Raw genomic sequence first — 560,364 nt, forward strand, 5'->3', positions numbered from 1 at the left:
ATGATGATGATTGCGTGTCCTTGTACCTCCTCTCCTCCAGGAGGTTCATTTTGTCATTCCCCAGAGATTCCCTGAGGGCTTATTATTTGCCAGACCCTGCTCCAGGGTCGGCGGCTGACACCCGGCCCAGATCTGCTCAGGTGCTGCTCACACAAGTTCTAACGGGCTGCTTGGGTGCTGCAGACACAGCGCTGTAGGGGGCTGGGGAGGCAAAGGGCGGCATCTGGGGGGAAGGGGGAGGAGTTCGTCCCAGGCAGAAACACTGGGCACAAGGCCCAGCAGGGAGAAGACACAGACTGTAAAGGACCCTGAGCAGCCCAGAGATGCAACGAGTCAAGGAGGCGGAAGGGGTCAGAAGGGGCTTGCTGCAGAAAGTAGGATTCTGGGACCAGAAAAATGGCAGCATCGGCCTTATCTGGGAGCTTGATTTTTTTTTAATGTTTATTTATTTTGAGAGAGAGAGACAGACAGACAGAGCACCAGCGAGGGAGGGGCAGAGGGAGAGGGAGACGCAGAATCCGAAGCAGCTTCCAGGCTCTGAGCTGTCAGCACAGAGTCCGATGCGGGGCTCGAACCCACGGACTGTGAGATCATGACCCGAGCGGAAGTCAGACGCTCAACCGAGTGAGCCACCCAGGCGCCCCTGGGAGCTTGTTAAATGCAGGGTCGCAGCACCCAGGCTAGACCCACCGAACCCAAATCGGCATGTTAACAAGCTCCCCAGGTGTTTCACGTCATCTTAAAGTGCGCCAGGGGCGCCTGGGTGGTCCAGGCGGTTAAACGTCCGACTCTTGATCTCGGCTCAGGTTGTGACCTCATGGTTCGTGAGTTCGAGCCTCGCGACAGGCTCTGCATTGTCAGAGCGGAGCCTGCTTGGGATTCTCTCTCTTCCTGCCCCTCCTTCCGCGCATGCACACGCTCTAATAAATAAACATTAAAACAAAATGAAGTGTGACAAACACTGGGCTCAATCAGGAGGTGTCCTGTGGTCCTCCTGAGGGGTTTCCACTGCATCAGACGTTAGAATCCCTGGTGAGATTTTAATTAAATCAGTGTCTCAGGAGAAGCGTCCTGAGCGCCTCTATTTTACGCATTCATTATTCATTCCGAGAATGATTACTGAGCACTAGCCATGTGTGCTCTCTCCCTAGGACCATGCCTTCTGCTTCCCTGGAGTGGCACTCAGGGCCCTCTCTCTAATAGGCACCGAGCGGACATTGTTCCATGAATCTAGTGCAATGTCACCCAGGCCCGATTTACCCCTTCTACCTCGGGTCCGCTGGGTCTCCCGGCCATCACTCAAACATTCCCACTGCCCCCTTTCTCTTGAGCCTTTGAGTGTGGGGAGTCTTCAGAAGGCCTCCCAGACCACTTGGTGCAGCTGGGAACCGCGGTGCTCCCACCGCACTCCGGCCTACCCTCGGTCACGGTGACTTCACCCCGTGACGCTTGCCTGTCTCCGGACGAGGAGGCCAGGAGCTTCCGAAGGACAGATCGGTGCTCTGTTCGTGCTTATTTCCCCAGGACCTGGCGTGGTTAAATGTTTGTAGACTGAATGAACACACACATAAGCTAATAAAAATTAAAATGAGGACACGTGCCAAAGAAGTACACCAAAGCTAGGAAATGCAATTATTCATGTGTGTGTGTGTGTGCCCCATGGTTTCTCAGCACAGATGGGTGCTGGAGAATAAAGAACCACGCTTCTGGTTTTTTCCAACAGCTTTCCTGCGATATAATTCACATCCCATACATTTCACTCATTGAAAGTATACGGTTCGTTCAGCGGTTTTTCGTATATTCACAGAGTTGTGCAACCATCACCACTATTTAATTCCAGAACATTTTCCTCACTGCCAAGGAACCCCATATCCATCAAAGGTCAGTCACCATGTCCCCCTTACCTTCTCCCCCAGCCCTAGGCAAACATGCATCCTCTGTCTGTCTTTATATCTTTGCCTGTTCTGCACATTTTATACAAATGGAATCATACAGCCTGTGGTTTTTTTGTGTCTGGCCTCTTTCACTCAGCATGGGTTTTCAAGGCTCATGCATGCTGCAGGATGAGTCAGTACCCCGTTCCTTCCTATTGGTGAGTGACACGCCACACTTTGTTTCTCCATTCGTCAGACCGCAGTCACCAACCGTCGTGCAGGTATGTAGCATTTCGCTCCCGCTGCAACGTTTTCGTGCTATCTCCCTGCCTCTTGACATGTACCGTTTCAGAAGGGTGGTGTTTGTTCCCATTTTGCAGATGAGTGAAACGAGGCGAGAGTGAGCAGTTGTGACTTGCCACAGGCCACAGGCCATCGAATGGCAGTCATAACTCGAAGCCCTTTTTCTCTGCGCCCTTCTGTCTCCCTCCACAATCCAGTTTCTTTTTTTTTTTTTTTTTTAACGTTTATTTATTTTTGAGACAGAGAGAGACAGAGCATGAACGGGGGAGGGTCAGAGAGAGGGAGACACAGAATCTGAAACAGGCTCCAGGCTCTGAGCTGTCAGCACAGAGCCCGATGCGGGGCTCGAACTCACGGACCGCGAGATCACGACCTGAGCCGAAGTCGGATGCTCAACGGACTGAGCCACCCAGGCGCCCCCACAATCCAGTTTCTATCGCGTGTCTCTTTTCCCCTCATAAACCCCCTCTTCGTGGCGTCCACAGTGCCCTATGGCCACCAGGCCCTGGGCACACGGAAGTTTTGGTTGTGAGCCCAGGGAGGGTTTTAAGCCTTTATCTCATGTGGGTTTATAAGGCAAGAGTCTGCACTCTTTCCTTTCCAGCCTCAGAGCAGACAGGCCATTTCTAGGTTGTGGGTGTGGGTGGTGAGGACATAGTCAGGGGAGACTGTGCTCCACGAGGCCTCGACCTCGCTGTCCACCCTGCACAACAGGGGCCTCTCCCACCTGCCCCGGGGTTGCCCGGACCTCCCAGTGGCCACTTCCTTCTGCTTACCACGCCCCTCCCTCCCCAACAGAGAACCTTAACGGCACTTATCACCCGGGGGACACGATGTGTTTCACGTCTGCTCCCCCAAACCTGTGAGCTCCAGACATAAAGGGTATTAATCGTCTATCACAGAAACTGACCCTTAGTAGGAACTCAGCTAGTATTGGTGGAATGGATGGATGTTTCCATGTTTCAATAATAGCCCTACAAGGGGGCCCCGGGCTGCCTCAGTTGGTAGAGCATGTGACTCTTGACCTTGGGGTCGTGAGTTTGAGCCCCATGCTTGGTGTAGAGATTACTAAGGACAGTAATAATAATAGTGCCTATGATCTATCGCATGCTTACCACAAGACGTTTTATCCTGACCACAACACTTTGATGTGGTATCTAATCTCCTTTTCACCGAAAAGGTAAAGTTGACTGCCCAAGGTCATAGATAGCAAGAAATAGACCTGGGATTTAAATCCAGGACTACTTGTGTCCCAATATGCTGTTCTTCACCACCAGCGGGTCCCCTCATAGGACAAGTGGGAATTTAGAATCAGGCCTTCAGGAGTGGATGATTTTATTTATTTTTTTTTTTAATTTTTTTTTCACGTTTATTATTTTTGAGACAGAGAGGGACAGAGCATGAACGGGGGAGGGTCACAGACAGAGGGAGACACAGAATCTGAAACAGGCTCCAGGCTCTCAGCTGTCAGCACAGAGCCCGACGCGGGGCTCGAACCCACGGACCGTGAGATCATGACCTGAGCCGAAGTCGGACGCTTAACTGACTGAGCCACCCAGGCGCCCTGGGAGTGGATGATTTTAAAAAATTAAAAAAGAAAACAGAAGGAGGACCCTGTTGCCCAAAGCTTCTCAAATTCTACTCACCTGTGATCTCTATTACGCGCTCCTACTTCAGGTCTCAAGAGAGAAACCAGCTCAGAGAGGTTAAGTGGCTACCAAAAACACACAGCACTCAAGGCTAGGCCTGCTTGTTTCCAAGGGCAGGCTTGCATCAGTATACCACAGTCACTGAATATTTATTCCACTTGTCATTGCTTAGGCGGAAGTCTCGGTTTCCACCGAGCAGCTTTAAAAGTAAATGACTACACTCAAGTCCTGGAGAAATCAGAACCCTCCCACATTGCTGGTGGGATCGTAAGAAGGTGCAACCGCTCTGCAAAACGGTGTGGCAGTTCCTCAAACTCTGTTTGGTAACAGAGTTGCCATCTGATCTAGAAACTCCACTCCTAGGTATCTACCCAGGAGAAATGAAAACATATGCCCACACAAACACTTGTACACGAATGGACCTGAATGTCCACGGCAGCGTCGTTCATGACAGCCACACACACACACACACACACACACACACACACACAAACAACTCAATGTCCACGAAACAACTCAAATGTCCATGAACTGATGAATGGATAAGCAAAATGTGGCACATCCATACAATGGGATGTTACATGACAATAGTGTGTGTTACCAACTCTTCACAGACAACATGATACTCTATACGGAAACCCCAAAAGACTCCACAAAAAAAAAAAAAAGCCTGCTAGAATTGATCCACAAATTCAGCAAAGTCACAGGGAAATAAAATCAATGCACAGAAATCGGTTGCCTTTCTATACACCAGTACCGAAGCAGCAGAAAGAGAAATCAAGGAATCGATCCCACTTACAATTGCACCAAAAGCCATAAAATACCTACGAATAAACCTAACCAAAGAGGTGAAAAATCTATACACTGAACACTATAGAAAGCTTGTGAAAGAAACTGAAGAAGACACAAAAGGATGGAAAAATATTCCATGTTCCTGGATAGGAAGAACAAATATTGTTAAAATGTCGATACTACCCAAACAATCTACATATTCAATGCAATCCCCATCAAAATAACACCAGCACTCTTCACAGAGCTAGAACAAACAATCCTGAAATTTGCATGGAACCAGAAAAGGCCCCGAATAGCCAAAGCAATCCTGAAAAGGAAAACCAAAGCTGGAGGCATCACAATCCTGGACTTCAAGATGTTTTGCAAAACCGTAACCATCAAGACAGCATGGTACTGGCACAAAAACAGACACTCAGATCAATGGAACAGAATAGAGAATCCAGAAATGGACCCACAAACATATGACCAACTAATCTTTGACAAAGCAGGAAAGAATATCCAATGGAATAAAGACAGTCTCTTCAGCAAATGGTGTTGGGAAAATTGGACAGCGAAATGCAGAAAAATGAACCTGGACCACTTTCTTACACCGTACACAAAAATAAACTCAAAATGGATGAAAGACCTCAATGTAAGACAGGAAGCCATCAAAACTCTGTAGGAGAAAGCAGGCGAAAACCTCTTTGATCTCTGTCACAGCAACTTCTTCCTCAACATGTCTCCGGGGACAAGGGAAACAAAAGCAAAATGAACTATTGGGACCTTACCAAAATAAAAACCTTCTGCATAGTGAAGGAAACAGTCAGAAAGCTAAAAGCAATGGACAGAATGGGACAAGATATATGCAAACCACATACCAGATAAAGGGTTAGTATCCAAAATCTATAAAGAACGTATCAAACTCAACACCCAAAAAACAAATAATCCAGTGAAGAAATGGGCAAAAGACATGAACAGACACTTCTCCAAAGAAGATATCCAGATGGCCACCCGACACATGAAAAAATGCTCCACATCACTCATCATCAGGGAAATACAAATCAAAACCACAATGAGATACCACCTCACACTTGTCAGAATGGCTAAAAGTTAACAACTCAGGCCACAACAAATGTTGGTGAGGATTCAGAGAAAGAGGAACTCTTTTATACTGCTGGTGGGAATGCAAGCTGGTGCAGCCACTCTGGAAAACAGGATGGAGGTTCCTCAAAAAACTAAAAATAGAACTACCCTACGACCCAGCAATTGCATTACTAGGCATTTATCCATGGGATACAGGTGTGCTGTTTCCAAGGGGCACATGCACCCCAATGTTTATAGCAGCACTGTTGACAATAGCCAAAGTATAGAAAGAGCCCAAATGTCCATCAACAGTTGAATGGATAAAGATGTGGCATATATATATATATATATATATATATATATATATTGGAGTATTACTCAGCAATCAACAAAAATGAAATCCTGACATTTGCAACAATGTGGATGGAACTAAAGGGTATTATGCTAAGCGAAATTAGAAAAAGACAAATATCATATGAATTCACTCGTACGTGGAATTTAAGATACAAAACAGATGAGCCTAAGGGAAGGGAAACAAAAATAATACAAAAACAGGGAGGGGGACAAAACATAAGAGACTCTTAAATCACCACTTAAATATAGAGAATCTCTTAAATATAGAGAACAAACAGGGTTGCTGAAGGGTTTGTGGGTGGGGGGAAGGGCTAAATGGGCACGGGACATTAAGGAGGACACTTGCTGGGAGGAGCACTGGGTGTTATACGTAGGGGATGCATCACTGGAATCTACTCCTGAAGCCATTATTGCACTATATGCTAACTAACTTGGCTGTAAATTTAAAAAATAATAAATTAAAAAAATAGTACATGTTACAACATAGCGTAATGAAAACATTACACTAAGTGAAAGAAGCCCATCACAAAAGGCCACTTATGGCATGATCCCATTTATACGAAATGTCCAGAAGAGGCAAATCTATGGAGTCAGAAGGTAGATCAGTGGTCAGAGGGGAGGAGGGAGTGGGGAGTGACCGTTAATGGGGATAGGGTTTCTTTTCAGAATGATGAAAATGTTCTGGAATTTGATAGCGGTGATAGGTGCACAACTCCGTGACTACGCTAAAAACCACTGAAAGGTACACTTTAAAAGGGTGAATTTTGGGGCTCCTGGGTGGCTCAGTCGGTTGAGCGCCGACTTCGGCTCAGGTTACGATCTCGCGGTCCGTGAGTTCGAGCCCCGCGTGGGGCTCTGTGCTGGCAGCTCAGAGCCTGGAGCCTGTTTCAGATTCTGTATCTCCCTCTCTCTCTGACCCTCCCCCGTTACTCTGTCTCTCTCTGTCTCAAAAATAAATAAACGTTAAATAAATAAATAAATAAATAAGTAAATAAAAGGGTGAATTTTGTGGTATGTGAATTATAGATCAATAAAGCTGTTATTAAAAAAAGAAAAATATGGGGCGCCTGGGTGGCTCAGTCGGTTAAGCGTCCGACTTCAGCTCAGGTCACGATCTCGCAGTCCGTGAGTTCGAGCCCCGCGTCGGGCTCTGGGCTGATGGCTCAGAGCCTGGAGCCTGCTTCCGATTCTGTGTCTCCCTCTCTCTCTGCCCCTCCCCCGTTCATGCTCTGTCTCTCTCTGTCTCAAAATTAAATAAACATTAAAAAAAAATTTTTTTTAATTAAAAAAAAAAAAAAGAAAAAGAAATAAAAATGAAGTGACCTTTGTCTTTTCCAGCTCCGTGGAAACGGGTATTGGAAGGAGAGACCACCGGCCAGTACACTCATCCCATGCCCCTTTTGTGACAGAGCATGGCCTCCTCTGAGCAGGAACCAAGGCCCCAGCAGCCAACCTTGGCATATTTGACTTGTAGGAGTGTCTCTCAGCCTCTCTTCCCTTCCAGGGTGTGTTTTTAACATTTGGCCTCATAGCACTTCTGTGTGGCAAAGGACTTTATGGTTAATGTACCCTTTCTGAGTGACATCCATTCTGAGATAGGGGAGCCATCTCCGTAGCCCAGCCCAGATGGGTGGTGGTGGAGTCAGGGTGACATCACAGGATTTCAGCCATTTTGGAGCAAATGCAGCTTGGACCCCCAGCGCTAAAGCCGCCGAAACAGAAAGGCAATCACCCAGGATCTGACCCCCCCAACACCTGAGTTTGAATCTCTGCTCTACCACCTTACTAGCTTAGAGGTCTTGAGCAGTCTTTGAACTGCCTGGAGCCTCTGTTTGCTCACCTGAAAAACAACGGTGATGATTTCAACCTCACAGGACACTGAAAGTTTCCTGGCTATCCAAACTGACGTCCGTGGAGTCCAGCAGCCTCAGCATCCCCTGGGAGCTTGTTAAAAATGCAGACTCTCAAACAAACAAACAAACAAATGCAGACTCTCAGGCCCCAACCTCGGCCCGTGAAATCAGAATCAACATCTTTTTTATTTTTATTTTTTTTTCAACGTTTATTTATTTATTTTTGGGACAGAGAGAGACACAGCATGAACGGGGGAGGGGCAGAGAGAGAGGGAGACACAGAATCGGAAACAGGCTCCAGGCTCTGAGCCATCAGCCCAGAGCCCGACGCGGGGCTCGAACTCACGGACCACGAGATCGTGACCTGGCTGAAGTCGGACGCTTAACCGACTGCGCCACCCAGGCGCCCCTATTTTTATTTTTTTAATTTATTTTTGAGAACATGCGTGGGGGGAAGGGCAGAAAGAGAAGCCCAAGCAGGTTCCATGCTCAGCGGGAAGCCTGATGGGGGGGGGAGGGGTGCTCAATCTCACCACCACGACATCACGACCTGAGCTGAAATCAAGAGATGAATGCACAACCAACGGAGCCACCCAGGCACCCCCAGAATCTACGTCTTAACATCAGGCCCAGGGGATTCACAGAAGGTAAAGTTTGAGAAGCACTGGAAAGAGCTAGAATGAGGGGCGCCTGGGTGGCGCAGTCGGTTAAGCGTCCGACTTCAGCCAGGTCACGATCTCGCGGTCCGTGAGTTCGAGCCCCGCGTCGGGCTCTGGGCTGATGGCTCAGAGCCTGGAGCCTGTTTCCGATTCTGTGTCTCCCTCTCTCTCTGCACCTCCCCCGTTCATGCTCTGTCTCTCTGTCCCAAAAATAAATAAACGTTGAAAAAAAAAAAAAAAAAGAGCTAGAATGAGGTAGGCAGGTAAAAACCTGGCACAACGGGATTTCACACACGGATGTTATGGTGTTTTTTTTTTTTTTTTGTTATTTACAAAGAGGGCTGGACTGAGGTCCCTGCTGTGCGATCATAAGCTGGGCGCCTGACCACTCTCGGCCTTCGTATCTCCATGCCCCTGCTAACAAGATCGGTTTGATGAGGTTCATCTGATAGAGCGTGTGGGAAAATGCTCTAAAAAGGCGAAGGCTGTATGTGTTCAGGGTTGTCTTGGCCAATGTGGACAGAGAATGATTGGCGAGATTCTGGAGATAAGAGAAGGTCTGAAGCACCCGCCCAAGCATCAGACAGAGGGGGCAAAGACCCTGGCAAGCCGAGAAGAGTGACTGAGGAAGCGCTGCTCTAGCCTACCAGAACCCTCTTCACTTGGAAGTCGTTTAAAGGCAAAGGGGCCAAAAACCATAAAGTGCCCTCAGGCAAGATAGGGAGGTCTGGGCAAAGGTGAAGGGACTGGCTCACAGTGGTGGCGGTGGGGGGGGGGGGTGCTCCTGGTAAACAGGGCAAAGGTATCAAGCTGCAGAAGCCTTGAGTGCAGAGGACCCAGGCAGCCCTCCCATAAATGCCTGCGTCCGGTTTAGCTAGTCTTCAAAGGGCTGGAAATTCCTCCTCTATCACGCCTCCTCTATTGGTGGCCAGCACATAGGACCTGCCACGCATTTTCCGAGAACAGTTCCACATACTCACTCCCCAAATCCTCACATCGGCCCAAGAGGTAGGTCTCTTTCAATCCCCCATGGTACAAATGAGGCTACTGGAGCACAGAAAGGTCGAGTGACTTCCCCAACACCGCAGAACTATTAAGGGGTGGGGCCAGGCTTCCAGCCCAGGACATTTGGCTCCAGGGCCCCTTTCTAGAGCAACGCTTCTTCAGCATTTTTAAAAAGACTTTATTTTTTTTTTTAATTTTTTAACGTTTATTTATTTTTGAGACAGAGAGAGACAGAGCATGAACGGGGGAGGGTCAGAGAGAGGGAGACACAGAATCTGAAACAGGCTCCAGGCTCTGAGCTGTCAGCACAGAGCCCGACGCGGGGCTCGAACTCACGGACTGCGAGATCATGACCTGAGCCGAAGTCGGACGCTTAACCGACTGAGCCACCCAGGCGCCCCAAAAAGACTTTATTTTTTAGAGCCGTTTTAGGTTCACAGAAAACTTGGAGAGATTTCTCCTATATCCCCTGCCCCCGTAGACGCGCAGTCTCCCCGTCGCTAACATCTCCCAACAGAGTGGGTGTGATATTGTTATTTATACACACATACATTGTAATATACACATGGGCAACTAGACTACAAAATGTGTTTCTCGTGTTTGATCTCGGTCAAGGTTCCCAGCTTAGAGCTCCTAAAACCCTTGGTATTTGCAAAGTGTTGACAGCAACAGAAGTGTCTTTTGTTACGTTAATGAGGTGACTTTTGGAAAGCACCTAAGGACGGGGGCTTGTAGCCAGTGGAACCCACTGAGAGCAGAGAGGTTTGGAACTTTCCGTCCTACGCCACCCCCCACCCCCCACCTCCAGGGAGGTGAAGAGCTCTTGAGGTTGAATGGATGGCTAATGGCTCATGATGTAATCAATTGTGCCTTTGTAATGAAGCCTCCATAAAACCCCAAGAGGATGGGATTCAAAGAACTTCTGGTTGGGGGGAGCCTGGGTGGTTAAGCGTCCGACTTCGGCTCAGGTCATGATCTCCCGGTCCGTGAGTTCGAGCCCCGCGTCGGGCCCTGTGCTGACCGCTCAGAGCCTGGAACCTGTTTCAGATTCTGTGTCTCCCTCTCTTTCTGCCCCTCCCCTGTTCGTGCTCTGTCTCTCTCTGTCTCAAAAATAAATAAACGTTAAAAAAAAATTAAAAAAAAAAAAAAAAAGAACTTCTGATTGGTAAACACCTGAAAGTGATATGAAAGCTCCAGGCCCTCTCCCCACACCTTGCCCCGTGCGTCTCTCCTCTCTGGCTGTTCCTGAGTTATAGCCTTTTATAATAAACCAGTGATCTAGTGAATAAACAGGTTTCCTGAGTTCTATGGGCAGCTTTAGGGAATTAACGGACCCAAGGGGGTGGGTCTTTGGAACCTCTGGTCTCTAGCGTGGGTCAGAAGGACAGGTGACAACCTGCCCTTGTGAACCAGCATCTGAAGTGGGGCGGGGGGTGGGGGGGCAGCCTTGTAGGACTGAGCCCTTCACCTGTGGGACCTGACCCTATCTCCAGGTAGAAGGGTCTGAATTGAGTTGAACTGGAGGGCACTCAGCTGGTGTCCGGAGCATTGCTTGTTGGCATGGGGACACTCCCCTGCCCCCCCTAGTCCCCACCACCACATACCGGAACTAACGACCAGAACCCTTATTAGTGGCACATTTGTTACAAGGGATGAACCTACATTGACACAGCATAATCATCCAAAGTCCATAGTTTATATTATGGGGTCACTCTTGGCGTTGTACATTCTATGGGTTTGGACAAGTGGATAACAACGTGAATCCATCACTATGGTATCATACAGAGTATTTTCACTGCCTTAAAAATCCTGTGTGCTCTGCCTATTTAGCCCCTCCTCCTCCACCCCCACCCCTACCCCTGCAACCACTGATCGTTTTTACTGTCTCCATAGTTGTGCCTTTTCAAGATGTCATAGAGCCAGATCATACGGAATGCATGTCGCCTCTTCAGATTGGCCTCTTTGATTTAGTAACATGCATTTCAAGTTCTTCCATGGCTTTTCATGGCTTGATAACACATTTCTTTTTTTTTTCTTTTAAATGTTTATTTATTTGAGAAGGGAATGGGGAGGGCAGGGAGGGACAGAGAGAGGGAGAGAGAGAATCCCAAGCAGGCTCCAGGCTGCCAACGCAGAGTCTGAGGCAGGGTTCAAACTCACAAACCATGAGATCATGACCTGAGCTGAAACGAAGAGTCAGACGCTCAACTGACTGAGCCACCCATGTGTGTGCCCCCACAGCACATTTCTTTTTTAGTGCTAAATAATATTCTGTTATCTGGATGCACCACAGTGTGCATCATCTACTAAAAGACATCTTCATTGCTTCCAGGGCGCCTGGGTGGCTCAGTCGGTTAAGCGGCCGACTTCGGCTCAGGTCATGATCTCACAGTTCGTGGGTTCGAGCCCCGCGTCGGGCTCTGTGCTGACAGCTCAGAGCCTGGACCTGTTTCGGATTCTGTGTCTCCCCCTCTCTCTGCCCCTCCCCCACTCGTGCTCTGTCTCTCAAAAATGAATACATGTAAAAAAAAAATTTTTTTTTTTTTCTTAAAAAAGACATCTCGGTTGCTTCCAACTTTTGGCAATTGTGAATAAAGCTGCTATGAACATCCGTGGGCAGAATTTGGTTTGGACAAAAGTTTTTACTTCTCCTGGTTTTTTTCTTTTGTTTGTTTGTTTTGTTTTTTAAGCCTGGAGATGGAGGTGGTTGTTTGGAGGCTGGCCTGAGAGCCATGTAGCAGAGAGGTCAGGGCTGGATGGGGTCCTCTAGGATTAGAAGGAGGAGGAGGAGGAGGACGACGACTAATGCAGCAGTTCTGTTCCTAGCATCAGTCTGGCACAGAGGTCTGGTGAACCAGGGTCACTAGCAAGTTCACGTGTGCTGCCTGATTAGTTAAGCTCCAATAACGGCCCTCATTGCAAACCAGTAGATGCTGGGTGCTGTGACAGGTGCTTTATCCATGGCGGTGTCCAAAACAGTGTTCTTAGAGTTTTTGGTCTTTTTACCTTCACACAGCTGCAAGGAATGTATTTTATCATACAAATGCACTCATGTAAATGAAACAGGTGACCCCAAATACTCTGATATCTTCTAATCTAGATCTTTTTTTTTTTTGGAAAACATTTTAATGTTTATTTATTTTTGAGAGTGAGAGAGAGAGAGAGAGAGACAGAGTGCGAGCGGGGCAGGGGGCAGAGAGAGAGGGAGACGCAGAATTGGAAGCAGGCTCCAGGCTCTGAGCTGTCAGCACAGAGCCCGATGCAGGACTCGAACTCACAAACTGCCAGATGGTGACCTGAGCTGAAATCAGACGCTTAACCGACTGAGCCACCCAGGTGCCCTGATTTCATTTTTTTTAAATGCCGGTCATGACATTGACTTCCTGGCACGACATGGAATTTTATTGACAATGCAGCATTGGGCAAGCCACTGAACCTCTGTGAGCCACCAGGCAGGCCTTCAAATGTTGTTCTGAGTGGTAAGTGAGATAAGGTATGTGAAAAGTTTAACACCAGATCTTTAACATTGATAAGGGCCCAAACCAGAGTTGAACCTGGAGCCAGGTTCTCCTTCCCACAATTCCAAGCTGCCTCTCAGAAGCCAAACTTGCCGGGTGTGGCTTCCCAAGGCTGTGCTACTGGTTACAGCTCAGTCATTTGGGTAGAGGCCAGGTTCGCCACTCCTGGAAAATATAAGAAGCTGTCCTCATGCTCTCCTGGACCAGTGACAATCTTCTCTCTCCCTCTCCATTGCTCAACTTATTTTATTTTGTACTATTTTTAAGTGATCTCTACACTCATCATGAGGCTCGAACCCACAGCCCCGAGACCAACGGCCACCTGCTTCACCGACTGAGCCAGCCAGCGTTCCTCCATTGTCCACTTTAACTCAACGTCCACTTGCTGGGCACTAACAGGACACGTGGCTATTCCCTCTTTCTCTTCCTCAGCCTGGAACTCTCCAGAGACTGCCTGGTGCCCTCCTTACTTCATTCAGATTGCTCCTAAAATGTCACCTCCACAGAACCATCCCTAAATCCCTAATCCAAACAAGAATCAATATCCCTATCTAGGGTAACCCCTTTTCCCTGCTTTAGTTTTCTTCACGGTTTGTGACTACGTGACAAATTATACATCATGTTGGGTTATCCATTAACTCTTCATCTTCACTAAAACATAAACTCCAGGAGAGCAGGAACTTGGAGGATTGGTTCCCTGCTCTATGCCCAAAACCTAGAACAGCGGGGCACAGAGTAGGTGCTCAATGGATATTTGCCGAATCAACAAAGGACACTGGACCGAAGCTGGGGAGGCAGGGGGCCAGGCTGGGGGCCATGGGGAGCTGTGTGGGTGGACCTTGTGACAAATACACTCAGCCAAGTACAAACCAAGTGCCTGGAAGCACAGAGGAGGCAGAAATCACCTCTAACTCTGGATCAGGGAGGGGGCTGAGGGACCGCAGAGGTTGGGTGGAACCTCAAAGATGTAGCTGTACGGAGAGAGAGTGTCTGTGTAGAGGCAAAGGCAAGGACAAAGTCAGGGTAGAAAGGCGGGTGGGGCAGAGACCAATCTGCGGGGGCAGTAGCTGTGGGTTCACGGATGATGGGCAGGTGGGAAGAGGCTAGAGCAGGATGTAGAGGGCTTTGAATGCCAGGCTGAAAAGTTTGGCATTTATAACTCTCTGACAGTGTCCTAAGAAGATCCACCCATGTATCTATATCTATATATCTATATCTACACACATATGTGGAGCACATTTATATATGCACACACCATGAGAACCTATTAGAACATAAAATTCAGGGGCACTGGGTAGCTCAGTCGGTTGAGCCACTGACTTTGGTCTTGGCTCAGGTCATGATCCCAGGGTCACGGGATCGAGCCCCCCGTTGGGCTCAGCGCTGAGCATGAAGCCTGCTAAAGATTCTGTCTCCCTCTCTCTGCGCCCCCCTCCCCTGCTCACATGCTCTCTCTCTCTTTCAAAAAAAAAATCAATAATATTTATAGATATGTAAAATTTTAAATTAAATTTAAAAATTAAATAAATTAAATATTAAATATTAAATTAACTATCAATTAAAATTAAATATACAACGCAAAATAATATATACTTTTTATTTTTTTATATATAATTTTGGGATGTTTAAGTTGTTTTTTATGTAATCTCTACCCTCTAATGTGGGGCTGGGACTAGGATCCCAAGATCAAGAGTCAAGGGTCGCATGCTCTACTGACTGAGACACTATATATATATATATATATATATATATATATACACACACACTTGTGTATAGTGTATATATATTTATATGCATATAGTTACATATGTACTTTATATATATTTTTTATATATATAAATATAAATATATAACTATATATATATATTTAAAAATTATGTTTTAATAAATTCCCACGGTTCACAGTTCGGGCATAAAAGACTTTACGATGAAGATCTCCCTCCAGTTCCTGCCCTCCCCCGCCTCATCCCCTCCCCAAGGAAGTCCCGCAGAAGCAATCAATGTCACTGTACTTTGTGTTGTCCCAGCAAATGCGCGTTTGCACCAGGCCGCGCTTGCGAAGCGGCTGTGTGGGGTGTGGACGGACGGGTTCCTGCCTCGGGTCCATCAGTAGGACGCCCGGCCTCATTCACCGCTGCCAGGTGGCCCTTCCCCCTTCTCCAGCCCGGAAGCTCTGAGTGCTCCACCCTCTGACAGGTAGATTTGCTTGAGCCCGCCCACTCCGGTCTCTTGAGCCAATCGAACACGATATGCAAATCGAGTCTCATAGCGCTACAACCAATGGTGGCGGAGGTGCAACAACCGGTTCCCCCGGGCTCCCCTTCTGACTCTGCGCGAAGTCTGTAAAAATTCCTTTCAGGGGCAGAAAGAAGTTGGCAAATGCGGGAGCTGGAGAAATGAGGACGGGGACGTGAAGGGAATGCTGAGGTGGGAGGACACTGAAGCTTGAAGGACTGCTGGAGGTCATCCCGCCTGGCCCCCGGGCTGACCCTCTCCCTGCCTCCGCGCCCGTCCTGCCAGGTGCTCACACCGTCTCTGGTGAAGTCACTACCGGCAGGCGCCGCCAGGCTGAAGCGAAAACCGGATGTGGCTTCTGCAGAAACCGACCCGAGGTCTGGGCGTGGGGCGAAAACCCCAGAGAGAATCCGAAGCAGCCTCAAATCCTGCCTCTACCTCTTGTTAGCTGTGTGACTTTGGGCAATCGGCGCCCCCTTCCTAAGGCCTCGGTTTTGCCACCTGGAAAATGGGAATAATAACACTACCCTCCTAGCTCCGATGCTGGGATCGATGGGCTAGTCAGATGAAAACGCCACAGACTTCGATCTCTGCAAGCTACAGTACTTGATAATTAAAAGGCGATCACTTTGAAGTTAGATACACCAGGTGACCCGTTCCCGGTGTTCCCAACTATTTGTGGTGTGATCTTAGGCAGATCACTTTACCTCTCTGACTCTTGCTTTCTTCAACTCTTAAGTAAAACACTTCAATGGCTGTTGTTGGGATTAAATGTGTCAAGGTTTATAGGGCACTTGGCACAGGGCCAAGCCACATGTGCCTAGAACCGTAGGTCCTCCTGGAACCTCAGTCTCATCGTCTGTATTCTGGATACAACAATAATGTCTTCCCTGCCTGCCCCACAGGATAGTCATGAGCCTTAAATGTCTTGCGACACAGTTTATAAATAGGAAAACATTATACCAATGTTAATTAGTGATATGCAAGGCAGTCAGCACACTGGAAAGAGCGTGATGTTGGCCCTGACTCTGCCTTTTATTCTCTGTGTGACCTTGGACATGTTATTTTTTTCTGTCCAAGGGTCAATTTCCTCTCTTGTAATATACCAAGGATATAGGGCCATTGTGGACATTGACAAAATGGTGTGTGGAAAATGCCTCCTTTATGCCCAGCACATGACAGATTTTAATAAACAGTACCTATTATTACCATCAAGTTTTTCTTTAAATATCCCTAGATTCTATTTTCAGAACCGAGGGATTGAGAGAAGGGCAAGACTTGCTTCTCACTGTACATCCTCCCGTATCTTTTGACTTGTCTTATGGGAACGTGTTATTTTTCTAAGACGTAACATTTAAATTGAAAATGGAAATACAATTAATTATGTAACTATAAGTAATACAAATCAAAACATAGTAAAATTTAAAACTAATTTTATATTACTTTCAATTTTTATAGTTTATTTATTAAAAAAAATTTCAATCTTTATTTGTTTTTGAGAGAGAGACAGAGTATGAGCAGGGGAGGAGCAGAGAGAGGGGGAGACACAGAATCTGAAGGAGGTTCCAGGCTCTGAGCTGGCAGCACAGAGCCCGAAGCAGGGCTTGAACTGATGAATTGTGAGATCATGACCTGAGCTGAAGTCGGACGCTCCAAGGGCCAGATGCTTAACCGACTGAGCCACCCAGGCGCCCCTAAAACTCATGTTTAATCTCATGGGTAGAGAGGCCTTGTCCGGGGTAAGAAGCAGCCCAAATTCAAAGAATAGCCTAGTGTCCACAAATGCCAGAGTTTACCACGGAGAGGCAGAGTCCTGCTTTTTTTCTAAGTTCAATGGGAAAATTTCCAAACCCCAACAGGGGGTCACCTCTGCAAGGACTGACCGCCCATCGGTGTAAACATTCTCGAAGCCACTGTGAAGTCATTTTCTATGGAAGGAGATGACCGGGACTAGGAAGACTGGGCTGGATTTCTTTCACCATCAGAGGTATTCAGGACTCAGGGTGAGTCACTCCTGCCCAGAGGGCTTGCCCTCCAACCCCAATAAGGATGAACACCTCATTCCACAGTATTAGTGTTCCCCCGGCCCCCAGGCCTTACATGGGTATCAGCGAGCCATGGGCCGTCCAGCCAATCCACCACCCCCAGGTTCCTCCAACTGTCCCGAGATGCCTCTGGTCTTGGACAGCCTTTCTGTTCTTCCTCGTCTGGAGGCCAAGTCCTGAACTGACCGACACCACTCTAGTCTGGAAGCTCCCATTCAGCTGGAGGAAGGCAGGAAGGAAGAACACCAAGGCCCAAGGCCACCTTCCCTCCAGTGTCCGCTGTTACATCTTTACTGTGTATGGCAGTGACCTTGCAGTTCAGATTCTGTTTCTCAGACTGTTCGTCAAGGCAGCAGAGAGGGCACAGACTTTTACCTGCTTCCCCGTGGTAGGGACACGTGCCACTTTCGCTCACATCTCATTGGCCAGAAGCAGTTGGGGGCCCCGACCCAGTGAAAGGGTGTGGGCCAGTGCTGGGGAGTGACTGGAATATTCGGTGAATGTTGCTTTGTCTGCCACAATCTTTCTGCTCAGCCTTTAGGCCAATAGTAGTTAAGAAAAAAAAATTTTTTTTTAATTTTTTTTTTTTTTAATTTTTTTTTCAACGTTTATTTATTTTTGGGACAGAGAGAGACAGAGCATGAACGGGGGAGGGGCAGAGAGAGAGGGAGACACAGAATCGGAAACAAGCTCCAGACCCTGAGCCATCAGCCCAGAGTCCGACGCGGGGCTCGAACTCACGGACCGCAAGATCGTGACCTGGCTGAAGTCGGACGCTCAACCGACTGCGCCACCCAGGCGCCCCTAAAAAAATTTTTTTAACGTTTATTTTTGAGACAGAGAGAGACAGAGCATGAATGGGGGAGGGTCAGACAGAGGGAGACACAGAATCTGAAACAGGCTCCAGGCTCTGAGCTGTCAGCACAGAGCCCGACGCAGGGCTCGAACTCATGGACCACGAGATCATGACCTGAGCCGAGGTCGGCCGCTTAAGACTGAGCCACCCAGGCGTCCCCAACATCAATTAACTTTAGAACCAGGGGACGTTAGGGTGGAAGGGACCCCGGGAGTCATCTCATCCAGCGACTTCTGAAAGTAGAAACATATCAGAACCTTTGGGTCGATGTCAAAAATGCAGAGTCCTTGGTTCTACCCCAGAACTACTGCCTCAGAACAGTCGAAGGTGGTGCCAGGGAATCTACATTTTTAACAAGCTTACCGGGGAATTCTCCAGTCTCCGTGTGGGGTGACACACGGTGGACAGGAGCACCCTCTCTGATCACACGGGCTTCCAAGAAATGGGCCCCCCGCCTGAGTCGCTGCAAGGAGGCCTCACAGAACAGTCCGCAAAGCTGGGGTTTCTGCAAAGAGGTAGGAAATGTGGTTGGGAGTGCTCTCTGGACTCCTGCACACCCCACGGAACTGAAAGCAGGGTCTCGAAGAGATGTGGGCACATCCCTTTTTGTAGCCGCGAGATTCACATTAGCCAAAAAGGTGGAAGCCGTCCCGTGCCTTAAAGACGAAGGACATTCTGACCCCGGGCGATAGCACGGATGAACCTGGGAGACAGACGTTCTACTTAGTGAACTATGCCACTCACAAGGGGACAAATACTCTATGATTCCACTTACGTGAGGTACTTCGACGAGTCGACTTCAGAGAGACAGAAAATGAGATGCTGCCTGCCAGGGGCTACAGGGCAGGGCAAATGGGGCGTCAGTGTTCAAAGGGGACAGAGTTTGTTTTGCAGGTGGAAGAAAGTTCTGGAGATGGATGGTGGTGACGGCTGTACACAGCATGAACGTGCTTAAGGCCGCAGAACTATTCATTGAAGATGGCTAAACTGGTAAATTTTAGGTTATGTGTATTTCACCACCATTAAAAATTAACTAATTAGGGGCGCCCGGGTAGCTCTGTCTGTTAAGCGTCTAAATTGGGCTCGGGTCGGGGGTGCCTGGGTGGCTCAGTCGTTTGAGCGTCCGACTTCGGCTCAGGTCGTGATCCCATGGTCCGTGAGTTCGAGCCCCGCGTCGGGCTCTGTGCTGACAGCTCAGAGCCTGGAGCCTGCTTCGGATTCTGTGTCTCCCTCTCTCTCCTCCCCTCTGCTGGCACTGCATCTCTCTTTCTCTCTCAAAAATAAATAAACATCAAAATTTTTTAAATTAATTAATTAATTACAAAGAGTGGTCCTTTAAAAAATTTTTTTTTAATTGCTTATTTATTTTTGGGAGAGAGGGAGAGAGGGTGAGCAGGCAAGGGGCAGAGAGAGACACAGAATCCAAAGCAGGCTCCAGGCTCCGAGCTGTCAGCACAGAGCCTGACATGGGGCTCAAACCCTCAAACTGTGAGATCATGACCTGAGCCAAAGTCAGATGCTTAACCGACTGAGCCACCCAGGTGCCCCAAAGTGACAGCTTCATTTCAAATCCTAGCTCTGCCACTCCTGAGCTGTGTGAACTTGGGCAAGTTTCTTTGCCTTTCTGTGTCTCAGTTTCCTCACTTATAAAAATGAAAATAGTAGGGGGCACACGGGTGGCTCAGTCGGTCAAGTGTCCGACTTCAGCTCAGATCATGATCTCACAGTTGGTGAGTTTGAGCCCCGCGTCGGGCTCTGTGCTGACGGTGCAGAGCCTGCTCAGGATTCTCTCTCTCCCTCTCTCTCTCTCTGCCCCTCCCCTGCTCTCTCTCTCTCTGTCACAAAATAAACTTAAAAAAATAAAATGAAATGAAAATAGTAACGGCACCCAGGCCAGTAGAAGTCTGGTGAGGTTTCGATGCCTCCAGTAACGCACTCAGAACAGTGGCTAGAGCCAAATATGCTCTCACCAGTGTTGCCTAGTATTATTTTCATACTAGTCACTTGGAGCCAGAAAAAGACACTAACGAGCCCTTCTCCTCTAGCTTCTCAGTCTCTTTCCCTAACTTCCAGCAACCTAAAGAGACAGAACTGTCCCTGCGTGAAGGCACAGAGTGGGCTCGTGGAAAAGATGGGTGTCACAGCCACGCAGGGCGAGGCTTCCCCTCAGCCCCTCCAAAAGTGCCGCTGTGCAACTTCGGGCCGATTCACTTACCTCCCTGTGCCAGCATTTCCTCATCCAAGAAACGGGTGAACTACTCCACCTCCCAGGTAGACGTGAGGATTCAGAGAAAGGACAGAAGCACACGGGTCCGGCCCCCCGCAGGCTCCCCACACACATCCGTCCCTTCCTTGTGCCATTGAGCCGCGGCCAGGGGCCAGCGCAGCGCGCGCCCTCAGTCCCCAGGCTGTGGCTGCTTTGCAAAGGACCCGAGGAGCGTAGTCGCCGAGGACCGCTGCTTCGGTCCATGTGACCAGGATGAGGGTCATTAACGAAAGGCCACCAGCCCTCCAAGGCGTTGGGAAGAGCTTCTGCCTTCCTTTCAGGGCCTCAGATGGGGGTCAAGACATGCTCAGGGTGATAAATAAAGAGGAAGCAAACACAAAACCAAAGTGTTGCCTCTGAGATGAAAATACATTGCTAAACGCTAACCTCAAGGACTGATGTACAGAAACCACATGTCGGGGATGCTCTGGAATGTCCCAAGCTCCGATGGTTTGAGAGAGGCAGGCTGGGCTGGGGTCCAGGAAGCAGGACCAGGACTACCACCCCCCTCACCCCCCCACCACCCCACCCCCGAGGCAGCCCTGCCGGGTACCCTGGCACCTTCATGTCCAGGGTTCCGTGGTCTCTCACACCCCACCTCCCATGGCCTGAGCCATCCATACGCCGCCCCCTGTGGCCACCCACTGGCCGTTCCTGTCTCTGCTGCCTCCTCTGTAGGGCCCTTCCATCCACCTGGAGAGCCCTTGCCGCCCCCCCCCCCCCCCTTAGCCTCAGGAACCTCGACTCATCCTTCAAAGCTGTGTTTAGACACGACCTCTGCTGGGAACCCTTGGCTGAGCCCACCCCACCCCCCAGACCCTCGTAACCCCTACGGTCTCGTCTATCACTACAATTCTACGAGGAATATCGGGTATCCGTGTATTTGCTTCTCATCCCTAAGCTGCAAACCCTTAAGGGCGGTATACCGTTAAGGATGTGGATTTGGAGCCAGACTGCCCTGGTTTGAATCCGGCTTCCCAGCTGTGTGACCTTGGGGGAATGAATGAATCTCCTATACTTCAGCATCCCCTCCCCCCCCCCCCCCCCCCCCCCCCCCAGGTAACAGAGTCTGCCTGATGGGGATTCTGTCAGTTGCTGAGTATGTCTATCTCAATTATGCATTCTGGAACGAGGGAAATAACCACGGGATGGGTTTGGGGGACCCGTTCGGCCAAGTGTCAGACAGACCTGAGCTGACGCTCCTTTGATCGCCCGACCTCTCCAAAAGCCCTTGCTCTGACCCGGCGGGGCCATCGTGATATTCTGGGTCTCTCATAGTTCATGTCAGTTCAGAGTCAGAAAAGTCTGATTATGTCCTTTCCCTAATGCACAGTCGTCCGTATAAAAGGCTGGAGTGCCCTTGGGGAAGAGTGGGAGAAAGAGTTAGAAAGTAACTTGTTTTTGTTTTTTTTTTTTTTTTAATCTGTCCCTCTTTTCTCCCTCTTTTTTCACTGAGCCCCCTTTGAAATTCTTGGGCTTGTTACTTTATTTCTTTTTTACTTTCCATTCGATACATGTGTGGCATGCCCCTTTTTCTTTTGAGTCCTAAATTGGCTAAACTTCTTTTCCTGCCAGAGAAATGGCAAGCCCAATTTTAACTGTCTCGTGTTGCTTTTCTTTTTTTTACACTGATCTTTTCTGTTAATTTTTGAAATTTAAATTCCAGTGTAATTAACATCCAGTGTTATATGAGTTTCACTTGTGTAATATAGTGATTCAACACTTCCAAACAATACTCGGTGCTCAGCAGGACAAGTGTACTCTTAACCCCCTTCGCCTCTTTCACTCACCTCCCACCCACCGCCCTTCTGGTAACCATCAGTTTGTTTCTATAGTTCAGAGTCTGTATTTCAGTCTGTCTCTCTTTCTCTTTGTTTCGTTCCTTAAATTCCACACGAGTGAAATCATTGGTCTTTCTCTGACTTCTTTCACTTAGCATTATGTTTTCTACCTCCATCCATGTCTTCGCAAATGGCAAGATGTCATTCTTTTTCTTGGCCAAGTAATATTCCGTTGCATAGACATCCCGCCTCTTCTTTGTTGATCTATCAATGGACACTTGGGCTGCTCCCATAGTTTGGCTATTGTAAATAATGCTGCTATAAGCACGGGGGTGAAGACTTTATGCTTTCCTTCTTCCTTGGTTCCCATTCGCCTTCCCCAAACATGCATGAACCTTGTAAAGTTTCTTTTAAGGATTTCTTGCAAGGGTTTTGATTTTCAAAACCGAAATCTTGCTCTGCTTACTGCTTTGAGATCTGCCTCTCTGCATTGCTGCTATGCACGTCTTCTTACTCTTTGTCGATGCTCCAGCGTCCCTGGCATGGATCCGTGACGTTTTGTCACCAACTCTTGATAGTACTGACCTTTCTAATAATCTGTGATGGGTGTCAGGTGGTATCTCACTGCTTTCATCGCTGTTCACGAAGGCACGTCTGTGTCCTTAACATTCTGCTCCGTGCCTGCCACACCAGGGATTTCAGTCTGTACCTTCAAAGGGATGAACGAATTAGTCTCGAGAGCCCCCCTCCTGAGGTCGAGTTTGACTCCTGGGGAGGAGAGGCACAGCCACGAGTGAGCAAAAAACGGAAGAGCCGATTCGCTAAAGCCTCAGAACGACACCGGCCGGGGCGCCTGGGTGGCTCAGTCGGTTAAGCGTCCCACTCTTGGTGTCGACTCGGGTCATGATCTCGCGGTCCGTGAGTTCGAGCCCCCCATCGGGCTGTGCTCTGACAGTGCAGAGCCTGCTTGGGATTCTCTGTCTCTCCCCTCCCCCCTCCCCCCACTATCTCTGCCCCTCCCCCGCTCGTACTCTCTGTCTCTCTCAAAATAAATAAATAGACTTAAAAAGAAGAAACAGAAGAAGGCGGCCAAGGGGAGTTCCCTAGGGACTCCCAGACATAGCTGGAGGGAATGTAAAGGAGGGGATGTTCCCACAGAGCCAGGGAGAGCCACTGGGTTGCAGACGGGTGTCTGTGTTCATCTAGAAAAAAGGGCTGCGCTGAGATATGGGAAGACCCTGGCAGGAGCTGCCAGCCAGAATCCCCGGAGGCAGAGACTTGAATATCAAAGGGGAACAAAATTCCTGCTGCCAGGTGGTTGGGCCAAACGGACCTTGCTCACATGTTATTTTAGTGATGATTATTAGAATTTGGGGGGCGCCTGGGTGGCTCAGTCGGTTAAGGGTCCAACTTCGGCTCAGGTCACGATCTCACGGTTCTTGAGTTCGAGCCCTGCGTTGGGCTCTGTGCTGACAGCTCAGAGCCTGGAGCCTGTTTCAGAACCTGTGTCTCCCTCTCTCTCTCTGACCCTCCCCCATTCATGCTCTGTCTCTCTCTGTCTCAAAAGTAAATAAACGTTAAAAAAAAATTAAAAAAAAAAAAGGGTTTGGGATAAAATGAGAGCCACATGCCTCTGAACTATCCCGGCCAAAAATCTCCCGGTGGGGTTTGCACAGAACCACTGGCTGGCAAGGGTCTGAGGGATGCTTTTCTGCCGGCAGCCTCAGTTTCCTCATCTGTACAGTGGGGACAATAACGGTGCCCATCTCACTGCCCAGCATGTAGAAAGCACTCGGCAAACACCGGCGTTAACTGACTTTCTCACGGGCTTGGGACTAATGGGGGCCAGGGCATGGTCAGGGAGAGGCAGCCGGGCCTTCCTATGACCTCCCTTTTCTGGTTCCCGGAGGACTCTCTTGTGCTTGTAACTTGGGTCCCTACATACCCTCATTCAGTCAGTCAACAAACTCCTAAAGCAGCACCGAGGACACAGCCCCTACCCTCAAGGGGTCTGCAGGCACTGAGGTGAGGCTGTGATGAGGGAAAGACAGACCTCCACCCCCCCACCTCCCCGCACACACATCCTCTCCTTGCTATCCCTTCCAGCTCTGTTTGAGCCTTGCTTTTTTCCCTACAAAATGAGACTCACAGGGTTGTTTTCATGTTCAAGGGAGAAGAGGGATTGATGGGAAAGAACTTTCTAGACTGCCAAGCGCATCTAAACAGATGGCCAGGACTATATTAGGAAAGCGGAGACCCATTCATGGAGTGATGCTAATGGTCAGTGGGTTCCAGGGCAGCGTAAAAACCTCCAGTTTTAAGAAGGTTTCAAATAAAGGAATGATGCTCTTAGCCCATCCTTTGAGTAGGAAGAGACATGGGGGCAGTTGGTAGGGGAGGGATGGGCTGAAATTTGGTTGCTTACCTTGCTTTCTAGACGGCCAGGACCTGAGCTACGGGAGGGTGGAGCACAGAAGCAGATGAAATCCAATGGCTGTCTTCCCCTCACCTAGCCGCCCAGAGGTCAAGGTGCTGAAGGGGTGGGGACACCAAGCTCAAAGTCCCACTGCCTGGGTGTCTCAGTCGGTTAAGCGCCCCCGACTTCGGCTCAGGTCATGATCTCGTGGTTTGTGGGTTTGAGCCCCGCATCGGGCTCTGTACTGACAGCTCGGAGCCTGGAGCCTGCTTCAGATTCTGTGTCTCCCTCTCTCTCTGCCCCTCCCCTGCTTGGGCTCTGTCTCTCTGTCTCTGTCTCTCTCTCTCTCAAAAATAAGTAAACCTTAAAAAAATTTTTTTTAAATCTTGCTGCTTCAGCAAGGGGACAGTATTGGTTAGGGGGCAAGCAATGTTGCTGTAACAGTGTGGAAAATATCGTTGCTTCAATGACACCGAGACAAGTCTCTCCCTCACGTGACAGTCCAGGGAGGTGGTCCAGAGCTGGTGTGGCAACTCCCCAGGGCTGGGCTTCCATTTTGTAGCTGTCTTCCCTCTTATCCGTATGCCTTCTGCCACAAAACTGCAATTCACTTGTCATTCCAGGCAGAGGGAGAAGAGAAAGAGAGAGAGGGCTGACACATTCCTCTCCTATTAAGGACATGGGGTGGCCAGCCTCCAAGATTGTCCCCGATGATCCCTGCCCTGCCCCTCCCCCCCATATTCGTGCCCCCGTGTTGTCCCTTCCCACACTGAACAGGGATGACTGCATGACCGATAGGGTATTTGGGAAAAGACCGAGTGTGACTTCTGAGGCTAGGTCATAAAAGACATTGGAGTTTCCACCTTGTTCTCTCTTGGGTCACGCACTCTGGGGGAAGCCAGCCGCCATGTCACGAGAACACTCATGCCCTGCGGAGAGGTCCATACAATGAGCAGAGGCCTCCCACCAGCAGCCAGCGCGAACCTGCCCGCCACGTGAAGCAGCCACCTTGGAAGCAGACCTTCCGGCCACAGCCCAGCCTTCAGATAATCGCAGACCCAGCGGACTTCTTGACAGCGACTTCGTGAGAGACACTGAGCCAGAGCCACCCAGCTAAGCCCTTCCTCAACTCCTGACCCACTGGAACTGGGTGAGACCCTAAATGCCTACTTTTGTTTTACGCTGCTAAGTTGTGGGAAATCTGCTACTCGACATTGGGTAACTAATCCAGGTCACCCTCAGAAGGCACGCTCATCAGAGTCATTCACATCTATTGGCCTCAACCCAGCCACATGACCACGTGTAGCTGCAAGGGAGTCTGGGAAATACGGTCTTCGGTTGGGCGGCTAGGTGCCGGGCTAAAACTTCAATGACTCGGGTCCTCAACTCGATCACATCTGCAAAGTCCCTTTTGCCAGATAAGGTAATATGATCACAGGTTCCAGGTATTAGGATGTGGACACCTTCGGGGGCCATTATCCTGTCTGCCACAACTCAGTAGCTTGTACATGCATGTTCACAGCAGCTTTATCCATAGTAGCCACAACAAAAAAAAATGGCCAAATATCCTTCTAATGGACGAATGGTTCCGAAAACTGTAGTACATCCACACCATGGACTACTACTTGGCAATAAAAAGAAATGAGCCATAAATACACACAACTCGGTTAAACCTCAGGAAAATTAGTCTGAGTGGAAAAAAAAAATTTCAAGAGGTTACGCGTCGTGTGACTCCATTTACACGACGCCTGTGAGCAAACATCATTACGGAGGTGGGGCCCAGAAGCTACAAGGGGGCAGCGAGGGTCGCTCTATATAAAGGCGCATCTCACGGTGGTTAAGTGTCTTGATTACGGTGGTGGTTCCATGAAGCTCCCCACGTGATAAAATTGTGTAAAGCTCCCCCACGCACCAGCACACGAGTGCACGTATCACTGGTAAAATCCAGATAAGCTCTGTGGATCCCTCTCATGTTGATTTCCTGGTTTTGATGTTGTACGATAGTTACGCAAGATGTTACCATGGGGGATGTTGGGGGAATCTATAATTAGTTCAAAAATTAAAAGTTGGGGCGCCTGGGTGGCTCAGTCAGCTGAGCGTCCGACTTCGGCTCAGGTCGTGATCTCGCAGTCCTTGAGTTCAAGCCCTGCGTCGGGCTCTGTGCGGACAGCTCAGAGCCTGGAGCCTGCTTTGGGTTCTGTGTCTCCCACTCTCTCTGTTCCTCCCCTGCTCGCGCTTTGTCTCTCTCTGTCTCTCAACGATAAATAAACATTGAAAAAAAAATTTTTTTAATTACAAGTTAAGGGGCACCTGGGTGGCTCCGTCGGTTAGGCGTCCGACTCCTGGTCTGGACTCAGGTCACGATCTCATGATTCATGAATTTGAGCCCTGTGTTGGGCCCTGCACTGACAGCGTGAGACCTGGCTTAGGATTCTGTCTCTTCCTCTCTCTCCATCCCTTCCCCAGCCATGGTCTCTCTCTCTCTCAAAATAAATAAATAAACTTAAAAAAAAAAAAGTAAAAAAAAAAAAAAAAAAAAAAAAAAAAAAAGCAGGGTGGGGGGCACCTGGCTGGCTTGGTGGAACGTGAAACTCTCGATCTCCAGGTTGTGAGTTCGAGCCCCACGTTCGGTATAGAGATTACTTAAGAAAAAAAAAATGCTGGACTCCCAGCCTGGAGACCTGGATCCTGGGTTGTAGTTCTGGTTCTTTCCTTAACTCGACTTAAGTCGACGGCAAATCCCTGGCCACCACTAGGACTCTACCAGCCCACCTGTGAAACGGGGGTTTTGGCTTGTGTCACAGGTTTTCACAGTTTGATGTTTCACGGCGATACGTTTTGTTCCAAACATCCTGATGGAGACACGATGGGCACTGGTGCTGTGATCCCCCATGGGACTTCTCCTGTCAGCACCTGCACCATCTCATTGGAGGGCTCTCCCTGAGCTCAGGGGAGGCCGGAAGTGCCGAGAAAGGAAAGTCCTCTGACGGGAGCTGGTCATCAAGTGTCTGGGCGCCTTCGCCCCTTGGGCAGAATGGCCGGGCTGTGTGTCTTCTGCACTGGCTCCCAGAGATGCCCAGTGGAAACCCACATGCTTTGTCCTTGTCTTGCCTTCCTTGTCTCACCGTCCCCTCCCCCTGACCTGATTTGCCTGGGAACTTTATCCAAACAAATGACTCGTATTCAAATCATCGTCTCAGAACCTCTGCGAGCCCCGTGTCGGGCTCTGTGCGGATAGCTCGGAGCCTGGAGCCTGCTTCCGATTCTGTGTCTCCCTCTCTCTCTGACCCTTCCCCGTTCATGCTCTGTCTCTCTCTGTCTCAAAAACAAATTAACATTTAACAAAAAAAAAGAAAGAAAAGAAAAGGAAGGGAGTCAATAGGGCAGCACAACTAGAGAGGAAACCTCGTGAACCAAGGCCCTAGGAAGGACCCGGAGATGATAACTCGCTGTCCCCATCCTCCACGCTGACCAAGTCACTTGGTGGCAGTTCTCTCCATATCTTGCCTTTTCACTCAAGACCACGTTCCTGTGTTGACCAAGAAAGTGACCCAAAAAGGACTGTGGTCACTCTCTTATCGGGCCTGTGGTGGGTGTGGAGGACACACGTCAGACCCTTCCCCAGCTGCTGTGGCCCCAAGCCACTTCTCCGGGGAAGACACCCCAGTCCCACTGGAGGCCACCACTGGGCACCTCTCAAACTCTGAGCCAGACGAAGGGATGTGTCCTGAGCAGTGGGCCCAACAGCACCCGGGTAGCCTGGTCCTCCTAGGAGAGAGCACTGGAGAGGGAGTCCAGCGGCCATCTTTGTAGAGTCTGTATCTTTCTGAACTTAGTCTCTTCCACATCCACACACCAGGATCACAGGCAAGAGACGTGCCCGGTCTTCAGGCCACAAACCGTAACCAATCGTATCCTTCCAGTGGGGGCAAAGCTCTGTCCTTTTTCCACCGCGTCCCAGCCCTCGGCACAGGGCCTGGTGAGTGTGAGGGGCTCAGTAAACGCCGGCTGGATTAACGAGTTGGCGAATGAATGAATGAGAGTCTGGGTATGTCGTCTAGCTCAACCATTCAATCCAACGTGGTATCGCGAAGGGCCTACTATGTGCCAGGAGCTGGGCAGGCGACCGAGGAAACTCACAAATAGCAAGACGGGATTTCTTACCCTTCCGAGCTCATGGTGTAAGAGCAGAGCAACCTGTCGTCAGGGCCCGTGTGTGTATTCCTGAGTATCCCCTGTCTACTGAACTTGACTCTCAACCCTGGGCCGCTGCTCAGTGTCTGCGGCGGCTGAACTCTGAACTCTAGGGCAGCCCCACGATCCTTCCTCCTGGTGTTCACACCCTTGTGTGATCCCCGCCCGTGGAGTGCGGACAGGGCTACGATTTGCTGCTAACCAACCGACCGTGGCAAACGGGACGGGGTATACATGATCACGCGTATGTGACTCTGTCATACACCTCCTTCTTGTGAAGAGGCTCCGTTCCCCAGTCAAGCCTCAGCTGAGACTACAACTCCAGCCGACAATTTGTCACCTTGTGAGACCCCGGGCTGGTATTTAAGCCGAGCCCGTATTCCCGAGCCACAGAAACTGTAAGTTCATAAATATGTGGGTTTTTTTTTTTAAGAATTGTTTTTTATTCTTTTTTTTTTTTAATGTTTATTTTAGAGAAAGAGACAGTGCAAGTAGGGGAGGGGCAGAGAGAGAGACAGACAGACAGACAGACAGAATCCAAAGCAGGTTCCAGGCTCTGAGCTGTCAGCACAGAGCCCGACGTGGGGCTCGAACTCAGGAAGCGCGAAATCGTGACCTGAGCCGAGGTCTGTGCTTAACCGACTGAGCCACCCAGGTGCCCCATAAATGTGCGTTGTCACTGTGCAGAAAAAAACCCACTTTGGAATGGAGCCAATGGGAGGAAAGCAGAGGTAGATGTGGACGGAGACAAAGCCTTCGTGATACTGCTCACTTGAGCACCTAGATCCAGCCATGCCTGAAACTGGTCATCTACCCCTGTACGTTCCACTCATGTGAGTCAGTAAATTTTATCTTATTATTTCTCTAAGCCAATTGAGTCAGTTCCTGTCTCATGTAAAAGAGAAAGCCTCGATTAATACACTCATCTTTACAGGTAAAATTCAGTAACTTCTCTCCTCAAGGAAGCCTTCCCTACCCACACCGGATGGCTTCTGCCTGCTACACCACTCTCCCAACTTACCCTTTGGTTTTATCCTCTTCCGGCGTTCTTTAGCGTCTTGAGTGTGAGTTGTGATACTCGAGCACGAGTTGACGCACTTTATTTATGTATAAAACGTTTATTTGTTGAGAGAGAGAGAGAGAGAGAGAGAGAGGCAGAGACAGAAGGAGGGAGGGAGAATCCCAAGCCTGCTCTGCACTGTCAGTGACACGGGGCTCAAACTCACGAACCATGAGATCATGACCTGGGCCTGCTTGGGGCGCCCCAAGAGAAAGGTTTTTAAAAAGTGCTTCAGGGGTGCCTGGGTGGCTCAGTCGGTCAAGCACGAGTCTCTTGATTTCGGCTCAGGTCATGATACAGCGTGTGTGTTCGAGCCCCATATTGGGCTCTACGCTGCCAGTGTGGAGCCTGCTTGGAACTCTCTCTTCCTCTCTCTGCTCCTCATGCATTCTCTCTCTCTCTCTCTCTCTCTCTGTGTCTCAAAATAAGTAAATAAACTAAAAAATAAAAATAAAACAAAACACCTCTTTCTTGTTGGCACATAGTATACACTAAACAAAACTGATCCAAACAAACAAAAAAAAAACCGCTTTTGGATCAAAATGCAAGGTTGTCAAGAGGCGGATAAAAGGAATGAGGTTCACGACCCTGTACTGGCCCCCACAGTACGCCAGGAACTTTCAAACAGGCTGTCCCAGTAATTCTCCAGAGCTTTACGGCTTCCGGGCACAGACACACAGAAAACCCAGAGAGAGTCTGCGAGGTCCAGGTATCCCAGGTGGCCTGTCTGGGCCTTGCCTGCCCGGTCTGTTTCCATTTGTCTGGACCTCTTTCTCGAACTCTCATACTTACCGTTTTGTCTCTGGGTGTCTAACTTGCTCTCCCTCTCCTGTTTCTCTGTCTCTTTTTCTCTTGTTTCTTTCTCTCTGCATCTGACCCTCTCGCTTCTGTTACTTTCTGTCTCTGGCTCTCTCTCCTCTCCCTCTGCCTCTCTCCCCTCTGCCCTGTCCTTCCTCCTCTCCCTGCCTCCCTCCTCCTTTCCCTGCCCTCTCTCCTCCGGGAGTTCAGGCAAGGACTCAGCTGGCCTCTAGGAGACACAAGACTCCCCGGGGGCCCAGCAGGAAGTGCAGTTTCCCCTCTGACCTGTCAGCTGGCCGCGGGGGACCCAGCTTCCCTCCCACTCTGTCCACTCAAACAGCCTGTGCGGGGATAGAGTATCTCCCTTTTGAGGAGCTCTGAGGACAGCCTTTCCCGGGAGGGTAGAGGGTAGGGGGCTGGGCTGCGGCCTGGTGAGCAGGAAAGGAGAACCCCGTGTTCACTGTTCCTGGGTGGTAGCACTGCAAAGGTTGGGGGGCGATGGAGAGAAGTGTCAAAGGCCACAGTCCAGTTCGAGAAAGACAGAAGGACACAGGGCAAGGAGCTGGGGGACGGGGGTTGGCAAGAACTGAAGTTCGGGGGGAAAGAGAGAGGTCTCCGCAGAGGCAGGGGCTTCTGGCCAGCCAGGGAGGGTAAGGAACCACCCCCGTGGATTTATTTGCACAGCCATTAATATATTTTTACATCCCCTGGGCAACCCTTAGGAGAGGCCCTGTGGTTCACCAGCATCCAGGGGTCAGAATCGGAGGCCTGGTTTCTGATTCCATTTCCACCCTGCCGCCACGCGTGACCTTGGACATGTCACGTGACCCCTCCCAGCCCGTCTCATCATGTATGAAATAGGGGTAAAAGGCCTGCTTATTGCAGGGGTGCAGAAAGGATGGGGGACTAAAGGCCCTGGAGACAGGAAAGGAGCCAGCACAGGACCAGGAGCCTGGCTTCAAACCGCACACACGGATTATCTCACAGCTGCGGGGGCCGGAAGTCGAGCACTGACCTCACTCACAACATCAAGGTGTCAGCAGGGCTCTGTTCCTTCCGGAGGCTCTGAGGGGGGGACGGCACTTTCCAGCTTCTGGAGGCTGCTCACACTCCTTGGCTCACGGCCCTTCCCTCCGTTTCTCCGACCATCCTCTGTTGCAGCCGCTTCTCCCTCTCCCCCTCCGTTAAGGGATTACACCGGGTAATCCAGGATAATCTCCCTGTTTGAAGGTCAACTAATGCGAAACCTTAACTACATCTGGCCCTTTGCAGGAAGCCTAACTATTTACAGGTTCCGGGGATTAGATCATCTGGATGACCATCTTCAGGGGGCCATTTTTCTGTTTGCCATGGGCTTTAACATGCCCCATCTCATTTTAATCTCCCCAACAACCCGGGGGGGGGGGGGAGGGAGTAGTGTTGTGAACCCATTTTACAGATAAAGAGATTGAGGTCAAGATCACACCAACATGAAGTTAGTGCTCTGGAGGGACATGCAGAGGGTTTAGATGTGAGCTCTACCTTCTTGGGGATTTTTAATCTAGGGGAGTGGAGGGGGCAGGGCGCACCGCACCCAAAAGCAGAGAAGGGAGTGCAGGAGAGACAGGGGAAGGGGTGGGAGGAATGGCTTCTTGGTGGCTGATTAGGATCTCGCCCCCCCTTGACCTGTCCTGTTCTCCCTCCCTCAACAATAAATTCATATGGAGAGCCTCCTCAGTGCCAGGCTGGGCTGGGCATCGGGCGGAGACTCACAGGAATTAGGCAGGGCCCTCCTCTGGGCAGCTCTGAAGACAGGAGCCCAGCCTCCAGGGTGGGAAGCCCCAGGAATTTGTTCTCCCACATTCTTGCCCCAGGGCCTAAGGACTGGGGCCTCAGCCCATCAGCCCCCAGATGGCTCTGTGCAGACCTGAGTGGCTGTGGGACAGTACATCAGCGGGCGCTGGCAGAAGGAGCTGGGAGCCCGGGAGGGGTGTCTGGGTTCAGACTTCATTTTGCTCCTCTGGGTCTGCCCCTGTGCTAAGGGAGAAGAATGGCCCCTGGCCTCTTGACTCAGGAATGCAGAGCATTTCTTAGCACCACTAAGAAGGAAGGGGTCAAGGCCTCCTATCCCAGGCTCTAGAAGGATCCAAATTGTTTGCTAAAACCACAGCCCAGGAGAGGTCTGAGGGGAAATGGAAGTCTGAACTGGGGGCAGATATCCTGGCTCTGATTACCCTATGGGGAGGAGGGGCCTGCTCTTAAAAAGGAAAGTTACCCAAGGGGTGGATGGAGGGAGGGAGGCAGGAACAGAACTCTCCCTCCCACGGCCCCCCGCAGCGGCTCCCAAGGGGTGTGAACCAGGCGTATGGGTGGGCTTCCCCCCTCCCCCCAGGCACCCACCTCCCGGCCCTGCCCCCCTTCCCTCCCATTCTGTGTTCTCAGATGTTGTCAAATGCCTGTTGGCCAGGCCTGGTCTCCTCTGATTTGTTCAGTGACTATTAGGTGCCAGACAGCTCGCCAGCATCCCCAGGGAGGGACAGTGTGCCCCAGGAGGGGTGGGCCTCCTGCTGTGTCCCCAGGCCCGGGGTGTGTGATCTCACAGCCTGGCCTTTCTCTTCCAGCCCCTGTAGGCCTGCTTTCTCCCCATCCCCCTGGAAACCTCACCCTCCTCCCAGCCCCTGTTCCAGGCCTTGTTCTTCCCCGCAGCCCCTCCCTAGCTCTGCCGCCCGCCCCCCAACTCCTGTGGGGACTGCGCCCTATCTCCACCCATCCCTGGAGACCAGGGCCCGATAGACCCCAGCTGAGGGGCACCCGACCTTCTAGACACTTCCTGAGCTGGCTCTCCTCTGACCCCATTCTGAGTGGTCTCCCACATACAGACCCCAGAGGCCAATTTCCCTTGGGTCCTGTTGGCCTCGGGGCTCAACCAGAGGAAGAGAACCAGTAGGGCACATATATCCCGAATGATTGGTTGACTGTAAGGAACTTACGATTGATTAACTGACTGTAAGGCAAGGCAAGTCCGAAATCTGCAAGGCAGGCCTTCAGGAAGGGCAGGCGGAACTTCCCCCAGCTCCCCAGCCTGAACTCACCCGCACCTGGAAAGTTCCTTTTGCCCATTTAAGGTAATGTATTCACAGGTGTCCGGGATTAGGATGTGGCCTTCACTGGGAGGCCAGTATTCTGCCCACCACAGCCCCTCCACACACACACACACACACACACACACACACACACACACACGGCCACCACCCTGCCCATTCCTTCATGAGCTGTTTTCTAGGTGGTCAACAGACCGGCCCGAGCCTGGGCTGGGGCCTGAGGACACAGAGGCCGCTGTGTAAGCTGAGGCAGCCACAGAAACAGATGGATGGGATATAGTGACTTGATAGGGGTCAGATCTGAGAAGGGAGGAAGGGAAGACTGTGCTCAGGGATAAGAGTGTCCTGTGGGGGGCCATCCCCACAGGGATCGGTGGGGACACTGCTGGGCCATGGTTAGGAATGGCATGCTCTCTGCAGTCAGATTTACTGTGACCTTCATGGCAGGAAGAGAGGGAATCATGATTTTATATACATATATAAAATCCTCCCGGGGCGGGGGTGGGGGTGGGGGGTGGAATCACGTTATATTAAAACAAACACAGATCTGCTAGGGAGTGGAATGCAAAATTCACAAGGTTTCTTAAGAAAACAATGGAGGCTTGAAGGAACCATTGGGCGGGCCTCCGGTTCAGTTCTCGGAGCCACCTTCCAGCTTCCCGCTTCGGCTCCCGGAGGGTGGCGGCTGTGCCGGGCGCTGTAGCGGGTTTGAGAAGCTGGCGGGGCGGAGCTCGGGTCGGACCAGCTACCGGGATGTGTACCCGGACCCGGGAGGAGAGAGGCCCAGCCAGCTTCTCCCCAGCCAGGCTGGCGCACACCTGAGCATGGGCGGAGCCAAGTGGAGGCCTAGGCCCCGCCTCCCCCCCTTCTCCCCCGCCCCCCTCCCTCCACCTCCCGCCTTCTCCAAGTGTCCCAGTCTCGGTCTCTCTCCGGCCGCCAGGTGCTAGGGACACAAGGGAGAGCCAGGTGGCCTGGAAAAGCAGACCCTGGGGGCGAAGCCAGGCTCTGACCATTGAAGCTGAGTGGACCGGGGGCAAGTCAGATGAGGGTAACTCCGTGCCCTGGTTCCTGGTCAAAGGGCACAGGCTTGGGGAAAATCCTGCCCTAAGTGACAAAGCCCCAGTTACTTAACCTCCTGCTGCAATTAACCACATCCGCAGCCCTTCGAGAAAGATCTCCAGGAAAGCAGCGACCGGGCCGGCCCATTCACCAGGGTCCCCAGTGTCGCCTACAGGGTCTAGCATAGGGTGGGAACACCAGAAGTACCCCCTTTCTTCCTTCCTTCCAACGATGCATACTAATTAGTCTCCAGTGAGGTGGGCAGGCACCAGGCTGAGACTTAGACATGACTTCACTTTACAGCTGAGGAAAGGGAGACTCAGAGAGGTTAAGTGACTTGCCCAAGGTCACACAGCAGGTAACTACTTGTCCCTGGAGTCCCTAGTTCTTCCACCTGACTTTTTCCACTTGACCGCAGCGTCGAAGCGTGGAAGTTTGGAGGCAAGGAAGGGGAGGTGGCCAGAGGCAGGGGACAAGCCTGGAGAAACAGGCGGGGCAGGCTCATGGCCATCATCAAAGGTCAAGGAAGGGACCAGTGAGAGTTTGGCCTTCATCCTGTGGACCACAGGGACCAGAAGTCTGTTCCCGCTTTGGGCCCTTGTAAAACCAAAGTGGGCTCAGGGAGAGGGCTTGTCACAAGTACTCCACTTTCACACCTGAAAAAACTGGCACAAATATATCAGTAAGTGTTCATAATCCCGGTGCAAAGGATTTGAGCCTTAGCGTCAGACACATCTGGGTTGGGGCGCCCGGGTGGCTCAGTCGGTTAAGCATCAGACTTCGACTCAGGTCATGATCTCACGGTTCGTGGGTTCAAGCCCCGCGTCGGGCTCTGTGCTGACAGCCCAGAGCCTGGAGCCTGTTTCAGATTCTGTGTCTCCCTCTCTCTCTGCCCCTCCCCCACGCACACTCTGTCTCTTTCTCAAAAATAAATAAAACATTAAAAAAATTAAAAAACAAAAAACACAACAACAACAACAAAACATATCTGGGTTAAAACCCTAGCATTGTCATTTCACGGTTGGGGGATCTTGGCGAATGATGAGATTAGTTACCTTTTCCGGGCCTTAGTGTCCAGCTGTGGGGACAGGATGCTCTGACTCATCATGCAGGACCACTATAGGACTCAAAAGGGACACGTTGGTTGAACACCCAACACAGTGTAGGTACCCGACAGTGACAGCTATTATTATTATTATTATTATTGTTGTTGTTACCATTAGCCAGGTGTGGGGATTGGACCCATACTGGAAACTCCCCTGCCAGGGAGCAGGGCTACCCAGGGTTTTGTGGGCCCGCCTCTCCCCACAGAACTTGGAACCCTTGGTTTCTGGCTTCCCAAGTGTCTGTGCATGTTCCAAAAGCTTAGGCTTACAACTCATGAGCCCCGTGAGTATGTCACGCTAAGCAGCCTGAGAAAAAAAACCGTCTGGAGACGGGAGACGGAAATGGCCTAGCCCCATGCTGCCCCGACTGGCTGTGTGATCTTGTGTGAGTCATTTCCCTCTCTGGGCCTCAGACAAGGGGAGGTGAATCAGATGACTCAGAGAGGCTTTCATTTCTCATCTTGGCAATGGGGGCCTGGGGATGGAAATCTAGTGCTGGACCTTCAAAGTCCAGGGGGTGGATGCCCACCAGGTCCCAGGTGTCCGATTCCTGAAGCTTCCAAAGACTTTAAAAAAAAATTTTTTTTTTTAACGTTTATTTGTTATTGAGAGACAGAGAGACACAGAGCGTGGGCAGGGGAGGGGTAGAGAGAGGGGCAGACACAGAATCCAAAGCAGGCTCCAGGCTCTGAGCTGTCCGCACAGAGCCCGATGCAGGTTCGAACTCACGAACTGCGAGATCATGACCTGGGCCGGAGTCGGTCGCTTAACCAACTGAGCCACCCAGGTGCCCCCCAAAGACTTAATTATAAGGAATCCCCATGAAATACTGCAAGATTGGGCAAACGAAACCACGGGATGCCTGGTTAAATGTGAATTTCAGATTAGAAAACAACTAGGGTTTTTGTTTTTGTTTTTTAGTATAAGTATGTCCCAAATGTTGCATGAGACAAACTTCTACTAAAAAGTTAAGTTTTCTTTTTTTTTCTTTTTTTTTTTTTAATTTTTTTTTTTCAACGTTTATTTATTTTTGGGACAGAGAGAGACAGAGCATGAATGGGGGAGGGGCAGAGAGAGAGGGAGACACAGAATCGGAAACAGGCTCCAGGCTCCGAGCCATCAGCCCAGAGCCCGACGCGGGGCTCGAACCCACGGACCGCGAGATCGTGACCTGGCTGAAGTCGGACGCTTAACCGACTGAGCCACCCAGGCGCCCCAAAAGTTAATTTTTCTTGATCGGAAGTTCAAATCATTCAAATTCAACCGAGAATCCTGTACTTTATCTGGCAACCCTAAACACAGACAAATTAAAAAAAAAAAAAAGAGGAAGCTTTTTAGGTGCCGATATGACATGCTCTCAAGGACACGTGAAGGGAAAAAGGAAAGTGAGGAAAAGTGTGGCTACTATGCGTCCCTGTATGAGAAAGGGAAGAAAAGAAAAGAATGCAGAAGCCCCTGGAAACACAGGCCTTCTGGGGAGAGGAACTGGATGGCAGGAAGGGAAAGAGGAAAGACTTTTCACTGTGTCCCCTTGGCACCTTTTGAATTTTGTGCCATGTGAATTTTTTATCCAGGAAAAAAAAAAACCCACATAATAATAATAAATAAATAAGTAACATAATCCGGCAGTTTTGCTCCGACCCTGCTCCCCGCACCCTTGACCTCCTGCATTCTAGAAATACTCTAGGGCTTGTGTTACCCTTATCAAAATTCCTTTAGGCCTTTGGATTCGTCTCAGCCTGTCGGCAGCATCCCCCAGCCTGCAGGGGTGGGGTGAGTCACAGCCACCCCCAGCCAGCTGTTTGCCATCTGCCTTCCTGAGGCAGAGCCCCTTCCAGATGTGTCTCCTCCCCCCCCCCCCATCCCTGCAAAGACTGGCCTCTCTCTTCATCTCTCTCTCTCTTTCTTCTGTCTCTCCCCTTAGACCATAATCCCAGCGGATTCAACCCCCCCATTGGGTGTGCCAGTCACTGTTCTAAGAACGAATCTGAAAGGGAGGGATGGCTGGAGCCAGGGGAGAAGGGTGGGAGGACCAGTTGTAGGTGTGTTGCAGGGAGGTGGCATCTGGGAAGGCTTCCTGGAGGAGATGGCACCTTGAAAGAAAAATACTCTCCTGGGGGCGCCCGGGTGGCTCGGGTCGGTTAGGTGTCCGACTCTCAATTTCGGCTCAGGTCATCATCTCACGGCTCATGGGTTCGAGCCCCACGTGGGGTTCTGTGATGACAGTGCAGAGCCTGCTTGGGGTTCTCTCTCTCCCTCTCTCCCTGCCCCTTCTCTGCTTGCTGTCTGTCTCTCTCTCTCGAAATAACCTGGGCAAAGCCAAGGTCGCTGGAAATGTATCAGCAGGTCTTTCTTGAGCACAACAGTACGTAGAGCTCAGTGCTTGGTGCGAGGCTGAAGGCAGGACGAGGAGGCACAAACCCAGGGCCCTTCCCTCATGCGGGGGAGAACATGGCACATCTCATAGGAGGCTGTGGGAACAAGTCAGCGGGATGCCTTCGCTGCCATATCCAGGAGGACAGGCAGGGCTGCCAAGGGATCCAGGGGAGGGTTACCAAGCTGGGGTGGGAAGGGCCTTTGCACATCTCACTCATCCTCCAGGCCAGGCCACAGACCCAGAGAGGGACAGGGAATCGGGCAGGTCACACAGTAAGTCAGCTGCAAAGCCAGGACCAGACCCCGGGCTCCGGACTGCCAGTCCAGGGCTCTCTACACAACCAGAGCTCAGGGCTCAGGCTCGCATCAGAGAAGGCTTCCAGAAGCAGGGATGCTAGGCACTCTGACCCCGGCCATCCCCTCTGGCAGGTGGTCCCAGGAAGGGACCTGCCTACTTTGTAAGGTGGGGCGACGCTGCCCGGTTGGGCTCAGCTCACGGCAACCTGCCAGAGCGATCTAGAGAGGAAAGGGCCACCTGCTCAAGGTTATCCCAGTGGAACCCTGTGCAGGCATCATCCCCGTTTCCAGGAAAGAAAATGATGGCTTAGGGAAATGAAATGATTTACCCAAGGTCGCTAGGCAGTGAGGATCATGACCTAGCCATAGCAGCGCCCCGTACTGTTTCCACAACCATTCTGCCTGCACTTGGGAAGTCCGTCGCCCTCCCACCCAAACACGCACATGATGCCTCCAGGCATGCCTGACCAGGTGAAATCCCACCGTGAACTCTCTTCCTTCCTGTTTACCACAGGCACCCCCCGAAAAGGAGCACGTAACCCCCGACGGCGCTATCAGCCATTTCTACTCGAGTATAAGTTGGTTATCAGAGCCTCAGACTGGGGCTGAACGCAGGGCCCTGCCCAGAATGACACACGACAGGTGAAGAGAGAGAGGTCCCTGGGCTTGGGCTGTGCCCTGGGAGTGGCTGGGTAGAGCTTCCCCCGGAGCGCTTGGGCGCCGGGCCCCCGTGTCCAGGTGGCATTGTGGGGGCGGTGCCCAAGGGTGGAGGTGCACGGTGATGTGGAAAGAACACCAGCCCCGCTCAGGTTCCGACCTGCGCTCTACCTTCTCCTACCTGCATGGGCTGAGCCTCCCACTCACCTCCCTGAGCCTCACAACCACGCCCGTGCCTCAGGGCCACCTTGTGTCCACGGGGCGAGTGCTTGAGATGCTCCATCCCAGGGTTCTCAAGCTTAAGGGGGCATTGGCATCCTTTGCGGGGCCCCCGAAAACTCAGACTGCACGGCCCCACCCCAGACCTTCTGCTTTCGTTTGGGGGAAACTAACTACTAACTAACTACTAACTAACTACTAACTAACTAACTACTAACTACCTAACTACCTAACTACTAACTACCTACTACCTACTAACTACTAACTAACTACCTACTAACTACTAACTAACTAACTAACCACTAACTACTAACTACCTAACTACCTAACTACCTAACTACTAACTACCTACTAACTACTAACTACTAACTACCTACTAACTACCTACTAACTAACTAACCACTAACTACTAACTAACTAACTACTTACTAACTACTAACTACTAACTAACGACTAACTAACTACCCTGACAAGTTCCGTGGTTCTGCTGCTGCTTGTGCTGGTACCGCTTCTCTATAAAAAGCGGGTGATCGTGGGGCGCCTGGGGGGCTCAGTCGGTTAAGCGGCCGACTTCGGCTCGGGTCACGATCTCGCGGTCCGTGAGTTCGAGCCCCGCGTCGGGCTCTGTGCTGACCGCTCGGAGCCTGGAGCCTGTTTCAGATTCTGTGTCTCCCTCTCTCTCTCTCTCTGACCCTCCCCCGTCCAGGCTGTCTCTCTCTGTCTCAAAAATAAATAAACGTTAAAAAAAAAAATTAAAAAAAAAAAGCAGGTGATCGCTATGAAAGCCTAGAGATGGGGGCTGGGGGCTGGGGGGGGGGGCGGTGATACAGAGCAGAGCCTCGGAAAGACAAGTACAAACTTGACATTTTGCAGGGATTTCATGCCCCCGTCGTCAGGGTTGGACAGAGGGTGCCCGGAAGGATGAGAAGAGGGGGGATATAGGGCCAAGGTCAGGGAGCGGGATGCTGGGCTCTCTCCAACGACTGCTTCTGGGAATGTCAAAGTCTTCCTCTAAGCGCCCCGTGGCAACTGCTGGGCACTGTGCCCAGTGCCTCTCACGAATTGTCTCACATAATAGGTCTCCCCACAGGTCTCTGAGGTGGGTTATCGACACCCCATGTTACGGGTACAGGAACCTGTGGCAGACAGAATAACGGCCCCCAGGGGTGTCCACATTCCAAGCCCCAGAAGCTATGACCATTCCCTAACATGGCAGGAGGGACTTTGTAGATGTGGTTTTGATATGGATCTCCAGGTGGGGACACTATCCTGGATTATCCAAGTTAGCCCGGAGTAATCACAAAGGCCCCAATAACAGAGAAGTAGAAGGTCAAGGTCTCCATCTAGTCAGGCTGCCAAAACCAAACCCCACACACTGCGTGGCTTGTAAACGACAGGAATTTTTTTTTTTCCCCTCACAGTTCTGAAGGCAGGAGGTCTAAGATCAAGGTGCTGGCACTTTCACTTTCTGCTACGGTTCCTCTTCCGGATTCACAGCTGACACTTTCTCCAAGTGTCCTCACCTGGTGGGAGGGACGGAGCCAGGGAGCTCTCCGGAGCCTCTTTTATAAGGGCTCTGATCCGGTTAGTGAGGGCTCTGCCTTCCTGACCTAAGCGCCTTGCAAAGGCCCCGCCTCCAGAAGCCGTCATCTTTGGGGGTTGGCATTGCAACGTATGATTCTGAGGGGGGCAGAAACTGCAGACCACAGCAGAGAGTCGGAAAGGAGGTGGGACAGAAGCAGCGATTGGGGTGATGAGGGTAGGACTGCCAGCCAGGTGTGGGGATGGCCTCCAGGAGCCTGAAAAAGGCAAGGAAATTGATTCTCTCACTGGGAGCCTCCAGAGAGACTACAACTCTGCTGATGCTTTGATTTTCGCTTTTTTTTTCTTTAATGTTTATTTTTGAGAGCCAGAGAGAGAGGGAACGAGCAGGGGAGGGGCCGAGAGACAGGGGACAGAGGATCCGAAGCGGGCTCTAGCTAACAGCCCACTGTTTGATGCGGGACTCGAACTCACGCACCATGAGATCATGACCTGAGCCGAAGTCAGACACAACGGGCCGAGCCACCCTGGCGCCCCCAACGCTTAGATGTTAGCGCCATCAGATGCATTGTGAATTTCTGACCTCCGTGAGTGCGAGATAACAAATTTGGCCTATTTTAGGCCACAAAATTTGTGGTCACTGGTTATGGGAGTCATAGAAAATTCATCCCGAACCAGAGGCTCAGAGGGTACAGTGATAAGATCGAAACGTAGTCTTTCTGTCTACAGGAACTGTGCTCAGACTCCTAACCACAAAGTTGACTCAACAGCCAACTGGGGTCGGGAACTGAAGACACCAATACCATTCTCTCCCCCTCCCACCCCACCCCCACCATGGCGAAGAAATGACCCTGGGAGTGAGCAGAGGGGAATTCTGCTGGTTTTAAATGTTGGAATTGTTATGGGAAAGGGGTGGGGTTGGGGCCGGGCACAGCAAAAGGTTTCCCTATCATGGGACTCCAGTTGATGAGAATTGGCTGCCCTGAGCTCTGTGCAGAGCATCCTGAGGCTGAGCCCAGGCTCCCGGGGAAAGTGTGCTGTGGTCGATTGGTAATGCCTGACTTGGCCTTGCCGTGGCTAATCAGCAGTGTATGCTGATCGGGATTAGATCGGTTCCCTAGGGCTGGCCCTGAGTCTGACTTATCTTTTTATTCCCAGGGCCTAGCAATGTGCCCGAAACAAAGCAAACACTCAGTGTTTGAAGGAGGGAGGGAAAGCGGGGAGGGGAAGCAGGGGAAGAGGAATTTATTCTCAGAGGCCAGGATGAGGGCCGGTGGGTAGAATCCAGGGTGGAGAGCTTCTGATTCCCCTCCTTGTTCTGTTCATAGCAATCCCTTCCTTTGGGGGGATCCACCCCTGCCTGGTTCCACCTGGTGATGGCAGAACGGCCAGTCACAAGGTCCTGCCCCTCCTCTCCAGGGGCAGGCCTGTGACTCAAACCAGGCAAGACAATCTGAACCCCAATGAGAAACACGGGGGCAGGGGTGCGGGGGAGAGAGCGTCTGATGGCCACATCCTGGAAAGGTGGTCCACGAACTCAACCCGTGGAGAGGAAGTGGGCCAGAACCCTGGCCCGAGACTCCCGGGGCTGAGCTCAGACGCTCCTAACCTTAAAGTCATCTCTTTCAGGACGGCCAGCCAGAAGGCCCAGAAGCCACCTGGCAACAAACACCCCCAGGAGATGCGGGCACCCAGCCTTTCCGGCTTTGCAGAGGCGTGGCCAATGTGTCCCAATAACCACCTCCACCTCCATTTTTATTCTGCTGAGTTATGCAGAGTCAGTTTCTGTGGCTTGAAACTGAAGAATCCCAGCCTCGTACGGTCTTTCTAGAAGGAGGAGCCGGCCAAGAACCATTGCTGTCCCGCTAGGGAAAGTCTCTTTAGTTGGAGACTTGAGAAAAGAGAAGTTGGTGTTCCCCCAGATTCCTGTGTTGAAGCCCGCATGGGATGGGATGGGATGGGATGGGACGGGATGGGAGGTGGGGCCTTCGGGAGGCGAGCCCCCATGATGGGATTAGTGTCCCCTGAACAAGAGGGGAAACGCTAATGATGATACGAGAAGACAGCCATGTGTAAACCAGGAAGAGGGCCTCAGCAAGGCCCCAACATTGCTGGCACCTTGATCTTGGACTTCCAGCCCTCCAGTCTGTGGAATTCTGTACAGCAGCCTGCCCTAAGGCACAGGGGCTGGGAGGCTGTCCGGTGGGGACGTTGTGGAGGCAGTTGGGGAATGAATGGGAGCGAGGGTCCAAAGACCTGTCGCCTCAGTGAGCGTGAGTTAGATTCCTTCCCTTCTGGCGTGGCGCCTGACTGAGTCCCTTTGCTCCCTGAGCCTCAGGGAGGTCATGAATATTATTTATCTGATAGGGTCCCCAATGGGGCACATAGAGATAATGCAGATGAAGCCCAAGGTTACCCAAGCAGGCCAGCAGGGCACTGGGGCTTGAACCCAGGCACTTTCCTTTGAGAACCCCAGATCTTACCCAGTACTCATGCTGCCTCCCCTAGGGAGAGAAGTCCAAATCCCTCCCACTGTAAGCTCTCTTGATCTGAGAGGGTCTGAAATCCTGCCCTAAGAAGCATGTGGGTCCAGTTAGGAGATGCCCACATGGAAAAGGAGAGTGAACTGAGAAGGCAAATCATGCGTATGCACGAGCCCAAGGAGCCAGCAAGCCCAGGGGGAGGAGGGCCCCGCTGCCTGGATTGCAGACCATATCCAATGTCTCCAGAAAGAAAGGACTAGAAGCCACTATCCTAATCCTGAGGCCCCCAGGGGGGAAACAGCAAGTTCCAGGAAGAAGACAGGTTCCCACAGGCTTTATCCTCCCCTGTCACTGCTCTAGGCAGCTCAGGCTTGGGGACAGGAGGGAGAGAGGGTGTTCTCTTATCTCATGCTGGGGGAGGGAGGGCCCTCCTCCAACACACGAGAGGAGAAGGCAGGCAGCTCAGGCTCAGAGCAGGAAGGGCTCTGACACCCCCTGTGGTCCTGTCCCCTCCTTATAGGGCAGTGCCTAGGCCCGGGGTCCACAGAAAGAGGGTGGCAGGATCACAGCAAGGACACAGGTCCCCCAGGCGGGGGCCTTGCAAGCACACAGCCCAGCTTCTCCCAGGCAGGACATTTCCCCCAAGCCCCTTCCCCAGCCTCTCTCCCCCTTCCACAGACTCTCCACCTGCAACAGTGAAAAGAAAGCCCTGGATTTGGAGCCGGGAGACCCGAATCTCAGTACTCACTCTGAGACTGACTCCTATGGAGGAAACTCAGCTGAGTTTCCTCCCCGCTCTGGGCCTCAGTTTCCAGAAAAATAAAACCAGGGGGTTGGACTCCATCTCGAAGGTCTCCTCTGGCTCCAGTGTCCTGAGGGCCAAGGATCTTGAGTTGGGGCTACGCCCCTGCCCCAGGGGAACTAGATGCCAAGTGGAGACTTCTGTCTTTTTTTTTTTAAGTTTATTTTATTTATTTTGAGGGGGGGGGGGCATGAGTGGGGGAGGGGCAGCGAGAAGGGAGAGAGAGAATCCCAAGCAGGCTCCATGCTGTCAGCACAGAGCCCCGATGCGGGGCTCGAACTCGCACACCGTGGGATCATGACCTGGGCTGAAACCACGAGTCGGATGCTTAGCTGACTGAGTCACCCGGGGTGCCCTGCCAAGTGGAGACATCTGAGGGTAGGGGTACGGGTCGGGGTTTGGGGGACCCACCCCACCCTCTTGGGCTGCTTTACAAGTGAAAAGAGCTGTGTTGGGGTGCCTGGGTGGCTCAGTCGGTTAAGTGACTGACTTCAGCTCAGGTCATGATCTCGCGGTTCGTGAGTTCGAGCCCCGCATCGGGCCCTGTGCTGACGGCTCGGAACCTGGAGCCTGCTTCGGATTCTGTGTCTCCCTCTCTCTCTGCCCCTCCTCTGCTCTCACTTGCTCTCAAAAATAAATAAACGTTTAACAAAAAAAAAAAAAAAAAAAAAAAAAAAGGGAAGAAAGAACAAAGAAAGTGGCTGTGGAATGGACTCAGGATGCTGAGCGTTTAAATTCTTTGTGCATCACAAAGGGCCTCCCAGCCACTACCAGGCCCTTTGGAAGGACGCTTGGATCAATGGTTTTCAACGTGCAGGTAGCTCTTGAAATTAATTTGGTGAGTCAGACTCAGAATTTCACAATGGGGACGAGGATAAGCATGACGGGAAAAGAGCAGAGTGAGTCTCAGGTAGTAAACGGTCTCGTGAAATGCTTGCTTGGATTTTGTGTTTTGTGCCAGGTCGTGATGTAATGTGTGCCTTCGTGCTGGTCGCAGTCAGAAAACCTTGAAAAGCCGCTGCCTCAGACGCTGTGCCCTTTGTTCACCAGCAGGGGCAAGACAGCTGGCACGGAAGGAGCTTCCTGTCTGCCTGGGCTCCCTGCTCACACACCCGGACCAAAGGCTCGGGCCACACCCAGCTGGGGGCCCCCACCCCAGCAACCGCACAGCGCCCGCCCGCCCGCCCGCCCGGCACACCTCTCCGTCCTGCAGGTTCCCTCTTCTCTCAGCCTCACGCCCAACCCTGCCTTCACTCCGGGAGGCCCTGTCGAAATGACACTTCCTCGGGCCATCAACCCACAGGGGGCCAGGCAGGCCGTCCCCTTCCGCTGTTGGCCGTCCCACAGTCTGCTGGAGCGCAGCGCTCTCACCCTGTCAGTCAACTGCTCCACCATCAGCGGCTTGGCACACACCGATTCGCTGGGCGGATGGAACTGTTCGCTTAAGATGAATGAACGAAGGATTGATTGAAGGTTGACTTGCTCTGGGGCGGGGGTCCTGGTGCGGAGGCTCGCTGTTTTAATCGTCATCCAAGGATTGCTGTGTACCTACTAGGCACCACGCACGCAAGCGACCGGGGACCCTAGACCGACCAGAATAGGATGGCTTCCCTCGAGGAGCTCACAGTCCGGTGAAAGAGACAGGCATGTGAATTACCACCCAGATAAGAGCCCCAGATGAAGACATTGGCCAGACGACCCCACCTTGCTGGGAACACTGTATCACAACTCCCCCACTAGCCAGTGAACTCCAGGAGAGATGGCTGGACCCTGCCTGCATTGCACATCACCACTCTGGAGCTCTCTTTCTGGTGTCGCATACTAACGCATTCAATATTTACTTAATGAATATTCAGGAAGCTGCAAATGGTGCATGTTGACCTGAGAGGAAAGTGGGAGGAAAGTGCTAGGAAGAGGCGTTGAGCAGTCTGTGGGGCCCCGGACAGCAGAAGGCACGTCAGCCCTGCTAAGGTCTGGGTCTTTGTCCTGCAGGCACTAGGGAAGCCATGGAGGAGTTTCAGCGGTCTAGAAAATTCCTTTGGCTCTGGCGTGCCGGGTGGGTGCCTGTGGCCCAGGAGGGCAGCTGAGAAAGCAAATGCAGAAGTAACCCAGGCGAGGAGACTTGAGTCTAGAGGCAGCCGGCTGGGGCGCGCTGGCGTGGAGGCATTTGCGTGCTGCAGATGCGTGCTACGACGCGAGAACGCTGGCCAGTCAAGGCTCTGAGATCCCACCTCCTCCGGCCACACCGTCCCCTGCTGGGGCAGGGTCCAGTCTCCAGGAGGTTCCTGCCAGACGTCAGCCACTGCTAGCAAACTCAAGAGCTTTGCCTTGGCACTCTTTGTACCCTTATCTTATTCTTCTCGTTAAAAATCAGCTCCTGTTTTGGGTGCCTGGGTGGCTCGGTTGGTTAGGCGACCGACATCGGCTCAGGTCATGATCTCGCGGTTTGTGAGTTCGAGCCCCGCGTCGGGCTCTGTGCTGACAGCTCGGAGCCTGGAGCCTGCTTCGGATTCTGTGTCTCCCCCTCCCCCCCACCCCCCATCGTGCAGCTCACACTCTTGTCTCTCAACGATAAATAAACGTTAAAAAAATTTATAATTTTTTTTTTTTAAAAATCGGCTCCTGTTTCAACGCACTTATTTACGAACACTACATGAATCTATGAAGGGTCTATGCCCTTGTGTGTATTTCTGCACATTTTCATACTAAAAAACATTAAAGTGAATACTATGTCACCACCATGTATGGAAAGCCAAGTGCCATAAACAGTAATTCTACACTCTCATTGGAAACTCTGAAGTCCCCAAAACAAAGCCATGTTATGAAACTTACCCAGCTCCTATCTCCTGCTCCTGTCTTCCAGTCTCAGGCCTGTCTCTCCTTTGCTAAGGGGTGTGAGACACATTCTAACCAAAGGCATTCTCCTTGCCCCTAACCAGGATTCAGGAAATGTGAGAAGTATCTCAGGGTTTGAGGTTTATCTATTCATTTTGGGACAGAGACAGCGTGTGTGAACAGGGGAGGGGAGAGAGAGAGACAGAGAGAGAGAGAGAGAGGGCGGGGGGGGAGAATCCCACGCAGGCTCAGTGCTGTCAGTGAAGAGCCCTACACAGGCCTGGATCCCACAAACCATGAGATCACGACCGGAGCTGAAATCAAGTCGTAGGCGCACCCAAATGACCCACCCAGATGCCCCAATACCTGCGTGTTTTTAAAAACTGCTCCTAAGCCCCCTAACACTGGCAAAAAAAAAAAAAAAAAAAAAAAAAGACCAGGACCGAGGCTGAACTTCTGGCCGTTTGGGTCTCAACATCTGAGAAGCAGCCCTTTGGGGTGTTATCACCTCCCCCAAAACCTGCTGAAAACTGCTCACTTATATGAACACATTTGATGCTCAACCCCAACCCCGAGCAAGCAGCCATTATATATCCCCACTTTACAGATGAGAAAACCGAGGCACAGGAGAACCGCTGAACTTGCCCACAGCCCACTAAGGCCAGTATGCAACCTAGTAAATGGAATCTGAGTCGTGTGGTTGCTGTCTTAGCTTTTACTAAGCCACACCGCGCAGGCTGACTGGGCGGTTAACTTTGTCAGAGTTGAGTTCAATGCCAGGCGTTTAGCAGGCACCCGGCGGGCTGGGGAGTCCCGAAGAGGGGCCGATTTTCCTCCCACCCCCACCCCGGCTTGCGCCCAGCCCAGCGCTGCCTCCCCCAACCCCAACTTTCCGGGCCCCCCAACCCGGGGTGCCTCGCCGCGCGGGGACTCGGTTCCGGCACGGCTGGCTGGGAACCGCGCAGGTGCGCGGGCAGGGCGACGCTTCTGGGTACGAAGGCGCAGGCTGGCGCGGCCTTGGACTAGTGCCCCTGGCGGGCGGGCCTAGGCGCGGAGCGGGCGGACGCAGGTGACGACAAGCGGCCCAGACGCGAGCGCGGCGCCGCTCTCACCTTATAAGGCCAGGCTCCGCGCGGCGGGGCGGGGCCGGGCGCGGCAGGGGCGGGGCGTCCCATCCTGCCGGCCCCGCCCAGAGGCCCGACTACCTCCGGGTAGACTTTTCTTGCTCGGGCGAGGTCCCTCCAGGGATGCCCCTAGGTCCCCCGAGGCCCTTTGGGGCTCCCCGCCGCGCACCTCTCGGCTGAGACCCGCCCTACAGGGGCTGAACTTGACCGACTCGCCCTGTGGCTGTGGGCGGGTTTCCATCTTCCCTCCACTGGCGGCAGGTGTGCAGGAGGTAGGCAGCTGGGGGAGGAGGACCTTTAGCGACTGCGATTTGGAGCGCTCAGACCTTGCGCTCAGATAAGTCAGCCCACTGGTCACCTGGCCTCCACTCTTGTCTCCCTACAGACGTCCTCTCTACTCCACAGCCCCTGCAGGGTAAGTATGAACCTGCAGGGTAAGTATGAACCCTTCACTCAATACGCAGGCCTCGGTGAACTTGCAGGTACCTGGAGGCATCATGCCGGTCCCTGCTTCCCAACGTTTGCACCTGCTGTTCCCTCCTGGAAAGCTGTTTCCCTCGGCACACACAGAGACATGAACCCTTCCTTCAAGAAGATTCCTCTTAATGTCCTCTCCCTGGCTTCTTTACCTTCCTGAGCCTCAATTTCTTCACGTACAAAACGGGGATAGAATCATCTTCACCTCACCGGGTTCTTGCGGGGGTCCAATGAGCTAATAATGTCCGCACAACGTTCAAGGCGATGCTTGGCACATAGTAGCTGCTCATGAAAAGTCGTTGCCGAACAAATTCCTCTTTCTGCGTTTCAATTAACGCCTGCATGCGCTCTGAGTTCCGTGAGGGCTGGGCTCTTCTTTTCCACCCTTGCACATCCAGGGCCTGGCACGTAGTAGGTGCTGATTAGCGTGGGGCAGGGAACGGGTGAATAATAGGCAGCGGGAGGTGGGGGGAGGGAGGAGGAGATCCCTCACCGGGGTGGGGGGGGGCACCGCTAACAGTGAGAAAATAACTCCACATCTGCTGGGAGGTAACACATTCCACCTTTTCCTCCACGATCTTCTGGGAGCTTCATGAGAGGGATGTTGGTTGGCTATTGACCTCACTTCCCAGCTAAACTTCCGAGGCATGCAGAGGGGAAGTGACTTAGCCATGGTGACTCAATGAGTGGCAGAGTCGAGATGTGGCCCACTTTTAGCCCTCACAGCCCATGACTGCAGGCAACTCCCTTACGTGGCAGGCAAACCAGGATGGTTGGTCACTTCAGATCAAATTCCAAACCCAGGTCTCTGAGGACCCCCCCCCCCCCCCCCCCCCCGCTTCTCGTGGGACATCCCATTGTCCCCAAGCTTTTTAGTGAATCTCCTGAGGAGACAACGCTCTCCAGCCAGAAGTTCCGGGAAGCTAAAAAAGAAAAAAAAAAATCACTCTCTTTCTTACTTCCCAAAAGCCAGACTCCCAGCACAAGGGGGGTGGGGGGTGGGGGACGAGAGCATCAGAAGGACACAGATCCGGGGCTAGGAATTCAGTTCGCTTTGACACAGGCTCATGGCCACGCCTGTGCCCAGAGATGGAGAAGGCCAACCCCGCCCTCTAGGGCTCCTGCTCCTGGGGGATGACAGGATGCTCACACACAGCGACAGACTGGTTGACGGACAGCTGGAGAAGGGAGGGGTGACTCAGTGGGGGTTCTGAAGGACCTCCTCCTGATTCAGCCACTCCTCGCCGGCCCCTACCTCCTCCCCTTGCCGGGCCTGGCTTCCTCTCTAAACCCGGGGGTGGAAACTGGTCTCTGGGGGCTTCTGGCCCTGAGGTTCATGACATGGGGAGAGCAGAGTTCTGGGAAACGCGGCCTCCAGAGAGGAGGCAGCAGAGGCCAAGCCCGCCCGAGTGATGAGGGCGGGAGCCTGGGCCTCATGTGCACAAACAGCTTCACCTTCCCAGGCTGCCTGGCCCTGCCGGCCTCATCCTCCTGGGCCGCTGTCCAGAGAAGCCAGTTCTCTGCCGGGTCCCCTGAGTCCGTGGGGGCTAAACCAGGAGAGGGGGTGCCCAGGCCTGCCCCCCACCCTGGCGTCCCCCAGGCCTTTGCTGGGGAAGAGACTTGCTCTTGTGGCCTCAGCCCTGCAGCCCTGAATTTGGCCTAGCTGTGCCGCAGCGGTCAGGGCCAGCACTGAGCAAACACCAGGCCCTCTGGGCAGCCAGGCCCACCGCGGCCACTGTTCTGTGTAGTCATTGGAGCTGGCCGTGGAAGGAAGGAGGGTCTTTCCTTGGTCCAGGGACTGAGCAAGGGGAAGGGACCCCTGGGGGACTATTTCCTGCCTTCATCACCTCTTTTAGAAATAGTTGACCCCAGGCAAGGGCCTCTGCCCTCTCTGGGCTTTCATTTTCCTCTCCTCATCCAGATGCGATGGCCCTTCCTCCCTTCTCTCAGGCCCCCATTAGATGGAAAAGCGAATATGGGAAAGAACTCGGGAGTATGCTTGCTTCATGGAGAGGAAGGGCACGGGTGGCTCAGAGACTCAGTGATGCCTCAGGTGACAGAGGTGCTGGGGCCCTGCCAGGCCTCCTTGGTGTGGAGAGGGGGACCCTGGCAATGGGGTCTGGGCCGTGGAATAAGGATGGGGACCAGACCAGGAACAGGGCCTTGGCATAGAACAACTCCTTGGTAAGGTTATATACTTCATTCATTCATTCATTCATTCATTCATTCACGTTGCAGATTCCTGTGCTCCTCCTCTGTGCCTGGCCCCAGGGGAAGGGGGACATGGAAGGGACATAGAAGGGACATGGAAGGGACATGGAAGGCTGCTCAAGGAAGAGGTGCAGTAGAATGGGCTTGGAGAGGGCTCTGGTCACAGGAAGGACATTCTCCTTTTTCTTTCTTTCTTCCTTTCTTTTTATTTTATTTTTTTTTAATGCTTCTTTTAGAGAGAGAGAGAGAGACAGAGACGGAGAGAGAGAGACAGAGTGTGAGCCAGGGAGGTGCAGAGAAAGAGAGACACACACACAGAATCCAGAAGCAGGCTCTAGGCTCTGAGCTGTCCACACGGAGCCCCACAAGGAGCTCGAAATCAGGGACCGTGACATCATGACCTGAGCCGAAGTCAGACACTTAACCGACTGAGCCAGCCAGGCGCCCAGCAAGGGCATTTTCTTAAAGTCCAGCATCGGCTGCATCCAAATCACTAGGGCTTTAAAAATGCACATCCCCAGGTCCCACCCCAGACCCAGGACCCGTCCTAGATGCATAACCACAACCTGATCCTCATATGAAGGGCTCAGGTTCTCAGGAACGCCAGAATTGGGGGCCTAGAAATTTCTGAATAATAATAATAATAATAATTGTTATTATTATTATTATTATTTTACTTGGAGTATAACTGGTGCCAGAAACTTTCTAAGGCAGATGTGGCTGGACAAAAAGGGGACTGGAGGTGGGGCAGGTCTGCTGACATTCCTGTGGCTCAGCCTCCCCTCCCCCAAAGTAAACCAGCAGGTAGGAGGTGCGGGTGCATGGAGGGAACCCGGCTCACGTTTCAGCCCTGGGGACACGCCTCCCAGGCCCTCAGCAACAGCAAGAGGCTCCCTCTGCCCTGGAGATCCCGCACCTATAAGATTAAAAACAAGAAAGAAGCTCTACGTTCAAACTCGTTCATTCCAATCTCGTTAATAATGGACGGAAATTCTAGCCGGAAAATAGCTAAGTGTGGGACAGTGGGGGAAAGGCTAATGATGTGACTTTAGCTGAGGGACTTCCGGGGGTCTGGGTTGCAGGAATGCAGTGACTTGCCGCTCTGAGGTCCTGGTAAGGATCTAGGGGACAGTGAAGAGTGGGGCGCCCAGTCAGACTGTGGGGTCCACATCCTGGCTCTGCACCCTCCTAGCTGTGTGACCTGGGATCATAACTAAAGCCCTCTGTGCCTCAATTTCCCCACTCACAAACTGGAACCTACCCCCTAGGGTTATGTGAGCATTGAAGGAGTTAATAGCTGTGTTTAGGACAGGGCCTGGAACCTCCATGCTGTCCATTATTATTAAACTATGTAATGGGCTTTTATGGGCTGAGTGTGTCCCCTCCAAACGTCACCTGTTGAAGCTCTAACCCCCAGGACCTTAGAATGTGACTATATTTGGAGATGGGTCTTTACAGAGGTGATAAAGTTCAAATGAGGCCGTTAGGGCGGGCCGCAGCCCATTTGGACTGGTGTCCTTACAAGAAAGGGAAATTTGGACAAAGAGACCCGAGGAATCTATGGGCACAAAGACGATGTGAGGGCACAGCGGGAAGGTGGCCATCTGCAAGGCCCCACCCGGCCCCCTGCATCCCAGCCTCCCTCCTTGGACCGATCAGGTACCTTCCCACCTCCGTACCTTTGCACATGCTACCCCCTCTGCTCCTCCCACTGCTCTCTCTTCAGGCTAACTTCTCTTCCGTTCTTCCAAACCTGTCTGAATGTCCCCTCCTCCCCACGAGGATGTGCAGTCACTCCACACCTTGTCTTCCTGACATGCATGTTCTGGGGCATCCACACCAGGCCGAGCGAGGCGCTCACAGACGCCAGCGGGCTGAGGTCGGAGCAGGGGAGGCTGGGACTGGAGAGGCTATTCCGGCCTTAGGAGTAGATCCTGAGGAAAGGGAATCTTCTGCCTCTGGCAAGGGGTTGGGGGGGGGGGGGAGGCAGATAAAAGAGAGAGGCTCAAAATCCCTACTCTCGGCATAAGACGAGGGATCCTTTGGTCCTCCTGGGGACAGCGGTGTGGCAGAGGGGGAGGATGGGGATTAGGCCAGGCCACCCCGGGGCCCATTTCCTAGGGTATGTCTCTGGGTCTCAGTTTCCTTCTATGTGAAATGGGAACAACAGTGGCGACCCCTGGTGGGTGGGCGTTGGGCGGGTTAGATTTGGGTGGCGCAAGGATCAGTGCTGGACTGCCTCCTTGCTGGGAGGTTGAGGAAGGCTGCGGAGGAGAGAGAGCCAGCTCCTTGCCTGGGGCTACCCAGAAGGCAGGCGGCGGGGGGGGGGGGGGGGGGGGACCAGCTCACCCCCAATTGATAGTTGGCCGGCGCGTGCGGTGGGGGGTGGGGGTGGGGGGCCGGCTGGCTTAGAGGCAGGAGCCAGAGGGGAGGCCCGGAGCGCAGGGGACCAGACTCAGGGCGAATTCCAGTGGGCATTCTCCGAGGGTGAGGTCACCACCTCCAGCTCCTCGGGGCTGCCCGAGCCACAGGCACCGCTGAGCCAGCGCTGGAGCAGGAGGGGGGTGGCGGCAGGGTGGGGGCCAGGACAGGGAGCCAAATGCCCACAGCCTAATGCGAGGACGGGCCCCACCCATGGTGAGGTGCTGGGTCCTTATCTCAGGAAACCTGGTGCTTCCTGTTTAAGATGGAACTGGGGGCGGGGGGTGGGGGGTGCGCCGCAGGGGTGGGGCAGGGGTGGGGCGGGGGGGAGTGGGAAGGCAAAGCCACGGACACTTTCTGGGCTCCAGCTAGGGACTTCTACACGCCTCACCGTGACCTCATTCTGGAGTGGTGGTTACCTGCCCACCTTGCAGATGGCGCCACTGAGGCTCAAAACGGTGCCGCACCTTGTCCCCAAGGGAAAACAGTAGAGCCAATGGCTAAGGACCCAGAGACTTGGGGATCAGACACGCCCGAGTTCAGAGCCGAGCCCCGACACCTGTCGAGGCTCAAGTGCTCTGGGCCTCGCCTTCCTCGTCGGTAAAGTGGTGACAGAAGACCGGGCGTCCCGGGGTCGTGGAGAAGGGCTCAGTGACGTGACGCACGCTAATGCACCCTCAGAGAGAGCCAGCCACCGTCGCCTTCACTGTACCGATGTCACAGCTGGGCATCAGAACGGGGCGGCGATGCGCCCCAGGCCATGCGACTAGTAGGTGGGCAGGGTCAGGACTTGAACCCAGATCTGATTCTTCCTGCCCTCCTTACACCCCTGCAGGGTGGCCGCTGCCAGCCCTCGGCTCCCAAGGTGGCTGGAGAGGTGAAGCGCCTTGGAACCACCCGTGGTCCCGGCTTCTGGCGGAGCCACGGAAGCCGGCGCCCGGGGTTCAGGGTCAGGCCTGCGGCCGGTGTTCCAGGCCGCGGAGAGGAACCGGGGCAGCGTGCCTGGAGGCCCCGCTGGCCGCACAGCATCCTGCCGGCCACCAAGGCCCCAACATTGTTCTCTGGGCCCTCCCAGGTCAGGGCCCACACATCAGGGATTTCCGGCGGCCTGGCCAGAACTGCTTTCACCTTCCGGAGAAACTTTCCCCGGGGGGTCTGGGGCAGGGGCTGAGCCCCTCGCCCTGGGCAGAGACTGCCGGGAAGGGCAGCGGCAGCACGGTCAACATCCCCTTGACCCGACTGGTCCCGGCCCCAGAGACTGGCCTCCTCAGAGCCATGGCGTGCTCCCCACCTCTCCCGGAGCCGAGGGAAGGAAAGGCTGTGACTCATTTTCATGTTAGGGCTGGCCGAGGTCGGGGCCCTTGGCCTCACGTCCCTATCGCAAATGGGCTGTGACCTGGGTAAGTCACCCTCCCGGTGCCCCTCCGAGGGAGACTTCCGGGGTGGCCCGCAGCCCCTTGCTCTGAGCTTCTGGAGGGCACGGTCGGTTTCCTTCCCCATCCAAATGCTTCCGAGACCCGCTGGCGCGCTCTGATGGCGCGCCCTCCTGCTGGCTCAGCCATTCCACGGCCATCACTCCGGCCTCAGTCTCCTCCTCTGAGAAATGGGGAGAACTCCGGCCTGGCAGAGAGCGCAGGGGATCGTAGCGGAGAACACGCGGACAGCACGACAAACGAGCTTCCGTCCCTGGCTTCAGGCATCGGGAGGATGCATGTATAGATGCCGCCCCTGGGACGTCTGGGGGGCCCCAAATGCACGTGGCCGTGGCCGTGCCCGCCTTCCCGGAGGGCATGTGTGCTTCTGAGGGCGGGCGCCGGTCCCCCCTGCCCCGCAGCGGGACCACCAGGCCCTGTAGCTGCACCGCCAATCCCCGGAGCCCGGGAGCCCGAGGAGGCGCCCAGAAGGGCAAGAGCGGGGCCATGATGCAGAGCCAGCAGCGTCCCGGTGAGGTCAGCGCTGTGGAATGAGTCAAATGGGATCACCCTGAGGGTTCTATGCTCGCAGCCAGTGACTCATGGCCTGAACAGCCGCACCGGCACAGCCTGCCAGCCTGGGATGGCCGAGGCCACCGGCTCACCTCCCGCCACGGCGCACCTTTTAAGGAGAGGGAGCTCGGGGCAGCGCAGAGGCCTTGCCCCCAGGCCCCGAGGCCTTCGCCAGCCTTTCACACCTGCCGGGGGTGGAGAGGCCGGACCCCCACCCGGGTTCACAAGCGGCATCATCACTTTTTAGACATGACCTTGGGTAAGTCAATTTCTCTGAATTGGCTTTTGCACTTGTAATTTGGGAATAATGCTTGCCTCACGAGAGAGGAATGGAGTGAGGTAATGAGTGTGGAAAGTGCTTGGCAGAGGGCGCCTTTTAAGGAGTGGCAGCGGGGCACGCGGGGAGGGGCCCGGGCGCGGGAGTCACGGCGCCCCGACCCTGAACTCCGAGCCCTGCCCGCCCCCACCTTACCCACCGGGCGTCTGTGCAAGTTATCCAATGTCTGCATCAGCGCCTCTTCTGTAAAGTGAGCCGCCGCCCGGCCCGGCTGCCCCGTGGGCTGTGGGACTCAGATCATACGCTACATTCTGGAGGATGACAGGAGAGGTACAGGTGCAGCCTGCCCCGCCTGGATCCCTGGCCCAGGGGCCCGTGGGCTTCGTGATCTCGGACAAGGGCCTCAACCTCTGAGTCGGTCCCACGTGTAAAAGGGAATGTTGACGAGGACGCTAACCCTGTGCGGCCACCGTGGGGTCAGGAGCCCAGAACGAGGCCCGGCGCCCCGTGAGCGCCCTCTGGGCACTGGCTGCTACTGCCCATTGCCCCGCGGCCCTTGGCCTCCCTCCGCTACCGCCAGGTGCTGGTTTATCTGGCCTCCGCACGCCTGTGACAGGTCCCGGTCTGTGGTTTTGGCCGCTCCCGGGGCGGCCCGGCTCTCCTGCCTCTGCCACAGCGGCCTTCCCCAGGCGGTGCTCACGCGGTTTCAATAGGAACACGAGAGCCATCGAGGACAAAGCACACAGGAGTGGTCACGGCACCCCAGGGCCAAGGGCAAGGGTATCCCCGGTGTTCAGCGCCCACGGCTCCCAGGATGCCGGCGCCTTGGCTGGGCAACTGAGCCTAAGGGCTGTTTGGCCCCAGGAGGGAGATAGAGGGCGGGCGCTCTGGGCTGGCACCTTGCTCCGCGGGCCAAGGGGAGCCGGGAACAGGAAGGGGCGGAGAGGCTGGCCGAGGCGGAGGAGGTCCTGTGGCACACACAGGGAACAGCCAGCCCAGCTCCCTCAGGGGGCCAGGCTTGCCGTGGGAGTGGCCCTGTGCCCGTTGGCAGAGAAGGAAGCGCTAGAAGCATCCAGGGGATCGGGTGTAAGAGCCCAGGCTTCAGAGGCAACCACGCCTGGGTACAAACCCGGGCTCTGCGCCCTATGAGCCCGTGTCCTTATCTGCATAACGGGACAGGAAGCGCCCTCTTGCCTTGTGTGTGAAGGTGGCACCGGGACAGCGGCCACGACTGACAGCACTGTTAGTTAACAGGAGAGGCTGGCCAAGGGCAAGAGGGTGGCGGAGAGTCAGAAGAAGCAGGGACAGCAGGCCAGCCTGGGAAGGGGACACGAGTGCTCCTGGAGCCCAGACAGAACAGAAGCTGTCGACAGAGCAAACCCTGGCTTTATTGGTCCGGTTTGTTCACAGTGAGGCTTCCAGAGGCAGGGGCCTGACTCCCCCCCCCACTCTGCCCAGTGCATGTTCTCCGCCCTCGTGCCTGGGAAGGAAGGAAGGTGGCTCTTTGGGGGGGGGGGGGCGGGGGGGCGGTGGCTACAGGGTAATTTAGTGTGGGGCCCAGGGTCTGTTCTTCACAGCAGGAGGTAGAAGGGATCACATAAAGTTCTTTATTACAGACCTACAAAAAATGAGAGAATTATATATTACTCTCACTTGTTTGGGTTTCTTTTTTCCTTCTTCTATTTTACAAAACAGCAGCAGGGAAGAAAAACTGCAGGAGGCAGATGGGCCAGGCACCGGGGGGCAGATCAGAAGGGGCCAGGGACACGCGGCCGCCATTGGCCCGGCGCACCGCGGGCTGGCTGGCCTGGGGCTCTCTCCGGCATCCTGGGGGAACTGAGGCGAGCCCTGGTGGGAGCAGACAAGAGAGAGTGGGTGGGAAGACGGCTGTCCCCAGGTCAGTGGCAGTCAGCCGGCCCGGAAGCCCCGGAGGCTCCCAGGGTTTGGGGGCCTGGTCTCCAAAGCACGGGTCCACAGGGGCTGGACAGAAGGGAGGAGGCAGGAAGGGCCAGCACAGAAGGTCTGAGCTGTAGCGGGGGCCCTCCTGGAACCCCGGGGCCCAGGTGGGCAAGGGCCACCAGGACTCTTCCCTGCGTGTCAGCCAATCAGCTTCTTCAGGAAGGCCTCCAGCTGGTCCTCGTCCTTGATGCCCACGAACTTGTCCACCACATCCCCGTTCTTGATGGCCAGCACGGTCGGCACGGCGGACACCTGGGTGCAGGAGACAAGGGGAGGTGAGCTCCTCTCGACCGCCACTCCCAAGCCTTTGTGGAGAAGGCCGGTGGCTCCCGCGGGGCACTGATGGCCCAGGCGGTGGGCGCGGCCCCTCCTCTTGGTGCAGGGGTCCTGAGGGGCCTGGAGGTCCACCCGCCGGGGAGACTTTTCCACTGCGGGCTCCCCGCGGTCCCCTTCCTCCCCCAACCGCACGACTGACTCACTGGCCCAGTGGTTTGGCTGCAATGACAGGAGAGATGAAAATAACCCGTCCGTGCAGCTGCAGGCCGGGGCTGGGGGTGGGGCGTGGCTGAGGAGCCCGGAGAAGCTTCCCGAGGAGGGAAGACCCAGAGACTGGGGTCCGTGGCCTGGCTTGGCCCCTCGCGGGTAGGCCGCGTCACCTCCACGGCCCCGGTGCCCTCTTCTGTCAAACGGGGACCAAAGGATCTCCCTTGAAGGTTTAGGACAAACGATCCAGATGCAAAGCTGAGTGGTCAGGAGCTCAGGCTCTGGATGTGGCCACTCTGGGGGAGCCACCGGAGGCATTCGTGCTGGGCTTGGGGGCTGCGTGGGATAACGCACATGGCGCCCTGCGCCTGGCAGGCACATCGAGTGTTAGGACCTGGCAGAGGGCCTGGTATGCAGTGGCGCTCAACAAACGGTGGCTGCAGAGAGCATGGCATAAAAGTCTAACGCAGGAGCCACGTCGGCTCGCTGCCGTGGCCGGTTAGCAGGGTCCAGAAATTCACGGACTCCGACTGGACAGCGTGGGAGGAGGGGCTCGGCTACACACGATCCGATGTTTACTTATTAGGGGGGTTGGGGGCAACATTCTTGGCCTGTGAAGCATTTTCTCAAGTTCCCTCGGGGGACCTGTGCAGATTACATGGCATATCAATGAGGCCCGCTGCACTCTGGCATCTAGCATTTTCTGCCGCCTGGGCTCCCTGCCTGACGTTTGTAGACATTTTTTAAAAAAATGGATACACAGAACAAGATAAACAGACTCTTCTTACACATGTTAACTACAAAGTAACAACAGCAATTTACACAAACACACCACGTCTCCGGGATTCCGAGCGCATCCTGCCCGTGAGTCATCTCAGGAAACCAGACTTCGGGGTTAGAACGTTCACACCGTGCGCGGGTCACTTACAAGAGAACCGCAGGCCACAGCGGCCGGGCGGTGCTACCACCCGCTCCCGACTGTGTGGCAGGCCCTGACCTCCGCTAACTGGCTCTGGGTGGACAAACGCGGCAGGTAATACGACAAAGTCCCTATTCCGGTTAGTCCCTCCAGGCCCTTTTGAGGGCTGTCCTGGGGCTGATGCGGTGGCAGCTGATATGCTCCTCAGACCCATCTGGCAGGGGGCTGACCACGTGTGCCACTGCCCATGGCCCGACCACTGGCTCCTGTCCTTGTCGTTCACAACTGTGGCAGGGGAGGTGGCACGAAGTACAAAGGTCCGGAATGTGGCTCTTATGGTCTCCAGGCATAGGCAGGGCCCAGAGAAACTTGCTCCGGCCGGGCTGCACAACCAGTCATTTGGGGTGCACGTGTGCATGCATGGAACCCGTAGGCTCCACCCCCAGACTGGAGCCCAACGCAGGGCCTCAAGTCACGACCCTGAGATCAACACCTGAGCGGAGATCAAGAGTCAGATGCTTAACCAACTGAGCCGCCCAGGTGCCCCAAACGATTTAATTTTAACTTAATTTAATTTAAAATATATATTTCTAAACGTTTGCTTATTTTTGAGAGAGGGTGAGCAGGAGAGGGACAGAGAGAGGGGGACAGAGGAGGATCTGAAGTGGGCTCCGGGCGGACAGCAGAGAGCCTGACGCGGGGCTCAAACTCACGAACTGCTGGATCGTGACCTGAGCTGAGGTCGGAACGCTCAATGACTGAGCCACCCAGGCGCCCCAAGATTTTATCTTAAGTAATCTCTACACCCAACGTGGGGGCTTGAACTCACAACCCCAGAGACCAAAAGTTGCACACTTCGCTGACTGAGCCAGCCACGCACCCCCAGAGTTATGGTCTTATGCGCCCTCTAGTGGCCTGTGAGGGCAGCTAGGGTGCCTCAAATCCAGCCATTGAACTGGGGCACCAGGCTCAAGCACTCACTAACTGGATCCCCTCCCCTCCCATTTCTTCAACCCATATAAAAGCTGTGTGTCAGGGGCTAAGTGTGGCTCAGTGGGCTAAGCATCTGACTCCTAGTTTCGGCTTAGGTCATGATCTCTCTCGGTTTGAGTGTTCAAGCCCCGCATCGGGCTCTGTGCTGGCAGCTCAGAGCCTGCTTAGGATTCTGTCTCCTGCTCGCTGCCTCTCCCCTGCCCGCGTGTACTCTCTCACTCTCTAAATAAATAAATAAATAAATAAGCTGTGTGTCATTGTACGAGAAGTACTCTGATTGCTTTTGCGTGTCCTCTCGGGACGACGCTCACTGTGGGGCCTGGAGGGGGACTCAGTTTTCAAGAACTTCACGAGTCCCACCACGATCACACCTGTGTGTTCACACACGTGCACGCACGCGCACAGCCACACTGCGGTCAGGTGTACCTGACCAGGTACACCAGACAGTGTCTGAGGGACAGACACTCCGAGGCCTGGTCATTACTGACCAAGGGCATTCTCCCAAGCGTGAGTCCAAATCGCACAGGCGCGCAGAGCAACGGGCTTGCGGGAAGCCGGTTTTTCCGGGACACTGCCGTGGTACCTGGGGTGTGATGGGACTTCCCTCCCCTCAGGTGGCTTTGCGGATCCGGAGTTTGGCTCACAAATCAGGAGGGGCTGGTGCTTGTAAACCCAGCCTTACATGGAAGTGCACAGGTCCTTGGCACACGCCTGTAGAATGTGATCCGAGTGCCAGAGGGGCCGTGGTGGACCAAGAATGCTGCTTCCCTCTTAACTCTGGCAGCTCTGAAGGGACCGAGGGGCCAGTAGAGAGATGAACAGACGCATGAAGACGCACTGCTTCTCCTCCTGCTCTGTGACACCACCGGGAGCCTTCCAGGCTGGACCGGATGCCCTGAGAATTCAGGGTAGGGTGGGGTGTGTGTGTATGTGTGTGTGTGTGTGTGTGTGTGTGTGGTCCGTCCCCACCAACCTGCAGCCCAGTGGCTCGCCCTGTGCGACTGAGCTCAGTGTCCCTGCTCAGTCTCCCCCTTCTCCCCCCCAACCTCCTCCATCTGTGAGGACCTACTGAGGGACAGACACAGCACTAGATGTCACAGGAGGCTGGCCACCTCCTCCTCAGCTAACTGCGGAACTGATGCAAAGGAAAAGACCACTGTCACCGAGGCTGCTACCTACTGGGGGCTCCTTTAAGGGTCAGGCATGACACCAACCGCTTGCATAGGCTACCTCATAAGTTCTTGCCTTGAGGTGGGGTCGCTTTGAAGAGGAGACAGAGGCACAAGCGCTGAATGAGGAAGGGTGGGAGCTGGGATCTGTCGCGGGATCTGACTTTGCTGTCTGTCATCAAGCTGAGCCATCCCTTGGCCTAAGAGCTACCGGGTCCCAGCAGGGCGAGGATGAACGGGCAGCTGGGCAGCCTCCAGCCTGGGAGGCTCCCGGTGGTGTCACACTCCACGTTTCAAATGAGAAGCCTTTGGACACGGGAGGGTTCTGGCACAAAGCTATTACTGAAAAACTCAAATCCAACTCTATGACGTTCTGGAAGAGGTAAAACTATGGGGACAGTAAAAAAGATCAGTGGTTGTCAGGGGCACCAGGGGAGGAGGAAAAAAAAGGAAAAGGTGGAACCCAAGGGGATTTGTAAGACGGTGACACTATTCCGCACACAACTGTAACGGCGGATGTGTGTACATTGTCAAGACCCACGAGATGGACACCATCTGGCGGGACCCCTGCTCACCCCCAGAAGGTCAGCACAGGACTTTCCAATTTTTGCGTCTCGATGTTTGTTTCCACGCTGCTGGCAGTGCTCACCTAGAAGCTGGTCGGAAGAGCAGAATCTTGGGCTCTTCCTACACCTACTGAATCAGAATCTGCTTTTAAGCAACATCCCAGATCGTATTCATGTTTGCGAAGCACTGATTTAGAAGACTTGCAAAGCAGGGAGACACGGCAACGATCGCTTCTAGCTACATATTCGTAATAATATGAAATAGCAATACTCAGTGAACTATGAGGTTATACGAAACATTAAAAGGAAAAATAATTCAAATGAAACCTTAAACGAGTTTAAAACACCACCCAAGATGGTGACAGTGGTTGTATCTGGGGCAGTAAGAGGACAGCTGACTTTCCCCTTGATTAACTACTTGGCTGTTTTCCTAATGCTTTTTAAAGGGCCTTCTCCATACGAGGAGAAAATAAAAGAATAACATCTCCAAGTGTGAAGCCAGAGGAAGGCATAAAGCTTCGAGGGTCCACATCTGGATCCACTCTCTGCCCCCAGTAGCTGGCAAGGTCTGTACGGAATGCCCAGCCAGGCAGCAGGGACGAGGAGACGGAGAGCAGAGAGCTTTTCGTCTGGCCAAGCCACGGCAGTGCACGATCGGGTGGTGGTGGTGTGGGGGGGTACCTTAAAACTACCGAAGTCCCGAGTCTTTCCCTTCCCTGTCCTTTGGGAGACCGTGGGGGTCCAGGGTGGTCAGCTGAGCGAAGCAGAAGTGTGGTGCCTGAGGGAGGAGACTTGCCCCGAGGGCATGTGCTGGGCAGGAGGGGAGGTTCAGGAAAGCCTGGACAGAGGGACCAAATTCCCTGAAAACAAATTTTTTTTCCCCTTTTTTAAAAGTAGGCTCCAAGCCCGACGTGGAACTTGAACTCAGGACCCTGAGATTAAGAGCCACATGCTCTGTGGATTGAGCAGCCAGGCGCCCCTCCCTGAACACCATTTAAAGCAGTATCTACCACATGTTCATCCAACACTCGGAAAAGGAGGAAGCTGTCCCAGGAGGTACCCTGGATCTCTCAGCTGAAACGTCTTCGTCCTCTGGCTCTCCTCCAAAAGAACAGGTGTGAAGGAAGGAAGGAAAGGGGGTCAGGAAAGTCCCTGTTGGAGCCTCCTCAGCCCTGCAGTGACCTCTGCCCAGGGCTTGGCAAAACAAGGAGGCTGGGACCAGCTGATGTGACCCACAAGATCTGGACAGTGGACACAGGGAGGAGCGAGAAGGTCCTACAAGAGGACCCAAGTCCACATACACTTTCCAGGCTTGACCACAGGACCTCAGTGCCCAGCCCTAACCACCAGGCTCCCTGGAATGCAGGTGGGGATGGTCTTGGGAACCTCACCACCCGGAGGGCCCCCTGTTGGCAGGAACCGTATTATTCTTCTTCACATCTGTACCGGTTAACCACGGTTCCTGGAACATGGCTGGCGCTCAGGGCATGTCTGCCAAAAAGTTCTACTGGCTGAGGCTGATTGGCATGGCGGCAGGAGTTAGCCGAAGACATCTTATGCCCGCCCCTCGCCCTGGGAATGTCCTGGGAGCTCCAGCCCTCAGCTCACCCCCACAGCTGCCGCGGGCCTTGGGGGAGGGACGGACAAGTAGGAGAAAGGTAGGGGCATCTGAATGGCCAGTAAGTACCCCCTTGACTGAACGCTCAGTGACAGAGCTTTCAAACACAGCAACTTGGGATGCCTGGCTGGCTCGGTCAGCAGAGCATGCCACTCTTGATCTCAGGGTTGTGAGTTCGGGCCCTAAATAGGGACGTCGTTTACTTAAAAAAAAAAAAAAAAAAAAAAAAAAAAAAAAAAAAACAACAGAACATCAAAGTAGTAACTCATCCCTCTCCCCTGCGCCAGCCCTCGTAAGGCGCCCTCAGTCACTCAGCACCACAGGCAGTCCTACACCCCCTCACTCATCTGCAGTGACCATCGGTGGCTTTGCCTGCCTGGCATCTATTTCCTTTCCCTCTGGTTGGGGCAGCCTGATTTCCTGGCGGGGGGATCACTGCCACCCCAGTGCAGCAGGCAGCCAGCCTATGCGCACCCCCGTCCCCTTGGGGACTGGCTGGAGGCGGCATCTCTACTTGAGCTGGGCTCGGGCGGGGGCGGGGGGCCGCTGAGCCTGGACTTACAAACTCGATCAGCACCCCTTCCCGTCTGGCCACAGTCAACTCCCCCAGTGGCCTGTGCTCTCACTCTCTGCTCAGTTCCCCACGCTGGCCATCCAGCCGCAGTACATCTCTCCCCTTTCTCCAGCTGTTGTGGTCTCCGAGGCCCAGAAGATGCCCCCACACCCCACTCACTTTCTGCTCCGGGCACACAGGCACTGCTATTCTGTGAGCAAACTGTGCTCACCCTGACCCCAGGGCCTTTGCATTTGATGTCTGCTCTGCCTCAGATTACTCTTCCAAAGAGCTGCTTGCTTCATTTCCTTCCTCCCTCCAGGTCTTTGCTCGGATGTCAGCTTCTCAGAGGCCTTCCCTAACCCACCCTTTTATTTTTTATTTACTTATTTCTATTTTTATTTATTTTTTAACAAGTAAGCTCCACACCCGACATGGGGCTTGGACTCATGACCCTAGGATCAAGGGTCACATATTCTATCAAGCCAGGTGCCCCACACCCTTTCCAAAATGAAACCCTCCCATGGGGCGCCTGGGTGGCTCAGTCGGTTAAGCGTCCGACTTCAGCTCAGGTCATGATCTCACAGCTTGTGGGTTCGAGCCCCGCGTTGGGCTCTGTGCTGATAGATGGCAGCCTGGAGCCTGCTTTGGATTTTGTGTCTCCCTTTCTCCCTGCCCCTCCCCCACTCACACTCTGTCTCAGATGAGTAAACGTTAAAAAAAAGTGAAACCCTCCCCAGCCCCATGTTCGGCCCCACCTCACTTTCTTGATTTGTTTCCACAGCACTTATTACCTAAAGCAGGGATCCCATAGGCCAGACCCAGCCTGCTGCCTGTTTGTGTAAATAAAGTTTTATTGGCATACAAGTATGCCCATTTGTTTATACACTGTCCCTGGCTGCTTTCAATGGCAGTTGAGTTTTTGCAATAGAGACCAATGCCCTGTAAAGCTTCAAGCATGTTCCACCTGGTCCTTTAGAGAAAAAGTGTGCCGATCCCCTTTTTTGGGGGGCGGAGGGGGTTAGCTTTGTTCATTGTCATATCGACAACCAAGTAACAGCACCTGGCATTTAAGAGACTCTGAACACACATCTGTTAAATACACACAGAGACCAACCAAATGCATTAGACTACCCTGTCTCAGTGTGTGCTGTGCTCTTGGCCTTTCTTCTCTGTGCATCCTTCATGGCCCCAGTCAGAGGTCCCCCAAAACGGAAGCATTCCCTCCCCCGACCCCAACAATCAGTCCCTTCTTCCTTTGTGCACCTCTGCTGTCAGCACCTCTCACCGTACGCTGAAATGACCTGTCTACTTGCTAGACTAGACTAGGGGTGCTGGACACAAGGCGTTCATCTTCTTTGTGCCAGAATCACGGATGCCTGGCTCACTGCATGGCTCCCGAATGACGGCTGACGGAATATGTGTGTGGATGAAAACATGAACGAAGGAGTGTGTCAGTGCCCCAAGACTCAGACAATAACCTGGTGTTTTGGATCATACACTCCACTTCCTAAAGGTGGGCTAGACAGACAAGCGGCTCAGAGGGTCAACAGAGTCACATCTGCAAAGGGCTCTGAATTCCTGAGAGCTCTAGGAAAAACCGAGACACTTCTTCCTGGCTGCCTGGTGGTCCCCAAGATGTGTCCCGCACCTGCTATCCTAGGGCCCAAGCACCCCTCACACCAGCTGCACTGTGGCAATCCCCTGCTGATTCATACCTCATATTCTAGGGCGAGGTCTGTGTGGTCGTCAATATCCACCTTGGCCATCACCACTTTTCCATGCTGCTTGGCCACCACCTTCTCTAACCTTGGCCCCAGGATCTTGCACGGGCCACACCACCTCAGAAGGGGAGAAAGGAAGCATCCAGTCACAAGAGTGCTCAGCAATCAATTTACTGCCTCCCCAGAAACTTCCCTTGACCCACATCTTTCTGAGGGGCCTTTTGCCCTTATTAGCTGTGTTTACAGTGTTTGAATATTAACTTGTAATGTCAACAGGTCAAATGATAAAGCCAGAACTCTGCAGCGGGGGAATTTCCAGGGGTCCCGGGCTTCTAAATCAGTCTTCATCAGAAGACTCTTATAAGGGTTATTTCAATAGATATAAGAGAATTGCACTGTCACAGAAAAAAATATGAGATGTGAAGTTGAAAGGTTTGGGTTCCAACAAAGACTCCTCACCTATCAGCTCACTGTTCTGGGGCCTCGGTTTCCTCTTTTGAGAAAGAGAGATCATGTCTCTCCGAGCAGCGACGAGAAATCTACTAAGGCAACATGAATAAACATACTCTATAAGCTGCAGGGTTACTCTAGATGCTTCACGGACCTACAGCTACAGGGAGGACAGACCAGTGGCTGGGGAGCTTCTACAACATGCTAGTCACTGCGCCAGGGCCTTCTAAGCTTTTACCACCCAGAACCCTCAGCCCCACAAAGGAAAAGAACACGCCTTCCTAAGAAACGGAGGAGCACACAAGTTAAGGAACATGTGCGTGGTCCCAGATCTGGCGAGTGGGACATGGGAACTGCAACCCGAGGTTGTGTTCCAAATGTCTTCCTCCAGCCCTGGTTATCCTGGGATCCCTCAGGCCCCGCGTCAAGTGCTAGCACGGTACCGATCACAGCTGTTCCCCTTCGGGTGGTGAGCTCTTCGGGAACAGGCTGTCATCTCCAGAGCACTAGGGACAGTGCCAGGCGCTGAATGAACAAGCTCACTGTCTTACTTCCTCGTCGAAGGAAATGAGGCATCATCCCATTTATCACTCATTTGGGAAGTCCTCTCTGGAGTGCTCACTATACAGGGGAGGTTAGAAAGCTCCGCCTTCCAAGAACCCCTGGCTGATGACCCCTATTTTATGCTCAGCCTTGAAAACGCTTTCCCTTCAGAGATTTCAATTAAGGAACTCACAACACCTAAAAACCCAGTCTGCAAGAGCTTATCTCCTATTGTAAGCAGAAAGGGAGGCACAAGGAGGTCACACGGCCTGACCAAGGCAATGTGGTGAGTTGCCCAAGGCCATGTGGTGAGTCAGAGAGAGTGGGAAAGAAGGCAACACAATCTGTCTGACGTTTGTCCGGAAGGCCTCCCAGCTTGTAACTGAGGCTATGCCAGGTCTGTCCAGTTCTTTGGTAGCCAGGTGGCTGCTTAGGACCCAAAGTCTGGAAATGAGAAGGCCAAGCTAATAATTAGAAGGCTAGAGGCATTTAAGGATCCCTAAAACACACTTGTATAGCACTGGAAAGAAAACCCTGCCCATCCCCTGCGTGCTGGGATATCACTGTGGGGACACTGATAACTTTTTGCCAGCCCTTCCCAGTTTGGGCGGCAAGATGTTAAACATCAACCTATCTGCAGGGCCAGGAATTGATATACACCACAAACCAGATGATGTGATGGTCCCTATTTTTCCTGCTTTGGTCCAAGCTGAAGGGGACTCAGCCATTTGGGCAGCGAGATACAGAACATGAGTGTTTCTCAGCACCAATGACAGGGAGTTTTGAAGACTGTTTACTAGTGTGGGTCTTACCAGACTGCACTCAATCTTTGACGGCAGGGACTGGGTCTTACCAGTCTTTGTAAGGAGACTACATCTGAGAAGCATCGAACATGGTACTGAGACACAGCAGGTACTCAGTAAATACCTGACGGAGCAACACCCCAGTCTTCTGCTGACCCCTGGGACTCACTGTGCGTGAAAATCCACAACCACTGGTGTTTCACTGTTGACAACTCGGTCTTGAAAGTCAGGTCCATCCTGGATATTAAAGGTCGTTGTGCAGACTCTGGTGGTGTATATTGACCGGGCTTGGTTGGGTGTTACTGTGAGGTCACCAGGACTGCACCGCACGGCCCTGGAGGTGAGGGGTGCCCACCGACCCTGAGGCGGTTTCCTGGAGATGATGGAGGCCAGGAACCTCCTCAGGAGAAGTCGCTGAGCCATCTGTGAGGGAAAGAGGCAGGAACAGTTCGAGAAGTCAACACCGCAGGAAAAGAGAGGTATTTGGGGAGAACTGGGGGGCTCAACATTCAGGGCCGGAAGAATTCCAGGAAATGATATGTAAGATTTCTAGAGGAGGGGGCGCCTGGGTGGCTCAGTGTTGAAGTGACCAACTCTCTTGGTTGCCGCTCAGGTCATGATCTCACGGTTCATGGGTTCAAGCTCTGACAGGTTCCAGGCTGACAGTGCTGAGCCTGCTTGGGATTCTTTTTCTCTGCCCCTTCCCCGCTCGCGTGCGCACGCGTGCGCTCTCTCTCTCTCAAAATAAATAAACTTAAAAAAAAAAAAGATTTCTAGAATAGAGGTTAAGTGAAGAATGAGAATCAAAAAGCAGGAGTCACATAACACAACTCGGAAATTGGGCTGATGACAAAAGAGAAATCAGGATATTCAGAATTATAACAGAAGGGAGGGAGGAACATATATTCATGGAGAACCTGCCAAGGGCCAAGGGGGCCTTAGTTCTCCCAGATCACCCAGGAGGAAGTTTCCACAGTACTGCTCACACTACAGATAGGGAGTCCGAAGCTCAGGTAAATTGTGACACGCCCAAAGTAACCTATTAAATGAGAGTCAACACTGGAACCCAAGGCCGTCTGCAGATTCTTTATTACTCATTTTAATGAGTGTTCTAACGGGAAATTAAGGCAAAAGGGAGTTATCAAAGGATCAGAAAAGAGGAATCGCAACAATTCAAGGTGGGGGGAACCAAGAGGTTCCGGACCCGGAGTGTGTGGGGGGGAATAAAAAAGAAGGGACATGCGTTGAGGGACTGGGGAGTCGGACGCCGCCGGGGATCCCGGCCCTCCGGAGGACAGGTCCTCCCCGCCCGGGGCCTTCGCCCGGTCGGCCGCCGGCCAGCGCAGGAACAGACCCGGAGCTTGCCTCCGCCGCGACACCACCTAGAGCCACCCCCACGAGCCTCCTACCTCCCTGCAGCGCGAGCGGAGGGATGCACGGCCCAGCCCTCCCCGTCAGTCAAGGGCACTCCTGCCGTCACTTCCTCGGGGGAGGGCCTTTCGAGCATCACTTCCGGGGACAGACAACCCGGAGGACTGCTCTCCGCAACTCGAGGGCGGCTTGGATTTTCCACCAATGGGGATGACGGACGACGGCACAGCGGAAGGGGTGGAGCCTCAGTTAGGGACCGGAAGAGAGGTGTTCTCGGGGAGACAACGGAAGAGGGGGCTGGTCCTTGGCAGGGAAAACCGGGAGAAGGGGCGGGCCCTCGGGGGGAGTGACCGGAAGAGGGGGCGGGTCCTTGAGGAAAGACCGGAAGAGGGGTGGCCCTCGGGGAGGGGCCGGAAAAAGGCAGGCGGGCTCTCGAGGAGGGTCCGGAAGAAGAGGAGGAGGAAGGAGGTGGGAGCTTGAGGGAGCTACCCGAAAGGGCGGGAGGGAGGTGTGGTTCCGGGTTTTGCAGACTCTTTCACCCGCCACCCCTTTGCCTCAGTGTCTTCCGAAAATTACAGGTGCGGGAGATTCTTTTCCTCCTTTTTACAGATGAGGCAGCTAAGCTCCTTGAAGGCAGAAATGCCGGTTAGGGGCAAAAGACCCCGACTGGGAGTAAAGAGGACGCTTTGTGGCCCTTGTCTGTCACACGCAACTGTACCCGCTTGTGGTTTTGGACAAGTCACCCTGGCCCGGGGGGCTTCGGTTTCCCAATACGTGACATGAAAGGCTGGCGTGGTTCAAGCCTGTCTCCGGAGTTGCTGGGGAACAGGGCTTGGACAAGATGTCAGGTGGTGGTGGTACTCGGCCTGCTTTTGAGGCCCCGGGTAAGGTGTGGGGACCCGTGAACTTGTTTGAGCCTGGGCCTTCCTTTCGCACCCACCGTCGCTGGCCTGGACAACAGGGGCTAAGTATCTGTGTGGCCCAGGCTGGAGTCACAGCCATCTCTTGTCTCCCCCCGCACCCTCTCCCTTACATTGCAACCACTCGTGGCCTGGCGGGTCTATGAATACATCACTGCCTTTTCCCTCCTCCTTGCCTTATGCTTAATTTAAATGCTCTTTTCTCTCTCCCCTTGGCGGAACACCTACTCATCACTTCTCTGAGCAGCAGTAATTGCTTCCTTCTCTGTAGTGCTTTGTTCGAAACTCTTATGTAACACATTGTGGGTGTCTGCCTCTCCCCCTAGACTTTATGCTTCCTGAAAGTAGGAATTTGTAGCTTTTTTTTTTAATTTTTTTTTTCAACGTTTATTTATTTTTGGGACAGAGAGAGACAGAGCATGAACGGGGGAGGGGCAGAGAGAGAGGGAGACACAGAATCGGAAACAGGCTCCAGGCTCTGAGCCATCAGCCCAGAGCCCGACGTGGGGCTCGAACTCACGGACCGCGAGATCGTGACCTGGCTGAAGTCGGACGCTTAACCGACTGCGCCACCCAGGCGCCCCAGGAATTGTAGCTTTTATTTGACTCCATATGCCCACCAATCTGATACAGTGCCTGACTCTGAGGATGTTCGATAGATGTTTATTAAACTCTGTCTTTGGATATCTCAGGGAGCGGTTTATAGAAAGGTTACGTGACTTGTCCAAGGTCACAAGGCAGGTAAATTGGCACAGCCCCTTCTTACACCTCCGTTTCAGTCTAGTCCAGCCACTGGGAATCCCATACAGCTCCAGAGTGTGCTTAAATGTCGCTCCCGTCCCTGGATTTTGTAGTTGCTCTATGACCAGAAGGCGCTGTCCTCTACTCTCCAAGGGAGAGACTAGGCATCATCTCTGGAGACCCTTTCCTGAGCCTCCTCTAGCGGGGGAGATGCCCTTCTTCGACCTTCCACAGCCCCTGTGCCTCTGTACATCAGCCACCACACTCAGCACTCTGTATTGTTACTGTCTGTTTTGTCTCCACTGCATTTATTACTAATACAGAAAGATGTTAAAAAGAAAAAAAAAATTCGGGACACCCTGCTGGCTCAGCTGGAGGAGCAGGAGACTCTAGATCACAGGGTTGTGAGATAGAGATGGGTATAGAGATTACTTAAAAATAAAAAATCTAAAACAAAATTCATTCTTAGTTTTCCAATGGCTCTCAGCCTTCCCTCTTGCCCACACAACTCCTGACCTATTTCCTCAGGGCCAGTTCAAAGCCGAACGTGTTCACTCCCAGTTTCACAGAAAACAGCCAGTGCCCGGGATGTGGGGGGAGATGACAGGAGGGTGACAGTACCGGCTGGGTTCCACCCACAGGCAGGCCGGGTGGAGATTCATAGAATTCAGACAAAAGGGCTGGTGGTGCAGTCTAACTAAAGTGGGCTGGAGAGGAGATGGGTAGACCGTCAGAGGCTTTGGAGGACATCTCGTGGGCTTGTGTCAAACCCAGAAAAACCAACACCAGAAGGATGGAGAGGCCAGGGAAGCAGTCTTGTGGAAAGTTTCACAATCCTCCCACGTTGGGAGGTGTGGAAAGTCTAGAGGGCACCAAGAACCTCTCATTTTGGCAGAAAAACTTACTCTGGTGTTGGGAAGTCCGCAAAGATAACCACGGACACTGAGCAAAGCTACGAGGGGGATGCACAGTTCCCCAAAGTGCAGCAATCACAGACCAGAGCGGTGGGGATCGGGCTACTGGTGCGGAAACTACAAAATATTGTCTGTTCTTTGTTCCTCACTCCTCACTGTACTGTCAGCTCCCAAAGGGTCCATCTGTCTCTCCATGGCTTGTCTCCGGGCCTGGTGCATGATAGCAGGTGCTCCGTGATTATTTGTCCCATGAACAGACAGCAGGAGCACAAATCACACCTTCTTACCCCAAATCCCATTGTCTCCACCATATCACGTGGCTCCGTTATACCCTTCCCAAATCGTTGCCGTGTTTTTTTTTGTCTGTTTCCCCTTCGTCTTGGCCATAGTACGCTGTTTGTTCTCTGTGCGGTTGACAGGTTTGCTCCCTCACTCCCCTGGCGTGCACGTCCTCTGGGGTGGGTGAAGGAATCTTTGGAAGAGACCCACAACCCCTGGCCATCACCAGCTGTGTCAGCCTTCCACTTTAAATAGATTGTCCACCACAGGCAGGGGGCCAGGTGAGAGCCACGGGCAGGTGTGGCCCTCCCTGCCCTGTCTGATCTCTCGCTTTTGCCTCTGCCCGTGCCCAGGGCTGGAGCCAACAGTGGTAATCCACGGTGGGAACACCTGAGGTCAGCATCCCTTGGTGCAGCTGTGTTTGCTAGTTCCAGATGCCGTCGGGCTGGGGAGCTTCCCCCTTGTCCGTTTTCACTTCTGTTGTTTCTGTAGCTCCAGCACCTTCTCTTCCAGTCGCCTGCTAATCCTATTCCTCCTTTCCGCTGCATTTTCTGAAAGGCCAATGTCCCTGCTCAGTTCACATTTTGAATTCCGAAGGAGGACCAGTCCTGTTTATCCTCATCCCACAGTGTCTTCACCTCTTGGCCTCAGGCTTCTCATCTGAGAAATGGGGAGACTTATGCCTTCCCCATAGGGCGCCGGGAGATTGCAGGAAAGACTGGAACAGTTGTTGGTGTTAGGTCTAGGTCTGTGTGTCCTAGGTTGTGATATAGAATGTGTTTCTTACTGTGGGTCATGGTCAGAGGGTTTGAAAGCTGTTGATATACTGAAGAGTTACCCAACACCTGATGCTGTTCTAAGCACCTTACACGTATCAACTCAATCCTACAACCCTGTGAGCCCCCGTCTGTGCCCCCTGATGAGGCACATGGGGGCTGAGTGGTTTGTCCAGTGTCCCCAAACAATAGGAGATAGATAGAAGCTTACAAGTGCTATATTGCCCCTAGCAAGGATCTGATCTGACTCAAGTCTGCTTCCCACCCACCAATCCCTATAGACCAGCCAGTTAGTCTAGGCCATCGAAATGCAACATGGGGCTCTAACCCAGCTGGTGGCTGAGCGGGGCAGCAACGGTTCTCAGCAGAAGTGTCCACACGGTGGCAGTGTGGTTCACACAGTCTCCTCAGCGGACCAGGCAAGCTGGGCACGGCCCTGACGCACCAGCTCCCTCGGGTCCACTGGGCAGGGGACAGGTGTGGGAGACAGGTGCATCTCAGTGATCACATGTCTGAGGATTTCATAGCTGGAGGGAGGCACTTAAGAAAAAAGTCAACGAAGAGAGAGGTAGCGGGCCACAGTCTAAGCTCATAGAGTTTTCAAGAGGTGTTTCTCCTCGAGTATCTTTGTTTTCAGTTTCCATCTTGATGATAATTTGTGTGTTTTTTATTCAAAAAATTTTTAAATGTTTATTCATTTTCGAGAGACAGAGCATGAGCGGGGGAGGGGCAGAGAGAGAGAGGGAGACACAGAATCCAAAGCAGGTTCCAGGCTCTGCACTGTCAGCACAGAGCCTGACGCGGGGCTCGAACTCATGAACCATGAAATCATGAACTTAGCAGAAGCCGTATGCCTAACCGACTGAGCCACCCAGGTGCCCCCATTTTACAGGTATTCTAGAGTCCAGGGCCTGGTCCAGTTGTTCTCAGCCACCACAAAAGTCCACTGATGTGTATGCAAAGCAGAGAGCCCACCGTTGTGAGCTGAACGTTTGTGTCCTCCGCGAATTCATATGTTGAAGCCTTAACCCCCAGTGTGATGGTGTTTGGAGGTGGGGCCTTTGAGGGATAATTAAATTTAGATCAGTCATGAGAGTCGGGTCCCCATGATGGCACCAGTGTCCTTACACTTACAAGAAGAGGAAGAGAGACCGGAGCTCGCTCTCTCTCTCTCTTTCTCTCTCTGCCATGTGAGAACATGAGAAGGTAGCAAGAAGGTGGCCATGTACAAGTCAGAAAGAGGGCTTCCCCCAGGAACTGAATCCACCAGCCCCCTGATCTTGGATTTCCAGCCTCCATAACTATGAGACCTAAATGTCTGTTGTGTAAGCCACTCAGGCACCAGAGCTGACTGAGACACCCGCCAAGAGTAAGAAGATACATATTTTTTTCTTCCTTTGAGCCAGGATACGATGCTATAAAAATAGCCTTTGGATTTAATAAAAATCATAACTCTATGATACCTATATATATATTTTTAAATTTTTTAAACGTTTATTTTTTTTGAGAGAGACAAAGACAGTGAGTGGGGGAGGGGCAGAGAGAGAGGGAGACACAGAATCGGAAGCAGGCTCCAGGCTCTGAGCTGTCAGCACAGAGCCTGACATGGGGCTCAAACCCACGGACCACGCGATCATAATAACGTGAGCTGAAGTCGGGCGCTTAACCAACTGAGCCACCCAGGCGCCCCTAGACCTTGTTTCTTTAAATGTGTAGAATGAGTATAAAATTGAAATCTTATACAATTGTAAGCATTAAAATGCCAACATTGTTGGGGCGCCTGGGTGGCTCAGTCAGTTGAGTGTCTAACTTCAGCTCAGTTCATGATCTTGCGGTTCGTGGGTTTCAGCCTGCGTGGGGCTCTATGCTGACAGCTTGGAGCCTGGAGCCTGCTTCGGATTCTGTGTCTCCCTCTCTCTCTACTCCTCACTCGCTTACACACTCTCTCTCTCCCTCTCTCTCTCTCTCTCTCAAAAATAAACAAACGTTAACAAAACCCTGAACCACTGTTTTAAAAAAATGCCAATATTCTTGGCACATAGTAGGCCCACACTGTGTGCACAGTAGGCACACACACTAAAGGACATTTCAGAGAGGATGCGTTTGGCTATAAGAAACAGAATGCTTACCCAAAAGTGGCTTAAATGGTAGAGATTTATTACCCTATAAAATGAGAAGTCTGAACGTAGGTAGTTTCAGGTGATTAATTCAGGATTCAGTGATGTTAGGGCACCGGGTCAGCTTTTCTGCAACTTTCTTGGCCTTCTCCCACCTCCAGCGTGGCTCTCCTGGCTGCAAGCGTCATATCCTTCCATCATATCCTCCCAAAGCAAGTGGGTTTCTCATCCCCCGTGATGTGGCTTTTAAAAATCAGGCAGGACAATCTTTCCCTGAAACCCTCCTTACTTCTGCCTGACCAGTAGTGGATGACACGGCCTCTTCTAAACCAGTAACTGGCCAAGGGATATGGATTAGACCCATGGCAGGGTTCACTCTCTGGAGCTGGGCCCACCTTCCCTGAGCTCTTCTAGCTGTATACACTCCGAACAAAATCAGGAAGCTGCTAGCCTGTAAGCAGTGAGGGAATGGCTACTGGGAAGGTAGCTGGTGTTCTCATAATTAGCTGAAGTTGCTGGAAACTTCTAGAAAGCAGTAAAATAAAGTACACCTAGTATCAGCAAATGAGTTCAGACCACTCAGTGGTTCAGGTGATGGGAAGGTCAGGAGAGAGGAAAGCCAGGGGCAGAACTTTATGGAAGGGTAGGGTGGTGGAGACTGTGGTCTTACACAGTAATAAAATTTTACATCGAGCCCCGGCTTTTTAGCTGTAGGCTGCATTTCCCAACCTCTCTGGCCGTGTAACTAGGTTGGGGGAATGGAAGTCATTTGTTCAACTTCCAGGCTGTTCCTTTAAAGTAAGGGTCAGCACACTTTTTCTTTAAATGTCCAGATGGTTAAATACTTTAGGCTTTGCAGGCCCTAATGTCTCTGCTGCAACGCCTCAGCTCTGTTGTTGAAAGCGCAAAAGCAGAAATGGGCAAATGCGTAGATGAATAAGCATGTCTGGGTCTCAATAAAACTTTATTTACACCAACAGGCAGTAGGCCAGATTTGGCCCATGGGTTACTACCAACCTCTGCTTTGCCAGCCTCTGCTTTAAAAGGATGGGGCATGGGGCCACCTGGCTGGCTCAGCCAGGGGAGTGTGTGACTCTTGACTTGGGGGTCGTGAGTTCGAGCTCCACGTTGGGTGTAGAGATTACTTAAAATAAATAAGTAATTAAAAAACAATAAATAAAAGGATGGGGGCACGCCATCCCTTTCTCTCTAGTTGGAATGTGGGTGTGTCGGCTGGAGCTGGAGTAACTACTTTGGACCACGGTGTTCAAGTCCTTTGTTGAAAATGGTGGAGAAAAATGGTAGGAGTTTGAGTCCCTCAGTCTGTGGAGCCACGTACCCGCTCCGCACTGCTCATGGTGACTGTTGCGTTTGGGGAGGACTAAGCGCATCTTTTGTCCATCACTCGTGGTTTGGGTCTTGCAATGGCCACCATATTAATAGCTTAGCTCCCTTATTTCAGAGACCCTAAGGGGCCGTCAGATACACATTGTGCAATCATTTCACGTGTCACTAAGAAACAAGACCACCGCTGTGCCTCTTATTAAGCTTTGTTTCTCCACTCCAGATCCACTCTGCCATATTGTGCTTTGTGATGACAGCACTAGAGACCTGTGAACTACACCGCGCCTTTGCCTGCTGGCCAGCTTCCACCACTCAGGGTCATTGGAGGGAAACAAGAAGGCGGGAGGAGGGAGAAGGGACTTGCTCCTTCCTCTTTGCTTCCCGTTCTTACTACTGTCCGGAGCACTGGCTCCTCTCCCAGGCGGCAGCCCTTGGTTCCAGCCTCCAGCTTTCCTCGGGACCTCAGAACTGGATGCATCATATGCCTCGAGAGGTACCGACACTAGGCAAGTCATGCCTCCTTTTCAGAGGTCTGGGTTCCGGCCCGAGGTGGCAGGGATGGTGCTGGGTTTGCACATATTATCCCTGAGTTATCTCTGTGTTCCCTTTGCCTTTTTGGTCCTCAATGCCTATATTATAAATTCTCTCTCTCTCTCTCCATATGTATATACATATATATACATATATATGTATATATGTATAAAGTTTTATTTATTTTTGAGAGAGAGAGAGAGCAAGCATGAGCAGGGGAGGGGCAGAGAGAGAGGGAGACACAGAATCCAAAGCAGGCTCCAGGCTCTGAAGCTGTCAGCACAGAGTCCGACGCAGGGCTCGAACCCATGAACTGTGAGATCTTGACCTGAGCCAAAGCCGGATGCTTAACCAGCTGAGCCACCCAGGTGCCCCCAACAAATTCTCTATATTAATTGTCCTCATCTGAAATGCGTTGTGTAGCTTGTTTTTCTGATTGACCCCGGAATAATGAAACAATTTTTCTCCTCACTCACAGTCCTTATTTTATGCTTATTGCAAGAGTTCTTTTTGACTGACTGATTGATTTTTAAAGATCTTATTTATTTTTTTAAGTTTGCTTATTGATTTTGAGAGAAAGAGAGAGAGAGTGCACAGAAGGGGCAGAGAGAGGGAGAGAAAGAGAATCTCAAGCAGGCTCCATGCTGTCAACGCAGAGCCCGATGGGGGACTCTAACCCACAAACTGTGGGATAATGCCCTGAGCCAAAGTTAGATGCTAAACTGACTGAGCCACCCAGGTGCCCCTTTAAAGATTTTATTTTTAAGTAATCTCCACATGCAACATGGGACTTGAACTTACTACCCCAAGATCAAGAGTCCCATGCTTTACCTACTGAGCCAGCCCGATGCCCCTCCTTTTGATTTATTTAAAGAAAATTTAATATATGTCTTGTGTACATATAAAAAAAAACTAGTGAATATATTTGATAAGAAATTTCTTTTTAAAAAATGTTTGTTTTTTTATTTATGAGAGAGAGGGAGAGTGAGTGCATGAGAAGGGCAGGGAGAGGGAGACAAAGAGTCCCAAGCAGGCTCCACTCGCTGTCACGAACTGTGAGATCATGACCTGGGCCAAGACCAAGAGTCTGGCCGCTCAACTGACTGAGCCATCCAGGCGCCCCAATGGAACTTTCAGTACAAAGATATGATGGATGAAATCACTGGTTATTGGTGGTTGTACTCAATCCCCAGCCCCTCTCTCCTTCCCCCGGAGGTGACAGGGTGGGGCTAAAAGTTCCAGTCCTCCGATCACCTGGATGGTTCCCCCAGCAACCAGCTCCCATCCTTAGGGGTTTTCCAAAAGTCCCCACATAAACAGAAACTCCAGGGTGGCTCATAGGGCCTTGGTTTGAATAGCAAAAGACACCTTTATCGCTCTTGTCACTTAGGAAATTCCAAGGGTTTTAGAAGCTCTGTGCCAGAAATGGAGATGAAAACCAAATATATTTTTCTTATTTTAAGTCACAGTATCACAGGTGGAAATGGAAGTAGATCAGGGCAAGGAGTTTATGTAATCCCTCAGCCCCGCTCTACTTTCTGTATCCTGAGGACTCTTACTGCTTAAGTGTATGGTCTGTTTTCTCTGCTGGACTATGAACTCCATGAGGAAAGGGATTCTGATTCTTTTATTCTCCATTTTAGCCCTAGATGCCCAGTAAAAGTTTTTTTTTTTTTTTTAAAGATTTTATTACTTTATTGCTTAAAAAAATACTTTATTTATAAGGAATCCCTACGCCCAATAGGGGGCTGGAACTCACAACCCTGAGATCAAGAGTTCATGCTCCACGTAGCCCTGAGCCTGAACATGGTTGGCACTCAGCAAATGTGTGTTAAAAGACAGAGAGAGAAAGAAGAATGGAGTGAGAGGTTCTTCAGTTTTGGTGTATGAATGGAAGTCCCTTAACCCTGTCCCCAAGAATGGCCCTCTTTGAGGCTTGGGTTAGTCAGGATTCTTCCGCGTTACAGTAGGCAGTTAGGTTCGAACAAGATACCTGGAGGCCAGCAAGGAGGAAGTTGTGGCCAGCTGTCAGGGCCCTGTCCCGGCAGCATGCCACAAGAAGCCAGATCAAACCAGACAGGCCCAAGATGGCGGGCGTGCACCGTAACAGGAAACCTCTGACCATATTAGGAAGAAAAAGTGCGAAACCCTGTTTCTCTGCTGCAAGTAATGAATATTTTGCCCCCTAGTTCCCAACTGCCGATAAAAGATAGGAACCCAAACCCCAGGGACACAGCTGTCTTTCTCTCTCTTGAGCTTGCTGGAGCTCACATCTCAATAGCGTACTTTTCCTTTTAATAAACCTTCCTGCTTGTGCTGCGTGTCTGTCTTTGAATTCTTCTTGTGACAAGACCAAGAACCTTTGGCGACTTTTGGGAGGAGCTGGGTCGAGGCCCCATGGCCGCTCGGTCTCCACAGTTCACCCAGCAAGGTCAGGAACCAACTCAAACCAGCTCACGAAAAGGGACTTATTAGCTCACATAACTGGCACATTCAGGGATGCAGCTAGCTTAGGTACAGTGGGATCAGGACCCAAATAATGTTGCAGAGCTCTGTGGGCTTTCCATTGCTTGTTTTGATTTCCTCATCATGTTGATTTCATTCTCCATGTCGTGGGAGAGATGCCTACTAGCAGTCACAAGAAGTCCAGCTTTGGGTTGACAGTCTGAAAATAGGAAAGTCCCTCTCCCTCCCAGTGTCCATCCGTCAGGTCTCAGGAAAGACTCTGATTGGACCTGTTTGGGTCACATGTCCGACTGTAGGGCAGTCTCCGATTGGCCAGTCTGCATTATGTGTCTGACTACCCCTCACCCTCACTCCCTGCCTCCACTGTGATGGGTGGTCCCATAGAGTTGGGTGGACATTGAGTGGGTTCTCCAAAGGAAGGCGTGTGGATCACAAACATGCAGGTAGTGAGGGCTCTTTGACTCAAGTCCAATAATCCTTCCATTTGCCATATCCCTTCTTGATCAATTCATGCCTGACAAAGTTGGGAAGACTTTGATGCTGGAGGAGAGTCCTTTGATCAAAAAAAGTTGTGCTGGGCCAGTTTCGTTTTGCCTAGGTGAAAGTCCCTTTCAAGTGCAGAGCGTTTGATCTCAGTGGAATACTGGGTTGTCTTGCTGATGCGCACAAATGTACGATAGTTAGCAGGCTACCTGTGGTTTTACTGAGGCAAAGACGGACACCAGACTCCTGAGTTTCCACCAGTTAGTTTCAGGCAACCACATAACAAGGGCTGAGTCTCCATGGACTCGCTTCCTTTATTTAACTGGCTCGTGCTTCTCTTTCCTTCACTTTTATTTATTTTCTTACAATTATTTTTTAAAGTATTTATTTATTTATTTACTTATTTTTATGTATTTAATCTCTACACCCAACGTGGGGCTCGAACTCATGACCTTGTGATCAAGAGTTGCATGCTCTTCTGCCTGAGCCAGCTGGGCGCCCTTCACTTTTCTTTTTCATTGATCCCTCAGCATATGCATATTAAATGGTGCAATACCATAGCTATATTTTACCAAGAGTTTTTCGATGAGTGTGCTTTGTAATTATCTTTGTAATTACAAAAAGCTTATTAACAATTGCTATTACAGGGGCGCCTGGGTGGCTCGTCGGTTGAGCGTCTGGCGTCGGCTCAGGTCGTGATCTCACAGCTCGTGAGTTCGAGCCCTGCGTCGGGCTCTGTGCTGACAGCTCGGAGCCTGGAGCCCACTTCGGATTCCGTGTCTCCCTCTCTCTCTGCCCCAAACCCACTCGCATTCTGTCTCTGTCTCTCTCAAAAATAAATAAACATAAACAAACCACAGTTGCTATTACAACTATCGTATCTGCTCTTATAAGTGTACCTTCACTGGAGCCACCTTATAGCCACCCTGGGGTGACTATCCCTGTTATCTATTGCTGTGTAACAAACCACCCCAAAACTTAGTGGCATAGCACAGGGATCATTTTCCTCCCAAGTATGACATTTGGGTGGGGCTCGGCAGGGATAGCTCATCTCCACTCCACATGGGGAGCCCAGCTGGGACTGGAGGATCTATTTCCAAGATGGCGCACCCATATGGCGCAAGTTGGTCCTGGCTATTAGCTGGAAGCTCGGCTAGATGCTTCAATTCGTCTTTACGTGGGCCTCTCTCAGTATGCTGGCTGGGTTCCTAGAGAAGTAGTGGAGGTTGCCAGTCTCCAAGGGCCTGTGCCCAGAAATTGGTGGGGCATCACTGCCACCATGTTCTTTTGGTCCAAAAAGTCCCAGAAGCCACCCTAGTTCAAGGGGAGGGAGCAGAGACCTCACATCTTGACAGGAATTGTCATAAAGTCTTTGGCCATCTTTAACCTACCACAGTGCTTCATAGCACAGGCTTCTGGGCACCTTTTCCTTTCCTGATAGACTGACTTATTTAAAACTTAAACATGGCTGGTGTTAAGGAGCTCATCTCATACATTTTTGTAGTTGCTTTCTTTCTTTCTTTTTTTTTTAATGTTTATTCATTTTTGAGAGAGAGAGAGAGAGAGAGAGAGAGAGAGAGAGAAAGAGCAGGGTAGAGGGAACAGACAGGAGAGGGGGACAGAGGATCCAAAGCGGGCTCTGCGCTGACAGCAGAGACCCTGGTGAGGGACTTGAACTCAAGAACCGCGACATCATGACTGAAGTCGGAAGCCTAACCAACTGAGCCACCCAGGTGCCTCCGTAGTTGCTTCATTTTTAAACTTCAACGACAGACTACCACACACTGAAATTTCAAGATAGATTGCATTGCCATTAATTTTTTTCTGGTGGCGAGACTCTTCTGCATCTAATGAATTTATAATAATTTGGAACGACCCGAGAGACTGGTCTGAGACGGTGACATCTCAAAGAGAATGAAAAAACAGGTAACAGACTTCTGAAACATTTTGCACGAAGCACTAAACTTGGGGCCTTCTCCAGAAGAGCAGGCGAATCAGTTTTACTTATGCAGAACTGAGAAAGGAGCGAGACAGGATATTCTGCTGGTCTTTTCTTCCCTGCTTAAATACATCTGTTACATGCTGTTTTTTTTATTTCAGGGTTGATGGATTGGTCGTGTGATGTACTTGGATTAAATACTTGGGCTAAAGCATCTCATATATTTGCCCATCAGCTTCACTCTGTGGCAGATTTACATTCCGTCTGGGGTGCCAGATTGAATTAAATGCTTCTTTAAAGCCTGCAGTCTGACAAAAGCCTTGCCCCAGTCAGCATTTTTACTGTATTAAAAAAATAAGCATCTGCAGGGAAATGATGCAGCCTACGGTTTCTTTTCTCGGGAAGAATCCAATTTGGCTCTTGGGGATGATGTTGTAATTGGTCAGAGAACTGAGGATCCTAACTGAGGCTGAAGCCTGGAGAAAGGTGGACAGTCCAGACTTCAGGTCCCCATCTGAACCATCCCGCCCCGCCTGTATCACAGGACGTCTGGTTGATGGGAGTGGCTGAATACTGTTTTCGAGGGTATGTTTTGTGTAACCGGCACTTTGACACTTCTCTGCCATCCTGTGGGACCACACACCCTTCACCGTGTCTTAGGTTTGAAGGATTGTTTGCTCTCTTAATGTCTTGTCACCCAGTGTTCATGAGAAGGAAGCCCACAGGTGATGAGATGGCTGCTTTCATGACTTAATATTTAGAGGACGGCTGGAAGGAGGTGGATTTTCGAAGCAAATCACCTGTGTAATTGTTCTCAGCCTGAGAATGGAGGCTAGGATAGGAATATCTACCCCTTAGGGTTGTGGCAACAGTTAACGCAGGTAAAAGCTGGTTAGTGCATGTGTTAGTTATCTATCGCTGTGTAACAAAACGCCCCCCTCACAAAACCCCCCACAAAAACTTAGCAGCTTAAAACAACAGGCATTACGCCAAAGTTTCTGTGGGTCAGGAATCTGGGAGTGGTTTAGGTGGGGGGTTCTGACTCAGGGTGTCTCATGAGGCTGCGTTCAAGGTGGTGGCCATCACTGTAGTCATCCAAGGGCTGGGTGGGAGTAGGTCTGCTTCTAGGCTTACGCACATGGCTCTTGGCAGATCTCAGTTCCTTACGTGGACCTCTCCATCCGTGCCCGGATGCCCTGAGCCAGCGACTCGAGAGGGAGAGAGAGAGAGAGAGAACAGCCTCTTGGTGGGTGAATGCTCTAGTCTTTTTATAACCTGAGCAAGTGATGAAACAGAGAGAGAGAGAGAGAGAGAGAGAGAGAGAGAGAGAAAGAAAACAGTCTCTTGGTGGGTGAATGCTAGAGTCTTTTTATAACGTAACCTTGAAAATTACATCCTGTCACTTCTTTTTCTAAATGTACTTATTTTGAGAGAGAGAGAAAGAGCGAGCACACGAGCAGGGGAGGGGCAGAGAGAGAATCCCAAGCAGGCCCCGAGCTATCATTGCAGAGTCCGATGCTGGGCTCGGCCTCACGAACCCAGAGATCATGACCTGAGCCAAGATCAAGAGTCGGGGGCTTAACCGACTGAGCCACCCAGGTGTCCCAACGTCCTGTCACCTCTGCTCTATTTGCTGGAAGTGAATCACTCAGTTCCACTCACACTCAGCAGGAGGGGAATTAGTCCATCTCTCTGAGGATGTATCAAAGAGTTTGTGAACCTGTCTTTGAAACCACCACGGCACAGTTTTGGGGACGCAGTCAGTACTCAATAAATGACTAGAAGTTGGAATTGGTTTAGCAAAGTCATGTCTTGGTGACTCAATTGGCTATGCCCTCACTTTCGTCAGACCAAAGGACTTGGGGGCTCTACAGTGGATTGGAGATTACACCCAGGGAACCTCCACAAGAAAACGAGGATTTTTCTCTTTCCTTTTCTATCACTTGGGGAGGGAGGATGCTCCCAGAGATCTCCTCTCTTGTGCTGGGTCAGTCCAAACACTGCAGGACTGGAGTACACATCACTTAAAATTTCCTTCTCTAGACTGGCCGTGTCTAGTCCCTTGACACTGGGTGCAGGGGTTTCTCAACTTGGGAGAGGGATAAAACCATGGGCACCCCCGGGACCAGGGGCAGAGCATGTCCCCTGGGAGGGTCACCACCGCCCCCCCCCATCCTCTCACCCCTAGCAATTTTAAATCCCAAAAGCAGAGATGATTTTTTATTTTTTAAAAAACAAGAGAGAGAGAGAGAGCGTGAGAGAGAATCCCAGGCAGGCTCTGCATTGCCAGCTCAGAACCCAACGCGGGGCTCAATCCCGTGACCCGTGAAATCGCGACCTGCGCTGAAATTGAGAGCCGGCTGCTTAACCAACTGAGCCACTCAGGCATCCCCCCAGAGATGATTAAAAAGAAAGAATTTATTTCACTATAGAGCGTAACCACAAATTTGGACAAAAGAGAAAGGAAAAAAAAAAAAGCCTCCACAAGCCTAATACCACTACTGTTGCCATTTTGTGATCTGTCCTTGCCAGAGTCTCCCCTGTGGGTGGCTTTCTAGTTTTATATATAGTTCTAAGTAGTTCACAACTATAATTTCATGTCCTGCTTCTTTTCGCTGGACTTTGTCACACGTGTATCTTTACCGTACGGTCTTCACCTCTGGGCGTTTTTGAGAGCTGCGTAGTATTTTGTTGGGTGAATGTCCATAGTTTGCTTGACTAGTCCTTTTTCTCACTGGCACAGAGCCCAACGCGGGGCTTGAACTCACGAACTGTGAGATCAGGACGTGAGCCGAGATCAGGAGTCAGGATGCTTAACTGACTGGAGCCACTCAGGCGCCTCTACCCCTTTAAGAGTCCTATTAATGAAATATGGCTGGGGTGGGGGTGGCTGGCTGTCTTGGTTGGTGGAGAGTAGGACGCTTGATCTCGGGGTTGTGAGTTCGAGCCCCCCATTGGGTGTGGGGATTACTTAAGAAAGAAAGGAAAAAAGAAATTTCACCTGAAACTAATATGACACTATATGTTAACTAAGTGGAATTTAAGAAACTTAACTATGGGGTGGAAACGTAAAACCTTTTCCTCTGGGGAATCATTTCATGGCTTCTAAACTTGGGACAGTCCTTTCTTTTGTGATATCACCGCTTCTCCACCTCTAGTTTTTGTGTGGCTTTTTTTTTTTTCTTTTGTCTTTATTTTTGAGAGAGAGAAACAGTATGTGAGTGCGGTAGGGGCAGAGGGAGACAGAGGCAGAATCTGAAGCAGGCTCCAGGCTCTGAGCCGTCAGCACAGAGCCCGATGCGGGGCTCGAACCCACGAACCGTGAGATCATGACCTGAGCCGGACTTGGATACTTCACCAAATGAGCCACCCAGGTGCCCCCAATTTCTGTATGGCTTTTAAAAAATTCCTCAGGAATTAATTTCGAAGTATAGCATGAACTAGGGGTTTGAAATGAGATTTCTTTCCTTTAAAAAAAATTTTTTTAACATTTATTTTTGAGACAGAGACAGCATGAACGGGGGAGGGTCAGAGAGAGAGGGAGACACAGAATCCGAAGCAGGCTCTAGGCTCCGAGCTGTCAGCACAGAGCCCAACGCGGGGCTAGAACTCACGAACTGCGAGATCATGACCGGAGCCGAAGTCGGACGCTTAACCGACTGAGCCATCCAGGCGCCCCTATTTTCTTTTCCAAATTACTTATCAGTTTTACAAGGAAAATACCAGGGAAGGCATCTCTAATCAGCTAACCCATGAAACCATGTCTTATGAAACACAAACAAGGCTGGCTGAAATTCTGATGGAATTCACGATCTGGCGGATGATGGGAGAAAGCAGATGTCACACAGGCGTCAGTGAATTATTTGTTGAAGCACCTTGAACTTTTATTGGCACAAGGAGCTTAGCCGCCGTTGGTAACTGGTTAGGTGTGTGATGTGTGTGACCTTACGGGAACAGTCTGAATTCAAGGATTTGTTTTACAAAACGTTTTGGAAAAGGGCGGCCAGGCTGACGGGCCCCATATCTGGTTTACATGTAATTTGTATGAACTATGGTGAACCCAGCCCCCTGGGGTTAGAGAGAGATCCTTAGATGGCTCAGCCCTGGACAAATGATGCCAAGTATCGTCCCAGGGAAGTACCTCCCCTCCAGGCTCAGACTGCCGAGTGTCACTACTTTAACTGCACGACTGGAGGGAGAGGGGTCTGCAGACAAGCAGCGGGCCCGGGGGCGGAGGCTGAGAGAGGAAGAGGATGTTCCCAGAAAAGGGCCCTGGATCCAGAAAGCCTGTGTCCCTTGAATTCTGAACACATACGGGGACAGTAAGAACCAGTGAAGAAGCAATCATTTAGGGTCCTGAGCTTTGAAAAATCATCATGATTATTTTATGTACAAATGCTTTCCTTTCCATGATCTACTCCTAAATGGGACAAAAATGCCTGACAGGAGTGTAGGAAGGGAGCAGATTTCTGGGGAGGAAGAGCGAGAAGAGGTAAGAGAACCAGAAAGTAATCGCATTGTTGTTATTGTACAAATGCAGTTGGAAATGCCTCCTTGCTGAGCCAGGCTCCGTACAAACAGCAGGTGAATCACCTCGGAAAGAATCCTCTCTGAAAGATAGCATGGTGACAGTTTTACAAAACGTGCTCGGGCAGGCCAGAGGCAGAGCGTTGTTCGGGATGCCAGAGGGCAAGGGCACGGTGCCGAGCAGGAGGGAAGAGAAGAGAACGCAGAGGTTGAAGATTAAGTCGGGGAGTGCAGTCTTGGGGCGGGCGCAGCTCTGAGTACAGCTGCTCAGGGAGAAACCTGTTTAGATAAGGTGGCTTGGCAGGAGCTGTCCCGTCTCTGCCTGGTGACAGCGGCTGGGCCTAAGATGATAAACTGGGCTGGCCCCCCTGGGTTCTGGGAACAGAGGCCGGGGCAGGGAGAGGCAGTGGCGAGGTGGGCAGGGTGGAGGCCTCAGGGCCACCCCAGACAGGGGCTCGTGGGAGTCACCTACCCTCTCTGGGCTGATATCTTCATCAAGGGTGACAGTCCCACCTGCCTGAGATGGTTGAGGACAATAGAGCGTCTGCTTTATAAAGTGCCTGCCACAAACCCTTAGGAAGATGAGGACAGTTCCGCCTGTGACACGATCTGCAGGCGGGATCCTGGTTTATCTGAAGAGAAGACCAGAAGGAAATGGAACCGCTGGGTGCTTGACGGGGACAGAACTGAGCCAGCCTGGTGCTCAAGGACAGTCCACTTGCGGATGGGCCTGGCTGTGGGAGGCGACCCCACCTGGGAGAGGATGCTGTTTTCTGGACCCCACCTCCCAGGCACCAGACCGGAGGGGAGACCACTGGCTGGCCTCCCTCAGCCTTGACATGCCCCCTGCGTGTTCTCTTGGTCACTGTGACAATCTGAGTGGTCTTCGGCAACCACAATGGTGGGACAGAGGCGCAGCTGTGGGCCTGGGTGGGAGAAGGCTGGCTGTCACAACTCTTCCTTGTTGCTGTCGTGGGGCTGGAGTAGCGGAGGCCCTGGGGCCAGGGGGCCACCCTCGGGCCCCTGGGCCCCGTCCTCGCGGCGCCTGCCCACGGTGGCATAGCCCTGCGGGAACCTGCGCTCCTCTCCGTGCCGCCGGAGGCTCTCAGTTCCCACGAGCCCCTGCGTTCTCAGGTACCCCTGCTGGCAGAAGGGAGGCAGCTTCTGGTGTGTTAGGGCAAACAGGAAGCAGGACTCTACACAGAAGTGAAAGGAGATAAATGAATAAGATGGAAGAGGAGGAGGGGCTGCCGACGTCCCGGGGCCTCACCCAGGCCTTGAGCTGGGAGCTCACTTTTGTGGGTACCTCCCATCCGATCTGAGTAGCCACGGATCTCGTCCCTCCCCGAGGTTCCAAGAATAGGAGGCTTCCCGGACATTCTGGAAGAACAAGGCTCCAAATGGAAAGCAAAAACCACAGATATGACTCAGCTCCCAGGGGTCTGGGCCCAACACGGTGCTCTGCAGGGAGCCAGCCCCAGCTGGGAGCTCGGCCACCCTGAAGCAGACCCCTCGGCCTTTTCTTCTAGAAGCTGGCCTGGCTGGGGCCAGGAGCTGGGTGGTCAGTCCTATCCTGAGCTCAGAGCTGCCTGCGAGGATTTATCCACCTCAGCACTGTCTGGGTTGCACAGACCGTGTGTAAAGCACTGTGCGAAGCACTGTGTTCTAAGCACCATGCGGGGCGGGCAGAGGAAACTGGTAAACCCTCGTCTGTACCACAGCAGAGAGTTGGCACACAGATCCAGTCTGCTCTATCAGGAAACAGCTGTGGATGTTTATGATTCAGAGATATGAAGAAACCACCAGAAGAGCAAGAGGCGGTTCCTTCTGGGGAACGAGGGTGTAAGTGAGAAGTCTTTTAGCCAAGCGCTTACATAACTTTCACTTACAAAACAGAAAAGACGAAACGGATAGGGGCTCAGTCTTCTCAGGGATTTAGAGACAAGATGACAAGGAGCAAATGTCCAAAACTGTCTTGAGGCTTAGATCTCAAAAACAAAAACACCCTCCCCCCGCCCCAAACAGGCACATTACAAAGGACGTTGTGAGGCTTGCATGGGTGAACAGGCTGTAGGGAGCTACACGGATAGTATTTCCTATTTTATTTCTGACTTGTGCACGGACGGCCCATGGGAGAACGGTCCTGAGCAGGGAAGACCGCAGGTGCAGGGGAGGACGGTGGAGCGGCAGACTTTTGGCAAGCACCACCTTCCGGTGACATACGTCACCCCTTCTGCAGGGGCCAGGGGGCGGAGGAGCCCAGCAGAATCTGGGGCCAAAGCTAGCAGCTGCACATCAGCTAAGGGGGTGGAGGAGAGCCCGCTTCCCTGCCAGCTGGCCCCGAGGCGGGAGGACTCTTCCAAGGTGAAGGCAGTGACGCTCAGTGGCTTGCAGTGCTGAGCGGGATCTGGGGGGTGGGAGCCAGGAGGCTACAAGGCCCGGATGAGGCACTGTGGTGGCCGTGCCCCAGGGTGGGATACACTCCCTAACAGGCACGGTCGTCTTCGTGTACTCCCGAAACCTCGAGAAACAGGCAGGGATTTTGTCGCTGAGATCTTTAGACCTGTATCACGTAATTTCCCGTGCAAGCGTGTGGTCACGGTTGATAGTCTGTGGACGCCAGCCCTTCAAAGCTGCTTAGCCCTGTGTTACGAATTACCTCTGAGCATCTACGTATATTTAGACTATGAATTTAAACTATTGTTTCAAGCCATCCCTCTCTTAAAAAAAAATTTTTTTTTAATGTTTATTTTTGAGAGAGAGAGAGAGAGAGAGACAGACAGACAGACAGACTGTGAGTGGGGGCGGGCAGAGAGAGAGGGAGATACAGAATCTGAAGCAGGCTCCAGGCTCTGAGCTGTCAGCACAGAGCCCAACACGGGGCTGGAACTCATGAACTGTGAGATCATGACCTGAGCTGAAGTTGGATGCTTAACCGACTAAGCCACCCAGGCGCCCCAAGCCATCTCTCTTAATATACGCATTTTTATTTCAAAGTTGACTGAGGCTGTTGAGAGGATACCGACCATCTCTAACCTGATTTGATAGCAATAGTGCCTGATATACAACTGATGTTCAAAAGATGTTTGCTGAACACAAAAGAGTGGATGTCCTAGGCATTCAGGGGGGTTTAAAAAAAGACAAAAATTTGGCTTGTTTCAATCAGTTCTCCCTCTGGATCATCAGACTTCTGTCAATGCTATCTTCCAGTTCACCAATTCTCTCTTCACCTCTGTCTAAAGTGCTACTTTATCTTTCGGTTGAGTTTCTAATTACACATTTTTTTCACTTCCAGAAGTCTTACTTGGATCTTTCTGAAAGCTGACCAGTCAATTATATTTTTAAGAATCTGTTTGTTTCCTTATATGTTTAATTTTTTAAAATTTATCTTAAAGTGTATCTATTTTGAGAGGGTGCGAGTGAGTGCACATGCACGAGCAGGGGAGGGGCAGAGAGAGACAGAGAGAGTCCCAAGCAGGCTCCACGCTGCCAGTGCAGAGTCTGACTTGGGGCTCAAACTCCCCAACTGTGAGATCACGGCCTGAGCTGAAATCAAGAGTCAGATGCTTAACTGATTGAGCCACCCAGGCACTCCATTTTTCTTATATATTTTAGACAGACTTTGTCTCCTCTGTTTGTAACTCTTCCAATTCCCACAGTTTTTTTGGTTTGATCCCACAGTTTGTTTTTTCTACTGACCCTCCCTCGTGGCTATTTGTGTCCTTATATGTTAAGTGCTTTTTGCTTGGTGGGGGAGGGACACGGGTTCACCTTAACCTGGAGCTTCATCTGTGGGAATGTTTTTTTGAGCCCTAGTTTTAAAGTGTGTTTCTTCACAGAAGCCTTGCATTTACATCTGTGATTTTTGCACACCGATGGTGTGAAGTTTGGCCCCACACTCACGTGAGCGAGGCTTAGTGGTTAGAAATTCTCAGGAGAGGGGCGCATGGGTGGCTCAGTCGGTTGAGCGTCCGACTTCGGCTCAGGTCACGATCTCGCGGTCTGTGAGTTCGAGCCCCGCGTCGGGCTCTGTGCTGACGGCTCGGAGCCTGGAGCCTGCTTCGGATTCTGCGTCTCCCCCTCTCTCTGACCCTCCCCCGCTCATGCTCCTGCCTCTCTCCCTCTGTCAAAAATAAATAAAACGTTAAAAAAAAAATTAAAAAAAAAAAAAAAAGAAATTCTCAGGAGAGATTCTCCCTTACTCTACCCAGAGCCCAAAAGCATGAGTCTCCATCATCTTCTCTTGGGAGTGTTTTGTGCCTCCTAGTGGATCCACTGAGATCCAAGTTTATGTGAGAGTCTCTAAACAGACCTCCTACCCTGCTGCTTTACCTTCCCACCCGCAAGTGCTGTCAGTTACCCGGGCTCTAGGCTACTGATGATTGGTGACAGGCCACGTCCAGCAATGGCCTTATGCTTTTCCTAGCATCCGGCCTCTGGAGAGTTCCCTTTTTTTCCTGCCAGTTCTTTAAAAGGGACATTTGGGGCTCAGTCAGTTGAGTGTCTCTTGATTTCAGCTCAGGTCATGATCCCAGGGTCGTGGGATCGAACCCCGCATCGGGTTCCACGCTGAGCACAGAGACTGCTTGGGATTCTCTCTCTTTCTCCCTCCCTCTGCCCCTCTCCCCAGCTTTCTAAAATAAATAAAATGAAAAAAACAAAAACAAAAACAAAATGACATTCAATTCAGGTGTGCTGTCCTGGGAGAGATTTCTGCGGACATCTAGTCTACACCGTGGATAACTGAATTCTCAAGTTTAGATTTCTAGATGTGAATCCTGAAACCTCAGGGGAAACGGATCTACCTGGTCTTCTTTCAACCTCCAGCTCGCCGACTCTGTTCTTCTAGGAACTTAAGTTACCTGCATAGAAGCTTCGCAGATCGGTGTCCAAACAGTTCTCCAGGAAGCGCCTCAGAGGTAAGATGTGCCCCACCGGGGCGGTCCAGTCCGTCAAGAAATCTTCCACGATGTGGTGGATGGCTGTGGGCCGAGGCAGGGCCCAGTCGGCAGGGCGGAACCTCACCTCCTGCTCTGTGGGGACGAGAGGGGAGACGCGTCAGGGCCCGGCGGGCTCCCATCCTGGAGCTGACAGCGTGGTTCCCACACATCCCAGGTGCTTCCCGCGCTCCCTCACGCTCGGCTCGCTGGCCACACTCTGCGCTGGGCAGCGGCCGGCCTGTTCAACGGCCATCTCTGTGTTTGCAAGGTTGGCACGAGGGAGGGACTGGATCTGTTCCTTGTGGTATCGGAAAGCAGAACCAAGACTAATTACTTGCACTTGGTGTTTTTCTAAGACGCGCATGGACTGAGGGCCACGGTGATTGCTTCAGAACTGCTCTTTCTCTGAGGAGACTCGGAGGCCCCGCGAGAAGGGTCTGGGGGCTCATCTAGTCCAGCCTCCCACCTGGTGTGGACTCCCTTCAGTGGTGTCCCGGGCAGACAGCCATTAAGTCGCGACTCGACCATCCTCGTACTGGGAAACTCGATGTCCGGGGGTGACCCATTTCACTGCTGGACAGCTTTGAGTAGGAGTCACTCCTGATTCTGAATAGAAGCCTGCACTCCTGTCACTTTGACCTGCTGATACTACCTCTGCCTGTTTTTAGAATACCTCTTCCCAGGGACAGCTCTTTAGTTTCTGGGGCAGGAATCACATTCCCCAGGGGGGAGGGGGGTTCATCTGTTGGTAGCTACTCTGTGCCAAGCACCGTGCTGACATCCTGTGTTTTCAGTTTTTGTTTTAAAGACTTTATCTTATTAAAAAAAAAATTTTTTTTTTTTACATTTACTTATTTTTGAGAGAGACAGAGAGACAGAGCATGAGCAGGGGAGGGGCAGGCAGAGAGAGACACACACACACACACACAGAATCGAAGCAGGCTCCAGGCTTTGAGCTGTCAGCACAGAGCCCGATGCAGGGACTGAACCCATGAACTGCGGGATCATGACCTGACCTGAAGTCGGATGCTTAACTGACTGAGCCACTTGGGTGCCCCAAGACTTTGTTTAAAAAAATTTTTTTTAATGTTTATTTTTGAGAGAGAGAGACAAAGCGTGGGCAGGGGAGGGGCAGAGAGAGTGAGAGAGCAAGAGAGAGCGAGAGATTGAGAATCTGAAACAGACTCCAGGCTCTGAGCTGTCAGCACAGAGCCCGACACAGGGCTCGAACTCATGAGCTGTGAGATCACTGGCCTGAACCGAAGTCGGACGCTTAACCGACTGAGACACCCAAGCGCCCCTATTTTATTTTTAAGTAATCTCTATGCTCAGTGTGGGGGCTTGAACTCACAACCTCAAGATCAAGAGTTGGATGCTCTACTGAGTGAGCCAGCCGGGTGCCCCATGTTCTGTGTTTTTTTTTAATCTCGTTTATCTTCACACAATTCTGTTAGCCCCACTTTACAAATGAGGAAGCGGAGGCTCAGAGAGTGTAGGTAACGGTCCAAGGCCACACAGCAAGGAAAGGGCAGCCTGGGAATGCTGCACGCCTGTGTTAATCACGTCCAGCTCCTTTCCCTGCGCCCTCTGAGAGTCAGTCTCCAGGTCCCCTCCCCCTCCACGCTCAGCCTCCCTTGGAGACACAGAGCAAGACCGTGGCGCCTGGAGGAGATCACGACACTCCACGTGTGGCCTGCCCAGGTCACGGTACGCGCCAGAACCTGGGAACGTCGTTTCTCACTCGTGGACCCTGTGCCTCGTTTGCTCTGTGGGCAGAGTCCCCAGTGCCCTCCCCGCCCCGTGTCCTCCTGTCAGCTGAAAGTGTTGTGTGAGGGCTTAGCGGTGACAAGGTAACGGGCAGCGGGGGCCGAGCGGTGTCGGGGGACAGCAGAGGTCTGGCTCACCGGTGGGGAGGTGCCTATAGTAGTAGATGACGGGGTGGAGGAAGTTGGACTGCCACGCGTCTTCCGTGTGCCCCACGGACCGGTCATGAAAGAAGACGTCCTTGTCGGGCCCAGAGAAATTTCTGCCATACTCCATGTTGATGACGAAGAGCCCGTGCCTGGCCCTCCTTCCTGTGATGGTCTCCAGCTGGGCCAGCATCTGCACGGGGAGCTCCTCCAGGTACTCAAATGCCGTGGCGTTCCTGGGGATAAGGGCAGCGCGGGTGGCCAAGACCCTCAGTGCCGCGGCAGAGGTGGGGCGGGCGCGCGCGCGTGCCTCTCGTGCAATTGTCTACGGGCTCCGATTGTTCTGCACACACCTCACTTGAGCCTTACTATCACAGCTGAACCCCGACTTACACGGGAGACAGATTCCAGAAAACTCTGAGTAACCTGAAAGGTATCTGGGGAAAGGGTGACCCGGCTGAGAGGCCAGTCACGGAAAAGCCCCGGGAGGGAACCTGGGCGTCTTCGAGGGACGGGAGGCAGGCCGGCCTCGAGCGGAGGGGCAGGAGAAGGGCTGGGGGCAGGTCGAGGAGGGCTTGTGGGTGCCACGACGGGAACGCTCGGTTTCACGTGGGTTCTCCCACTCGCTTTCTCCCTGAGAAGGGAAGGCCACCGGCCCCTGGAGAGTGCTGCGCAGAGATGAACGTGTGTGACTCAGGTTTTAAGAGGACCGCCCGGCTGCTGTGTTGAAAGCAGACCACGGGCAGAGGTGCGAGGCTGTAGGTGGTTCAGGTGAGAGATGCTGGGGGGCTGGACCAAGGCGGCGCCACCGGGGCGGGTGAGGGGTGGTCAGATTCTTGACAGAATTTGAAGGCAGCGCTTACGGGGTGTGGGGCGAGTCGGAGTGTGGAGAGTGGGTATGGAAGAGAGGAGTCAGGGTGCGGGGTACCTTGTGCTGAGCACAGGCGAATTCCTCGCGTGTCCTTGAACTTGGCGAGCTGTCGCCCTCCCTGGCTTTGGGTCGGACTGCTCCCTCTGAGAGATGCCCCCTGCGTCTGACCTGTCCTCTGAGAACCCTTCTCCATCCCTGCTCTTCCGTGTGTTGTCTGTGATCTGCCACCTGTCACTTAACCGATAAGGAGACAACACGGTCCTGGCCTGAGGGAGACCCTTCATCCGCATCGCTGCGGTTTACTGCTCATCTGCTCAGTGCCAAGTGCGGTCTACCAGTTACCTTTACTCCTGCCTGCAACGTAAGGGTTATTATCCCCATTCCGCAGATGCGAGAAAGGCTCAGAGAGGCTGAGTGACTTGCCCAAGGTCACACAGGCAGAAGGCAGCAGAGCTGGGAGGCACACCCAGGTCCGTCTGTCTGTCGAGCTTGTGGTGTTGATTTCATTGATTTCCACCTCCCCCCGCCCGCCCCTGCCCCCGCTCCCTGAAGGCTTCACTTAGGAGGGAACCACTGGGCCACTCCATGCCAGGGATAGGCAGAGAAGAGCTCCGACCCGTGAATGGTGGAGCTGGGCTACTCACTCCTTCAGCAGGACGACATCGGCCAGCACGCCGAACATCTGGTACAGCCCAGAAGCCTCGTTGATGCGCCGGACGATGGAGCTCGTCAGCTGTGAGACGGGGTGCTCGGTGGAGGGCCAGGCGACGCCGTGGTGGCGATGCTCCAGCAGGCGGTGGACAGCACGCGCTGAAACGGCCAAAGGGAGGAACAGCATGCCATACTTCAGATTTCATCTTTCACCACCCCGAGGGACGCACGGCCCCTGCCAACCTCTTGGGGCTCAATAATGCTTGTGTGTGGGGCTCCAAAATGCCTCCGGCGGGGCGCCTGGGTGGCTCAGTCGGTTAAGCATCCGACTGTTGACTTCGGCTCACGTCATGATCCCACAGTTTGTGAGTCCGAAGGCCGTGCTGGGCTCCGTGCTGGCAACTTGGAGCCTGCTTGGGATTCTCTCCATCTCCTCTCTTGCTGGCCCTCCCCAGCTCTTACTCTGTCTCTCAAAATAAATAAACTTAAAAAAAAAAAAAAAAAAAAGAACATGCCTTTGGAGCAGAGTCAGTCAAGGTTTCCCACCAAGGGCCAGATGGGCCGTATTTTGGGCTCTACATCAGAGTCAGTCAAGGTTTCCCACCAAGGGCCAGATGGGCCGTATTTTGGGCTCTACAGCTCGGTTGGCTGCACTACTCAGTTCTGCTTCCGGCACGAGAACAGCCCGAGTGGGTACCTGAATGGATGGGAGTGGCTGGATCCGGCTCCAGGCCAGAGTGGGCCCGGCCCCGCTTTAGGCCCCCTGCACGTGGATGTCCCACGCTACACCTCACAGGTGCTAGGTCAACCCCGGACCCTGAGCCTCCCTCTGACCCCGCTCCCCTTCCCGGGGTTTTGTTCCCCTCAGAGACTCCCAGCTGGGAAACCTTTCAGTGCCTCCCGTCCTCCAGAGTCTAAATCCAAGCTGTCCCTAAATTCTACTGATGGAAGGACAGCACAGTGACAGCTGTCTGAAATGACAGGGAGATGTTCTGCCGCATATCTGGGGCTGCCGTGCACAGTTGTGGAATCGGGCTTGCTCTTCCAAAACAAATCAACACGATATCCAAATCCGAGAAAGGCAAGAACACAGACAGACCATGCATGTGACGGGAGACTCAGCTGGCCAACAGTCACGGGAGAAGCTGTTCGGCCTCCCCAGACAACCGACTCTGGAGGAAACGATGGCTAAGCCGAGTTTTGCACAAGGTTGAGGAACCGCGCAGCCAGTGGTGTCTGGGGAGGGTCCTCTGACAAAAGGGGCCACAATCTTGGGAGAGCCTGGCACGTTCTGAAAAGCAGGCAAGGGACCAGGCTGGAAAGGTGAGCTGGCAGGGGCCTGGCAAAGCTTGGAGCGGCACGCCAAGGAGCTGGAGCCTTCCCCGGGGAGGAGGGGAGCCACTAAGAGCGGCTTAAGCTGTAAGCAGGGGAAAGAGAAGATTTTTTTGTTTGTTTATAGGAAGGGTGTTTTGGCAGGCAGCTGGAAGAGATACAGGAGGGGGCCGGGCCGGGCGTCTGGCCCGTCCTTCCGTGTGGTATTGGTCTGTGCCGTTCACATTTTATCTTCTGTTGCTTTCCTCTGCCTTACTGTTTGCTTCTGGTCTCCCGTGGGACCCGTTTCTCGGGTCTGAGCAGGATGTGTGGGCCACGTCACCCCTCCCCCAGCAGGATCCTCAGCCGGTAGTAGTGACCACACAGCAACCCAGGACTGCTTCCCATTTGCCTGGAGCTTCGTGGTCGGCTGTGAGCTTGAGAATCAGACACGTGTGCATTCGTATTACCCTTCTGCCAACTGGCTCGGTGACTCTGGGCAAGTTACTTAAGTTCTCCGTGCCCCAGTTTCCTTACCTGGAAAAATGGTGCAGAAATAACAGGGGTGCCGTGAGGATTAAGTATGTGAGCTGGGGAAAGGTCAGGGGACCGAAGGAAGTAGGTGGGGGGGGCAGGATCTGTCAGGAGAGCAGGCGCAGGGAGGGTAACATGCATGGGAACAATGACCAAGGTTTTTTTTTTTCTGTTATGAAAATTTTTTTTAATGTTTATTTTTATTTATTTATTTTTTAATTAAAAAAAAATTTTTTTTTCAACGTTTATTTATTTTTGGGACAGAGAGAGACAGAGCATGAACGGGGGAGGGGCAGAGAGAGAGGGAGACACAGAATCGGAAACAGGCTCCAGGCTCTGAGCCATCAGCCCAGAGCCCGACGCGGGGCTCGAACTCACGGACCGCGAGATCGTGACCTGGCTGAAGTCGGATGCTTAACCGACTGCGCCACCCAGGCGCCCCTAACGTTTATTTTTGACACAGAGAAAGAAAGCGAGCAGGGGAGGGGAAGAGAGAGAGGGAGACACAGAATGTGAAGCAGGCTTCAGGATCTGAACTACCAGCACCGAGCCCGACATAGGGCTCAAACCCACAGACCGTGAGATCAGGACCTGAGCCAAAGTGAGATCATGACCTGAGCCGAAGTCGGACACTTAACTGACTGAGCCACCCAGGCGCCCCAAGGATTTCTTATCGGGGAGACACAGCTAAAGGGACAGATGCTTCTCCTTCTGGGTGTGTGTGTTTGTATTCGATCTGCGGATGTTTTGGCTTATAGACGGGAAACACTCTCTCTGCTTTCCTTCTCCGACAGCACCCATCACCCGTGGGCCATAAAATACATTGTCTGGAAATCAAACATGGTTATTTTTCCCTGCCAAACAGGAAGGATAGTCAAATGCAAAAATGAACATTAAGCCACTGGGAGTCATCAAATTAAACACGGAAATGCCAGGATGCGGGAAGCCTTGTGGTGTCTATGGCAAAGTCAACTGGTCCACATAACACTCACCATGCAACCAAGTACCCATCCAATAGCCTGCCTGAGGTGCAGAAAATTTATACTCTCACGACTGATTTAATTCGACTGCAATTTTGACTGAAATTTGTTGGTACCCAGAGAATCTGTGTGTAATGCTTCATAGCTACAGGTCCCCGGGTATTGCCTTATTTAGTCCTTACAACAGCCCTGAGGGCGGAAAGTTCACCTCGATTACATCTCTGATGTCAGGCCGTCCCGATGAGGCTTCTAGAGAGGTCATAAAGCCTCACCTCTCAGACCACCCAGCAGGGGAGGAACCCACATCAGCACCCCCCAAGCTTGGCCTTCTTGCCAATACTTGGTACCTCGATGGCACGGGACTCAAGCATGTAACTTGCCAACTCCCAATGTACTTAACTTTCATACCTCATCTGACACTTTCCTAGACAAATTACTCAGACCACAAAAACATGCTGCCATCTGTCCCGGACAGATCGACCTATCGACTACTGATAAGCCATCTCATCGAGGCTGCTGGAAATCAGGAGTATGTTTATAAACCCTGGGGTTTATTCTCTCTGCCGGGCTCACCTGTGTATCGGAATCCATGAATGAAGCCCCCGGCCGATTTCCGGTAATCCACCGAGTGGCTGGCGGTACCCAGGACAAAGAGACCCCGGCTTCCTTTGGACTCATAGCTAGCTTTCACCAGCGGGTACTTCTTGCTGAACTCACCCCCAGAAGACAGTCGGAGGGACCTGTGAGCGGAAAGTGTGGTTAACAGAAATCACTGCTGTGTATGAAACACGTATGCTGCGCTCAGCCCTGAGCTAAGTCTAAGTGCTTTATATCCCTTGTCGCATTTAAACCACACCATGACCTTGGAAGGTGGGCATGATTATCTCTACTTAACAGACGAGGACAACCGAGGCTCAGGTTGAAGTTGTGGCGGGTCAGGGATGGGGCCAGGATTCAAGCCTGACTGGAGGCTTAGGCTCTGGGCTCTGACTTAATGGGATGGCAGTCTGGTTGAGGCCTTCCAGCTTCTCCTTGTCCGCCTGTGTTCTGGCCAGAGAAAAGTGAGACACTGGACAGATTCTTTAATACCAAACCTTGCCAAGGTACTGGGGCAGCGATGTCTAAAGCAAGGTAGTTCACAATCGTAAGTGACGTTGGCAGCCACCATTTTGTTAAGCATAGAATATGTGCCGAGTACTTTCTGGATTAATCCTCACAGTGGCCCTGTGAGAAAATATGATCCTTGTTTTAGTGATGAAGAGACCGGACACAGTACGGTTAAGTAACTGTCCCAGAGCCCGCAGATTTGCTAAGCGGAGAATCTCAGACCGACACCAGTGCCTGCGTCCTTAGCCACCTTGCAGCAAATTCACCATTTTATTCTGCTTCGGCTCATCTTCCCCTCTTTTGGGCAGAAGATCACAACGCAGACAAAGACCCGCCGTTGCTGCTGCTACCCGATGGAGGGCCTCAGGGCCATTGGTCCCTGTGAGGACAGACAGCTCATGTCCTGGGTGGGAGATGAGGCAGCAGCTACATCCACTGTGACGGCGCAGTCCTGAAAGCCGTTGCTGGCCCACTGGACGGTGACTCTCCACCCCCCCCCCCCCCCAGGGGAGATATCAGAAGGGATTTGCTAAGTGATCCCAGCTCCTCCCCCGTTTGGACTCACTTGTCGAAAATGGAGAAGTCGAAGTTCCAGCCCAGGCAGCGGATGACCCGGTCGTAGGCCACGCGCATGGCGAAGTTGTCATTGTCGTCCTGGGGGAGGGTGATGGCGTCGGCGCTCTGGTTGCCTTCCTCCAGGAAGAACTTCAGGGTGACGCGGAACTTGCCCTCACGGTCCTTCACGATGGCCAGATCCGTCAGGTCGGACTCCAGCAACCCGTCCAAGGACTTCAGCTGGTAGGTGTCCAGCAGGCCGTTGTTGATGGCCCTGGGGCCCAAGGAAAATGCCAAGAGAGAGAAAGGAGTCCGTACGGGGGACAAGGAGGCTCAGAGGAAGGGGTGGTTGGCCCGGTGGGGTCAGGAAGGGCTTTTGATTCACAAGCAGCCACGCAGCATACCTGAGGTCTCCAACATAGTGGGTGGCCCAGGACAGCCGGACGCGGGAGCGACTCAGCATGTGGATGAAGTTGGTGACACCCAAGATGTTCTCTGCTGTCTCAAAGGCAGAGTTCCCCCGCCCCAGGATCAGCACATTCTGACCCTCGAAGTCCTTGGGGTCCACGGACACAGACTCATATCCCTCCGTGTATTCGGAGCCCGGGAAGTCAACCTGGTTGGGGACTGACAAACCGGTGGCTACCAGAAGGACGCTGCAGGGAGAGGACAGAGGGAAGATGGCTTAGTCTCTCAGCCGTAAGACTACTACGTGAAAAGCATTCCTTGGATTAGCTGCCTGGCTCGCCCGCCTCGCGCAGGCTGCTGGCTCCTGAAAGAACACAGGAGAACGTCCATTCCTTCATCCATTTAGGGACCCATCCCCGAGTATCAGAGACGTAACCCCCACCCTCGCTGAGCCCACCCTAGCGGACAGTCTCCTTTCCATGTTCCCGGGATGATCCCAGACATGAGAATCAACCTGACTCCCTGAGGTGACACGTGAGAAATTGAATTGTTCACCTAATTTTGGACACGGCCGTTAGGGCCACTGTCACCCTCAGGGGTGACAATGAAACTCGGTGGTCTATTTTCTCTTTTCTGACCGGCCAGGCAGATGCAGTAGTTCCCAGGAACTACTAAGTGTTCTGTGCATCAACTTACTGCCTAAAGCAACCCTGAGTTGGGGTTATCTGGCTTGCTTTCCAGGTGAGGAGACACAGGCCCTGCAGGCCCACGACAGCAGAGCCAGAACCTGAAACCGGATCAGCCTGATTCCCGAGTCTTGCCCTTCATACTGGTGGGCATTACAGTCCAGTAGGGGCACAGCCGGGAGCGGGATCCTGCGGGGCCTGCAGGTTGGTTTGATAACAGGTGGTTTCAAAAACAGAACTTCTGACCCTTGTCCACGCAGCTCGGATCCGACGCCCCCATGCTGTCGCTGGGTTGTCTAAGTGCAAGGGTCCAAGCTGGCACTACCCTTCTTTCCCCGGGGCTGTAGCAAGCAAGGAACAAGGCTGGGCCTCCGGCAAAAGGCATGAGAATTTGAACTCTGGGCACCTGCCTGGAGCCGGGTGCCAGGCTAATGGCCAGGAAGGGAGGGGGCAGTCTGGTACAGCAGGAAGAACACAGGTTTTGGGGTCAGGAAGACACGGCCTGGGTCAGACTGCAGCTGGATCGCTTATAAACTGTGTGACACAGCGCCGGTTAATCAACTTCTCTGGGCCTCAATTCTTCATCTGTAAAACTGGGACCAGAGAACTCCCCGCCAGGGTCCTTGTGGGGATTAAATAAGGGCAGTGCGGTGCGTGACCCCGAGTTTGGGCTGTCTACACAATATCGGGCTTCGTCCCAAGCCAAAGCCAGCCAACACCGAGTGCTGGTGGCACTGCCTGTTGGACCTCTCACTCTTGTTCGGTCCTGAAATCCCACCGGGCCCATCCAACACTTGCTGGATGTTTTTCCCACAATGTATTTTGGGGAACACCAGTTCTAGGAGATGTTCTGCCAAAAGAGCTTTGTGGGTACATATGTTTTGGCAATGCTGAATGTCCAGTGCCGGAGTGCCACAGTGAACACGAAGGTCTTACACACTGACAAATCCTGCAGGAAAGAGCTGGTAAGTATCTTCCACGCACATTTGATCATAATTTTTTTGGACACATTTGGGCAATGCTGGGTGAGCTGAACCTCTTAGCACTGGATTTCAGTGGGAGCAAGGAGTGGCAGAAATGCGCGTATTCTCTCATTTCTTCCAAACCTACCCGCCAACCAAGGGGTGGCAGCAGATCGGCTCCGGGGCCAGGTTCCTTACCTGCACCGGTGTGCGTGGCCCATCTGGTCCGTCAGGATGAAGTAATGGCCGTTCCAGGCCTGCCGATCCTTGTTCAGAGTGACGTGGGCAATGGTCGTGTTGTACAGCACGTGGAGCCCCAGCCTGTCTGCGAAGTCATCCAGGTAGCGCACCATGTCGCCCGCATCGGGGAAGTAGGCGCTGGAGTAGTGTCTGAAGAGCAGCCGGGGGTCGTGGCTGAGCAGAGAGTTCCAGTCGTGGCGGAGGTTGAACTCGGCGTTGGCCTTGCCCGTGTGCCGCTTGTTGATGCTGATGAGCTTGCGGTGGCGTGGGTAGCGCGTGAAGAAGCTGCCGGGCCGCGGGGCGCGCTCAAACACCGCGTAGTCCCTCCCGGCCCGCTGCAGGAAGTAGGCCATCTGCAGGCCCGCGGGCCCGGCGCCCAGGACGCAGTAGTCCCGGTGCGGGGGCCCCGAGATCGGGGCTGGGCGCAAGCACAGAGCTGGGTGCAGGGCGAAGGTCAGGAGCAGCCCGGGCGGGCCCCACAGCCCGGCCGTGGCCAAGAGGCTCATCCTGTGGCAGACCAGGGATGTGGGGCCTTGCACCCTGGTTGGTCCCTCCAGGACCGGGGAGATGAGCGAAGGGCTGGGGACCGAGAGAGGGGCAAGGGCTCGCCCACCGCAATCTGAAGTCGGGCCAGGACCACACCCCAAGGCCCTCTGAGCTCATTTGTCTGCCTTCATCCTTTCAAGCTCGAATCTGGGGCTCCCCCCAGGCATCCCTAACGCCTCCATCTCCTCCAGGGCCTCGGTTCCCAGGGGCGCCACCCTCCTTCTTATTGCCATAGTAGTACGAGGGCGGGTGTTCCCCCATTCCTCCCCTAATTTGAGGTGCCCAGCACCCTTCCCGGGCCCTCCCCAGCTGAGACCCTCCAGGTACGCTTCTTTGGCCACGCCCCCGTCCTCAGGTCCTGGACCGGAGGAGGTGTGGCCTGCACGAGCCCCGCCCCCTCCAGGTGCCGGGCGCGCCGTGCTCCCCGGTCACGTGACAGGGATGCCCCAGAACACCTGTCGCCACGCGGCGCTAGGCCGCAGTCCTGCCGGCGCGGGCTCCCCGGGGGCCGCTCCCCACGCGTGCGCGGTGCCCACGTCTGCAGCACCCACTTTCCTGCACGGAGCGCGAACGTCCCAGCCGCACGGGAGGCAGACCGCAGTCGACTGGGGCCGCGCTCTGCCCGCGGTCGCCCCGGCGGCCCCGCCCCTCCCGCCCGGCCAATGGCAGAGGGCGGGGGTCACGTGCGCGGCGCGCAGCACGCCGGGACGGGCGGGGGGGCCGCGGGCTCCCGGCGGCGCGGGACGGGCGCGCACGTGCTGCCAGCGGGCTGGAGCCGCCAGAGGCTGGTGGCGCCGGGCTCTCGTTTTAAAGCTGTACGTCTCCACGTGTAGGTGAGGCACAGGGGCAGGTGACTTTTGGAGATAAACCCAGTTCTTATACTCTGCTATTAACGTCGCCAAAGACTTGTTGGCTACCCAGTTTGGGGAGCCTGGAAGCCAGGTTAGAGAAGTCAGGACAGAAAAAAGAAATTAACAGGTGTTTGCTACAGGGTTTCAGTCTGTTGTTTGCAAAGTAACATCCGTGATTGGCTGATTGTCCCACCAACCCGGAGAAGCAGGCGATTCTGTTTCCTACATTGTGTAGCCACTGGCCAAAATGGAAGTTTAGGAGCGATTTGCTTGAGACCACCCAGTTCGGTGGAACCTGGAATTCGCCCCTCCCTTTTTACTCCAAATTATGAGCTCTTTCCAAAAAGTTTCTAATTCATGAGTCATGTGTTGTGTTCTTGGTAATGTTGTAAACAAAGGGGCCTGTGATAGGCCAGTATAGACGCAAATCCACTGCTAATTCACAGCAACTGGGTGTGGCTGAAGCACGCAACGTGGATGGCCGGATGATGGAGAACCGCTTTTCAGGTGAACTGGCTGATGGAGGTTGGCTTTGCAGAGGTGGAATGTGGATCCTGCATTAGATTTACAGGGCAGAACATATGCAGTTTTGAGAATACAGGAACGTTCACGGGGGCACTAAGCAGTTCGGTGAGACGGGGCCAAGAGTGCTCCTGGTTAGGGCAGCCATGCCTAGTGTGGAAAGAACTCTGTGGTCTAGCTTCGCATGGCTGGAGCCTCTAGTTAAAAATTGGCCCTGGGTCCTCTAGAGAAGTCTCCCTTGATCTCTCAGAACAACGTATCCACTAAGGAATGCCACTCATCTATTTATAGGTTGTATCCACATCAGAGAAAAGTTCCATAGAGCAGAAATGATCTTACTCACTCTGGTGACCTCCGTGCTTTCTCCAGTATCTGGCAAACAGGGAGCCATCAGTAAGCATTTGTTGATTAAACACCAAAACCAGACCGGCTATGCCAAGTACCTAACCAAAACTAAGGCAGGAAGGTCTGCTGCTTAGTGGTTGTGAAGACTTGAGAATATGTGCTGGCAAGTAACGAAGTACCTGAAACAGTTACTGGTCTTATTTGGGGAGTGGTGGGAAATCTGGCCTGATAAAGCAGGGCAGGGCCTTGAGAGTAGGCTGACCCTGAATTGCAGGCAGCAGTGGAAGGTTTCGGAGTCGGGACTGAAGCAGTGCAGCTTGATGGCCCCAAGCAGGATGGACAGAGGTAGGGGATAGAGAAAATAAATGAAGCGTGTGGAAGCTGGTGCCAAGGTTTCAGAGACCGGGGCTGGAACGAACTTCCACCTGCCCCCCTACCCCACTGAATCCCGCTGGACTGCATCATGGGGCTGCAAGAGGCAGTTTGGGGGAGTACCAGGCCCGGGTCTGAACGCCCATGGCACTTGTCACACCACTTTTAACAATCTGCCTATTTCACAGACTCCCCAGGAAGCATGTTTCATGCACTAGCTAACGTGAACAGGAATAAACGTTTCATTGCCTTCTTAGGCTCAATTACTTTGGTTAAACGGTAACTTCAGGAAGATTACTCAAAAGCTGAGCCTGTTTCCTCATCAGTACACTGATGTCACTTCGACCAGCATTACAGTTTGGGCTCAGGCTCAGAGGATGTATTTATAGAAAGCTTAGTATACCTGGCAAGGTAATTACTTCCTAGTGTCCAGAAAAGAACACTATTCATTTATAAAAACTTTATAGGGACGCCCGGGTGGCTCAGTTGGTTAAGCGTCTGACTCCTGACTCTTCATTTCAGCTCAGGTCATCTCATGTTCATGGGACTGAGCCCTGTGTAGGGCTCTGCACTGACAGGGCAGAACCTGCTTGGGATTCTCTGTCCCTCCCCAGCTCGCATGCTCTTGCTGTCAAAATAAACATTAAAAAAAAAAAAAAAAGTCTGCATACCCTAAGCACCTGTGGCAGATTTATGACACATTGCTTTGAGGGTGCCGGCTTGAGACTGTCACCTGCCCGAACCAAACTTCAAAATAATTTACAAACATTGAGCATCACCCACTGGAACATCCATCAGAGTCTTGTGGGGCAGTCTTCATAAGCAGCACACCCACCTCGAGCTTCGAAGACCGTGCCCTGCTTTACCTTTCACTAGGGAGTTATGTCTCCCAGGGGCAACAGATGGGTCTGGCGCACAGCCAGCAGGCACCCACGTCTGTGGAAATGGACCTTCTACGGGGACCTCCAGGAGACCCCTCACAATTGACGACACTCGCCAGCAATGGTTTGTGTCAGGGGGTTCCAGGAACGAAAATACCTAGGGCGCTCACCCTTTAACAGCGGCGTGACACGAGTAACTCTCAAGAACAAATGAAGGAACCGTGATTATGAACTCCAGGTAGAAAACTGCTGTATCTCACCTCCCTCTTCCAAGGGCTATGGGGGGAGGGGAGGGGGAATGGCTGCCGGTCACAATGTCAGCATGTGATGAAGGTAAGAGACTGAATAGTTACACTTTATTCTCCCTGTTCAACTCCAGAGAGCAAGCAAGCAAACAAGCATCCTGCTAGGCATCCAAGGCCCTTCTAGGCTCAGTGGGACAAACTCCAGCTCCGCGTCACCGTCTGGTTTAAGTTTCTTCCTCTGAAAGACACAAAAAGGTTAGAGAAATGAGCCGTGCTGTATGGTGAGCTGCTTAGGATTGTCACCACCTCCACTCCGAAGCCTTTTGGTTCCTCGTGGGGCCAACGCGTTTCTGGTGAAGCAGGGAGAGGCGGCTCTGGGCCCACGTGACTAGCCCAGAGCCCATCTCTCTTCCTCAGACCCCTGGGATTTAAGGCTCCTGAAAGCAGCTCCTGGTGCCAGACTGGAGGCTGCCCCAAAGTCCGGTCTCGGAACCGTCAGCAAGTTTTACATCAAGGCTACAGAGAGAGATTGGTGGCCACGAGGCTCAGGCCCTAGCCAGCCTACAGCTCACTCTAGGCTTCAGAACGAGGCCTGCCACACACCTTCTTCCTCTTCCTCCTCCTCCTCCTCTTCCTCCTCGTCCTCATCAGAGCTGAACGTGCCGTCGGGCAGGCTGTAGACGCGGATGACCTGCTTGTTGGGGTCCTTCAGGATGAGGTACTTGCCCTCCTCCAGCTTCATGCAGATGTCGATGACACAGCGCAGGATGCCCCAGGCGTTCTCGACGCTCAGGTTGATCTGGCTGGCAAACTCATTGGGCTTGAACTGCTGGGTGCCCAAGATGACGTGGCGTGAGGAGTCTTTCACGTGGTACCGGGACACGTAACTAGCGGGGTGGGGGGGGGGAAGGGGTGTTAGTGCCGTGGGGGCGGGGCCGCACTGAGACACAGCAATGCCTGGGGCCAAGTGCCGGTTCTTCCCAAGGGAGGGGGAAAGGCAAGCACGGTCTCTCCGCGCGCACCCCTCCTCTCGGCAGAAGATTTCACGGCCCCCGGACGGGAGTCTCACCCAAGCTTGAGATACTCGGACCCGGCCAGCAAGGCGCAGCAGGTCCATCGGGCCAACTTGTAGCTGTTGTTCTTTAGCTCGGTGGCAATGACAGCCCCTCGCTGGGAGTCCAGCTTCTGACGCCAGTCTACGCCGTTACAGTGCTGCGGGAGGAGAGCCCGGGCATAAGAATGAGGGTGGGCTCCTACTGCCCGAGGCCTGGAACCTCCTCCGGCCGAGAAGGGACTCCCCGGGGGGCTTGACTTGCAAGTGGGGGAGTCTGCACGTAAATCACGGGTAGGACTGTCATCACCGTAAAGGCAGAGACATGCCACCCGGCAGATGGCAACTCCTCTCTCCACAAGAGCTTGTCTAGACAAGGACACAACGCATGCACAAGCCGACCGAGTGCCAGATGAACGGCGGGGACAAGGGTTCACCGTGCGTTGTGTGGTAAGGAAGGGCTTCATGGGGGGAATGGGCTAGCTGACCAAGGGGAGGCCAGTGACAGAGGCTGGGCGAGGCGTGACCAGAGAGGCATAGAGGGAAAGACAGGCCAGGTCAGCCCTGGGTGGGGGTGGAGGCTACAGAGGGGGAGGAGGTCAGTCTGGTCTTGTGGATATACATGTGCCCACGAAGGAGGGACCATCTTCCCCAGCCACCTCTTTCTGAGACGTGGGAACTCGAGACCCAGAGGGAAGTGACTGCTGGAAGCTCGTGTGGCACAATGTGCTCAGCCCGTCTCAGTTCATGGCAACCACAGGCGAAAAAAAACACTACTAGAGTTCAAGTAGTTAGACCAAAACCATTCAGAAGCAGTATTTGGACAGATGTGTTTCTTCAAAATTACCCTTGCGAGTTTGCTGTGGCATTTGAAGGGCCTCTCCACAAATCTGTGCCGCTCGACAGAATTAATTGGCAGAGATCAACCGGGAGGGGTGGGGTGGGGTGGGATGGAGGGGGGCACGAGGGTCAGTTAGGAGACAAGTCAATGCACAGTAACAGGCATAATCAACAGCGTCAGAAACTAGGGTGACCGAAGAGTCTGTGTGGGGGAGGGGGACGCGGCGGGGACCATTTGAGGCCGAGCCTAAGGGAGCAGGAGAGACCCAAAGCTGGTACACAGCCGAGCCAGAGATGTGAGGAATCACTGTTAAGAGTTCAAGGCTGAGGCCCGGGGTAGGCCGAGTTCTACGGTGGCCCCCTACGGCGCCTACCCGAGTGCGGGTGGAGGCTGTATGGATGAGGAGACCCTGCTCCGGTGCTTACGCTCCCTTCTACGTCAGGGATTCTGCACGCGTAATTAAGGTCCCTTAAGGAGACTATGGGTGGACCTGCCTAACCCCGAATCTCTTAAATCTGGGCATAAGCTAGACACAGAGAAGTCGAAGACCGGAAGAACCTGCCGTGCTGTTTCTGCCTGGAAGACGGAGGGGACCCATGGCGCGGGATGTGGATGACCCCCAGGGCACAGGGTGTGGTGACCTCTAGGAGCCGAGAGGCCCCAGCTGACGGTGGCAAGAGAACGGGGACCCCAGTCCCACAACTGCAAGAACTCGGAACTCTGCCAACTAGAATGAGCTTGGAAGTTTCTTCCAGAACCTTCAGATTCACTTTAAGCCTCTAAGTTGCTGTCATCTGTTATGGAGCAAATGGAAACTAACACAAGGCTGTATGAGGAAGTCATTATGGCAAAAACAGCCGCGTCGGGAACTGACCCTGAAAGAAGGCTCCACTGGTGTCAAAACAAGTGAAGGGAACCAAGAAATGTACGGGACTAGAGTGAGGGAACAGCACAGAGGGCAAGGCCACACGGCTACAGCGATGCTGAACGCTACAGGGAGGCCTGGAGGACAGTCGGAGAAGAGGCCACTGGCCTCAGAGTTAGGTCTGCAAAAATGCTTCTGGAGTGCTCTTCTGTCAAGTGACGGAGGCTAAGGAACACCCGGGGAGTGGGAATCAGCAGCAGTTAATGTTAATCCCGTGGCTCTAACGAAGTCAGAAGGAAATGGCCCACAGGCTCCATCTCATTAGACCCTTGTTCAACACTGGCTTAGCCCGAGCTGTCCTTCCCTCTGAGGACCCTTTGTTCTATAGCAGCACCCAGGAGCACTGCCACCCACTGCCAGTTCAGGCACAGAAGCCTGGGCAACTTCAGAAAGGGAAGCAGCCCAAAACTCACGGAGCACCAGCACGAGAGGGAAGTAGAGAGTGGAAAAATGAAGGAAGCACATTTCTTTCAAGATGCCTCCCGAAGAGCCAAATCTCAGCTAACCTAACAGTCTGAGTTCAGTAAGTGAAGGAGTTGGAAAAAGGAATCAGAAGGTTGAAGAAGGTAGTGGCTGCAGTAAATGAAAGAACAGCTCAAAGAGCTCCCAGGCTTAGAGGAAACCCGCCAGCCCAGATGAGAGGTCAAAACCAGACGCCTGCAGGGAGCAGACGCCAACGGGAGGTCAGCGTGGAATAGAGAAGGAGAGAGTCCTGTAAGAAGGTAGTTCCTACTGGCTCCCATGTGCAAAGTAAGCAGAAAAGTTCTTCAACCATAACCATGTTCTACACACACACACACACACACACACACGTTCTCTTTCTCAATGAGGAACTCGGTGGAGAAAAACTCTGAAGACAAAAAAAATCTTGGAAGCTCTGTAAGTAACGCACGGGGAAACGAAACCGAGGTTCGCAAACACCAGCCGGGGACAACACGCTCGCAGGAACTACAGACAGGGTGACGAAGCATGCCTTACCCGGGAATCCCACTCGTTGAGGGTCTTGATGTTGATGAAGGACACTTCCCCGTTGGCTCCGGTCATGACACCATCATGCTCACAACGGACAATAAGGTCGATATCGTCCCCAAGCTTCCACCTGCGGTAACTGCAACGAACAAGGAGCTTATCTGGTCACTGGAGACCCCGCGTTTCAGAGAAGCCACCCCACGCAGGTGGGTTGACATACCGGTATGCGACGGAGGCGACTTCATTCTTGTCCATGTCGTCCTCCACGAACGGGTTTGGGTTGGGGAAGTTGTATCTCTCCTTTCCCTGTAAACAGACAAAGGCGTCACCAGACAGCAAGTACTTGCTTCCAAGCCCATCGGCCAGACCCTGCACTCTGCTTAGTTACAGCCCTGGGCGGCTCCCCGGGGCCCTCAAGGGGGCTGTGGGCTCCCTGCGTGGCGGGTGGCTATTTACTCCTCCTGACCTTAAGCATGAACCCCGATGGATCTTGAATGCTTATACGTGTTGCCGGCAAGCTTCGAGTATCTCATTTAATTAGCGGCCACGCCCCTCCTGTTTCATTTTGCCCCACAGCACACGTCACCGTTTGTCACAACCTAGGTTTACGGTCTTTCCTCCTCCACGATAACACAGCCTCCTAAGGGCAGGAACTTTGTGTACCGCTATATCCTCAACACCTAAACGCTGTATTTGTATAGATCAGCGTTATCTGTCCGACACTGAAGGTATCTATACGGCCTATCAGTGGAAGGTAAGTATTATTAGTATCCTGACTTTCCAGACAAGAAACCTACCCCACACCCCAAAGCTCTAAAGCACTGGATCTAAGGTTCGGTCAGGCAGCCTGACCTCAAAGCCCCAGCCTGGAGCTCCTCTGTGACAGGCGGGGACCCTGTCTGTCCTGCTCGGTCCCACACCCCCGGAGCCTACCACAAAGCAGACGTTCAGTAAACAGTAGCTGACGAAACAGAAGCCGATGCCCAGACGCTCTCACCGCCTCACCATTCTCAAGCACTGCTGGGAGAAGTTGTGGTTGATGTAGGTCGCTTCCATGGCCAAGTTGCGGGGCGAGTTGAAGGAGTTGCCTTCATCTTGTGGGGGCTCGTTGGCGGTCTCACTCACCGTCAGGAGGTCTGCAAAAGCAGCGGCGTGTCACGCACCCGTGAAACCGGGTCGCCCATGGTGTGCCTGGCACTGCAGGGAGGGGCCAGCGACGCAGGCCTGTCCTTCCAAGACCCGCCATCTACTCACATGGCTCCGTCAAGCGCGGGCAGCCAGGGGAGGAAGTGGGGAGTGCTGCCGGGTAACTTTAGATCCCCTCTAATGTCACAGTCGAGCGAGCTGTAAGAAGCCTACCCCATTTCAATCTGTTTGGGTTCTTCAAGAGCCTGTCTGATTTTGTTAGCTTTTTAACAAAGAGAAGGCCCCAAGGCTCAGGCATAGAATGTAATTGTATCATTCTGTCTCACTGCTGTTAGTTCTCAGCGACCTGGTTTCCCCCCATGGCGCGCGCGCACACGTCTGTGTCGTGTGAAATACAGGCAAATGTATTTTTCCCTGTATAAGCACACCGACGTGAAGAAGAAAAAGCATTAAAAAAAACGTGAAGGTAACGTTAAAGGTGCTACGGAGAGCTGGAAGTCAGGAAAGTGCCATTCAAACGGGTAACGCTTGCCAGCACAGCGCTGGGGTCCCGGGAGGACTCAGGAAGCTGGCACCTCGAGCTGGGACAGCAGGGACCATCCTTCCCTCTGCCAGGCCTCTCAGGGGGCCGGGAGGGCTTTGGCCATAGCTGTCACTGCCTGTGGGGAGACAGGCCACTTCCCAGCCCCGCTCCAGGACCAGGGACTTGCTCTGAGCCCTCAGAACACCCAACCCCGTCGCCTCGCTCCCAGACAGGCTTCTTACCAAAGTCAGAGTTGTCCCTCTTGTCGAAGAAGAGCTTGGACCCGACTCTCTGCACAACGATGTCCCAGGAGTACACAGAGCGGGTGCAGCTCATCAGCGTGGCCAGAATGGCATCGGTGGCAAACACGTTCCCCTGAGTTTTTGCCAGCTGCAAAGAGGGCAGAGGGCAAGATGTGAAGACACTTCGGTCTCACTGCCCATTCGCACGGAGGACTCGTCTGCAAGGGGCCCTCACACCCTCCTGCGTGCACGTGCCCTCTAGCCGTGTGAGGAGCGTGTGTGCGGCAGGTCTGCCTGCTGGCGGTCCCCATCCTAGGGTACGAGGGACCCCGCGGCTCTCTGAGCGCCCGCAGTGTTCCGGGATGGCACCTCACACCCCTCACCCCGGTGGCGTGCGGTAAGCGCCTCCGACCCACTTCAGAGGTAGGAGATGCGAGGGGGTGGTGCCAGGAAGAGCGGCAGGGCTGGGAAGCGGGCCCGGCTCTGCCCTATTACCAGCATCAGGGGCTAACCAGCAAGGGGCCCGTACTTCCACCTAATCCTATCTGATTCAGGAGCGTCGCATCTAAAGGGCTTTCCGAGGGGCGCCTGGGCGGCTCAGTCGGTTAAGCGGCCGACTTGGGCTCAGGTCATGATTTCGTGGTCCGTGAGTTCGAGCCCCACGTCAGGCTCTGTGCTGACAGCTCAGAGCCTGGAGCCTGTTTCAGGTTCTGTGTCTCCCTCTCTCTCTGCCCCTAACCCACTCGCATTCTGTCTCTGTCTCTCTCAAAAATAAATAAACGTTAAATAAATAAATAAATAAATAAATAAAAGCAGAACTAAAAACATGGAAACTGGGGGTGCCTGGGTGGCTCAGTCGGTTAAGCGTCCGATTTTGGCTCAGGTCATGATCTCACGGTTCGTGGGTTCGAGCCCCACGTCAGGCTCTGTGCTGACAGCTCAAAGCCTGGAGCCTCATTCAGATTCTGTGTCTCCCTCTCTCTCTGACCCTCCCCTGTTCATGCTGTCTCTGTCTCAAAAATAAATAAATGTTAAAAAAAATAAATAAAAAAATAAAATAAAATAAAATAAAATAAAATAAAATAAAATAAAATAAAGGGTTTTCCAAGGCTCAGATGATTCACGTAGGTCCCTGCGGGCTCTGTTCCTCCTGAGGCCTCAGCTGTAGAGGCCGGCGGCACTCCCCACGCAGGGGGGTGGCGAGTGGCGGAAGGGGGCGCCCACCTTTCGGATGACCGGGTCGTCCGTGGTGGTGACGGTGTGGAAGATGCGCTTGATGCTCCGCAGCGGCTTCTCACTCCTCGTGGTGATGCGGTCAAAGGCCTTGTCGTAGTATTCCAGGGCCCCACAGCACTCACTGAGGGGAGGCGGGGAAGACACGCAAAGCAAATGGGAAGGAGATCAGCTGTTTGTTTGAATCTGCTTCAGGTAAGCAGCTCTTTGAAACATCAGGAAAAGCTTTCCTGTGGATGACCTGTGGTCTTTCTCATCCTGCGGAAAGAGCTACGTAACTTAAGTTTATTTCTCTTTTGCTTGTGAGGTCAGGAAGCAGAAAGAAATCTCAAGTTTAACTTCAGTGAACTCTCTGCTGGTCCCCTCTTGGCCCTGAGTTTTAAAAAATGTATCTGGTGGGCGCCTGGCGTCTGACTCTCAATTTCGGCTCAGGTCATGATCTGGGCTCAGGTCATGATCTCACCGTTCACGAGTTCGAGCCTCGCATCGGGCTCCGTGCTGGCAGTGTGGAGCCTGCTTGGGTTCCCCTCCCCCCCCCCCCTGCCCTTTCCCTGCTTGTGCTGTCTCTCTCTCAAAATAAAATAAACTTAAAAAAAAAATAAGAAAGTGTCTGTTAATCTTATACAATGTATTTAAGCGCCTGCCAATCCTTTTTGGAAACACTAAGGCTTGAGAAAACATTCACTGCCAGCTGGTCCACACAAGTGCACCGCGGAAGGTAGCGAAAGACGCCACTTACATGTCCTGAGGCTCTGACACTTCCAAGTAGCGCATCTTCATTAACTGAGGAAAGTCCATTTCCTCTTTCACCTCCCAGTCACTACGGACTTCCACTGAAGAGTCTCGGGGTTTCTGCAGTGCAAAACCAGGGGAGGGAAGAGAGTTACAGCCAGTGCGAGGCAGAAGCAAAAGGCAGCTTAGCAGCGCGAAGGGCTTTTAGCCAATAAACGTGTCCAGAACGTTTACCATGTGCTGGGTGCTGTAGGAGCCAGAACCCCTGACCCTGAATTCGGAGTTTACAATCTCGAAGGGGACCGAAGGAGTCAAGGGGTCAAAAACAACCCGGAACTTGACTCCCACGTAATGCCGGCGCCCAGGGAACGTATGTGTTTTCCGTGTGTATGGGTTCTTCCTAAAGAAGCCGTGGCAGCTTCTTTTATTTCTCTCTGGACGTCAGCTATTTACCCTTGACATAGAAACATCACATCCGGCAAAATCTAACCGCCGCAATCTGGAGCTCCTCACTTGCCCTCACGTGTTCTTCATTTATCACAGTGTCCACACGAGCATTTGTATGCGAACGTTCATGGCAGCGTTTTTCATAATAGTAACAGGTGGAAACCACCCAGACGGCCATGTACTGGTGAACGCGTACACAAAACGCAGTGTGGGGGCACCTGGGTGGCTCAGTCGGTTAAGCTTCCGACTTTAGTTCAGGTCATGATCTTGCCTTTTGTGGGTCCGAGCCCGGCATCGGGCTCTGTGCTGACAGCTCAGAGCCTGGAGCCTGCTTCAAGTTGTGTCTCCTTCTCTCTCTCAAAAATAAATAACGTTAAAAAAAAAAAACAACAACAACCAAAAAACCAGCCACAAAAATGCAGTGTGTCCACACAACAAATTCAACAATGTGCCGACACATGCCACAACAGGGATGAACTGTGAAAGGAGCTACACAAAAGACCACACGTCGTAGGATTCTATTTATGTGAAATGCCCAGAAGAGGCACATCCAGAGACAGAAAAGACCGGTGGCAGCCAAGGGCTGGGGAGAACCGGGGCCGGCTGCCGAAGGGTATGTGTTGTTTTCACAACGATTCAAACGTTCTGAAACTGACTGGTGCATATGTGCGAATATACCAAGAGCCACTGACTTGTACACTTTCAATGAGCGGATGGTGTGATATGTGAATTATGTTTCAATAAAGCAGTTACAAAACCAAACACATACGCGAAACTGAATTTCTAGACAGAACTCCGGTGTGGATACACTACCTGTGACTTCTGGTCCCATTTTTGCCTCACTCCGAACTGTTTCTGAAATTTTTTCTGCAGTCGTATGCGTTCTCTAGAAAGACAAGAAGACTGTGCTTTTGGTGCAGATCTTTGAGTCACTGGCTTTTCAAAAGGCAGAAAAGCTGCCATTCTCTTCGGCTGAACCTCAGCATCATTAGTGACTTCTCTGAACTAAGAAAACAGGGACTTCGTGAAAAAGAGGAGACCTTAAGAGTGTTACAGGAGGCATACTGCCCCCCAGCACCCACCAGCTGGGTTTTACTCGCCCTATGGACGGTCCAATGGCAGCACCAGCCTGGGTGTGGCCGCCGCACCGCACAGCTCACAGGGCCCAGCTGAGCCCCAGAGCTCATCTTACCTACCCTCGCTTCCGGCCAGTGCACACGGCCACTGCCAGGGACCTTCCCGCCATGCTATCTGCCAAGAACTGGCCCTTGGAAAATGAGGCCAGGCCACACCAGTGGCTTAACGGCCTTCAGGAAGGAATTTTTGCTTGTTTGGCAGTGACGGGGAAGACCACCGTTGGCCTAGTGATTTCAGAGCACGGTCGGTCCCGGAAGAACAACTCAATCCAGGAGGATGTGGGAAACCTCACCTCTCCTTCTGCTTGGCGCTCTTAGGCAGGGTCTGCAGGTTGAACTGCAACATGTTCCGTCGATCTTTGTCTCTGCGGAGGTTCCGCTGGGAATCAAGAAAAAACAGCCACGCTAAAACCTTGGGGATCTGACCAACAGCAGGGAGTGCCCAGGGGGAGGTCTGTACTTGGAACTGGCTTAGACGTTCACATGACATTTTTTACTGAAGTAGGTTTATGGGCCCTTGTTAGAGTTGTAGTTTGCCTCTTTATACATAGGAAGATGCAGCCCGACCGGACTATCTACTTAATAAAGCCTGCACACAGCAATTAAATGAGGCATCAGGCATCTTTTTACCTGGCACAAACACCCCACTCTCAGCACAGAGGCATGAGGTCCTGGCCACTGGTCAGCAGAAAGCTAAACTATTTAGACCATCTCTGGACCCAGCCCACGTTTACTTTAGCGCAACGTGTCACTGGTCAGCTACTTGGGAGTCACTGGAAGACCTAGGAGAACACACTTTCCTCCCGTCACTATGTGCAAGGAAGCACTTTTAGCAGGTGGCAGCCACGGGTAATGGCCCCAAGACGGTCAGATTGCCGGCTCTTGGCCTACCTGTGCAAATCGCATCCGATTCCGCTGGTAGGCGGTTTTCTGTGTGCGTGCTGTGTCCACCAGCTGGAAACTGGTTTCATCCTCCTCGTGGAAATAAGCATACTGACTTCCACCACCGAACTGAGAGGAGTACTTATCTGCAGGCAAAGGGGACGACGTGTAACAGATACTACCTACAGACTCTGCATGCCTGCTCTTCTAAAGCCCTGCTATTTCTTTTAAAACTTTTTTTTTTAAAACGTTTTTAGTTATTTTTGAGAGACAGAGCACAACTGGGAAAGGGGCAGAGAGAGACGGAGACACAGAATCCGAAGCAGGCTCTGAGCTGTCAGCACTGAGCCTGACGTGGGGCTTGAACTCACGCACCGTGAGATCATGACCGGAGCTGAAGTCGGATGCTTAACCGACTGGGCCACCCAGGCGCCCCTAAAGCCCTGCTATTTCGAGTGTGCTCTCAGGACCCTTAACGGAAATGCACGTTGATGGACTCCGCCCAGCCCCACTACGTCAAAATCAATGTTTTCAGAAGATCCCCAGGTGATTCTTGTGCACATTCCAGTCTGAAAAGCTCTGGTCTAAAGAAATTTCTAAGTCATGACAGAGTCTGAGTTCCTTAAGATAAGCCCATTTCACACCCTGCCTTACTCTATGAGGACAGGAATTAAGGTTTACTACTCCAGAAAGGGCAAATAATGGGGTATGCGTTATGCAAATATGCAACCACTTACATCATCTGGTACCCCAAGCAGACAGGTCTAATGGGTTATGATACACTTTACTGTTGACCCTAGCCTCAGATCATCCTAACCGGTTACTCACTCCGACTAAGCCACTTCCAACAATCTCAACTGGCACAGGAAAAAACGAGACGACAACACCAACACCACCAACCCATCTACTGTATCAAGATCTTAAAATCAGGGGTTGTAGACCTGGAGTCCACCGATTGGCTTCACAGGTTCGGTAAATCCCAGGCACTAGGGTACCAAATGGGAAGGAGTTCAACAGATCTGTGAAAGGGTTTATGGCTCCCTAAACGCGGAAGGAAAAAAAAATCCCACTGTAACAGGTTAAACCTCCTTAATGACCAGTCTTTAGTTTTGGGACTGTTTCAAAAAAATGTATGTGGTTATTGTCTACAGTTCAGATCCTGCCCCTAAAAACTATGTGTTATCGTTAGCATCATCTTGTTCCCATCCTGGAATGTTTTTGGATGGAGGTCACTGGAAAAAGTAACAATCCTCCCAAGGCCTTGATCTGGGCGGTCAGTTGAACACTTACTCGTGTACCTCTTATCTTGATATGTGGCACCTGTCCAGTCTGCAACCTGTGAGGCAACAAGAGAAGACAGAGCACGCAGGTCAATCAGGCAAGTTTCTGCTGACCCAGAAGCCCCCGTACGCGAAGACGCAGTCTGGGAAAGTGTAAGGACTGGCTCACGATGCCTCTGCCAAGTGCCCAGCTCTCCCGTGACTACTGGAAGGACCCAGACGTTATAGCTGTTCCCGGCCAGCGGCTCCGTGAGGAGCACAGGGGTTAAATTCTTTTGAGAGAATAAAATCGAAACGATCTAACGGACGACAGCGGTCACGGCTCGAGAGAGTCACCGTCACTGACGGGCCAAGTACCTTTCCTAGTCGATCTCCTTTGCTGAACGGCTGGTAGGGCATATCCCGAAACTGCTCAGGAACTGCACAGGGACCCCAACCCGAGGGGTTGTCCTGGATCACAGGTGTCATGAACTTTGCCATCTTCTAGAATCTTAAAGATACAAATAATGTGAGGAGCTTTGTGAAGAAAGGCCTCCAAGCACAAAAAGCCTTCCATTTGAGGTAAGCTAAGACAGAATGATAAAATCAGAAAAGCGACACACAAAATGGAACAGTCACAGATAAGACTGTGAGTACTTCAAACTCAGAGGACAAATACGAAGACTCGTTTACCGTATTGTGCTGCTTGTGACACCCACTTTTTCCACTCTAATATCTTTGAAACAAGGCTGCATCTTCCGCTTGACGGACTGTCTCACCTTAATCGGCAGTTTTTCTTAGTCTACATACGACAGTGGTGCTTCTTAAACTCAGCGGGGTCTCAGATTTGATGGAATGTAGTAACCTTTTCTCAAGTGTAATAACCACGATCTAGTTTCCAGAAACACCTTCACCAAGGCATACAATCCGTAGCGTCCCTAAGCCTCAGTCTTTTCATCTGTAAAGTGAGTGAGACCCTTGTCTAATTCACAGCACAAGACCAGGGTCAAAGACTTAATAGTTACGCATATGAAAATGCCTTCGCTGTAAAATGCCACACCATTACTACTTAGACTTGCAAAAATACATTTACACACAGTGCCGGGAAAGAGTCCGTAAGTATATCCCGCTATTCAACTTTTCTTTCTCGTTCTCCCAATTTTCTGCCATCAATGCAAACCCTCACGCAGAGCAAGTGGACAGAGACTGTCAGAAAGCTGACGTTACCATGAACCTTAGGTCGTAGAAGTGGCCAATCATCACATGTTCGTAATATTATGAGTACCAGGTACTGTTCTTAGTGTTTACTCTGCACCAATTCAGTAAATCCTACCAATGATCCTGGCGTAGCGGCTAGTATCATCCCCACTCTTCAGGTAAGAAAATTAAGGCACAGAGAAGCTAAGAATTGTTCAAATTTGCAATGCTAGTTGACGAAAAAATCTGAACCGAAGCAGTCCGGCTGGAATTCACACTCTGTGTGAGGCTACAGCTCCTCTCGAGAGAGAAAAAGCCAGGGGCTACAGAGCACATCTCTGCCTGACGGTTTCTGTCAAAAACCTCATCATCCATCATAATCCTCAGGTGAGCTCCCAGAGGAACATTCACTACACGAGTATTTCTTTTTTTTTTTTTTTTTCAACGTTTATTTATTTTTGGGACAGAGAGAGACAGAGCATGAACGGGGGAGGGGCAGAGAGAGAGGGAGACACAGAATCGGAAACAGGCACCAGGCTCTGAGCCATCAGCCCAGAGCCCGACGCGGGGCTCGAACTCACGGACCGCGAGATCGTGACCTGGCTGAAGTCGGACGCTTAACCGACTGCGCCACCCAGGCGCCCCAACTACACGAGTATTTCTAAAGGCAGCCATCAAAGCACACAGGCACAGTGACCTTAGTAAGTTCTCAGTGTCCCATGACGGGGAGAGATTCAGGCTTCCTCCAGAAGTGACACCTGGGTGACAGCAACAGGGACCTTCGTCCTTCAACTCTAAGCTTAAGCTACACTACAGAAAGGGGACTGAGGGCAGGCGTGGCAGTTTCAAGACAATTCACACTAAAATACGTATTTATAGAGCTCCTACAATGTCAGACACTATGCTAAACTAAAAATTTGCAGCTCAGCTGTCGATCCGTCCATTGTTTCAAAAACAGACTTGATTTCCAGGGTTGTCTGCACCAAGTCCAACATTCTTGCCATTACGTTATAGCTGGGCAGCAGGCTGAGAAAACATGGGGTGTTACTTTTTACAATGTTTTTTTGAGAGAGACAGAGCATGAGTGGGGCAGGAGCAGAGAGAGAGGGAGACACAGAATCCGAAGCAGGCTCCAGGCTCTGAGCTGTCAGCACCCGATGCGGGGCTCGAACTCACGGGGTGTGAGATCATGACCTGAGCGGAAGTTCGATGTTCAACCGAGCCACCCAGGCACCCCGAAAAAAATGGGGGTTTAGACTATACCTAGTAACCCAGTAATGATGTTTCAAAACGTTTAAGAAATCGAGTCCTCTCTCACAGCTCAAGAAGGAAACAGACCCAAGGCTTGGCATACATTTCTCCAGGGGGAGGAAGTCCCCTGGCTTCAACCCATTCAAAATAAGAGTGAGCAGAACAGAACCAGAAGCAGAAAGAGCCACTCTGTTATATCGAAGTGACAGCTGTACTGGCTACAGGGACAGGGTGGGGAGGCCACCACAGGGCAGTCAGAAGGGGCCCATGGCTGGCAGGGCACGGTATGGTGCAGATTACCGTGGCCACCACAGATCATATGCCATCAGTCCCTGAGGGGAGAGTTTCAAATCAGAGATCACACCTGCTCCACCACAGCCTTCCATTTCACAGAAAAGGAAAGAAAACCTTCGGACTGCGGACTCCTCAGAGCAGGATCGAACACTGCTCAGCTTGGTACAGTCAGTACCTCCTTCCACGGCAGCTCAGAGAACCTCTGATCGCTTTGAAAAGACCCTGAGACCCAAAGGGGTTAAGTGGTATTATCAAAGTCGCTCAGCCCGTGGCCGCAAAGCGGAGCCCAAGGTCAGAGAACCTTACCCATAAGGCCGTGCCCCGCATCCCTAAGTGTGTCGGGCCTGGGGGTCCCCGAAAGGCGGATTCGTGCCCCGCCCAGCTGAGCAGAAGTGGCCGGAGACGTACGAGAGGCCTCTTCCGGAAGGCCCCCGAAGGCTGCGCCCAGCCCAAACCGGCTCCAGAGATACGGAGAACGTTAAGGGACACTCCACTCACCTGTAAAGGCCTCGGGCGGCCCCGATGGCAAGAGATGGTCCAGGCCGAAGACCACACACCCAACAGCCCTCGGAAGAACAGAGAGGGAAAAGGAGAGAAGATGCGCGCGCAGCGGCCGGCGCCGTAAACACAACCGACGCTGTCGTAAACTGCGTTCTTGCTTCCTCCGGACTCAAGGGCGGAACGCACGAGTCGTAAAGCGACGGCAGACCCGGAAGTTCGTCACAACTCTCTGCTAGGTGGCCCGATGGGTCTCTGAGGAGCCGAGACGCCGGAGGTGTGTTTACAATTACGTCACGGGCGCCTCCGGCGAGGCCCCGAGAGGGCGTTCCGAATTATTGAAACGTGGCTGCCCGGCAGTGGAGGTTGGGGGCGGGCAGCGGTGACTGCCCTTCTGTGTCCCCCCGTGTTTCGCGGACGCTTCGGCCCCTCTGTATCGCACCGTGACCGGGGCTCCGGTCTTCTCTAGCTAGTCGTGTGGCTCGAGTTTCACAGCTGGGGGCAGGTCGAGAGTCGGGGCAGAGGTTAAAGTTACCATCCCCTACCCCCGCCCCCTGTACCACCCCCGCCCCCCGCCTTTTAGTCTCGGTAAAAGGCCCAGAGGGGAAGGTTATATTGCTAGTGTAGAGGGTGGCCGCCAGGATTCCAGCCACACTCCACGGTTCTCAAATTTTGTAGGGCAAAGATTTCTGGGGCGCCGAAGTGTAGGATGGAGACTGCGGGTCTCACCTCCACGGACGGGTTATTTAACTATGTCTAAGCTGGAGGCCGGGAATCAGCAGCTTAGCGATTGTGATTCTGAAGTGGCGACCGCTTTGCTACGAAGGGCAACTGTGCTGTCCTTTCAATGACTATCGGGTCTCCGGAGTTTGTCCTGAAATCTTATTGGGGGATTTCAAAGCATTGAAAGAGGATCCGAGGACGTGCTTTTATTCAAACCTCACATCCTTTTCTACCTGGTCTGGGATTCCTCCCAGCGTGTCTCTTCTGTCGGAAAATGTATCTAATTGTTAGATCTGATACCTGCTTGGCTCTGCTACTTGTAAGCTGTGTAGGCTTCTCATCTCTGGGCTCAGTTTCCTCATCTGTAAGTTAGAGGTAATAAAATTATATTGGGTGCAATGAGGGTAAAAATACATTCATGTGAGAACAGTAATTCCGCTTACGTGAACTTGGGACAGGCTATTCGATCTCTCTCTGAAGCTGCTTACTCATCCGTGAACTGAAAATACTAACAGCTGTTGGGGCACGTGGGTGGCTCAGTTGGTTAAGCGTCCCACTCTAGTTTTTTTTTTGCTCAGGTCACGATCTCAACGGTTTGTGGGATCGAGCCCCCAGTCAGGCTCCTCGCGGACAGCGGGGAGCCTACTTGTGATTCTCTCCATCTCTGTCTCTGCCCCTTTTCCCTCTCATGTGCACGCATGCGCGCGCGCGCTCTCTCTCTCTCTCTCTCAGAATAGTAAAAAATATTAATAGCCTTGTTTGTTTCTAGAACTTTTCTCCCAATCTGCTCCTGTTCCAGTTTTCCTAATTTTTATGGCTGGCACCCAGGTAATGGTGTTCAGCCGAAACCTTGTAGTCCTCATTGGTAATTCCTTTTCCGTTTCCCACCACATTCCCACACTTGGTCCTTTACCAAGTCCTCTTGCTTCTGTTTTCAAAATCCAACATGAGTGCTACCACTTTGCCCCAGTGTATCCAGGCTCATGCTCAGACTCCCAGCGTCCACTTCCTGCTCCTCTGGGCTCCTTCTCCACATGGTGCCCAGAGCAATCTGCTCAGTCTTCTAGCAGCTTCCCATGTTTGTTTGTTTGTTTGTTTGTTTTAATTTTTAATGTTTATTTATTTTTGAGGGAGAGATAGAGAATGAGCAGGGCAGGGGCAGAGAGAGAGGGAGACACAGAATCTGAAGCAGGCTCCAGGCTCTGAGCTGTCAGCCCAGAGCCTGATGTGGGGCTCGAACCCACGAACTGTGAGATCGTGACCTGAACCGAAGTCGGACGCTCAACCAACTGAGCCACCCAGGCACCCCTTCCCATATGTGCTTAGGGTTGAAACATGAATGGCTTCCTGTGGCCTGTCTGGTCCCTGGTTACCTTCCAACTTTACATCCTGCCTTCTATACTGACTCGGCTATGGGTACCATGATTTTTCTGTGCCTTAAGTACATCCACCTCTTATCTATCCCAGCAGGGCCTCTGCAGTTTCTGTGCCTCCCGCCTGGAACAGTCTTTCCCAGATTTGCCTGTGGCTGGCTCATCATTCGCGTCTCCGTTCAGACTTATCTCTTCAAGGAGATCTTCTCTGACCACCATTCCTAAAGAGGCTTCTCCTCCCTCCTCCCTCCTCCCTCCTCCCTCCTCCCCCTCTTACTCTGCTTCTTTGTAGTTCTTATCATGCTCTGAAGTATTTTTTTGTTTCCTTGTTTGGGTTCTGTCTCTGCCTCTAGTGTATAAGCTCCATAAGAGTAGAGGTTTTGTCTGTCTTACCCAGAGCAGTGCCAGTAAGACATATTGGTTGAATTGTTGAATGAATGGATAGGGGTTTTATGAGAATTGAATGAAAAAATAAATTTAGTAGATTTTCCTGGGCACATAAATAAGTACTCAGTGTCAGTGTAGGGAAGATCAATATTAATTGTAATATGTTGTAAAACGTAAAGAGTGGGGCACCTGGGTGGCTCAGTTGGTTAAGTGTCCGACTTTGGCTCAGGTCATGATCTCACGGTTTGTGAGTTCGAGCCCCGCATGAGGCTCTGTGCTGACAACTCAGAGCCTGGAGCCTGCTTTAGATTCTGTGTCTCCCTCTCTCTCTGCCCCTCCCCTGCTCATTCTCTCTCTCTCTCTCTCTCTCTCTCAAAAATAACATTAAAACATTTTTAAATGTAAAGGGAGATGTATTTTTTTAAGTTTATTTATTTATTTAGAGAGGGCACAAGCAAGGGAGGGGCAGAGAGAGAGAGAGAGAGAGAGAGATTGAGGCTCACAAGCAGGCTCCACACTGTCAGTGCAGAGCCTGATGCGGGATTCGAACCCGCGACCCATGAGATCATGACCTGAGCCAAAATCAAGAGTGGGATGCTTAAGTCACTGAGCAATCCAGGCACCCCAAGGAGATGTATTTTTGCTCAATTGCTTGATTTCATTTCATTTCTTTTCTTTCTTCCCCTTTCTTTCTTTCACTTGGGTTCACAGGCCATCTACTGCAGTCTCTTCCTTGTGTCAGAGTTTAATCATCTTTCCCATATTTTGGCCTCAACATGTCCCCAGATGGAGGAGGGTTTGGAGAGTCCTGCCTCATTCTGCACAGTGGGTCTCTGGCCTTGGGTGGCAGATCTTGCCTTCGTGCCTTCTTTCGACGGACACCCTTGCTGCCTCTCTTTCTCTCCACCCTGCTGTCCATACCGAGCTGGAATGACCCTCCTTTACATTAAGTCGGAGCATGCCTGGCCTCCCCCTCCCCAACTGTTTAGTAGCTTACCTCTAGCCTGAGGAGAAAATCCCACACTCTGTTCTGGGGGCTGCAAGTTTCTAATGCGTCTTCTCATTGGCAGCATTCTCTTTCTGCGTCATACCCAGGTTCATTACTGCCTGGAGACCTTCTTACCTGCGTTTCTCTGGGGCTTGGAATGCATCTCCCCTAGATCTTAATGCCCTTGTGTCTTCATCAGACAGACATTTCCTGATCGCCCCTCTGTGTTGCCTCACCCGTCCTCATTGACTTGCTCAGTGGCCCCGTGCCTGGCGCTATTCCAAGTATTTGCATTAACTCACTGAATTCTCACCACAGCCGTGTGAGGTCAAGCCTACTGTCCTTCCCGTTTTAGAAATGAAGATATCGAGGAATGCTCTAGGCTCAACAGTGCGTAGTGAAACTGGGGTTTCGAACTCAGGAGGCCGCCTGGCTCCTGCTTCCTTTGCTTCTGCTTTGGTGTTTTGCTGGATGACTAACATTTGCCTCGTTTATCTAGTTGTTTGGGTTTTTGTTGCTGTTTGTTTGCTTACTTACTGTCTCCTTTAGAATGTAAGCCTCGTGACAGGTGGGATCTTACACGTCTCGTTCACTGTCGTATCCCAGCACCTCGAATTACCACATAGTTGGTGCTTGGAAAAGGTTGGGGGCACGAGGGACCTCTGCAGACGGGTCCTTCCCCTTACGTGTCTGCAGCACTTGGTAGAACCCTCCGTGGCTGTGCTTACAACATGTCTGGTCTGTTACCAGTGGCCCCCACCTCTGGTACTCCAGACCCCGCGTTCCTCTAACGTGGGGTCGCGTTATTTCTGAGGAGGCCTCATGGCCCAGCACAGCGCCAGGTACACAGAGTGTACCCAGGAAATGTTTATGGTATTCACGGCCTCTGGATACTGCTTTTAGAGGCTGTAAAATGAAAACCTTAACATTCTTGCCGGAAAAATGCAGGTTTGGGGGCAGATGCCCACTTCTCCAAAGATTTCACAGCTTCTTCGCACTTTGAAGAGAAACGGACCCTATCTTTGGGCAATTGAGTGACTAATTTTTCATTATTACTAACAATGGCTAACATTAGCACCGCAGTTTATAAGTGACAAGGTCCGTAATTTCATTTGAAGATGAAATGTATATTCATGACTCACGACTATGGTCTTTTAACACGAAATTTGCCGTCGGTAGAATGAAGAAGCTCAGAGAGGTTAAGTCACTAACACAGGTCACACAGCGAGTGGGAGACAAAGCTGGGATTTCATTTACTCATTCGACAGACATTTGTGGAGCACCCTCCATGTGCCTTGTATAGGCCAGGTGTGGAGGATGCGGCAGGGAGCAAAGTGACCGAGGGTCTTGCTTTCAAGGAGGGTACCTTTTAAGCAGGGGGAGGTAGACGCTGGGCAGGTGTACGGAGAAGTGACAGGTAGGTGAAGACGCCGCACCAGGGATCTGTGTTAGAGAATGATCTGGGGTGCAGCACTTATAAGGCGGGAGTTCGGGGAGGCCCCTCTGGGGAGGTGACATTTGAGCAGAGACTGGAGGATGAGAGGGAGCAGGCAGGGGAGAGGCAGGGGAACAGCTTTCTGGCAGAGAGAACAGGCCCTTTCTGTTCCCTTATGTGACCTTCCGAGGAGGAAGGACCCATTCTTGTGTGCTGGGGCGTCAAGGGACCCTCTTAGTCATTCATCTGCTACAGCCTTCACTCCAGACCAGGTGTCTCCTTGTCTGGCTGATTGCCGTTCTCTCTGCTTGGATGTGCCCTGTGACGGGGAGCTCATTCCTCTGCCGATGCCACTTTACCCTCTATGGACTTCTGTGTGGTAAACATTTTCAGCTCCTTTGTCTATTTCTTGGCGTCACCTCAAGTGCCACTTGGTCCTCGTTTCCCCATTGTCAGCATTCTAACAAAACGGCCACTTCGGAATCGCTCTTCTCCTCTCCTCCGGGACCTCTCTGATTCCTGCTTGGTTTCCACCCTCCTTTTTGGGGATTTCTTAACCTCCTTCTGTTCACACCCACCCTTCACGCGAACACACTCTCTCTCCTCTAACCTCTCTGGCAGCCCCATCTTCTTGGAGCCAGGACGGATGAGCTACTTCTCAGCTGCTGGCTGGGGCATCTTCTTTGAGTCGACCAGCCCACATTCTTTCCAGGGTCTGGATTCTGGAAATTCTGGGTTCTGCCATTCCTTCTTCCTCAGGGCCTCCCCTCAGGGCCTGCTTGGAAGGCATGTATGTTCTTTGCTGAGTTTTCAGCTGTGGGTCAAATGTCACTTCTTCGGGGGCATCTTTCTTCCTCTTCCTGCCCTGTGCTTCCCCTTAACACTTGTGGCAATGATAATTAAGTGATTATGTATGTACCTATTTGATCCACGTGTCTCTTCCGTCACACGGAGCACCCCGAGAAGATGGAGAGAGGACTCGTATCCCCAGGTGCTAGAACAGGGCTTGACATGGAGTAGGTGCCCGTAAATATTTGTTGACTAAGTCAGTGGATAAGAGGGTCAAAATTGGTATGAGATCATTCATTCAATGGGTGTCACTGAGAGCCACCCCTTTGCAGCAAGACCCTGTGTATGTAACGATTGGTAGTGAGATTCTTGTCTCCTGGTCTGAGTCAGTGACTGCAAAACAATTTCTAGACTGGAGAAAGGGAAAGCTGTAGGTGACTGCCGGACCCTCCATATACCTCCCCCCATGTCATGTCTAGAAGTGAGAGGCGCCCTTGTTACTGTTTTCTGATCAGCCTTTTGTGCTATCCTGCCCTGTCCCTTCCAGATAAAGCAAAGGCATTTTCTTTCTTTCTTTGTTTTCACTTGAAAGAGGGAAAGAGAGGGAGAGAGGCACAGGGAGAGAGAGAGAAAGAGAGAGAGAGAGAGAGAGAGAGAGAGAGAGAGAGAATCTTAAGCAGGCTCCATGCTCAGTGTGGAGACAGACACGGGACTCAATCCCATAATCCTGAGATCATGACCTGAGCTGGAATTGAGTCAGATGCCCAACTGACTGAGCCACCCAGGGGCCCCACAAAGGCATTTTCTAATAGGAACCTCTAATATCTTAAAGAGGAAAGTAGTATTTTTGACTGTTGACTGTATATGCCAGGCGCTGTGTTAGTGCTTTACGTAATTAATTAACATGATTTTTTTTTAAGATTAAAAATTTTTTTAATATCCATTTATTTTTGAGAGGGAGAGAGACAGAGCGCAAGTGGGGGAGGGGCAGAGAGAGAGACACAGAATCCAAAGCAGGCTCCAGGCTCCGAGGCAGCTGTCAGCACAGAGCCCGATGCAGGGCTCGAACCCACGAACTGTGAGATCATGCCCTGAGCCGAAGTCGGACACTGAACTGACTGAGCCACCCAGGCACCCGTGATTAATTACATAATTAATCATCTCTTTGATTCTTTCCAAGAGTTCAACCCTCCCATCAATATGGGTAGGGAGAAGCAGGCTCCGCCCACTTGGATACTTGGTCCGAGGAGTAACAGCCACTGTTTGAGAGCAGTTTTGTGGCTTCAAAAGCTCCCATCCCTGGGGCGCCTGAGTGGCTCAGTCGGTTAAGCATCCGACTCTTGATTTCAGCTCAGGTCATGATCTCAACAGTTTGCGGGTTCAAACCCTGCATCGGGCTCTGCACTGACAGTGCAGAGCCTGCTGGGGATTCTTTTCCTCCCCTCTGTCTGCCCCCCTCCCACTCACACTGCCTCTGTCTCTCTTGAAAATAAATAAACATTAAAACAACAACCACCATCACCTCCCATCCCTTACAGGGTGGTGGGGAAGACCTTCCCTGAGGTTTGGGAGGTTCTCTTTCTCGCTCCCTCCCACTGTCTCTTGCCTCTGCGATCTCTAATTTACTCAGACCCTTCCTATCTTGAAGATCAGTGAGGGCTCCAGAAGTTCCCCACAGGAGGGGCTGTGCAACAGGGATCTGGTCTGGAAGCTGTGTTTGTACCATAGAGGCCCCGTTTTCACTGAGGCACACTTACCGGGGGAAGGCACTCCGGAGCTTGTGAAGGGGCTTCCCCCTAAGACATCTCTTTGGCAAAACTGCTGAGCACCCAGACGGAACGAAATTGGAAAAAGAGGAAGGGACGAGTGAACAACCATTGATTTCTTGAATGCTGCCTCCGCGCGAGCATCTTGTGTGTTTCGATCATTCTAGACTGTGAGGGAAAGAGTTGTCAGGGATCTGTGGTGTGCTCCGGGATCTCGACTAGATGTAGGGTGAGCATATAATTTACCATCCATGTTGGGGCCCTCTGGGGAGACAAAGGGGCCACTGTCGAAAATTGCACCAGACCGAAGGTATAAATTGGGACTGCCCTGTGCCAACTGGGAGGTCTGGTCACCCTCGGCAGGAGGGAGATCAGATGCCCTCTGTTCCGGTCATCTATTACTGGGTGACACCTCCCTCCAAAATTTGGCAGCTGAAAGCCACAATAATCCTTTTGTTGTCTCTGTTGGCTTCTGTAGGCCAGGAATTTGGGAAGGGGTTGTCTAGTTCTAGCCTGGGGCCTCCCGGGCCGTATTAGTTAGGTGCAGATGGGGTAGCTGGAGGCTAGCTAGAACCTTCTCTCTCTCTGTGCCTCTGTCTCCATTTAGCCTTGGAGCCTCGCTTTATGGTGAGTCCGAGCTTTCTCACAACATGGCGGCCCCGGGGCAGTCAGACGACATACACGGGGGCCGAAGATGTCTGGAACAGGTATTCTGACTAACAAGCTGGCAGCTGCATGGCCCTCTACAACCCGGTCTCAGAAGTCAGGCGGCCCTTCTGTTGGTTACCAGCGAGTCACAGGCGCAAGGTTCTAGAAGAGCGCGTGGAGTGAGAGATGTTGTCGTGACCCGTCTGAGGAGCCTAAAATCTGCTACAGATGCACCTAGCCTTTTCTAAGAGTAACCAGTTGGTTGTCTGCAAAGGTGTGACTGAAGAGTTTAGGGCAGAGCAAAAGCCAGAGTTTCGGAGGAAGTCTGGTCGGGAGGAGGCCTGGGCTGTGATCGTGGTTTGTCAAGGGAAATCTGCTCAGAGGAGTGAATGAACTTTTGGGAAGGGGAGAGTCACAGAGCCGGAGGCCTGGCGTTGTCCAGGGTGTGGGTTCTTGGCCGCACTGGCCGGAGCAGCAGCCACCACCCCCCCCCCCCCCCCCCCCCCCCCCCCCGCCATGTCCCTGGGCAAGGCCGTCCCCTCAAGCCGCCTCTGCTGAGAAATGCTTCTTCTGAATAATCCCGTTACTTGTTCCCACTCCCTCCCACCAAGCAGCCCCGCAAGACCATGGACCCGTACGGAGCTTTCCCTGCCGGGAAGCACAGGCTGGTCAGGCTAACATTTCTTGTGCTCTCCGTTAATAGATGGATCGTCTGGTGATGCGTCAGCCTCCCAAGATTGGCTAAGGGGAGTCTGGCCCTGCCTGGCGTGCGGGTGTATCCCAGACTGTTCTGACGGATTCACCAAGGTCGGCCGGTGGTGATCTGTCCGTGTGGCCGGCGCTTTTTCCAGCGCGCATCCACCTGCACCTCCTCGTGTGCCTTCTGTGAACCACCACGGGGGTTATCACCCCACTTTCTAGATGAGAAGGCCGAGGTGCAGTGAGGAGGCACGTTTTGCCCGCGGTCAGGCCGCCGGTAAAGGTGCGGTTGGAACAGCGGTCCAGGTGTGCGTGCAAACCGCAAACCTCTTCATGAAGGTCGGGGCACGCACCCGATGGCAAACCCGTCGGACGGTGTGCTGGGAGGAAGGGAAGCCTTGAGTCACCAGCTCACGCCAGCCTCCTGAGAGCCCTGTGGCCCCAACAAATTCGTAAAAATAGAAAACCTGGAGGGATTAAAGCCCCAAAGGACGCTTCAAGTCCCCCGCGGGAAAGGGAGGCTTGCCGTATGTTTTCTGATGGTCTGCATTCAAATTTATTTTTTTTTATCTCAGCTGGATGTACACTCACCCATCACAGGATCAGCTCTCAGAATAGAGAGGTACCTGTTGAATCATCCACCCCACTTCCTGCCTCGTGCGGGCATCTCTCCAAGTGCTGAGCCATCCGCTTCTCTGCTGGGGCCTGAGATATATCAGGATTTGCAGCCCTGGTGACAGGAGACAAAATAGACTCCCATTTCCTTTGGAACCATTTAGCTAGTTGAGAGAGTGCTTGATTGTTTCAATGGGATGAGCCATGAGCAATAACCAGGTCTCTCCTTGGCTCCTTCTCTCTGCCCTATGCTTGTTCTTCTTCCGGAAGCTGGGAGGTGGTGGGGACCAAGGCACACGCTGGTTTTGGCTCAGTCTGGCTCTTGAGCTAATAGGTGGCCCCCCCCCCCCCCGCCGGGACCTCAGGCCCACTTTCTGCAACACAGACGTCGTTCTCTTTCCTTCTGCCCGCCTTGGCTCCCGCTGGCCTTAGGACTAGAAACTGTGCCTGGTGGGTGCCTGGGGAGACTTGTTGGGGCTAAGTGACTGCAGGTGATATTTAAGGAGGTCTCATGGGAGATACGGTTTCAAGGCAATGAAAACAGACATCCGTGGGGACAGACTGTCTGAATTTGAATCCAGGTCACCGCTAGCTTCATGGCCTTGGGCAAGTCAGGCAACTGAGTCTCTGCTTCCTTGTCTGTTAAATGGGTGGAATCAGAGGAAGTGTAGGTAGTGAGAATTAAGTCAGATCATACGTACAGTGCTTGAAAGAGTGCCTTAATCCAGGCCAGCTGAATTAGCATGGTCACCAGAAGCCTGTGGGGCTTTGACTGGAGCGATCGATGGCCACTTGTGGGGACCCTGGCCCTGAGTTGGCCACTCAGAGTTCAGAGAGAGAACCAGTCATGAGCTCAAGTAGCTCAAAGTCTAGTGGGAAAGCAGATGTGTCTGATGCAGGAGTGCAATACCTATCAAGTGCTTAACGAACTATGTTTTGAGTAGACTTTTAAAAAACAGATTTCACATGGAAATCCAGATTTGTGGCTTCTCTTATGATCTAGCAACACTGGGTTGGCTTTCCTGCACGGTGATAAGAAGCCGGAGCAGAATAACTGTTGTAGCCTAGGCCAGGGTTTCTCTACTTTGCCCCAGTCCCCACTCTTCCCTCCTGCATCCTGTCCGCCCATATGCATGTTCAAGTGTGCTTGCTGCCTGGCCCTTTGGGAATTTGCAGACAGATTACGATGCAATGCTGTGAATGCACTGGGAGCACGATGAGGGATAATAACTCATCCGTGGGCAGTCGGGAAGAGCTTCCCAAAGGAGCCGAAGTCCCAGTTGCCTCTCTGTAATACCCGCCAATGCTGCAGAACATCCTTGTCTTTATGGCTCAAGGATGTGAATAGAGGACACAAAGTCCTCCGAGCTGGCGGGATCTCTGCCATAAAGCAACCAAGGCTCAGTGGCTTGTGTGGTCATACAGCCAGCTCGTGGCACATCCAGGCTGTCAATCAGAAGCAGCCGTGGGCCTCGGGAGTCTGCAATTTGTACTCTGGAATCTTGATTCCCTCTCTGCCACCCTCCTGCAGCATGGCCATGGGTAACTCATTTCATCTTCAACCTCGGTTTCTTCATCTGTAGGGTAGGGCTGGGGATTCTGACCTCAAGGGAGTGCTCTGGGGCCAGATAGCGAGAAAATGGGTAGGGGACACTCATAAGCTCCGAAGCGCTCTAGGCCTGTGAGAGGCATCACGATGATGGAGAAATAGCCACCTTCTTCGAACAGATTTGGTGCATCTTTTCAATGTTACGGGGACCTTGTCCCCCACCTGCTTTTGCCATTGTCTCTCCTTTGCATGTAGGAGCGTGCACAGCCTTCTTCCAGGCGTGGACCCAGAAAGGGAACGTTTTGGGATTCTCTGGCCTTGGCTGTGAACAGGACTCCAGGCGCAGAGCCCAAGGGCTCCCCTCTTTCACGAGGCTCCCACATCAAAAGGAGATGCTGAGCTAGAGCTGGGAAGGAAGCCGACCTCCCTGGGCAAGAGAGGAGAAATGTCGGTAGCTACTTTGTTTCCTTTAAGGCACCTGCCACTGCGCATCAGGGGCTACGTTCAAATCCCCGGTTAGTGCCTGGAACTATTGAGACAACGTGGCATTGTGGGCGACTACTGGATTTGGGAGTCCCGCTGTCCTGAGTGCAAATATTGACTCCTCCTTATTAGCTGAGTGTGTGCCTTTGGACAAAACTTTAAGCTTCTCTAAACCTCAGTGTCTTCATCTGCAAAATGGGCTTCTTAAAAGTACCTGTTTTTTTAGGGCTTTGTAGGAGTTAAATGACATTATGTGGTGAAGGGTTTAGCATATAGTGAACAGCTTAATAAATGCCAGATATGAATTGCTGTTATTGGAAATGGTAACAAGAAACGTACATCATGTTCGTACAGCGTTTTACCATTTAGGAACTGGTCGTGTTTTCCTTAGCCCATTTGACAGTCCCAACAACTCTTTGAGGTGGTCAGGGCAGGGATTATGACCTCGTGGCACAGGTGAGAAAACCGGAGCCCAGGGAGGGCAGAAGTCTGCTCGAGGTCACACAGCTTGTGAGTGGTAGAGCCAAGCTCAACTCTCCTTGGATGAAGGATGAGCAGTGTCATTCGCAGGGCCAGGCCAGACCACCTGCACGTGCCGTTGGGCTGCTCCTCGGGCACTCTGGTTCTTCCAAAGACCCGTTTATAGAGAAATAATCCAGTGGGTTTACCTATTTAAACCCTTGTCGTACCTATTTATACGCTGAGCCTATACCAGCTCCGGGGGTGAAGAAACTTGTCCTTGTGCCCTGGTGTCAGACTGACTTTCTTGGCATCTGTCCCCAAATGACCTCCGCGGGGGTTTCCAGCTGCCCCCTCGCACCCTGATCCATTTACCAGAATAGCCATGTGTTCTGAGCTCTGGCCACAGGATGGCGCTGCTCCCCAAGGCATGAAATGTCCAGCCCCTCACCAGGACTGCATTTCCAGGTATGAAACGTCTAAACCGCTGCTGTGTGCAAGTCACTACGGTTGCTGAGGAGAGGGCTTCGCTTATCCATTATTGTTATATAAACGACGGCAGCAAAACCAGTAACACCCGTACGGGTTGTCACGGTTTCTTGAGCAGTTTACAGAGATCACCCGGTTCCATTTGCTAAATAATCCTGGTACGTGAGATGAGGCGAGTCTTTCCACCCACGTCTGAGGAGGAGATTGAAGCTCAGCGAGGTGACAGGGCTTGTGTAAAGGCCCCGAGCAGAGTGGCCGGCGGCAGATTGAATGGGGGAGACCAGGCGTCTGCCTCCTCCGTGCCCCTACTTGTCGGTGAGGACAGGGGCTATCTTAGTTGCCTTTCTGCCCCCATTCCTTCCTGTCCCTCTCACTGAGGGCTTCAGCTGACGTCTGTGGCGGGCAGGGGAGAGGCAGGCGGGCTCCCTCAGGCCACTCAGCCTCTAGAAGCCGCAGTGCCGAATAGCTCACCAGCGCTCTCCAGACGCACTCAGGCTGAGAGGTGCAGCGTCTGGGTTGGAGCCTGTGAAGAGACTTCAAAGAGAGGCCTCTGCTTTCACTCCGAGGCCCGGGCAGGGTGTGACCGACTCACCGTGATTTGGCCCCTGAAGGCTGCCGGGTGACCAAGTGGCCAGGAATGATTCATTCATCCGTTCACTCATGTATTCGTTCAACAAACGCTTCCTAAGTGCCCGCCGTGTGCTAAGTACTAGGGACGCAGAGACCAAAAGCACAGCCCGTGTCCTCCTGGGACTTTCAGAGCAGCGGGGGAGACAGAGGGCAGAGAGCGAACGATACAGTTTGGCAGGCGTTTCTCGGAGGTCTGTTCTAAGCGTCATGTTGAGTGAGTCTACCAAGGGCAGGGGAGCAGGCCACACAGAGGAGGAAGCCTTTGGCGGGATCTTGAAGGATGAGACACGTTTGTAGATGACCAGGCAAAAGGAGCCTGGAGGTGGGGTGGGGCGGGGGCGGGGGGAGAGTCGGGGGCGATGTGCTGTCAAAAGTCATCGGGCACTTGATGGGACAGGGGGGCAGCCGGAAAGATGGGGGGCAGCCAGAGACGGGCCTCGAAAGCCATCGTGGGGACGGTGAATTTGTGTGTCATAGATGGAAGAAAACACATCAAGACTTTGAGTGATCACTCCAGGAGCTGCGCTAGGCTTGAGATCCAGAGTTGAACACTGTGGCTCTTGCCATCAGAGTTCAGAATTTCAAGGAGAACATGGCCAAAGAGAAGACCCTCAGTCACATTTGTTGAGCGCTGACCCTTTGCCAAGCATCGTGCCAACTGCTTCCTGAGCATTGGCTTGTTACCTACTTTGCAAGGCAGGTACTATTATCATCCCCACTTTTTAGCTGAAAAGCCTGAGACATGAGGTGCTTAAGTAAGTTGTCCAAGGTCATAGAACTAGTGATAGTAAGAGTCAGGACGTGTCTTTTTTTTTGCTTTTTGTTTTGTTTTGTTTTGTTTTGTTTTGTTTTTTAAAGTTTGTTTATGTCGAGGGAGATGGAGGCAGTTCAAGTGGGGAGAAGGGCAGAGAGAGAGGGAGAGAGAGAATTCTAAGTAGGCTCCGTGCTGTCAGTGCAGAGCCCGATGTGGGTCTTGAACCCATGAAACTGTGAGATCACCACCTGAGCCGAAACCAAGAGTCAGACGCTTAACCGACTAAGCCACCCAGGCATCCCGTCTTTTTTACTTTTTAATGCTCACCTTTGCTAAAACTAATTCATTAATTTTATGTAGATTTTTTTATGCATGTGGTACAAAATTCAGAAGGTGCCCAGTGAAGGCGCTTGTGGTCACATCCCTGCTTCCAGCCCTCCCTCCCCAGAAGTGAACACTCTTACTGGTTTCTGGTGTTTTTTTCTAGAGAGGTTCTATGCAGACCCAAGCCCAAAAAGTAAGAAAAGACAAGTGCGTGGCTAATCACAAGCATGGGCTTTGGGAACAGCCTGCAGGGAATTGAGTCCTGACTCTTTTGGGTGATCTTGAAGAGTGTTACCACTAAATTGTGGTTTGAGCAAGGGTCAGGAGGTCTTGGAGGGAGCGGGGGACATGCCAGAGGGCTGGACTTGGTGGGGGAGGACGCGGTGACAGGATGGAGATGAGAGAATGAGGACCAGTGGGGCCTGGAGAGAGACTTGGGTGGGGGCCAGGCTGTGGGGTGGGGGGGCCGCCACGACAGGTAGGTGTTTGGCAGGACTGGAGGTGCACTGAGAGGGAGACAGGTGGCCCGTGGGTCTGGGACAGTCCCTGTCTGAGGTCTCATGCTGACACCTGGAGGAGTTCCAGCTCATCTGGTGCACCCCGGAGCTGGGCCTCGGTCCCTGGGCTGACAGCAAGGCCATGGACTCAGGAGTCCGGGAGGTCCGGCCTGAGTGGCCAGCAGGGAATTCTGGGCAAGCCACTTCCCTCCCCAAGCTTCAGGGCCAGTGAGTGCTTCCCAGAGGTTCATCGCCCCGTTGTTCCTCACTGTGGAAGTAAAGGCAGAGTCGGTGGCGGGGGATTCCGGGGGGGGGGGGCGCAGAAGTGCCCTGGCTGGAATGGGCTGGGGGCACAGGATCCTTCTCCAGAGGTTTCCAGGCTGCATCTGAACAAGCATTCACAGTGTGCAGAGTTCTCCCAGGCAGGTGGGAGCCTATACGTAGATACAGTCTTACATGTTCGATCTAATATGTGTATAACGCGTGTAATAACATGTAATACATACATTATTTTGTTTGACCGTCCCCTGCTTCTGTTTTGAAACCAGTTTTCAAAATAACAAGCAGGTTCTCTGGTGTCCTCCCTTTTTCAGTGCTGAGATGGTCTCATCTCCGGCCCTGGGAGCCCCTTCAAGTCGACCACTGAGCCTTGTGACCCAGCCTGAGTAGTCTTTGATAACTTCCTGGCTTTCTGGAAGAACAAAATGTTCCAGATTCATCTTGTACTTTCCCTTCCCAAGTCCTGGAATCCGCCATTTCTCCGAGGAGCCCTGGCCCTGGTTCCCTTCCATGAGAAATGCCATTTGGAGGCCCCAGTCTGGGCTGGGGGGATGTGGGAAGCAGCAAGCTCGGGGCCAGGAGCCTACAGTCTGCCAGCTCCCTCCTCCTCCCCTGGGGATGGGGGATTAGAGGTCCAGTTAGGTCTTTCCAGACTCATCCGAGGCCGAGAACGAGACATGGGAAATATTCGTGCTGGGCACCCCTGGGCTGCGATGGCATGGTGGGAGCCCACGGACCTGGGTTCCGCCCCAGCTCAGCTGCTGTGTGTCGGAGTGACTCTGGGCAAGTGACTTAACCTCTCTGAGCTACGGCATCCTCATCTGTCAGATGGGGACAGTAGCACTCACCTCACGTCAGCTTGAGGATGATGTGAGACATCGCATTTAGGTTTCTGACATACGTCGCCTAGAGCAGGTACTCAGTGAATGTGAATTCCCTTCTTATCCCTCCTCGGCCATGTAACTTCAGCATCCCAGGCGGTGAGAACTGGGTTACTGGATGATTTGGGAAAGGGACAAGGGAAGAGGAAGAAATTGGGAAATAGAAGTTTGTGGACAAATAAATGGGAGGGGAGGTTCATTCAAAACAGGGAAGGTGATTTTAGTGGTCAGGTCTGTCCAACAAAGGAAGGTTCTGTCTGCTTGGGGAAGGTGGGGAGCCTCCTGTTGCCGGAGGTATACAAGTAGAGGGAGAGGGAGCATTGCGAGAGAAGTGTTTTCTTTTGAGGACTCCTGCATTGGCCGGGAGGTTGGTCCATTCACTCGGCACACTTTTGGAGTCCTACCGGTCCTTGCCCAGCCCTGTGATGGGACAGGGGATGCCAAGGTGAACGGGATACCATTCCTAGCCCAAGGAACTCCCAGTCCAGGGAATGAACTGATCTCCAAGGTCCCTCCTACTCTGCGGTTCTGGGCTTTAAAGTGTCCAAGCCTTGGAGGCAGTTGGCTGAGGATTTTCAGTGTGCGCCTTTTGGTATTGATCCACTGGAGCCGGAGCTGGCAGGAGAGGACTCCGCAGTGTTATTAGTGCGGAGGACACGCTGTAATCTGTCAGTGTCACCCTGGTCGCAGCTGGTGGGGGAGCCATCCCGCTGTTAACTCCTCCCTCCCCAGCAGCCACTGAGCGCACAACTTGTATAGCATCCCCCACCCCCGCCCAGCACCCCCATCTATCCCTTTAGGAGGGAGAATTTCTTTTTCTATTTCTCCTGGTATGAGCCCTCTGCCCCCACCAAGGACATTCCTCTGTACCTTTAGTTACCAGATTTCCCTACCAGGAGCCCGTGGGAAGAATCCTCCTCTTTCTTTGAGTCTTACCTCCGTGAGCCCTTTGCCAGTCTCTCAGGCAGAGCAATAGACTCTAAAGGACTGTCCTTGGGGAAAAAGTTTAGCCTGGTTTTCCAGCCAAGACAAGGAGAGAGACAGAGCACGGGAAGGAGGTGTGAGGTGAGCGAATGGGTCAGGGATTTGGTTCTATGGTAAGTGCTCCTTTTCAGCTGTGAGCACTCTAGCAGACTGAGTGGGTATGTACTGGGGGCTGAAGATGAAGTGAAGGGGGCCAAGAGACCACTGTTAGGGAAGTGGATTAGAATGGGGTTAGAATCGCGGTGCCAGTAGACTGCCCGGCTTACTGTCCCAGCTCCACCATATTCCTGCTGTGTGACTTTGGGCATTGATCTTAATCTCTCTGATCCTCATTTCCTCTTTTGTAAAATGGGGCTAATAAATAGGACTTACCTCACAACGTTGCTGTTAGCATTAGAATGTAAAGTGTCTACACTAATGCCTGGCGCGAAGAGGGGGGCTGGATAGATTTCAGTCGTGATTATTATTACTCTTCATTGAGCACCACCTACATCCAGGCACGACACTGGGAGCTTTCACGTTCAAGGTCTCCTTGGAGCATTCCAACTGCTAATCCCGTGTAGGGATTATTAAACCCATTTTGCAGATGAAGAAACGAAGGCTCTGTGAGGCTATCTCTTGCTTGCATCACACAGCTGGTAAAGGGTAGGGCTGGGTTTCAAACACAGGCCTTTCTAACTCTCCTGTCCATGCTCTCCCACCTGCCCTTTTCTGCTGCCCTCAAGGGACGTCCGCCCTGAGAGGCAAGGATGCTGACACTTCCATGTCGGCTCTGGCTGGGGTGCTCTTTCGGCTTTCTCTACTTTTATTTTTTTATTTCTTATTTTTTTAACGTTTATTTTATTTTTGAGAGAGAGAGAGAGAGAATGAGCAGGGGAGGGGCAGAGAGAGAGGGAGACATAGAATCCAAAGCAGGTTCCAGGCTCTGAGCTGTCAGCACAGAGCCCGATGCGGGGCTTGGACCCACGAGCTGTGAGATCATGACCTGAGCCAAAGTCAGACATTTAACCAATTAAGCCACCCAGGCACCCCAACTACTTTTATTTTTTTAATATATATTCTTTTAATCGTAATTTTTTTATTTTAGAGGGAAAGAGAGCTCGTGAGCAGGGAGAAGTGCAAGGGTCGGCAGGGGAAGAGAGAGAGAGAGAGAGAGAGAGAGAGAGAGAGAGAATCTTAAGCAGAATCCACACTCAGCAAGGAGCCTGACATGGGGCTCTATCCCACGACCCTGGGATCATGGCCTGAGCCGAAATCAAGAGTCAACTGACTGAGCCACCCAGGCTCCCCTGGAGTTCTCTACTTGTAGCCTCGAGTTGTTAATTATTATTTCATGCGTGTTTTCTCTCTTCTTCAGAGAGCGTGAGATCGAGAAACATTTTTTCTTCTCTCTAGCAACTGAAATGTTGACTTGGACCATGAAAGCTACAGAATTGACGGTGTTTCCCTTCTTGCCTTGCTTGCCAGGAAGCTTGCACTTTTTGTCGTACTGCTTCTTTCTCCCTTCCAGGGTTTTCATTTTCTACCTTTAATATTGTCTTTACTTATGGGTTTTTTACTAAAAGCTGTTCCACTCATAGAAGGAGCTGTGTAAATAGAGCTTAACTGAATGGAAAAGGGCAGATTGCAAATCCCAAGTACATAATTCAAGTAAAACTATGAGCTTTAGGAAAGGGACGTACCTTCTTTTTTTAAAAATTTATTTTTCATTAAAAAATGTTTAAAATTCACATCCAAGTTAGTTAGCATGTAGTGCAATAATGACTTCAGGAGTGGATTCCGGTGATTCATCCCCTACATATAACACCCAGTGCTCCTCCCAACAAGTGTCCTCCTTAGTGCCCCTTGCCCATTTAGCCCATCCTCCCACCCACAACCACTCCAGCAGCCCTCAGCGCGTTCTCTATATCTAAGAGTCTCTTTTGTTTTGTCCCTCTCCCTGTTTTTATAGTATTTTTGCTTCCCTTCCCTTATAAACATAAGGGAACATTTGTATCTTAAATTCCACATATAAGTGAAGTCCTATGATATTTGTCTTTCTCTGAGTAACTAATTTTGCTTAGCATAACACCCACTAGTTCTCTCCATGTTGTTGTAAATGCAAGATTTCATTCTTTTTGATTGCCGAGTGATACTCCATTGTATCTATGTACCACATCTTCTTTATCCATTCATCCATCGATGGACATTCGGGCCCTTTCCATACTTGGGCTATTGTTGATAGTGCTGCTATAAACATTGGGGTGCATGTGTCCCTTCAAAACAGCACACCTGTATTCCTTGGATAAATGCCTAGTAGTGCAATTGCTGGGTCGCAGGGTAGTTCTATTTTTAGTTTTTTGAGGCACCTCCATACTGTTGTCCAGAGTGGCTGCACCAGCTTGCATTCCCACCAGCAGTGCAGAAGGGTTCCTCTTTCTTCGCATCCTCGCCAGCATCTGTCATTGCCTGACCTGTTCATTTTAGCCATTCTGACGGGACATACCTTACTTCTATTCGCCCTGGCTCCGGCATGGTAAATTTTGCACAGAAAGCTCAGTGGTGATTTTCCCCGGCATGTGTGGGTCAGCAGCTCTCCTTGCACTAGAATAAAATCCAAAGTCCTGTCCCCCGGGGACTGACCCCTGCCCACCTCTTCCCACTCATGGGTCATCTTTTAGGTCTACTCACAGGCCAAACTCTTTTCTGTGAATTTCTGTGAAAGGAGCTTTGCACATTCTGTTCCCTCTGCTTGGGACGTTCCCTCTTCTCCCATCCCCTGTGTTTGCCGGGCTCACCCTCCTTATGCTGCAAATTTCAGCTGAAAGTATCAGTGAGAGGCCTTCACTGACCGCTCTATTTAAAGGGGTTGCGGTTTCTGAAACCACAATTACACTATATGTTAACTAACTTGGATTTAAGTAAAAAAAAAAAAAAAAAAAATGAAAGCACTGCTTTCAAAATTAAAAAAAAAAAAAGTGGGGGGAGTGGTTTGCAGTATCTAACCTTCAAAGATGGTGCCTAACGTTTCTTCACCTCTCAGCTGCATTCTACTAATCCCATCAGGAGGTGGACTCAGTTTCTCCTCCCCCTGGAACTAACCTTGGGGATTTGCTTTTTGTTTTGTTAAAATTTTTTTAAACATGTTTGTTCATTTTTGAGAGATGGAGAGAGACAGAGCATGAGTGGGGGAGGGGCAGAGAGAGAGGGAGACACAGAATCCAAAGCAGCTCCAGGCTCTGAGGCTGCCAGCACAGAGCCCCACGTGGGGCTTGAACTCATGATCTGCAGATCATGACCTGAGTTGAAGTCTGACGCTGAATCGACTGAGCCACCCAGGTGGCCCCGCTCTGATCACCAGAATATAGCAGAGGGACCTGCTGAGGCTTCTGAGTCTAGGCCCTCAGATGGGGAGCAGCTTCCAGTTTCTGCCACCTGGAATCCAGCTGCCATGCTGGGAGAGGCCCAAGACACCTGGAGGGGCCGCAGGGGGCAGAGATGAGGGGTTCGGGTCGACAGCTTCCCTGAGCTCCGAGCCAACAGTCAGCATCCACAACAGTATTGTGCGTGAGCCCGTTTGTTCATCCCAGCCCAATCAAGCCCTCAGATGATTGCATCCCCAGCCGTCATCCTGTGGAGCAGAAAAACCACCCAGCTGAGCCCTCCGAATTTTGAGGGATAATAAAATAGTTATTATTTTAAGCCACTGAGTTTTAGATGACTGAAGGAGAGGTCAACTCCTGTTTTGTTTTGTTTTGTTTTGTTTTGTTTTGTTTTTTATATCCTTGCCCCACCTGGGTGGCTCGGTTGGCTGAACATCTAACACTTGATTTCAGCTCAGGTCATGATCTTAGGGTCATGGGATCGGGCCTCCGTCGGACTCTGCACTGGCGGCACGGAGCCTGCTTGGGATTCTCTCTCTCTTTCTCTCTCTCTCTCTCTCCCCCCCTCTCTGCTTGTTTCCTGCTCACACATGCATGTGTGCACACACACTCTCTCTAAAAAATAGATAAATAAACTTGGAAAAAAGAAATCATTGCCCCAATGCATTTACTTCATAGCCCTCATGAAAATTTGTGATTACGTAATTATTTGATTCTTAACTTGCTAATTTTCCTGCTTCCCCTCTGGAACAGGAGTTACAGGAGGTTGGGACCGTGTCTCTCTTGATTACCACCATCTCCAGCATCGAGCACAGAACAGCATGTAATGGGAGCTGAATGAATGAATGACTGGAAAGCATCAGGATGGTCCTCTAATGCCTCTGGGAATCAGGCTGGGGCATCACCAGGAAGGAGGTGGGTATGACTCAAGCCTTAGCTCTGGAGGGCTTTTGCAACTCAGAACTGCGAAGCCTTTCCTGACACGACCCTGGCACCCCAGACCCCCTGGTCCCTGCCAGCGAGAACTACCCCTCCCTCCGCCTTGCTCTTCTGTGCCTTGTGGGGCCGTCCATTAAGGCACCTGCGACTCTGTGTGCTTTTGTGTGTGTAGATGATGCAGACAGGACAGAGTAGTCGGTGTGGTGTAGGACTCTGGACCCAGAGACCCCGATGTTTGACCCTGTGCTCTGTCACACTGTGGTATCTCTTTGTGCCATGGCTACATTTTTTTGAGTGTTCACTTACGTAAGTGTTTATAGGTATCAGGCACTGTTCTAATGCTTTTAATTCATTTATGCCCCCTAGCAATCTTATCAGATAGGTGCTGTTATTATTATTTTCCTTTTACAGATGAGGAAACGGACTCATAGGTAATTTGCCCGAGGTTAGGCTGAGAGTAAGTGTCTAGAGCCTGGCAGTGGATTGAACCTGGCAGTGAGAATCCAGGACCTACCCTCTTAACCCGCATACCTTTCTGCCTTTCTGGGCCTCAGTTTCCATATCTGTAAAGGGGGTAGTAACACCTGCTTCACAGGACTGCGATGATACATGATTTCATAGTGCCAGGCGTATTGTAGGCTCTCTCTAAATGCCAGTTTGCTGTGGTGAGACAGATAACTTAAGCTTTCTGCAGGAAAGTTCCTGTCCTTGTCTTGTCTGTACGCTCGGGACCAAGATCAAGGACTGGTAGAGTGGACGTGGTCAATAAACCTGACAGACCGAACGAATATGTTTGTGTGAATGGTTCTAATTCCAGAAGCGCGTGCCGTGTGTGTGCACATGCCCATAAAAATACGTATGTGGACACACATAGGCTCACATGCTGTGTGTGTGTTGGGGGGGGTAGGGTTGCGTCTTGAAGGTGTGCATGAGTGAACCTATATGCACACACCATATCTACACATTTGTGGAATGATATGCCGGCAAATGCTTGATAATCAGCTCTTTGTTAAAAAAAAGAAAAAAATCCCTGGGGCGCCCGGGGGGCCCAGTTGATGAAGCGTCCTGCTGTTGACTTCAGCTTAGGTCATGATCTCACGGTTCGTGGCTTTGAGCCCCGTGCCGGGCTCCATGCTGACAGTGCAGAGCCTGCTAGGGATTCTCTCTCCCTCTTTCTCTGCCCCTTCCCGGCTCATGCTCTCTCTCTCACAATAAATGAACTTAAAAAAAATCCCCCATTTACAGCAGTTGCCCACTCCCTTTTCAAGGTGCCAGGGTGGCCTCCTGGAGAGCTGAGAGGGGATACGCGTAGCCCACCTGTAGGAGGCAGTCCCAGCACACCACTGGCTGCTGGCTGTCCGTCTGCGACAGCCTGTGGCTGAGAAGGCAGCCGGCAAAGTTCCTCAGGCCTGGGAGAAGTCTCCGCATGTGGCCCAGAGAGGCCTCTTCCAGAGCCCGTGCACCAGGGGAGCCAGTGGTCGTTGGTACCCAGCCAGCTCTCTCTGTGATTGGCCTGGAAGCCAGTCCAAACTGACCCTCCTGGTTAGTCAGGTCTCCTGAGACAGCAGCCTTCCCTCCCCTGCCTCCACTGCCCTCAGAGTTCGGTGAGGTCAGCACTCTAAGCCTGGAGCGTGAATGGAGAAGGGAAGAGAAGGAGCCCTTCAAACCTCCGTCAGGAGGGGTGGCTGGGGACTGCGGAGGCCAGGAGACCAGGGCCTGGAGCCTGCGTGAAGCGAGTTCCCTGCACAGGTGTGGACACATTGCTTGCCCTCTCTGGGCTTCAGCAGTGCCCTTTTGCACGAAAGGATAGGTCTTCTGAGCTCTGTGACCTCTTGCCTTGAGGGCTGGACCTGAGGATTTGAAATCTACATTGAAAAGCCAGAGAGAGTCTGTGCTGACCTCAGACTTGGGCAAGAGGGGCCCCTGTTTTGAGCATTGGGCTTCGGGGAAGCTAGCTGTGGCCCTCTAGGCCATGCCCCCCTCCGTAGGGGGAAGAGTCCATAATCCAAGGGCATGTGCTTACCCTGAGCCCACACCCCTCTCTCAGAGCTCTCTCTCTGGGGCCTGCTACTCTAGAATTTCTGCCCAAAGGATCCTAAGCCAACCTCCAGGGTTGGCTGCCATGTGTCTCGAGGTTGGGTTGGTGTGAGGGACGGTCAAGGAGTTGTCGTTTGGGTGTCTGTAGCTGGAACTTGGGCGTGCAGGCTGGGATGGACACCCACTTTGTGCTGAGCGGAGCTGGAGGTGGGAAGGGAAGGGGGCCAGGCCTGGGCTAGGAGCCAGGCTGGGTTTGCCCCTTGCCACTTTTGGGTATAGCATCCAGACCAGGCTGAGAATTCCAAATTCCAATCTAGTATTTTAGGTCACCACGAAGAGATGTTTGTCAGGATGGAAGGATGGAACATATTTTAAACTTTGTCTGTTTGATTTGTAGCCTTTAAATATTCAAGTTTATGCTTTGGGGGCTCTGTATCGACTCCTACCCTGGGGCTTGCAGATGTTAGGGGTGATCTTGGGGGAAGAGATGTTTGGGGAGGGGGTGGCTTGGTGGCGTGGCCTGACGGGACCTGAGCTGAATGGAGCAGGGAGTTCTGAACGTGGGCCAATTCCAGAGTGGAGTTTTCTGGGGCCTCATGGCGTGGGGATGGGCTTCTCTTAGGTCTGGGTCACTTGGGTCTCCTTTGTGTACATCTCCTTTCTCTTGGACCCCAAGGAGACCTGTACAATGACTATGCTTCCTCCCCACGTCTTATGCACTGTCTCCCCTCCCAGGGACCCTGCCTTCCAGAGCTCATGAAGAATCCTTGATCTATGTCAGGACTGGGGTCGTGACATCTGGGACATCGTGACATCTGGGATCCTCCCCAGTTCCCATCCCTGGGTATTATCATGGCTGTGTCGAAGATCACATATAGGTGACTCTTCTGGCTTTCTAAATGAAAATATTCAAATAACCAGGCCAGTGAACCCCAGCTATTGTAATGAATGAGATTTCCGTGGGGTTTTGTTTGTTTGTTCGTTTTGTTTGTTTTTTTGGTCTGCAATGTTGGATATCAGTAGGACAGAATGAAGCTCTTTTCTCTTTTCAGAACAATGTGTTATAATGTTTTCATTTTAAACAAGCTTTGGTTAGCTTTCCCTTTTCCTGTTTGTCACCCATTTGGTTGTGAGTTTGTACCTGACCTTCCTCGTTAAGGATAATAAATTCAGCAAGGTGTTGATGGGCAAGTGGGCCCAGAGAAGCAATAGAAGGAGGAGGAAGGAAGCGGTTTACAACTTGCCAACGGATGAGTTCCTTTTTGTTTGCTTTTTAAATCTTGATTTGATTTTGGAAGACCTTCTTTCCTCCCCTCCTATTCAGTATGACAGTTTTTCTCAAAGTTAAAAGGAACTAAATGAAATGTGTTTAATGGATTTTAAGAGGTGTTTACAGTGCTCTTTCAAATAGCTGATGTTGGCAGTTTGACCAGACCAGGGCTGGACATCGGCACGCTGGCTCTTTAGCTGCCTGCAAATGGGGCCTTTCTCCAATGTCAAGGGTCAGATTCTCCTGTTGGCATCTTGTGTTGGGCTGAATGTTTGTGGCCTCCTGAAATACATGTATTGAAGCCCTAACCTCCAGTGTGAGGCTATTTGGAGGTGGGGGTCTTTAGGAGATAATGGGTTAGATGAGGTCAGGAGGGCGGGGCTTCCACGATGGGATTAGTGATCTTTAAAAAAAATTTTTTTTAACGTTTATTTATTTTTGAGATAGAGAGAGACAGAGCATGAATGCGGGAGGGTCAGAGAGAGAAGGAGACACAGAATCTGAAACAGGCTCCAGGCTCTGAGCTGTCAGCACAGAGCCTGATGCGGAGCTCGGGGCTCAAACTCATGGACCGCGAGATCATGACCTGAGCCAAAGTCGGACGCTCAACCAACTGAGCCACCCAGGCGCCCCAATGGGATTGGTGATCTTATAGGAAGAGAAAGAGAGACCAGAGCTTGGTGCCCTGTAAGCACACAGAGAGAAGGTGACCATTTGCAAGCCAGCAAGAGGGTTCTTACTGGGAAGAGAATCTGCCGGCACCTAGATCTTGGACCTCCCAGCCTCCAGAACCTGGAGAAGTAAATGTCTGTTGTTTAAACTTCCCAGTCTAGGCCTTGTGATAGCAGCCTGAGCAGACTAGGACACTCCCCATTTTGTCTCTCCTGTTAGGAGAGACCCAGGGCTTCCCGCTAGACCCTCCTCATTTGCCTCCCAATCCACAGTCCCCTCGGAGGAGCAGTTCCATGCAGGGAGCTCTCTGAGTTCACCTGCAGGGTCACGTTCATTCCAGGCTGTACACCTTCATGGGGAAAAATTGAAACCCTGGAGTGTCACTGGGATGTTGAGTGGGGCTGGTTTGTTCTAAAACAAAGAACTCAAGGACATCATGCTTGCCATCTTCAAATGTCCAAAAGGACGATTGTGTTCGAAAGGGAAGGCACTTGTTCATTGTTGCTGGATTCAAAGGAAGAAGTGGATTGAAATTCATCTTGCAGAGGAGACTTTGACCGGTGAACACTGCCCAGCCCAGGCTAGGCTGCCTATGGAGGGGATGAGCTCCCTGTCGCCAGAGGTGTGCAAGTATCCCTAAAGGATACTTAGGAGGAGACTCATGACCTGTGGAGTGGGGACATTCTACTGCATGGCTTCTAAGCCTCCCACCCCCCAGCTCTGAGACTGCACAGCTTCAGGATTGTTTAGTTGGGAAAGCAATTAAAGAAATCCACTGACGTGAGGACCAAGCTATAAAAAAAAATCTTTATTTCATGTACCAGGATTTTTTTTCTTTTTTTTTCTTTTTTAAGTTTTCTGCTTTTTAAAATTTTTTTTTTCTGTTAACAGTCTGAAAAAAAAAAAAAAAAAAAAAGGACCCACCAAGAAAATAAATCGGAGGTTGGTTTCTTGAACTGGTTTGAGCTGGGCATGAGCAATCAGCTGCCCTTGACAGCCCCCCTCCCCGCTCCCTCCCTTCGGGCCCCCTAGCCCTTTCTCCGCAGCGCTGGCTTCACCCTGCACCCAGATGGCCTTCTTCAAGCGACCCAGGCCCCAGGCCCCAGCCTGGAAAGAAGCGCCAGTTGCTACCCCACAAACACTCTGCCAGAACCCAGAGAACTGGGGCCAATTTTCCTCTTCCGACAGCACCCGTTTGTCTGCTGTTTTCCTGGGGCCTCTCCTTCTCTCTAGTCCTTCATCTTTTTCAGGTTTGGAAGCTGGTGGGGTGAGGGAGGGAGAGAGGCTGCGATTTCTGCCCAGACCGAGAAGGGCTGTGTTGCCACCGCGCTAGCCTTGGCCGCCTTGGCTCTGCCCCCGGGGGGGCGTGGCCTTCTGTGCGCTCGGGGACCAGCAGATGTTCTGCCTTGTGGCTCAGGCTGAGTTTAGGGTTCCAGCTGCAGCTGACTTGAAAAAAGGGCTTTCCTTTCCTCCTCCCCGCAACTCTCCAGAGCTCAACTTTAGGAACTTCAGGCCAGGCCAGTGCGAAGCAAACCAAGTGGGGGCCAGCAGGGGCCCCCCACTTTGAGCAGAGTGGCTGGCAGGCTGGGCTGAAATCCACACTTGAGAAAGCTGTTGGGTTTCCGTTAGTCGGAACTGGCCTTTGATGGTCTGGGAAGAAGGTGGGGGAGCAACACGGGACGCCCCAGACTTTAGTCCATGGTGTCAGCTTAATTTGGGGGGTTGGTCCTCAACCTGCGATCCCCTCCGGCCCCTCAACCTTAACCCCTCCCAGCAAACCTCAGAGGATCCTCTTTTTGTCTGACCCCCAAAGGCAGTGGGGAAGGCCTGGCGGTTGTTAATCTCTTCTCTCAGAGAAGCCCCCTTCACTCTCTGTGACTGGGTTATGGCACTAAAGAAAGGGGACACCAAATGAAGAGTGACTTTAGGGACCTCTGGTGCCTTCTCCCTCTCTGTCTGAATGGCAGGATATGTTTGCTCACATGTGTGTATTTTTGCTCTGACATTGGATGTGGGGGCAGGGGCTTGGGAGCACAGTGAGGAGGCATATGGGGTGTGTGTGTGTGTGTGTGTGTGTGTGTGTGTCTGTCTGAGAGGCTGACTGATGATTTGGGAATGTTCTCAATGTCTGGGGGCTGGATGGCAGCTATTTTGGTCATCCCTGGCATCTTCCTCTGGGCAGGTGGCACATCTTAAAAGTCATCGACACCAAGAATAAGAATGGGCCTTTGAAACTCATGTAGGTCAGTCCTTATGCTTACATAGGGGAAAACTGAGGCCCAGAGAGGCCATCGCAGCAAGGGATTCCAAAATCCAGAGCTAGAGTTTAGACTGGGGCCCTTTCCATGCATGTGAGTGAGTGTGTGTGTGTGTGTGTGTGTGTGTGTGTGTGTGGTTGTTGTCAATGGCTTTGGAGGGCATGAGTCAGTGTTCTCTGAACCCTGCCTCTGGCTATGTATGGGAAGGAAAGGGTTTAGGCTGAGAGTGCATCCCAGCGTGTGATTGGAGCACAGGGCCCGGAGGAGTGTGTACGTGTGCGTATGTGAGTGTGTGTGAGTGGGTATTCGATCTCCTTCGTGTAGACCGGGTTCTCCATCATGATTCTCTCTCTCTCCCACATTAGCAGCACCTTCCTGGTATAAGGAAGAGATCTTTCCTCACAGAACCCCCCCTGTCTCTCCCCCTAGGGCCCTCCTCCTCTCCCTCCCCCTGAGCCCAGCCCTTATATCTTGCAGCAGTTTGGTTTTGTTTTGTTTTTTAATGGATTTGTATATTTGTTTTCTGTTTTCTCTTTACAAGTTCCCTGCTAAATTTTAAGTCCCCCACCCCACCCCATTGTTTTGTTTTCACAGTTTAAAGCTGGAAAAGAATTAAAAGAAAAATACTATCTGATTTTCTTGCAAGTAAATCCACTTATTATATATTTACATTTATTTATAGTCTGTGGTTTTTTTATTAAAAAAAATCACCACTTGTTTTTCCTTTTTCTTTTGTAAAAAGAAACCTTTTTGCAGTGTCGTTGTTGGACTCGCTGGGCCCCCGGGGGGGGGGCTTCAGTGAGTCCAAGGACCCCCAAAGGGTCAATGAGCCCCCCTTCCCAGGGGGCCGGGGGCCTATGAGTCTGGGGGTCCACCATCGCCCCAGGGTCATCAAGTGGCCCTGAGGTGAGAGGTGAGGAGGGAGAGCTGCTTTATAACCCCCCGGGGGGTGAGCATCTCCCGCTCCTAGGGACAGGAGCTTGGGGTGGTGACCCCAAAAGCTCACCCTGAGGATTCCAGGGTTTCCGGGCATCTTGCAAGCCAAAGGCAGCCATCCCCTCTCCTTCCCCTCCCTCAAGGCCTAGGAAGTCATCACAGTGGGTTAAGGACCATTAAGGACTGGGAACTTGGGCGCTACGCAAGCCCCAAGTGCACCCCCCTCCAGGCACCTTTCGGACAGGAGGGACCAAGGACTCTAGGGTCACCTGGAGGCCTACAATTGCCCCATCGATGCTGGGTGGAGCCGGCTCGCAAGCCTCGCGAGCCTCGGAGCTTGCCCAGCGTTCCTGGGGCAACCGTCCAGAGGCTCCAGGGACCTGGCAGTGACCGAGGGGCTCACCCGGCCCCGGGGCCCCTGAGTCTCCACCCCCCCACTCGCCCAGGGAGGCAGAGCCCGCTTGGGGTTAAAGAGAACAGAAAAGTTAACTCTCCCGCTTTAAAACAAAAAGTAACATAAACCCCTGATAAATGCAGAGAACATCCCCCTTCCTTTCCGCTCCTTCTCATTTTTTTGCTTTAATGTTATCTTGGTTCCCTTTTATTTTTTCGTTTAAATTGGTTTTTATTAAATGTTAAAATAATGGTACATGGGAAATCATGCATTTTCTTTTAGATTTATTTTCTATTTTAAATTTTTTATCCTCTCTCGCTTTTTTTTTTTTTAAAGTTTGTTTTTCTTTCCCTCGGTTAATATTTTTTCACATTTCCTGTCGTTTTGCTTCTGTGTTCCTCTTATATTTTGTTCTTTTTTTTTTTTCAAATTTACTTGTTATGTTTTTCTCTTTTTTTGTTTTTTTTTTCGCTTTTTTTGTTTTTTTATTTTTTTGTTTTTTTGTTTTTGTTTTTGTTTTGTTTTGTTTTGTTTTGTTTTTTTGCTCTTGGAAGGTTTCCCCTTCCCCTTGGGTGGTCGGGTTCCCGCCCCCTCCCCTGCTCGCCCCACCTCCCGGCGCACGCGCCCCTCCTGCGGCGCTGCCAGGCCCCTCCCCCGCCCCCTCCCGCGGGCTTCATACGGGGGTGGTCCGGCGGTTGGCTGTGTTGGAGTGGAGAGAGTCTTTGTTCTCCTTCTGGATACAGTTGTGGACTTGGAGGAAGCTGTTATCCCTGTCGGAGTTGTAGGTGGCGGTGGGCGTGGTGGCGGCCTTCAGGGGGTCCCTGCTGAGGGTGTACATGGAGATCTCCGTGGACGGCAGGGTGTTGAAACCCTTGATGCCCACGGGGGAGGCGTCCCTGGAGTGTGAGGGCTCGGTGGAGCGGGAGCTGGAGCGGCTTCGGCGCTGGTAGCGGTAGCGGTAGCTGGGGATGCGGGTGATGGCGGAGGCCTGGAGGTAGTCCGTGGCGCGGGCGGTGGCCCGCAGCTGTTTGTGCCGGTCGATAAACATGTGCACCGCCAGCACCCCAACCATCTCGGCGATGATGAAGGACAGGGCCCCGAAGTAGAAGGACCAGCCGTACGAGTAACTATTCTTTTTGGAGTCGCTCTTGGAGGGGTCTCCGGCATTGGCAGATATATACACGATGATGCCAATGATGTTACTCAGACCTGCGGGGCACAGGGACGGGCGCGGAGGGGTGGGAGTCAGAGAGAGGGGGGGGGGTTAGTTTCCAGCAGGATATCAGGCCCTGGGGAGGGGGGAACCGAAGGGCAGGGGCAGCTAGGCGGTCTCTCCCTGATCCGGAGTTTTCAGGGTCAGTGCTCTACAGTGACATAGGCAAGCATCACCTTAATATTTTTGTCACGCCACTGAAGAGAGCCACAAAGGGGAGGGCAGTTGGAGACAAAGATGCGGGAGTGGAGGGGGAGAAGAGAGAGGCATTCTACAGCGCGTTGAGTCATGATAATGGACACTGTTTATTGAGCGTCTGCTACCTGCCTTCACTACTGAGCGCTTTCCAAGGGCGTTGCAAACTGAGGAAAGGGATCACAGAGAGGTTAGGTAACTTGCTGCAGGCTGCACAGAGATTTGAAGCTGGGATTGCAGGAGGTTCAGACTGGCTCCTGGAGCCAAGACTGCCTGGAATCAAAGCCCTTGGCAAGGTAACCTTCGAGTTTCCAGATCTGTAAAATGGGGAGAAGGATAGGACTGGCTCTTGTGGGAGTGATTGATTAAATGACTTAATACCTGTGAGGCTCTCGGGGGCCGGGGTGTGGTAAGGACTACTTAAGTGTTCCTCATTCTTGTTAAATGGCTCATCCCACAGCCGTGTTCTTTCTCTGGCATCTGTAGCAATGTGACTAGTCCTGTAATGGGGCTGAGGGACGTGGTTTTAGGTGCCTGCCTGCACCCAAGTGGGACAGTGAGGGGACAGGGCAGTGAGGACAGGCCCAGTATTCTGAGAGGGACCTGGGATCTGGGCCCTTTTCTAAAAGGTAGGAGGAAGATGGGCCATTTGGGCTGAGAGACGGGGTCTGGGGATGTTCCTGGGGGACTGCGTGGCGGCGGGGGGCTTGGACGTTGTTATGGGGCGGGAGCCCCAGCACAGCCCACCTCCCCTATGACATGACCTGTTGCCAGTCCTGGAGATCCCTCTTCCCCCTCCCCCCTCCCTGTCGAGTCCTCCCCGTCGCTGAGCACCCCAGCCTCAGCCTTTGTACCCCCAGGCAGGCCTGGGCTCTGGCCCAGCGCAGCTCAGTGGCCATTACCTGCAGACACGAAGAAGATGCCGGCACTCAGGATGATGTTGTGTCGAGTCTTGTAGAACTCGCTGGCTGCGATGCAGAGTCCACCCATGAAAAGCAGAATCACACTCAGGATTGGGAAAATGCTTGAGGCCCTCACGGCCCCTGCAGAACACAGAGGGTCAGGGAGAGAGAGAAGGGCACAGCTGTGAGCCAGAGGGACGCTAGGGGGAGAGAGTGGCCCACGGGAGTGGGAGTGGGGAAGGGGAGGGGGAGCAAGCCACTGCCCAGCTCGTGTGGCCCTTCAGGGGCTCCTCTCTGCCCACAGGACCAAGCCAGGGCCTCATGAGGCCCACAGGGCCCTGTGTGACTTGACCTCTGCCCCCCTCAGGCTTCATGCCTCCTGGTCCCCATGTCTCCTCTTGTCAAGCCACAGCACCCTTCCCATGTCATGTAATTGCATGCTTCTGACTTTTGATGCACTGACTTTTCTTACTAGAATGTTTCTCCTGTTCCTTTTGACTCAGCAGATTCTATTCATCCATTAAAACTCAACTCAGGGGCGCCTGGGTGGCTCAGTCGGTTAAGCCTCCGACTCCGGCTCAGGTCGTGATCTCATAGTTCGTGAGTTCGAGCCCCGCGTCGGGCTCTGTGCTGACAGCTCAGAGCCTGGAGCCTCCTTCAGATTCTGTGTCTTCCTCTCTCTCTCTCTCAAAAATTAATAAACATTAAAAAAAAATAAAAAAAAAACAACCCTCAACTCAAATTCGCCTCTTCTGTCAAGCCTTCCCTGACTTCCTTAGGCAAAGTTATTTGTCCCTTCCTCTGTGCTTTGGGGCACAAGGAGAGGCAGCGTGTTACAGTGGTGAGGGAGTCGCACAGCCTGGATCTGGGTCCGGCTTTACCATGTGTTAGCTGTGTAAGTTTGGGTAAGCTGTCGCTTTGCGCCTCAACTCTCTCATCTATAAAATGGGGACGGTAATAGTGCCTACCTTGCAAGATCGCTGTGAGGATTAGATGAGTTGATTCTGATAACGCACTGGGATGAAACTCGGAGCGTATGTGGTAAACACTGGTTAAATGATAGTTATTACAGGGAAAAATTCGTTTCTACGTATGCTGCTGCCATAAGCCGTGGGGTCCCATGAAGGCAAGGACTGCGGCCTTTTTTTTTTTTTTTTTTTCTTTTTATTCTCTCTGTCCCCACCACACCTCTGTGTCAAAGACCCAGTAGGTCCCCAATAAAGGCTCACTGAGTGAGTAAGTGTGGGGAGGGCTTCCAGAAAGAAGCAGCAGCAGACATGTTACCAAGAAAAGAAAAAGTAAAAAACAAAGAACAACAACAACAACAAAAAAATGCCTTCAGGATAAGATAAGAAGCAAGGACTGACAAACAGGCAAGAGAAAAGAATATCTTCAGGAACATTTGCCACCTGCAGGTGAGAGGAAGGAGGACAGAGGGACGCAGGTGGCTGAGGGCAGGGGAAGGCAGCTGGGGGAGAGGCAGGCCAGGCAGGCAGGCTGTGTATGTGGGGGACAGTGTCCGGATGAGGTCCTCCCTAAAGGGTCTCTGGAGAGGAAAAGAGCTTTTCTCTCCAGATTCAAATAGGCAGCGAGTGACCTCAGAACCCTGATTGCTCGTCCCCGGAGCTGTGGGCCAGGCAGAGCCATCTGGAAGCTTGTGTGAAGAAAAGGAAGTTTTCTTTACGTGTTTGGGCTGTTTAAATGGCTTCTGAGGAAGTTGGGTCCTATTAGAGGGCCTGTTGGCTCAGCCGTGGGGTGGGGGTAAGGGTTGGCTGGGGATGTACATCTTGGAGAGGAAGGTGCCGGGGGTCGAGCCTCCCCTGGCTCCCCACCCCTTTGGGGGGCAGTGTGGCGAAGAGAGTTTTTCTGTATAGAACTCAGGGCATTTTTCTAAGAGGATTTTAGGCAGTGTGCTGCAATGCGTGGCATAAAACCCCTCTTCTCTGTTCCCCATGGATCTTTAGGAAGTCTACACTGCTTACTGATGCTATTGGGTGAGTCGATTATTTTAGGGGGACTTGAAGAAAGGTGAACCTGAGCCGGGGCCAGAGGAGGAGGCACACAGAGGGTGCAGTTGGGTTCCTGGGCAATCGGGCTTCCCTTCTCCCGCCGACGGATGGGCCACCTCCCCCCAGACCTCAGCGTTCTCCCCCAGCAAGTCATTTCAAGAGAACTGTTATGTCCCCAACCTGGTCGCCCTTCCCGCACATCCCTACACACGCGCACACATGATTGCAAGGTGCCTGGACTTGCACAGTCAATGCTGCCTGAATCCTCATCTTCACAAGCACAAGGGGAGAGGGGAGAGAATCTTTGGTAAGCACCATTCTGTGTCGAGCCTTGAACGAATACCTGACATACATTCTGTAATTTAATCCTCATAACACCATGGGCTGTGTTTTTTAGCCCCCGTCTATAGACAAGAAAACTAAAGCTCAGAAAGGCATAGTAACTCACCCAAGGCAGCCCAGCTAGTGAGTCAGGATTCAAGTCCGGATCGGCCCAACTTTTGGGCCATCCTGTACTCTCCCTCTGGGGCTTCCAAGGAGCCTGGGAGGGATGCTGCAGAGTCCAGAGATCTGGGTGTAGGGTCCCAACTATGCCACTCACTTGCTGTGTGGCTGAGACAGGTGCCTCGTCCTCTCTGGTTTGCCCATGTGCAAAGAGGGTGTGGACCATCAGATGATTTCTCACGCTTCTGCCCTCCCTGTGTGGATACGATTCCTGACCAGCTGGGAATGGTGGGGGGGGGGGGGGGGTGGTGACGGCAAGAAGGAAGAAGGAGAGGTTGGTGTGACTTCCAAGGGGGCAGTGGCAGTGGCTCAGATGAGCAGAGCGAGACCCAGATGGAGGCTGGGCAAGGAAGCTGCTTTAGAGCAAGCAGGGACTCACATTGGAGAAGTTTCTCGAAAGAGTTCTTTCCCGCTAGGCAGTGTCATAGGCTGAGTGGGGATTTGGGAGTTCGTCACATCTGAGCTCAGACGCGGGCCTTGTCCCTAACAATGTGTCCTTGGGCCAAGGGTCTTTACCTGGCTGAGTCTGTTTCTGCATCCTGGAGAATGGGAAAAATAACCCTAATACCCAACTCCCGGGAATGTAAGGTTTGCTGTTCACAGGGCAGTCGGAAGGCCAGGGGCCTGGGCATCGCGGGGGAGCTGGTTAGAGCCTGCAGATTCTTGGGTCTTACACTGCCAGCTACTGAGTTAGATTCTACATTTTTGCAAAAGCACGTAACACGAGTCACGTGCACGCGAAAGTTCGAGAGGCACTGTTGTCAAGGTTACATTGGACCATGGCTGTCCCGTGTCTACCCTAGAAAGGGTACAGTAAACGGTACCATCGTTATTCTTTCTATCGTCCTGCCCCCTCCATCCAGACACTTCTTCCCCACGAATTGCCTTGATTCCCACCGAAGCTGGGGTGGTTTTAGTGCTAAAGTCTATCGCGAGGAGCAGAAAGTATCTGGTTTCTTCAATGAACAAATATTTATCGATCTCCTATGAGTAAGCATATGGAACTCTGCAGTCCCTACCAACAATTCTGGAGCTCTCCCTACACTATCCTAAGTGTCTTACATGGATAAACCCATTTAAACCTTACACCAGCCCCGTGAAGCCATGGCCTTGGCTTCAAGGAGGTTACAAGCCCCTAAAGCAGGTATTGGCAGACTTTTTGAGGGACAGGTAGTAAATATAATCATTTGTGGCTTTGCTGGCCATATGTTCTCTGCTGCAACTACCTAATTTAGCTGTCGTAGCTTGAAAACAGCCACAGGCAATATGTAAACAAATGAGTGCGCTTCTATCTCAATAATACTTTCTTTACAAAAACAGTGGTGTTGGTGGTGGTGCGGGGGGGGGGGGGGGCAGATTTGGCCTGCGAGCTGCAGTTCGGACATTTCCTGGCTGAGAACATAATATGCTGTACTGGGGAAGGGCTGCATGGTCCCGGAGTGGGGAGATGCTTCGCTTTTAACTAGCTGTGGGTCCAATGAATAAACACAGGTCGAGTGCCCGCCGCTGTACCAACTTCCAGGCTGGGCATGGAAGACACAGGGGTTCAAAAACAGGCCTGGGCCATGTCTTTATGGGGCTTACATTCTCATGAAGGAGATACATGTCGTCAGGTAATAACACAGATACTATGTAATTATCAACCAGGATAAAGTGCTGTGGAAGAAAGGTACCCATATGGCACCATGCAGGTATGTGACAGGCTGATGTCACATACAGATGGCCAATGTTCATCGAGTGGTTCGTGTACCCCAGGGCTGTTCTAAGCACTGTGTATCTATTAACTCATTAGTTCTCATTACAGCTCCGTGAAATAAGTACTTTGGTTAGCCCCCATCAAGCGGCAGCTAAAACTTGAGGCACAGAGAGGTTAAGCCATTTGTCTGAGTCCGCCCAGCGAGGAAGTGGGGAAACTGGGTTGTGAACCCAGGAGGTCAGCCTCGAGGGCCTGTGTGTCTTGACCACCGCCCTCCCCTGCTTTCAGACATGCACGTCTTGCCCCTCAGAGCATCCTCTGAGCTCACGTGGGCATCAAGGAGGGCTTCCCCCAGGGAGTGAGGCTGGGGCTGGCATCTGAAGGATAAGGAGAAGCTAACAGGGACCAAGAGAGGTGGGATGTGGAGTGTTCCAGGGAGAGGAAGCAGCGTGTGTGCTCCAGGGCTGGAGAAGCATCCTTGCTCAGGGAACTGGAAGATTCTGGATCGCAGAGAGCCACGGGAGAGCTTGGGGAGCCCTAAAGGGAACGAGGCAGACCAGGGTGGGGGGCTCACGAGGTACAGGCTTGGGGCACAGAGCTGCGGTGGGCTGAAGCTGTAATGGGGGGGGGGGTTGTAGACGCAGAGGTGGGGACAGATGCACCTGCCTGTGGAAGAGCAGAGGGCTTAACTTTGAGGCTCCGGGCACCCTGGTGGGAAGTGATGGCCCAGCAGGGGCTCGTGCAAATCACGTGGTATGCCTGGCTTCCGCTTCCTTGTCTGGATTAGGTGATCTCTAGGGTCTTGCCTGTCTCTGATGGCCCTGCGTCCCCCAGACCTCCCCGCAGGGTCCACTCAGCCAGCCAGGCCACAGTCTCACCTGTTCCCTGTGCCAGTTGTGGCCTTTGATTAAAACGGTAGTCTTACCAGGTATGTGGAGGGCGGGATCCCTATTTTCTGGGCGCAGTGCTCAACTCTTTATGTCTGTTATCCCACCTGGGTTTTTTTTTTTCCCCTTCTAAGCGGAGAGGATCAGTGAGGAGCTGGCTCAGGAGGGGTTGCTGGGCTCTTGGGCTTTTGTCCCTCACTCCCCTCCCCGCTGTGCTGGATGGGGTGGCCAGGACCACAAGTGTGTGTGTGAGCGTGGGTGTGAGAGAGGTGGGGAAGGGGAGAGAGAGGAGGAAGGACAGAGCGAGGGAGAAGGAAGGAGGAAGTGGGTGACGATGGATGAGGGGAGAGAGAGAAGCTGAGAGCGGTGGCTTGGGAGCCCGGGCTCCACACGGGGCCTCCTTGGAGCCCCGTCCCAGCCTTCCCACCGGCAGTGTGGCCTCCGTGCCTCCAGTTTCTTGCCTGTGTAATGGGGACACCAACAGCACCTACCTCTCGGGGTGTTGTGAAGGGGAACACAGGTAACATATAAAGTTGTCAGGTGTGTTCTATCTAATGACATAAGGAAAAGAGTTCCAGAAGCCCCGGAGCTTCCTTGGGGAGTGCCATCTGCGCGGTGCCAGATGCTGTCCCATTCCCTGTTGTCTCCGGGGCTGGTGATCAGCTGCACCAACCCAGGAGAGAGGCGCCCTGCGTGCCTCCGCCGGCCATGCCCCCTGCCCTTCTGAGCCTCAGTTGTCCCCCCTGCCATAGGGAGGTCACGAGCGCACCCAGCTCATAGCCTGCGATGAAGAGTAAGGAGTAAATACATTTCAAGCAGTTAGAACAGCGCCCGGTACGCGCCAAGCACCAGGAAATGTTTGTTTTCTCATCTTGGCAGAAGGCACCGTTGCTGTTTCTCACGGGCCCCGGGTTGGTGTTGATCACAGTGCGGGTTGTGAGTCAGGACTAGGTGGGGAAGTCAGCGTGCTGGGTGCCACCAGCACTTAGAGAAATGAAGGGGGTCAATTCAAAGTGTCAGCGTGCGTGGAATGCATGAGGTCGGAGCCGTTTTGAGAAATGTTTGCTCTGGCTGCATGGATGTGAGTGACTAGGGGTGGTGGCTTGGGATGTGCCCCAATCACACTGTGACCAATGGGAAATACCAGCTCCCATCTCCTGGACACAACATACACACACACACACACACACACACACACACACACACAGAGCCTGCAGGGACCCGTAGACACGCAGCAGACACGAGCAAACACACATTCAGATAGACGCTCAGATGCGCGGACACACAGGCACCGAAAGACACAGAACACAGCACAGACTCACACACTTGTGCACAAAGACCGACACACTGACAGTCACAGGAAGTCACACCTGGGCCACCTCTGCCTCTTCCTCACCCGCTCGCAAGCTTTGGTAAGGATAAGGATGGGCGGGGGCTGGGGCACCGTGGCAGACACATCGATGGCCCCCCAGAGCTGGCTGTGGGCAAAACAGGTCTGGCCATCATTTGTTCCTGGGCAAGCTAGTGACAGGTGGGCTAGGGCCACACTGGCCACACCTTCGTGGGGCCCAGATGTCAGGAGGCTCAGGGTGGTGGCCAGGGCCTGTCACCAGAAAGTCCCTGGACTCTGTGTTCAGGAGAAGCTTTGGAACTCCTTAAATACCCATGGGGGTTGGGGTAAAAATGTTCGTTCATTCATTCATTCATTCATTCATCCCATTAGATATCTATGGGGTGCCTTCCTTCTGCTGGGCCCCCCAGGAGGCCTGAAGCTTGGTCTGATGGCTTGAGAGCAAGTGAACCCCACTTTCTTGCCATCCCAGGAGATGAGCTCTGCGTTCCTGTCCAGCCCTTCTGGCATGCTCTCTCCTCCTCCTCTGTTCTAGGTCCTCCATCCAGCTGATGGAGCAGGGATGGTAGGGTTGACCCGGGCCACCCACTTGCCACCCCTTCAGCCCCCTTCCCTGGGGCCTCCTCCTCTTCCTGGCCTCTAAACCTTGGCATCCTGGGGCTCAGACTCTGCACCTCTTCTCTGCACCACCGCCTCGGGCCATTCATCGGCTCGTGGCTGTAAATGTCATCCACCAGCTGACAACTGGCAAACTCCTGTCTGGGCCAGGGCCTGTCCCGTGAGCCCCAGACCCCAAGGCGTCTCCCCAGGGAGTCCCATAGGTTTCTCTGACTTAATGTGGCCGACACTGAGCTTCCGATTCTTCCCAGCCTTGGACTCAAACCTTGACACCTTCCTTTCCTGGGAAATCCACAGGTAGGCTCTCAGGAAAGCTTACGTGCAATCCCTTGGGAATATTTTCAGGCTCCGACCCCTTCCCACCACCTTCACTGCTATTACTTGGGTTCAGGACGCTGTCTCTTGTCTGGATTTATTGCAGTAGGTTCCTAACTGTTCTGCCTGCTTCTGTCCTTACCCTATTTCAGTCTCTTGTGAACGGAGCAACCAGAGGGTCCTGTAAAATGTGAGATAGTGGGACTCCTCTGCTCAGACCCTCTGATGGCTTCCTGCCTCAATCAGAGCAACACCCAAGCCCTTTCTAGGACCCACAGGGACCCCCGGGCCTCTCTTCACTGGCTCTTCCTTGGCTTCCCCTTGCTCACTCCACTCTTGTCTTTCTGGCCTCGCTCCTGCGCCTCAAACATTCCAGGCTCCAGTCTCAGGGCCTTTTCACTTGCTGTTCCCTCTGCCTGGAACATTCTCCCCTCACATTTCCACATGGCTCCCTCTCACCTCCTTCAGGTCTTTGCTCAGATTTCACAACAAGGATTTTATGGACAACCCCCTCTCCCCGGAATTTCCTATCCTCCTTTCCTGCTGGATTTTTCTCCGTATCACTCCTCATAGTTTAACAGACCATATAATTAACTTGTGAATTTCGTTTGTTGTAGCTTGCAAGCACCATGAAGGCCCGTCTTAATTTTGTCTGCAGGCAAAAAGGACCCACGGCCCATGGGTAGCTCAGATCTTTCCTGGCCTCCCGAGTACTGGGACCTCAGGCCCAAAGAGCCAAGGAGAAGATACTCAATGGGTTTCTCGGGAGCTATAGCTCTGCCAGGAGAGGCCCACAGCCCCATGCTTACACATGGTCAGGCCTCTTTCCGTCCATGCCAGCAATGTGCTGGCCCTGTGTCAGCCTCTGAACAGATCTTGCCCTTAGGTTGAGCAGAGTCCAGTAGACTGTGCCCCTGACCTTGGTAATAGCAGGAGCTCCTGCCTGGAGCCCACCCTGCCCGCCCCGCTCCCCTCCCAGTGTGAGGCAGGCCGTGCACGAACAGTCAAAGCCAGAATGTTTGGCTGAGCCCCTTTCCACCCTCCTAGGTCTCCTGCCCCCCACCCTGCCCCTCCTGCCAGTCCTCTGCTGTCCTCTGGAAACCCCTTGGGGTCCGGTCCCAGGACCCACCCCCAAGCTCCTGCTCTCCCCTCCCCCTCCCCCCCCCCCCCAGCCATGTCTCCCAAACAGCCCCTCACTTCTGGCCGCCACCACAGCTATCGCTCTGGTCCAGGCGCCATAGCCTCTCACCAGGATGCCAGCAGCAGCGGCCAACTGGCCTCCCTGCCCCCGCCCCGGCCGGCAGCCAGAACGGACCTTCCACATCAGTGTCCCCTGCTCATGGTTCCCATCACACTTAGAATGACACCCGATTGGGCTCCTCCGCCGCCTCTCGGACCTCGTGCTGTGGAATGTCTTCCATTCCTGCACTGCGCTCAGCCAGCCGGGCCTCCCCTCTGACCCCCACACACCCCGCCCCCACCCCCCTGCCTTAATAAGGCCCTTGCTCTCTCACCAGTCCCCCCTCGGGCACGCACTTCCCCCAAGTCCTCTCGGCTCTGTCCTTTTCCTCATTTAGAGAAGCTGTCCCGACCACCTGTCCTCAGCAACACCCCCCACCTGCCCTCCGCCCCCCGCCTCACTCTCCACCCCCTCACAGCCAGGTCTGGAACGGTCTCAGGGGATTATTTGTGGTCTTGCCCATTGCTTCTTTCCTCCGCGAGAATGTCACCTTCACAGAGGCACCGGTTTTGTTCTGTTCACCCTTGGATCCCCTGTACTGACAACAGGGCTCTGCACGGAGTGAGTGCTCAGTGAATGTCTCTAGAGTAAATGAGCGAATGCTTCTAGAGGCCCAGTCTCAGCCTTGGTGCCGCTTTCTCAAGGGGACCCTTCTGGAATCATCTCCAGTTTGGGGGTTAGGGGCCAGGCTCCCTCAGCACCACACACTCCATTTTATCCCTGCCTGCGTCTTGGCATTCATGCTACCTTCACGGGCCTGTTTCTATACAGTGAGCCCTCAGGGACAAGGGCGGCGTCAGCCCCTCTCACGGCCTCCCACGCGGCAGGTGACCTGTGAGAATGGGTGTAACAGACCTGAACTGGAAGCCGGCTGAAGCCCCGCCCACGGGGCTGAAGCCCCGCCCACCTCCAGACACAGCCCCACCCCCTCCCCACTTCAGTGGGGCTGGGGATCGGAATAGAAGAACGATCGATCCCTGGCTTCTAGCGTCTCGAGAGCTTATTAAGAATGAGACCATCTAGTTAGAATGTATTAGGATTTAGACTCTATTGATAAGGATAGGAACTCCCGTCTTCCGGCTTTCCAGAATTACTTTTGTTGCCTAGCCCAAGATTAGCGTAGTCTAGATCAGGGGTCAGCAAACTATGCCAAGTGCAGCCTGCTGCCTGTTTTTGTAAATGAAGTTAGGTTTCCTGGGAGCACAGCCACACTCGTTGGCTTCCATTATGTCTAGACTCCACGGGCAGCATTGAGTAGTCGGGACAGAGGCTGTATGGCCCACAAAGCCTGGTATATTCGCTGTCTGACCCTTTATAGAAAAAGTTTGCCGACTCTTGTTACAATGCTCAAAAAATACTGTTGGGTTAAGTAAGCTTAAATCAGACCCTTGGAATCCTGCCCTGTTAACAGCAGTTAACCAATTCAGGCCTTTTGTCCGGGGATACCCCAGTGAACCAAACACTTTCTGTGATTCTCTCTTAAACAATGAGGCTATGGAGGTATGGAGTAGGTAGAAACAGCCACTGAAGACTCCTATATCTGCCCTTTATGTAACAGACAACATTTATGGAGTATCTGCTCTATTCCAGAAGCTGTTCTAGGCACAGCAATGAAGGAGACAAAGTTCCTCCTTTGAGCCCTCTAGCTGATTATCACATCCTTACTGTGCTCAACCAGGGTGGCTCCTGGCACGAGGCTTAGGCTGTGGTCCCCCTACTCCCACCGCCACCAGCAGGCCGCATCCGTCCCGCGCCGCGTCTCCCGAGGCCAGCTGTTTCTCTGAGGGGCCTCTCGGCCAGGCTGGGCGCTGCCTGGGGCCACGGGATGCGCCTGTTTTTTTCACCTTGATCTCCCCAGCACCGAGCGCAGGCTCTGGCCTAGGTCTCAGCCCGCTTTTATGCCACCGCACTGCTCCTGCAAGAGCCCCAGACGTGGTAGTGGGGACCGATAGCCCAACCCGTCTTTTAGGACTTCCATTTAAGAGCAGTGCCTTTCGGGAGTTCATAACCGGAAATGATGAGCATTGTAAGATATTTTTCTCCCTTTCAAAAGAAATCTATAAATTACATCGTGTTCCCTTCCTTTCTCTTCCTCACCACTGGGCTGACTTCATGTTCCATGGGCTTTTCAATGAAACCAGGTTGATTCTAAGGCTGACCCGAGAGTTGGCTTTGATGTGAAGAGTAGTTACTGAAAGAGACGGGGTGATCCATGTAATGAAATGCCTCCTATATTTTCCATAAAAGTGATCAGAGAGTGATGCTAGCCATTCTGCTGGGGGCGGGGGGGGGGGGGGGGGGGGGAGGCGGATGGGAGGGAGGCTTTAGCGGCCTCCGTGCGGCTGGGAAGGTCACCGGGGACAGAAGGTGGGGACGCTCCTGGTGGAGAGCAAACCTCTTCTAGAAGAGCCTCTTGAGAGCGTGGAGCACAGCTTTCACCCACTTCTGCTTGGGTGGCTTTGCTGTCCCAGGTGTCAAGGACCCTCAGCCCCTCTCCTGGAAATCCCTTTCTCAGGGAGCATTTTACCTTGTTAGTTTTTGTTGGTTCTTGAGAAGTTTTCTTTGGGACTCAAAATGCTTTCTCTTGATAATATGCCTCAGGTGGATTTAAGGTCACAGCGTGTACCTCAGGATTTAACCGTGACTTGATTGTGGGGGAAGAAAAAAAAGTCTCATGTATTGTTCTCGGTCGAAGTTCCAATCTGAAACTGCCTGATGAGTTTCTTCATTGAGTTAGTCAAGAAATATTTACTGAGCGCTTATTATGTGAAGGGCATTGGGCTGGGAATATGAACACGTGAACGAGATAGGGTGGGTCCCTGGCCTAACATAATTGGTGGGACTGCCAGGGAGATGTTTACTCAAATAGATCAGGACCCCACAGCATGATAAATGTGCTGTGCTCTGGGAATCCGTTAGGGGCACAGAGGACTTCCTGGAGGAGGTGATGTTTCAGGCTGGGACCTGGAGGATGAATAGGAGTTTATCAGACAAAGGGGAGGGAAGAGGGTTACAGGCAGAGGGAACAGCATGCATGAAGGTTTGGCCTCCAGACAGGAGGAAAGGAGCGAGGCTCAGCTTTTTCCTGCCCTCTGCTGATACAGGGATCTCTGGATAGTCCTGGCCTTTGGTGCTCTGGAGGTTAGAAGGACTGGACCCACCAGCAGAAGGGAGAAAAAATCGCATGCACTCACGGAGGAAATATTCTGCTGTGTCAGCTTCGTAATCTGCATCCTCTGGGAAGTGATCGATTTGCTTGCAGAGACCTTTGAAGTTCCCTGGAAAACAAGAGGAGGAAGGACACGTGAAACATCAGAGTTTCCAGGGGCTCAGCACCCACTGGCCTCTTGCTGACTTCTGGCTCTTCTGAAGCTGGCTCAGCCCTCTCCCTGGCCCCTGAAGGAAGGTATCACTTTGTCTGTTTGGACATCTGCCTGGTGAATCAAAACACACACACCCGCGGTGCAATGGAAAGGATCTAAGGCCTAAGACTTCAAAACCCAGCCTTCCGTCCCTGCATCGAGGCTTCTGAGGATTAGCTGAAGCTTGGCGGGCAGCAGAGGTTTGGCTCGGGGCTGGGGACTGCCGAGGAGGAGGCTGATGAACCCGTCAGTACACCCACCTCTGTGCCCCAGCTCTGCTGGGAGTCACCTCGCATTTTGCATGCCAGAGAGCAGATCGCTTTGCAAAGAAGACAGACCCCACACGGATGCCGACAAACGTTCTCAGCCCTTAAATGAGCTTGCAAAGTGCCTTCCCATCTGCAGGGCCTGGAATCCACTGTGCCCAGCCCCTAGCTGCTCTGGGCAGGGGAGGAGGATGATGGGGGGGGATGATGGGGAGGGGTTGAGCCCCCAGTGGGGGCTGAGCTCCACTGCCAGGCTCTTGAACTACGACTCATTCTGGCTCTACCATAGGCCTGTGAGAGGACTGTTATCTCTTCCATCGCACAGATGAAGAAACTGAGGCTCAGGGAGGCTAAATGATCCGAGTAAGTACTTGTGGTCAGGAAACGATAGATCGAGGGCTCCAACGAAGGCCTTTTGACTCAATCTTTTCTGGCAGACGGCCGAGAAGGTGAACACAGGCTCAGATGAAAACCCAAGGTCCCAGCCGGCTCCACCAACGACTGTGAAGTGAATGTGGTCTTCGTGAAGGACTGATGTGTGGGCTGGAGCTTGCCAAGCGGGTCTGCTCCCCCACAGTAGAAACCTCTGTCAGTTTCACACACGGTGGTACCCCGCCCACCACCCCCCCCCCCCCCCCCCCCCCACACACACACACACCGCACCAGCAGACGAACTTTCTCTGAATGAATAAATAGGCAAACCCATGCTGGCAGCTCCTGTGGCCTGGGTCCAGCCTGGCATTCCTCACCTGAGAGGTGGAGATCCAAGGAGTTCTTCCTTCGCGGATTAAATGAGCTGACACATATAAAGTGCTCAGAGCGAGTGCCTGGCACGTCGGTAAAAGTGCTTGGGGGCATCGCTGTGAGGGAGAATTGGATGCTGACTATATTCAGCCACTGACATTTGGGATTTTTCTGTGACAGTAGCTAATATAACCTAATTAATACAGTTCTCAGTCCGTGTTAGCAATCTGTTTTCCTATGGGGTGCTGAACCTTCATATCCCATAAAGTAGGTTTTATCATGTACTACGGATATGATTTAGGAATTTTAGGGCATTCTTACATAGACCTGTGTATATATCATATACACCTGCTTCTATACGATACAGGTGTACTTCTATAAAGGGAAGCGTTTTAGGCATTTCTAAGGCTATTATTTTATGCGACACATTGCAGAGAAGACGGTTGATAGCCCCAGTCACTGTCTCTGTACCGTATTCACCCCCTTTCCTGACTTCTGCAAGAAAAACGATTCCCCAGAGGATATGGAGACTTCTGGTAACGTCACTGAAGCTCTGTGGGGACTCAGGAGCACAGCGTTTCGCTTGAAATGCTCCCCTGGGGCAGAACCCTTCTTGCCCACCCACCCTGCTTCTCCGCCCTCTCCTCAAGCATCCCCAGGAGGCCTCAACTCCCTCTAGGACCTGAGAAGAGTCTAGCTGCTAAGAGGATAAAATCTCCTCCCTATTGGTAAAATTACAAATCAGTGTATTTGAAAAGTGCTTTGCAAAGTGCTTTCATTTGCTTTCAATTCAAGCTGGCAAATATCTCATCAGTGCCAATCTGGTGCCGGGCATCTTTGTAAGCAATCCGTGCAGGAGGTGAGATGTGGACCCCGAGACTCCTAACAAACTGGGGACACGGGGCGGCTGGGGGGCTCTGTCGGTTAAGCGGCTGACATTGGCTCAGGTCATGATCTCACGGTTCATGAGTTCAAGCCCCGCATCGGGCTCTGTGCTGATGGCTCGGAACCTGGAGCCTGCTTCGGATTCTGTGTCTCCCTCTCTCTCTGCCCCTGGCCTGCTCATTCTCTCTCTCTCTCAAAACTAAAATAACCATTAAACAACAACAACAAAAACAAACTGGGGACGCTGCTCAATCCCAGACTAAGGGCTTGTGGGTGGTGCCTCTACCCTGTCTTCTAAGGGCCCCACGTTTCATGCTAGCAGCCCGCACCCATACCTGCTTCCCTTGCAACCTGGCTGTTTCTCTGCACAGGCCATGCCCCAGTGATCTTTAGACCATGAGCTCCTAGCGCGGTGCCTGGCACACAGGAAGGGCTCAAGAGATGCTGTATAGGGGCTGTGTGAGGTCACCAGCAGCCCAGACTCTCCCGTGAGGGCCAGACCTGGTATCCACCTGCCGATCTGATGTCTCCTGGTGGATGTTTTAAAGGCACTGTGTATTCAGAAGGTCCAAACCTGAACTCATGATCATTTCCCCTCAAACCTGGTCTTCTGCAGGCACCAACCAGCTCAGTGAATGCCTCTCCATTGCTGCCGATGCAAGCCTGAGCCCAGTTGTCACTGCCTACATTTCTTCTTCCTGACCGCAGGTCCCTTCCCTTAGGACGTCCTGCCCGCATTCACTCGCAGTGTCTCTCAAAACTGTCAAATTCTCTCCATTGGCAGCAACACCCACAGCCAGGCCACCATCCTGGCTTCTCTGCATGACAGCCTCCCCACTGGTCATTTTGCACTCACTCTCATCCTTGTCTACAGAGTAACCATAGTGATCCTTTGAAAATGCAAATCTGATCAAACCACTTCTAGCTTGAAATGCTCAATAGCTTCCCAGTCCTGTAAGGAAAGCTCAGCATCTTAAAGTGGCCTGATCCCCACCTCTGTCTGGCCTTATTTCCTGCCCACTTCCCTCTCTGTGCACATGCCATCTCAGCCTTCTGTCACGCATGCTCCCTCCTACCACAGGACCTTTGCACATGCTGGTCTGGCTGCCCCAGCCTCCAACATATCGTTTGTTGTCTCTTTCCCTCAACCCCCTTCTGCCCCCCCTGTACTGTGCTGGTGGGGTGTCTGCTGCTCTGCTGCCCATTCTGTGTTGGGGGAGATGTTAAGGCATGAGCGATCCTGGTGGGAATGTTCCAGAAGAGAGGGAAGGCATGATAGCTGGAGAGACGAGGGAGCAATGCAGGAGCAGTGTGAGAGGGGATGAGGCCCAGCTACATCTAGGGTGTGGCTGAGTCTGGCTGGAGGGTTGCCTTTAACCAGGGTGGGGGTCTGTGGAATGAGTCCAAGAACAGGGGTGGGGGAGGCAGTGATTATGAAGATGGGTCAGACTCTAAGCTGGGGAAGGAGTCAGTGAAGAGGTGATGGGGTCAATGCATTGGAAGCCTAGGGTGGGGTGGGGGTCAAAGAACTGCCAGAGCCGAGGGCTCCTGGGAGTAAGTTGGAAGACTGGGGCATGAGAGTCAGAGAGTGGGGGCCAGCGACTGAGATCATTGAGGGGACGTGGCTATTGGTCATGTCACGGTCAAGGATGAGACCATGAACTGGGTGGCTTGGGTCGGGTGGAGGTAGGGATGACATTCAAAGTCTCTAGCAATCGGAAAGGTCATACCAATAAATATAGAAGACAAAGCTAAACATTCACTTTTATTTTCTATACATAGTTAAGTATGTATTAGGAAGCTGCCTACCAAGTTAAGGATGATACGCAAAGCATTCATCACATTATTCTGGTAAACCCCAAATCATTGGTTGTTTTTAGAAACTATTGGTGTGAGGCTCTTTCTAGCTAAATGATGGTCCTGTCTGGACCACGATTTGACGCAGGGAACCATACCAGCTGCTTCCAACATGTCTCTGTTGGAGTAAGACTTACTTTGTCTCAGTAAATACAGAATTTTCTCCTACCCTGTCCCATGCCATGTCCCATTCTGCAAGCAGGTAGCCCTCCTGCTGGGCGACCTAGGAGGCCGGGAGGGATGCCCCTGTGGGTGGTGGAGTGGCGGGCGGGGAGGAGAAGAGCGGAAACCTCAGAGGTAGTGCTCTCATGGGTGATGGTGTGTGCCCAGCCTGGCCTAGCCACTCCGGCTGTAGGAAGATTCTGTTCTTCTGGGGCCCTCGCTGGGCCCAGGGCTTGGAGAGCTGCCAGGCCCGGGGCACAGAGCTCAGCCCTCCACCAATTCTTGGCGAGTGGGGAGAGGAGATGGGGCCTCAGTCCCAGCTGCTCCTTGCTCTATCTGTCACAGCCGGGAGCCACCCCTGTACAGCCCTCTTCCGGCACTTAGTGGGGCTGCTTGAAATCCTGGGTACACAGGATTTCAGCGGTTAACAACCAGCAAGCCGGGACTGAGATGTGCTCACCGAGCAAGGTGTTCAAGGCCAGGTACTGGGAAGGCTGTCTGACTGCTTGTGAAATCCAAGATGGCTGCAGGGTGGCCTGGGAGAATGAGGTGGGCCGGTGCTTACCTCCTCAAAGAATGGGGGGGGGATGCCAAGTTGGGACTGGGCAGGAGAGAGTCGGGGAAGAGAAGACGGGATGAGTTTTAGACAGGGCTTTTGGGAAGAGGCAATAAAACACCCCCTGTGAATTATCAGCCCTGTGAGTGGTGTCTCAAGGGACAGCCAGGTTTCTATGAGGAGCCCTGGGCAGGGATTTGAAAGGCTGGGTCGGGGGCGGGGGGGGGGTGAGGTGGGAGATTGGGGCAGATTGGGAGGTGAACAGAGTGAGGGGCAAATTATTGGTAGTGAGGACTAATGGAGGTAAACTGAGACGCGGGCCATGACGGGATGGGTCCCAATAGTCCAGAGGCTGATGGTAGCAGTGAGGCGGTGAGGGTGGGCTGGAGGCGTAAAGGGTCTCCAGGAGCACTTGAAGCTCTGCGGCCACGGATTCAGTCCAAACGAAGAGGTGCTGAGGTTCGTGAAAGGGAGGTGGCGTCAGCAGCACTCAGCCACCTCTGTTTGGAGTTGAAATGTGGTAGACCATCTTCGAGACGTCACAACAGTCAGTGCAGAGTGGCGCAGTCTGGCTTTCCTGATGCCAGCCTAGGGTCCTGCTGTATTTTTTTCAGGTTGGTGCTCATCAAGCGCAGGGACTGATACGGCTTCAGGCACAGATGGGTCCAGGTGCTCAAAAATCTGGGGTCTCTCTCCCCATCTCTGGTTTTCCTCTCAGTTGGCTTTGTCCTTAGGCAGGCTCTCTCCCCAAGGTAGGGACTAAGGGCTGACCATGTGACCATGACCACTGGGGTGGTGGAGGGAAATCTAACCTGATTCCCTGCCTTTCGGGGGCTCTCAGTCTGGGGGGGGGAAGACAGCACGGAATTTACTAGAATGTAATGTCCCACATACTCTATAGCCAAATGTATGAGGCCTTATGACAGCAGAGTTAGTTGTTCAGCTAAGATCTGTGTAGCGCCGACCATATGCCATGCTCGGTGTAACCTGCTGGGACACAGAGGAAAAACATATACTTTCTGTCCCCACGGAACTTGTAGTGTGCGGGGGAGACGGATGCCAGACGCTGTGGTGTAGCAGGGTCTGTGCAGCGACAAAGCAGAGCGTGTCTCGGGGCACACAGGAGGGGCACATGTGACTGTGAGTGTGTGAGTGAGAGTGAGCATGTGTGTGTCGGAGGGTGATGAGGAAGTCGGGGGGGGGCGGTGAGAAGAGATTTCTAGGACAGGGATCAGCAAGAGCAAAGGCAGGGACACAAGAGGGGACAGACTGTCTCGGGGGGTCGGGGAAGGTCCCCTGGACCAGAGTTGGGGGTGCAAGGGAGCCCGGAGGCAGAGGTGTGCGGGAGCAGGCTTGCACTAGCTTCCGGCGGCTGCTCGTTAGAGTCTCATGGTCACTCACGCGGGCAGCCACGGTGGGAGGATTTGCACCCCAAGAATTGGCACGTACGATAGATCGAGGTCCCCTTTCCCTGCCCGGAGAGCCAGTTGCTAGACATTTACCAGCACACCTGCTGGATGAAGGGCAACCCGTGTGAGGGGTTGGCCGGGGTGGACACGTGACGTCAGAGCGGGACCGGAGACTTACAAGAAGATGGGTCCCATGTAGAGGGCTGGCTGGGTGGGGGTGAGGGCAGAAGAGGGGACAGGGGCCACGTCCCCAGGGGGGCTGGGGGTCCAGGCTGAACTGAGGGGGGAGCATCTCACTCCCCACTCCCCAGAATGGCATTGACTTTGAGCTCTTAGAGCAGGAGGATGTGGGAGAGACTCTCCCACTGTGAACTAGAAAAGATTATTCTGCCAAGGCCCCCAACAATCACGAAATCTCTACCGGACCCCCACCCCAAAGGGCAGCAGTGCCCCACCGACCCCAGAGCCGCATGACTGCCCGCCCAGCTGAGACAGAAAGGCCAAGGGCTGTGCCTGAGGCTCTGCCTCAGCTCTGCCTCCAGGAATTTACTCTCAGACTGGAAATTTCAGCTTGCAGGTATTAAGTAGTTTAAAGGAGGTTTCATCAGCTTTGTAAAAAGCACATTAATATCTCACAACACCAACTGCTGTCTCATTTCTTTGAGATACAATAAGCTCTTCATAAACCTGGTCATTAGGGGCTGAACAGACGCCGTTTTATTTCCCACATATTCATGAGAAGCTGAAGGAGAGCGGGGCGGGTGCTCGGAGGGAGGGGGGGGAGGCACCGGCAGGAGGCTGGCTAAGTAATTTTTTAAGTGAAGCAAATGAAGGGTTTGGTGGGAGCTGCTTTCTCTGTGTTTTCAACCTTTTCTGCTCCTGGCTTTTCGCTTTGCTGGCTGGGCCCTCCCTGCCGGCGGGGATTCAGGAGACCTTGGGGTGGGTGGGCAGTGCCGGGCTCCTCCCTGGCTGGGACCCCCAGCCGCCAGCACGGTGCCAGCGGCAGCCGGTGCTGGAGGGTTTGACGCAGCCTGTGTGGCTGTCTGTGAGCTCGCTCATTTGTTCATGCACTCATTGGATTATTTCAGGCACCCACTATGGGCTAGGTCCCGTTCAGGTTCCCCTGGGGCGGGATGAGAAGGGGGTAAGGTGTCTGGCCCACCGACCCCCAGCTCACCTCCCAGAGGTCCTGAGCACAGATGTAGTTTTTCCTCTTCAAATGATGCCTCTTTCAGGAAGCCTTTCTTGATTGCCCTCAACTGGAAAGACTCTTTCTCTTCCCTGTCGGTCTCTGCCTGCTTCTCAGATTTTAATGGGCATGGGAATCGCCCCGGGGTTCATGTTAAGCCAGATTCTGACTCAGTGGTTCTGAGGTGGGGCCTGAGACTCCATTTCTCACAAGCTCCCAAGTGGACCACAGTTGGGATTGGGTAGCAAGGCTTTCAAGCACCTTGTGTCTGCTTTGACCATGACCTCTGTTAGGGTACTGTTGGGAACAAGTAGCTTCAAGTCTGTAAGCTCCTAAGGGCGGAATTTCCTCTAGAGAATTGCCTGAAGATACCATATTTCCCTTGACTCTAAGATGCTCTCACACGCACATTTCAGTGTTGCTGAAATTAGAATGTGTCTTATAATTGATGGATTCGTTTACTGCACTGTGTTTCTTTCCTCCTGAAGAATCATCATTACACTGATGGTGTGGCTTCTAATTGATGAGAATGGCTACATGACAAATGTTTATTGAACAAATGGACAATAAATGAATGAGTCTGTGTGTGCGTATGCGTGCCCACCCAGGTCTGCGGGCAGGCAGTGTGTTACACATTTCCATCCTCCTAAATGGATGAACACTTGTCTCAAACCATTAGAGCCCCTGGGGCATCGCCACCACCTTTTGCACCTGTCTTATTAAAAACCTATTTGACAATATGAAAATATGTGTATCCCCCCCACAACCCAGCAGTTTCTCTTAGAAATTTGCCTCGGAGAAATTCTTGCATGTAGGCATGAGGAAATGTGCGTGCGAATGTTCCTCCCAGCCCCGCTTGTAAGGGCAAAACACTGGGAGGAGCCCACAGTTCTGTTGTCGGAAGAATGCTAACTCCTTGGAGTATGTTGATAAAACGGGATACTACACAGCAGTGAAAACGAATGGATTACAGCTACCCGTGTCAACAGCGGTGAATCCCACACCCATAATACTGAACAGAAAATCAAGCTGCAGGAATATATATATATATTTATATATTTATATATAACATATATATACACACATATGACATATGTATAACATCTAGATGTTATATATAAATATATAAGTATATATATTTATGGTATGATTCTATTTTCACAAAGCTAAAAACTTGTACAACTAGGCTGACGATCGTTTACAAGCGGTGAACCGGTAAAGCCAGGCAAGGCAACCCCGACCACGGAATTCAAGAGGGTGTGGACCGGAGGTGGGGGAGTCGGGGGGGGGGGGGTGGTGGCAGCAGGGAGGGCCCAGGACCGGCTTCGACGCACTGGGTTCTAGTTCCTAGTCTGGTGCTGAGTGCACAGGAGCTCTTTTTACAGTTCCTCTCTACACCTCGCGGTGGCGCAGCCCGGGTTCCCTAGCCCAGCGTTTGCCTTGCCTTGCCATATTTTGCCCGCGCGGACGTTTCCCCGCGGATTTGCGCCCGGCTGTCCCAGCCACGGGTGGCCACGTGACCGAGTGCTGGCCAATGGGATGGCAGCGGCAGTGGGGGTGGGAGTCACTTCTGAGAAAGAACCCTCAGCGGGTGGGACGCGCAGTCTGTGGGCCGCTGGCTTGGGCAGCTCCGGTGCGGTCTTGAACCACGGAGCCACCCTGCGGATGGAGAGCGGCATGATGGTAGAATAGACTCAAGGCATGGGGGCAATGCCGCCACGGAACTGCAGCAGCCCTGGGCCTCTTACCTCCAAGGTTGTGTGATGAGGAGGGAGTAAACCATCCTTTACATTGGAGTTCAAAGGGTGCCTGGGTGGCCCAGTCGTTAAGCATCCAACTCTTGGTTTCGGCTCAGATCATGATCTCACGGGTTGTGAATTCGAGCCCCACATCGGGCTCGGTGCTGACCGTGCAGAGCCTGCTTAGGATTCTCTCTCTTCTCTCTCTGCCCCTCCCCTGCGTTCTCTCTCTCTTTCAAAAATAAATTTAAAAACCTAAAAAAAAAAAAAGCCTCGGGAGCCAAGACTATTCCTAATGAACATAATCATACATGTTAAAATAGTCTTTTGTGTGGATTTAATGCTAACCACAGTCGAACTCTCAGTGCTTACATATAGCAAGTGCTCACTAAATATCACTAAGAGTTACTGAAGGAATGAATGAATGAAGGGGCGTCTCAGTATTTCTCACAACGTCTTTGTTCAGGATGCCAGCTGTGGCGGGGGATGAGGGGAGTCAGGACATTGTGGGGAAGTCGGCCTTGGACAAAGGGAGCCGGGAAGGAGGGGAAAGAATGGGGGTTCGATCTCAGGCAGGAAGAATGTGATAGATCCAGGCGAAGACCAGCGGGCCGAGGTGCTTACGGACTGGGCAGGGGTGGGGAAGCTGGAGATGGTGGTCAGGACCCTACACTGGACGGAAATGGGCTTGACTGCTGAGGAGGTGGAAGGATCTGGGTCCTGAACGTCAAGCGCCCTCACTGCAACTTTGTCCTCCGTCCCCCGCCATTGTTGACACTGGAGGCGGCCCTGGAGACAGGAAAAGCTCAGACACACTTCATGCCACGTTGTGATGGAAAGCCTGCTCCCGATGAGGTTAAGGACCCTCTGCTCAGGTAACGAGCCAACCTAAAAAGCACTCTGTGACATCAACCTGTAGGCCTGGGTGTTGTCACAGGCCGTGAAGGAATCTTCCTGAACTACGGATCCATGAGTGCAGCTCCTACTATTAGGGAGGCCGTGAAGGTCAGTGGTTAGCCTAAGTCTGGAGGCAAGCTGGGTTTGTATCACCGTTACACCACGGAAGCCCTCTGAACCTCAGTCTCTTCATCTGTAAAATGGGGAGGCAGTGGGACCTGTCTCATAGAGCTGTGAGAATTTCCCAGAGCGCTGTATCGAGAGGCCTTGTTCAGTGCCTGCTACCTAGTAGGTGCTGTTGTCTTTGCTGGGGCCCATTGGGGGTGGGGGTGGGGGACATGGATGGAGCACACACAGCTCCTGCACTTGAGAAGCTCACAGACTCATTGAAGAGAATGGGGATTACTCTGCTGTGTCAAGAGAGCTCCCTGGGGGAGGCATGCCCAGGGAGCATAGGGAGCGGATACGCATAGATCCTACAAAACAGGATTGTTCAAATGACTCTGTCAACCCCGGGACCCCAGGGGCAGGTGGGTGATGAATAAATACCGTCATGTGTCAGCAGCTCTGCCTCATCTTGAGAGGCCTTACGGTGTAGTGGAAAGGTGGCCTTGCCACTGAGAGCACTCGCATTTGGTCCCTCTTTCTGTCATCCGTTAGCCATGTGATCTTGGGCAAGTTGTATGCTTTTTGACGCATTCAGTATTTCCGCTAGTCCTCAACTTTTACTGAGAGCCTACGAGGTGTGGTGGTTTGAACTGGGCACCGCAATAGAGGGGACATTGATACAGCAGGATTCTCTGTCCCCAACAACTGAGTCCAAGAGGCACCGGGACAAATAATTAACTTGTATGACTCAGGGGTGGTGATCACTGGCCTCTGGGAGAAGCCGCCATGAGCCAGGTGCCAGGCTTAGCACTTTATATTTAATCCTCAAAAAACCCCTTTTGTTATGTTCTCCACTTAAAAAAAATTTTTTTTTTTATGTTTTATTTATTTTTGAGACAGGGAGAGAAAGAGCGTGAACAGGGGAGGGTCAGAGAGAGGGAGACGCAGAATCTGAAACAGGCTCCAGGCTCTGAGCTGTCAGCACAGAGCCCGATGTGGGGCTCGAACCCACGGACCGTGAGATCATGACCTGAGCCGAAGTCGGCCGCCTAACCGACTGAGCCACCCAGGCGCCCCATGTTCTCCACTTTTTACAGGCATGGGAACGGAGGCACAGAGGTAAAGGAATGCATCTAAGGATTTACTGCCAGTGTGATCAAAAGAGCTGAGATTTGACTCTAGGCAGTGGATTTCTAGGTGACCCCTGTGTGATATCGTCACAGCAGAGCATGGAACCCTGGAGGGTGCACAGAAGCGTGCATAGCTCAGTCTGGGTGCTGGTGGGTTGTCAGGAAGGCTTCCTGGAAGAAGCCTCATCTCAGAGGAGCCCTGAAGGGTAAGTAGAAGGTGGCAGATGAAAGAGGGGAGGGAAGAAAGGTGCTAGGGAGAGGAGCAAGGGTTAACCAGGGACAAAGGACAGGATCCTGAGGCCAAGAGCCTTTGTCTGTCTGAAGGACAGATGGTTGTGCTGGATATAATCGTGTGTGTGTGTGTGTGTGTGTGTGTGTGTGTGTGCGCGTATAACCAGTTGGGAGAGATAGCGGCTGCAGTCAGATTATTCAAGGCCTAATAAGACATTTAAGGTATGAATTTAGGAGCAGTGGGGAGCCAATGAAGGGTTTTAAGCAAGGGGGACACGTGACCAGACTTGTATGTTAGGATGTTGGTACTGGTGGCCAAGTGGGGAATGTGAGGGAAGGGTGAGACTGGAGGCCACCAGCCCCATCGCTGTGGCAGGCGTCCAGGGGAGAGATGGTGGCGGCCCGGGCGGGGTGGGAGCAGTGGGGATGGAGAGAAGGGATGGTCGTGAAGTCAGCGGAGTCTGTTGATCTGCCAGGTGGGAACAGGGGGCAGTCCTGCTTCCCTGATGGTAGAAGTGAATAGATGAAACGAGAACTAATAAACCCACCCGGTAAATTGCAAACCCCGTGCAGAGGTGCAGGCTGGTGAGCACGGGCATCCTGTAGTGAACGAGACTGGGCATGACGCACGTGGCTCCGTCCCACTCCCCCCACTCCCCAAGCTTCTATCTCCTTCTGTGAAAAATGGGGTAAGGTTGTTGTAAACCCCAACAAGACGTCAAAAGGTGCTGGACACCGTGCCTGCCGCATAATAAATGCGAGGGAAATAAAAATTCCCGCAGAGATAGCGTCCCTTCCCCTACCTCGTGCACAAAGATCATGGGGCCCGGCCCCGTGGACATTGCCATCTGAGGGATGCTCCTTCCCTTTTTTTATCTTTGAGAGAGAGAGACAGAGTGTGAGCAGGCGGGTGGGAGGTGGGGGGAGCAGTGAAAGGGAGACACAGAATCCGAAGCAGGCTCCAGGCTCTGAGCTGTCAGCACAGAGCCCAACACGGGACTTGAACTCATGGACCGTGAGATCATGACCTGAGCCAAAGTCAGGCATTTAACCGACTGAGCCCCCCAGGTGCCCCGGGACGCTCCTTCCTGATAGCATCTCACGAAGATCTCCGGTATGTTGTTCAGATCCCTCCTTGGAGAGAAAATGCCAGCGGCCTTTTCTGCTTTGCATAATCCACCTTCATTTTCTGACAACTGCTTTCTCCGAACCCCCTATGGTTCATTTTCCCTGCTTTGGCACATTCGATTTCATGGCAGAGATCCAGGCCAAAGTGGTCAAATGCCATCTAAACCACTGACCCAAGAGGACAGAAACGTTTCACGTGATGAGGATCCACAGGACCGGGGATGCCGCTCATGCGAGCACACTCTTGTTTTCAAGCCAAACACACTCCCCAACTTGGAAACCTTCAAGACCCCCAGCGCCTGTCACAAAAAGGGCAGACATCTGGACAACCAGACATCCCAGCTATGTTCAGTGGGACCCAAAGCTTTTCACTTTCTCTGCCCTGACTCTCCTCTCCCTGCTGTGCCTTTGCATCTTGCCCTTGCCCCGGTGCCCACCTTTGCTTACAACTCCCCTCCCCGATGAATCAAACTCTTTCCTCCCCTTCACCTAAAACAGTGTCTGGTTTACTCCAGAGGGACAGCTGGGAGCCATGGGTGGGGATGTTCTGGCAGGGCCAGGAGTAGATGAGGTGCCTAGGGTCCAAATCAAAGAGGCACTCACTCTCAGGGTCGTGCAGGCGCAATGAGCATCTTCTTCAGTTTTGCACCTCAACCTTGCCTGGTCCCGTGTAGGGCAGGAGATGTCAGGTGGGTACCCGAGCCAGTGTGGTAGTTCTCAGCATTGCCTCCTAAGGTAGTGAGCTACCTGTCACTGGAGGCATTCAAGCTGAAAGTGGTCGGCTGCGTCTTAGGGATGCTGAAGAGAGCATTTCTTTAATGGCTGGAGGTGGACTAGATGATTCTGCCTTCCACCCCTGGAAGCTAGGATCTAAGGAGCCTTTCCTGATGGTGCATCTCAGAACTGCGTCTCTTTCCTTCCAGCTCTGTTTTTACCTCCAAGACCACTCATCCGGCCGTCCACCGCAGGTTACCTCGTGACAGCTCTCGTGCAGCTGGCCTGTCTTGTTATTTCGGATTTCACCAGTTTCTGTGTCATTGCCCTAACGGCGTTCCACATGCATCAAGGACAGGGATCGAACTGCACACTTTCTGTTCTCTCGGTGGGTGTGGGAGACTCTCTAATATTCACTAGAAATCCTGCTCCAGCATTTTCCATATCATGCGATTCAACGATCGTGTCAACTGGTTGAGTGGGTTCTATTCACGAGCCCGTTCTACTAGAGGCTCGCAAGGCTTGCTAAATTGTAACTATTGGGTAAATGTTACCTAGTTTCCTAGAAACTCAGGACCGAGGTCAGAATGCCTGGGTGTGTATGTAGCCTTGGGCAAGTTGCTTAACCACTTTGGGCCTCAGTTTCCTTTCTGTAAAATGGGGTAAGGAACGTTACCTATTCCAGAGTTCCTTGTGTGGGCTCCATAAGTTTAATGCACATGTAAGCCTCTTAGAACAGTGTGTGTTGTGAGCTGTCAGTACACATGATCTATAATTATTGTTGTCACAGGACTGGTGGGTCTTGTCATGCCTAGAGAAAGGAACGATCGCAACTCGAGCCTTAGTATTCCTGGGTGTTTAAAAAGACTTGGACTGGTCACCCAGGTGGGAGTTTCTCATTGCTCAGAAGTGTCTACTCCCCAGAAGAGAGTTCTGCCCAGGAGACACTTGTAGACGAGGGAAAGGTGAGTCTCCCAGGAGTCTGGCTGGCAGGGATCAGTCTGCTAGAATTCGATCACCTTTGGGGAGCGTCCAAAGAGAGTTCTCCAAACGACAAAGCGGAGGACAACACTTGGTCTTTAACTATTGAGTCACTGATCAATGAAAACACCTTGCCAGCCTTCTCTGTGCTAGGCACTCTGCTAGGGAAGCAGGGAAGGATGAAAACACTAGAATCTGTTCTGAAGCCTTCAGAGTCTGGGAGCGGGGTGGAGGGAGGCCAGGGGTGGGACCCCGTGAGCTCTGCCCCCCAGAGCCAGCCTGTGCTCAGAGAGGAGCAGCCGAGACAGCCGGGCCGCCTTCCGTCTCTCCGCCACAATCCCCAGGAGGAAAGGGGTTCTGGAAGGCTGAGGAAATGACTGAGAGAAGTTGCAGCTGATCCAGACAGCTCAGAGAGGCTGGAGATCAGGAGGGAGGCGGGTGTGTTGAGGAACCGGAGGCAAGCTCGGGGCAGGGGGACCGCCAAGGACCCCGCGCAGGTGGAGGAAGAGAGGGCTCTGGAAAGACCTGGCTGTCACTCGCGGGCTGCTAAGAACAGGACTTTGGTTGCTGTGGGAAAGGCAAACGCTATTTTCCTTTCTGTCACTTAAGACAATGGGGTGTTGTGACACTCCGGAATCTGAAGATAAATGTTTAATAAAAGGATTCAATATGAGATGATGTCAGAACTTAATTAGATCCACACCGCACAGAGGGCTTTCGGTTAGGAGCTCCTTCGGGGTCTGGCGTGTGTGTGTGTGTGTGTGTGTGTGTGTGTGTGTGTGTGTGTCTGGGGCCACCGAGGGGCCGCGTGGGCTGGGTGGGATAGCATCTCCCAGCCTCCAGGCCTGCAGTCTGCAGATTCTGGTTCAGAGGCACTGCTTTTGGCATCTCTGGAAGAGGTGCTGCAGAGTCCCGGCCATTCGGGACCCGGGAATCTGCATTTGCAGGATTGGGGCTGCAGCATGCGACTGTAGAAAGGTGCAGATGAACTTGACCTACGTCAGGTTTAAGGCCATGACTCCAGGTCAAAGGAGGGAGGACTCCTCAGAGGAGGCCAAACTTGCACAGGGGAACTGTCTGTGAGCCTGCTTGGCCAGTGAAGGTCAAGGCTGCTGGAAATTGGTAAACAATCATGGTTTTGGTCCCAGCCTGGGCTGACATTCCTCAGGTATGTCCTGACATAGCCACGCTGGCTGTCAAATACTGGTCGGTAAAATGACTTCAGTCCAAGCCCTCCCGAATTCCCCTTCTCCCTCTGCCCTGGCCATGCTGGCCCCTCCTCTAGGACCTCCTGGACACCGCCCTCCCTGCCCCCCGCCACCCCAACAAATAAGGGGTTGGAGCCTGACACGGGGTTGCGTCCAGGAGGCCGTCTCATCATAGCCACTCTCCATTCTGCCTTGTCAGGCCGCCAGGCCTCCGTAGATGCAAAATATGCTATCACCTCAATTCCAACCTGTAAAAATGACAGCAGTCTGGGCGTCAGGACGTGATAGACCTAGGAGCGTGAGCTTTGGAGTCAGACCCCCGCCCCTGAATTCAAGAGCCTCAGCGCTGCCTGCCATGAACTGTGTGAAAGTTGGAGCCTCCTCTGTGAATGCGGTTTCTAACATGTGCGCAACATGTCATGAAGATCAAAGAACGTCAATAATGTGGGTGGTTCCAGGGTATAACGGTTGGCACTTCAGATTCAGACTCTAGCAACCCAAGTTCAAGTATCAGCGGGATGTTTCCAAAGGGTGTAGAATGTGGAGTTGAAGAGTATAATATCTGGAGCAGACTGTCTAGGCTCAGATCCCTGCTCTGACACTGCTAACCTTGGCCTTGGGTGAGAAATGCCACGTCTGTCTGTCTCAGTGGCCTTATCTGGTGAAGGAGATAATAAATATCTCCCGGGTGGTTGGAAGGATAAATACGCTGATGGACTTAGGAGACTATCTAGTGCAGAGTAGGAATCCAATAAATGTTAGCCGCTCGTTCATTATTATGGAGTGTGCCTGGCACACAGTAGGTGCTTAATAAATGGTAGTGGTGGTGTTCCTTCCCTCATCCTGCCACGCTGGCTGGCCAGCACCTGCCTGGTTATTTGGCTGGCTGTATCCTCTACCAAGAACGTGCACATCCAAAGAACGCCTTCCTCATGTCTCCTCAATCTTCGTCTCCCCAAATGTGCCAGCCCTTCTGGCTACACCACCGCCTACTAGGTGCCCAGTACGTTTTCTTTATTTTTATTTAAAAAAAAAAAAATTATCTTGAGAGAGTGAGAGAGAGTGCAGTGCACACACAAGTGCATGGAGAGCAGGGGAGGAGCAGAGAGAAAGAGAAAGGGAGAGAATCCCAAGCAGGCTCCGGGCTGTCAGCACGGAGCCCGATGCGTGAGATCATGACCTGAGCTGAAGTTAAGAGTCGGATGCATAACCGACTGAGCCACCCAGGCGTCCCTACCCAATACGTTTTAAATCAGTGAATGAATGAGGGGGACCCAGACCAAGGACGCCTTTCATCCCAAGCTTGGGAGAGGATGCTTTTTGCCAGGGGGTTACCAGCTGTAGACATTTCATCAGTTAGACATGCCCTTTTCCATCAATGCTGCCATTTCCAAACGCCAGCCCAAGAGATGTTAGTAGGTAATGGGGTTCCATTGCCAAAGAGGTTTGGGAAATGCCGGATCAAATGAAGTTAAACAGGTTTCTTCACCACTGGGCTGTTCAGAGGGTTTGCTCTGCGAATTGCATCATCGGACCCTGATGTGAGACTGTGGTGCACGACCTTCTAAACATTCGGTCGCTACAGACAGCACATGTACATGGATGTGCGTGTGTATTTCATCTCACGGGGCCGGGTTCCTCAGACCGTCTTTGGGAAACATTGCACTAAACGGATCTGGGATTTTTCTACCCGTCCTTTCACGGAGAGCAGAGGGTAATGAAAAAGTAGGGTGCAGAGGTTTCCAGTACCTTTCTCTCCCCTTGTGCACTAGCCTGGGAGGATTTTTTACACATGTCTGTGTGCCTCTGCCGTGCCCTGTGGGCATCATGTGACCCAGCCCAGCACTCGGGCCTCCTGATGTGCCCTTTCCCCTTGGCACCTGGGACAGCTCTGTTGCTCTTTTCTTTCTTCTCATTTTCAGATTCCTTTGCAAACTCCTCTTCTTCTGCTTGTCTTGTAAATTTGGCATCTTTGGGGCTCTCCCCTTGGCCTCTTCATGTTTCATTCTGTAGGAATTCCTTGCAGAACCTCACCTGTGGCTGTAGTTTTCATCCTTGCAGGGGAGGACCCGAGAATCTTAACTCTATCCCAGATCTGTCTCTTACCCCCGACTTCATGGTGCACTGGGTCCCCTAAATATCCCACAGATACGTGGACTTCAGGCTGAACTTAGCTGTTTTCCCCACAGACCCTTTTCCCAGCTGCTCTCCCTTCACACGCCAGGCCTTCATCCAACTGGTTTCCTAAGCTGCAAATCTGGGAGTCGTCCTTGATTTTGACCTCTCCATTCCCAGTCTGGTCTAATTGCCAATTCTTTAACAAATCTGGAATCACCCACGTCTTAGTCTGGCCCACTGCTAACTTCCCCTGCATTATCAGAACACCTCCAAGCCCCAGCCGACTTCTCTGACTCCCTCTTACCCAGTTCCAAACTATTCCCCACTCTGTAGCCACTGTGATTTGCAAAAGGCAAAAATCTGGGCTTCCTCTTCTCTGCTCCAGGACCCTCAGTGCCTCCCCATTCCTCCAGGATGGGATCGGGGCTCTGTGGCAAGGCCTGCTGCGGGATCCACTGGATTTGCTGCCCCTTAGCTCATGGCTCTTCAGACTCTACTCATCAGCCATCCTGAGCTGCCCGGACTGCCACCCCCACCATGCTCACTCCTATCTCGGACTTTCTTTCTTTTCCTTTCCTCTTCTTTTTTTAAATGCTTATTTATTTTTGAGGGGGGGTGGGAGGGGCAGAGAGAGAGGGAGACACAGAATCCCAAGCAGACTCCGAGTTGTCAGCGCAGAGCCCGACACAGGGCTCGAACCCGTGAACCGCTAGATCATGACCCAAGCCAGAGTTGGATGCTTAACCGACTGAGCCACCCAGGGGCCCCCTATCTTGGACTGTCTAACTCACCTTCTGCCTGGCCTTCCTTTGCCACTTCCCTACCACTCCCTCCTCTCTACCTCTCTGGATGCCTCCCATTCATGCTTCAGCTCTAGGCTGACACATAATTTCCTCTAGGAAGGCTTCCTTGAAGTCTGCTCTTTCTCCCAGGCCCCTCTTCCCTTCTGTCCAGCCCAGCCCAGCACTCCACCCTGGCCCACACCACCCTGAGACGGCGCATTGGCCTGTGTCCTTGCCCACCCCCTCCAGGGCAGTGCAGGCTGCTGCGTTTATCGTCATGTCCATAGGCAAAAGATAGCCTGTCTGCCTTCTGTGTCTCCAGATGTGCGTATGCACCCCCACCCCCTTGCCAGAAAGCAAGGGGTGGAGAGCTACAGGTAGGGTGACCTCAGGTGCCCAGGCGTTTTTGCCGGGCTAGAGGAGCTTGTGAAAGCTTGCAGAGGACAGTGATTCCAACTATGGACTCAGTGAGGTTTGGGGATTTTCTGTGGTTGGCAGTGGTTCTGTTTGCCCATCACTGGCTGTGAAGGAGCCTGGGGGCAGAACCGGTTCCCCCTTCTCCAGCTTCTCTCACCTCTCGGGCAGGGCCAGACTCGTGGCAAGGGCCTTTGTCCCCAGGCAAGGTGACTCAGTTTACTTCCAGTCTTCCTCACTAGAGGATGCCTGGCTTCAGAGCAGGACTCTGCATGTTTTATTCATGATGTATCCCTGCCACCCAGCAAGGGCCTTGGCTTACAGCAGGTGCTCAGCGAATGTCTGGGGAATGAATGAAGAGAACGCATGTGCTCACAGCCATATGCCCACTACAGCACGTAAGTCCCGCCTGACTGTTCAGGAGGGGAAGTGCGTGCACAGGGTTGGCAGTGACTGGCTGGAGTCTCACACACAGAGAAGGCCGGTGAGCAAACGGCGTGAATTCCTGCCCGCTGTATACATTTTGTGTATCTCATGGGTACCCTGCCCACAGGACCCCAGCTGGTTTAGTCTGGATTGCCTGCTGCCCTCCGCTGCCTCTCTGCCCCATTCACTTGACTCCAGCCAGCCCGGCTGCCAGTTGGTCTCTAACCACACCAAGCAGGCTCCCCACTCAGGGCCCTTGCACTTGGGGCTCCCACCTGCAGTGCCCTTGCCCTCCGTCCACATGGCTGCCTCTCTTACGTCACTCAGATCTCTGAACAAAAACTGTGACCATCACCTTCTACTCCCTTAGCTGGATTGGTTTCCCTTCTTATTTAATCACTAGCTGATGTCTGATTGCATTTTTATGGATTACGCGTTTACTCCTTGACTCTCTCGTTGGAATGGAAGATCCACGAGGGCAGAGACTTACTTTGTTCATTTTGTAAGCAGGTGCTCAGTAAATACTTGTGGATTATGGGAATAAGTCTTTCACATGCTCCGATTTAACCTTCTCCTTTCTTTCTTTTTAAGTTTTTTAAAATGTTTATTTATTTTTGAGAGAGATAGAGAGACAGAGTGTGGCAGGGCAGGGCAGAGAGAGAGGGAGACACAGAATCTGAAATAGGCTCCAGGCTCTGAGCTGTCAGCACAGAGCCCAACGCGGGGCTCGAACTCATGAACCGCAAGATCACGACCTGAGGCAAAATCGGGCGCTTAAACAGACTGAGCCACCCGGGCACCCCTAGCCTTCTATGTTCTAAAGAAACAGTGTCATAGTAGAAATCAGTTAAAAAACAACAACCACAACAAAAAGACTTGGGGCACCTGGGTGGCTCAGTCAGTTGAGCGCCCAGCTTCAGCTCAGGTCGTGATCTCGCATGAGTTCAAGCCCTGCATCTGGCTCACTGCTGTCGGCCTGTCAGTGCCGAGCCCGTTTCCAATTCTCTGTCTCCCTCTCTCTGCCCCTCCTCTGCTTACGCTCTCCCCAAAATAAATAAATATTAAAAAAAAAAGGCTCTACTGGCACACTGCGTTTAAAAGTAAGAAGGTGTGTTTATGTTCGTTCTCCTATTCATTCCACACAGCTACCAAGGTGGCTGATAGAATTTTCATTTCCCGTTGCCCCCACCCAGGGCTCCGAAAAATAGTCCTCTGCCCTGGCTCCAAAGCTGCTACCCCTTGAATGGCAATGTCCTTGAATCACTTAAATGCGTGTTACCTTGGTTTCCCCGTCTCTGATAGGGAGATGAGAAAAGTACATGCCTCTCGGATTGCCGGGGAGAAGCTAATTTGGTTAAGTGCTCAGAGAAGAGCCTGGCACATACTAAGAACTCTTTAAATGCAGTTATTATTGTTGGGTCATTCTAATACTGACTTTTTATTGAAATTCCCCCATAGGAGAATTCCATCCTTGAATTTTTGATGTCTTTTTCATGCAGTTGCATTGGAGATTTACATTAAATAGCTGTCTTTTACTGTTGAGTTTTATCCCGGTGAGGCTGCACCATAGAAAGTAGGGCCTTAGGATTCACTAGATATTACTGTCTCCAGTGGTTCATGTCACTCTGTCTTCCCAGTGAGTCCCCGAAGGGGAGGGAGAGGTATCGCTACTAGAAGTCTGGATGAAGCCTTGTGGCCTTCCCTTTCTCCTTTAGATCTGTAATCTATCAGGGATTGATTTTATCTGTATGGTGTGAGGTAGGGGTTGACACATACATTGTCCCCATAGGGATATCCAGTTGACACAGCCCCATTTGCCCTGCTAGTTTGGCTCCCTCCCTGGCTTATCATCTCCCCTCTCATGACCCATTTGAGCCTTCCCTGATCTTCAAGGCACAACTAAAATCCCTCCTCCTTCATGAAGTCTTTCCTGACCAATTGCATTATTCAGTTATTGCACCATGATTTACTTATTTTCTACTCTTCTTTCTACTCTATATATTTATTTTATGCTCCTTTCAGGCATGGTGCCAGGCCTTGGGGATGCTAAGCACTGGGGAGGGAGTGCATGAATTAAGGGCCACCTCTGCACTCAAGACATTCACAGGCTGGTGGGGGATGCAGACATTGGACAGGTTATGGTGGGTCCTGGGAAGGAAAGGTTCTGAGAATCCTGGAGATGTGTTACTAGAACCTAAACCAAGGTGAGCTTTCAGTGAAGTCCTCCCTAAGGAAGCTGCATTGAGGTGGAGATCTGCAGGATGACCAGGAACTAGCTAGGCAGAGGACAGGGAAGTGACGAGCCTGATGTTTCCCCATCGTCTAGTCCTTGAGAACACTGGCATATTTACTACTCTGTCTTTGTGTTTTCATGCCTTATCTGCCCGTCTGGATGGGTGTTTCTGGGGGGCTAGGAGTAGAAACTATTTAAAAAAATGATTACAGAGCCTAGCACAAGGCTGGAAGCAACATAGGTACTCAATGTGAGTTCCTTGATGGTGGGTAGAGTTATTATACCATGTTTTATGTTGAAAATGCTTTAATCTGGCTAGTTGCTCAGAGGAGGGACTTGAGGCAGGGGGAGTGCATGGGCTTTGGAAAGCAGACAGACCTACCCTGAACCTTGGCTTTGTCACTTACCAACTAGTTCATGTGGAGCCTCTTACCCCATCCATTTAAGTCTTGGTTTCCTCATCCAAAAAAAAAAAAAAAAAAAAAAGATGTATAGTGACATCTACCTCATAGACTTATTATGGAGCTAAAAGGAAGAAATCCATGTAAAATCCCAAACCCCGGCACTGAGTAGGTGTTTAATAAAACACCATGGGGTGCCTGGGTGGCTCAGTCTGTTAAGCATCCAACTTCGGCTCAGGTCATGATCTCAACAGTTCGTGTGTTCAAGCCCTGAGTCTGGCTCTGTGCTGACAGCTCAGAGCCTGGAGCCTGCTTCAGATTCTGTGCCTCCCTCTCTCTCTTCCCCTCCCCTGCTCATGCTCTGTCTCTCTCTGTCTGTCAAAAATAAATAAAAACATTAAAAAAAAACCCACCAGTCTCTTTTCCCCTCTTAAATGCAAATGGTGATACGATGGTGCGGTGGGAGGCATAAGGGCTTGGGAATCAGACAGTCCAAGGACTGAGCTGAGCCTTCATCACCTCTCTCAGTCTGTTCGTTCACCTGTCGAATGGGATAATAGCTGCTGCTTTTGAGGATTTCTGAAATTCGTTGAGATAACTTACGTTGAACACCTGCCGCATTCTAGGGTCTGGTAACGCTGTTAGCCATCAATCTGAAATTTAGAAGCCCTATATGTTTCGGCTGCTTGCCACGGGTATAAGCATGAGAGCCTCGCGGGGTCTCTCTGGCCACAGCAGCTGACCAATACACATGCGCCGAATGACTGTCTCTGCTTTTATGTGGCTGGAAGCCATCCTCTGTGGAGGTGGAGGGCACAGGGGAGGGACAGGTAGTGAAATCCGAGCTGCGTGCCAGTGACATCTTGTGGCCCTTGGATGGGTTCCGGGACTCCAGGCCCGGGACGCTGCCAGCCTCTCCTCTGTGACTTTGTTCCCTTGGGTTTTGGAAGGGCCAGCCTCCCTTTTCTTCCCAAAGAGCTTGCTGCCATATGGCCGTGTCTTCAGCTGGGCTGGAACCCGGGCGGAACCCAGAGGAGAGCGGCCAAGTGTGCCTGCAGGGGCCCCTCGGAGGCAGCTGCTCCTGTGTCACATCCCAGGCTGCAGAGGCTGCCCCAATTCACTGCCAGGTCTGCTCACCGCCCTCTCACCAGTGACCGGCTTTCCCCTTCCTGGGGAGACAGGTGGCAGCTATATGTGCTTGGTCTCCCTCCACCTCTCTGCCTCCCTGATGGCCACCAGGGCCTGCCTGCCCCTGGTCCTAACAAACATACCTGACAGTGGGTATGCTTCCTACCCCCGGCCCAGCCTCTATTTTTCAGAGGGGAGAAGCAACAGAATGGCATGTGGATGGGATGAAAACTTAAGAGAAAAGGGCAGGGAATTCACTCCTAGTGTCAATTACATGCCTGGCACTTTCCACAAAACATCCTTTAAAATTCTCACGGCCCGCTTGGGAGGCCAGTGTTACTCTTCCCATTCGGATGAGGAAACCGAGTCCCAGAAAGGTGAATAAGGGATCGCCCAGGACACAGTGGCTTCGCGGCCTAGCCAGGATTTACCCTCTATTTGGTCAGGCCCCCCGTTCGGTGCTCATTCCATTAAGGTTTCTCAGACTTGACTAGTGTAGGGGTTGTGTTAAGTGAATAGAATTCCCAAGGCTCTGCAGGACGTCAGATTTTTAAAAATTCTGATGTTTAAAATGTAAAAGCACACTGCTAGGTTGCATGTTTCTTATGCGCACGGCGTAAGAGTTTGCAGGTCTCATACCATTTGTGAAATAGAGACAGCATTACCAGGGAAATACAGAATTGCCGTTACTAATCGAATTCGAACCCACAGCCCCGATTTAGTGTGGTGGGTGACGTTGTTTTGCTCGAGCCTCTTTTGAGTTCATTATGCCTTGGCCGGTGTGTGCCAAGTGATCACTCTGCCTACCAATGAGCTCACTGTGACTTATCTCAAGGACCTGAGACATAAAGACCACCACAGTGTCACCGGACCTCGGCTGCCCATCAACCACGTCTGCTTTTATTCTTTTCCCACTAGTCTGTGACAACGAAGGCAGTGAATTTCCTGCCCAATGATACTGCTCTCGTGACGTAAACGCAACGTCTCCATCTCTCAGATAATTTAAGTGAAAGCGATATTCTGCGAACAGAATATTTCCACCGAACAGATGGCAAGAGAGAAGCTTGCAACGCGGAAGATTTCAAGCTGAGGGCCGACATCACTTGAAAGTGATTTCACTTGAAGTTGTCACTTCAGTGTTGGACCTAGTTGCCACTGTAGTGGCAGCTGGATGTGTTTATCAGCCTGTTACAAGTTAAATGGTATCACTCGGGTCATTGCTTTTTTTTTTTTTTTTTTAATGTTTATTTATTTTGAGAGAGAGAGACAGAGACAGAGAGAGCAAGTGCATGAGCGAGCTGGGGAGGGTCAGAGAGAGAGGGAAAGAGAATCCCAAGCAGACCCCATGCTATCAGCATGGAGCCAGACGCGGGGCTCGATCTCACGAACGGTGAGATCACGACCTGAGCCGAAATCAAGAGTCTGCCGCTTAACCAACGGAGCCACCCAGGTGCCCTTCAGGGTCATCGCTTTGTATAAAGGCAAGCCCCAGCGCCGAAATGGTGTTCACAGGGGCCTCTACGGATCTACATAAGCCAGTTATGCATAAGTGGATTTAAAAATATTACTATCCCCTGGAAGACGCACCCCAGTGTGTGCATACGCGCGCACGGCGCCTGGACCGTGAGTCTAGGAAGACCGCCGCTCTGGGAAACCCTCCCCTGCCTTCTGTGACTTTGCTCAGATTAGCGCCGCAAAGACAAGTAATTGGACACTCCGCTTTCAGCACAAGCCTTCCAGATCTGTTTGCAGAGGACGAGCAGCTCAGAGAAGCATTCCCTTCCTGGCATGATAACTTAAGGCAGGTGGTCCTCTGGGACGCAACTGAATGACTCTCAACCGAGTGATAGCAAAATCCTCAGTCCGGAGTGAGGCTCACGGTGTAGGGAGAAATGTGTTCACAATGGATACACTCCAAGAGAAAGGATACTGTATTTTTCCCCTTTTCCTTTAAATAACCAATCCCACCTAGAAAACCTCTCTGGCCTCTTCTGCCAGTTCATTTGTTCTGTGGGGTGGAGCGTTAAAGAGCATAGATTTAGGAGCGAGGCTCCCCAAATTCGAACGTCAGCAACACCGCTTACTGGCTGTGTGACCTTGGGCAGGTACTTCACCTCTGCGATAGTGCGATTGATAAGAAATATACATTTGGTCGCTGAAATGACCACAGTATAGTTCTCCCGTGTATTTGGTCTTGTCCAGGGTTTCTGGCTTTGGGCTCCTGATACCCTGGGAATTGCCCACGGTAAGGGTGGGTGGGGGGGAAGTCTTTTGTTATGTTAATGAGGCGACCTTTGGAAAGCCCTAAAGTAAGGGTGGGAGTGGCTGCCCAGAGAACCAACCATGTGATTGGAGGGTTGGAACTTACGGTCCCACCTCCCGGACCTCCGGGAAGATGAGGGTGGCTGGAGGTTGAATCAGCCAAAGACCAGGGACTTGGTCTTGACTGTGCAAGGAACCCTCCAGAAAAACCCAAAGGACTAGGTTCTGGAGCTCCCTGGTTGGTGAACACATAGGGGAGCGGGGACAGTGTTGTTCCTGGAGAGGGCATCGAAGCACCACACCCTTTCCCCAGACCTCGCCCTATGCATCCCTTCATCTGGCTGTTGTCCTTATCCTTCAAGAAAGCCCACTTGGGTCGTGGCTCCTCTGGGAAGCCTTCCCCACTTCTAGGAGCTCAGAGCGAGAACTGCCTGTACCAAGCCCACTCCTGGCTGCTGCATGGGCCTCCCAGCCCAAGCCTGTCTTTTCCGGTCGTATATTTTGTCTTGAAGAATTTCGTATCTTCTGCGATGGGAGTGATTTGAGGACAAAGATGACTTTTGTTTTTGGATTAAACGTGGCGTGTGAATGAATGACTAATAATGATATTGCATAGGTATTGAGCTCATCCCTGAAACTGATAAAAAGGAAGTCAGGAGAACAGAATGAATTCCATCCCTGATGCCCATATGTGCTGCATATTTAAAAAAATAATAAATCAGTGATTAAGTGGAGTCTGTGTGTGTGCGCGCACACACGCGCATTCTCTCCAGGAGCCTTTCCTTTCTACTCCATGCACACACAGGTACTGTGACGCAGGCCTGTTCCCCACCCCTCCCCACTTGTCTGCTGGGACACTGTCTTACTCATCCTGGCATCACAGACTCGACAAGGCCCTGGCGAATAATAGCTGCTCCGTGAATATTTCTCGAATGGCTGAGTTAAAAAGACAACTTTGTGGCTTTGCAAGGCAAGCCACACGGTTTTCCGTGTTAAGTAGGCACGTTGGTTCATGTCTTTGCCTATGACAACAACAGTCAAGCAGCAGGTGACATTTACTGAGTCCTCGCTATCTGCTGTTCACCCTCCTCAGTGCTTTACATCTGTGATCTCGTTTAACCCTCCAGACGTGATTACAAAACAGGCACCGTCCTCCTTGTTTAGAAACCGGGGAACTGAATCGCAGAGAGGTTAAGTGACTTGCCCAAGGTTGCTTAGCTGTGGAGGGGCAGGATTCAGACCTGGCCAGTTGGCTCCGCCTACTTTTCCAGAGTCCCCCCCCCCCCCCCCCCCCCCCCCCCGCCAAAACGAAGCCCTGGGCCCAGACCAGGTGCTGCATGAATCACTCCGTCAGTAGTTCCTCCTTGTTAGCATACCCCAGAATGTCTTGGAGGGCTTGTTGAAACACAGACTGTTGGACCCCGGCCCCAGTTTCTGATTGACAGAGTGTTGAGTGAAGCCAGCCAGTCTGCCTTTCTCAAGCTAGGTGCCGACGGTCTGGGGACACAGTCTGAGAGCCGTTGGCCCATGTCTGACTTCCTTACCCTTAGAATAGGAAAAGCGAGTGCAGTAAGGTATGTAAACACAAGCCATCTATGAGTGGGGCTGGGTGGCCAAGAAATGCTCCGTGAAAGCAGAAATTCAGCTCTGAAGTTCCAGAGGGAAGAAGGAACACGTTTTAGGCCCCTACTCTATGCCAGCCTTGCCCTGGCACTAAATTACTTAAAAGGCAAGGCAAGACATCTTCCTCACTCAGTCTTCGAAATTTGGAGAAGTAACAGAGGCTCACTCCTGGAGAAGGTTTTGAGGTGTTAAGAGTATAGCATTTGGCATTCATATGCTGGGACCAGATTGTCAGTAAGAGTTACAGTTCTGCCCCTTCCTGGGGGTGTGATCTCAGGCACGTGACTTAATTGCCTTGTGCTTAGTTTCCCAATTTGGGAAATGGGGTAACAGGAGTATCTACCTTATCACGTTCATCGTGAGGGTCAAGTGAGTTAGAATAGCACTGTCTGGCCCAGAGCTTGTCAATGACTTTGTCAACTGTTAGTTAACGCAGAAAGGGTGAGATTCAGGCCAATGAAAGGGAGCTGGACTGAGAGTCTAGGGAACTGTTTATAAACTGATTTAATAATAATATCGATGATGATGATGATGGTAGTAATAATAATAATTGCTATTAGTATTATTCATTGAGACATTTGTGGGTCAGTCACTATGCAAAATTCTACTGAGTTCTCTTAGTAATCTCAGTTGTTACTTCTGCTGTCTGGATGGGGAGACTGAAGGTCTGTGGGGTTAATCCCCGTAACACTCTGCGTGACCTTGGGCAGGTTGCCTACCCTCTCTGGGCCTCCAAGACGGGATTGACCTTGATGTTCTCTAAGGGCTATGCTGCTCCTGTGACTGCTCACCCCAATCATTAGGACACATCAGTTCTTAAAGCCTTGGCAATCCCCGGAGTGGAGAGCTCTTCTCCTTTGCGTCTTGGGTATCAAAGGAACAAAGTCCCTGGAATTCTAGACACCTCACGTATCGTATCTGCCATACAGCTCCTTCCAACGCTGGGCGTCCGTATGGGAGGTGGCAGGGATGGCCCAAGGTGAAGCTGTGAACCAGGAGGAGGCTTCTTGGCACCTTGTCAGCTCCCCCCCCCGCCCCACCCCCTCCAGTGGTGGGGGCAACCGCTGTCCTTTATGCAGCACTGACTGCGGGCCTGGTGCCACGTGTCCTCCCCTTGAGCTCCCTGAGCCCGATAGCAAGCCCGGGAGGTGCAGAGTTTCCCTTTCACAGAGGAGAAAACAGGTCCAGAGAGGTCAGGCTGCTCACCCAAAGTCACCCAGCTCAAGGGTCAGAGTCAGGATTGGAATCCAGACCTATCTGCCTCCCAAGCACATTACCAGTGACCACCACCCTAAACTGTCTCTCTGGTCTCTTTCTTCCTCTTTCCCCTGATTCCTAGTCCTTCCTTCCTTCTGCAACTCACCCCCCCCCACCCCGCCCCCAACCTGCTCCTAATGTGCCTGGAAAGGTCTGATAAGTGCCTTCTAGGTACTAAGAGGCAGTGAAGACATCCAACCCTCATACTCTGATTTGGTAGATCTGGGGTGATGTGCCCTCTTGATTGTAAACCACAGTCCCTTCTGGATCTAACCTTCTTTGAGGCTAGGATCCTAAATGTGTTCAGAAGGGACTCCTGCAGCCCCACTAGCTGGAGGAAGTCCCGGGTGTGATGCTGCAGCACATTTCAACCACGCAGCTCCAATCTGTTCTTTATACAGAAGAAAGAGCACTGGATATGGAGTCTGAAAACGCATTCTTGCTCTCCCAATTACTCACTGTGTGACCTTGGGCAAGCCCTGTCCTCTCTCCGCACCTCATGGATGAGAGGATTCTGGGCTCTATAATTTTGAGGTCACATTCTGCCTTCACGCTGCCTGGAGGGCAGGATCCTTCAGGGCAGGTCACTGGCACCCCTCATTTGCCTCGGTAGGTGTCCCTAAGGTCTAGAGAGCACCTCTCACAAGCTCTGTGCTCCGTAAATACGGTAGAATGGGTGAATGGCGCTTCTAAGCATTGAGTGGGCTGCTCCATTCTGCAAACTGTAACATATTAGATCCAGATAATCACCAAGATGGCAGCTAATCTCGGTTCCTAAAAGAAACCGTATTATGTTTTGTCTGATTTGATAACATAGCTCAGCTTTGGGGAAATTTGTGTTTATCTTTAACCACAGTTAAGGAAAAAATTTTTTAAGCAAAACCTTCTGAAAGTAATTTGACTACAGGGGTTTTTCTACCTCTAGTCGTTTTCTTGGAGAAAAGCAAAAAAGGCAAACAAGCGGCTACTTAGTAATAGGCAATGCTGTTTGGGAATTTAAAGGGACAGACATGAAAAATTTAGCAGAGTGAGCTAGCTGCCCCTGAAAACCTGGTTATAAATTTGCGCTGACAGCTTTACAATTGGCGTCAACTGTAGACCAACCAAGTGCTCCAAATTCTAATCCTATTTCTGATCTTGACTTGTTTTGGTCTCTGAAATGAGTCACTAAAATGCTAGAACCAAGCTTGCTCCTCTGGCAAAGGATGACAACATCGACCTACTTCATTCTTGCCTCTTGTTTGTTTCTCTTTTCCTTTATTTGTCTTTTTACGGAATCATCTGATCCATATCACTCTTGCCCATATTTATTCTCTTCTTCCTTCCGCCTTTTGCATCTTTACCCCCGATTCCTCTGTCTTATTTATTTTTTTTTTAATTAGATGAAATGTGGAGTTGGAAGATAGAAACCATCAGGCTTTTGTTAGCGTGTTTCCTTCTTCATCAATGAGGACAATGTGTACAGAAGATCTTGTGGATTTCACTGCAAAGGCGAGCTGAGAACTGTAACCAATCAGGAGAGAGCTTTCTCAAGAGCTCCAGAAATATTTTGGTTTTCATCTACTCACTATTTTGCTTTTGAAACCAGATTCCCAGCCCTTTGCCAGAGTTCCTGGCTCCAGTGTTAAAAGGTGCCCCTTTGTGCAAGCAGAAAAGTTACAGTTGATTAAGAGTCTGCAGCTACAGCTAAGACATCTCAGCCTTGGCCTTGGCCAGAGGGAGGACTGGCCCCAAAGATGGTCCGTGAGTGTGTGAGGAAGGCATTTATTTGGTGCAAGCTTTTGTCAGATATGACTTCATTTAATTATGGTATACTTCTGCAAGGTGGTGTCCTTTTACAGATGGGGAAACTGAGGTTCAGAGAGGGTAGACGACCTGGCCAGGGCCGCATAGATAGGAAGTGACCCAGCCCTTCTGACATCCTAAGCCTGTTTCCATCAGTTAGTCTCCTTTCGGCTCAGTGGTGCTGTCTCCTGGCATCAGGCTTGAGATGAGCTGATTGCCGCGGGATGGGAAGGGACTGGGAATCGGGTGAAAGCCCCTCACACCCACTACTGCCTTCCCGGGGACTGGGGCCGGTGGGTGGGGGTGGGGTGGGTAGGTATGAGTGGGGGTGGAGGCTGTGCCCCTGGAAAAGTGGGAGGGGCAACGGGCTCAGGGTGGGGCTCCTGTGGGGTGTATGTGTGTGGAGAGAGAGAGAGAGAGAGAGAGAGAGAGAGAGAGAGAGAGAGAGAATGATAGAACCAGGATAAATATGTAACTAGGTGTTTGCTTCCAAAATGAAAATAGCATTATGATTTATTTCTGATTTTAAAAGCAAGGCATGCTGGTGGTAACAAATTTAGTCTGCACAGAAAGGAAGAGTAAAGGAAGTGAAATTCCACAGACTAGAAAGAACCATGACCCGAAGCTAGGCTTTGAGTTCTGCATTCCAGGGCTTAGCTGCCTTAAATTCACCTCAGTCTTGCCCGTTGGCGAGTTTCCATGGAGACCACCAAAAAACGGCTAATATGAATAACTCTGATTTTTGAATTTTGGACTCACTTAGGGGTAGCTGGGTTGATGTCACCTGATAATTCCTTTAGGGTTTATTTTCTCTAAGATGAATTTTAAAACTCGCAAAATATGGTTAGCTCATTAAAAGTCATGCTTTCAAAAACGAACCATATGAGAAAAATTTCGATATGATGTTTAGACAAAAGGGGATGTAAAATTGGGCATCCAACATGATCTGAGCCTGGATTAAGATGTGTATCTAGGGGCACCTGAGTGGCTCAGTTAAGCGTCTGACTTTGGCTCAGGGCATGATCTCACGGTTCAAGGGTTCAACGCCTCCCCAGCAGGCTCTGGGGCTCTGTGCTGACAGCTCAGAGCCTGGAGCCTGCTTCAGACTCTCTCTCTCCCTCTCTCTCTGCTCCTCCCCTGCTCACACTCTGTGCCTCTCTCTCAAAAATTAATAAGCATAAAAATGAAAAAAAAGACGTATATCTATATTCACAGAAAAAACAAAAGAATTTGCAGTAGTTCTCTTAAAATGTTACCTCCTAAAATGTTATCAATGTGAATTATTTTAATTGTTTTCTTTATATTTTTCTGTATTCCTGAAGTTTAAAAAAATTTTTTTGAATGTTTATTTATTTTTGAGAGAGAGAGAGAGAGCTCAAGCAGGGGAGGGGCAGAGAGAGAGGGAGGCAAAGAATCGGAAGCAGGCTTCAGGCTCTGAGCTGTCAGCATAGAGCCTGATGTGGGGGTGGAACTCTGGAGGTGGAACTCACGAGCTGTGAGATCAGGACCTGAGCCGAAGTCAGATGTTTAACTGACTGAGCCACCCAGGCGCCCATGTATTACTTTAGTTTTTATAAGGGGCATGTTTTCCTTATACAGTCAAAGAATAATATGCTATTTTTAAAAAAGGATAGATGTTTGGGGACAAGATGTTTTTGAAATACACAGTGACTAGTATGTGCAGAGACAAAATAAAGCAGGGTATTAAGCAATTTCCTGTTGACCTTAATCAACATTCTAGCCTGGATGGATGTTGGAGAAAGAGGTGGGAGTAACTGGCTGAGGGAATGTTCATCTGAGTTTCTGAAATATTCATTTCCTGCAAATCCTCTACTCTGCAGCCATCTCCAATGGAAATGCCAGTTAAAATGAGCAAGAGAAAGATTCTGTCTGTAGGAGCCCTGAAAGCCCTCATTTAGAGTTAGGGTTCTGCTTTCCCAGGGAGACTGGTGGTTTTACCCATGGACATCTGCCAGAAATCAAACAAAAGGGACAGGTAGGAGAAAATAGTCTGTAATTTCGGCTCTATGGATGTATGTCATGTAGCAGATTTCCTCAGCTTGGTGTATGTTTCTGGTATGAAACTATCAAAAACTCCCACGATAGTGCCCACTGTTTGGGGCCACCGGCAGGGACACTGTGAGCCCAAAGATCCCTCCTGGGTAGAGCTAACAAGCTTCTCCAGCCTCCCATTGCTCTGTCCTTTCCAAATGAGTGGTAAAGACAACAATAAAAACCAAGAATCCTTAAATCTCAGGGGAGAGTGGAGAGGTGAAGGGAGGTCTGTTTTATGGCACACCTTCAATAAAAAAGATTTACAGGTAAGTCATTTTCTCTTCTTTCTAGGTGTTATATTGAGAGGGTCCAGTAAACTAAACCCCAGAGAGAGCTTGGTATAAATAAAAAAATCCGACAACTGTCAAAACAAATAGCAACCAATCAGAAATACAACGTTGAGGGAAGCTCCAGTTCTCAAATAATTTAGAGAAGTGTTAGCCTGTTACAGCAAGAGTAAAGACTTAAAGGGACCTTGGGAGGCAATTTAGGATGTCTCCTGAATCTCAAACTTGGAGATTTGATTGAGAGAAATGGGTAATACAGGTCTAGTTTTATCTCTAAGGAATAATCAAAGCTCTAAGTATCAGTGAAGAATACACTTTCATTCGTTCACCTGGCAGTCACCGAGTGCCTTCTCTGGACAGGCTATGGACTGGGTGATGGAGAAGCAGAGTGGAAGGACACAGACCCATCCCCATGGACCCCAGAACATGGAGGGAGGAGCCATAGCCATCGTGCAGGGTGTTCTATACAGGGATAGAGGTAAATGCTGGCTGTTATTGTGGGAGAGAGAGGAGAAGCAACACTGTGTGTGTGTGTGTGTGTGTGTGTGTGTGTGTGTGTGTGTGTGAGTGAGCTGATGATTGGCAGAGCTGAATCTGAAAGACACAAAAAGTTAGGCAGGTAAAGGGAGCCGGGTGATAAGTATATAAGCCAAGAAAGATACAATAGTCATTTGTTCATTCATTCATTTGACACATATTGAGCTCCTACTGTGTTCCAGGCACTTTCCCAAGAACTGAGTGAACAAGACAGACAATGCCCTTGCCTTCAGAGTGCTTATAATCTAGGGACCAGGCAATGAACTGGTAAGCAACAAATCCACAAAGAGGCTTTCAAAGAGTAACGTGTTGTGAAAATATAAGAAAGTATAATGTGATCTGAGGGTGTGGTGGGCCTGAAGGTGTCCAAGGACCATCTCAGAGAGATTGCCTTCCATGCTGTGCCTTGAGTCATCAGTCCAAAGCTCCAGGGAAGAATATCCAAGGAGGCGGGAACAGCAAGTGTAAGGGTTACAACTTGGTGTCTTCAAGGATCAGAAGAAGGGCAATGAATGAGGGGGACAGTGGAAGGGGAAGGGGGTGTTGTGGTCAGAGAGGTAAGCAGGGGCCAGATCATGTAGTGCCTGTGGGCCCTTGTGAGGACTTTAAGAATTGTTTGTAAGGGGTGTGAGTGGGTAGGTAGACCAGTTGGTCAGCTATGGTGATAGACCCTGGTGGGAAGCCATGGTGGCCTGGGTGGAGGTCGTGGTTGTGAACTTGGTCAGAAGATGACAGTTTGGGATTATGTTCTGGAGGTAGAAGCAACAGTTTCTATGGAAGGATTAGAAAAGTGAGGGGAGAAGGAAAGAGGAATAAAGGACACCTTCTGGGATGCTTTTGCCTGAGCAGTGGGTAGATGGTGGCCATTTATAGAGGTGGGGAAGAGGAAGTTTGTTTGTTTTGTTTGAAGCGGGGGACAGCAGGCATGGCATAAACCCACGTTTATGGACAGGGATGAGAGATGGCAGGAAGGGCAGGCAGAGGTTTTGAAGGATCCCGTTGGCCCCATGAGAGCACCACATGCAACACCAAAGCCTCAGGTAGTCAATGAAGACTTTTGCAACCGGGGCGGTGGGGAGGGGGGTGGGTTTAACACTGTCTGGTTTCATCGTTTGAAAGATGATGAGCTTCCAGTGTAGGTGTTTGCTTGGGGGGAGGTGGCAGGAAGCAGAGATTAGTCAAGATGCTGTCGTAATAGCGCAGGTAGAGCTGGCGGTAGGTGAAGTAAGGGGGAACGGAGAGAAGGGACAGGTTCTTGAGCTATTCAGCGCGTAGAAGATGCGGAACACAGTGTCTCATTAGACGTGCGAGGTAGATTGTGAACACTCATTTTATGGGTTCCATGGAGTTCATGGATGGTTTCTGTTCACTGCAATGCAGCACAGAGCGTGGGGAGGGTTGAGGAGGTGAGGAGTTAAGTTATAGACTCGCAGATGTGTGTTATAGTCAAGTTACAGACTCGCAGATGTGTGGTATAGTCAAGTTATAGACTCGCAGATGTGTGTTGCTTCCCTCGTAGCCATTTGGCTCCTCCTTCTTCCCTGCCCCTCCTTCAGCACAGTCCTGTCCTTCAGGGGAGGCTGACCCAGCGCCCAGCTCCAGGGGTGGTCCCCCTGTCTAGGCAGGTAACTCACCCCCCCGCCAATGAGTAGTATGAAAGTGGTCATGTGACTCACTTGGGCCAATGGGATGGGGGGACAGGTTTCCGAGGGCTTTTGGGAAAGCAGGTTCATTGCTTTCACCTGAGAGTGTCTGGAAGCAGCCCAGCCTGGTCGCCTGGATGTGCAGTCCCAAATCACTGCAGCTGTCTAGCCACCTCTCTGAGGATATTGAGACCCAGGCAGACAGGCTGGAGCTGCCCAGTTATGTGAGGAAGCTGTTTGCATGTCGTGCAGCCTGTTTGCATTTCCTTAATGGCAGCCCGGAGCATCTGGACAGATACAAGGGCCAGTGGGACATCCGGTGGAGATTTCCAGCAGGCACGTGGGCATTCCGTGTGGGCCTGGAGCTCAGGGTAGAGTCTGAGGTGGAAAAAGAACTCTAGCTCGCACTCCTGAGGGTTGGTGTGAATAGGATTGTTTTCCTATTCAAATAAGACTTAAAAAAATTTTTTTTTTTTTAACAGGGAGAGAAGTGGAGTAGTGGAAGGAAAAACTTCCTTGAAGAGTGCTCCGTGGTGTGGTAGTGTAGGGGTGGCTTATGGAACCTCTTTAATTAAAAATCTGAAGGAGAGATGCTAATCATTAGAATGATTCAGACACTGTTCAAAGAGAAGCTGAATGACCTATTTTCTGAGATTTTTTTAAAAGTGGAAATTCATTTTGTGTTCGTTGCCCCAGACGACCTCTAAGAGATGGAGACTAGCCCAGAGGAAAGAAGATGGGAGCTTTGGGGTCTGGCACCCACAAAGGCCAAGTCCAGATTTCACACTTAGGAGCTGAATTCTTTCTCTCCCTGAGCCTCTTTGGGAAGCGCAGAAAACCAGTCCCCTCCCTCCCCCAAGGTGGTCCTGTGAATTAAATTGGAAGCTCCTATAACGGGCTTGTACTGTGCCTGGAAAATAGTAGTGGGGCAGGGAAGGGGGAGAGGGAGGAGGGGGAGGTCCCCCTTCTTCCCATTCTCTCTCCATCTGTCTCCCATAAGGCTTTTTAAAAAAAGTATTCTATTATAACTTTTAAAAATGTTTATTTATTTTTGAGAGAGAGAGAGAGAGAGAGAGCCTGTATGAGCGGGGAGGGGCAGAGAGAGAGGGAGAAAGTATCCCAAGCAATCTCCAAGATGTCAGCACAGAGCCCGTCTTAGGGCTCAAACTCACGGGACCGTGAGATCATGACCTGAGCTGAAACCAAGAGTTGATCACTTAACCGACTGAGCCACCCAGGTGCCCCGCTCTCATAAGGAGACTTCCTTATTGTCAGCATCCTCTGCTCACGGACGTGGTTACCAGTGAGCTCTCCTTGTCAGATCTGACAGTTTGTTCACATCTTCCTTGACCAATCACTGGGCTCTTGAACTGGCCCATCACTCTCCTTGAATTTCCTCACTTGCCTTTGGCATCCCTGACCCCAAGTTTGGTTCTCTTCCTGCCCCTGTGGCAACTCCTTTCTGTCTTTGTTGGCTCCTCATCATCTTCTAGATGCTAAGAGGTAGAGCGCCCTGGGACTCGATCCTCAAGCCCCCACCTCTAGCATCTCACCCCTCAAGTGGTCTCATCTCAGCCGAAGCAGAAAGCCCAACGCCCTTACCGTGGGCCATCAGCCTCTGCCAATCTGCCCCTCCCAGTTTCCTCTGCTGCCTCCTACCATTGTCCCCCGGCTCACCAGAACTCCTTGCCGTTTCAGGAAAATGCCCTGCACCCTCTCTGTTCAAGCCTCCACACTTACTGTCCCCTCTGGCATGGCGTCTCCCTACCTCACTTGTCTCAGGTCCTTGTTCCAATGTCACTGTTTCAGAGAAACCCTCCCCAGCACCCTGGATAACCTACCATCAGGCTTCATCCTCTCTCCTGAACCTGCTGTCACAGCGCTCAGCACTGCTTAATGCATTATATATTTATTCGTACATCTCCCCCATTAGAATGTCACCTCCTTGAGGTCAGAGATCTTGTTTTAGGCACAGAATCTCCAGCTTCTGAAATGGCGTGTGGCACAAAATGGGCTCTCAGTAAATCTTTGTTGAATGAACGCGTTCACTGAGGATTATGGCTATAGCCATTACCAATGTCATTATTTTCCCCAACTTTAAGATTCTACTATATATGCGTGCAAAGAGGGAGCGCCAGTTGACTTCCCGACATCCCTCTTGGTTTTCCAAGTCCAGTGGATGCTCTGTAAATGGCTTACATGGGAACAGCTCCAAACAGAATTACTGACGCTCAGGGGCCTCAGATCACCGCACTGCTGGGCATCCTGTACTTCCTAAAAAGCCGTCCTGAGCGATATGGTTAGACAGCCACTTAGACATGTCTGTTTTGGAAGCAGTCGTCTGACCTATGGTGGGAACGTCAAATGAAACAGAGACATTCTGACGTTTTAAGAGCTTTAATTTACTCACGATAAAAGCCATGGCATCTGAATATGTCAAGTTTATGAGGCATAGACTTCAGAACAGGAATGTGCCTACCTAATGTGAGGGCATGTCAGAGAATTGATTGACTTGTTGAAGAAGGGCACTGGGAGCATCTTTGGAAGACACAGAAGATGTGTCTGGAAAATATATCTGAAAGTCGGTTTTAGGGTGAACCTGTCATGCTCGCTAGCAGTGTGAAGTTAGGTTATAAGTGGAATCGAACAATTGCCAAGGTGATTCAGGCAGATGCATCTCAGAGGCCCCGAAGGACAGCACCCCCATGACCGTTGTCGATCAGTGGGGTGTAGTAGAGAAAGCATGGACTTTGGAGTGACACAGACCGGAGTATGTATCCTAGCTCTGCTGTGTGACATCAGGTAAGTTACTTAACATCTCTGGGCTCTGGTTTCTCCTGTCATGTGGCAGAGACTGCTATGAACCATCCCATCTGTTTTCCCAGGAGCCCAGCACTCAGCCCGACTGCATTTCTGAGCCTTCCTCGCAGCTGGGTATGATCGCGTGCCTGAGTTCTGGGCCGAGGAACGTGATGAATGCCATGTGTGTTGCTTCTGAGCGTAGCCCGTAAGAACCTCTCAAGGGCTCTCTGTCATGCTCTTTGCCCTTCTGGCCTGAGGCAGAGGAGCCTGGGAACTCCAGAAGCCATGTGCCAGGGACGGTGGAGCCACAAGACCAGAAGGCATAGGTCCCTGCATCAGTGCCTCTAGGAGAGCCGCCTGTTTGGGACTTTGAGTGACTGAGAAACCAGGTGTCAACGAGAAAGACACTTCTGTGTTTCCTGCCCCTGGGATTTGGGGGTTCAGTTGTCCTCTCAGATACTACTTCCCTAATAAATGAGGAGAAACATTTTTGTTTTTGGAGACTTGAAATACGTTTTGTGTTTGAAGCTCCCAGAACACGTCTTGATGTGCAGCAAGGGATCGATACTGGTTCTTACGATCCTCTTGCCTAGTTCATCTACGTGGCCATCCCACGTTGGCCCTCAGAGGGTTTTGTTGGCCCTGGGGGGAGTATCAAGAAGTATAAAACATAGTCCCGGCTCTCGAGTTCTAGGCACGGACGACGAGGAAAAACAGTTACGCTCCAAGTATATACACAGTAGTCTCCCCTTATGCGCGGTTTTGCTCTCTGCGGTTTCTGTGACCCGCTGTCGACCTCGGTCTGGATGTACACGGACGGCATGTCAGGTCAGTGATAGCCTAACGCTGTGTCACATGCCTGTGTCCTTCACCACACTTCACCTCATCAAGTAGGCAATTTATCATCTCATGTCATCACAAAAAGAAGGGCGACTACAGGACAATAAGATGTTTTGAGAGAGAGAGAGAGAGAGAGAGAGAGAGAGAGACCCCATTCGTGTAACTTACTGTCCTATATATTGTAGATTGCTATGACTGTTCTATATTATTAGTCATTGCTGTTAATCTCTTATGGTGCCTAATTTATTTATTTACATTTTAAAAAGGTTTTAATATATATATTTATTTATTTTGAGCAACCTCTGTGCCCAGCGTGGGGCTCGAGCTCACCACCCCAAGATCAGGAGTCTCACGCTCCACCGACTGAGCCAGCTGGGTGTCCCTTAGGTGCCTAATTTATAAGTTGAACTTTATCATAGGTATGTAGGGACAGGAAAAAACATAGTATATAGAGGGTTCGGTACTGTCTGCAGTTGCAGGCATCTACTGGGTGTCTTGGAACGTGTCCCCACAGGGAAGGGGGACTACGTAGATCCTAAAATATCAGACCTCTGGAGGACAAGAATGGAGTGTCTCTAGGATCAGCCATTAGAATTCAGCGGAAGAAGTTCCCTTTGGTTGGGCTCGTTAGGGAAGACTTAACAAATCAGCAGGAATCAGGAGAGATTGGTTACATGGGCCACCACAAATTGTGGTCGACTAAAAAATTTCTGTTTCATTTCAGACACATGAGATATTCAGTCTCTTAGCACTTATCCGTTGCTAGCCATGTTAGCAAGGTAGGCTATTAGAAAAGTAACCTAGAATATGGAAAAGCTGTAAATTAGGACAAGGGTGTTCATTACTGGGACACTTAAAATGTCAAATGATCAGAAGCGACCCAGATGTGAAGTAGTGGGAAACGGCTGAGGCAGATCAGGGCTCCTCCTTTTGATGTACTCTGTCCCTGTGAAACTTCATCGTTTCCGCCTGCATAGGGTGGCTATTCCATCTATGACTTTGGACCTGACTGCCCCCAACTCCACTCCTATATCTCTAGCTGCCCACAGGGTGTCTCCGTTTGGGTGTCTCCAAGACATCTCAGACTCAGTGTCTCCAGCCTAAGCTTAGGAGTCACACACTGTCCCCACCCCTCTGCCAGGCCCCTCCGCCGTCTGGCATCTCCTGCCTTGTCATCTTTGTGATGAAGAAGTTGTGAGAATCAGGATTCTAGACATCTCTTTTAAAGCCATCCTCTTCTCTTTATCTCTGCCGCCGGCCGCCCCCCCCCCCCCCCCGGGCTGAGCTGTCATTTCTATGTGCCTGGACTGTGGCTCACCTGTCCTCCTGCAGGCAGCCTCAGCTCTTCTCCAGTCTTTTCCACCTCATCTCTGAGTATTCACCCCAGCTATTTCCTCACCCTGAAACTCCTCAGTGACTTCCCCCTGCTTTTATTTTTTGAAGTTTATTTATTTATTTTGAGAGAGAGGGAAGGAGGTGGGGCAGAGAGACAGAGAATCCCAAGCAGGCTCCGCACTGTCAGTGCAGAGCCTGATGCAGGGCTCAAACTCAAGAACTGGGAGATCATGACCTGAGCTGAAAAAATCAAGAGTCAGTTGCTTAACTGACTAAGCCACCCAGGTGGCCCCCCACCCTCACCACTGCTTTTAGAACAAAGACCCAAATCCCTCACTTGGGCCGCCCGTACCTCCTTGTCTGAGCCTTGCCTGTCTCTCCACCTTCTTGTCCTGCTGTTCCTCTCAACTCCTTCCCCACAGTCCAGCCACGGGCCATTGCTCAGCTCTTCTCTCTGGTCCGAATGCACTGTCCAAACCCACTCCCCCGCCTCCGAACGCACAATTGCCAGGCTCGCCTTTGGCATATCCTCCAGATGCCCTGGACCCATCACCTCAAGGTAGCTGTCCATGGTTCTGCATCTAGGTCAGGTTCCTCTGGGACCTGCTTTGTAGCTTACACGCAGCCTGGGCCAAGGAAAAGGTGGCTCAGGGGCCTTCTGGATGGTGAGAAGCCAGGTGTTAAAAAACATTTGTCACTGATGATGCAGCGTGGGTATCTCCCTTTCTACAACTGAGTGTGAGACCATGGAACGTAGTTCTGATACCGAGTTTGAACCAGGGCTAGTCATTTCGTGCCAAAAATATTTACCATGTGCTGGACACTGTGCTCTTTCCCCTGCTCCCCGGAGCTTGCCATTTGTTGAACACATTTCAGAAATCTGGGTATCAGGAGAGCAAATCTGTCTTCAGGGAACTCCCGCGAATGTGTTTTATTTCCTTGAGGAAGACATTTCATTTTCTGGGTCTCAGTTTTAATAACAGTCCTTGCTGACTGCCCCGTGGTGACGGGGGCTGGCGTTCATGCTGCTAAAATACTTGGACACCTTCAGGCCTTGGGTGTGATGCAGAGGGGAAGTCGGGCTTTGAATCTGAGCAGTTGAAAGTGCGACTTTCCCAAGACCCTTCCTTCATCCCTGCCGCCCCCCACCCCCACCCCCAGAGGACCTGTGCTATTCAACCAGAGAGCAGAGCAGGTCCTGGCTGGCAAGGACCCAGGGATTAATGTCCAGGGCGTTAACATCATAATTGGCCCGGCTTTGAAGGCGGCAACATCTGCTGTGTGAGGCCCTGATGCCAGAGCCCACGTGGCACCTCCCGGCTGGCCAGGACCCCCTGTCTTGGGAGGTTGGGAGGCAGCCGGGGTGGCCTGACGGCTGTACTTAGCACACGCCCCATGGCTACTGTCAGGTGTTGAAAAGCTCTCATTAGGGCCAAGGAATTGACTTGTGTCCGGGGCTTCTCAGGAAGGCAGTGGGGACCCACGGGAAAGGCTTTGTGCCGGGAGGCGCCCAGGGACTGGTAATTGAGTTACTGGTAAAGTACTGAGGCGCCGTGGCCGTGATAAGTATTAGTGGCGTGAGGCTGACAGACTATTGCAAGGCTATTCTGCACTTTTCTTTTGGCATGGAATACTTGGAGATTAATTCCTTCTTGAAAAAATGTTTACTGGGGCAGTAGAGCCCGGTATTCAGGAGGGCAGTGGGGAAGTCGGACCACCAGTATCTGGAGGTGGCAAAGGGAGAAGATCACCATGCCCCACACCGTGGCATGCATCGTCTCAGCAACAACATTCCTGGGACGCCTCGTTTTCCGGATGAGGAAACTGAGGCTCCAGCAGATTGGATGGCCTGGCGACACAGTCATAAAAGATAGATTATGGATTAGAATCTTATCTGTTTTCAGGCCCCCACTGCCCTGACTACATCATGGGTGCATTTGTGGACACGGCCCAGTTAGGTCCATATAGTTTCCTTTGCTCAGTTTCCTGCTTCCAAAAGAGCTCTCAAATGCATCCACTTCCTAACACTTCTGTTCCAAGCCACCCTTATCTGCATGACTGCAGCCTCCTAACCAGCTTCTCTGCTCCTTCTCTGCTCCCCTTTGCCTACCGAGCGGCAACAGACCTCAGGATGTCACTTGTATGCTTCCCATCCCTCGAAGGGTTGCCATTGCCATGAGGCTGGATTCCAAAATACTTAACAAGGCCTGAAAGGCCTCCCCACCCCCACCCCGCCCCATGTCTCCTTCCATCTCTGGACCCTTGGCCCTACCCACATAGTCTTCCTGTACTTTCTGGAAGGCTCTACGCACTTAATCCTGCCTTTGGGCCCTCACATATGCCATTCATTCTGCCTGAAACTCTTCCCTGACTTTTTCCTGGGTGACTTCTAGTCAACCTTGAACGTTTCTTCCTCAGAGAACGTTCCTGTCTACCAAAGCCCTCTCCTTAGTGTCCCCACTCTCCCTTCTTCGCTTGTTAATTATTTGCAAATATTTTTTTCTTCTGTGACTTTGCTGGCTGCTTGCTTTGGTCTTGGTCTTTCCTCTCCCTCTGTTTTATGAGCTCCTGGAGGTTAGGGACCAGGATGGCTCTGTTCCCACAATCTCCCCGCATCAAACACATTGCCCGGCACTCAGTGCATTTCCAATAAGCACATTTTGTATTTGTTGAATGAATAAATGGTTCTCAAAAACTGTTGGCATGGTCTCTGACAATGTAAGTGCATGTGGCATATTTATATCAGCCAGTTCATTCTAAGGCAGTTTTCATCCATTTATTCATCCATGTGTCATTTCCATCAATATTTACTTAGTACCAACTGGATGCTGGGGATGCAAAACTGAACAAGAAAAGTTGCCAGCCCTCCAGTAACTTAGTAACTTGGGGATAGGGCGGGGCGGTGGAGACAGAGCCTGAGCTGAGTCAGGTGTGGGTGACTGGTCCTCCAGTTACTCAGTGTGTGACCTTGGGCAAGTCACTTGTCACTTCACTTCTCTGAGCTCTGTGCGGGCGGCTCCTCTGTAAAATGGAGATAAGCAGACACATCTTGCAGGGCTATTCTGATGCGAACACGAATGAGCTAAAGTGTGTAAAAGCAGAGCTCAATAAAGAGAAGATGTTATTTTTATTTTTATTAGCTGGGTGGGGCATGAAGGGGGAGCCAGGTCATCTACCTGGTGAGGGGGGAGGGGAATTAGAGAGGCTCTAATACATGATGAAGTGCCTTTGAGGCAGGGTGGGTAGAGGTGGGGGCTTGTTGTGTGACAACAGAGGGACTTTTGGGGGGGATCTGGATTGCGGTGTTTTGAAAATGAGCATCTCCTCATATCTCTCTCCCGGGGGTGGAGGGGGGGGCGCACACCACCTTCCCTTCTGAGAATAGTTCAGTTTGTCTTTGGAAAGCCTGAATGCACCACGCCTCCCCCACTCTCGTCCCTGTTCCCATGCTGTCCCCTTCCCCCCCCCACCCCGACCCAGCTGCCAAGCCTATACCTCTGTTTCCCCTCTCCTCTCAAAACTCGGAAGAAAGGAGGATTGGAAGCATCTCTGTCATCCATCCAATGAAATTAGGAGCTGGCGGCTGTGGTTCTATTGATCACCACTCTCCCCTCCCAACCTCCGGGAGACTTGTACCCAGGACGGGCAAGGCAAGGATACGAGACTTAGCAATGACTTGGAGATGGATGGGGACCCGGAGGCCACCTCATGTGGCCTCCATCCTGGCAGCGCCCTTGAGGAGGGGCCCTGGTGGACACTCTCTCCAATGTGCCCCAAGGTCATGTCAGTGGGGGCCAGTTTCAACGTGTATCAGTGGTGTGAACTTCAGTCTCTAAGCCCACGATTCAGTAGAAAAACACTGCAAAGTAAACATCTCTTCAAGGAAGAAGTGGCAGGATATTGAAGGGTTGGGGCTCTGGGAACCTCACCGCCGGGATCTACATTCCAGCTCTGTCATCTTGGACTGATGAACACAGCTCAGCCTCAGTTTCCCGATCTGTAAAATGGGAATGATAATGGTAGTTCCTTCCTGGGAGCTATTATGGGGATAGTTGCAATAACAAGGGGGGAGCCCTTAGAACACTGCCACGTCCAGAGTGCTAACATGGTACGTGTTGACCATTATGATTAAGACTTGGTGGAACCCCGCTGAAGCAAAGGCTGGAGTGAGATGACAAGGGCCCAGAAAAATCGCCAGCCTCCCTAAATCCCTCTTTCTGCTCTCTGAGGACTCAAATGCCTTTGCCAGGGAGCAGTACCTTTCACTGCGTGGCAACAGAGAAGCTTGTGGCAGAGTAAAGAGAGCCAGGCCTCTGCAATGGGCAGCCTGTGGGACTCTCAGCAATCACCCGGCCATGGGTAATTACCTACCCTCACTGCACTTCTGTTTCCTCACTTGCTGGACCGGGACCCCCGTCTCCACAAGAGAGGGTAGGACCTGACATCTCAGCATCACCTCCCCTGGTTCGCTCTTGTCCAGGCCACCTCAGTGACTGGTTACTGCTGCTGTCTCCTGACGGGCCTCTGTCTCCCTGTTTGTCCCCATATAGGCACCATATAGCTTTCCCCATATAGTTTGTCCCTATATAGCTTTCAGAAGCTTGCTCTGAAAACCCAAGTCAATGAACTTCCAATGTCGCTGCTTTCCTTAGACCCTCCAGTGGCTTCCAATATCCCCGAGTGGGTAACTCTCATCCTGGCCTACAAAGCACGTCTCTCCCATTCACTCGGCTCCCTCCCATGTGCCTCCTGCTGGGAACACCCCAGGGCCTTTGCTCATGCTGTTCCCGGGCCCTCAGCCTGGATTGTGTTTCCCCCAGATAGCAGCATAGCTCATTCATCCTGCCCAACTGTCCCCTCCTCTGAGAGTCCCCGCGCGGCCACCCTATCTCTCACGGCATTTCCTTTTGGGCGCTCCCTGTCCCCTTCCCCTGCTGGATATTTCTGCACAGCACTTATCAGGGCTTGACAAACGTTTATGTATTTGTTAGTCTATTGCTTTTTTTTTTTTCTTCTCATCAGGCTGCAGAGCCCAGAGAGGGGAGGATCCGACTCTTTGATCTCTGCTGGATCTCCGGCACCCGGCACAGTGCCTGGCTGGGTGTAGATAGTAGTTTTTGAATGAACAAGTGTAGAGTGTGTCCAGGGATTAACATTGTGAAAATGGGCCTGGTCCATTGTAGGTGTTTGATAAAGGTGAGTTTTTAATCCCTTCATTATCAAACTAGAAAGAACACTGGAAAAGCAAATACCCTTGGGAGGGGCAACACGTTGATTTCAATTCACCCGGGATTCCTGCAGAGGGGAGGACTAAGCTGGGGGGTGGGGAGGAAGGCAGGCCGAGGGCCCCAGCCACTCTTCCCTTGCTAAGCAGTTTTGCCTCTGGCCAGCTTTGTTTATGCCTGTGTAGGATGATTCTCCAGGCAATTGAATTGAATTACCCTTTTCATTCTAATAATCTGAACAGAATTCAGATGTGGTATTTGATGATGTCTTGTCTGTTGAACGACCGCAGGACTGCCTGGCACGTTGCAGCAAACGACCATCAACTTGAGGGCCGCCGTGCCTCCACCAAAGTGCCAATATTTCCGTGCAAAATCCCGGTCATTTACAGTTTATGTCTCAAAAATGAATTTTTATTTCATTGGCTTAATCTTTAGAGTTATCAGAAACGTGTGTTTATTCCCAGGGAGACTTCAAATGCAGGATTCTTGTAACAAGACCAGAGCTGGAAGATTTCCTGAAGTGGGGGAGAGAAAAGCGCTCCCTGCCTGGCTGGAATTGCTGTGTGTATGATGCCCTGCAGAGAGAGAGAAGAGAGCAGGCTGGATGCCTTCCAAAAATCAGAAGGGAAGCTGATTCCTACTTGGGAGGGTGTTAAAATCTTAAGGGCAAGGCCAACAGACCGAGGGGAGAAAGTGAAGGAGAGAGAGAAATGTGTGAGCATCTTTTCCATTTTTTTTTTTTTTTCTGTTTTCTTACAGACAAATGCCTGGAAACCTGCGGCATCCGGCAATTCCCTGGCCGCGGCGTATAGTAAGCACTCAGGAAATGTAAGTTAAATTGGAGTTGAATTTGGCTGATGAGGGTTTGGAGGCAGTGTGAGCTGCTGTGATCTGATTCGACCAAGTCTCTCCCCGCACTCCCATCCCCCTGGTGCATTCATATTGTCTAATAATCTGTCACAAATAGCAACAGCACTGAAGCCTTTCACTGTGTCACAGGGAAGGATCCAGCCCTTCCCAGGGGATCTCCCCCGGCACAGGAGCCGGCCCAGCTCTGCCCACACACTGGGTCTCTGAGTCAGAAGGGCATGTTTTTGCAACTAATTTTACTACTCTTGTTTCTATCCCATTGGTCAAACCCTGCTAGCTTTTTTTGGGAAGAGGTCTGCACCAGCTGAGATCCCAAGATTAGTTATATTGATAAGGAGAAATTTCTCTGACCAGCCTCCCATCCCGCTTCCTCATTTTCTGCCCTTAGACAACTCGAGAAAGGTAGACTGCACTGTAAACAGCATCATCACTGAAACGTCTCCTGGCAAGAGCTCTTAGAATCATAGATAATTAGTGAACTTGTAGCAGCCAGCTAACTCAGCGCTGATGCAAAGCTACTCGGTTAGTCACCATAGTATCTCCAAGTAAAGGGATTACTCCAAGCATCAGTTATGGACAGATGTGACTGACTTGTACTGTCCCAGTCTTTTGTGGGTATAGCAACAAACAAACCAGACCAAACTCTTTGCTCACTTGTGACTTATATTCTAACGATCCACATTTGTCTACCTATCTTATGCAGTGACCTGAAATGACACAGACAATAAAATTACAAAAAAAAAAAATATCAGGATCAAATAATATGTCAATGAGAAGGGAAGGTCAGCATCAGAGGAGAAGAAATACCACTAGGCAATTCATAGGGTCCTATCGAGCTGCCAATGCCAAGTGGGAGCTTTGGTCTGAAGCTCCCTGACGCCAAGGTAGAGAGGGAAAGTATATCCGTCACACGAGTCTCATTTGTTCAGAAAGGGATATCAGTACTTTCCCCATTTCTTATAATAAAATCCATTATCTAATCATATGACCTTATTTAAGCCTTAGAACGATCCTTTGACTCAACTATCATTCATCTTAACCCCATTGTACAGATGGAAAAAACTGGGGCTTCAAAAGCTGTGTACCTTTCCCAAGATCTTATCTGGGAAGTGGCAGAGGTGAGGTGAATTTTCAGGCAGTCTAACTTCAGAACCAGTGCCCTTAACCACAGACGGTTGGCCCTTGAACCACGCAGTCAAAAACCTGAGTATACCTTTCGACTCCCCAGAAACTTAACGACTAATAGTCTACTGTTGACTGGAAGCCTCACTGATAACATAAACAGTTGATTAACACAGTTTGTATGTCATATGTATTATATACTGTATTCCTAGAAGAGGAATATGTTAGAGAAATGAAAATGTTAAAGAAAAGAAAATGTTAAGAAAATCCTAAGGAAGAGAAAATACACTTACAATGCTGTACTGTGTATGTGTGTATACATACATGTACTGTGTGTGTGTGTGTGTGTGTGTGTGTGTGTGTGTGTACGTAAGTGGACCCACACAGTTCAAACCTGTGTTATTCAGGGTCGACCACTTCACTGTCTCTCCCCCAGGGCAAACTGAAAAAGTACATGAATGGCCCTTGAGCAAAAGCCTAATTGCCCTGGGAGATGGTCTCCTGCCAGAGATCTGGGAGGAAAAAAAGAGAGGCACATCCATGTGAAGTGGGAAAATAACAGTGGGTATGACATTCATCAGCTCCTAGGCCCAAGACATCCCAAAAGAATGGGAAAACCAGAGCTGTTAGGTCCCAGGTTTGAGACGGCCCGGGCTAAACTAACCTGATAATCTCGTACCCATTTCCTGTTGTCATAATGGCAGAAATAAGTGAAAAACAATCCCCGCTAGGTTGGCTCTGCCTGTTCCCAGGCTCCAGCCTTGCGAGAGAGCCTCAGTAGGGTCTGAAAGAGGGGCTGTAGTGCTGGGGTAAGCAGTCGGGGGGCGCTCTCCAAGGTGCTGAAGCAAGAGGCTCTTCCTTTTCTTTCCAGATTGGCTGCTTGCCTTCTGAGTCACTACTCCTGGTAACCACATGAGTGGAAAAAACAAACAAACAAACAAAAACCAACCCCTCCTCGAAATAGGAGACAAACTGCATGACCAAGTTGAAAAAATGTGCCAATCTGTAAATGTTCAAGTTTATTTACAGGCGATGCCAACCCTGAGAGGTAACATAGGGTAAAGGTACAGCATGCGTTCTGGAACCAGACTGCATTGGCTCAGCAACTCACTAGCTGAGGGACTTGGGGCCAATTTGTTAAACCTTCTATGCCTCACTTCGTCACCTGTAAAATGGTGGTAGTAGTAATAATAATAATAATAATACCCCAGGAAGATTTGCTGTGAGGACCAAATAAGTTATAAGTCACTAAGCATTGTAAAAAGTGCCTGGCAAATAATAAGATCGATATGTGTGTTTGTTAAGAAACATCTCTTACAGCAAAATTGCTTGGTAATGGGGTCATTTCTGGGATGATGAACCCAGCAGAGTCACTTCATGCCGTTGGGTGAATCCAGCCTTAGGGGATGCGGTGATGGCAGATGACATAGAAAATAGTATCTTGCTCTCATCCGTCTCTATCACATTTACATGAAACATGAAAGGCCTGTGCACCAGATGCAATTTCCTCTTGCATCTTGGACTTCTGAGTCCAATGATTTTCTAAAATGCTGAATTCTGTTTGCTCTACAGTTTTTAAACAACAGCTGTTCATCCACCCCAGAGGTGGCAGCGAGTCCGTGTTGGGGGATGTTCAGTGCATACCCACCTCCCTTGGCTCCTCACGGGGATGTTAGGGGGTCTAATTAATTACTGTTTGTAAAGCATTGAGAAATTCTCTAGTGAAAGTTGCTATAGAAATGCAAGTTGCTGTATTATGATTACATGTACTTGGAATTGTTTGCAAAGTTTACTTATTGGGCAGGGAGAGAGGGAGAATATAGTTTTTTTTTCCTTGATGATAGTGGATAATGCTTTGTAAATTGGCATTTATGGATGTCAAATCACTTTATGGAGATGTATCTTCAGAGCTACAGGGAATCTCATAATAGGAAATGTACATTGAGGATTTCTTCTTTTGCTTTTGTGCCTCTCCCTCTTGTAACTCCTTATTTCCACAGTGAAACTAATGTGAAAAGAAAGAAACATTGTAAGAAGCAATCATGTGTATCCAAACTTAAAAAACCCCAGTACATATTTCTATACAAAATTTCCTACATAGAGCCAGGTGGTTTTTTTTTGTTTTTTTTTTTTTTTTGTTTTGTTTTTTTGCCTAGAACACTCCTCCCGTTAATTTATGCTGAAGGTTGAGCAACATTAGGTTGAAATAAAATTTTGAAGGAGAAACGAAGAAAGTTAGGGATACATGTAAACTCCAACAATTAAAATTAAAGTTAGGGATACATGTAAACTCCAACAATTAAAATTTTGTGTTGGGCGCCTCTAAGTCTTGGCTTGGCTTTATTTTGTTACATTGTGTGAAATGACTAATAGCAAGCTCACATCTGAGAAATGTCTTTCCATGGTTATACATGCACTTTTTTTTCTTTATTATCTACTTTCCCCGAGTTTATAGGGAAATACCTATTTTATGGGTATGCTTGACCACTATATGAAACCTCCCCACCTTCCTCTAATGTATCTGTTTCCTAACTCAGGTGTGAGATTAGTGATACCAATCTTGACGTACTAAAAAGAAAAAGCTGACTGGAATTAAAAGTTAGCATTATATAGAGGCAGCGCCCAAGACCTTGTTTGCGAGCTGTTTACATGGTGATGAAACCTGCATCAGATAAGAATGCTATCAATGCTGCCATTAGCGACTCCTCGGCCAAGTTTTATCTATAGCCTCACAAAAATTGATTTGCAATCAGTTATATTTGTTTTTTAAAATCCCATAAAATCTAAGAAGCCTATTTTAGTCTGTAAAATGGAGCAAATAATTGCCTCTTTTACATGAATAAAGTGTAAAATCCATACCTGGACTAATGGCCATTTTCTTATTCCTCAGAAGGCCCTTTGATCTCCAGCCACACCATACACCCCGTAGATTTTCTACTTTTCTGCTCGTTTACGAATTTCTAAACTGAGTTTGGAATTCTCATCGACAATCCCTGCCATGTTCTGCTACCTAGCCCCCACCCTTGCCAGCTGCAGACACTGACCTTCTCTGCTCCAGGGTCCCCTAGTATCTTGTAGGTGATGAGATTTCTCACACACTAATCCATAAAGAAAAGAATGAATGAATGACCTGGGGCTTACTTCTTGAGGGCAGGCACTCTTATTTTATATTTGCTCGTAGCCCTTGGTATGGTGGGCTGATGGCAGGGGGCAGATAATGACACTACTTATCCAAACCGTCCCGTGCACGTCCGCTCACGATGGCTTTTGTTCCTAGAGGATTAGCCATGTTGCAAATGATCAATAAGTCAAATAATCCTGGCAGATCTTCATTTAAAATTCTTAGAGATGCCATCACTTACTTAACTGCATTCAGTCCTATTGATTTACCTCTCACATCCTTCTGCTTTTCTTCCTCCCTACTGACCATCCTAGTCTGGGCCACCGCTGTCTCTCACCTGCACAGCTGCGGTGGCCCCCTCAGGTCTGCCCGCAGTCATTCTTGCTCCTTCTTACCTCTTCATCTTCATTGTAGCAGAGGGGTCATTTAAAATGCAAGTCTTATCATCTTGATTATGGGATCCTTAAGACCCTTCAGTGGCTCTCATTGCTTTAAGGAATGAAATAACAATCTGCCTTAGTCTCTCCCTCCACAAGTCTTGCTTCACTGTCTTTACTCTAGCCACTCTGCCTTCCTTCCTGGTTCTTAATTTTCTCAATTTGTCCCCCCACCCCCACCCTGCCTCAGGACCCTTGCACATGCAGTTGCCATTGCCTGGAACACTCTTTTCTTCCTCACCTTTCACCTGATTACCATGTCGTCCCTTAAAGTCCAGCTTCCCCAGGCTAGCTAAAGTTTTGCTTACACACTCTTTCTAACTCCCAGGGCTTTTTCCTTCCTCACAACATAGTTTGTAGGGGTGTGTGCGTGGGGGTGTATGTCTAAGCTCCACGGGAGCAAGAGCTGGGTCTGCTGTTTGCTCCCCACTCTATTCCCAGAGCTTAGAATCCCCTGGGACAACATAAGGCTTTAGAAAAAAAAATGTTGAATGAATGAGTAACTCTAGAATAAATTTAAGATCTTTGTCTAATAAAGTAGGAGTCAAGGAAGAAATTTATACGCTCAAATGTCTGCTTTCCAGCTGCTGGGAAGGTGTGCATCACCCAGCTCTACTCTCGGCGAATCCTTGGTATCAACCTCAGAAATGATGCGATATTTTTCCCAGTATAAGTTCAGCCCTTTATAAAATAATTCCAGCACACCGTGGCAGGTGTCCAAGAGGTCCATAATTGAATGCAAATAATTAAGAAAGAGCACATGATTTCCAAATTAAGCAACAGAAAAAACAGTACCGTACAACTGTACAGTGATGATTCTGTATCGGTGAAATAAATAGCCCAGAAACCATCGATGTGGAAATGTCCTAGGGCCCAGCGCTCTTGGGAATGTGAAACAAGCATCCTCCCTCACTAGGTTCCCGCTGGCGTCTCTGGTTTGTCTTGCCGTCCACCCCTCACACCTTCTGTCCAGCACAACCTTGCTCAGAGCGCCCCCCACAAGTCCATGCCGGGAACGTGGTTCCTTCTGCTCAAACTGCCTCCCTTTCCCATCACCTTCTTTGCGTTTCCATTTCTGGGACCCCAGGGCAAACATCCATTCATCACTTCCCTGTCCAACTGACCCCTTATCCAACAACATTTCCTTATCCAGTTGAAATTTTAATGTTTCCTTCATTGTCTGGGTAAATGGCCCGTCCACGCCGTCCATCAGCTCATGGCAGAATCCAGGGGATTGTCCTTGCTCCTTTCTTCTCCCTTCAATCCCAGGCACATCCCATCCATCAGCAAGTCCTGACGCGAGTCTGGTCCTTTCCTCCTACCACATCCTCCTGATCTTAACCACCATTGTCCCTGCAAAGGTTTCCCAATGGGCCCTCTCTCCTTTGCTTGCTTCATTTCAGCCACACTGGCCTCCTGCTGTTCCTCAACACAGCGGGCACACTCCTGCCTCAGGACCTTTGCACTAGCTGTTTCCTCTACCAAAAACACCTTCCCTAGATAGTTATTATTTATGTATTTATTATTTCCTAGATATTATTTGGTCTCTCATCTCCTTCGGGTAGTTTTTCAAACATTCCTTCCCACTAAGACCTTCCCTGTCTATTCTATGAAATATTGCAACTTCCCTTCCCCAGAAACACTCTAGCCCATGTCCCCAGTGTATTTTTCTCCTTAGATCTTGTCTCTGCAACGTGTAGGGCTCGCTTCACGGGTGTCCACCCTGTGCTTAGAAGGAGTCTGTGCTTGGCTTAGTGCTCCGTGTTGCCGACTCTGATTCCATTAGTGTCTTTCTAATTTTTTAAATTAAGTAGGCTTCACGTCCTGCATGGACCCCCAACATGGGACTTGAGCTCACCACCCTCAGATCCAGCCTAGAGCTGAGATGATGAGTCGGACGCTTAACCAACTGAGCCACCCAGGCACCCCAAGATACCTTTTTTTAAACAAGGGACACTGCAAGTTCATTTTGACCTTGGTCCCACAAATTATGTAGCTGGTCTTAGCAACATGCTATATCTTTGACTTATTTTGTTGCATCAATCCCCACTGGGGAGTGAGCCACAAGGGCAGGGGTCCTCACCTCTTTTGTCCATCACTGTAACCTTAGACCTAGAACAGATCTATGTATGGGACAGATGCTCAAGAAATATTTGTGGGGCGCCTGGGTGGCTCGGTCGGTTGAGCGTCTGACTTCGGCTCAGGTCATGATCTCACAGTTCGTGGGTTCAAGCCCCACGTCGGGCTCTGTGCTGACAGCTCAGAGCCTGGAGCCTGTTTCGGATTCTGTGTTTCCCTCTCTCTCTGCCCCTCCCCTGCTCGTGCTTTGTCTCTCTCTCCTTCAGAAAGAAATAAAAAAACATTAAAAAGAGAGAGAAATATTTGTGAGTAAATGAGTCCTGGTTACACCAGCCAGAAATCAAGGGAGTCACCCTTGACACTTACCAACTTCCTTGGACTCCCACGTGCAAGTTCCATCCGTTTTGTTCCTTAAATATATTTTAGATCTGTCTACTCCTCTCCATTTTCTCAGTACCACCCTCAGCCAAACTACCTGGATGCTTCCTTGTAATGCGCTTCTTAACTGGTCTCCATCGTCCCCATATGTCCCCTCCAACCACTCCCCATAGTTGCTACCTTCTACCCGTAGAGCCCAGGATGAAGGTCAAAGTCCCTGGCATGACCTCAAGGGCCTGCTCGAGCTGGTCCTGTCTGCCTCTTCTGCCATATCCTGCCCTCCGTCTTGGCAATGCAGCCTCTTGGGCCTCCTTTTGGCCCTGCGAATACATTGTTGTTTGCATGCAAACCCTTCTGTCCCCTGTTTCCAGAACACCTTTCACTCCTTCTAGCTCTTGCTCACTCTCATCCCTTTCCTGAACCCCTGAATTAAATCTCCCCATTATTCGCTATCACAGAGGCACCCTCCACACACCCCTTCTCTGTAAGTCTTACAATAGCAGCCACTGGACAATGATTGGTGTGCTTTCTTTTCTTTTCTTTTCTTTTCTTTTCTTTTCTTTTCTTTTCTAGAGAGCGTGAGCATGGGAGAGGAGCAAAGGGAGGGAGAGAGAATCTCAAGCAAGCCCTGTGCTCAGCGTGGAGCCCAATTCGGGGCTCCATTTATGACCCTGAGATCCTGACCTGAGCCAATATCAAGAGTTGGAAGCTCAACCAACTGAACCACCCAGGCGCCTTGATGTGTTTTCTTGATCGTTTTTTTTTTTTTTTCTCTCTCTCTTTTTAAAATTTATTGTCAAGTTGGCTAATATACTGTGTAGTGTGCTCTTGGTTTTGGGGGTAGATTCCCGTGATCCATTGCTTACGTACAACACCCAGTCCTCGTCCCAGCAAGTGCCTTCCTCGATGCCCATCACCCATTTCCCCCTCTCCCCTCCTTCGACCACAGGATTGTAGGGTTACAAGGGCAGGGACCGCACCTCTGAGGTCTCTATCCAGCGGGCCCCGAGGACACGGCAGGTGCTCAGTAATGCTGCTCAAGTGAGTGAATGTGGGGCAAGATGCCCTGCTGAGCAATTAATTTAGGTCGGGTCTTCAATGGCTAGTTAACTTTCACTCGAGTCCCGAGGAGGCAGACAAGCCTCAGGCCATGTTCCTGGCGTTAAGTTAAGCAAGCAGTAAGTAGGGCCAAGAGGCAAAGTTGCCCCCATGCGGGGCACGGGGGCTGGGCTGTCTGCAGAAATCTTTTGTTATGCAAACACAAAGTTGGTCCCCATGGTATTTCTTTCCTTTTTTTTTTTTTTTCTTTTCTTTTAAAAATGTGGATGAGTTGCTAACATGGATAAATTGGGAGGTTTCACATGAAAAACTGAATATTTGGCTTCTTTTGAAAAGTTGAAAGACCCAGCCTTTGCCAGACTGGCCTGTGGATCCTTACTGTGCAGGACGAGGAAACAGTTGAGAGAAGCGGAGAGGCAGGCAGAAAGTGGGGGGAGGAATAGCGAGGGAACCTGAGTGCATCACGACTAAAGGCAGCTGTGGCTGGGGAGAGGAGAGGCCAGAATGCTGGGGCCTGGGCCAGAGACTTCTGGGGTCTGGTGTAGGAGGCAATAGAAGTGAGAGCTGTTTCTGTGGGTTAGGAATTGGGTCGTCTCTAGGGATTCGTGTTCTTTAGGGATCAGGAGTAGACATTGGATTAGAATTCTTTTAATTACTCTTTGACTAAGATGTGACTTTTTTTTTTTTTTTTTTTTTTTTGCAGAGTTGAGCCACTTGGAGCTTTATGATGTTTTAGGACTCCTCAAGTGCATGCGTTTATGACAGAATAGTTCCTGTAAGGAGAATGTCGGCGCTCCTACCCGAGGTCTTGGTTAAGTAATTCAAGTCTGGACCAAGTGAAGCTTTCCTCCACCCCTTCAGCAATTGCTAGCTTCTTGACATCCTGGCCATCAGTTTGTTTAGGTCCTATTTTGGTACTCATCCCTACCCCATCCCCCTCGACATGGTAATTCACAGTTTACATTTTGTCTCCCTTCCTTGGCCAGAAGACTCTGGAGGATAGGGACCAGCTCTGTTTTATTGTTCTTTATAGATTCAGCCCAGAGCTAAGACCATACCTAATCAGTACATGTTTTTTGAACAAATGAAGGAGGCTTACCAATGGCCGTGATTTACTTAAGACTTCCAGATCTCTCTTTAGCTAGGTCCACACCAAGGGCTACCGGAAACATTCAAGCAGCATAGGATGGAACAGTCTGACAGATAGACTCTAACTTGTTACCTCTGGGAACTAATTTAACTCAGGAGCTGAACGTACCCAGGAAATGGTGCTGGGCTCTTGCAATTGACTTTCTTATAAATGATTCAGGGACTGGAAAGGCTGCGTACTGGTGTGTGTGCTCATGATTCTAAGCTGGCCCCCAAATTTAGACTCATCCTTGACTCGTGTTATTCTCATAACCCACATTCAATCCACAGCAAATCTTGTTGGTTTTACCTTAAACACATAGCCCGAATCCAACCACTTCTCATCACCCTCCCCATCCCCCAGCGTAAGCCGCGTCCTCGCTCATTGGGACTGGTATAATGGCCTCCTGACTGGCCTTCCTACTTCCACTCGGGCCCCTGTGGTCTGTTCCCCACCCACCAACCAGATCACTACCCTCCTCCACTCAAAGCCTTCCAAAGGCTTCCACTGTGCTCAGAGCAAAAGTCAAAGAAAGCCCTTTCAGTCTGGCCCCTGCTGCCTCCCTAGCCTCCCCTAGCTCCAGGAACTCTGGCCTGTTTGCACTTCCTCAAATGCACAGAGCACATTCCTGTTTCTCCTGCCACACGAGGCTCTGCCCCAGATATGTGGCTCTTCTCCTCACTTCCTTGATGTTCTTCCCACTGAGGCCTCCCTTCTCCGGCCTTCCCTACTCAGATTGCTCCTCCCCTGGCTGCCCGTCCCCGGCCTCCTTCCTTATTGAATTCTCCAGAGCACTTACCTCCATCTGACCTATATTCTGCTTTTTTGTTTGTTTCTTGTCTATCTCCTGTAGCATGAGGGCGCGTCACGAGGGGGAGGACGTTTGTTTGCTCTGCCCACCATTGCAGCCCAGCGCGGGGCACAGCGCCTGGCACAGAGAAGTGCCGGACAGCAACTGTGGATAATGGGGGCCGCACCATGTGGCACGAACCTCGTGGCGAGATGACCGTGTATGTGTATGTGTGTGGAATGTCTGTGGCTTAGTCGTGGAGGATTAGTGCTGAATTCTTGCCTTGGTGCCTTCTTTAAGGGAGATCAAGTAGCTTTGGGCAAAGAGAACCCAGGCATCCACGTCTAGGGTCCCAACAGCGTGCGGAAAGGAGGTTATGCTTTGCGGTTAGACCTTGGGATACACATAACCTCAAAGCAAAAGACTCTGGTCCCGGAGAACATGTTTGGCTCATGTGTCAAGGACAGAGGAGCATAGTCTGGGTTCAGGAAGCCTCTGCTGGGGGGCGGGGGGGGGTGATGGGGGTGGGGAGAGGGGTGTGGAGGCTGCTCCAGAAGTCAGGCTGGGGGACGCTGGGCTGGAATTGCCTGCAGTTGTATGAATGGTCCCTGGGTTGAGGAGCTTTTGGGACTAGACATTGGATTTCTAGTCTGTGCCTAGAATGTTTTTTCAACTTGTACAGTGTTTTTCATTTTCATAATCTTAAACCTTTTTTTTTTTTTTTTTTTTAACTGGATAAGATTGGCCTGGGGATGGGCAGTACTGTAACAAGGAAGAATGTCCTGAAGTTTGTGTATTTCTTCTGCCCTGACCCAGGGAGCCGAGGCTTCTGGTTCCAGAATATCAAGCTGGCGCAGAGCTCTCTGGGACCCTAATGAAGCAGGCAGATGGTGAAATCCTGGTATGGTTCTGGTGCCCGGGGGCACAAGGCAGTTCTCAAATTCTTGTCCTCTTCCAACTGCTCTCAGTGCCCACGGCCCTACAGAGATTCAGTGAGACCAGGGACTGGCATGGACTTTGTGCCTGCAGGGAATGAGCCCGCAGACTTGTCATTTCTAGGGGGCCGTCCAGATGTCCCGCTTGGGCTGTCATATGTAAGTGTATTATGATGGAGTATTACAGCATGTCCTGGTTTGCAGTAGGGTGCCAGCACGGTCCCTGGGAATCCTTACAGAACAAACGCAGCAAATAAGAACAAAGACTTCACAAAGCCACAGGAGCGAACCAAAAAAATGTCCCATGAAGTTGAGTGCAGGCAGGTGTAAAGGGAAAATACTCTGACCTTTATTGGGAGGAAGACGGGCACCGGGCTGTGGATTTCAAACCAGGACAAGAACCACGGTCAGGGCGGATCCTTCCCGTAACATGAGGGGACCTGCTGTCCTTGCCAAAAAAGCAGGGGAGGGGTGGGCACTACTGGACAGACTGTTAATGAGGCGGGGGGAGGTAAGCCAAGCAGAAAGAAACACTCACCACGTACTGAGCATTTCATGTCTGAGAGCACAAGAAAAATACTTGGAATGGTTATTATTGTTCCCATTTTACAGATGAGGACAATGAAGCTCAGAAGCTAGATAATTTACTATCTTGCAGCTTCCGAGTGTTGGGACGGAGTTCAGACTGAAGCCTGTCCTCATCAACCATCTCTCATCTGGTCCCTTCCTTCTTCTAGCACATTCATACTCAGGGCCTACCGTGTGCCAGTCCCTGCCCAGGTACTGGGTACCCGGCCAGTGGCCAAAGTAGGAATGTTCTGCCCTCATGGAGCTTCCCGATCCACGGAGGACGTTGACAGTGAACAAAGCAGAGCTGATAATCACATCTGGGATAGTGCCACAGAGGAAGTGGTCAAGGTGCAGTGATGGGGAGAGAATTGGGGGTGGGCTCTCCTTGGGCTGGAGGGGGGGCGGTCAGGGACAGAGATAAGATAGAGCCCAGCGTGGGAAGGGCTGAGTGGGGGATGCATCTGGGCTGGGGGAGCAGCAGTGACTGCCAGGGAACGAAGGGGTCTGCATGTCACAGGAGTGAGCAGAGGGGAGAAAGAGTCGCAAGGTGTTTCTCCAAAATGCACGCCCTTTCTGCCCTAGCGCGTGGCTTTGCCAGAGAGGAGCTCCTGTCGGAAGAGGAAATACCACCCTGCCCGGTGGGTAGGAAACTTCAGGCCTTTGGGAGTGAAAGAGACGATGGGGGACGGAAAATACCCACAGCTTCCCAGTAGATGTAGACAGAGTCCCACTGAGAGACTCCTAACGCATTGTTAAGGCAAACCGGGAAGGCAGGGTTCCATCCTTTCGATGGGGAGGTCCTAGACAGCAACCTGACTTCTCCCCAGTCGGAAAAGAGGCCGGGGTGGGGCCGTGTGGGAGAGGGCGTGGGCAGAAGCCCATCTACCATGGAGATCCCGCTGGCATTTCTCGAAGAGGAGAAAAGGAGAGGAGGAAGGGAGTTAACGCTGGTCAGATGGCTTCTCTGCGGAGAACTGTATGCTAACGTTCCACAAGCCTCACTTCCTAGAGGCCCTCCAGGTCTTCATCTTACAAGGGAGAAACTGAGGCTCAGAAAGGTTAAAGTAACTTGCCCAAGGTCACTCAGCTAGTAAGGGTGTGCTGTGCCTTCTTGACTCAAAAAGCCACACTCCTTCCTGTGGACCAGGCTGAGTAGCAGCAGACCAGCCAGGCGAGGGAGGGAGTGAGACCAGAGAGGCAGGACCCAGGGGCCACTGTAGGGAGGGGGTTGATGGCAGGGTGGGGGGAGAGAGACGGTGAGGGGACAAGGGGACACAGGTGGAACTCGGATGGACTGGGCTGGGCTTTGCTTTCTGCGCCAGACTGACTTGGGTTCAAATCCCCCCTGTGCTGGTTTGCTAATACCTAGCAGGTAGAGGGAAAACCTTGACTATCCCAATTCCCCGTGCTGCCCCTCCCCCAGCCTGCCGCCCCAGGAGGAGGCCCCCACGGCTCCTCTTGCCTCGGCCGCCTGAGTAAGCAGTCCTCCAGAAGAGCCTGACTCATTCGCCTTGGCTCCCTTCCACCAGAGCTCCAGGGAGGACAGTGGCCCAGTGGCCCCGTACCTTCTAGCGTGGTCTGACTACCCAGCCTCCTCTGGGAGCCAGAAGGGGACAATCCCCTCGGGACTCTGCGGCTGGTACCTGCAGAAGCCTCGGCCTCCCAAGTTGCCTCTCATCACCCAGCACGCAGCTGTGCTGCCTTATTGTATGTGCTTGTGTGTTAATGTGTCACTGTCCCTCATCAGACGGTGAGCTCTTGCAGGGCAGGGATGAGCCTGAGTCATCTCCGGTCCCTGGTGCCCACGACAGGATCTGGCATAACACGCGGGCCGCTCAGCAAATATTTGTCGAATTCCCTTCCTAATCGAACAGGAAATTTCCCTGCCCTTGCCTGGGGACGATCACCGTGGGGGAGACAGAGTCCCGTGGCCTCGGCTTCCGTTTGCTACCTTCACCCCGCTGCCGCGGCCCTTGGATGTGAGGCGTACAAGGCATCTGCCACATTCCGGCCTTGTTTCCTCCTCGTGCTTTCGTTCCAGCCCATTCTCACTCTCTGTCTGGGAAAATCACAAGGAAACTCCACGTTTTGCTCCTGGAATTCTTGCCAGCGTGATTCAAGCCGAATGGAGCACATCCCACACAAACAAAGACGTTGCCACTTTCAGCGCGGTGGCTTCCTTCCTTCTGCCGGCCCGGGCCCCCCATCTTGCCCAGGCAAGAGGGGCAGAGTGCATGCGGCCCGGTTCTCACCTACAAGGCCCCCCACGGTGGGTGCACCTACAGTTGGGCGGTGGGTGGTGAAATAAACACAGAGGCCGTCTGCCCAGGGAATGCATCCCGAGCCCTATCCACTCCCCACTCACCCAGGGTTTCCTGGATCGGATGTCTTACCAGTGTTTAACTGAGCTGTGCGCCTTGGAGTCAATTACCTACTCTTTCTGTGCCTCAGTGTTCTCATCTGGAAAATGGAGAGGGTCACAGCACAAGATGATTAGAGGATTAAGGGAGATACAGCGAAAGTGCCGTGCAGCGCTCGGTAGACGGTGGGCACTCAATAACTGCTGGCCACGATGCTGATGCCCTGTGTCGGTGTCAGCACATGTTCTCGGAGCTCAGGCCTTCGTGGGGCCGTGCGTTCCTCGGCTATAAGCCCCGTGACCGTGAAATCAATCACTTTCGTGCTCGGCGCTCCCAGGCGCTGCGTGTGAGAGCAGGATTGCGTGGAGGCTCCCGTCCAAATCCAGTGTCGAGAAATGGAACGGGGAGCTGGGCGGACACATCGATTAGGCACATTCCTGGCTCGAGTGTGGCTCTCTCCAGTCCCCTCCCTGCAGGCTGGCGAGCAAAATTCAGGTGCTGACCTCCTGAGAACACCCCTTAGGCTGAAACCTATTGCCCCTTTTGTCAGAGATTATGTGATCTCCAGGGAAGAAGAGGTGTGGCATCTCACCTCTGCCACTTCTGAACTGAGTAACTTGGGACAGAGGACTCTCCCGTGCCTATGATGCCCTCGTCTACGCATGGGGTTGATAACTGCCCTCCACGAAGGATGTCGGGGGGGCTTGGCACCGACTCGAGTGTCAGGGGCTTGGCCGAGGTCTGTGCTTAAGAGCAGCTGCCCCTTCACCAGTGATGCTGCTGTCCCCAAATCTCTCACTTTTAACTAGGGTCCCCCTTGTGAAGGCCTGGGTTACCCTCACTGGAAACCTGTTTTGGGAACTAGCCCCCCTGCATGTCACCGAGGGAAATGGGCGTCAAAACTGATGGCCCCCTAGGTGGGGGGGAGACCTGGCCCAGAACTTGTCACAGGATGAGCACCTCTGGGATGAGAGGCCAAGTGGCCTAATGGGCCGGGGACTCAGACTGGCTGGATTTGAGCAGTGTTTCCACGCTCACTCCCAGTGGGGCCTTGACAAGTTCCTTAACTGTTCTGAGCCTCGGTTTCTTCACCTGAAAAATGGGTGTGATGATATCCCTCTTTGTGAGACCAGAGAATTAATGGCAGCTTATTAATTATATTCTAAGGCACTATTCTTAGCCACCCTGTGATGTCATCACATCTATAAATAGCCTCACCTGACAGTTGGAGAAACTGAGGCACAGAGCGGTCACTAACTTGCTCAGGGCCACTCGTTCATCCCATTTCCTGGCGCGGTCCCTGCTCCTTCCTCTACTCTCCTCACATTTCCCCAAACTCGCCGGACGAACCCACGCCTCTTGGCCTCTGTGTTCCTTCTGCCTGCAGTGACTGTTTCCCCACCTCTGCTTGACTCAATTTGGTGTGTCCTTCAAGGCCCAGCTCAAGTGTCTCCTCCTCCAGGAAGCCCTCCTGCCAGGGCACTAGAGGTAGGTGCTCCTGTAGCCTGGCATCCCCTCGACGCAGGCTCACACCCCCTGCACAGTTACAATGGATTCAATCTCCAGAGCACTTTCTTTCTCCCGGGCACGTGCAAGGCCGTCCGTGCCCCCTCTGCAGTGGGGTTGGTCTTTTCTCCACCTCGTGGCTGGGGAGACGGGAGCTGAACTCAGGTTCACTCTCCAGGAGGCAGCTGGGAACGCATCCCTTTTAACTTGGCTCTTTTCTGGGACCCTGGCCTAGGTGTGTCTATGGCCCCAGGGCCCTACACCACGTGGCGATTCAAACAATAGCTGTCCAATGAATCCTGAGCCCTCAGGATGTGTCTCGAGAATAATAATAGCTAAAAACCCAAAAGACCTCAATCAAGGACCCCAGGTTCCCATCCCCCCTGGCTGGTTCAGGCAAGTCCTGATCGGAACAGAAGCCCCGCGAGAGCAGACCCCTGGGTGCATCTGTCAACACGTGCCTATTCCAGGGTCTGGCTGGAGGAAGTGCTCAGACCGTACGAAGTGACAGGGAGATGTATTTCCCCCTCGCGGGTGACATCTTGGACGGCCCTGCTCTCTGTGGACCCAGTCTGCTTTGGGGCCCCTAAACCTGAAGGTCTTTGGTTCCGGCCAAGGGGTACGTAGAGGAAAGAGTGATCCCTGCACTCCCCCAAATCAGAGAAATTGGAGGTTTGATGAGTGCTTCACGCACACAGAGAAATGACAAAGCGATATAAGAGTGAGAGCCTTCAGAATACCCATCTTCTCCAGCATCCTGCGTTTTTTTCTTTTTAGAGCAAAGCCCTGTAATATTAATAAACGGCGGCGAGAAGGGAAAAGTGACTGTTTCCTTTTGACATGGCGAAGATCACAGGGCCTGGAGGACCTTTAATCTTTATTAATGTGTCTCAGGGGGGCCTCTCCCACAAGCTGTGGGAAGCAGACATGCAACGAGTTTGCTTGCTCGCGGTCCTCAGCATCCCTGGGCGCCTCAGATGACTGCCTGATACTGTTCAGAGTGCAGCAAAGCCACGTCATGGGGACCCGCTGTGTCCCAGGCAAGAACAAGGCAGCCCTAACCCAGCTCCCATCTGTGGGGGGCTGGATGACAAGGGAAATTCAGGACACGGGCCTCAGTCACATGGGCCCGCTTCTAACCAAGGGCACCGATGCCCTGAAGAGGCTCAGAAGGAACCAGGCTGTCAGTTGCAGGGACAAGCACAAATCATGCCTAGGAGGGGCCACACCTGAGTTCATTAAGGAGCACGTCCAATAACCAACACCCTCATTTCCAAGGGCTCTCCTCCGCACTGCCTGGCCAACCGCTGCTTTCCCGCCCCTCCTTCCCTCTGGCTGGGCTGTGCACCAGGGGGCCAAAAAGGTCTGTAACTTGACACCGTGCAGACCTAATTCCACAGACGTAGTGAGTCAGGAATTGCAAGGCGGGTTCGGAGCGCACAACAGAATTGAAAAGTGTTATAGTAAGGATAGAAGAGCCAAGAAAGTTGCAGGGTCTCTCTGTCTCTCTCTCTTTCTCCTTCTCTTTCTCTCTCGCTCTCTCTGTCTCTCTCTCTCTCTCTCTCTCTCTCACACACACACACACACACGTGCGCGCATGCTGAGAAACCGAGTGGCATATTTTGACATTCATTCATTCAAAAATTCTGAAAACCACTCGGTGCTAAGCACTATTCTGGGCACTGGGGATCCAGTGATGGGAAGGACCGCCAACGTTCCTGTTCCCCCAGAGCTTACGTTCATCCCAGTGTTCTTGGGGGAGTTTCTCCCGTGGCCAGGATGGCGCAGGTTAATCTCAAAAGCCACGTTACAAGACAGAGGGGGCGGGCACCATTTGTACCCTCACTTTCCGGACACGGGATCTAAGCTCAGGTCAGAGGCCAGCCTGTCTGAGGCCACCCGCTAGGGTGGGGGACCAGGATGGGAGCTTGGTTTCCAGGCCTTTTCTCTTCCTACTCACTGCTCAGAGGCCACGAAGAAGCCCGAGCTGAGAGGCCGGTGCTATCTGGGAGGAAGAACCCGGTGAAGTGTGCTCAAATAAAGCATCACCTAATTCGATTATGTTTGCTAGACTGCAGTGTAATAAAACGGAGTTCCTCATAAGCATCATCTCCTAATGTTTACAGAACAAGAAAGCAGAATTAAGATAGGAATTTCCAGGGAGAAAAGCATGTGTTTTAGGCTGAAACGTAAAGAGAATAGACCCGGAAGAAATCGATTCCTGATTTTACAACTCAGCTCGGATGAGGGGGTACACTGGGCGGCTGGCTCCTTGGGGAGGGCCTGGCGGATGCCCCCAGGTGGCTGCTGGGGGTGGAGGTTCCCACCGGAAGGACCCCAGGACGGGGCAGAGGGGCCAATGGGAGGAGACGCCTTATCGGGAAGAAGTGTTGGCAAGGAGAAGCCTTGGGGACCTGCTGGGTTTGTTCCAAACGCCTCCTCGCTCCTGTCCTCCCAGCGCCCACCATTCTGTCTGTCACATGCAGACAGAATGATTTTTCTAGTAAGAGTAGAGCCTGGTGATGAGCATGTGGGTCCTGGGGCTGCCTACGTTCGAAGCCTGGTGTGCCCCTTCCCATGCTGTGTGACCCCAGGCAGGTTACTTGCCCATTCTGGACATCCATTTCCTCACCCACAAGTCATGAAGCTAGAATGAGCCCATGTGCATGAAGCACTTAGAGCGGCACCTGGGCCCTAGTAGATGCTGAATTAACAAGAGCTGCTCTCATTATTTTAAATCTGCATATACCCCTCCCTTTTCTAAAACGTTCGTTCGTTGCCCTCAGGGGAAAGCCACACTTCCCAGCCTGGCAGTCAAGGCTTTTGGTGATCTGGCCTCTGCTTAGGACCCCGTTGTCCACCCTGGAACTCACGACTCCCTCTTTTGTGCCTCTGCTGAGCCCCCTGTGGAGTTGGGTCCCTCGAACTGATTTCATTGTTCTGCTCCCGTGGCCCTTGACCTCACTCGACAGTTAGGGCCTGGCCCTCGTTTCTAAGCTCTGGGTCCTGTTCAGGACGTAGCACTGCGCCTCAGGCAGTGGCTGCTGGGTGAATTTGGCCATTTAACGGGGAGAAAGGCCAGAAAGAGCGCTTGCGACCAGTTATTATTATAAAGTAAGCACATGCCTGGTGATGGGGGAAATGTTAAGTCCACGCAGCAGCTTGGGAGGCTGTTCAGATGATTTCCCTGGTTCAAAACCCTTTGAGAGGAAGAGCCTGGGGAGGGAATACTGTGTTTTGCCATCACATCGCCTCTGGATCAGGGAGGAATAAAGCGAGGGTTCATGTTTCTCCTTCGAGAAATTAGGTCACTGGGTGTTGTTAAAGTGTGCCTTACAGAGCTATGCTAATCAGTTCTCTTCTGGCCTAAATATCTGGTAATTATCTTGGTTTTTTTTGCTTTGCCAGACTCGGCTTCCTAAAGCAGTTCATCTACGCGGCTACTTGTCAAGATCTTCAAGGGTAATGTTAACCACGACCACCAAGTGGCAAAGCCCGCCCAGCGCCTGCCTGGTGCCGGGCACTGTTCTAAGCGGTTCAGGCGCACGGACGTCTCAGATCTCTGCACAATCAGGAGGAAGATGGTACTACTGCTCGCTGCTTCCGGGGCCTTTGCTACCTCTGCTGAGTTCCCGGCCCTCTCTTCTTCCTCGCCCCTGGCTCCCCCTGCCCACTCCACAAATTGTCCTGGCTACGCGGGGGCATGTGGCTTCCTCGGTATAAGCCAGAGCTCCACGGGGATCCAGCTCCCTGCCTCCCCACCCACCCCGTGACATCGGCCTGCCTCGGGTCCTTACCCCCCCCCCCCCCCATGCACCCTCTGAGGCCTGGCTGGAGTCTCGACTCTGCCAGAAAGTTCTGTCTGAACTCTCGTGGCACTCGGAGTCCAAACCACCTGCTTTACTCTGTGGCGGACCAATGGTTGCCAGCATGCGTGTGCGTGGGCACGTATGAGCACGTGTGTGTGCATGAGTGTGCATGTGCGTGCATGCTCCTGTGATCACGTTCTTTCCATACTTAGATTATAAACCGTTTGAATACAGGGATCAAGTCTCCCTCTGCCTCTCAGCCTCCATAGAACACTGATCTAACTATAAGATTCTCCTTACACACTTCGTTCATCCAAAAAATAAAATCAATAATAAGCCTATATTAAACACAGTCCACCGTGTGCCAGGTACTGTGACCAGCACCGGGGTGTTGGCCTAGACGGTGATTGACTATCGATGGGAGGGCAAATGTGGAAAAAGAATTTAAGGAAAAACCCAATCGATCCGGGGCAGTTCATCATTTGGCGCTCAAAACTCCACAACCCAACTTTTGACCTAACATACGAGGTGACGTCAATTACAAATAACATTCACCTTGACATGTAAATACAGATTCTATAGGCTTAACATCTTCTGACTAGTGGGTGTGTTTGGAGGGATCTATTTTTAAGTTTGTATCTTCACAACCTGATAATCGAAAAGAATGATGATCATAGTGGCCAAATGATTGAGCTTTTAAAATAGGCTCTACCTACAACGAGTTCAGGGTCTGGAACACTCTCAGGGTAGGCCCTCTCATACCGACTTCTCTGAAGGAGAAACAGAGGCTCAAAGTTTAAGTCGGCTGTGAAAAGGGCAGGCCGGGCGGCCGGAATCGCCAGCCGGGTCCAAAAAGTGTCCGTTCTTTACGGGTTTCTATGTCTATGCTTCTGACGTTCTCAAATTATAGAGAAAGAAAGAAATGTTTTGACCTTGTGCTAATACGTTTTCCGTAAGGTCAGAAATAAATAAGTGAAAATTAATCTGACAATCTGCAAGCAGGCTGAAAAATACCACTTCACTTTCCCCTTGGATTCGACCCCCGTAATTGTTGCGCTCATTGACAGCTGATTGGTTTAAATAATTCATACCCTTTTGTGAGGCCTGTTGCTTGCAATTGGCATTTGCTTGATGAGGGCTGTGACTGACGGGCGATTACAGGCTGACATGTTCCAGAGACAGGCTCAGAGCTGCCACTCCCACCCCCCAACCCCGGCGTCTTAAGGCAAATCTGTGTATCAGGACCTCACTGCTCTGTAAAGTGCAGACTGGTCAACAGACAGCTTTTTTTTTGGATATTCTGACCACATGCACATTCCCAGCCTTCCTGTGGGCCAAAGGGAGAGGGCTGGCCGTGTGTCCTGGGACACTTGTGCTCTAAGTTGCAGACGTGACTGGAGCCTGTGTGCTCCAAGGGTCTGCCTGGAGTCCCTGCCTCCACGTCCTGCAAGACAAAGCTCTTGTCTCTTTTCCAGGCCGTCAGGAACCCAGAGCTTCTGCTGTGGAGGGTGGGGGGACTCCGGTTTCTCCCAGCCCCTCACCCAGGAAAGAAGCTTCCACTAGTGGGAAAAGTGACCAGCCTTTTTGAAGAGAAGAGAGGTATATTCGGAGATAAGAGGGTACGGACGGGGCTCAGAGGGGCAAGACAGCCGTAACCCCAACAAAAGGCAAGAAAGAAGGGCACTAAGGAATCATGGGAAGAAGGACGCAGATGAAATTCGCAGAAAAGCTAGAAACCTTTCCTCGCTAGGAGAGGCAAGGGGACACGGACCTTACTTAGAGCCACACTGGGAACGTGTGAAGGGGAGGCCAGGAAGGGGCCCGGGAGGGGCAACCTTTTGCACAGATGGGAAGGGGCCAGGCAGCTGGAGGAGGGCAAGAAACCACAAGCACAGAGGCGGCTCCCACCAGGCCGTCTTCAGTGCCGCTCTGTGCGGATAAGAGAGCAGTGGTTCCCATTAGCTGGGTCTCAGGATGTCAGATTTCCCCCAGCTTGTTGGGGTGACCTTGAACCCGGGAGCAGTTTTGGTTGCCTTCTAGCTCTTAGGTCACATGGCCAGTCCTCCTTCCCCACGCGTCCAGCAGACATGGTACCTCCCACATCGTGGCCGCCATCAGACCTCACTGGACCCCTGCATAGCAGAGGCCCACCCGGAACCCCCTGAACCTGAGTCTGTATTTCAACCAGACCCTGGGTGACTTGTGCACATTGATGTCTGAGAAGCAGACCCCAGGACCGTAGGCCTCGTGGGCGGAGGATGGCATCTCCCTTGCTGACTGCTTTGATCCCCGAGCATGGGGCCGGACACATCCTGGGACCTTAACAGACACGTGTTGAAGGAGTGAAGTAATGAATCTCTGCAGACACCAAGACAGTGGGGTGGGGAGGGGGCCCAGTGATGGGAAACAAGGCGATCGATCAGCCCGAGTGGGCAGCAAGGATTCGGAGAAGGTCGAAAAGACCGGAAGTGGCATTCTCTGAACTCCACTGACGGCAGAATGATTGGTAAAACTTTCACGTGGATAGCAGTCCGCCTATGAAGAAAACGTCTTGCAGCACACACACGGATCTCTTTTGTGGATTCTCGAATGCCGTGGAAAAGGCATCTCCACGTGGAAACAAGAGGCAAGAGCACTGTGTGAGGAAGAAGAGGCGGGCGAGGGAAGAAGCGAAGGAGGAGGTTTGATCCCAAGAGCCGGCGGGGGGGGGGGGGGAGAGCAGAGAGGGCTGGCACCCTTCTGCCGCGCGGTGCTGGAGAAAGCCGAGTAGGTGAGCTCCGATAGGGGACTGAGGGCTTTGGACTCGACCCAGAGGTTCCAGTCTCCATGCCAAGCCCTCACCTGAGCAGTGTGCTTTATGGTTTACTGCACTGGAGTTTCAGCAGATGTCGTCTCTACCTGTCACTTCCAGGAGCTGACAACACCCAGGCGAGAGGGAGAGGGCAGTGTGCGTCCGGAGGGGAGGGGAGGGGATGTGCCGGGGGAGTGAGGCAAATGCACTTGACTGCTGGTGGGTTGTGGGGCTTGGGCAGCTGGTGGCTGTCCCTCCCTCAGGATCAAGAAAGGCCTGGTGGTGCCCATGCTTGGCCAGGTCAGCCCTGGCGACTGAGGAGCTCGGGGGGCTGGGCCCCTCCCGGAGGCTGATAGCTGCGGGCTGGCGTCGGTTCTGGCGGATGGTGCCATGGGGCCAGGCCGCCATCTTGGTTCTAGCATCTCTGAGCAGGGGGAGGGGCGACCACGGGAAAGTTACTTCACCTCTTCCCTCACCTTGGACCCAGGACGAACTCATTTTACTCTTAATGCTCAAACCACACTTGCGATAGGGACCCTCTTAATTCCCATTTTACAGATGAGGAAGCCCAGGCCCAGGGCAGGCCCCGGAGAGAGCTGGATGGAACGCGGGCAGTTTGAGTCCCTACACCACGTGCTGACCCACTGTGCCCTGTGCTGCAGGGGGGAGGCAGGGAGAGGCTCCAGGTGGGCACTCCGGAGCCAGACTTGCATCCTAACTCGCTACCGATGGGCTCTGTGAGTCTCCCTCAGCCTGTTTCCTCATCTGTATGCCAAGTTTAATTATAGGAACATCTCAAAGGGTTGTTCCGAGTGAGGGTCAAGATAAAGTGATAGCGGCTGGTCATCTAAAACAGTGCCCGGCATAAAGTACTTCTTGCTTTTGGTATTTGTCAGCTTGGGGCGGGGGGGCGGGGATAAAATACAGTGACTTAGGAGGTGAGTGATCGGAAAGTCTCAGTCCTTTCCCCTCCTCTCCTCCTCCGACCCAACAAGTAGGCTCCGGTCAGTTTCTGAAGCCGGGTGGGAGTGAATTCCATCCTGTGACACGGGCGTCTTTTTATGTTGACTTTTTTTTCAAAGAGCTGGGAGTACGTCCAAGGTGGCAAGTCTCATTTGTATGGATAACGGCTCTAGGAATTACGTTCCATCAAACAACCCCCGGGGCCTGCTGGGTTACATTAAGTTCCTGATGTCACCCTGCCAGTTGAAGACACGGCTGTCGCTGGAGTGTCAGGGCTCCTGGGTGCCCCGCTCACTGCTCCCTCCTTTTCCGTAGGGAGAGGTTTGAGAAAGAGAGAGAGGGAGGAAGAGAAAGGCTGGCTTGAAGTTTCTGTGACCACTGCCGACCGCATGTCAACAGGCATGACAAGATGGTAGTTGCAGCCACCGTCCTTACTGAGAGCGCTGTCTGCGCCATCGGGCTGGATCCTCACGGCGACCCTCGGAGGCGGGCGGGCCTGCCATCCCTCGTTTTAGGAGGCAGAGAACTGAAGTGAATTCGTGTCCACGCAGTGGGGAGGCGGTGGGTGCTTACCAGTCACACCTGCCCTGTGGGCTACTAAGCCCCCTTGTGGTCTCGCCCCAACCCTTGCGGAGTGCGCTTGGCCCACGCTACCTTCTGGGGAGGCCAGACCCGGATACCTGCTTCCACCTGTGAATCTTCACAGGGTTGATCTTGCCCTCCCAGCAGCTGTAAACCACACGCCAGCAGCCTGCACCTTGACCTTTCTTTAACTACCACGGTCTCGGAAGTGGCTCCAAACCTGAATCTTTAGTGGCGGCAGAAGATCCTTCTCTGGTTGAGACCACGGCCCTCTCTTTAGGGGAAGAGTCTTTGCCCCCTGTAACCGCTGACGGTGCACCTGCTGTGTGTCATTCACCGCCCCCCCCCGCCCAGGTCAGGAGCTCGCCAGAAGAACGATTTCACTCGTTTTGCCAATGAGAACCTTGAGGCCCAGAGAGGCTGAACCACTGGCCTCAGGTCACCAGCCGACTCCTATTTTAAGTCACTGGAGTCTCAGATCCACCCTAGAAGCCCAGGCCTTGCCAACACCCTTTTCCTGGGAGACTGCTCGGAGGAGGCATGAAGTGAGCCGATCTGCCAGAAGGTCCTTTGTCTGCCATGGCTCACCACTGAGGAGGCAGGAATTACCCGCCCTCTGTTTCACAGAGGGACACACGGCCTCAGAGGGTGAAGAAAGGGCCTCGGTCAAGGTCACGCCGCCCAGAAGTGGAAGAGCAGACCGCCGCCAGCCCAGATCCTCTGCCCCCACATCTGGTGCCATTTCCTCTACCCCGCGGTGTGGGAACATCTGCCGGCCAGCCTCAGCGAGGGCCCTAGAAAAACGGCGGGGGCCTCGTTTCCCTCAGCTGCCGGTCGGAAGGCTTGTCTCCCTTTCTGCCTCTTGTAATATGAAGTGCGCGCGCGCGCACGCGTGTGTATTTTAAAAATCTTTTGTCAGCACCAAATTCATCTGAAATTGCAGCAGGCATAATACTTCCGTGTCCTCTTTACGCTCTTCGGTTCTAACAATCTTGCAGGTATCAACCGGCCTCCGCTTCAGAGGAAAAATAATAATGAATGACTTAAAATAACTCTGCGGAGGAAAACGAAGGTTTGATTTGAATTGCAGAGGGAACGGCTCGCTTTCAGTCCCTCTCCCTCTCTTCGTTTCCTGGCGAAGGCTTTCAGATCTCTGCAAGATCCTTTCAGGCTTTCAGATCTCTGCAAGATTCAGAGATCCCAAGGCTCCGGGAAAAACCAGAGCCACGTTGTTCGATCCACGAGGGTATTTGTCAGGCCTCTTTCCCCGTCATTCCAAAATACTACCAGTATCACCTTAAGAATAGGGAGCATTTAGTTCTTTGGTCTGTCCTTTCTTAAACATCGTCCAGGGCATAGGGAGTGATACGGTTTCCCTACCACTGTGCTGCCTACACGAGCATCTTCCTCGGGGCTGCATCAGAGTGGCCCATAGGCCACAGAAGCCTGTCTCATTAATCACGGTGATCCGTATCAATAGAAGGGAATTCTCAGAAGGAGGTGAAATGCAGATTTAACCAATGCGGCCCTATCTGAGGAGACTCATTATAACTCCTTACATCGGTCCCAAGAGGACATGGCAGGTCACGGGTGTGCTGAACGCTTTAATAGAAACCCTACTTAACCCACATGGGCATAAATGAAGCTGAAATTACGGAGAAGTATGTGCTGGCGTGTGCTGACCCTGTGGCTCGATTCAATCGTAATAAAGTTCTGCGGATTTAATACATTTTCTCCGTAGAGTGTCACAGCCGACGGAGTTGTGAATAGCACGTTCTGTTTTTGCCTTGAGAACAGTTCTCGTCAACCAAGTAGCCAATGGGAACTCAGTTAATTAATAAAAGTACATCCCTTTTAAGTACTGCTGTGGCTTGACTGGCCCTTGATCGCATGGATTTGAACAAAGCCAGTTGGGAGGTCGCTAATAGGAACTTGTTACTGAGCTGTCATTTACAAAATGTACTTTGAGGCTCTGAGTCATCAGGCCACGCAGTGATGCCAGGGGTGGGGATGGAGGGAGGCTTAGGGTTGAATCTATTGATGTGCTGGAACCCAGAGGGGAGGGCAGCTGCTCCCCAGGCTTAGACCCCAGGTCAAATGGGGCCACATCAAGTGATGGGATTGTTACCTCCCCAGGTGCCAATTGGGGTTGGCTTGCAAAGCGCTGAAGAATGAATCACACCCTGTCCTGGCTGAGGTTTATGACACGCGATTTGGGGGCAGGGGGGTAGGGGCAGGAAAGCCTGACTTTGTCCCATGTCACATGACTTTGTCCCATGTCACATGACAGGGGCCAGCAAGTCACCAGAACTGGGAGAAGATGGCCATCAGTCAGAATCTCAGTTTCTAACCCTTGTGTGAACCAAAGGTGCCCCCTCACCCCCCTTCCCCTCTGATCTTAGAGAATCAGCCCACTCTCTCTATCACCTTCTACTACCCTCTTTCCACACACGTTCACGTTTGACCCAATTCCCCCTTCTATCCAAAGACGCGACCCAATTCTCGAGCCTTCTCCCCCACAGTTCTGACCCAGTTCTCTCGTCATTTCCACAAAGACGTGACCCAATTTGGCTGCATCCTTCCCCATGCACATGCGATAACATTCCCCCTACGCCTCCCCACACTACAGATCTGACCCAATTTCCACCTCCATGCTAGTCATTCACACCTGTTCCCCTCCCCCGCCCCACTGGACCGGAGCCAGACGGCTACCTTCCCTTTCTACAGGTGACACCAGCCCCTTCTTTTAATATCCAAGACAGAGCCGCACCTCCGACAGCAACCTCTTCTCTCCCCAGGTACGTCCCCAGGCATTTGACCTGATTCTCCCCCTCCTCAAACCCTGCTGGGGACGTCATCACACCCCCTCTTCCCAAGGACATGTGGTTCGTGTCATTGCCGGAATGTCCAGCCCTCCGACACAGCCAACATCCCCAAAGTTTTCGGCACAACCAGAGCAGGCAATTATTTTGGCACCTGGCATGGCCAGAGGAAACCGTACAGCTGCCCGTGCCTTAATCTGATATTCAGTTATTAGGTTATTTTTGAAGAAATCATTTTGTTGGCAGCGTATCCGTCAGCATTTTAACTTTTCTTAAAAAAAAAAAAAAAAAAAAAAAAGGATGTGGGAACAGTTACGGTGAACTGTGGTGGGCAGTCAGGGCTAAAGGCCTTTACAGGAAGATGTGGAAAACAGTCAAGGCACCAGCCACGGACCGCCCCCCTTGCTATGTCCGTGGGACTCCTTAAGAGGTTACAGAAGATTGCTCTCCATGGATTCCTCATTCTCTAAAAACTAAATACGTTTCAATGATCACAGATGATTTTTACTTAGCCACCAGGAATCAGACCACAATCATTTTTGCATTTTGTAAAAGCCCCTACACAGCTGTCACATGACAAAGGTATTAGGTACTATCAATTTTGGGGACTGATTTGAGTGAATGACCTTGGGCTGGGGGCGGGTGGTTGAGGGAAGGGGGGAGAGGGCTTTTGCAGCCTCGCCCTGGCTTCTGTAACTGTTCCTTTGTCCCTGTCCAGTGGTCCGCTTGTGTCTGAGGCAGGAAGAGCCCATGGCTCTCCTCCCTTTTCTCTGAACTCTGAGCTGAGGTGACACTCGTGGTGGAACTAGAATTAGAAATAGTTGTTGTTTTGACAAATCCAGCATATTGCTGTGAATAGGGTTTCTCTTCTAAAATGAAGCACCATGAGTTCAAAGCCTTTGGACACTGTAAAGAATGTTCCGAACGTTCTTATCATGATGACAATCCCTATGATCATCACTGTTGTCACCATCTCCATCATCACCACCTTCATCACTACGTCTTCATCACCATCACCACTAGACCCCCACTGGCACCACCACCACCATCATGATCATCAACATCACTAATATCATCACCACCACCACCATCACCATCACCACCATCACTGCTGCTACCACCATTAGCATCACCATCGCCACCACCATCACCGTCATCATCGTCATCACTAACCATCACCACCACCACCGTTACCGTCATCACCACCATCACCACCACCACCATCCCCACAACCACCACCACCACTGCCATCATCATCGTCATCACTAACATCATCACCACCACCACTGACGCCACCACCATTAACATAATCACCACCATTACCATCATCATCATTGCTACCATCATGGTCATCACCACCACCATCACCACTACCGCCACCATCATCGTGATCGTCTCATCACCACCACCATCAGCACCACCTCCTTCACCACTATCTTCACTGTTACCACCATCACCACCACACCTAATAACTCTGATTCTGTCCTGCACCGTTCCATTCTTTGTCTGCTGTCAACCTTTATTTTATTTATTTGTTTATTTATTTAGAGAAAGAGAGAGGGAGAAGGAGAAGTAGAGAGAGAGGGAGAGAGAGAATCTTAAGCAGGTTCCATGCCAAGCATGGAGCCCCACATGGGGCTCAATCTCACAACTGGGAGATCATGAGCTGATTCAAAATCAAGAGTCAGATGCTTCACCACCTGAGCCACCCAGGTACCTCACTCCTGTCAACCTCTTTATATATTTATTTATATTTTTATAAATAGGAATGAACATGGAAAAATCACTTTCTATGTTTTTTTATTTACAAATTTTTATCTGCTTTATTCATAAATAAGTTAGAAGCTCAAGATCTGCCGATGTATAGCTCATTATTGATTGATTGATCAATCTATCCATCCATCAATCAATCAGTCTATCCACCCACCCATCTAACTGTCCATCCATCCATCATCCATCTATTATCTATCTATCATCTATCTATCTATCTATCTATCTATCTATCTATCTATCTATCATCTATCATCATCATCTTTTTCTTTCTCTTTTTGGTTGTATTTCTAGGACTTTCTCCTTTTTCTTCAGACTTCCACACTCACCTGCAGCTTGTTTGGAGCTCAAAACCTAAAGCAAACCAGTACGGCAACTTAGCACATAGAGAATGCTTCCAAACACCCTAGTACAGAGACCAGAACTTTCTTATTTAGAAAGAGAATGATGAAGAGAAACTAAACTATTTTATCTTTCTGTGGGAAAAAAGAGTACATGTCTTTATTCAGCATCAAAAGTTTCTAAAATGGAAGAAGTCAGCAAATCCGAACCTTTGGTTCGTAGCCAGTGCGTTAGGGCCATCATGCGCACATTGTTGACATCCGGTGAGTGCTTGTTGAACTGGATTCGAGTGTCAGCTTTTGGACCAAAAAGGAATTAAACCCATAGTTCCTTGGGCCACCACCTTTATTCTCAGTCTCTTTTTGGGTCACATCCCTAATCTTTCCCAGTCTTTCCTTTTGTCCCTTATCAAAATTCATGACCCTGATGCTGAAGTAAAATTGATTATTAATGTTTGGAATCCATTGGGTATACAGGATTTAAGTCCCAACTCTTCCAACAACTAGCCTGAAAAGGTCATTTTTCTTTTGGCCTCAGTTCTGTCATCTGTGCAATGGGAATCAATGCCATATAGGAAACACCGTAGGATTTGAATGAAAGAAGGTCCATACGGTTGTAGCTCCCAAAGCACCCAGCTCATGGTAGGCATGTGCATGGTACATGCACATTTCCTGTGGAATATCACGTCCTCCTCTCTGTCCATTTCTGGTACAGCCAAAGGATGCCTGGGCTGCATGCTCTTAGGGATCAGCTCTCCTTCTGTCATCAGCTTGTCCTTACAGTCCTCAGCCCTTAGGAGAACCTGATCGTTGAATTAGGGAAGTGTAACATAGGCAGACCAGGGGGCAGGATTTCCCTGTGAACTCACTGCCTTTTTACCCACCGCAGGAACACTCTGAGACAGCCCATCACCATGGACAGGAATGGTTCCCACAGCGTGGTGATGCTTGAGAAGGAGCTGCAGGGTGGGAAGCCCCCCTGTTGGAGTGAAGAGGGTGAGGAGGGAACCCTGAACCTGACTCCCACCAGTGCACCTGTTAGCTGTGTGACTTAATCTCTCAGCTCCTTAATCTCTCCTTCCTGCTACGGGGGCTCCTAAAATAGATGCTGTGTATTGTTCTGAGGAAACAATAAAAACACTTGGCACCTAGGAGTGTCCTCAGTAGATGTTGTTTTCCTCTCTTCCTTCTCTCTCTATCCTCCCTTTCTTTTTGAAGACATTCTTTTCTTTGCATTTCCTTTTCATCCGAGGTTTTGTGATACCAGATTTTGAGAAATGCTGACTGCTCACCGGTGGCTTGTATGGAACCCTACAGTTATTAGGAGGGTGGACACTAAGCAATCCAATAAACAACAAATATTTGTTTGTATAAATAAGAATGGCAACAACATAATTATTTGGGATCATTATTAAATTGTGAAATCAAATGAAGCCAAAGTGATAATAATTGCACTGAAAGTCAGTGGACAGCTACACCCTCTAATTTGTTTGAAAATACTACCCTACTTTGTTATTGATGCTTAATCACGCAATTATTAAAAAGAAGACCTCCAAGCTGACAATACTAATAATGGTGATAAATCTTCCTGACGTGGAGGGCTCTCACTTTGTTTTAATTGAAGGGAAGCTATGGAAGTGTTTTCCCTCATTTGAAAAAAGTCTTCCTTTTTTTCTCAGGCCATCTGTCTGGCTATTAAAATCCCATCAGCTTCATTGCGAGAACGCTTACTTCCCCCACGCCTGCCATCCCAAAGGGGGCTCTTAGAGCCAACTAGTTCACGACAGCTCAGGCCCCTCCAAAGGAAAAGCATGCTGCTCTCAACTCGTCCTTTGAGGCATCCTTTCTTCCCTGGCCTCTCTGTACACGGCTGCATAGACGGTGATTTATTTCCAGGCCCCCACAGTAATACCCAGCAATCAGTTTATACCTTCGATAATGTGTTGATTTGTTCAACTGTTTAAGAAGTAACTGTCTCTTCTCAGCAGGCTAGGCTGTAACGAGACAGTGCTGGATGTTCAGGATAAACACGCTTGGGGTGAAGTTCAATGCTACAATTTCAAGACCATGCTCTATAGACGAGCCTGTGAAACTAAGTGGTTGAGTCAGGATCAAAGGTAGGGAAGGAAATACCTGTGTCCCTCTGCTCTGATCCAACACCTGGTGTCCTAACCGACATTATTCCCAACCTGTCCTATGTCCCTCTAAATCCTTTCTCCTGTGATGGTCATGCAAGATGGTCATTACCATTATTACAAGGCTGGCCTCAGCGCCCCCCCCCACCCCCCACCAAGGACAATCATTACTGAGAAATGTCATAGTACCTCTTCACACTAGGGTCAAATCCCTCAATGTTGGAGAGACTCTAGAAAGAAATCCCTTCACTTCTGGGAGATGCAGAAGAAAGGGCTAATTCCTCTCACCCAGGTGGTCCTGGGAGGGACATCTCCTCAAGACCCTGCAGGAAAACAGAGGGAAGGTTCTCCAGCTCAAGCCAGTGTGTCAACAAGGGAGTTAGGCTCACGACCTCTCTCTGGGCGATAGTCCGCATCATTGTCCTTCTATAGATGTAAGAATGGGTCGCATTTTAACTAAGAGCTGAGTGTTCCTGACGCCATAGAAAGGCTCTTGGAGTCCAAGCAATTTCTGTGGATTGACCCTCTGACCTTCTCTTCACTTTCCGCCCCTTTATCACTAAAGAAAAAAAAAAGCTGTGAGTAATGGGGGTAAAGGGACACCCGTCTCTCCATCTTTTTCAAACCTGGGGGAAGGTTTATAGGTCAGAATGGTGCATTTGCAAAGTGAATGATGGGCTATTGTGGTATCTGAGATGAATTTAGTTGGTAGAGGGATGAACATTTAAGCAGACTTAAGTGGAGTATTTTTAATATGTGTTAAAATTTTAACTAGTGCATTAAGCCAGTGATTCCTTGGCTATTATTGCTTAGGATGAGGCTAAAACAGGGCCAATTAAAGATAAGTGTTAAGTTAATAACAATACAGGTGGCACCTGGACACGGCAGACATAATGAAGGCGGAACCCAAATGGCTGAAGGGTGGGAAATCTTGATTTACAACATCACCGATCTTTTGAGCGTCTTCTCTGTGTACAAGCCCTTTATAGAGATTATTTTACAATTTATAACCCACTGCATGACAGGCATCATCATTCCGGTGCCCTGTGGCAGATAAGAAACAGCAGAGATGACCCCCCTCTCCCTGAGGTTACAGAAGTGGTGGGGACTCAAACCCACGCCCATCTGATGCCCCAGCGGGGCTCTTTCTGTTGGATGGCGCTTAGTCAATCACTCAGGGAAAACTAGGGTAGGATGTGGTTGGGTTTTAGGGAAGATCTACGGTCCCAGGCTGCTCAGGTGTGCAGTCCTGTCTCCCGGTCTGTAATTTTAGCCCGAGTCCCGGCCACAGGCTTTGCGGCTTCATCGCTCAGTCCACAAATACACCTCTCCTGCCTGGTTGTTCGCTGCGATCTCTGGGTCTCGGTGAGTTCTCCTCCCGCAGTGTTTTGGGGCTGGAAGGGGGTGTCTGTCCCTGCCTGGGGTGAGGCGGGCCGCCTCTCTTCCCTCCGACCAACTGTCACGGACCCTCCGACCAACTGTCACGGACCCTCCGGCTCCAAGGTTGCGGCTGCTCCGAGAGGGGATGGCCCCCTCCCGTGCTCAGCCGTCTTCCCTCCCTCCCAGCGGCCTCTGCCCACCCTTTCCACGTCCCCCTCCCCCAACACCAACCTCATTTTGCTGAGCTTCTGGTCCCGCCTCCTGCTCTCCCCAGCTCTCCCTTTTTAAGCCACTGTCTTAGCCTTGGCATGGGGTGCGGGGGAGGGTGGGGTGCGGCTTCCTATCCCTGCCTTAGTGTTCCCTGTTCCCCCCCATCAGCCACCCCACCCATTCTGCCTCAGGCCATGTCCTTGTAACCCTGGTGCCATGTACCGAGGCCCACGGGGAAGCCTGAAAGGCACAGTGTTCTCAAGCTAGAGGGGAGGCCCTTTGAAACAGACCTTCCCGGCCAGGTTCTTGTGTTCTCCTGTGAACTCAGTCCTGGGGGAGGGATTCTGCTATTCCAGGGCTGAGGCCGGGAGAGCGGCCTGTTCTCTGAGCTGCTGCTTCCATGGCAAGCCACGACTCAAACCAATGTATCCCTCCCTTCCTCCTTCTGTCTTTCCATCCTTCTTTCCTTTCCTCCTTTCCCCCCCTTCTTTCCTTAAAATTTTTTTTTTTTGCTGAAAGTCGACTATGTGCCAGACCCTGGCTTAGCTATTTCATCAGACCGAATGGCCGATTTCCCACTTATTGACCAAATGCCCATCGTGTGCCAAGCACCCTGCCAGGCAATGAGACACACAGGCAAATCTGACAGCCCCCTGTCTCAAGTGCCTTCCTGCCTGGCCGAGGAGACAGAGACTTGAAAACAGAGAAGTCTGGGAAAGTAGAAAATCTTTGTGCACGTTGGAACTGGCAAGGACAGGAAACGCCACACCTCTGGCTTTTGCAGCCCGTGGGGAACAGCCTTCGCGTTTCGATCAGCCTCCGTCCCCCGCTTCGCTGTGTCAGCGTGAACACCACCACTGTGAATGCCAGACATAACACCCCATCTCCAAGTAGATGTCCCCGTCCCTCTGTTTCTCATTGCCATCTGAAGGCTCTCTTTGGCCAGATCCTACCGCCCTCCCGTGTGACTTTGTGGAACAGGTGGGGAAGCCCGGAGCTCACCCAAGGGTGTGCAGGGGTGTAAGCGGAAGGAGGGGGCTAAAGAGATCCATGAGTGCTGGTGGTCCTGCCCAGAGGGAGGTGGAGCACGTGGTCCCCAGGGAATTGTCCCTCTGGTTCCACCGAGCATTACTGAGCTCCTGCTGTGTGCTAAGCGCCCTACTGGGTGCGTGAGGTTCTGCACTGATGCTGGGATGGGACCGGGGTCACATGGATGCTGGTCCCAGCACCACTGCTGGCTGGTTCCACGCCGCTGGCGGAATCCCCTCCCTCTCGGGGCCTCAAGTTCTTGGGGCCCAAAGTGAGGGTCTGGACCAGATGAGCTCCCTGGATGCACTGCTAGATACCCTCCTTCAATCTGGAATAAAGATTATGTTTTCCAGACTTCCTTACAGCCAGTGTATGGTCAAGTGACAAACTTGTGGCCAATGAGAACAAAACAAAAATGTTGTGTGATATCTTTTAGGACACTTCCTTAAGAACCATGGGACAGGTGCCCTTTTGCCTTTGTCTCTTCGTGCCATTCTCTGCCTTGAAGCCTGGAATCTGAAGACAGTGGCTGGAGCTCTGGCAGCCATTATAGACTGTGGGGTTGAAGGCCACACCACAGGGATGGGTGAGTAGGTAGGCACCTGCGTCGCTAACCTGCTTGTGGTGCCTCCAAACCAAACTTGTCTCCAGATTGGTTTACTTAAGAGAGGAAAAACTTTTGTCTCATTTAAGCCTCTGTTAATTTTCTGTTTCTGTTACTTGTCAAATCTGATCCCTCCTGGTACAAGCCCTAAAATCCCTTCCAGGAGTACCATTCTGAGGCTGTGACGTTAGGGCATCTTTAAACACTTGCTTCCCGTGCTAGGCAGAATAACGGCCGGCTGCAGATGCCCCCCATCCCAGTTCCTGTAACCTGTGAATATGCTATGTTGCATGCCAAAGGGGAATTAAGGTTGTAGATGGAATTAAGTTTGCTAATCAGTTGATCTTAAGAGAGGGAGATTATCCTGGATTATCCAGGCAGGCCGACTGTAATCACGAGGGTCCTTACATGTGGAGGAGAGAGGCAGGAGAGCCAGAATCAGACAGATGCGGCACGAGAAAGACTTTGTCTGGCACCTGCTGGGCTTTGAAAATGGAGGAAATCTTTCTGCCCCAATGGAACGCAGCCAGTCTCTAGAAGCCGGAAAAGGCCAGGAGACAGAGTCACCCACCCCCCCCCCCCGCCCCGAGCCTCCAGAAGGAACACGGCCCCGTTGACAACCTTGATTTTAACCCAGTGAGACCAATTTCAGACTCCCGACCTCCAGAGCTGTAAGGTGATAAGTTGGTGTTATCTTAAGCCATTGAGTTTGTAGTGATTGGTCACAGCAGGCCGTAGGAAACTAATACACTCTCTCTGTTTCCTCCTGGGAAGATAAGATCATAACCCCCACGCTAGAAAGTGCTGTGTGGCCTAAGGAAGATGGGTCCATAGGACGCGACCCAACACATAGGAGACCCTCAAACACCGTCCACTCTCAGGGAACACCAACCATTCCCGTCACACCTGTGGACACCACCTTCGACCATCAATAACAACATTAGCGGCAAAGGACCCTGGTCTCCCAGAGTTTCTATTCTTGTTGGGAGAGAAATGATATGCCCTCCAAACAAATTCAGAGAGCAGGAGGCTCGATGGAGAAAACAAAACAGGCAGGGGGAGGTTAGGAGGAGGATGGGTGATGCCAGCAGGGGAGGGTCAGGGCAGACCCCCTTCCCCTGGAGCTGACTTGTTTCTGAGCCCTGCGCATGAGCACAGAGCCTGGCATGCCAAACATCCAACACGTGTCACGTTGGATCATGTGACCATCCTCCCAGATCAAACTGCACGTCTAGAAGTTCATATCCTTTCTGAGCAATTGCCGGGCACCTCCTGTCCACCCTCCCCACCCCGCAAAAAAAAAAAAAACAAAAAACCCTCTAGAAATTTCCCTCTTCTCTCCGAAGCTCGCTGGGCAAAAAAAGAAGAGAACCCCCCATGCTCCAGCAACGCCCCCTCCCCTCCCTCCTCGGCCAGGCCGACAACATGGGTTGTGTCCCTGGTGCCTGCCATTTAGTTATTGAATAAAGCAGACCACATGGCCTGCACGACAGGGTGCGCTTCCCGAACCGGGGTCAAGGTCAGAAAATGTCAGCCTCTGAAAGAGACGCTGTGGGGGTGGCGGCATATGGGTGAGAGGCTCTCTTTAAAGGCGGCAGCGTTTAGCACACTGATGGAATGCTGTGTGGAGGGAGCCGGCCGGGCTGGCCCTCCACCCGGATCTCATCAGCAAGCACTGCCCGGGGATGGGAGATATTCACGCATCTGTTCACGGAGGCGCCGCCTGCTTCGCCCTGTGAGTGGCTCTGCCCTGCCCGGGCTGCTTTTGTTTTGCTTAACATTCTCAGCATTTCTGGCCACCAGGAGACAGAGACGCTGCCTGCGATCGATTGCCGTTGGCCTTAGAGGAGCGGCTGCAAATTCAGATGCGCTGTGGAGGGAGGCCGGAGGGAGGCCACAGGGGCGAAGCGGCCACGGAAGACACGTGGGAGCGGCAGGGACCCCGGGGGACTGCAGAGCACCTGCCACGCCTGAAGGGGCCACCTACTGTCCGCCCGGCCCCTGCCATCGGTGGCCAAACAGGAATGGGGTCCCGGGGTCACAAAAAACCCGATTTGTTTTGTTTTGTTTTTCTCCCAAGTGAAGCCATGACTAGGAATTTTTATAGGAAAGTTCTTCGTTTGCGGAAGATTCGAGGGCTAAACACAACTCGCTGGCAGGCCACCGACTGCAACTGCTAGGGTGACCACCATCGCCACACTACGGATAAGGACAGTGGCACTTACTATGTATCAGCATCTCGCCGAGCACTTTACACGAGCATTTTGCTAAAATCTCATGACCAACTCATGAGTGAGATACAACTTTTCCCACTGACACCTGAGAAAATCGAGTCAGAGAGGTGACACTCCTCATCCAAGGTCACCTCGCTGATAAGTGATAGGTTTGGGGCTTAAACCCAGGCCGACAAATGCCAGAGCTGACTGGAGCTCCAGGCCTGGCTGGAATATCCTGGGATTACGATGGTGCTGGGAGAAAAATCTGAGATTAAATATGTATCCTAATCTCAGACGCGAAGCTACGTTCTATGTCCTTTTTCTATAGTCATCCATCCATCCATCCATCCATTCAACAAACACTGACTGAGCTCCTACTATATGCCCGGCACTGGGCGAGGCCAGGGGGACGCAGGTGGGAATCGCTCTATCCAAGACGAAAGGTCTCGTCTTCTCCCTGCAGATGTCTCCTGTTTGCTCGCACCGACTCAGACAAGGTCACTCACTGTCACACCTTACTTGACACAACGACAGTCCCCAGGTCCTGTGGATCCTCTAGGGTCAGTCCCCTGCCCTGGGCCAGCTGCTTCATCACTTCCCAGACCATGCAGTCCCCTCCTTCCTGGAGTCTCCGCTCTGTCCTCCCCGCCCCGTCCCCATCTTTACTTTCCAAACGATCCTTCCCAAGTGCGAGTTTGACCATGTCCCTTCCCTTCCCGACATTCTCCTCTCTGGGCTCTTTGCACAGCACAGCCGTCCCTCCACGATGTGGGCTCTGTCCAATCTTGTCCCTCGGGTACTAATACCTTCCCTTACCTCCCCGCCCACACCTGGCGCCCAGCAATACCAGAAACCTCTTGTGCTCCCCTGAACACTCCGTGCTGTCTCATGCCTCTTCCTGGAGCAGAGTCCCCACCCGGAGCGTGGCTGCTTGTGTCCCTCTATCCCCCACTAGAGCAGAAGCTCCTGGAGGGCAGGGGCCCCATCTTTCCACCTTTTTAAAATCTGGAGCCTGGGATGGAACTTGGCACATAGTAACCGAGTGAATTTTGTCGATGAAAAGGATTAGGGAACTCATGGTCTAGAAGCGGAGACAGAACTGGGAACAAGCAACGGGAAGAGGGAAAGTGTGTTAGAGACACACGTGGATGCTGTGGAAGGAAAGAGGGAGGGGCTGTAACCTAGTGGGAGGCAGCTGAGGTGTCGGGGAAGTGACAAGTTAGCTGAATCCTGGAGACAGGTGGAATGTGGTTGGGAACAGGCCCTTTTGGCAGAGGGTGGGGGAGAGGGAATAAATAAATATATATATATTTTTTTCACCCCTTTCCCCCTCCAGAAACTGTAGCTAGCACGATGTCCATGCGTTTTGAGGCATTCTTCTGTCTTCAAAGCAACGAAAGAAACTGGCAGTCCCTCCACGTCCCCCCACTCTGCCCTGTGTAAGGAGCATATTCCTAATGTAAGCTTCAAAGTTCTGAAGACTGCATCATGAATGGAGTTCAAGTTCTCCAAGAGATTTATTTATTTTTTTTTTCTTCTTCAACGTTTTTATTTATTTTTGGGACAGAGAGAGACAGAGCATGAACGGGGAGGAGCAGAGAGAGAGGGAGACACAGAATCGGAAACAGGCTCCAGGCTCTGAGCCATCAGCCCAGAGCCTGATGCGGGGCTCGAACTCACGGACCGCGAGATCGTGACCTGGCTGAAGTCGGACACTTAACCGACTGCGCCACCCAGGCGCCCCTCCAAGAGATTTATTTATAAACTTGGGGGCTAGGGGATGATGGGAAATATAACAATTAGCGCACTAGGAAGGCTGTGCACTGGTTTGGGGGACGGACAGACTTGGGCTGCGACTTGCTGTGTGCCCTCGGGCAAGTTACTTAACTGCTCTGAGCCTCTTAAGATGGAGATAATGGGCATCACCGCATGTACCTTCAGAATTGTGAAAGTTACGCAAGAGCTAGCCTCTGAAAAGCCTCTAAAGAGTGCTTAGCGCAAAGGAAGCACTCAACGAATGATCAGCTATTATCATTTATGTTATCATTACTGTTGACGTGATGCCAGGGTTACCTTCTGTGCCAAACACGTTGGAGGAAAACCTGGGGAGAAGAGTTTCCAACCTTAGGGAGACTTCAAGAAGGATGAGGGATAAGACTCGTACAGACAGAGGGCTGGGGGCGGAGAAGTGACAGAAAAGACTGAATGATCCTTTAGGCAGAGAAAGCGAGAGAGGAAAGCAACGGGGGCAAGGCTGGAAGAAAGGCTAGCAGCCAGTCACCAGTGGATTGTGCCCCACAGCCAGGGCAGAGAGAGGCTGACACCGAAACTCCACGGTGGATGCTGTAGAGCAAAGCAAGGTGCCGATTCCCCATACAACGAGGCCACAGCAACCGTGCACCTGGGATCTCAGAGCTAATCCTTGGCACTCTTGTTAGCAGCTGGAAGACTACCCAAGGTCAAGGAAGTTCAGGGAAGAGTGAATAAATACAGCGTCAGGAAGGGAAAGGAGTGGTGACTCCTCAGAGGCAGACTCAGGGCTGCTAAGTCAGTACCTCTGGGCCGGGTGATAAGGACCAGGATTTAGATTAAGAGAAAAGGCTGGCGGTGGCCTTAGCGGCTTCCTGAAGCTCATTTATGGCAAAGCTGTTGCCCTGGGGGGGGTGGGGTGGGGGGCGCAGGGTGCCAGGGAGACACCTGCCTCTTCTCGGGTCTTTCACCAAGTGGTTCCAGCCGAGCCTAGGAGAAAAGCGCGGTCTAGAGGATGCTCCGGGTTTTTCTTTGGAAGCCAGGTCCCTGCCTCAGTGGGAGCTCCTGGAGGGCAGGTGCTGCTTAGCTGTTCGCCCAATGCTGGCTCCTCAGCATTGTCTCCGTGCCAAGGCAGACCCGGCCCCGCCGGCACGGAGTATACAGTCCCTAAAGGGGCACACGGACCACAGGCAAGTGAACGCTAAAAAGGAAAAGGTCAACGTGAAAGGCGTCAAAGGGAAAGGAAAGAGGCTCACAGGACTGGGGGCTCCAGGGGAGAGGGTGACATCTGAGCAGAGAACCTCTGCATCTTTGTCACTGGAGGGGCTACACCCGGAAGTCAAAAGAGAAGGGGGGCGGATCCCGATGCACCTGTTTTGTGCATTCCCTAGGATCTTCCCTCTTCTCTCTGTTTACTACAACCAGCTCCGTGCAACTTACGTGCTCACTCCCTTTCCCGGGAGAGAGCTCACCACCTCTGGCCCCTGATGCCTGCCACGCCCCTGCCCCCCCCCTCCCCCCCCCCCCCCCCCCCCGTGAGAGACTCAGCCTCCAGGGAGCTCACTGGGGGGCCAAGCCCGTTGCTGCCCTTGCTTCCGCCTTGCTGGGCCTCCCTTTCTCCCAGGTGGAAACACACACCGCCCCATGAGCCATTTCTGTCCCTCTCCCGCCGCCTCCCAGACTCACCCCCCCTTGCCATCTACCTTCCAGCCGCGTGGGACCCTCTGCACGGTGGCTTGGGCGTCTGTTTCTGCACACGGCCCTTCCCTCGGTCTGAGGTGCTCACCCTCTCCCCAGCTTGCTCACCCCTACTCATTCTTCAGAACCCGGTCTCCCCCGGCATCTACCCCTCCCCGGTCTCTGCGCTCCCAGAATCCCCTGTGCTTATGCTTCCTGCTGTCCCGTCATCTTCGTGTGTTCACCGTTGTGTCTCCCCTGCCAGATGAGAAGTCCCTCTGCCCCGAGGGCAGAGACTGAGCCTTTGACTCTGTCCTCAAAGCTCGTACCCGCTGTGCTCCAGGAACAGCTACTGAACAGAGATCAACTGTCGCCCTCTCCCTTGTCGAGAAAGGTGTCGGTAGGACCACACTGTTCCGCCCTCTGCTGCTCCCGGAGTCACGGGACAGGCACCAGCTGCCTGCGGGCAGAATCCCTTGGGCTCTCTCGGCACCCTGCCCGCAGGCCAGAAAGCTCACCACCTTCCTTTGGTTCGAAGGCACGTAATTCAGGTTGCAAGGTTTCTGAAATTAGAGCGCGTTTGACAATTGATGTGTCCATCAAATTTGTCCTCCCCCCCCCCCCGCCCCCAAAAGCTATTTTTAAGAGGATGGTCCACTTCGTAAACTAACGGTTCCCCGGGAGGCGAGGGAAGACGGGACCGGGAGAATACGGCACCTTTCGTAGCCGGGAGAGAGGACCGGGATGCCGTGAGGTCATGCGACTCAGCCACGATCGCACAATGGTCGACCTGCATTTCTGGGGGGTCGGGGAGCACACTTAACGTCCCTCTTCTCTCTCGTTCCTCTTTTCCAAAAGTCTGCTGCATAGGACTGAGCCGCATTCAAACTCCAGCTCAAATTCTCCACGGTCCTAACTGATTGTAAGGGGCGCCAGGCATCCCTCTGAACTTGCGGGAGGGCGACGAAGGCAGCAACAGGGCCATGTCACATAGCCTGTTCCTCAGGATCCCCCACGGGGCCTCACCGGGATGGCCCTCAGGCAGGTGGGGGCTTGCTCACCACTGCTTTCTTTTCTTTTTTTTTTAATTTTTTAAAATGTTTTTTTAAATTTATTTTTGAGAGAGAAGGAGAGAGAGGGAGAGAGAGAGAGATTGAGAGCAAGCAGGGGAGGGGCAGAGAGAGAGGGAGACACAGAATCCGAAGCAGGCTCCAGGCTCCGAGCTGTCAGCCCAGAGCCTGACGTGGGGCTGGAACTCACAGACCACGAGATCATGACCTGAGCCGAAGCCGGCCGCCCAACCGACTGAGCCACCCAGGCACCAGGCACCCCGCCACTGCCTTCTTATGTTGGCACAGGGCTGGCACCTGCCGTCAACACCTCCACTGAGTGTATTTTGAATTTAGTTGATTGGAGTGGAGTATTATCTATTCCCGGCCTTCTCTGCGCTGTCACGGGAAGTTTGGAGGCCTTGATGGCATTGGGATGGAGATGGGGGGGAACACGCCGAGAAGAGAGGAGAACGGCGCCCGAAACCTCGCAACAACCTTAGGGGCAGGCGCTGTCACCTCCACCACGTGGATGGCACAAGGGAGGCACGGAGACAGAATTCACTAGCTCAGCGTCACACAGCTTATAAGCAAGAAGCCAGAAGTCAGAAAGCAAAACTCCGCAAGACTAACAAGGCCTCGCACCTTTGAGTCCTAACCACCTCTGAAGCCCTCTCCCCACACCGTCCAGCACTGCCCTCCCCAAACTCTCTACCTGCCCCCCCCCCCCCAGCCACCGGCCTCACCCAGGCCCCTGTCTCATTCTTCCTCACTGATCTCTGCACTTGATGCCCTCTGAATTGGAATGATCTTTTTTCCTCTTTTCACCCCATGAACCCCTACTCCTCCTTCAGATAATTGTTCTCACCTCACCTCCTCAGGGAAGCCTTCTCGGATTAGATACCGCCTCAATATTGCGAACTCACAGCCCCATGTGACGAGAGCACTATCTTAGTTGTAATGTACATATATATTTTTTTAATTTTTTTTTAACATTTATTTATTTTTGAGACAGAGAGAGACAGAGCATGAGCAGGGGAGGGGCGGAGAGAGAGGGAGACACAGAATCTGAAACAGGCTCCGGGCTCTGAGCTGTCAGCACAGAGCCCGACGCGGGGCTCGAACTCATGGACCGCGAGGTCGTGACCTGAGCCGAAGTCGGACGCCCAGCTGACTGAGCCACCCAGGCGCCCCTGTACATATATTCTTTGAATTAGGGTCTCTGAGGACCGGGGGCCGTGACCCTGAAGGCACCACCTCAACCCCTGGCCCAACCCCTGGCCCTTTGCCGAACTTCACCAAAGGTTTAACAAATAAATGAGTGAAGGAGTTGCCTGGCCCGTGACTGTCAACCAACCCAGAAGCTTTAAATGCGTATTTCACTTGAATACGGGTATTTTGGCCAAAATACTCATACCTGAGGCGAAAGGGAACCATTGGATTTTGCACAGTCTAAAACATCTCTTGTGTTATTAGTTTGGATTTGTGCCTTCTCCTCCCCACTGACCTGAAAGCGAACGCTCGTGGGAAGCCCTCCCCAAGGATCTTGGTGACAGCCGCTGTGGGTGATGTGGAGGCAGGAAAACACGGCCACCGTCTATTTAGAGGACGCTCACCGCCCGGCACTTCCTTCCCAGGCATTCGGTTGTTCTCCCAACTCTTTTTTATTACCTTTCCTTATTCTCGTCCCTTGCGTGTGGAACACCACCCTCCCTTGTCTCTCTCCCCCTCGCTCCCTGTCGCCCTCCTCTGTGTTGAGTTCTCCATTTTCTGGAACAGCAGAAAGAGGATGCTTTTGCCACCCCCGCTCACCGTAGATCAGTTCGAGAACGATCCTTTGCCCGTATGAAGGGACCACGGGCTCCGAATCCCCGCCCCGCTAAGCAGGCAGTCGCGGTTTGCTCATTCACCAGCGAAGGTGGGCTGACGTCGGGCACGTTGTAACCGCTGTGGCTGCAGCAACGAGCAAACCAGACAGAAATCCCTGCCCTCGTGGAGCTGACTGGCCGGCGGGGGAGACAGACGGCAACTATCCCGAGTAAACTATGGAGTGTGCTAGAAGGTGGTAAGGACTCCGTAAAGGAAAAGGAGGCGGAGTAAGGAGGATTGTAGGAGGGGTACAGGTTGGGCTTGTCGATCTTGACCGCCAATAAGATGGTCAGGGAAGCCGCCCTGTGAGAAAGCTGTTTTGCTTTCCTTTTACAGAAAAGGAAACTGAGGCTCGGAGAGGTTAAATGCCGTGCCCCGAATCTCGCCGGCTGCAGGGCTTGGAACGAACCCAGGCCCGAGTGGCTGCGAAAGTCTTTCAGCTACACGACATGCCACAAAGCTCCATCTGAAAATGTACAGGGGACATACGTTTGCTATTTTCTGAAAGATGCCCTGAAGCTCAGGGTCGCGTTCCCTCAGCCTCACGGGAGTGAGGGAATTACGGCAGAACCGTCATGCTGCAAGGTGCGGGTCCGGTGGGCCAGAACAGGCTCAGGCTGGGCCCTGGCTGGGGGACACTTCAAGGGACACAGACAGAATAAAACCCAGGGCTAGCAGTGAATATGAGCATAGGGCCACAGTAGGCCAGGGTATGTGCATAGAGCCCTCTGGAGGCTTGCGGGGTGGAAACGGGGCCCTGGATTCAAGTTCTGGCTCTGTCCACGTGGCCTTGGTGGGTGGTGTCACCCCTGTGTGCCTGGTTCTGCTCAGCTGTAGAGGGACACGGGGGCGGGAAGGGCAGCACGGGTGGGCAAGGTCTCCAGAGTTTGTGCCTCAGTAAAGCACTCAGGTTTGCCTTCCCGGGTGAGGATGCTTAGGTCTTGGCCCTGTGGAAAACTGGTCAGCACCTAAGACCTCGGGGACTGTTCTCAGGATCCTGGGGACTGGGTGGGGAGGTTTGCTAAAGCATAGAAGATTCTGGGGTAACTAAATGGGGACGGTCCCTAAAGCCTGCTCTCTACCCACAGTGTCTCTTCTGGTGCCTCTTACAACCCACCTGGGCTTGGATGTACTTTAAAAGCAGGAAAGGGAAGAAAACCAGTGGGTTATTTATTTATTTTTCCCTTGCTTGCAGAGACTGAGTTTACCGACAATTTTCCGTTGGCCAGTTAGGAGCGGCACGACCTTAAACACGGACTCCTTCTGAATCCTCTTAGTTTGTGATGATGAGTTCCATGACTCATTACTATTCTTGTAAAAAAGAAGCCCCAGGAAGAACAAACAGACCATCCTGCCTTCCTCGCCTCCTTCTTTCTCGATTACTCGACTGTCACGCGTCCTTATGCTGTTTGAGTTAAGTTAAATAATCTTAAGGATTTCGGAATCAATCCACCCATCACTATGTTTATGCGCCCTCCCCCCCCCCCCCTTGTGCGCAAAGCGCCTAAGGAGAGTCGAACAGGGAATCTGACTTGGGAATTCTGGCATGATGGGTCCAGGGTGTGAAGCGACTTCCACAATCAGCTCGCCCGACACGCGAAAAAGTAAGATGATCTGGGAAAGGCCGTTGGCCTTCCTAAAATAAAAGATACATACTTTCCTTCTGGAGAAGCAAGGCAGCCATGGCTGAACCCAGCCTGGAGCCCTCGCCACCTCTCAGGCCGGGCAAAGGGTACGCAACCGGGAGGTGGGCAAAGCCAGTTCGGGCAAAGCAAGACACTTCTTGCTACAAGGGAGCAGGGACGTAGAACGAGTGGCAGAGTCACCGTGAGCAGGCAGCACGCGGAAGCAAAGACAGGAGGAGCCGTGGATGGAAGAGGAGCTCAGAGATTCAGCAGAGAGAATGTTAACAGCCCAGACAGAAAGAGTTCTGTGCTGCCTCACAGCAAGGAAAGGGACGCGCGCGAGAGAAGGGAGGGCGGTCTCTGCTCTAGACCACGTTGCACCGCTGTCGGTTCCTCCTCTGCAGGGCCGGAAATCCTCTGGGGGAGACGCGGCCCCCCCCCCCCCCGCACAGAGGGGAGGAAGGCGAGGAAGGCGCAGGGGAGGATACACACAGAGTGAATTTCTTGCTGCCCCTGGAGACCATGATTCCTTTCGGTGACAGCAAAGGTTAATATCCTGAGCAGCAAGCCACCGCTCGGCCCAGAGACACCTCGCTTGGAGCAGCTGTTTTAGTGTCCTGTCATGGATTTTATTGAACTATATTCCCGGAAAGGGCCAATCCCTCTCTCCATTTGGAGGCTCTTGGCGCAGCTTTCCTGAAAAGTTCAAGGACTTCTCCTATCACGCTCCACCTGTCTGTATCCACCCACAGACTGTCCCACCCCCTCGATCCCAGTAAAGACCCCAGTCTCCTAGGAATTTCAAGTTCGCACAGACGCTCCTATTTACCCTGCACAAGGGGGAAAAAAAATTAAAAGGTTGTAACTTCTTGATTTCCCTTGTCTCCCGCTGTGTGTCTACCCCTAACAGGTGGCCCTGTCCCTCCTCATTCTTTAGCAGACTGATTCACTTCAAAAGCAGCAATGGAGGCAGGCAAATATTTGCTGATTCTTATTTTCATCAAGAAGGGAACGGGGGTGGGGGAATGGCGGGGGGAAAGCACGTCAGGAGACAAAAAGCCCGAGTGAAAACCCGAAAAGCCGAAGAGATCAGAAGCAGACGGGGTTGTCTTTCCCTCTGGAGTCATCAGGAGCATCTTGGGGAGATTTGAAGTCTGTTCACAAACTTTTGGGGTATGGGCAGGAAACACAGTAAAGAGGCGACGGGGGAATCTTTCCTGAAGGTCCAAGTTTCCACACACAAAAAAACATAGATTGGGGGACATGTAAAGTGCCGACAACTGGATCTCCATAAAGGCTGACCCTATTTTGAATGCTCCAAAAAGCAAGCACAGAAACACCTCACAAGAGCCATCTATGCTAACCTGCAGAGATAAGTGCTTTTCCAGTCTGTGGAAATCAGTGCATTCTTCCAAAATAAGTGGGTGGCTTCAAATCTTCCAGCCACTTCCTAAGTGGCCAAGGCCTGACTTCCTGGGGGCAGTCCCAGGTCCGCGAAGCCCCATATGGACGGACGCGTTGGAAAATGCAGGCGAGGTTGCACGCCCCCCCCCCCCCCGCCACCCCGAGCACCCACCCTTCCCGCCTGGGCCTTGGCCACAAGTGGAAAAGGAATAGCATCCTGGAGGGAGCCTGGCCCAGCCCCCCCTCACTGCCCGGAGGCCCCAGGCCTGGGAGAAGGGCCAAACCCACAGCCCTGGTGCGCACCACACAACCCTTGGGAGGTGTTGTAATCCTAACCCTTTCTGGGAGATGATTCGGGGGTGGGGGGGTGGGGTGCCGTGTGGCGAGAAAGCGAGGGGGGTGGGCGGCACATCTGGGGACGCAGACACCAAACAGATGGAATCTAAATGAAAATACTTAAGCCTTTTAATACACAAGTGATCCAAAGCCACCTCTAGTCCACTTGCCTTCTGGGAATTATAAAATGTTTCAAAGATCCCAGTACATGAAGAATTTGCAAGTAAAGCCCTGATAGGAAAGTATGTTTATACCAACTTACCAATTTCTGAGTATATTTCTCCTAAAATAACGTTCCGTCTTTCCTCTAATTTCTTGGCTGCCTGTCTCCATCCAACTAACATCCAAGGAAGGCAAATTGCTCCTATGATCATTTCCCTAAAGCAACTCTCATTCACTTTGCTTTTCTTCTCTTTTGGAATAAAAGTCTGCCATAAATGTTTAATTAAATGGAAGCCTTTCCACTGTTAATGACAAGCTGCTCGAAAGGCTTTTCATTCTTTAAGGACGGGTGTGTTTAAAACGGTCCCTATTAATTTCCTGATATTGATTCTCTGGCTGGGGAAGAGCATAGAGTATTCAGCCTACAGCTCTCCTGCAGACTATGTTCAAGGCAGCGGTTTGGATTGAGAAAGGGCACCAAATGCAGTATGCGTCAAATAGACCATCGCTCAATGAAGTCACTTAGCTATTCAAAACATGTTCAGCCATCACTCAACCGCTTGCACCAAGAATGTTGGGAGGGGGGCACGAAACTGGTGCTCTTTCCCAGACATAATTGTTTCCCAAAGAGCGGCTTTGGCTCAGTTTGGGTTAGACCCTGGGGCCACATCAGTTTCTCCCTCTGCTGTCTGTTTCCCTCTCTTCTCCCCCATCTCCTGGCTTCAAGTCCTTGCATCACCATCCCATGGTGAGCTTAACAAACAATTCTGCAGTCCCTGCTTCCCAGCGCTGCCTCAAACGGCCTCCGGTATTGGTTCATGTCAGAAGCAGAGCACATAAGCCTTTCTCTCCACGCAGAAACACGTATCTCTCTGTGCACATCCTTCTACGGGTAGCTGTAGCTTGTACATACGGATATCTCTATGTATGTATATATACACACATGGCCATTCAAATGCGGTCCCTCATATTAAAGTCTGTTGCTAAATGCAGGTTGTATGACCTGCAGGAGTTTTTTTCTGTGCTTATGAACGTGGCTCAGAAGCACATGCCTTTAGCGGTACCCCGAGCTCCCAGGCTCCTCATGGTGGGGACCCCTTTGGCCACAGCACATGCACAGGCACACACGTCTCAGTGACCCTGCAAGATCAAGGCAAACAGCTGACCCCCCCAGTCCACTGCCCCCCCCTCCACTCCCTCCCTCAAGCTCCCCAAGCCCTCGCCTCTCTCTCCCGGCCTCCCTGCACAATGTCTGATGCTCAAGCTGGCTGCAATGCTGACCGTACTCGCTTCTGGATAACAGACATGTCACTGCGTGGAAGTGAACCGGTTCTCAGCCTAACCCGCAAGTGAACTGCTGTTTATCAGAACTTGGGCTTGTTTCCTGTGAGAGACGTATGTATTTTTGGACTTTGTAAACGTTAAAACACACACATACACACACGCAGCCAGTCGCCCCGAAAGATATGTGTGGGTTCGTAGACATTACGAAATGCTCTTGAACTCAGCTTGCGATCCTGGAATAATTAGGATTTACCAAATAAGGATTCTTAGAAACAACAGATTTTTTTTTTTTAAAAAAAGGAGATTTGCAGATGATGATGTGTCTGGGACTTTTGGGGAGTAAGGGGAGGAGGAGGGGGGAAAGGAAGCACATTTTTGAATTCTTCATTGCGAAAAGAGGAGCAGTGTTGACAGAAACAGCTATTTCCCCCCCTCGTAGATGGCAATGCTACACCAAATGGCAAATCCTAATGATTCCAAAGCAGGCAGAGCTCATTTGACTTTAAAAGACAATCTCTTGTTGTTTTCATCACATCACAGATCATTCCAATGAAGAGGTTTAGGGGAAGGGGGGGGTGGTGGTGGAGGCTTGAGAGTTGAGTATGGCTTTTGCTTAATGATTTTCTTTCCTCTGAAACTAACCCAACCAACCTTGATCTGTGGTAGGAAGGAGTGAAGTAAGAAAATGGTGGAATGTGAAGGGGACTTATTTGGAGGAGGGTGGGGAGGGGGAGTGAAAAGGGGAGGGGTGAGGTGGAGAGGGGGAGGAGATGGGAAATCAAATACCTTCTAGACAGCAGGTTCTCCATAATCCAGAATGGGTCATAACTTCCTCGTTCTTTTTGCTGGTTTCATTCTCACTGACACTTTTGGTCTTGCAAACCCCTCTGGAGTAGAGCCAATAGTCGGTTCCCACAGCTATGGTCATCAGACTGAAGGCAGCGAAAGCACCAACGGTGGTTAAAAGCATTTGAACACCTCGATCAAACAGCCCCATAATTCTTCATTATATAAACACCCAACCGACTTCTGGTTCTCGGGAGAGTGTGTGTGAGGGTGCGAGTACTAAAGCAAAAAAATAAAAATAATTCCACTACTAATATAATGGATCTGTGTGTGAATAGAGAATATGGAGAGATATAAAACCAGGGAGGTAAGAAAAGCTCACGGAAAAGAGTGTAAATTATAAAGATCACACGGGAAGAGAGGCTTGCCTTTTGAGATCAGAAACTGTTCCAGTTGCAGTAAATTTTTTTTTAAAAAAAGGAGGAAAAAAAAAATAAAAAGACACCCCCCACCCCCCCAAGTGAGATGCCTTAATCTCTTTTCCTAAAATTCTGGTCTCCAGTTTCCATATGTGATAGCTAATTTGGAGATGGCTTCCACAGTGAACCAGGGAACAGCCGCATTCTCAACACAATCTCTCATGGTCGGGACCTAGACAGTTAGAGATTGTAAAAGCCGGGATGCAACCTTCCGTCTTCGTTCTCGGCTCTGCGGCCTGCGCCATGAAAATCCTTTGCTTCGCCAGTTCTCTTCCTTGGGGGGGGGGGGGGGCGTCTCGGGCGCTTTCGTTTCAGACCAGACTTCCCAGTATTCTGTAAGCCCTTGATCTCAGCTGAACAGGTGCGGGGGTCTCGCCTTCCATGGTTTTGCCCCGGCAGCGGCAGCGGCGGCGGCAGCAGGGCGGGCAGGCACGGCGGCGGCGGCGGCGGCGGCGGCGGCAGGACGAGCAGCGGCGGCGGTTATTGTTGTTGGTGGCGGGGGTAGTGTTGGCGAAGTGGGGGAGGGAGGGGGTTTCTCCCGGAGAATCGAGGCGGGTTTCCCTCCCCCTATCTGCAAAGCTCCTGGAAACAAGGGAGCCGGCGTCTTGCTGCAGGATGGGCCGCCCGCCTGCCCCCCCAACTCGCTGCCGGCTCGGCCCCCGGCGGAGGCGCTCCCACCTACTGCATTACCGGGTGGTGCTGAACTGGACAGCTCCCTGCGCCGCCCGCTCCGCGCGCGCCCCGGCTCGCTGGGCGGCCCGCCAGGAGGGGGGCGCGGGCCGGAGTCCTCCCTCCCTCCGGGGGCGGCAGGGCCGGGGCAGAGCCGGGGGCTGCCTTCCCTCTTTTTACCCCTCTCCCCAAATCCTAAAATGAGCGCTCTTCTGGGCTCCCGGAGCTCGGAGGAAGGCGTAGCTAGAGATAGCTTGCTCCCTCTCCCTCTCCCTCTCCCTCTCTCTCTCTCTCTCTCTCTCACTCTCTCTCCCCTGCCCTCCCCCCTTGGTGTTTCTTCCAGCTCAGCCTCCTTCTCATTCCATCTCTACGTGCCCAGAGCTTCAAATACAACCCTCCCATCGCAATCAGATGGGCACAAAACTTCAAGCAGCCGTTTCTCTGCCTGGAAGCGGTGAAAATATAGCCTGGATGGGTAATTACAAACACGGTCTATCTGTGTTTTTCCAATCGTCGTTTTCACTTTGCTGTCTTGGGGGGATTTGTTTTGTGTTCTGTTACTGGCACGTTAGCCGCGTCTCCTTTCAGTCGTTCCTCTCTCCGTCTCTTTGTCTCTCTTTCCGGCTAACGGGGTGTGCAGTGCACCGTGTGTGTTTCTCTGTAGTTTTCCGTGAAATTCCGACTCTGCTCCCACAAGCAGACATTTTGGAAAGATTATTCATGGAAAAGGGTGCGAAAGGGTGGCTGGTAGCTGGGGCTTGGGCAGTGATTTTCATCTCAAGGATAAACCTGTTTGCAGGGGAAGTGGGTGAAATGGAATCCTTCTAAGTTTCCGTGTCATTCATAAACTGGATTGGAAGAGATAAAAAATCTCCCTGCTGTGAACACTGAAACACATCACAGCCCTCCCTTCTTCCTCAGCAGAATCGTTCTGCTGGGTTAATTACAGCGTTACCTCTCATTCCTATATGTGCAACTTTTCCTTAATGTGACTCCTGGAGAAAGGAGCCCATCAGATTCCTGCTGATATTGATTACATTTTTCTCTGATCAGTTTCAGAGTTAAGTGAGAGTGCATGAGGCATGATGAAGGTGCCCTGTTTTTCATTTTTGGGGGGAGCGCCCTAGAGAGAGGGGTGAGTCTGGTGGGTCCGCTGGGGGTTAGAGGTGTTTGAATTTCCTCACTTGGTTATTCCATACTTTCTTCTCTTTCCCTCTGTTTTTGTCTTGAGATAATTTGTCTCACAATTTCTCGGTGATTTGGTGATTACCAAAGAGTATATGATAGATGACTAGATTAAAAACAGACTTTTTTTTTTTTTTTTTGGATGTTGTCTAACTTCTTTCCCTTAGCTGAGAGCTGGTCTGCAGGGGTAATCGGTGCGTACTTTTTGATGTAGAAAAACGACCTGTTTCTCCACCCTGCATAAAACTTCCTTTTCTCACTCTCCGGTCCTTTCTCAGAAGGGAAGGACCCTTACGAGGGGCGATTGCTGTGCTCCTGGCACCCGGGAGAGGGTCCTGGTGTCCAGAGAACAGAACCACAGTTTCGGCAACCTCTGCTAAGGTACCTTGAGGGTATAGCAAGACATTTGCAGACTGAGGATTTCTCCAGTGTTGTGTCTTGTCCTTGAGGACGGGGATGGGAATTGAGGTGGGAGAGGGGCTGAAGTGCTGATGCACTGGGCAGGGAGCTTAGCAAGTTCCGCCAGGGGTTCAGGTGTGTGATTTTCTTGGCTCCGGCCCATAAGGCAAAAGTGAAGGGCAGACGAGAAGGCCTCTTAGATGGGCTGGGTCTTTTGCGGGGAGTGGAGACAGGCTTGTCTGAAGCCACATGAGACTGAGAAGCTTACCCTCACTCCTGCCTGTCCCCTTGGTTGCCTCTGACCTATCCGAGAAGTCCCTTCACACTGGAGGTAGAGCCCTCCTTCTCCCCTCCCATCACATTTCAGACCGACCCTTGAATCTTTTGCTCAAATGGAATCAGTAACAGAGGCTCAGAAACTTCTGTTTGTCCACGGAGGCTGCTAACATCTTAGCCACTGACCATAGCTGAAGATCTGCAGCATTTGATTAATCTCCTGGCCAGATAATCATGGAGAAAAGGAAAGGGGGCTTAGGGGAATGTAACAGCTTTGGCCTATCGGTGTAGACGGAGCAGACTTCTGGGGACAGAACAGGCCTGGGACCACGGGTTGCCTCTGCTGCAGACACACTCCAAGCAAGTGGGTTTCCTAGAGCCTTGGCTTTACCGTATATAAAATGAGCACACGAGTACCTGCCTCTTCCTTTTCTGAACTTGTTCCTGGCTTCTCCCTGCTTCTCACTGCTGCCACCGCCACCGGGCCCGGGGTTCTTCATCCCATTTCTAGCGCTTACTTGGCCTGCATCGTCGCCCTCACTGACTTGTGAGCCCTTGAGGTCAGCACCCGTGTCTGGTTCACCATGATGTCCTGGGACCTCGCGTGCAGGCCTTGGTACATGGCCGGTGCTTGATAACAACGGCTGAGTGATTACGGTGAGGATTAAATGGTAGGAGACAGGTGATGTGCCTGGCACACAGTAGGCCCTCAGTGAATGTGGCTTTCCTCCCTCTCCTCCCCGCTTTTACATCCAGTTTGGTCTCTGGCTTCCTTGATCTAACTCCGGTTCTGCTCCCCGCCCCCCTCGCCCACCAAACCCACCCCTGCGGCCCAGATGAGGCTGCCTGGGAAGAACTGGCTTGGTTGAGTCCCATTCGATGGCTTGGACCCACCAGGCACACATACTTAGCAGCTGCTGAATGGGTGCTCTGAGGGGAACAGCTTTGTGTGCCTGCAGTTGGTTACTTGGGAAGGGCTTAGAGGAAATTAGCTGAAATGCCACAGGCCTATTTTGAGCTCCTTCTTTGATGGAGTGGAAATCACATGGGATTTGGGCACAGCAGACCTGGCCTGGAGGCACAAAGCTGCCTTCTCCTCAGTTTTGACCTTGGGCAGTCTCTTAACCTTTCTGGAAGCCTCTCTTCATCTGTCAAGGAGGATCGTGGAGGAACCTTACAGTGTGGCTGTCACTATTACACGTTAATAGCAGGAACAAAAGCCAACGGGCCAGACAGCGGTCGAGGCCAAATCCCACAATAACGCTGCGGGATACGGACGATCCTTGTTCCCATTTTACAGATGAGGACACGTAGCAGGTTAAGTATCCGGCCTAAGACTGCCCAGTTAGTGAGTGGCAGAGCTGGGAGTCAAGTCCAACGGCCGAGCTTCAGAACCACTGTGCCTTGACCCGAGATACGGACTTCCTGAATGAGGGTATTACACCCAAGTGTGTTGACTTCTCATCCGACTTGGTGAGCCTTTAAGGGAGTGACTTCTAGGTGCTTGCTGTTTTCACAGAGATTCTTACACTTACCTTCCCAACAACCCTACAAATACGTGTTACTACCTTATCCTACGGGCGAGTAAGAAGAGGCCCGGAGAGGTCACATATCAAGTCCCAAGGTCATATAGCCAGTTGACCGGAACAGCAGAGGCTTGAATACTTCGCACTGCTTCAAGGTCTGCCGGCTCCACCTCCCAAAGTTTATTCGCCCATTCATTTATCCGTTCAAAACACCAAGCACCTACTAGGCGTCAGGCACTGTATTAATTCCAGAGGATGTTGGGCAGGCAGACACGGTCCCTTCCTCCAAGGACCTGAAGATATGCGGGAGGAGCAGACAGGTAAGGAATAGCCACATCAAAGGTGAGGAGGATGGTAGGAGATGGAGACTACCGGGCCTTGGAGTAGGGAGACGAAACCCAACCCGGGGGGTAAAGGACATCCTCCCAGAGGACAAGGCATTTAAGCTGAGATGTAGGAATCAGAGTTAGCTAGGCCAGGACGGGGGTGGCTGAGAAGGCGACGAGCCTTCTAGGCTGAAGGGGAACAGGCACGTGCCGAGGTTTGAAAGTACACACGGGTGGGAAAAGACGATTGGCGAGTTTTAGGGAACTCAGGCTAAGTATGGCCGATCTAAAGACAGTGGCGGGGAAACGTTTTAGGCTAAGAACCTGGAGGCCTCGGAAAGGAGGTTGGAGCGTAAGGAGCCTCCTGGAGGAGGCTGGTGGGGCAGGAGACAGCAGGGCAGTTGTGGTGGGGCTCCAAGCAATAGACAGGGGTGGCCTGGATCCGTGATGACATTGGGCATGGAAAGAAGTGGAGATTCTTGGCGGTATCGGGGAGAAAATTGATGAATATTGGTGCGCGTTATAGAGACAGCCGCTCTGAGGGAGAAGCAGGCTAGAGGGGGGGGGCGCAAAGCGTGGGGAAACTGAGACTCCTGCTTCGGTCTCGGGTGGAATTTTGCTACATTCTATTGCCTCTGCACTAGCTGCCCCTATCCTTTCTCTTCTCCTCGTGGCCATTAATTAATTAGGACTGTAAATCATTCATTCAATTACGTTCTACCCCACCCCCCCCGCCCCCTCCCGGAAGTAAGCCTCACAAAGGCAGAGATTTTGTGTTCACGTTGTATTTCCAACACTTAGAACAGTGCCCGGCACACAGTAGGTGCTCTATAAAGAACAAGTTCCTTTATTGGTCTAAAAATCTAAATGCATGCATCCAGATGCATAGCTTCTCTGTTTCAGGCCATGAGCTGAGGTGCTGGGGAGGCGGATGAGATGGAAAATACCCAAACCAGGGAGACTGGCAAGCAAACAGCTAATTCCAAGAGACTGGGCAGTGTGGTCCAGCCCAGGGAAGATCTGGGGTGTGTGGCATCCCCTACTGCGAGCTCCCACAGCCTCCCGGCGCTTCTCTTCTTGTGGTTTGGAATTTCTGTTTAATGGCCGGCACACAGTAGGTCCACGAGGCCCGTCTGATGAAGGAAGGAGGGGACAAAATGAAGACACGCGCTATGGAAGCCCAGGGAAGGCACTCTGTGTGACATCGGCCCGTTTTGTTTACATCATAGCGCTTTGCTGCAACTTGACATTTCTTGTTTATTATCTGAAGTCTCTCCCCCACCCCCGCTGGCTGCCCCCCCCAGGCCACCAGACCTCATCGGTCTTGTTCATTCCAGTCTCCCCAACGCCTAGAAAGTGCCTGAAGTGCTCAGAGAATTTGCTTTTTTTTTTGAATGAGTCAATAAGGTTCAGGCTACGGGGGATAAGCAACAGGGACCAGATATAAGCATTTGGGGGACAGTCGGAGCAGGCCTCCGGAAGGCCCTGACACTCGGCAGGTGGGGGTGGGTGGGAAAGGTGAAGGTGTCCCCGAGGTGCGATGGGAGGACTGAGAGCATGTGGTGGGGAGGCAGTACCCCCCGGGGTCAGACTTGGGGAGGCAACACTGGCCTGGCTTGTCCACACCGCTCCTCCCGGGCCTGCTCTGCTCTATTGGTCCCACACAGGCCATCACAGTGACCAGAGACTTCTGGTCTGGACAGCTGTTGAGCCCCATGTTGGAGCAGGTGCTCCAGAGAGGCCCCGATGGGGCCGGGAGGAATCGAGATGCTAGGAGACTTGGGGTTTCTTACCTTGCAGCACTGAGAACAGTTGAGAAAGCCTCAGGGAACCCCAAGAGTCTGCTGCCAGAGGGGGCTGGCAGAGTGGGGTCAGCCCAGCTCGTCGTGGGGGGATGTGGTTCCTTCTGAGCCTGGTGAGAACCAGGAGCTGAAAATTCACACGTGGAGGTGTCCACGGCCACAATTCCCCCAGACAAGTGGCTTGCCCACACCCGGGACTCGCAGCCCCATTCTGCGCTCTGAGTCACCAAAGCTCTGCCCCACCCCACCCCCAACCCCCGGCTGGTGTGGGATTTCACCAGGAACTGAGTCACAGTAAAGAATATTATGATAGAAAATCAATAAGAAAGTTACAGAGTAGAACAAAAAATAATACAATAAAGAGGACACATAAAGATGCAGAGGCGAAGCAAGAAATCGAATGTTAAAGGACAGAAGGGCAGGCAGAAAAGGTGACTTCCAGTGACTTTTCAGGGAGAAGGAATCCAGGGGTGGATGAGCGAGTTTGGGAGGGGACCGAGAAGGGATCCTGGGTGTCCTTCATGACCAGGTTCGGCCACCCTGCAGCCCCTCGTCTTCCATTTCCCTCCCAACCTCCCCTCCTCCAGTCAAACCAGACTCCCGTGCCTGGATCCCACAGCCCCAGGCCTACCCCAGGGCCTTTGCATCACAGTTTTGGTGTCTGGGATGCCGGTCTCCTGGCGGCTGATTCAATCCCTCCTTCCCGCAGCTGTCTGCTCAGAGGCCCAACTGACCACCCGATAGAGATGCCCGCTTGCCCTTCCTCCGTCACTGTCCATTCTTTACCTGCTGAATTTTCTCCTTAACCCTTAACAGCCACCCCCACCCCCCACCTTGGCAAAGTTCACCCTGCCATTTATTTTCTGGGTTATAGTGTAAGGGTCGGGGTCTGGTCACGTTATTATTATTCCCCCTGCCTCTCTCACAGCGTCCGGCACATAGCAGGTGCTCACCAAAAATGACCCCCCCCCGGGCCAGTAGGGAGAGAAGCGGAAACCCCAGCCCGCAAGAGGAGGCAGGAAATGGGAATATCCCAGAAGAGCTGGCCTGGAACTGTGCACGGGGAAGCCAACTGTGTCTTCAGGAGAAGATGCTGGAGGTTTCTGGGAGGCGGGGGTGGGGGTGGGGGTGGTCTTCCAAGGTTCCGGAGCAAAGTAGAACTTGGAGAGGTGACGAAGCTGCAAGGACAAGGGAGGGCACTCCTCTCCGTGCAGATTTCAGGCAGGTCAAGAAGGAGGGGCTGCGGAGACTGAGAGTCAGGGCAGGACAGACACGGGCCGGTCGGCAGGGAGCTGGGGGCCCAGGTTCAGGCCTCCCGGCAGCGTGGCCTCGAGCGACCGATCAGACGCTCCCGAGTCTCAGCCGGCCGGTCTGGAAAATGGGGCAGCGTTGCCTGCCTCGAGGTGCTAGTCTGATAACAAAATGAAATAAAAAAGTACTTCCAGCCCCGCCTCCACGGTAAGCCCTAAATCAATATTAGCTCCACGTTGAGCTGCTGTTGGGCGTTACGTGCTTTGAGTCGAACACAAAAATGAAAAAGATGTGGTCCCTGCTCAGTCGAGTGAAGAGGGGGGGGAGAGAGGCCTGCCGGTGGCAGTCAGTTTGGTGTGGATGGAAGGCGGAGGTGGCCACGCGGGCACCACCAAGAGGGCAAGGACATTCAGCGTGGGCATCAGAAGTTGGTGGCTGCTGGGCTGGGTCTTGAAGGGTGAGTGGAAGGTCAGGAGCAGAGAGGGCCAGGCAGTTTTCGGGAGGTCCAAAGACAGGGGATGTGAAATGCCCACTCAACACCAATGTGTTGAAAAAATACAAATTTTAAAAGAAAAAAAGATTTAAAAAGTTTATTTATTTAGTTAGTTTTCAGAGGGTGGGGGAGGGAGGGACAGAGAGAGAGGGAGAGAGAGTCCCAAGCAGGCTCTGTGCAGGGCTCGAACCCACGAACTGTGAGACCGTGACCTGAGCCGAAGTCAGAGGCTTAACCCACTGAGCCGCGCAGGCGCCCCTTAATTATTTTTAACAGAAGAGATTTTCGTGATTTTTGCAAACCACGTGTTAAAAACTACGTTGTCTAAGAAAAGAATGGGTTGAACCCCTACTGGGTGTCCAGACACATCAGTAAGACTGGCCTGGTCCCCGTCCCCAGGATCACACACGCCCAGGAGGCCGACACTATGTAATTGATTATAAATTGGTTAATTGCAATCAGGCGCGTTTGCGGGCGCTGCAGGTCATTCTGTTTTGCCAAAGTGCCTGGAGGAACTGGCAGAGATCAGGCTGGAAGGGGAGGTGGGCCGGGTCAGGGAGGGCCTTGAATCACGCACAGCACTTACTAGGTGACAGCTCTGTGTGATGGATACAAAGGGGAACAAGACTGGGTCCTTTGTTGGCAGGAACAAATGACCGAATGTGGAGTGCTGGAGGGAAGTCCGTGGTGTGACAGGAGCACAGCATGGGAAGCGACAGCGAGGGAAGGCTTCATGGAGGAGGTGACATTTGCCTCTTTTTCCAACTGAATGGCAGTCCCAAAGCTGACTGTCCTGCCTTTCTGGCGGGACTTCCGAACCTGCAGGCTTAGAGGGGCACTAACCACACCCAAGAATGACTCAAGAGCAACGCGTTCTGCGCCTGGCAGAGTTCCTTCTCTAGGCCTTGGATGTAAGGGAAGGAGGAGTTGGCATCATACTGAGACATCGACCCAAAGACCAGAATGTGGGGAGCACCGACGGGCTGCTGCTACGCCCTGGTGGCTCGAGGGCCAAGGGCTAGGAGTCCCAGCTCCACCCTCCCTCATGCACTATGTGAGCTTGAGACAGGTTATTCTACCTCTCCGCCTCTGTGTGCTTATCTGTAAAATGGGCATCATGGTGGCTTTATGGAGCTGTTGCCATCACGATGATTGAGTGTGTGTCTCCCCCTTGGTAAGTTTTAATTATGAACGATTTGCTATTATACCCTGCCAAACGTGCCACCGATTCTCTAAGTGTGGCTGACCTGGCTCCTTGTAGGGATGGTCAGAATGTGGGCAGCCTGTTATCTGAGCCAGGTAACTCACTGCGTGATAACACCCCAGCTCACTCCAAGGGCCCGTTTGGATAGAGGGACTGTCTCCCAAAAGGACATGGGGCTGCTTCCGGAAGCCGGGCTGTAGCCGTGCCCCCAGACCAGGCTAGGCTCAGTGTCCTGGCCAGGCTCTTCTGAGCCACCTGCCCTGGCGCCTCACGTCCTTGTGCTGCAAATGCTGTTTCTCATCTTTTCCTGAGAAGTCCTGAGTCCCGAGAGGCTGGATCCTTGTCCCTCGTGCCCACCACTGTGTCCTTTGCATTGCGCACAGAGTTTGGCACGAAACAGGCTCTCCATATGTGTTTGTTGATAAACGGGGTGGGGGTGGGTGGGAGGAGAGAGGAGAGGGGCAGGAGTGATAATAGCATATGTTTTTCCATGGGGGGGGAGTCCCGTTGACCACCCAGCCCCCACCTTTGTTGAGTGTGGCCTGTGTGCCGGGTGGGGCTTCACATCGTGTGAACTCGCGTGATCCTCACAGCAAGGCCTCCAGAGAAGTTCAGTTATGGTTCTCATTTTACAGATGGGGAATCCGGGGCACAGAGAGGTCAAGCTGCTTGCCCAAGGTTACTCAGCCAATAAGTGATAGAAGCAAGATTCCAGCCCTCAGGCTCTCGTGCGGTAGAGCCTCCTATTTGCCGATTGCCTGTTGTATGCCCGCATCTTTGTCCTTTAATATCACGGGAACCTTAGGGACACTGAGGCTCAGGGATGTGAACGTGTCAGGCCAAACTGCCTGCAAATGGGCAGATTCACCATGGTTTGCACACGGCGCTCTGCCTGTCTGTAAAGTTTCTGCCCGTAGTAATGAGGGCCCCAGAGTGGGGAGAGGTCCTGCGGGTCGACTGTCCCTCGCCTGCCCTGTGTCAGTGACGGGAAGGCCTTCTTTCTGGCCTCTCACCTAGGCCTGCCCCTGCCTCCACTCAGCTGTGGAGGCCACACTGAATGGGGTAGTGGAAAGAACCTGGAGTCTGGAGCTAGAAGACTGGGTTGAATCCCAGGGACCTTGGGGAAGGTGCTTCCTCACTCAGAGCCTCAATGTCTTTAGCTTGGAAATGGGAAAAATAACATGACTCCCCCAGTACAGTAAGGTATGGGTTAATTTAGATCGCACACCTAGGACCGCATGCTACACAGACGGTGCTTGGGAAACGTGTGGAGACGGTAGTATCTCCCTGGTTAGAAACTTCAGTGAAGTCTGCACACTGGAAGGCCGGACCCCGTCTCCTCCAATCTCGTCCGTCTTATTCCCTCCGTCACCCGCGATCCCCACGTCTACACTGAGCTCCGGCCCCGCTCCCCTTCTTTCTCTGGACAAGCCAGGCTCTTTGGTGCTACCCGTTCTCCCGTATCTGCTTTCATGTGTCCACCTGCATCCCCGTGGAGATAATCTGGGGAAGGGCATAACTGGGACAAGGACATACCCGCCAGCTCCTTCTCGGTCTTTCCTTTTCTCTTTTGCTCGTCTCCCTCGTCCTTACACATTCCTCTCTCTCATCCCGTTCACCCCCCGTATCAAAAACCTGTGTATTTCCTTTCTTTTCTTTTTTAATGTGTATTCCTTCCTTCCTTCCTTCATTCAGAGCGCGCACTAGTCGGGGAGGGGCAGACAGAGAGGGAGAGACAGAATGCCAAGCAGGCTCCGTGCTGTCAGTGCCCAGCTCGATGTGGGGCTCGATCTCATGAACCGTGAGATCACGACCTGACTCAAGATGGGGAGTCAGATGCCCAACCGACTGAGCCACCCAGGCGCCCCAACAACCTGTGTGTTTCTACATGTTCACACAACCGTGAACAGAATATACCTGCGGCTAATGCTCACACACAAACACATGCCTTCGTCTAGTCCTGTGCACGCGCACTTGTGGGGCTTGACCACCTTGTCGCAAAGTGGGGCCATAGGAGGCACCCCTTTCGCATCTTGCTTTATCAGCCAAACAACTCCTGTGAGGCTCTGTCTGCGTCAGCTGCAAGAGCTCTAATTCATTCTTTTCATGGTAGTGTTGTATTTCACAGTGAGGAATCGCGATCATTTCTTCATCCACTCTTTTATTGGCAGGCATTCTCCTTATTTCCTGTCCTCTCCCCACACCCTGAGCCTGTAAGCGGTCCTGAAGCACACACCCTTCTACATACATCCGCTCACCCGGTGCTTTAATTTTGATGGACTAGATCCCCAGGGGCGGGATTTCTCAGCGGAAGGGTATCTGTATTTTTTATTTCAGGCCGATGTTGCCAGATCGCTTTCCAACAGTGCTGTAACTTGTCGCCTTTCCTCCAACAACTTCACGAGTCTCTTTCCCCGCATCCACTCCAGCCATAGGTGCTAGTATTATTTTTCGATCCGGTATTTGTATACATTGCAAAATGGCAAGTGGTTTTAGACTTGCATTCCTTATTTTCATATTGACTTTGTGAGGGGGCTCTGTGGCTACCAAGTAATGTTGGGGGGGGGTAGGATGTCTTTTTATGTACAACTTTCTTGTTTTCTTATGCACTGAGACTGACCCTGTCATCTTCCACATTTTCTCCCAAGATACTTATTGTTGTAGTGTATTTTTGGATGTTAACTCTTCAATCCATCCAGCGGCTATTCATGTATGTGATGTCAGATGAGGTTTCAACTTTTTTGCAAAAGAGAGCTTTTCAAGTTTCATTAATTGAACAATTCTTCATTTTCCAACTGAACTGAAATACCATCTCTGCGCCATATTGGATTCCTGTGAATATGTTGACCTAGTCCTGCTCTCTTGGGCTGTTCCGCTGATCTGTGCCTCACTTCCCTGCCAGCATCACCTGAATTTGGTAACAGGGGCCTCAATATGGTCTCACCTCTAGTAAAGCCACATTTCTCCCCAATGTTTTCTCTTTCGTAGGATCTGGTTGTGATTAGGTCTCCCTTCTTCTATGTGAACTTTGAATTATTCTATTCAATGGCGTGTTGGTCACCACTGGATCCCAGTGACTTACCTGGGGTCAAGCATTCAATTGGGGAACAGAAGATATTTGTTGAATGTTTTGAGGCTCTTCTCCTTCCCCAGTTGGCCCCATCCCTCTACCTCTAGGTCTATAAAAGGTATTAAAGAGCAATATTCAAGCCAAAAGTAAGTTAACATGAAAACGTGTGCAGAGTAGACAGCTCGAACCAGAGAAAGCTTCTGAGATGCTGAAACTCTCAGTGCATTGTTTTGTTTGAGACACTGGAAGCAAAGAGAGAGAAGCATTGATTTTTTCCCCGCCTCTGTTTATTAGACACCTACTGTATGCCAGTAGACTTATTCTAGGTCTGGGGATATAGTGGTAGCCAAGGCCAAGGCAAAAGTTTGATTCTTGGGGTGTGACAATGCTACCGTGTTCATTATTTTCATTATTTTCCAGTGTGATGACGATATTGTGGTTATATTTAAAACAGAGGGTCCCTGTATTTTAGGGACACATACTGAAATATTTACAGATCCAATTACATGAAGTCTGGAATCTGTTTTTAAATAAGCTGCGGGTGGGAGAACTGAATGGAAGTACAGGTGAAACAAGATTGAATTGATCATTATGGGAGCTTGGTGATGATTTCATAGGGTAATATTTATTATACGATTCTCTCTACTTTTGTCTATGTTTGAAATATTCCATAATGAAAAAGTTTTAAAAATGCATACAGAGGTTATTATGTTTCAGGCATCATTCCAATTGCCTTAACATCCAGGAATTCATCAAGTCCTCACAGAAGCCCTGTCTTAGTCACCTGGGGCTCCTATGACAGAATACCATAGATGGGGTTGCTTACACAGCACACATTTATTTCTCAAAGCACTGGAGGCCGGGAAGTCCAAGATTAAGGTGCCAGCTGACTTGGTTCCCGGTGGGAGCTTTCTTCCTGGCTTGCATACGGCCACCTTCGTGCTGTGTCCTCCCCATGCAGAGAGCGAGTGAGCGAGCGAGCAAGCGAGCTCTCTGACATCTTCGTATAAGGGCAGTGATCTCATCATGAGAGCCCCTCCAAATACTGTCACCTCCAAATACTGTCACATATGGGGGTTAGGGCTTCAACCCACGGATTTGGTGGTGGTGCTGATGGTTGGGGACACAGTTCAGTCCTTAGTAGAGGCCTGCCCAGTGGCTATTGTCATCCCAGTTGAAAAAAACAAGTCCCCCCAAGATTCGGGAACTTGCCCAGGATCACAGCTGGTAGGAGCAGCGCTGTCTGGCCCCGAGGTCCTGTTGTCAAGCACTGTTTCTGCTTTGACGCCTATTTGTTCCAACGAACCTACACACAAAGAGTGATATATGTAATCTGCAATACTCTGTGCTATAATTTGTGTACAACGAAATAATTTCGTATGGCAGGATGGCAGGAAAGGCTATGAAAGATTAAAAAAAAATAGGATTGTGAGAGAGAGAGAAAAAGAAGACCTGTCATGGGAGGAGGGACCGAGGCTGCGGGGGCTGGGGGGTGGGGGTGGGCAGGGTCCTCATTCAGCAAGTGTGACCAGAGAAGGACCCTCTGAGGAACTAAGACCTGAGCGAAGATGGGGAGGCTGTGTGGAGGTCTGGGAAAGACGTTCAAGCAGAGGACTGACAGGTGCAAAGACCCCGAGATAGAAACAGGAGGCTGAGTGGGGCTGGAGCACGGCCGGCCGAGAGGGATGATGGCCATGTAAGCCAAATGGATCATTTAAATACATTTTCCTACATCTTGCTGTGCTAAACTCATCTGTAACAGAGGAATAATTTAATTCCGAAGCCAAATTAACTGCTCTTTGCCTTCTTGCAAGGTCACCTGCCTTAATTTTTTTTTTGAATAACTCGATTCAATTTTTCCGCTCTTGCCCCATTTTCTCCATCTCCTACACGCTTTTTGAGGTGGTTATAACGTTATTATCTTATTATTAGTCCCTAGCAGGGATAATTCACTTTCCAATTGATCTCTGCTGCTTATAAAACGCCAAATCAACTGGAAGCATAGGAAGCAAGTGGTTAGTGAATCCCGAAAGCCGGTGTAGACAGAAAGTGGTGCGTGAGAGGCTGGGGGCCAGGCACGGCCAACCTCTGATGAATTGAACTGACCTGTGGTTGAGCCGTCCAAGCGTCAGAGGAGCATCCACGAGGCAGGTTGTCAAAGGTGCAGGTGGAGGTTCCTGCTTGCATCAGACTCACCTTGCTTGTGCTTTAATATTTCACACGGTCCTTGCTAGTTTGTGTTTGTTCTAAGTAAGCATCCGACAATGTCCAGTTCAATGGATTCTGTAGGTAAAATGTGTCCAAGCACAATGTTTCCCTTGAAAAAAAAATGGCTGGCGATACACAGATGTTTGTCGTGCAGCCTTCACACTGCCGTTTTGACTCGAGCCTGGAGAGTGTCAACCGTGGACGAGCGAGGTTCAGGGCATAGATGGTGGGATCACCTGTGATGTTGCCAGTTGGAAGAAAAGAGGCCAAGGACGGACCATTAAATGGACAAAAAGGAGAGGCTATAAAATAAAACTTATTCTTGGGGTAACAGGATGCCATTGAAAAGAACAATTTTCAATTGTCCTAGAGAGAGAGAGAGAGAGAGAGAGAGAGAGAGAGACAGAGAATCCCAAGCAGGCTCCGCACTGACAGCCCAGAGTCCAACACGGAGCTCAAATTCACGAACCGTGGGATCACGACCTGAGCTGAAATCAAGAGTCTGATGCTTAACCAACTGAGCCACCCAGGTGCCCCCCACCTTTTTTTTTTTTTGCTGATTCTTGACTAGTTTATTTGGAGGGGGCAGTTAGGGGGATACAGAATCAAGAGGACAGGGGCGGAAGGAAATGGACAAGAAGGCTTCCACTGAAGGCTCGGGGGGAATTTTTCGGGGTGTTGGAGGGAACCCTGGAGAAGCAGCTGTAGGGGAGATGAGACAGGAGTTGGGAATGAATGGAAAAGTGGACTTTAACAAATTTGACAGGGGTGCCTGGGTGGCTCAGTCGGTTAGGCATCTGACTTCAGCTCGGGTCATGATCTCACAGTCCGTGAGTTCAAGCCCCGTGTCGGGCTCTGTGCTGACGGCTCGGAGCCTGGAGCCTGCTTCAGATTCTGTGTCTCCCTCTCTCTCTGTTCCTCCCCCACTCATGCTCTCTCTCTCTCTCTCTCAAAAATAAACAAAGATTTAAAAAATTAAAAAAAAAAGAAATTTGGCTGCAGTTTGTGTCTCTTTGTGGTGTCGGAGCAACATAATTAGGGAGCTTGAATTATCCTGAGTGTTTTGGTGGTTGGATAGATTCTTTGACTATTACAGCTCCTTGTAGACTGGACCACATGGGCCACGGGGGCCATGTGCAAGGCTACAGGGAGCCAAGGCCAGGATGTAAGGGAAGCTTCTCGGATAAGATGGTAGATTGGCTACCGATTTGGTGAAAGTTCATGCCAAACTATACAGCTTAGACGTTAGACATGTGTCTTTTGGTTTCAGGCGCTAGGTAAAAAAAAGCCAAAAGAAATAAACAGCTCTAGATACGGGGTCAAGAGACCTACATATTTGTCCTTGCTTCACCAGATGGGCCCTTCCTGCATTCCGTAGATTACTGGGTGAGCAGTTCTGTAATACCAGCCCCTAGCTAGGTGCTGGGCATGTAAAGATACAGTGTTCGTCATGAAGGGTGGGCAAGAGTTTACAGGCAGACAGTAGAGGGAAGGGAATTTGAGGCAGAGGGATGTGCATGTGCAAAGACATGAAGGTTTACAAAGGCATATCTTCCAAAAGCAGAGAGACGTTTAATGGACCTCAGATCTACAGTATGTGCGGTTGGGAAAATATGTGATTGATTTCCCTACTGTTGGCATTAAAGATGTTTCTATTTTTCATGATTATAAATAATGCTGAGATGAACATCTTTTTTTAAATGTTTATTTATTTTTGCGCGCGAGAGAGACAGAGAGAGACAGAGAGACAGAGCACGAGCAGGGGAGGGGCAGAGAGAGAGGGAGACACAGAATCCGGAGCAGGCTCCAGGCTCCGAGCTGTCAGCACAGAGCCCGACACGGGGCTCAAATTCATGAGCCGTGAGATCATGACCCGAGCCGAAGTCAGATGCTTAACCAACTGAGCCACTCAGGCTCCTTGAGATGAACATCTTAATGCATTAAATGGTTTCTGCAGTCGGCTGTAGGGTAGATTCCTACAAGTAGGGATCACGGGGAGTTTCAGTGGGAGAGTAACCCGGCGGGTCTTGCCCTGTGACTTTGTCCAAGTCACTGGCCCTTCTGGGTTTCCATTTCCCCACCTCAGAACGTGGATCCCAGGAATGAAAAGAACCTTTCTGGCTCTCACATTCACACATCTAGTGGCATCTTCAAACCGTGCTTTGTCCAGGACTTGCGAGAGAGATCTCGATTCCTACTGACTGAGAAAACTACTCACTATTTCATCTCAAGCAAGTCACATCCCTCCTGTATGCCTCAATCACTCTGTTGGCTCAGCAAGGAGACTAAAAGAGACTTAGGGGGCCACAAAGTGATGCTCGTGAAGCTTTTTTAATAAAAGAATTCTATGGTCCGGAGCATGGGGTCTCCTTCCACACCATCCCTTGTACACAGACTTCTCCTTTTCTTGCTCTCCTGTCCCCTCTGGCCCATTGGTTCCCTCCCTCCTCCTCGGGTGGGGGGGGGGCTGGAGGAGGATCCACCCTGTGAGTGACATCCTCCCTGGGGGTGGCCGCTAACTTCATCGATGTTCAGCGACTGTTAACGCCGATATGCCCTGAGCTCCTATCCATGGAACCCACTCGCCAGAGCCAGCACCCCTTCTCTGGGCGGAGCCCCCGAGGCTCTAATAAGGGCAAAACTCCCCTCCTTCATGTCTCTTTAGTCTTGGGGTGCCCCTGCCGTGTTCAGACTCTTGCCTGGAGGTGCTACCTTCTGTTGACTCTGCACTGAAAGCTAGTGGTCACTTACCTCTCTGGGTTTATTTGGTGAACGAGCTTTGGGAACTTACTCTTCAAGATTCCCACGCCCTCCTCTGTGCTCCTAGGGCTCTGAAACCAGACTCCCTGGGTTTAAATTTTCGGCTCTCTCATTGACTACGTGAACACATCTGAGTTACTGAATCTCCCGGTACCCCCGTTTTTCCATATGTAGCACAGAGCCCAGTGCGGGGCTCAGACTCACAAAGAACCATGAGATCATGACCTGAGCCGAAATCCAGTTGGACGCTTGACCGACGGAACCACCCAGGCACCCGTAAAAGGGATAATAACTTTTAAGTGCTTACAACAACACTTGGCATGTAAATGTGTTCAGTGACAATTACACTGCCGTGAATTTCAATATGAGGGGTGATATTAATATCGGGGTGTGGGTTAGTATCAGATACTCTTCCAAATACACATTCGTACTACAGTGTAAATGTCTGATACGATAGCATGACACAGACCTCAAATGTTTATCTCGAACAGCAGATGTTTAAGCCAAAGGGGCGAATGCCTAGACATGGACTTTTGACGATCGGTAAGATCGAGCAGCTCAGAAAAAGGGGTTCCGGAATTAGCCAAATTTGGGTCATAGTTCCTGCTCGGCCACTTTATTGTTGAGTGGCCGTGGGCTGGTTTCTTACCTTCTTAGTGACTCATAGGGTTGTTGTGTGAACATGAGAAGATATTGTAAGTAAAGCATGTGATGATAAGGTGCCTGGCACATAGTAAGGTCAATAAATGCCCATGGTGGAAAAGTTCTGGAGTGGAGGAGAGGGTGGTGGCAGGAAGTCTCCCACAGAGCCCTGACCCTTGCCAGCCTGTGGGCTCTGCTTCAGCTGTGTCCACTGGTCCACCCCCCAAACATTCGTTAAGTACCTACCGTGGGCCAGGAGTTCCTCGGCTCGATCAGTCCGTTCCCACAATTCGCTTCGTCATTGTAAATTCTACAGACATCAGTCCCCCTGGATGTTAACTAGGGTGTCTAAACAAAAATGGCAATGTGACGGCAAATCAAGTTTGGGAACCAGAATTGGAGAGCGCTCAATGGGTTCCGTGGCCGTGGGACCTGGAGCTTTGCCTACCCTCGTGCGCCTTGAGGGATGACTGTGGGTGTTGAGTCGCCTGTGACGGCAGACTCTTCTTAACACGTCCCTTGTGTGCATCTTCCTCTCCACTGTCTGCTGCAGGCATGACCCCACCTTGCTGGCTGCTATCGCCCCATCCCTCGTCTCCAGCCCAGCCCCAGGGGAAATAGAGTCAGCTTTCCAAAACTCATGTCCTTTGAGCCATATACTGTCCCCCCTTGCGCATGGTGCGGGGACCTCTTCTCTCCTTCTTTGCCTTGCCGGTTCTCTTCCCCCTCCCGGATGCCTCCTGCAGTGCTGGTCTGGGATGGGGGCCCCTTTTTGACTCCTCCTGGCCTCCGCAGGGAGCCTCTCTCATACTTGACGGTACTTCCTGGCAACCGCATGCTTCCCGCTGTCCCCTTCCTGGCCTCTTGAGAGGGCGTTGGAGTGGGGACTGCCATGTAGCCCCATGGCTTGTGGCCAGAGGGTGGGCGTTTGTGACTGTGGACACCTGTCTGGGCCTCGGTGTCCTGCTCTGCGAAACAGGAATCGTGACCGCAGCAGCTCGCAGGACGCCACATGGAGGGAGAAGTGGCCTTTGCTCTCCCCGCTCTGTGCCCTTTCGTGGCGGGGAGGCCGCAGACTGTCATGGAAAGAGCTCCCACCTGGAGCCTGGGTTTGGATCTCAGTTGTGAGACAAAGGGCAAGTGACTGTGTGCTTGAAAACCGAAACTTCCCTCTCTGCCATATGGGATGCTTCTATTTCTCTTTCACTGGGTTGAACTGAGGTTACCCGGGTACAGGAGGACACAGAGTAGGTGCTTGATAAATGTATTTGCAAAAACGACACGGGCTTGCAGTTGAGCAGTCCCACGGTCCTGGGGCATGTGACTCCCTGGGAAGGCGCTCTGGAGGACAGGGGAGTCTACGGCCCCATTTACGGATGAGAGAACCCTACTTTGGCTTCCAGCTTACCCCGAGGATGGCGTGAGGGTCACCTGCCCTCAGACGCACCCTGGCTGGGTCTAGTACGGCTCAGTGCCTCTGCACGTGGCTAAGCGTGGTGGCGGTGGGAGTCGTAGAGAAGCCACATGCCCTGCCCCACCTCCCCCCCAACCCCCCCCCCCCCCCCGGGCTGTGGGTGCCGTGCTCCAGGCTCGCCACACCAGCTGGCAGGCCAGAGGGCCACTGTGAGTCCTGGGATCACCCCGCCCTAGCTGTGTGACCTTTGGCAAAGTTCCCTCACCTGCCAGGTCTCCGTTTGCACATCTTGTCAATGGAGGGGTGAAGGAATCTTGATCAGAGCAGTGCTGTTGCACAGACAGAATGAGATAAAACATATCAGGCACCTTAGCAGGCCAATGGCACTCAGGGTCATCATAATTATCTCGTTTAATTCTAACCCTTAAAGCTGGAGATCCCAGGGAGCCTGAAAACACCCTCTGGTGCCTTTGGCCTCCAGGCGGGAATAGTTGTATTACCCCTTTGTCTCACACTCCCCCTCCAGGCCCAGTGGCTTGTCCACATTCCGGTGGGGAGGACGGGGGCATTCTCCTGACATCGTGAAAGGTACAGCCCAGCAGGTCCCTGGTGTTTCAAAAGCACCAACGCCTGGCCCGGGGTGGGGGTGGGGTAGCATTTCACAGCCTACAAAGCCCTTCTTCTTTGCACCTCTCTTACCTCTGGCGTTTTACAGTTGATAACATCACAAAGTGTCTGCCGGGGAAGCAGGGGCGCTGGCCCAGGACTCACAGATGAGAACATGTAGGCCGAGGGAGTCACACGCGGGCCCAAGGCCCTGCCTCTGGGGTGGCCCTAGGAGGAGAGGTTGGGGGAGGCGGGGAAGAGGTCCTAATCCGACTCTGCCCCAGTGCCCTGGGCTCCCCCTCCTAGCCCTCCCTCTGTATCCTGCAGAAGATAGAGCCTTCCTGAATGAAGCTCGGGAACACTGCCACCGTTCAATGAGCTAATGGCGAAATCGGAAACTCAAGGGCTGGTAGCAGAGGCAAAAAAAAAAAAAAAAAAAAGAAAGAAAGAAAAAAAAAAAAGACAAGCTTTGATTCATGGGCAGGAGGATCAGTGAATGGGGAAGACGGCCTCCAGTAATAGAGGAAATGCCTGAGTGGCACATCCTTCCAGCGGAGTCGCTCCCCGGGAGAGGAAGGTCAGGTTAGCAGAGGCCTCCGTTAGCGTCGGAGCCTGATAGGGGAGGCGAGGGAGCACTGCAGTCAGAGCAAGCCTGGTGAGCCCCATCGGTGAAGTGGAGGGGGGTACGGGAGGGGGGCAGGTACTGGGGATCACAGGGCTCCCCCAGGTAGGGGGTATAAAGTCAGCAGGTAGGAGCCAGGCACATAACAGGGGCTCACCAAAGAAAAACATCTGAAAACTCTTATTTTTATTTTTATTTTTAAATTGTTTTTAGAGAGAGAGCGAGTGAGCAGGGAAGGGGAGGAGCAGAGAGAGGGAGACACAGAATCCGAAGCAGGCTCCAGGCTCCAAGCTGTCAGCCCAGAGCCTGACTCGGGCTCGAACTCACAAACGGTGAGATCATAACCGGATCTGGAGTGGGACGCTTAACCCACTGAGCCACCCAGGCGTCCCTGCCGCCATTGGTCTTGAATGCACAAATGAGTTGATTTTTACACTCTCGGATCTGGTCTCTAGTGTGTGTGGGCACTACAATCACAGTACAGGTGGGGACTCAGGGATCAGAGAGGGGCAGTGATTTGTCCCAGGTCACACAGCTGGTAGATGGCAGAACTGGGCCTCCAATCCCCAGCTCCTTCACCTGTATCTGGGAGGAGATCGAAATGCATGATGGGGGCGGGGGGGGGCAACATTCCAGTGTAAGAAGGAGAGTATTATTGTACCTTGACTACTTCTAAAACTTTCTTTGACCCTGGTGAACTTCTCTGCAAAGGGACCCTTTATAAAAAAAAAAAAAAATTTTTTTTTTTAGTTAATTAATTTTTTTTTTTTATTAAAAATTTTTTTTTTCAACGTTTATTTATTTTTTTGGGGGGACAGAGAGAGACAGAGCATGAACGGGGGAGGGGCAGAGAGAGAGGGAGACACAGAATCGGAAACAGGCTCCAGGCTCCGAGCCATCAGCCCAGAGCCTGACGCGGGGCTTGAACTCACGGACCGCGAGATCGTGACCTGGCTGAAGTCGGACGCTTAACCGACTGCGCCACCCAGGCGCCCCTAGTTAATTTATTTTTGGGAGAGAGAGAGAGAGAGAGAGAGAGAGCGAGAGCCTGAGCGGGGGAGGGGCAGAGAGAGACTGGGAGAGAGAGAATCCCAAGCAGACTCTGCACTCTCAGGGCAGAGCCCGACGTGGGGCTCGATCCCACCAACCGCAAGATCAGGGCCCGAGCTGAGACCAAAAGTCCTATATCCCACCGACGGGGCCGCGCAGGCGCCCCTGCAAACAAACTCTTTGATAGGAGAGCGGGTGGGGCCTCCCCCTCCCCCAATATTTGGGGTACCTGTCAGTTTCCCAAGTGGACGGAGACTTCCTCTGTGGGCAAGGAAACTCCCCGGCCTGAAACGGGAAAACGAGGGCAATTAACGAAGCCGGTTTGCGCGAAGGGCCTCGGCTTTCGGGGTAACCAGGAAAAGGGGACACTGTATTTTATTTTTACTAATCACCGCCCCCACCGTGCTCTGTTGGGCTCCGCCTCTCTTGCTGGCTCCTTCGGGACGACACCCCAGGCCCCTTCCATAACTCTCCCATCACTTTCGCTTATTAAAAAGAATAATCTCATCTTCGTTATTAAGACCCAGCCCGGTTCATTTTAAAACGTGCCTCTCCCACGGAACGCGGAGCTCCTCCGTCTGGGGTTGTGTGCGTGCGTGATCGTGCGTGCGTTCTCATGCACGAGCCTACGTGCGTGCGCCCGTGCAGATGTGCTCGGGTGTGTGCCTCTTCTGGAAGTCGGGGCCGGGAGGAAGTTGCGTCCTCACGTGACTGCATCCTGCGGGCTGGCTGTGCCCGTCTGGGCGGTTCAGACCCGCCGTCCTGTGTCCGCGATGGCGGGTTTGCTACGCCTGTGCCCCATGGTTTTTTTTCTGTATTTCTGGCCCCCCACACCATAGCTGCTGGCACCCTCTGTGAGGCCCGTGCCTGAAGGCAGGCTCTCTCGGGAGGAGGTGCTGGTCGATGTGGCTCAGACTCAAACTCCGTCTCCTACTCAGCTCACGGGCAAGTGGGGGTCTGCCCACACCTCCGACTCCTAGGGACCCTGATCTTGGCAGTGGGCCAGGACATTGACTTAAGCCCTGAGTTTCTTAAAGACTTTTTTTTTTTTTTTTGAAATCTTTTTAACGTTTATTCATTTTTTGAGAGACAGAACATGAGTGGGGGAGAAGCAGAGAGAGAGAGAGGGAGACACAGCATCCGAAGCAGGCTCCAGGCTCTGAGCCGTCAGCACGGAGCCCGACGCGGGGCTCGAACTCACAGACCGCGAGGTCGTGACCTGAGCCGAAGTCGGACGCTCAACCGACTGAGCCACCCAGGTGCCCCAAGCCCCGGATTTCTACTTGGATGTCTGCTCACATCCTGGAAATCTCCCTGACTGCGGGAGAGGGCAGGGGAGGGGTGGTACGGGGCATTCCAGATCTTCTGGAAGGGCAGCCAGTGCCATGTTCTGCGTTCCTCCCCAGACTTGCACATCCCACGCGTAAATGCTGTCCGCCAGGCTGGCGTTCCTGCCCCTGGCGCGTGGGAAGTCCCAGGACTCCAAGATTCAGACCTTTGAGATGGTCCTGGAGAATGTAGCGACTTTGTCCTCTATGGTGAACCCTCCCTCCCTCTTCAGCGGGAGGGCGGGATGGGTAAGGCCCAGACCTCACGGCATCCGGTTCCACGAGGTCGTGGATGGCACCGGGTACCACTGGGGGCTTCAGGGGCACTGTCACGGCGGGTTTAGAGGCTCACACATAGGCTGGCTTGTCAGAAGTGGCCTGGACAGCCCGTGGCAGAAGCGAACGTGAACCTGCGTCGCCTGTCTTCCAAGCCCGAAGCGACGGGTGTGGGTTGTCTGTGGCGGCCCAGAATCGATTTCTCATTCTCTGGTCACAGCACCCTGATGTCTTTAGGGAGCAATTACCTCTTCCCCACCAAACAGCCCTGTCTGGTACCCTAAGCAGAATGTCGGGGGTCCTGCTCTTTGCCTGATGGGAACCCCTCTGTTGTCTGTGTCGCAGGGAGTTAGGCCACGAGGAGCGCTCAGGCCGGCACCCGACACGTAACCATTGCCACTATTCCTACCGTTCTCTTCTTGGGCTCTGGGTCACGTCAGGGTCCAGGTGGGGCGTGTGGCCACCCCTGGGCCTCCCGGGCCTCAGGCTGTGGGGGATCCTCACGCGGCCTCAGCTGACAGGCTCTGGTTCAGTTCCTATGGGGCAGATGCTCGTGTCGCATCAGATGGCCGCTCGCCCCAGCCGGCGCAAACTGACCGTGTCACGGCCCGGTGGCCGGCGAAGTCAGTGGGGTAGGGGCATGGGGGGAGGGGGGCCATCTGCGCCGTGTTCTGGGGGCCCCGGCCCCGGGGCGGACCGTCTCGTCCTGCGGTTCTGCAGAACTGGGGCCTCGGCAGGGAAAGCCCGGACTCACCACCCTCCTCGTCACCGTTGTCACCCTCAGCCGTTGCTGTTAAGAATGAACGTCCTTACTGTTCTGAGCACCCGGAGAGGGCCAGGCCCTTTGTGACAGTGAGGACCGCCCTAATCACGAAAGCAATAGCCACGCACGTTGCCAGGGTTACTCTTCCCGGAACCCGCGGGGAGAGGCGCGTGCCCATTTTACGGATGAGTCAGTTGAGGCGGGGGAGTGTTGCTGGGCACGCGTGGGGAGTCCTCGGGTTCCACTCGGTGTGGTCCCTTCAGCGGTGGCAGCGGCTGCTTTCTCCCGGTTTATACTTCCAGGCAGACACGGACGTATCTGATCCTCGCAGGGACCGCAGTTTGACCCACAGGAGACACACACACGCTCCTCCTGGTAAGGTGGTTTGGATCCTGCTCCTTGTAAAAATCATCCTGGCCCTGTGATTCTAGAGGGAAAGTCACCGCCTCCCCCGGGGTCAAGCCCGCATCCTGGGGACGAGTGGCACTATCCTCACCAACGCTCTCTAGGCATCGGTGACTCCCAGGTTCCTACCTCCTGTCGGGGGCCCCTGTCCCGAACTCCAGACTCACGCCTCCGGCCAGCTTCACCCCTGCAGCTGCACATGGGTGGACAGCTCATACTCCACGGCCCTTGGCCCCCTGGTCTTCTCCATCCTCCGGTCCTACTTCTCCTGTAGCTCCTTCCACTTTGGTTACTGGGTTCTCCACTCCTCTCACGCTCCGTCCCAGAGCCCTGGAATCATCGTTGGCTCCTCGCCCCCCCCCCCCCCCCCCCGCGCCTTTACCCCGTATCTAACCCATGAGGAAATCCTATATTCGCCATCGATCATTTCTCTCTGCTTTTGTCCTGGTTTGAACCGCAATCCCCCGGCTTATCCCACTGGCTTCCTAATCGGCCCTCCTGCCGCTCTCCCTCCTCCCCCTCCATCCGTTCCCACTGCAAAGATTGAAATGATCCTCTTAAGACGTGAAGTCAGACCTTCTCCCCTCTCTGCCTGAGCCTGGGCGGTGGCTCCCCATTTCACCCCAGGTAAAAATCAAAGGTGTAAGGTAGCCTCCGGGGCCCTTCCTGACCTGGCCTCGTATCTCCCAGCTCTCCTCTGCCCACACTGGCCGCCTGGCCATCCCCCAGCACACCAGGCACACTCCTGCCTCAGGGCCTTTGCACTGGCCGCTCCCTCTGATCCTGGCTAAACGCACAGCTCACTCCCTCACTTCCTTAGAGTCTGTGCTCAACAGGCAGGCTCCTTCCTCCCCAGCCACCCTCAGATTGCATCACCCAGACCCCACCCCCTAAACTCCCGAGCCCCTCACCCTGTCCTACTTTGTTTCTTTGTTTGTTTGTTCCATAGAACGGATCGCCTTCTGGCATCTTCTACACTTGACTTAAGGAGAGTTAGCTCTGCTGTTTATTGTCCCACTCCTGACACCAACATGTCGGCTCTTCAGGGGCGAAGCTCTTTGCCTGTGTTGCTCGCCCACGTGTGACAGGCTTCTGGTACCCTGCCTGGCACATAGTGTATACTCTACGAATGCCTTCCTTATAGCTTCCCTCTGAGCCTCGACTTTCTCCCTGAAACTCCCACTGTACTAGGTATTGTTCAAATGCCCAGGAGACAAAATGACCCGGGGCGGGGGGTAGGTTGCTGACCTGGTCTCTGTCCCCACTTCTAGGCTCACTCTTAATCTTGTCCTCACCTTTAAGCTCTATCATCCTTAAAGCCCTCCCAGGCCCCTGCGCTGTCATACCTCCGGGCCTTTGCACGTGCTGCGTCTCTTTTCACCCCGCGGACTCCCGGGTGTCATTCAAAGCCCTGGTTAGGAGTTACCTCTTCCCTGGGGTCCTCCATGATACTCCCACCCCCCAAAGTCCTGAGAGACTCCTCCCCTCCTTCCTCCGAGTGACTTCCGTGCCTCGTGTGCGTTTCTCAGCGTGTGGGGCCCCCGTCTCACTGGGGCTCGTCTGCATGTGCGTTCTGTCATCAGACTGTGAGCTCCTTGAAGGGAGAGGCTGGGCTCTGTGTCCCCGTCTGTCCCAGAGCCTGGGACACGGCAGCCGCCTAGCCAAGTGTGTGCTTGTTGCACACGACAGAGCAAATCTGACACGAGCCAGAACAGAACAAAGACTGTGCTGAAGACCCTTTCAAGGTCACCGGCTGGCAGGGAATGAACAATGTCTTATTATTTGATCATTTATTTATACTCTGTTTTCGAGTAGGATTCGAGGCGGCCCGGGATGAAAGGCACAGATGTGACAAAAACAAAACCCCGTGTCTCGAACGCCTTCTCTCTTTTCCGCGACCGGCTCTTCCTCCCTGGCCTATGAACAGGCCCGGGTCTCTGTTCTCCTAACAAAAGCACCCCAACCGTCCTCAGGTCTCTGTCCCTGTGCGGCCAGCCTCTCAAGCCGGGCCTCCGATGCCTGACCCCCCGACCTCCGCTGCCCCCCGCCTCACTTGCTCACCTGTCACGTGACCAGCTCCTAGGTCAGCGGCTACCTCTGTGACTATAGTGGACACAGAGCCCTGGTGGGACCAGACCCCTCGCCACATCTCTCCCCTTCTCTGGCCCCTTGTTTCCCTTGGCTCTCAGGCCGCCACACTCTCGACCTTTCCTTCTATGGCTCGGCTTCTCCTCCCCAGCCCCCCTTGTAGGCGGCCTTCCTCTGTCCGTCCCAGGTCCCCCCGCTCCCGGGCCCGTCTCCTACATACTTCCAATGTTCCAATGACTGCGGTTACCCCTGGGATTCGTTAGGGTCCTTCTAGAAACAGAGGATCCCCCCCCCCGCCCCGCCCCTGCCCCAACCTCAGTGGCTGAGCACAGTGCTTCTTTCCCACTGACATAAAGGCCATTCGGCAGCAAGGGCAGGGAAGGGGGCTCTGCTCTCTCTGGTCACCTAGGAACGCAGGCCCCTTCCACTTGCCTGCCATTGACCCTGGCTCTGTGCTGCGGGAGGAATATGCCTCTGGACAAGGACAGGTGGACGAGGCTGTGGGGGAGAGCACAGGGCGAGTCAGGTGGCCCTGAGTCCCTGACTCAGCCTGTCCGCTTGGTGTCCCCACCAGCGGGCACAGTCAGCCTGTCTCTCTGAGCACCCTTTTTCTCTGCCCCTAGGGGAATGTGCCCCTCACCTTTAGACTGTTACGAGGCCCCATGAAACAGGATGGACTCATCCTGTGCTGATAGGGGAGTCCTCCGTGGGCGGGGACGAGCTCCCTGCTCCCACATTCGCACGTTTCTTGGGCCCAGGAGACCCCTCCCAGGCGGCTGAACCCAGGAGTCGGGCACGTGGTTGGAAGAAGGAGTCAAGATCCAGCCGTGGGTGGCTTGCTGCCAGGGACTGTGCGGGGACATCCCGGCCGGAGGGCAGCCGTGTGCCTGGCTCCTCCTTTATAAATTCATGGCCGAGTGTGGGGACTCACCCAGGGGACCGAGTCAGCCTTCCGGCCGGCACTCAGAGCCTATGCCGATTGTCAAATCCATCACCCTCGGTCAATGGCATGACAGTGGGCATATGTCACTGGCTCTTGAAGTCAGACAGGCTGGACCCTTCTGTCCTCTTTAAGGAAAGGGGCGCTGACGTTGATGGAGCGCGTACTGGGGGCCAGACATTCTCCTAAGTGTTTGACATCCACACTCCCTGAACTCTCGCGATAGCCCTGGGAGGAGGGGTGGGTCATCACCCCCATCCACAGACCCGGGCACCAGGACTTGGGAATTGCAGGACAAGCACGGCGACGGGGAGGCTTCCCAGACAGCGAATGTTTCCAAGGCGCAGTGGCTTCGTTTTGAGCTCTCCGCTGACCCACATCGTCGACTCTCTTAGGACCACGAGACAGAAAGGCAAGAGGCACGGACTTGGGAACAGGAACACCTGGGCTTACCGCCTCGAGTCCGGCGCTGGCCGGCTGAGGCGTGTTGTCCCAGCCACTTCTACCTCTTGAAGTCTCAGTTGTCTCATCTGTCAAATGGGCACAGCTATGCTGCTCTCTGAGGGGCGAGTCAGAGAGCTTTTTAGCAAACCGACAAGGTCTGTCATGTAAGCTGTCGTCTCCTGCTTAGACGCTTCGTAGGGGCTTCTCCTGTTTGCTCTGGCTCCTTCCTCGGCAGCCTCTTCTCCGCACAGCAGCCAGAGGGACTTTCTGGGGGGGGACACAGAATCAATTCACGTCACATCCTTGCTTAAAGCCTTTAAGTGGGTTCACATGTGTGCCGGGTACCCTGAATAATCTGGCTCTGCCTTTAGCTGTCTCTCTCTTCAGCCCCCCTTGGCCTCCTTTCTGTTGTTTCAACGCACTATGCTCTCTCCCGCCCCAGGGCCTTTGCACCTGCTCGCCGCGCTCCCTGGAACGTGCGTTTCTCTCGCTCTTTGCCTGGGCAGCACCACGCCTCCTTCGGATTGCTGCGGAAACCTTATGCTCAGGGAGGTTTCTTTCTTGCTGCCTTTATCTAAATTAGGTCCCCTGGTTTTCTTCTCTTGTCTTCTTTCACCTCGCACGATCCATCATTGGAGTTTTACTCGTGCCCGCGGTTTTTGTTTTGATGTGTGTCTCCCTCTCAGAATGTGAACTCCACGGGGACAGGCGCCTCCTCCCCTCTGCCCACCACCATGGTGCCCGGCACCGAAGGGCACTTGAACGAACGGAACTGCTTCCTGCTGTTTCCCCAGGCCGCCCGCAGCGGCTGTTCCCCGTCCTGGGCTAGAAAGTGTGAGAGTGAGCACGAGTCTGGCCCAGATGCGGCGGCCGACAGGCGGCCCAGAGCTCTTCCCACCTCCACCCCCCCCCCCACCCACCCCAGATCTCATTTCACCCTCGTGACATGTAAGCCTCGATTTCTTCGTTCGCGAAACGGAGAGCTGGGTGGGAAAGTCAGACGTGATAAGGGATAGAAGCATCCGGCGCCGTGAGGGTATTTTAAAAACGCTGCTCCGTCCCCATCTTACCAACGTCCTCGGTCCCTCCGGGACTGGTGTTTCGCCCATTTTGCAGGTGGGGATGCCGAGGCCCGGAGAAGTTGAGCAGTTAGCCCAAGGGCACAGCGGCAGAGCTGGGCACGAGACGGGGTCCCCCGCATTCTGCGTGCGATCAGCCTGCCTCGTCCACCTGCCGGGCGACGGCACCGGCTCCAGCATCTTCCCTGCAGGAGCAGGTACACAGAAGGCGCTCCTGTGCTCACGGGCCCCGAGGAGAAGCCGGACGCGTCTCTCATACCCCGGCCTCTGGTCTCAGAAGAGCAGCTTGAGCATCTCTCTCTCCTGCCTCCGTCCCAAGTCCCCTCCTCGCAGCCTCCCGAGACGGGACCGCGGCCACCTCCGCAGAGCCAGCCCCAGGGGACCAGGTCTCCTGTCCCCGGGACCCCTGGGACACCGCTCGCCGACTGACCTATATTCCGCTCCACTGCTATTTGCCGTCTTTGTCCCCTCCCGCCCAGCACGCAACCCCACCCTGCCCAAACACTCCCGTCCCTCCAAGGACGTTGTAAAAATAAAACGATCACAACCTGGCCCTCGGGGAACCTTGGCTTTACGGTACGTCCTGTTCGCAGCGGGGCGTGGCGTTCGCAACCCAGTTTGCAGCCGGGGAAGAGGACCCAAGGCAGGGGGGCGTGGGGAGGGGAGGGGAGAGGAAGGTACTCACCCGTGCTCGTGGGGGTGGGTGGATGTGGGAGCGGAAGACAGTGGGGGAAGGCCAAGGGGAAGGGGAGACACCAAAAGGGGTGAGAAGTCACAGCGACCCCAGGGTAACAAGGTTGGGGGCTCAGATGCCCCCCGGAGCCAGTGGAGCCCCAGAAAGGGCGGCGGGCAGGTGGAAGCAGGGCAGAGAAGGTCCTGGAAGAGAATCCGTGGAAGGGAAGGGCTGGACGGGAGAAGGGCGCAGGAGATGCACCAATGGCCGAAACTGAGCTCCCGGGACATCGGACCGGGCCGTTTGTGGAAAACAGACACCGCGGATGTGAGAGAGTCCAGGAGGAGACCAGCCTGAAGGCTGCAGAGTTGGGGGGGGGGGGTTGGGTGGCAAGACAGGAAGCAAGTTCACCTTGAAGTCGGAGGTGGTTGCCCTGAAAGGGGGCCCAGCTTTCATCTTCGCCGGGATGTCATTTCTCCCAGAGTTTTCCAGAAAACTCTTCAAGCCCAGCAAGTCCGGGCTCCGTTATGTTTGATGGTCTGTTCTTTGACTTCTCTTACTGACAGAGGCAGGATTTGCACCCCGGACTCTGTGTTCTCCAAGCCCGGGCTCTTACTGAGGGTCCCCCCCACCCCCTGTTGCCTCTACAGTGGAGCGGGTGGGGATTTCAGCCAGTCCTGAAGGAGGGGTGGGGTTGCTGAAGCAGGAGTGGGGAGGGAGGGCGTCCAGGAGGGCCTGCTGTATGGACCACACGGAAATGGAAAATGGAGGGAAAGGCAGCTGTGCGGGGTGCAACACTTTCGATTCCTGTGCCTTACTTATCTGCCAGGGCCCAGGATGAAGGTCGCCTCCTCCAGGAAGACTTCCGTAGTGAGTTAGGCTATGCTAACTGCTAGCAAAGCACTCCAGGGCCCCAGCGGCTTCACAAAGGAAGTTTCTTTCTCACTCAGAGCGGCAAGTGAGTGAAAGCTGGCTGGGGCGAGGCGGGCGGGCTCTGTTCCACGGTTACATGGGGGCTCGGGTTCCTCCTGGGCAGGGCTCCATCATCCTCCAGGACAGAGGTTGGCAAGCTATGACCGGGGCTTGTAAATAAAGTTTTATTGGGACACAGCCACGCCCACCTAGTAACATATCCTCTAAGGTTGCTTTAGTGCTGCTATGGCAGCAGCATGAAGAAGCTGAGACAGGGGCGCCTGGGTGGCGCAGTCGGTTAAGCGTCTGACTTCAGCCAGGTCACGATCTCGCGGTCCGTGAGTTTGAGCCCCGCGTCGGGCTCTGTGCTGATGGCTCAGAGCCTGGAGCCTGCTTGGGATTCTGGGTCTCCCTCTCTCCCTGCCCCTCCCCCGCTCATGCTCTGTGTCTCTCTCTCTCTGTCAAAAATAAATAAACATTAAAAAAAAAAAAGCTGAGACAGAGAACTGTGGCCATAAAATTAGAATATTTGCCCTCTGGCCTCTCTGGAAAACATTTGCTGATCCTTGCTGTGGGGCTCTGGAGGCCTAGGGAGAGAGAGCGGGGAGGTTTCTACGGGCCAGGCTGGGTGTCCTTTGGGCCCACATTCCACTGGTGACAGCTGGCCATGTGACCCCACCGTGCTGCAGGCAGCCGGGACCTGTGTTCTTCCTGGTGCTTGGGACGAAGAGGACGCAGGGTCTGGTGAACACATAACCTCGTCCCTCCACACCCCTCCTCCTTGGCTTTGAGCCTCTTCTCCCCCTGCTCCCTGCACACCTGCCCCCGCGGGATGGGTAGCCCTGTGTCCACAAAGGCTGAGACCGTGCCTGTCTTGTTTATCGCTGTCTGCCCCAGGCTCGGCGCAGAATAGGTGTTCTAGAAATGGTATTGAAGAAAGGAATGAATTGTTTCTGTCCTGTCTGCTCCCGGTGCCCTTTGTAAATACCTCGGATCTGGCACTGACCTCACTGTATTACACTCATTCTGTGCCTGTTTTCCCCATTGCCAGATCCTGGTCTCTGTGCCACCGGTTTCTTTCCAGGTGTCGCCTGTGTGGTGACAGCATGCCAGGCCCTGGGCATGTCTTTGGGAACAAAGCCGCGTCCTCAGGGGGCTTACGGTCCAGTGGGAGAGACGGCCAACGGGCAGAGAATCACACAATCGTGCAAATAAATTTAAAACGACCTCGGTGATCACATGCGCTGAAAGAAAGGGCCCGAGTAGCTGCTCCGAGCGCATCCAAGGAGAGATGAGCGAATCCGTGATTCAGGGAGGGCTCCCCTGAGGAGGTGACATTTGGGCTGTAACCTGATGTACACGCCGACGTGAACCGGGTGGAGGGAAGACGGGCAGGGGGAGCAGCCTAAGCAAAGGCCCAGTGGTCAGGGAGACCATAACCTCACCCGGGACAACGGCGACGTCATTAATGTTATTATGGCTCAGACCACAGAGCGCTTGGTATGTGACGGACCGTGGATTAAGCTCTTTACGTGTATTATGTCAGTGAATCTGCATGATGCTATGAGAGAGGCACTCAGCGGAGCCCGGGCTGTTAATGTCCAGCCCACACTCGTTCTGTCCGCCCCAGAGGTGCCCTGGGCACAGGTCTCCTTCTTGTCTGCCGTCTGCGAGGGGCGGGCTGGAAGGGCCGGGGGGTCCACACTACTTCCCAGGAGTGCCCTTGGCAATGACACATGAGAACTGGGGGGGCAGATATCCCAGCTACCTTGCCCCTGGGTGGGGGATTCCGCGGCAGCCCCAACAGCGGAGGTCCCCGGCTGATAGGTCGGCCCCGTTGCCCACAGGAGTAGCTCCCCCCTCAAGCCACACTTCATTGGCTTTTGTTCCCTCCCTGCTGTGCTCCTGGGGTCACCTCCAAAATTACTTGCTCCTGAACATTTGTCTCCGGGGCTGTTTGTGGAGTAAGCAGAGCTGAGCATTGGTTTGTTTTATATATATATAAATATATATGTATATATATATTTATATATATATACTTATATTTATATATATATATTTATATATATATATATATATATTTTGTAAACGTTTATTTATTTTTGAGACAGAATGCGAGTGGGAGAGGGGCAGGGAGAAAGGGAGCCTCAGAATCCGAAGCAGGCTCCAGGCCCCGAGCCATCAGCGCCGAACCCGACGCGGGGCTCGAACCCACAAACCGTGAGATCATGACCTGAGCCGAAGTCAGAGGCTCAACCGACCGAGCCACCCAGGCGCCCTGAAACTAAGACACTGTTAAGGATCCCGTCTAATAGATGAGGAGTTAAGTAAACACAGAGCGGATGGAGGGTCTCTGAAGCCAAAGCACCCACTGTGTGTAACGTGTGTGTGTGTGCGTGTGTGCGTGGGCCTGTGTGGGTACAACACCACAGCGGAGGCCGGGGAGGCCTGTGCGCGGCCAGGACGAGGTTTTCGGGTCATTGGCTTCGGGGCACAGGAGGCTGTCGAAGGGCTTCATGCAGACAGGTGACACGTTCTGATGGATGCTGAGACAGCGTCACCGTGGTGACCGAGGCAAGCTTGGATTCGAGGAGTTTGAGCACACGCAAGGGGACGGCTGGCAGTCGCTGGGGGTGCCCTGGGGACCTGCCACGGAGCTCACTCACAGGTCTCTGGAGCTCTGGGAGGGCACCACGAAGGCCAGGGAGGAACTGGGCGTCAGAGGGGCCGGGTTCCCTGCACCCGGCCCACAGTGTTCATCTCAGAAAGGGGGACTCACACTTTGTGTCTAAGCTGCTCCCCTCCCCACGCCCCTTTCCTGCCCTCTTAGGTCCCAGGGTCCCCCACGCCTGCCCCCTGCCCCGGGACCTCCATTAGGGAAGGTCTGTGCCCGGAGCCCGGCACCCCCCGCAGCCCAGCTGGGGGCTGGCGGCTGCAGGGGGAAGGCCAGCCGGGCCTCCTGACCGGGCAGGCCCCAGAGGCCAGCACGTGGCCGGCCGGGTGCCGGCCGTTTCTGTCCCAGCGCCCTCTGCGGCCCGCCACCGCTCGGGCAGATGGTCTCGGAAGGGAGCGCGGACTGATCGGGGTCAGGAGGGTCCGTCGGCCCATCTTCTGCTCTGTCTCTGCGGGCGCCTCTGCCCTTGCCACTGTCCTGGAGAGGCCGACGAGCTCAGCTGGCCCGGGGCACACTGCACAGCACGGTGAGGGGTAACGTGACGCGGCCCAGGCGACCAGGAGTGCCGGGCTTGGGGGCCGTGCATCCTGGGGGCTTTGGCGGGACTGGAGGGTGGGAGGGTGGCGGGAGGGTGACAAGGGCTGCGGGCCACCCTGCGGATGCCTCAGGGAGACAGCCCCTTGCTGGGTGGCTTGTGGACCCCAGTGGAGGTCCCCACCGGAGGGAGTCGAGGGAACTCACGCTTGCTGAGAGCCTGGTCGTCAGTTAAGGGTTACCTCGGGCTATTACCTGCCCCTTACCACCCCGTCGTAACCCCCGCGCCCATCCTTCCTGGGGGACCTTTCCCCAGCCCCCCCTTCCTGTGGGTTCTAGTCTGCAAAGTCCAGTGTTTACTATGCGGTCGTCCCTTGCACACCGTCAAGGACAGCCGCTTCCCTGCAGGCCCGTTCTCGAACATTCCCAGCTGTGGTGTCCTTCCTGGGCCTGCTCCGCCCCCCCCCCCCCCCGGGCTGCGTCTCAGCGACCAAAAGAGCACGGGTTCCGGGTGGGTTCTAGTCCATGACTGAACTTGAGTGGTGGGGGCTTCAGTTAAGCCTCAGTCTCCTCATCTGGAAAGTGGGGAAAATCATGCCCCCCTGGCAAGGCTCTGAGGCTCGAGACGTGGGTTGTGAGTGCTGAGCACAGAGAAGAACAAGCCTTCCCTCCTTGTTAGCCATGTGGCTGGGGTAGGTCCACCTCCCTGGGCCTCAGCTCCCTCGGCTGTAAAATGGGCTTGGCCTGCCCTGTCTGGGGAAGGGGGGGGGGTGGGCAGGAAGGGAAGGCATTGGCATGTTAGCTGCAGGGGCTATGCACTGGGACATCTCGCGATGAGAGGTTTGGGGAGATGAAGGTGCCTCCCCACCCCACCCCGGCCCAGCCGCAGTCTGGGATCTTAAGAGCCTCTCCTGCCCCACGTGGCTCTCGCACCCTCTGTCTCTCATTTCCAAGGGTCAGTGGAAGCCTCCCTCAGGCCCTTGCTCTGATTTGGAGCCCACTGATGGGTCTGGTGCTGGGTCAGTCCTGCGTGGGGCCCTCGGGGCTGCCCCTGCTGTGACCGAAGTCGGACGCTCAACCGACTGAGCCACCCAGGCGCCCCTCAAGGCTCATCTCTGAGCACCTGTTCACCAATGCGTTGTATCTGCGACCCTTTCAGGGGCGGTGGTCCCAGTGCTCGGCAGAGAAGGGCAGGTGGAAACCCCGGGAGAGTGAGGGCAGGGGAGGAGGCTCTGTGGAATCAGGGCTGCTGCTCCTCTCTGCCTCAGGACCTTTGAACGTGCTGTGTCTGCTGGCTGATAAGCCATTTCCTTGTTTCTCTGCGGGGCTCCTGCTTGTTCACACCTCAGCAGAGAAGCTTTTGCTAGACAGCCTCCTCCCCAAGGCAAACCAGGCCTCCTTGAAAATCTTATTCAGAGGGCTTTGAAATCTTGTGTCCCCTCGAGCCGTTTTTACAACCTGGTTATACGTGTATTTGTGAACCTGCTTACTGTCTCTCCTCCATGAGGCAAGGCGAGGGGCCTCTCCAATCCTGTTCGGCCCAGAAGATCCTGCCCGTATAACAGGGCCTGGCACGTGGCTGGTGCTCAAAAGGCCAAGGTCTGTGGAGACACACTGTCCCCGTGCCTGGTGCTGTTCACTAAGCCCTCTTGCCCGCGGGCCGTGCGTTAGTCCAACCTTACAATTACAGAGGCCCCTGAGGCTTGGGCCCTCCCCAGGAGGCAAGAGGTAGGCTCGGACCCAGGTCTCCCGGCCCCCAGTCGGGTCCCCCCACTCTTCTCTGGACCACGGTGGGCCACATCCCAGGGCTCACTTGTGGGGGGACTCAGGCCTCCCAGCCCCAGAGCTCCTTCGGATGAAAGATGGGGGGCAGCAGACTCGGACCCTGGGGAGCGTACAAGATGGGCCGAGAGCAAACACAGTCGTGGCAGGACGCGAACGGTGACTGTTGCCGCGTGGCTGAGGGTTCGTCTGGTACGGATGGCCAGGTCATGAATTCTGGCCAATGGGGGGAGGTGATATTAAGGCCCAGAGCAGTGAGGTGATTTGCACAAGACCATTCAGCGAGGATGCGCCTGAGCAGAGATCTGAACCCAGAGCCGTCTGACTCCAGAGCCTAGAAGGTTGGTTTCGGGGCTGTTGCTGCCTTCTGCCTGGAGAGCAGGCAGGGGCTGAGGGACGGCTGATGCGAAAGGGCCAACCTGGCACAAAGCGGGGCTCTCAGGGCCAAATCCTCTCGCTGCACCCTCTTCCACTTTGGCTGCAGAGCCCCGACACCCCCCGGGAAGTTGGAGCCCCTGTTGGATCCATTGAGGACGCAAAGGGCTGGGGACACAAAAGGCTCCCAGATGCCAAGAAGACGGCCTGAGGTCACAGAAAGAGGCCTGAGTCGGAGGGACCCCAGGTTGGAGTCCTGACTTACCGGCCAGGTGAGTCACCTCACCGGCTGGGCTTCACTTGCCTCTTGCGTGACGTTGGGCGCAAAGCGTCCGCTTCAAAGAATTGCCGTACAAAGTGACATCGGGAACCCGTGCGTGAATTGCCGATACATGGCTCCCGGCGCCGTTTCTCGAACTTCGCTTGAAAACTTTCTTTTGCACCGGCAGGGATCCACCATGACCCGGGTCCTGCGTGCTCCCGGTTTGAATACCACCTTGCAAATGATACCGCGCCCAAGAAAGTTCTGGACTCGTTCTGAGCCCGCGAACTCGCCCTAGTCCTGGGCTGCCATAGTCGGTGCTTCCAAACGGAACGCGGTGCCAACCGAGGATTGGATAAGTTTGATCCTCGGACAGCTCTTCTCTGAAGACTCGTACTCCGCATACGGACATCAGGGTGGGGGGCGGGGGTGAGTCAGAGGCAAGCCAAGTGTCACAATGTCCACCTACAGACTGAAGCCCCGACTTTACCCAGCCTGCGGGAACCAGAGCCGGCCGGTCCTCCAGTTGTGTGTGTAGGGCCAGGCCTCAGCCTATCTTAATTTTATTTACTCCCCCCAAACCGGAAATACATTTTAGTTTTTTTTTTTTTTAACGTTTATTCATTTTTGAAAGACAGAGCGTGAGCAGGGGAGGGGCAGAGAGAGGGGGAGACGGAGAATCCGAAGCGGGCTCCAGGTTCCGAGCTGTCAGCCCAGAGCCCGACGCGGGGCTCGAACCCATGAACCGTGAGATCACGACCCGAGCCGAAGTCAGACGCTCAACCGAGCCACCCAGGCACCCCGAAACAACATTTGAGTTTTTAAGCCACAACGGAAAAGCAGCAGGTGCCAGGGAGGTACCTGCCACGTGGGGAGTGTGGGCCTCCTCCCCGCCCTCCCCCACCCCAAGCATCCCCTGACCTTTGATGGTGGAAAGTCTTGTCCAAGTCCAACCTATAACCTTCAGAACAGGGTCCCCTGGACTGTGAGTGCAGTGGACGAAGCTCTTGGGATTTGAGGAAAACAGATAAGCTTTGAGCACAGCTGGGCTGTAGCATCTTTTTTTCCACCCCCCCTTCAGCTGTGGCAGCTTGCTCCTGATTTCTCTGGAAAGGCAGCTCCTAATTAGAATGGATCGAAGAGTCTTTGCTCCAGCTCTGTTCTCAGTCTCGATTGAATTGTTGCTTTAGGACTTAATCTGCTGCAGTCGCTGGTGGGCTAGGACCCTTGGCTCTCTGGGCTGCCTCTCAGGCTCAGGCAAGCTGGCACCCGGAGGTGGGGGGGGGGTACCCTGCTGGCACCCGGAGCGGGGGGCCCAAGAGCTCTGCATCACACCCCTGCACCTCTCCTTCCAGCTTCCTTTTCTGCTCTATTTTTCTCCACACCTGCTTTCTCTCCCTTGAATTTCCTTTCATTAACAACCCAAGGCTGTCCAGGGTGCCAAGTCCCCGCTGGTGGGAGTGCAAATTGGTACAATTGCTGTGGAGGGCAATTTGTCAAATGCTATTAAAAGCCTTAAAAAAAATGCATAGGCTCTGACCTGGAGAGGCCCCTTCTAGGAATTTGTCCTAGAATATAATAATTGGACAGGGGTCCACAAATCTGTGCAAAAGGCTGTTGCCCTCAGTGCTTTTCATGAGTGACAACTTGGAAACCTGCAACTCATCTCCAGGGGGCCGTGAACAATGACCACGTGATAAACCAACCATAAAAGAACCTTTTGGAGCTGATCGGAGAAATCTGAGATGTTGACTATCAGTGGCTCCTAAGGAACGACTTATTAATTTTATCAGGTGTGATAATGACCTTGGTATTGGTTTAGAGACACATGACAGGAGGGTCGGTGTCTGGTTTAAGCTGTTGTAACAATAGGATTGGGGAAGGGAGATAGGAAGAAGCAATTCTGGCCAAATCTGGCAAGTTCTGAATCCGGCTGACAGGTTAGTGAGTCCCCACCACGCTCTTCTAATTTTGGGCACAGTTTAAAATTTTCATGATTTTAAAAAGAAAGAAAATGGCCATGTAAAACCCTATTTTTTGACCTGAAGTGATGTCCACAAGATACTGCTAAGTGGGAAGAGAAAAAAATCCCCAAGAGCATACGTGGCATTATCCGATATTTTTGGTTTCACAAATATACATGGAACATTATATGCAGAAGAAAAAGGAGGAAGCACACCCACCGGAATGTTAATGGTGGCCATTTCCGGTGGGAGGATATGAATAATTTTCACTTTCTTCTTTATACTTCTTGAGCGTTTCTGACTTGCTTTTCCTTTTGCAGTACGCATACGTTATTACGCTTATAAAAAAAAAAAAAGCCACAGTTACTAGAGAAAATTTGGAAATCACCTGCTATACATTGGGCATTACTATCCACCAGGCCTGGCCAAAGGAGGTTTGACATATCTTAATTCACACGCGGTAATTGGCCAGGTTGATGCTAGGATGCCCGTTAGATAGATGGGGTAGCTGACCACCAGGGAGAGTGAATGCTTTGCCTATGGACACACAGCTGCATTTCTTGAAAATAATTTTTTTTAACCTTTATTTCTGAGAGAGCGAGAGAGAGAGAGAGAGGCAGAGGCAGAGTGTGAGCGGAGGAGGGGCAGAGAGAGAGGGAGACATAGAAACCAAAGCAGGCTCCGGGCTCTGAGCCATCAGCACAGACCCTGATGCGGGGCTCAAACTCACCAACAGTGAGATTATGACCTGAGCCCAAGTCGGATGCTTAGCCGACTGAGCCACCCAGGCGCCCCCTCGCACACTTGGATTTCTAATTCCACTCTTCTGATGGGAAGCCGGTGCTCTTGCCACAGAAGCCCAGCTTCTTCTAGAGGAATTTAAGGAGTATCAGGCGGGAGCCCTGCCCTCCAGGAACCGACACTGTCTTGACCCCTAGTCTCCTGCTTCCATGCTGTGCTCTGGAGTCACCTGCCTCTGCCCCGAGAACCAGTGACACAGCAGCTTTCCCAAGGACTCATCCCCCCCACCGCCGCGCACCTCCCAGGTGAAACTTGAACGCTGCCCCTTTGATATTTTCTCCTAATGAGCCTTCCCGGGCTTCTTGCCTTTTTAGGGTGGAAACAAGCCCTCTGCTATCTGCTTCATATTTATCAGCTCGCTTTCCTGGCAGAGCGGAAGAGTGAACGGGCATTGTATACATAAATATCATAAAATCCACAGAGGGCTGGTGCGGGCCTGAGTTCTTAATCCGGGCTCCATTGCTAACAATTTGCAACCCAAAGAAGTCACTCTCTCTCTGTTTTCTCTGTCTCTAAAAGTAAATAAAGGATAATCCATTAGAAGAAATCAATTGGCATTCTGAGGAAAGGAGGGGGCATAGATGCTCCAAGTTGGGCCGAAAATACAATGTTTCCCAAGGTTTTGTCAGTGGTGGATGTGGACAAAGCCGTCTCCACCCCACCCCACCCCATCAGACCTCAGCTGGGGTACAGTGACATCTCTTACCTGGTCTCCAAGCTCCGTGGTTTGTTTGTCCTTCTGCCCAGCTCTCCCCTGCTGGGCACCCCTCAGTCCTTGCCCTACCCTGCATGCAGTTTCCTAGAGGGGCCTCAGCGTCATGCCTCAGGGCCTTTGCACATGCAGTCCCCTTTGTCTAGAATTCTCTTCCCCAGCTAGCGTCAGGTATTTTCCTGCAAGGTCCCTTGAAACTCTCCCTGCTCACCAGAGCTGAGCTCCTCAGGGGCACAACCTCAGTTATCTCCAATATGCAGCCGGGCCCTGCACAGAGGCGGACACAGGAAAGGGGCAGGCGAGGGCAAAACCAAAGGCTTCTCTCTGTATCTCCAGGATGGGCAAAACGTGTCTAATAGATCTGGGTTAGAATTGCTTCTTTTTTTTTTTTAATTTTTTTTAATGTTTATTTATTTTTGACAGAAAGAGCATGAGCAGGGGAGGGGCAGAGAGAGAGAGGGAGACACAGAATCAGAAACAGGCTCCAGGTGGAGCTGTCAGCACAGAGCCTGACATGGGGCTCAAACTCACGAACCGCGAGATCATGACCTGAGCCAAAGTCGGACGCTTAACCGACTGAGCCACCCAGGCGCCCCAGGGTTAGAATTGCTTCTATCCCCGGGATACATTGACTCTGTGCTTACTGCCACCACAGTTTGGGACGGGACGCTGTTCAATAGTCTCTGTGCCAAAAGCCAACGTTTTATCACCAAAACGAATGTATTTTTACGTGGACGCTGCAGGTTACCTCCTGCCCCTGAGTCCTTGCAGAAGGTGACCTAACCAAATCACCTATCTCAGCCTGGAAAACCACAGGGCCGGTTCTCATGGCGGAAGTGTCTCCATGGTGAACTGCGGAGTCTGGGGGCCACCCGCCCGGGGGCTGCCTCCCACACCATCCACATCAGAATGGGGAACCTTTCGTGGTGGGTCCCCGGCAAAGGACTCAGCAGGGGAAGTGCCTGAGTGTCACGGAGACATCGCATTTATGTTTCTGAACACTGACTCCCAAACTCTACTGGCCCGTGGGTCCCCAGCCTCCCACTGGCCTGGCCTTCCCCTGCCCTCTTGGTGGGTGAACCCCAGCCAGGTCCGCAAGCAGCAGGACCTGGCGGGGGTGCTTTTCCTCCCTCCCTGGCTCGCCCTCTGCTCTCTCCTGCTCTATGGCCATTTGTCAGACGGTGATTTCCCCGCTTAACTGGACCACTCTCCCTCACGCTGCTAGACGGAGGGAAGGGGTTTTTCTTGTACTCAGTGACTGATCCCCGGTTCGCAGAACAGGCACCGGCATGTAGTAGGTGTTCAGCAAGTGTTGACTAAATCTGCAGACCTGGCGTGTATCTCCTAAATGTTTGCTGAGAATGGGCTCTCCAGGCAAGTGAAGAAATTGAAAACCACTGACGAGATTCCCCCCAAATAGTGTGTGTGTGTGTGTGTGGGGGGGGGCACTGGGAGTCCATAACAGCTATGCTGGTTTCCACTGGCTTCCTGTTGCCTTTGCAATAAAATCCAAGTTCTTTCCAGTATGGCCTCTGTCTTTGTACCTCCTTCGGCTCTTCCTGGCACACACCGGACTACACCTCACAAGCCTTAAGTTCTTGGACGCTCCGAGCTCGTTCACACCTCAGGGCCTTTGCACTTGCTGTCCTTGCTGCCTCGTCCCTCAGACGGTCCCATGGCTGTGGGGCCTCAGCTCAAATGTCCCCTTTTCCTTAGAGTCCTTCCTGCCCCCCGCCCCCCAACCCAGTTACCCCCCACCACGGACCACAGCTACTCTTTTATTGTCTGCCTAGCACTTAGCAAGGTGTGAAACCATCTTGATCATTTATTTACTCGTACTACCCGTTTCTTGGAGAATCTTGACCATCTTACTGCTCCTAACTGCTTTATTCTGTCGTGCTCTGTTGAGCCCCCCTTCCCGCTGGGGCTCCACGCAGGGCGATCCCACACCTCTCAGGGGCTCTTGGTGATCGGAACTCAGACCGGACCGGTTCAAAACTCGGTCTGGGCTCCGAGCTTCCCTACAGGAGGGGCGGGAAGCGGGGAGCAAGAGCTTTCTCTTGTCCTCTCTCCGGGGGGACTGGGAGCAGAGGGGTCAGGGGAGGGTGGCTTCTGTCTCCCCTGCCCGGTCTCGATCGGTTTCCATCTGCTGCGGTCTCCGTGGAGACGGGTGCCTGGTCGTTTTGGGACCTCCTCCGCGGCGGCCCCTCCTCGGGAGGGAGCAGCCGTCTCCCCCTCCAGCCCTGCCAGCAGGCCAGGCCCCAGCCTTTTCCGGGTGGGAAGCAGAGCCCTTTGCCCAGGATCTGTCCGGAAGGGGCCCGCCGACTCCGCCTCTAAGAGCCCTCCGGGGGTCGTGCGCAACTGAGTCGGGAGAAGCACAGACTTCTCCCCACCAAGTCCCCCTGAGCAGGCGCAGCTCGGGAACGTGCGTGCCGAGCTCCCCCAAGGACACCCCCAGCACCCCGTGCCTGCAGCTGGCACTAGGTTCTTGCAGCTCAGCGGGCGTCCAGCAGGGGGGAGCGAGGTTCCAGCCTCCTGCTGGCGGTGCCCTCTGCCTCGGGAGGGTTCTCTGGGGGCGGTACCCGCGTGCCAACACCACATCTACCCTCACTGGCCGCTCAGCTTTCTTCTACCAGCGGGGAAAGGCAAGGCGCACAGAGGTTGGCAGGGGGGGCGGTGGGTTCCCAACAGCGGGGCCAATTCTGCCACCTCCCATCGTGCCCTGGGGAAGGCGTCTGGCCCCAGCCTTTTGTCCTCTCTTAACACCTCTTTGTCCCCAGCTGAGGGTCCCAGTAACCAACCCTGGAGCAACTGGAAACGTCCCCTCCATGGCTCCTTGGTTGTTTTTGGTAGGTTTCCCTTCCGGGCCACGTGGCCCGAGATCAGCAGCTCGGCATTGCTAGAAAAGGCGCCTAGAAAAAAGCCCCACGCGTCGTAGGTCCTCCACGACCACTTTTGGAAGGAATGACTCAGTCGGAAGCCTGCGGTGGCTGCTTTGGGTTCATGTGAAATGACCCTTAGAGGAAGGGGCTGGGGCCGGGCGGGGCCTCACCTGTTATTTCACTTCTCGTGGTCACCTCGAGGGGCAGCCTCGCCGACCCCCTTTGCAGATGGGAAGGCTTCCACCTGCTCCGGGCCAGGCCAAACCGGGGGGGGGGGGGGGGGGGAGGGGTGGTGGGGTGAGTGGGGGTGGGGGGGGAGGAGAGGGAGGTGGAAGGGGCAGCGGCTGTGAGCAGGGCTCTGGAGTCCACGATCCTGGCTCTAACACCCCTTGGCTAAGTTACTTAATTCTGACTCCGGTTCCTCAATCCGTAGAAGTGGGACGAGAAGACTGCACGGCAAGGATTAAATGAGCTGATATACGTAACGTGCTTAGCCCAGGCAGAGACATGGCCGGCCGTCAACAGCACCCAGAGTAATTTTCGTGATCATCGCTGCCATTGGGACAAACCCAGGTCTGTCCACCCCGAAGCTGGCGCTCTGCACGAAGCGGGGGGCGGGGGTGCGGGCTGAGGGAGGGTGATGAAGCCGAGGGCCCCGGGGGGGGGGGGGCGTGGTGACAGGCGGCTTTCCAAGCCAGACTGCGGCCCACAGCCCTGATGTAAGAGGCTATGAGGAACCTCTGTGGGTCTTTAATCAGGGGAGTACAAGGGTGAATATGGGGTTTTAGGAAGATTAATCTGGCAGCAGGCACAGGGTGGAAAAAGAGTCAAGCTTAGTACAGAGAATTATGACGGCTGCCAGGCTCCGAGAGGCAGGTCAGTGAAGGAAAACGGCCTGGTTCTCGGCTCCCTGGGCACCCAGGGTTCCCGGCAGCCGGGAAGGGCTGGGGGCCCCGAGGGGGCCGGCAGAGGGCACCGTGTGGTCAGCGACAGTAGCCACTGCAAGGGACCTCTGGCGCCTGCACAGAACAGGCAGCAAAGTGAATGCGTGAGAATGAGCCGGCCACCGGCCCCTCGGCCGTGTGGCCAGTTCTGAGCTGCCATCCCACTGCGGGCTGCGCTCGGTGCAGACCCTCCAGGGTGGGCGGGACCGCCGACTCGGGCAAGTGCCAGCTGCCTCCAGCGAGGGGCCACCAAGGTTCTGAGCGCCACTCCCCAGGCTGGTCTGGAACCGGGGCTGCCCTGGCCAAGAACGGAAGGAGATGATGCCTCTTTACCTTCTTTTATTTACAGCCATCATGAAGCTGTGGGAGGGCCGGGGCAGTTCCAGGGTCTCTTGGCCCCGAGGAGCCGCGGCCGCTGGTGGCTCCCCAGCAGCACGGCGCCTGGTGAGGCGCAGCCCACCCCGGCCCTCACAGCAGCGCGTGGAACACCTCCACCTTCTCCCGGTACAGGTGGTGGAACTGCTTGGCCAGGCAGCGGAAGGGGGCTTCACAGTTCTCCAGCTCCTTCTGTAGAGACAAGAAGCCGGTGGTGTTACCGGATCGCTGCCGTTCACCTCACCGGCAGGGCTGGCGACAACCGCACCCTCTGTGTAGGAAGGAAACGGAGACGCCGACAGGTTATGGGAACTTGCAAAAGCCACACGCCTGTCAGTGGTGAAGCTCGGTCTGTACCGGATGTTTCTACAAGGCGTGTACTTTCGGCCACGCTCACCACATGCGTGACGGGAGACTGGAATGAGACGCGTCCTCCCTTAGGTTTGACTGGGGCCGCAAAGGCCAAAGCAAAATCACAGACGGGCAAGGATGCCCACAGTCACCTTGAGTCAGGCAAGGCCGTGGCACTGACCCCTGGGATGCCTCTCCCTCACCCCGAGCCCAGTGGGAGGTTCCAAATGAAGACTGAGGCCCGGGGGGCTCAGGCCAGTGCCGGGGCCAGGCCGGGGAAGCATCGAGGTCCAACTGGGGCTGGCTGCTTTGATGGCCCAGCCAGGAGAGGGTCGCAGCAGCCCTGCCCTGGACCAGCGGTGGCCTGAGCGGGGAGCCGGCCTGCTGTGGCCTTGAAGGGACTCTGCACGGACGTGCTCCAGGAGGGCGATGGCCCCAACAAGAACAGAGGGAGCCAGGCTGTGGCGGCGTGAGGGGGTGTCACCTGTGATCTGCAGGTGGTGGTGGGGGGGGTTCTGCCAGCGGGCCCGGGAGGGGGCATCACGGCGGTGCTCCCAAGGCACCAGCCTGAGACACCCGGCAAGTCCAGAGGGACTGTAGCAGGTCCCAGCAGGGCCACCTGAGCCGCCTCTCCCGCAGGCTGCGGGCTTGCGAGGCAGCACAAGTGTAGGACCTCGGACCAGCGGCCCGGCCTCCCACGGCAGGTGTGGCAGGAGGCATGGACGCTAAGTCAGTAGGAACCTACAGAACCTGGCACAGGGCTGTGCATTTCCATCACTGAAGTGAGTATTTTGTGACTAACGGTGCCCAAAGGACTTTTTGTTCTCGGAGAGATGAGGAAAGTTCCGGAGGTGGCCCTAGACTTTTCTCTACGGGGTGGGTGGGAAGAGCCGGCCCTCCAGGGTGAACGTGGACGAGCTCTCGGGGAAAGAAAATGGTAGCCTCTCAACGTAGCTACCGCCCTCGCACTCTCTGTGTGCACGTGTGCATCTGTGACTTACCGACTGTTTTGCAAAATAAGTTGCCAGAAGAAAGAGCCCGCTCCTTTCAGGGCAGAAGCTCAAGCTGGGAACGCATGAGAACCTGTTTCCAAACAATCCTAGGCAGCGGCCACAAGTGCAGCCTTGACAAGAGGCAACGATACCTCCCCAACGAAAGGGAAGGATTTCCAAACTGAAGAATGTTCCGAAGTCATCGAGCCCACTGCCCTCGTCTTGTAGGGGAGTGGTCTGCGGCCCAGGGAGGGGGGGGTGCGGTGGCTCAGCTGGTGTGTGCAGAGCCGGGCCGGGGATTCGAACTCCCCAACGGGAGAAGAGCGGCCTTTCCGCTCCGCCAGCTGGGGCGACAGAAATGCACAACGGAAACCAGTTCTCACGGAGCGTGTCACCCAGACTTTCTAGCAAGGGACATCCCAAGGTGAAGGAGACAAGTTGGCCAAGAGCCGACACAGAGGGGGCGGTGCTGAGGAACGAGGGGGGCCGTCTGTAGGTGAGACGAGAACCCCCGCTGTCAAGGACCAGCAGCCCTCCAGTCGGACAGGAGAGAAAGAACATCGGCAAGGCAGATGTGTGTTCCGGGCAATGCCAATGTTAAATAGTAAAATGTTACACTGGCTGAAAGGATCGTTAAGTAAGGAGCGGAAAGAGAACGAGGCCTACGCAGGACACACACAGGGATTTCCAAATGAATCTGAAAGCTCCCAGAAGCAAGATGTGGGGAAAACGCAATATTAAATAATAACAAAGTATATATATAATATAAATATTAGTTATATAAATATATTAATATGTTATATATTTATATAATATTATATATTACACAAATGTTATTTAATACATATTATATAAATATTATTTACACAATATTATATATTATATAAATATTATTTATATATTATATATCATATAAATATTTATATAAGTTTATATATACAAATTTATTAACAGAATACATAATGCATATATTTATTTATATTAATATAGAATATATACTAATATATATTTAATTTATTTATAATATTTATTTATTTATAATATTTATTTAGTTAAACACATATATTTATATATAATATATAAATAATATTAAAAAGTTAAGAAATACAGTGGAGATGAGCCTCTCTGTATACCAGGGAGCACTCCTGAAGTAGCAGATGTAGACGGAACCATTTTCCGAGGGCATTAAGAGGGTTTGCCAATGACAAGAACCCTGGAACCCTTCTGTTAACCGATCACAGTGTCACTGACATACCCCAGAGAAGGTCCGCTTTGTGTGAAAGATCCTTAGAACAGGCTCTCAGACCAGGGCTCAATCTGGCCTATAGTTCTGCCGCTGAGAGTCCCAAAGTTGGTTCTGTGGCAGGCCAGAGCTCCTTCTAGAAGGTTCTCATGCTAGACAGGCCTGCGTTCTAGTCCTGGCCCGACTGCTCATAAGCTGGGCAACCAGGGAGAGCTATGTGACCTTTCGGAGTCTGCTCGGCATCTGTAAGACAGGGACAGCAGTGGCTGTCCGCCAGGGCTTCCAGAAGCGTGGCAGAGAATGTGTGCAAACACCTAGCCCATAGCAGGCCCTCAGCAAACGTCGGTTCCCTCCCTCACCCTCCTGCAAGAGGAACCCTCCTCAAGAAGGAGGGGATCCTTCTTGAACTTGCTTGCATTTCATACTGTCCTACACCGATGCACACTTTATTTTTCTATTTTAACGTGCTTAAAACAACGCTTAATGTCAAATACTGAGGGGTGTTAGAAAGTCTAAGAGGAACCGCAAAAGACCCCAAATGGCCAAAGCGATCCCGAGAAAGAAGAACAAAGTTGGAGGGGTCAACGTGTCCTGATTTCAAACTATATTATGAAGCAGCGACAATCAAAACAGGATGGCCCTGGCATAGAAACAGATACAAAGACCCACGGAACAGAACTGAGATCCCAGAAACAAACCCCTGCATACGTGGGCGACAGTCTCCGTGATAAATGATGCTGGGAAAACCAGATATTCACATGCAAGAGAATGAAGCTTTTACAACATTCACAAAAATTAACTCGGAATGGACTCGAGGTCTGAACTTAAGACCGAAAACCATAAAAGTCCTAGAAGAAAACGTCGGGAAAAAGCTCTTGGACACGGAACTTGGCAATGATTTTATGGATATAACAGCAAAGCACAAGCAGCGGCAGCAAAAATCAGTAAGTGGGACTACATCAAACTGAAAAGCTTCTGTGCAGTAAAAGAAACAACAAAATGAAAAGAGCAGGGGCGCCTGGGTGGCTCAGTCGGTTAAGGGTCCGACTTCGGCTCAGGTCATGATCTTACGGCTCGTGAGTTTGAGCCCTGCGTCGGGCTCTGTGCGGACAGCTCGGAGCCTGGAGCCTGCTTCGGATTCTGTGTCTCCTTCTCTCTCTGCCCCTCCCCTGCTCATGCTTTGTCTCTCTCTGTCTCAAAAATAAACACTAAAACAAAACAAAACAAAAAACGAAAGGGCAACCGATGGAAAACAAGGAAATACTTGCAAATCACACATCCGATAAGGGGTGAATGCTCAAAATATATGAGGAACTTAGATAACTCAATAGCAAAAACGTAAATAATCGGATTTAAAAAAATGGGCAGAGGAGCGAACAGACGTTTTCCCGAAATGGCTATTCAAGTGACGAACTGGTATGTGAGAAGGTGCCAGACACTTCTCACCCGCAGGGGAAGGCGAGTCAAAACCACGACCAGATCCACCTTGCGCCTCTTGGGATGCCCGTTACCCTAGAGAGATGGCAGGTGCTGGCGAGGACGTGGAGAGAAAGGGACCCCTCCCCCGCCCCCCCCCCCCCCCCCCCGGCACTGCTGGTAGGAACGCAAAGGGGTGAGGCCACTCTGGAAAAGTGTGGAGGTCCCTCAACTGTTAAAACTTGAACTACCGGGTGGTCCAACAATCCCACCTCTGGGTAAATACCCAAAGGAAATGAAATCGCTGCCTTGAAGAGATGTCTGGACCCTCATGCTCACTGCATTATTCCTAATAGCCAAGATGTGCACACAACTTAAGTGTCCATCAACGGATGAATCAGAGACTGTGGTCTGTGTGTGTGTGTAATGGGATATTGTTCAGCCATAAAAGGGAAGGAAATCCTGCTGCCTGTGACACCGTGGCTGAACCTTGAGGGCATCATGCTCAGTGAAAGAAGGCAGACAGAGAAGGCAGACAGATTCTCGCTTACACGTGGATCTGAAGAAACAGAAGTCACGGCAGCACAAAGCAGGTGGGGGGGTTGCCAGGGGAGGTGGGGGAAATGAGCGAGGGGCGCCAAGTTCCAGTTTTAAGATGAGTAAGTTCTGGGGGCGCCCGGGTGGCTCAGTTGGCTAGGCGTCCAACCCTCGGTTTCTGCTCAGGCCATGACCTCACGGTTTCGTGGGGTCGGGCCCCGTGTGGGGCTCTGCGATGATGGCATGGAGCCTGCTTGGGATTCTCTCTCTCTCCACCCCACCCCTGCTTGTGCTGTCTCTGTTTCTCTCAAAATAAATAAGCTTTAAAAAAAAAAACAAAAAACTTTTGCTCGCCTTGCAGAACATTCGCAGAACAAGTTACTCGCAATCCAAGCTCTTACCGTACGGCCTGATGTGGGTGGCTCAAGGGCACACGACACCAAAGATGAGAAACCCCTATCCTCAAAAGCTCACGAATTTGAATTTCATTAGTTGAGCATTTGCGATGATCGGGCCGGAAGGTAAGAGGGACACTTATCTTTGTAAAATCTAGGATTGCAAAACTTTGAGGCAACAACACTATCCAGAAGATGACTAGGGGGAATAATTCCATGTGAAAAAGCAAATATTTATCGAGCGTGTGTTACGCACCAGGCTTTGTGCCAATGTTTTCGTATTCGCCATCTGACTTAATTCTCCTATTTGTCACTCAATGAGGAATGGGAGTTTATTATCCCCATTTTACAGGTGAGGAGCCTGAGGCACCAAGAAACTAACGGACCCGCCAAGGGTCCCACGGTTCAGTCCTGCTGCTTCGCCATCACTGGGCAGAGCGCTGGCCTTTACCCGCGACGCTTTCCCAAGGGAGCAGGCCGCTTGGGGGGGATTTAAAAGGTTCACATCTGCACGGCAACTGAATAGTCACGGGACCTTGGGCGAGTCCCTTCACCTCCTCAACACGGAAGTGGGGCTTATTAAGGGCCCGGCTCCCAGGCCCACGGTACCGTGAGGACCGTGAGATAATGTGCCGGCAGCACCGTGATCCATCCCGTCTCACGCAAATACCAACGGTCGCTACGATCAAACGCAACGCGCTTGTGTTTCTTATTAAACCGAGATACAACTTTTTCCAGGGCCGGCCGGCCGGCCGATCTGCTTTACCGTAGCGCACGAGTGGCTCCTGAGAAAAGATCCTGGACTAGGAATGGGAACATCAGCTCCAAATGAGAACCTGGGTATGGGAGCACACTGACTCCATGCCTATGAGGTCACGCGAGAAACCACACCCAGCAGGGGCCCAGTCCAGACGTGGCCACGGAGCAGGCGGAGGTACTTACCACGGATGTTTCAAAACATTCCAGGCCTTGGCCCAGGGCCCACGCCCGGGCCTGAGCCGAATCCACCGCCCGTCTGCCGGCCAGGTCTGTCTTGTTCCCCACTAACACACCTACTCGAAAGAAACAACCAAAGCATCACATTGAACTGTGGCAGCCTGGGAGGACAGCTGGAGAGAGAAAAGAGCAAAGCGCACGGATTTTGAGGGGTCTGAAACACTGGGGGAGGCTGCCTGATCCGAGGTGGTGAGCACCGGGAGAGAGAGAGAGGGTCCAGGGCCGGCCCCCGAGGGCCCCAGGAGAGGAGGCGGGCTTTGCTTTTCCCACACACCTCTTGTTCAGCCCTTCTTCTAGACTTCACGTGGATCTGTCTGCCTTGTCTCCTTAAGGCTGCAAGGCGAGGGCCAAATTTATGTGAGCATTTGTGATAATTCCTAGCACATGGAGCAAACGTTAAAAATGGTCATTAATACTAATCTAAGGGCTGGGCTCAGAGTCAGGGACTCAGAGGTAATTTAGTTCCATTCCCAGCTGCATCAGCTGCAACTAATTTCTGAGCCCGTCTCTGGAGATCGCTTTCCCTGGTCTCTAATGAGGGGAATTTGTTGATCGCACATAGGGATGAAAAATAAACTGATTTAAAGCATTCAGAAGTGACAATAGGACTTGAATGTTTACTTGCGCCCCACATACAGGAGAAAATGAGGAATTCATCCCCAGGGCTGGCTTTCAGAAATAAAATCTCATTCCTATCACTGCACCTTCCCCGTATTATCTTGAGTCTCCTCTCTGTCACCCTGCAAGGCTGGGGGTGGGGGGCGAGGGGCGTCATCTGGCCGTGTTACGGACTCACGGAGGTGTGTGGTGACTGTGCTAAGAGGCAGAGCCACTGTTCAATCCAGACTACCATACTCAAAGCCGGGGGCACCCGTAGCCACCCCTGCAATGACCTCGCGCCCGTGGCCTTGAGGTGCTGCTGGAAAACGCAGATGGCCGCAGCTCCTACCTGGGAGGGACGTGCCTGGGATCTGGGACCGAGCCTTCTCCAGCCACTTGCTGCAGTTGGTGAAGGACTGCTCGTTGGTCACGTCATAGACGAGACACAAGACGTTGGGACTCTCCCACTGTGCGGGACGGGCCGGATGAGTGCACGTCAGTAACGGTGACAGCGATTTCTAGGCTGGGAGAAAAATCTGGCCTTCCGAGGGAAGGGACAGGGGGTGGGGAGACAACCTCTAATAGGGATGAGAGTCAGAAAACTGAGCCAGCCCGCGGGAGGAAACAATTCACCCAAAGGAACGAAGGGGAGGGCACGGGCTCACCTCCGTGCCAGGCTGCCTGCTGGGCGCGTTCTGTGCATGGTTGAGAAACCTCCCGACCCTGCAGGGCCCGTCTCAATATCCCTGCTGCCTAGCTAAAGACACTGGGTTCAGAGAGGGTAACTGACTTGCCCAGATCAGACATGCTTTAATGACTGGGGTAGGACTGAGGCTTTTTTCTACCCAGAAAAGCTCTGGCCTGCCACTGGTTTCATTCATTCGTACTTGGTTGCATTCCTATGGAGGGCCCGCTCTCATGCAACTTATTAGGTTTTTCTGCTTTGCAGGCCGAATAGGCATCCTTTCTTCCATTAGCCAGCCACAGGAAACCTATTTGTCCCGCATCTTCCTAATAAGGGCTGGCTGTTCCCAATGCAAAGGGCACTTTCTGCTTCTCCTGCAGTGTGCCAGCCCCAGTCCAAACCAGACCAACAACTGGACAGGGCTCACTGTCCCAATTAAGAACCAGGGCCGTGCCCACGAGGGCCGTCACCTTCAGGGGCCGCTCGGAGTCCTGGGACGTCCTGCTGCCCGGCACAAGGGCACAGGACAGCCCTGCTCAGGCTGTGATGCCCGTCCTGGTGTGTGAGGCTCTCTTACCCTGCCCTCCCCTCTGGGCACCCTCGTCCTGCACAATTATAGTTTATTTCTGGTATGTCCGTAACCTCCAGGGTGTGGGGAAGAATCCTTCCTCCCTCCAGTTGTCCTGGCAAGGCCAGCCCAGGATTGGCTCTAGAGGGCTCACTCCTTCCCAAGGCTAGGCTGCCACTTGGACTGAGCGGATGAACCCCTCACACCTTCACTCCGCAGACTAACTCAAGAAGTCTTGCTTGATCTCCCCTTTTGTGCGTGAGGGAGACACCTCTTTCCTCTAGGCCTCAGTGAGGTGACCCAGGATAGGCCTGGGATCGAGCTGGAGCCAGCGCAGGAGCCCCGAGTCAGGGTTTGGGCCGATCGGTACCAGGTGGCCCTGACTTGCCCAGACACATCCTCCCTTTACCCCGCAGGCCAGCACCCAGGGCGAGGCCGTGCCCACAGCAGGCACGCCGTAAACATCACGGATTGACGCACGAAGCCAAGCCCGTGAGAAATGACAATCATCAGATCTCTTTCTTTTAGACCACAAAAAAGGGGCAGAAAACGATTTCTATTAAAATGTGGCCATTCTTGGAAAGGCAGGGGAGGGCTCTGGAGAGCTCAAACCTTGTAATTAGCTCACTGGCCCAGATTAGCAGAACTGTTACCTTGGAAGGTATGGCAATCGGGATCCTGAGGATGGGCGGGTGGGCACGATAAGCCTGGGGCGGCAGTAGGCACAGGGCCCAGAGCAAACCCCGGGGACTGGGCCAAGGTGAGTCTCTCGCTACAGGGAGAAGGAAATAGTTGCTTCTGGCATCACCAGCGGGGGCTGTCTAAAGAAGGGGGGCCCAGAGTGCTGCGGGGACTGAGTCACACGGCTCCGGCACATTCTGAACCTGGCCATTCCAGAGCTGGGGGCGGGGGAATCACGTGCACGAGCCAGTCCCACTGGCCAAGAAGCCTCCAAGTCCCAAGGCTGGGAGGAATGGCCCTTGAAGAACTCTGCCTTGGTAGCATTGTCCTCCAGGCAGCCAGGTTGCAGTGACATTGCCGGGAGAGCAGCGAAGGGGTCAACTTTCTGGTGGAAGGGGGTGGGGGCGGGGGTCAGGGAAAAGATCGCAGGCTACTTGCCAATTTATCCAGCATTTCCGAAAACAGCTCCTTGCCGGCAGAGTCGAAAATGAAGAGTTCCTAGAACCAGAAAGGCAAGTCCCAAGAAAGTCTACACGTAGAGGGGAAATCGCTGGCCGCAAGTCCCCGAGACGACGCTGGGCTCGCCGCAGACCTGAGACAGCCGGCACAACCAGCACTTTCTGTGTGGCGGCTCACCTCTCCTCACCCTGAACCCAAAAATCCCAGGAGTGCTAAACAGGCTGACACGTGCTCTGGTTTCCAAAAGGTCATTCTGCACTTTGTTAACCAAATTGATTTTCAGATCTTCAGACAATTCTTTTTTAAAGCAGGTCACCGAGTAGGCCTGGGGAAGGCGCTTAAAGTAGGACAGCCTGCCGTCGGTCTCCGATGGTGGGATTCAGACAGAAGACGGAGAATGACCCTTCCTGCCCCTGACCGAACCTCGGCCAGCCCATGCGAGAGCCCCTCCCCGCTGCTGCTGCTCTGGGAAGTCTCCCCCTTCGGCTCCCCTGGGCACTGATGCCCCCTGGCTGGCTTCTGACCCCGGCACACGGTCTGAAGGTCAGTGCCGTAATCTGCGTTTCGTGCTTTCTCACTGCATCGGGGGTACCTAAAACTGTGTTTTCTCATGGATCTCTTTAAGAAGGCGGGGATTCTTTTGTTGTTGTTGTTAATGTTTATTTTTGAGAGAACGAGAAAGAAAGACAGAGACAGAGCGCCAGCAGGGGAGGGGCAGAGAGAGAGAGGGAGACACAGAATCCGAAGCAGGTTCCAGGCTCCGAGCTATCAGCACAGAGCCCGATGCGGGGCCCGAACCCACAAACCGTGAGATCATGACCTGAGCGGAAGCCGGACGCTTAACTGACTGAGCCACCCAGGCGCCCCGTGGAAGGTGGGGATTCTTACACCTTCTCTCCAGGAAAGCATGTGCAAACAGAATGCCTTGCGATTCAATTTCCAGAGCTGTGGACTCCCATACAGGGACCCGGGTTAAGGACCCTGATACTCCAGTAAGTTCTGTGAGGGCAGGGCCCATATCCCAGTCCTCCCAGCCCGTATCAGCGACTCTTCCCAAGGGCTCAGACAAGCCTAGGCCAAGTGCTGGTACAGTATTCCCTCTCAGGGAGGAAGACAGTGACCACAGGGCCTCTGGGCCCAGCTGGAGGAGCGGTGAGCTCTCTCAGGTCAAGGGCACCACTTACCACGCTGTCCCCCGTGTCAGGGACTGGCACCGTCTTCACCACCAAATCCACCCCTGTCGTCTGCCGAGGAAAACCGAGAATACGCGCGTCAGAGGCGTGTTACAGGACACGATGAACATCTGATGCCCAGGAGGCAGAACTGCTATGTTCTGGATTCACTGCTGTAGAAGTCAGACAGGACCAACTAGGCTCCTCCCACTCCCGGCTCACAAGGAGGTGTATATGGTCACCCAGTGGGCCACCAGCCCGTCTGCGCCACAGGCCGCCTCACGCCCTGAGGCTCGTGGAAAAGTGATCTCCACGTGGCCATTCAAGGAGCCTCCCATCAGACTGTAGGGCTTCTTAAGGAATTCTGGAAAGTCACTCCCTCAGGGCTGAAGGATGATCATTTCCCTTTAAATTCTTTTTTAAGTTTATTTATTTATTTTGAGAGAGAGACAGTATGAGCAGGGGAGGGGCAGAGAGGTGGGGGGGAGAGAGAGATTCCCAAGCAGGGTCTGCATTGTCAGCACAGAGCCCGGCGCGGGGCTCAAACTCACGAAAACAAGAGTCGGGTGCTTAACTGACTGAGCCACCCAGGCGCCCCCGACCGTTTCTCTTTAAGCCTCGGCCAGCCTACGACTCCCACGTCTCACCAGGGTGTAGTTCTTCTGGAAATGGGCTCCGTCGCTGCGGAAGATCTGTGCCAGGGCGGTCTTGCCCACTGCCGGGTCTCCTGTGAGGTCAGAGGAGGAGAAAATCATCATTTCTGTCCTGATCTGGCTTGAGAACCACCACCCCCCCCACCCCCACTCCAGAGCGCTAGTTAGAAACGAGAAACTTCAATGAGTTTTCAGAGAAAACGTACTTGGCTCTCATGGGGACTTGGGAGGTGGCCGGCAGGGCCACGGGTCCAGGAGACCAGTCTTCAAAGCCCGGTTGCATTTCTTCAAGGGTAATCCTTTCATCCAAAAGAACTGACCCAGAAGGTAACAGAGCTTAAGGAAGGCTTCAGAGCACTCGGAACACAGCTGACACACTGTTTCACTGCACACACCCCATGGGGAAAAGCTGTCACTTTCAAACTTGAACGTACTTTGAAGTCTCGAAGGTAAAGGGCTCAGTCTCATAGGCTCACCTGCCTAGCAGAACCAATTTGAGTTCAGAGCTCGCATACTTAGGACCCTGCGTGCTTCTTTCGGGGTGGGGGGTGGCGAGAGCTGGGAGGGTTTCTGCATTTACGGGAAGCAAGGAGTCCGCCTGCTACATCGGCCAACCTGAAATCCATTTCCAAGTGACACGTTCCACTCCGGCCTCGGCGTGCCCAGCAGCACTGCGGATCCGTCATCCCAGGGGCCTCCCCACGTCTGCCTACAGTCTATCTACAACAGCCACCGTTTCCCCCGAGCTTGCTTTAAGCCTCCTGGGGTTTACCTCCCCGCCTGCCTTCGTGGGTCGACAGCCCCATGAATTGGTTTCTCCAAACTAAAGGTTTATGTCATACTTTCAGTTTGAGATCTGGACCTTTCACAAGACTGTGGGGAGCAATTTTTTTTTTTTAATATTTATTTTTGGGAGACAGCGAGACAGAGTGCAAGCAGGGGAGGGGCAGAGAGAGAGGGAGACACAGAATCGGAAGCAGGCTCCAGGCTCTGAGCGCTCAGGACAGAGCCCCACGCGGGGCTCGAACCCAAGCGTGGGATCATGACCTGGGCCGAAGTTGGACGCTTAACCGACTGAGTCCCCCAGGCGCCCCTGTGGGGAGCAATTTAATCTGGAGGCTCTCCATGCCCACCCCTAGTCCCCCTGTCCCACCCCCAACCGCTTCCCCATGACCCTGCTCTGCCTCTGGCGATGCCAGCCTTGTTCTCATTCGTGAGATCTTCTGGGCCTTGAGTGTTACAGATTCTCCTTCCGGCCCAGGCTCCTCAGCAAAGCCACCAGTGCGTTCGTGTCCGTCTGTCTTGTGCCCTCTGGGGCGATCGCCTCGCTTTCGCTCTGTTTTACAGTCGGCTTCCTGGTGCCTCTTGACTTCTCCGCAGCCCGCTGCTCTGTTCGCTTTTCGGTTTTGACTTTTCCCACCTATATAATCTTCTCTTGCGAGGCCATTACTTGCCTACTTGTGGCATTTCTCCTGTGCACCCCTCCAGGGCTGAGTGAGCTACTCAGTCTTGCTTTTCTGTTTACCACCGCGTCTTAGAAGGGAACCATTCCCACGGTCCTGTTCCCTCCTTCCCAGCCCCCACCCCCTACCGTGACCATCAGCCTCACTTGACAGGTGAAGCTTCCGAGGCTCAGGGAAAGCTGGGTAACCGGGCGCAGGATTCCTACATCTCACTCTTCCCGCCGGACCCCACTCCTCTCCTAGCGCTCAGGGACACTCCTGACCCATTTCTAACACTGCCCCTGCAGGCCCCCATCGCCGCAGCCTTGCCTGACATCAGAGGCAGCCACGGGCTGCACGGTGGCCGGGTACCCATCCATCTCCGAACAAACAGAGCATATCACTCTCCCTCTTGCGCTCTGTCTCCACCCGCTTGACTCCAATTCTGCGTCTGAATCCAGTTGGAAATTGGCTCTTCCTGCTCGTGAAATCCCCCACAGATTTGTTCTAGTTAATTTCATAAATCTTCCTTCCGACTGTCAGTCAGAGTCACCCACACTTATGGAAAACCTCGAGCGTCGGCTGAAGAGGGATCCGGCACAAGGAAGGGAAGTAACTGATAAACACATTTGCAGAGCAACATGATGACAAGTGCAAAGGCAAACAGTGCCAAGCTGAGAACCAAAGCATCTGAGGGTGCGTCGAGGAAAGGAACGAACGAGCAGTTTCGGCAGCGAGGCCGACTTCCTCCGGGTGGTAGGGGGGAGGGGGCTGAGCCTGGGGGACAGAGGGAGGGACGCCTGCAAAGGCACCATGCGAGGTCACTGCCAAGTCCAATGGCTTTTTCTCAGCTCCCATGCTCCTTGGTGTCTCTGAAGGATGAGTCGGCCCGAAGCAGCCCCCTCCCGCCTGGCCCCCGTGTCCTCCCACTGGCCTGGTTCTCCTGCCTCCGAACGTGGGCACTCCTGTGGGTCTGTCTGCTCCCAGTTAGTCTGTCCCGTTTACTCTCTTTCCCCTGTCACTTCTCTCTCCCACGCTTGGTCTCTATCTCCAACAACCCGTGGATGTTTCCACTAGAATGTTGGGCCTTCAGCCAATCTATCTGTCGACAGCCAGGCTTGTGTCGCACCCCCAGGTCCCAAGGGGTCTTGCTGACCTAACCCACTTGTTCTGCCCATGTCACCAGGTGCTCACGCCTCCTGGCTGTACCCAGGCTCCTGCAACTGCCGTCTCTACCTGCAATTGCCTCCGCTCTATCTCAAGCCCGCGTTGCCTTTGTCGTCCCTGAGGACAGCGCACTGGTTACCTCAGGCCTCAGCCGGGACTCTGTGTCCCGCCCCGGGACGTGGGAGCCGGGACTCTGCTAACGGGGGTCTCCTCTGCCAGGGGCTTCCTGTCCAGTTCTGCCAGTGCACGTTCTAGAGAAAGACTGGCAGGTGGGGGAGGGCGGATGGACTTGCCGCTTTCCCACGTGCCTGCTATCTAAGCAGTACGTTGGCAATGGCCTTTACTCCAGCAAGTATTTACTTCTCTCCAGTTTATTACTGGACCAGCCTTCTTACTCCCGCTCGGAGACGCCAGCAGCGGGGGGACAGTGCCCTCTTCTCAGGTCTGCATCTCGGCTCCTCGGGGAGCTCTCTTCCTGAGCTTCCGACGACCTGTCTGCCTCCCTGCCTCCCTCAGCCCGGGGCGGGGGGACCCTTCCTGTAGTTGCTCTAGGTGCTGCCTTCCTGTCCCTTCATCCTTCCAGGACCTGTTTGACGGACACACCACAGGAAACGCTCACATCCCACTTGTTCCCCAGCTGTCCCTTACGCCACATCTGGGCTCCACGCCCCTGCGCTCTTGACCTTCGAGAAGCCCTCAGAGGGAACCTCCCTCCAGGTCTCCCTCTTGTCACCCGTGAGGCTCACGGCTCGTAGCATGAGACTTTTCCGAGCCACCTTCTGGCGAGGCGCTATTCTCATCCCCACTGCTACCAAAGGGCAGTAAACCCAAGTCCCCACTCCAGCGCCATCGCTCACCAGCTGTGTGACCTTGGGTCAGCGATCTCTCCGGGCCTCGGTTGCCATTTCTATAAAAGGCGGACAATAAGCACCTATCTCGTAGAATCGTTAGGAGGACGTAATGAGCTTAATACGGGCAGTGCCTGACATGCTTCTAGTCATATTTAAGTGGTTTTTAGGTAAATACAACAGATAAATGTCAAGGGTTGTCCCCTCTCCTCATCTGAGCCAGAACAAGGAGCAGCTGTGCTCTGAGGGATTTCTCTGGTATCTGGGACACAACCAGCATTCTCTTTGTGTTTGCTTGATTATAAAGTATTATGCACGTCTCAGCCCTTCCGTGAGTGTGGGGGCTGCCCTGGTTCACCCCCATAGCCCCACTGTACCTTGCACGATGATTCACACACAGGTGCTCAATAAATATCTGTTGAATGAATAAAAGCACTTGAACTGAATATCAGGTCCCTCACTGACTAGTTATAAGAGAGGGAAAAAAAGACAGATAAACTCAATTTAAAGAGTAGGCCTGGGAGGGGAGAGGAAAAAATAAAACCAGTGGGGGGGGGGTGGTGTATGTGGTGGGGCCAGTGTAGAGAATGAGACTCTGGTGGGTGGTGGGGTAGGGGGGCCTGATTCGCTGTGCTGAGGTCTTTCGGGTCCTGGAAACTTCCAAGAGGAAATGCCCTCAAGGCCCTGAGAGGAGGCTGAAGTTGAGGACTAGACTGGAGTTCAAGAATCACTCAGGCAGTGGCTGAAATCAGGTGAAATCGTACCTGGGGGCTCGGTGTTAAGAGGGGCAAAGAGTCTAGCATTGAGGCTTGAGGACAGTGTAGCCGGAGGCTAAACACAAAGCCCTGGAAACCAGATCACCTGGGTCTGGAGGCCAGCTCTGCTGCATCCAGCTGTGTGACCCAGGGCAAGTGTCTTACCCTCTCTGGGCCTCAGATGCCCCGCCTGTAAATAGGATGCCAAATAATACCAGTCCCTCAGGGTTCTTGTGAGGACTCAGTGAGACACCTGTGTTGAGGGTTCGAGTACAGTGTTGGCACACAGAAGGTGCTCTGTAAGTTAGCCCCGCGGGATGGAAATTGAATTAAAAAAGAAATGAGAGAACAGTCAGAGAAGCCCGTTTAAAAAAATACACAACTTCAGAAAATAAAAACCTCATCCGCAAGGAAACTGAGGCTTAGAGAAACGCTGTGCCCAAGATGACACAGCCCTTCAAAGGAACAGTCAGAATTACTTTTGTTACACAATACTGCCTCTCCTGGCACTCTGGAAACTACAGATCTCTCTTGAGAACCACCACTTTTTTTGTTCCAGTGTGATCTGAGTTACTACTGTCAGGCATCTTTCTGTGTCACCCTTTTCTTTTCAGATTAGAAAGGCCATTAAAAATATCATCAATTTCAGTCTGGAAGAGAGGAATCAAAAGGGGAATTCCCCCCCCCCCCATACCATTTCTTTCATGAGCTGGTCGGGGAACCCTAGAGAGATCTCGGGGTTCAACGGTAACACAAGTGAAGAGTTTTGCAGCTGGGCAGGTTTGGGGGGCTGAGATCCTGCCTAGGACTTTCCTTCACGAGGGGGTGACCCTGGGCAAGAGACTTGACCTCTCAGTGCCTCGGTAAGATCAAACAATACAGCACCGACCCCAGTGTGCTGCAGTGAGGGGACTGAATGAAGTGCCTGTGTCCGGCATGCACTAAGGACTCAGTAAAGCACATCTGTGTTCAGGGGCCCCAGGTCAAAATCCTGGCAAATATTTTCCTGAATGTGCTGACATACAAAGGGAACAATACAAATAATACAAATGTGAATGCCACATTGGCATTCATTCCACAACTAGTTACTGAGTACCTCCTGGGTTCCAGATATTGTTCAGGATGCTTGGGACGTCGGAGTCAACCAAACAGAGATTCCTGCCTTTGGGGGATTCAACATTTATAACCTCCTGAGTGCAGGGCAGCATGGGAAGTCTGGCTCTTAAAGACAACACACATGGCCCTTTTGCAAACTCTGGTCGACTGTACATTATGGTTTCCCATCCCTGTTACCAGAGGGGGTGCGATCAGGACAAAAAAAATCCCACAACTACTGACTACCAAAGTTACCGATGCCTAACACTGGGATACACCACATGGTTTGGATGAAGCATTTATGGCGTGCTTAGCCTGATTTTTTTTTTTTTTTTTTTAACGAGTCTACTCCTCCTGAATATAGTTTAAACTGGTGAAGGTGGTCTCAGAGTATGACAGGGAGCGGGGATATCTGCTGGAGCTACAAATGTGCCCTGGAAGAGAATTCTTCCACCCCTAGTGGCATTTACTCTATCAGTAATCGCATTAACTCGTCTCTGGAAGAGAGAAAGGAAAAGAGGGTAGGCAATTTACGCGAACAAAAGCTCTCAGTAACTTACGAAGTCTCCGAATTCTGGAGACTAAATTTCAAACTCACCTGCCAGGATGCATTTGGCCGCCAGCTTCACCATGGTAACCAACCACCTCCGCGGACCAGACAGGGGAAGAGCGGCTGCTAGACGCGTCGGGGGGGGGGGGGGGGGCTGCCTGGGAAGGGAAGTGGGGACGGCAGACACTCAAAGGGCCTGGGGCCGCGGTGCGGACAGGGACAGTGAGGTCCGGACCCTCTGGGCTGGGGGCGGCTATCGCGCGCGAGGGTCGGGGCGGAGGCGCAGAGGAGCGCCAGACGGGGCCCGGCTTCAGGCCTCAGAAGGCAGCCTGGCAGGTGCGAGCGTGGCGACGGGGCTCCCGCTCGTTCCCAGCCTAGCTCCTGGCAGTGGGGATCGGGAAGCGGGACGCCGCAGCCATCCGACCCCAACCCCAGCACTGTGCCAGACGCGCTCCCCGGGCAACCACTGCCCACCTACCCCGCCTCCTCCTCCTCCTTGCTGACCCTCGATTGGCTGCGGCCAAAAGCTCCCACCCCACCCCGGCTCTCGGAGGCCAGTGGGAGGAGGGGGCGGGGCCCATAGCTCCCCCCGGCCAGACACTTCTTAGTGGTGTCTGCCCGTCAAGCTCACTCCGCTAGACGAATGGCTACTGGAGATGTCAATCATTTCCACCTCCCGCCCCCGCGCCGCCGGAAAGTTCAAGGAAATGAAACTCCCAACCTCCTCCAGCCAGAAGGCGTGAAAAGAGAAGCTTTCTGATTGGCCAGAGGCTGGCTCGGACCATCTTCGGGAGGAAGGGGGATTCGTCGCTCCCCCCGCCCTTCCGGAAGTGAGTTCGCCCAGGAGGGGCGCGTCTGGCGCGCGGGCGTTTGCAGCGGCGCCTGCGCAGTAACGTGGCCGCAGCTGCCGGAGCGGAGCTGTGAGCTGGTTTGACTTCGCAGAGGTTTTTGTGGTTCCAGGTCGCCGGCTCCTGGGAGCAAGACTGTCGTGCATCAGGAAATCCGATTCTTGCCCCGCATCCCGCAGGGAAGTCTTGTTTTTAAAGCCCAACGATATTATGCGCTGCAAAATCTAAAATGTGAAAGTATTTCTAGTGATGTCTGTGAAAAGAAGGGAGAACAAGGAAACTTTGATCCGGGGGAGGGGTTGGACTCAGGACTTCGAAGTGCTTTCCGCCAAACCCGTTTCCTCGCTTGTAAAATGGAGAACCTATGAGCTTGCACATAATGAATGAAAGCCGGCCTCCAGGACGTTCCCCAACACACGGGGAGGGTGCACCTATCTCCGCTGACTTTCCGGGGAGGCCCCTCTTGCTCTGTGGTCCGGAAACCAGGCTGAAATCACGGCCGTCGTCCCGGCCTCTTCGCTCCCCTTTAAAGACGGGCTAGCAGCAGAACCCGCCTCTGGGGTTGTCCTGAGGAGTCAAAGAGGGAAGTGTGTTACGTGCTCAACAGTGAGTGTTGAATGGATGAAAGAGAAGAAATTTATCAGGACATATTTGGCTTATCACCATCATGGTGATGACATCATGGCTAGATGTACCCCCGTTGTCACTCCTGCTGCCCCTCCCCAATCTGGGATGGCTGGCTGGCTGAGAGGGAGGAGCAGCCCCTGGGTGAAGACGCCTGCGCAACGGGTATTCCCATCACTTACCGTTCAGTGACCAGGAACTTTTCTCAGCTGCCCTGTGACTTTGTGTGGCCGCCAGCCGCGTGCAGGGCAGTGAACACACACACAGTCACCCAACTGCTATGAAGGTTTCAGCCTTCATAGTGAGTCAGAATGCCCCTGCCTGGCCTTCCTGCTTCCCCCTCCAGGCTGTGCTGTCCATCACGACCCGGTTAATCCCTTAAAGGACCCCTTGACTGAGTCACCCTCCTGAGGCAGGTGCATGGAGCTGAGACACAGAGACGCATCCAGGGGTAGCCTTCTGGAACCTCCGTTTTCTCATCTGCGAGGGGGTAATGGTGCCTCTCTCGTAGGCTGTTGTCCTCTGCACCACATCCACTCCTCCTCTCGTGGTTGCTACTCTGATTTTGGTCAGCACCATTGTAAGAGCATTTTGGATTTTTCCAGTGAGGTGCTAAACCCCTTACAGCGAATTCTACTCCACTGCCTCCACGATACCAAGGGCCTTCTCTATATTCTTGATGACTAATGACAGCTGCCTGACTGTCACTGGGTTCAAAGAGGTCAGAAAATTTTGGAGCCATGAGGGCCTCTGAGAAATTCTAGTCTAACCCCTCCCTGAGCAGCTGTAACAGCTAGGGCTGGCATATGTTGAGCACGTACTGAAGGCTGGCCTTATTGGGAGCACTTTAAAGGATTAATCGGCTTAATATTCATGTTCCTATCTGATATGCACAATAACCCCTGTGGGGCTTGTATCATCCCTGTTTGTGGTGGAGAAACTGAGGCCCAAAGAAGGGAAAGTCTAATGCCCAGAGTCACAAAGCTAGTGAATGGCAGCACTGGGGACTGAACGCAAGTAGACTGTCGACCCCTTTGGTCCCAACAGGGAGGGAGCTGTCCAGCTTCCAAGACCTCTCACACTTTCTCCCATCCTAGAGAGTAAATATTTATTGAGTTCCTCACAGTGAGAGTGGAGTACCGTATGCCAAGGCATGTGCTAAACCCTTCACATCCTCTCTCTTGTTCGATGCAGTGACTCTGGGAAGAAGGAGTGATCACTGAGGTCCATGGACAGCCCAAGGTCATGTAACACGTTAGCGGGAGTCAGAACTGGCCTCAGGCCTCCTAGCTCTTGAAACTGATGTCCTCGTGCGTTTCCTGGGTGTGGTCTTACCGGTTTCATTAATAAGCTCTCTTTGAGTGCCTACCCGAGGCCAGGCGCTGTGCCGGTGGCTGGGGTTATGAAGTCAAGGTGACAGAGCCCCAGGCGGCTCTGTCGCATTGTGGCCCTGTGGGAGGGGCGGCCAGTGCTGCAGACCTGTTTCTAGAGGAGGCAGGAATCTGGATTTTGTGTGAAGTCCCCCCTGACTCTCAAATGTTGGCAATGCGCTTAAACATAAAACACTGCGGCCTCAGTAGAAAACCTCCTCTACCCAGCGTGGAGGCAGGCGATCAAGCAGCGACGATCCGTGACTGCTTGGGGTTAAGTGTTGGGGAGGAAAGGACTTGTTGCATTAAGAAAAAATACTCTTTGGGGGCGCCTGGGTGGCTCAGTCGGTTAAGCATCCGACTCATGATTTCGGCTCTGGTCATGATGTCCTGGTTCGTGGGATCGAGCCCCACATCAGGCTCCGTGCTGAGCATGGAGCCTGCTTAAGATTCTCTCTTCCTCTCTCTCTCTACCCCTCTCCCCTGTGCACGCACGCGCACGCACACACACACACACACACACACACACTCTCTCTCTCTCTCTCTCTCTCGAAACAAATAAATAAACGTTAAAAAAGAAGAAAAGAAAAAATACTCTTTGCTATGGTCCCTGGACCAGCAACATCGTCAGTACCACACAGTGACTTGTTGGAAATGCTCATTCCTAGGCCCCACCCCAGGCCAACTGGACGCTGCGGGTTGGAACCACGATCTGTTTCTGGCAGCCTTTTTGGTGATTCTGATGCATGCTACTGTTTGAGAACCTCTGCTCTTGGGTCATGCCAGGACCCACCTTTATCCGTTTTCTCTGCTTTACTGCTTCTCAAACTCCCTAAGACCCTTTCTACCCCGGGGCCTCTCTACTTACTGTTCTCAACGTGGCTGCATGACTCTTTCCCTCACAACCTTCAGATCTTTGTCCAAACATCGTCTCCTTGGAGAGGCCCTCCCCAAGCACCCAGTTTAAAGAGTCACCCCCAATCTGTCAGTGTCCCATCTCTTTGCCTTTACTTTCTTCAGAGCGCTCCCCACTCCCTGATATTATATCCTATACTTACTTGCTTATTTGTGTAGTATCTTTCTCCCTCCCCTAGAAGGTAAGCTTCATGGGAACGGGGACTTGGTCTCTTTTGTCCTCCCAAGATCTGGGACGGTGCCCAGCATGGTCAGATGCTTGGTAAATATTGTTGAATGAAGGAAGGAATCTTGTAGAGTTTACCCTTCTGGTCGTTCATTCATTCTACAAGCACGGACCCTTGAGCAACACAGTTCCTGTGCAGCCAATAGGCTTGTTGCTGGAAGGGGTGCCAGGTCCTTGGCTGCCTCCTGCCCCATCGTACAGCAGCTCCAGACCAGTAGAACCCCCAGAGCCTCTAGACCCGTAGACTTTGTGGAGGCGAAGGGGTTAAGAGTGCTGCCCCCCCCCCCCCCAAGCCAGGGACTGGGCTGTTTGGGCTGATTTGGAAGTGAGGGCTTTGGGCGACGCGGCTGCTGACAAGTTGTTCCCAGGGACTGGGCCATCATCCTGGATCCTTCCCGACAGTCTGGACAAACAGCGTGTGCCGCAGCTGCGGCTCAGTGCCAGGGGCAGCCACGACATTCCACGCGCACGTGCCCGCTGCGTGGCCCAAGCCCCTCTGCCGCTGCCCCAGGGGGTTCTCCTTTGCTGGGGCCGCTTCTGAGAGCCTCATTCCTCGCAGAGTGTTCTTATTAGCAGGATTGCTGAATGCAACATAATCCCTTTGGGTAAATAAGAGACTTCAGGGGAAATCCTCTGGAGAGTTACTCAGCATGAATCTTTGAGAAGAATACCTTTCGTACAATACAGCAGGTTTGCTCTAATGCCCTCCTCATGTCAGGGGGCAGTGCAAAAGAGAGGGCTCGAAGATTTGGGAGAATTTTATGTATTTCGATCAGGGCTTGTCCCCTTTGGGACTTTTGACATTGTGTATCTGTTGCAGGGGGCTGTGCTGTGCATTATAGGATGTGTGGTGTGGCAGCATCTCTGGCCTCTACCCACCGGGTGCCAGAATCCGCTCCCTCTCCCAACGAAAAATGCCTCCAGATATTGCCGAATGTCCCCTGGTGGCCCAAATCATCCATGGGTGAGGACCGCTGATGTGTGAACCCAATGAGCAGGGAATATTGATTGCTAAGTTGAAATCTGCAAGGGCTGGTACTCAGACTCCGGGTTTGAGTCCTGCTTTGCTTCTCCAGTTCTGTTTCGTCATCCCTGCCCCTGTGGGTGCCACAAGGATCAGCTGAGTGAACGCACACGAGGGGTCTAGAACAGTGCTCTAGAACTTCCTGTATCGCACTGTGTCGCATCTGCCTTCTGGCGCACTGCCTTCTGATGGTAATGACCTTTGCTGTTCGCTTTGCGACTTGTTCACGTGGACCTGGTTGTTTACGCCAGCACCGAAGCAGTGCTGGGCGGTGGCCATCTCCAAAAAGGGCGGAGGAAATGTGACGGACTCGTCTTATGCGCGCCCGGAATGCAAAGTGGGAGTCCTAAGCGGCGGCCTCAGAATCACACGGAGGCTGCGATGTCCCGAGTCCCCCAGCAGGGGGCAGCAGCAGCTGGGAAAAGGCCCTTGGCGGGAGGGAGCCAAGGGCTGCCTCCCGTTTGGATTGACTCACCCGCTGCGCGTATTTAAAGTGGAGCAAATCATCCCTCCAGAGCCACGGCGGCCTCCTTTGACAGCCCGTGATAGCTCATCTGTGGGAGCCAAGGGCTGCTTTTCTAGAACATTCCACATTTAGCATTTCTGTCCATTTCCAGATGGCTCAGTCTGAACCCAGGCCAAATTCTGCTACGGGCAAAGTTTGGCTGGTTCCTGTTGCTCCGTGTTCCTTCCCCGCTCTGCTCATGCTGCCCCATCCTGCCCGCTTGCCTGAGTGACACAGTGCCTTGTCCAGGTAGCATCCCAAGCAGCTGCACCCCGTGCTCAGGCGCCATCTCCCTCATAAACACAGCATTCCAGAGTCTCATTCTCTCCATTTCTCGGATTTCACTCTTGACCCCCTCCCTTGCATTTCCTCCCCAGCAGCCAGGGACATCTTTACAGTTTTGAATAGACAGTCTCTTCCCTGGGTTTAAAATGTAAAAGGTGGAAGGGGATATACAGAGAGCATTGCCTCCTACCCTTGACCACAGGCCTGCAGTCCCCGTCCCCAGGGGCTACTGCTCTTACCAGATTCTTGTATACCTTTCAGATATTTTACGTACCTGCAGCCCACGAACATTCTTGCTTATCCTTTCCCCTATGAATACAAGCTGTCACACACACTCTTCTGCACTTGGAGTTTTCCGTCTGATAATATACTTTGGAGAGGCTCCGTGTCAACCCCCAAAGTGCCCCTCTTTCTTTTTTTTTTTTTAATGCTTGTGTCCTATTCGCTTGCAGAGAGTGGTCTTTCGAAATCTTGTCATATTTCCAATGCAACCTCCTCAAATGCTTCCTACTGCTTTCCCCCAAAGAGCTGTCAAGCCTGGTGAGCAGGTCTTTGCCTGCCTAGCTCCCTTTTTGTGTCTAGGGCAGCCTGGCTTAATCCGTCCTCAAACTTGTCCTGCCTCTCCTGCCCCAGGGCCTTTGCCCCTGCTGTCCCCTCCTAACCTAGTTTGCTCCCGCTGTGCTTTTTGTAGCTCAAACATTTACTTACTCCCCGTGTCCTGTACCTTCCATAGCAGTGTTGACCACTGTTTGTAGCACAGTGATTAAGTCATAGGCTCTAGCGGCACCTGGGTGGCTCAGTCAGTCAAGTATCAGGCTTTGGCTCAGGTCATGATCTCATGGTTTGTGGGTTTGAGCCCCATATCGGGCTCTGCCGTCAGCACAGAGCCCGCTTCAGATCCTCTGTTCACCTCTGTCTCTGCTCCTCTCCCTCTCTCTCTCTCTCTCTCTCAAAAATAAATATTAAAAAAAAAAAAAAAAGAGTCATAGGCCCTAGGCCACAGTCCTGGGGTTCAAATCTCAGCTTGGGCACTTTGTAGTTATGTGACCTTGGGCAGCTTGCCACACCTGTGGAAGTGGAATGGGAACAGTAATAGATCCTTCATCCCGAGGCTTTGGTGTTGAGGATTCAGTGACTGGATGAGTAAGCACAGAGCGCGCCTCCGTGCCCGTGGTGACAGGGGCACATCTCTCACCCACTGGGTGCAAACCCCGGAGGGCAGGGACCATATCTTCGCAGCATCATATCCCAGTGCCTAGTATAGGAGCAAGCAGGTGTTGTATAAACATGGGCCAAATCTACGGGGCACATTTACAGATTAGAAAGAGACTTTGGAGGAATCATCGTAGGAACCCGGTGGCTTTTTAGCTGTGCCCCCTGTGATACTGGCACAGATAATAACTGCCGAGAGTCATCGGCCCTGGTGCCAGGCTCATCCTTAGGTGATTTTACCTCATCCTCACAACAGCCTCGACAGGTAGGTAACATCGTTATCCCTGTTTCCCAGGGGAGGAAACTGAGGCACAGCGAAATCAAGTAACCTGCCAGAGGTCACACGGGAGCAGAGGCCGGTGGTCAAATCCAGGAAGCTTTGTAGGAAACGATAAACATCTGAAACGCATCGTCCTAAATCCGAGCCGGTTATATCCGTGATTGAGATGGGGCTGTGCTCAGGGACGCCCGTCCCGTCCCTCTCTGCCTGCTTCAGTTCTGGGCCGGTTTGGAGACTCGACTCAAACACCGGCTCCTTCCTCCAACCCAGCAGTTCGTGTCCTGATCTGCCTCTGGGCCCTCAGAGAGGGGAGGCAGCCAAGCCCTTCACCTGGGTCTGGGTCCCCTGCTATCCCGTCGGCCCGCTTGCTTGCAGAAGGATGGGTCCTTCTGGCCCTCCAAAGGAGACCGTTGGTCTGCCGCACTCCCCACACCTCCCTGCAAAGCTTCCCGTCCTGCTTTCCTTCCCTCGCCTCCCCCCTACTCTGTAGTCTGCTGCAGTCTTCCCCCCTGTCCGAGTCACTCAGGGACAGGCGGTCGGCTCCCATGCCAGGCTGCGGGAACGCGGGACCCTGCACTTCCTGCGTGCCAGGCCCACGGTAAGCAGTCGGGCCTCATGGTAGCCTGGCGAAGTGCGGACCGTTGCGAGCCTCCTCCTGCAGACAAGCAAACGGAGACACAGACAAGTTTAGCAACGTGCCTGGGATCATATGCTTGAAGCAGCGGGGCAGGATTCAAACCCAGGCAGGACGGTTCCGTGAGCCACAGTCCCGGTCATTCGGCCGCACTGTCTCCGAGGGAGCCTCTCTGCCAAGTTGGCATGGCCAGCCTCTGCCTTGCTCTGCGAGGCCCTTTCTCCTGGTTCTTCTGTGCCCCGCCCTGCCCCATGACTGGTCTCTCTCCAGTGCATTTTGTCCATTTCTCTGCTCCCTCCTCCTGGAATAGCAGTCCCCTAGGGCTTCCTGCTCGGCCTCCCTTCCCTCCCGGTGCTCCCTGGTGACTGCACTCAGGCTGTGACTTCCCTCCCGCCACAGAGGCGGCCTGACACAGCCGGACTTGGGGATAAAAACACCCCTACTCGCTCTCTCAGAGAGCGACTGTGAGGGTCCAAGTGTTGCTTTGCAAACTGTGAAGTTCAGGGCAAAGGTCAGGGCTGTCACCATTACCATGATGGGCTCCATCCAGAAGTTGGATCCCGGTCCCCTGCTCCGAGTAGTCTTGGAGTGTGTCAGCCCCTGAACGACAGCCTGCGACTAGGCTGTGAAAATACCCGATAGCCGTTCCGAGTGAAATAGTTGAGAGGCCTTTTCCAAATGGAGCCACAGAGATAAACACAGGCTTAGTTGAGAGGCCTTTTCCAAATGGAGCCACAGAGATAAACACAGGCTGGCCCAGCACGTCACCTGGCCGGGCTGCTTCCGGGCCACCTCCTGAGCCTCTGGTGGCTGTAAATGGGCATGATTGCTTGGGGCGCAGGCCTCCTCCACCCTAGAAAAGAGGAGCTGGCGAGATACAGCGGCACAGAGCCCCTCGACTTATCAACCACCGTGGGCCGTGTGCCCAAGGGTACAAGTACCTGGCTCTTGGCAGGTGTCAGAGGGACAGGAGGACAGATTTTTAAGTCAGCAGATCAGGATTCAGAGTGTGACTCTGAATAAAAAAATGTCTCTGGTCCACTGATATGGCCCTCAGCATCCCCAGAGAGAGTTAGACACCCTGCTTCCTGGGAAAGATTCTTAAAATCTCACAAATTTAATCTTTGCCGGGGGGAGGGGGGAAAACAAACCAGTTCTGGGACGTGCGAACTGCAAATAGATACCAGGTTGTGTCCAGTGGTTCCTCAAAGCACGGACACCTCACCCGTCTGCTGGCTCTGTCCTGTTCTCTCAAACTTCAGCAGTTGGCACGTCCATTTTCCAGGTGAGGAAACCGAGGCTCAGTTAAATGAAGTCAATGACGCGTCTGATTCAACATGACCAATAGGCGGGGAGAGTGGGATTAGAATTCACATCTCTTTTCTCCAAATCTCGCTCCTCCGACTGCTGTCTGGCTGGCTTTGGGAGAGCTAACGAACTTGGCCGAGCCTCTTTGCAAAACGGGACAAATGACCCACCTCCGACAGCTGGGGGGATTAAATGAGGTGATGCACGTGAAACACGTGATCCAGCCACAGCGTGAGCCCTCAGCAAATGCTGGGGCCTGTGGCTACTCTAGAGCACGCTGTTATGGAATGAATGAGTGAGTGAGAGAATGACTTGGGTGTACTCCTACCCTCTGTTGTGGGGGGGGGTGCGTGAGAGCCTTCCTTGCACACAGATGCTGGCAAGAATGCGGAGAAAGGAGAACCCTTCTGCACTGCTGGTGGGAACGCAAGCTGGTGCAGCCGCTCTGGAAAACAGTATGGAGGTGCCTCAAAAAATTAGAAATAGAGCTACCCTATGACCCAGCAATTGCACTGCTAGGTATTTATCCAAAGGATGCAAAAATGCTGATTCGAAGGGGCACATGCACCCCCATGTTTATAGCGGCACTATCGACAATAGCCAAAGTATGGAAAGAGCCCAAATGTCCATCGACTGATGATAAAAAAGATGTGGCATATATATACAATATATATAATACATAATATATATTATATAATGCAAAATATAATATATAATATATAATATCATATATCAATCATATATAATATATGATATATAATATATATTATATATACTATATACATATATTATATATACTGTATACATATATACTATACTATATATACTATACTATACTATACTATATATATATACTATATATACTATACTATACTATATACATATATATAATATTATATATATTATATGATATATAATACACACACACAATGGAGTATTACTCGGCACCAATAAGAATGAAATCTTGCCATTCGCAGCAACATGGATGGAACTGGAGGGTATTATGCTAAGTGAAATAAGTCAGAGAAAGATAAATATCACATGATTTCACTCGTATGTGGAATTTAAGAACATACGAGCAGAGGAACATAGGGGATGGGAAGGAAAAACAAAGATAAAAACAGAGAGGGAGGCAAACTCTAAGAGACTCTTAAATACAGAGAACAAACTGAGGGCTGCTGGCGGGGTGTGGGGGAGGGGGATGGGCTAAATGGGAGGTGGGCATTAAGGAGGGCACCTGTTGGGATGAGCCCAGGGTGTTGTTGTAAGTGATGAATCACTAAATTCTATTCCTGACACCATTATTACCCTACACATTAACTAACTTGGAATTAAATAAACATTTTAAATTAAAAAAAAAAAAGAAAGAAAGAAAGCCTTCCTTGCAAGAAGCCCAAGAAATGAAGGCAATTTCCTTTAGATGCAAATAAAGTGCCCACGGAGGCAGTCGATAGTGGCAGAATCGGCCACCACTTCCTCTGTGTTATTCACGTTCTGGATCTTTCCCAACGCAGAGAAAGGACTGGCTCCCGGAGCAGACCATCCATCCGCGACCGGTCTTTTTGGCAACGCTGACAAGGTGGCGTTTTGTGATGATTATGCAAGAAACCTTCCAATAACTGACCCTCTGCTCCAGCAAAAAGCTTTGAATTTTGCAAAAACTGCTGGGGCACAGCAATTTCTCATCTGGCTCCGGCTCGCCCGGCAAGCGTCACAGCCGCCCCAGAATCGTCTGGGAAGCACTCTGCTGAGCCGATCGCCCTCTGCTCGTTGCTCGAGAGTGAACGGATGTGAGCACTGGGTGACAAGTGGCCCGCGATCTGCAGAAGCTGGAGTGGTAAAGAGGTGCGGGCGTCTTGCCGGGGCGCGTCCAGGTCGGCGCCGCAGGCACTGCGGTGAGCACAGAGAACGTGAGAACGTTCAAGAGCCGGTCCCTCAGCTGCCACCTCCCTGCCGCGTCCCGCTCTGGGCTGCAGGTAGCTGGCTACTTGTTATTTGCGCCCCTAAATGTGGATGCGCCTGGGGCTGTTATGCCTCTAACCCCACAGAACAGAGGAGTTTAGTGGGTCCGAGCTCGGGCTCTGGGGTCCGCTCCACCAGAGGTGGGCCCGGACTCCAACACTGTTTGGGTTTGGGGTTCTCCCAGAAGCACACCCCAAGCAAGGACTTGAGAACAGTGGTTTGTTGTGAGCTGGTTCTTGGAAGCCTCACTTGCGGTGTGGGGACGTGAGACAGGCAGGGGAAAGGAGGCGATGGCACTAAGCCCACCCCCGCTCAGCCCTGCTGGGGACTCGGGGAGACTGCATGGGGCACGCCTGGAGTCACCCCAGCTGAGGGCGCTGGTGAGTTCTTATCCGGCCGGCTCTGAGGGCTGTGCAGCTGGTCCCCTTGCACATCAGCCTTGCCCTGGGTGGGTCGGGGGGGGGGGGGGCTGGAAGTCGAGAGCCAGGAACAAAAACCCCTTGGACAGTGAGTCTCAGGTCTTCAGAGTGAGGACTGGGGTCACCGCAGCATCTGCTGTGATCACTCCCCCAGCACATCTAACCTCTCTGTGCCTCAGTCTCCCGGGCTATGAAAAAGGGACAGTGATACCATTACTGGGGCTTGGCGTAAGGATTAGGGGAGAGAGGATATAAAGTACAAGGCAGGGGCGCACCTGGGTGGCTCAGTCGGTTAAGCATCCGACTTCGGCTCGGGTCATGATCTCACAGTTCATGGATTCAAGCCCCGTGTGGGGCTCTGTGCTGACAGCTCAGAGCCTGGAGCCTGCTGCGGATTCTATGTCTCCCACTCTCTCTGCCCCTCCCCCTCTCACGCTCTGTCTCTCTCTCTCAAAAATAAATAGCATTTAAAAAAAAATTTAAAGCACAAGGCAGAAGACATGCCCAACAAGCATTGTTGTTATTATTACAGTTTGCTATGTATTCATGTTTCTGGAAGATCCTTCTCCTCCTAACCAAAGAATTCCTATTTATCCTTCAGATGCCCAGCTTAGATGTTACGTCTTCTACTTTTCTGCATATATTACTGTCCTGGGGCTACCATAACAAACGGCCACAAATCTGGTGACTTAAAATGGTGGGAATTTATTCTCTCGCGTTTCTGGAAGCCAGAGTCTGAAATGAAGGTGTCGGCAGGCCATGCTCCTTCTGTAGCTCCGGGAAAGAATCCTTCCTTGCCTTTTCCAGCTTCCCGTGGCCCTGGGTGCTCACTGGCTTGTGGCTGTGTTGCTCCGACCTCTGTCTCCTTCTTCACGTGACCTTTTCTGTCTCTTCTGATGACACCTGTTGCTGGATTTAGGGCCCACGCTAATCCGGGATGGTCTCATCTTGAGATCCTCACCTTCATTACATCTGCAAAGACCTTCATTCCAAGTAAAGTCACATTCTCGGGCTCCTATCGGACATGTCCGTTCAACCCACTACACTACGTTTCTCGAAGCCTTCTTTAGTTCCTGCCGGTGGGTGAGAATTATGTTTGTTTTCTGTACTAACTACAGCAAAACTCGACCCAACAGGGACTTGCTGTGCTGTTGTCAGAACCTCTCAAGTTTGGCAGCTCCCAGGGGCCCTCGCGGACTCCCAAGCGTCCCATCACCAGCCATGACTTTCCTCTCTATGGCTGTAAGAAGCGTAGACAGGGCGAAGGAGGAAGGTGAAAGCCAAAGACTAAGGGGTCTGCTTCCCCAGAAGCTGCCCTGCAAGCCCCACCCAGGGATATATGTTTACGTCTCATAGACCAAAAACGTATTCCCGGCCGGGTGTCTTTCTCAGGGCACATTGCTATCCCGTCCCCAAGGGGGATTGTGGTAGAAAGAAGGAGGTGAATTAGGAATAAATAGACAAATTAAAATATAGTATAGTTTGGTATCATATCATATCATATATCATATCATATAAATGTGTCACCTTTAAACAAAATTCACATCACAGATCTTCCCCATGTTATTATAGAATATCCACGTGTTTGGCTTAAATAAACAAATAGTTTATTTGTGGGTGCCCATACTTTCTTCAGCCTGTCCCTCCCAGTGGACCGCAGCCCCTTTTCTGGACACAGTGGCCCCGAGGGAGAGCAGGGCCAGGATGTGGGGGTTCAGCTGAGCCCAGCGGAGTAGAGCAGCATAAGGCACGGCAGGAACAGCAGCTTGTGGTGATGCTGCTGGAGCGAGTCAGCGAGGGGACCAGGAGGTGGCTAGCACACCTAAGGGACAGCAGAAACCCACGGGAGGGACATTAAGTGCGAACCAATCTCCTTTGAGCCTGGCGACCCCAGCCCACGGCTTTGCCCAGGTGGCGTTCTGAACACTGGGTCGGGTCAAGGGGGAGAAAGTAAAAAGGATGATCTAGAAACTTCTCTGCCTATTTTAGGACATGGCACCCTCTTGGGGTCCGTCCTTGGGTGACCAAGGTGCTCAGTGGATATCTGGTGAGTGAGTGATTCGATAAAGTAGCAAGCAGCCAGTGGGAGGTTCAATGCATTTGTAAGGGCCCGTAAGATCAATGCATCTCAGAGTTGGAGGGAACCCGCTGTCTTCCTGCTGATGCACGAGTTCTTTCAACAAGTTCCCTCGTCTCTATTTGCATGCCTCTCATGACGGGATGCTCACTGCCCTGCAGTGCCCAGGAGCTCAAAGAGCAGATAGGCTTTGTTACGTCTAGGCGAGAGCTGCCGTTTCATGAATCCCACTTAGTCGGTCCTGATTTCGTGCCTGTGGAATGCGGATCTCTGTGTGTATTTACTCCCCAAAGGTATGTTAAGCCCCTCCATTGTGCCAGGAACCGTGTAGGTGCTGGGGTTACAATGGTGACTCAAGTACGTGTGGCTCCAGCTCTCAGGAGACCTGGCAACCGAATGGGGGCCTAGATGATGATCGAGGGGAAATTCGCATCACATACAAAGAACCATTTTCCAGGGAACAGTTCAGTGGCCATCTCGCGCCACCACACCCCTCTCTAGCCTCAGAACTTTCCCATTGTTCCAGAAGAACACCCCGTACCCATTCTCCATGTTTTCACTTCTTTTGGCTATACACCTCGGAGTGGATTTCTGGGGCTATGGAAAGTCTATGTTGAACTTTCTGAGGAGCAGAGAGAGAGACTCTTAAGCAGGCTCCACACTCCATGTGGAGCCCAACACAGGGCTTGATCTCACGACCCTGGGATCATGACCTGAGCTGAAATCAAGAGTTGGAGGTTCAGCCAACTGAGCAATCCAGACAGCCTAGAATGAGAGTACATTTAAATCAGTGGACTTGGGGCGCCTGGGTGGCGCAGTCGGGTAAGCGTCCGACTTCAGCCAGGTCACGATCTCGCGGTCCGGGAGTTCGAGCCCCGCGTCAGGCTCTGGGCTGATGGCTCAGAGCCTGGAGCCTGTTTCCGATTCTGTGTCTCCCTCTCTCTCTGCCCCTCCCCCGTTCATGCTCTGTCTCTCTCTGTCCCCCAAAAAATAAATAAACGTTGAAAAAAAAAATTTAAATCAGTGGACTGAGTAAAACAGATCACCCTCCCTAATATGGATGGGCTTCATCCAATCAGTTGAAGGCCTGCATGGAATGAAAAGTCAGTCCTCGCCAAGTAAGAGAGAATTCTTCAGGCTGAGGATGTGGGGGAAGTAGGAAAAGAAGGTGGGCTCTGAATCCAGGCTCCTCATAGTTTGAATCCTGGCCTTGTCCCACATCGGGCAGAGTGGGGTCAAGCAAATGGGATCTGGAGTGTCAGCCAAGCCACATATGCTCCATTTTATCATCTGCAAAATGGCAATGATGAGGGTACCCTGGCTTGAGTGCCACCACCCCTGGGAACCTTCCTTTGGCCCTCAGGAGCCCCCTCCTTTGGCCCTTCATAGAGCCCTAAATGTGGGTACTTCTATACTTCCCTGCGGAGATCTAGGAAAGAAGAAAGAGAGGTAAGTTGGGTGAAGGCCTCTTGGGAATGCGAGCTGGTGCAGCCACTCCGGAAAACGGTATGGAGGTTCCTCAAAAATTAAAAAGACAACTACCCTATGACCCAGCGATTGCACTACTAGGTATTTATCCGAGGGACACAGGGGTGCTGTTTCGAAGGGGCACGTGCACCCCCATGTTTAGAGCAGCACGATCGACAAGAGCCAGAGTCTGGAAAGAGCCCAAATGCCCATCGATGGATGAATGGATAAAGAAGATGTGGTGTATACACACACACACACACACACACACACACACACACACACACAGTGGAGTATTACTCGGCAATCAAAAAGAATGAAATCTTGCCATTTGCAACTACGTGGGTGGAACTGGAGGTCTTATGCTAAACGAAATTAGTCCATCAGAGAAAGACAAATATCATATGACTTCACTCCTGTGAGGACTTCAAGAGACATAAGGGAAGGGAAGCAAAAATGATATAAAAACAGGGAGGGGAACAAAACATGGAGGACAAACTGAGGGTTGCTGGAGGGGCTACGGGGGGGGGATGGCTACATGGGCAAGGGGCATTGAGGAAGACGCTTGCTGGGATGAGCACTGGGTGTCATACGTAGGGGATGAATCACCGGAACCCGCTTCTGAAATCGTTATTGCGCTAGATGGGAACTAACTTGGGTGTTAATTCAAAAATAAATAAATAAACATAAAGACCAAAAAAAAAAAAAAAAAGTTGGGTGAGAGCCCTTTGTGGCATAGTTTGGGTTCCAGGCCGGCTGCCCAGGCCCTTCTCCGGCTGGACCGATAAAGGAGGAGGCAGAGTGGTCCTAGAGCCCCGGGCTTCCGTCCCGCACGCTGAGCTGCCCCTCGCCGACGGCTTTCTGATGCTTATATAAGCCTGAATATCAGCGTCAACCACTCCAAATCTTTCTAGGACAATTGTCCCCCGTAGAAGGACCGCAGAGGCACTGGAGGTGGGGGATCTTCGGCAGGGGAGGCAGAGCCAGACGGAGGCCAAACTTTGGAGAGAGGTCTTGCCATTACTGCGATGACCCGATGGGGTAATGCTTCTCAAACGCTTAGCTGTGTCGGGCACAAACAGGCGCTCAAAAATTACCTACTGGAAAACAAAAAAAAAAAAAAACTAAAAAAAAAAAATCATTTGTTGAGCGTCTGAGTAAATGTTGGCTATTTTCCTTTTCCTTGGCTGTGTCATTTGGGCAAGTTCTCTCACCTCTCTGAACCTTTCTTTCTTTCTTTTTTTTTTTTTTTCTTTTTCGTTCGTAAAAATAGAGACTGTTCCCTTCCTTGGAGGGTTGTGGTGGGGATCCAGATGTGGGATATACAAAATGCCTGGCACACAGTAGGTGTTCGAAGGAGACAGAGGCAGGTTTGGAGGACAGCTCTGTCCAGCCTCAAATCTGGAGCCCTTTACGTTCGTGTTCTCCACACCCGTGGCTGCAAGAAGGGAGAGTCCGCATCCCCGGCTTGTCCCATCCATCCTTCCCCCCTCCGATCCTTCCTCGCTCCCTCTTCTCTCACTTTTCGGCGTCCTCTCTGCGCTCCGGGACGTTCAATCCATCACTCAGTCCTCTGTCCACACAGGCAGACTGCTCCCCACTCTTATCAAAGGCCACTCATGCTCCTCCTCCCTGCCCTGGGCTCCCTCCCTCCTGGTCCCCAGCCTTTCCAGGACACAAGGGAAATGGAGATGATGAGTGAGCCTAACAAGAAAGAAACGGAGTTGTGTTCAGCCGATGAGCAATTGAAGAGGGTGGTGACAAGGTCCTCGGGTGACTCTGGCTGGAGTCTGCAGGATGCTGGGCTCAGAGGACTTCCCTTGTGCCCTACTCTTTGCCGAGGTGGAAGGTCTCCAAGGGCGAGGCACGGCGGCTGGGTGGGAAAGCGGGAGACTGGGGTCAGGTCCCTATTCTGTTCTGCACTTGTGGCCTTGAGCCAGTGATTGGCCACGTTTGGCCTCTGTGGCCACATCCGCATCATGGCACCTTTTTGTGAGCCAGGTCCCCGGGATCCAGCAGGGGACCCCCCATCCCCAGACATGACCTTGGGAACCTTATGATCGGAGACATGGGCATGAATTAGGTTGTCACACCTAATTCCCCATTTCACCCGTGACAGATCAGTGCTTACCTGCGGGGAAGTTCAGAGGCTCTAACCCTGGCTGGGGGAGTCCGGAGAAGGAAGAGGACTGAGGCAGGGAAAGCGGTGGGGAGGGCAGGATGGTCGAGGCTGAGGGAACAGCTTGGTTGGGAGCAAGGGGGGCTGGGGGTAGAAGGCAGAGATGCGGGAAGACGGGGTGGAGAGGGGGACTGGGCGCCTGTGCTTTGATTCAGGACTCTACCGTGGATGGGGCAGTCACAGGACAGTTTTAAGCAGAGCAATGTGACCTGATCTGTTTTGGAAAGAGCCCTCGGGGCCTCTGGGTGGAGAGCAGATCGGGGTGGGGGGGGGAGGCCCGGGACCCCCGCTAGGAGGCCACCGTGGCGGTCCAGAGGCCCGGGAAGCTGCCACCAGCGGCTCTCAGAGCTGGCTTGGAGCCCGCAGACTTCCGCGTGGCATGGGTCCCAGTATAGAGAAATGCCAAACCTGAGTTACAGCCAGCGACTGGAGGTCTGGCTTCCTCGGAAAGTCTGAACTGGAGGCTCTTCACGCATGTGAGACCCTGGCGGCAGGGCTCTGCAGAGGCAGACCCCTACCCCGCCCTCCCCACCCCTACCTGTGATTGGGCCTGGATCAGGTGGGGGTGGGGAGGGTGGTGGAGTGAACTGAATCAAAAACTATGGGGTAGGAGGCAGGAGGAGGCTTGGTGAGGGATGGCCGCTGTGGGGTTACTTGCCGTTCCCACCCCCCACCCCCAACACCGCTGTACTCCCCAGTCCCCCGAAAGGCGTCCTGTCCTCGAGGAAGCCTTTTCTCCTTGTCCCGCTCGTGCTCCAGACAAATCCTTTCTGAGTTGAGCGCCCCGCAGCCCATGTCCTGTGTCCCCTGAGAGGTCGAACAGCCCTGCTTTCAAAGGCGCTTTGCTGCCGGGCCACGTGCTGCCCTGAGTCTGAACTGTGATGTGTGCACTGTCATTTGGGGGTGGGGTGACAGGCACCGAAAGCCGCCTCGGGCCAGTGAGGCCCTTCCGAGCTGCTGCTTCCTGGGTCTGATCCCAAGTCCCCTGCTAAGCCTGGGTCAGCGGACGCTGCCCGGAGGCCACCAGGGAAGGTGGCCTGTCCCTACCTGCCGCTCAGCCTGACTCCCGACGGGGTTGCCTGGCCCCGCCTTGCCCTGGCTTCACTAGTTATTCCTAGTGTAACTTGGGGCAAACATGAGATAATGATTGTTTTTTCCTTCCTTTTTTACTTAAGTTACTCTGTGTTGGGTTTTCGTCATTTGTAACAAAGAGTCTTAATGGGTATCCATCCATCCATCCATCCATCCATCTAGAAGTCCTAGCTGTGCGGGGTTGACACATCACTTTCCTAAGACTCAGTCTCTGCATCTGTAAAATGGGAGTTTCATCACCTACCTTATGGGCAGTTTCAAGGATTAATGGGCAACCCATGCAGAGTACCATTCTCAGTACCCAAGGCAGAGGAGGGCTCAGTAAATTTCCCTCCGATCCCCTTTTCTGTCTAAATCCTGCCCCACCCCTGCACGGGTGGGTCCGGAGAGCCAAGGCAGGATCCACACCCCAGCAGGTCCGCAGCCTCCGGAGCAGTAGAATCTGATTGGTACAGCCTTTATTGTTTCTCCAGCATTTTCCAGAAGAATGATGTCGTTTGAGGGCCACAGGGGGTGGGGGGAGTAAAAAATAACATAAACACACTGAACAGAAACGCAGGAGGGCAGCTCGAGGGGCTGAGATTGGGTGTTTGGGGCAGAGAGGGGGAAGGCCTGGGGTAGTCACAGCCTCTTAGCTTTCGGCCACCAGAGAGAAGAATTCTGCAAAAGAAGAGGAAAGAGAGGTGAGTCAGAGGGGGACGGTGTGGAAGGGCTCGCCATGGCCTGACCGCCGGGCCCTGCACGGTGCTTCCTCCTGGCTCTCCCCTCTGCTGCAGGCCTGGAGTGATGGAATGAGTGTGGGCAGGAATGAATGAATGAATGAAGTCAATGAGAAACGGCGAGCCTATCATCATCTCTCTTTTGTTTTACTTAGAAAAAAGTTTTACTTCCAGTGTCGTTGCCATACGGTGTAGGTCTATTCGTTTCAGGGGGTACAATAAAGTGATTCAACACTTTCGTGTAGTACTCAGGGCTCATCTGGGTCAGTATACTCTTTTTCTTTTAATGTTTATTTTATTTTTGAAACAGAAAGACAGAGCACGAGGGGGGGAGAGGCAGAGAGAGAGGGAGACACAGACTCCGAAGCAGGCTCCAGGTTCCGAGCCATCAGCACAGACCCCGATGCGGGGCTCGAACCCACGAACTACGAGACCGTGACCTGAGCTGAAGTCTGAGGCTTAACCAACTGAGCCACCCAGGCGCCCCTTTGCTAGAGATATTCTTTGGCTGCAAATCTTCTCCTCCCCAGCAGTGAGGTGGTCAAGGACAGAAGGTGAGGCAGGGGGGGAAAAAAAAAAAACCCTCTCGATCTGCTATGTCTTTATCAGCCTTTTGTATTTCTTCCGTAAGTTTTCTGCTCATCTATACTCTCTCTCAAAAAAAAAAAAGAAAAGAAAAGAAAAGAAAAGAAAAGAAAAGAAAAGAAAAGAAAAGAAAAGAAAGTAAAAGGCGATTCCAGTGAGCAACCTGATTCAAGAGCCATTGTGTGCTTTCCTCCTCGGGGGGCTCAACAAGACTAAGGAGGAGACTGGAAGAGGTGACATCTCCGTGCCGCTGAGACATCTCCGTGCCGCTGAGACAGATGAGTGCGTACAGGTGCTCAGAATGAGCTGGGCCCTGTCTCCCACCGCTCCTCATTTAATTGACCATCACGCAGGAAACTGGGAGTGATCCCCACTTTACAGAAGGGGAAACTGAGGCCCAGAGAGACGTGGCTTTTCAGAGCCTCCAGGGTTGTAAGGGACTGAGCTGGGACTTAAGACCGGGGGTCCAGCTCCCTCCACGTGACTTGCGGTCGAGTCCACGGTGGGGTCACGTGCCCTCCCGCCCCAGGAACATCCACCTGCCCAGCTTCGCCGAACACTAAGTAATGATGTCAGAGATTGGTGTCAGCACTGGGAGGAGATCCAGTGTCCCCCACTGAATCCATCCCCACCTAAATAAACAAAGGGGTGTCTCCGACCAGGTGAGGGGAGGCACAGGGGAGCCAGAGATGATTCTTGCCCTGAAGGAGCTTCTGGTCTGGTCAGGGAAGAAACAGTACCTGGCAGGACATGCTCCATGCCGCTGGCCTCTTTTCTGAATCTCAAGCTCGCTGGGGGCATTCCCACCGCAGGACCTTTGCACCTGCCGTTCTCTCAGCCCGGTGGGCGCTCAGACTTCCTCACGGCTGTGTTCCCAACTCAGCTGTCCCTCCTCCTGGGGCCTTCTCTGGCCATTCTGGTGACGGTGGTGACCCTCCCCTACCGTGATCCTCTTTGCCATCACCATTTCTTGCCCTGCGCACAGCGCTTACCACTCTTGAAACACTTTGGAGTACGTTCCTGCTTAGTCCCTTGTGATCTGCCTCTCCCGCTGGAACAGAAAGCTCCAGGGCCCACCCACCTTGTTTCCTGCCTCACCCACCACCCGCCTCCGAGCCTGACCCTGAGAGGCCGCACTGTTTGTGAACAGTTTGCCGATGGATGGCGGGCCCAGAGACTTCGCTGTCACCGGGAGAAGAGGTGCCTTCTGTTTAAGGCGTCAGCAAAACTTCAGAGGGCAGGTGGCTTCTGATAGAGTCCTGCGAGAAGATGTGGGGTTCCCACAGGAGAAAGCAGACGGCGGGGAAGGGATCAACAGGCGGGGGCCTTTGGCGGGCAGGGGCTCAGAAGGCAGGAAACAATGGGCTGGATTTGGGGGACGCCCAGTAGCCATTTCTGGGCTGGCACCCCCCAAATCTGGCTCTGCCGCTTATGGGCTGTGTGACCTCAGACAAAGCGCTTGGCCTCTCTGAGCCTCCCTGTCATCATCCATAAAAGGAAGAGAAGTCAGCGCGCTTCTTGAGTTGGGAGACGGCGAGAAGAGCCAGCAAATCTCTGCCCCCCACCCCCAGGAGCTCCCCTGCCCCTGGTTCTCCATGCCCCTCACCTGGGGCGTCCTTGCTGCGGCAGTCCTAGGGGCTACTGCCCCACGGCCAGGTCTTCTGAGACCTTTATTTGGAATAAAGGGGGGCCCAGGGGATGTCTGCCCGGTTGTTTTTTCTCTCCGGGAGACAAGAGAGGACAGGAAGGAGTTTGCCACCCTCTGCCACGAGACGTCTCTGAGATGCTGCGTCCCCAGCCCGCCAGCGTGTGGGGCCCCAGGGCCGTCCCCATCACGTCTAGAAAGGATGGAGAGTTAGGGTTCCAGGCCCAGCCTGGCGCGTTTGCTGAGAAACGTGCCTCTCTGGGTGTCGGTCCGGGTGTCCATCTGTCGGTGTGTGACGGTAGGGGACACTAATGATTTCTTGTGACAACATGGCTTCAGGGTATCAGAAGTATGTGGGGCTCCTCGGGGCGCGTCCCCCCCTCCCCAGACCTTGTACGAAGCACGTACGTCAACCCCCACCACTCAATCTCTTAGTTTGCATCCTGTGCCCCCACGGTCACGTGAAATGTCAGCCCTGGGGGACGCTGGGGGAGGGGTGTAGAGAACTCACCATGCTATTGTCGCAGCTCTTCTGTAAAGCCAGCATTATGTTCAGATAAAAAAGTGAAAAAACTGATCCCTGTCCCGCGGAGGGACACGTGCCTGGGCTCCTTGCCTTTCTGGGGTTTGAGCTGGGAAATGGACGCCACCCTCTCCTGTCCCCAGGCTGTCCTCGAGGACAGGGAAGGCAAGGGACCTGGGTGTGGGCGTCTAGGTGGGAGGTGGTGGGAGAGAGAGGGGGGCTCCTCTAGCTGGTCCTGAAACGCTGCAGGCTGAGCCCCAGGGCTCAGGCTGAGCGAGGACAGCGAGTGGCCCGGATGGACCCGGAGCACCAGGTACTCTAAAAATCCCTCCCGTGGGCGGGGACCAACGCGTCTGCTTCCTCAGCCAGGAGCTCCTGTGACCCTGTGACGGCACCTTGGCGAGACAGGTGGTGCTTGTTGTTAGTGCTGTGATCAGCATTGTCCGTTTTTATAGGATTTAAGAATTCTTGGGGCGCCTGGGTGGCTCAGTCGGTTAAGCGGCCGACTTCGGCTCGGGTCATGATCTCGCGGTCCGTGAGTTCGAGCCCCGCGTCGGGCTCTGTGCTGACAGCTCAGAGCCTGGAGCCTGTTTCGGATTCTGTGTCTCCTTCTCTCTCTGCCCCTCCCCTGTTCATGCTCTGTCTCTCCCTGTCGCAAAAATAAATAAAACGTTAAAAAAAAAAAAGAATTCTTATGCATGGAATGCAAAATGCAAAGCATTCTGTATATATTATGTCATTGGATTCTCACAACTACTCCATGGCAGGGATGCTTCTGTCTGCATTTTACAGATGGGGAAACGGAGGCCCCAGAGGTGATTAGCTTGGCCGAGATCACACAGCACACGTGAGTCAAGCTACTGCTTTTAGGCTCCTTTCTGAACCCCTTTCCGACCTACTTTGACCTAGGCATAGAGGGACACAGGAGCCAGCTCAGATACCGCCACCCCCGTGACTCTGCCATATCAGCCCCTTTTTATTTACTTCCTGGTACTTAGCACTCTCCGAAACGAACTTATTTATGTACTTGCTTATTTTTGTCGGTCTCCCCCTACTAGAGCGTAAACTCCAGGCGTGTCCACCAGCCTCCTAGCACACAGTGTGCCCACCGGCCCACAGCAGGTGCTAATAAACAAATGCCAAATGGGTGGACTGATGGAGAGATGGACAGATGGAAGGATGGATGGATGGAAAGACGGAGGGATGGATGGATGGGTCACGAGTCCTCCTTAGGGTCCAACAAGTTCTGACTTGCCTCATGTCTAGTTTTCACAACAGCCCTGGGAGCTGAGTGGGGTGATTCCCACTTTATAGACGGGGAACCGGAGGCCCGGAGAAGTGAAGTGTCAAGGCCATGCAGCAAATAAGAGGCAGAGGCAGGATTTGGCCTGTGGTCCCAGGAACACCCTCTCCATGAGTGCGGAGAGGCCATTCCTGCTTGGGCTAGCGTCCCAGATCGGGCGGAAGCAGGGACTCCCTCAACCTGCCATTTAATCTGGAAAGCTGGCCAGAGCCCATATACCCTGTCCTCGGGCACTAAGTTTGCTCTGTGCTAGACTAAAAGGAGACATGAGTCTGTCTGCCAATAACAGCTCATGGAGAGACTCTTCAAAGGGGAAGCTGGTCCTTAACAGTTTCCCGACCCCCACTGACCCCCCCTAACCCTCACCCTAGAAATCAAGGGGTGCCTGGGTGGCTCAAGTTGGTTGAGCGTCTGACTTTGGCTCAGGTCATGATCTCACGGCTCAGAGTTGGAGTCCCTGCATCGGGCTCTGTGCTGACAGCTCGGAGCCTGGAGCCCGCTTCGAATTCAGTCTGCGGCTCTCTCTGCCCCTCCCCCCACTCACACTCTTCTAAATATAAAAAATAAAACATAAAAAAAAAAAAAAAGAAATCACGGGTCCTGGGACTGCTCATCCGCAAAGAGCCAGTGAATGCCTTCACCCGGAGTGGCATTTGGTGAGGTCAGCATGAGGGGGACCAAGGAATGCCAACCACGGGTCTCTCCCGTGGCAGTCAGGCCCCTTGGACTGGGATATATCTTGGACCTGCGGGGTTTTCAAAAGCTTCTGAAAACAGACTCCTTTGCCCACCCTGGGATCCACTCTGAAGCAGCCAGCACGTCACGAAGGCCACACGCCCCGGCTTTTTTGCAGAGAACACTAGATTCTAATTTTATCCTCCCAGAAGCTAGCAGGGCATTTTGTAGACAAATTGAGGGCAGAGGTCACCTCTTCCGTACCTTTCGTTTGTGCCTCAGGGCAGAGTTCTTAGGAATCAGCCAATTAAAACGAACAGCCCTCTTATCAAAAGGAAAAAAAAAAAAAGTCTCCTCTAAAATGTCCAGGTTTCCCCTTAAGGAAAAACAAATGAGCAAAACATCCAAAGCCTTGCGGAAGTCTAGGTCAACTGATTTGGCGGAGGGATGCTGGGATGACGGATGGGGAGGAGGTTCTGACCTTGGTCCTGCCTCCCGCTCCCGCCCCCGCGCCCTCACCCCTCCAGGTCTCAGTTTGCTCCTGTGTGCAATGTCAGGTGGAGGAGACGCCTTTCCAGCTCTCGCACAGAGCCTCGAGCAAGGGATCTGGGAGTCAACTCCTGCCTCCCACTCATTCTTGCTTTCGTGACCTTGGGCCGGACACGGCGCCTTACGGTGCCTCAGTTTCCCCATCTGTAAAAGGGAGCTCCTTGGCTCCTTTAGAGGAACCGGCGCTAAAGCCCCTGTCGCCGGCCTGATCCGTAGCCGGCGCGCAGCATTTGGTAGGCCGCATACAGGTTAATTCCACCTCCCTTGGGTCTCCTCTCCATCGGACACAGGTTGGAGCTTCGAAGTGTCAACAAAAATCCTGAGGCAAAGACAAGGAGGGGGTGGGCAGCAGAGGGCAGGGGGGGGCGGTCCAAAAGATCGAGAGCCGACCTACGGCAACTTGCCCGCACCACCTACGCCATCCGAGTTAGGAGCCCGCCTCCCGCACGCCCATCTGAGGACACTCGGGCTCTGCCCCTCAGTTTCCACGTCTGTGAAATGGGGATACCGAGAGCATCTCCTCATAGGGTTTCTGGTGAGGACTACATGAGATAATGGGTGAGACGCGTCTGCTGTGTCGGTGCCCGGCACACCGAGGGAGCACCTCTAAATCCAGATGGGAGGGAGAGCATCCCTCTGGAAGGACGCAGAGCCTCACCTCTGCCCCCTGAGTCCTCCCTGGAGATCCCCAAGGGCCAGCCTGCAGTTTCTTCTTTATCCACTTAGAAAAGAATGAGGGGGTGGCGACGGGGAGGCTCAGAGGGCGAGAGGGCTCAGCCTTCTCCTTTCCCATAGGAAACTGCAGTTAGCCTAATTAGGTCGGTCCCAGTCCCAGGGCCATGGGGATTGGACAAATTTAGAAGCTATTGACAGGTGAGACCAGCCCATGCTGACGGCCCAGAGAGAAACCGAGATGGACCTTGAGTCAGCTCTTGGAAGCCGCTTTCCTTCCCTCTGTCGTGACCACCGGGATGGAGGCACCGGCCTCCTGGTTTATCACCTCGCCTCTAAATAGCTCCTGGGCTAGGTTGCTTATAAATCGGTATTGCAAACAGGGATCACTTCCCCCCCCCCCGGGGGAGTGGGCAGCGGGGTTATTTGGGGTCAAGCCAGATGGCGGCAGGGAGCGGCCTAAACGGTCCTGGGGGCTCACTCCATGCCAGGCACTTCCCTGGCTGTCACCCCATTTCCTCTGCACTGGCTGTTTCGTCCCCATGTTACTGACAGGGAAACTGAGGCTGTGAGTCACTCGGCCAGGAAGATTCTAATGCCGGCATGGGGTGCATCTCTCTCTCTCTCTCTCTCTCTCTCTCTCAAAGGCTGGGGCTCTGACTCACGCCAGGACCCATGGAGGCAGGAGAGGGATAAATGGAGAGGGGACATCTTCCCGCCCCCTCCCTACTGTCCCTTCTCACAGGAGTGCTGCTGCCTCCCCCTTAGCGCCACACAGGCCGGACTTAGGGCATCCACTGGGGAATTAAAGCAAGCATCTCGCTAAGCCCAGAAACCATTTATAACTGGAATGTCTCGGCCCAGCCTGGCGGAGGGAGTGACAGAGTCAGGGGACTCGGGTTCCCTGCCACCACGGATTTCTGTGTGACTTTGGCGCTTAACGCCCACTGGGCCTCAGTTTCCACAACTCTCAGTGGGGGAATCACAGACTCTGTCTCCCCCGCCCCCTTATAGGGCTGACGTGACGACGCGGGGAGACGGGACAAAACGCCACACGCCTTAGGGCTCCGCCACCAGGACTGCGGCTGGCCCTGAGGTGCTCATCCGGCCTTGCCTGGAAATCAAATCTCGACCTCTCCTTCCGTCCCTCTCACTTTCCTCCCGTCTTAGACCCCATTTCGTCTTCTTTGAGGGCTGGTATTCGTTCCGCAAGGGTTTCGAGGAGGCTTCCGAGCCTATACAAAATAGGAGGGAAGGGGTCGTTTCCAGAACACTCACTTAATTCAAGCAACGGCCCTTTGAGATGGGTATTTTTATCCCCACTCTGGGAGGAGGAGATAGATGGCCAGGGAGAGAAAAAGGCTTGGCCGTCCACACTGCTCGCGGGGTGCGCAGGTCGTATTTTCTGCCTGACTTTAGGTGTTTCGGCCCAAGGGCGCCCGCCTGCCCACCCCGTCAAATGGGCTGCTTGCGGATGAGAACAGATTTCGCCAGAAGGAAGCAGAAAAGGCAGATGCCTCGGGGCACGCGAGTGGAGCAGACTGCAGTGGTCCAGGGATAATTAAGACTAAATTTTTCAGCCACCGAAGCAAAAAAGCAAACCACAGGCTCTTGAGCTGGAATAGCCTGGAAGCATAGGAAACAGGACCCATCACAGTGTCGGGTTTCAGGGAACCGGTAACTAGATGGCGTGTGTGTGTGTGTGTGTGTGTGTGTGTGTGACAACCACTCATCCTGTCAGCCTGCACGGTCCACATGGGCAGGCATTGGGAGTGGAGAGCCCAGGCCGGGGACGCGTCCTCGTGAGAGGCAGGGTGGCGGCGGGGGGAGGGGGCGGGGAGGGGTCCTGGCTGGACCTCTGAGCCTCAGTCCTGCCCCTGCTACTGAGCGACCCTGGACACGTAAGCTCCCCGTGCCTCTGTTTCCTCATTTGTAGAAGGGGAAGTGTGATAGCACCTGCCTTCTAGGATTTTTGTAAGGCAGTGGTTCTCAAAGTACGGTCCCCGGAGCAGGAGCGCCACCTGGGAACTTGGTGGAAAGGCCCACACCTGGGCCCCACTCCAGGCCGAAGGACTCGGGAGCTCTGGGGGTCCAGCCCAGCCAACTGTGTTGTGAAAAGCCCTCCAGTGATCCTGCCGTTCGCTCCAGTTTGAGACCCACCAATGTGAAGGGCAAACCCTTCAGAAGGAGCCTGTCACTTAGTAGTCTCACCTGCCATTTGGGCCTGGGTCTTGCAGCTGTGGCTGGGTTTGGGGGCGCCTTCCACCTCTGTCCAGCTTCTCCTCCTTTTCCGCCTTAAAACCCTCCTTTACCAGCTCTAAGGGTGGCCTTCGAGAATCAATCGACCACATCTATAAAAGCCTTTGAGCTTCCTGGAGGCAGTTGGCCCAGAGACGGGAATGCAAAGGGTTGTCATTAGAACTTTGCCTTCCCATCCCCTCCCCCCAATCTGGGGTCCTCAAGGACCTGGTAAGCATCACTCACCTTCAGAGGGCAAACAGCGGGCCATGAGGGTGGTCCTGCTTCTAGAATCCCCCAGCACCTGCCACATGCAAGCCCCCAGCCCACACGGGTCTCCCGCCTTAGCCTGCAGACCTCTCCCTCCACACCACACTTGCCCATCACTGCGCCCCCAGAGCCGGCCACACATCTATTCATTCTTTCTTTCATTCTTTCAACAAGCTGTCCTCGTGCCTCCCATCTCACGGCCTATCGGGCACCATCACATTCAACCTCGCCGGCACCTTCCAGAAAAAGTACCGTGTTTGGGGTGGAGGTGGGGAGGGGAGGTATCTGCGTCTGTCCCACCTCCAAAATGCACCGTGTGGGGCCCTGCTGCCTCAGGGGGACCTGTCCTCCCTGCCCATTTCTTCTCCTGCCCCACCCCACCCCACTCCATTTCATTCTGTGCTGACCCTCGGGCCTGCACCAGGTCGTCCTGAGCTTGAACTGTGTGGGCGGACAGACCTGGCTTTGCATCCAGCGTCCCTTAGGCACTGGCCCTTCTCTTTCCGCATCTGTATCTCCGTCCTCTGTCACAGGTGACGTGTGCTCAGAGTTCAGCACTGGGCCGGGCACACATCACCACCTTGGTGACGATTCGCTCTTCCTACTCCCAGCAAACCAACCTTCTTGCCCCTTTCTAAACATCCCTAAACTTCCCAGCCTTACGCCTTTGCTAAACCTGACGCCTTGCCCGGGGCTCCGCAGGGACGGCCCCCCACCCCAGACTCCAGCCTGTGGCTTCCTGCCCACAGCCTCCAATCTGCCGAAACGCCTCCGTTCCTCCCTCTCCAAAAGGCTTCTCTGCACCTCCCTGGTGTCGCCATTCTTTCGTGCACCTGTACCTAGAGCTGTAAGCGACGTGTGGATGGAAGGGAAATAGTGTCACGGCCACCGTTTGCCGAGTACTCACAATGCTCTGGGCCCCGCACTCAACGTGCACGGTGTCATGGAATCCTCACAAATGCCAGTGACCCATGCGTTGTCCGTGCCCAGTTTATCAATGAGCAGCTGGGGCTCCGGGTGGCTGAGCCACTGCTCCAGGGCACCCAGCCAGCAAATAGCGCCGCTGGGAGTAGGGTCTAATTCATCTTTGCCTCCCTGATAGCCTGGCACAGGCTTAACACTCGGGAAATGTCTGTTAGATCAGTTGCAAAAGTTGAGTTATCTCTTTAAAATATGAGTTCGGCAGGGAGGGAGAGAAGGAGGGAGGCAGGCAGGGAAGCAGCCTAGGATCTGGCCTGGTTTTTCTTTATCATGTAGATTATTCCAGAACAGCTAACCCTGGGGCCCCCCCCCCGCCCCCGCCTACGGTGGCTTCTGAGCTGTGGCCTACTGGCTGCAAATAAAAACAGGAGACAGGTGTGGCGGTTTGGGTTGGGGTCAGGGCGGGAACGCTGGCTCAGGGTGGAGCTAAGTGGCTTGCTGAGGAGGGGGTGTGGGGACAGGTGCCACTCCCGGAACGCACCAAGACCAGTCACCCATTTGTCTCCCACACTTTTGGCTCCGGCTCCTTTCAAGTCGCCTCCCTCCTTTGCAGCCACAGGAGAGACAGCTGGGACTAGAAGGCCAGGCGCCCGGCTGCGTCTGACCCTGTCTCCATTTTGGTCGCGGACAGAAAACTTTAATACGCTACACGCACATTCAGAAGCGTTTTAACTTTCCCAGAGCAGTTTTGTGTTGACAGCCACTTAATTTTCACAACGAGCCCGAGCAGGTCCTAGGATGAAACTACGCACCTCGCTTGGACCGTTACGAGCTGCGGCACAGCTTGGGGGAAAGAGTTCTTCCAAATCCTCGTTCCCCCACTTATGTCCTAGCTCTTTGAACAGGCTAAGCACCTTCAGCCTCAGTTTGCCCATCTGGCAAAACGGAGATCATTCTCAAGGCTGTTGGGATGCTAAGGAAGGCAACGCTGCTGGGGGGTGCTCTGGGGGTGCTTGTTACCCCTCAGCAGAGAAGCATGTGGGGGGGGGTGGCTCTCTGGAAGCCTGTTCTGAAAGCAAAGCTTGAAAAGCAAGACCCAGATATCCCTTTTCCTAATTCCTAGCTGATTGCTGGCTGGCTCTTTTTCCTGGCTCCCCTTCAGGGCCAGAACGGTATGTTTGGGCCAAGCCAGAACAGGTCTTGAAACCTGAAGTTACAGGATACCAGGATGAGATGTTGAGGAGGATGGAAAATAAGGAATTTCCATCTCTGGAATTTGAGAACAGGAGGGCCCACAGGGCCCTTGGGGATCAGTTGGCCTCATCTCCTCGGATTACAGATGGGAGACTGAGACCCAGAGAAGGAGAGAGACGGCCCAAGGTCACACAGCCAGTTAGGGCAGAGCTGGGACCAGAACTCAGGCAAAAGTTGCAGGCAAAAGTCAGGGGGAAAAAAAAAATCCCAAATCATCCTTGATTCCCTATGCAGCAGGGAGAAAAAAAAGAGAATCTGTTCCTTTCGGGTTGTTCAAATTTAGAAAAAAATGTACCAGTTGTGTGTGTGTGTGTGTGTGTGTGTGTGTGTGCACGCGCCTGGCTTACATGACAGAGCTCTCAGCCCCGATGCATTTGCCTTTTCCTTCTAATCCCGGGGAGTACAGGACCACCTCTCCTCTCCCCTTCACAGGACAACGATAGCTCCAAGCTTTTAGCATCCAAACATCCCAAGACCCATGATGCGCTCAGGCCCCAGGTCATGGTTACTCACCATCGACATCAATCTTGCCGTTGCCATCCGTATCGGCAGCGGCCATCAGCATCTTGGTTTCTTTCACAGACAGGTCTCTGGCATCTGGGTAGAAGCCCTTTAGGATGAATCTGGGGAGCAAAGCCAGGGAGGGAGTCAGGCGGAGGTCACCTTGCGGGGACAGGTACGGGCCACCGGGCTAGGCAGCAAGCGGGGGGACACGTATGCAGCTGGGCTGGGCGTCACGGGTGGGTGTGCAGAGGACAGGCTGTCCTCTGCCAAAGGTGGACCCCACGCCAGGCAGGGCACCTGCATTTGTTTATTTATTCGGCCAACACCACAAACGCAAAAGTGTCTTCTCTGTGCCAGGGCCGTGCTGGAAAGTGGGAGCACAGAGCAGGAAGGCACCTAAAAAAATGAGGCGGAGGTCAAGACCGCACGGTGTGATGGGTGCGAGGGTGAGGAACTAGAGAAGGGTGCTCAGAGGATGCATCCATCCCACCTGGGGTGAGGGGGAGAGTCAGGGAGGCTTCCTGAAGAAGGTGACATCTGGAGAACAGGCAGAAGTCAGCCCGTGGCGGGGGGAGGTGGGGAGGGTGGCGGGGGGGAGGGGGGGAGAAGGGGAAGGTTCTTGGCAAAGGGTGCCCTTGTGGGATGATCTGGGGTGAGACTGAGACTGGATGGACAGGGAAGTCCCTATTGCGAGGCCTCTCTCCACACCACCCCCCTTCTCTTGAAGACGAAATCCAAGGCAGTCTTGGCCAGAGAGTGACGTAAGATGAGCCTGGTGGGCAGCGACGAGCCGGGTGCGTTTTCCTAGTGGTGACCTTCCCCTCCTCCGCTTTGCTCCCCGGACTCCTGACCCCCAAAGTTGGTTCTGCATCCCCACCTTGCCCGGACACTGCTTTAGCTGCACTGTTACACAAGTGCAGGGGGCGGGGTGGGGAGGGTCTGCGGGATGGTGGAGGGTGCCTTTTAGGCAAATGACAATCAACGAACTAAATGCTCGAGGTAGCGCTCCCTGTCTTGCGTGTGGTGTGAAGCATCCAGAAAACCTGCCTCTCCACATGTATTAAATTATTAAGTAGCACCCTTCCATTAGCCATATTAAGTGGCTATAATTTAACCTAGTTAGTTGCACTTTCTGCTGCGGATTTTATTCCTCCGGAAGCAACGGCGATCAGGCAGAGTTATTTTCTGCCAACGGTGCAGACACAAGGACAGCCCTGATGGGAACTCGGCAGCAAGAATCCCAGCCCCCCACGCCCCCTCAGCCGGGGCCCTCCCCGCAGGCCTCAGTTTACCCCAGCTCATCCTCCTCGATGAAGCCGCTCTTGTCTTTATCCAGGATGTGGAACACCTTCTTTATGTCATCCGGGCTCTTCTTCTTCAGGCCGACCATTTGGAAGAACTTTTTGTAGTCGAAGGAGTCGACAGCTGTGGGGGGTGGAGAGCAGCAGGTTAAAATGACAAAGAAGGGGCGGTAGGGAAGGGCAGGAGAATGGGGGTGCCACAGCATTTGCCGATTGATCTCCCTGTGCCGGTGCTGGGGGGGATAGGGGGGTGTACCTGGGTGGGAGGGCTGAAGGAGCCCAGACCAGGGGACGGGTGCTTTGCCCAAGGTGGATTTGCCCCCACGCTCCGCCCTACCCTTCGCTGATGGCAGAAGTAGCCTTTGAAGGCAGCGGGGCGTCCCGGGTTCCATGAAGGCTTTTGGGTGGTGGCCGAATGGGGGCGGGCAGGGGAATGGGGGGTGTTGTGAACACGGTGTGGTGTATCTTGGTGGGGGGCGGTGGTCAGCCTTTTTTTTTTTCAGCCACAGATGGTGTTGCCAGAAAATCGGCAGAGGGAGGACAAGTTTTTCTCAAGGTCACACAGCGGGAGGAGGAGGAGGAGGAAGGGGGGAGGCCCCAGAAATGGTGGCTTTCCTGCAGATATCCATCCCCAGCGGGAGTTGGGGGAGTGTTAGAAGTCTCCCTGGGAATTCCCAGTTAAGTTCCTTCTCAGAGGGGGAAGGTGGGTCAAGGAGAAGAGGGTGGGCTATCGCAGTACCCCAGGAGCGTGGTCTCCCAGAGTTTCTTACCCTGAGGAAGGGACACCAAGCAGAAAGGAAACGGGAGGCCCCCTCCCCAATTTTCTATGTCCTGTGCTCCCTTTCAGGACCCTGGAGAGGGTAATTTGGGGTTGTGGCAGGGAGGGGTCCTGCTGAGAGTCACGTTCTCCCCTCAGCCTTTGGCCGAGGGAAGTTTGCTCTGTCCACCTCTGCCACTCCAGTAGGGGACTGAGACCGGAAGGTGACCTTAGTTCTAATCCCCCTCCTGCCCTGCTAGGTGACCTTGGGCAAGTTTCTGGCCCTCTCCCAGCCTCAGTTTCTCCACCTGGGTGAGGGGAGAGAGGAGGCAGGTAGCAGCTAAGAGCTCAAAAGCTCAGGGCAGCTCAGAGAGGTGGGGATGCCTGCCGGCTCCCCGCCCTTGGCCGCCTAAGGAGGCTGGAAGTTGGAAGCGCTGAGGATGCTGTGCGCAGGGCTGGGCAGAGCAGAGCGCCAGCTGCGGGAAGGTCACCCCGCTTGCGGGACAGTGGTGGTTGCTGGGGGGAGCTGTTGGAGGGGGGGGGTGCTCTGACTCCCAGAGAGGGGCTTGGACAGTCAGGGAGCCAACAACCGCAAGCCGGAAGAGTCCTGTTCTAAACGGGGGGTGGGGGTGTCTCCGAAAGGGGCTGCTTGGAGAGAAGGCGGGCGCACCTGCAGCCCCTCCAAGTGCCTTAACGGGAGGTATCGAGCGCCCACAAGGACCCGAAGGTCCCGCTTTCCATCCCGGTCTTTGCCCTTGGTCCCGGATCCCGAGTCCTCGCAGCAGCGCGGCCACCAGGCAAGTTTCGCTGGGCCTCCCCACCCGCTCCCTGCGCCAAGTCCCGCCCGAGTGGAGTTTGGGAAATGGCGAGGAGCCCCCTGCTCCGTCCTGCCAGCGCCCCGCAGGAAGCGTGGGCAGAGGAGCACGCGGGAGCGCTGGCCCTCCGCGGGGGTGCCGGGGCCAGGGTGGTGGATCCGGGGAGAAGTCTGGGGAGGGGAGCGCGCTTGCTCACCGGTAAAGGCCCCCACCGCCTTCTTGATGTCCTCCGCGCTGAGCAAGTCTGTCATCGACATCCTGCAACTGTTGGAGCGTGCAGAGCAAGTGCGAGAAGATTAAAAAGTGCTTTTCTTATCATTTCTGCTCATATGACCAGCGCTGCAGTGCTGCGCGCCGGGCGCACGCCCGCCGGCCTGGCGCAGAGCCAGGGGGCGCGGGGCTGGGCGCGCAGCCAGAGCCGCTCAGTCCCGCCGCCTATCTGGCCGGGCAGACGCGCGGACCCGCTGTCGCTCCCGCACCGCCCCCGCCGGGGTCCTCGCGATCCCAGGGGACCGCGCGGCCAGGGTGCCCGGGGAGGGGGCGACCTCTGGAATTTATGGGGCTGGAGGGTTCGCCTGCCGTCAAGGGCGCGCAGGAGGCGCCAGCTTGGTGCAGCGCAGCGTCTCGGGTCGGTGCACCTCGGAGGCTGTCCCGTCACCTCGGGGAGGATACGGGACTGTCGGGGGCCAAGCCCAAACCCCGGTGGGTCCCTCGGCCCTGCTCCCATTCTCTCTCCGCTCCTACCTCAGCCTCTGCTCTTGTCTGTCCTGGATGCAAATTTATGCTGCAAAATCTGAGCGCTGAGGTCTGGAAATCTGACCCCACAGGGGATGGCCGGGAGGAGGTGGCAGGGATGGGCGGGGCTGCTCAGGCCCTCCTCCCGGCGCCCCATCCCACATCTGGCCAGGGATGCCCTGAAACCTTCTTCTTCTTCTTTCTTTCCTAGTCCGACTTTCCAAAGAACTGTTTTCAGATCTCCACTAACTACTCGGCTTCTCTGGTCTCCTGAGCCACTGAACATGGGAGTACAGTGGGGGCTCAGACTGCTGCCCCCGCAAACCCTTTGGGAGAGGGTGGGGCAGGGAGAGGCTACTTGAAATCTTTATGTCCCCTGTCCCCACTTGGAGACCAGAAGACTCACATTTGGGGAGAAGGTGGTTACCTTCGGACCACACTTTCGAGACAAGCGAAGCAGGTTTTATGGCTTGAACTTCACCTCTGGGAAATGTGGACACTTCCCAGTCGTAGGCAGCCAGAGACCAGTTGCATTCTTTCCCACAGTCTCCCAAGGATTCGGGCTGCAACCAGCTGCCTCTAGAGTGTGAGGAATGCTGGACGGGGAGTCAGGATGCTTGGGTTCCAGATCTGCGGCTGTGCTGAGTCCCTGTGACCTTGGGCAGTGACCTTCCCCTTTTCTGGTCTTCTGTCTCCCTGTGTTGGTGGTGTTGATGGTCCCTTGTGGTGGGATCTTTAGACTCCGGCGGAAGGTGTAGGCGGGTGTTCAGAGCCTGAGGCTAGTGCCACTTGGTGGGCGGCCGGGGAGAGCTGTCCAGCTGCTGGAGTTCTGGCACGTTGGCTGTCAACACCGTCTCCCTCTGCTCAGCCCTGGACGGCTGCCCGACGACACCGCTCCGGCTGCCCCCTGCCTGTGAGTCAGCTCCTTCAGTGGACAGCCCTCCAGCCGGCTTCCCAGGAGCAGAGGCTGCAGCTCCCGACATGCTGTCTCTCGCGGACCCCTCAACTGCCCCCGCCATCCCTGCCCCTGGACGAGCTGTTAACGTGGATGTGCTGGGCTTCTGCGCTATCATTTCGGCCCTCAGGCTCAGCTCACTCCAGGGGCCTATTTGGAGAGTGTTTCCCTAGCTGAAGGAGCCTCATGCTATGCTGGTGGGGAAACTGAGGCCAGAGCAAGTCAGTGAATGGCCGAAGGACGCACAGCAAGGCAGTGGCAGAGAGGGAGCCCCTCCCGGATCTGCTGGCTTGGAATTCAGTGACCCTTGTCCTTGGAGCCCCTCCCCGTTGCCCAGGACCCAGCCCTGTCAAGTCCCACGAGTGTGCCACAGACCACGCCCAAACACTGACCCCTGTGGCAAAGGCTGGAGCCACTGGGCAGGCCCATCCTCCCTCCTTTCCCCTACCTCTGCCTGCTAGACAAGCCTTCCAACAACTTGACACCCTCTCTGGGCCAGATCCCACCCGCCAGAGCACCAGATGTTATTGGGTCGGCCTGCCAGCCCTCCATCCCCTTCCTCCTGCCTCCACTGCCCACTCATGGGCCTCCTCTGATGGCATCACCAGAGTCCACAGACGTCTGGCTCCACCCATCTCGTCCCACAGGTGGGGAGCCTGAGGCCCGGCCACGGGGAGGGCTCTGCCCCAGGCCACACCAGGCATTAGGCTGGAGAGCCCAGGAATTCATACTCTCAGCCCTGGACTCCACAGCGGCGGACCTTCCAGCACCCCCCTCCCAGCCCCGTGTGGCTGTGGGAAGGTGCAATGTGGCTGTCCCGTCCAGCTGGCTTCCTCCCCACGGTAGCCCCCCGTCCTCCTCCAACCTCAGTCCCTGCCACTCACCTCGGGTTGGGGTGGAGGGCTGGAACCTTGGCTGAAAGGCTGGGCCGGTGGGAGGTCCTGCAGGGAAGTGAGCCTGGTGGTGGGGGGGGTGGTGGCTACCTATATAGGCTTCTGCTCTGGCTATTTTGGGAGGTGGCGCTACCCCCAGCCCTCGGCCCCCTCCCCTTCCGGTGTCAGGTACTTCCCAACTACGGTGCTGGGTGTCTGTATCACATTCACCCTCCCTGGTTCCATCAAGCCAGGCCTATTAATAACTCTTGGCCCCTGCCTCCCTCCAGCACCCACAATCGAAGCCCGGGCAGGGCTCGCCTCCTCCGTGAAGACTTCCGCGACCACTTTAGATGGAAGCCCTGTCTCGGCCCTCCAAAGTCCTGCAGGAAAGGAAGAGAAGAAGTGGGCAGATGAAGAAACAGGAACAGTCTCTGTGCACAGGGCGGGGCTCGGTTCTTGTATATACATCATCTCCGCATCACAGACTTGCTGTCCAGGCCTGGTCACGTCTGCGTGGACGAGGAAATGGCACAAAGACGTCAGGTGTTAGGGAAGTCACTACCCAAAGCCATGAACCTGGGGCCCTGGATCCCGGAGTGGGGCCCAGCACTTTCGGGACACGATCCAGTGCCTGGAGATGTGTGTTCTGTGTGTTTTCTGACAAGCCCCTTCCTCTCTTTGCATTCCTGTCTCCCCATGTGGAAAATGAGCTCAAGTAGGTGCCAACTTCACTCTGTAGATGGGCTTGGGGGGGGGGGGGGTCTAGGAACCACCCTGAGATTATATGCGGAAAGTCACATGCAAGTATGTTCTTGTGAAACGAAGGCCCACAGCTTTTATGAGACGGTCAAAGGGATCTCTGGCATGATCTGTCTGGCATCGGAGATGACCATCTACGGGGTGTGTTTTGAAAAGCACGAATGAATGAATGGGTGAATGAATGAATTTAGCAAATTACTTATTGAATATCTAGTGTGAACACCATGAAAGTTTCCTTTCCTCATCCCTGACCTGAAAAGAATCTCCAGGGCCCTGACATCATCCACAGGGAAGTTCCGTTCTTAACAGTGACGGGAGGAGGGCCGTCCTCTACGCAAAGTCTGTTTGGGAGAGAGGCTGACCGTCACTGATCACTGGAGCAGAGGCTGGACTGACTGGGGAAGCCGGTGCTAGAGCCTGGATATGGAGTCCATCCAGCATGTCCTGATGGAGGGGTCTGGACTCTGGCCTAGCATGACAGTAATGGCAGTGGGGAGGAGCGAGGAGATAGGGAACAACTTGGAGGAGACTCTCCCCAAGTTGGTGGCCGTGTTGAACCAGACAGACAAACCCAAGTTTGCAGGCCAGGGGTTCATCGGGCGATGGAGGTGCCGCCTCGGAAGGTGGCTAGTCTGGGGAGATGATGCGGAGTTGAGAATCTTAGTATGTGAGGGCTGAGGGAGGCTCCGTAGTGATCTACTCTGACCTGCTCACGGGAAAGTGAAGAAGCCAAAGCCAAGGCGAGAGACCCAAATCACGTGGAGAGTGGTGGACAAGCCAGGACCTCGCGTTGGATCTGGGATGCCTGGGGGACATTCTGGTGGAGATGCCCAGAGGTCCGCATTCCGGAGAGAGGTCAGGGCTGGTCACAGGGCTTTGGTGGTCATCAAAGGCGGTGGGGGGGGGGTGGTGGTCAAGGACTTGAGGTCACAGGCATGGCTGAGCTCAGCGAGGCAGGAATGAGACAGAGTCTTAAGGACTGAATGTTGAGGGAGATCCCTCGCTGGGGTCTAAGAAAATCATCACCTTCATTTGTTGAGCACCACGTTGATCACGGTGTGCACGGCAACCCGCTCTTACCCTTGGTTTTGCCTTCCCTGTTTTACTAACGAGGGAACAAGGCTAAGAAAGGTTAGGTGGCTTGTCTAAGGTCACGCAGCAGAGCTAGGACTTAAACCCAGGTGTCTCTAACCCCAAAGCCCTTGCTCCTTTCTACCATCTTCCTTTTTTAAAAAATAATATTTACTTATTTATTTATTTAGAGCACAGGGGAGGGGCAAAGAGAGCGGGAGACGGAACCCCAAGCAGGCTCCAGCCCGACACGGGACTCCATCCCACCAACCGTGAGATCGTGACCCGAGCCGAAATCAAGAGTCGGACGCTTCACCCAACTGAGCCACCCAGGCGCCCCTCTACCATCTTGCTTCTTGAAAGGACTCACAGAAGATACGTGCTGGGGTCAGAGCCCGTCACGGCCAAATGCTTGGGAGCCAGGATGGCCTTCTTCTCTATCCCCACGTGTCTTTTTCATGTGCCTGTAATCAGGCAGATCTACATGGGGTGGACCATAGTGTGGGGGTTCATTTGTTGAGAACCTACGGTGAGCTCGGTGCTATATGCGTGCTGTTTTATGTTACCCTCATTATGATCCTCAGAGGCTTGAAGAGATAGACGCTGAGAGAACTTTAGTGACTTCTCCCAGATCACACAGCGAGGTCTATTTTCCCAGCAATACCTTGCGCTACGACTTGGCCACCTTCCCAGGCTGGCTGTGTCCCCTGAGGGTTACAAGATGGCCCTCCCCTGCGGTGCTATAAACTTGCAGCCCAAGTCCCTCGGGGACAGAGGAGTCCACTGCCCCAAGATCTTGGTCGAAAGTCCCAGCACTGAGTGTCAGTGGCTATGGTTATCTTCGTTTGGTCAAACACCATCCCTGAAGCAGTCCAAGCAGCAGCCTGGAGGGCGCAGAATGTCAACACCATTGGACCTACGAGAGGAGGGGGCCTGTCCCTGGACCGAGGGGCAAGGGATTCAGGTGGTCAAAGCCCATGAACTGTTCACTGGGTGAGTCTCCGAGGCGGCCAAGTAAGCCAGGCGCAAGGGAAGGTTGGGCCCTAAGTCCTCGGTGAGTTTGATAACAGTATGCATTAACCTTCTGTAATGACTCACTCTGGGGCCCAAAGTGGCCTTCCTGGCCTTGAGATCCCCTGCCCCTCATCGAGGCCTGACAGGCCGCCACTCCCATCCCCTTGGGCATCTGCTTAGAGACAGCCACCCCACCCAGTGCTGTTTCGTACTGTGAGCAGCCATGAGGCAGCCCAATGGATAGGTGGCTGTCATATCCCCACGCTGATTCCACCTCTATCCTCTGGGGCCCAGTACTGTGCGGGGCCTTCAGCTGGGCCCATCCCCGTATATGTTTCCGAAGCGGATCCCACGATCCTCTTTTTACAGATGGCAAAACTGAGGTTCAGAGACGGGTCCCAAGGCACACCAGGGCCGGAGCCTGGTCTGTCTGTCTCCACCCCCGTCCAGTGTCCAATGCTCTCCCCCAAGCCCGCTCTGGCCTCCTAGCTGGTGGAGGGCAGGAGGCCCCGTGCGCGTGGGTCAGCAGTCTCTTGGCTGCTGTCTGCCAGGAGACGAAGCATTCAGCTGTTCGCTTCGCTGGTGATATTTCATTCGTTCACACTATTTCCACCTGCTGTGGCCGGGAACAGGATACAGAGTTCGTCACATCCAGGGCCCTGGCGGGCTGGGTGGACGCGGCAGGATCTAATCATATTTATGAGGTCAGCCCTGTGATATGACGTGTATTAACTCGGAGGAATCTCGGCCCCGTTCCTGTGCCTGTGGCCTTGTTCCCCTCCTGCCTCCCGCCTGTATTTAAGCACCGAGACGGAGGCCAAGCGGTAGGGGGTCCTAAGGGTCGTAAGGGCACTTAGGGTCCCGACAGTGGCACTGCCACTTAACCCACTGTGTGACCATCAGCCAGCTGCCTCACCTCTCTGGGCCTCAGTTCCTTCGTGGGTAAAATGACGCCGAAGAGGAAGTGTTAGATGAGATCATGCCGCAGTAGGGGTTCGGCGGCTACAATATCCTACACCAATGAAAATCTGGGTGGTTATCGTTGTGAGGAACGTACCCTTGATCCTGTCCTGCTGCTGGATGATGGGACCCTGGAGTGGCCTTATGGAAAGAAACCAGCCCCTGACCACCCCTCCCTGGTTTTCCTGGGACGGTCTCTGACCCCGGGGATGCAGGGCCTTGCTGGGGAAGTCGGGAGCCACGGATGCTCGGAGGAGGGGGAGAACGCAGAGTGGGAGGGTGGGAGGGGCTGCGAGCGGGGTGTCCCCCCTACCCAGTGCCATCTTGGATGAGGCCGGGATCTGAACGTGAGCCAGGGTTGAGCCCATGAGCCGAGGAGGTTGTGGCTCTTGGCCACCTGGCTTTGGGTCCTTTTCTTGAAAACCCCATCCCGTCTCAGTGGTGCTCAGGGGAAACCAGTGAACAGTTTGGTGTCCGTGTGGGCTGGAGCCATTAAGGGGAGCAGGACACCCCGTGGCCATGGCTGTGGAAATTGGAAGAGTTGGGGGAAATACGTGACGGGCGGACTCTGGGATTCTCCCTTCTCGCACTGTGCCGGGTGACGTGCATGGAGAAGCAGACAGAGGATGGTCTACCGAGGTTGTTAGGGTTCTCTTGGCTCCCAGATACCCGCTGATATCAGGGGAGCAGACGGCATGGAGCCTTGCGCCCAGCTCAGATCAGTAAGGCGGCCCGAGATTAGACAGGCAATGGGCTTTCTCACAGTATCGTCTCTTCCTCAGCTTCTCCTGGCTCCTGGCTCCATCACAACCCACATCCCACAGCAGAGTCAGAATGACCATCGGAGGGTGCGTGTGCCTGTGTTATGTGGTTGCATGTGTATGTGTGTGCGCGTGCACCTGGGCACGTCGGTAGCTGCAGGGGGCGGGTGATGAGTCCCCGTGTGTTGGTGTGGGACCCCGGACCAGCCCTTCTTGCTTCCTGCCTCTCGGGATGGCTGCTGCCCGGCGCTGCCCTGGGTGGCCGAGGGGCTCTGACAATGCACACATGTGTTCTCCAGCATCCTGATTTTGCGGCCAAATCAGCCAAATATGAATGTCCGGAACTCTCTCATAGCCAGCGGGAGAAACGAAGGACTCATCTGGAGACATGTATCTGTACCCCAGTATCGTGGACCGAGTGTGGCCCCCAAATTCATCTGTTGGAATCCTACCCCGCAGGGCCTCGGAATGGGACTGTATTTGGAGATAGGGCCTCTGCAGAGGTGGTGAAGGTAACACGAGCTCAGCAGGGTGGGCCTAATCCAACGTGACTGGTGTCCTTAGAGGGAAAGGACACAGGCACGTACGGAGGGAGACACATGAACACATGGGATGAGGTGGGGGAGGGAGGGCAGTCATCTGCAAGTTCAAGAGCCAGGCCTCAGAAGCAGTCTCGAACTTCCAGCCCCCAGAGCTGTGAGGAAGTAAATGTCTGTCGTCTAAGCCTCCGCCCCCCCCCCCCCCCCTCCCGCCCCGACTCAGAGGCTGGACCACGTTCTTGGGACAACTCTCCAGGTCCCTTGAAATGGCTCCCTTTCCTCTCTTTAAAAATTTTTTTATTTAACTTTTTTTTTTTTTTTGAGGGTAAGTAGGGAGAAGGAGCATTTTAGCACCGAGGTAGGTGGATTATTTCCAGAATAGTTTAACACTCAACTGCCCAGTTTTATCGAAGCGAATTTTCCCCGAAGTTGGCACTGTTCCCAGCTGCAGGCGGTCCTTGCCTTGCCCAGTAGCGTCAGACCCTAAAAATGGCCATTTAAAAAACACTCTCAACAATCGATGGGGAAAGCGACCTTTAAAAATCTGTCAAAATATTGAAAACTCCTACTGTCAGTTGTAAGTATAAAGTGAAATGGAAAAAAATGTAAACAAGAAACTTTTATTTAAAAAGTGACATAGGGGCGCCTGGGCGGCTCAGTCGGTTGAGCGTCCGACTTCGGCTCAGGTCACGATCTCACGGTTTCGTGGGTTCGAGCCCCGCGTTGGGCTCTGGGCTGATGGCTCAGAGCCTGGAGCCTGCTTCGGATTCTGTGTCTCCCTCTCTCTCTGCCCCTCCCCTGCTCACGCTCTGTCTCGAAAATAAATACACACACACAAAAGAATTTTCTTAAGTGACATATACTGCTTAGGGAAGCGATGCAAATAGAGGGTCTAAAGGGGAGAGAGAGTCACCAATAATCTATCACTCCCCAAGCACAGCCGGGTAATGTCATCATTTCCGGAGACTTGTGCCTTCTTCCTCCCGTGGACCCGCCTCCCGGGGGTCACCCTCGATGACTCAGCTTGGGTGCCCCCCGCTTACCGGAAGCCCTCCTGGGTTTCTTCCCCCTGGCCTCACACCCCTCCTAGCGCTTGCGTTTACCTGCACCCCTGCCTCAGTAATGGCCCCATCATTCTGTGGATACTCTGTTTCCAGCCGCCTTTCCAGCTGGGACTTGGAGGCACGAAGACGGGCATCCAGCCTCGGTCTCCGAGAGCCTCCGAGGAGAATAAATCAAGCTGATGTTTTTATTTTTGGTTGTATGTGGACAGTGGTTGTTCTCAAAACCATTTTTGGACTGCTACTTATAACGCTGTCTAAACCCATTTATTCACCTGCGTTTTAGGGGCCACTGCCGGTGTATAATTAGTCTTTCAGGAACGGTGGCCTCCCCTTGGGGTTCCAGACTTCCTCCTGACCTGAAATTGCGGCTCGTGTTCTGATGAGAGTGGGTGCTCTGGGGAACGGGGCACTGGAGATGTGAAACCAGGTGAAGCAAATCTAGAATGTGTGGTCCCCGCATGTCTTGGTGTCCCTTCAGCTAATGGTGGGGGGGGGGGGGCTTGACATTGAGACCTGGTGCGAAAGTCCTTGGCGACGCGACCGACGTGTTTTAAGGACGTGGCTGAAGCGTTGCTTTTTCTTATCAAATATTTATTGCTTTCATCCCGATTCTGGGTCGAATTCTCTTGGGGGAAAAAAAAAAAGTTTACGTGACAGAAGCTGAGTCAGTTTGGAAACCAGACGGTGGCCATCTTGCTCCAGGAGTGTAGACTCCTCCGCAGATGACGCTGGAGGTTAGAACTGAGGTTTGAAGAATGGCAAGGATGAGAATGGGGCAGTTAATGCACGGACAAAAGGAGGCAGAGAAGGACCGCTGGTCGGGACTGCGGGAGGGTCCTCCCTCTCCCTCCTTCATCCCCCTCCTCCTCCCAGCCCTCCTCTCCCCTTCCTTTCTCCCTCTCCCCTCCTTCTTCTCCCTCCTCTCTCCTGTCGCTTCTCCTCTCCCTTTCTCACTCTCTCCCTGCCCCTTTCCCTCCCCCTTCTCGCTCCTTTCCCCTTTCCCTCCCCCTCCCTTTCACCCTCCTTCCCACTCCCTTGCGCCTCCCTCTATCTCTCCTTCCCTCTCCCTCCCCCTTTCCTTCCCCCTCCCTCTCCCCTGCCCTTCTCTCCATCTCTCCCTCCTCCTCTCCCCATCTCCCTCTATCTCTCTCCCCTCCCCCTTTCTCTCCCTCCCCCTCCCTCTCCCCTCCCTCTTCTTCCCACTTCCTCCCTCCTCCCTTTTTCTCTCCCTCTCCTTTCCCCTCCCTCTGTTTCCCTCCTTCCCTCCTCCCCATCCCCTGTCCCTTCCTTGGCCAGATTGCTCCTTTCCTCTCTATTTCTTTGCCTGGCCTTTCTTCTCCCTGATTCTCAATTCTCAATGCTTTAGGATCGAAGGGTCCTGAGTGATCCATTGATGGATTCAACCGTCTCATTTTGTTTGTTTGTTTTCCCTCATCATGCTTTTTTTGAAAAGTTGTGATAAGAGCCCATAAAAAAATGTGCCATTTTAGCCCTTTAACAGCATACTGTCCAGGAGAGTTAAGTATATTCCCATTGTGGGGTCAACCATCTGGTTTACAGATGGAAACCCGAGGCTCAGAGGGGCAGACTGAGTCAGGGAGATGGCTGAGTGAGGACTCACACTTGGGCCTGTGAATCGCCTTCTGGGCCCCTGGAGGAGGGTAGGACACGTCTAAGGGAAGAGCCAGGCTTGGGCAGGAGACACCGGGTCATACTTAGATCGTAGTCTGAGCTCTGCTGGCTCCTTCTCACCTAGAAAAGTTGTGAAATGTGAAATGAAACCTTGAAAACATGACACTAAGAGAAGAAGCCAGGCACCAGAGTTCACATATTGTATGATTGCGTTTATATGAAATACCCAAAATCCACCGGGACAGAAATTGGGTTGGTGGTTGCCAGAGGCAGGCATAGGGAGTGTCTGCTTAACGGGTAAGTGTTGTTGTTTTTTTAATGTTTATTCATTTTTGAGAGAGAGAGAGAGACAGAGTGCGAGTGGGGGGAAGGGCAGAGAGAGGGAGACACAGAATCCGAAGCAGGTTCCAGGCTCCGAGCTGTCAGCACAGAGCCCGATGTGGGGCTCGAACCCACGAACTGTGAGATCATGACCTGAGCCGAAGTCTGCCGTTTAACTGACGGAGCCACCTAGGCGCCCCGATGGTAAGTGGTTTTAATATGAGGTTACAACATGTTTTGGAGCTAGCCAGAGGCGGTGGTTATTAAATATTGCTGAACTGTTCACTTCAACATGGTTAATTTCTGTTATGTGTGTGTTACCTCAATTTAAAAAAAACATGTTTTCACAAGATTATTAGTGAGTCTTGTAGGTGACAAAATATCAGATGATAGTTGTTTTTACTGATAGAGTCGCGCGAAGCACACTCAGGGAGACATTACCTTCATTGTGCCTTGAGGGATGACCCCGACCCCCACCGTCACCAGGGCTGGTAGAAATGGCTGGAAGTGACCGTGTTCCCTTCTCTGGGCGTTTTCTTGCTTTTTCTCTCTTGCAGGCTCAGCCCTCGTGGCTCGGCTCAGGCATCCCTTCTTTCCAGAAGCCCTCCTTGATTCCTTCTCCCCGATTTCCTGCCACCCACATGGCTAGAAAATTACATCGTCGGTCTTGATGCCACATCGACCTGGGTTCAAAGCATGACTCGGGGACCTTGGGGCAAGATGCTTAACCTTCAGGAACATCCCTTTCACATCCAAACAACGGAGATGATGTTTTCTTTGGAGGGCTGTGCCAAGAGGTCTGGTAAGACTTTTAATGTCCCCTCCTCCTCATTATTAGATTGCTGTAGACCCTCCCGAAGTTTCAGCCTTTTCTGAATATTTCCAAACCATCTCACTACCATTTGGACAATAGAAAGGGCAGCATGACGTCCAGGAGGGGGGACGGCAGTGGCACAGGAGGAGGTGAGCCCGGGTTGCTGAGGCAGCGAGGAGGCGTGTGGCCGGCCGAGGGCGTGGGGACAGTGATGACGGCCGCTGCCGCCTGGTCGACAGGAAAGGACATTTAGGTGGAGCCGCTAACTCTAGCTGTGTGATGCGGCCCAAACACTCACCCTCTCTGAGCCTCCTCCTCCACTGTAAAGGGAGAGTCATGGGAGTTTTTCCCTCAAGTGGGGTGAGGACAGAATGAACGCGCTGATTGGTTGACCTGATGGAGAGACTAGGTCGTAGGAGGTAACAGTCAACCGCAGGTACGAAGCTTATCCGCATGACTTCCGGCTTGTGTAATACTCATGCTACGGGGGAGAATGACGCCGGGCAACAGAATAGAAACATTCTCAACTCTTTGCTGGATTCTGCACAGAGTCTTCAGTAGGAGAGCTTTCGAGGACCCCAGTCTCCTACCCACATTCTTACGATGATTTGCAGACAAGCAGATAAGGAGGGTTCCATTCCTATTGGCACGGCTGGTGCCCAGTCTTGGCTGGTGGAAGGGTGAGCAGGCCAGGGGCAGGAGAGGCCAGAGACAGGAAGTGATGCCCTACTTTAAAAAAAAAATTTTTTTTTAAGTTTATTTATCTTTGAGAGAGAGAGAGAGAGAGAGAGAGACAGCGTGAGCAGGGGAAGGTCAGAGAGAGAGGGAGACACAGAATCTGAAGCAGCCTCCAGGCTCCGAGCTGTCAGCAGCGAGCCCGACGCAGGGCTCGAACCCACGAACCGCGAGATCGTGACCTGAGCCGACGTCGGAAGCTTAACCGACTGAACCACCCAGGCGCCCTGTGATGCCCCTACTTGAATTCAGTCAGATTGCAGGTATGGGCCGAGACCCCTCTGCTCTGCGGGTGAGCCAAGGGTAGGCAGGGACCCCCTCTGCAGCCGAGGAGGCCGGAACAAGAGGCTCCCCAGACTCCAAATTCCAGAGCAGGAGTGAAATGCAAGTCTTAGGTGTACCCCGGAACCCAAGGGAACGGCTCCAGCTATCTGAGCTCGGGCTCTGTACCTGTCAAATGGGCCCAGTCCACCCACGTGAGCAGATTCCTGTCTGAGATACTCAGTTCGGTCCCTAGTATGGGGCCTGCCTCACGCACGCTGTTACTTCTCCCTCGCACCCCGTGCAATCACCTCTCCAGACCTCAGTTTCCTTATCTGGAAAACGGGGGAGGCATCCTGCTGAGAGAAGCTGTAAAGGCAGAGGTGGGGCCCCTCGGTCCCCCGAGCCCCACAGGCGCTGAGTCGGAGGCCGAGGGGAGCTGACCCGGCTCTGGAGAACATTCACGCCTCCCTCGGCAGCCCTCCCGGTCTGTTCCTGGTTTTCCTCGACTCTCGGGCTCTGAGAAAATAGGGGATCCGAGCCCAGCTCGGATCTCACCTGTCTCCCGTGACAGACCCTCAGAAGTCCACGAGCCGCCCACCCGTCCTGGGCCGAAGAAAGGAATCTTCTTGGTGTTTGTCCTGATTCTCATCTACGGCGTTAGACAAGACAGACCCCAGGGCCTTTCTGTCCCTGAGGGGAGTCTGGGGGTCTCAGGCATTCACTGAGCGAGACACCTGTGACGGGGTTTCTGCCTTCAGGGAATGTACAGACCATCGTACATGGGATCTGGAACGGATGTGGACACGTGTAACACCGCACACAGATGTAAATATGTACATACTTCCAACTCTTTTCTCTACGCTCCGCAGTCCAGGCCGCTGCCCCGTCTTTCTTAGGCCATGAGAGTAAATATCCACATAGTCATGTGCACATGTGTGAGGTGACAATACTCTCCCGTGGTGTGAACCCCGGACACGATCCCAACCACTTTGCGCGTTTCAACTCGTTTATCCTCTAAAGCCATCCTCATTCCCTTTTTATACGTAGGCATGCGAAGGCACCAGAGAGGCTAAGTATCTTGCCCCAAGTCACACAGCAGTTAAGTGGCAGAGCTGGGATTTGAACCCAGGGAGTCGGCACGAGAGTGCGTGCTTTATATCTTCTACTCTCTCGACCCTCACCACAGCCGCCTCTGATGCGCAGAATCACATGTACCCGCAAAATCAGCCCCTCCAGCCCCCAAATCAGCCCCTCCAGCCCCCAAATCAGCCCCTCCAGCCCCCAACCTTCGCTTGGTCTGAATCAACCCTTCCTTCCCCACTTAAACTCCTCCAGGGGTCTCCAGTTGCCTTTGGGGTGGCTGTGAGCCCCCCTGGGCAGGTTCTGCTGCCCTCCCCTGCCTCGTTTGTAGAAGTGGCCCCTTCGCAACTCGCGCTTGCGATCGATGTCTCTCGGTGTTTTTTAGTATAAAGCCTCCTTTACAACATCAAAGTAATTCCTGAACCAAGCAGGGTGACGGGTCTACTTTTAGATCCCCCCTCATTGAGGAGACATCTAACAACAAGCTACCATGAATTCAGCAGTGCTTTGAAATCTATTTGATATGGGGCGCCTGGGTGGCGCAGTCGGTTAAGCGTCCGACTTCAGCCAGGTCACGATCTCGCGGTCCGTGAGTTCGAGCCCGGTGTCAGGCTCTGGGCTGATGGCTCAGAGCCTGGAGCCTGTTTCCGATTCTGTGTCTCCCTCTCTCTCTGCCCCTCCCCCGTTCATGCTCTGTCTCTCTCTGTCCCAAAAATAAATAAAAACGTTGAAAAAAAATTTTTTTAATAAAAAAAAAGAAATATATTTGATAAATTGTTATATGTGATATTATATTGATACTGATATTGATAAATCGTTATATATATATATATATATATATATATATATATATATCCAGTTTATAAACCAGGCTGGATTCCAGGATAAATTCCCAGACTTCTTATGATACATCCATGGACGCAAAGATCTTTAGCCTTCAGCTCAGAAACCATTTTTCTCCCACTCTTCCAAGATCTTACAGGTTCCCGAGGCATGTTTGAGCATGCTGACCCCTTGTCCTGGAGTGACCTGCCCTAAGGACCCGGCTCAAGCGTCGCTTCCCCTGGGAGGTCCTCCCTGACTCATCACCCCACCACCGCCCAGCAAATAGCTCTGCTCCATCGTTTCCGCATCATGGCTGGTGCTCGATCATGGGTCACGTTACATGGTCTTGTCATTGTTTGTTTGCAAACGTTGTTGTAGAATTTGGCCACAGAGCCCAGGAACATCTACGAGACCTAGATTCCGGTCGTGGCTGTAGCATCTTCTGGTTTTATGAACTTGGACCGATCCCTTCACTAGTTTTGAACATCAGAATTCTCATACCACCTGTCTTCCCAGCATTACCTAACTCTTTCTGATAATAGAGCCTTCCTTTTCTTCCCATGCGTTCTCTTTCTTCCTTCCTTCGTTCCTTCATTCGTTCGTTCCTTCCTTCCTCCCTCCCTCTTCCTTCCTCCCTCCCTCCCTCCTTCTTCCTTCCTTCCTTCCTTCCTTCCTTCCTTCCTCCCTCCCTCTCTCCCTCTCTCCCTCCCTCCCTCCCTTTCTCCCTCTCTTCCTTCCTTCCTTTCTCTTTCTTCTTTCTTTCTTTCTTTCTTTCTTTCTTTCTTTCTTTCTTCTGTCTCTTTCCCTTCTCCTCCATCCCCCTTTCCCTCCCTTCCTCCCTTCCTTCCTTCCCCTCCCCGTGTCTTTAACTAAGGAATCTATTCCATGTGGTTTGAAAGGGCTACAGCGGTGGCCCTGTGTCCGGACCTGGACAATAACAGTGCTCCATTCCCTGGGTTTTAAAGATGGGCATGAGGCTCCTGTCATGCTAATCCAGACCTGTCTGGAACTTTGTGCAACAAAATGGAAAGAGATTTTTCTCTCCACGCAGGGGTTGCTAAGCATGTTGGGTATAGTTCTAGAAGGTAGGCAGCTGTCTTAGCCACTGCATAGACAGAGTCTGTCTGAGGAATAGAGAGAAAAAGGAAGCCTTGATTATATCATACGTGTCCCTTGGTCCAATTGTGCCTGAAGAGAGAGGTGCACCTGGGCCTCCAGTTCCAAAAGCCAATAAATCCCCCCACCCCCACCTTTTCTTTTAAACTTGAGTTAGCACAAGCCGAGCTGGTTTTGCTTGGGCCAGAAAGCATCACGATGCTCTGTCATATGAGTGGTTCCTGACGAACCATGCTTTTTACTATTCATGTCCTTGTCTTGTCATCCCCCTTGATGACAGGGTGGGGCTTGCAGCTTGCTTTAATCAGTGGAATGGGACGGAAGTAACGCTGTACCAGTTCTGGGCTTAAGCTTGAAGAAGGCCTGACGGTTTCTGCACTCTTGCAAGCCCTGAGCTGCCCTGTAAGTTCACGTACCCCATTGGAGAGAGCACATCAAGGTGCCGCACAACGAGGGAGAGGTCCAGCCACCACGTAGAGAGACAGAGACTCAGCTTCCTGGTGTCCTAGCAGAGTCCAGCCCCTTTCAGCTGACTGCAGCCACACGGCCTGACCCCAGGCAAGAGCAGAAGAACCATACGGTTGAGTCCCATTCAGATGACAGCCTTTGGAGAGGTGAAAAAATGATGGTTATGTTGAGCCACTGTGTTTGGGAGGAACTTGTGACACAGCGACAGATAAACGAAGGGCTGACTGACCCTCTACTTCACAGGGTTGTTGTCAGAAATAAGGCAAGACAGTGCGTGTAAATTGCTCAGCACCATGGGAAATGCTCATTAAGTATCAACTCTTCTTTTCCTTCTTGTTATGGTTACATAGTTGTTGCCCAGATTAGATCATGAGCTCACCGAGGGCAACGAGTGCATCGTCTGCATTGCTGTTTCCCCAGGAGCCAGCAGAGGACCTGGCATATGTCGGTTTCAATGAAGGCATGAATGAATGTCAAGGGGAGGCATTTGGAAAGTGCCAAGCCCAGAGTCTTATGCACAGTTTGTCCTTAGCCTGTGTTGTTTGATCCGAACATATTTCAAATAGCATTCAATCCAAAGGGTCTAGGGGCCACTGAGGGCCAGACAACTTTCTAGGGCACATAAATCTCCTTGAAGCAACTCAGCGACTCAGGCTGGGGGAGGTCCCACCACCCTGTGGCTGCACCATCCAGAAAACAGGCTTATTGGTTGGCACATGAGAGGACCACGGGGTGTGGAGAATACTACCATGGCTCTTAAACTCTTTCCCGTAAAAGGGACACACTTACATTTCATTGAAAGGAGAGGAGAATCAGAAATGCTAGTGAGTAGTAAGGGTATCTCCTCTTTCATTCCTCCGCCGCTCATCCCAGAGGGGCAGGGCCATGTACCCATAGGGCCACTGGAGGGTCACATGTGTGACAGCGGGGTGTTCTCAAGGTCAGGGAGCTTCCCGCACTAAACGCCTATGACATACAGGCAAGATGGCTAAGAGCTGTACCTCTCAGGTAAGCTCTGGGCATTGAGTAACAGTGAATACCCCATGCTTCTCATTAAACATTTTTTAATGTTTATTTATTTTTGATGAAAACATTTTTTTATGTTTATTTATTTTTGAGAGACAGAAAGAGAGAGTGAGAGCAGGGGAGGGGCAGAGAGGCAGACACAGAATCCGAAGCAGGCTCCAGGCTCCGAGCCGTCAGCACAGAGCCCGACGTGGGGCTCGAACTCGCTAACCACGAGATGGTGACCCGAGCCGAAGTCGGACGCTTAACCGAATGAGCCACCCAGGCGCCCAAGATGGATTCATTTGTATTCAAACAATGTCACAGGTAAGAGAGAAAGCTAGTGTGTAGCAAAATGGGAAGGGTAGATTCTCAGCTGCGGGTACACTGTGTTCCCTGTAAAATTCCTTCCGCTTTTCTGTACGTTTGTGAATTTTCACAGTAAAATGTTGGAAAATTTTATTTTATTTTTAAAAATTTTTTTTCAACGTTTATTTATTTTTTTGGGGGGACAGAGAGAGACAGAGCATGAACGGGGGAGGGGCAGAGAGAGAGGGAGACACAGAATCGGAAACAGGCTCCAGGCTCCGAGCCATCAGCCCAGAGCCCGACGCGGGGTTCGAACTCACGGACCGCGAGATCGTGACCTGGCTGAAGTCGGACGCCAGCCGATTGCGCCACCCAGGCGGCCCGGAAAATTTTAAATTTAAGTCTACTTTTGGAATAGTTACTACCTTCCCATACTTCCAAATTCAGAAGGTATAGACGCTTTAACAGTGTAAATGTACCTTCTTCCCTGCCCAAGACACCCAGTCCCCTCTCTGGAGGCAAATAGTGTCACCACCTTCTTGCATTGTCCTTCATGAGATATTTTGTGTCTATGCAACAGCAGTTCCAGACAGATGGAGTCTTTCCCGATTTTTGTTAATGGGGGCGGGGCAGGGTGTTCATTGTACATAAAACACACCTTGGGGACTTCCTCTAAGCTGGGGACTTGCAGCTAAATGCCTGGTACGTATAACCTTGTTTCATTCTTATGAATGACCTTGTCAAGGAGGCGTTTGACCCCTGTCTTATGAATGAGAACACTCAAGTGCAGAGAAGTTAAGTGAACTATTCCAAATCCCGTGACTAATAAAAGGCAGCATTATGATTTTTTCTTTTAAGTGGACTTTACACCCAGCGTAGAACCCAAGGCAGGGCTTGAACTCACAATTCTGAGATCAAGACCTGAGTTGAGATCAAGAGTTGGACACTTAACTGACGGAGCCACCCAGACGCCCCACCATTAGGATTTAAACGTAGGTTTTTCTGACCCCCCAAATCTTGTGTTATGAGACACCACATTGCGTCAGAGCCATGTAGGATCGATGAGGTGTTCCGGTACCTTGTCCATGGGACAGGGTGGATAGTATCCGAAGTGAATCCAGAAATGAGCACGTCTATCCCCCTGTGAACCAGGACCTGCTGGTGTTAATGGGGTTCCAGGGGGTCCTGTTGGTTATCATGAAGATTCTTTCCCAAGCAGTGTCTCCTGGGATGGAAACAGATTTATAACTTCCACGTCAACTGAGCAGGTATAACGAGGAAGCAATTTTTTCTGCCCCCCCACCCCAACCTGATGCCACAGGACTAGTTCCTGCCCTGCTCCTAGAGGACATCGTCCCACTCATAGGTGACAAAAAGCTCTCTCTGACTGGTGGTCACCTCCAATCTGCCAGTTCAGTAACTAGCATATCCAGTTTTGCTTAATAATCAAAACTCCAAGCTTGACTCGGAGGGAAAGTTTTGTCCCTCCTCCAGATAGAGTGTGCCGTGGGAAAGGCGCGGGGGGGAGAGGGTGGGGGACAGGGCCCACTTTTTTCTGGTTCCCCGCTGTTCACTTTTACCACTCATCCCTGGCTTGCCAAGCATTGAAGGGGAGGGGGCAGGGAACTTCTTACCTCTCTGGCCCTTTTGGGAAGTGGCTATTTCTGAGTTTGGCAGGTGTTCAAAGCTGTCTTTCAGGAGACCCGTATGTGGGCTCTTTGGCCGTGCTCACTGCCAGTGACTGCTCCCCCTTATGCGGGTGAGGCCTCTCAGGAAGGACAGTCCCCTCCTGATCCCTGGGTCTTCGGCTCGACCCCTCCAGCCGTTTTCTGCTGAGGCCTCTTCACCCCTGCAAGCTGTGGCCAATGGCAGGATCTAAGATGATCTCATGCTGGCTTGCTCTCCTATGTGGCCACTTCTATAGGAAATAAACTCCCTGGACAGCATAAGTCTTTCTGTAGCTGGGAGCACAGTGACTTCCCAATCAGAGTCCTGTGCTCTCTACCCCTGGCCTTTTCAGTATGTCAGACAGCAATCCACGGGGCCATACATATCCAGGATACTTGGGTCAACCTTTCCCATTGGTCTGCTAGGAGCTTCTCAAGCCGTCCATGGTGGTTAATCTGCAAAGACAACCACGAATAATTCTTCCCATCTGTACCTGCACACCGTTGATCTCAGCAAGAGATAGTCTGTTCCTCTGCTCCTTTGATGTGTGGAGATGAGCAGGTGACTTCCTTTGACCAGTTGAGACGGTACACACAATTTGTATACGTTTTGGGGGTGCCTAGGTGGTTCAGTTGGTTAAGCACCTGACTCTTGATTTCAGCTCAGGTCATGACCTCACGTTTTGTGAGATTGAGCCCTGAATCGGGCTCTGCGCTGAAAGCCTGGAGCCTGCTTGGGTTCTCCCTCTCCCTCTCTCTCTACCTGTCTGACATGCACCGTCTCTCTCACTCTCTCTCAAAATAAATAAACTTTTTGGAAAAATTGTGCAAGTTTTGGAGCCTGGCCCTGAGGACATCGTGTGGCTTCACCTTTGCTCTTTGGGGATCCAGTCACCATGTACAGAAGTTCAGGCTAGACTATTGAGTGATGAGACACCCCACGACAAAAGGGAGGCTCGGCTGCCCCCCTGTCATGCCAACTACCCCAGCTCTCAGGGTGGGCATGGGGGGCTGACACCCTGTGGAACAGAACTGCCCAGCAAAGCTCGGCTGACCCACAGAATCATGAGACATCATACATTGCTGTTTTAAGGCACTAATTATATTAGAAAACTGACACAGAAGTTGGTACCTAGAAGTGGGTGAGACAAAACCTCAAAGACATGACATTGGCTTTGCGACTCCGTGGCAGGTGGAGCTGGGAGGGCGGGGAGGAGACTACACGATCAGAGAGAAACTTGCTCCTGGAGGCTGCAGAAAGGAGATCCTTTTATGTACCAGCAAAAGTTACAGCAGCCCTGTTCCCTCCAATAATACAGATGATGAACACATAACTCATGAATGCGTGGATCCTCTAAGGAGATTTCCAGGCAGAATGTTGAAAGGGACAGCTGGCTTCTTTTAGCATTATACAACAAGGGATTGCAAGAGAGGGATAAGTTAAAGAAGAAACTGACCAGTTTTCCAGTAGAATTTTGAGGCAACTGAGGACCCAGGATAGTCTCTGCAAAAACTTCTCAAAGTAAGAAATAGTCTCAGGACAAAGATAAAACACAGGGGGTTCCTGCCACTAAAATATGGCGATAGGATAGAGATCATATCAAGGCTGTAAGACCTCTTTTAAGATGTTTTGAAATGTTTAAAGTTGTTCTTCAGAGACCCTCTCAAGTAGATAAAGGGTTTTAAAAATCTTAAGGGCGCTTTCCCACACAGCCCACCATGTTCAAAGTAGAAGAACTCTGTCTTGGGAGGAACAACAGCTGAGTCTTTCACAGGCACAGAGTAAATGCCAATATGATTCATGGGAAACGTACAACATTTTCAAGGAAAGTGCTTGATGAGAGAATCGGTAGCCTGAATTCAGAGACACAGTTCCAGTGGAAAAGAGGTCTTTGGAATCTCAACTTTCCATAGTTGGGAAGCAAGCTGAGAAAGCTACTCTGCTGAAGATGTGGTCCATTTCTTCTAGAAAAGGAAAGATGACTCAGAGAGTAGAGCTAAGAGCCCAGAGGGTAGACCGAGAGCCAATGAAAAGGTGGATTAGGGAATTCGTCCCTAGTGAGGTAGCCTTTCCTGCCTTGGGTTAGGGGAAGGTGGTAGCATGTGCCCAGCTGGATTTCCAGATTTTCTATGAACCAGTGACTGCTGTGTGCTTCCCTTTCCTCCCCATTTTGAATGAGGGTGTTTATTGTGGTTATTTCATTGCTGTCTCACTATTGTATGCTGCGTAGGGGGAGGGGAGACAGGAAAGTTGTTTTGTTTTGGTTCACAAGTCTCTGAATCAAGAGGAAACTGAACTTGAGGAGCTGTTTCTGAGGCCCTTCATCTGTCCTTGGACCTGACTAAGACCATGAGAACCTGGGCTGAAAGCCTGATGTCAAAATGAGCTGAGAATTTGGGGTCCAGGGAGAGAGGGAGCATGCCTCGCATGTGGATATTTCTGGCCAAAGGTCAGACTAGGATGGATTAAGATAGTCAATAATTCTTTGCATCTCCTTTCCTCAAGAAGTAGAGTCTATTTCCCCTCTCTTTGAATCTGGGCTGTTCTATGACTTGCTTTGACCAACACAATGCAGCCAAAAGCCCATCACCACGTGTAGACATCTGATCACCCTGCTGGATGCAGTGAGAGACCCTGGAGGGTGAGAGACATCAAGGGGGAGAGAGATGCCCAGCTAGCCCCCAGCCATCTCTCTTTGTGGTGCCAGACGTGCTATCAAACCCACCCTGGAACCAGTAGCCCTTGCCGAAGCTACTTAGCCAGTACCCCACAGGGCGGAGATGAGCTGTTCCCCCCAAGCCTTGCCCAGTTGCAGAATCATGAACATGTGAGTAGTTGCTATTAACACACTAGATGTTGGGCTTATTGGGTTTATTGCTTATTCAGCAATAGAAAACTGACACAGAGGTTGGTACCAGAAGTGGGATGTGAACTCAGGTGAATATCGGTTCTGTTGGGTACACGTGCCTAGTGGGATTTCAAACCACCATGGCCCATCGGCTGCCATGCACCCTCTGTTTATTCTCTTCTCACTTTTTTTTTTTTAATTTTTTTTTTCAACGTTTATTTATTTTTGGGACAGAGAGAGACAGAGCATGAACGGGGGAGGGGCAGAGAGAGAGGGAGGGAGACACAGAATCAGAAACAGGCTCCAGGCTCTGAGCCATCAGCCCAGAGCCTGACGCGGGGCTCGAACTCACGGACCACGAGATTGTGACCTGGCTGAAGTCGGACGCTTAACCGACTGCGCCACCCAGGCGCCCCTCTCTTCTCACTTTTTAATGAAACTGTGAGTCGCAAACACCTCATCCCCGTGTCACCATTCTGTGTTGGGTGTGTGTGGATACAAGATGAGTGCAGATAAATGATCCACTGAGTTCTTCAGTCACCAGATCAAGAAGAGATGTATCTAAGGAGCCTCATCTGTACCTGGGCCTTGAGTGGATTCCCAGATTGGATGATACTTTGGGGGGATCTTGGGAGAGAGTGGGTGTATTTTGCCTCCTGGAGAATTGTAAGCTTCCAGAGGGAAGACTGTAGATTATCTCCAGAGATGGCCACCAACAATTCCCCCATCTTTGCATGTGTGCATCACTCCTCCCATCAAAAAGAATCTATTTCTCCATCCCCTTGACTCTGGGATGTCCTTGCGACTTGCATCAACCAACAGAATGGGCAGAAGTTACACACTCTGTGAGTTTCAGAGCCTAGGCAACAAGATATGTTGCAGTTTCCACTTCTGCTTTCTTGGGATCCAGCCACCATGGAATAGAGCTTGAGTCAAACCAGTGAATGATGAGAGCCCATATGGAGAGAAAGAAGGATGGAGGCCCAGCATATCCATCCACCCCAGACTTGTGGGTGAAGTCTCCTTGGGCTTGTAGTTGCAGCCATAATCCCAGTTGAGTGTAGCCATATGAGTGACCCCAGATGACACCACGTGGAACAAAAAAACCTACCAGACTACCCAACCCAAAGACTCATTAGAAATAGCATATCGTTGAAGGTTAAGTTTTGAGATGGTTTTTTTCCACAGTCATGGGTTATCAAAACACACCTCAACAATTACTCTTTGGGGCTGGGGCATGTGGCCCTCCAACAACTTCCCCTAAAAAGCAATCCACAAGCTTCGACTTCTCTGTCTCTCTGACTTTAACCATTTTAGAGCTTCCAGGGGATAGGCCAGGAGTCACAAAACTGTTGACCCTCTCATGTCTGTAAGACCAGCCTAAGGGGTCTAGTACAGGGGTTGGCAAACTATAGCCTAAATCCAGCCGACTACCTCTAAAAATTTTTTTAAAAATAAGTAAAAAGATTGTGAGCTATGGCTCACAAAGCCTAAAGTATTTACTATCTGGCCCTTGAAGAAGAATACTGACAATCTAAAATCCCACTTTGGAACGTGACAAACAGGTGGCAGCTCTTGTCTGGGACCATCAGCTAAAAATTAGAATGGAAATATTTTCATCTTAGTATTTCAGGTGTTTCGTAAAGCTTTTGTTTTTTCAATACTATGAGGGCTCTTCTAGAAGGGTCTCTTGGAATGATTTCTGGTCGCCAATAGTTTAATTCATACCAGGCTGTGAGAGACTTACAGTTCTTTGGCGGAGATGGGGGGAGGGTTGGGGATTTAGCTTTCGAAGGATGACAGGGAAGGACAAAGTTGAATCCAGAGATGCTCACTCTTTCTCTTTTTTGTCACCATCAAAGTTGTGATTTGTCTCTCAGCACCTGTCCTGTAACTGTTCTCTGATTGTCTGGAGTTCCTTCCGAGCAGATTTCTTTATGATCAGAAGGAATATTTTATGCCAGGAAGAAATGAACCTGCACAGACTTGCTGCCTATTCCCCTGACATGACAGGATCCTCTGTCAAGGGATGTGTTAACTTCCAGCTTCTTCCTTTGATTACATTCAAAAGGCCCCGGCTGTCCTGAGCCATCATTTCGGCTTCCGAGAACTTTTCTCTCATGTTTGCCATCATCCCGGTAACTAAAAAGAATGAGCCCACGGCGGACACGGGAGACGGATGCTCTTTTTCTCCTTGCGAAGCTCATTTTGCATGGAGGAAGATTTCTGCAGGAAGATAAAAGAACTTGTCGAAAGGAGCCGGGGTTGTGTTTATGTTTGGATCGATGAAGAGGTGCATTTGCACAGATGGCACTTCCAGATGCTTCACAAGTAGGACCTAGACACGGAAAGCTTCCGCGATTTACCCCCAGGAAGCAGTAGTTTCTACAACTGGCACCAAATTTCTACCCCTGATTCATCGGAACACTGTGAGTGACCGGGAGGCAGTTTTAATGGCAAACGCTGCTCCGTAGGTTCAAAGAAAGCCACACTGCGTGAGGCTTGGCCATGGTTACATATGTGCACAGCGTGGTGGTCCAGGTGGGATGTCCTAGTGGAATGTGAGGCTTAACAATGGAATCCTTGGGGTGACACCTGGTCTGGGGGCTCTCCCTCTGCAGAAAGGGACGATGGGACCTATTTCTATGGAGGGGACTCTGTGCGTGTGTGCGTGTGCGTGAGGTTGTCGAGTCGGTCGAGCTACAGTCGGGCTCCTGGGCTGGTCCCGACACTCCTGTATCAGCCGTCCCTAGAGGGGTCTGTGTGCCTCACCTGTCATGACTGCAGAGACAGCTGGGACGGGGCAGGTATGCTATGATACTTTATAATCCCTCCTCCTGTGAGCCTAGCAAGCCAGCACTGGCCTGCGCGTTTGGCTCAGCTCTGGGGGTGCTGATCGATCATTCCACTTCTGGAGCCTTCCAGCCCTGAGGGCCAGGCCCGATCTGTGGTGTCTGCACCAGACGGTCACCACCACCCCCCCCCCCCACCCCCGCCACTCCCGCCCTGTCCTCAGAGGCTAGGCATAGGGGCTGGGGCCTAGCACCAGAGTGCAAGGTCGCAGCAGGGCCCACGCAAGGAGCTTGCTGGGCCTGAGTCCTGGGTTGCGATGGAGGGACTTCCTCCCTGCAGGTGAGAGAGGATGCGGGTTTAGGCCGGGTGCACCCTGTTGCATGTGACTGTACCCAGAGCAGGGAGGGCCTCGTGCACATCCCCAGGACGGAATGGGGGTGGCGGTAGGCACCTGCAAAACCGCCATCAGGGCTTGCGTGTAGCTACCAGAGTCCCCTTAGCAAGAATCCATGCCTGGCCTTTCCTGCACGCAGGCCGCCGCAGAGGGGGAATGCAGGCCAAACCCCGTGAAGATGGAAATTAGATCACTTTGCTCCCAATTCTCAACGCTCCGCGACTCCCTGTCACACGTAGAAGGAAATGGCCATTCTCTCCCACGACCTGCACCTACAAGTCTCTGGGCGTCCCAGCCACCTTCCCTCTGACCTCACCGCCCACCCCATGCTTCCTCCTTCGCCGCGCTCTGCCCTGACGGCCTGCAGGTCCCACCACACACAGTACGTGTTCTGACCTCCGGGCCTTGGCTCTAGCTCTCTCCTCCTCCCAGAACCGCCTTCCCCCAGATATCTAGGCTCCTGGTCATCTCTACTGCTCCATGCAAAGATTGCCTCTTGGGAGAGGCCTTCCTGGCCTCCACGTCTCCAGCGGCATCGAGGCCTCCTCCTCTCCACTTCTGTCTTTCCCTTTCCTTGCTCTGCTCCCTTCAAGGCTTTTCTGCAGCTCAGCGGAGGGATCACATACTTACCTGTCCATCAGTCGTCTCCCCCACCAGAAAGAAAACCTCAACGGTTCCCCCATGCCCAACACAGTGCCTTGCAAATGGAGCACTCAGTAAATGTTTGCTGGACGGATGAATCCTTGAGATGGGTGGGAGGAACTCAGCGTCAGTGGCATCTTGGCATTTCTGACGGAAGGGAGATGCTGGGAAGGACAGGAAGAACTTGACCCCCAGCCCTCAGGACAGACGGGGCATGGCTGCTCCCACCGCTCTTCAAAGAGGTGCATCTGATACACTGAGTTTAATTTAGCTGATGTCTTGGCTGCAAGCCAGAGCTGGTAAATTTAGTTGGAGGATTAGGGAACGTATAAGATGCATAGCTCCTTAAAAGGAGCTGGATGTCAGGGGAGAAGGAAAGCCGGGCGCATCCTGAAGTCAGCCTTGAAAGGGGAGGCACTGTTTGTGGAGCAGAGCACAAGGTCACGCGTGCTGAACCTCCTGAGGGGCTGGCATCTCCCCGTGCCTGAGGGGTGATGAGGGCGAACCCAGGGACACAGCCCGTTCCTGAGGGGCCCAGCAACCCAGAGCAATCCCTTCCCTTCAACCCGCTGACAAGGAGAGGGACGGCTTTCAAGCCATGGGGCTGCCCAGACATCATAAATAAATAGATCACCAAATGTGACCCTATGAAAATGTAAAACTTCTGCTAGGAAAAAAAAAAATCCATCAGAAGAGTCCAAAGCGAACAACAAAATGGAAAGAAACGTATTTGCCACACACACCATAGAAAAGTGCCAGCTGTCCTTGGTTTATAAAGTGCTCGTAATGGATGAGAAAATGAGAAACAATCCAATAGAAAACAAGGGTGCCAGGACATAACAGGAGGGTAAAAGGAAAAGAAATACACGGGGTCAATAAACGTATAAAACTATGCTCAGCCTCATCCAGCGGCGAGGAAACACAAATCAAAATGAAATACTTTACTTGTCAGACTGGCAAAAATCTTAAAAGTGTGATCATATCCATTGATGGCAATGAGAACAGGAAACATAAATTTCCCTGTTGGGAGGGCTATTTGGTGATTTCCATGCAAATTAAAAGTGCGTAAGCCCTTTGATCCAGAAACTCTACCACTGGGTGGTTACCCTACGGATTTTTATGAATATGCTCCAAAAGGAATATTTCTTTCAGAATATTTTGGTAATAGCAAAAACAAACCATAAACAACTTAAATTTCCATTAGTGGGAGACACTTATGGATGCCACGATATATACTGTGGAGTTGTTTCTTTTTTACCATATATGTAAATTATTTTTATTAAAAATGTTTATGAGGTTAACCTAAGTCACAGGGTGATTAACCCACTTTATTTTCTGACTTTAAAAACACCCTATTATGTATAATACAAAACAATACAAAAACGTGCAACTGGCTTGGGGCAAGCCAAATTCCAGACAAGCAGTCTGAAGATTGCGTCTGAATGAGTTTGCCGTGCTAGGTTGTGTGATGATTTGGGGTAAGACGTATCATTTCTTTGGACCTCAGTGTGTTCATTTGTAAGATGGGAGGACTGTTCCTGCTCTGTAATGATTTTGCACGAGTGACTTTACTCTCTGAGACTCGGGCTTTTAATCTGTAAAATATGGATAATAATTTACTCACTTTATAGGATTGTTATGAGGAGTAAATAAAAATAATGCATGTAAAGTATTTAACACAGCCATCTAAGTAACAGGTGCCAAATAATGATGATGGTGATGGTGATGGTGATGGTGATGGTGATGATGGTGGTGATGGTGATGATGATGATGGTGATAGTGATGATGATGGTGATGTTGGTGATGATGATGGTGATGATGATGGTGATGTTGGTGATGTTGGTGATGATGATGGTGATGTTGGTGATGATGATGATGGACATAGTGATGATGTTGGTGATGTTGGTGATGATGATGGTGATGTTGATGATGATGATGATGGAGATAGTGATGATGATGGTGATGTTGGTGATGATGATGGTGATGTTGGTGATGTTGGTAATGATGATGGTGATGTTGGTGATGATCATGGTGATGTTGGTGATGATCATGGTGATGTTGGTGGTGATGGTGATGATGGTGGTGATGATGGTGATGATGGTGATTATGGTGATGATGGTGATGATGATGATGGTGATGTTGGTGATGTTGGTGATGGTGATGATGATGGTGATGTTGGTGATGATGATGGTGATGGTGGTGGTGATGGTGATGATGGTGATGGTGATGATGATGGTGGTGATGATGATGGTGATGATGGTGATGATGATAATGGTGATGATGGTGATGATGATGATGATGGTGATAATGGTGACGATGGTGATGTTGGTGATGGTGATGGTGATGGTGATGTTGGTGATGTTGCTGATGGTGATGATGATGATAATGGTGATGGTGAGAGAAGAGAAGATATTGGTAGAAGAGGAGGAAAAGAGGGAAGGCCAGGAGCAGAGAAGGGACCAAGATGGGGAGAACGAAAAGGAGGAGGAGAGGGAGGACCGGCTGGAGACCACTATATGCAGGTACTTTATATTCCTTAGCTCATGCAGTTGTTCTAATTATGCCATGAGGTCTACACATAAGGTGACCACTTGTGTGCATTTTATGATCAAGGAAATAGAAGTGAGAATTGTGACTCACCTGAGGCCACCCTCCAGGCAATGATCAAGCCAGCATTGGGCTTGTAATCTTTTTTCTGGATAAAGAGCCAACATTTGAACATGTAACCTTGAAGATCTTTTTGGTGTCAAGACTCCTTAAGACTCCCCTTGTCTATGATGTGGCACCGGGGCTGGGACTCTGCAAATCCATTTCTGTGCTGCCAGCTGCCTCTTGTTAGGTTCTGCCACTAGTGGGCACTAGAGGGAGACCGTGAGGTTGGAATGGGGAAGGGGGCCTTCCCCTTTCCCTCCCGCTTGCGGTTCTCCTGAGCAGCACCCAGCCTCACTTCTTCACCTTAGCAATGACCCTTCATCTTGGTGGCAGCACCTGGTAACCATCTTCAATTTTTTCCAGCACCCCCAAGCCCCACTGCATTCCCTCAATGTCCCAGAGTCAGTTGGGTAGTGTCCCCTCCTCAAGAAGTCCAGATCCCAACTCTGTGGGGTCCCATCTCTGAACTTCTAGATTCCAACACCTGTCCACCTATAGCAAACTTTCTCTATTAAAATCACTGGTGTGCTTTCTTATTTGGGGCTGGACCCTGGCTGATGCACAAGGTAAAGTTGATTTGGGGCAGGAACTATTCTTTAGACTCCAGTCTTGGGGAAGAAAAGAGAAGGATCAGGTTGTTTGATTTTTGCATTTTGCACCAGATATAAGGCTTCACCAGGAAGAAATGAGACGGATGTTCTCATATGACTTGCTGAGCTATCTCCCACCTCTTGGTTTTGGTTTTCTGTTTTTGCCACCCTGACAGGTAAGGGTGTGACCATAATGAGGCAAAGGTAGAGCCTGGAAAGTGCAGTGTCCCAGTAGGCAATGGACAGACTTTCCCTGGGGTCTGGATTTGACCCCTCCCAGCACCTCCATTCTGGCCTCAAGGGCTGGGAAGGGGTCACTGCTTTCCTTTTGATGTTCCCAACCAAAGCCACCAACTCCTTCCTACATTTATCCTTAGAGTGGTAGAATCAACCTGAAACTGTCAAAAGACTTTCATAAACCCTAAAAGAGGGCAGCTTAGAATTCGCACAAAGAGGGCATGAATTTAAGCAAGCCTTGCATGGCTCACCATCTAGGATTTGGAATGTGCTTGCAGCCTGCCCCTCCAGAGAACCCAGAGAAAGATTGTTTTTCCTCATTGATTAGCTCTTGGCCTGTTTCCATGGGGTCCGTGCCATTTGTCACCTGCCTCCAGGTATGTGACAAAGATGCTGATAATGGTAAGTTCATGTGTTAACTCATTTAGCCACCTTATGAGATAGACACTATTCTTAACCCTATCTTACAGATGGCAACTCTGAGCCACAGGGAGGCTAAGTGACTATCCCCATGTCACTCTGCTTACTTACTCTGCTGGTAAGTAGCCATCTGAGATGTGGCTCCAATTAGTCTGGCTCCAGAGCCCCCCTCCTATCCAAACCTCTTAGTTCTTCTCTCAAGGATGCCCTTCTTTTCCAGGTGGTTCACCGTGCAGGGGCACGGCCTCACCCTTGCAAGCTGCCATTGACCAAAAGCTTACTTCTTCACAAGGCTGCTTAGATTGTTGGAAAATTCCTTACATTGGGCTGGCATTTGCTTCTAGTCACTTCCACCTTTTGCTCTTGGGATTTCCTTTTAAAGACACATAGAAAGAATCTATGTTTCTTCAAAACCAGCACGAGTCTCTTTCTGAGTTCTTTCATATTGTCTGGGATCATCCGGGGCTACCACCTCCAAGCAGCATGACCTTGGACGGTTACATACCTACTCTTTGCCTCTGTTTTCTCATCTGTCAAATGGGAATCATAGGAATGTTGACCTCATTGGGTACTTTACATACAAAGCCCCTTGGAGCAGTGCTGAACACACTCTCCATAAAGGTGGGTTACTGGTGTTGTTCTGCAGCCTTAACAACCCCAGTCTTCCAGATGGGGGTGATATTGAACCTTGCTCAGTGCACAGTGTGGTTCTATGGAAACGGCCAAGCATTTTGTGATCCTGCCCTCTGTCTGTCTGTCCCCACTGCCCGACTCTTCAGACCCTATCAACCCTCCCCTGGATACATACTCACCCCACTACCCAATCTGCCAACTTCTAGTCTTGCTCTGCTCCAACCCATCTTCCCCTTGGCTTCCATGTTGTTCTCAGGGAAACACAAACCTGATCTGGTCCCTCCCCTGCTCAGATCCTCCCGGGCTGCTCTTGGGCTGCCGGGCTCTCCTCGATCTGTCCCTTATTGACCTATCCGCCTCTCCTCTCCTGTCCCCCTTCTCGCTCCATTTTCAGCAAAATGAACCAACTCCCAGATCTCTGAGCCTCACCTGACTTTGGGCCTACCTGCCTCCTGCCTGCCACCCCAGGGCCTAGCACAAGGCCTGGTACCCAGCAGGGGCGCTGTTGAGCTCTGGTTGATACATGTGTTGGTGGGATAGCCTATCAAGTGAGTTCTCAGTAAGCCAGCCTGGCATCCGTGTCAGTTCATGTCATTATTTTTTCCAGGGGTCATATTCAAAATCCGTAACCACAATTGGGTTTGTGAGTAGTGTCCTGCAGGCCTCCTGATGTACCAGGCATTAACCCTTCAGTTGATGGACTGTGAGGAGGATCTGGGGGTCCAGGGGGAGGGGGGGAGGCACAGGCACCAAGGAGCAGGGTTTTTTAAGATACTGGTAGAAGCATCTCAATATTTCAGCAAAGGTACAGCTGTGCCTGTTTCTCCAGAAAGCTCCTTCCCCATCCCCGGGCCCTGTTCTCTCCCCTCTCTGCAGCCTCCCTGGCCTTGTCTTATGGCTCTGCCCACCCTCCCCCCAACCCACCGCACATCACTATTCAGAGGCTTTTATTTTGAAGGCTGCTCAGGGTCCGGGTGACCCGTTTTTCCCAGAATTTGTCCACAGGGTTTGGAAAGGCTCCCTCCCCACATGGCACTGTGGACACCCATCTGGCCTGGTTCTTTAGCTTAAAGATCCTTCATCCCGGGGGTGCACACTCAGGGTGAGGACAGGGAGCACTCAGCCCGCTCTTCTCATCTTTCCCAGCACACGCTACACAAAGAACAGGAGGCAGCAGGCACAGCAATCTGACACCCAAGACCTTCATCTAAATAGGCTTGCAATTTGCATTGGCCTTTGAGACGAGTTTTGTAACCACGTTAGACAACAAAGGGTGTTGCTGCCCAGGTTGCAAGGATTGAGAGAGTCCTGGGTTGACTGGGAGCCGGGTGACCTTGCACCAGCCTGTGGGTGTCCACAAGGTCAGACAGGAAGACTATCTCCAAAGGCAAAGGGGCACACGGAGGAGATGGGAACAAAGTGAGCCTCTAGACATGGGGCTGAACACAGGGTATTAATTGGAAGTCGGCATCCCAAATGGTCAGAACATCTTCCTGACCCTCCTGTGCTCAGTGCCCCCTAGCCTGCTCCTACATCCCGAGCAGAGAATGGGAGCTGCCAGATAAGTTACTGGAGAATTTACTAGAGAAAAAGACTTATGCCTGCTATCCTTTCTGGGAGTTCCCAACACCATAGCTGCTTTTCTGTCCCAACACTTAAATGGACACCTGTCAATCCACAAGCCCTCACCCACACTTGCAGAGCATCTGATCAGCTTTTTTTGTACATATGTCTTAAATACTAGTGGACAACCAGTGAGCATTGGACACATAAGGAAATCTGCCAGTGTGGAACAGAGATGCCAAACTAAAAAGATAAATGAAGAGCCTGGAAGAAACACTGTCCCTCTCGACTGGACTCAAGAATGAATCACCTGGGTCAGAATGACTCTATTCAAGCCACAGATACATGAGCAAAACCAAATTGCCTGTTGTGCACCACTGGAGATTTCTGTGATTTGTTACACAGCGAAAACTGACTGATACAATCCAAAAACAAAAATAAGGCGCTATGACAACTGAATAATCAGAAAACAAGAGAGAGGTCTTGGAAATTTAATATAAGGTAGTTGAAATAGGAATTTCAGCAGCAGATTTGAAAAGTATGTCACAGAAATATCTTCAAGGATCTAATAGGAAGAAATGAGGAAGGAAAATACGAAGAGAAGAAACAGAACAACCATCCAGGAGGTCTCACATCTGACTTAGAAAATTTTTTGAAAAGAGAGGAAACAGAGAAAATTACTCAAAAAAAAAAAAATTCAAGAAAACTTCCCCAAACTGAAGGTCATGACTGTCCATGTAAAATGAACAAGACATAATCCACAAAATACACATCATCATGTAACCCCAGAAGACTGGAGATAGAGAGGGTTCCAACGCCTTCCAAAGAAGAAAAAAGATTTAATACAATGCAACAAAAATAAGAATGCTGAATTCTCATTTACAATAAGAGGAAACCAATGCATATCTAACAATCAATGAATCAATCAAATATAGCAATATAAGTTTTTTGTTTTGAAATTACAGAGGAATTTATTTTTTTTAATTTTTTTAAAAAAAATTTTAATTTATTTTTGAGACAGAAAGAGACAGAGCATGAGCAGGGGAGGGGCAGAGACAGAGGGAGACACAGAATCCAAAGCAGACTCCAGGCTCTGAGCTGTCAGCACAGAGCCCAAAGCGGGGCTCAAACTCACGGACTGTGAAATCATGACCTGAGCTGAAGTTGGATGCTTAACTGACTGAGCCACCCAGGTGCCCCGAAATACAGATGAATTTAGAGGAAATAATGAAAGGGGTTTAAGTAGTTCCCTTAGGGTGGGAGCTTTTCAATACTCCTCTTCCTTGCTGCGAACCAAATGCCTACACCTTTTATTCAAACCCGGACAAGTCAGCAAACAGAAGTACCAGGTGTAGTTGAAACCATTGGATAGGGTGAAGAGTTGGAAAGGAAGGGTCGTGTAATGAGCCGTGCTTTGAGTCCAAAGCTGGCGAGTAGTTTCTTTTTTTTATTTTAGAATTTTTAAAAGTGTATTTATTTATTTTGAGGTGGTGGGAGGGGGAGAGAAGGGGAGGAACAGAGAGAGAGGGAGAGAGAAGCCCAAGGGCTCTGCATTGTCAGATGCGGGGCTCAAAGTCACGAACCATGAGATCATGACCTGAGCCCAAACCAAGGGTCGGACGCTTAACCGACTGAGCCACTCAGGTGCCCCTGTAGAGTAGTTTCCTGCAGCCAGAGTGGGTAGAACCCTTTTGCTTCCACCTTCCTTCCTTCTCCCCTGAAAGTCTGTAAATGTGATCTGGGGGGACTGAGGGGTGGGGCCATGCCCCCCGTGGCATGCTGCCTGACTCAGGGAAGCCAGGGGGTTCCCGTGGGAGGGTATGGCTGCAGAGGAGAGAGGGCCCCTCTTCCTCCTCTTACAAGAGGACAGAGGATGCTGGAGAGAGTCTAGATCCTTCTATTAAGTGAAATGGGACAGGATGTCCCCTCCTCTCATTGCTAAACTTGTCTGAGTGGTCTGAGCACCAAATGCCATCATGAGGGTAAAGCCCACCCTGAGGCCTGCATGAAAGCAACACGTTGATCATGGCTGGTGTCCCCTGGGGCTCTAGGGGCTCCCACATAACCTGCTGGTCTTAAGCACCTACTGTGTGCCAGGCAGATAACATATTTCAATCCTGTGACACCTTTCCAGGGGGTGGTAGATGGTCTTTTAGGAGCAAATAGGAGTTGGTCAAGCAAACAAGGTGGGCATCATGGCCTGCAACATGGGCTGGAGTTGGAAGAGAGGACCGGGATCAGGGTCAACCTGGAACCTGGCTTAAATGAGAACGATCTGGACTCTGGTTCTCTGGCGGCCTGGAGGGTTAGAGGCCCCAGGGTTGGTTATTTTTAGGAAGGGCCGCCTGCAGCCAGTGTGCGAGACAGCCTGCAGGGCTGAGGTGGGACGGGAAGACTGGTTAGGCGGCTGCTGGAGCAGGGAAGGCAAGAGAGGAGGGAAGCCTGAATTATGACCAGGCTGTAGGGATGGAGAGAGGGGGCAGCTGGAGGCGGGGTGGGGGGGGGAGCATTTGGAAGTGAAACACATTCCTGAGGGCGAGAAGACCACAGTGACTCCCAGGTCTCTGACTCTGATGATGGTGGAGACAGCAAACGCAGAAGGAGGGGTGCTCTGCAGAGCTGGGAAGCATCTGGGTGCAGTGGGGGGCCCGGAGGCGGCTGGACATACGGGCCTGGGAGAGCATTGGGGTGCAGCTGGTAATGGAGATGTAGGAGTGGATGAAACGCGCAGCCACGGAGAGTGTAGGGGCGGGGGGCGGGAAAGGGGGGTGAGGAAGTAGATAAAGAGGAGCCCGGGAAGGGGCTCCCAGATGTGGAGGGGGAACGGAGGAGCAAGTGGTGTGGGGGAACTGAAGCCATCAGTGGAGCTTGGGGCTGGAGAAGGTCCCCCAGGGGCGGGCTGGGGCCGGGTGCATGGAGGGCAGGAGGTCTCAGAGCCTCAGGGGTGGGAGCAGATTGCCAAAGGGTGACAGGATGGAAAGGAAATTACAGAATTTCCAGGATCTCATGTTGCAAAGCTCTCTGGTTGCTGGGTGTGCAATTCCGTGGCTATGGGGCGTTCTGGGCAATTACTGCTCATTGTGGTCTGGGAGAGAGGAAGCTCTTTCCTTACCCAGGAGGGGCAGAGCCCCTGAGGAGGAAATGCAGTCTACAAGCCCACTCACCTGCTTTGCCCCCTTCTCTGCGTCCTTTCTCCACCCCCCACCAACACTCGTTGGTCCCATTTTGGACACTGGAGATTCATAGACGAAAATAGCAGTCCTTGACTCACAAGTGCTCATGGTACATAATCCTTTAGCAGGAAGGGGTAGAAAGTCTAGAAGATGCTCTGATGGGGACTCCCAACCCATACAATCTAGAGGTCAACCCCAGCCTTCAAAGAGCCATTGACGAGTTCCGCATGTTAGGTAGTGCAGAGAATCCAAAAGGTGAAGAAAGCCCGTAGAATCGTGAAAGTGGGGAGACAGCAGGGAGAAAGCACTGAGATGCAGAGAGAGAGGACAGAGAGAGAGAGAGAGAGAGAGAGAGAGAGAGAGAGGCCACATTGATCTATGGGATCAAGAACAGGCAGGAGAGAGGAGGAAGTCATGCCCTGAGGGCTGGGGCTAGAGGGAGAGTGTGGAGGGGCTACAGAGCGGCTGCAGGGTGGCGAGGAGGGGGGAGGAGAAGGGGGTTATGAGAAGGGAAGGTTGGCATTCCCTTTTAGTTCCTACATGGAGGCAGAACTGGTTTCCAAAGAGAGCCCTTTGCAGACACGGTGCCCCTGGAGCCATGGCTTTTCTGCTGGTTCCATCCCCGCCCCACCCCCTACCCCCCAACCTCCCACTTTTGGTGCCTTCAGGAAAGTCAAGTTCTGACAAGTCTAGGCTGTGCAAACTGCAGTCGGGGGGTAGGGGGTGGATGGGCTCCTTTCCCAGGGCAGAGTTTTGGAGGCAGTGGCATCATAGTAGCATTAAGAAGTAGGGGTAGACCCACCCAAGGAGAAGATAACCTTGGGCCAGTGGCTCAGTGTCATCCCCACCAAGGAGTCACCCTCCTGAGCTCCTCACAGACTCTCTTACCCACAGTCTCTGTGAATTGTTACCTGGGGGACTCTTGGCTCTTAACTCTTGTTCAGGGGTCTGTAAACTACGGGCTGAGGGCCACATCTGCTGCCTATTTTTATAAATAAAATTTTATTGGAACACAGCCATACCCATTCACTTATCTATTGTTTACGGCTGCGTTCGTGCTACAAAGCAGAATTCAGTAGCTTTGACTGAGACCAATGCCCCGCAAAGCTTAAAATATTTACTATCTGGCTCCTTAGAGGAAACATTTGCCAACCCGTGCTCTACCGTATGGACGAGGGCACAGTTTCAGCTGCTGTAACAAAGGTCAACATACCAGTGGCTTGAACACAAAAGAGATTTCTCTCTTTTTCGCAAACAACCTGAATGTAAGTCGTCCGGGGTTGGGTCAGAGTCCCTCTATTTTGTTGTTTTCACTGTCCTCCATCCTTGGCCTCTGCAGTCAGCAGAAAAGAGACCAAAGGATGGAGAACATGCCCTCTCTCTTTGAGGATGCAGCCAGGAAGTTGGGTCCACAGCGTCCCCTCGCATCCCACTGGCCAGCACTTGGTCATGCAGTCATGGAGTTGCAACATGGAGTTGCAAGATAGATCGGGAAATATTACCTTTAGCTGGGTGCCCACAAATCCACCACCACTCTGGGACTCTATCATCAAAAGAACATGGCGAGCATGAATTCTAGGGGGTGTTTAACAGTCTCTGGTCAAGAAGAACAAAAGCATAGAGTGAGGAGGGGGAGGAATTTGCACTCTCTCTGGGAATAAAATTTGCAACATGTCCCAAATGAGTGGGTGTCAGTAACTAATATAGCATGCTTCCTTCTCTCAGTTCCTTCTGTAAATATTTACTGAGTCCTCAATTATATCAGGCTCTAGCTGGATGCCTTTTACAGAGAAAGATACTGCCAGTCAGAGTGGTTGGGTGAGTTGCCCAAGGGCCCATCCTTCTGCTCCCAGCATGGGCTTCTCCTGCCTGGTGGTCCTGCTGCCCTCAGGATGCCCCGGCCCAGAGCTGGCCTTGTGTCCAGGTAGGCTGGCTGGGTGTTGGGAAGACAGAAAGCCCACAGATTATTTTAGCAGTGAGAATTTAATAGAGGGGATTGGTTGAATAGATCTTGAAGGACTGAGAAGCAAAAGGGGATATTGAGGTCACCAGAGACAGTAACAGCTTCCTATGGCCATGAGAACAGAAGGAAGAGAGTGGGGTTATCACAACCTAGAAGCTTGAAGGAAGAGCAGATGGAGAGGCTGTTGCTCAGTTGGCATGGGTGCCTCAGAAGCTTGGAGAAGGGCCCTCATGGAGTTGGGACTCAGAACTTCCGCCCTCTGAGGAAGGGGTGGAGCGAGGCTCATCCTGGGGATGTGGAAAAAATTAGAATTGTTACTGGAACCCACTGTGGCTTCCAGGGCAGTGCTGTTGGGTACGGTGAGCAAATAGAAAGGAGCGAATGCTTTCCTCCTCTCCATCTTTCTGGTCTCTGGATAGTGTCCACGATTGGCAAGAATAAATGGGAATCAATCGATAAAGCAGAAATGTCATTTGGAGGCCCAACGCCAGCACCAGGAAGCTGAGCACGGAAGGTCCGGAGCTGAGACGAGATAGTTTAATAACCAGCCCAGAGGCTACGACTGCATTTAGACCGCCAGTGTTTACAGACCTGGAGTCACCGTCTCTGAGCCAGTGTAGACCTAGAAACTAGGCACAGCTGCTGGTGGGAACGTAAAACTGTACATCCACTTTGGAAAAGAGTTTTCTTTATAAAGTCAAATACGTACCTACCATATGATTCAGCACCCCACTCTTGGATCTTTGCCCAAGAGAAATGAAACGTGCGTCCACACAAGCCTTAAGGCTTGAATGGCTTTTTTTTAAGTCTATTTTTAAAATTTATTTCGCGAGAGCAAGTGGGGGAGGGGCAGAGAGAGAGGGAGACAGAACCCCGAGCAGTACCCCGAGCTGTCGGCACAGAGCCCCATGCGGGGCTCGATCCCACGAGCGCTGTGAGATCGTGACCTGAGCCGAAGTCAAGAGTCGGACGCTTAACCGCCCGAGGCACCAGGTGCCCCCGTGGTAGCTCTGTTTTTAATAACCCTAAGCTGGAAGCAGCCCTAATGTCTACCAGCTTGTGAAAAGGACAAGAAATTGTGGCATAGCCATAGAATAGAACACTGCTTGGCACTGAAAAGAATAAATTGCTGATGTACCCATCAAACATCGATGAATTTCAATGGCCTTCTACTATGTGAAAAAAGCCAGACTCAGAAGACCACATAGTCTGGTTCCCTCTGTATGAAATTTCGGAAATGACACACAGAATGACAGAAGGCAGATCGGTAGTTGCCAGAGCCCAGGGCAGGGAAGGGAGGAGAGTGAATGTTGCAAGGGGCGCGAATCGTGTCCCCGTGGGAATAACGGAAGTGACCTACATCAAGGTGTGGTGGCTACATCACGGTCAAGACCCACTGACGTGTACACCATAAGTTGGTGGGTTTTAGCATATGCAAATGACACTTGATAAAGCTGATTCTTAAAAACTGAATCAGAGGGGCCCCTGGGTGGCTCAGTCGGTTGAACGTCCGACTTCGGCTCAGGTGGTGATCTCACGGTTCGTGGGTTAGGGCCCCACATCGGGCTCTGTGCTGAAGGCTCAGAGCCTGGAGCCTGATTCTGATTCTGTGTCTCCCTCTCTCTCTCTGCTTTCCCCTGCTTGTGCTCTGTTTCTCTCTCTCAAAAATAAATAAACATTAAAAAAAATTGAATCAGAAAGCTTTAGTCTATTTACCCCCAATGCTACCTCCTGTGAACCACGGCCCAAGCGGCAAAGAGATCTTTAAAAAAGGTTAATCAGATTACCACACTCTTTATTTAAACACTGTAAATGGATTCTCTTTCCTCTTTGAACAGATTCCAGAGGATTACTGTGGGCCCTGCATCCCTCCACCCTCCTTACGGACCCCGACACTTGCAAGGACCAGAGCCACGGGACAAATGGAGGCCCATGTACGGTGTCTCTAAACACCTAAAGCTGAGATCAAGCCAACAAACGCCACTACAACAAGTCCTGTCCTACCTTGACAGGCACAGTCTCATGAAAAGCTGGAAGGCCAGGTTCAAATTTAAAATTTCATGGGGTCCTTGGAGTTCTGTGCCCGAGGGGATGGCATGGAGAGGCCAACCCTGAGCCACAGTCTCCCCTCCTTCTTTCGCCCTCCTTCTTTCAGGCTCCATCTGAACCTGTAAGGGTCCCTGCTAGGCCTCTGGGGACATTTGCGTTTGTAACCCCCTGGGGGCTGAAAACAGCGCTGGGCACGGAGCCAGGGAAACTGGATTCTTCTGTATCTCCCAGCTTCTCCCCAAATTGTGCTTTGATCTGCAGGCATGTATGTGTGTGTGCGTGTGTGCATGTGTGGGCATGTGCGTGTATGCATGCCTGTGTCCGCGTACGCGCGTGTGCATGCACGTGCCTGCATGTGTGTGTGTGCGTGTCTGTGTGTGAGCACGTGTGTAGGCGTGCATACGTGTTTATGTGTGCATTTCAACAGCGGCGTGAGCTCCCTGAGGGTAGCAACTGCACCAGATTCCTCTTTGTATCCTTTATACCTGTGCAGAGTGGATGCTAACTGAATGCCCATGGAATGAACAAAGGAAAGACTGCCCAGTGTAACACAGTTAATAACAGTGTGTTCTGTTTCTTAAAATTTTTTTAATGTTTATTTTTGAGGGACAGAGACAGAGCACGAGCAGGGGAGGGGCAGAGAGAGAGAGAGAGAGAGAGAGAGAGGGAGACACAGAATCCAAAGCAGGTCCGGGTTCTGAGCTGTCAGCACAGAGCCAGACCAGGGCACTTGACTCAGGAACCACGAGATCATGACCTGAGCCGAAGTGGGAGCTTAACCGACTGAGCCACCGGGGGGGGGGGGGGGGGGGGGCGAATAACAGTGTGTTTTGGAGTCATCCAGACTTGAGGTCAAAATCTCACCCTGCCAGCCACTCACAAAGTCACTTTGGTTCAGTCTCCTAATTCAGAAACCTCGGTTTCCACATCTCCAGACCAGGCATAAAAATATGACCTATTTTATGGGGGTGGGTGTGAGGATTAAGCAGCGATAACCGGAGCTGATGTGTCCTGAGCCGGACTTTGGGCCAGGTGCTTTGCAAGGGCTAACCCATGTCCTGCAATTTTAGGGTGGACGGAGGGGTAAACCGTAAACTCGGGGCATCTCACTGCATATTCCTGATCAGTGGAGAGGAGGTTCCGGATCCTTAGCCTCCGGGGGTATCTTCTCCTGAGTCCTGCTCAGATTCCGAACGATGGGTCCCTCCGGCGAGGGTTGCGGGACCCGGCGCGCAGCGCGCGCTGCCCGTGGCTCGCTCACAATTTGACCTTCAGTTCCCTCTACTGCTGCCTTGGACGTTTCTCCTGTAGGTGGCGCTGCAGAGCGGGAACCGGGATGTTGGGTCGCGGCGCCCCCTGGTGGTCCGTTTCCGTCAACACTTTGACTAACTTGCAAAGCCGTTTCCCTAAAGTCAAGCGCAGCGAGGGTGTGAGTTAGATGAACGTGGCCGGGGGGGGGACTAGAATTCAGTGTGATAAGTTTTGAGACACAAAGAAGCAAAGGTGCGCACGGAGAGCTAGACCAAGAGGGGTCCAATCCGTACCAAGCACACTGTCACCAATAATAACAACATTAACAGTCGTTACTTTACGGATTTACCTCCTACGTGCCGGCCTTGGACTAAGCACTTGGCATTCGTGATCTTATGGAACACACCTCCAGAGAGCGTGTATCACAAGAACAATTACTTTTATCTGGAGCCAGGCACGCGCTAGGAGTCTGGCGCGGAAGAGGGGCTCGCTCCGTTCGGAAAAAAAATGATTAACAGAGCAATCCTAGGAAGCCGGTGTCGTCTCCACTTAGGAAAATGAACTGCCAGTCAGCCACAGGCCAGAGCCAGGGCACCTGAGCTCCAGACCCAGCCCTTTTGCGCCAAAGAGAAGGCAGAACCCTCTGCCTTCAGGGAGCTTGCTGTCTGATTGGTTTCACCCACACCCTCTGTCTTCAAATACCTCTCCCCGGGGCCTGCCAGGGGTGGCTATTCGTGGCTCTGGGAGGAGGGCCAGTGAAGCTCCCCTCATAAATTATAAGGAGAGACACATGTGGGTCAAGAGTGGGGAATTCAGTGGGTGAGGGATCCCCAGGAATCTCGCTCAGTCTAATCTGGGATTTTCCTTGTCCTCCCTAGGAGCGCCGCTGACTCAGGCAGCAGGCATTTGCGGAGCTCCCCTCAAGAGCTCCTGGTCCTGCCTCCTCCCAGCCCCTGGCTGTCACTGTGCCCCATTTCCCACCGCCCAGAGCTCTCAGGCCTGACCACGGCTCCTCGGAGGAGGCGTGCCTCGTCTCTAAGCAGAGGACTATGCTTTATCCTGTAGACGCCAGCACCTGAATCCGCCATGGTTGGGAGTGCTGTGCTTTTTGGGACTTTTAGAGCCAGCCCTGGGTCCCATCCAGTCCTCTGGGAATCCCTCGGGGGTGGCCTGAGTGTCTCGAACCCTTCCTTGGAGCTGTGGATCTGAAGGGAACCCTGGCCGTCTTTCGTAAAGCAGCGACGCCCCTTCTGGAGCGGCCCCGGCCGTTTGTTTTTGAGTTCCTGAAGCTGCTTTCTTCCAGCGTTTATTTCGTCCTCTTTGTCACTGTCAGACGGTCACCTGACTGTCATTTGCTTCCCACCGCCCCCAGCAATTTTCTTCCCGATCAGAATCTCCGGGCTGTTTCGGTTTGGGTTTGCTCCCAGAGTAACCTGGGGGAGGGAAGGCCCGTGGCTGCTTTCTTCTAGGAATGCAATATCTGAGCTTCGGTGCCCGGGGCGGGAGGCTACCAATCTGGATGGTTCAATGACTCTGGTTTGTTTACGCACGGGCTGTGGGGGGAGTGGAGGTTATCAGAAGTCAGCTGTAGATACGCGAGAGGTCACGTCAGGCGTTTCTTTGTACCTCCCCAGCAAGGCTGCATAAATACTTGCTTCATGGAATGTGTGAAGCATTTGGCTCCCTCTTCCTGGCTACTCCTCTGCCTCGTTCTCCGCTCTCCACCCCTGCAGCAGGACGGGAGTCTAGTGCTGACAGAATGTCTGGCCTCAAATTACACCGGATCAGAGCTCGGGCATAAAATTAGCAGCAGCTAATGTATGAGGAGCCAGAGAAATACCCACATTCAGCAGAACCATGGGAAGAGCTGGCCCCCCACAGCCCTGGGGCCTTCCCTGGACAATCCCCCCCCCACACCGCCACTCCACTGCTCTCCCTCTCCCTGCCACCTCCCCTACTGCAGAGGCTGCTGCCCAGTGGCTGAGTCAGGACCACAGAAGGCTTCTTGGGGTGGAGGGAGTGGGGCATGGGAAGCCAAGACCTTGAGAAACCTGGGAAAGTGAACTTGAGGGGCTTGCCTTTCCCGAAACACACCCCCCACCCAAACATACACACACACACACACACACATGCTGAAAACTATGAACGAGAATAAGAAATTCCCATGTGTCTAGGTACTTTTCATACATGTTTCTCATTAATACTTAATGCCACCCTGTTCAGTAAGGCTGTTTTACAGATGGGTAAAGAAGATCAAAAGGGCACATTGGTTGCCCAAGTTCATGTGTTACAAATGCACTCATGTCTATGCTCATTATGTGCCCACTTAGATCCCATTATCTCGATACAGCCTCTCATATAATCTCCCTACTATGCTCTACACTGCATGCTTTAAAAAAATTGTTTTAATTTATTTAGTTTTGAGAGAGAGAGAGAGAGAGCATGTGGGGGAGGCTCAGAAAGAGGGAGACAGAAGATCCGAAGCAGGCTGCGCGCTGTGAGCGCAGAGCCTGACGTGGGGCTCGAACTCACACACCCACCGTGAGATCATGACCTGAACTGAAATCAAGAGCCCGTCGCTTAACCGACCGAGCCACCCAGGCGCCACAACACTGCGTGCTTTTGTGTGGACATGACATAAACGCACTCACACTTCCCTACACGGAGTTGGGTGCGTTTACGTACACATTCATAGGCAACGCTGTGTGTTTCCCATCACGCACATGTGATGATACCTACAGTCATCATGCCAGTGCCGTGTCGCACTTTCTTGCTAAAATGGTCCCTTCCCGTCTTTCCTGGCCAGCTTCCTCCTGACCTCAGCCATGGCTGAATGCTTGCAGCTCTTGGTGCTTACAGACACCCGTCGCGGGTCCCACGTCACATGTAGTTGTTTTATCCCACGGACCAGGAGCCCTAAGACATCAGTGCCTGGGTCGAAGTCGTTGTTTATATTATTTCTAGTTCCGCAGGTGTGAATTCTTCCGTGTGTTGAGTCTATAAGCTGTCTTTCGCAGTGTAGGTGTTCTTTACATAATTTGTACTTTTGATCTGTGAGCTCACAGGCAGTTTTATTGTTGCTCCTACAGGTTCACGGGCTCCAGAATATTATGATGTAACGCCTCAGCTTGGGATTTCCACGCCGGGTGGGGAGTTTGGCTCTGGGCCTCACGCCGGTGCACGTTTCCGGCTTGAGGCTCTGATCTGGCGTACGTATCCCTCGTTCGACCCATGACCTGGGAGAGTATCTCTATTCCTAGGGTGACCCCAGGCTGATAGCGGAAACATTCTTTTTTTCTTTTGAATGTTTTTTATTTTATGTTTTGAGAGAGAGAAGGAGACAGAGCGCGAGTGGGGGAGGGGCAGAGAGGGAGGGGGACACAGAATCTGAAGCAGGCTCCAGGCTCTGAGCCGTCAGCACAGAGCCCGATGTGGGGCTTGAACTCACGAACCATGAGATCATGACCTGAGCCGAAGTCGGACGCTCAACCGATGCTTAACCCAGTGCCCCTGAGAGCTGAGCAATTCTGTTCCTCGAATCAGTTCTGACACCTGGTTTCACACTAGTCAGATTTGACTTCTTGGTAACAGCAGGAAATGCAGCCCAGACCTCATCCCAGACCAGACATTAAAATCTCCGCCCCGATAAACCGTATCCACCCTTAGTTTTCCCATGGAGTGGGAGGCACCAGCCCCTCTCTCTGACGTAGCTAGTTCCTCTCTTAGAACCTGAACATAACACCTTCTTGCTTTTGAGCTGGGCTCCATATGTTTAAAATACTAAAAAAAAAAAAAAGTATTCCCCAGCCTTTTTCATATGTCTGGAGTAGGATGGGAAATTTCAACTTGGTTTCATTCTGCCATCTTATCTCTATTCCAAATGCCTTGCTCAATAAATCGTTGTTGATCGTCTCTATTTTTTCCCCTCTCTTGTCCTCTCCTCTGTCATCCTCCAACTGCCCCTGCCTCCCAAGCAGTCCATAAGGGACCTTGGTTTCAGAAGAGCTCTTGGCTGGATGAAGGGAGGCAGATTCTCACTGAGGCAGGGCTGTGGAGCTGGGCCCAAAGCATGTTCCCTCCTGGGGACTCTGGCTCCGCCCTGAGCTCTGTTTGGGACAGAAGGTCCCTTGGGGTGGCTGGGTGGGGCAGGGACAAGATTCAGAGGAAGGCTCGAGGCTCCCAGCTGCCCTCCCTCGCAGCAGCCAGACAGCACTTGGGATCCTGAGAAGGGCTCCTGTCCCCACTCCCTTTGTCTGGGAGGTAACAAAGGGGCTGTTGTAGATGATCCTGGCTCTGGGCTCCACGCAGATGGCTCTGCCCCCACAGACCCCTGTCACAGTCCTAGGGGCCCTGATGTGGCATGGGTTTGGGACAGATGGAGCCAGAAGGGCCCATTCTGTGATGCCCATGGATGGCCAGGCACGGCCCCTTTCCCATCTACACCCTGTCTCTGCTGTCTTTCTGCTTTGTGTCGGCAGCACACGAGTGAGCGTTGGGCGTGAATGCGAGTGTGTGTGTATGGGACAGGTTGGGGTTCCCAGAGAGCTCCCCTCAGACTCCAGTAGCCACACCTGTTAGAGGAGCCACAGAATCACCAACTGGAAGCTTTCCATTCGTCCCCTGAATATCCACTGAGTGCTTGACATGTGCTTGATGCCGTGCTAGCCGGGAATGCGGTCATTAAATGTATAAACACACAAGTAAATACGAAATCGTAATCGTTCCAAATACTCTGAAGTAAAAGAACAGGGGTGTAGGAAAGAATATGATGCAAGGGGCTTAATTTAGGTGAAGCATCAGGGAAATGCTCGCTGACGAGGTGGCTTCCAAGGCAAGTTCCAAAGGAGGCAGGGAAGAACATTCCAGGAGGGGAACAGCATGCGCGAAGGCCCTGAAGGGCAGCCACCTTGGAGCATTCTAGATGCTCCAGCGTGGGGGTGTGGGAAGGAGAGAGCCAGGGAGCGGGGACTGGGAAGCCAGCAAGGCCTTCAGAGATTGGAAGGCAGAGAGGGCCAGGAGTCCAGACTTTCTCCTCAAGTGCGAGATGAAGGAGTTGAAGAGTTTAAGCAGGGAAAGACGAGATCAGGTAACATAAAGCTCACTATGGCTGGCAGATCCAGAAAGGACTGGCTGGCTGTGGCAGACCTGGGGATCTAGGGATGAGGGAAGTATAGCCCAGAGCTCCCCGGGGAAGGAGAGGACAGAAGCATAAACCGACACTCACCCTCTAGAGGACAGGTAACTGTGAGTGTGTGCTCTGCGGGGGAACCCAGGGAGGCTTCCTGGAGGGGGTGGCATTTGCCCTGGGCCTGAGGGATGGCAGGCAAGGTGGAAGCCAGCATCCCAGGCCTAAGGAATAGTTTGGGCAAAGGGTTGGCAGTGAAGGTGAGAGGGTTGGGCGTGACGCGCCAGAGGAGGAGAAGTCACTCTCCAAGTTCATGAGGCCCCTTGGTGGTTGAGTCAGCGCTGGGACCCTGCCTCTGATGGAAGGGAGCGCTCCGGTGCCCCATGGAGGCCTGGCACCAAGAAATCCTATCAAGGAAGTTCTCAAAGCCCCAGAGTCAGTGGATTCCTGCGAACGCAGCATCCAAGGGTGGGCACTTCCCCAACTGCAGTGAAGCTATGGGGCGGGGAAGGGGAAGTGTGGGCCCCAGGCCAGACCTAGAGAGCCCAGAGGCGGAGCTTCTTCTAAGTGACAGAAGCAGGGGCGAGGCCTCCCCAGGGCCGTCTCCTGGGACCGCCTGGGACCACAGCAGAGAAGCAGGGTGGCTAGAGGCGAGAGAGGTGAACGCGGCCTGGGCCTGCCTGGGTGAGAGACCCTTGCCACTCACGCCCTGGGAACACTGGCGGCCATGGCCGTGGCCCAGCAGCTGCGGGCTGAGAGGTGAGTGCAGGGGCGGAGCCCTCCCCGGGTCTCCTCGCTGTTCCTCGCAGGCCTTGGGGGACAGAGGCCGACCCTCCTGCAGCCCTTTATTACCAAGGTCAAAAGTTAGGAGGCTGGAACTGAGTCAGAACCCAAGTGCTCGGCCACGCAGATTCTTAGAAGTGTTTTTCAAGGAACCTTCCAGTTTTTGCTCACTTCCCTCAGGCGCAGATGAAGACGCCGAGGCCCAGAGAGGGGAAGTGACTTTCCCAGGGCCACACAGGAGTGTCCCATCTGGACAGGATCAGGTGTCCTGGGGCCCAGGCCGGGCTCACTGCTTTGCATGGCTTTTCATCTTCTGTTCAAACAGAATCACAGAATCTGGCTTCTTCCTCTTTACCCAGGGCCTGGCTCAAATGCCAGAAGCCTTCTCTGACAGCCCCCTCGTGGCTCTCGGACCGCCGGCCTGGTTTTCTCTTTCCGCACAGTCCTTAAACTGCTTGCAGGACATTCTACACTCACTCATTTGCTTCTGTCTCCCTGGCACCCCCATTAGAAGCAGGCTCCGTGACAGTATTTGTCCCCTGGTCACTGCCGTATCCCCAGCATGTACCACCTTTGAGCTGGAGAATGTCCCGGGTCCAGGTGCTGTCACTGCACAGATGAGAAAAGATGAGGACCAAGGAGGATAAAGTACTTACTCAGGGTCACATGGAGCCCGGCCTCGTCAGGGCTTAGCTTCATCTCTCAGCAAGCCTGTGCTCTGAGCTGTGGGGGACCCGAGGACACAGGGCGTGGCTCCTGCCCTCGATGGGAGCAGCAGGTGACATCAGAAAAAAAGCACGCTGGGTGGCGGTGATGGGGCGGGCTTCTTTGGGGTCACAGCGGGCTGCAAAGGGTCCACGGCGGCGTCTGGGGTTACAGGTGGAATTTCCAAAGGCTGAAGGTCAGAAGAAAGCTGGTCTGTGTGTGCGCTGATGGAGGGGTCGCAGAAGCAAGGGCTTGGAGGGTGGTGCAAGGGCTGGGTTTTCCCACCGGATTCCAGATTCTTCCTCCACGGCTCTCACTGGAGAGGAAGCTGAACACACAGGAAGTGGCTGCAGCGTGAAGCTCGTGGCACTTCCTGTTTCTTGGGGTACGTGTGTCAGAAGACAGGACGCCCCCCAAAGAGCTGGTCCCCCCAGACTGTGCTCCCTTCCTCCCATCCTCTGTTTCCATCCAGCCACCCTTACCCTCCCCAGAGGATGAAGGGGCGCCCGCCTCCCTCCTTTCTTGGGGCCATGGAGCCAGGTCCTGGGCCTCCCTGCCCCTCGGATGCCCTGGATGTGCTGTGCCTGAGGCCAGAGCAGAGGACACGAAAGGAAAGCGAGGGTGCAGCCGGGCTTTCTAAGACCTGAGACATCCAAAGTTGGAGAGGACTGCCTTGGGGTAGTGAGATGGGTCCCAACAAACATGTTTTAACCACTTTCTGAGTGCGGGAGCCACAAAACCCGAGCTAGCTGCCCCCTGAAGGTCTGTCCAGGCCTCAGCCCCCTCCCATCCGGGATCCAAAGTGGACTTTTCGCGAACAACACGAGTGCATATGAACCCAGAGCATCCCCCGGCCCCAGAAGGCCCTGGGTTGACTTCAGCTCTGAGGGGTCCCGGCTGAGGTCTCCGGGGGAGCAGGTTTTCTAGGGTGACTCCCAGTCAGGATCGCACCCTCCCTCCCCCAACTCTGCCCTGGTGCACAGCTTCCTGGCTCAGCACCCCCCCCCCCCCCCCCGCACACAGCAAGGTCACTCCCATGCTGACCCCCAGGGCACTTGCTAAAACACAGACACGGAAGCGGCCCTGTGGTGAGCACCTGCTATGTGTCCAGTGCTGTTCTGGGCACTGGGGGTGCAGCAGCGAGTAGGGTCCCTGCTTTCGTGGGGATTCTCAGGCTGGGCTCCTCACAGATGAGACCTCCTGACCCTCCAGGTGTCCCCGTTTAACAGAGGGAGGAAGGAGCCCAGGCACAGAGGGGAGTCTTCCCAAGGTCCCCGCTGGCAATGGCCGAGCAGGGACTCGGGGGTCACCTTCCCCCCCGCGCCTTCCCGCTCTGATGCCCATGCTGTCCCAGTGTAACCCCTTCCTCGCCCCCACCGCCCCGCCCCCAGTGCAAGGCACAGGGCCTTTGTGATGGGCCCTGCCTGTCTCCCTCGCTCCGTCTCTCCTTCCTTTCTGCCTCTCGCTGTGTGTTCCAACAGTGCTCAAACTGCCCCCCGCCCTGAAGTTCCTTGAACTTGCCCCCTCCTGCCTGCCTAGAGCCTTTGCACTCAGTTTCCCTTGCCTGTGGTCCTGTAGCTTGCCTGTGGTCTTCGTCTCCCGCTGGCCCAGCCCCACTTCTTCTGAGAAGCCCTCCCTGACTACCCTCGGTCTGCGGGAGCCGAGCCCTCCGATGGGTAGAGCGCCCTGCTCTTCTCTCTGGTGGACGTAAGTCCCATCTTCGAGGTACCTGCTTGCCAAGCTCTCTTGCCTGCTTCCCTGCCGATTCTCGGAGGGACTATAATAATGGCTGGCTCTGTTACAGCTCAAAACACCGTGTGCTTTTCCTTCCCGGCCTCTCTGACCATTGAAATGACATCATCATTCGTTCCGTGTCCAACTCTGGGTCCATGAGACCCAGAAGCCAGAAGCCACGTCCTAACGTGCTTAGGACACTGTCTGAGCTCCCCTAGGTGCCAACAAGGGTGTGCTGTTATTATCGTTGCTGTTGCTGTTGTGATTAGTACCTCAGACGGGGAAACTGAGGCTGGGAGGAGGGCTGGGATTTATCCAAGTGCCTGCAGCGAGCTGCAGGGGCAGCAAATGAGGGGCAGGGTGGCGGCGTTCGGGAACAGAATTCTAGAGCCACACCACTTAGGCTCAAATCCCAGCCTCTCGATTTCCTTGGGCAGGTTCCGTAGCCTCTGTGTGTGCCTCAGTTTCCCTGTCTGTAAAAAGGTGTCAGGAGAGCATCTGGCACGTAGCACACGCTCAGGAAACAGTTAAGTGTAGTAACTGTTACCCAACCTTCCCGACTTGCTGCCCAGAGCCATTTCTACGCTCTGGTTCCTTCCTGTCCCCCTGCCATTGCATTGCAGATGAATTACCCGTGAAGCACACAGCCTCAAGGGAGAAAGTGGAGGAAGAAGCTTCTCCCAAGGGTGTTGGCCGCGGGGGCGGGGGGGGGAGGGGGCATGTGTGGAAAGTGAGTGGGGGGGAGGGGCTGCCAGTGGTCACTGAGTTGCTCGGAGAGTGGCGGGGATTTCCTCTGCCTGCCCATTGTCACCCTGAGTCACCCCCCCCCATCCCCGGTGGCAGCCACCAGCGTCCCGAGGTAGCCAGAGGTCCCACGCAGCCCAGGCCCCATGGGGACCAGCAGCAGCTGGGACTGGGTGTGCAGACTGAGAAACCGACCTCCTCTGAGGGCGTTGGAAGTGGTCGCCCCGCCCCCACTCCCACCCTGTCTCCCAGCTGCTCTGAACTCTGTGACCCCTGGCTGCTTTCTCTGTCCCCTTGGCTGGCTGTTTTCTCTTCCTCCAACGTCCCTCTCGGCCCCCTCTGCTCACGGTTTGCTCTTCCAGGGGGATCTTTACCGCGAGTCACCGGCACGCGGTTCTTAACCTCTCCCGCTGCAGCAGAGAGAGACCCACGCTCAAGCCCTCTGAGCTCCGGAACCACAGCAGCTCTTGCCAGACCTTGACCTGGGAGCCCAAGAGAGTCCTGCGTTAGCGTGCCCGGAACTGAGTCCAGCAACCCTGCTCCCCTCCCACTCATCCTCGTCAGAATATGGGTGACACGTGGGCGTCACTCTTGACTCTGCCCTTTCGTTCACCTCTGCATCCAAATAGTCCCCAAACCCTGCTGGCCGTATGCCAGGAATGACTCACGAGTTGGTAGTGTGTCTGTTAGAAATGTATGAGGCTGCTGGGCACAGAGAAACCGAGGGTAGCTTAAACACACAGGGGCTTATTTTTTTTCACATGACAAGATGTCCAGAGGTAGGTCACAGCTGCTCGGTGACCCAGCACCAGAATCCCAGAATTCCTCTGGTCTCCTCAGGTCTCTGCCTCATGGATGCAATATGGCTGCTGTGGGTCCAGACGGCACATCTGTGTTTAGGGCAGACCGAAGGGGAAAGGAGAGGAATCCCTGCCGGCCCGTCCCTTCCTCTGGATCAGGAAAGCAAACGCTCTCTGAGAGGCCCCTGCCCCAGATTTTCTCTTAGGTCTCATTGGCCAGAAATGGTCCCGTGGCTGGTCTCAGCTGCAAGGGAGGCTGGGAAAATAGGAAGGAGGTTATGAGGTGCGGCTCAGACCAATCATGGTCCGTCACCTTGAGGCCAGGCCCACCGCCACCCTAAAGAATTGGGGCTTGGGGCGCCTGGGTGGCGCAGTCGGTTAAGCGTCCGACTTCAGCCAGGTCACGATCTCACGGTCCGTGAGTTCGAGCCCCGCGTCAGGCTCTGGGCTGATGGCTCAGAGCCTGGAGCCTGTTTCCGATTCTGTGTCTCCCTCTCTCTCTGACCCTCCCCCGTTCATGCTCTGTCTCTCTCTGTCCCAAAAATAAATAAACTTTGAAAAAAATTAAAAAAAAAAAAAAAAAAGAATTGGGGCTTGATTAGCAGGAGGAAGCAAGGGACACAGCAATGAGACAGCGTCTGCCGAGGGTCGTGTCTCTGCGACTGTTCTTTCCACCTGTCCCCGCTGTCTGGCTCTGTCGCCATTGTCCCTCCATTGCACCGAGGCACTGCAGGGCCTCACAGTGGTGCTCTGTCCCTCCGGCCTCTGTCCTTTTCCTCTCCACACATCTGACTCCACCCACACAAGCCCTGAGCCCGCTCCTCGGGCCTTGAAACCTTCGCACATGCTGTTCCCACTGCCTGGAAGGCCCTCCCCTGGTGGATTCCCCTTCGACCTTCTCTTCAACGACCTTCTGCACCTGGCTCAAATGTCACCTCCTCCCCAGGCTGGGCATGATGAACCATTCTCCCTGTGGGACACGTGCTGACTTTGTTTACTCCCGTGACCCGGGGCCTAGACCCGGAGGACGTGACTCGATGTGTGGCTCCTGGATGAATAGCGCAGCCACAGAGCAATTTGCTAGACTATGATACGTCTGCTGGCATATGGTCCCCTCTCCAAATGGGCTCACTCTCAAGGTTGGGTCCCGGAAGGGGTGTTGACACAGGCGACGGGCCGGCGGGCTGCAGGTGGTAACCAGGCTTTCTTTCCCTCCCGCCTCCCTCAGCGACTTTGAACAGCTTCCCGATGACGTAGCCGTCTCGGCCAACATCGCCGACATCGAGGAGAAGAGGGGCTTCACCAGCTACTTTGTAAGAGAGACCCTGACCTTCAGCCTCTGACCTCTAAACCTCCAACTCTCATCCCTTAACTTCTAGCCCTGGGCTTTGCAACAGGGTGATTTGCCTCCAGGGGACATTTGGTAGTAAATGTCTTTTTGTAAGACTAGTTTTTTTTTTTTTTTTTTTCTCAAGTTTATTTACTTTGAGAGAGAAACATACACAGAGAGAGAGAGAAGGGGAGAGAAATCCCTTGCGCACACGTGAGCAGGGGAGGAGCAGAGAGAAAGAGAGGGACAGAGAGAATCCCAAGCAGGCTCCTGGCTGTCCGCGCAAAGCCGGGGACGGGGCTCGATCCCACAAACCTTGAGATGGTGACCTGAGCGGAAACCCAGAGTGGATCGCTTAACCGACTGAGCCACCAGGGCGCCCCTGGTTGTAAATACCTGGAGACATTTTTGATGATGACCACTTGTGGGGGGGTGCCACCGGCGGGACGGAGCCCAGAGAGGCCTCTCAGCACCCTGGGGTGCACAGCACAGCCCCCCACCACAGAGAAGGGTGGCCCCCAGTGTGATACCGAGGTTGAGCAACGCTGCTCTGATCCTAGCACCTGCGAACCCCGCCCCCCCTCCCCCCTCCGACTGGCCCTGGCCGCCCTCCACCCTGGCCTGTGTCCTCTCCAGGTTTTTGTCATCGAGGTGAAGACTAAAGGAGGATCCAAGTATCTCATCTACCGCCGCTACCGCCAGTTCTACGCCTTGCAGAGCAAGCTGGAGGAGCGCTTTGGGCCCGAGAACAAGACCAGCCCGTTCACCTGCAGCCTGCCCACACTTCCGGGTAGGCCCCTGGCTGCGGAGCTGGGAGCCCGGCCCCGCGACACAGCCGCCACCCGCCGCCGATCCCTCCAGCTCCATTCAGCCCCCACGCAAACCCTTCAGTCCAAGGCCCCTCCCGGCAGTCGCGGGCTGCCCCCTCCGGCCTCACGGCCCTCGCCCTCCAGTGCTCCGATGACTTCGCGCCCGCTCTGTTTCAGCCATCCCCGCCTTGTCCATCCCACGGACTCGCGAGCGCCCCCTCTCGCCCGGTCCGAGAGCTGCGCTTCTGGGGCCGGTTCCCCGGAGCTTCCGCTCCCTCACCCATCCCTCTCCTCCCCAGAGGCCGTGGGCGCCCCATCGCTGCTTCTGGACAGTCCCCTCCCCCCTCGCCTCCTGGCCTTTCTCCCCGGCTCTGTCCGAGCACGCACCCCGCACCCCGGACAGGCGCAAATCTCCGGCCACGGGGCACCTGCCCTCTTGAGCCCTGCAGGGGTGTAGGGTGCCGGGTGCTGTCCCCCAGGGGCCCCCCGGCTTCTCTCTTCCTCCTTCAGAGCCAGTTCTGCTCACGCCTGGCCCATCACTTCTTTGGGGCTGCCAGGGACAGGGACCCTCCCGCTCCCGCCCCCCCCCGCCCCCCCCACAGTCTCCAGCACGCTTTGTCCCCCTCTCTGTGTGTGGCTTTCCCTTGACAGCATATCCGTGGCCTCCTGGTACTCTCGCCTTCTCCCAGTTCACTTCCAACCTCACCCCTGCTCCTCCAGCTCCTTACAGAATCTGTCCCCCCTGCTGCCCCTTGAAAGGTGGGCCTTCTGTGCAGTGCCACCTCCCCTCCAGACACCCTCCCCCGAACGAGGTAATCTGAACTCTGACCTTAACTGCTCCCTTCTTGCTGCTGAGTGCCAGCCGCCTCACCCCAGACCTCAGTCACTGTCCCCCTCCTACTAGCTGGACACCAGCTTCTGCCCATCTCACGGGTGGCAGGAGTCAGACATTCACCTTCTGGTGGGAGTTCTTCCGGTAGACGGTTCTACTGGGGGGCCCCACCTAAGGCACCTGGAGAGGACATGTGTCTTGGGTCAGCCATCATCTGTTTCCCGATCCCCCTAAACACGCTGCCTTGCTTTTGAGGAATGACCCCTTCATCTACCCAACAAATATTGATTGATTTGGGCCTCGTCGGCATCTTAGGAGCCCCCTGAGAGTTCAAGAATTTTGATGCCCGAGTCCCACCCCCGGAGCCCCTGATTTAATAATCCCGGGCGAGTCCTATGACAATGAGATTCTTAAATGCTCCTTGGGTGACTTCGATGTGTAGCCAGGGTTGAGGACCCCTGTGTTAGGTCGTGGGATCAAGTTGAGAACTAAGCAAAGTTCCCCTTCTCTTGGAGCCAAGAATTGTGTGTGTGTGTGTGTGTGTGTGTGTGTGTGTCGGAACAGGCAGTAAAGAAACAAGTAAAATATCAGCTGGAAACAGTGCAACCCAGCTGAAAGCAAGCTGAAAGGCAGTGTGGACTGGAAGGGTCTCTTGAGCACCGCTGAGACAGTGGGGAGGGTTCCTGGCCTCGGGGGGCGGTGCAGCTCGGGGCCCAGAGACCACGTGCTCGGGCCAGGCTCCCAGGACAGCTCTTTGCACTTCCTCAGCCAAAGTGTACGTGGGTGTGAAACAGGAGATCGCTGAGATGCGGATTCCTGCCCTCAACGCCTACATGAAGGTAACCGTGGGGCCGTGCCACCTGGGCACCTGGGAGGGCACCTGGGAGGGTATCAGGGAGGGCACCTGGGAGGGCATCAGGGAGGGCATCTGGAAAGGCACCTGGGAGGGCATCAGGGAGGGCACCGGGGAGGGCATCTGGGAGGGCACCTGGGAGGACCTGGGAGGGCATCAGGGAGGGCACCTGGAAGGGCACCTGGGAGGGCATCTGGGAGGACACCTGAGAGGGCATCAGGGAGGGCACCTGGAAGGGCATCTGGGAGGGCATCTGGGAGGACACCTGGGAGGGCATCAGGGAGGGCACCTGGAAGGGCATCTGGGAGGGCACCTGGGAGGGCATCTGGGAGGGCACTGGGAGGACCTGGGAGGGCATCAGGGAGGGCACCTGGAAGGGCACCTGGGAGGGCATCTGGGAGGACACCTGAGAGGGCATCAGGGAGGGCACTTGGGAGGGCACCTGGGAGGGCATCAGGGAGGGCACCTGGAAGGGCATCTGGGAGGGCATCTGGGAGGACACCTGGGAGGGCATCAGGGAGGGCACCTGGAAGGGCATCTGGGAGGGCACTGGGAGGACCTGGGAGGGCATCAGGGAGGGCACCTGGAAGGGCACCTGGGAGGGCATCTGGGAGGACACCTGGGAGGGCATCAGGGAGGGCACCTGGGAGGGCATCTGGGAGGGCACCTGGGAGGGCATCTGGGAGGGCACTGGGAGGACCTGGGAGGGCATCAGGGAGGGCACCTGGAAGGGCACCTGGGAGGGCATCTGGGAGGGCACTGGGGAGGGCATCTGGAAGAGCATCTGGGAGGGCATCTGGGAGGGCACCGGGGAGGGCATCTGGAAGGGCACCTGGGAGGGCACCTGGGAGGACACCTAGGAGGGCATCAGGGAGGGCACCTGGGAGGGCACCTGGGAGGGCATCTGGGAGGACACCTGGGAGGGCATCAGGGAGGGCACCTGGGAGGGCATCTGGGAGGGCACCTGGGAGGGCATCTGGGAGGGCACCTGGGAGGGCATCTGGGAGGGCACTGGGAGGACCTGGGAGGGCATCAGGGAGGGCACCTGGGAGGGCATCTGGGAGGGCACCGGGGAGGGCATCTGGAAGGGCATCTGGAAGGGCACCTGGGAGGGCACCTGGGAGGACACCTGGGAGGGCATCAGGGAGGGCACCTGGGAGGGCATCTGGAAAGGCACCTGGGAGGGCACCTGGGAGGGTATCAGGGAGGACACCTGGGAGGGCATCAGGGAGGGCACCTGGGAGGGCACCTGGGAGGGCATCAGGGAGGGCACCTGGGAGGGCATCTGGGAGGGCATCAGGGAGGACACCTGGGAGGGCATCAGGGAGGGCACCTGGGAGGGCACCTGGGAGAGCATCTGGAAGGGCACAGAGAGGGAAGTAGCCCATGTACCATCCCTGAGCACAGCTGTGGGGTTGCTTCTCCTGCTGCAATGGCCCCCATCTTCAATCCTTAAAGGCCTGGCCTGGGGGGAGAAATAGGTTGTGTTCTCAGAGCTCCAGGGGGTGGGGCAGAGGCAGTGGAGAAGGTACAGGAACCGCACTGTGAATCGACCAGTCTGATGTCTGTGCCAAGTGTCCCGATAGCGAGCTGAATAGGATCGAGTGTGTGCCCCCGAGGTACCTGCTGCCCAGTGGGGGACACGGAGAGGTGGGTCACGAAATCACAGAACCGTGGCCTGTGTAACGGAGGCGTGAGGGACCGGGGCCCCAGCTCTCTCACATGGCCCCTTTGTATGAACTGGAGAAAGGCCGTCCCTTGCCAAGGCACGGGCTTGTGTTAGTTGCATTCACGAGCCTTGCCCGGTGCCCTTGGATACTCCCCAACCTTTAAATTGTCTGCATCCCTAGGAGATGGAAGCAAAGAGAAAGAAGCATCTTGAAGGCTGAGACCAGGCTGGTTAGGAAAACCCTTCTACCAGTCAGGGCTGTGCAAGAAAGCGGCAGGTTTCCTCATGAGGTAGTGAGCACCCTGTCACTAGAGGCATCCAAGCCACGGCTTGATGGCAACCTTAGGAAACTCCAGAGGGGAGCCCTCCTCCTAACACAGAGGCCCCCTCACAGTCAGTGAGGCCTCCCCCTCCTCTTCTACTCTCATGGCTGAAGAGCACGGAACTAGGCGTCTTCAGTCTTCGCTCTGACATTGACCTTTTGGGTGATTTGGGCCAAGTAACTCATCCTCTCTGGGCCTGGGTTTCCTCACCTGTGAAATGTGGCGGTGCCTCCAGCTCTCTGGTCTCCTGGGGGAGGAGTGATGTTGGGAGCTTCCAGAATGTGAAAGATCATAACTCCTAGTGGAGTGAGCGGCAGGAGGAGCGCAGAGGAGGTGGGAGGCAGGAGGAGGTGACCCCTGCCCTCTCCAGTGGCTGCAGGAATCCTGGGCTCTGGGCAGAGAAGAGGGAGGGTGGGAAGCCCCTCGGCTGCCGCACCGGAGGCATCTCCCCTCAAGGGGGCGCTGTGATGCCTCCTCCCTCAGAGTGGCTGGAGGCTCCTGTCTTCCTGCAGGGTGGGGGGGGGGGGGGGGGAAGGGATGAGGCTGTGGAGCTGGGCCTCTTGGTTGCACACCTGGGCGGGAGGGTCCTCTCTCTGCCTATCTCTGTGTGATTCGGTTCCTTAGAGCCCAGGGGTCCATCAGTGCAGGAATCTCTGCTACGGTTCAGGGCCGGGGAGCTCACTACCACTCTTCCCTGCTCATCTCCTTGGACAGTTATTAGAAAAATCCGATTCCTTGTAACTTGCACCGCTGTCTCACCACTGTCCGCGTGGAGAATATGGATCATGTGATAATGACACCTGCCTGGAAGGCTGTGGGGCGCTTTGCCAGGAGGCTCTTGATATACATTTGTAGGGTAGACGAACAGGCTGATTTACTTCCCTCAGTTACTTGTGAGTTGGATGCTATTATCCCGATTTACAGATGGGGGAGTGGACGCACCGAGAGGTGGAGCCACGCATTGGGTGCCATAGAGCAGCCAGAGAGGAGGGCTGAGATTTGAACTCACGTCTCTGGGACGCCGGGGCTGTGCTTTCGCCCTCCGTGCTACGTTGTAGTAGAAGTAACAGCAGCGATGATCATGTCCAACTTTGACGGGGCTCTTGCTAGATGCCCGGTCGTGTTGTAAGCGTTGTGCACTGTTCACTTTTTTAATCCTTACACCATCCCACAAGGCAGGTGCTGTTAGCATCCGCCTTTTATGCATGAGCATATGGAGGCACGCTTGGCCAGGGTCACGCAGCTGGTGAGGGGGACTTGATCCCAGGGGTGGCCTGGCTCAGTCTGTACCCTTAAACCCATCTCTGGGCTGCCTCCCAGCCCTCCCCATGTGACAGCTGTGTCCTGTCTACGCTCTGCAGTCCTGGTTCCTCTGGAACCTGGTTCCTGGTTCCTCCTGGCCCCTCCCCGTCCTGCTGCCTCAATGGGATTCTCGGGAGGGGGCTGGGTGCCTCTGGAGCCATGGCACCCAAAGCTGACCACAGAGCTCCTGGGGACCTATGCGTTGTCCAGCTTGGGGGGGATGACCCTGCCAGATTCTGGGTACTCTGTGTCCTCACAGCCTTAGGACCTTTGCATTGTAGCCAGTGTACCCAGCATCAGATGGAGTGAGAGTCCCGACTCCACTCTTTCCCAGCTCTGCCAACTGGGTCAGGCACTTTGCTTCTCCAAACCTCAGTTTCCCCAACTCTGATATGAGATGAAGTATCAGAAAGCATTTTTTAGGCTGTAATGCCACCAACTGTTGTTGGTTTGGGTCATTCGAGGCATCCTTCCTCCCACTATCGTCGCATTTTCATCTCGAGGTTGGGCGTCGGTGGCAGATGGCTCTGGGGGCCCCAGCTCTGTCGCTTGCCAGGCCAGGTGGCCTTGGGCGGGTCCCCTAACCTCCCTGACACTAACTTTCAGGCTTTTTATGAGATGGGGCGAAGCCATGTGGTGTGGCACTGAGTACAGTTCCTGGACAGTCACCGCCACGTCATCGTACCTGTCGTCACCATTGTTGTGTCTGGAGGCCTTTAAGGTCTTTCCGAATGAACTGTTCTCAAGCCAGCTGGTCCCCTCCTGATCTCAAGCCCAGGAGTAAAGCTTATGAGATGTTACACGTCTTGGACGAAATAAAATGTGTCCTGTTGCCGTGCTTGGGCAGAGCCAGCGTTAATAGAGAGGGGGGACCAGTGTGGGGGACAGGGATGGAGCAGATAGGCTGGGATGTCCAGACCTTTCTGCTGACCCCCCACCTGTGCTGTCTCCTCTCTCCAACACAGAGCCTCCTCAGCCTTCCCATCTGGGTGCTGATGGACGAGGACGTCCGGATCTTCTTCTACCAGTCACCCTATGACGCGGAGCAGGTACCCCAGGCGCTGCGCCGGCTCCGGCCACGCACCCGGAAAGTGTAAGTGACCAGCCCCTGTGCTCTCTGGGCCAGAGCCCTGGGCCGCCTCCTCTTAACCAGGATCTCTGCCCCAGATGCCCCTGCTGCAAAGGTACTTCTTTTCCCTGGAGGAAGAGAAGAACCAGAGATCAGTTCTATCCCTGAACACCCCAGGATGTTCAGGTGGTTAGATGAGCTTGGAAAACCAAGCGCGGGCCTGGAGGGATAGGAGGCGGGTGCATTTTGATGTGTGTGACAGAGCGGACCGGAGGACAGGGGCTGGACCACTGACAGGGAGAGTTTGGAGCCACAGCACCCACGGGGGATGCCGCAGGGCTCTGAGTGCCTGGAGAGAGTGGGGAGAGGGAGGGAAAGGGGGAGCTGCTCTCTCTGCAGACCTTCTCAGAGCCTTTCCTGGGCTGCCCTGCCCCCCCACACACACTCAGTTGCAGCTCCTGGTGTATCACACTGGTCCCCAGGGGGGCGCTGCTGCTCCCTCTCTGATTCCAAACAGCCCGCTACTCCCTTCCAGCCCCCTCCTCAGCAGGAAATAATCATGGAGAATCCAAGCCACTGAAATAAGGCTGGGTTTCGAAAGCCAGGCTTCTGCTGCTGCTAAGAATTCCAGGGACAGGGCTCCTGAGCCCTGGCCTCCCTCCCAGCTCCTCCCTCCCTCCTCAGGCCAGTATCTCTGAGTGTCCTCTTGGTGCCTGGCCATCTCCCCACGCACGCAGGCAGGCATGGTCTCAACGTCACCTGAGCCGCGCGGCCCTGCCCCCAGAGCCCTGGAGCAGTGCAGCTCTCCAACCCGCTTCCTTGGTTGAAAAATTAGAGGTTGGGGGTGGGGAGTAGTAGGAAGAACAGATGTGAAAGCGTTGGTAAGTTAGAGCACTAAGCAAATGTGTGTCTTCCTCCCCACCTCCTTGCTGATCCTCTGCTTCCTGGCCCACAAAAGGAGATACAATCCCTCCCCCAGTGACAGCGGGAACCAGGGAGTGAGTGTGATGGTCAGAGGAGCAATTGTCGCTGCATTTTTGACATCCTCCCCCTCCCCCGCCTTTCCCACCCGTGATGAGGGGCTCCTCTGGGCACAGAAGCAGGGAGCCAGGCCCTGAGAGAACCAGGAGGGCTGACAGTCCTCCCTTCTCTCTCCATAGCAAGAGTGAGTCCCCACCAGGCGCCCTCTTTGACCGCATGGCCGCTCCGAGAGCAGAGGTAACCCCCCCGACCCCGGGGCCAGGCCTCCCATCTCACCTCTGGGCTCCACCTTTGGCCACTGTGCCCCCACTCTGGGTGCCCTTTGTGTGCCTCTGTGTGTTCCTGTCATCCCAGCTGACAGGAGCTGGTGTGGGGAGCATGAGGGGAATGCGGCCATCCATCATCCATTCGGCAAGCTTTCCTGGCCTCCTCCAGACCAGCCCCACCCTGGGGACTAAAGCCTCAGAAATGACTCACACAAGGCGCTGCCCTCAAGGAGCTCACAGCTCCCTGAGGACACACGTGTGGAAACAGTGTGGACTGGGGCCCACACTGGGGGGCCGAGGAAGGTGCTCAACCCCGGGAGTTTGGATGCTTGCCTGTCTGTGCTCATCCCACCAGGTCTGGAAGGAGCATGTTCTGGAGTCAGAGTGACCTGGCTTCTAATCCTGGTTCCTCCATGAACAAATGAGTGGTCTCAGACAAGTCACTTATCCTCCTTGAGCCAGTCTCCTCAACCATTAACTGGGACCCTGAGGCATGTGGAGCACGGTAGTAGGAATTCATGGAGTGCTTCCTCCGTCCTGCCTTACTCCACTCTTCTCCCAGGCCCTGTTTGACTTCACTGGGAACAGCAAACTGGAGCTGAATTTCAAAGCTGGAGATGTGATCATCCTTCTCAGTCGGATCAATAAAGACTGGCTGGAGGTGAGGTTGGGGTGAGGCTGGGGGTGAGGTTGGAGGTGAGGTTGGAGGTGAAGTTGAAGTGAAGATGGGATGAGGCTGGAGGTGAGGCTGGGGGTGAGGTTCGAAGTGAGGTTGGAGATGAGGCTAGAGGTGAGGTTGGAGGTGAGGCTGGGGGTGAGGCTGGAGGTGAGGCTGGAGGAGAGGCTGGAAGAGAGGTTGGAGGTGAGGTTGGGGGTAAGCTTGGAGGAGAGGTTGGGGTGAGGATGGGGGTGAGGTTGGAGGAGAGGATAGGGGTGAGGCTGGGGGTGAGGTTGGAGGTGAGGCTGGAGGTGAGGTTGGAGGTGAGGCTGGAGGTGAGCTTGGAGGTGAGGCTGGTGGTGAGGTTGGAGGTGAGGCTGGACGTGAGGTTGGAGGTGAGTTTGGAGGTGAGGTTGGGGTGAGGATGGGGGTGAGTTTGGAGGTGAGGTTGGAGGAGAGGCTAGGGGGAGGTTGGTGGTGAGGTTGGGGTGAGGATGGGATGAGGTTGGAGGTGAGGTTGGAGGTGAGGCTGGAGGTGAGATTGGAGGAGAGGCTGGGGGTAAGGCTGGAGGAGAGGCTGGGGGTGAGGCTGGAGGAGAGGCTGGGGGTGAGGTTGGAGGTGAGGCTGGGGGTAAGGTTGGAGGTTAGGTTGGAGATGAGGTTGGAGGTGAGGTTGGAGGAGAGGCTAGGGGTGAGGCTGGGGGTGAGGTTGGAGGAGAGGATAGGGGTGAGGCTAGGGGTGAGGTTGGAGGTGAGGTTGGAGGTGAGGTTGGAGGTGAGGCTGGAGGAGAGGTTGGAGGTGAGGTTGGGGTGAGGTCGGAGTTGAGGTTGAGGTGAAGATGGGATGAGGCTGGAGGTGAGGCTGGGGGGAGGTTGGAGGAGAGGCTGGGGGTGAGGTTGGAGGTGAGGTTGAGGTGAAGATGGGATGAGGCTGGAGGTGAGGCTGGGGGTGAGGTTGGAGGTGAGGTTGGAGGTGAGGTTGGAGATAAGGCTGGAGGTGAGGTTGGAGGTGAGGCTAGGGGTGAGGCTGGGGGTGAGGTTGGAGGTGAGGCTGGGGTTGAGGCTGGAGGTAAGGTTGGAGGAGAGGATAGGGGTGAGGCTGGGGGTGAGGTTGGAGGTGAGGTTGGAGGTGAGTTTTGAGGTGAGGTTGGAGGTGAGGATAGGATGAGGTTGGAGGTGAGGTTGGATGAGAGGCTGGCGGTGAGGCTGAAGGTGAGGTTGGAGGTGAGGTTGGGGTGAGGTTGGAGGTGAGATTGGAGGAGAGGCTGGGGGTGAGGCTGGATGTGAGGTTGAGGTGAAGATGGGATGAAGTTGGAGGTGAGGCTGGGGATGAGGTTGGAGATGAGGTTGGAGGAGAGGCTGGGGGTGAGGCTGGAGCAGAGGCTGGGGGTGGAGTTGAAGGTGAGGCTGGGGGTGAGGTTGGAGGTGAGGCTGGGGGTGAGGTTGGAGGTGAAGTTGGAGGAGAGGCTGGGGGTGAGGCTGGAGCAGAGGCTGGGGGTGGGGTTGGAGGTGAGGCTGGGGGTGAGGTTGGAGGTGAGGTTGGAGGAGAGGCTGGGGGTGAGGTTGGAGGTGAAGCTGGGGGTGAGGTTGCAGGTGGGGCTGGGGGTGAGGTTGGAGGTGAGGTTGCAGGTGAGGCTGGGGGTGAGGTTGGAGGTGAGGCAGGGGTGAGGTTGGAGGTGAGGTTGGAGGAAAGGCTGGGGGTGAGGTTAGAGGTGAGGTTGTAGGTGAGGCTGGGGGTGAGGTTGGAGGTGACGCTGGAGGAGAGGTTGGAGATGAGGCTGAGGGTGAGGTTTGAGGTGAAGCTGGGGGTGAGGTTGGAGGTGAGGTTGGAGGTGAGGCTGGAGCAGAGGCTGGGGGTGAGGTTGGAGGTGAGTCTGGAGATGATGATGTTTCGGGTCTCCTGGCGGGGGTCAGAGGAGGCAGGGTCAGGGAAGGCCCCAGGGAAGCGATGCCGTCTGAGGGTCACCCGGGAAGTCCGAGCAGCTGGGTGGAGGCAGCCTGAGGAATACAGCCACGGGGAGGCAGGTGTGTGAGCGGAACAAAAGATCCCGGAGACCACACCTGCCTTCGGTTCTGACCCCAAAGGACAGTTGCTCCAGGCCAGTCGGTTGACCTACTGAACCGACTATCTTGGTCTATCGCAGGGTTTCTCCCCGGCGGCGCTGTTGACATTTGGGGCCAGATTGGCGTGGGGCCATCCTGTGCACTGCAGGGCGTTCCGCCGCATCCTTGGCCTCCGCTCACCAGATGCCGGCAGCACCCCTGCAGTTGACAGTCAAATCCCTCCAGACATTTGGCTCGGGGTGGGGGAGGCTGCAAAATCAGCCGCAACTGGGACGCGCTAGTGGGTCATCTGGGAGAATTGTCCTAACCGTCGTGCGGCAAGAAGAGAGAGTGATACAGAGCATAAGCTCCGGGGTCGGCCTGCCTGGTGTCCTTTCCTAGTTGTTTTTAACTAGCTTTGCGTCCCTGGGAACCTTGCTCAATCCTGTGGTTTCCTTTTCCGTAAATGGAGAGAGCTGGCAATTTCTTCCTAGCGGTCCTGGGAGGGCCGGCCGAGGCGCAGCTGTTCGGGGCTTGGCCCGCAGAGGGCCTCCGTGTGTGGCATCTGGCCGGTGCTGGGGCTGCTGGGAAAGTGAAATGAGACTCTGACGCCAGAGTCCGTCTTGACTGTTGCTTCGTCCCCGCAGGTGGCATGTGGGGCCCCCCCAGGGGTGATTGGTGGATGGAGATGGGAGGTCCTGGCCTGCTTCTGGCCATTCCGGTTGGATCCTGCTGCCCTTAAAGTTCCCTTTGGTCGAGGCTCCTGAGGCCGGGGGGCGGCTGAAGGAGATTGTGGAACGGGCCCCAGGGGTTCTTGAGGGGGAGGGGAGGGTCACTGGTGTCCAGGAGCTAGACAGGGGCAAGGACCATTGGTCTGGCCGACTTGGCAGCTTTGATCTTAGCCCCCGTCCTGGAGCCGTGTCTCGGGACTCAGTGGCTCTTACAGCTGTTGGGCATTGCTGGCCACTCTCCAGACCCAGGAAATGTCTGTTGCCTTCCTGTTTTCTGAAAAGTTCTGTGTGTGAGTATGCTGGCCGACTGCTGGCCTCAGGTCAAGGGGAGGGTCAGGGGAGGAGCGAGGGGGACTACTTGGAGCCTCAGTTTACATGTCTGTGAAACGGGATGTGGATGATGTCTCTTCCAAAGGCTTGTCAAGATTAAGAGAACAGGTGGCAGTGGCTGGGTCTTGGCCTGGAGCTCAGGAGAGAAACCTGGGCCGGAGAGAGAGTTCTGGAAGTCTGATCTAGAGCAGGCACTCGGTGCAGGAATGAGCGAAGAGAGCCACACCCCTTGATCTCCCTCCTCTGTTCTGTTTTCCTCCTTAACACCCGTGGCCATTGGCTCAGCGCGGAGCTCACCAAGCTCCCTGCACGTTGACTGTCACCCCCCATTATGATGTGGCTCCCAGAGGGAGGGCAAGCACCCGCCGTCCATTCTTTTTTTTAAGTTTTTTTTAATGTTTATTTATTTCTGAGACAGAGAGAGACAGAGCATGAGTGGGGGAGGAGCAGAAAGAGAGGGAGACACAGAATCCAAAGCAGGCTCCAGGCTCTGAGCTGTCAGCACGGAGCCCGACGCAGGGCTCAAACTCACGAACCCTGAGACCATGACCTGAGCCGAAGTCGGTCACTCAACCGACGGAGCCACCCAGGCGCCCCGAACCCGCCATCCATCCTGAGTGCCCAGAGTGTGCCACCTGGCTGGTGCTGGTGACGTCTGTGAACCAATGACCCAATTAGGTGAAAGCAGCTTTCCGGATGAAGCGAGATCTTGACTATTGTTCTATTCTGGGACAGAAATAGAAGTCTTCTTGGGGCCAACAGCACGGTGACCTGGGTCACTTATTCTCCTACCTTTGCATATGACCTCGTCTGCATAATGACAAGGGTGCCGGGGCGGGGCGGGGCTCGAAGTTGGGTGCTGCTGTCTCCCTTCCCACTGTCAAGGCGGCCCCTTCTTCCCTCCTCAGGGCACCGTCCGGGGAGCCACGGGCATCTTCCCACAGTCGTTCGTGAAGATCCTCAAGGACTTCCCGGAGGAAGACGACCCCACCAACTGGCTCCGCTGTTACTACTATGAGGACACCATCAGCACCACCAAGTTCGTGGCCTGTCCACCCTCCCTGCCCCTCCCCACCGCCACCCCAGCCCCCCGCATCGCACTCTGGGCTCTGAGACCTCCCCTCACCCAACTGAAAGCCTCCAGGGGCTCCAGATAAGCCATGACTCGGTAACAGGATGCCAAGACCCAGAGGGGTCCCGCCAGCCTCGTTCCCATGTCCCTCTTCCGGTCTGATGCCCCCTCACCGCTGCCTGTTGTCCCCTTAGGGACATCGCGGTGGAGGAAGACCTCAGCAGCACTCCGCTATTCAAGGACTTGCTGCGGCTCATGAGGTGAGTGGCTGGAGGGGGACGGGGTGGGGGGCGGGGGGTGTGCGTCAGAGACCCCGGAGGAGAGAACAGAGGGGCAAACGCGGTGCGTTAAGGTTCATCTGCTTTGCCTTCTTGTTTCGGCCCCAGCCCAGCCCCTCAGGGCAGATGTCAGCTCCCCATGACAGAGCCGAGCGGGGGTCCGCAGAGACGTACGGGGCCTTAGACGAGGTCACACGGCCTGTGAGTGCGGATTTGTGGCTGGAGCCAGCTGGCCAAAGACCTGGGGGCTTGGGGCCTCCACCAACAGAGAGGACCACCACCCCCCAAGGTCCAGCGTGTCCACGGACCCTTCTTTTACAGAATGGAAATAACATTGGTCGGTTTCCGACCATGAGAGTCATTCCTGTTAATTACATGTGTATGTGTGTGAAAGAACGTCAGAAATGGCAGGAGGGTATAAAGAAGCAGAATCACCTCGGGCATCGCTCCGCTCATCATTAGGCGCGCATTCAGATGTCTCCAGGGCACATCGCCACCCCATAAAGGTGGCGTTAGCTGGCCACGTGGTGTCATTCTAGGGGTGAGCCAGAATGAATGCAGCCACCCCTCCTCGGCTGTTTATGTTACCCCCGCTTCCTTACGCCCATAAATCATGCTGTGGTTCTCGCGTTTGGTGATCTGCCCGATAGTCCCCTCAGGATGAGTGTCTAGGGGTGGAATTTCGGAATTAAGGTGTTTGCAAGTCTGTTAGGTCTCCCATCCCTTTGTCGTATTCCCCATAGGAAGGTTAGATCACGTGAGTTCGAGCCCCGCGTCGGGCTCTGTGCTGACAGCTCGGAGCCTGGAGCCTGCTTTGGGTTGTTCTGTGTCTCCCTCTCTCTCTCTGCCCCTCCCCTGCTCACGCTCTGTCTGTCTGTCTGTCTCTCTCAAAACTAAATAAACATCGGGGCGCCTGGGTGGCGCAGTCGGTTAAGCGTCCGACTTCAGCCAGGTCACGATCTCGCGGTCCGTGAGTTCGAGCCCCGCGTCGGGCTCTGGGCTGATGGCTCAGAGCCTGGAGCCTGTTTCGGATTCTGTGTCTCCCTCTCTCTCTGCCCCTCCCCCATTCATGCTCTGTCTCTCTCTGTCCCAAAAATAAAATAAAAAAAATAAATAAATAAAAAAATAAAAAAAAAAAAACTAAATAAACATTAAAAATATTTTTTTAAAGGTTGCATCACTTGTCACTTTCGCCAGCCAGGTCCACCCCACGTCAGACAGTCCCAGTCCCTCAAGAGACCTTCCTCCACGGCGGCACACAGCTCTTGGGGGCTTTATTCTCTCTACTCTGTGCCCGGCCAAACCCACCCCTCGGCCTCACGTTGGTTCTTAACTCTTCACGTTTGTACACAAGGCACTTCAGGCCATGCCACGAATTTGTGGTGAAAGCCTCTTCTCCCCTGTAGGTCTCAGTGTCCCCGTCTGTGCAGTGGGAGGTTGGACCCCATGGATGATAAGGCCTGTGCCAACCTCTGACCCCTTCAGATTCTTAGATCCTGGCTTTAAACCTCCGTCAGCCCCCTCTCTCTGTCCCCACGCTTTGGCCTAAGGCCGCTGGACCTCTTATTAACCGTGACCATTCCCATCCAGACAGGAGTTCCAGAGGGAGGACATCGCCCTCAATTACCGGGATGCCGAGGGGGACCTCGTTCGGCTGCTTTCAGATGAGGATGTGGCGCTCATGGTGAGACAGGCCCAAGGTCTCCCCTCCCAGAAGCGTCTCTTCCCCTGGAAGCTACATGTCACCCAGAAGGATGACTACAAAGTCTACAACACTGTCCCCTGAGTTGATGGGGACTAAACAAATAATAAATAAATAAATAAATAAATAAATAAACTTTAAAAATAAATACAAGTACCTATTTATTTTTGGGAAAGAGAGAGAGAGAGAGCAAGCAGGGGAGGGGCAGAGGGAGAGAGAGAGAGAGAGAGAGAGAGAAAGACCCAAGCAGGCTCTGCACTATCAGCACAGAGCCCAACACGGGGCCCGAACCCAGGAACCGCGAGACCATGACCCGAACCAAGATCAAGAGTTGGACGTGGTACCGACCGAGCCACCCAGGCGCCCCTCAAAGTATCTTTTTTTTTTTTTTTTTTTTTTTTTTAAATTTTTTTTTTTCAATGTTTATTTATTTTTGGGACAGAGAGAGACAGAGCATGAACGGGGGAGGGGCAGACAGAGAGGGAGACACAGAATCGGAAACGGGCTCCAGGCTCTGAGCCATCAGCCCAGAGCCTGACGCGGGGCTCGAACTCACAGACCGCGAGATCGTGACCTGGCTGAAGTCGGACGCTTAACCGACTGCGCCACCCAGGCGCCCCCTTCAAAGTATCTTTAAAGTACATTCCTCAGGAAGAAGACAGCGGATCCTCGAGGGACAGGCTGAGCTGCATGAACACATGATAAGCAAAAGCAGCGATAAGTATCGTGGATTCGTCTTGGGTTGGCTGAGCCAAGCTGAAACCGTGTTTCCCAGAATGTCCTTCCCCGTGTGGATCCAGACCGTGCGGCCCCTAAGACACGTGGCGCAAGAGATTCAGAAGGGGAGCGCAAAGCAGCAGGAACTTCTTTTTGGTCCAGAGATGCCACTGCCGTTCATGCACACGGGTCCTTCTGTGCTGCTTCACGCTTTGGAACACAGAACACAGAAGTCAAAGAGAAGATCCCGGAAGCAGGGAGAGAATGTTGCAATGGCCACAAAAGAACAACACTGAAAACGATAGCAGGCTTCTCGGTAACACGCTCAGTGTCAGGTTCCCGATCCCGGGCTGGGTGTGTGTTTAGCTCCCTGCCACAGGGCACCAGTTTCTTTGGGTTCCTGTTTGTCCTTGCTTCTCTCACAGCACATGCATCTTTCTGTCTTTGACAGTCCTCGTCACTCGACCGGACACAGATACAGCAGCATCATATAGAAGGTTTGACCAGGGGCACCTGGCTGACTCTCTCGGTTGAGCGTCCGACTTCGTCTCAGGTCACAATCTCGCGGTTTGTGAGTTCGAGCCCCGCGTTGGGCTCTGTGCTGACAGCTCAGAGCCTGGAGCCTGCTTCTGATTCTGTGTCTCCCTCTCTCTACCCCTCTTCCTCTCATGCTCTGTCTCTCTCTGTCTCTCAAAAATGAATAAACGTTAAAAAAATTAAAAAATAAAACAAATTTAAGGTTTAACCAGCTCCCATGATTGAAGGAGATTAAATCCTCAAGGTAAATCTCTTGTTCCCTTTTCCTAGTGGTCCTGCTTCTCTGATGGAATCCTGAGATACACATGCATATACATTCAAATAAGTGTTCTCAATATAAGTGAAAAATAACTTCTCATTTCCATAGTTAAAAAAGGACAGAATTAAAATACTGGATGATAATAATCATACATGCACTGGGACAGGTGGAATTAAAGTGTTCCAAGGTGCTTACGCTATCCATAACCAGAGTTAAAATCTGTTTAACATTAGGCTTTGCCAAATTAAGCGTGCATGGTAAAATTTCAATGAAAATTATCCAAAGACTAGAAAGAGAACACATGTATTTCATTTACATCAAAATGAATAAGAAAAAAGGAAATCAATTTAAAAGAGGCAAGAAATGGGGCACCTGGCCGGCTCAGTAAGGGGATCATGGGACTCTTGATCTCGGGGTTGTGACTTCAAGCCCCGTGTTGGGTGTAGAGATAACTTAAAAAGAAAACCTTAAAAAAAAAAAAAAAACGAGACAAGAAAGAGGAAAAAAGAGGTAGATTTCAAAAGCCACTTGTCCAAATACATCGTTTTGATACTTGAAACGTGTATGGACCCAATGCACCAATTAAGAGATTGTCAGATTAGAGTTTTTATTTTTTTTTTTAATTTTTTTTTCCAACGTTTATTTATTTTTGGGACAGAGAGAGACAGAGCATGAACAGGGGAGGGGCAGAGAGAGAGGGAGACACAGAATCGGAAACAGGCTCCAGGCTCTGAGCCATCAGCCCAGAGCCTGACGCAGGGCTCGAACTCACGGACCGCGAGATCGTGACCTGGCTGAAGTCGGACGCTTAACCGACTGCGCCACCCAGGCGCCCCAGATTAGAGTTTTTAAAAACTAAGTCCATGTAAGTGTCATACACATGAGAGACTCACATAAAATCTAAGGATGTGGAAACGTCGAAAGCAAAAGCATACAAAAAGATATTCCTGACAACTGCCAAGCCAAAGACAGCTTAGTGTCAGGGAAAGGGATGTCTCTACAGACCTACAGTCTATTTTTGCATAAATTTAGTGACAGCCCTTGACCCTAAACAGATAGTTATGCTTACCAGTCACACTGGTATACTTTGTTGCTTTGGAGAGGAGGTGTGATTTTTTTCCCTTTATTTTTGACTTTATGTTAACTGAAGTACCAAAATGTCAAAATCGGAGGTAAAAGAACTTTTGCCGATACCCAAGCTGCTGAAAACTGCATTAGGGGGGTTGCTATGATATTAACTGACTGGAACTTTGACACTGATCAATTGACAGTGGGGAGGAAACTGATGATGACCCACCAGTTGGTTACACCCTATGGACTTTTCTTGGTATGCAAAGGGCTACAGGTACACACAGGATACTTTTGGAACTAACCGGGAAAAAGCCAACATGTGCCATCTTGGAAAAGTATATACAACTTGCTGTTCATTATCATGCAAACAAGGCAACATGGGTAACCAAAGAACTGTTTTCTGATTGACTATTAACGGCTTTGCACCAGGGGTGCAAACTCACTACAGGCATTCTGGATTGGAAAAAAAAGAATTATAAGATGTTATCATCATTTCTGGAAAACTGCTCTGCACGCCTCCTTCCTGAGCTTCTCACGAAAACCACTGTTTCAGCTTTTATGTCTCCCCAGTGAGATGTGCCCGAGTACAAAGAATTTTAGAGCAAAGATAAACACTTTTTTTTTTCAGACTGTGCTGTGCGCTTGTTATAATCACAGAGCCTAAGACTCCATGACTTCTTAAAAAGAATTTGCTCTTAAGAATGTTATTTACACAGTTGCCCGTGCTTGCATTGATGATCACAAATCAACAATTCCCAGATACTCGACAGAACTGCTGTCTACAGCAGTATTTGAAAAACGAACCTGCCTTAAGGGCTTGGGAGACTTTTTATGTGACTGATGAGAAGATGGTAATATCAGACTTTGTACCTGCACAAGAAGTTTATCAGCCTAAAATGGAAGTAACGAGGAGGTGATGTCAAAGAAATGGTAAACTCTATGGCTCATCTATCGTTCATTCTTGGCATGATGGGGAAATTCCTGAAGTGGTGTTACATACAGATAAGAGTTGACTGTGACCATGAGGGTGCTGATGATATGAGGGACACAGATGAAATCATGCCCCTTGCCAAGGTGGTGAATATTTGTGCTCAGGGAATAGCCTTGAACATTCTGCAATTAGTAACGTGTAGAAGGTAAAATGGCAAATTGCCCAACTAGAAATAGACTTCTTAGGAAGAAATCGAAGTTAACGGATACTCACTAAAAAGAGTATCAATTGCAATGCTGCGTCTTCATTTGAGAATTCTATTCCTGACTCATCAAGTATCCAATAGGAAAATGATGGCATCCTCAAATTAGGACGATCCAAGGAGTGTTTAATAAAGGAACTACTTACAAAGGTAGATGCAGCATGTGGGAAACCAGAAAGAATGGCTCAATATCCCAGAGATAGAACTACGGACCTGTTACATTCCTGGGTCCATAGGAATAAAAGGAGGAAGTGTTTATAAAACTTGGAAGGAGAGAGTTGTGTGCAGAGGAAGTGTTTATAAAACTTGGAAGGAGAGAGTTGTGTCCACTTTGAGAGGCACAGTGACCTTTGCTTGGTGGACATAACCCACAGTAACCCTTCAGGGAAAGAATCAGAGAAATAAATACCCTATCCTCTTCCTCCTCCCTCCCTCCCTCTGATCTCCCCCAGAGAGAGTGTTTCCCCATGGCCAGAACTACCTGGAAGCCAGAGTACTAGGCTATTATCATCCACTCAGGTAAGTTCCCTAGGGCAGAAAGCAGGGTAGAGAAGAACACAGAGTAGAGAGGAATGGGCAAATGAAGATGTCTGGCACAATCTACCTATTTTGCTTCCTATTTCTCTTTTCCTTCACCCAGGTGAAAATTCCATGCCCCCTGGATGGGGAATGTGGAAAGTTTCATCAGCCACAATATCACTGTAGGGCAATATCAACACAGACATACACCCAACTGAAACCTAAAACATTCACTGACACAGGTATTCTTTATATAAAATGGGGGGTGGGGGGGAGGTGTTGGTTTAAATAACACACATGTGGTTGTTATAGCCATAAGTCATAGGTTCTAAACTGGTAGCTCAAACTATTTCCTTCCACCATTCATTTCATTGTTCCCTTACTCTCTGCCAGCACACTGGCCAGATAGGGGCCTTTATTTGGTGGAATGACCCAACACTTCACTCTATGGGATCTGAGTTCTTGGAAGTGTTGTCTTTATTGAGCTGCCTCAGTATTCCACTGTCCAAGACTAGAGGGTAAGGAAATAATATAAGCACACACATGAATCACCGTAGTTCCAGATATCACCTCCTTTGTGTAGAAACAACTTAATCTCCCCTCAGGCAATAGGCATCAACAGCCCCACTCATTACAGTGACTCCTTTCTCTGCCTGTTGGCTCACTGGCACAAGGAGCCCTAAATGGCTCTGGTTTTAAAAATGTGACTTTACCCCAAGTTTCAATACCCCCATTGTTACTCAATTGTAAATGTTCTTTAAATTCAACTATGATTATACTCTTTGAGCTATCAGTGACTCAGAAGTGTGTTTTTAAATTTCTAAATGTGTGGAGCTCTAAAAATATGTTAATGGTCAAATATAATACAGAACGTGCAGAAAAAGAAAAATACCTGGAAATTAATAAGCTAAGCTACCAATAGCAGAAGTTAAAAAAGGAACAATAGAATTACTGTGAGAAAAGGAAGAAATAACAAAGATAAGCACAGAAGTCAACGTCAACAGCAACAGCAAATATGATAAAAAAAAGATGGGGAAAAAAGATAAAAAAGATTTTAAAAATGGGTTCTTTGGAAAGACTGGCAAGACTGATAAAAAGCAAAAGAAAGGATAAAAGAAAACTGTTAGGAATAAAAAAGAACCACAATGACAAATAAAACAGAGATTTAAAAGAAACTTACAGAAATCCATCAAAAACCATAATCCTAATTTTTAAATTTTAGACAAAACAAATACTTAGAATAGTATATCTTGGCAAAAAAAAAAATTTCAGGAGAACTAGAAGCCTGAATTTTCCCTTAAAACTGTTAAATAATTTGAAGCAGAAGTATTGTGCCTCACTAGGTATATACTCCAGGCTAATGGGCAAATTCTACCAAACATTCAAGGAGCAGATCATCATGCTACTTGGAAAAAAAAAAAAAACCTTCCAGGAAATAAAAGATAAAATACCTCCCCATTCATCTATGCAGCCAGAATTATCTTGGTGTCCAAACAGACAAAGATAGTACAAATAGTAAAAAGTATAAGCCAATCACATATATGAATATAGATAAACATTTTAGCAATGAAATTCAGCAGGGTGCAAAAAAGAAAAAAAGAGAGAACACAAATGGCTACATTAGGTTTAAGTCAGGCATATGAAGGAGGTCTAGCATTTAAATCTCTATACATGTTCACCACTGCCTAACATTAATGGACAAAAACTGTATGGGCACCCCAACAGATGTGGGAAAAAGAAACTGAAACTATTGGAGATCCATTCACGATTTAAATCACACGAGTATTCACATATTTGCACAACTCTTAGTATACTGGGAATAAAGAGACTTTCTTAAACTCATAAGCCTGTCTTCAAGAAAACCTACAGCAAACATCATTCTTAATATTAAAATATTGGAATATTAGCAGCAGTTTCTTCAAAAGACAGAAAGAAGGCAAGAACACCCATTGCTGCCCATCTATGCAACACTAGAAGTCTTAGCCAACTCAGTAGGGCAATAAAAAGAAATTAAAGTATAAGGACTGGATGGCAAAAGCATATCTGTCATTATTCACATTTGATATAATTGTCTTTATAGACAACCCAATAAAATGTATAGGCAAATTATTAGATCTGATAATAGAGTTTATCTATGTGGTAGATTATAGTAATACTAAAGTTGATTGCCTTTTTACATATCAACAATAAACAATCTGAAAAGAATTTCACAACATCAACCAAATCTTTAAGCTACTTGGAAATAAATCTAAAGGTATACAAGACCTGTATGTATAAGATTACAAAACTCAACTGAAAGATTAAAGACTAAAATAAGTGGAAAGACAGCCCATGTTCATGGATAGGAAGCTAATAGCATACAAAGATGTCATTTCTTCTCATTGACCCACAGATATTCATGGGTTGAATGCAATTAGAAAAAACACTCCATGGGGCGCCTGGGTGGCGCAGTCGGTTAAGCGTCCGACTTCAGCCAGGTCACGATCTCGTGGTCCGTGAGTTCGAGCCCCACGTCGGGCTCTGGGCTGATGGCTCAGAGCCTGGAGCCTGTTTCCGATTCTGTGTCTCCCTCTCTCTCTGCCCCTCCCCCGTTCATGCTCTGTCTCTCTCTGTCCCAAAAATAAAAATAAAAAAACGTTGAAAAAAAAAAAAAAAAGAAAAAACACTCCAATAATTATTTTGTTGGTTTGTTTAAAGTTTCATAAATTTATTCTAAAATTTATGTACAAAAGTAAGGGACTTGTAACAGCCAATGTACTCCTGAAGAAGAATAAAGTGATGAGACATGCCCTCCACAGAGCAAGACTTCTTATAAAGCAATGGAAATGTAAAACAGTGTGATATTAGTGCAGGAATTTACAGTTTAGCGGTGGAACAAAATAGAGAGCCCAGAAATACCATGCACATATGGTATTTGATATGTGACAGAGGTACTTTTGCAAATCAGTGGGGGAAACCAGGAACAAAATTTTGAAATGGTGCATAGACAAATTGCTCAATCATATAGAAACCCAACACAAAAGAGATTAAATCCCTAATTCAAAGTATCCCAAAAGGCAATTCTTGATGTATTAAATCATAAGAGGGAAAAGAAATACTTTGAGAAGATATATAGGATGCTATTTACCTAATCTTGGGGTAGGGAAGGATTTCTTAAGCAGAACAAAAATAAATAAATATTAATACATTTGACTACATTAAACTTAGGAAGTTCTGCTCATCAAAAACACAAGGGAAAACATAAGCCAAATTCTAGAAAACATTTACAAGACATATAACTGACAAAAGATTAGTGTTCAGAATATATAAAGACTTCCCACATATCAGTAAGAAAAATACAGACAAGTATATTTTAAAATGGGCAAAAAACATAAATAAGAATTCCACTAAAGAGAAAATAAATAGTCAATACATATATGAAAAGACACTGAGTAGAAATAAGAGGAATGTAAATCAATCCGATCACTTTGGAAAACTGTTTGCCGTTAGTTTGTAACGTTGAACATTCATGTACTTTGTGACCCCAAAAGGATCTGTTGCATGTGATCAGGAGACATAAGCAAGATGACTTTGCAAACCACCCCCACAAATGTAAACAACCCAAACGCCAGTCCAGAGAGAACAGTAGTTTCATCCATTAATTACAACACCATTGGGAAACACACGTTAAATACGTGAATGGTTTTCAGAAACATAATTGAAAGAAGAAATCTAGTCTCCAAAGATATGATTCTATTTTCATAAAGCTCAAAACCTATGAACCACAAATAGCAAACACAAAATTCAGGAGAGTGGTTACTTCTGGGAGGGAAGAAGCAGAAACATACAAATGACTGTTACTGCATTCTAGTACTTGGGTTTGAGCAATGCATTCTCAGCTGTTTGTCATATTATACTTTATAGCTTACATAAACATTACACATATTCTTATCTATGCATCAAGTATGACAGTAAAGATATAATTTAGGGGCGCCTGGGTGGCGCAGTCGGTTAAGCGTCCGACTTCAGCCAGGTCACGATCTCGCGGTCCGTGAGTTCGAGCCCCGCATCGGGCTCTGTGCTGACAGCTCAGAGCCTGGAGCTTGTTTCCAATTCTGTGTCTCCCTCTCTCTCTGCACCTCCCCCGTTCATGCTCTGTCTCTCTCTGTCCCAAAAATAAATAAACGTTGAAAAAAAAATTAAAAAAAAAAAAGATATAATTTAGATTAAAAGTTTAAAAATTGGTTTCCATGGGAATTTCATATTCTGCAGCTTTCAGAACTTAAGCTTCACCTTGTGTGAATTAAATTATTTTAAGAGCATTCACTCCCTCCCTGCTTTGGGTCACTTTGTACCTTTTTAGATGTTACATGACACTGATCAGTTCTTTCTTTCCTGGCTCCCGATGGGTCAGGAGTGAGGATGGCATTTCCCTTCTTTGCAATGGTTGGATGATGCCAGTATTTCCCAGAGGGAGTGCCCAAGGCTGCAATAGGCCATCTAAGAACATGTTGAACGACAGTATGTTTCCTCCACATTCCAGCTGACAGGTGTGATGGAGCGGAGGCTTTCCTGAAAGATAGGGCAGGGGGAGGCTGTAGACTGGGGAGGCTGGCCTTGGAGAAGAAAGGCCGGGCAGGAGTCCAAGTCAGCACTGGTGTCTGGGAGGGATTCAAAGCTCTTCCCAAGCTGAAAACTTTGGGACTTTCCACCTTTGCAGTTCTGGTCAATGTTCCATTTCCCTGCAAGCAAGCGCAGTAAACCCTGACCATGGCCTCGACTTAGAGGTTTGTCTTTAGGGGCAAAGATGAATGAGAGTAGAGGAAGGAAGGGCGGGTGCTGCTGGGCACCGTGGGGGTGGGGGAAGGGAAGTTCATGCTAAAAAGGAAAGGGAGGCAGCTCTCCGCCTGGAGGCCTCTGTGAAGAGTAGGAAAGCGAGGGGGACCCTGTGGTATGTGGGTGAAAGCATGGGTCCCCTCTCTATCACTTCCTAGCTGGGTAACTTGGGTAAGAGACTCAGTTTCCTCATTGTGAAATGGGCTAATAATAATACTATCTTCCTTTGTCACAGGGTTTTGTGAGAATAAGGAGATATATTGGGGTGCCTGGGTGGCTCAGTCAGTTAAGCTTCCGACTTTGGCTCAGGTCTTGATCTTGCAGTCCGGTCTGGGGGTTTGTACCCTGCATCAGGCTCTGTGCTTACAGCTCAGAGCCTTGAGCCTACTTCAGATTCTGTGTCTCCCTCTCTCTCTCTGCTCCTGCCCCACTCGTGCTCTGTCTCTCTCCATCTCTCAAAAATGAATGAACATTAAAAAAAAAGAATAAGGAGATATATCTTGTTCATTTGCTTGGCGCATAGCAGCCACCCAATAAATGCAGACCTAATAAAAAGACCACCTAAAAAGAAATTTAACGAGAAACAAAGTTTTTGAGGTGGGGACTGGCAAGGCAGGGCATAGGGGCACAGGGAGAGCTGGCTGGAGCTGGAGGCAATCCCAGATGCTGGGGCCAGATCACACTCTCCCAGCACCCCCTGCCCAACCTGTCCCATAACAGTTCCTGTAAGGGAACACAAAGACCATCCAGGGACCATGCTGAGGCACTGTCATTATTGTTAACTGGGCTTTTACAAGCTGTGTGCTTTCCCTCCCATGCCTGCCGAGAACTCATGAGTTTCCTGTAAGACAAGATTGACTTGTTCACCCATATGACATTTAAACAATGTACACTCGGACCCAAATAGCACCAGTTGGGATGTTTGGTTTGGGCCTTAGGTCCTTCCTGCTTGGAAATTGGGGCCTTTGAGAAGCAACGTTTGTTGTTGCAGATCGTTAAGTTTTATAACTTCTATCACCTAGGCAGTTGGAATCCTAGAATCCCCATGACCAAATCATAGAAACTTTGGAGATCAGTGTGTGTCTGTGTGTGTGTGTTGGGTAAGAGGAGGGCAGAGAATACCAAAGCAAAACCAATGTGGGATGGAGAGACCGAAGTCTCACAACAGGACAGAGCATTTCTGAAGCCTGAAGTAGAAAGACACCTGGGAAAGCCCAGAAGAAGCACCACTTGTCCCTATGTCCCGGGAAGAAGGAGGCCATCTGGTAGGCACCATGACTGCTAGCCTTCTCCCCTGTCAGGGTTGATCCAAGGATGAAATCAGATAAAGCCAGATGCTTAATTAACAATTGTTTATGTTCAGATCTCTCAGGTCAAATAACTGGTGTAATCTCTGTCTATGGATTATAATTACTATAATCTATAATAATTATTATATTAATTACACTTACTGTATAAGACCTAGAAGTCATTGGCTGGCACCTAGAGAGTCAGTATTCCAGACCGAAGTCTACCACTAACATACGAAGTGATCCAGTAGACAATCCCATGGATTGTCCTCTCTTGTTCTGCTCCCATCCTCTTGGGTTACAAAGTGCTCTGTGCTCAACTGCCCTTATACCCAGGAAATAATAATAATGAAGATAGCACGTATTATGAGTGTATTAGGCACCATGTCACTCCTTATTTGCACTTCTCATTTAGTCTTCAAAACAACGCCATAAAATAGATACGAGTATCACCTTCATTTTATAGACAAACACTGAAACCCACTCAGAGAGGTTAAAAGACTTGTCCCAGGACTCGGAGCTCTAGGGCCAGAAATCAACTCCCTAGTTGGTGACTCCAGAATCCATGTACTTCAACTGTTGGCTGCAGTGTTGTGGAAAGAAACAGGCTCTGAGTCACAGCTCTGCCACCAAAGGCAGGAATGGCCAGGGAGCCAAGTAGTGGATGGCTCCATCTTGTGAAATGGCGACCTGAGGCAGTGGGGGCAGGAGTGAGCCACGTGCTCGAGTCAGCAGTGATTGGCGGGGGTTGACTGGAGCACTGGCGATGCCAGCAACACAGAAGGGCACAGTAAACTCTGTGTCATGAACTTCAAACGAACTGGGATTGTGGAAGGAATGGGGAGAAACAATCCCCCACTGGAGAGAGCTACCATGTCCTCAGGGGAGGGGTCAGAGGTTCGAGTCAGAGGTCAAGCTATAGTAGTTCCCTGGGGCTGACCCAACAAAGTACCACAGAATGGGCAGCTTAGCCAACTAAAATTTATTGTCTCGGTTTTGGAGGTCAGAAGTTGAAAATCAAGGTGTCAACAAGGTTGCTTCTTTCTGAGGGCTGTGAGGGAAGCGTCTGTTCTCTCTTCTTCTTGGCTTGCAGAAGGCCATGTTTCATGTTCACATTGGTGCTTTCTGTATGTGTGTCTGTCTCCAAATTTCCTCTTTTGATAAGGACACCAGTTATATTGGATTAGAGGCCCGTTTGACCCATAATTACCCCAGTCTAACTTTACTAACTCTGTATGGATTCTATCTCCAAATGAGGTCACATTCTCAGGTTCTGGGGGTTAGGACTCCAACATATGAATTTTGAGGGGATGCAATCCAACCCACAACAAGAGTAAAGAGAACAGTCAACAAAGAGACCAAGAGACAGTGGGCCCTTGCTAGACCATGAGTCCCCATGGATACAGGGAGGTGTTTAGAAAAGCTGAGGGGTCAGACAGAGATATGATTAGGAAGTATACAGAGCCCTTTGAGATAAAGGCTTGGACTTCTGGCAGTGACTGGGGTGACCCAGGAAGTTAATGTGTTGGGCTTACCCTAATGGTCTCTTGGGGAAGGTGGTAACCAGTTCCAACTAGCCTAGGACCACCAGACAGCCACCCCCTCTTCCACTCTCGGTAGTTCAGTGCCAAGTGGGGAGGGAAAGCCTCCTTAGCAGCTTGCTCTCTCAAGAATCATTAAGGTGAGTGGGTTTCCTCCTCATGGAAACAAAAGAACAGGAATTCTCCCCCAAGGCCATCAAAGCAGAATTAGCATCACTGGGCACCACTGACCATTCTGTGCAGGGTAAGGGCAGGGTGTATGTAAGTTCTGGAACCTTTGTGACTTCCCTCAATGAACCAGAATTATTACCCATTTTTCTCATAATCAGGAAAACAAAAATCTTAAGAATGTAGAATGTCATCATGGAAGTTTTGAAGAAGCATCCTGACTTAGTGGGTGTTGGGGAAACAGGAACCCCTGAGGTTGCAGAGGGAGTAGGAACCTACAAAAGAAGCACTTGCAGAGAAGACTGGGCTAGAAGGAAGGAGCGATGCTTGGGGTCAGGTTTCTGGGGCAGCTCCCAGATGGGGGAGACCCTGATTGCCTTGAACACAAAGGCTGACGGATGGCCCTGGACCCCAGGGCTGTTGACCCCATACAGGCTGAATCTACACAGCTGTCCTCATCCACCTCCCCTGCTTCGTCACTTGAGACTGTCTGGTGTGAGAGAATGCGTGTGTCCAGTCAGCACCCCCACTTACATACTAATCACCCCAAGACACATGTTCACCACTTCCTCTGTCATACTCAAGAATGTGTCAATTCAAAGGAAACAGTTACACAAGAAGTGGGGGGAGCAGTCTAGAGAGCAGGAGAATCTCATGCAAGGAAGATGCATTTGAAATTGAGAACAGAATCTGAGAACTCCATGAGTTGCAGACAAATCCCTGCAACGGTCAGGTGGGGTAGCAATTCCCAGGGTGGAGAAAGGGGCCATGTGGGCCTCAAGCTCCCTCTCATCTCTCTGTCAGCTCCCCCAACCAGGGCTAGTGCTCTAGGTTCACCATGACTGTGCAAGTTCTTATCCCAGCCTGCCTTCTCTGAACCCAGCACTCTAAACCCACCTCTTCTGGTTCCTCTATCCGCACCTCCACCCTCAGACTGTGCTCAGTTTCAGGCCTTGAGTCACACTAGGAGGATCTGTCTGTCTAGGTCTCTCTCTGAGATGCCTCCCAGAGGTCCTTGCATTCTTGCCTGGGGCATGGCCTTCAACCCCTCAGAACAGAGTTCTCAATAATGTTCCTAGGTCCTCCTTTCCCATGGCTGAGCCACTGGAGCTCATTCCCCAGCTGGAGGCTTAGATTCATTATCAGCCCTAGGACTAGAGCTGATATAAGACAGGAGGGATTCACAGGGTCACAGCTGTTCCTTAACCCTCCTTGAGACTCTGTTCTCACCCCTGGGTCTAGCCTTGTTTTTGAGAGCAAGGGCCCACTTATGTCTGGTAGCTGAATTCCTACATACCTCTCCATGCCAGAGTCCCTTTCCTAAAAAGCTCTAGATGATTCTCAACTTTATAAAGAATAGCTACAAAAACCTACCATTTACATAATACTTAATGATGAGAAACTTGAAGTTTCTCAGGTACAAGCCAAGAATGTCTCTGCTCACTACCCGTTTCCAAGATTGTACTGGAAGTTCTAGGTAATGCAATAAGACAAGAAAAGGAAATAAATGGTATACAGATTGGGAGGGAAGAAATAAAACTGTTTTGTTTGCAGATGGCATGATCATCTATGTAGAAAATCTGAAAGAATTTTTTTAATCTCCTGGAAATAAATGATTAAACAGGTTTCAGGATACGAGGTTAATATACAAAAGCCAATCATTTTCCTATAACCAGCAATGAACTAGTAGAATTTAAAATAAAAAACATAGTACCATTTACATTAGAAAGTATAAAAATGAATATTTAGGTGTAAATCTAACAAAATATATATAAAATCTGTATGAGGAAAACTACAACTTTCTGATGAACAAAACTACAACTTTCTGATGAATAACTAAACAAATGGAGAGAGATATTCTATGTTCATGGATAGGAAGACTCAATATTGTCACTATATTAATTCTTTTCAATTGATCTATGAATTCAATTCAATATCAATCAAAATCCCAGGATGTTATTTTGTAGATATCAATAAGCTGATTTTAAAGTTTATATGGAGAAACAAAAACCCCAAAATAGCCAACACAATATTGAAGAACAGAGTTAAAGTACTGACAGTACCTGATTTCAAGACTTCTTGAAAGCTACAGAAATCAGGATAGTGTGATATCGATGGAAAAACATTCAAATAGATTGATGGAATAGAATAGAGAGCTCAGAAAAAAACTACATAAATATAGTCAACAGATATTTGACAAAGGAACAAAGGCAATACAACAAAGCAAAGACAGTCTTTTCAACCAATAGTGCTGGAACAGCTGGACATTTACGTTCTAGGAGGAGGAGGAGGAGGGGGAGGAGGAGGAGGAGAAGAAGAAGAATCATCTAGACACAGACCTTACACTTACACTCTTCACAAACATTAAGTCAAAATAAATTATAGACCTAGATGTTAAAAGCAAAACTAGGAAATTCCTGTAAGTTAACGCCGGAGAAAATCTAGATGACCTTGGGTTTGGTGATGACTTTTTAGGTACACCAAAGGCACGATCCATGAAAGAAATAATTGAAAAGCTGGACTTCATTCAAATTAAAAACTTCTGCTCTGCAAAACACAGTGTCAAGAGAACGAGAAGACAAGCCACAGACTGGGAGAAAGTACTTACAAAAGACACCTCTGGTAAAGGACTGTTATCCAAAATATTTAAAGAACTCTTAAAACTCAACCGTAAGAAAGTGAACAATCTGATTTTAAAAATGGGCCAAAGTCCTTAACAGACTTTACCAAAGATATACAAATGGCAAGGAAGCATATTAAAAATGGCCTGCATCCTATAGCATCAGGGAAACACAAATTAAAACAACAATGAGGTATTACCACGCACCTATTAGAATTACCCTAATCCAGACCACTGATAACACCAAGTGCTGGTGAGGTTGTGCAGCAACAGGAATGCTCATTCATTGCTGGTGGGAACGCAGAATGGTGCAGCCGCTCACCAAGCAGTCTGAGGGTTTCTTCTAAAGGAGTAAAAAAAAAAAAAAATGTATGCTCATACAGAAACCTGCAAACAGTTGTTTGTGGCAGCTTTATTCATAAATGCCCAAACTCGGGAGCAACCAAGATGTCCTTCAGTAGTGGATAAATAAGCTGTGGTAATCCAGACAAATGGAATATCATTCAGTTCTAGAAAGAAAGGCCCTATCAAGGCATGAAAAGACATGGGTAAAACTTAAATTAAGTGAGCCAAGCCCATTTGGAAAGTTTACATACTGTATGACTCCAGCTATGTGATATTCTGGCAAAATTAAAAGGAGACAAGGGGGGATAAAAACTTCTCCAAAAAAAAAAAAAAAAAAAGACCAAACTGTGGAGACAGTAAAAAGGTCAGTGGCTGCAAGGGGTTGGGAGAGGGATGATATGTGGAGCACAGAGGATTTTTAGGGCAGGGAGACTATTCTCTATGACACGTAATAGCAGATGCATATCATTATACATTTATTCAAACCCGTAGGATGTAAAACACCAAGGGTGAACCCCAATGTAAACTGTGGACTCTGGGTGATAATGATGTGTCACTGTAAGTTCGTTCCTCCGTTGTAACGAGCGTATCACTCTGGTGGAAGATGTTGATAGTGGGGAGAGGAGGTGAGAGTGGGGTATGGGGGTAATGGTAAATCTCTGTATTTTCCCAATCTTCATGCGAACCTGAGATTGCTCTAAAAAAAAATCTTAAAAAAAAATTTTTAAGCTCAAGATGGAGGCCTGCCTTGTCCTGCCCCTCCCCAACTGGCCTCCATAATCCTGCTGCTTCTAGGCCCCAGCCCAGAGGCATGGGTCCCATCCCCCTTGTTGACTCCCTTGTTGTCCCTCAAACAAACCTGCTTTCCCTGTCACTGTAATCAGCCTGAGGTGGGGACACCCCTCGTCTTGGGCAGCTATTACTGCCTGCCACTGGTAATTGCCTGAAATCTCTTAGCTTTGCACACTTCTATCTGGAAAAACAGACCCATCGTTCAGAAGGGAGCATGGCTTATCAGGCAGGGATTTTCCTGCAACTCCACACTCGAGGGCGATTGTTTTATCTGTCTCTGCACAGATGAAATGCTGACGGGCCCTTATCTTCCTCATGACTTCAAACCACACGGTTCAGTTCCTGGTATCTCCTTTACCACCTTGCCCACCCCAGCAGGTGGTTTCAGGGCAGAGATTTGGGTTTCATCTCCAGTTCCCGATCTTGGGCTCAGAATGCCCTGCTGGCGAGGAAATGTACGTTGGGTGCTTTTCTGGCCTTGGAAGAGTGGTGCAGGGCAAAGCCACCGAGATTGTCCATTGAGGGGCATGGGCAGGGAGGAGGTAGGATCATCAGGTCTCAAAACATAAATTCTCCAGCTACAGGATGTCAGACCAGCTTCTCCTGCCAGGAAAGCCAATTCCTTCCACAAATCCTGAAAGACCATCTTCCATGTGTAGGGCTCAGCACTGGCCAATAGCAACTGCCCTCTGATGCTGCGTCTCCCCTAGACTTGCTGCCCTCCTTCCATCCACCTGGCTGATAGCCACCCCTCCCAGAAATGTGGGGCTACCATCACCAGACACTGTGTTTCTATCCTTTAAATATGCCACAAATCTACTCACTCTTCTCTCTTCATTGTCACCATCAAAGTCCCAACCAGCATCATTTTCCTCCTGGCGATCGCCTGCTCAGTGATGTCCCCAGTTTATTCTCAGCATGGCAACCTGAGCCACCTGCTCAAAAATCAAATCTGATCATATTAATCTCTGCCTGAAATTCGCATAGCTTCTCAGTGCCTATAGGATAAAGCTCCAAATTCCTAGTGTGGTTCCAAAGTCCCTCAGAACCTGAGTTGCCACCATATCTCCATCTCCTGACTCCCCATTCTTCCCCTCTCCCTCTCTGGGCTCCACTCCCTGCTCTTCCCAATTCCTCAAATGTCTCTTCTCAGAGACTCTTATCCAACACTTTCCCCCACTTGCCAAACAAGTCAGTTTGGCACCCACCCTCAGTTTAAATGAAACCTCCTTCAGGGTGCCTTCCCTAAATCTCCAGACAGCCCTGCTATCTGCTTCTCATAGCAGCTATGCTTTTTGTTTTTCAAGGCTTTGAAATGTTCATCATCCTTTTGCTCTCGTTATCTCTGTCTTTAACAAAACTTTGGGCTTCACAAAGGCAGGATCATGGCTGTTTATTCGGTGCTCTGTTCTCAGTGTCCTGCACAGTGCCCAGAAAGTTGTAGGAGTTTAATATATTGTTCAGTTAGGGTTGTATTAGTTTGCAATGGCTTAATTTTTTTATTTTCATAATAAATCAGAATATATATATATATATATATTTTTTTTTTTTTTTCAGAATGTATACAGAATGAATCTGGATACCAGTGTTGGTCCAGTACCTTGGTAATGTCAGGGCCAGTGTGTGAATGTTTCTCTTGGCTTTTTCCTCATTCCTGTTGTTCTACGGTTGGAAGATAGCTACGCTCCAGGCTTCAAGTCCAAGTTCAATGATGGAAGGAGGGGGAAGAAGAGAAAGGCAAAAGATCATCTCCTTGTAAATTGATCTTTTTATTTGTAAAGAGGAGCTCTCCTCCACAGACCATCCTTTTTGTTTTGGGTCAAAACAGGGCAAATACTCATCCTTAAGCTAATCACTTCCCAAATAGAAGGAGACTTCCAGAACTGTTTTATGAAATCGTTTTTCTTCTTCGTTATTTTATTTTTAAAACGAAGGTTCTTCTTAAGGGTTGCAATAAAGAACCACCTTCCTTGAGCACAAGAGATCCTCTTAGAGACCTAAAAAAATAATGGTTCTGTTAGAAGAGAAGAAATAGGGTGAAAACAATATAGATATTATCTATTGTGCTTAGCAACTTAAAGCAATGAACATAGTCTCAAAGTTTCTATGAGTCAGAAATTTGAGAGCAACTTAGTTGTGTGGTTCTGGCTTAGGATCTCTTAAGCAGTTGGCTGGGGCTACACTCATCTGAAGGCTGGACTGGGGCTACAGGATCCACTTGGAAGTTGGTTCATATGTTTGTTGGCACGACTTCAGCTCTTTGTCATGCGGGCTTCTCCATAGGGCTGTTCATAACATGGCAGCTGGCTTCTCCAAAGTGATCTATCTAGGTGGGGGTTGGAGGTGTATAAGGAGAGAGATGGAGAGAGAGTGAGAGAGAATGAGTGAGCCAAGATGGAAACCGCAGTGTCTATTATAATATCAGAAATGACACGCCACTTCCTGCTCTCTTCCATCAGTCAGACAGACCAGCCCTGCTGCAGCGTGCGATGGGACTACGTGAATATAATATTCAGGAGATGGGCATCATTGGGGTGATCATGAAAGCAGCTAAGGCAAACCTGTAGACAATACAACAGACCTTGGTTGCCACGGTGTGTGTTTGTTGAGTAGAACTGCACTGAAAGGAAGGAAATGAGTTGGAATGAAGTGTTCCTGTTTTCGAGGGGAAGAGAAGGAACGAATTGAAAAAGCTTAGGCTCATTTCATGCCTGCTATATGCTAGCCATGCTATATAGGTAATTTCACCGACTTTTCCCAACAGTGCTATAGCAAATAGGTGGTGCTGTTGCCATTGTCCAGATGAGAGCATGAGGGGGGTCAAACCTCAGCATGCCTTCTCTACATCTGACACTCAAAAGCCAACCTAACCCACAGGTGGCTATCTACCTGTGATACTTGGATTAACTGAGTCTGTTTGATTCTCTTTCATGACCTTGAACAAAAGAAGCATAGTGAGAGAGTGAGGATCTGGTTGTGAAGCAGAAGCTGAAAACCACTCCACGGTGGACACTCATATACCACTGAGATGCTCTGTCAATTGACTCATACCCCAGGGGCTGGGGATGCTGTTGGCTCAACTGGCAGCCCCTTTAGGGACAGTTCAGCAAAAGCTATGATACTGGAGGTATCCACGGTGGGGAAAGGTGCATGTGGCAAGCCCCAATGAGAGCATCATAATGGCAACCACTGGAGTCCTGGGCAAGGCTATGCCATCTACAGTGAAGAATTGTATGTTTTTTGAAAAATAATCTTTTGCACACTGTGGGGCCCTAGCAGAGACATTGCTTGATTATGGGACACCCCATGGCCATGTGGCCACAACTGGCCTTCACGAATTGGGTTCTGTCAAACACACCAAGTCACACCTGCACACCTGGGGCAGGCCCAGGGCATTATATCATCAGATGGAAGCAGTCCATCTGGGATCAAGCATGAACAGGACTGGGAGGCATAAAATAAGCAAGCTGCATGAACAGGTTGTCTGTCTGCACCAATGCTTCTCTCTTAGCTCATGCTAAGACTGCATAGGGTGGGAAGGTCCCTGTTGGACAAGCCAACGGAGAAAGAAAACACTAAGCTTGATTCATATATAGGTCAGAGGATATGTGGGTGCCAGCAGAAAGGAAATTGTGGCTGTACTGCAGCCCCACATAGGAATGGTCTTGGAAACAGTGGCAAGGAAAAATCCTCCAGTGGGCAGAGTTTTGGGCAAAGGATTTGACCACTTCCTTTGCAAGAAAAGTAGAATAAATATAGACTTACGGGCAAGGCTATGATTAGATCAGGAATCACAGCTCAGCTGCTGCTGCCAGCCCCTGCTTCTTCTCCTTCCTTCTTACAGGTTTTGATCCCAAGAGCACATCTTGTTTTTAAAGTTTTTACTTACTTGTTTTTGAGAGAGAGAGGATGGAAGAGAGAGAGAGAGAAAGCAGAAGTAGGGTAGAGGCAGAGAGAGAGGGGACAGAAGATCTGAAGTGGGCTTTGCACAGACAGCAGAGAGTCAGAGAGCCTGATGTGGGGCTTGAACTCATGAACCGCGAGATCATGACCTGAGCAGAAGGCAGACGCTTAACCGACTGAGCCACCCAGGCACCCCACCAAGGGCACATCTTAATAAACACCCTGCAAAACACCAAACTCTGTCTGAGAATCTGGCTGTCGAGGAGCCCAAACTGTGACATAAACAACGAGGCAGCAGAGACTCTGAGATGGAAGAGGCTGTGGGACACCATGAATAATAGTTCAGGGAATCAGGTGGGGGGTGCTCATGGGCACTGACAGGAGGAATAGGGACAGAGATAAGGAAGGAGTGGTCACCGTGGTGGTAGGTGCTGCTAAGTGGCTGACAGTGAAACCAGAGTCTGCTCAGACTTTCAACCACCTGCAGCGCCCCTGTTGCCTCCCCAGTTCAGTAACGCTTGGCTCTGTGGGTTCCCAAGAACACCCATCATTGCCCCCCAAGTGTCTGTACTTACTTATTCCTAATAAAAGAATTTGTGCTGGATACGTAGTGTGGTGGGTTAAATGGTGGCCCCCCAAAAGATATGTTTACATCCTAACTCCCAAAACATGTGAATGCGACCTTATTTGGAAAAAGAGTTTTTGCAGATGTAATTAAGGATTTTGAGATGAGATCACCCTGGATTATCCAAGTGGGCCCTGAATCGAACGACAAATGTCTTTATTTCTTTTAATTAAAAAAATTTTAACCTTGTTTGTTTATTTTGAGAGAGAGAGAAAGCATGAGTGGAGGAGGGGCAGAGAGAGAGGAGAGAGCGAGAATCCCAAGCAGGCTCTGTACCACCAGTGTGGAGCCCCATGCAGGGCTCAAACTCATGAACCATAAGATCATGACCTGAGCTGAAGTCGGATGCTTAACCTACTGAGCCACCCAGGTGCCCCAGGACTATTCTTTATTCTGAAGTTATATACTTCGCTGAAAACAGCAACATTCTTTCTCTGGTGAAACCAACAGTGATAGGTGGAGTGGTGACTGCTTTTGACTTTTCATCCCATAGTTCCTTGTATTTACCAAACATTCCAGGAAGGGAACTAGAAGAAGAAATACCAACCCTGATTTAAGAACCGGGAATTGATAGCAAGTTAAGTGAGCAGCCTTGACCCAGGAGGGAACTGACTGGCCTGTAGTTGCTTTTCAAAATGTTCTTACCTAGCACCACCCCTCCACACAGATGTTGACATCCCCCCACTGGTCATTGTAATAATTTGGAGAAATGTGGGGTGGGGAATGTCACTGGTGTGCAACGTTCTAAATCTGAGACCTCCAAGGTAGAGCCCAATGTAGGGCAGATGTCAACATGTTATTCCCAGGATCCACGTCATACATTTCTGTGAGGGTTAATGATGGGAAAAGATATCTGGGTGGGGAATTAAGGACAGAGGAATGAAATGAGTTTGAAGTGGATTGGGGAGAGAGAGTTTGTTTCACCTCTGCTTTGGAGACATGGAAACCTGTAACCATGGTCTGTGCCTCCATGACACCAGCCACAAGGCTGTGCTGGCTTCCAAGGTGGGAAAGACCAATTTGCAACCCAGTGCTCTATCCTTGGGGGAAAGTGGGCCTGGAGAAATGATGTCCCTGGGATGGACACGGGCCGGCAGTAGTGCCCCCACGGCCCCCTTTGCACAAGGCTGTGTTGGGGGCAGAAGTGCTGGAGGTCTCAGGCTTGCAGAGGGGTTGCATCTGAGCCCCAGGCAGGAAACACTGAAACGCTGGGGCAGCTTTGGGGTATTGATCAGAGGGAGCAATCTGTGATAGGCAAGGAAGGAAAACATCAAAGAGTTAAGCAGATAAACTCAAGATTTTAATTTAAGTAGGTTAAGTGTAGTAGTTTCAGTCATGCCTGGCTCTTCAGGCAGATCTCATGTGGACAAAAAAGACACAGTGAGGCCAGAAAACAAGGCAATAATTGAGGATTGGCTTACATTCTCCTACCTTTGGGAGTGAGGGGCCCTGGAACAGCACTCCAGCCTGGCCAGGTAGACTCAACGAACTTACTCAGGGCCACCCTGCACATGCTCCACTCTGGCTGCCCTGGGGTAAATGCGTTTTAGGGAGAAAAGTCAAATACAGATGAGAGAGACCGTTGTCAAGGGGAGGCAATATGTGGCATCAGCCTTTGCTCCTCTAGCTTTCATGTGCCCACGCATCCCCCGAGGATCTCGTTAGAATGTGGATTCTGGTTCCCTGGGTCTGCAATGGGGCCTGAGATCCTGCTTTTCTGACCAGATGCCAGGTGGTGCTGCTGGGGGTTGTCCAGGAACCACACTTTGAGCAGAAAAGGCCTGGTTGACATCACCCTAGGAGAAGATCTGGGAGGGTTTGTGGAGCAAACAAAGACGTCACAAAAAGGAAAGAATATGTAGTATGTAAAGGGAGTGCAGTGAGGCCCTGTCAGCTGCAAGCAACCAAAAAAAAAAAAAAAAAAAAAAAACACTGAAAGTAGCTAAGCTTAAGATAAAGAGCCTGGGGGTTGGGCAGCACCCTGTGAATCTCAACAGGTCTCAGGGCCTCAACCTCATCATGAACTCATGTGCTTCCCCTCCTCCTGCTCTAACGGCTCAGAATGTGGGTGATGGTGGCTAGGGTGGCTCCAGATGTCACTAGCAGAGGCCTGGGGGCATGTCCAGATGCAAGAATGATATTTTTCCTCACAAGGAAAGGTTTACCCACATGCCTCATTGGGCAGACTGACCACATATGCCCCTTTCTAAGCCAATCGCTGACAAGAGGAGAATTATCATGAGTAGTTTAAACCAATCAAGTTCTGCCTTCTTGGGACTGGGAACAGGAATGTATCTTATATCCAAGATCTGGTTGATCCACAGTCTTGGTTCTTGGGGATCTATGGCTATTGTTTGTTGTTTCTGTTTGCTGTCTCCCATGGTGGCTTGTTTTCCTTGTGAATTAGGTGATAATTAGTTATGGGCTTGTGTATGGAAGGATATGTAGAAAATCAACATGATTTGGCCAAAGACAATGGTGTTTTCTACAAACATCTAACTAGAGCTTGGGGCCCGAGAGACACTTGGGGTTGAGCTGATTCATTGTGCCTCCTGATGATTGGTCATGTTGGTTTTTGTAATAAGTCACGTGGTTCCATGTCTGCTCTGTCACATGTGCTCCTTCTACCAGATGGCTTCCCAAGGGAAATCATGGAAGGCAGGAACCTAGGATAAGCATCTTTCTCCTAACATCTTGTGCTGGGGCTCAAGGCAATCTAGGCATCCTGCCTTTGCCACAATTCCAAGATCAAGTCCACACAGAACAGGCCAGCATCATCAAAAGTGGCCATTCTCAGCCCGAGGAGCTCTCATTGATGGTGTCTTTCCTTGGGCTTGTGACCATATTTCCAGGGTCTCTGCACCCACCACAAGCCTTCTGTTCCTTCTCTTACCCCAGACCTTGGGCCCTAACCCAAACCCTCCACTGCCTTCTTCCTGCTATGCCCAGGGACCTTCCAGATTCCTGGAACTTAGTTATGCTGAGCAAGTTTCTGGTAGGAGGGTAAGGGCCTCACCTTTCGTGAACAAAAAGAAGCCTATGGATCTCTCCAGAGGTCAGGGCTGAAACAGATTTGGGCTTCACAGCATGTGTGTGAATGAAACTCTCTAGGGGAAACACAGCTTGAGATGAGCCAAGGGTACAGATGGGCCTTGGAAACACCATCACTTAAGGGATGGGCAGAGAAAAAGGAAGTGATAAAGGAGAAATAGAAGAACACAGAGAAGTGTCGTGTCCTGGAGGCACAAACATGTGTCGAGCATAGAACGTTCAATAGCATCGAGCTCTGCTTCCACAGAGCTGGAAGGTGACTCCAGATCTGGCCATATGGAGGTCCTTATTGGCCTTGTCAAAAGGAAGGTTTAGGGAGCAGATTTCTCTGGGCTAAGGAATAAGTGGGAGGTAAGAAGTGGTGACAATGAGTGTAGACAAGGCTCTTTATAAATGGTGAGTATCTCCTCTGCCCAAGGAGATGTACCCTGATCGTCCCATTTAATAACGCAATCTGCCCTCTGCTCGCCCGCCCAATTCTTTGTCCAGATCTACTTCTTTCTTCCATAGCACTCACCTCCTTCCAAAATACTATATGCATTCTATCCTTTGTTAATTTATTATGTTCCTTGTTGAGTGTGTATCTCCCTTGCAAGACTGTAAGAGTCCTGAAAACGGAGACCCTTGTCTGTTTCATTCACCGATAAATCCTAAGTGCCTAGAACAAAGAGTTGGCACCCAGGACGCGTTCAAAAATATTGGTTGAATGAAAGAAAGAATGAATATAAATATGGGATTGAGAAGAAAGCCCAGGCAAAGGAGGGTTTTGTGTTTAAAGATGGCGGCAGCCAGATTGTGTGTATGGCTTGGGCAAACTCTCAAGTTTGAAAACAAAGGAGAGAGTAATGGGAATTAATGTCTCGAGGTCTTGGAAATGATGAATTTCAGAGAACACTTGGAGAGAATGATCTGGTTTGGGGAAGTTGTGATGCTGGGAGGGTAGGTTCATTGAGTGTCCTAAGCAAATCTGCCAGCGTGAGCTCATGTCAGCTGGAAATCCCAGCGCCGATGGTCTTTTTGAACAAAGGAGTGACAGATCACTGTGTGACCGCTCAGGGTCTCTGTGTTGCACGGCTCAGGAGACATCACTCACAACCCCGTAGAGCACAACGTGAATGGTGTCCTTGGAAGTTGTGCAGCACGGCAGCCCCGTGAGAAAAGGCTGGCACTGAGAGGGGTGCAAGGCAGGACTATCTGATGGGAAGCTCTTAGAGACACAATAGGGCCTGACGAGGGAGTGGCACAAGGGATGGGTCAAGAGTCACAGAGGCCGAGTTTCTGCCAGACCAGAAGTCACACAAATCCAGATCTAATAGCAGGTTGGAAAGTAAGAGGGTGAGAAGTACTGAACGTAGGTTGTTTATGGAAAGACCTCCGGGACGGGACAGCTGTGCTGGGGAGATAATGAACTGAGGTTTTGGTAGTTGCAGTTACTCAAGAAAGAAGGAAGTCCACTCAGATATCTTCAATTTTTAAAGTATGATCATAGATAAATTACCAGATAAGACCCCTGAAGGGAATTCAGTACTTTGTCCTAAAAAGGGGGCTATTGGAAGAGTCAGTGACGTTTGAGATTGAGGTAGGGAGGCCACCTGTGTCCTACCGAGATCATCTTTGGTGCCACGGGCTCCAATTGCATCCTGTCCACTCCATTCAATCCAACCGTGTTTCATTCCATTCAACAGACATCAGTTGAGCATCTACAACTTCCCAGCATCAGAAACAAGGAATAAATGGGATGGTCCCTGCTCCTGACTGTCGGGCTAAAAAGAGAGAGAGAAAAGCAACTACAACAGAATGTGGAAGACGTTACACTGAAGTTTCTGCAGGGGATTGAGGGAGGCCAGAAGCAGACATTTGGGAGGGTTAAGGCTCTTTATCTCCCCAACTTTCCTATGGAGATGAGGCACAGATGAGCTTTCCTTGGTCATCTTTCTTCCCCAAGCCCCAGGAGCGGGGGTGTGCAGGGGCAGGAAAGGGTACAGAAAGCTCAGGAATTCACATTTGCTCCTAGGATCTCTTACTGCACTCAAAGTCATAGAGGTAGCATTGGACTCAACCACTAACTGGCTGTGACCTTGGGGTGTTCTCGCTAACTGTGAGCCTAGAAGCGAGGGTGTGGGTCTAGTTCTATGTGGAGGCCCTCTTGACTGCCTGGTGCCTTTCTTAGCTAGCCATGTCAATGTGTAGACCCCAGGGATGATGAGTTCTGTGCAAAAACCCTCACCTCCAAGAAGGTGGCCCAGATATCCCTTTTCCTCTGTCTGGCAAGAGTCTCTGTAAACTCCAAGATCCAGCTCTAGGAAGGCCTCCATTGTGGAGCCTTCTCTGACCTCCCAGGAGATGCTTCCACTGTGGTAGTTGTGGCGGGGGGGGGGGGGTGGTCTCAGTGTGTAAGAGGGAGAGGTTTGCACATCACCCTCCCTAGATTGTGAATTCCACGTGGCCAGGCACTGGGGTTTACTCCTCCTCATGTGTTAGATAATGGCAGGTGCTCAATGCTTATTGAATGGATAAATAAATGATTGAACGTCAACATTTTATATCCTCCCTCACCACCCAGAGCCAACGTCACCCTCCCTTGCCACCCTAGGTAAAAGTCACCCTCTTTCTTCATACTGTCATCAAGGGCTCTGAATATCTACTACAGAACAGGAACTGGCAACCACTTTCTATAAAAGACCAGACACTAAATATGGCTTTGCAGGCTACAGGTCTCTGTTTCAACAATCATGGTAAAACGTAGAGCAGCCAGGGACAAAACATGAGTGAGGGAGCATGGCTGCGTCCCAGCAAAACTATTTATGGACCCTGAAATTTGAATTTCATGTAATTTCCATATGCCACAAAATATTATTTTCCTGTTGATTTTTTTCCAACCACTTAGAAAATGTAAAACCATTTTTAGCCCATGTGCTGAACAAAAACAGGCTGTAATCCAGATTTGGCCTGCAGGCCAGTGTGTGCCAACACCTACCATAGAACTTATTTAGATGTGCTTGCTCACAGGCTTATTTTGGTGTCTCCCATTATTCTATGAAAAGAGTAAACTAAGTAAGAACACAGCCTTTGGAGATGGCTGGGCCTATATTCTAATTCTGATTCCAGACTCCTTCCTTTCCCTTCCTTCCTTTTCAGCCAGTCACGAGGGTGGCCTGATAATGGCAGGAAGATGCCAGAACTCCTACAAGGGGGGCACATCCTTTTCCTAGGGTTGTCAGAACATGCCAGAACAGAGCACTCAAAACAACAGAAATGCACTGCCTCACAGTTCTGGAGACTAGAAATCCAAGATCAAGGTGTCAGTGGGGCCATGCCCTCTCTGACCGCTCTAGGGGAGAATCCTTGCTTGTTCCTTCTAGCTTCTGGTGTCGGCCCGCAATCCTTGGTGCTTCTTGGCTTATACGGGTACCACTGCCTGTGCATCTACACATCTTCTTCCCTCTGCACATGTCTCTGTATCCAAATTTCCTTTTTATAAGGACACCAGTCATATTGGATTAGGGTCCACCCTTGTGACCTCATTTCCACTTAGTTATCTCTGTAGAGCCTCTACTTCCAAGTAAAGTCAGGCTCTATAGTACGATAACGGGGGTTGGTTAGGACATCAACATATCTTTTCCGTGGAAGGGGGCGCAATTTGGGTATCAGAGCAGGGCAGCAGCCCAGCAGGGAAGGGGGCTGCGTGCAGGTGGGCGAGCAACTGAGTAAACATACTGAGGACAACAACAGTGTGGTTTCTCACAGCCAAGAGGCGAGGTGCAGGCTGGAATGGACTGTGTGTCGTTCCATTGGAAAGGAGTGTCGATGTGAACTTGGGATTTTCAAAAACTGATAGATCTACACATAACGAGAGGTGTGAAAACACAGTTCATGCGTGCATACATCTGTTCATCCACTTCCTGGCTCTGTCCACCCTGAGGGCCTGAGCAGCAGTGAGCCCTAACTACCGTTCTCCACTAACTAAACACAACAACACAACACAACACAACACCAAAGAAAGAAACAACTAGAATTCCTTGGAGAAATGCCTGAGCCTAAGGTTGGGGCAGGAGAAGTCCAAGATAAGACGGGCGTATCTTATGGTGCCCAAACATCAGGAAGGCCTTGAGGAGTAAGGGAGATATGTCCAAAGGCCACAGGAGCCACTTTGAAGGAGCTCCTACTGGCCAAACCTGGGCTGATCAAAACATCCAAACAAATGATCGTAGTGATCAATGGTATCCATTTAATAAAGCAGGAAGCCATGGGTTTACATTGATTAAATAAGGGGCTAAAAACATGGGAAGAAAATAAAGTTCTTTCTTTAGTTAGTGCCAATGAACAAACGTAGAAGGAAGGACACACTCAAAAGGGGCTTTCGTTATGATAGTTTGCAATTTAGTTAAGGAGTGTCACTCCTTGCTAAATCAGCGGGTGGAAGGAGGGGGATGATGGGATTTCACACAGTCTCCAAAAATCTCTCCACAAAATACTCAATGGTTAATTCAAAAGGTCGGGGGAGTGTGGGGGGCAGGGGGACTAACTTGACAATGGAGAAGTTTGGCCAACCCCATCTTCATCACGTGAGCAGAGTGAACCTCCCCAGCAACTGGACAGAGCAAACCTGAAAGCTGACAGGATGCCCTGAGAAGAATCCAGCATCACTTCTCTGTGATCCTGACCAAAAATTATAACCTGGGTCGAATCCTGAGGAAAACCCCAGACCGGCCTAAACAGGGAACGTTCTGCAAAATGCCTGGCCTGCAGACTTCACAGATGGCAGAGGGAGGAGGGGCAGCCGTTCCAGGTTGAAGGAGCCTGTAGAGGCGTGACGTCTACACACGGAGACGTGTTGGATCCTGGGTTGGATCCTTTGTTATAAAAGGCGTGACTGATACACTGAGGCTTGAATGGCGTCGTGACGTCATTCAAAGGGAGTATTGAGGTGTTTTGTGCCGCCCTTAACGCTTTCTGTATTTTGAAATTGCTTTGGAATTAAAGCAAAAAGAAAAAAACTTACCGTAATAACTACAGTGTTACCATAGATGAGCTATGTTCCCTCTGACACGTTATTTCACTTGTTATGCCTCAGTTTCTTCATCTGTAACATGAAAATAATAATGGCTACTTAAAGGATATTGTCAGGAATAGAAGAGATCGTGTGAGTGAAGCACGGGGCCCACTGTCTGGCCACCTCGGGAAAAGGCTCAGCCCAGGACCATTGCCAGTGTTGTGTTCTTGTCAGCATTGTCCCGAATTTCATAGACTCTAAGATGTCACCAATGGTAAGATGCGTTCTCATTTTATAAGCCACGAGGAAATTAACAACATGCCCAGTTAAGCTGACAAAGTGATTCTTCTCATGTACAGTGTTTAATATTTATTGGAAGAGCTGTTTAGGTTTTGTTGTTGTTGTTGTTGCAGAATAATTAGCACACAGTGTTAATATTAGTTTTAGGCATCCAGTGTAATGATTTGGCAATTCTAGCTATTTCAACAGAAGTACCATATGATCGGCAATTCTGCTTCCGGATACGTTCTTTTTTTCTTTTAATGTTTTTATTTATTTTTGAGAGAGACAGACAGACAGACAGAGCGCGAGGTGGGGAGGGGCAGAGAGAGAGGAAGACACAGAATCCGAAGCAGGCTCCAGGCTCTGAGCCGTCAGCGCAGAGCCCGACGCGGAGCTCGAACTCATGAACCGCGAGATCACGACCGGGGCCGAAGTCGGAAGCTCAACTGACTGAGCCACCCAGGCGCCCCTACTTCTGGGTACATTCTTAAAAAAATCGAAAGCAGGGACTCGGACAAATGTTGGTACGCTCCTGTTCACAGCAGCTTTGCTCACGACAGCTGAACAGCCCAAATGGCCATCAACAGATGAATGGATAAACAAAATGGGGTTTCACCATACCGTGGAATATTATTCAGCCTTTAAAAGAAGGACATGCAACAATCTGACTCATGCAACAATGTAAATGAACCATGAAGACATGACAGTGAGTGAAATAGGCCAGTCACCACAGGACACATATCGTGGGATTGCACTTATACGAAGCGCCCAGAGATTCATAAAGATTCATATGATTCAGATTCGTAAAGGCAAGACGTAGAACGATGGTCACCAGGGGCTAGGAGGAGGGAGAGTGGGGAGTTACTGTTTCACGGGTACCGACTCCTGGTTTGAGATGACGAATGAGTTCCGGAGATGGACGGTGGTCAAAGGGAATTCACCCAATTCGCCCAACAGTGTAAAATGTACTGAATGGCCGCTGAACTGTGCACTTCAAAGTGGTCAAGACGGCAGATTGGATGTTATGTATCTTTTACCACAGTTGTAAAAACAAACAGGCACTGTCAGTTTACAGTGAGAGAAACCAGAGTAACAGTTACCTTTGAGGGGTTGTGATGGGGAAAGGGCACAGAGGGACCTCCTGGGGTTTCGGAACGTTCTATAGTTGATCTAGCGGTTATACGACTGTGTAGGTTTATAAATATGCATTGCGCTGGACACTTAGGACTGGTGCACTTTAGAACATGGAACTTGAAGATATTTCAAATGCACAAACAGTAGAGAATTTTTTTTTTATTATATGAGCCAACCTTCCTAAGTCCCGGGCAGAGAGGAGCTAAGCAGTTGTCCAAGGCGAAAAGCAAGCTTCCCGGGAGCTAGGTGGGATCCGTGCATTACCTACCCCTCTCGTCAGAGCCACGCTGAGTGACCACACACCCCATCTCGCCTTGTGGGATCTCCCACAATCCTGCGTGTGGCCCGCATTTCTCTCCCCATCACCCAGCACGTGCCCCCTGGCACAGAGGAGGGTCTTGGCGACTGTATGTGGAATAAACGAACGAATAACTCTGAGCACAGCAGGGTCGGGGCAAAGGCACAGTGAGCGAGGCACATCCCCGGGCGCAAAATTTAAGGGGCACCCAAACGCTCAGTAGCTAAGATAAATAACATGTTAGCGCGATGTTGTGAAAAACTAGCGCAAAAAACCCGCAACAAAGTGTCAAATTTTAGTTTATTTCCTTTAGTTTAGAGGCGCCCCTCAAGAACATGATCGAGCTTTTCTTGTTCCATTTCCTTATCTCGTTCTTGTTGCCTGGTTTTGTACCATTGGCAACTTTGTTTTAAAAGCTGCAGGCTGTTGGGGCGCCTGGGCAGCTCAGCTGGTTGAGCGCCCAACTTTGGCTCAGCTCACGATCCCTCGGGTTCGAGAGTGCGAGCCCCGCCTCGGGCTCTGGGCTGACAGCTTGGAGCCTGGAGCCTGTGTCTCCCTCTCCCTCTCTCTCTCTCTCTCTGCCCCTCCCGCACTTGTGCTCTCTCTCTCTCTCTTTCAAAAATAAATAAACATTAAAAAAAATTAAAAGGTGCAGCCTGTTAAATTCTGATGTCCTGTATTCAGGCCACCTCCCTGCTGCGTCCCAGTCACACACTCCCTCACCCTGATCGGCGCTTGTCACACAGGGAGCCCAGAGGCTGGGGGGCGCTTGGCCCACCAGAGGAAGGGGTTTGACCGGCTTGCTGTTAGGAGCTCGGCCGAGCTGGGACAGGGAACGCAGCGGCAGGTTCCAGAGTAGCCAGTTACAGCCACCGGCCGCAGGGAAAGGGTTGAGCCTTAACCACTTATGGCTGGAAGAAGCGGGACATCACACCTGCAGACAGCACCTTTTCCATTCCCCCCATAGGGTGGAATGGAGGGTGCGTGGATCCTCTCACCGACGAGGAGGCCAGAACAAAAAAAAAAAAGGCTCTGGCCATTTTCCCGAGCCTGGGGTTGGGGGAGGGCGAGGGCTCAGAGTGGAAAGAATGGGGTGCTGAGTCAGAGCGGGGGGTCGGGGGGGAAACGCGTCCTCCGCGTGTGCCCCTTTGAAGAGGGCCTCTCCCAGAGGCCTCCGATGCAGATATGTGAAAGATCGCGGCCCGCCAGGGGCCCTGAGTCCTTGACCGCAGCTCCCCCAGAGGCCCCCTCAGAGAAGACACAGTGTACCCCGAGTCCGGTGTGCGAGGGCGGCTTTCCCCACAGGCCTGCCAGGGAAGCCTTCCTAACTGCCCACGGCTGGGCCTACAAGTCGCATACAGCTCGTCAACCGGGAACCCGGGTCCTCACCACGGGTGTCCTGCCCTCTCTCTCGGCCCCGCTCCCCCTGCTCTCTCTCTCTCTCAAATAAACAAACTAAAATCTCACACTTTGTTGTGGGTTTTTTGCGCCAGTTTTTCACAACGTCGCACAAAAATGTGATTCATCATAGCTACTGAGTGTTTGGGTGCCCCTTAAATTTTGCGCCCGGGGATGTGCCTCGCTCACTGTGCCTTTGCCCCGACCCTGCTGTGCTCAGGGCTGTTCGTCCGTTTAGCCCACGTACAGTCGCCAAGACCCTCCTCTGTGCCCGGGGGCAGCTGCCGGGCGACAGGGAGAGAAATGCGGGCCACACGCAGGATTCTGGGAGGGGGGCGGGGAAAGACCGCCCTGAGCACTGAGGACTGTGGGACAGGATGGGGAGGTGCAAAACAGGTCACCAGGGGAATCAAAACAATACGGGCTAACCCTCGGGGGTTGTCTGCAACATCTCATTTGGTTCTCTCCACAGCCCTTGAGTGTCTGTAGATGCTCACGGGGAGTAACGGGGTTGCTGGGGGGGGCGGTCCCGAGGCCCGGCAAGGTCACACGCCAGTAGCTCGCCTAAAGTTACACTCTGAGCAGGAGTACAGGTGGGAGCCGGCCCAGCTCCGTCTGGCTCTGGGCTGTCCCCTGCTCTGGTTATGGCAGCCACCGCCCCCCGCCTCCCCCGGGGGCGGCACAGGAGGCGGCACGAAGCCACTGGTCGCTGAGCTGACCGAGGATGCGCGGGTGTGTCCAGGGGGGGCGCTGCTGGCACAGGGAACGGCATTGACAAAGTCAGCGAGGCCCAGAGGAAAAAAAAAATCCGTATCTCGGTGTCCACAGTTCTAAGAAGCTGGGCAATGTTGTGAGGAGTCACTTGTGCAGACACAGGCCTGGCCGGTGTCGCTTCCTCTTTCTGCTTCTGTTTCCTAACGACGACGTCAGCATAAATAGGAAGCGTGACAGGCTCCCTGTCGCCTGGACACTCCAGCAGAAGGCTTTGCTGTCCCACCACGAACAGGTACGGCCTGGCTTTCAGGGGCGGGCTGGGGAGCGGTGGGGGAGGCCCAGGCTGTGGACGGAGAACGGGGAGAGGCGGGGGGTGGGGGGTGGGCAGGCGCGCTCGGGGACTCGGGGGGGGGGTCAGGGCTTGGTCTCTTGGGAAGATTGGCCAGGCTCCTCGGGCAGCCGGGGGGTGAGCAGACAGCCAGCGGTGCCTGCTTCCTTGAGTGTTGTGTGAACAGGGCGAGGGCCTCCCGTTCGGGATCCAGCCGTCCTGGCAGGGAGGCCTCCCGGGGAGGCGGCGGTCACACACCTCTTGGCTTTGCCGCTAAAGTGTCGCCGAGGTGTTAGTGGCAGTGAACCGGTTTCTGCCTCCTTGTCTCTGGAGCGGGAAGAACACACAATCGTCCCTGACATCCTGGTTTCATATGTATATATTTTTAATGTTTATTTATTTTTGAGAGAAAGCGAGTGAGCAGGGGAGGGGCTGAGAGAGAGGGAGACCCAGAATCCGAAGCAGGCTCCAGGCTCCGGGCTGTCGGGCCAGAGCCCGACGCGGGGCTCAAACCCGCCAACCGCGAGATCGTGACCTGAGCCGAAGCCGGACGCTTAGCCAGTGGAGCCACCCAGGCGCCCCTTGAGACCTGGAGAGTGAGGGTGTGTGTGCGTTTCCATGGGTGTCCCTGGGGATGCAGGGGTGCAGAGAGACTGGGAGGCGAGGGGGGAACCTGGAACTTTGTCATGCTCCGGCCCAGAGCTTGGTGTGGCTTTGGAAGCTCCCTTTGGAAGACGAGAAAGGGCTCGGTCTCTCTCGAAGAATGTGGTTTTACTCTCACACCCCACCCTGAGCCTCCGTTGCTCAGTTGGGTTCAGGCACAGGGGTGGGTGTTCCGCACCCAAGTCTGTGAGCTGGTGGGGGATGGGGGGGTTGCGTCTAAGGGGGTATCTACCTCAGGATGTGTGCAGGTGCGTGCACTTGCCCTGTGGATGGGAGCACGAGGGCTTCCAAGGTCCCCACCGGGGTCGCAGCCTGTGCGGCCCCGCCACACGGGTCCCGGCGACAAGTTGCAAATGTACAGTTTTGAGTCTTAGGGATCCTGCTACAATTTTGTGTCACTGGGTCCTGATTTTCTCTACCCCTCGCCTTTCGTGCTTCCTAATAGTTTTATCACGAGTGAAACCTTTCCCGTTACCTCTCGGCCCCTCCTTTTTTTCATTCGCCAGTTTCACTCATGTCGTGTGATACGCACCAAACACTACAGAATAGTCCCTCAGTTGTTTAATGAGCGTGTTTCGTACTAAGCGAATACATGGCTATCTGCTTTATCAGCCGTTAGAATGATCCGGAATTGTGTAGCGTAAGAGACAAAGCGCCAGCTATCCCTATCTCCCGGCCTCACATCCTACTCTATACCATATGTGTCCTTCCAAAACATTTTCTAAGCGTGATGCAAGTATATAGCTTTCCTTTGTACATAAACAGGAGTATAAGCAGACATATTGCTCGGGGCGCCCGCGTGGCTCAGTCGGTGAAGCGTCCCACTTTGGCTCAGGTCGTGATCTCGCGGTCTGTGGGTTCGAGCCCCGCGTCGGGCTCCGTGCTGACAGCTCGGAGCCTGGAGCCTGCTTCGGATTCTGGGTCTCCCTCTCTCTCTGCCTCTCCCCTCTCGTGCTCTGTCTCTCTCAAAAATAAACATTTAAAAATTAAATACATATATATATATATATATATATATATATATACACACACATATTGTTCTATGACTTATATTTTCACCTAATATTACATTTGGGACATTCCACAATAACACATATCGATTTAAGTCGTTTATTAGCCCTACAAAATAAGGCAGCATGTATTAGTAGGGGCCACACCACAAGTTACCCAATCCCATACTGATAGACATTTTGTTGTTTTTTGTTGGGGTTTTTCTTCCCCCCATTTTTTCCACACCCGTGGAGGTGTTTCTGTGGCCCAGATGCCTAGAAGAATTACTGAGCAAGAGATTGTGCATCCAAAAACGTAATAAATATTGTCAGATCATCCTCAAAGCAGCTGAATTAACATACACCCCCACAGTGGTGTATAAAAGGCTCATTTCTCTTTAGGAAAATGATCAGTCTTTAGACTGTATCCGGGGCGCCGGGGTGGCTCAGTCGGTTGAGCACCAACTTCAGCTCAGGTCACGATCTCACGGGTTTGTGAGTTGGAGCCCCGCATCAGGCTCTGTGCTGATGGCTCAGAGCCTGGAGCCTGCTTTGGATTTTGTGTCTCCCTCTCTCTCTGCCCCTCCCCTGCTCATGGTCTGTCTCTCTCTGTCTCAAAAATAAATTAAAAAAAAAAAAAAACATTACAAAAATTTAGAAACTGTGTGCAATGGATGGAGGAAAATTATCTGATTCTTGCTTGGAGTTTTCCTTTCCCTGATTATGGGCGAAGTTACTCCTCTTCCATATGTTCATTGGCCACCTGGGCTCCTTTTATGATACGTATAGGAATGTTTTGTCCATATCCCGGGTTTTTTGTCTTTTACATATTTACTGTAGGAGTAGCTCATTTATTAAGTACACTAACAATTTATTTGCATAACATTTAAATTATGTTTCCAGATCATCACTTGTCCTTTTTCTTTTTTTTTTTTTTTAATTTTTTTTCAATGTTTATTTATTTTTGGGACAGAGAGAGACAGAGCATGAATGGGGGAGGGGCAGAGAGAGAGGGAGACACAGAATCAGAAACAGGCTCCAGGCTCTGAGCCATCAGCCCAGAGCCTGGCACGGGGCTCGAACTCACGGACCGCGAGATCGTGACCTGGCTGAAGTCGGACGCTTAACCGACTGCGCCACCCAGGCGCCCCACTTGTCCTTTTTCTTTACCATGTGGAAGATACTTTCATACAAAAACATGTTAATTGCCTTCCAAGTTCAGTTTGGGTTTGGTGTCTTGTTAACCCCTAAGGTTAAACAAGTACCTGTAATGCTTTTTATCATTTTAGTTTTGACTTTTAGAACTTTAATCTACCCAGAATTTGGAGGGGTAGGCAATGTGTAAAATAATTATCTAGCTTTAAAAAATTATCAGCTAATTGTCTCAACATCATAATTATGAGCATGTGGCCCATCCTTTCCTCTGTGATTAGAAATGCCGCGATTTCTTCCCAAATTCCTATTTGGTTGTTTTCCTTATTGTTTTCTAGTCCATCTGTCTGCGATCATACTCCTCGTCATTTTTCTGGCTAATAGAACCCGTCTCTCACGTTCGGCTTGTTATAATCTAGAACCGGTTTGTCAAGCCTGTTAAAACCCCTTTTGGAGTTTTGACTGAGATTGCGTTGAATTTAGAGATTATTTGGGGGAGATGGCAATAGTGGGTGGCCTTCCCCTGCTTGTGCCCTTGACGGGGACGACACGCACATTCTCCTTCCACGCTGACGTCACTACTGACTGGTAGTAGTAACCCAGAAACACCAGCGTTCCCTTCAACGCCTCATTTGTCGAGGTTCACCTGTCAGTGTGTTTAATTGGGAATGGCTTTTGTATTACTGAATATTGAGAAGCATCTGTCAAGATAAGCTGATCCTTCTTTCCCCCTTTAATCTGTTGGTCTGTTTCTTTTGATCATGAAGAGATTGCTTCATGGCTCTTTGTCTGTTTCTGGAATAATCCCCAGGTGGCCATGATACATTCTTCTTCTAGAAGTCTTTGTCAGATTGCCCTATGACATTCTTTTTGTCTGGAATGAATTTACGGTTTGCTTTGTTTGTTTGTTTGTTTTTTTCATTTCCAGTTTTTATTCCTACCAGTAAATTTCTCCATGAGTTTGGGAATTTTGGTGTGCATGTTTGTTTCGAGTAAAAAGGTGTTTGGTTTTTCTCTTCTCTTTTTTCCCCTCTTCCTCCTTCTCCCTTCCCTCTCCCTGTCCGCCTTTTACTCCTGTGATTACCCCTCACTCTTAGTGGCTTTTAACCCTTACCTTTTTAACACATGTACATAACGTGTATTCTCCATCAACATTTGGGCGTAATTAACACACTTCTGTGCCTCCAAAACAAGACACGAACCCTAACAAGCTTTCAGTTCTCCTCCGCTTTCCACCCCTCACCTCACAGCCAGCTCCCACCTTCCAACCATCTGCATCGTTATCACATAACTAACTCACTTTCACTTTATAAGTAACAATTCTTCTCTACTTAGTATAAGTCTTATTTGGTTTCTTTTCTCACCACTGATTCCAGTATTATATGCTGTCTTTCTTGAACTCTTTTTTTTCCCCCTGAAATATATCCCAGAGCCAACTGTGTTTCTTAGAAAAGATCTGAAAATTTTCTTTGTCTTTACTACATTTCCAAATGTTGCGTTTTTCTGTCCATGAGCGTCAAAGGAAGCTTGACTTTTAATGATTCTAGGTTTAAACATATTTTCCCTCAGTGTTTTCAAGACATCGCTGTCCACTTAGAGTTCAAGGTCACTTGTAAGAAAATCTGGCCAACCTGACCCTTGTTCCACTGAAAATAATGTTTGTTTCCTACTGGAACCTTTTGGGAGTATTCTTTTATTCTTGGATGACTGAGAGTTTACCAGCACGTGACTGAGTATGGCACTGTTAAAAATTCAGTTTGTCCTTCCCTTTAGCGGACTGTTGTCTCCTTTAAGCCCTGTGAAGTTTTCTTCTATTTCCATTTGTATCTTTTTGGTTGCATGGAAAAATCTTCAAAGAACCGTGGCTTAACAATATGGAGGTTTATCTTTGTTCTCACATAAAAGATGTCTGGAGGCAGGCGCTCCCAGGCCGGTGTGGTTGCTCCAGAGTGACAAGAAGGATCCAGGCTTCCCTCTTTCTGTTGTATATGGTTCCATCCTCAAGGTAACCTTACGGTCCAAAATGGCTTCCAGAGCTCCAGCCATCACTTCCAAGTTGTAGGCTGGAAGAAGGAAGAAATGGGCCCCTCCTCCCCTGGCCAACTCCCTTTAAGAAGCCTTTTTTTGGAAGGCACACCCGATGCTTCTGCTCACATCTCCTTGGACAACTTAGTGACATGACCACACCTAGCAACAGAAGAGTGTAGGAAATAAAATCTTTTATTCTGTGTGGCACCAAAGCGAGCTGAAGCCTGAGCTTCTGTGACCAAGGGAACAGGGGGCAGTGCACATACCGTCTGCCACATGGTTTGCAACTTTAATACGATTTAACGTCTCACATTGAAATTTTTAATGAACCCCATATTTGGGTGTGGTGTGGGACAGAGATTTAGGTGGACACGTTTTACAGTGTTATTCATTGTCTCTTAGGCTTTGTTTTTTTATTATTATTATTATTATCTATCCCTTCACGTTGATTCACGACTCCTCCTTCCTCATGTAGGACGTTCTTGGGCAGGATAGAATTGCCTGGTCAGGACGTCCATTGACGTATTGTGTATGTGTGCAACACGCTTACTCATCAGATCTTTACAATAAATTTTGCTACTGGGGAGAGCCTCCTTATTGCTAAAAAATCTCAGTAACTGTCCTCAGAGCGATTTTTTTTTTCCTGAGGTCCTACAAAAAGCCATGTTGGTAAATTTTGTTTGGAATTGTGTTAAACCTATAACTTATCTTAGGAGGAATTGCACTCTTAGCACACGTAGTATTCTACGTGTGGTAAGACCCAAATAAAAACTCTGGAAGTTTAGGCTAGTCCCAGGTAGGCAAACACATAGACTCAAGCCCTTACCGCAGGGCATGGCCTCCAGCTACAGAAGCTGAAGGGGATGAATACGTCTCCCCCGCCCCCCCACCAGCTCCAAGCAAGCCTGTTCGTCTTTCTGGAGCCTTTATCCGACTAACCTGTCTATGAACATCACCCCATTGGGTTCTTCTCGCGTGAGATACGTGTATTTGTGCCCACATTACCGACGCAGAGAACAAGGTTCGGGGAGCACTGGTGGGTCAACACAGGCCGCTGGCGGGGGAGAAGGAGAGCCTGGGCTGAAGGTCAGGTCTGCTGAGCCCAGAGCCGTGCTTTTCCCAGTAAGAAAGTTGCTGCTTCGTGTGTGTGCACATGTGCCTCTTGAGTGAAATTTCAGACAATCTTAGGGGGAGAAAAGGAACCACTGTCCCCTGTTCTCCTCTCCTGGGTACTTCCCAGGGCCAGACAGAATGAAAAGAGGAAATCCCCGGCCTTCTGCAGAGAAAAGGGAACAGGCATTCCGAGGGTGGTGTGGGAGGGTTGACAGTAAACGGAGTGTGTGTGCGCGCAGTGTAAGTGAGCGTGTGCTGTGATCACGCCCAGGGGAGGGGAGGGTGTGGCCCCCACACCCCTAAAAGCGGATCGGGTCAGAGGCCGGCAGGGAGCTCAGAACAAGTCAGATACCAGGCCTCCCTGTGAGGTTTTTCCATCGCCAGGGGACTGCATAGGAGCTTCTGATGCACGACTGAGGGGTGGGGGTGGGGGTGGGAAAAATCTCACTTCTTCAGAAGCCACTAAATGCATCTCCCTCAAAGTTACGCCCCAGGCACTGAGGCTAAGGGGAAAGGACTGTCCTGGGTGCCAGGCTGAGGTGGCAGGGGGCGCTAGAGGCCATGCGTCACTCCTGGCTTCACCCTGCAACGTGGGTCAAGTGCAGGGAGTGCAGGACAGAAGGGGGTCACTCACTCTCAGCTGATGTCCCTTCCGCAGGCAGAGTCCCTTCGCAGGCGAGAGGGCTCACAGGAGCCGGGGACATGGGTCTGGCCTGGCCTCCAGCTGAGCAAGCATACACGACTCCGGGTCACTGAGGACCCCAGCCCCTGCCCAGACCCGGGCCCACCTGAGCCGGCCACCCGTTCGTCCAGAGCTGACCCAGAGATGGTGCTGACCCGGGGGCTCCTCCCTGTTGCCTTGCTGGCTCTGTTCTGGGGGCCCGGCGTGGCGGGGGCCCAAGGTGAGCTCCGTTGCTGCCTCCCCTTCCCTGTGACCCTCCTCACAGCTGGCCCTTGAGCAAGACCACGCCCACATGTGCCCAGAAAGCCCCAGACCCCTCCCGCCCTCCCTCATTCTCCCCCTCCCTATCTTCTCTGGCGCCCCGCGCCCCCTCCTGGATTCTCCCTCTTCTCCAGCCTCCTGAACGGCCATCTCTGCTCGTGTGGCTTCTCTGCCCACCTTCTCAGTGTGGCATCCCAGGCGTCTCCCCTCCGGGCCGGTCGTTCCAGCCTTAATTCTGACCCCCCAGATATTCTGTGCCTCGGGTGGCTTTGACCGGTCCCCTCCTCTGTGCCTTTCTTCCCGGGGCCCCTCAGACTGATGGTCTCTCCCTGCTTCGGCCCCAGCACCCTCCTCCTGCTCGGAAGGCCCTGCTGGGATGTTCCTCTGGCTCTTAAGGCGCACGAACCCCCCCTCCCCAAGGGCTCCCAGAGAGCATGGCTTCTCTGATAACCCCGAGAACCACATTCTCTCTTCCCACCGTCAGACCCTGCAGCTGACCAAGAGACCAGGACAGGGAGGTCCCAGAGGGCTCTGCCATGCTGCCACTCTTCCCAGGCTGTCCCAAAAGGGGTCCAGGGGCCGGGCCCATGCCCGATGCAAGCGTCCCTCTTGGGGTGGGAGAGAGACTGCGCCAGGAGCAAGGGCACAGCAGGGGCTCAGGAAATGTGCTGTGACCCTATGAGAATATTGCATTTCTAAATTTGTTTTTTACATTTATTTTTGAGAGACAGAGCGTGAGCAGGGGAGGGGCCGAGAGAGAGGGAGACCCAGAATCCGAAGCAGGCTCCAGGCTCCGGGCTGTCGGCCCAGAGCCCGACGCGGGGCTCGGACCCGCAGACCGCGAGATCATGACCTGAGCCGAAGTCGGACGCTTCACCGACTGAGCCACCCAGGCGCCCCTAGAATATTGTGTTTTTACCCAGGCAGCGGGGCCCACGGCTAGGGCCCTCACACCCGCAGAACCCCCGTACTCCCTGCGCTGCCCAGGGTCCCTAGGGAGCTCTGTCTAGCAGCCAGGGGCCCCTACAGGATTCCGGAAAACCCCTCCCTAGAGGGGCTGGGGGTGGGGGGTGACAAGGGACATCCAGATGTGACCCCCTTTCTGCCTCTCCCCGGGCAGATACCGTCCCACTGCAGACCCTACAGTGTTATAATGACTACCACAGCCACATCACCTGCAGGTGGGCAGACACTCAGGATGCCCAGAAGTTCGTCAACCTGACTCTCTTCCGGAGGCTGAATGAGTAAGTCCCACCAGGGCTCAGGGGTCAGAGGGCCCACGGGGAGGCTGCTGAGTGGGGCTGTGCCCCGGTGGGGGCTGGCCAGAGGGCAGGGACAGGGAGGCCCCTGCCCAGGAGCTCCTGCCCCATTAGGCGGCCAGCCAGGTCCGGGAGCTGATGGCCGGCGTCGGGGTTTGGAGGGGGGGAAGAGGCTCCTACGTGAACATCGCTGTGGACGACAGAGGTGGTGATACTCGTCCTCCATCACGGTTTAACAGAGTCGCCCTGCAAAGGTCATTTTTAGATTATCTTCGCTGCGAGGTGGGCAGGGCAGGCGTGTGACGCCCAGTTCACAGGTGAGCCGACCGAGGCCGCGGTGGCACGGTCCACGGGGCAGCTGTGGGGCCAAACGGGAGCCGGGGCCCTGCGGCCTCCGGAGTGTGGGTTTTCTCCGTTGCCCTCGCATGGTCTCCGGGGGGACGTGCCGTTTGGGAAGATTCCGCACAGCGTTCTGGGGTCTGGTGACGGTCTGACCCACCATTCTGGGGATGATTAAATGGCCATCACCCAGACGCCAGCAAGGGCTGAAGCCCTGGGGTACCTCCTGACCCCCACCTCCTCTGGTGGAGCCCACCCTCTGCTTCCCCTTGGAGGCCACCCTCCCCCAAAGAGTTGGCTAGACCCGCAGCGTCCAAGGTCTTTCCAGTTATTCTGAACCTGGAATGACTGGCCCCACCGGGCCACCCAGACCGCTCGGGCCCGAGGCAGCCAAGCCCTCCCTGCTGTTAAACCCAATGCTCGCTCTCAGCCTCTTCCCTCCTTGACCGTGGGCGGCACCTGACACAGACTGGCCCCACAGACCGTGGTGAAAGCACCTGCCTCTCCTGGCCGCCACAACCCCCCCCTCTCCTGTGTCTCCCCAGCTTGCCGTCTCTGTCTCCCTGTTCGCTCCCTTCTTCCGTCTCTAACTTAAAGGGTGAGATGCCCTGGGGTTCCTCCTTGGATCTCCGCTCTTTCATACCTGACCCAGTGGCAGAGACCCAGCCCCAGGCTGCGCGCTGGTGACTCTCACGTGCTCTCCAGCCCCGCGCCTCCCCCCCGCCCCAGCTCCAGGCCTACAGGTGAACTTGCCCCCCCCCCCGCCACGTGGCCTGTAGACGAAGGTGTCTTCCACCCCCAGCGATTTAAACCAAATTCCGCTCACCCCACCCCCCACCTCCCGCGTCACTGAATGGGAGCTCCCAGAGGCTCCTGCTGACCAGCTGGGAGATTCGTTGTCGTCTTCCCTCCTTTAGCACCTTCCCTTCCCCATCGGCGCCTCTAATCAGTCAGCAAATGCTGCAGACTCGATCTTCGAACAGGACGCGAATCTGGCCGAGGCTAACACCACCACCCGTGCGAACTACGGGTTCGCACTTGACCCAAGCCCATCACTTGGCTATTTCAGGAGCCTCCTATCTGGTCTCTCAGCTTCCGAGACTACCGCCCCCATCCACCCCTATGTATCCACGGCCCAGCGGCCAGAGCAAGCCTTTGGGTCACGACATGTCACCCCTCTGCTCATAACTCAATTATCTCCACGCTCAGTGACATCCAGATTCCTCGGTTTCCTTTTAAGAGCCGTGTCACCTTGCTCTACTGGTCTCCCTCACCCCCCACCCTCACAGATGCCACTCCATGAACTCTGGGTGACCGCCTAATCCTACAACACTCCAGGGGCGCCTGGGTGGCTCGGTCGGTTAAGCGTGCGACTTCGGCTCAGGCAGGTCACGATCTCATGGTTTGTGGGTTCGAGCCCTGCATGGGGCTCTGTGCTGACAGCTCAGAGCCTGGAGCCTGCTTCCGATTCTGTGTCTCCTCTTCTCTCTGCCCCTCCCCCACTTGTGCTGTCTCCGTCTCTCAAAAATAAATAAAAATGTAAAAACAATTTTTTTTTTAATCATACAACACTCCAAGCCCGTGCCTGCCCCAGGGCCTCTGCACCAGCTGTTCCCTTTACCTGAACTCGCCTTTCCCCCAGAATTTGCATGGCTCTCTCCCTGACTTCCTTCAAGTCTCTGCCCAAAAGTCACCTCTGCCACGAGGCCTTCCCTGTCTCCCCTGTTTCAGATTGCACCCCCCCCCCACCCCACCCCTTCTGGCTTCCGTATCTCCCTGCTGTATCTGTCCGTGTAAAGTCTGCTCCATCTGACATGTGACGTATTTTATCCAGTTCTTCCGTGCGTGTCCCCCTCCACCAGGATGGCAGCACCCTGGCCCCGGACAGAGCCTCGCACATGGTGACCGCTCAGGACCTTTGTTGAACGCGTGATGCTTCCTCACTCTGGGCTCACCTTGTTCTCTGCTGGCAGGAACCCTCCAGTGCCAGTGTCCTGTGATCTCAGTAATGACACGGGCTTGTCATTGGACCACCCCTGTGCCGGCTGCGTGCCCAGAAGATGTGTCATTCCCTACGAGATTTTTGTCCTCGCTGACAAAGACTACTTCTCATTCCGACCAGACAGGCCTCTGGGTGCCCAGCTCACCGTGACTCTGGACCAGAATGGTAAGGCCTGGGGTTCCCGGATGGCGGTGGTCCCGGGAGGACAGTGGACCCCAGGGGTGGTGAGACAGCAGAAGGGCCAGGAAGCGAGAGTCTTCAAGGGGGGAGGGGGTGGCTCTGGTCTCTTGAGAGAGGAGGGTGTGGCCTCCCGACACCCGAGGCATTGGAGCAGGTCCAAGGGGCGGAGCCCCCGGCCGGTGGCACCTCCCTGGGCCCTGACTGCTGCAGCACCCGCCAAGATACTGCCTTCCAGCAGTGAAGGCTGCCCTTCTAGGAGAACCTCCCTATTCGGGTAGAAACTTCCTAGCTTGAGAACACCCATCACCGATATAGCCTCATCCAACGTCTGCAACAACCCATTTTATAGATGAGGCAGTTAAAGCCCAGAGAGGCCACATGACTTTTCCAAAGCGCCAGCCCTGAGCAGTCAAGCCAGTGATGGATCAGCTCTGCCCAGAGCTTCCTGCCCTGGAGATGGAGGTCATCACCTCCCTGCCCTCCCTGAGTGGCTTCCAGCGAGCACGGCCCGCGTGTCCACAGCGGCCCCAAAAAGCCAATGGTCCTGGGTGGGTGTCGATGACCTAGCTAGGCTTCGTTCGACTGTGTGTTACCCAGAAACATAACCAACGCTTCAGCCTCATTAATTCAATTTTTATCTGTGCTCACAATGAACCTACACGAGAGATGTTTGAGGGCATCACCTTTTAAAGTTGAAATTGATGCGGTAAGAACCCTACGGATGGCTGGCTTTTAGGAAACACTGCCCAATATTACGTAACCATTACGACGACGGGTGGTGTCGCACACCCCTGTTTTCTTTTTCACCCCTTTTTCACCCCTTTTTCATCACTGATGTTGAAACCGAGGCTCGGAGAACAGGAACTTGCCCAAGGCCCCTCAGATACACGTGTGTGACTTTAGCATCCGGGGTCCCGAACGCTGGGCAGGCCCCACTGTAGGTGCAAGCGTCACACGGAGAGGGGACTCCCGCCTTCGCTTCCTGCCTGTTCTCATCACGGCAGCACAAAGCCGTTGCCCGGAGGAGGGGATTGGTTAGGCCATGGCCGATTCGCCGATTCACCTGCAACAGTGTCTCTAAACGCGTTTGATGGATGAGAAAGGGCCCCATCCCGGTGGGGCTCAGAGCATGCAGGTTGAGAGGCCAGGAAATACCGGAGGTTGAACCAGAAGTGGGTGCCGTGTGCCACATGCTGAGGGGCAGTGGGCAAGGAGCCTGGGGGCCGGGGGGTCAGGACAGGCTTCCCCGGGGCGGGGGGGAAAAGAGCTTGGCAAGGAGAGCTGAAGGGTGGGTAAGAGGACAGAGCAGGAAGAACATTCCTAGAGGAAACAGCGTGTGCCAAGGCTGGGAGACTGGGGAGGGCAAGGCGGGTTGGGGCAACCGCGAGAAACTGTAGCCCAGAAGCATCACCATCAAAAGGGCCAGACAGCGTGAGGAAGACGGAGAGGGGCAGGTGCAGGCAGGGGCCTGACCTGAGGACGCTGCTGGGCCCTGCAAAGGGGCTTAGGGGCCAACGTCTAGGTGATGGAGAGCCATCGAAGGCGCATGACTTGATCAGATGTGAGGATGCCCGAGGTGGGTGATGCACAGGGTAGACGGCAGGGCGCAGGAGGGGGCAGGAGGCTGGGGCCCGGAATGCAACCTGAGGCGCTCGTCTCATGGAGAAATGACAAGCATTCTACTGGAACGTGGCCAGGGCATGGGAGCGGGGGGCGGGGGGGGGCATACAAATCATACTTAGGACACACGTGCCCTTCACTCGTTCATCTGCTCCCTCACTGAGCACCCACATCCACCAGCACAGCAGTGAACAAACCAGTCAGTGTCCCTGCCCCTGTGAAGCGTATGGCCTGGTCACAGGGAAGGTGATATGCTGGACGTGGGGACAACTTAGAAACGGGGAGGGGAGTGTGACGTTTGTCTCCTAGAGCCTGTGTTCAGCAGGGAGCTCAGCTCCAGCCCCAAGCCATTTTGGCAATGGATCAGGGAAGCTTCTGGTGCTGAGGAGGGACAGGTGTGTGCGTTGGAGCTGCTCTGAGGCTCCCACGAGTGGAGATCTGGGGTATTTTCCTTCCCCTGTCCGTGTCTCCATCTGTGAAATGAGCTAGTGGACTACGATCTCTCAGGTTGGAGGAACAGGTTTGCGCTCAGGCTCCCAGTCGTTTCAGTTGGGAGCAGCTTCTAGAGCTCTGTGCTGAAAGGGATTCCCACTCCCCGGGGGGCTCAGGGGCTAGGAGTGCAGTGATTGATTAGTGATGTCTGCTGTGGCTGCGGAGAGGGGGCGCCCTGTATCTGCCACTCGGGGCTTAAGATTTTCTAGAGGCTCCAGCTTGGACATGCTCTCACATGCCACGTCCCGGTCGGACTCATTGGATTGTGTTTCAAGGTCATCCCTCAGCATTCAGACACAGAAGCTTCGGGAAGGCGGGAGCCGTGCCATTCGTTAATGACTATGCTCTCCCAACAGACACATGTTTGCTGTTGGTTGACAGAATGCCTTCTTGAAAAGTCTGTGAAGGATGTCTACATGTATTTATTCGTGGATTCATTCATCCTTCATTCACTTTGTCCCCCAAATTCACTGAACCACTAATCTCAGGCCATGGGGGTAGGGAAGGGTGTGGGGGGCCGAATCTGGCCACCCATAAGCTCCTGACTACTTGGAAAGGCAGAAAAGGAGACACATAAATGCCCCAGGACTCTAAGGCCCATACAACGGGCTGTGGTGAGACAGGAAGAGGGGCAAGGGATTCTGCCCAAGGGGATGGGGGCACCCAAGAAAGTTCTAGAAAAGGAGACATTTATGCTGGGCTCTGAGAGAAGCAGGATCCTGGGCAGGTGGAAAGAGGAGGAGGATGGACAGCATTGCGGGGAGTAACGTGAGCCACAGCGCCCTCTGCTGGGAAGGGGCCGAACAGGCCGCGAGGTGGGCAGAGGGGACCCGAGGCTCCATTCGGAGGAACTTCACTGGCAGCACCTTTCACGGAGCTTGTGTGATATACGCCCAGAAATCTGTGCGGCTTTCATTCATGTTCACAGTGAACCCCCACAGTTTGGCAGGTGAAGGGCCTGAGGCCCGCAGAGGAAAGGGGTCTTGTCCAAGGCTGCTCAGCGGGTAGGATGGCACTCACCCTGGGGCCCCAGTCTGCCCACACAAAACGTGCCGCCCTATAGTTATCCAGCCCCTCCTGAGCCCTTGACCGCCCCTTCCTCCAGTGCAGGCCCCTGCGCCCAAGGACCTCCAGATCACCGCTGTCGGGGACCGTTTCCTGCTGACCTGGAGGGTGGCCCCTCCGGGTTCCCAGAGCCACTGGCTGTCAAACCTGGAGTACGAGGTGGTCTACAAGCGGCTTCAGGACTCCTGGGAGGTAGGGGCCATGGCCGGCTCCGCCCCAGCCGAGGGACCTGGCCCAGCTGGCACCTGTTCCATTAACCCCTCCCTCTCCACAGGATGCCCCTACCCTCTACTGCAACTCCTCCCAGGCTGTCCTGGGGCCAGAGCACCTCCTTCCCAGCAGCACCTATGTGGCCCGAGTGCGCGCCCACCTGGCCCCCAGCTCAGGGCTCTCGGGGCGGCCCAGCCAGTGGAGCCTGGAGGTTCTCTGGCACTCCCAGACAGGTAACAAAGCCAAAATTGGGGCAATGCCCTCCTGAGGAGAGGGCGGCTCATTCAGCTTCCAGACAGAAAGAGTCCAGGGGTCCGTTCTGCGGGATTCCACAGATCTTCTGTAGCCTGTGTTCAGGATCGATACCCAGGGCGGACTCCATTCCTACTGTGGCTCTCCAGACACAGGGGCTGCGTCCCACCCACGGCTGGGCCCCAGCCTCTTCTGCGCACTTCCTGCGCCCACATTACAGGGATAAGCATCATGGGCGGTGGCCGTGGCATTCTGAGCAGCTGTGTTTCCGTGAGCGCTATGCTGAGTGTGGAGAAGTCAACATCATCGTGTTGCGTCCCCCCCCCCCCAACACTGAAACCAGATGCTCTCCCCAGGGTGCACAAGGGGATAAAAGGGTTCGCAGAATTCACTCTCTGACCTGCGGACACACCGAGGGCAGGTTCAGGCTAATGCTAAGCCCTAGTTTTTCTGGTCCCAAAGCCCCACGATCTCTCTGAGATGAGGCTCACGGTAGGTCCCAGTGAGAGCGAAGGAAGGAATGGAGGAGGGGAGGATAAAAGGAAGTGTCTCCCTTCCCAGGGGACAAGGCCCAGCCCCAGAACCTCCAGTGCTTGTTCGATGGGGCCGCCATGCTCAGCTGCTCCTGGGAAGTGTGGTCCGAGGTGGCCAGCTCAGTCTCCTTCACCCTCTTCTACAAGCCCAGCGCCAGTGCAAGGTGAGCGTCCTCTCCTCCCCCACCACCCGCCCTTCCCTCCCCTCGTCACCACCTGTGTCCTTCGGACCTCCCCCTGACCCTGAGATGCCCCAGTGGAAGCCATGGCTCATCCCGAGGTTGCCTCCCTCCCGTGGCCCCTGCCTCCCTCGCCCTCACCTGTACCGTGATCCTCAGGGAGGAGGAATGCTCCCCGGTGCTGAAGGAACAGCTCCCCGGCCTCTTGGTCCAGCACCGATGCCAGATTCCCGTGCCTGACCCCAGGAACCACAGCCAGTACGCCATCTCTGTTCGGGTGAAGGAGGAGGAGAAGTTTATAAAGAGCTCAGACCACAGTGAGTTCGCCCCCAGCCTTGCGCGCAGGCCCCCTTGCCACAGTCCTGTCTCGTCGCGTAACCCACGCAAACTCAGGACTCCCTGTGGCCCAGTCTTCACGTTGGTCACTGTCCTCCAAACGCGGCCCAGCGAGCCAAGTGAACAAAAGTCTTTCTAACCTTGACGTTCTCAAGAAGCAAGGACACCGCGATGACAAGGGCAAATAACACGAAGGAAGGTTCCACTGATAGTTGCCAGGAGCACATCTCTAAAGCCTGTTTTCTCCGATTTCTTGAGCTCTGCGTTCCTGTCCAACCCCGCAGCTCCTCTGAAGCCCCTTCTGCCAACTGTACCCCCCTAGACCTCCCCCCACCAGACTCTCCCTTTCGTCCCCTGATTGGGTTTTTCGCTCTCCGATTTCCAAAGTCCTCCGCGCACTGATATTTTCAGGCTTCAAAATAGTTGAGCTGTGAGTTACTTCTTCAATCGGGGGCTAGAACATATGCGCAAATAAATGGTAGCTCCTTGCGGGTCAATATCCCCTACTCCTCTTATGCAGCAAGAATCCCATGCAAAGGAACCCCCTGCGTTGCTTCCTGAGGACCCAGGCTCTTCCATCCAGACTTCAGTGTGGGATGGGGGGGAGGCCACAGCCAATCTGTCTTGCTCACCCAGGTTGGAATCCACCACTCACTCTGGGGACGCCGGGTTGCCATCTTTTCCTCTACCACTCGTTAGCTGCCTGGCCTTGGCAAGTCACTTAATCGTTCCGGGGCTCAGTTTCCCCGTCTGTGAAATGTGACGAGTTAATAGTACCTACCATGTTGGGCTGCTGTTAGAATCAAGTGAGGGATTCGCGCAGACTGAGCATGTATGACGATACCTGCAACATAGTTAATTCTCTAGACTTGGACGAATTAATAGTGGTTCTATTTTTACGTAAATGCTGGGCGTTGCCCGTGCTTTGGCTCACCTCCCTACAAAACGAACCTATCTCAGCATCTCCCAGGAGGAGGGCCGCTCGGATCAAAGTGGATAGTGTGGCAAAGTGAGGTGCAAGGACCCCGAGAAGGGGTGGACCGGGAGAGAGAGCGCCTGTGACGAGCATGGGATGAAAAGAACGTTCCATCGGAGGAATGCTAGGAACAGCGTTCCCTAAAGGTTTCCCTCCCTCCAGTCCAGATGGCTCCCCCGACCCTCAATGTGACCAAGAGCAGAGACGGCTACGCCCTGTCCTGGACAACAGAGGAGATGCTTTACAAACACATAGGTCACACCTTCCAGATCCAGTACAAGAAAGACGCAGACTCATGGAAGGTGAGGGCCTATGCCCGGGAAGGGGCCTGGATTGGGGTAGGGGGGATGGGAGAAAACACGCAGGGGGGCGCCAACCTGCCAGGGGCCTGGCTCCCAGCAGGTGACCGGTCAGAGGAAGCCACTGAGACTTCGCGGTCACGGCCCTGTGTGGTCAGTTAGTTGGTCCTTGTCCTATCCCGTGGCGGAGGTGCTAAAGTTCACAGGGGTGATGTGACATGGCCCAGATTGACGATGGGACCCTGACTTGCCAAGGGGATGTAGGCGTCGGGACTCAGAGGGCTGAGAGGCAGCTGGGTGAAGGGTTTTCAAAAGTCAGGAGAGGATTCTTCTTCAGAGAAATCTCTGGAACGCAGATGTGCAGCTGCTGAGAGCGGAGCTGCTCTGATAAAGCAGGCAGGGCCCTGGCCCAGGGTTCGGTCTCTGGCCCCCACCCCCAGACAGCCCCCGGGCTGTGTGTGCAGCACCCAGGCTCCCCGCAGCCCCAGTCGGCAACCTCAGAGCCCGCCCCAGACCTTCAGGTCCGGAAGCGGGGAAACGGAAGCCAGGAGGGGCGCCGTCAGCGGTGGAGCTGGGAGCGGGGCCCCGGCTCGCAAACCCCATCTTGGGGTCCAGTGATGCTGCCCTGCGTTCCTGGGCAGGCCATAACCAGGGTCCAGGCCGTCCCCGAGGAGCTCGGGGGTGGGCGGGGTGGTTTAGAGTGAGGGTGGCACACGCTGTGTCCTCAGGATTTCTGGGCCTCAGTGTTGTCCTATGTCGCAGGGGTGCAGCCCCCCATCCCATCCAGAGTGCTCTGCCTCTGTGCTCCCTGGGGCAGGGCCCTCCATGGGGAGCAGGGAGGACTCAGATCTGGGGATGCGGCTGCGGCCGGGGCCTGACGAGACAGAAAAGCTGGGGCGCTGAGGTGGGAGGGGCTTGTGGCTGTGCCTCCCTCCCCCCCTCCCCCCGCACCAGGCAAGTAGCCTCAGCCTCAGCAGACCTGCTCACTTGCCTGTGCCCACAGGAGAGCAAGACGGAGACCCTCCAGAACTCCCACATCATGTCACTGCCACCGCTGGAGCCCTTCACCAGGTACCAGGCGAGAGTGAAGGTCAGGCCCACCCCCAGCGGCTACAACGGGGTCTGGAGCCAGTGGAGTGAGGAGACCTTCTGGGACACCGAGTGGGGTAGGTGTCCCAGCACCCCCCCGCTTCCGGGTACAGCCCATCTGGGCAGAGGACAAGCATGATGTGAACACAGGGGTGTGACCCCACTCCACCCGAGTGTCCTTTCCTCCACGTGTCACTAGTCACTGCAAAGCGACGCCTATGTGGCGGGTGAGGTCCTGAGAGCAAAGAAGAGGGGTCCTCCCTCAGACTGGCGCTTAGCCCTCTATTGATATGGCCCACGGTTTGTTCCATTAGCCTTGGTGACAGCCATCACCTAGTGACCACTCAGCATGCGTTTCCGGTTACCATGGTAGCAAGCATCAGGAGCAATGGGCTGGGGCCTGGGATTGGAAGGGTTCGGTCTGATTTCTTAATCTCCCCCATTGCTGCTTCCAATGTCTCTCACCGTTGGCCATAGTGGCCACCAGGAGACAAGTACCAGACTAGGTCCAGGACGTGGTGGCAGAGAGAGGACCGAGGAGGTATTAGCAGCAGGGACCCCAGCCCCAGCCAGGCTTGCAGGGGGGGAGTCGCAGGGGGAGGGCCACAATCAAGCGGAAAGGAGGACTGAACACCAGGCCTAAGGGAAGAGACCAGGAAAGTCCTGGAGGGGCCCAGCCTGTGAAGGGCTCAAGGCTGCCGGGCAGGCAGGAAGTTGGGGCTCCCGATGGGCCTTTGTACCTGCTGGTTCCTATACTAGCATGGCCTTCCCCATCTCCGCCTCTCCAAGCCTCCCTGTGCCTCAATGCTCAAGCTTATATGCTGCCTCCTACAGGAAGTCCCCTGTGATTGCCATGGGCTGGAGTCATGGCCCCGCCCCCCACCCCCATAATTCCTTCTGCTACTGGAAAGAATCTAACCCTCTGTGTCCTTCCCAGCACTTGAACATGGGGGTGGGGGAGGTCAGACCAATGCCCTCTTCTTCGCCTATGTCTGGCCTCCCCCCCCCCCCACCCCCGCCACCCTGCACGCCAAGGCAGTGAGTTTCTGGAGTGCCGCGCCTGCACAGAGCAGGGTCTGGGGGCACTGACCTGGCCTCCGCTCCTCCCCACCTCCTAAGCCTCCAGCTCTGTCCCTCCCCAGATGCTAATGTTCCTTTTTCCTTCCCGGAAGTCCTGCCCACGTGGGTCCTGGCTCTCATCCTGGTGTTCACCACGCTGGCCTTGCTCCCTGTCCTGCGCTTCTGTGGCATCTATGGGTACAGGTAAGGGGACTCTATGATGGGTGGCGGGGCGGGTACTCAGGAGCCCAGGGGGTGCCAGGGACCCCACAACTGGCTCCCTCTAGTCCCCGCTCCGCACCCGCTCCCTGGGAAGCCTTGGCCACCTCCCACCTTCTCCCTGGGCCTCAGTTTCCTCTCTGCGCGTGAGCATGGGGCCTCTGGCAGCAGTCACCTCCCTGGTGTCTCTCTAGGCTGAACCGGAAGTGGGAGGAGAAAATCCCAAACCCCAGCAAGAGCCACCTGTTCCAGGTAGGAGTGGACCTCGAAGGCGGCCAGGGTGGTAGGGGCGCCTCACTCCTGCAGCCACGTCCCCGTCCCTAAGTCTTCCCCACCTTCCTGTGGCTTTGAGTGTGAAGCCGAGGTGGCCCGGGAAGGTGCCAGGAAGCTCTAAGAGGCAGGCCAGCCCTGGCAGGTTCAGCTCTGCAATCCTCTGGGCACCTGCAGGCTCCCAGGGCTGGCCCAGGGTACAGGGCTCCCTCGGAGCCGGAGCCGGAGCTGGAGGCGGGAGTCGGGGTGGCCTCGGGGAGGGGCTCAGTTCCGCGGGGGCAGGTGGGCTCACAAGAGGCAGAATGGCTTCCCTGAGGATGGGACAGCAGAGCTGAGCTTTGAAGGAGCCAGGGTGGGGCCAGGTGGGAAAGGCCACCGCAGACAGAAGGCCTATGGAGGATGGGCACGGGACCCCCCTCATAAAAGGAGCCGAGGGGGGCAGGCAGAGAGGCTGGGGGCACATCCCAGATGCTGAGATGGATGCAAGGCAGGCGGTGGCACGTGGGTCACAGGAGCCCTTTGGTCCAGCAGGGCCAGCTTGCCCAGTGGCGGGGGTCCTCATGGCTACTGTGGGGGAAAGTAGGGTGTGAGTGTGGAGGCAGTGACACCCCAGATTAGTGAACTCGCAAGAAGAGGGTCCCCATCCTCAGACACTCGAGGGCCCATGGGAAGTCCCAGCCCCTCTCTGGGCTTCTCCTTCCTGGTGTCAGGGGGCCCGGCTGGTCCTGACTTTGCTGAGACTCCTTCCGTGTCTGGGGGGCTCGCTGTATCCCCTGTCATGCCCTGGCTTCCTCGCCCCACCCCCACCCCCCACCTTCAGCTTCTCGGGCTCCCACACAGCCACGGCACAAGTGTCCTTTCTCTTTCCAGAACGGGAGTGCCGGACTCGGGCTCCCAGGCAGCATGGCAGTACTCACCATCAGGAGCCCCTTGCACAAGGGGCCGAGAGGCAGCTACTTCCCTGAAATGGAGGGGTGAGTGTCTGGGCACAGGGTCCCTAGGAGGTGGGAGGGTGGCCCCATCGTGCACACTGGAGGCTCAGAGGAGGTGGTCTCTGGCCTGTGGCTCAGTATAGAGAGATCCGTGGGGGTTGGTGGCTCTAAAGCAAAAGACATACCCGTCAGACATCCGGCAGACCTTCCTGGTTCCCAGGTTAGGGAGGGCCATACCTTGGACTTGACCAGACGCGGAAGACCAGAGCAATGACCTCTCCCTGCCCTACTGGCCAGGCAGACCCCACACTGGGGTGCTGATGGCACAGTGGGGGATGAAGGGACGAGGGCATGACCGAGCCCTGGTCCCCGAAGCTGGGTGGATATCAAGGAACCTGGGGTGAGGGGACCACACCTGGCAGGGGAAGAGCTTGAACAAGAACATGGAGGCTGGAGGGCGAGACCCACGAGGGCCACCCGATGTCCTCTCCGGGCCCGCTCCCTGACCTTGCCCTGCTCTGTGCTCTCCCTGAGCTCCGGGTGGGGCCAGACCTCCCCCCGACCCCGGGCCCTAGCCCCAGCATGAGCTGAAGTGGCTGCCCAGGGGACCCCAACGTCCCTGTGCCCGTTCTCCCCGCAGGGTGTTTCCCGTAGACTGCAGGCACAGCGAAGTGTCACCTCTCACCACAGAGGACCCGAAAGATGTGCACAAATCACCATGCGAGCCTGACACAGCTTCAGCCACTTTGGACCCGTGCACGGAGCGGCCCCCCAGCCCCCAACCAGGCCCGTCGGCCCCCGCGGGCAGGCCCGAGAGCCGGGTCTCCGGCTTCGACTTCAACGGCCCCTACCTGGGCCTACCCCGCAGCCACTCCCTGCCTGACGTGACGGGCCCCCCGGAGCCCCCACAGAGGGGCGTGAGCCAGAAGCCACAGCCTCCAGGGTCCCTGGAGTACCTGTGTCTGCCCGCGGGAGGACAGGTGCAGCTGGTTCCACTGGCCCAGGTGATGGCACAGGGCCGGGCCAAGGATTTAGAGAGGAACCCCGGCCCGGAGGCTGAAGGGAACCCCTCACCGGAGTCAGGGGCAGACCTTGCCTCTCCTGTATACAGGCTGATGGTGGGTGGTCAGGGCCCAAAGGACAGGGCCCTCACGGCTCTGCCCACTGGCTCTGGGGACCCTGAGGACGGCGTCACGGCCTCTGGCTACGTCACCACCGCAGACCTGGCACTTCCCTGGCCCCCGGGGCTGCCATCTGCCTCCAAGGTCCACCCCCCGGACCTGCCCTCAGACCAGAACCACGGCCTCAGTCTTGGACCGGCCCGTAGGCTCTGTAGCGTCCCAGCCCCCACGAAGCCAGAAATCGAGGGCTATGTGGACATCCCTCTGACCCCAGGCCAGTCCCCCAAGTCCCCTCTGGGCAGTCCTGCCCCTCCTGCAGCCAGCAGCCCCATCCTGAGCCCAGGGGAGGCAGCCCCCAGCCCCCTACACCCCGAGGGGCTCCTGGTCCTACAGCAAGTAGGCGACTACTGCTTCCTGCCTGGCCTGGGACCTGGCCCTCTCTCACCTTCTTCCCCAGGACCCTGTCCTGAGATCGGGGACCACGACCACATGTTCCATGCCAAGAAGGCCCTGCGCCCCGCCATTCCCCAGGTGCCGGCCATCAGGCATTTCAAAGCCCTAAAACAGCAGGACTACTTGTCGCTGCCCCCCTGGGATGTCAGCAGGCCGGGGGAGGTGTGCTGAGCCACCCCAGATCCCGGGGGGGGGGGGTGCACCTGCCCTCCCGCCGCCTCCCGGCCCCTCCCACAGTCCCTTCCGCAAAGCCCAGGAGAAGCTTCCGTGTTGGAACAGATGACCCGGAAGTTAGTCGACCTCCTACCTTCTCACTTGACCTTCGGCCAAGGAATTCTGCCCCCACTGCCTCCTGATCTCTCTCTCTCTCTCTCTCTCACACACACACACACACACACATTTTTCTGTCCTGTTAACTTAATCTTAAGCTCCAGACTGTTAGCGCTCTCTCTCTACTCATTCCATTTGCCCACCTTTTTTTTTTTTTTTTTAACCAGATTTCCTTGCTTTTGCCACTGTCTTCTTTCTCTTTCCACTGACTTATCATTCGAGTGAGCTTGAGGTCCGAGCTAAGCCCATCCTGAGAGGGCACGTCTCGGTCAGAGCCTGTTCTGACGTTGACATGTCCGGTTGTGTTAAGGACTTGTGTCTGCAGCCTGGCCCTGGTAGGCGCGAATGCATTTCCCCCATGGGGAGGGAAGAGACCCCCCACCCCGTGAGGGTCCTGGGGGAGGGGGGAGGTGGGGAAGAGCAGTGTAGGACCGGCCTGCTTATGGCTGGCACTGCGGCCCCAGGCACTGTGGCAAAATACCAGCACTGATGACTGTCACACCAAGCCATGGGGCAAGAGAAGAGTTGTTCTGAGCCCGTGGGAGCCCCTGCTGGGCCCACCGCTATGACTGGGGAGGTCGGGACTGCAGGCCCCTGCCTCGCGGGTAGAGGCCACCCGCCCAAGTGAGGAATGTCCCAGCTGCCTGCTGGCCACAGCGGTCTCCCTTCTCCCCCCGGGCTGGTGGGGCCTGCAGAAATTCAGAAGCAGAGGGGAGTCCTGAACCCACATACACTCTAGAAATGTTGGGAAAAACTGTTCAACAAAGGAAAAAAAGGAAAACGATCAAAGCCTTGTACACTTTGGGGCTTATAGTCAACGTGGCCCTCCTGCCCTCCCTCCAGAAAGACCTTACAGCCCCCACCCCCGCTGGCCATGGATGAGGGGCTTTTGATCTATGTCTGGGCCTCCATGGAGGATTATGGCTTCTTAAAAATCTGTGCCTTTCTGATATGCAAAAACAAAAAAAGGCATTAAATCATTTAAATTTGCATTATTTGATAGCTATCAGGTTGCACATGTTTTCGTATTTCTTGGGCACTCCTATTTTGTTTTATGGGGCTAAGCCCACTAAGGACTTTGCTCCGTTGGGTGTTCATCCTTTTCTGATTAAGTTTTTAAAACTGTTTACATGCGATCTTTCACGGATGGTGCACATTATTTTTCCCCCTAGTTTGTACTGTGTCTTTTCGTTTCGTATGTGAGGCCCGTAGACGGACATGATGTCGACTTTTCCGCATTTCGGGTTAGAGTCGCCGGCTCCACTTTTGACGTCAAATTTACAAAAGCCTTCGCCACTTCGAAATCACATTTGTCCTAATTTATATTTTCACCAGTACTTTCTGAGTTTCAAGCTTTTCGCATCAAATCGTAATGACTTTGGAGTGGATGCGTGCGAAGGGGAGAACTGCCTGTATGTTTGCACCAAACGAGTGGCCTGGGTGTTTTTCCATCGTTTGCGGAAACACCCATTCTTCGCCCATCTGACCGAAATGCTACTTTTATGATCTAGAAAGTGCCTGAGATACTTGGAATGTTCTAGCTTCATAATGTTTTTTAAACAAGCGGCCAACCCCGATGTCCTTGTAACCTTTGTTCCCAAATCCCTGTTCATCACAAAAGTGTTTGTGGTCAGGGGGAAAGGAATTCTAAATTCACCAATGGTGAAATTAACAGCAAGACTTCAGGATATTCTAACGCGGAATCCTGTGCTACAGATGAATACGGCATTCAGGCCTGCGTGGGTTAGAAAGAAGTCCAAGATGTGAATTTCAAGATGTGCAGATACTGTTAGCTGAAAAAAAATTGCAGGGCGCCTGGGTGGCGCAGTCGGTTAAGCGTCCGACTTCAGCCAGGTCACGATCTCGCGGTCCGTGAGTTCGAGCCCCGCGTCAGGCTCTGGGCTGATGGCTCAGAGCCTGGAGCCTGTTTCCGATTCTGTGTCTCCCTCTCTCTCTGCCCCTCCCCCGTTCATGCTCTGTCTCTCTCTGTCCCAAAAATAAATAAACGTTGAAAAAAAAAAAAAAAAAAAAAAAACAAGAACACAAGTCTCACCACCTGCTTACTTTAAAAAAAAAAAATGAAAAAAAATTGCAATAAAATGTGTTCGCTGTAAACCAAAACCCTTCGCTCGTGCGTATGTGTTGGAATTGTCAGGGGAGGGGTGCGGTTTGAAACCACAGTTGCATTAACGAGGGTAAATTCTGTGAAACAGAAGGACCGTGGGTCTTTGAGACACCACGGCGAGTTTGGGGACAGTGTAGACAGACCAGGAATGCAGTGCCAGCAGGGTGGAGGTCCTCGGACAGCCCCGGAGGGAGCTGGGCTCTAAGCCGAGACCTCCTGTCCCCAGAACTGTTGCGAGCCAGCCCGGAGGGGAGAGACCTCCCGGCTACTTACCCTAATAAACTCCGTGAGGGGCGCCAGGCTGGCTCAGTGGGCGAAGTGTCCGACTCTTCGTTTCGCCTCAGGTCACGATCTCACGGTTTGTGGGTTCGAGCCCCACATCGGGCTCCGTGCTGACAGCGCGGAGCCTGCTTGGGATTCTCTCTCTCCCTCTCTCCCTGCCCTTCCCCTGCTTTCTCTCTTCCTCTCTCTCTCTCTCAAAAATAAATAAATAAACATTAAAAAAAAAACCATTTAAACTCCAGGAAGTGGATTCGGGGTGCAATCCATTTACCGCTCTGGAGTGGGTGACTCTCCAACCCAACTTCATCGCCCTCCCATTTGCCTGGCTGGCTTTCCATGTCTCTCTCAGTTTCTCTCTGAGAAACTGCAGTCCTGGTTTCGGTGGGGTTGGGGTCAGGCGGGGAGCTGCCCCATATCAGAACACGCAGCGTCCTTGGTAGAGTATGACATGTCAGGAAGGGGAACCGGATGGAAAGGGGGGAAAGGATTGAGCGTTTGAACGCTTGGGCGGGACGCAAGATGGACCCATCCCCATGCAGGAAAGCCAACCTGGGGTCTCCTTATAGTCGAGCAGGTGCGTGGAGGTGAGTCCGGGTGGATTCACAGATAATGAGCTCACAATAGATGCCGAGCCAAAAGAATGATGGTTGGAAACAGGACCCGACGTGTCGCAGGAAGGGGCCATGATCTGTTCGCTGGGCCCCAAGGCTGGAGTGCGAACTTGGGCCGTTGGGTGGCCGCCGTCTCCCCAGGAAGCCCTCAATGGGACCAGAGCCGAGCTCGAGAGCTCCCACCTTGACTGGGCCTCCACCTGGCTGTGTCACCCTGGGGTGCCACTTGCTGTCTTTAGCCTCACTTTGAAGCCTCCCAGGCTGTAAAATGTGGGGACCAGATGGCATCTGCCAGTCTGTGCCCTGAGCCTGGCCCCTGCGGGCCTGGAGTTCCCTCCTGCCCTCGCCGCTCTGCTGACGTTCCCCAGAAGCAGAGCCCAGGGTCCTGAGGACCCCCAGGGTCCGAGTCGAGCATTGCCGTGCTAGAACAAGTTTCTGGGATCCAAGAAGAAACTGAAAAGCCATTCACCAGAAGCCAAACCTCACTACAACTTTATTATTATAAATGTGAGTCTCCAAGCTTTAAGTGCTAGGCACTAACAACAGGCCCTCAACACTGCTGATGTCAGGTCACTCTGGGTGTCCCCTCTGACGCCCCACGATCCTCAACGCACATTCCTGTTCAACCAGCCGTTCGGAGGTGACCCCTGACCTTCCGGTGCACAAGAGAACATAGGTCAGGTCAGAGTTCCTGGCAATCTGTTTCCAAAAAGAACTCCGTACTCAGGATTGATGGTTTAGGCTTATCCTGAAAGCCTCATCTGCAACTTCCGGGCCGGCGCCCCGGGGCCGTGGATTCCACAAGATTTTTGTTTCAATCTTAGCCTCCAAAGACTCGAAACAACCGACCGAGGAGTAGCATCCTAAGGGATTCGCATCAAGCCTCCTGTGTTGAGAGTGAAAGAATTGAACCAGCTGTGCCTGGAGTCCCTGTAATCCCAGCTCTCCGTCCTCCCCGCCCTCTTCTTTCCCTTTACGTCGTCTGCCTCAAAGACACCCGCTCGCGCTGCATTTTGAACTTCACCCTCTGGGAAATCTGGGCACGGCGGAAGTTGGCATTTTGCTTCTAATTTGCTCTCCCAAGATGTGAGCAAATCTCCGACAGGTTCTTTGCTTGAAGGATCTGTGGCCTAAAAGGAATTCAAAAATGAAACCGCATCCTTCAAAGAGATTCTGTCCTGTGTGAGGAATGCTAATACTCTCGAATTTCTACAGAGATTAGAATTGTAATATAACGAAATCTCTATTTTCCGCCTTTTTCTGTTATTTAAATCTAATAAGCTCTATCTGTAATAGTCCTCCTGAAATTATCAAGCAAACACGCTGTCTTTTTTAATTTTTTTAAAATGTTTTTATTTATTTTTGAGACAGAGAGACACAGAGCGTGAGCAGGGGAGGGGAAGAGAGAGAGGGAGACACAGAATCCGAAGCCGGCTCCCGGCTCCGAGCTGTCAGCACAGAGCCCGATGTAGGGCTTGAACTCACCAACCACGAGATCATGACCCGAGCCGAAGTCGGACGCTTCACTGACTGAGCCACCCACGTGCCCCAAACACGCTGTCTTAATACTTGTACGAACCATCAGTCTATGTCCCTTTTTAACCTGTAAAGCTCTTGGTTACGATTTTCTTCGTAAAATTACTAGCTTTCACAATTATTAATTAGTGCGGCGTTTTGCTCTCAAAATAATAAATACGTATTTATACTTCAACGGACGGATTCAGTTCCAGCATGAGAAGCGTGTAAGAAAATACGTTGCAAGGAGAGAAGAGAGAAGCGGGTAGGTAGGAACACAGGTTAAAAGAGGCAAAATATGCTGCTGTTCAGACACACCGTGGCTGATGGGTGGTGGGTGGAGGGCCCTGAGTGGCTGGTGAGATGTCTCTCCTGTCCACGGGGTGGGGGGCAATGATAAAGATATTCACCTTGTGACAATTTATTAAGCTAAACCATTTCATGTGGTTTGGGGTACTTGTGCTACAAAACGAGTTGAAAAAAAAAAAAAACAGGATAAAATGCCAATCTGGAAATAAGAAATACCAAATGCTGGGGCGCCTGGGTGGCTCAGTCAGTGAAGCATCTGACTCTCGATTTCTTTTTTTTTTTTTAATTTTTTTTTAAACGTTTATTTATCTTTGAGACAGAGAGAGACAGAGCATGAACAGGGGAGGGGCAGAGAAAGAGAGGGAGACACAGAATCTGAAACAGGCTCCAGGCTCTGAGCTATCAGCACAGAGCCCGACGTGGGGCTCGAACTCACGAACCGTGAGATCATGACCTGAGCCGAAGTCGGACGCTTAACCGACCGAGCCACCCAGGCGCCCCTGACTCTCGATTTCAGCTCAGGTCTCATGATCTCATGGTTCACGAGATTGAGCCCACATTGGGTTCTACGCTGACAGCGTGGAGCCTGCTTGGGATTCTCTCTCTCTCTCTCTCTCTCTCTCTCTCTCTCTCTCAAAAATAAATAAACATTTAAAAAAAGAGAGAGAGAGAGAGAGAAAAGGAATGTCGTGGCCAGTTGTTTCCAAAGATGATGGCCACTGTCCCTCCCAGCCGCATGCCCCTCTGGGCTGTGACTTTGTGGAACCTCTTATTAAGAGGTGGGAGGTATTTCTTCTCCCCTGGGACTTGGGTCAGCCAGCAGAATGCAGCCGAGTGAGGCGTGGGAAGGGCAGGCGGGCCAGGGCTGGAGCTTGCTGGCTCCCCCGGTCAACCCGCGGGCAAGCAGCCCAGGCTGTCCAGCCATCGAGGTCTTGCGGGGACAGAAGGCCTGGAGGACGAGAGGCCACGCGGAGGGGAAGGAGGCGTCCCTGTGACACCAGCAGGGCCATCCCTGGCGTTCCTGCCCCGGCCCAGCTCCCAGCTAACTGCCGCCACAGGGACGTCCCCCCTCGGCTTCGTGGAGCAGAGCCACCCACCCGACGGTGACAGCTGCTGACAAGTGCTTGCTGCTTTCGGGCACAAACACGGGTGGTTTGTTCCAGGCCGAGGGGCCGCGGGTTCTTCAGACACATCGCTTTGCTGGGTGGAGGGGAAGTCAGCTCTGGGGCGGTCGCATGGTTGGTCACACCTAAGCAATGCTGGAACCTTCTCCGCAGGGCCTCTCCAGGCCCAACCTCAGGGCACCCTTGTTTCTCACGATGGGACCCTCTTAGGACACCAGCGCCCCCCCCTCCCGTATCCCCCAGCCCATCGGCGGATCCCCTCTTCGTCTGGTCTGCTTCCTCAGACCTGAAGACACTGTCACTCTCTTCCACCTTCGAAACCGTGCCCGCCCTCACCCAGCCGGGGCCACTTTCCTCCTGCAGCCACGCTTTGCCCAAGAGCCCACTTCCTGTCGCCACAGTCTGGCTCCCGCCCACCATCATCTCTCGCCAGCGTCACCCGGGGACCTCGCGTCGCTGGCCAGGCTGCCCCTGGACTCACTTTGATCCTCAGACGCGGCAGCCAGACTCGGCCTGTCCCGGAGCGGTAGACACCTCTCCCTCTCTCCCACCTCTCAGCTCCCCAGCGCCCCCTCCGACTGGCCGTCCTCGGTCCTCCCTACGGCGTGGGGTTGTGCTCCCCTTTCGCAGCCCCCTCCCACGTCATGCTCGTCTCTGGGTTCTCGGGCCTTCCCACATCTCTTATCTCTCCCACGTGTTCCTCCAGATCACTTCCCTCCTCCAAACCCCACAGCCCCGGAGCCAGCTGCCTACAGGACACCTCCCCCTCAGGCGTTCCAGAGACGCCTCGAAGTTAGCATCCCTCAGCCCGGCCCCCCGACGCCCTTTAATTCGAGGCCTTGCCCACGGCCACAGACCCCGCTAAGGCCAGAGAAGAACAGGACACCTGACAACTCGTGGGCAGGGATGGCCGGAGCCCCAAATGGGGAGCCAGACAGGAGGCCCCGCCAGCCCTCCCCCAAGCCACATGCCTTTCATCAAGGGGGCGGGGGGTCACGGGGCAGAGGGGACACCGGGACCCAAACGGTGGTCACGGGAAGGGAAGACCTCATACACTCGTTCCGCTCAAAGGCAGATGAGAAGACAGAGGGAGGGGTCGGTCGGGCTCAGAAGAATGACAACCTCCCTCTCCGGTGGGGGGACTGCGCTTATGAAAAGCAGCCCCGTGGGAGCCCGTGACTGGAATCGTACCTGGACCCGGGGCAGGGGAGCTGGCTTTGCAGTCACGCGGCGGGGAGGGCGGCGACTCCCGCTCTGTACAGAGCCGTGTGGCCCTGAACAAGTCACTTCACCCCTTCTGAGTCTCAACGTTTCCGTAAAATGGGAACATTCCTAGCTGTTGCCCTACCTCATAATGTGACGGTGAGGATTCAGTGAGATAAGGGTACTCACACGGCCCAGAGGTCTTGGGCTGTTTCTGCGGATGTGGGGCAACCTCGAAGGCGAGGAGAAGCCCAGGGAGGAAAGGGCTTTCGTGTCTGTAGACCCTAGGGGGTGTGGTGGGAGCCTGGGGAAGAGGTCCTGAGTTGGGGTCTGGAAGCCTAAGCCTGTCCTTGAACGTGGTGCTTAGGAGGGGCCAGGGCCGGGGACCCAAGGAGGGAGCTGTGCTACCCCAGACCCCCAGCCTCGCCTGCCCAGGAGAGGGGTTCACCTGTCACCTGTGCCTGGAGGCTTCCGTGGCAACGGTCTGGTTCCCAAGTGGGGTCGCCGCCTCCCCACGACACCCAGGACATCCGGAAGCCCCAAATAGACCAGCAAACCCTCACCCAGTGGGCCAGATGGAGACGTACCTCCCCAAATCCCTCCACCCTGAGCTGGGAATGAAGGGGTGAGAGGACGCCATCATCTTGAAACAGAGTTGGGCAGTAGAGATTGCCAGTAAGGCTCTGACAGTCCTTCGGCATATATTTATACAACCCTCCCACCTTCATATAAAAGAGACAGACAGCCCAGGAGGCAGAGTGAAAACCGGGACCTGATACATCTGGTTTACGAATAAATGGCTATAGTCCAATTTATTTCTCGCCCCCGGCTTGCTAGAATACGGCATCAGCTTTAACCGGATGCAATGAACTGAGCGTGACATTTGCTTGGTGTCCTCATTGATGACGAGTTACATAAAACCCTTCACGTTGTGTTCATTTTACTCCTGCGTGAATTTATCCTCTTTTTTTAAAAAAAAAATTTTGGGGGCGCCTGGGTGGCGCAGTCGGTTAAGCGTCCGACTTCAGCCAGGTCACGATCTCGTGGTCCGTGAGTTCGAGCCCCGCGTCGGGCTCTGGGCTGATGGCTCGGAGCCTGGAGCCTGTTTCCGATTCTGTGTCTCCCTCTCTCTCTGCCCCTCCCCCGTTCATGCTCTGTCTCTCTCTGTCCCAAAAATAAATAAACGTTGAAAAAAAAAATTTTTTTTAAAAAAATTTTTTTTAACGTTTATTCATTTTCGAGAAGCAGACAGAGACAGAGGGCGGGCCGGGGAGGGGCAGAGAGAGAGAGGGAGACCCAGAATCCGAGGCAGGCTCCAGGCTCCGAGCTGTCGGCACAGGGCCCGACGCGGGGCTCGAACTCACGAACCGCGAGATCATGACCCGAGCCGAAGTCGCACGCCCAGCCGACTGAGCCAGCCAGGCGCCCCAATTTTATCCCTTTTTAAGATGAAAAGGCTGTTAAATGGAGGACCACACATAGAAAAAGAGTGATGCGACTTGCGGCCTCGAGGCAAAGGCCCCCAAAGTTGATCACGCCCAGGGAAGTGGTCCAGGCATCACACTGATGGGCTTTTACCCCGGCTGGGGGTCCACTATGCCCGCCACAGCCCTCAACCCAGAGCCCCTCCCTCCTTGGGAGCCTCGAAAAGACCCGGTAGTGGGTCAGCATTGGCTCTTCCCTCAGGAAGGAGACAGTTGGGGTGACAGGTGTGCCCACTGCCTTGATCGTGGGGATCGGGCAGGCCAGGACCTGACGGCTCCCTACATCTTGGACCCACTCGACGCCCCCACGTCCACACCAAACCCCAACCCTTTATCTCCCCAGGCCCCTCTTCGCCTGGGGCAGCCCTGAGGTCCAAGCAACCCCCCCTCTAATCTCTCAAGCCACACGCTTAGCATTTCCTGTGCCTCGTTCAAAACTATTAACTCCATGGGGCGCCTGGGTGGCGCAGTCGGTTAAGCGGCCGACTTCAGCCAGGTCACGATCTCGCGGTCCATGAGTTCGAGCCCCGCGTCGGGCTCTGGGCTGATGGCTCAGAGCCTGGAGCCTGTTTCTGATTCTGTGTCTCCCTCTCTCTCTGCCCCTCCCCCGTTCATGCTCTGTCTCTCTCTGTCCCAAAAATAAATAAAAACGTTGAAAAAAAAATTAAAAAAATAAAAATAAAAATAAAAAAAACTATTAACTCCAAAGAATCAAATTACATCAAGGAGAGGGAGCAATCAGAGTCTGGACTCACCACAGTCCAGTGAAAGCTGGGTTCTCACGCTGGCCCCCCAGGTCTATGAGTCTGAAACTAGGAATTTGGGGTGCAGAGGCTGGGCACCCCGTGGGGCCAGGATAGGTCCCTGCCATGGTGGTGATCTGGGCGGGGGGCGGGGGGGTGCCGTTTCCAGGATGGGGAAGGAGCTCGCCTTGGCCTCAGGCTTCCTCCCATCCCTCTGCCAGCTCCCCGCCAACCAGGGCCAACCCCCAGGCTCCCCGCGGCCGTGCAGGGCCCCAGTCAGGCCACCTTCTCCGAGCCTGGCGCTCCACACCCGCCTCTCCCGCCTCCTCCGTCGGCGCCTCTGCTCGCCGTCCCTGGATCACAAGCAGCAACGTGCCCTGAGCCACATTCACAGTATCTGTCTGTCCAGGTCCCTCTCGTGCTCAGTGGTGACCTGTCTGTCTCCTGCTCCTGGGTCCGCCTGTCCCCTGACTGAGCCACCTGGGTCCCTCCCCGACTGCCCGGCTGGAGGCTGAGATCCATCCTGAGCCCCAGAACCAGCCCTGGCCCAAAGCAGGGGCGATGCACAGGAACACGGCCGTTCCCGGTGTCCGTGAGCATCTGTTTTCATCCCGGGGTCCTGTCTTCTTCCTGAGATCTAGGGCCACCTTGTGTCAGCCCGCGACAGCTGAACTCCTGCCTTCTTCCCCACGCCGGAACCTCTGTTCTAAAAACCTCCAGAGGGGCGCCTGGGTGGCGCAGTCGGTTGAGCGTCCGACTTCAGCCAGGTCACGATCTCGCGGTCCGTGAGTTCGAGCCCCGCGTCGGGCTCTGGGCTGATGGCTCAGAGCCTGGAGCCTGCTTCCGATTCTGTGTCTCCCTCTCTCTCTGCCCCTCCCCCGTTCATGCTCTGTCTCTCTCTGTCCCAAAAATAAATAAAGGTTGAAAAAAAAAAAAAAATTTAAAAACCTCCAGAGACAGACCTGTCTTGTTCTGCCCCTTCCCAGCTCCCAAATGCACTTCCTGTCCCACACCCCGCGTGCTGGATGTGGGACCCCCTTCCTACCAGAGGCCTCCCCTCGGTGCCCCCAACTCACCAGTGGACACACGTCCTCCCCCTCTGTTGCCGTTCACTGCTTAGCCTCCAACCCCTGTGTGTGCGGTTTCGAGACACTGAGTTCTCATCGATATCGATGAGCGAAGGGGGGAGGGGGGAACCAAGAAAAAAAGAATATTAACTTTTTATTTTTAAATCAACAACAATTTTTACCACCACATCAATTTATATTTTTGAAAAGGTCTTTTTAATACAAAGGAAGTAGAGGGGCTCCTGGGTGGCTCAGTCGGTTGAGCGTCCGGCTTGGGCTCAGGGCGCGATCTCTCAGTCTGTGAGCTCGAGCCCCGCGTCGGGCTCTGTGCTGACAGCTCGGAGCCTGGAGCCTGCTTCGGATTCTGTGTCTCCCTCTCTCTCTGCCCCTCCCCCGCTCATGCTCTGTCTCTCTCTCTGTCAAAAATAAATAAACATTAAAAAAAATTTTTTTTTAATTTTTTTTTTTCAACGTTTATTTATTTTTGGGACAGAGAGAGACAGAGCATGAGCGGGGGAGGGGCAGAGAGAGAGGGAGACACAGAATCGGAAACAGGCTCCAGGCTCTGAGCCGTCAGCCCAGAGCCTGACACGGGGCTTGAACTCACGGACCGCGAGATCGTGACCTGGCTGAAGTCGGACGCTTAACCGACTGCGCCACCCAGGCGCCCCCAAAAAATTTTTTTTTTAAATACAAAGGAAGTAGGCATGTTTCTCATCGCCGATAACAGGATGGTCCATTTCCACAAGACAGGTGGCCCTTACATTTCCCTCATTTTCTGTGGGTTTCTTATTCCAGCAAAGGACAGCAGAAAACTTCATCCCGGACCAATCCTGGTTGCTACAATGACTTTGGGAACCTGCCTTGGTCACCACAGTGTTCTGTATCCTGGCCTGGTAAGTTTTTGACTGAGAGGTAGGGACCCACTCTAGCCACAGTCACAAATGGAAACTGCTAGTGTCACTCCCGAGAAGTCTTACAGAGCGGTGTTTATCTCGGTGACTTCACGGGTGTGATCCATATCTGGCCGTCACTTCCTGGGCCCAGAGCATCTGTTTCCGGGGGCCCCAAAGCTGACCGGACTCCAGGAAGTCAGATCCGATTTATGGAAGTCACAGAAACATGTCAGTTTGTCGTGAGCAAGCCCGGAGGCAAACTAGACCGAGTGCTGAGCTGGACCATCCAGCTCACCCACAGTCCGTGGAAACCTTGCTGGACAGCCACTTAATAACAGCAGGATATCATTCCGTGTCACGCCACACGGTGAGGGGCTGGGCAGCCAGGTGTGGGTGGCACCAGGCTCTGATCGGGACAAGGGCTGGTTGCTCCATGACCAGAGGCAGGCAGACACCCCCCCCGGCCAGGATGTGCCTTTGCAAAGAGGGCTGGAGGCCAAGGTGGGCAGCCTCTGTTGTTCCTGGGTGCCGTGGGGCTGGCCGTGGTTGGGAACGCCTGCCCTCTCTGGACTTTGGTTCTTGGTGATCTCCATGAACTAGCAGCAGTTACCCAACACCAAAAAACTGGGATCGAGCAAAGAATGTTCTTCCTCATTTCCCATTTGTTATGTTGCCAGGCACGATCCAGGCACCCCGGCGCCACTCCCAGTCTTCTGCTCGAAGGTGGGGTTCTCCAACCTCTGGGGAAGCCTGGCTTTACACCCCTTCTCCTGGGGATGGTGGCAGCACAGTGGGATTCGCCCGTGTCCCGGGAGACCCCCTGCGACAGCCAGATGGAGCAGTTCTCGGGGCCCGTGTGACAGGCAATCACAAGCTCCTTTCGTCTCACTTGGGTAATGATGCAATCACTTTTCTCTAATTCTGAAGGGACACATATGCATATCTAACGAGCAAGCAGGCGGGATTCCAAGCACAGAGGGTTTTAAACATAATTTTGAGAGAGCAGCTCTGAACAGGGAACCCATAGATATGATGTCATGCCTCCTTATTAGAGATGAGCAAGCTTTCCTTGGAAGGATGGGGAGCCCTGGGCAGGGGCTGCTTAAGAAAAGCAGACAACAGTTGAAAAGAAGGACAGAAGGACAAAAAGGAAGGGAGAGAGGGAGAGAGATTGGCCTCTTCCCACCAGAAGAGAATGTCTTGATACTTTGGTATCCTGAGGTCTTAGGTTCCATGTAGAGGTTTCCCAAGAGAACCTGATAATGACCCACCAGGGTGGAATGTTAATGTGGATAAAGTCATGGCTCGCACTCTTTTCGCTTCCAGATTAGAGAACTCTTCATCATTCCCCTCGCCTCGACTAAACCCTAGACCGGCTTCTTCTTGACTCTGGGCTCTCGCCTTCCTTTCCTTAGAGAGTTTTCTCTAGAAAACGTGGAAATTCTTTCTCTGCCCCTTTGAGATATGTGTAGATCTTTTTAAAAAGACTCCAGTTTTTCAGCATAGAACTGTCTTTCTTGAGGGCCTGGGAGATTATGCCTTGAAGGGTAATCATCAAGGAAGATGGCGTCTCACTCTCACCATCTCTGTTGAAGGTAGGAGCCTACCTTGGGCGGGCGCCTTGCTCTGAGTTGTAATACCACTTCCTGCCATCAAGATAGAAGCAAGTCTGCTTTTCCTTTGGGTAAAGCCAATTGGCAAGCACAGATGGCCTAATGGTCTCCCTCTCCCACCGGCACTAATACACAGCTCCCCCCAGCCACCACTGCTCTTGGTTCAGTAGAGTCCAGTGCTGACTCAGTGTTAGTCTCTCCTCCCTATTACAACAATCTTGAATAAAGTCGCCCGTGTCTGTTTAACTTCGCCTGGTACAATTTTTGCTTTGACAATCCCCAGCTTGGTGACGTGGGAGCCACAGTGGTGGGACAGTCCCTCGGAACCCCAAACCCACCAGGGAGACGATGGCCCTGGATTATGGGCTGACTTCTAGTGTCACAGGACTCACTTGGGTCCCTGCTTTAATTTTTTGTGCTGATTGATTTCTGATGGGCACTGTCACTGCTTTATTGGAATGAATTCTGCTCGGTCAGGTATTCCTTTAAAACATTTCTATGCCTGATATGCCGATATCTTATTGATGATTTTGTGTCTGCATTTATAAGTGAGGCTAATCTACAGATCTCTTTTTGTGCTGGCTTTATCAGATTCCGGGGACATGGAAGAAAAAGTTTTAAAGGATAGTAATGAACAAGCATGGCTTTAAACTTTGGATTTCAGTATAAAAAAAGCTGTCAAATAGCACGTAGTTTAAAATTCTGTGGCAGGAGAAAGGGAATGGAGGGATGCCTCCCTTAATGCTGCAATCATCCATTAAGGCTCCATAGTCTCTGAATTTCGTCCTTCTTTAAGAAATTTGCTGAGCCTGCGGTTGAATCCTTTATGCCTACCGACATAATTTTTGAATCATCATCAATTTTCAGGAATTATATAATTTAGCCTGAGCAATGTTTCACCAGCATCAGAAACAGTGAAATTATTCAGAAGGGCTGAATATGAAGAACAAAGAGTAAACGAACATGCTTATTGGCCTCAGAGGCTCTCATTTGTTCCTGGGAGGCAGGACTGAGTTCAGGGAGAGCAAAAATGGCTTTGAGGGTTTTTCCTTGGTTTTAAACCCTGGCCTGCCAGCCTGTTCTTGATTTTCTGAAAAGGATCTTCCCCCATCCGAGGTGTGGTGTCCAAAGTGGGGCTTGTATGGTCTCTCCCCACATTTTAGGAATGTGATAGTTTCTCCGAATGAATGGGGACACATTCGTTCTATCTTTGCCTCTTCCTCTAGGATCACCTAAATAACATAAGGATCAACCATTGCTTACAAGTGACTTGCCTTAAAAGAACTTAAAAACGCAAATGAACTTGGGTGTTGAAGTGTCTGGGCTGATGGGTTTATACGTGGTTCATTATTAAGTGGGCTTTTCCCTTTTTTTCTACCATGATTCTGGTTTTTAGTACCTTACCATTTAAAAGGAGATGTTGGTTTTTGAAAAATACTTTTTTTTTTTTGAGAGAGAGAGAGAGAGAGAGAGAGAGAATCTTAAGCAGGCTCCATCCTCAGCACTGAACCCAACACGGGGCTTGATCCCACAACCCTGAGATCATGACCTGAAGCGAAATCAAGAGCCGAACGCCCAAGGGGCGCCTGGGTGGCTCAGTCGGTTCAGCGTCTGACTTCGGCTCAGGTCACGATCTCACGGTTTGTGGGTTCGAGCCCCGAGCTGGCTCTGTGCCGACAGCTCAGAGCCTGGAGGCTGCTTCTGATTCTGTATCTCCCTCCCTCTGTCTGTCCCTCCCCTGCTTGTGTTCTCTCTCTCTCTCTCAAAAGTAAATACGTAAACATTAAAAAAAAAACTAAAAAAAAAAAAAGAGAGAGTTGGATGTTCAATTGACAGAGCCACCCAGGTGCCTCAAAAATACGTTCTTTCCCTGAATGACACCTGGCATTCACATCTCAAGTGTCTGTGTCCAGAGCAAAAGCCGTGCCTGTCTTCTGTGGCAGAGCATTAACGTTTTCTGCTTCTGCAACAGAGTATGAATTCAAGCATCTAGTGAACACGAGCATCAGAAAGATTTTTCTCTTTTCTCTTTTCCACTAGAATTTCTATTTCTCCTTGAATTGGTTGTGGTATATTTTATTTTTCAAAAATTGTTTTTTTATGTTTATTTATTTTTGAGACAGAGAGAAACAGAGCAGAGTGGGGGAGGGGCAGAGAGAGAGGGAGACACAGAATCCAAAGCAGGCTCCAGGCTCTGGGCTGTCGGCACAGTGCCCGACACGGGGCTCGAACCCACGAACCATGAGCTCATGACCTGAGCCCAAAGTCGGACGCTTAACAGCCTGAGCCACCCAAGCGCCCTTGGTTGTGGTATATTTTACACGATAGCTGTGCCTTCCGGCGAGATTTTCCAAACTATTGGCATAAATTTGCACATGATATTTCTTATAATTCTGTTAATTTTCTATCTATCCCCATGATGGCATCTACTTTTCTCATTTGGACATTAGATGCTGGTGTTTTCTCTTTTAAAAACGTGAAATGGGCAAGATCAGCACGAAAGCTTCTAAACACTCGGGATAAAATGATTGATATACTCTTTATGTAATACATGAAATCCTTCATATCCTCAGTGCAAAATGTTGTCTAAGATGGAAGCCGAAAGAGTCCTAGTTACGACTTCATCCACATTAACATTCCATCTTGTGGATCATTTCCAGGTTTTCTTGGGAAAACTCTCTGCATGGAACCTAAGAAGACTTCATGATACTGAAGTATCAGGACTCTGTTCTTCTGGTGGGAAGAGGTGAATCCTTCTTCCTTCCAAGGCAAGACAGTTGGTTCCCGGACGTATTTTGAAACAGAACTATAGTTGCGTTGGTTGCATTATTAACTTACCTCCATGTTGTGTTTTGTTCCCTACTTATGTTTTTTTTTAAAGATTTTTTTATAGGTTATTTTTATAATCGGACGCTCAACTGACTGAGCCACCCAGGCGCCCCTTCCCCCAGTTTTCCCCAGTTTTAAGAAGAAATAATTGACACACTTCACCGTGTAAGTTTAAGGTGAACGACAGGATGGCTTGATTTACACATAGCGTGAAACGATCACCATGATAGTAGGGTCGGCGAACACCCATTTCTTATACAGATACAATAAGAAGGAAGAAGGAAAGAAACAAGGGGGGAAATTCTCCTTGTGATGAGAACTCTTAGGATCTTCTCTCTTAACTTTCTTATACCGCTCACGGTTAGGAGAAGCATACACATATAGAAACAGCAAGTAAGCAGAATTCCAACCACAGAGAGTCTCTTGAAACATCATTTTGAGAAGACAACTGTGAGCAACTTGCAGACAGGATGTAACAACTCCTTCTTTGGAAATGAGCAAGCTTTTCCTGGAAGAACGCGAAGCCCGTGGCGTCGGCCGCTTAAGAAAAACAGACAACGGCTAAAGAAAGAAAAGCAAAGGAAGGAAGGGAAGGGAAGGAGGGAAGGAAAGGAGGAAGGGTTACAGAACTCAGACGTGCAGGAAGCCAATAGCTGAGACACCTGTTCTGAAGCAAAGAAAGCTTTATTACCCGAAAGGCCGCCCAGTGAGAAGCTGCCTTGCCCTGTTGAACCGAGGGACAGCTTATGTATGTTTGGGGAGGGAAGTGACTACTCAAGAGGAGGGTTTCTTGAAACTCTGGGTCGGGGGCTTGAAATAGTCTGGACGTAAGTATTCTTCCAGACAGTGAGGCGCTATTGGGGACCTGCTAGGATCCAATAGATCAAGACAAATGTTACGGCCCTGTCCCCATTAGGTTTCTACCAGCAGTGGGCAAACAGAAAGTAAGGGTAAAAAGGCAAAGTTAATAATTGATCGTGCATGAGGGTAAGAGGGCACATAAAACATAATTAAGTAGGGGGGCGCCTGGGTGGCTCAGGCAGATGGGCATCCGACTTCGGCTCAGGTCATGATCTCACGGTTTGTGGGTTCAAGCCCCGCGTCGGGCTCTGTGCTGACAGTTCGGAGACTGGAGGCCACTTCTGATTCTGTGTCTCCCTCTCTCTGCCCCTCCTTTGCTCATGCTCTGTCTCTCTCGCTCTCTCAAAAATAAATAAACTTAAAAAAATTTTTTTTTTTTTAAAAACTGGGGAAAAAAAAAAACAAGGGAAGTGCTGACGTTATTATCTCAAGTGAGATGGCAGAAACTTGTGATTGCCTGTCACCTGGGGCCTGGGAACCGCGCCATCTGGCTGTCTCAGGGGGTCTCCTGGGCCCACCCCAGGTGCTGCCATCATCCCAAGGAGAAGGGGTACAAAGTCAGGCTCTAAGACTGCCCCGGATATTGAAGAACCCCCCCTTAGAGCAGAGGACAGGGGACAGTCTGGGGATGTCTGGCTTATGACAGCGTTATTTGTTATCTCATGGTCTCAGAGTCAGACCAGCTATGACTCAGCCAGACCCTCCAGCTCAGGCAAGGTCACAGTCAAGCGTCAGCGGGGGTCACAGTCACCTTAAGATTCAACCGAGCCAGGATTTCCTTCAAAGTCACTCAGTGGTTGCTGGTGGAATTCAGCTCCCCGCGGACTGTTGGACCCAGAGCCCCCGTTCCTGCCGGACTATTGGCCAGAACCCGGCCACCCGGCCACCTATTCGTTTCTTAGCCGGCTTCACCAAAGTTACCAAGTTGAGAGAGAACTAGAGAGAGCCAGTGGGAGGAAGTCGAGGGCTTTTATCACCTAATCTCGGAAGGGACACCCTGTCCACTTGTGCAGTGTTCTGTGGGTGGGAAGCAAGTCCCCGGGCCCCGCCCAGCCTCCAGGGGAGGGGGTCACACAAGGGCAGGAACAGCAGGAGGCAGGCATCCCGGGGAACCGTTTTAGAAGGCCGCCTCCCACCAGAGTCTGGAATAGAACCAGGCGTATGTGGGGAGTGACTGTAAGACAATGGATGTCATTTCATATCCTAGTGAAAAGACCGATTGTACACACACACGCACACACACACACACAAATTGCTGAGATGGTCAGCTCTCATTTGGAAGTTAGGTTCCCTGCCTCAGCAGCCGCAAAAATAATTTCCAAATCGGCTAAAAATCTAAAAATATGGAACCCCATGAAAATACTAGAAGAAAATACAGACAGCTGTTTTTAATTTTTTTTTTATTTTTAAAAAAAAAATTTTTTTTTTCAACGTTTATTTATTTTTGGGACAGAGAGAGACAGAGCATGAACGGGGGAAGGGCAGAGAGAGAGGGAGACACAGAATCGGAAACAGGCTCCAGGCTCTGAGCCATCAGCCCAGAGCCCGACGCGGGGCTCGAACTCCCGGACCGCGAGATCGTGACCTGGCTGAAGTCGGACACTTAACCGACTGCGCCACCCAGGCGCCCCTTTAATTTTTTTTTTAATTTTTAATCTTTACTTATCTTTTTGAGAGAGAGCGCGCGCAAGAGGGTCAGAGAGAGAGGGAGACCCAGAATCGGAAGCAGGCTCCAGGCTCCGAGCTGTCTGCCCGGAGCCCGACGCGGGGCTCGAACTCACGAACCCCGAGATCATGACCTGAGCTGAAGTCAGACGCTTCACCGACCGGGCCACCTGGGCAACTGTTTTTATAACCTCCGATGGGGATGTCCTTCTAAATATGACTGGTGTGTCCAGTTCACGAGGGAAGGGAATCCGTGTGGGGGTGTTATATGATTGTATCCCAGTGCTAGAAACTCTCTCCGACATGTTGTGAATGGTTAAATAATGCTGGTTGGAAAAAGGCTAAAGAAAAAAACACCCCAAACCCTAAGAGAAAACAGCTTTGGGCCAGTTTTGCCCCAACGCGATCGTGTGTCGTGGGGGAGGACACTGAGAAGGAAGTTAAAACCAAAAAGCAAAGGCAGCATGAAGAATCCGGACAAGTGGAGAGCAAAACGTTAGCCTCGCGAGGGACCGGAAGCTGGTCAATAACGCAAATGGAAAAACTTCTGATGACACACGGTAGGTAGAAAGGGAGGTCTAGTCGTCTCTTTCCCTGAACCCGGACTCTGTACCGCGTGAACAGATCCCTGGGGGAGTTGGGGCTTCAGGTGTCCCCAGGGAACTGGAGGCCCCCGTGGGCTCCCCTGACCTCTGTGTCGTTTCTTCCCCAGGGAAAAAGACAGAGCGAATGGAGGGAGATGACGGGGAGAGGGGTTAGGCTTCTTCTCCTCCCTGGACATCAGGGAGTGTATATGTGTGAGCGAGATGTGTGTGAGACAGCGAGTGAGTGTGAGGGGACGAGAGCGAGTGTGTGAGCATGAGAGTGAATTAGAGTGTGCGAGAGAGTGACAGTAAGTGTGTGAGTGAAGGTGAGTGTGCCTGAGTGGATGAGTGTGGGTGTGAGTGTGTCAGTGGATGAGAGCGGGTGTGTGAGAGAGTGGGTGTGCGTGTGTGTGTTGGGGGAGGGGGATCCCCCTTCCCGATGTTCCACGATAGATGTGGCCCACGAAAGATCACAATTACGTTATCGAAAGGATCCCCACAAAACAATAAAGAAGCAATATAAAATTAAAAAGGAAAAACAGGGGCGCCTGGGTCACGCAGTCGGTTAAGCGTCCGACTTCAGCCAGGTCACGATCTCGCGGTCCGTGAGTTCGAGCCCCGCGTCGGGCTCTGGGCTGATGGCTCAGAGCCTGGAGCCTGTTTCCGAGATTCTGTGTCTCCCTCTCTCTCTGCCCCTCCCCCGTTCATGCTCTGTCTCTCTCTGTCCCAAAAATGAATAAACGTTGAAAAAAAAAAAATTAAAAAAAAAAAAAAAAAAAAAAAAAAAAAGGAAAACATCAGGGAGCCCGAGTGGCTCCGTTGGTTAAGCGTCTGACTCCTGACTTCCTGCTCAGGTCACGATCTCACGGTTTCTGAGTTCGAGCCCTGCACCGGGCTCTGTATCGACAATGCGGAACTTGCTTGGGATTCTGTCTCCCTCTCTCTCTGCCCTTCCCTACCTCTCTCTCTCTCTCTCTCTCTCACTCTCTCAAAATAAATAAACAAGTGTCTTAATAAAAGAATACAAAATAAATTTAAAAACAAAAGGGAAAAAAAAATCTAGGAGCGCCCGGCTGGCTCAGTTGGTAGAGCGAATGACTCTTGATCTCAGGGATCTGAATTCGAGTCCTGAGTTGCGCGTAGAGATTACTTAAAAATAAAATCTTTTTTTTTAAGGGCAAAAATCTAGAAGACAATAGATGAGCAGGCAACTTACAGAAGAAATACAAAAGGCTGATAAAGACGTAGCAGACCGAGAGGTTTTTTGTTTTTTTTTTTTCCCCTGCCTCACCTTCTTTCCTTGACCACCTCACTGCTGGGGAGGAGAAGATTTGCAGCCAATCAAAGAATATCTTTAGCAAAGGGGCACCTGGGTGGCTCAGTCGGTTAAGTATCAGACTTTGGCTCAGGTCACGGTCTCGTAGTTCGTGGGTTCGAGCCCCGCATCGGGCTCTGTGCTGATGGCTCGGAATGTGGAGCCTGCTTCCGAGTCTGTGTCTCCCTCTCTCTCTGCCCCTCCCCTGCTCTCACTCTCTCTCTTTCGCTCTCTCTCTCTCTCAAAAATAAATAAAACATTTAAAAAAAACTTGAAAAAAAAAAGATTATCTTTAGCATAAAAGCACACGAAGTTATGCTATGGTAGGTATTCAGTACGAGCAAACTTTCCGGGGTCCAGTCAGGAAAACGGAACCCAAAATATGCATTTTGAGCGTGAAAGATTAAATACAAGAATTGGAGGCTTTTATACTTTATGCAAGAGCAGAGACAGCGATGGTCACAGAAGCTATAACCAAAGATCCCAGCCTCAAACACCAAGGGGATGGCTTCTGAGAGTTCTCCCGGAAACTGACTCACATCTGCTTTCAAAGAGCAAGGCCTTGTCTTCAATCTCGTGTGGCTCAGGGGCAAACGTTAATCCTGGACCCCACCCCCCCCCCGAGAAAGGGATTCTGGGAGTTGTAGTTCCTGACCTCTCTAGCCGGAGTAAGACACCTCAGTGGCATTGGAGGTCACGCCAAGGTGATTCAGACGGCCCGGCACAGTCCACCTGGGTCCACACATATCCTTTTTACCCGTGTTTCACTTCCAAAAACAGGCAGTGAGGACGTCACGCCTCCATGTACCAGGAGCCAACGGTCTGTCAATCCAACGGAGCTGCGCTCACTCTCTCCCCCAAAGTCCCATTTATCCCGGATCCTTTCTTAGCTCAGTCACAACTCCCTTAAATATCCAATCACATAAATGTGGGATCAAAAATACTTTGTGTTAGACAGAGAGGAGCGGAAAAAGGAAAGATTTTTTTTTTTAAAGAGAAAAACACTTCCAAGAGCAAGGCAACAGTGTTTTAAGAGCCGCCTCCCCCTGAAAGACACAAGTGTTTCGTTGGACCTGAAGCTGTCTCTGGGGAATCCCTTAAAAAGAAATGCATGTCAATCAAAACTGACTTGCATTTGTGCCTGCAGGTGCGTCAGAACACTCTGTCTTAGTATTTCCATGAGCAATAAAATGAAGTATCGTTTCCTTTAAAAAGGGGGGAGGGGGGACTGAAAAACGGTTGCACAGTCCTCCTTTCTGCAACTGGCCATGTGAACATAACGGGAATTAGTAATGTCTGTTTGCTTTTCCATCACCCATTCTGTGTTTTCCTTGCTCTCGGCCAGCCCTTTGGGCACACGGTTCCTCACCTAGCAGGGTGACCCCAAGCCATTCTCTCTCTCTCTTTTTTTAAAATTTTTAACGTTTATTTACTATTGAGAGACAGAGAGAGACAGAGCGTGAGCAGGGAGGGGCAGAGAGAAGGGGAGACACAGAATCCGAAGCAGGCTCCAGGCTCCGAGCCGTCAGCCCAGAGCCCGACGCGGGGCTCGAACTCACAGACCGTGAGATCGTGACCTGAGCCACCCTGGGCGTGTAACATTGAGGGGCATTGCGGACAATACCCTGGGTCCCTCCCCTTCCGGTCTGCATTGTGTGATAACAATCTTCTTCCCCCTGATATCACCACCAGTCACGCCGACGGGACAGTGCCTGCCTTCTTGCCTGTGGGTTCAGTTGGTATGAGATTCCCCCCGAAAGGCCAGGTGGCAGTCTCCGCTTCCGGGTCGACAGAACCCCTGTTTGATTTCCCGTTAGAACCATTCTTCTCCTGGGAACTACGATCTCTAAGCCAGCAAAGCCCAACGTTGCAGGGACAGGAACGGAATTTGGGGGCCAGTACGACGGGGCAGCCCCAACTGTAGCCTTGTTTCTGGAGCAGGTAACCTTCAGAATGGCTGGGTACCTCCCTTTCCCCAGCGCACAGTGCCTGTGGAGAAGGCAAGGAAAAGCTCTCACCATATGCATTTTTGGCAATGTAGCAGAGTCCTTCCTCGAGGGGCTCTGGGTCCGTGAGCTGGCTCGCTTCTAGGAACTGGTCAAAGGAGCAGGACCTCCTAGAGACGTGGCCCACGTGCCATCTCTGTCCGCTAAGAATTTTGTCACTTATGCAGACGAAAACCCTGGGAGTCGCCCAGCTGAATCAGTCCTAGTGCGCCGTGACCCATTAACTCCTGCTAAAGATCGCTCAGGCCACGCCATGCTTTTCATGTTTCATCTCCGCTTCCCATCGTGCTGACCACAGCCACCTTTCAAGTTCTTTCTCTCGGCCTCCACTGCACCTGAGTCCCACCGTCCCTCCCCGCCCCCACCCCTACTGAATGCAGGGAGCGTATCTCCAAGACGGCATCTTCCACTGTGGCCCCCGGCCTGCAGAGAAGAACCCCTACAGAGCCTTTCAAGGAGGCTGGGGTCCCTCTCACCACCGAAGCAGGAATGACATTTCCGGGGGTCTCTACAGCATGTGGTTTGTTTGATGGAAAATGACAGAGACAGACGAAAGAGAACAAGGGGTTCTGGGGCTGCTGATGCCAAGCGTCTCGTAGCTTCTGTCCTCCAACGGTGAATTGCACCTGCCCCTGCCCCCCCCCCACCCGAGCGTCTCTACGGAGGTTGCGGGAGGTGGGGGGGGGGGAGGGGTCACCTGAAAGCTCCAGCTGGTGTTGTCAGTTCCCAAGCGCGGCACATCATCGCAAATTACGTCCTGTTAGGAACTTGTTCTAAAGACGTCGCCTCTCTGAGCACTCTGCGTGCTCCTGAGATAATATTTTCGTCTTGTGCAGCTGCACATCCGCGCTACAGCTCCGTGCCCCCAGATGACTGCGGGGAGCGGGCTTTTCCATCCTCAGGAAGCCTCGCCGCGTCTCATCACACCAACGTCTGCGTCCTGCCCCAGCTTTATTAACCTGTGACTGACAAATAAGAAACGCACCCAATCAGCCGGCACACGGTGGTCTTTAAGGTGTGCAAATACTGATGCTTCAATATGTGTGCCCGTGATGGAATGATCACCACAATCGGGTTCGTTAACACATCCGTGGCCTCGCGTAGTTACTGTGTGTGGGTGCAGCGCGCCTGTGGTCAGAACACTGTGATGTACGCTCTTGGCAAATTTCAGGTCTGCAAGAAAGTGTTACTAACTACAATCGCCGTGCTATTCATTGGGTGCCCAGACCTTAGTCCTGTTCTAACTGAAAGTTTGTACTCTTTGACAAGTTTGTATCTCTCTCCGTTCCCCCCCCCCCACCCCCCACTCCCCGCCCTGACCCCTCAGCTCCTGGCCACCGCTCTCCCCTCTGGTTCTAGAAGTTCCGCTCTTGTAGACTCCACATATGAGCAAGATCATAGAATACTTGTCTTTCTGCGTCTTCTGGCTTATATGTCGCATAGCGTAATGTCCTCCTGGCAGCATAATCGCTGCTGTCAAAAATGGCAGAATCTCCTTCTTTTTGTTTCCTTCTTTTTCCTTTTCACACACACTCACATGTATAATTACTTATTGGAACATATATGGAGTGAAATCTATACATTGGTGTTTGTTATTTATATTGGGTTATTTTGGGGGGGGGGGGAGGGTGTTTTGGTTTTTTGTTTGTTTGACTTTGCTCCCGAGTTGTGACAGTTCCTTATATATGTTGGATATGAGTCCCTTATCAGCTACAAAATTTGCAAACATCCTCTCCCATTTGTGGGTTGTGTTTTCATTCTGTTGATGGCTTCCTTTGCTGTGCAGAAGCTTTTCAGTTTGATGTAGTCCCACCTGTTTCTTTTTATTTATTTTATTTTGTATTTATTTTATTTTAGAGAGAGCGCACGAGAGGGGGAGAGGGAGAGAAGCAGAGAGAGAGAGAGAGAGAGAGAGAGAGGGAATCTGAAGCAGCCTCTATGCTCAGTGGGGTGAGATCATGACCTGAGTCAGGCTCTCAACCAACTGAGCCCCCCAGGCACCCCCCCTGTTTAGTTTTGCTTCTGTTTCCTGTGCTTCTGGTATCAGATCCAAAAAATGATCGCCACAACCGACGTCAAGCGCTTTTCCTTTATGTTTTCTTCCAGTTTTCTAACTTCAGGTCTCACATTTAAGTCTTCAGTCTGTTTCAAGTTGACTCTCGTACATGATCCCATCTCGTTCCCCCAAATGTAGACAGAGAGATATCAAGGACCCCACATCCGAAAAGAGTCACCAGCGATGGCGGCCAGATGTCCTCTCTGGGTTCTGCAACTCCAAATCATCCGCGACGTGACGCGCTCTGGCATCCCCTCCCCGCCTGCCGCCCTCATCCCAGAAACGCCGGCGGGGGGGGGGGGGGGGAAGATGGAAAGATCGTCATGGGGGGAGTGCTTGGCCACCTGGAAAAGCTGTGGTTCTTCCCCCCTCTCTCCCTGTGGGGAAGGGGGGTTGCTCCCCACCACCGCAAGCCGGCTGAGGATGCCCGCAGGAGAGCCACTGGTTGAGGCTGGGGGTGCCTGCGGGACAGGGAGACTGACGTGTTGCGCCCCAGTTAGATGGCGGGGACCTTGCGCCTCTGCCTTCTGAACCGCCAACAAGGAGGAAAGAGAACCAGAGACGGTGGTGGGTGCAGTGGGGCTGTCTGTACCCCCCGTCTGGTGGATAACGTCCACCTAGACTCTAGGAAGGGATTGAGGTGGCCACCCAGAACCCACCCACGGGGGCAGACCACAGGGTGAGGACGCCCCAGCAGGCAGAGGCCCTGGGGTATTCTAAGAGAGAGGACGGGACCAGAGGTGGGATGGGGACTCACTGAGTCCCTTACATCCTCTCGGCGGGACCCCGTGTCGTGGAGATGTACCCACAGAGCATGCACCCCTTCTCCAAGAGAGGGCCCCGACAGCGGGTCAGAGCCGGCCCGAGAAGCAGCCACGAGTCCCAGAGACCAACCATCTGTCCGTGTACCCCAGACACCGGTAAAGAGGTACACCCTTCTCCATCCCTCCCACCCTAAGAGGTCAGAGAAGCTGGAAGCGTGAGGAGAGCGGTGAGGGGAACCAAGGGACCAAGACCCTCCCTGTCTGGTTCTCCCTGCAAGGGTTCGAGCCTTCAGGGAGCAAGAATAAGACTGGGCAGACGTGGCCTTTAAATAACAGACAGCGCAGGGCGCCTGGGTGGCTCAGTCGGCTGGGCGTCCGACTTTGGCTCAGGTCATGATCTCGAGGTCCGTGAGTTCGAGCCCCGCGTCGGGCCCTGTGCTGACAGCTCGGAGCCTGGAGCCTGTTTCAGATTCTGTGTCTCCCTCTCTCTCTGCCCCTCCCCTGCTCGTGCTCTGTCTCTCTCTCTGTCTCAAAAATAAATAAACGTTAAAAAATTTTTTTAAATGACAGAGGTCTAGAGAATTTGCCCAAGACATCGTTAAGGGATGTGAAGGGGAGAGACCACATAGCCCATGAGGATGCCACCATGGGAGAAAATAAATCCGCCTCATGGGGCCCCCCGGTGGCTCAGTGGGTTAAGGGTCCGACTCTTGCTTTCGGCTCAGGCCATGATCTCACAGGTTATGAGTTACTGTCACTTCCTTTCACAGCCTTAAAACAGGAAGAACCAAAGGGTTTCAGGCTATGGCGTGATGTTTGCTTTTGCGTGTGTGTCATTTTCTGTAATAAAACGTGTTGCATTTGCAATCAGAAAGTTTTGAGGGACCACAAAAAAAGAAAAAAAAATCTTTACAATCAAGGGGAAGACGTGAATTGGATGAAAATATGGGTTGCTTCGGGAACCGTCCGTGCTCTCTGGAGAAGGGCAGATGCTGGGAGCGTCCCCAGGGACACCCCGCTCCCTTGCTGTCCCCACCACCCCCACGCAGACGCCTCTTCCTTCCTGACAGCTCAGTGCTGCCACCCTGAGGCCAGTGACGGACATCACCTCAACCCAGATCTGCGGGGACGGCCCCTCCAGCTTCAGTGTTCGGGTTTCATTTTATGACAACTGGTTTCGGGGCTGACGATGGAACTTCGTGGGAAATTCCTGCGAAAAGACCAGACCGGAGGACGGAGCAAGACAGAACGCCTGTGTGTGCATTGGTAAAGCGTTTCAAAACCAGACCCGTGGAGCCCTACCCCAGGGGTGGGGCCCTTCCGATTCTAGGTTGTGTCCCCAAGAAGCCACCCCTGCTTTGCACACTTGTATTTGGATGTGCGCATGTTAGCGATGCTTTCGTACGCCGTGCATTTGCGTGTGTGTATGCACAACCATGTGCATTTGCACTATGCGTCGTGTTGATGGGTCCCTGCCTATACAAGCGTGTGTGTGATGCGAGTATGCGTTTTCTTAGGTGATTTTGTGTATGTTTGAGCAGTGTGTGTGTGTGTGTGTCTGTGTGTGACAGAGAGAGAGCAGGATTTTGTGTTCTGGGTCACGAGAGCCTCAGATCTCCAGCTGAGGCTGCCGGGGGAATATGGCGAATGGCATCCATGACACGACCCCTAACAGGTGTTCTAGAACGGAAAGAACTCGCAGCATAGAACAACTCCATCCAAACCCCTGCACTAGGAGACCTGACCAAGCTCTCACGTGGCTTCTAGCAGCATCAGTCCGTGTCCCCAGGATGAGCCCAGGCTCCCACCGAAATGCCAGCCCGGGCAAGCTCAGGGCCACCAGAACTTACTGTTCTAGCCAACACCTGACCATAGGGCCCTCCGCTCATTTCCTCGGGGCATTCACTAAAAAGAACTTGGACTTGTAGGTCTTTCTGTGGCCCCTTGGATACCTCTCTGGATCTCTTATGGCCCAAGAGTGTCTTTCTCTGGGACCTGAAAGCCATTCCTTTGAAATGCAGTCATCTGGAAGGAGAAGCCTCTGTCCCCCGAGTCTCTGTGGGAGGACCGGATGCCATCTCCCCAGCAGACAAGCTGGCCTGGTGGCATTTACACTGACCAGCCCTTTGTAACTTGTCACTTGAGCTCTTCCCTACACCCCCGATCTCCCTTTCAAAGTCTGTGTTTTCCCCTGTTAACTGATGTCTGGCTTTGTTCACCTCTGACACCACACCCCCGCCCCCTTTCCCATTCCGGGCCCTTGACCTGACTTCCGCCCCCAGGTCTGCGTGGCCTCCCAGGGACCTGCCGAAGGCTGCAAGTGCCAGGGAGCCTGCGCCCTGGGAAGGGCTCCCATCCCACGACCTCTGGTGGGATGATTCTGACGTCCGGGGTCCACACGGCATCCAGAGCTCCTTGGGGAGAACGAAGCTCCTTCCAGTTGTCGGAGCCGTAACTTACCAGATAACATACACTTCGTTCACTGGCTTCCTTCTCTCTCCCTTCCCCACCGGCCTCTCCCAGGAAGGGGCTTTGTAGGATCCTCGCCCCAAACTCTGAGGCCGCCTCCAAGGCTCATGCCCGCCATCAGGGCTCTGCTCCCAGGGACTGTTCTTGAGGTGTTTTGTGTTGGGTTTTTTGTTTGTTTCCAATGTCTCTCTGCTCGGCCAGCTGACGACGGACGAGGACTGCCCGGTATGTGGGTAATGTGTTTATGTGTCTCCTGCAGGCAAAGCCTGGCTCACACTCCAGAGAAAGGGGGCCTGGGGATCCGATTTCTGACCCTACGGGCATCCTTCCCGTCCTCTCTCTCGGCTTTTCTGCTTCCCAACTGAAAGGGTTTCTTCCTTTTCTCCTTTCTTTGCTTCTTTCTTTTTAAAAAAAAAATTTTTTTTTAATGTTTCTTTATTTTTGAGAGAGAGAGAGAGACAGAGACAGAGGGCGAGCAGGGGAGGGGCAGAGAGAGAGGGAGACACAGAATCTGAAACAGGCTCCAGGCTCCGCGCTGTCAGCACAGGGCCCGACGCCGGGCTTGAAGCCACGGACCACGGGATCATGACCTGAGCTGGAGTCAGACGCCTAACCGACCGAGCCACCCAGGGGCCCCGCTTCTTTCATCTTTAATGATTTCTGGGGAGCAAGGGCATGTGGGCAAGAATAAGACAACAGCATTTATCGGGCGCCTCCTCTGTGCCAGGCGCGACCACAGGGCACCACACTCAGGGACACTTCTGGCCCTTACAGCCACCCTGGGCGGGAGGCTCTCTGTCCCATCACAGATGAGGACCCCAAGGCCGGGAGCAGGTTTAAGTAGCTTGCCCAGCACCTCACAGCCATTCGATGGCTCCCTGGAGGGAGACCCCTGAGACCCGGGTCCCAGCGCTGCCAGACCCGAGCCGAGCGGGCAAGAGTCACGAGGTCACTGAGATACCACTTCACTGGCTATTGTGTGCCTCAGTTTCCCCATGCGTTAAATAAGAAGGCACGGGGTCCCTCGACGGCTTCCAGACTTCGTGCCCCGTGCTCTTGTTTAGGGAGGGAGCCCGTGGACTAGAGACTCCAAGTTCACAGTCTGGTCGCCCCCAAACGCCCCCCCAGGGTGAGTTTTCTTCGCAGACACTGCCGGCGCTCGCTCAAACCAAAGGCTCTTCAGGTTTTCCTCCTCCTTCCCCAGCTTTAAAACATCGCTGGCGCGTCACCGTCGGGAAGAATTTAGAGACCAGCAGCAAATACTGAAAATCTCTGCGTGAACTTCCTCGTCTGGATTCCTTATACGCACACTCCGGAAGCCTCGTACTCATTCTGAGAAAGCCACTGTTTACCCTTGCTCAGAGCACTGAGTCGGGCCCTGTGCCCTAGTGGCCAAGGGCATCGACTTCAGGCTTAGACCACCCAGATTCAAATCTCAGCTCTGGCACTGACTCGCTGTGTGACCTGGGGCGAATCACTGGGCCTCTCTGTGCCTCCACTTCTGGATCTGTAAAATGGGGACAGTAAAGGCCCCTACGCTGCAGGGGTGCCGTGAGGGAGTCAACACAAGGAAAGCCATCAGTGCTGGTTACTATTCCCAGTGGAGCCACCTGCGGTGTGAGTCTCCAGTCGGGGGAGATACGGTCTCCCCAGTGACTCAACTTCCCTGTGCTGGACATTTGCAAAGGGGCCGGGGAATGGGGAGTTACCCTGGGTACTGGGGTGAAACAGACCCACCTGAAAGGCAAAACAGAACCTAGGGGAAATCCGTTAGGAGCCAGAGGTGGAGAGAAAGCGAAGGAAGAACCGTACGATCACAAGGGCTTGAGAGCCTAGAGAACCAGAGGGAACGAGCTCTGGGACTGAGCTGGGGCCCGTTAAAAAAACAAAATGAGGGGCGCCTGGATGGCTCAGTCAGGTAAGCGTCCGAACAGGTCATGCTCTCACGGTGCGTGAGTTCAAGCCCCGCGTCGGACTCTGTGCTGACAGCCCGGAGCCCGCTTCAGATCCTCTGTCTCCCTCTCTCTCTCTGCCCCTCCCCTGCTCTCTCTCTCTCTCTCTCTCTTCCTATCTCTCAAAAATAAATAAATAAACCTCACAAAATTTCAGCTGAGTAAATCTCAAGATCTCATTGGCTTTATTCATAGATCAGCCGGCATCCCGGATGGAGGGGAGCTCTGGCGAGCTGTACAAAACGGAAGGGTTTTATAGGCAGAAACAGGGCGGGGGCACTTAGCAAAAGAAAAAGAAAAGTTCAGACAAGGTCACCTTCCCTGAGGGAGCAGAGCAGGTGCGCAGATGACATCTTCCTTCCGGGGGATGGAGAGGCCCTATGACTGATGACCTCATTGGTGCTGACCAGAAGAGCCCCCGGGGGAGGCTGGAACAGCAGCGTCCCCTTCCCCCCCACCTTGGTGACTTGGCGTAAGTGACTCCATTTTGGGCCTGGGGTTTTCTTTTTAACAGGGGCAAATACACAGCAGTGGAGCCCTTCACTTCGGACCTCCGCAAGGCCGGCAGTCACAAATCCCCTTCCCTCAGATCTGGAATGTTCTGCCCCACCAGGACCCTCACCCCCTCCTCCAGGGCTCCAGCGATATTCACCCAAGTGTCCTGCGGCCTGGAGCAGGACATCACAGCTCCTGGGGGCCTGCCCGTGCTGCGCCTTCTCCCCTCGTCCTGTCCTGACCCTCTCCCTCCCTGCTGATAGGTTCATCTGTGTCCCCCCATTATCACACCTCAGCCTGGGAGCCCTCTGCACAGAAGGACAACTCATAGCCGTTTCTCCCATGGTGCCACACACCTGGCACATAGTAGGTGTTCAGCAAATACCAGCCCACTGGAAGGAGATTGGGAATAGGAGAGGCCCAGGCCTGCCTCCCGGCCATTGCCTGCGGTGGACCATCCTTTTGCTTGTAAACCAGGGAAGACAGCAATACAGAGCAGTGAGCAGAAGGCCGGGACGGCCCTCACTCAGCCGCCTTGTGCAGCACCGGTCGTAAAACTCGTCCCCCTTGTCCCGAGGACAGGCTCACCCTGATTACCTGATGACAGGTCGGATGCCTGCAAGGTTGGCCAGATGGAACGGGCGGCCAGGCCCTTCGGCGGCCACAGTTCTCCAGGAACCTTGACAACGAGCGTCTCGGTTCACACATCGGTCCATTTATCGCCACCACCGCCCCAAAACAGGGTTACTCTTTCCGGGCTGACTTCCCGGGTTTCTGAACCTTCAGTTTTAATAAAATCATTATTATCGTCACAGGTGTCGGTGGCTTGCTCCTTCTGTGCCGGGCACCAGGGGGAACAGTGAACCCCGCCTGCAGTAATTTGGAGCGACGCAATGAATTCTAGCACATTCCAGGTTCTAAGAAGTCTTGCACAAAAGAAACCTGTTTAGCGTTTTTTTAAACCAGCATAACCCAAACTCATGTGACAAGGGGACACTTTTTACAGAACACCTATCAGCATGGTGCTGTGTTCCCGGAAACCTGAACCTGATGGAAAGAAAGGAACGAGCATGTAATCAACACGCCACGTCCTGGGCGTGCATTTTCTCGGGTGATCCTTACACAGACCTCGGCTGCAAAGTCTCTTGTCGCCTCTGGACCACAAACCCACATTTGGATTTTCCTCTGCATTTGCCGCAGTCCCTGCTGGCTCCTCCTTTACCGCAGAGGCCGTGAATCCCGGAGGGAGAAAGGGAAAGGTTCTGTCTGCCACCCCGCGCCGCCTCTGACGGTTTGGATTTGCAAAGCTGGCCACATGGACGGTTCGCTTTCAGATTGGACGTATATCCACTCAACGGGGCCTCAGTTTCCTCATCTGCGAATGGAGCTGTGGGTAGGGGCAAAAGAGGCGTGGTTAGAAAGATGGAAGGAACCTGATGAGCTCTAGGTTCCTGGATTTATGAAGCCTAAGGACTCGGCTTGCAATTTAGAGAAACTGCCACCAGGGGGCGGGCGGGACTAAGAAAATAGCTCTACGAGGTCTTGGACTGGCTCTGGAGTGAAGAGCCTCAGAATTTGCTTTTTTAGGTCCTCCTTCAGGTTGTACTTGGATAGAACAGAAATTATGAAGATGGTTCTGAATCCCTCTGAGCAAATGAGACGGCAAGGATTAGAGAATGGGTAACTTTTCCGCCATGTGAATTAATGCAATGTAAGTCCTGGTCCCCGTACCTCCTTGAAACTTAAGAATCACTGTGAATGGGGGGCGCTGGGTGGCTCAGTCGGTTAAGCATCCGACTTCGCTCGGGTCATGATCTCACAGTTCATGGGTTCGAGCCCCGCGTCGGGCTCTGTGCTGAGCGCTCAGAGCTGGAGCCTGCTTTGGATTCTGTGTCTCCCTCTCTCTCTGCCCCTCCCCCGCTCACGCTCCGTGTCTCTCTCTCTCTCTCTCTCTCTCAAAAAATAAACATAAAAAAAAATTCTTTTTTAAAGAATCACTGTGAATTCCACCGTCTAGGGGCCTCAGAAGCACAAAGAGCAGTGTTGGAAACCGCACCAGTGGGATAAACGCCTTAAGTAAAAAATAAATTTTTAAAAAATTAAGAAAACCCATGCTTATCTTATCTTGCCGGTATTACAGCTTCTCTGTCTCCAGAATATTCCATGTTTAATTTCAAGGAGTTCCTCTTCCTGATCTGAGGTGAAATCTTTAACTGAGGCTAAGTCATGAAATCTGTTACAATGTCTCGCTTGTGTCCAAACTGAAATTGCCAGCTTGCCTTTAAATCAGCTCCCCAGCATTCAGTTACTCTGGCACCCTTTCTAGCCTGTGCGTTCTCTTGGAGGGTGTCTCTTGCAATTACAGAAGGCAAAACTGGGTGCCTGGCCGGCTCAGTTGGAAGGGCACCCGACCCTTGATCTCAGGGTTGTGAGTTCGAGCCCCATCTCAGGTGTCGAGATTACTGAAAAATAAGTTTAAAAAATTTTAAGCTCTCCAGAAAGCGAAGCATCTGAAAAGCGCTGAATCAATACCATGTGAAGCTAAAGTCACAGCATCCTTCCAACCCACCTCCCCTGCTCTTCGCGGAGTCCGTCAGCAAGGACTCACACGGTTCCGCGTGTACCTTTTGAAGGTCGCACAAATGATGTATGTCATACTGAAGGGCTCCTCCTGCAGACCGTCGTTTCCAAAACCCACGGAGACATACTGGGAGATCTTTCCACGCTGGCGTATGACGACCTGGGTCATGTCTTTCCCCTGCTATAGATCCCCCCATCTGTCCATTTCTCCTGCTGGCGGACGTGTAATGTGCACACAACGCAGCAATGGGTGTCTTTGTGTGGGGCTCCTTGTGTGCATGTAAGAGCTTCTCCAGGCTACACGGAAATGGGAGTTTCTAGGCTGTAAGATAGAACTTCAATGTTGCTAAATTCTTCCTTGATGTTCTGTGCTCACAATTCATTGCGTGTATGAGGGGTCCCACCTCACCTACACTTGCTTTTTATTTTATTTTATTTTATTTTATTTTATTTTATTTATGGGAGAGAGAGAGAGAGAGAGAGAGAGAGAGAGAGAGAGAATCTTAAGCAGGTTCCACACTCAGTGTGGCGCCCAATGCGGGGCTCAATCCCACAACCCTGGGATCATGACCTGGGCCCAAATCAAGAGTCAGTCAGTCACTCAACCAACCGAGACACCCAGGCGCCCCTACACTTGCTTTTTAATATTTGCCAACCCAAGGACTTTTTGTGAGTATCTCTCTGATCCCTGGCGATATTCTTCTGTCTGGTTTCTTCAGTCATTATTAACCCTTCTGATCTGGCTAGACTGTGAGCTTCTGGAGGAAGGGGCTGGGTCTCACATCTGAGCCCCCTCCCCCCAAGGCGCAACCCCATCCGGGCACAGATTTCTCCGTCTGCCTTTCCCATCTGGCCTCTGTGCCCCACCTTGGGAGTCCTACCGTCCAAGGTTAATAAGACACCCAGGGTGTGTGGGCGACCCAGTACGCCGTGCTGGGTTTCTATTCACACTGTGCCCTCCGTCTCGAGCCCTGTGGTTCTTCCAATCCACCTTTTTTTTTTATTAAAAAAATTCTTTTAATGTTTATTTTTGAGAGAGAGAGACAGACGGACAGACAGAACATGAGTGGGGGAGGGGCAGAGAAAGAGAGAGGAAGACACAGAGTCCGAAGCAGGCTCCAGGCTCTGAGCTGTCAGCACAGAGCCCAACGCCGGGCTCGAACTCACAAACCACGAGATCATGACCTGAGCGGAAGTCAGCCGCCCAACCGACTGAGCCACCCAGGCGCCCCTCTTCCAGTCCACCTTAACGTACCTGTTCATACGCCAAGACTCAAGAGCTACCTCCTCTGTGAAGCCCTCCGTGACCACCAGCCCCATCCCATCCCAAGCTCTCCTTTGTGCTTCCTCCGTCCCGTATGGACTTCTTGCTGCCCTGTGTAAAACTGCTGAGCGTCCATATACTAACGTGTCTGTCTCCAGCTTCCTGTTGAGCTCAGACAATTTACTTGGCCTCTCCAAGCCTCATTTTTTCATAAAGATGATCGCTCTGAGGACTGGTGTCGGGATGAAAAAGATCATGTGTGTAAAACACTTGACATATAATCATAGGCACCTGGCACGTTATAATTTCTCTGTCAAAATCGTATGGGGTCCGCTATCGTCGCAACACTTGGGATGGATGGTTTTTTTCACCTGCCACATGTGGTGGGCAGATAGTCGCAACTCAGTAAAAACGAAGTCTGGTTTTCCAGCACGAGAGCAGTGCCTTGTAGAAATTCGGTACCCGGCAAAGAGGTTGAGCCGAACCCAGCACCGCGCACATCATTAGGTACCCAGTCGATATTAAATCAAGTCAAGCTCACTTCCGGTACAACACCTTGGTCCAATCTGATCTTGAAGAAGTCTCTCCCTTTTGCGGCCCCGCTCCTCCTGGCAGGGATCTGCTTTGCATTCGTCCAAAGCATGACGATCACTGAGGCAGTCTGGTATCGTGGTGAATCCCCCTGAACCTCTCCTATCTATACCAATACTCCTGCACAGTCTCCTACTACGAGTCTGGGCTGGACCATATGTCCTTTTGACCACAGGGACCTTAACAAGCCTGTGCAAGACGCGATAAGCTCTTACACATCAGGGTCTTGTCTTCTTGGAAGGCTGCTGCTTGGAACGCAGTCACCATGTCAAGAGGAAGCCGAAGCTGGCCACAAGGAGGGTGGCCTCCAGCGACGGCGCCCATCCCTGCTGAGGCCCCAGGCTCGTGAGAGAAACCGCCATCTTGCAGCAGGTGCCACGCGGAGCAGAAATGAGCCAAACTGCACAATCCCAAGCAAACAGATGAGCCTTGTCGTTTTAAGCCTCTAGGTTTGAGGGTGGTCTGGAACACAGCAAGTAATGGGCCAGTGGGACAGGTGTAGAGAGTGCACGTCAGTGACATGTGGGGTGGGGTGAGCTGCTGGCTTGGGGACCCACCAGGTAAAAAAAAAAAAAAAAAAAAAACTTCAGGATCAGCTGGCAGACGTGACTGTCTAACCTGCAACCCCATCTCGGGGGGGACTCTTCCCTGGGAACCCAATTCCCAGGTCCTCCGGGGATCGTGACTGGTTAAGGATGACTTTGGCTTAAACAATGCAAAGTTGCCCAGGCTCCAACGATAAGAAGCCCAGAGGCGGCGGCTTCCGGCCAGGGGGATGGGGCAGCTCAGCGAGGTCGCGGACAACCCACATGGTGCCGCGGCGTCTTCGATTCCCCCCCCCCCCCACCCCGCTCCCAGACTGCCAGCTGCGGTCTGCCCTGCGTCTTCCTCCCTCTACACAGCAGCGCGAGAGAGGGATGCTCCCCAGCTCTCCCGGGGGAGGAGAAAAGAATTTCCCAGAGGGCTCCGCGCTCTCACCTCTCCTTGCTTCTCATTGGCCCAAACTGAGTCATACACCCACTTCTGAACCAATCAGTTTGTGTGTGTAGGGGGAGGGGTAAAACTTACCCTGAGACCAATCAAACCCACCCCTGCCTTGGAGGAGGGGCATGTCTGATTCTTCTCAAGTCCAGGGGCTCCTGGGGGAGGAACGGGTGTCTGGAAGTAATTGGGGTTCAGCTAGGGAAGGCATCCAAGGTTCAGTTCCCGCAGGGACCACTGTGAGGCCCCTCCGACAGGGTATGGGTGCCTACCGCTCGGCTCCCACATCCTGCCCGGGAATTATGAGGGAAGGGGTGCATGTCTAAGGGGAAGGTCTGGGGTGAGTTTGGGCCCTCCGGGCTTCTCTCTTCCCTCAGCTGGCCTCTCCAGCACCGCACATCAGCCCCCACCCCAACATGAAAGGGAGGCATCGCAAAGAGAACATTCAGACGGGTGCCTTTCTTTATTCTTTGCCATTTCTTGGAGTGGAAGGCACCTCTTCTCGGTCGTATCTAGTACTTTGAGCTTCTGCTTTTGCCCTTCTCTCCGTATTTCTCATCCAGTGCTTTCTGTAAGTTCATATTCATAGCATTTTTCTGGTGCCACCGGCCTGCAGAGAGCAGGGAAGGAGCCAGCTCAGATCATCCAGAGGATCTCTGGAGTGCCCCGGGGCCTCAGCAGTGATCCATGCCTCTTCCAGGCCCGCCCCAGAGCTCTACCTGTTGCTGTGGCTTCTCTCCCAACCTTGGGGCCAACATACCCCGCCCAGGTAGAGGAGCGCCCGCCTCCCTCACCGCAGCCCCGCACATACCCAGATCATCCGTCTTCCTTCCATGCCAGTGATCTATGTCCCTCACTGATTTCTCAATCACCTCTGGGGTGTAGGAGGCCTTCATAAGGCTCGTCGTCGCCTCGGAGGCCCCTGTGGAACCCCATAAAGAAATCCCCAGAAGCCTCAAGTCAACGGAGGTCAGGCACTCAGGGTTTCATACCTGGATGTCAGTTTCCCCAATGGATGATGGACTGTGGAAGGTAGGGGTCTTAGGAGGCAGGCCTGGGTTCAAACACCAGCTCTGCCATTCATGGAGTGTGACTCCAGGCCAGTGTTTAACCTCTCAGAGCTTTGGCCTCTTCCTCTATCCAAAGGAATAACATTTTCCTGCAAGATTGGGAAGATCACATTACTGGAGATTCATTGGAGCATCTGGCATGGGGCAATCAATATGTCCATTTTTCAGAAAATGTATTTCTATGCATACAGTTAAACCACACACACACACACACACACACAAAAGAAATAAGTTACCATGATCAAAAGTCAGCAGAAACACCAAACAGAGGACCAAATCCCCAAAGATAGCAAGGATTCAAATGATCGGTCACAGGATGGGAAATACATGAATTTAATGTTTCAAGTCACGAGAGACAAAAAGAATAAGCAAAGAATAAGAAACTACCCAGAAAGAATAGATTAGGAAAAGAAGCAAATGGGACCTTAGAAAATGAAACATATAGTAATTGAAAATTAAGTTCAGTGGATGACAAGAGGTCTGGGATTAGCTTTGAAATAACAGAGGGCAGGCCGACGGGTGGGTGGGAGAAACAATGGAACAAGATTGGCCACGTGTTAAGAATTGTCAAAGCTGGGTTCTGAGTGTGACATGTAGCCATTTCATTGTTCTCTCTTCTTCTAAGTTTGAAAATTAGCATCTGAATGTTTAAAGGCACATTCAGGGGACAGGGAAAATAGTAGATTAAATGCAGCTAAGACAAAATGGCCAGCGGGAAGTTATAGACAAGGAAATTAACTAGAATGCAGCACAGAGAGGGGGAACCTTATCATAAAGCAGATGGTTGCCCCTAATTTGAGGCTATAGATTCGACATACTTCCAGCTAAGATCTCAAAAGGGCTTTTGTTTTGTTTGTTTGTTTTTTGTAGAAATAGACAAGCTGCTTCTAAAATCTCTGTGGAGGAATCAAGGACCTAGACTAGCCAAGGCTTTAATGCTGGTAGTCGTGATGGAGAGGGGGGCTGATACCTGCCCAACCAGATACCGGACTACCTCTCATACTTGGTCATTAAAAGCATAACATTGGACAGTGGGCAGGACGGAGGGCCTGGAAACTGACCCCTGCACATGTGGAAGCTTGGTCGACACCAGTGGAACCACTGTGGGTCACTGGGGGGGAAAGGCGAGACTATTCAGTAAAAGGTATTGGGAGAGTTGGTAATCCACATAAAGGAAGAATTAAACAGGAATCCCTACTTCTCACTGACAACAGAAATCAACTCCAGGGGGATTAGGGACCCAAGTGTGAAAAGCAAAACTAAATATTTTAGAAGACTCTGTAAGAGATTTTCTTTCTTTAAGACTCACACGGGGTAGGATGTCTTCAACCCAGTCTTTCTAGAACTCTATCTCTCAGGAAATAGTAATTCCATCCTCCCAGCTTTTCAGATCAAAAACCTTGGAATCCACCTTCATTCCTCTCTCCTACACCCCAAATCCATTTATTGACATATTCCGCGTGCTCTAGCTTTGCACAGATACCCAGGCACCTAGTACATCAGGCCACCTTCAGCCTGGCCTCCCTGGGCCGCCATATTGCACAATGGTGCCTCCCAAGTTGTGCAGGGTCCCAGCCCTACTCCCTCGACCAAGCTACCATCATCTGCCCCACCTGGATCTTTACAGTCAATTCCTCACCGGTCTCCCTGTTTTTGCCCCAGCAACCCTGCCACAGTTCTCAATGGCAACTAGAATGGTCCTTCAACCTAAGTCAAAAACATGCCATTCTCCTGCTTGAGACCCTCCCCTGGCTTCCCAACCCCTCAAGAGGAAAGACTTTCTGGCAGCCTTCCCCACCCAGCTCTTTGCCTTTCTGACGTCCTCTCTCTCTCTCTCTCTCTCTCTCTCTCTTAAGTTTATTTATTTATTTTGAGAGAGAAAGCATGAGTGGTGGAGGGACAGAGAGAGAGAATCCCAAGCAGGCGCCTCACGGTCGGCACAGAGCTCGATGCGGGGCTCGAACCCACGAACCGTGAGATCATGACCCGAGCTGAAATCAAGAGCCGGGCGCTTAACTGAACGAGCCAGCCGGGCGCCCCCTCCTCTCGCTCGCTCTTGTTCAACCACAACCTGGAACAGCTAGCGTAAGGCAGACAGAGTGAGTGGAAACGAAAGGGACACACGGGCAAAGCTCACCGGGAGTTGGTGCTGAAGGTGAAGCCCAACTGGACGGCCCTTGCCAATTTCCAGAGTATAGATACTAGTAAAATAGCACTGCGATGCCAATCAGTTAAGGGAAATTTAACAAGGGACTCTTGTGAGCTGGTGCAAACTGGTGCGAGCGGCTCCAGCACAAGCCCAGCCAAGGCTGTGTCTCTCGGGCTGGTGATGGGCGCCCGGAGGCTTTTGATACTATTCTTTTCCCTTTGTGTGGACATTACCCCACAAGGGTATGTGTGCCGATGGGTGATTATTGTTACAGAGACGAATGGAAGGCAGGGACCCTGAGATCTGGAGCAGAGGACAAGCTGAGCTGTATTCTCTCTCCCTCCCCCAGCACCACCCCTCCTCCAGGCTCAAAGAAAAAGCCAGGAAGGCTTCCAGTGGCTGTCTGGTTCCTTGGGTGACGGGGATCGGAGCCAAGTGAGGAGGTCTGCCAGGCCCTGGGGACGCTGGAGAGGGCGTGGCGTGACAGAGGGAGGAAAGAAGAGGGCCAGACAGAGGTCATATGTGGCAGTGAGGCCGAACTCGAACGTGGGGACAGAGAGAAGCCCCCTGCACGATGGCTGCGGAGTGGACCCTCGTCTGAGCAATCTGTTAGCCCTTGGGAACAGGGTCCCGGTGGGGAGGGGACCCGAAAGACTGGGGCTTTGGAGGCACAAGAAAACCGTGGGTGTGAGCTCTGATCTACCTCCTGTTACTGAGAGGTCTTGGGCAAACTTTCCGATGCACCTGTGAAATGAGCTAATATTTCTTGCCCCCAAACAGACATGACTGTGGCTGTCCCTTAGCAGCCCTGTAAGATGTCCGGATCTCCAACCGGCCCTGTCCCCCTGGTGCTGCCACCACCCGTGCTGGGAAGGAAAACTAATGGCCCGCCAGCTACTCACTTGGAGCCCCAGGCCAAGCGGCTTCACGCGGCACTTCAGAATCCTGTCACTGACCCACTGAGGGCCACAGCATCATTATTATCCCCACGGTGCCAAGGAGGTGACCGAGGCCGAGAGAGGTGAAGGATCTTGCCTGAGGCCACACCCAGGGAGTGGCAGAGCTGAGCTTTGAACCTAGGAAGCCTGATATTTTCGTCACTGTGACCAGATTAGGACACCGGAGGCGTCAGAGGGAGTGAGGGACTGTTTGCCAACTGGGATGGGTCGTCTGCATGGGGAGGACAGATGTGCCTGGAGCCTGGACATTCCCAGCACGCGGCACGGGGCCTGGCCCGGAGAGGGCCCTTGGTGGCTGTGAAATGAGTGTCCCTGGGAATGAGTCCTAGGTCTCAGAGCCCATAGGGGTCCGGGAAGGGGTGAGTACCCCAAAGGTGAATACCCCTGCCACGATGCCTGGCAACCTCCACCCTTGCCCTTTGGCCTGACCTTGAAACAAGTTGGACCGCGTGTTGTAGCCCAGATCATAGTAGTCTGAGAACATGGCGTTGATTCCCATGGGACTCTGGGTCCTGCTGGGCCACGAGTTGGCCCTCTTCTGGCCCTCAGAGCCTTCACCGATGGCCCTTTGAGCCTGCGCGGCGAGTGAGGAAGAGACCAGGGAAGCAGGGTCAGCCCCCTAGCTCCCCTCCAACTCCTCCTCCCTCTCACCCTGCCCTCGCCACCTCCTACCCCACCCCTACCCTGCAGCCTTCAACCAGGCCCGGGGCCAGGGACTGGGAGACCTGAAGGCCCTCCACCACTCACACGTCCCCACGTGCCACACGGGCATCGGAGACGGTAATGATCATAGAGCCTCCTCCCTGCTTTGAGCACCTAGTGTATACATCGTCAGGAGAGGTCTTCATAAGGTAATATTCTTCCTGTCCTTTTATACTTGAGGAACTCGAGCCTCGGGGCAGGACTCGCCCTGCTGTCACAGTTGGCGAACCACAGAGCCCCCAGAACCGAGGCATCACCCAGGTCAGCTCTGGGTGGCCCCTTAGATTTCATCAGGGCCAGCCCCCTCCTGTAGCGCGGAACCGAGGCTCAGACTGGCTGAGGAACCAGGAAACCGGGGTGGGAGTCCCAGTTCTGCCATAACCCAGCTGCTGACATCGGGCGAGTCTCTGCCCCTCCCCGGGCCTCAGTTTCCCTACTTGTAAAAAACGGGGGCGGGGGCCAAACTGGATGGTCATTGAAGTAGCTTCCAGCTCTGATATTTGCTGGCTCAGTGACATCTGTGTTGTGTCAAAGCTAGACAGAAAAGCCAGGTCCCTCTTCAGGCCCAGGACAAGGATGACCAAAGGGCGAAAGGACACCTTTCCGAGGCCGAGAGGGGCAGTGACAGGTAGTGATCATAGATCATCAACCTCAGGTTGGGTCAAGGTCCTCAAGACGCTTGGGACCGTGACTTCCCAGACTAGCAGGTGGGTGTGGGTACCACACCTTGTGATGACAAAGCAGAGGGGGGCCCGGCCCACAGCCTTTGTGATCCTTGTAACTCCGCCTGCTCATTGTGACCCCAAGTGGCTCACGGCACCTCCCTGAACTTCTCTTGTACCGTCTGTTCAAAAAAGAAGCCATAACTCGCACCATGTGAGGGTTGAGATGATGGCTTTGAAAAATATCTCTCAAGGGACGCCGGGGTGGCTGAGTCGGTGAGGCGTCCGACTTCAGCTCAGGTCGTGATCTCACGGTCCGTGAGTTCGAGCCCCGCGTCGGGCTCTGTGCTGACCGCTCAGAGCCTGGAGCCCGCTTCGGATTCTGTGTCTCCCTCTCTCTCTGACCCTCCCCCGTTCATGCTCCGTCTCTCTCTCTCTCTGTCTCAAAAATAAATGTTAAAAAAAAATAAAAAAAGAAAAGAAAATATCTCTCAAAACGCCAGACCAGGAGAGCTCTTAGCGTTTGACCAGAAAGAGCAGTTTTATGTCAACTTTTCAGTTGATCAGTAGGGACTCCACTGAATGACGTATCAGGTGGGGAACAGTGCCGGCATCGACTAGCGATGTCTGCCGTGTGCAGGATAGGAACGGTGTGGTATGCGTGTCACGTGTTTGCCAGCCCGATGTCGTCCAGCTGCCTCCCTTTACAGATGTAGGGACCAGAGCCCCGAGAGGGGAAGTCACTTGTCCAAAGTCGCCCAGCATTCAAGGGCAGAGCCAGGGCTCAAGCCCAAATCCTCTGAGTCCCAGCCAGTGCTCTCCATCCACTCAACGCGGTCTCCTTCAGGAGACTGGTCCCAGTTAAAAGCATCTAATCCGAACACCAGACTTAACGCTGAAAAGTCCGTAAGGGCCAGAACAGGCAAGTGCGCAGCCAGCGCTCGTGAATGATACTATCGCAGAGACTCTGCACTTGAGGGCAGGCTCCTTGGGGGTCCCCCTAAGTCTCCATGCTGAACCCACCTGCCGCCCTCAGCCTCCTGTGCCCGCTCTGATACCTGTTCCTCAGAGACGAGCTCGTCCACCATGTTGCTCCCAAACTTGTGACGAATGTTGTCAGGAATGACGCTGCTCTTCTGGTCCTGGGCTCCCGCGTTGGGACCTTCCTTCAGTCCCTGGCACAGCGGAGCCCCCTCTCGGATAGAAGCCCTGCTCTCCCTCGAGGAGGGTCTGTAATCTCCCTTCCTCGGAGACCCACACTGTGGGTCCAACCCCGAGGACAGAGAGTCCCTACTGATGGCCGTTGGGGGTGGAGGCCGGACCTCCTCCAAGTGGAGCTGCCTTAGGGGGCTGCCTCCCCGGTACAGGCTCTGCTGTGGGGAGACTGGGGCCTGGTACTTGAACTTGGAGGTGCCCACAGGGCTGCAGGCAGTTCTCCAGGGGTCCGTGTCCTGCTGGCCTCCTTCGTTGTTCAGATGGGCCCTGGTCAAAGTGGTGGTACCTGAACAGGGGGAGAGAGGGAGGGGAAGGAGGGAAGGAGACAGATAAATGCAGAGTGGGGGACAGGGAGGGAGACGGCGATGGGGCAACGATGCTCCCTCCCCTCTCCTTTCCGAGCCTCCTGGACACTCTGTCTGCCTCTGCATCTCTCTCTGCATCTTCAATAAACTCTGCTCTCACTTCCTCTCGGCTTGCGTTTCATTTCCATCCCGTGAAGAGCCAAGGGCCCTCTTGACTGGCCCGGCGGGACCTCTCCCAGTCCTCGGACCTAGCCAGCCCGCGTCAAAGGGACGGTCAAAGGGACGGGGGCAGAGAGCGGTCACAGCAGCCAGCGGAAGCACAGGTGAGAAATCAGGAGAGACCGAGGAAGACGGTGGCTCCGTTGGCCAGGCCTCCCACGGGACAGGATCAACCCACACTGGTTTTGACAACAGGAGCTGCAGCCCTGAGGCCTGGCCGCGTGTGACCTTGACCTCTCCGCGCTTTGGTGAACCTAGCTCTGTTTGATCAGTTCTCTTCCCGGCTTTGAACCCCACAGAGATCCAGTGAAGAAAGCCAGCAGCTTGGCAGAGGGAAGTGGGCAGAGGGCTTCCTTGGCTTGGCCCAGTCATGGAGCTGGAGGGGCCAGATCCTTGCTCCCCATTCAGAGCTGCCCCCCCCAACCCCCACTTCCTTCTGCTGTTTTCACTCTGCAGGTGGCATCACCCCAGCCATTTCAGGCTCTCCCACCAGCAGCCGCGCATTCTGGCCCGGACTTCTAGTCCCAGCCCGCCCGCCGCATTCTCTTCACCCACCCCTGGCTCCCACCAAACGGCGGCCCCTGCCCCACCCCCACCTTGTGATACCCCACCGCCCAGCCCCCGCCCCCCCTCGGGCTGGTTCCGCCACCTGGAAGGCCTGCCCTTCCTTCTCCCGGAGTCAAAACCCTACCCTTCGGGTCCTTCAAATGCTGTCTCACCAAGAATCCTCCCTGACACCCACCCCAGGCTGGCCTGGCCGCAGGCTGCACACATGTCTCACCACCCTGGGCTTTTCCCTTTCTCCACACAGCCTCAGCCTCACCCCTGCTCCCCAGTCTTCAATCCCAGGTTACGGCTGCAAATGCGTGCGGGGCGCTTCCCTCCAAAGCATTCTAGACGGCTCCTCCAGCCCTCCTGAAGGATACATAGTTTTGCTTCGCTTTTGTTTACAAAGGAGACCGGATTCTACCTGTTGCTTTGTAACTTGCTGGTAAAAAAAACGCACCACTGTGCCTCGGGGATTGATTTACGGCGGCAGACACAGACCTAACTGGGCAGGACTTCGCAGCTGCCCCGCGGGTGAGCATTCAGAATGTTCCAGGCTTCTTTTCCAGAGAAGGCCGCTGGACAGCAGCGGGTTTTGACCCCCGGTCACTGGGGGTTTCATTTCACTCTCGCGGGGCGCCGTCACCAAGGGGTGGTGGTACTCTGTGTAAGCCCCTCTCGCCCCCACCATGAGGAGCTGTAGACCCTTCTCTGGGGCCACAGCGCCTTTAGAAAAAGCTTGCCTTCCTTCCTGCCCCCCACCGGTGAAATCAGATGCCCTTCCATTCTTGCTTCTTTGTCATCCACACAAAAGGCAGAGGGAGAACCTGTTCCTGAGGCCGGACCAGATGGCCTTCCCTCCATCCAGTCCTGCTTCCGCCCCAGCGAACAAATGGGCGCGCCTCTGGGGACGGCCGAGGATGGGGACGGGCACTCTTCTCAACAGAGCGGAGGCAGAGTATGGGGTGCGCTCAGCGCCCACCTCATCAACCACGGCCCCTCTTCCTGCCCGTGGGGGGCCTGGGGCTGAGCACAGGATGCTGAGCTCAGGACTCAAGGGGCAGGGCTCCCCGTTTCTCCCAGGATGAGCCCCTGACTGCCTCATCTATCCGCAAGTTACAGCGGAACTGCCCGCCCACCCTCTGCCAGCCCTTTGGGGTGACGAGAGCTTCACTCGCCGGACCCTGGTTCAGAGAGCCGGTATTCACTAACCATCCACCGAGGGAGCACAGACCGCGTCAGGTGCTAGGTCAGGCGCTGGGGACACAGCAGTGAACTAAAGGGCCAACCCCTGTCCTCTTGGAGCTACATATTTGTGGAATGAATGAATGAACGAATGAATGAATGAACAAATGAATGAACGAAGGAACGAATGAATGAATGAATAAATGTCGCCGGCATTTCAGGAACCTCACTGCAACTCTACCAGCCTTCCATCCCTTCAGCTGTAAAACGGGCAGAGTAAGGGTCAAATGGTCAGTGGTTCGTTTCCCCAGCTTGGCCCTCGATCAGAATCGCGCCCCCGCTCGTTACACATCTGCGGATTCCAGGGTCCTCCCGGCACCTGCATCAGAACGTCGCTGGGAGAGGCTGGAATCCGAGCCAGACTGAACAAGGCCGGGGTCCTTGGATTTTTGGAGACAGCTTCCGGCAGGTGGGTCCTCCCCGATCTCACTGGAAGGCCACTCACCATGGGGCGCCTCTCAGAGCTGACCCGACCCAGTCACGCCTGCATTGAAAGCCCTCCTCTTGTCCTGAGGGCAGAGCCCCCAATGCAGGGGTCAGGCCCCCACTCTGCCTCTCCAGCCATATCGACTTCTCTAGGTTCCACCAAAGCACCAGCCCTCTGACTTCTAGACTTTTGCCCACACTGTTCGCCATGCCTGGATACTCCCTTCTCGCCTCCTTGGGCCACACCACTCCCTGGACGGGGCTCGCTCAGGACCTCCATGTACTTTCCGGACACCCGACCAGGCCCCTGCTGGGTTGTCCCTCCGCCCTGCCCTCGGGCGCATGCTTCCCCCCCCTACCCCAGCCCTGCAGACAGGACACGCAGAGGGGTGGATGGGAGGGGCCAGCGATATTCCTCCCCCTGCCTTTGATTTCTGTCTTCAAACAGAATGCAGAGGGAGTCAGGGCCCCACAGTGGGTCTGGAGACCCAAGGAAGACAGAGACCCAGACCCAGAGAGGGGGAGAAGGGGCCGTTCCCTGCTGCCCCCGGGGTGCCCGGAGCGGAACTCATCCCAGGCCAGCCTGTCCTACCTGCTCGGCGGCTCAGGTCCATGGACTCTTGTTCTGGGACAAGTAATTCCAAGCTTCGTCCTGTTGACCAAGAAACACATGTGGTCGTCTCAGATGACACAGAGTCTCTGCAGAGGCGGGTGAGCTGGAGCTGAACACGAAGGCCCACGGCCGTCTGTCCGGCCCCCACCCAGGGGCCCCTCCATGCTGTTACCAGTGCTCTCTGGTACTCAGCGAGCCCCCCATCCCCGCTGGCCTGCCTCCTGGACCCCTGCCCACTCTGCCCTCTCTGGAAAGCCCGGTCACGTCCAATGCCGGGGCCCCAAAGACGTTTCTCAAAGAGCCTGGAGGCCCCGAGCCTCGCTCTTGCCTTTTGCTGCCTTTTCCTTCACTTCTCCCCGATCTGCAGCACCCTGTGCTCCCCTGGGAGCCCCCAGCGGGCCCCTGGTTGCGGGGTGCCTTGCCCCAGGCCCCCCCATCCTGGTGACCGTCTGCCTCCCTCCAACGTGTCCATTTTAACAGCCGGTCGCTCAAGCCTGAGCGAAGGGAACTGGTTTGGCCAACACAGGAGAGCCGAGAGCGGGTGTTAGATTAATGCCTTCTGTCTTTTATTTTTTTAATGTTTATTTATTTTTGACAGAGAGAGAGAGAGAGACAGAGCATGAGTGGGGGAGGGGCAGAGACAGAGGGAGACAGAATCCGAAGCAGGCTCCAGGCTCCAAGCCATCCGCACAGAGCCCGAGGCGGGGCTCGAACTCACAGACTGTGAGATCGTGACCTGAGCCAAAGTCGGACCCTCAACAGACTGGGCCACCCAGGGGCCCCTAGTGCTTTCTGTCTCGTTCACACTCTCCCTCTCTGGCTCTTCTCGGCTTCCTTGCTCTGCCACAAACAGCTGCCATGTTTTGAGCTGCCCCGGGGAGAGGCCAACAGCTCATGAGGAATGGAGACCCTTGGTCCAATGGTCCTCAAAGAACCACCTGACCCTTCACCCGAATGAGCATGGCCATGAATCCTTCCCTGGTTGAGCCTTCATATGAGAACGCAGCCCAGCGGACACGTTCATTATAGCTCGTGGGAGACCCTGAGCCAGAGGCCCCAGCCCGGCCACACTCCGGATCCAGACCCCCAGAAGCTGTGAGAGAATAAATTTGTACTTTTGCCAAGCACATAGTCTTAAGTGACTATGCCTTGTGGTCATTTGTCACGCAGCAATAGAGAGCCAGCATGGATTCCGGTACCGAGAATGGGCTGCTGCTGTAACAAATAACCTAAAACTGTGGGAGTGGCTTCGGAACCCAGCGGTGGTTGGGGCGTGGGTAGAGTTTGAGGAACGGGGTGGAAAAAGGCCTCAATTGCCTGAAACGGATAATGAGTAGAAACCTGGGCTTGGAGGATGTACGAAAGGATGTGAGGAACGTGTTCTTCGAACCTGGAGGAAGACGTGTCCTCGTTAGGTAGCGAAGGAAACTTAGTGACACTGTCCTTGACAGTTAGGTGGGAAGCGGGACATGTGACTGATGCGCCAGGAGAGGTAGCAAGGGAGATTTCGAAGCAAAGGCACGGAAGGTGCCTCCTGGTTTCTTCCTGTGGCTTCCAGTAAAGTATCATAGGGGGAAGAAACACCGAGGGAACCACCGTTAAACACAAAAGAGGCTGGGGCACCTGGGTGGCGCAGTCGGTTAGGCGTCCGACTTCAGCCAGGTCACGATCTCGCGGTCCGTGAGTTTGAGCCCCGCATCGGGCTCTGGGCTGATGGCTCGGAGCCTGGAGCCTGTTTCCGATTCTGTGTCTCCCTCTCTCTCTGCCCCTCCCCTGCTCGTGCTCTGTCCCTCTCTGTCTCTCAACAATAAATAAATGTTAAAAAAAAAAAAGTTTTGTAAAAAAAATGTTCTTAAGCCACTAAGTTTTGGGGTGATTTGTTACACAGCAAGGGATAACTAACATAGCTCATCTGTTACGCACTCTTACATTTAGTAGATTAATCCATCTTCATAAGGAAGCAGGTGTTCAGAGAAAGTATTAACTCACCCTCTTTCACAGATGGAGACACTGAGGCTCAGAAAAGAAATAGGACCTCAGCCAAGTGGTACCGAACCCAAGCCTGACCTCTTCTGCCTCCTTCGAGTGAGCCGTCTGCTCCCGTCCCCACCCCCCCCATCCCAGTCCTCCCCCCGCCCGTGTGCCCACAGCAGTGTCCTATCTGCCCCAGTGATGCCCCCAGTCCATAGCAGCCTGGACTGGCTGGAACAGAAGTGTGGACTCACTGCCGGTTTCTGATCTGGAAAGAAAGGTCCCAAGAGACGTCAGTCAAGGAGGACGGGGAAGGAGGTCCGGTTGGGCCCGGGGAACTCTTCCCTCACGAGCGGCCCTGAATAGAGAGAGGGACGGTGAAATCCTGGGTCCCGGGAGACCCCCGGCCCACCTCACAGGCCCCTGCCTCACCTCTCCGCTCTCTCTCATGTCAGCTGAAGTCCAGGAGCGCAGATCCACACGGCAGACCCGCTTCTGAAGACCACCGGCTGGGTGCCAGGGCGCCCCCCTCCCCCACTGTTCACTGGAGTCGCCATGGTGACCGCTATACATAGGGCTCTGTTACCTCAGAGGGCCTGCACCCCCTACCCCCCTGCACCCCCACAAGGGAACAGAGGTCGGGGGGAAGCCGGTACTGAAGGGGAAGGAGGGGCCTTCAAGCGTTGCTCTGTCTCCACTCAAAATGTTTCCCGAGCCCCGCACATGTGACACACGGAGGGCTCGGATGCCATCAGGTGGAAAGAAAGTTCTCGGAGCCACAGCGGATTAAGCAGAGCGATCAGTGTTGTCTGGAGAAAGGAGTCAGGGCTCTCGGAGGGGCCATCTGAGCTGGCCTCTGAGGGATGTATAGGAGTTTGACAGTTTAGAAGGGACTTGAATACTAAAGGCGTGAATGTGGGGCGCCTGGGTGGCTCCGTCGGTTGAGCGTCCGACTTCAGCTCAGGTCATGATCTCCGTGAGTTCAAGCCCCGCGTCGGGCTCTGTGCTGACAGCTCCGAGCCTGGAGCCTGCCTCGGATTCTGTGTCTCCCTCTCTCTCTCTCTCTCTCTCTTGGCCCCTCCCCTGCCCACGCTCTGTCTCTCTCTGTCTCTCTCTCAAAAATAAATAATACATATTAAAAAAAGAAAAAAAAAAAGAGCGTGACTTTGGTCAAGTTCTTTGGCTGAACTTTCCTCGCGTGTGAAACAGAGACAGCTCACCGCCAAGGGCAAGGGTGAGGATTGAGCGAAGTCGCTTTCGGGAAATGCCTGGCGCATTGCCCGCCACAGAGAGATGTCGCCCGTAGCCGGGTGCTAACCTCATAAGGCACTCGTCAGCAAGGCCTTCCAAGTACACCAGACTCGCACGCTCTTAGCCACCTCCACATCTCTCCCTGCCCCCAGTCCAGACCTCTTGCCTCCTCCCTCGCCTCCTGGGTTTGCTCTCCTGCCTGTATTAATTTTCTTTTCTTCTTCTTTTTTTTTTTTAATGTTATTTTTGAGAGAGAGAAAGACAGAGAGCGCAGGCAGGGGAGGGACTGAGAGAGAGACACACACACATAATCCGAAGCAGGCTCCAGGCTCTGAGCCTGACCCGGGGCTCGAACTCACGAACGGTGAGATCATGACCTGAGCCGAAGTCGGTGGCTCCACCGACGGAGGCTGCCTAACAGTATTACCACAAACTTAGCCGCTTCGCACACACTTATTATGGCAGCTGCTGTGGGTCAGGGCACCTGCCATGGCTTAGCTGGATTCTCTGGTCACTCGAGGCTCCAATAAAGGACCTAAAGCTAGCATGACAAGGACGACAGCATGGAGGGGGGAGGGGTCAGTCCCAGCCCTCTTCCGTGCAGACTCCACAGGCATTCAGCCTGACCCAGCGTGACAGCCCAGTGTCCTCAGCGTTTACTGAGCACCCACCTGCCTCAACGTCAGGCTAGGGCCTGGGGTAGGTCACTGACAGACTCGGTCCCCTGGCCTCCATGACCCTGTCTTTGCCCAGGAAGGCTGCACAGTGGCAGCAGGGAACCTCCAGGAGGTGAGGCCTAGGCTCATGAGGCTGGGAGGAGAAAACAGACCTCCTGTGGCTTGGTTGGTTAAGTGTCGGACTCTTGATCTCAGCTCAGGTCCTGATCTCAGGGTTGTGAGTTCAAGCCCCACGCTGGGCTCTGCACTGGGTATGAAGCCTACTTTGAAAGAAAGAAAGAAAGGAGGGAAGGAGGGAAGGAGGGAAGGAGGGAAGGAAGGAAGGAAGAAAGGAAGAAAGAAAGGAAGAAAGAGGAAGGGAGGGAAGGAAGGAAGGAAGGAAGGAAGGAAGGAAGGAAGGGAGAAAGGAAGGAAGGAAGAAGGAAGGAAGGAAGAAAGGAAGGAAGGAAGGAAGAGGAAGGGAAGGAAGGAAGGAAGGAAGGAAGGAAGGAAGGAAGGAAGGGGGAAACAGCCACCCTGAGGCACTACCAAGACAGTAAGACAGCTGACAATATGACAGCCCTCCTCACAGCCCGAGTCTGGACATTTAGATAAGGACCTGAGCTTAGGATTCCTGTGTCAAATTCTGCCTTTGCCTTGCCCGGGCCACATATTGAAATAACCACTTAGAGCTGAGCCCGTGAAAAGTGAGGACCCTCCGCCCCAACCACCCTGCGAGTTAATGGGAACTCGCTGCCCTGCTCCGTCTCTCCTGCCCACGCAGGACCTGGGACAGAGGACCCAGCCCTTCCCCTGGCTCATCACCGCCCCCACCCCACCCGTGGCTGGGATCTGGAAGTAATCAATCTTGCGACTTGATTTCCTCTGGGTGGATGCGCTGAAACCGCCTTTAGTCAAAAGGACCACAGGGTTTTCTTTCACTTTTCCAAGAGGGGGCTCAGACGCCAAGGGGGCTACCGGTTGACCTTGTGGGGGTGGCCTGTGCCCCCCTCGTTCAGCAAGTCTGATTATTCTTTTAATTTTTTCATGTGTATTTATTAGCGTCAGCAGGGGAGGGGCAGAGAGAGAGGGAGACACAGAATCCGAGGCAGGCTCCAGGCTCCAAGCCGTCCGCACAGAGCCCGACGCGGGACTCGAACTCACAAACCGTGAGATCATAACCTGAGCCAAAGTCGGACGCTCAACCCACTGAGCCACCCAGGCGCCCCTGAGTATCGCCTCCTCTGAGAGGCCCCAGGGCCTGTGTTGTGTGACACCCATTCGATCCCTTCTTTGGAAGGCCAGATGCCCCCTCCACCATTCCTCCCCCCACCCCCCGGAGGGCTGGGCCTACACCGGGAGGGGGAGGGGGCTGGTGCCCGGCTGTCCTTGCTTTCACTTCTCTCCACCTCCTGGGGCCCCTTCCCAGTGGGTCCCCGAGGGCTCCACCGGACATGGGACGACAACAGGCGACTTCTTTTGCCAGAACTAAATAACAGAGTGGCACCCTCAGGACGGCCTCCCCAGCTAGGGGCTGCTCGGGAGGTTTCTTGCCCCGACGGGCTCTAGGGAGTCCGGAGGAGACGGGCATAGGGGGCCGGGGTGGAAGCCAGAGAGAGGCAGGCAAACACGGCTCCTCAGAAAAAGCGGTTTATTCCAGTGTCTGGGAGGAAAGGAGAGCTTTGCCCGGCAGTTCTCAAACCTAGTCGGTCTCCTTGGCCGACGAGGTACACTCTGTGTGTCAGACTTCGGTCACTGAACAGACGGGAGCTTCTGGTCACTGAGGAGGCCCACCGCTCAGGCCTTCCCGCGCTGCCACTGGGACACGCGGGTCTCCGGGGGGGCCCGGTGGAACCACTCGAACCAGGAGCCGTCGTAGACGGCCACGTCGGGCTTGCCGCAGAGGTAGGCGGCCAGGGCAATGTGGCAGGCGGTGACTCCCTTCCGGCAGGTGGCAATGAGGGGCTGGGCCAGATTCACCTTCTTGGCCTCGAACAGAGCACGCAGCTCCTCTGGGCTCTTCTCGAAGCCGTCCTCGGTCAAGAAGTCCACGAACGGCATGTTGACTGAGCCTCGGATGTGGCCCGGATCCAGTCCTGGGCGCAGCAGAAGGCAAAGGCGGGGGGGGGGGGGGGGGGGGGAAGGACAGGGTTAAGGGCGGCCTGAGGGCCGAAACCCGCTGAGGCTATAAGGATAGGAGCTACACGAAGGAACGTAAGGCCTTTGCCCTTCTTGGAGCTCAAGTTCCTCCTGGCCCAACGTATAGTCAATGCTTGAGACAGAAGCCAAAGGGCGCTCTCCCCTCCAAACCCTGCCTTGAAGCAGGGATGTCCGAAGTCATACCTGCTTGAGGGGACAGGGGTGAGTCTCACCTCTGCCGCTCACCAACCTTTACACTACCGTTTTACCTCGGACAACGCTTCACTTCTCTGAATCGGTTTGCTCATCTGTAAAATGGGCCCAATGGCACACAGCTGTCTCGTAGGGTTGCTGAGAAGCGAACGCTACGAGCCGTGCTGATGGCGAAGAACACAGCGGTGGGAGAGATGGGCCGGCTCTCGGGGAGATCACAGCCAGGCGGGGAAGACAGACGCTAAACGGATAACCCCGTGATTCGTTACACGCAATGTCGCTCCATTTTACAGATGAATACGCTGAGGCTTGGCCACGCGCAATGGCTCAGCTGAGGCCACACAGAGAGGCAAAGGCAGACCCGGGATTCCACCGAGTCCCCTGAGGTTCCCATTAAGCACCAGTGTGGGAAGCACATGTGACCTGGTGCTAGACGTACACTTGAATCCCAGCTCTGCCACTTACCAGCAGGGTGACCCCTTAAGTGTCACTTCTCTGGGCCCCAGTTTCCCCCAGGGCTTGAACGAGAATGAGAGTACTCACGGGCAGGGGCTGTTGTCAGGGGTAAGGCCCCGACTACTGAGGCCGGCCCACCCACCCTCAGAGGCCGATGCTCTCGCCACCTCACCGCCTCCCTTGGGGGCAGATGAGGACAGCGAGGGGTGGTCCCTGCAGGGCTGCCCTAGCAACCCTGAGAGGCTTGGCTAGGAGCAGAGTGGGAGGTTTGAGCTGGTCGAGGTCCCTTCCGGAACAGTCTCCCCTCCCAGTGAGTCTGAGACCAAATGTGGTTTCAGAATAGCCAGCAAGTGGGGCAAAGGGATCTGGGCGGAGGCCTTGGTCCCACCCTTAGCATGCCAAAGGTCACACCTCTCTTCCTCAAGCACCCCACACCCTGGCAGTCTTTGGATGCTGGGAGCGGGGCCCAAGGCAGGTCTGGGAGCCTCTTGGAGCTCCCTTTCCTCCAAAATCCACCCCCCCCGTCCACCCCCTTAACCTGGACCGTGGGACAGAGCAGGACCAAGGTGGGCAGCAGGGGGAGGGAGGGGACTGGACGAAGACACACACTGGGGCAGGGTGCAGCCAGGAGGCCCTGCATCCCTAAGCCTCAGCCTCCCCACCCGTGAAATGGAGAGATAACCCCGCCTACGTCACAGGCCTATGGGGAAGATTAGCCACTGTAGGCAGAAGCCCCTAGTGACCCCGGGCACACAGTAGGTACACAGTCATGCCAGCAATGCCCCAACCCCCATCCCCTGAAGCCAAAGAAGATTCCAAAAATTCACCGGCATGAGTCAGGGGTTCCTTTGACCGAACAGAGGTCTCCACTTATACATTCCGGGGAGTCTTTCCTGTGGGAATTTTATCTTTTCGTCTGGAAATTTTCATCGGAGGCTGGACGCCTGCCGCCCCTACCAGGGAGAAGCCAATGGATCTGTTGGCTTCAAGGGCCTCCCGTGCCAAGAAATCCAACTTAGAAATCTTTGGGCATCCAGGCAGTGGGCTGAATGGAAGTGTATTTCAAAGCACGAGTGTCTGTGGAGTTCTGAATGCCGTCTTGTTTCTTTCCTCTGGTCCCCGATGCCAACAGCGCCCCTGCTTTCTTGGTTGCATAAAAGGCACCTCTTGGGAGTAGAGAAGTCTGGGGGTTTCCGTGACTCTGGCTTCCCAAACTGGGCCAGCCCCAGGAGGCGGGGGTCCCCCTCGTCTCTGCCAGCGAGGGCTCAGGGCCTGTCCGAGGAATTTAAATGAGCAGGTGCTGACCGCCTGTGCATAGCAAGGGCCGGGATGAACCCAGCCCAGAGAGCCTTGGAGAACAGCCGGCAGAAGGACCCAGAAGCAGGGGCCTTTTCTCCTAAGCCTAGCTTCCACTGCAGGCCCGTGGCTTTCCTCCCCCCAGCGGGCCTGCCGCCAGGCCGACACCCCTGGCCCCAGGCGTCAGGCAGTGGGTTCGCTCCAGAACTTCCCGAATCCTCACAAAGCCAGGAGATGATGGGGAGCCCAGGCTCAGAGAGGCGAGGTGGCTTACCTCAGGACACACAGGCCTGTGGAGTCAGGCGGGTCCGACCCTAAAAACCTGTGTTCTGAGACCACCCTGAACCTTTCTTGGAAAGGGAGAGGAGGCAGGGGGAAAGATGAGATGACCCCTCGTATTCCTCAGCTGCTCAGAGGCCTGGGACTTTGGGTTCCACCTTTGGCCAGGAGGAGGCCAGTCACTGGGGGAGGCCATCGAGAGGGTGTGACCGCTGGTTGCCCCGCGAGCTGGACCCTGGCCCTCGGACGCCCCTCGTCCCCACCCCTGCGCTGGGAATGTGCATTCTGCTTGCCTTCCCTGCTCCCAGAAGCTGCCCCAAGGACATGGCCTGGAGATAGTCATGTGGCGTTGAGACCAGCTGCATGACGTGCATGGGACTCTACCCAGTCAAGGCCTCTGTATAAACTTTTAAGGCTTGGCAGGTGCATGCAGAAATCTACTCACCTTGCGGCCGGTCAAGACAAGCCTTGTAAGTAAGTTCCCTTGCTTCTTAAACGTGCCACCCACATATCCGGAGCTGTCTGCCCCTTTCTTCAGTCTCCCCCTGCTCTCTGCATCTGGGGGGGGGCTGGCTTCGGATTACCCCGGGACCCTCCCGAGGAGGCCGTAAACTAAAAGCTGGCAAGCCGGCCAGGAGACTGAAGAAAGGGGCCTTGGGAAAAGGCAATGGCAAAGAGGCATCAGCGGGGGCGACCCTACGTTGGGCCGCGACCTCTATGGGGGGAGGGGGTGGCCCGAACGTTGGGTACTCGCGGACCTCGGCACGAGTACAGGGGGGTCCCGAAAACACCTGCTGCCTTAATGCGCTCGCTTGAGGGGCTGTGCGCAGACAAATGAAACGGATGGTTGTCACAGGTCGCTGGCCTCCACTGTGGCCAGTTCGTCCGGACACTGAGGCCCAGCTAGAGGCTGAAAGGCAAGTTGGAAAGTGGGAAGAGCTGAGGTTTGAGAAGGACGAGCGGGCGTCTCCTACCCTGCCGGCTTCGGGGCCTGCGGCCAAGGTGGGAGAGCAGGGCAGTCCGTCGGAGGTGTTAGCGTGCCCTTGTGCAAAGTGAGGAAGGCACGAGATGCTGTGGATTGAGATTCAGGAGCCTGTGACAAAGCCTGATTAGGGCGCTGAGAGGGGAATCCTTGAGCAAGCGACCAGAATCGAGGATGTTGCGGTGGAGGAGAAAGTGGAAATGCCCCCATGCCTTCCCACCCCGAATGCAAAGCAGAATCTTTTTTTTTTTTTTTTTTTTGGGGACAGAGAGAGACAGAGCATGAACGGGGGAGAGGCAGAGAGAAAGGGAGACACAGAATCGGAAACAGGCTCCAGGCTCTGAGCCATCAGCCCAGAGCCCGACGTGGGGCTCGAACTCACGGACCGCGAGATCGTGACCTGGCTGAAGTCGGACGCTTAACCGACTGCGCCACCTAGGCGCCCCAACAAAGCAGAATCTTAAATAGCAGTTGTGGGGCGCCCGGGTGGCTCAGTCGGTTAAGCGTCTGACTCTTGACTTCGGCTCAGGTCACGATCTCCAGGTTCATGAGTTCAAGCCCCACGTCCGGCTCTGTGCTGACAGCACGGAGCCTGCTTGGGATTCTCTCTCTCCCTCTCTCCCGGCCCCTCCCCTGCTTGCTCTCTCTCTCTCAAAAATAGAGAAATAAGCATTTTTAAATAAATAAATAAATAAATAAATAAATAAATAAATAGCAATTGCCCCCAAACCTGGGGGATAATCGACATTCTTTCTCTGGAAAGTCACAGTTGCAAATTTTATCACGTCTTTGATACGTAAACACCCCAGGAGTTAACCAAAACACTATCCACAGAGACTGAAGGACAAAATCTGGGGGAGGGCGGGGGGAAGCGTACAGATTGCTCTAGAAGTTCCTTTGTCCAAAGCCTGGCCCACAGCCTTCCTAAGATTACTCATCAAAGGCTAAGTTACAGGGTCTCTGCCTGTTTCTACGTTTACATATGTCTAGGGATACGGGCTAAGTATACATGTTTTTCTACCTTCTGAAGGTATTACCAAAATTAATTTGTACAAGAGCTCTATTTCATCAGCTTAAAAATAAGCTATATATCAAAGTGCACTCAGGTAAAATTGAAATTTCATTTGCTCTCACCCGCCATAAAGGATAACAGCTTCTTGAACTATCAGTCCGTTCTTGACGGGATGGTCAAACAAAGATACTGTGTTTTATCGAAATAATTTCAGGGCACCTGGGTAGCTGAGTTGGTGAAGTGTCCGACTTCGGCTCAGGTCATGATCTCACAGTTCATGAGTTCGAGCCCTGCGTCGGGGTCTATGCGGACAGCTCAGAGCCTGGCGCCTGCTTTGGATTCTGTGTCTCCCTCTCTCTCTGCCCCTCCCCTGCTCTGCCTCTCTCTCTCTCTCTCAAAAATAAACATTTAAAAAATAAGAAAATAATAATTTCCTATACTTCATATAGTCTTGATCAGGTCTTTGATTACTTAAGAAAAAAGCAGAGTCTTCTCTATTAAAAGAGCTACGTTTTTGGTTTTTAGTTTTGTTTCTGTTTTTGTTTTTGTTTTTTTTCTACAAGCATGCAATTTCTATACTTGCCTTTGAGGCCTTTAATTGTCATTTTGGTTAAACGGATAACTGAATATTGTTTCACGACGACCCGCGATCCTATGCGACCGTGTATTTTAAAACCTTTTGACTGAAGTCTATATTTTATTCACATTTCCTTACTTTTTATGAAACGCCTTTTCTGTTCCAGGACCCCGTCTAGGAGACCACATTATATTTAATCTTCCTGTCTCCTTAGAATTCTCTTGGCTCTGACTTTTTTTATATATTCAATGAATGGATGTACTGTACCTATATTCATTAACTGTAACAAATGTACCATACTAATTAATATAAGATGTTAATAATACGGGAAACTGGGTGTGGGGGTATATGGGAACTGTCCTTTCTTTGCAATTCTTTCTGTGAATCTAAAACTGTTCTATATAAATCTACGACCTAATATAAATAAATAAATAAAACCTTTTGATATTTTAGACAAAATTCCCCTAAATCAAATTCTCAATGAAACCTTACCTACCCTGAACTAACTTGGGGATTTTCCTGGACCATCTCAAAAGATTTGGTTTTTTTTCCTCCTTGTAAAAGAGAAATATGAAACTAATTAGACTCATTTCACATGTTAAATTACATGGGAAGTCAAGTAGGAAGAAATGCTAACTACATTTTCCTTAGGAAATACGTATACGGAAGCTATTGATAGAAGTGTTCCAAAAGCATATACAATTCCTAAAAATGGGGGGCGCCTGGGTGGCTCAGTCGGTTAAACGTCCAACTTCTGCTCAGGCCATGATCTGGCAGTTCACGGGTTGGAGCCCCGCGTCAGGCTCTGAGCTGTCAGCCAGAGCCTGGAGCCTGCTTCGGATTCTGGGTCTCCCTCGCTCTCTGCCCCTCCCCCACTTGTACTGTCTCTCCCTCTCAAAATAACATGAAAAAAAACCCTAAAAAATATTCCTAAAACTCTGGTATGTCGTGGTATAATAGCATCAATTGATCACAACCTTGGTTATTACTTTAAAATATATACCCCCAAAATAACCGAATCCCCTTGTCAATTGCATTAGCATGAACTCTTACCCGGAGTTACTGCTTCACTTCGGATGCTTTTGCAAAAGCGTTCCGTCCCCCTCAGGTGTTCCACCTTCGGGGAGATTCATGGAAAAGACGGAGAAATAGAGGTTTCTGATAACTAAGACCGTACCACTGACCTGAATAAGAATTAATTACAGAGAGAGTCCCCCTAGGATTTTAGTCGCAGCTCTGGAAAGGGGGCAAAACCTCTGGTCACCCCCCACAGAGCACCAGCTCCTGGCAGTGGGTCCACAGGGCTCCTCCGGATGGAGACTCTCGGGGAGGAGTAAGCCACGGCAGCCAGTGGGCTGAACTCAGAGGGCGGAGAGTCCCCCCCTGCACCTTGGACTTTGGCCTTCTTGCACCGACAGCTGGCCTATTTTAAAGGGATCAACCCTACTGGGGTTGCGGAGGGGTGGATGACCATGAGTGGGCCCTCATGGGGTCAGGGCTTATGAGGGAATATTTGGGCTCGCCTGCAAGAGTCTGAGGCAGTCCTCCCCTTCTCCATATCCCGGCTCACGAGGCACTGACAGCCCCCTGGCAATCAGGAGGCTGAGGCCCTAGCCTGGGTACAACCTTCAGTAGATACAGCAGATCGGATGCACGGAGAGAGCGGCCGCCAGCGTGCCCGGGGAAGGCTGGCCTACTGCCAAGGATGCTCGATTGCCCCTGAAATACAGTGATTTGGTTAATCCACTAACAGCACGCCCCGTGTATTGTAAGGTGACTGGCAAAGGGGCCTGGGGTCATTCACGAGAATGGCCCATTGACGACAGAGGGGCAGATTGGTTATATTGCCTCCTCTCTCCCTCAGTGCAGGTTTTCGCTATGCTTGCTTTGTGTAGACACCGTGTCTGGCCTAGCCCAAGCTTTCCCCGATCACCAAACCAGGCTGCCACCATTAGGGTATTAGAGAAACGAAATGCCGTGTTTAGACACCCTCATCAACCGAACAGCGATTGGGGGTCATACTGCAAAAGGGGCCAACAGAGGGGCGCCTGGGTGGCTCAGTCAGTTGAGTAGCCAGCTCTTGATTTCGGCTCCGGTGATGATCTCATGGTTCACGAGCTCGAGCCCGGCCCCCATCGGGTTCCATGCTAACAGGGCCAGACTTGCTTGGGATTCTCTCTCCCTCTGCCCTACTTATGCATGCTCGCTCTCTCTCTCTCTCTCAAATAAACATTTTTGTTAAAAAGTGGGCAAAAGAACATTACACAGAATAGAGGTTCCATCTTCCCTATCATCCACAAGCAGCAGGGTTGATAAAAAGGGGAAAGGAGATATTAAAGCGGCAGGTTGAACTCCTAGCAGGTAAAACCACCTTGGCTGGACGCACTAAAGCACTGGCCCAGGCTTTAATACATGTGAATGATCAGCAAGCAGGGCCTGTTGCTGCACGTGCCAGCCTGGGGACCCCACCGAGTCACCCAACACGGCAAAAGCACGGAGGTGGAGGAAAATAGCCACTGCCCCTCTCACTGCACGTCAACGCGCTAAGCTGCTGAGGACACTCAGTCCATCACACCTGGGAAAGGTATCCCCTCCTAAAGTTTGCAGTGAAATATCCCACCAGGATGGGCGAGTTACTTCGCACGCCCCTGGGTGAGGGGGACCTGCCCAGTCTCCGCTGGGATCTCGCGGTCCTGCTGCAAGGGGCCTGCGAAAATGCGCTATCTCTGGAACGGAAGAGGGGAAGAGGTGGGGGTCCCGGTCGGGCACATCCTGCCCCCCCCCCCGGCCCATCGCCTCCCACCTGAAAGCGCTGTTCCCCCCCCTGCCCCCGCCCCCCGGCCCCTACACGTGGTGCGCACAACCAGACAGAGGTCCTAAAGCTGACAATCTCCGTCTCCTTGAGGCCAGGTGGGCACATGCCATTTCCCGCTGGTACATCACTGGGCTGCTGTCTCGCTCCCCATCCTGGCGGATGTTCTAGCACACGCACCAGCCCTTACTAAATTCACCCAGCGAGCCTTGAATGATAGTCACCAAAACCTGTCCTTGCTGAACCCTGAAATGTCTTTAACGAGAAAAGCTACCCCCCAAAACAGGATGGCCTTAGACGGTGGCGCTGCCTTGCAAGGAGGCCATCATCCAAACAGAATGCTGTGTGTTCCTATCTGGTGAGTCTATTAGGCATCACCTTCGCTGCATCACGTGAGAATACAAGTAAATGCCCTGAATTATCTGAACCCCAGCCCAGGGGACTTAATAAACCAATGGTTCAGATGACGGCGCTCTTGATGGAAAATGCCATCCCTGACTTGGGGGTTCATTGTCTTAATTCTGTATGTTCTCTTGCATGTGCCTGTATATTGTCGCTATGGCGCCTGCCTCCAATGCAGCCGCATCGTCTCCAAAGGAGCCACCACCAGGCCCCGTGAAACCCCTTGCTGACTCCTCAGGGCACAGTGCAGAAGAGGGGGCATGCGTGTGAGGTGGTGAGAGCTGATGTGAGGGGTAGAAAGTCGGGGGAGGTCATGGAGAGCACCAGTTGACCCATGAGCTGGACTGGGACAGCTAGAGATGCCTCTCCCCGTCCCGGCCTTGGGATGTGCGTTCTGCTTGACTTCCGGGCTCCCAGAGGCTGCTCCAAGGACATGGCATTGAGATAGCGATGCGGTGTCTAGAGACCAGCTGGACCGTGTGTATGTGACTCAACCCAGTTAATGCCTCTGTATAAACTTTCAAGATCTGGCAGGCGGGTGCGGAAATCTACCCCTCTTGCGGCCGGCCACCCAAGACAAGCCTTGTAAGTTCCCCTGCTTATGAAAACGGCCACCTACCCATCTGAAGTGGCCTGATCTTTCTTAGGCTTTGCCCTGCCCTCTGCATCTGGGGGTAGGTTTCAGATTACCCCGGGGGTGGGTGGGAGGCTCCCAGCTCCTGAGGAGGCTGTGAACTAACACAGGATCCCATGAAGCAACACCATACCGTGAGGCTGTGACTTCCCCTCCCCCAGCCTCCCCTCTCCCCCAGTCCCTGTGTTTGTTGACACAGCAGTGGCCTTGGGAAACAGCCCCACCCTGAGGCCTGCAGACTGGGGTCAAACCTTGGCCACTCTGCCTCCTTAGAGAACCCACTTCTCCCTTTCCCACCTGTAAACTGGGATCAGTCCTAACCCCCACCTTCCACCAGGAGAGAACATGTATGAAACCCTGGGCTGATAAAAATGCCTACTAGGGGGTCGATACCCTCTTCACCCTCACTGCCCTCAAGGTTTATGAAGATAACTGGGCTGGATTGACCGTCCCCTCCTTCGCTGGCTTTCCCCGGCGCTCTATAAGGTGAGCCCGTTCCTTTCATTAAGAAGGGAAGGGTTCAGAGGCCAAGGACTCGCGAGGCTGCGTAGGGTATGACGCAAGCTCATGGGGTGTCCAAGGCCCTGCTCCCAGCTCCTGCTTCAGGACCCTCCTTCTGGACCCCGGAGCTCACGGGCTGCCTCCCTGAGCCCACCCCAAGCTGGGGACCGTGAACTCAGGGAGCCTCATGTGCCTTTGCGCCCCCAAACTATGTTGCCTGGGAGGCCAGCAAAGCCTCTTCGGGAATGAGGGAGGGGAGTGCCACTCCATGCTTTCTGGGTGGCCCTGGGCTTTGCAGAGCTCCTCCCCCTTCTCAAAATACCCTTCCAGCCAGGTGGGGAGGGCTGGGCTTTCCTCTTCTCCTTTTACAATGAGGGAACCCAGAGAGGCCAAGATATCGGATTGAGATCCCCTCACACAGGGGGGGCTGACCTCTCCTGAGGATCCATGCTCCCTGGGATCTGGAGGCGGTGGGAGGAGGGAGAATGGGGAGGGACTCTTCTCTGAGCCTCAGTGTCCTCATCTCTAAACTGGGAGTGAGGAGATTGGATCTGACACCTCTTCGCTTATTTCCAGCTTGCTTCAGGGCAAGCCCGGAGGCAGCAAGGGAATCAACTCTACCATTCATCTCCCAAGAGGCACCGAAAGTTCTAAGGAGAGAAGACGTGTGGAACGGAGGCAAGGGTGGGGCTGCTGGAAGGGCCGGGCCAGAAGTCTCTGAATCTTCAACTCCAGACCTTCAGAGAGCAAGGGGCGGGGGGACATGGGACCTGGAAGAAGTCCAGGACTTTGCCACTAACTGGCCATGTGGCCTTGACCTGCCCCTGCCTCTGTGTGCCTCAGTCTCCCCTCTGTCCCATGAGGTGATCTTTCAGGACCTCCAGCCCGGAGAGTGTCCAAAACTGTTGTCACAGAGTCCTCTCCCCTCAGAGGCACAGAAAGTTAGGAAAAATGTTGCACAGGAGTTAGATTCTGCAGACCCTGCCCGAGGACAGAGCCCAGGGCCAGGAGGTGCCGACCATTCTGAGGGCTCAGGCCAGCCGGGGCCACCAGAGACCCCCAAAGCAGTGAGGTCCCGGCCACCAGAGGTGCCCAGGCAGGGGCCGGAGGAAACCTAGCAGGGTGATGGTGAGACTGCTATGGTTCTGTTAGGAGGTTCTAGAACTCAGCATGTCCTCTCCTGAGACTCCCCCCACCTCCAGCAATGTAGAACCCCCCAGGCCTGCCCTTTGTCCGCAGCAGAGGATTCGCGAGCCACCTCCCTGTGGATGCCTGGCTTAGAGCACTGGTTTGAAACCAGTCGGCACTGGGCAGAATTCCTGACTCTGCCACTTAACAGAGCCAGTAACTTAATGTCCTCACTTCTCAGTTTCCCCCTCTCTAAAATGGGGATATTAGGCCTTCTCGGATGAAGGACAGGATGAGATAATGCAATGTGAACTACTCAGCACGAAATGGCAGCTACTCTTAATAGCTCTGCAAACAGGCTGCAGCTGTTTGGAAAGGTCAGGGGGTCCGGGAGGGCTGGAAGGAGGGAGGGGGTGCTGCGGGAAGGGCAGGGTTGATGTCTGTGGGGGCTTCCGGGGAACCGGAGTGGCCCCAACAAGCTAGGTGTCCTTGGGAGCTTTGCACAGAGATGCACGTGTTGGCTCATGGGCATACCTTTGGGCATGTGGGAGAGGAGTGCCTGGGCAGGGACGTGGGTGGAGATGTCACCAGTCACCTCTGCTGATGCCACCCCGTGCGGATACGCGGTTGCTAGTTAGCACATGGCTATGGGAACACGTATGTAGGTCCTCATGCATCACAGCTGAAAAAGCTTTTGGATTTGGCTCTATTCTCTCATTTCACAGATGCAGACTGGGGCCCATGTATGGGGGAACTGAGGGCAAAAGCTGGAGAGGGTCCCAGACATCCCTGCTCTCCATTTCATTGGGCAGTACCGCCCCCACCCTCCACCCCCCCCACCCAGGGATCACCCACCCAACAGGACACGTACCTACTGCATCTGGCTCTGGCTCGGTGCCCAGGTACCGTCCTTGGGACCGGGCATCCACCAACTGGAACCTCTTAGACTCAAGGTTCTCCAGCACCTGCTCGTAGGTCTTGAGCAGGGAGCGGTCCAGTGTGGCTTCGAAGTTAGCCGGCTCTGGGCGTGAGGGCTCAGATGTCACCGGGTGGCCCTCCTTCAGCCAGTTCCGGAAGCCGCCGTTGAGCACCGACACGGTGCGGTGGCCGAACACACGGAACATCCACCAGACCCGCGGCGCATAGAAGGAGCCCAGGCGGTCACCATCGTAAACCACCACGTGGGTCTGGTTGCTGATGCCCAGGCGGCCCACGTAGTGGGCGAAGTCGGCCTCGCTGGGCAGCATCATCTCGTAGGGCGACGCCGCGTTCCGGCACTCCTCTATATCAAAGAAGGAGGCGCCGGGCACATGGCGCTCTAGGTACTCCTTGCGGGCCTCGCGGGTGCCCGGCGAGTACCAGGACGCGTCCAGCACCCGCAGGCCAGGCCCCAGCTTGCCAGCCCGAACCGACTCCGCCAGCCACTTGGTGGAGACCAGCGCCCGGTAGAGCACCTGATGGACCATGGTTTCAGCTCTGCGCATCACCTGGCGCGGGTGGGAACCAGGAAAAGAGAGCAGCGTGTGAGGGCCGTGCGTGCAGGGGAGCGGGACCTGGGAGGAGCTTTTTCCCACCGCGCTCCCCGCAGGGCGGCGTGTTTGCAGCGGCCCAGCCACCCGGCAGGGCCCGGGCACCCAGTGGGAAGGTTCGCATTCCCTAAGGAAGGGCTGCTCCGCCCCTCCCTGGGGCCCCCGCGCCGAAGGGGGCGGGGCGAGAGCTCCCCGGAGCCCCGCTGGGGGAGCTGGCCCGGAGGGCATCTGGCTCCGGAAGCTATCTTACAGGCGTTGGAGATCCTGCCAGGAAAGAGAGGCGAAAAGATGGCCAGGAGGAGGGAGGAGATGACATGTGGAGCGGAGGAGCCCCCTTTGTTGGGAGGGTAGGGGAGTGGGCGCCTGGGGGGAGGGGTCGCTGGAGCCCGCAGAGGCCCTCGCTCGCGCCCCCGGCAAGCGAGCCCGCGGCCAATCTCGGCAGCCTGGGCGGACTCGCCCGCCTCCAGACTCGCCCGGGCTCGGCACCCTAGCTGGGTCGGAGGCTCCCAGGGCACCCCGTCCCGCTTTCGCCAGGGGGACCCTCCCCTGGGTTGCCGGGGCCAGATCGGAGGCCCAATCCCGAGCGGCCGGGGTGCCTGGCCGCCGCCCCACCCGGCCGCACTCACTCGCCCTCGCCGCCGCCCTGGCGCTCGCCCCCGACCGCTGGAGAAGTTGGCCGGTTCAAACCCAGAGCTCACAACTCCCCGGCCGGCCCGCACCATCGCGCCGCCGCCGGAGGGGGGTACGGCGCGCCGCCCGCCACGCCCCCGCCTCGTGCAGTCCCGCCGCGGCCGCCCCCCCCTCGCCGTCCCACCAAGCGCAGCGCCACTCGGACCCCGGGGACCCGCCGGGAGGGCGCGGGGGGCGCGGGGGCGGCGCGGGGCGGGACGCGGCGGCGCGGGTGTCCCCCTGGCCCAGAGAGTGGAAGGCGCGAGCAGCCGCGGCTCCGAGTGGCCGCGGCGGTGGGCAGTGCTCGAGTCTCCTCCCTTCGGCCGGCGTCAGGTTGGTGGCGGGAGGAGGGGGACGACTTCGGGCGCGGGGAGGGGGCGCCCTGCTCTGGGGCCATGACCGAGCCCGGAAGCGCGGAGCCCGAGACCGGGGTAACTGCTGCGGCATCGCGCTTGCCTTTCTCTGTGGGGAGGTCGATCATCGGGGTGCGCGGCGCGGGGCTCCCCCGCGGGGCCAGAGCGGAGTAGGGGGCTGCAGTCTAGGAGGGAAGACGCGCCCCGGAGTTCGCCCTAAGGATGGCTGTCCGCCGCCGCTCGGGGCGGCCTGCTGGGTGACGTCCGAGTGAGTGGCGGGTGGGGAGGTGGGGGGGTAGGGGTGGGCGGGGGGGTCACCTGGTGCCACCATAGAGGGTAAGAGGGAGGGTAGAGGACCAATGAAACCCCACAGAGAGGCCAGGGAGACAAGGCCGAGGCTCCAAGAGGAGAAACTGGCAAAGAACTTGCCGGAGCAAAACGAAACTAACATTGGCCAAGGCCTGCTCGGTGAGATACTTCGCTCCTAGGGCCTTACTGACTTCTCACTACAACCCTACGGAGTAGGCCAGAAACTTTACATTTCGAGAGCAGACAGACAGGCCTAGCTCGTCACCCCACGGGCACACCAAGCAATTGAGGCCCATCGGATCTGCCTCGGTTTACCTGGCTCCACCCCAAAGCCTCATGCTTTTCAAAATAATTGCCTTTGTTTTTAATTAACCTATTTAATTATAAGGTTATAGCGTTTGGTTTTTAACAATGGGCCGTGTTTAACAACCAGGCGACATCATTCCTGAAAAATCTTAACAACTGGTCCTTGCAAGCTGGTGGCTCACCCCTGCTCCTAAGCCGCTTTTGCATTCGTGTTACATATGTCCCGAATGCTTTTTCTCCTCTCCCTTGGAAAGGCTCTTTTTTATTCTGAAATAATGCTAGTCTCACAGGAAGTTGAGACATTCATACTTTGACAAGCATTTGGCCTCCAGAATCTTCCGAACTTTGTGCTTGGCCCTGATGTGCAGAGAGGGGGGTACCAGGAAGGAGCAGACTAGGGGGAAGTCCTCAAGGATAGCCCAGTCTGCCTGGAGCCCCTCTTCTTCCAGGGCCCCCCCGCCCAGATGGCAGCCTGGGGCTCACACTTCCCCTAGTGGGTATAGACACTCGCGAGATACAGCTAGGGCTGTCCTGTGGGTCCTGGAGACCTTCCCTCCCAGAACACCCCCACCTAGAGCACCCCCACCTGAGGTGGTCCAGGCTTGGTGAGCGGGCCAGGACCTGGGCCCCGCCCTTCGGTGACACACAGCCTGCTCCCCGGACCCTCCCCTGCCTCCTCCTGCAGTCCTTTGTGAGAACTGACCATAAAGCGGGGGGGGGGGGGGGGGGGGGGGGGGGGGGGGGGGGAGGCCAGGCCTGGTGACCCCAGACCTCCCAAGTCCCACCCAATCCTGAAATTCTTTTTTTTTTTTTTTAATTTTTTTTTCAACGTTTATTTATTTTTGGGACAGAGAGAGACCGAGCATGAACGGGGGAGGATCAGAGAGAGAGAGAGAGAGGGAGACACAGAATCGGAAACAGGCTCCAGGCTCTGAGCCATCATGAGCCATCAGCCCAGAGCCTGACACGGGGCTCGAACTCACGGACCGTGAGATCATGACCTGGCTGAAGTCGGACGCTTAACCGACTGCGCCACCCAGGCGCCCCCCAATCCTGAAATTCTTAAGATTCTAGATGTGGTGTTGTTGTTGAAAGGCCACCTATGGGAATAACTTTTCAGAAATCATTGGGTTTTTATTAAGCCGTTTTTAATGATTATTGACACCGGCCATTTGTAGTACATCGTGATGGCCCCTCGACAGTCATTAACTGTTCATTAATCTCCACCGTAAGAGCTGAAGGTTGGAAGCTCCATTATAAGAAGTGAAAATGGCCGGGGAGCCTACCATGCCCGCCCTCGCACGGCTAGTTAAGGAGCCGAGTGATTCGCACTGACTTGAGGCCGGAGCTCTGATTCCCAGTCCAGGGTTCTTTCTACTCTAAATGGATCCTTGGATAGAAAACCAGGAGCCCCAAGAATCCCAGGGGGCAGGAGCCACTGTGGTTCCCAGATGGGTTCTTCAGGAAGGGACCCGCAGCATCCGCCAACACTATTCAGCTGTGGTAGGACCCACGGGCACTGAGATGGCCCCTTAGCCAAAAAAAAAGCCACCTCAGGGCAGCCTCCTCATCCTGAAGGTCAAGCCGCAGTTTCCTGGGCCCTGGAAAGGTCAGATCAGTTTGCGCGCACTTCCTCCTCCTCCAGGAAGACTTCCCACTTCCTCTGCTCCCACCCTAGGCTGAGGTATCGGTCCCTGGTGCTTGCACTGAACCCCAGACTTTCTTCAATGATGCTGTCCTTTGGGCAGGCCCGTGGCCTGTCTTTACCCGCCACAGCCCCCCGTCCCCCGGGGCCTGGCAACGTTAAGAGTTTCTCAGTGTCCAGCACAAGGCCTGGCCGCGTGGGTGGAGTTGAGTTCCTAAAAGCCAGACTGGGAGAGGCTGGGTACGAGGCGTAACACTGTGGACTGATTAGGCCCTGGTCATCACCGACCCGCGGCTGGGGAAGAGGTCCAGCCTCCGGAACTGACCAGCTGTGTGAGCAAGGCCAAAGCACATCTCTAGTTGCCTCGCACAGAAGGCAGACATCGTCATAGGCCCACCACTATAGGCCACGGGGCTTAGCGTGTGGCCTGGCCCACGAAGCACCTGTTCTCTCCCCACCCCTTCTCTGTGGCAGGACAGCCTGGTATGGATGGTAAGGCCGCGCCCTGCCAACGGGGTATGGGGGTTGACCTGCGGCTCAGGCTCCACCCACCCAGTCACATGCCCTGACGGAAGGGGCACCTTTCCCTAACCCGCGCGGAGGCACCTGACGAACCAGGGGCTGTCTGTACAGATGCCCAACACATTCAGGGCATCCTGGCCCTGGCAGGCTGTGGCCTGCGTGTCATGTCGTGGGCTGTGTGTACTCTCAGTGGCTGGCCCGCAGGGGAGTGGAAGGGACAGAGGGGGAGGTGCTGTCACTGTTGCTGCTGCTGCCCCGAGTTTCAGAGACTCAGCTCAGGCCTAAGGGACAAAATCTGACCTGGCTGGACCCCCAGGGCCTGCACGGCACTGGCCAGCGAGAGTCGGGATTCTGGTGTCGCCGCCACTTTAGCTGTTGACCTTGGCCGCCGGAGCCTTTGAACCTCAGTGCCGCCCTCCGTGACAGTGAGAATATCCCCTACCAACCTTCCGGAGGCTACTTGTCCGGTGAATAATTGAGAGCCTACTCTGTGTCCTGCAGGGTTCCGAGGTATTGTGAGATGAAATGATACATAGCAAGGAGTCAGTAAATTCAGCTACTATTTCCGTGAGGCTGCTTATATAAACGTTTGATGAAGAAGTTTACGAATTCCACCAGGGACCTTGGGGAGGGGCTGAGACTTTCCCCCCTGCTTGCCTTCCTGTGCTTGAACCTGTCCCTACCGCCCCCCCTGACCCCGGCAAGCAGCGATGAAGGGTCCCCTGGTCCCCTCCAAGGGGTCAGGGTCATTCCATTGCTCTTCCCCGTGTAGTTGTCCTGGGTGGGAGGGAGGGGGGGAGGGGGGAGGGGGAGGGAGGGGGAGGGGAGGCCCCGGTGACCGAAGTCTGCCCCTGGGGTTGCCTCTGCCGGTTTTCTGTGTTCCCTGGACTCTGCCCTCCCGGGGCTCCACCGCCCCTGCGGGCTAGTGCCAGACCCAGCGGTGAGGGCATCTGCAGCGACCTGGCCGGCCTCTTCCTCGATTCCCTCCTGACATCCTCCCTGTCGCTCAGGCTTGCAGCCCCGGTGTCGCCGCCGCCGTCACCATGCCCCCACAGCAGCTCTTCCGCGCGCTCGTGTCGGCGCAGTGGGTGGCCGAGGCGCTGCGGACCCCGCGCGCGGGACAGCCCCTGCAGCTGCTAGACGCCTCCTGGTACCTGCCCAAGCTGGGCCGCGACGCGCGCCGCGAGTTCGAGGAGCGCCACATCCCCGGCGCCGCCTTCTTCGACATCGACCAGTGCAGCGACCGCACGTCCCCCTACGACCACATGCTGCCCAGCGCGGCGCACTTCTCGGAGTACGCGGGCCACCTGGGCGTGGGCGCCTCCACCCACGTCGTGATCTACGACGCCAGCGACCAGGGCCTCTACTCTGCGCCGCGCGTCTGGTGGATGTTCCGCGCCTTCGGCCACCGCACCGTGTCGCTGCTCGACGGCGGCTTGCGCCACTGGCTCCGCCTGGGTCTCCCGCTGAGCTCGGGGAAGAGCCGCCCGGCGCCCGCCGAGTTCCGAGCCTCGCTTGACCCCGCCTTCGTCAAGACGTACGAGGACATGAAGGAGAACCTTGAATCCCGGCGCTTCCAGGTGGTGGACGCCCGCGCCGCCGGCCGGTTCCGCGGCACCGAGCCCGAGCCCCGAGACGGTAACAAACACGCGCGAAGGGGCGGGAGGTCACCTGGGGCGCGGGGCCGGGGGCGCGCTGAGCCCTGCCTCGGCCTCGCCTTTGAAGGACGCCGCATGGGGCGGGGGCGTGAGATGTGGTTTCCAGTCGTCTCACTCTCTGAGCCTCCCTGGCTTTATTCCTTAAAAGTGGACACGAATACTTGCTTTGCCCCCAGACTCATTGGGAACCCAGGGCGCCCTGTATTAGGGTGAGAAGCCAAACAGCCCCACCCCAATTCTGCGGATGTAGGGCGGTCTCTGCGGAACAGGAGGGGCGGCAGGAAAAGCCCCCAAAGGGATGGGGCCTGATCGGGTGTACCCACCCCCCCGCTGTTGATGGAGGCAGACTGGGGGAGGAGGAGGGGGGAGTCTGGGGTAGGGGAGTGGATGTAAGGCCCCTAAGGGGTCAAGGCTTGCAGAGGGCAAGAGAGAGGGGCCTGGATCACCGGCCCCAGGTTGGAGAGAAACTGAATAGAGGTGGCTGCTGGCCTGGGTTGGAGCAGAGCCCTGTGTCTGGGAGCTGAATTCTCCAGGCAAGGACACCACGGGGAAGCCCTGGATGAGGTGGGCAGGGCTCCCCGCAAACGGGTAGGCCAATGGCCACCGTCGTCTGAGCCCTTCAATGACCCCGACAGACGGGTGCTGTCATTGTACCCAGGAGGAAATGGAGTCTCAGAATGGCTACCTCGCTGGAGGTCAGGAAGCAGCCCGGCCGGGCGCTGGGGCGGTACATTTAACTGCAGTGAGCAAGCAGTCATTACCCAGCCTTTTGTCTCTCGTGCCTTTTTCAGGGGGGATGCAAGGAAGTTGCTACTTGGTCTTGGGAGTCTGTCCTTGAATGGCATCCGCCTCCCTACCGCCCCTGAATGAGGGTGGGCTTCTGTTCAGTGCTTACAAAGCAGCTTGGGCCCGTCCTCTTACTGTTTCACATGGCCCCAGGGTAAGGGTCCGCCCTGCTCCCCGTGCATCCCCGAAGACTAACCCAAAAGCTGGCATGGGATCAACGTCCCAGAGAGATCTGGGGACTCGAGAAGGACCCCGCTACACGGAACTGTGCAGAGCAGTGTTGACCTGAGATCCAACCGTAGGGCACTGCTGATAGCCAGCCGTTTTTGGGGCCCGCATAGGTGACAATTTTATGCGGTTCCACCTTGAACCTGTTAGGTCCTTCAGCTCAGCCCTTTGGGGGAGGGGGTGGGGGCAGTGAGCCACTTGGCCGGTCACCTAATCTAATCTCTGAACTGCAGCGTTTGCGCGTGCAAAATAAGAGAAACAGGGCTTGGTAAGGATGCGGTGAGCGTCAAATGTCAAACGAGAAGACATGTATAGAGCGCTCAGCACACGTAAGGTGCCCTCAAGGAGGGTGACGTAATTCCTGTGTGCTTCGTCCCATCCGTGCTTATGGCTCTTTACAGAGGCGCTTCAATGCTCACCCCTCCTGCTTGCTCACCTGTAAAGGAAGAGATGATGGCACACACCTAGCCGGCTTGTTGTAGAGACCGACCGAGCCAGTGCGCGTAAAAGCTGGATCTAGATCAGTGGAGGGCATCACATCGTTGCCGTCGTTCAGCGGGGTGGGGGAAGCCTGCTTTGCTTGGTGGGGTTCGAGGCGCGGGGACAGCCCTGCTCGGACGGCGGCCAACCTGGGTCGAGAGCTTGTTCTCCTTCCTTGCTCCAGTTGGGTCTCTACGTGATGTCTCTCAGTGAGCCTTTGCTGCACTTAACTGGGGGTGCAGGGCCCATTCCAACCTCACCACGGGCTCAGAGCGCTGGCTGGGTGCTAAGGTCTAGCAATAACTGTCGACACGGGTCCGCAGCTCTCTGTAGGAGTGTCACCCGCTGCAGGGGGAAATCGAGGCAGAAGCCACGAGGCTAGAGCCTCACCCTAGAGTCTGAATGGCCGGGATTTTTTTTTTTTTTTCAACGTTTACTTATTTTTGGGACAGAGAGAGACAGAGCATGAACGGGGGAGGGGCAGAGAGAGAGGGAGACACAGAATCGGAAACAGGCTCCAGGCTCCGAGCCATCAGCCCAGAGCCCGACGCGGGGCTCGAACTCACGGACCGCGAGATCGTGACCTGGCTGAAGTCGGCCGCTTAACCGACTGCGCCACCCAGGCGCCCCCGGGATTTTTGAATCATGGGCCGTGAGGGTTTATTTTGTTGCGAGTCTCAGTCCTTGGCGTGAAAATGGGAATATTACTAACACCTGCCTCGCAGAGGGTGGTGAAACCAAATGACCGGGTTTAGGGGAATGACCCTCTTCATGAACAGCGTTCTAGCCTTGCCCTCTAGGGTTCTTGTGCTAGGATCAAAATGATCTTTTGAAAACGGAAGTCTGGTTTCCCCTTGCAGTGAGGTCAAAGCCCTATGTCTTTTTTTTTTTTTTTTTAATTTTTTTAAATGTTTATTTTTGAGAGAGAGAGAGAGAGAGAGAGAGACAGAATGTGAGTGGGAGAGGGGCAGAGAGCAGAGACAAAGAATCTGAAGCAGGCTCCAGGCTCTGAGCGGTCGGCACAGAGCCCGACATGGGGCTCGAACCCATGAACTGAGAGATCATGACCTGAGCCGAAGTTAAACGCTCAACCCACTGAGCCCCTCGGGTGCCCCAAAGCCCTACATCTTAATCCAGGCCTGCTACGGTGTTCCCGTCCTCCTGGTTCCTCTTGGGCCTCGACCTCCCCCCATGTCTGGGCTTTGGCCCAATGACTTTTACCCCCTCTAAAGACTCCCCTTCCCCAGCCTGGCGTGCCCTCAGCCCCCACTGCCCAGACCTCTCTACCTGATAGAACCCTGCTCACCCTCTGGGGCCCCTCTGACTCGGGCAAGTTAGTCTGTGTGCCTCACGCTCCTCGTCTGTGTAAAAGGGAGGATGATCATTTCTGTCCCGTAGAGTCTGGGGGGAGAAAATACAGCAGAGGGGCTCCTCACAGTGCCCGGCACAAAGTAAGCGCTCAGTAACTCCAGCTATCATGATTACTGTTAATACCTCTTATAATATGCCCCCATAACCCCCCGCAGGGTGTAACACCCTCACACTCGTAATGGCTCAGTTATTGCCTGTCTGCCCTGCCAGATCAATTTCTGTAGGGCAAGTGCAATGACTCCTGGCCAGGCGGAGGGAGGGCTTACTTATCTTTGTTGCCCCCAGGGCGCATAGGTGATCGGGAAGCTGGGGGCAGAGTGAGGCTCTGGTGGGCTCTGAGTCTTGGGTTCCAATTCTAGCCAGCAATTTGCTGGATGCGGGACCTTGGGCAGTACGGAACCTCAGCATCTCTGTCCGTAAAATGGGAATGCCTGTGAATAGCGCCTGGGTTGCCTGGCTGTGAGGACTACACGAAATGATGCACATAGAGGGTTAGCGCCGTGGGCGCATGGGAGGCTCTCAGTACCCAGGGGCCATTCATACCCCCTTTGTCTGTGTTCCCTCCTTCCTGCCCTCCTGCTGCAGGCATCGAACCTGGCCACATCCCCGGCACTGTGAACATCCCCTTCACGGACTTCCTGACCCAGGAGGGCCTGGAGAAGAGCCCCGAGGAGATCCGCCGTCTGTTCCAGGACAAGAAGGTCGATTTGTCCCAGCCACTGGTGGCCACGTGCGGCTCCGGCGTCACAGCCTGCCACGTGGCACTGGGGGCCTACGTCTGCGGCAAGCCCGACGTGGCCATCTATGATGGCTCCTGGGTAGAGTGGTACATGCGTGCCCAGCCAGAGGAAGTCATCTCCGAGGGCCGGGGGAAGACCCACTGAGGGGAGGGTCAGGACACGGGAGGCAGCGCCCGGCCTGGTTGTTCTGACTCTGCCTCCACCGAGAGAGTGTTTCTTCCTGCAAATCAGGTGGCACAGAGGGCGACATCCCAGAGGCCAGGAGTTCTGTCGACCTGCGGGCTCCCAGCCGAGGCCGGAGAGAAGGTGGTGGTGGGACAGAGGGAGGCAGTGCCCGATGTGCTGAGCGGGGGTCCTGCCTCCCTTCTGTTTTCCCTGTTGAGGAAATAAAACAGCACAGTGCCAAATGCTTCCAACTGTGGGGCTGCCTGGTTTTCCTAAGGAGCCGGTGGTCCAGAATGCCCAGCAAAGGGAGCTCGGTGGAGCCTGAGGGTCTGGGGGATCCTGCCCCTGCCTTCCGAGCAGGGCTGGAGCCCCAGAGCCCTTCTAGTCCTGTGAGCAGAATGCCCCCAGCCAACCATCCTCCACCCCATAATGCTGGGAGTCTCCCCTTCTGGCTTCTGGGCTATTGAAAGCTGAATCTTGCTGTGATAAGGAAAACCTCTGCCTACCCCCCAAGCCCCCCACCCCAGGCCCAAGGGTCGAGGCTCTATCTTCTTCCTTCTGTATTTGTCCTTTGTGCAGAGATGGAAATGGTGTCTGAGAAGGCCCCAGATGGTCCCTGCCTGCAGCCAGGTCACCCCTCCCCGTCTCCAAGCCCCCAAAGAACCCCTAAGTAGTAGACGGGCCGCATCCGTCGGTACTGGGGAAAACCCTAGAAGAATGAAACCAGAGGGGGCATTGACTTACCCAAGGTCACACGATGGATTACAACAGAGCTGGACCAGACCCAGATTTCCCGAACTCCGAACTTACTCTCCTTTGTACCTGCGCCGCCCCCCGCCGCCCATCACATTTCCTCTGACACTGAGTCACCTCCCAAGTCCACGGGCAAGAGGGAGCCGATAGGATAGTATCGGGTTTTCTGAATGAGAGCTCTAAATTAAGTCCCAACCTCTCTGAGTCTGTTTCCTCACCTGTAAAAGGGAAATAATGTGTACCTCAGGAGGAGGATGTCAGACAAAGGTTTCGGCATTGCGGAGTCCCATTTCTCGAGCTCAGGGTTTCACAAGCTCGGCGCTCCTGACGTTCGGGCGGGATAATTCTTGTTGCCGAGGCTGTCCTGTGCAATGTAGGACGTTCAGCAGCATGTCTGGCCCCCAGCCAGTAGTACGGACCGGTTGTGACAACCAACAAACGTCTCCAGGCATCACCAAGTGTCCCCCGGGAGGCAAAAACCACCCTCGATTGAGAACCACTGCTTTAGGAGCAAATAACAGTTGAGCACAGCAGTCAGAAAACAGTGTAGACAAGGACTCCCAACGTGGAGGGGATCCTTCATCACGCCCCCTCCCCCTGGAGACTGAGTTTAGCCGTCCAGAAAGCTCCTTGCTTTTATACTTCCTTTTTATGCTTCCAAGCCTCATCTTCTCTCCTGGAAACGTCCCCGCCTCTTTGCTTCAGGGAGAGGGCTTCGTCTACAGATGCATGTGAGTTCGGATCTGGCTTCTGTCTCAGCTGCCCCGTACAAGGCTGCCTGACCTTGGACACTGCTGAGCCTCTCTGGGCCTCAGTTTCTTCATCGTTAAAAGGGGAGTCCTCCTACTTTCCTTGAGAAATACGGGGATTCAATGAGAGAATGCACTGAAACCGCTTAGCTTGATGCTGGGCACAGAGTAAAGATCAAGTGTTCCTGTTATTTTTTTATTTTATTTTATTATTTTTTAAATTTTTTTTAAAATTTATTTTGAGAGAGCGAGAGCAGGGGAGGGGCAGAGAGAGATGTTGGCAAGGCATCCCACGCAGGCCCCACACCATCAGCGCAGAGCCCAGCTTGGGGCTCGAACTCACGAACCATAAGATCATGACCTGAGGCGAAATCAAAAGTAGGACGCTTAACTGACTGAGCCACCCAGGTGCCCCGCCCCCTGTTGTTTTTTTTAAAAGGGACTTTACTTACGCGGCATGTTGAGTGTCTCCTGTACGTCTGCATTCAGGGAGAGGGGACAATGAATGTGAGAAATATGTTCCTGCCCTGGTAAAGCTTCCCAGCCAGGGAGTAAAACTGGCCCGTGCTACCATATTTCCAGAAGGAAGGGAGTAGTACCGTGAAGTGATGACAGACTCCTGTGAGAAGTGAGAAAAACAAGATCGGAGAGGTTGAGCGATTTGCCCAAGGGCACACAGCTAGTTTGAGAGTGGGGCCTCACCTGCAGTTAGAAATTGCAGGGGAGACGCCCCCCCCAGTGGGTCTTGCCCGTGGTGGTTTTCCAGATTTCACGATTAAGTGAGAATGGAGTGTAACGCAGGGTTTGGACACACCAGTGACAAGCTCAGGGAGGACGGCCACGTGTCTCCCAGCTCCACGAGGAGACCCTCTGAGCTGTGGGGTTCTGAGCCACGGGTTCAGCCAGGCTCCCCTTCCCTTCCCTGGGTCCTCCTCCCAGCAAGGAACCCAGGCTGATCCGAGCTGAGACTTTTCCTCCTAGGAAGGTCCTGGATGGGTCTGGACAGGTTCAGAGAAGGGCCCCGAGGCGGGAGAAAGGAAATTGAGCCTCGCCTTTCTAGGATACCCGGAGCCACCACCGTTTTCAGGAGTTGGCCGGGCTCCGCCCTCAGCCCCTTCAAGTCTGAACTCCCAGAATAATTAACCACTCACTGCAGGGTCCTGGCCTCTGCCAGAGCCCATCCTACCCACCGGCTGTGTTCCCGGCAGGAACTTGCCGCCCTGGATAACAAGGATGATGAAATTTTCGTCCGCTTGGCAAATATTTGCCGGAACACCCCTCCTGTGTCAGGGACAGTCAGAAGTCTCCCAGCCTCGTCTAACCAGCCGCACTGGGTCGTGTTCACTCCTTGGATCATTGCCACGAGGGATCAGGGCCCGAAGCCCCCACCCCGCACACGGCGGACTGAATAATGAATCGGTCCCGGGGCCGTGGAAGCAGGGCTGCACGTGGCCCCCGAAAGGTCTGCCTTCCAGATCCTTCAGGCCGGGGCGGGGCTCAAGTCGCCCAGGCTGAGAAATGAGAGCAAATTCTAGATGGGATGTCAGGTAAGGTAAAGTTCACAACAATATCAGGTGTCCCTCCCACTGGAATCACCCAGCTCTACGAGCACAATAGAGGTTTATTCTTAACTCGTGGGGAATGAGTCATTCAGGAAGAGATGAGATTTTTAGGTTACCGAAGCTTTATCATTTTAAGCACCGAAAGGTTTAACATATTTACCTGTTGGAGGGGGAGCATGCTATACCAGGGGCACCTGAGCACTCAGCGACTTTACTGATACCTTCTGGGGGCGCTTTGCCCCTAAACTAAATGGCCCCAACTGCCGTGTGACTCTCCAGGTCCTTGCAAGTCTGGATTATTCTTGCTGACTGTCCTTCCCGGTTACTGGCATGTTCTCCAGAGTCTCTGCCTGCTTCTAGGTGGGCCCACGCTCTCTGGGTAATGGATAAGCCATTTTGGTGGCTTAACCCACTTTGCTCAACCAGTCGCTCTCAAATCTGGGCCCCCAGCAGCTCGCTGGGCCCGGATCCCTATTTATTTCAGACCCCCGTGTCCACTGCCTGCTGGGACCCTAACCCTGCTCCCCTGTCCATGTTCCCTGTCTCAGGACGCAAGGCCACCACCCCGGGGTCGCCCGTGCCCAGACCCGGCAGTAAGTCTCCAGATTCCACCTCCGTGGGTCTAACCCAGTACCTGCCTCACAGGATCAGATTTATACAAAGAACTGGGAACAAAGCCCAGCCCAGGAAGCACCACATAGATGCGTGATTACTGTAACTGACACGCTGTCCTGCCCCTCACTCCTGCCTCCCTGTGACGGCCTATACACCCTCAACGGTGCCTATCTTATCTATGGTTCTCCTCCTGGCCCTGGCACCGTGACTGACGTGCACAGGTCTTCGTGAATGTTTGCCATCCGCATCCATACCCTGGCAGGGCTGAGAGAGACCCTAATAATCCCTCCTGTTTACCCAGCACCTTCCTTGCCAGGGAGGATGCTAAGTGTCTTTGTATTCATTGGATCCGTAACCCTGAGAACTCGTGTTCTTCTCCCCCATTTTACAGGGAAGGAGCGTCGGGGCTTACAGAGGGAGCAGGACGGTTAGGGCGAGGATCGGAGTCCTGGAGGCAATGAGTACACGGCCCTAATATTTCGCCGAAGACATGAGCCACGCTCCAGAATGTGTGGCCCAGAACGAGGCAGGAGGGGCCCGCAGGAGTCCCCAGGCCAGGGTATCAGGGAGGCTTCCCGGGGCTGGTGCGTGGGGATTTATTCCCCCACCGAGGCTGGCTGTGTCTGCTCTTTTCTCTTCCCCTGCCAGCTTCTGCTTCCTGGCACAGACTGTCCCCATTTCTGAACCGTGAAAGGTTTGAAACGCAGTTACAAGCCCGTGAAGAGAGCAAATCAAGTAAACGGCCCAAGAGTTTCCGTTGTGGGTGAAAGGCATGGGCTTTTGATGCTCGTGTAACCCCCGGGCTAGATCACGAAAAGAGAAAACCTCACCCCAGGATGGGTACGTTTTTAATGCTGCCCGGTTGACTTTAAAAAAAAAGAAAGCAAGAAAGCAGGTAGGTAATGAGTTTTGCTCACCTGGGTTTCTTTCTTTCCCTAGGGTTCCGGGAAGCACCCCTTTCTCTCCTCTCCAAGAGGGTTGGGGTGCAACGTGGTAGGTAAGCGCTCCCCCCACCCCCACCTGTGGAGGACCGGTTAGGGTAGGAGTTCGGTACCAGACCCATGACGGCTCTTCCGACAGCCCGCGGCTACAAACGCGGTGCCTGTGGCTTCACACGATTCTGGGAGAGGTGAGGTGTGGGATGTGATGGGCAGGGACAGACAGAAACAGCTAGAGACCGCAGGTGGCCAGGCAAGAACTTCCGGCCACCAGGAGCTGCTCTGGGCACCGCTGGGAGCAGAGCTGGAGACGTCCCCTGGGGAGGTATGTGACCTCTGGCTTGCCCACCCTCGCTCCCCGCTGGCCCCTCGCTCCCCTGGCCCTGAGCAACTTCTCAGGTGCCTGGTTGCCCTTCATGGGCCTGGTACTCATGTCCGGCCTCCGCCATCTTGATTCGGCCCTTGGCCTGACTCGCTGTGGGGTCCGCTCTGGCAGCTCCCATCTGACAAGAGAATGCCACTAAGAAATGCAGAAGAGGGGCGCCTGGGTGGTTCAGCTGGTTGAGCGTCTGACTTCAGCTCGGGTCACGATCCCGCGCTTCGTGGGTTCGAGCCCCGCGTCGGGCTCTGTGCTGACCGCTCAGAGCCTGAAGCCTGCTTCGGATTCTGTGTGTGTGTGTCTCTCTCTGCCCCTCCCCTGCTTGTACTCTGTCTCTCTCAAGAATAAATAAAACATCAAAAAAATTTTTTTGAGAATATAGAAGAAATGACGGAATTAGGAAAAAAAAATCACAATTCGGCAATCGTCATAGTACTTATTATAGCAAGAATCATCAATGGGGGCCCCTGGGTGGCTCAGTCATTTAAGCGTCCAACTCTTGATTTTGGTTCAGGTCATGATCTTGGGTTCGAGGCCTGCATGTTGGGCTCTGGGCTGACAGCGCAGAGCCTGCTTGGGATTCTCTCTCTCTCTCTCTCTGTCCCTCTCTGCCCCTCCCCTGCTTGTGCGCTCTCTCTCTCCAAATAAATAAGTCAACCTAAAAGAAAAAAAGAACCATCCACGAATATTAAAATGAAGGATGAGATAAATGTGTTTGCTGGAAAATAGGATATTAAGAGAGCCTCAGGGTATCTCCCCACCAAGATGCTGAGACACAAAGCGCGAGAGAGGAACTGTAGCGATCAGCGGCTTGACTGACACCGCGTTAAGTGATCAGTTCACCTTACCAGTGAAGTGATGGCATAAACTGACAGGTGTACCTCGTGCCAGGTGGGGGGGGGGGGGGCCTGAGCGCACAGCCTCACCGCTCTGATATTCCTGCCAAACACGCACACAATGAGGGTAATCGTCAGGAAACCTCAGACAAACCCAAACCGAAGGCATTCTACGACATACACAGCGTCTTCTCCCCAAAAATGGGAGACGGAGCAAGACCAAGGAATCATTCCACATCAGAAGACTAAAGCGACAGGCCAGCGGAATGGAACCCTTTCTGGAGGGGAGCCTCAAGTACTCCCCGCCCCCCTCTGGCCGCAAAGGACATTAGCAGGACAACTCGTTTCCTGACGCGGGTAATTGTACCTCGGTCACATAAGAGAGAACGTCCCGATTTGTAGATGACCCTGAAGAGTTGAAGAGCGAAGGGCCACTAACGCCATGACTTCCTCGCCAACGGTTCAGAAAAACGAGAAAAGGAGGGACAGAGAATGAAAGAGTACATGTAGTAAAAAAAAAAAAAAAAAAAAATGTGAACGTTTGGTGACTCTTGAGTGAAGCCTCCGCCAGTCTGGTATTATTTTTGCGGCTTTGCTCAAAGTCTGAGAGTGCTGCAAAATAAAATGCTATTTTTTCAACGCAGCCTCTTCTGATCCGGTTCCAGCCAGGGCTGCCAACGGCACCCACATTCTAAAACGAGGTGCTAGACCTTCTAAAGCAGCGCTTCCAACCCAGGTGGCTGGGAACTAGTTTTAGAAGCCTCGGGAGACCGTGCCTCCCACCTACGGCGGAGACAGACGCCATCGGGAGCAGCTGGCAGGCAGAGGGGGGGCTCTCTCCACAGGGAGGTGTTGGGGTGCTGTGGGTCTTTACTTCTCCCACCCCGTGGCGGGGGGGGGGTGCTCCCCTCCCTGAAGTCTGAGTAAGAGGGTTTTCCACGAGGCCATCTGCAGAGCCTGGCCTTTGTGCCCTGGATTGGGGGGGGGGGGCACAGGGGTGGCGGGGGGGGGGCACAGGGGGTGGCGGTGGCGCTCAGAGGCTAGGCGGGACCCAAGCCTGGGAAAGCCTGCAGGCGGGAAGCGGAGCCGGCAGGCTGGTCCGAGGTGGAATGGGATGTACGGGGTGAACCCCGTCAGGGCCGGGCCTTGGCTTCCAGGGGGCCAGCTGAGGACCTGGGTCAGGAGCCGTGACTTGCCGCTGTGCCCAGAAGAGACTTTATGCAGGGCCAGGACACAAGGGGAGTGGGCAGTGGCACCCGGTGGGAGGTGGTCCTTGAGTAGGGTGTCCCAGAGGAGCCCCTGCCCAGGAAGGAAAGTACAGTGTGAGCCTCTCCTGGCAGTGGGGGCTCCAAAGAACCCTCAAAACAGTCCTTCAGGAAAAAGAAAACCTAGCCAGCTTGGGTCGTTGCTCTGGCGAGAGCCAAGCCACCAGAGGACGTGCGCCCCAGGCGAGGGAAATCTTCCCTTTCTTTTCCCATCTTCGTTCCCCACCCGCCACCGAGGAGAGGAGGGGGAGGAGCAGGGGACTCTGGGGGCGCACAGAACACCCCGAGGGGGTCCCCCCTGTGTAAAAGGGCAATCACCATCGCAGCTCCCTGTTGGGTTGAGATGAAAAGAGATAATCCGTGAAAGTGCCTGGCGCAGAGGTGGGCCCATGGACGTGCTCATAAATGTCCCTGGGGCAGCCGAGGGGGCAGGGGGATGGGCAGTAGATTCCTGGTTCCTTGTGAGTCCTAATTCAAGCCGTGAAAGGGCATCCGCAGGAGCCAGAGCGCCGTTTGCAAGCAAGAGAGGTCCCTGGAGAAGGCCGCTAAGACTGAGCCCACCGACTGTCAGGGCCCCAGTTCCCGGGAGCTGAGCTGCAGAGAGAACCAGCAGGAGCAGACGGACCGCGTGGGCCTGCCTGGTGGTTGGGGACGCGCCGCCGGTGGAGGCGGGATGGGGCTCCACGGACCCGGGCGGGGTGGCGCGCCCCCTGCCGCCGGCCCCCGGGACGAGGTCCAGACCCCTGGCTGAACAGGGCAGAGCCCAGGCTTGAGGACCCGGGGGAGGGGAGGAGAGAAGGGGAAGAGAGGGGAGGAAGGGAGGAGAGGGGAGGGGAGGGGGCGGGAGGGCAGTGTCGCGGCCAGGCCCGGCGGCCCTTTGGTGCAAACTGGAGAGAAAGGCGCCCCTTCCTCCACACACTGGACGGCCTTTTCGCGGTGCGAATGGCGCCCCCTGGAGCCTGCAGAAATTATGGGCCGGCTGTGTGAGCTCTTCCTGGCGAAGGTCTGGGGCTCCTTGATTCAGGAAACTCTACAGTCCAGCGCTGGCGGGGGGGCGGGGGGGTGGTGGTGCTGGATTGGTGAATATTGCCCATCAGAGGAAGGTCTAGGTAAAAACATCGAGGCATCTTTGTTCTCTAATAAATATTCAAGTTTACGGATCAGTTGTGCCGACTCTCTGAGCCCCATCTGTAAAATGGGCACAATAATACTGACCTAGGCTGGAGTGATACTTCTAGTCCCAGTAAGTGGTCAGTTATAATAGCTACCATTTAGTGCAGGAAAGAGTGCTAAGAAGTATGAATAACATTATGATGTAAATATTGCAAAAGCCGTAACGTAGGGGGTTGGAGAGGTTGTGTAACTGGCCACCATGTGTCACAGCCAGGGAGCCGGGGAGTCCACCCCCTGGACCACTGGCCTCTGAAAGTCTCTCCGAATACTTCTGGCTCGTCAGGACACACTCCCCCTGACTGAATATGCCTTGTTTCTCTCCTCAGGTGGCCTGAAAAGGTGACTCAGACGCAGGAGGCAGAACTGATGGCCAAGGCAGCGACTGGATTGGATCTGATGTAAACACAACAACAAAGAGTCGAGGCTGATCAGAATGTTCTGACATCTGAACGTGGGGAGGGGAGGGCTGAACCCCAAATCCCCGCAGGGCTGAGTGACATCTTAGCCACGGAACTGACGGCTGATGTGAGACAAGCCAGGGATGCTGCTAACACGACCCTCACAACAGCGTGAGCCGGATACAGTTTAGAAGTGGGGAAACTGAGGTGCAGAGAGGTTAAGTGACTCTGCCAAGGTCCCCTGGCTAGCAAGCCACAAAGGCTGGCTGGCATCCTTGTCTGGGAGCCTGTGCCCCTTAATCAATCACCTCTCCTCCTCTCTCGCTTGCCTTCAGAAGCCCAGTTTAGAGCCTTATTAAAAAGCACCTGAAAGTTGCTCTTCCCAGAAGGGGACAGCAGGGGGCGGTGTAACCAGCAAGCATTTGAAGTTTGGCTCGCGTCCTGAGTAACCATCATCCTGAGAAACTGTCTAAGGGGCGTTTGTGGTTTTGTCCTCTAAACGGGGAAGACACACACACACACACACACACACACACACACACACACACACAACTAGGAAGAGTGCCAGTCCATAATCAGAAACAGGACCGTCTGGGCTTCCATGTTTTGTCAAAGCCACTCCAATTCACCTCCCCGACCCGAGGTCCCCTCTAAAGCAGGGACCACGACTGACGTCTTCACTTCCGTGTTTCAATGTCTGGCACGTGGTTGGCATTCAACAAACAGTAAGGCACCGAGTGATGGTTGGTGGGAGCGAAGGGTGTCAGCCCTGTGACCGCACTACGGTGTCCTCATCTGATGACGGGGTTAAGGACACAGCTTCGGGACTCCGCGGGAGGCAGGGTGGTTATTGGCTTGGGCTCCAGAACCCACGACGAGACCAGGTTTGGAGGCTGCCTTGCGCTCGGCAGCCATTTCCAGCACGACCTGTGAAGGCTCACGGTCTTGGAGCCACGGTCTCGTCTTCTGGAGGACGGAGGTGGGAACGGATCGCGTCCTGCTGAGTGACCCTGTGCAAGTCACTCTGTGCCTCCAGTCCTGGGGCAGGTCTGTGGGAGCAGTTTGGGCCTGGCCAGCCCTGGGCTCCTGAGGGATCATCACGCTGAGACTCAGCTTTCTCAACCTACTCCTCATATGAACTTGTTTCCAACTGGCCCACGCATGGGGCTTTTCCTGTCCTCTTTGGTGGGTGGTCTCCTCCCCTCTCCAGTCCAAGCAATTCTCCAGAGCGCCACACCTGGAGGGACAACTGTCACTTGCCCCACAGGCACGGCAAACACAGGTTGGCCCCAGACTGACCTCTCAGCCCCCTGCTCAACTCAATAGGCTAAAGACCAGGGACTAGGCCAGGTGTTTAATAGACATTATACGATCTAATCCTAGGCCGGGTGTTTAATAGACATTATACGATTTAATCTTCACGGCAACGCTCTACAGTAGCAACTATCAGAGTTCCCATTTTACAAAAGGAAAAACAGGCTCAGAGAGGAAGTTGCTCAAGAGCATGCATTGTAGCAGCAGTGACCGATTCCCTGACCAGGGGAGGAGATTTCCTCTCAGCACAAAGCCGGGCTGCCCAGTGTGGGGAGCCCTGGGAGGAGGGGGACACTGGGATCACTGAGGGAAGCCTCAGACCCCTCTCCCTTAATCCGGGATCAAGACTCGAGCATCCACTGGGGCGCCTGGGTGGCTCCGTCGGTTAAGCGTCTGACTTTGGCCCAGGTCATGATCTCACGGTTCATGAGTTCGAGCCCCACGTCGGGCTCTGTGCTGACAGCTCAGAGCCTGGAGCCTGCTTCCGATTCTGTGTCTCTCTCTCTCTCTCTCTCTCTCTCTCTCTCTCTCTGCCCTCCCCTGCTCATGCTCTGTCTCTCTTTCTCAAAATAAACATTAAAAACATTAAAAAAAAAAAAAAAGACTCAAGCATCCAGAAGGTGAGAAAGTTAAGGACAGCTTCCCCTTCAGCCCTTGTCCCTCCCTGGTCCCAGAGGACCACCCCGCAGTCCCCTCCCCTCCCCACCCTGCAGTCCCCATGATGGCAACAGTCCCAACTCCAAGTTGTCTGGCTTAGAAGGGGGCGCACACAACCAGTCCCTCTCTCCCTCCCAAATTACAGATGGGAAAGCTGAGACCTTGCCCAGTACTTCATCCCACAAAAGCCAAGATGAAACCCAGTTCTCTCGACTTTGATCCAGTGCCCCTTCCACCCTCTTCCCTAGAAACCTTTCCCAAGGAGCACTGACAGCCCATGGCAGGGGAGCAGGAAAGGGGCCTTGGTGGCGGAAAGGCACCTGGAGCCCACCTGGGTCCTTGGTGGCCTGCCACTCACCAGCCGTGTGAGTCAGGGGGGGTCACTTCACATCAGTGTCCTCATCCGTACAATGGGTACAGTAATACCAGCTCTCACAGGGCTGCTGAGAGCTTCAGGGCCAAATACAGACATACAAAGCATCTGGAATGTAGTGGGTGGTCAGTCGACTTTAAGCCCAACTATGCTGTCCTCAGCTTATGTTGGCAAAGAACCCAGCCTCCCCCGCTTCATCCCCCGCTTCACTCCCCACCCCCCCACCCAAAAGGCAGTATGAAAGAATCTTGGAAAACAGATAACAGGTGAGTGCTACAGAATCCTGAGAGCAAACGTTTCTCCCGGCACCAATTGTTTAATAAGGTAAACTGGAGCAAGAGAAAACAGTTCTAAGAAGAACACGCAGGAGGAAGGAGCACCGATTTGGGGTAGCACTCACTATTGCCCCACTGACCTCGAACTTGACCTTCCCCAAACACGGTGATTTGGCCAAAGGGCTTCTTCTGGAGGCCGGGTCTGCCGGCCGCCCAGGAAGCTCCCAGGCGGTGGGATTGGGAGCGCGGGCCCCGCGGACCACCACCCCGGCCGCCTCGCCCCGCCCCGTTCGCCCCGCCCCGCCCCGCCCCGCCCGGGGCGCGGACTACAGCTCCCGGCATGCCCGGCGCGCGGTACCTGCCCGCCCCCAGCCGCCGCGCCCGGAGGATGCAGACGCCGGGGCGAGCGGGGAGGATGGAGGCCGGGGAGGCAGCGCCGCCGGCGGGGGCGGGCGGCCGCGCGCCGGGCGGCTGGGGCAAGTGGGTGCGGCTCAACGTGGGGGGCACGGTGTTCCTGACCACCCGGCAGACGCTGTGCCGGGAGCAGAAGTCCTTCCTCAGCCGCCTGTGCCAGGGGGAAGAGCTGCAGTCGGACCGGGTGAGGCCCGCGCGGGGGGCGGCCGTCGGGCGGGGTCCTCTGCCCGCCCGGATCCGGGCCGGCCTGGCCGGGAACTCGGCTGCTTTGATTTCCCCAGGGCCCGAGGCAGGAAGAGCTGGTCGGAGGAAGGGAGGAGGGAGAGCGCGGGATGTGCCCATTGTCGTGGCAACGGGACAACGCCGGGCCGCGGCCATTTAGGGCATTCGGACCACCGCCCTGGGCTCCCACCCCAGGAGGCTGGTGGATCGGGACCCTCGCCCTCCTTTGGGGCCTTCCCTCCGTCCCAAACGGGACTCCCGCACCGGGGAAGGAGTTGGCTGCGGTGGCTTCCCCACGGCCCTTTGCGGTGTGGGTGGCCTAGGAGTGCTGCGCGCTGGGTAGAGAAGTCCTGGGGTGCCTTCCGAGCTGGGTTTCATCAGGGAGGAGCCCTGGCCTGTCGGCCACCATTTCTGGGCTCCCATCCCTGCTCTGCTGCAAACTGCCTGCATGACCTTGGGTCGGACCCCTCCCTGCTCCAGGATCAGCCTCCTCCTGTCTGTAACCAGAGGAGGCTGGTCTGCAGGTGACCTGAAGGGCTCCCTCTCCCTCATTCCCTGACCCTCTGATGCTGTGACCTTGGGCAAGTCTCCTCACCCTTTGACGTGCCTGCTTTCCCTCCGTAGAGTTGTCCAGATGCCCGCCCTGCCTCCCTGCAGGCCGAGCCTGTCCAATGAGATAGCGACTCCTTTGGAAACTTGTAAACATCCAGCATCCCCAGAATGACTGGGGATCTGATGGAGATAGTGTAGGGCTGGCTTCAGGGGAACAACCTCTAAGAGGGACAATCACCGAGCCCTGCTCTGTGGCAGGTGCCGCTCAGAACTCACCGGATGCTCACCATGACCCTGGTTATGGGGGAGCAGAGTGAGGCTCAGAGAGGCCCAGTCACTGGCCCCAGGTCACATAGTGAGGAAATGGCAGAGGCAGGACTTGAACCTACGCGGGTCTGACAGCAAAGCCTTTCTGTCCCATCATGCCACTTCATTCCAATGAAGAGCAGACTCAGTGCTCGCTCCCTCCCTCCCTCCAACCATTGCTGGGCCTGAAGTAAGGGGGTGGGTTGGGGGAGGCCTCTCCTCTCACTGCCTGTGCCCCTTATCTCCTTAGGATGAGACTGGGGCCTACCTCATTGACCGTTGACCCCACCTACTTTGGGCCCATCCTGAACTTCCTCCGGCATGGCAAGCTGGTGCTGGACAAGGACATGGCCGAGGAGGGTGAGTTGGTCCAGGGGGCTGGCCGGGGGGACTGCATCCTACCTAGTCCTGCCCTCTGCAGTCGGCCAGAGCCTTCCGTGGAAGTCCAAAGCCATTTCTCCCAGTCAGGGGCTGGGGGACATCTGATTCCTTCCATGTTTCCCACTTCCTCGTCCCTGACAAGACTGAATCGCAAAGCCTCTGCCTGGACTGAGCCTGGGGGCTGCACCAAGCTGACCAGCCTGAGCTTTGGCCGAGCGCTGTTGGGGAGGTGACGGAGGCGGAGAGGCAGAAGACAGAGGGCGACAGTGAGGCCGGCAGTGTGTGTTGTGGGCAGGGATGCCCTTTCTCCTGACCTCCTGGGAAGGCAGGTGTGAATAGGGTGGAGACAGGCACGGGAGGAGGCATGGGCTCTCTTTCTGCGGGTGATCCGGTATCTGAGATGCCTGGCAAGGGCTGACAGTCAGCAGGCGGGTGGAGCAGGTGACTCTTCTGCAAATCCAGCGGCCTCTGTGGCACAGCTGGTTGTGGGTGGAGGTGGGGGAGGGGGAGCCGGTTCCCCAGCAGGGGTTTGGTTCTTCCGGGGGGCCTAGGGCTGAGGCCCTGTAGATGCCCATGTCCGGCTCCAGCAGATGGCGGGGAAGCCATGCCCGAGAGAATATCCTCTGGGCAAAGCCACAGCCGGGGGGGGGGGGGGGGGGGGGGGGGCGGAGGCAACAACTATAAACAGCTCCAAGTCAACTCTTCCTTGGGGCACAAGGCGTGGGCTCCGGGTCAGCTGACCCAGCCGGGCCAGCTTGGACATGTCACTTCTCCTTTCTGAGCCTCCACATGTCTATATCAATTAGGGGCGGCGATCTACATCGGGGAGAGCCTGTCTGGGGACAGCAGGTGTCATGAATCCCAGTGTTTGTACCCTGTGGGTGTTTAGAACACAGCCCATCCTTCCTCACGCGGGGCCAACGGTCTCCCCTGCTGACCCCCATGGGACATGGTGATCTAAAGGCCACGTAGCTCCCAGTGGGCTGGGGTTTCAAACTCGGAGCCCACGGTAGGCACCAGCCCCTCGGCTTTCGGGCAGCCCCTCAGGGGAACACAGGTACCCGGGCACGGCTGGGGCCCAGGAACAGGGCCCGCGGGGAGGGGACGTAAACACTGCGTCACCACCGACATCTGTTTACAGGTGCTGGGTTTCTGCCAGTTCTGCTACTCCCCGCACCTAAGACAGGGCTGGGGCCCCCATCGAGGCCCCCGGAGGATCTGGGATGAGATTTTTGTAGCTGTGGGACACCCGGAAAGTCACTTATCTCTCTGTGCCTCCATGCCCGCGTCTGTGGAGCGGGGTGGCGAGAGCACCCGCCTTCCTGAGCTGCTGTGAGGGCGGAGGGAAGTAATACAAGTATGTCCTTTAGTGCAGCACCTGACACCAAGGGTCACTGATGCCATGTTCGTCATCTGTCATGGGCACGGCTCCCCAAGGCGCACTCAGGCAGCAACACTCGCGGGCCGCCTACTTGGTATTAGGTGCCGTGTAGGTAACCTGGGACAGAGGCTAGATCAGACACGGCCCGATCGTCAGGAAGCCCGGAGGCCAGTCAAGGAAAGAACCAGAGAGATCCTTGCCCTGTAGGCACTCAGGAGACTCCAAAGGCCTGGGGCCATTCCGCTTGTCGGTGAGACTCTCAGTTCCCTCCGCTGTGTGGGGACAATGATGCCTGCTTCCCCGTGTCCCCAGGGCTCTTGCTGAGTGCCTGAGGGGGCTTTGTAAAGGGTATGGTAGTCAGGACGGACGTGTACAAAGATGATGCATCTGTAGTGGGTTCTGAAGTCAGAGGAACTTGAATTTGGATCCCAGCTCTGCCGCTTACCGGCGGTAGAGCCTGGGGCAGCTGCTTCTCTTTCCGGGCCTCGGTTTCCCCCATCGTTGAGTGGGGGCAATGGACAGTACCTACTTCTAGTGCTAAGAATTAACTGCAGTAGAGAACGTAACATGCTTAGCACGGTAGCTGGCACTTAGCACGCGCTTCATCGATGGAGTGTGTGATGGGGGGTCAGCCGAGGTCCTTCTCGTTGTGATGTTCTAGGTTCCGGCCCCCAGTGAGTCTGCTGCCTCTTGCCAGCCCTGAAGCAGCCTCCAGATGGGGGCACTGGCGGGTGTGGGTAGGTGTGGGGCAGAGGGGACACGGGGAGAACGAGGGCACGGGGCAGCCCGAGTGACCCGGGGGCCGCTCTGTCTGTGTGCCAGGGGTCCTAGAGGAAGCCGAGTTCTACAACATCGGCCCGCTGATCCGCATCATCCAAGACCGGATGGAGGAGAAGGACTATCCTGTCACACAGGTCAGGAGCAGCAAGGCAGCAGCAGGGAGCCAGAGCAGGCTGTGGCGGGAGAGCCAGAGCTGGGGGAGGCGGGAGGAGGGTCGGGAGACGTGGGGAGGCCCAGCTGGCCTGTGACGCGAGGGGTTGTCCAGCTCCCAGACTGCCCAGCAAAGCCCCAGAACGGGGAGAAGGACGCTGGGTTTCTGTCCCTGACTCGCCTCTGTTTGCGGTATGAGTGGGCCCCCCACTGAGACCTGCCCCCTCTCTTCCCTTCCCCACGGCAAAATGGGGTCAGTGTGGAGGCACAGGGGCCTTGTGGGGGCAACGCAGGATTAGTAAATTGTCCATTTCGTGACATCAGGCAGACCCCTGGGGGCAGAGCGCGAGGTGCTGGGGCTTATGCTTCTGAGCGCCCTGGGCCTGGTCTGGAGGTGGGGCTGGGGGGGGGGGGCCCTCCTGGCCACCCTGGAGGAGACGTGTGGTGGGGGCAGGCGGACGGGTGGCCCCCGGGAGATTGAAGGGGGTTAGCTCCGTGGCCTCTCTTCCCCCTCGTACCACCTGTGCTGCTCTGCCACGCTTCGGCTCCGTGACCTTGGGCGAGTCAGAGCCTCTGTGAAGATCCCGTAACTCGTGGCGTGTGGGGAAGGATGAAGTGAGACCGTGCGTGTTGAGGGCTGGGCACACGGGGGGTGCTCAGGACGTGGCTGCCGCCTCCCCACCTGGCACCTGCCCCTCCTTGTCTCCTTAGGGTGTGCGGTGGGCGGGGGGGAGAGGAAGCTGCGGGGTGACAGGTGCTCGTCCCTCCCCCGGCTGCCCTCCAGGTCACCTCTCTGCCTGCAGGTCCCCCCCAAGCACGTGTACCGCGTGCTGCAGTGCCAGGAGGAGGAGTTGACGCAGATGGTCTCCACCATGTCAGACGGCTGGCGCTTCGAGCAGGTGGGTGGGGGCCATGGGGCCACCCCTGGAACCACCCGGCGTCACGGGGAAGCCCCAGGCTGGAGTTCCCCGGCACGGCCCCCAGCCATCACGCTGAACAAGAGTAGGAAAGGCCACGCTCGGCCGCGGAGCGACCAGAAGGAGAGAGACAGAAGACCCGGGCGGCTTCGGTGGGGGTTCTCCCAGCCCCCGGGCGTGGTCTCCGCAGGGGCACGGGCGGGTCTCTGGCCCCCAGGCGACAGCTCAGGAGCAAGGGGATGCGATCCCCCCCGTAGGTGAGCGGACCCCCACCTGGGGTCAACGCCTCTCGTGACAAGGCCTGGCAGCTTCCGGGTCCCTGCCGGGGACCTGCCGAGTCACAGCCTTGCCACGCCCGGGAAGCCCAAGCGGTGACTTCCCACGAGGACTCACAGGGACCGATGCAGTCAGGAGCAACTTGTCGTGAGCGGTGCCATCCTGGCCACGCAGCTCACGTCACGCGGCTCAGGTTTCCAGAGGAACAGAGCCAGCAAGTTAACCCCACGTCACATTTGTCCTTCGAGAAGGAAGAGGGTTTGGCTGGCTCTGTAGCCGCACCTGCCCATGGCCCCTGGGACGTGGAGGTTGAAGAAGGGAGAAGGCCAGGGCTCCCCGGATGGCCGGGCGGTACGGAGGAATAGCTCTGCCCAGGAGCCAGAGGCCTGGATCAGCCACTTGCAGGCCATGTGACCCTGAGCGAGTCACATCTCCCCTCTGGGCCTCAGTTTCCCAATCTGTGACGCGGGCCAGTCGTGCTCCCTTTGCAAGACTGTTGGGGAGATTAGAAGTGCCGTGGACAGGGGCGCCTGGGTGGCTCCG

At 53.0% G+C, this 560,364-nt stretch overlaps 12 protein-coding genes and 9 long non-coding RNA genes across 44 annotated transcripts in view; 11 read left to right on the forward strand and 10 right to left on the reverse strand.

Moving 5' to 3' along the window:
* Positions 1–12,240: 12,240 nt before the first annotated feature.
* LOC123590505 lies at positions 12,241–16,634 on the reverse strand. Its single transcript, XR_006708805.1, has 2 exons — positions 15,082–16,634; positions 12,241–12,567 (listed from the first exon to the last, which is right to left on the reverse strand). It is a non-coding gene; the product is annotated as an uncharacterized LOC123590505 (long non-coding RNA).
* A 40,405-nt stretch (positions 16,635–57,039) lies between these two features.
* Positions 57,040–68,991, reverse strand: TXN2 (thioredoxin 2). 2 transcript variants are annotated; one of them, XM_045463534.1, is made up of 5 exons: positions 68,861–68,991; positions 67,621–67,874; positions 65,650–65,773; positions 57,762–57,882; positions 57,040–57,289 (listed from the first exon to the last, which is right to left on the reverse strand). In XM_045463534.1, exons 2-4 carry the CDS (start codon positions 67,872–67,874, stop codon positions 57,769–57,771), a joined length of 492 nt encoding a protein of 163 aa, XP_045319490.1. In that variant the 5' UTR covers positions 68,861–68,991; the 3' UTR covers positions 57,040–57,289; positions 57,762–57,768. The 2 variants fall into 2 exon arrangements, with proteins under 2 accessions (XP_045319490.1, XP_045319489.1); XM_045463533.1 differs by having other exon boundaries at positions 57,040–57,882.
* Positions 68,992–75,350: 6,359 nt separating this feature from the next.
* On the forward strand, positions 75,351–91,583 carry LOC123590188. Its single transcript, XR_006708653.1, has 3 exons — positions 75,351–76,406; positions 90,709–90,778; positions 91,156–91,583. It is a non-coding gene; the product is annotated as an uncharacterized LOC123590188 (long non-coding RNA).
* Positions 81,358–102,217, reverse strand: FOXRED2 (FAD dependent oxidoreductase domain containing 2). Of its 5 annotated transcripts, XR_006708651.1 has the most exons (9): positions 100,973–102,197; positions 99,123–99,374; positions 98,729–98,992; positions 97,630–97,796; positions 94,225–94,390; positions 92,704–92,945; positions 90,722–90,892; positions 90,220–90,325; positions 86,938–87,055 (listed from the first exon to the last, which is right to left on the reverse strand). XR_006708651.1 is itself a non-coding variant. In XM_045463079.1 (8 exons), the coding sequence occupies exons 1-8, from the start codon at positions 101,518–101,520 to the stop codon at positions 84,130–84,132; spliced, it is 1,983 nt and encodes a 660-aa protein (XP_045319035.1). In that variant the 5' UTR covers positions 101,521–102,198; the 3' UTR covers positions 81,358–84,129. The 5 variants fall into 5 exon arrangements, 4 of the variants coding, with proteins under 4 accessions (XP_045319035.1, XP_045319036.1, XP_045319034.1 ...); XM_045463079.1 differs by lacking the exons at positions 86,938–87,055; positions 90,220–90,325 and adding an exon at positions 81,358–84,302 and having other exon boundaries at positions 100,973–102,198; XM_045463078.1 differs by lacking the exon at positions 90,220–90,325 and having other exon boundaries at positions 85,192–87,055; positions 100,973–102,217.
* LOC123590187 lies at positions 92,809–94,242 on the forward strand. The gene is made up of 4 exons (XR_006708652.1): positions 92,809–92,923; positions 93,087–93,142; positions 93,352–93,480; positions 94,133–94,242. It is a non-coding gene; the product is annotated as an uncharacterized LOC123590187 (long non-coding RNA).
* Positions 102,218–104,859: 2,642 nt separating the features above from the next.
* EIF3D (eukaryotic translation initiation factor 3 subunit D) lies at positions 104,860–119,571 on the reverse strand. 2 transcript variants are annotated; one of them, XM_045465802.1, is made up of 16 exons: positions 119,403–119,507; positions 116,856–117,120; positions 116,541–116,673; positions 116,194–116,239; positions 114,913–115,049; positions 114,315–114,400; positions 113,699–113,771; positions 112,446–112,558; positions 111,698–111,830; positions 110,474–110,621; positions 109,568–109,698; positions 108,783–108,868; positions 108,572–108,701; positions 105,846–105,988; positions 105,380–105,663; positions 104,860–105,014 (listed from the first exon to the last, which is right to left on the reverse strand). In XM_045465802.1, the coding sequence occupies exons 3-16, from the start codon at positions 116,661–116,663 to the stop codon at positions 105,001–105,003; spliced, it is 1,647 nt and encodes a 548-aa protein (XP_045321758.1). In that variant the 5' UTR covers positions 116,664–116,673; positions 116,856–117,120; positions 119,403–119,507; the 3' UTR covers positions 104,860–105,000. The 2 variants fall into 2 exon arrangements, with proteins under 2 accessions (XP_045321758.1, XP_045321757.1); XM_045465801.1 differs by lacking the exon at positions 116,856–117,120 and having other exon boundaries at positions 119,403–119,571.
* A 12-nt stretch (positions 119,572–119,583) lies between these two features.
* On the forward strand, positions 119,584–227,424 carry LOC123591471. Of its 9 annotated transcripts, XR_006709352.1 has the most exons (13): positions 119,603–119,679; positions 127,471–131,784; positions 140,270–140,431; positions 205,676–205,877; positions 206,469–206,642; positions 207,136–207,499; positions 216,441–216,542; positions 217,720–217,876; positions 218,473–218,750; positions 219,329–219,509; positions 219,744–221,430; positions 221,613–223,009; positions 226,436–227,424. It is a non-coding gene; the product is annotated as an uncharacterized LOC123591471 (long non-coding RNA). The 9 variants fall into 9 exon arrangements; XR_006709349.1 differs by having other exon boundaries at positions 216,441–216,548; positions 221,613–227,424; XR_006709353.1 differs by having other exon boundaries at positions 217,720–217,882; positions 221,613–227,424.
* CACNG2 (calcium voltage-gated channel auxiliary subunit gamma 2) lies at positions 148,663–256,789 on the reverse strand. The gene is made up of 4 exons (XM_045465803.1): positions 255,621–256,789; positions 162,147–162,230; positions 150,333–150,473; positions 148,663–149,231 (listed from the first exon to the last, which is right to left on the reverse strand). Exons 1-4 carry the CDS (start codon positions 255,829–255,831, stop codon positions 148,696–148,698), a joined length of 972 nt encoding a protein of 323 aa, XP_045321759.1. The 5' UTR covers positions 255,832–256,789; the 3' UTR covers positions 148,663–148,695.
* On the forward strand, positions 174,498–176,983 carry LOC123591473. The gene is made up of 2 exons (XR_006709356.1): positions 174,498–175,717; positions 176,120–176,983. It is a non-coding gene; the product is annotated as an uncharacterized LOC123591473 (long non-coding RNA).
* Positions 256,790–256,960: 171 nt separating the features above from the next.
* On the forward strand, positions 256,961–285,493 carry LOC123591472. Its single transcript, XR_006709355.1, has 2 exons — positions 256,961–257,243; positions 284,963–285,493. It is a non-coding gene; the product is annotated as an uncharacterized LOC123591472 (long non-coding RNA).
* A 14,269-nt stretch (positions 285,494–299,762) lies between these two features.
* IFT27 (intraflagellar transport 27) lies at positions 299,763–316,928 on the reverse strand. Of its 2 annotated transcripts, none has more exons than XM_045463323.1 (7): positions 316,469–316,928; positions 310,558–310,637; positions 309,923–309,982; positions 308,718–308,777; positions 306,695–306,812; positions 305,692–305,801; positions 299,763–300,086 (listed from the first exon to the last, which is right to left on the reverse strand). In XM_045463323.1, exons 1-7 carry the CDS (start codon positions 316,500–316,502, stop codon positions 300,051–300,053), a joined length of 498 nt encoding a protein of 165 aa, XP_045319279.1. In that variant the 5' UTR covers positions 316,503–316,928; the 3' UTR covers positions 299,763–300,050. The 2 variants fall into 2 exon arrangements, with proteins under 2 accessions (XP_045319279.1, XP_045319278.1); XM_045463322.1 differs by having other exon boundaries at positions 299,763–300,007; positions 316,469–316,925.
* Positions 316,929–335,288: 18,360 nt separating this feature from the next.
* PVALB (parvalbumin) lies at positions 335,289–352,257 on the reverse strand. 3 transcript variants are annotated; one of them, XM_045464035.1, is made up of 5 exons: positions 352,153–352,257; positions 349,775–349,842; positions 347,998–348,130; positions 346,715–346,824; positions 335,289–335,507 (listed from the first exon to the last, which is right to left on the reverse strand). In XM_045464035.1, the coding sequence occupies exons 2-5, from the start codon at positions 349,833–349,835 to the stop codon at positions 335,479–335,481; spliced, it is 333 nt and encodes a 110-aa protein (XP_045319991.1). In that variant the 5' UTR covers positions 349,836–349,842; positions 352,153–352,257; the 3' UTR covers positions 335,289–335,478. The 3 variants fall into 3 exon arrangements, with proteins under 3 accessions (XP_045319991.1, XP_045319993.1, XP_045319992.1); XM_045464037.1 differs by lacking the exon at positions 352,153–352,257 and adding an exon at positions 350,741–350,764; XM_045464036.1 differs by lacking the exon at positions 352,153–352,257 and adding an exon at positions 350,323–350,380.
* A 43,170-nt stretch (positions 352,258–395,427) lies between these two features.
* On the forward strand, positions 395,428–416,030 carry NCF4 (neutrophil cytosolic factor 4). Of its 3 annotated transcripts, XM_045463984.1 has the most exons (11): positions 395,428–395,640; positions 400,876–400,960; positions 401,614–401,767; positions 403,387–403,457; positions 407,731–407,858; positions 408,995–409,052; positions 409,644–409,742; positions 413,752–413,882; positions 414,110–414,175; positions 414,302–414,394; positions 415,784–415,896. In XM_045463984.1, the coding sequence occupies exons 1-10, from the start codon at positions 395,609–395,611 to the stop codon at positions 414,375–414,377; spliced, it is 900 nt and encodes a 299-aa protein (XP_045319940.1). In that variant the 5' UTR covers positions 395,428–395,608; the 3' UTR covers positions 414,378–414,394; positions 415,784–415,896. The 3 variants fall into 3 exon arrangements, with proteins under 3 accessions (XP_045319940.1, XP_045319938.1, XP_045319939.1); XM_045463982.1 differs by lacking the exon at positions 414,302–414,394 and having other exon boundaries at positions 395,429–395,640; positions 415,784–416,030; XM_045463983.1 differs by lacking the exons at positions 395,428–395,640; positions 414,302–414,394 and adding an exon at positions 400,272–400,786 and having other exon boundaries at positions 415,784–416,030.
* A 32,238-nt stretch (positions 416,031–448,268) lies between these two features.
* On the forward strand, positions 448,269–471,726 carry CSF2RB (colony stimulating factor 2 receptor subunit beta). The gene is made up of 14 exons (XM_045463607.1): positions 448,269–448,451; positions 455,091–455,334; positions 456,496–456,619; positions 458,947–459,140; positions 462,373–462,524; positions 462,607–462,775; positions 463,356–463,491; positions 463,666–463,823; positions 464,981–465,120; positions 466,121–466,283; positions 467,379–467,469; positions 467,679–467,736; positions 468,625–468,728; positions 469,327–471,726. The coding sequence occupies exons 2-14, from the start codon at positions 455,259–455,261 to the stop codon at positions 470,429–470,431; spliced, it is 2,670 nt and encodes an 889-aa protein (XP_045319563.1). The 5' UTR covers positions 448,269–448,451; positions 455,091–455,258; the 3' UTR covers positions 470,432–471,726.
* Positions 471,727–500,218: 28,492 nt separating this feature from the next.
* On the reverse strand, positions 500,219–505,922 carry LOC123590727. The gene is made up of 2 exons (XR_006708950.1): positions 504,587–505,922; positions 500,219–501,945 (listed from the first exon to the last, which is right to left on the reverse strand). It is a non-coding gene; the product is annotated as an uncharacterized LOC123590727 (long non-coding RNA).
* Positions 505,923–506,414: 492 nt separating this feature from the next.
* Positions 506,415–518,601, reverse strand: TEX33 (testis expressed 33). Its single transcript, XM_045464442.1, has 6 exons — positions 518,489–518,601; positions 516,065–516,124; positions 512,575–513,017; positions 510,582–510,726; positions 506,786–506,896; positions 506,415–506,584 (listed from the first exon to the last, which is right to left on the reverse strand). Exons 2-6 carry the CDS (start codon positions 516,084–516,086, stop codon positions 506,487–506,489), a joined length of 819 nt encoding a protein of 272 aa, XP_045320398.1. The 5' UTR covers positions 516,087–516,124; positions 518,489–518,601; the 3' UTR covers positions 506,415–506,486.
* Positions 518,602–521,597: 2,996 nt separating this feature from the next.
* Positions 521,598–534,766, reverse strand: TST (thiosulfate sulfurtransferase). Of its 2 annotated transcripts, XM_045466833.1 has the most exons (3): positions 534,550–534,766; positions 533,266–533,881; positions 521,598–522,059 (listed from the first exon to the last, which is right to left on the reverse strand). In XM_045466833.1, exons 1-3 carry the CDS (start codon positions 534,643–534,645, stop codon positions 521,761–521,763), a joined length of 1,011 nt encoding a protein of 336 aa, XP_045322789.1. In that variant the 5' UTR covers positions 534,646–534,766; the 3' UTR covers positions 521,598–521,760. The 2 variants fall into 2 exon arrangements, with proteins under 2 accessions (XP_045322789.1, XP_045322788.1); XM_045466832.1 differs by lacking the exon at positions 534,550–534,766 and having other exon boundaries at positions 533,266–534,151.
* LOC123592038 lies at positions 530,510–532,003 on the forward strand. The gene is made up of 3 exons (XR_006709564.1): positions 530,510–530,716; positions 531,103–531,251; positions 531,843–532,003. It is a non-coding gene; the product is annotated as an uncharacterized LOC123592038 (long non-coding RNA).
* MPST (mercaptopyruvate sulfurtransferase) lies at positions 534,164–543,406 on the forward strand. 4 transcript variants are annotated; one of them, XM_045466837.1, is made up of 3 exons: positions 534,164–534,270; positions 538,738–539,365; positions 542,836–543,406. In XM_045466837.1, the coding sequence occupies exons 1-3, from the start codon at positions 534,238–534,240 to the stop codon at positions 543,132–543,134; spliced, it is 960 nt and encodes a 319-aa protein (XP_045322793.1). In that variant the 5' UTR covers positions 534,164–534,237; the 3' UTR covers positions 543,135–543,406. The 4 variants fall into 4 exon arrangements, with proteins under 4 accessions (XP_045322793.1, XP_045322790.1, XP_045322791.1 ...); XM_045466834.1 differs by lacking the exon at positions 534,164–534,270 and adding an exon at positions 534,818–534,925; XM_045466835.1 differs by lacking the exon at positions 534,164–534,270 and adding an exon at positions 534,838–535,023.
* A 1,648-nt stretch (positions 543,407–545,054) lies between these two features.
* Positions 545,055–552,241, forward strand: LOC123592037. Its single transcript, XR_006709563.1, has 2 exons — positions 545,055–546,204; positions 551,752–552,241. It is a non-coding gene; the product is annotated as an uncharacterized LOC123592037 (long non-coding RNA).
* A 2,481-nt stretch (positions 552,242–554,722) lies between these two features.
* The window catches only part of KCTD17 (potassium channel tetramerization domain containing 17), a 9,933-nt gene continuing 4,291 nt past the window's right edge, over positions 554,723–560,364 (forward strand). The window contains 5 exon segments of the mRNA XM_045462492.1: positions 554,723–555,040; positions 556,187–556,216; positions 556,218–556,296; positions 558,521–558,612; positions 559,432–559,527. Coding sequence (XP_045318448.1) covers positions 554,783–555,040; positions 556,187–556,216; positions 556,218–556,296; positions 558,521–558,612; positions 559,432–559,527 — 555 coding nt within the window. The 5' untranslated portion in view covers positions 554,723–554,782.

The sequence above is a fragment of the Leopardus geoffroyi genome, chromosome B4 (genome assembly GCF_018350155.1).
Source record: "Leopardus geoffroyi isolate Oge1 chromosome B4, O.geoffroyi_Oge1_pat1.0, whole genome shotgun sequence".
Taxonomy (NCBI): domain Eukaryota; kingdom Metazoa; phylum Chordata; class Mammalia; order Carnivora; family Felidae; genus Leopardus; species Leopardus geoffroyi.

Excerpts from the sequence above, each read along its gene's own strand:
- TXN2 (XM_045463534.1), bottom strand. The coding sequence starts at position 67,874 with ATGGCTCAGCGACTTCTCCTGAGGAGGTTCCTGGCCTCCATCATCTCC. Across the intron at positions 65,774-67,620 it reads GTTGTGGATTTTCACGCACA|GTGGTGTGGCCCGTGCAAGA; the intron begins GTGAGTCCCAGG and ends TCCCCTTCTGAG. Across the intron at positions 57,883-65,649 it reads ACCTCGCCCTAGAATATGAG|GTGTCCGCCGTGCCGACCGT; the intron begins GTATGAATCAGC and ends TCCTGCACCCAG.
- FOXRED2 (XM_045463078.1), bottom strand. The coding sequence starts at position 101,520 with ATGAGCCTCTTGGCCACGGCCGGGCTGTGGGGCCCGCCCGGGCTGCTC. Across the intron at positions 94,391-97,629 it reads TCATGGATTCCGATACACAG|CGCGTGCTGTCCACCGCCTG; the intron begins GTGAGCCCGGCA and ends TGGCCGTTTCAG. Across the intron at positions 87,056-90,721 it reads TCTGCGAAGCTTCTATGCAG|AGTCCTGCTTCCTGTTTGCC; the intron begins GTAACTTAAGTT and ends ACTTCTGTGTAG.
- EIF3D (XM_045465801.1), bottom strand. The coding sequence starts at position 116,663 with ATGGCAAAGTTCATGACACCTGTGATCCAGGACAACCCCTCGGGTTGG. Across the intron at positions 115,050-116,193 it reads TCAAGATAAGAGGTACACGA|ATAAGTACTCCTCTCAGTTC; the intron begins GTAAGTGTTCAA and ends CTTTGCCTGCAG. Across the intron at positions 112,559-113,698 it reads AATGGGACCAGAAGTCACAG|AAACCCCGAGACTCTTCAGT; the intron begins GTAGTGTATCCA and ends TTTGCACTGCAG.
- CACNG2 (XM_045465803.1), bottom strand. The coding sequence starts at position 255,831 with ATGGGGCTGTTTGATCGAGGTGTTCAAATGCTTTTAACCACCGTTGGT. Across the intron at positions 150,474-162,146 it reads CACAGCAGAATATTTCCTCC|GGGCCGTGAGGGCCTCAAGC; the intron begins GTGAGTGCATGC and ends TGTGTTCTGCAG. Across the intron at positions 149,232-150,332 it reads CATCTTCTTCGTGTCTGCAG|GTCTGAGTAACATCATTGGC; the intron begins GTAATGGCCACT and ends TGTGCCCCGCAG.
- IFT27 (XM_045463322.1), bottom strand. The coding sequence starts at position 316,502 with ATGGTGAAGCTGGCGGCCAAATGCATCCTGGCAG. Across the intron at positions 309,983-310,557 it reads TCCAGAAGAACTACACCCTG|ACGACAGGGGTGGATTTGGT; the intron begins GTGAGACGTGGG and ends TTTCCTCGGCAG. Across the intron at positions 300,008-305,691 it reads AATGTTTTGAAACATCCGTG|AAGGAGCTGGAGAACTGTGA; the intron begins GTAAGTACCTCC and ends TTGTCTCTACAG.
- PVALB (XM_045464035.1), bottom strand. The coding sequence starts at position 349,835 with ATGTCGATGACAGACTTGCTCAGCGCGGAGGACATCAAGAAGGCGGTG. Across the intron at positions 348,131-349,774 it reads GGCGGTGGGGGCCTTTACCG|CTGTCGACTCCTTCGACTAC; the intron begins GTGAGCAAGCGC and ends CACCCCCCACAG. Across the intron at positions 335,508-346,714 it reads CGGCAAGATTGATGTCGATG|AATTCTTCTCTCTGGTGGCC; the intron begins GTGAGTAACCAT and ends CTTCTTTTGCAG.
- NCF4 (XM_045463982.1), top strand. The coding sequence starts at position 395,609 with ATGGCCGTGGCCCAGCAGCTGCGGGCTGAGAG. Across the intron at positions 401,768-403,386 it reads CAGCCTGCCCACACTTCCGG|CCAAAGTGTACGTGGGTGTG; the intron begins GTAGGCCCCTGG and ends GCACTTCCTCAG. Across the intron at positions 403,458-407,730 it reads CCCTCAACGCCTACATGAAG|AGCCTCCTCAGCCTTCCCAT; the intron begins GTAACCGTGGGG and ends TCTCCAACACAG.
- CSF2RB (XM_045463607.1), top strand. The coding sequence starts at position 455,259 with ATGGTGCTGACCCGGGGGCTCCTCCCTGTTGCCTTGCTGGCTCTGTTC. Across the intron at positions 462,776-463,355 it reads TCTCTGGCACTCCCAGACAG|GGGACAAGGCCCAGCCCCAG; the intron begins GTAACAAAGCCA and ends CTCCCTTCCCAG. Across the intron at positions 463,492-463,665 it reads AAGCCCAGCGCCAGTGCAAG|GGAGGAGGAATGCTCCCCGG; the intron begins GTGAGCGTCCTC and ends CGTGATCCTCAG.
- TEX33 (XM_045464442.1), bottom strand. The coding sequence starts at position 516,086 with ATGGACCTGAGCCGCCGAGCAG. Across the intron at positions 513,018-516,064 it reads GGACCTGAGCCGCCGAGCAG|GTACCACCACTTTGACCAGG; the intron begins GTAGGACAGGCT and ends CCCCCTGTTCAG. Across the intron at positions 506,585-506,785 it reads AAGGAAGACGGATGATCTGG|GCCGGTGGCACCAGAAAAAT; the intron begins GTATGTGCGGGG and ends TGCTCTCTGCAG.
- TST (XM_045466832.1), bottom strand. The coding sequence starts at position 534,151 with ATGCCCTCCGGGCCAGCTCCCCCAGCGGGGCTCCGGGGAGCTCTCGCC. Across the intron at positions 522,060-533,265 it reads GCCAGAGCCAGATGCAGTAG|GACTGGATCCGGGCCACATC; the intron begins GTACGTGTCCTG and ends TGCTGCGCCCAG.
- MPST (XM_045466835.1), top strand. The coding sequence starts at position 534,988 with ATGACCGAGCCCGGAAGCGCGGAGCCCGAGACCGGG. Across the intron at positions 535,024-538,737 it reads GCGCGGAGCCCGAGACCGGG|GCTTGCAGCCCCGGTGTCGC; the intron begins GTAACTGCTGCG and ends CCTGTCGCTCAG. Across the intron at positions 539,366-542,835 it reads CGAGCCCGAGCCCCGAGACG|GCATCGAACCTGGCCACATC; the intron begins GTAACAAACACG and ends CTCCTGCTGCAG.